Source organism: Podarcis tiliguerta (assembly GCF_965153285.1).
Source record: "Podarcis tiliguerta genome assembly, chromosome: 4".
In the NCBI taxonomy this organism is placed as follows: domain Eukaryota; kingdom Metazoa; phylum Chordata; class Lepidosauria; order Squamata; family Lacertidae; genus Podarcis; species Podarcis tiliguerta.
The window spans coordinates 33,179,928-33,756,643 of record NC_139537.1 but is presented as its reverse complement, the minus strand read 5'-3'; the positions used below and the strand labels follow the sequence as shown (position 1 = coordinate 33,756,643).

The 576,716-nt window shown below is 42.4% G+C and overlaps 12 protein-coding genes and 2 long non-coding RNA genes across 27 annotated transcripts; 5 read left to right on the top strand and 9 right to left on the bottom strand.

Annotated features, from left to right (window-relative positions):
- Nucleotides 1-12,104: 12,104 nt before the first annotated feature.
- LOC310676945 lies at nt 12,105-12,954 on the bottom strand. The gene is made up of 2 exons (XR_014510814.1): nt 12,880-12,954; nt 12,105-12,250 (listed from the first exon to the last, which is right to left on the bottom strand). It is a non-coding gene; the product is annotated as an uncharacterized lncRNA (long non-coding RNA).
- Nucleotides 12,955-93,904: 80,950 nt separating this feature from the next.
- ZPLD1 (zona pellucida like domain containing 1) lies at nt 93,905-129,825 on the bottom strand. The gene is made up of 11 exons (XM_083438448.1): nt 129,776-129,825; nt 125,411-125,524; nt 115,830-116,050; nt 111,995-112,176; nt 111,207-111,279; nt 105,046-105,143; nt 103,206-103,286; nt 101,597-101,768; nt 100,022-100,130; nt 98,513-98,542; nt 93,905-97,670 (listed from the first exon to the last, which is right to left on the bottom strand). Exons 2-11 carry the CDS (start codon nt 125,514-125,516, stop codon nt 97,492-97,494), a joined length of 1,251 nt encoding a protein of 416 aa, XP_083294574.1. The 5' UTR covers nt 125,517-125,524; nt 129,776-129,825; the 3' UTR covers nt 93,905-97,491.
- Nucleotides 129,826-156,036: 26,211 nt separating this feature from the next.
- Nucleotides 156,037-347,238, top strand: RPL24 (ribosomal protein L24). 2 transcript variants are annotated; one of them, XM_083438508.1, is made up of 6 exons: nt 156,037-156,056; nt 341,375-341,450; nt 342,361-342,471; nt 343,801-343,937; nt 346,150-346,213; nt 347,111-347,238. In XM_083438508.1, the coding sequence occupies exons 1-6, from the start codon at nt 156,052-156,054 to the stop codon at nt 347,189-347,191; spliced, it is 474 nt and encodes a 157-aa protein (XP_083294634.1). In that variant the 5' UTR covers nt 156,037-156,051; the 3' UTR covers nt 347,192-347,238. The 2 variants fall into 2 exon arrangements, with proteins under 2 accessions (XP_083294634.1, XP_083294635.1); XM_083438509.1 differs by lacking the exon at nt 156,037-156,056 and adding an exon at nt 341,178-341,244.
- Nucleotides 259,285-293,664, bottom strand: NFKBIZ (NFKB inhibitor zeta). 2 transcript variants are annotated; one of them, XM_083438365.1, is made up of 12 exons: nt 293,368-293,664; nt 268,813-268,952; nt 267,310-267,346; nt 267,089-267,192; nt 266,249-267,000; nt 265,818-265,923; nt 265,423-265,569; nt 264,657-264,720; nt 263,711-263,880; nt 262,866-262,976; nt 262,559-262,726; nt 259,285-261,106 (listed from the first exon to the last, which is right to left on the bottom strand). In XM_083438365.1, exons 2-12 carry the CDS (start codon nt 268,939-268,941, stop codon nt 261,053-261,055), a joined length of 1,842 nt encoding a protein of 613 aa, XP_083294491.1. In that variant the 5' UTR covers nt 268,942-268,952; nt 293,368-293,664; the 3' UTR covers nt 259,285-261,052. The 2 variants fall into 2 exon arrangements, with proteins under 2 accessions (XP_083294491.1, XP_083294490.1); XM_083438364.1 differs by lacking the exon at nt 293,368-293,664 and adding an exon at nt 272,512-272,855.
- Nucleotides 309,439-323,055, bottom strand: NXPE3 (neurexophilin and PC-esterase domain family member 3). Its single transcript, XM_083438390.1, has 8 exons — nt 322,914-323,055; nt 319,208-319,387; nt 318,687-318,804; nt 317,374-317,596; nt 314,795-315,546; nt 313,728-313,801; nt 312,153-312,359; nt 309,439-310,119 (listed from the first exon to the last, which is right to left on the bottom strand). The coding sequence occupies exons 4-8, from the start codon at nt 317,464-317,466 to the stop codon at nt 309,518-309,520; spliced, it is 1,728 nt and encodes a 575-aa protein (XP_083294516.1). The 5' UTR covers nt 317,467-317,596; nt 318,687-318,804; nt 319,208-319,387; nt 322,914-323,055; the 3' UTR covers nt 309,439-309,517.
- CEP97 (centrosomal protein 97) lies at nt 328,412-341,096 on the bottom strand. Its single transcript, XM_083438339.1, has 11 exons — nt 340,849-341,096; nt 339,090-339,232; nt 337,816-337,974; nt 336,878-336,979; nt 336,227-336,340; nt 334,479-334,645; nt 333,137-333,301; nt 332,740-332,873; nt 330,361-331,138; nt 329,830-329,905; nt 328,412-329,510 (listed from the first exon to the last, which is right to left on the bottom strand). Exons 1-11 carry the CDS (start codon nt 340,916-340,918, stop codon nt 328,791-328,793), a joined length of 2,628 nt encoding a protein of 875 aa, XP_083294465.1. The 5' UTR covers nt 340,919-341,096; the 3' UTR covers nt 328,412-328,790.
- Nucleotides 347,239-349,568: 2,330 nt separating the features above from the next.
- ZBTB11 (zinc finger and BTB domain containing 11) lies at nt 349,569-366,976 on the top strand. Of its 2 annotated transcripts, none has more exons than XM_083438303.1 (11): nt 349,569-350,572; nt 352,592-352,827; nt 352,978-353,209; nt 354,633-355,501; nt 356,945-357,124; nt 358,335-358,568; nt 359,893-360,037; nt 361,355-361,472; nt 363,015-363,173; nt 363,537-363,712; nt 364,619-366,976. In XM_083438303.1, exons 1-11 carry the CDS (start codon nt 350,263-350,265, stop codon nt 365,125-365,127), a joined length of 3,168 nt encoding a protein of 1,055 aa, XP_083294429.1. In that variant the 5' UTR covers nt 349,569-350,262; the 3' UTR covers nt 365,128-366,976. The 2 variants fall into 2 exon arrangements, with proteins under 2 accessions (XP_083294429.1, XP_083294430.1); XM_083438304.1 differs by lacking the exon at nt 349,569-350,572 and adding an exon at nt 351,393-351,546.
- A 4,401-nt stretch (nt 366,977-371,377) lies between these two features.
- Nucleotides 371,378-380,472, bottom strand: PCNP (PEST proteolytic signal containing nuclear protein). Its single transcript, XM_083438510.1, has 5 exons — nt 380,275-380,472; nt 377,190-377,410; nt 375,409-375,483; nt 374,385-374,440; nt 371,378-373,619 (listed from the first exon to the last, which is right to left on the bottom strand). Exons 1-5 carry the CDS (start codon nt 380,327-380,329, stop codon nt 373,493-373,495), a joined length of 534 nt encoding a protein of 177 aa, XP_083294636.1. The 5' UTR covers nt 380,330-380,472; the 3' UTR covers nt 371,378-373,492.
- Nucleotides 380,473-380,999: 527 nt separating this feature from the next.
- On the bottom strand, nt 381,000-385,720 carry TRMT10C (tRNA methyltransferase 10C, mitochondrial RNase P subunit). 2 transcript variants are annotated; one of them, XM_083438449.1, is made up of 3 exons: nt 385,623-385,720; nt 384,411-384,466; nt 381,000-382,989 (listed from the first exon to the last, which is right to left on the bottom strand). In XM_083438449.1, exon 3 carries the CDS (start codon nt 382,944-382,946, stop codon nt 381,660-381,662), a length of 1,287 nt encoding a protein of 428 aa, XP_083294575.1. In that variant the 5' UTR covers nt 382,947-382,989; nt 384,411-384,466; nt 385,623-385,720; the 3' UTR covers nt 381,000-381,659. The 2 variants fall into 2 exon arrangements, with proteins under 2 accessions (XP_083294575.1, XP_083294576.1); XM_083438450.1 differs by having other exon boundaries at nt 385,483-385,650.
- A 143-nt stretch (nt 385,721-385,863) lies between these two features.
- Nucleotides 385,864-391,708, top strand: TXNL4B (thioredoxin like 4B). Its single transcript, XM_083438523.1, has 3 exons — nt 385,864-386,081; nt 386,794-386,945; nt 389,583-391,708. The coding sequence occupies exons 1-3, from the start codon at nt 385,881-385,883 to the stop codon at nt 389,746-389,748; spliced, it is 519 nt and encodes a 172-aa protein (XP_083294649.1). The 5' UTR covers nt 385,864-385,880; the 3' UTR covers nt 389,749-391,708.
- On the bottom strand, nt 390,713-403,634 carry LOC310676490 (putative protein ARB2BP; the record flags this gene model as incomplete). 4 transcript variants are annotated; one of them, XM_083438458.1, is made up of 4 exons in its annotated part: nt 402,894-403,634; nt 398,271-398,418; nt 392,297-392,361; nt 390,713-391,762 (listed from the first exon to the last, which is right to left on the bottom strand). In XM_083438458.1, exons 3-4 carry the CDS (start codon nt 392,300-392,302, stop codon nt 390,713-390,715), a joined length of 1,056 nt encoding a protein of 351 aa, XP_083294584.1. In that variant the 5' UTR covers nt 392,303-392,361; nt 398,271-398,418; nt 402,894-403,634. The 4 variants fall into 4 exon arrangements, with proteins under 4 accessions (XP_083294584.1, XP_083294585.1, XP_083294586.1 ...); XM_083438459.1 differs by having other exon boundaries at nt 398,354-398,418; XM_083438460.1 differs by lacking the exons at nt 398,271-398,418; nt 402,894-403,634 and adding an exon at nt 394,619-395,008.
- SENP7 (SUMO specific peptidase 7) lies at nt 394,246-432,663 on the top strand. Of its 7 annotated transcripts, none has more exons than XM_083438282.1 (25): nt 394,476-394,576; nt 395,028-395,191; nt 397,335-397,384; nt 398,447-398,545; nt 401,567-401,652; nt 406,346-406,537; nt 408,127-408,321; nt 413,078-413,181; nt 414,023-414,201; nt 414,849-415,371; nt 415,449-415,621; nt 416,475-416,612; nt 417,302-417,335; nt 418,638-418,814; nt 419,931-420,193; nt 423,257-423,390; nt 424,003-424,119; nt 424,288-424,407; nt 424,641-424,733; nt 425,239-425,456; nt 426,443-426,495; nt 426,774-426,814; nt 427,003-427,071; nt 428,321-428,468; nt 429,887-432,663. In XM_083438282.1, the coding sequence occupies exons 2-25, from the start codon at nt 395,101-395,103 to the stop codon at nt 430,022-430,024; spliced, it is 3,435 nt and encodes a 1,144-aa protein (XP_083294408.1). In that variant the 5' UTR covers nt 394,476-394,576; nt 395,028-395,100; the 3' UTR covers nt 430,025-432,663. The 7 variants fall into 7 exon arrangements, 6 of the variants coding, with proteins under 6 accessions (XP_083294407.1, XP_083294409.1, XP_083294411.1 ...); XM_083438286.1 differs by having other exon boundaries at nt 394,498-394,576; nt 395,028-395,145; XR_014510570.1 differs by lacking the exon at nt 395,028-395,191 and having other exon boundaries at nt 394,246-394,576; nt 427,003-427,033.
- Nucleotides 432,664-435,607: 2,944 nt separating this feature from the next.
- Nucleotides 435,608-496,497, top strand: IMPG2 (interphotoreceptor matrix proteoglycan 2; the record flags this gene model as incomplete). The annotated part of the gene is made up of 21 exons (XM_083439054.1): nt 435,608-435,686; nt 437,524-437,784; nt 446,896-447,062; nt 456,433-456,464; nt 456,572-456,595; nt 470,833-470,882; nt 471,354-471,439; nt 473,409-473,567; nt 476,502-476,560; nt 478,524-478,541; nt 478,885-479,129; nt 480,220-480,284; nt 482,807-483,134; nt 483,390-484,720; nt 485,272-485,491; nt 486,959-487,169; nt 487,568-487,756; nt 488,715-488,913; nt 489,159-489,238; nt 489,783-489,850; nt 493,828-496,497. 20 exons carry the CDS (start codon nt 435,608-435,610, stop codon nt 489,823-489,825), a joined length of 3,846 nt encoding a protein of 1,281 aa, XP_083295180.1. The 3' UTR covers nt 489,826-489,850; nt 493,828-496,497.
- A 48,932-nt stretch (nt 496,498-545,429) lies between these two features.
- On the bottom strand, nt 545,430-549,873 carry LOC310676963. Its single transcript, XR_014510820.1, has 3 exons — nt 549,687-549,873; nt 547,492-547,606; nt 545,430-546,583 (listed from the first exon to the last, which is right to left on the bottom strand). It is a non-coding gene; the product is annotated as an uncharacterized lncRNA (long non-coding RNA).
- Nucleotides 549,874-576,716: the final 26,843 nt, after the last annotated feature.

The window sequence follows — 576,716 nt, the reverse complement described above, 5'->3', positions numbered from 1 at the left end:
TAAATGATATGCTCTACAGCTGCATAAAGGTTCCTAACCCTGTGGGAAGATTACCTTCCCACCAGCTGTCTGCCTCCAACCCCAAGTTTTTCTCCCAAGCCAAACTGCAACACCAGAAGTGTTCTTTGCTGGAAGAAAAACCTGCTTTGGAGAGAGGAACTGATTGGAGGCAAGCTGCAGGCAGGGAGAGGATTCTGCCTTCTTTGCCCTTTGGCTGTTAAATCTGGATCCCCACTCTCTGTCTCCATGAGGGGGGCAGATCTCGGTTTAAGTACATGGCCCTCCGGCCGCTCTTATATCTATTTTGGTCCTTTGCTGCAGCTGCAACGTCAAATCGCTCTTTTAAACCTTATACCAGAGTCAGGGATTTGCTGCATCCATCACTGCATCCACTAGTGAGTGGCAAAGCACTAGTCGTATTGCCCAAAAGACCAGTGAGTGCTAAAAGAAAAGCACATGCAAAGCAGCCTGGTGTTGGATTATTAAAAGCAGAAAGCAGCAATAAAATAAAATAAATATGTGAGTTTCTTGCTAATTGAGGAAGCCACTCTATTAACATTTGCCTAATAGTATATGAGAGGTCCTCCCATTTCTCAGATGCTGAACTACTAATAAGAGGCTCAAATGTTTCTTAGAGCTTCCACAATACCTCTTTAGTGCTGAGTGCTGATTTACACATACATATATCCCACTAGATTACTCAACACCCAGTATCAGTTTTCAGATTAAACATGAGGACAGTGAACACACTGGTGGGGGAAAGCACATTGTGCAGTGATAGGGTCCACCCACTCCAACCTACAGGCCTTAATTTAAAGCTTTAAAATGATCCTATAGGATGGAATGAGAGCCAGCGTGGTGTAGTGGTTAAGAGTGGTGGACTGGTGAACCGGGTTCGCTTCCCTGCTCCTCCACATGCAGCTGCTGGTTGACCTTGGGCTAGTCACACTTCTTTGAAGTCTCTCAGCCCCACTCACCTCACAGAGTGTTTGATGTGTGGGAAGAAGGGAAAGGAGATTGTTAGACGCTTTGAGACATCTTAAGGGGAGTGAAAGGCAGGATATCAAGTCCAAACTCCTCCTCCTCCTCCTCCTCCTCCTCCTCCCCTTCTTCTTCTTCTTCTTCTTCTTCTTCTTCTTCTTCTTCTTCTTCACATAGGATGTGTATATAGACAATCACAGACATGGCTTTTACAGAGTTTCAAATCACATGGTGCACATTTGTACAACCTTTTCATATCTTAAAAGGAAAATGCATAGGTCAAAGTAAAGCCTCACCACGATCTGACCTTCCCACCTGTATTTATTCTCCCTATATGTCAACTGAAAAAAAGTCTTATGTTCCAAAGTTGAACATATTAACTTCTCCCGCATTAGGTGAAATGAAAGTTCTGTCTGTAGTGTTGGATTTGTGATTATATTTTCCCTGGTGAAAGTCATCCCTGGATGTTGTCATCAAAGGATTAAACATGTAAGGGTGAAATTGAAGGAGCTTCAACAAAATCTGTGTGCCAAAGCAGCATTAGATCTGAGTGAGTAGAACCATACAACAGCCACAGAACAAGTGGGTCACATGCAATCCTTGGAATCCGCAGTTACAGCTAAGAAACTATACAGTCTGAAACCATTAAGAGTTGTTGCTAGTTAGTGCTAAATAGATCATGGGTCAGCAAACTAAGGTGCATGGGCTGGATCAGGCCCAATTGTCTTCTGGATCCGGCCCATGGACGGTCCAGGAATCACTGTGTGGATCGCCAGCACATGCGTTCTTTCCCTCTCCCTCACACAACAGCGGTGGTGCCACTGCGTCCTCCCTCCTGGCTTCTCCCCAGAGCTAATAGCAGCTTGTGGGAGGAAGAGGCCATTTTCATCAGGGCTGTCAGAACGAGCAAGAATGAGTCGACCCACTTTTCTGTGCAATATAATTCAAATCCTAATCAGCTACACACAGAGAGACACACACCAGCATAGTTGCTGTTTTCATTTCAAAGCTATTTAATGTGTCATCTAGTTAGACCTCAAAGCTTTGCCCATAATGGGTTTCCTTATTTCTTTCCCCTTGTGCCCCTTTGCAACGGTCCTTCCCCCCTCCAACTTTCAGTCCAACTCGCAAAGGTCGTAGGAATGACCTGGACTTGGTGCCCTGGCCTAATGTGTCAAAACGCAAACCCTTAATCATGAGCAAATCCACTGCCAGTGGGGGATACTTGACAGGACACAATGCTTCCTCACAAGATTCTGGTAGGCAATCTGCTCCTAGACAATTTACCCCCTCAGAAGACAGAGCTACCAGCAGAGTTTTTTCCTTGGCTGAGTCTTTGTGAGATTCCATTCCCAGGGCATTTAGGATGCAATCAAGTCAGATCTGCATCAAAATGTTACAGCATGAAGTTGGATGCTCCATTCCATTTTCCATTTTCCTGCTGAACCCACCCCACCCCAGTAGCCAGACAGCATCCTATGTCTCCTGAGCATACACAGTCTTCACTGAGCTATCTGGGGAGCTTTTCCTTCATTAGGATTTTCCTTTTTCCAAAACATTTTTTAAAAAATGTCTGTAAACATGCCCCTGCTTTCTGTCATTAATATCAATTTACTGTATGGGAATATAATCTTTGCATTGTTGTTGTTTTTTTTAAAAAAATGTAGCTATGTTGTTAAACACTAGGAATTACTCCAAAGAAAGTACATAAATGTGGAGGGAGGAAGGGAAATAGGTTATTTTGCCCATTCACTTTGTGGTGGGTGGCATAATCTGAATTCTTTGTTCTTAGCATGGACAAGGTGGTTTCTGTTAAAGAATTGATTGTCGTTGTGCTCTAAAATACCTTGTTCCAAGTATTTGCTTTTTCTGTATACAACCTTGGTTTAACTCCCATAGCAACCTAAAGACGAAAAGGAAGAGTTGGGGGGAGCCTAAATTACTTGCTGTATTGCCACATAATCCCATTTATACAGAAAGGATTTTCTTGCAGCATTTTGCAAACTTCTCCTTTTATTAATATTTTGATAAAATAGCTTTATTAGCATGCCATACTCTGTGAATTAGAAACAGCTTCTCTGTCTATTGATGGCTGCTGCATGCTGCACAGTTAATATGTAAGTATGAGTCTCTGGTGCAGGGTATGTGTGTGTATGTATGTGCATATGTTAATGTATAGGCTTGTTCTCTATATATTTAGCTTTAATCCCCTTCCCTCCCTTGATGACTCTTATTTTCAGAATGATTAAAATGCTCTTCCTAGTCATAGTCAGGGTCTACCATGCCTAACCTGGCTATACAGCATTTACTTCTCAATATGCTATAGTATTGGGATTTTTCCTAGGAAAATATTTCAGAGAGAGAAACAGTGTTAGCAGGAGGGAGCAGGAGAGAGAGAGAGAGAGATTCACTTTGTATTTTATCAGACAACATTAAGAAAGAAATTGGCATCTTGAGTGGCTAGATGAACTGCCTCAAGGAACAGCTGCAATTTGTGGTTCTCCAAAATGGAAATGGAAATACAGAGTAAAATAAATATTGGATTATTTATAAACTGCCTTCCTCCTCTCATTTCAAAGTCTCACTGCCTGAATAACTCATCAATACAAAGATTTGTTTTTTCGGGGGGTTGGCGTAAAGTGGTATTAGAACCCTCCACTATCGACAAAAGGTACACAGTGTCCCATTTAGTACACTTGTCACTCAAGAATTAGGTTTTAGTTATGGCTTTTTGTTATGGATGCGAGTTTTGTTACTTAGCATTAAACACCTTCCATTAATCTGTATTTCTGGTAGCTGAATTGACACACACTACTAATGCAGCTATTAGAACTATTTATACTAAGAGTTTGAGAGCCGGTTGTTCATAAACATGTTCCCAAGTGCTCAAATGTCACCTCTGACCCCAAATATTAAATGCCACGCTTTGACATTTTGTTGTTTTTAGTAACCAAATCCCCGGAAAACTGTATGAAAATCTATAAACCATTCACTTTTAATCACAGCTAATATGAATCATTTTGTCAGTTTAAAACCAAGTGCATAAATTGCAGGGATGAGGATTTATGACACGGGGAGATAATGCACCAAAATCAGTTCTCAACATTTCATTGGAATTCTAGTTGAAGATAAATGCATTTTTTAAAAGCTGGGTGCCTCATTCTCCTGGTCATCTTCCAAAACAAAAAGGTAAAGCACTGCTTGCTTCCAGTCTAATGGCATGATTAAGCCATACTTGCCCACATCATGACATTGGCTTCATTCTGGCATGGCCTACAGATGGCTGAAACTATTTTCCTGTGACCAGCTCAAGAAACTAAGCTGGCAATGCTGAGGAGCCCAAGTGACTGTGTACCTTGCTTTAAGACTGTAACAACCAACCAGAGTCATAGCAATAGCTTCGAGTCAGCCTGGAGCACTGAGCTCTGGGGGAATGGGGTGCTCTGGGATTGTGACTTCTGGCCAACAGCTATTATGACTGCTTTGACCACTGGCAAATTGTCAGTAGATGTGGCCTAGTCATTGGGCCATGCACCATCCCAACTCCCAGCTATGCCTGCAGCATCCCTTGGCTTTCCTGCCAGTTGGAAAGTCCTGCTTTATTTTAGAGACTTAAAATAAGGCAATCTTCCAGTAATGTTGTCCAGAGTGATTTGAAAGTAAGCAGGCATGGACTAAATGCTTTTTTTTCTTTTTGGAAAGGAAAGGAAAGCAGAAGATGCTGAGGCAATGGTCTAACTGGAGATTTTGGCAAAAGAACTGGGAATTCATTTTCTGCTGTTTGCTTTTCTTTTGCACATCATCTTTTCTCTCGGGTAAGTTCAAAACAGCCTTTGTAAGTGTTGTTACAATGTGTATATCCAAACCCACATCCTTGTCCAGTACATGTCAAGACCCACTGCCCGCTACTGAGAGGAACAGGACATAAAATATGCATGTATACCTTCAACCCTTATGCCTAATAAAGAAATTTCCATGCCAGCACGTAGAAATAGATTGGTTTAGAAGAAGAAGAAGAAGAGTTTGGATTTGATATCCCGCCTTTCACTCCCTTTAAGGAGTCTCAAAGCGGCTAACATTCTCCTTTCCCTTCCTCCCCCACAACAGACACGCTGTGAGGTGAGTGGGGCTGAGAGACTTCAAAGAAGTGTGACTGGCGCAAGGTCACCCAGCAGCTGCATGTGGAGGAGTGGAGACGCGAACCCGGTTCCCCAGATTACGAGTCCACCACTCATAAACACTACACCACACTGGTTCTCTTATTACATGGAAATAATGGTGAAAAGTACCACGTGTGCTGCTTTTAGGCAGCAATGTTACATTTATGTAGGCAGAATATATCATTCAATACAATCACATACTTTAAGTCTATAGAGTAACACAAAAAAAATTGTCCCTAACTATCCAAAGCCTAGAGAAAGTGGGTATAGCAGAGTATCACAGAACTCACAGTATTCACACTACAGAAATAAAAAATAAGGGAGGAAGTGGAAGAATATTGGAGGAAGTGGAGTCAGGGATCAGAGATCTGTGCCTTCTTTGGGAGTTAAGATGTCCTCTGCAAAATCTTATGTCAGCAAGGTCACAGAGATCTCTCAGCAATTCCTTTGGTCCATGATCCATCTATGTGGGACTGACTTGCAGGTAAGTGTGCATAGGATTGCAGCCCATGTGCACTTAAACTCTGGGTCAAATTGTTTGTGTGGAACACACCTAGTAAGCATCATTCATCTAAATGGTTTAAACAGCCATATGGCCATTTTATAAATTGCACCCAATGAGCTAAAAATATCAGAGGAGAAAGCTTGCCACCTGCAAAGATAACTGTTAAGAGCATCAGCTTCTGCCCAAAAGTGACTTGCCCCCATCTGGTGGCTGCTTGTCTCCTGTGTTCACTTTCAAGGCAAAATATAAGACTGCTGCAGAAAGTTTTTGATTCCATCAATTTAGCTTAGTGGCACTTATAACCTGGGTCAAGTGCACTGCAGCCAGCTGTAATTGGAGATATTAATGCGGTTTTTAAATGGATTTCGGAATGACTCAAAGGGTTACCAGCAGACTAGAAAATAATTTTGTTAGTGTATAAATATACCTATCCATCTTAAAGAAATTATTTAAATACTTGGCTGAGAAGTCAGAGATAACACTATCTGTTCATTTTCTTAAGGCTTGGGTGCAGTGTAGGCGATATATTGATATTGCCCAGGACTGGTATGAGGAGCAGACAGTGATGTCGGCTTCACTCAGTGGTATATCGCTGGTGAAACCGCCACCACTCCTGAGTCCCTCTGCTAGCGACTTCCTCCAGCGGAGGGACTCTGGAGCACTGGTGGTTTCACAAGCGATATATCGCTGAGTGAAATTGCCATCCCACTCTGCTCTCATACTGCGCAGAGGGATAAAAAACTGCATTGGCTGCACTGATGCAGCTTGTTCCTCCCTCTGCATCTTTTAACTGCTCGATGGAGGATTGTTGCTCCCCTCCAAGCAGTTAATGGATCCCCCAGTGCAGTGTTGGCAACTTAAAAATATTCCTTTTTTTGTCTGGTAAGCTGGTGTTTCTCTAAAGTGGGAAACAGATTTGCAAGACCCACAGAGATGCCCTCTCATTGTCTCTCTTCTCTCTTTCTGGTTGTATCAAGTGTATCTCAATGCAAGAGGAGATGTTGTTGTTTTATGCCTATCCCTGCTGCCTCCACCCAATGAAGTAAAGTGGGGATGAGGCAGTGGCAACAGGATGACATCACATATTTTTTCCAGGAAGGGGGAGAGGAAAAACACAGTCCAGTTTCACCAGCCCTGCCTATTTAGGGTCTAGTGTCCTGCCCTAAAATCCACTGTGGAGGGTTTGAATCACAAACCTGTGTATTCTAAATAATCAGATGTCACAAAACTCCTAAACGTATCTTTGGAACTCTTGCTTGAAAAGATTGACCTTGAAAAGCTGCCCTGGAACTTGCAATCTCTCACGGAAGTGCAGGGCGGGTGGGTGGATTGTATATAAAACGTTTGATTTTCATGGACACCCAAGGGATATTAGCAAAGCACTACTAGGCTGCCGCAGTTCATTTTTGCCTGCCCCACCTGGCTCCTCATATTTTGTCAAAGAGGAAACAAAGTTAGCACCAATTGTAACTGTCCAACAATAAACCGGAATTTTATTTTGCTGAGTTATTCTTGAAAACAAAACAAAACACCTGTAGCTGTTTCCACTTGGAGTTGGCTAACATTCTTTTTTTAAAAAGGATGATTCATTTTTATAATATTTTGTTGTTGTTGGGCATGGGTTAAAAGCTACCTAAAATATTTATGGGTTGAAAATATTCAAATGTGTCATTTCTGCAACAAGTATAGGGATTTCTCTGCTCTCCTGACAGCAGCCTGTCAGAATTCAAATCTGTCACTTCTGAGAATGACAGGTTATTTTTTATGTATATTGAAGAAATAGATTTTCTTTACTCAGCTCCACCTGTGTCTTATTAGCTCTCACAAAATTATTCATGAGCAAAGGAATCTGTTCAAAGTATGAAATGATAGCATATTCAGCAACTTTGCACTTCCAAGTTTCAGTAGGAACAGAATTCTAGTCCTCATGGAAGCATGCAAATATTCAGAAGAAGCTAGAATAGGCTACCAGTTAATATGCATCTTGGATTATACCTAGTCTTTCACTTTCCCCTCATCTCATTTATCTCTTCTTCTTCTTCTTCTTCTTCTTCTTCTTATTATTATTATTATTATCATCATCATCATCATCAACAACAACAACAACAACAACATTTCACCAGGGTGAAAAGAGAGCTTTGTCACTGTAGTGCATTTCAGATGCTGTTGCACTGCAGCTCCCAGCATCCCTTGCTGGCTTGAGCTGATGTGGGGGGGGGGGGTCTTATCCAGACACATCTTTAGAGCAGCACAATGACTACCCCTGCTGTAAAATCTACAGTTATCTTCTGAATAATTGAGTCTAAAATGTGCTTATTGCAAAGAGTAACTATAACAGGGGCAAAGACAAAACATCAACCACTTCCCTCTTGTGTTGCTCTCAGAACCTTTAAGAGTTATCAGTGACGGATCCTGGCACTTTAAACTTCAGTGGCACCCTGTGCAATGCCAACATCCCTTCCACCTCTCACCTTCCATTGGATGCCATAGTTGCAGGGCCTGTTGCAGCGCCCCAGAAGCTCCTCACCCAATCATATCAAGCCAGTCATGCTCTCCTAGATCCATCTTTGGAGTATTCTAGAATACAAGAGTGCCCTGCTGCAGGCTGTAGGAAATCTGGCTTCTATTTCTCATACTTTTTTATCTTCAAAGAACTGGCTGTTGGTTATATACCTGTCTGTCCTGGAAAGCTTAATCATATCTGACTCTGTTATATATATTTTACAAATTGATAAATAATATCAGTTGACTGTTGGTTTAATGGTTGATTTTTACCTATTTTATAATGAATTTTAAAATCCCTCTCCCTAACCCAAATGCCTCCTATGCATTTATTTTGGAATCAAATAATGAACAATACTGCTTCTCCCCTGGATTTCATTCAATAGGGTTGACCCCATTTATCTGAAATGAATACCATGCCCTCAGTCCAAATCTGTTTAGATAAACATGGTCCCTGTTGTAGCTTTTCTCTGTTTAATATAAATCAGCAGATGCTGCTTCAATTAAAACTTGGCATCAGCCTTATTTTAGATTATCAATTAGGACGTTAAGTTGCTTCATATGCATTGAACATTCTGTTTCCCCTCCCCCACCACCACTGGGGATGCCATGAAAAGATCAAACATTCCTAATAAAAAGACTGAAGTGCGGGATGCTTTACTAAAACTACAGTGACATTTGCGACAAATGTGGCAGTCAATAAACCCGGCAGGATGTTCACAGCCGGTTGAGCAAGTGGTACCCAGATTGCTGCAACCATCTCATCTCTCCATCTTTCCCACCTCCTAGACCATGGCTTGACTATAATGACTCTTTTGCTGCTCATCGCTCTCCCTCCCTATCAATTTTCATTTCCCTCCACTGCTTCTTTATCACTTTCTTTATCACTTTTGTTGTCAGGCGTACAACTACTTTTAGATCAAATGTTTGCCATAAATCCAAGGAATAGGCATCTATCCCATAAAGTATATAAATAAAATTGGCTGGCTTTAAGAGGCATTAGTAGATAATGTTGCTTCGTATCCACCGATGCTATTAAATATCGTCGCATCTCTATTGGAAGGGGAGAAATGAATTTTCTTATGCTCAGTATGAGATTTAGATTGTGTATACTCCATCTCTTCCCCTCTCACCCCAACACGTAGACAGATTCTAAGTAATGACATTACTGCTTCCCACGCTCTTCACGGGGGAACAACCAGTGTGTTTGCGGAGTACAATGTACTTTGTAAAAGTACTATTTTCCACCTTTTGAAGAGATCAAGAGTTGTTGAGAAATTGCCACTTTAAAAACTGTTAAATTTTTGTTGTCTTAACTCATCGGATAAATCCTGGGTTCCGGGAATAAATTCACCCAACTGCAGTGGGAATGAGTGGGGTGGGTGTCAACATGGAGTCACGTGGCTTCTTTCTTGCAAATCAGAGACAAGCCAAACACCCCACGACTTAGCAAAATAGGCAAGCTTGCCTTCCCTCCATCTTCCCTCACCAACGAATGAGTGTTTAGGAGTAGCCACAATGTTAACTGATGGAGACAGAATTCCACTCTCTTCATCAGTTGCCAAAATCATACAGGATGTTGAACTGGGGGGGGGGCAGGGGAAATCCTGCTGAGCAGTTTCCACTAGTGTTTCACATCTGTCTTCTCTTACATGTCTACGCTAGGGTATTTTATAATGGAGTTGGGTGTGTTTTTACTGCATTTTTAGTGGATGAGCTCTAGAGAATGTCTGTCATCTGGGTCTCTTCCTTATCTTCCTTGCAGTTTTAGGAAACCAGCATGAGACTGGAGTAATATTTCACAAGACTATGTTTTATATGTAAATGCTATTTGCAGTTTTGTAGCTCTGGTTTTAATCTACAGGCAGCTAACCTGAAGGGGTTCTGTTATTCAAACAGATAACCAGCCTAGAGACCGTATTAAGGGCAGTCCTCTAAACAGCATGGAACAATATGGAAATGTCTGTTTTTCTAGAGGTCTCTTCTCAGAGGAGAAAGAAAACCTTAGAGGCATTTTGCCTTTAGATTTATTTAAAGTAAACAAAACAGAACCACATCCTTTAGGCACACCATTTTATGGATGGGGTGGGGGAGAATTGGTTCGGTTTGCCTTGCCATACAAACCTATATAATATCCATTTCCAAAGCTCAGCTATCTTTTGAAATTTGTACCTCTCTGAATTTTGTGGTGGCTATTCTCCAGCCACAAAACCATTTATATTAACAGGGAATATGAATTGAAATGCATATTGTTAGGGGTATCAGTTGGTTGCTTGAGAGCAATCAGGCAATATGCCTCAATAGTCTGTTCTAAAGCTTTCTTATTGGTGGTAAAAACCTTTAGAATGCAGAGCACCTCTACTCCGTGTCTTGCTCATTCACTGGCAGAATCTGAGAGTGGGCGGTGCTTAAATCTTCCCCAGCAGAGTAGTTTCTTGACCCCCAGTCTGCGCCTCCCCTCTCTGCACGGAAGCTTACTGCGCAAGGACGGCTTGGGTAAAGGAGGACCTCCCTCCTCCCCGCTTTGCTCAAGCAAGGTATCCTGGTACCGCCTTGCCTCCTCCGAGCCCTGCATCTCCTCTCCACTAGAGGCGTGGCTTCCTTCCTCCGCTGATGAAATACTGCTTCCCACGATCTTTGGGGGCTCTCTGTAATCCATCCAGCTTTCCCCCTCCCGCCCCTGAGCCGATGGCAGTTCCCTGACACATATATTAGTGAAAAACAAATAGAGAACTGCACTGTATCAGGGAAATTGCATAAACAATGTGTACATTAATCTAATTGTTGATAAATTTTGATGAGGACTTTAAAAAATAAAGAAAGCAAAGTGATGTAGAAATGTGACAAAGTCTGGAAAAATAAGAAGCTGAGGTAAACTGAAGTGGGCAGATGCATCTATCCCTACACTAAGCCTTCTGTGCCAGAATCTATGCAAACAAAAGCCAGAAATTGTAGCACAGCCCAGTCTCAAATTAGCAAGGCACAACTGGCAAATCATAAAAATATCTTACTCCAGCTGATCATTATTTAGTATTGTGTGCATCGGTATCAGCCAAATCCTGGATCCTGAAGTAAATTGGTGTGATTCAGGTGAACCCAAGATTCAGCTAGAGAATGTAGAGGCTGCCCCAGATCTCCTTGGGTTGGATCAGGTCCACCTGCAGTCATCTAGACTCTAGCTGTTGAAAAGGGATGCAAGGAGAAAGGACAGAAGATTATGCCTGCAGGCTACCTGGACACAGGTCAGGTTGGCCCAGGTCATCCCTGATCAAATTGGGGCCACTCTCAAGTGCTAGATTGGTCCCCACATCAGACTAAGAGGTTGTGTATAGCCCTACTATTTGTGTAGCATTTTCAAGTGTTCAAAATTCCTCTTATCTCTGTAATCAGCACACCAACCTTGTAACGGTAGTCAGCATCATCCCCTACATATTATAGGCTTGGAGGGAAACTCAGTGATTTGCCTAAGACCATGCAGTGGGTCCATGGCATCACTTGACCTTCTGATTCATGGCTTAAACTCTTGGCAACAACCATTGTTTTTGACTGATATCATTCCCCAAAGAAGGGCTTCTAACTCATGGGGAATTTGTTCATTTGCTAATGAATTCACTTGTCACTTGGATCAACACAGCTTGATGTTCCCCTGCTTTTCAGCAATGTTCATATGCCCTCCTGTTTTCCCTGCCCAGTGTGTGTGTGTGTGTTTTAACTGGTGACTTTCATATCTGAATGATGAGTGATTCAAATATTTCTCTTCCTTGGTTCTTCATCTCTCCTTAAAACACAATTTCATCTCATCCTATTTATGAAAGCACCTTATGTGAAAAGTGGCTTGAGAAATAAGATGAGCAAAGACACAACTTCAAAAAAAGCAAAAAAAAAAAAAAAAAAAAAAAAGCCTGGAGATATTCAGGCACTTGCAGCTTCTAATTAAGCAAATAAAAGCATTTAAATTATCGGATGGTTGGCCTGACTCTTCTCAGTGTTTAATTTTATACTTGAGAGGTACTGAGAGAAGAAAATGTGAAGGTGCCGTTCCATTTCTTCCAGGTATTTTTTTGCACTTTGGATATCCTTGATGAAGATCAAGCAGAGCTTCCTACAGAAATAGAGGCAGAAGAGAATTTGGTTTGGTCCTCATTTCTCAGTAAGTCAACCTTATTTGCTCTTCTTGGGCTAAAACACAGATCAGAATGTAGTCAGTTGGACTGAATTCTAAGTAAATGTTCCATAGAATCACAGCCTTAGGCTACAATCCTAAACACAATGACGAGGGAGTAATCAACATTGAACAGAGTTCAGTTGTGTCTAAGTTGAAGTTTTTTCTCTAGTTAGCAAAAAACAATAATCCCACCCCACCCGATTTCACTCATTTTTCACCAGCTGGCTTTGGAATAAATTGCAATATGTTTTAGCAAGTTTGTTAAGTGCTCCTGCATTTCTTTTAACATCTGAGCTATATAGAGTTATACATATTTATATTCATTTTTGCATTCAGTATATTGCATCCATATTGCATTATTTTAGTTTGTTTACACAATTAATGGATCCAATTCCTTCTAAGGTTTACCTTTACTGTAGTGTGTGTGTGTGTGTGTGTGTGTGTGTGTGCATATATACATATATGTATGTGTGTAGATAGATGATATAGATATATGTATAATGTTTGTGCCATACAATTTTGAATTTAAAAAAGAATTCTTGCATTTACTGCTGCTTAGCAGTTACCAAGTTGTTTATGCTGAAACAACAGCCTTCTCCTTCCTTATCAGCCTCCACCTGCTGTCTCTTTCACAGGCAGCGTAACATCTATAATCCTTTCTTTGATGATGAATTGTGATGTCACAAACCATAGATTGTGGCATCACTGAAAGGATCAGATTGATAAAGAACAAGGGGGGGAATCGCTCTTTTCACACACATGCACACACAAAATGTCTTTATCATGGTCAAGGATGGATGAAGTTATCTAAAAAAGAGAGCTAGAAAAAAGTATGGTTATCCCATGAACATTTTTACTTAAAAGGTGTGTGTGTGTGTGTGTGTGTGTGTGTGTGTGTACGTACACACACACACACACACACACACACACTGTCCTGGGCCAGCTCTATGGGCCAAACCACACACAACTGCAGCAGATCTATTTTTTACTTATCTCAATTTGTTTAACCTCAGGTCTTCCCAGGGCATGACCCTGATCTCATTTGGGGTCTGATCAGATGCTTTATTGTCACCACAATTTGACACAGATCTGGTCCCCAAACCAAATTGGGGGCCTTGTTCAGTGCTTAATTGGGGTTTAAAACAAACATATGGTCAAGCAGGGGGGAAAGGAGACCCAGGATGCCTGCCTTCTTCATCTTCTTCCCCATCCCACCACGCTCTCCTAGTTGCCTGACCATCATCCCTTTGGACAGCCCCACTTAGCCTCAGGTGGACCTGATCTGAACTGGAAATAATCCAGGGCTGCCTCAACCCTCTCCAGATGAATCCCAGGTTGACCCAAACTAGCCTGATGCAGATCAGTGTCTGGGATGCATCTGGAGCAGTTTCAGATTCCTAGTATAATGTGTGTCTGTTACAGCCTAAGGGATAGCAGATGTGGAGAGCAAAACCCTTTCTTCAGCCGCCATTCACCTCCCTGAGCTTACTTCTTGTCTCAGACCTTAACTGAAGTGGGCATAGGAGAAGCATCTGGGAGTGTAAAATGATGTCAGGGTTGGGTTCAGATGCAGGTCAGCACCCCTATAGTTGCCAGGGCTGACAGTCCCCTCCTTCTAGCTCTGCTAAGGGTCCTCCCCTGCCGGACGTCCACCTCAAACGGCCTCAAACTGCATCTGGGCACCTATGCTCTCTCTTTTGCTCTATGCATCAGTCCTTCCATCCTTGGAGATGGGGGGAGGGGCTTGTCGCAGTCAGAGAGGCAAACTCCTGGGATTCTTCTTCAGCCTCTTGCTTCCATTCCTCTGCTTCAGTTTCTGAGTCTGCACTGCTCCCTGTCACAGGCTCTCCTTGCTCACTAAATCCTGTTGCCTCTTCAGCTTTCAGCTATTCCCCCCATTCTTCTTCCTCTGACCTCTCCTCGGTGTCCCACCACCAATCTCCTGCCTCTGTGCCTTCTTCCTCTGGGGGTTCCCCGGCTGGTGCCTCCTCCCACTCCAGTCAGTTCCTGACAGATAACCACATTGCAGGAAGGTGGACTATAGGTGAGGGGAGGGTTTCGCATCCTCACCCAGGTGCCCTTTCTGTTGTAAAATCAGATCATCTCATTTCCATGTTTATGTGATTCGGGGAGATAAGATAATTCAACGTGTTATTTACAGATCAATTCTGACCCCTAGCCTCTTTCTTCAGGGCTGAAAGATTAAAATGATCAACAAACCTGTCAGGGAACAGCCATCGGCTCAGGAGCTAGAGGGGAAAGGCGGATGGATTACAGAGAGCCCCTAAAGATCGTGGGAAGCAGCACTTCCTCAGTAGAGGAAGGCAGCCACACCTCTAGTGGGGAGGAGGTGCAGTGCTCGGATGATGCAAGGCGGTGCCAGGACACCTTGGCTGAGAAAGCGGGGAGGAGGGAGGTCCCCCATTATCCAAGCCTTCCTTGCGCAGTAAGCTTTCGCGCAGAGAGGGGAGGCGCAGACTGGGGGTCAAGAAACTACTCTGCTGGGGAAGATTTAAGGACCGCCCACTCTCAGATTCTGCCAGTGAATGAGCAAGACATGGAATAGAGGCGCTCTGCATTCTAAAGGTTTTTACCACCAATAAGAAAGCTTTAAAACATACTATTGAGGCATATTACCTGATTGCTCTCGAGCAACCAACTGATACCTCTAACAAAACCCAATGAAATCGGGATCAAATTATACACATTTCAATAGGGGCATCAATAAAGTTCAACATAGTTTGAGGACTTCTCTCAGTTTTCTCACAAAACAAAATATAGGATCTGTGCAGGCCCCTCCCTAAGTCTGAGGCAGGAGGAGGAGGGGTGGAATTGACTTCCAAGTATTGCAGTGCAAGCCCCCTTGCCCCTTTAATTTCATTTAAGCTGCTTTATCACATTTCTCAGCTCTGGCTGAGCTTCAGCTTCCCTTTTTTACATGTTCATATATATCAATCCGTCACTGTGCCTTTTGAAGCGCATTCCAGAAAGCGCAAGGGCCAGCAGATCAAATCATATTGGTGGTAAAGCAGATAAAAAATAATGACTGGGTATTTTTACCTCTTTGAACTGGAACGATTTGGAAGAAATATTGGGGCTGACAGTTACAGCAAAGGCAATAGCCCTGCCAAAGTCTTTTAAGGGCCTTCTCTGTCCTTTTCCAGTGCCCACCTGTTACTCATTAGAGTTATTACAAACTGCATAAACATGACTAGGGAAAGGCTTCCAGGTTTGAACTCAACTGATTATCTTGGCAGAAAGGTTTTCTTAAAAAGGAATGCTCCTATAATATAAGCCTTCCCATCAAGAGAACTCAAAACATTTGAGTTTTGCTTGATTTTCAACTGGTGGGAGGGAGGGGAAGGGGGTAATTTCCCAGGGCTCCTTTTTGCAGCATCCTTGAAGTATTGTGGTCCTGAGCTGTTTAAGGCTTTACTTGTTTTTAAAAAAGAAAGAAGCAACACTTTGAATTGGGCCCAGAAACGAATTGGCAGCCTATGCAATCAGGGCAGGATTGGTTGTTATGTTCTCAAACCTTCTTGCCCCGGTCAGCAACCTGGCTGCTGAATTCTGCACCAGCTGAATTTTCTGAACCCTCTTCAGAGGCAGGCCCAGGTATAATGCATTTCAGCCATCTTCTTCTGCCCCATTACTGCCTCTGGAATTAGAGGTGTTTGAAACACTGCTGCAACCTGCAGAACCTGGCCCTAGCTATGGTAGTGGGGTATGTCTGTACATAGAAGGTGACAATAGTGCTTTTGTGCCACTTCCGTTGCTGGAGGAAAAGGGTTGTCTGGTTCCAGGTCCTGTGAGGAATTGTTTATTTATTTATTTGAAAATGCCTAACAGACTCTTTCATAAAAATACAGCGTGTGGTGATCTACAACATAGAAAATACATTAAAACCAGTCAATAAATAGCTGTAAAACATAATTAGAAACATCACTAAAACTTGAGTTGATACCGGTAGGAAGAGTTGGACATGTTTAGTCCGGTGAAGAGAAGAGTAAGGAGACAGCTGCTATCAAATTCCTGAATGGCTGCCTCACAGAAGACGGAACGGATTTGCTCTCCGTTGCTTCAGGGGACAGCACTAATGGGAGGCAATCACAGGGGAGCCAACTTTGGCTGATACATTTGGAAAAACACAATACATCTCATCATAGTGGTCAGAACACTGTGGTCGAGAAGATCTCTTTGCTGCTGGCCATTGATGTACACCCTCAAGGTTCAGGTCCTCACCCCATAACTTTGATCAGGCAGCCCTTGAAATTTAACTCCTTCAAATGGAGGTCTGACCTGCATAAAATAGGATACATATCCACCCTATCTGTATGATGGGAGGCAAGTTTATTTTCAATACCATGTCTTGGTTATACGCTTCTCAATGGCATTGGCGCTGGAGTCACAGTTGTGGCCTAGATAGACCTTAAGTCCAGTTATCCAGTGTTATGTACTGAGTTGAATAGGATCCAAAATGCAGCAGTCTGATTGGTCCTAGAACAATAGGATTCAGAATGCAGCACTCTGATTGGTCCACAGGAGCCACCCAATCCAACTCCAAGTGGAAGCGAATCTGCAACCTGATTGGCCTACAGGAGAATCCCGGAATTAGCCAATCAGATGGGGCCCATTGTGTAAATAATATATATGAAGCAGACCTTCTGGGGGAACTTCCATTCCTCCTCATCGCTATGAGCTGAATAAAGAGCATAAAATCCACTCTCAACTCCGAATATATTTCATCCAGCAAGGCAGTTTTAAAAATAAAAAGCATGGCAGAGGGGATGTCTGACCCATTCCCTCTTTCCCTTTCCCGGATCTGTCACCTCTGTTGTTTTCACGTTGCAGGGAAAGCAACACGGCGTATCAAATTTCCGGTTGATTCCTCTCCTTCACCTCTTGCCTTTCATTCCCTCCTACATTCTGCATTCCAGCTGCTGAGCACTGTGACATTTAGCAGAGGAGGATCAAACTCCATCTCTTCACCATTAAGCCCTTCCATCTCTCTTCAAGTCACACGCTGCTCTCTCCACATGCTCTGTTTGCAGCCTATGTCACACGTGGAACAACAGAAGCTGCTCTCGTGCCCTCCTCCTCCTCCAAAGCTCTGCAAGGAAAAAGAAATTGTGCAGGCAATTTAAATAAGGAGAAAAGTACAAAAGTAAGGGAAGGAAAAGGAGAAATTTAAGAATAAAGATGCAAAGGATAAGCTACATTAACCTGACCAGTGGCATATATACCTGATATTATACTGCCACCTAGTGACAGTAAAACACATAGTGGAACTCATGTATAACTTGCCAGTGTTGATTAAACTAAGATTCATGAATCATTGTCTCGGGGAAATATAGTCACAATACAGGGTTGACTAGCAGAGACACCCTCTCTCTCATACTGTTTGCTTGTTTGGGGAGGTTGTTTGTTTTTCATCCAAACTGGAAATCTACGCTTTGTTGCAAATGCAACCCGGTAGCTCATTACAATCCTAAATATTTTCAGTTTGCTTGCCAGAGTTGCCAAAATAAATTTGTTTTTTTAAAAAAATAAAGTGAGAACATTTTACATTTCAAAGAGGTTTGAAAGAGAGGGCATGGGTGATATATCAACAGCAATGGCACCAGTAACAGATGCTGCATGTTGAATAATCTCAGGTGCCACTTACAGTACAATGGATGGATAAGCTGAAAGCTTCTGCAACCTGCTCCAAAGACAGCATGAGATCTCCAAAGGGGGTGGAGGTCTTTGCACAAATGATCTGCTGGGTCAGGAACTGTGGACACAGAGAGACAGTGAAGTAGAGTGGTTAGAGTATTGATCTAGAGGTCCAGGTTGAGATCCCAACTCAAACATGAAAGTTGCTGTATAATCTTGGGTCAATCACTAATCTTTGGCCTTCCATCCTTTACCTGGTTAGTCTGAGAATAAATTGGAGGAGGGTGGAAATATAATGAAATCATATAAATGAGTGGGGGAGCAGCCCAAGATGGTAATGGAGTAACATCTCCAAGTCAGAGGCTCCTTTGTAATTAGTGCTTCTCTCCCCCTTTCTCTACCTGAGGTTAATAATTAGAGCTACGAAAAAGAATTTGAAGCTACCAGGAATACAACTGTTAACTAAGGGAGGATTTACACCTCCAGGATGGAGAGAAGGGGAGAAAGATTAGACCAGAAACTGCTGAGATGGGAGCTAAGAAATGGCAGCTCTCTACTCCAGAGCAGATAGATTCCAAGGCTGGGAAATGACTGAAGTTGGATCAATTCCTCAAAGGAAAAGACTTGGACATCATCAGAAATACTTTTTCAACCATCAATAGGTATGCTGTGCTAGAACAAGAATAGCATGACGAAGCAAGAACAACAAAAATATTAGCCTCCTCTACAACAATGGAGGAACACCCATGGTCACCAACAGAACTACAAAAGACAAGTATTATGAAGATTATTAGTAAGCAAACCCTTCTTATAACTGAGACTGTGATAAGCCTGTATGAGAAACTGAATAAACTGGGTATAAATGAGTGACTTCCCCAGCTTTGTCCTGTCCAGGCTTCATATCTGCTGTGGAGGCTCTTGAGCAAAGCCTGAACTGCTTGACACCTGGACGGAGTCTTTTCAGTGGTGGTATCCCGTGCATTGCTCTGGTTCGCCAGAAGCGGCTTAGTCATGCTGGCCACATGACCCAGAAGCTGTACGCCGGCTCCCTCAGCCAATAAAGTGAGATGAGTGCCGCAACCCCAGAGTCGGTCACGACTGGACCTAATGGTCAGGGGTCCCTTTACCTTTACCCCGGCTAGAGAACACACTTCCCCCCTGAAATGTGTGGCTGGTATCAACTTGCTAGCATAGCCTCCAGTCCCACTAAGGATTATTGAAAGAGCACTATTGAAGCAAGATGATTCCCAGGACCTGCATTCTGAGTACACATGAACCTAGGTCGAAAGTAATGGAGATAAGTGAATTAAGGTTTCTCTCCATTCCTCATTTTCTTGCTCTTATTCCAGTTCTCCAAATTTCCACATCACTTTAAGTTTTTTTTAAAAAAATTCACCAGGATTTTAGTGTGGATTTCTCCAAATATATGTTTGGTTGCGTGCAACTTTGCCTAATGGAAACATTTTTGCAAAGCAACATTTCCTAATGTAATGCATTTTGAATGCATATGCAGTTCTATGCATACTTTACCATAGCATACACATGTATCTGCACATTACTTGGTTGGGAACTGCATTGCAAGATTTGCAGAAGTGTGAATTGTGAAGGATGGCAGAGTTTCGGCTTGTATATTGTTTCAGAAAGTGCAAATTGGATAGGTCCACCTTTAAATGCAAACTGAACAGAATCTCTTCCCCCCATCCCTAGAAAGCAGCAGCCCTTCCTTCAGGCCCACAATTGTTCACCTCTCTGCAAGCATTGTCATGGGTCAGGCAGCCCTATCTGCAGTCTGTTCAACAGTGGGAAACAGAGATGTTAAGATACTTGAGTGTGCTGGTGTGGGGAGAGACAGGTAGCAGGCTTTCCCCCAAGTTCTTTTGGAACTTCTGAAATTGTATATTCTAATACGACAGTCAATCATTTATTTAATGTGTGAGCAGCTTTTGATGTGTTCTTCAGAATATGTGAGATTTAAAAAAATGGGCAAAGAGGCATTTTTGGATCATCTTAGATTAAGAATATGCAAAGCTTCAAGCTGTGTCAGTTCATTTAACTTAATAGAAAGGCAGTTTATTTTCTTTCTGATATATGCAGCAAAGGTGATTTACTAATGCATATGTCTTAGTTCAGGGGCTTGATCCCCAAACAATTGATGCATCAACTGGAACTAGAAAGGGGGTGGCAGTTGGGAGACGTGCTAAAGGCTGCTTTTAGAGCAAAAGAATTTATGGCATAACTGATCATCAGTATTCAGCACATTGCCTCAATGAGGTTATTAATTTTCGTTGCAGGCATACCTTTGAAAGTCTGTGGTACCGGTTACCTTTTAAGGCGAGCATCAAGATGTCAGAGAGGAAGGGGTAGTGACAGCAGAAATGTTCACCCTCAGAAAATAAAGAGTGTAAAGCTATTCGATACAGGTGCTTATATGTATAGAGCAGCTTGCATAGTGACTCCCAATGGGTGTCAAAGAGAAGTCTCCTTTCCCAGAGGCCATTCCACACTTTGCAGAGGCCGATAGGGAGGCATGCAAGTCCTCAGTCCTTAAGCACATCCAGGTTCTAGCTCCAAATCATCTGTTTGGTATAGCTGAAGGGCAATATAACATCAGCGGTGCAAGGTGTAAGCCACAAGCCTTTTCCTTAGACTAACGTCCTTCTCTGCACTCTTAGATTTAATCAAGCAATTAAAGCATTCGTACCTTGCTCTTCAGAAAAGAAAAGAGTAGTTTACAAAGATCAGGGGGAAAATGGTGGCAACCCTCCAGTTTACAATCTGAAAAAGATAAAAGCACAAATGGAAAAGGGATTGAGAGGGAGGAGGGGAAAATAAAACCCTGGCAGTAGTTTTTAGTCAGGAAGTTGTGGACTCTCCTCCCTTGGAGGTTTTTAAGCAGAGGTTGGATGGCTATCTGCCTTGGGTGCTTTAGCTGAGATTGGACTAGATGACTCTTGGGTCCTCTCCAACTCTACGATTCTATGATTATCAGTCCTGGAGTTGGATCAAAGCAAAATGGAGAAGGGCTTCTGCTCCCCTTCTCTCGGTCCCAGTGATGGCTGTTACATGAGTGCAGTGTTGCAGAGCCAGCTTCCCAGAAGTGGTGTTGTTTCCACCTATGGGGACAGTTCAGATGTGGGGCAGGGTACATCAACAAAGCCAATTCTGCATATGTGCTCACGCCACTCTGGCCTCATTGCCACCCTGGCCTGTTCCTGGAAGTGGCAATAATGGCACCACCAGGAGGTTGGCTTTCAGCACTGCCACATTCTCCCAGCAGTTAGTAGCTGGAGGGAGTGGGGAATCTCAGCTGGTCCCCTTCCTCTAATTCCCTAATAACTGAGTTGTTGTAAATTTCAGGGGATGCTATAGAGTCTGTGTGTTTGATGTCTGGAGTTCCTCTCTCTCTGCTTATGCGTAATTGTGGTAACAAGGAAGTTAATGCTTATGTGGCAATATTTCAGCATTAACTTGATCTATGAGTGGTAAGTGTCTGCATTAATTTCAGCATGGTACATTGATGGGTAGACACAGCTTTTCCTCACTGAAATGTAACATGGAGCAATGAAGTAGAATAGGCCTCTCTCTCTTTTTAAACCCCTGAAAGAAAAGTCAGATATATGTGAAGACCATGAGAAAAGTCTGTGGTGCTGCAGCTAAAACCCCAGCATTGCCACTGAAGGCAGGGAATATTTGTGGGAAAGCACCGAGAGTTATCAGTCAGAAATTAGTCTCTAAATACCCTAACAAAATCCTCATCAAGGAGAGGGAAACTTGCTTCTTTGTAATTCCAACCCTCTCATCCTGACTGCTGATTCCTGAAATGTTCATCCAACAGCCCAATAAGAAGCTCAAGTTCTACCCCACCCAACTAAAAGAGGAGTGTTACAGTGCGTACTAACTTAGCTACTACCAAAGGCAGGGGTGGAATGTCCCGTTTTGCTGCTTCAAACAAAATGAGAAGTACTGCCTTGTTCTGCTGCTGCTGCCACCCACCCTACCTGCTGCTGCCCCTGCCATGCCAGTGCGTGCCCTGCCACACCCTCCACTGGCAGAAAAAAAATTCAGGCAAGATATTGAGTGATTTGGGGTGAGATTTGGGGAGAGATCTCACCCCAGATGGAAAACTCAGCAGTGGCCAGAGGATTGGAGAAGGTCAGTCTACATCCCAATCCCAAAGAAGGGCAGTGCTAAAGAATGCTCCAACTACCGCACAATTGCACTCATTTCACACGCTAGCAAGGTTATGCTTAAAATTCTTCAAGGAAGGCTCAAGCAGTATGTGGACTGAGAACTCCCAGAAGTGCAAGCTGGATTTAGAAGAGGCAGAGGAACCAGAGACCAAATTGCAAACATGCGCTGGATTATGGAGAAAGCTAGAGAGTTCCAGAAAGACATCTACTTCTGCTTCATTGACTATGCAAAAGCCTTTGACTGTGTCGACCACAGCAAACTATGGCAAGTTCTTAAAGAAATGGGAGTGCCTGATCACCTCATCTGTCTCCTGAGAAATCTCTATGTGGGACAAGAAGCTACAGTTAGAACTGGATATGGAACAACTGATTGGTTCAAAATTGGGAAAGGAATACAACAGGGCTGTATTTTGTCTCCCTGCTTATTTAACTTATATGCAGAATTCATCATGTGAAAGGCTGGGCTGGATGAATCCCTAGCCGGAATTAAGATTGCTGGAAGAAATATCAACAACCTCAGATATGCAGATGACACAACCTTGATGGCAGAAAGTGAGGAGGAATTAAAAAACCTTTTATTGAGGGTGAAAGAGGAGAGCGCAAAATATGGTCTGAAGCTCAACATCAAAAAAACGAAGATCATGGCCACTGGTCCCATCACCTCCTGGCAAATAGAAGGGGAGGAAATGGAGGCAGTGAGAGATTTTACTTTCTTGGGCTCCATGGGTTCACTGCAGATGGTGACAGCAGCCACGAAATTAAGAGACGCCTGCTTCTTGGGAGGAAAGCAATGACAAACCTAGACAGCATTTTAAAAAGTAGAGACATCACCTTGCCAGCAAAGGTCCGTATAGTAAAAGCTATGGTTTTCCCAGTAGTGATGTATGGAAGTGAGAGCTGGACCATAAAGAAGGCTGATCGCCGAAGAATTGATGCTTTTGAATTATGGTGCTGGAGGAGACTCTTGAGAGTCCCATGGACTGCAAGAAGATCAAACGCATCCATTCTGGAGGAAATCAGCCCTGAGTGCTCACTGGAAGGACAGATCGTGAAGCTGAGGCTCCAATACTTTGGCCACCTCATGAGAAGAGAAGACTCACTGGAAAAGACCCTGATGTTGGGAAAGATGGAGGGCATAAGGAGAAGGGGACGACAGAGGACGAGATGGTTAGACAGTGTTCTCAAAGCTACAAACATGAATCTGACCAAACTGCGGGTGGCAGTGGAAGACAGGAGTGCCTGGAGTGCTCTGCTCCATGGGGTCACGAAGAGTCGGACACGACTGAACGACTAAACAACAACAACAACTCACCCCAGATAGACATGATCATGCCCCAAATTGGTGCTGGTAGTGGAGGCATTTCTTTGCCATTGGTGAATGCAGCAGGGCATGGGCATGGCATCTAGGTGGCTTCTGCCATCTGAGGCTGCAGCCTCACCCTGCCTAGTGGCTGGGTCGGCTCTGACCAAAGGCCTCTGTAAATATAAATGTATTGACCTGGCACCTAAAGTCTAGCAATGGAGGCACCAGGCATGTTTCCCTAGGGAATAAACATTCCAAAAACAGGGAGACATCACTGAAAAGGCCCATTTTGGGTAACAAGAAAAATGATAAAAGGACAGCCTCATACAACTGAGATCCAGGATTGCCATTAAGAAGGTGCATTTAATTACATTCTAAGATGCTGAAATCACAGGGGACATTACACTCTATGACACACACACACCATGATGATTTATGTCTCAGAACTGTTTGCATTGATCATGGAAGCTTCTAATGGGCCATGGTTGTCCCAGCTGCTGATTAGCCTGTGAACCAACTGGCCAATGAAGTTTGGTGAAATGAACTAGTAGGGCTAGTGATAACTTCTGATTGGAGCATTCAGTGGAAGCAAGGTGCCATTGTTTATCTGCCTTCCAAACACTGAGCATTACTGCTGGTTCCTGAGAAGGGGAGGAAGGTGCACAGTCAGTTAGATGCAGTTCAAGAGCTGTGATGGAGCCAATTGGATGCTTCTTCTGCATGACACCTCGCTCCCTGCACCTCATCCCTCCTGCTTTCTTCCCAGGAATGGGAAAGGATACTCAGTTGAGTAATGCCACCCTGCTTAGGCCAACCCCACCAACCACTCTTATGGGTACCCAAAAATAAAGTGGAAAGTTATTTGAAGAGCCTTGAAATAGGAGCGGGGGGGGGGGGGTTCCCTACAGAACTCATAAGAATCACACATACCCGACCCAAGGATGTGATGAGGTGCAGTTGACGCAAACCATCACAGACATATATGTGAACACAGCACCTCCTCATTACAAAGAAAGCTAAGCTTTAAAGACAGTGTTTTATTTATTTCTTTTCCTTTTATGAAGTGTTTGTGAAAAGCTTTGTAGAATCCTTTTGATGCTCTCCATTTAAAATAGTTGTTTCACCCTCAGGACCTCTCACTGCCATGGCTGCATGCTGAGTGACAGGAATATTCATCCTCTCTACTAGGTTCAGTACCTTAACAAGCAGCAGTGTGTTCCAAAATGCAAAACGGGCCAGCATTTGGGAAGCGGATGGCATTGCCGTGATAATAAACATTTTTATGATTTGTGTCAAGCTGTTTCTGTTTTTATACAGTATTTAAATTGTTCTGTTGTGCGGCTTTTCTTGCACATTTATTTGGTTAAAATCGCGTTTGTCACCTCAACCTGAATGGAGAGATGAGGTAGAAATGGTTTTAAATATTGGGTATTTTGACTTTTCAGCCTTTAAGAAAAACCCTGGAACCACAAATTCATAAAATCATTGCAATCGTCAAGGCTGCCAGAGTCATAACTCACCCTATCATCAATACTGTTACAGGATAGTGCAATGATTGAGCAGGGGGGAATTGTTCATCTAATTGCCAGCTTTTGCCTGCCAAATGACTTGTAATAACTCTCCTGTTGGAATGATGGAAACGGATGTGGCTTTTAAAAGTGTTCTCAGGTAATAAAAGCTTTGCATAGTCTATCACCCCTAATTTTCTGCTCTTTTTATGTATGACTGGGAAATTTATTTGGTAAGCAGGAGGCCTCATAAATGAAATGAGAGCAGCTGGGTCCCAGGCACCACCCTTGAAGTCCAAGTTCTGGTTCAACAGAGAGTTCAAGTGCAGGTCTGAGCCTTTCACAAGACTTACTTCGCCAAACCTTTATTAGGCATTACAAATAAAGGCCATCATAAAACATCCATATATAAAAATTTAAAATATATACAAATAAACAACCATGTAAAAATATGTAATGACGAGGATTTTCATTGGAGTTTCTTCCCACTAAATAGTGCCATTCACCACTCGAAGAGATACTCTTGATAAAAACTTAGCCACCCTTGCAGTTACTTCCAGGTTAATGTCAGACAGATAGAATATGATATTTTCATTGTGCCGTGATGTCAGACTACCAAAAAAAGGAAGCATGCATTTGTGTAGCTGGCTGTACAATAGACAGTAGAAAAGAATATGTTCTACTGTGTCTGGCACATTCAAAAAACATCCGCCATGTCTATTGTTTCTGGGGATGTTTAAATATCTGTCTTTGACAAAAACTGAGGGGAAAACGTTTTTGAAATATAAGCGCCCCTGTTATCTGTTGGATTTAAACCATAAAACTTGGGGGAGCAAATTTTATTTACAGCTGACTCGGTGTTTGTTTTTTTCAGTGTCCCTTAATCTAATTTGAATATTACGCTAAATATATTGCTCACTTGAACTATACAAGAGTACCGGGTCAATACCGATAGATCTGATTTTACTATGTAAGAGTTGGAACCATCTGGATTTATAAGAGTCCTTAAGTAAGTCAGAGAGCAGACTCGAAGGTTGGCAACGGAAATGGCAACACAACCAGTATTTTATAGTGCTAGCCCACACCCAATATTCCATTGTGTGTATACCTAGTTCTGTACACATTTTCTCATACTTGATTGAAGTTGGGAGCCCCAGGATCCTTCTCAAGAAACTTGAGTGTATCTTTTCTAAATCACCATTATATGTTTGTATCCATACTGGGATCCCAAAAAGTAGCTGGGACTACACTATAGCTTGAAAAATTTGAATAGCAGCTGGTATAAATTGGTTACCTTTCTGAAAATGAAAGCGAGCTATTGCCAAGAAGGTGAACTTTGCCTGTTTTATAGCACTTGTTTTACAAGGTCAAACTACAATGAGAAAGAATGTTTTTGTATTGCTTACACAGAAAGAAGCAGCAGGTACCTTCTTCTCAAAAGGGAGAAAACATGCTCACAAGTTAGGCACTATGTGTACTTTTCTTAGGATTAAGGCTGTGTACACAATATACCTTTAAAGCATATTTGAAGCACATTGTTTCCCTCAAGTAATTCTGAGCATTGTAGTTCCCCACCCTCACCCCAAGTTACAATTCCTAGCAATGCTTAACATCCAACAGTACCCAGAATTCTTTGAGGGAGGAATATACTTTGAATATACTGTAAAAGTCTAATGTGTGCACAGCCTGGGCTCTGTGGGCCACATGGCAACAAAACATTCTCCCCCTTTCCTCTCTCTGTGCACCCTCTAAATCTGTTCTGGAGGTTCCTACAAGCTCCTGCCCAGACTGAGTATGTATAGGATTGCATTACACCCTTTGAGACTCTTTGAAAAATGACTAGAGAGTGTGTCCTTGCTCTGTCACTTGGCTGCCTCCAATGGTGATTGCCTCACTACAGTGATCTCTCAAACCTCCGGCTGACATCATTTCTCTGGACCAACCTGTAAGCAAATCTATAGGTGTCCCAAGATTCTAAATTGATTTCCTGGCATGATTCTTCTGGCTTCCTTTGACAGATGAGATAGAAGAATCTACACACTGAGCAAGGAAAGCATGCTGGTGATGAATCATAAGACAGCTGTTTGCATCTTTGGAGAACAAAGGGAAGGCAAATAACTCCAAGAGTGATGGAAGCTATGAGTAAGGGCAAATGACATCTCAATTTTCCCCACACTGAGATGCACAAAACTGTTATTGATTTTTGGCCTACTTTTCACACCTCATTGCCCATAGGCCAGTTAACAAAAGAAATATTTAAGGGTGAAAGGAATGTGTCCTACTGGTCAAAAGGCTTCTTGGTGTGTAACTAATGGTAGAGAATCCACCATCCTTGAGGAAAATAATAATGGGAATCTGGTTGTGGATCCCATAGCTCACACCACCTTTTACGTATTCACTCCATGTTTAGCAAGATTGAAAAACAGCATTGAGAATTCAGTGTTTTGGACAATCCAGGAGCACTTCCTTTAAAACAGATCTATTATTCATATTTCAGAGTGCTGGAACCTCATAAAACTTTTTCCTGCAGACAAAATATAATGTGCATATAATGATATTCCTGCAATGCACACATTGAGAAGCAATTGGGAAGTGGGTGGCAGCTCATGAACTGCGAAAGAGCTCCAACAACATGTGGATTACGCCAGATGAAGAAGAGGGTAAAGGTGGAATCCTCCAAAAGCTCTCTCAGTAGGAAAGACACCCCACTAATACATGAAAATCAATCAACCAGAAGTCAGAACTTAGGGCACAAGAATATGTTAAGTGAGCAGGTGATGCTGTGATCTTGTGCTCTCTGCATACGCATTGCAAATTAGCGCTCCTTCCCAAAGCATAGTTAGTATTTTCCCAGCTTTGGTAAGGAGGAGGGAGGGCTCTAGGACCCTGCCAGAGCCTTGCACTTCCTTCCCAAGCCCAAGTACCATGTTTTTCTGTGTGTAAGACACCCCCTATTTTGGGGGACTCCAAATTAAGAAAATGCCCCTCAGCACTACCCGTGTATAAGACGAGCCCCGATTATAAACCTATGTTTTTGGTAAAAAACAAACAAACCTAGTCTTATACCCAGAAAAATACGGTACTTCCTTAGCTGGTTTTGGGAAGGTGGTTTTGGGAAGGTGGCACGAGGGCTGGGATGGAGCATCAGATTTTGACCTCAGTACCTTTCCCCCTGACGGGACTCAAGCAGCTTACGTATAAAAATAAGAACCGCTAAAAACATAGGGGAAACTATCATTTAAAAAGCAATTAAACATTATATGCTTATATGCTTTCGGAGTGTCTACTTGCCTCCCTCTTCAAAGAGTCCTTGCCTTGCTGAGGAACACTCTTTGGTTAGAGCACCAGGCTGAGAATCACCTTGTGAGTATCCTTCCTTATGCTTCCACCTTAAGTAATCCAATGGTTGCTTGTTTGCTCGCTGTGAATAACTGATGCTTCAGGAATCTTTTTTTAAAAAAAGAAAAAGAAAAAAGAAACACTAATGGCTGTGCAGAAATGCCATTAATCTCTCTCGAGGCTTACATTATTTCCAATGTATCTTACCTGATTTTTCAAGTTGCTTTCAATATATTTTATTCTACTTTTACTCTCATTTCTGATGGTCTGTTGCCAAAGATTCTGAATCATCAGGATTAATCAGAAGCCTGGAAGAAATCCAGGTATAACAAATAAAAAGCAAGGCACTTTTGGTTTTCTTCCAGCCATATTGGGATGCGTAGCTCATGTTTATTGGTGTGAGAAAAAGTGGAGCTAATTAGAAAGGGAGGGGGTGAAGGCAGTCCTCCGGTGTGCACTGAATGCTACCAATCCAAGCTGTGTATTTCTGCATCCGATTAGCTGTCCAGAGACTATTAAAGAGAAACTATTTCTCCTCTCTATTAACATAATGCAGACATTGAGCATAAACCAAAGCTCCACGTGTGCAGGAGCTCCCTGGTCTCTTTTCTGCAAAGAAATTATATATATGTGGCTTTTTATCAGCCGGAACTCACCGGAACTCAGTTCCTGCACCTCTCAGGTAGGCGCCATGGTAAGAGAACAAGGGAGGTGTTCATGGTGAGTTCCAGCACCTATTTTTCTAGAAAAATAGCAGTGTGTGTGTGTGTGTGTGTGTGTGTGCGCGCGCGTCCTTCCCATTTCTGCATAGTGTGCTCCATTAGCTCATGCGATTGAGTTCTGTGTCCACATCACAGTCAGTGGGTGGCAACCAAAATTAGAGTCTTTCAATAAAAGTGTGACAGGAATCAGAGAATGATGGGTAATAATGGAAAATATATGTGACCCACAGAAAGCCTAAGCCCTTTATACTTTATAAGAACCCCCTCATTTTGTTGAACCAAGAGGAAAACGTATGTCTTTCCTTATTTTCTCCCAATATTTGTGTTCTTCATATCAAGGCAGCTTTTAGCATAATGAAAACAAATGGAATTCTCCTCCATGCTGCTCGGCAAGGGCTCAGAGTCCCTTAACTCATCCACGCATCCTGAAAGCTATTCATTCAATGAGGCATCCACATTAAAGGAGACTTGCTGTGCTAAGTCTAATTTTCACCGAGTGCAGCAAAGGGCAATTCCCGTGACTGCGGTGGCAGATGAAGTGCCTGGAGCAGAGGCATGGCGATGCTTCTTGACTCCCAAGAATATAATGGAATTAATCAAGACTTTGGCTATCAGCATGTGGACACTGAAGACATGATCTGTAGGTGGGTGGCGTCTTTCTTTTATCAAAACAACCTCAAAAATGCCTAACAGCACTTGTTGTCACTGATCTGTAGTTGCTGAAGAGCCAGTAGAAGTTGCAATAACAGGTATCTTCAATGTATCTGGATTAAGAATTCTCTGAAGGTCAGAGTATGCTGAAGGCTGACATCCAGAAGTTTGGGGAAATGCAACACCTGGGTGGGGATTCTCACAGAGAGGCAACATAAAGGGGGGAAAATGAGGAAGTAATAATCCAGTGGACTAAGGGCTGACCCTAGATGAGGTGGTTCTCCCGACAAAGTGAAGCTTATATACCCTCTTTTTTCATTCAGTCATTTATCCAACCATTTATTCTCCAAAACTTGATCTTTTACAAATGCTGTATGATGTCCATTCTGCATTTGTTTGTGAATCATTTTGAGGATGAAATGGCTTGCATCCACTTTGATATTATGAATCCCATGAATCACCAGGGTTGTCCACAGCACTGTTTAGTCCTGTTGAATTGGGTGAGTTTCAACTGGTAAGGCTCTAGGATGTGGACAAGGTGCTTGGACTGGTCAGGCTGACCACTTGTGCTCTGGACCCTTGCCTCTCTTGGCTGTTAAAACCAGCAAGAAAGGAACAGCTGGCTGGGCTAGGGAGGTGATTAATGCCTCCCTGCAAGAGGGGACGGCATCTGCCTGCTTGAAGGAGGCAGTGGGGAAACCACTCCTCAATAAACTATCCCTGGATTTGAAAGCTCTTAGTTTTTTTTTTTTTAATGATATTTTATTTTCCACATTCAATAAACAAAAAATACAAATCAGCAAACACATCGAAAGGAAAAAAGAAAAAGAAAAACAATACATACATTATACAAGAACAAAAAGAAGAATAAAAAGAAGTAAAAATAAAGGAGTTAAAAACCAAATATTGTGTCATTGTATTCTTCAGCATTAACTTAGGTCTGCGACTTCCCCATGCCTTCCCACTCTGTATTCTAGGTCTTATATTCTGGTAGTAAACTCTTTCCCTCTGGCGTATTTTTGGTTCAGATTATTGATTATTGTCTTAATAGCCCTTATGTTTCCCTATGTCTTACAAAGTGTACTTTCTTTATCATTATCATTTTTATAATAACATTCTTTTACATTCAATCTGATAACCTCAAACGTTCATAATTTTATAATGCTTCTATAAATAGTCTTTAAATTTCCTCCAGTCTTCCTTCACCGTCTCTTCTCCCTGGTCTCTGATTCTGCCAGTCATTTCTCCAAGTTCCATATAGTCAATGAGCTTCATTTGCCATTCTTCCAGCGTGGGTAGATCTTGCGTCTTCCAATATTGTGCGATGAGTATTCTTGCTGCTGTTGTAGCATACATAAAAAAAGTTCTGTCCTTCACTTGAACCTGTTGGTTTACCATACCCAGGAGAAAGGCTTCTGGGATCTTTCTAAATGTGTATTTGAAAGCTCTTAGTAACTACCAACCAGTTGCCAATCTCCCCTTCTTGGGCCAGGTTCCTGAGTGGGTGGTTGAGGACCACATCTAGGAAACTGATTTTCCAGATTCATTTCAGTTGGAGTTTTGGCACAGATACTGCTTTAGTTGCCTTGTAGATGGCTTCTGTTGGGAGAGAGACAGGAGAATGTGTCCCTGTAAATTCTCTGAGTTCTTCATGGCTTTCAATACCATTGACCATGGTATCCTTCTGGAGAGGTTGGTTAAGTTAGGGGGGTGGCATCACTTTGCAGTAATTGCAGTTCTACTTGGATAGCCTTTTCCAGAGGGTGATGCTTGGGAAGTTTTCTTCGGCCCCATGGAGCCTTCATTGTGAGGTGGATGTAACAAAGGTGCCCAGGTGAGCCTCCCTGGGGAGAGCATTCCACAAACAGGGAGCCACTGCAAAAAAAGGCCCATTCTTGTGTTGCCTCTCGCTAGATCTTTCATGGAGGAGGCACATAAAGAAGGTTCTCAGATTATGGTTGCACGGTTCAGTTTGGTTCATATGAGGAGAGGCAGTTCTTGAAGTATTGTTGTCCTGAGTCATTTAAGGCTTTATAGGTCAAAACCAGCACTTTGAATTGGGCAGTCAGTGCAATCAGACCAGGATTGGTGAATATTCTCAAATTGGCTGCCGAATTCTGCACAAGCTGAAGTTTCCAAACCATCTTCAGAGGTAGTCCTACATAATAACATGTTGCAGTAACCTAACCTAGCAGCTACCAGACCATAGACAACAGAAGTTAGTCTATCCATGTCTAGAGAGGGATATATTATTATTATAGAATAAGGCTGTCAGAACTGGTCACAAGAGTTAAATTCATAGGCTGGGTACACACGATACCTGATCTATGCTATGGTGAATAGTTGGCAGAAAGCCCTCAAGAGCTCCACCCCACGGCCAATGAACCCTAAGCCAAATGGACACATCCCAGGTCTTTGGTGCATTGCAAAGAAATAGATCCTGTTGACATGCCACTGGAAGATCCCTTGGCAAATTACTTTTCATGATTGCTTCCTTCTAGAACTGGAAGCTCTTTAAGTAGTAACCACTGGTTAAGATTAGGCAGGCTTAGAAATAGGCTTGGAAAGACTTCTTCTTTCCTCATGACTGAATCAGAAGATGGAAGCCACTGTGGAGTCTCATCAGCAGGCTAAGAGAAATTTAGCAAAAGGGAATCTCTGTGTGTGGTTCCCCCCCTATAATAAGCATATGTAAATCATATGTAAACCAAAAAGCACTTGTGTTCCTTATCACCCCACATCTTTTCAATGAAGAGAGCCCACACATTGTTTCACAAGATGTGGCTCATTCTTTTATCACTGAGCGCCTTGCATCACCTCCAGGGCTATGTCTTTTAGTGGTGTCGGCTCACCCTGCCTTCCAACAGCCCATTCATCAAGTGCAAAGCAGCTGAGATGCATGCATGTGTGTGTGTGAAATCAGAGAAAGAGAAGTGGCAAGGGGACAGAGGCAATAGGGCAGGGAGGAGGGATTTTGGGGAAGGCTTTTTCAGATGATGGAGCAGGAGAGAGACAACTGAGTAGGAAGGAAAAGAAAAGAGGCAGAGTTTGTCCCAGTCAAAGCAAGAGGATCAACATCTTGGCAAGGCTTTTAGCCGTACATGAAAAGTTAGATTTGGGGATTATTTGAGTGCAATTAGAATGTTAAAGAAGTATTTAAAAAAAAACCACAAATGCAGTAATCACAACCATAAGACCCATTAAAGTGATTTGAAAGTGATTGCTCCCAAAGCTAAAATTGGAAGGAAAAAAAGTACAGAAACCTAGATTGTCTCATTAATTTATTGTGAGCTAAAATGCACAAGTCTTCAGAAACTTTTTTATGCTGGCTTCTAGAAAAGAGAATGAAGAGTAGAGAGAAGAGAAGAGAAGAGAAGAGAAGAGAAGAGAAGAGAAGAGAAGACTCTATGCTGGCTTTGTGTTTCACAAACATTCTGCCACTTAACAACTGTCCTTTAATAGACACACAATCCTCAACAGAGGCTCCACAACTGGCAGAGAGGAGGCTAACTCATTTATAGGCTCATAGGCTCACCCACACTTCTGCACTTGTCTTGTGACAAAGGACTAGTAACGAGTAAGCAAAAGAAACACAAAACACTTCCATGGAAGCTTCCCAGTATGTATTTCAGACCAAACCAAAAACCACATTTTGATGGCATAAGTGTGTGTGTGTGTGTGCGCGCGCGCGTGCATGAGTGAGTGAGTGAGAGAGAGAGATTTTGCAACACAAATGGTAACATGTTCAAATTTCAAAGTGCAGAAGAAGCTGAAATTTGTACAGAATGTCCAGAACATGCAAGGATAAATGTGCCAGGTAAATATGCCCAGCTGACAGGTAGAGTTACGTACAAAATTCAGTGTGCAGTGGAGAATGCATACAGTCTTCAAATAGACCCTGTGCCTTGGATCCCAAGATAACTCAAGGAAATTCAAAGAATAAAGTTTTCCCATTTAATCCTCCTACGGCAACCACCTGCATCCTCCTCATAGTCTGAACCCCTGTGAGGGAAAGCTGGGCAACCAGAATTTTACCCATCTCCACATTGAATCTAGCTATGTTTGAGACAGGGTGTGCCAACTTGAACATTTCTAAATTTGTGTTATGTATGGTGGGGATTGGGTGTTGGGAAGCCAATAAGACATGAGTTTTCTAACAATGACTTTTGGGAAGCACGACGTAATACAATTTGTATGGCAAGCTTGCCCAGAATGTTAGCATTTGTGTTTGTATATAATTAGACATCTATACACAATCAAAATCCTTCTCTATACACTGCATCTCTCTTTTCAAAAATACATTCTCACACTGGGATGAAACAGATTTTTCCCAGGGACTGGTTTGGACAGATTTGCTAATTGTATTGACAGCAACTTAAAATGTACACATTTTTTGCTGGCAGTCCATCAGATGCTTTGATTTTGTAAAGAAAGGCTGGAAATCATTTTTACTAACGTTTCAGAGCTCTGACTTGAAAGCTTTACAGAAACTGGCTTCACCACTATAATTTATAATCCTTGCAAGAAATGATGGAGTAGCTGATTTGTTATAATTTAAGAAAAGGGGGAAACAGTTAACTCCCTCATACTAATTGAACTCTACAATTTGCAGGTCCCTGGAATGGAAAACCACTGCCAGATGCCAGCATCTTCCTTGCAGCACACAGTCTGAAAAGCATCTTGCTTGCCATTGCATTGGATATTGATTCTTCAAATGGCACAGAAATCTTAACTAACACAAAGCCACTGCAGGATTTTAGACACAGCTCCCATTGGGAGGAGAAGGGGTCTGCCTAAAAATTACTTTAAGCTCCTTGGCAATTGCAAAGCACCATATAAAACAGCTTAGAATTCAGAATTTGTTTGTAAATCTGCTCTTTTTTTCCAGCTTGAAAGTTGTCTGTCTGCTGCAAGAGCATTTTACTATTGTAAATTCCCTGTATAGCCATATGGACTACATTGCAAATGCCATACAGGCTACTCCATCAGGACTTAATTTGGCCCTGGTCATCAGAAGTTGTGCTCCACACTAAGGGTTTCTAGTAATGCCATGCCACCAGCAGACTAAAAAGGCAAGCTCTTCCAATATCCTCACCATCACAAAACAAGAAACCCAGGACCAAACTTTGCCAAGAGCCCCTCTGTCCCCCAGAAATATCTTCAGCGAGCCCTCCCAATGATACTTTTTAATGGAAGTTCAACAGATTTAGAGAAATAAATATTAAGGACACATCCACAACATATATTTAAAGCAATCCTGTACCACTTAATGATCATGGAGCTGGCTGGTGCAATTAGTAATATGGAGTTGTCACATGCTCATTATTTCAAGGTAGGACTCATGTATTTAAAATGCATCCTTTATTAGAGAACATCTGACTCCTGTAGAACACAGAGACCTGAAGCTAGTAAAGAATTGTAAGGGTGTTATGGAACCACCCTTGATCAGTCTAATAAGGTGTCTGGGTTCCATAAGAAATTATTTGTCTCTAATTTGGAAGGAGGAGGAGGAGGAGGGGAATCTCTCTAAAGGTGGCTTCCAGAATAGAATGCAATGCAACGTGACACAAGGAAATCAAATAATTAATTGAAGACAGTAATAGTAAAACAACCATCCAATCTCGCAAGTATTTAGATCTAATATATTGTTACACGCCACCCCAATCACCAAGCAATGCGAGATTTCAGGGGTTCCCAGGAGTGCTTACCTAGGGTCTGTGTTTCCTTTTGGTAATGAGGAGACTGTGGTGATATATGGTTTATTTACACATATATACAACCTGAGCCTACGATGGAGGGATTCCCAGCATTACACTCCCATTTGGTTTTGCTTCCTCCAGAGATGTAGCACTGAATTCAAAGAGAAATCTCTGCTTCTCTCTCTCCAGCCCGCTGCTTTGCCAACTGTGTTACGTCAGTCCTAATGCCCTACTCTAAGCTTCCATCCCATGTTGCTTCTTGCTTTATCTATTGAGGAACGGCCCCGATCATTTCCCTTGGGAGATGATTGTTCTTCTTATTGACTTATTACCCCCAAACTGTCACCTGAAGCAGCTCCTGGCTTAATTAGCTCTTGACACATCATAGGAAGCACCAGCTTGGCTTTTGGCACATGCTGATTTGAGAGGATTAGAAGCACCTAATGCAAAACTTAAATATACACAGATCTGGCACAGTTTTAACACTCTTAGCCTTAATTGAATTCTAGCACCTACCGGTCTCAGGAATTTAGGGGAGACTGGCACCTACAAACACATAACTCTATCAACAAACAGCCAACACATACAGTCATACCGTGGGTTACAGACGCTTCAGGTTGCGTTTTTTTCGGTTATGGACCCGCCGAAACCTGGAAGTACCGGAACGGGTTACTTCTGGGTTTCGGCGGTCACGCATGCACAGAAGTGCTAAATCTTGCTTTGCACATGTGCAGAAGCACCGAAATGCAACCCACGCGTGTGCAGACGCGCCACTGCGGGTTGTGAACGTGCATCCTGCACGGATCACATTCCCAACCCGAGCTTCCAATGTACTCATTTGACAGCCAGAGAAAACACGTGAATTTTTAGGTATTTCCTACAGACCTCCAGATGGTGGTGCATTCCAAAGGCTGATTCTATATGAAATTACTCAGAAAATAGTTTTGTTACAAACCTTTGTCTTCTTTTCTTTTTTTAGCTGCTTCTGAACCATTGGAGAATTTCAGCTCTCTCCTGGAAAACAGTCAGCCAAACAGCCTTCCTAACTGTGCCATCTGTGAATTTTGGATGCAAATATATCGTTTCAATATTTAATATTTAACTGTGTTTTGATTGATTTATTTTTTAAAGAAGAAGCAATGAACACCTTCCAGTCCTCCATGCTTAGACCGTGAGCTAACAATAGAGTTTCAGTCCACTTAGAGCTGAAATTTGTCAGGGGAAAAAAGTTTCTGACAATTTCTTGAAATTGCCTTTTTCATGCTTCTCCTAAAGTATTGGAGAAGTTTGGTCCTCCCATAGAGAATATTCAGCAGAAGGCACACTCCCCTCCCACCTGCAAACAGCGAAGAATCTTAGCAGGCCATATTCACTCAGCCCTGTTATATATGCCCAGTTTATAACCTAGTTGAAGAGAATCCGCAAGAATATATTTTCTTTTTATCTTAAGAACTATGGTTTTTTATTCATTTAAGGTATGTATAATTTTGCCTACAGAGCAATATAAATGGATGAGAATTTCAGAAAGTTTTACAGTGCCAAATTGATATAGCATTATCAACTGGATTTCAAGCTATGAGGACATTTGAAAGGCTGGCAGTTTAATTTTACAGGCCTATTAGAACATATAATATGGAGAAAATACATTCATACACTGCCAACATTACAATAATTTCTATTATCTCAAAATATCTACCCTATGAACATTAAAAATGTAGATGAAGATAGACTGTGCTCACCACTATTATCATTACCATTAAAGCATTTTAAAAGCTTCAACCCATTACAATTTGATGATGGCTAAATAGGAAAGATTTTGTGTGTGTGTGATTAAAAACTCCAAACATTAAAAAAAGGAAGATTCTAGACCGGCGTTATTTGCAGAGAAATGACAGATTCATAGCTATAAAATGGGATGCTAAATAATTTAAGCTATTATATTCCTTTAACAAATTAGCAATCCATGTCTGAATAGATTTATGAGCGTTCAATGGAGGATCAGTTCAAGAAGGTCAAGTTATACACAGGAGTTTGTGTATGACATCTGCACTGGCATTGAATGGTTTTGATGCAATGGTTGGACAGTCTGGACTATACTTTTTTTCCTATAGCTAACAGAAAATGCTGATAGTTCAGCAGCAGAAATCATTAAGCAGCCAAAGGCTGCAATCGATAGTTATACAGCCCACCTTTCTGTTGAGAAGAGGCAATGGATTGTGTATTGTAAGATTAATACCAACAGTAAATTTAGGTCAGCTGTAATAAACCTAGAATTTCAACTGCAAACTCTGACATGTTCAAAAAGCTATAACAATATACAAAAGAAGAGGGGGAGTTGTTTGTACCCGAGAGCCTGAAGGTTGGTTGCTGTTTGAATTTAAGGCATATTATTGACTGAATTACATATTAATCTTTAAGATGGAAACTGTCAACATGTTACACTGTGGTGGATTTGAGTTACAGTGACATGATAAATAGTGACTTTCAACTGCAATGGGAAGGGCAAAATAGAATGAGTGAGCAGGTTTGTTACAGATTCACCTGAAGAAATTGTTATCCAATTTATTTGCAAGTACTTTTGCGTGTGTCTCTGACTTTGAAACCCAGTAATGGACGCCCTGAACTTCACCCTCTAACCCTGGTAGCAGGGCCCAAGCATTCTGAGATGCTGCCTTATACTGAATCAGGCCACCACTGGTCCACATGCCTCAGGATTATCTACAATTATTGGCAACAGGTCTCCAGTATTTCAGGCCGGAGACTTCCTCAGCCCTACCTGGAGATGACAGACCCATGGTTTGAACTAATGACCTTTCAGCTATAGCCCTTCCTCAAAGCAAGATGTAGCCCCTCATCTCCCACAAGCAGGGAGCTCCCTCATCCAGGGACTTGTGCCAGTATCTACATCTCAGCAGCAGGCTCCAGCTGAAATGAAGCACTCATTAACCCACAAATTCCATTTATGAAATAATGGAAGCTACTTTGTACTCAGTCAGACAATTGGTCCAGGTTGCACAGTACAGTGGTAGCTCGGGTTAAGTACTTAATTCATTCCGGAGGTCTGTTCTTAACCTGAAACTGTTCTTAACCTGAAGCACCACTTTAGCTAATGGGGCCTCCCGCTGCCGCTGCGCCGCCGGAGCACGATTTCTGTTCTCATCCTGAGGTAAAGTTCTTAACCTGAAGCACTATTTCTGGGTTAGCGGAGTCTGTAACCTGAAGCTTATGCAACCTGAAGTGTATGTAACCTGAGGTACCACTGTATTGTCTACACCAGGGGTAGTCAACCTTTTTATACCTACCGCCCACTAACGCATCTTTCTTGCTGGTAAAATCTCCATACCACCCATCAGTGCTCGATGGAAGGAGGATTCAGCTTGTGCCAAAGAACCCCCTACTGCCCACCTAGAATCCTGAAACACCCACTAGTGGGCAGTAGGGACCAGGCTGACAACCCCTGGTCTACACTGACTGGCATCAGCTTTGCAGGGTTGCTCTTCCTTTTTATATAGTCTTCTTGTATATTTCAACTGGTCTTGGACAAAATAGCCCTTCAGTTAGACTGCCCTGTAAAGTATGACATATACCTGCTATACTAATAGCCAGCAACTGGTCAGAATAAAGACCACTGCAATGTGATCATCCTACAAGGAACATACTGTGATCTTCAGATGAGAAACATGTTTCTGTGTATCCACCAAAACAACATAAAGTATGGAGAAGGGTCATGGCTCAGTAGTACAACAGATGATTCCCATGTTAAAGGTCTTAGATTCAACCACCAGCATTTTCAGGGAGGGTTGGGAGAGACTTGAAAGCTTCTGCCAGTCATTATTGAGCTAAATAGACCAGTGGTCTGACTCAGAATAAGGCATCTTCCTCTGTGTGGGGCATCTATAAACATGCTGCTTTGTATAAGAACTGTGGAAATGAATATAGTCACGCACTGATGACATCATCTGTGAGACCATACAGCAAGAATGATCAGTGATGAGATCAGTGAAGAAGTTTTTTTTGCTTCTCCTAAGCTCATTTGCTCCCTTTACAGCACTATCCACTTGACTGGCAGAAACAAAATAAAGCTTCTTGGCAATGAATATTTGCCACAAACAGTTTTAATTCTCTTTGAGCCCAGTATGGTGTCGGAGTCTTTTAAGACTTAATGTCTGGAATTTTGCACTGTTGTGAACTTAGTCTGCCTCCAGGCATCAGGGAGAAGGTTCTTTATGTTATCTGAGCACAGCTCCACAGAAGGAGCACCTGGCCCCGACCCAACTATAGCACTCAAGCGATTCAAAGATATAGCTGCTCTTTAACTTCCACTGCTCACTCGCCCAAGGCAGGCAATTTCTTATGCAACAGAAACAGGCAACCAACACTGATGTTTAGAAAAGCAAAGGGTTTCTATTTAAACCCAGGGACTGGGGCAATCATTTCAAGCAGGGCTGTGCGCAAAATGTGAACAGCCTTGCGTGCTGAGGTCCCCAAAACACCCCTACCCCAATAACTCACACATCACACATAATTTTTGTTTAAGGTTTTTGGCATAATTTTGGCCACAACTTTATTAAAATACAAATTGTGAGTGGTTACTTAGGCACTGGTTATGACTAGCTGTCCCCCCCCCCCCGCCTTGGGGGACAGCACTGACTCCCGGATTCCAGCGAGAGCCAGTGTGGAGGAACAAGATCAGGGATAACTGGAGCTGCGACACAGACCCTCAGCTTCTCCCCGCATGCTCCCAGGAGCTTACGCGGCCCGCACCCGATTCCAGGGGTTTGGACAAGAGGATGGTAAGCCCCTGAATTCCTTTAACGGAATTCCCATGCAGCAGCAGCATTGGAGGGGCAGGCACAGCCAATCCATACCCCTCCACCAACCAATTTAAACCAATGCCTAACCGCCAACCTTACAAGTTGTGACGATTTGCTACGCAGTAGGCAAAAACCAATTGGCACACACTAATCAGCCAAAAGGAAAAATTCCTACCAGGCCCCCGCACCAACGTGGATGACCCCATGACAGGCATAGCAAGGTCAAAGCACAAGCCCAATCAAGGGAGGGCGGGCGGGTGATCCGGTGCCCACAGCGAAAGAGAAAGGAACATGCTGTGAGCCTTGTTTAAATAACCTCTGTTCCCACCCCTAAATTGGCAACATCAAATTTACCCCAGTAACACCAACCACCAATCCGATCCAAGCCCCTTCAATCTATCCTGCCTAGCAACCATGGGGTGCTTTGCTCGGCCCCATCCGCAACACGTGCTCTCCTTTAATGAGAACACGCTTTGCTGAAATTATTCAAGCTGCCCAAATTCAAGGCGAGCACATGTATTTTGTGCTTGACACCACTTGAATTGAAGCTGGTGCCTACCTCCAACATATCTGCCTCTCCCACTCTCCAGTGGGTGATAGTGGTGGATTTTGCCACATCCCTCTCCACCCTACCCCCCCCCAAAAAAAAAACCCTTAAGTGGTTTCTCCCAGGGGAGGTCTTATTGTGAGGCACATGACCTGTTTAGTCCAATAAGCTTAGGGCAGACTATAGGCCTTTAAGGCTAACTCCACCCCATGAGTGAAGGAGGGTTGCTTGACAATGTCTGCTCCAGGACAGATCAAAGCATTTGTTATTGCTATTAAACGGTTGGGCTGAACTGATTTTATATGTCAGTCTACTAGCTTGTAAAACTGGAAGCCATTCAGAATAGGCCTTAAACTCTACATACTACAATTGCTATTGATGCATTTGCAATAAACCTAATCTATATGGTATTCTAGAGGACATCTTCTTCGATCTACCAGTGGGTTAGGGAATACAAATATGAATGTTTCAGTTCAAAAATATACTGTTGGTTGATACTCAGGAAACTAGGCTCCTCCATGTACAAACTATTGTTCAACTTGGCAAATGAATGGAAAGTTAGGATATTGAAGGAGGTGGTCTTCCATAGCGTGAAGATGTCCCTCTCACTTGGTCTTTACATTTGTAAAGGTACCACAAGGGTGCCTGAGACAAACCTGTTAAACAATATATCCCAGTAGCATTCTTTCCTATCCTACATGCGCTAGGGCAATGCATGCAACAGGACACCCACCATACTGTTACTTTAATGAGCTGGTTCCAATTACAGAAGCTCAGAATATGATTATAGTTGCTAAAGGTCATATCTCTTTTCATAAAGCATGTGAGGCAGGGAGAAAATCAAGTTGAATTAGTATTTCATATGAGCACTGAAATAGGGATTTTATTGCCTGGAGTAAACCATACAAAAAGAAAATCAATTCCCATGACATATCAAAGCCAGATCCAATAAACTTTGAAAGATATCTCTTCCTAGGCGTCTACAGTGTGGAAGCTGTGGAAGAACCTTTGTGAAACTGTCTTCTGTTTCAAATGCCATCAGTGAGGCTTCCCCATCACAAAAGAAAACAATTATAATGAGACAAAATGTTAATCTCCCACATGTCACAGTTTCTGTTATTCTAATACTAAAAAAAGTGGAAAATAAGTTAGCATATTAAAATGACTCAGCTCTTCCAAAAGAGAGAGCTTGCTGAAGACCAGGAAGCTAAAAGTAGGCTTATTTAAAAGTAATTTCTACATTCTGTAGATAGAAAGGATAATAATGAAGACATTTATATGATTCCACTTTTCCCCCAAAAGAATTTGAGATGTATACTAGGAGCTTTTTCACTACAAACTCCAGTAGTGTTTTTTGTTTCTGTTTTTGATTTTTTTAAGTATGTATCATTTGAAAATGACACAGTATTTCTCTGGATCTTTCAACAGGTATGATTTTTGTCTCTCTATGTTGGGGACTGTACTCATTCAGTGCAGATGCCTATTTTCCCCTCTCAAATTGGGTGTTTTTCTGTTCTGTAGCTAATGTATTTGGTGATGTAGTGGTAAATTTTGAAGCGCCGGAGCTTCACTTGACATGCCCCATTGTTACACCCTTAGGAAAAGTACATAACAATGGCATGAAAGGAATCCAGATGTGTATATGTGTATATTATATATCCAAAGAGCAGCAGTACAAGTCAACGTAAGACCCCCAGTTCAGTTTGGGGCCTGAATCTGGATTACGTTGGCCCTATATCATCTCAGGTCAGGGCCACCCTGAATTGCTGGACTGGGAGGCTATGTACAGCCTTACGGTACAGAGCACAACACCCAGTTTATTCAGATCAACTGACAGTCCTAGAAGAACAATAAGCTGGCAAAAGGTGGCATCGTGGTTGGCATATCCAACTTTTCCTGTGGAGACCTAGATTTATATTCCTGATCAGCAATAAAGATCACTGGGTGACCTTGGGCTGGGCAGTGTCTAAGCCTAGCCTACCTCTCCAGGGCATTCTAAATTGAGATGTCCCACAATGATTGATGCCACCCTAAGCTCAGGCACTCCAGCAGATGATACCATTGCTGCTGCTTTGAAAAAGTCCCACAACTGCACTCTTTCTTCACCACACCACAAAGCATATCTCACCCTTTCTTCTCAGCCAGCACCTACACACGTGGCCCCTGGACCTGAGAGTCCCACCCCTAATCTACACAGATTGGTAGTGGCTCTCCAGAAATTCAAATAGGGCTCTTCTTTCCTAGCCATGCCTAAAGATTCCAGGGACTGAACGTGGGACTTCTAACATTCTCAATAATTAATCTCAATGCAGTTCTGCATGGTACTAGCGAAAACAAAGTACAGACTTCCCTGCTTTGTTGTGAACAAACAGAATTGGATTATTCAGGTAAGAATGTCATTTTTAAAAACACAACTACTACAGACCCATCTTTTCTGGCTGAAAGACCATCTACTTGAAATGTAATCAGTCTCGAAGCATGAGTTAAAACTGCCGTACCAGAAAATACAAATCTTTGAGTCTCCCTGACAATATTTGTGGTTTTAAAATCAAATTTACTTTTCAAGTTTGTTTTATTTTAAAATTAATCTTCCTAGCTTTGTGGAAAACCTATACAAACATCAAACAAAACTGACTCTATAAAGGAAAAGATTAAAGGGTTCACTCACAGAATGCTATCAAATGTGCAGAGAAAATTCATTTTTCCCCTTCTACTTCTTCATGTTATTTGCCACAAGAGTAGGTAAATGAAATGTTGCCCATATGTGGGATGGTTTTTTAACTGATGATTTGCCTTTATTCATTTTTGTGTGTTATTTAGAGCATCAAATAAATCTGGGGGTATGACTGATCAAATTGTTAGAATATTAAAATGCCCATCAAAGCCAAGGACTTGCCTATCATTTCCAGATTTCCTAGCTGCTTTTAAAAAACAATATATATGACCGAGTCCTTCACAACAAGGCTTCAAGGCATGCTGTGCAATGCTGTCAACTAAAGGTGCAATAAGCCCCTCATGTTCTTCCCCAGCACATCACATTGAAATAAAAGAAGCATGCTCAAGAGCTGAGCTCAGCTGATTTGACTCTCATATTTGGCTTCCTGATTAGATTGCCACACTGGGCTGGATCAGTGACCGTATTTTTCGCCCTATAGGATGCACTTTTCCCCCTCCAAAAATGCAGGGGAACTGTGTGTGCGTCCTATGGGGCGAATGCAGGCTTTCGCTGAAGCCTGGAGACCCCTCTCGCTCTCCAGGCTTCAGGAAGCTATCCGCAAGCCTTGCAAGCCCCGCGGGAGTTCCCGTGGGCTCGCAGGGCTTGCGCGCAGCAGCCTGCATCCCAGCAGCCCATCCTCCGGAGGATGCCCCGTGCTTCGCGCAGGTGTCCGCAAGCCTTGCACGTTCAGGAGGAGTTCCCACGGGCTCGCAAGGCTTGCGGGCAGCAGCCTGCAGCCCGAAGCACGGGGCGCCCTCTGGAGGACGCCCCATGCTTTGCGCAGGTGTCCGTAAGCCTTGCGCGCCCGGGTGGAGTTCCCCCCCGGGCACGCAAGGCTTGCGGGCAACAGCCTGTTCTGGGGGCTGGGGTCGGGGGAAGCTCGGGCTTCCCCCGCCCCCAGCCCCGCAAGCAAGCTCCGGGAGCTATGGCGAGGTTGCTCAACCTCGCCATCGCTCCTGGACCCCCAGCCCCGAGGCTAAAAACGAAGCCAGGACAGTGAGCGGGATCCATCCCACTCGCTATCTTGGCTTCTTTGCTCTTCGGGGCTGGGAGGGGGAAAATATATTTTTTTTCTTTATTCCCCCCCCCCCAAAAAAAAAATAAGTGCATCCTATGGTCCAGTGCATCCTATAGGGCAAAAAATACGGTAATATTTATACCCTTGGTACTGTCCAACAAATGAAAGGGAATGAGTGTGAATATATTCCCCCTGCCCAGCGTGCCATTCTCACCTGTACACATAGGAACAGTGTGAAGTGGGAGGGTGGTTATGGCTCATGCAGAGAGTTGCTAGAGAGCAGGAATGCATAAATGTAGAACCTGACAAACCTGGAAGTTCAGGGGATTGACTGGGAGACAGAATGTCATTGGACACGTTGCCACCCTGTATGTACATGAGTGCTTCTGCTCCCCCAAGATTCACCCATGAAAGCGGCAGGAAAGAACTGTATGGTGGAATACCACCCAAAATTTCATCATATGATGTGAACTAAGCTGACGGTGGAGGAATTGCAGCGCAAAACTCCTGCGGTTTTCCTGGTTAAGGTTTGTTTTGAAGCAAACAGTGCAGAAATGAGCTCTAAACTACCACTATATTTTGCTAGACATCCAGAACATCCAGAAGTGATTTTTATGTCGTGTGAAAGATCAAATTAAATGTGGAAATTAACAGGTAGCAGCGATAATCTGGGGAAATAACATAAACTGCCATTGTGAATGCAGACCCTACAGAAACTGAATTGGGGGGGTGGGGGTTCACTCAACCCTAACTGGCAGACAAGAGAGTATATACAGCAAGTGTGAACCTTTCATTACCCCAGAGAAAAATAGTGAGAAAACAGCAAAGTACTTGATACATTTTTGGTGTGAGGAGCAGAAGAGCATCATGGTTACATCCAAAATCTCGCCTAGTCTTTGCAAACCTGTTTTTGCTGCTGAAGCATATGCTGAGAACTACTGAACACATTTTTGACCATGAATACAACTTATTCGCTGAAGGCCTTTTATAGCTACCTAGTCAATGTGATCTGCACAAAAGAAAAAGGGGGGGCACACTTTTTGTAGAGCTTTTGGAGAAGTTAATAATGAGTCCTTACACAAATTTGAATGAGCTGACATCAACCAGGCATATCAACCATACAATTTGTGCCCCTGAAATATTAAACTCTGCCTTTTCATGCAGCACTTTAAAAAGGCTAGGCAGAGAAAATTCTTGCATATTTCCCGTGTTTAATCCATTATTACAACCTTGCTCTTTGCCCTCTTGAACAAAAGAACTCATCAGACAATAATTGTCATAAATTAAAGCCAGTCACATTACACATTTTATGAAACATTGCAATCGCATTATTGTAGATGCTGCATACATATCAATGAAATAAGCAGCCTGCTGCTGTAGAAGAAATGATTGTGCAATCACTAAATCAATCAAATACAATGAGTAGCACTTTATGCTTTCATATTAGTCTGCTCTTTTCTTTGCTAGATTAGGTTAGGTAAATATGTCCTCACCATTATTGTATCACAGTCATTTTTGTATTTGTGAGTTAGTTTATTGTATGTTTAGCAAATATTTTAAAATTGTTTCCCATGTTAGGCATTGTATTATTATTAAATAGTGTTTTAATGTGTTGTACTTATAACCGTAACTCTCCCCGCCCGTCCCAACACACACATACACACACATTACAATTAATCCTAAGCACCCTTTGAAAATGGGTAACTGGTAATGGAAGCATACCCACAAGGCAGAGGCAGGGAACATGTGACACTACAGATATTGCTGGACTACAATTCCTATCATCCCTGATCGTTGGTCCATGCTAGTTGGGAATTATTTTTATTATACACATTATGTCTTACAGGGCGACGGACTAAATGACCCTCGTGGTCCCTTCCAAGTCTACAATTCTATGATTCTATCTGGCACATTAATATTCCTTTCTGTTAAAGCCACTCCCGACTTAGAGAGGGGGTGGGGTTGCGGGCTCTCGCCCCGCGACTACAGTCTCGCGGGGCTGGGAAGCACCGCGAGGCCAGGGATTCCCCAGCTCATCATTATGCAGCTCCCCCGAGGCCAGCCAATCAGCTGGCGGGGGGGCGGATCCTCCATCTCCCGGGTCAATTTAAGGTCGGGGCAGCCCTGGCTCGCCCCTTTTCTCTTCGCACAGCTCAAGGCTTTCCCACCCACCCTCCCTTTAGGCTTGCTTTGGACCTTGCTATGGGCTTCGGCTGGTCGCCGCAAGGGGCCTGGTAGGAGTTTTTCCATTTGGCTAATTGGCTGTGATTTTGAAGCCTTTGGTTTTTTCGCCTACCTCGTAGCAATACGTCACAACTTCCCGGTTTTGGCGGTTAGGCATTGGCGGGGTATTGTCATGCAGATAAGGTCGGGGGGGAGGAGCGCCATCACCTCCCCCACTTCATGAAGGGTAGTTCGTTAAAGGACTCCGGGGGGCGTCGCCTCATCCGAAACCTACGGAGGCTAGGGCCTAAAGCGCGCCCCCGAGCGGTAACCCCTGGGGGAGCGCCTACGGATGTGCATCGCGGGGGCTCTCCCTGTTGGTGCTTAACCCTTCCCGGTTAGACCGGTTTTAACGTTAGGGCCAATGCCTAAAGCCAATACCTCTCTTACCTGTAATCAATAAAGTTGTGGCCATTTACGCCCACTTAACCTTATATTCTTGTGTCTGTGTCCTTATTTCATGCATCTGTGGGAGGGGGCGGGTATTGCCACGCAACTACCCTTTCTTCTGCTCCCAACTCTGTAATTTAACTTTTTGTGCTTGTGTGTGAGCCGAAATATTGAGTGTTATGCTTTCTCTGTGCATAAACCAGACTTCTGATTTTGAAGAGAAGAAATCCAACATGATTTATTAGTAAAGATAACATTTATGGCTCTGCAGAGTGTTCTCTCTAAAGCAGGCATCTCCTCCTTTGCTAGATGTTATAAAAGTTTCCATCAGCATATGTCATCAGCACCATAAGTGCCACAAGTCTTAAAGAGAGAGGTTACTTCCAGGTGACCTGTTTATTGAGCATTCATCCTGATTTGCTTGCACAAAGATTGCAGAGAAGTAAGACAATGCCGGCTACTTACTGAGTATTCACTCTGATGTGTTTGAAGGGAGACTGCAAAATGTTGCATCAAACAAATGTTGTCCCACACTTTCCAAAATGCCCAAATTGGGGGGAGTGTGGGTTTGTTGCTCAAGAGTTCAAAATCAACTATAATTGCACAACTTTAATTTGCCAGTACATGGATAGCACCTGCAATACTGGCAGTCAGGGGTGGCTCCAGGTTTGGTAGGCCCCTTAGCAAGGTAGGTTTTCCAGTTAGCGCTCTCCTAGGTGACAAAAAGAAGAGACCGGCAATGAGTTGACTCTTCCTCCCTGAATCAGCAACTCCTTCTGTTTCTCAGTGCTCTAGCACCAGCCACTTGCTCTTCTTTGTCCAGGCAATGCTCCTTCTGGATATCCTAGCTGCTCTTTTTGTAACTCTGGATTCAGGAGTATTTGGTGGCAAGAGAAAGAGCCACCACTGCCTCATTGGGGAGGGAACATGATTGTGAGTCGAGGACCCGCAACCCACGTAGGGGTAAATAAGACACAAGGACACATGTATTTTAGGTTAATGAGCTAAAGAAGGCCACAACTTTATTGGTTACAGCATGTGAGCGATACTGGCTTAGGCATTGGATCAAACAACCTATATATGACCCTAACCCATTCAGCGGGGGGTCATTTGAAGGTTAACAACCAGTGGGAGGAGCTTGTTGATGCAAATACAACTGGAAGCATCCCCTGATGTCACCGGGGGTCATGCCATGGCCCTAGCCACCAGCAGAGCATCGGACAGGATCCACGACCGCCGGATTCCTTTAATGGAATACCCAACAAGGGGAGGGGATAGGTGATGGCCACACCCCACCCACCAACACACGACACATATTCCAATGCCTAACCGCCAATACCAAAAAAAATGTGACGATTTGCTATGAGGTAGGCGAAAAACCAAGAGGCTGGTGCCAATTTGCCAAATGGATAAAAACTCCTACCAGGCCCCCTGGTCAACCAGGGCAACCAACCAAAGTCCATAGCAAGGTCAAGAACATAAATGTGACCTAAAGGGAGGGCGGGCAGGTGATCCAACAACTCTGGGAAGCAAAATGATGTGTGGGGCTGCCACTGCCGCTTGAATGCAACTAGACCCCACCCCCAAGCCAACGCTATTGGCTGGCTTGATGGGTGTGGCACGGCTGGCCTGATGGGTGTGATGCAGCCCCCCTGCTGATGTGGGAAACATCTCCCGCTCACAGCACCTCCCCTCTGGGAGGAGGGTGGCAGCTGTTTCTGCAGCCATGTATTCACTCACACAGCCAGCTTATGAGAGAGAGTGGAGAGAGACAGAGGTTGCTGCCACGTGATCCAAAGGGTTGTGTGTGTATGTGAGTTCCACCTGTGAAGGTCCAATCCTCTCTCCCCAAGGAGGAGGGAGGTTGTGCTCTCCCCAAGGAGGAGGGAGGTTGTGCCCTCCTTGGGGAGGGAGAGCACTGAAACAGGCAGGCAGTGGTGGGCCCTACTAAGGTGCAGTGGGCCTCTGCAGCTGTCCAGTGATGCCCTGATGGGGCACCATCAGTGGCAGTTTGCTGCAAAGCATCAGGAAAATTACCCTGGTAATCCTAGCTAACAGTCTTGTTCCTGTATGAACAGCCTTTGAAAGCATAACTCATTTATCCATTTAGTCAGTCTAATCGGAAGCACTTTTCACATAGGCACAGATGAAGTACTGCGTAGATGAAGCATTGTTGTTGTTTAAAAAGGGAAGTGGGTAAGAGAGAAGAAAACAGCCCCAGAATTTGCAGTGCAACAAACCAGTTGGTCTGGAGCACAGCAGCTGTTAGGAGAATTTGTTATCCCTATTACCATAAGGCTAGAAAGCTGCTGCCTCATATCAGTGATAGAGGTTTGGCCGTGGATAAAAATTACATTTAGTACCAACTGTTTTTCAAACTCTTAAAGGTTTGTAAGGGAAGCTATAATCAGCATACTAAAAACACCCATCTTTGACACTTGTGATTGTAGTCAATGGCATGGCAAACTGGCTTCTAGAAAAGTGCCGGAAACCAGATGTTATAATCACTCCACATTTAGAAGTATTATCAAAGTGACTGTCTGAATCCTTCATTGTGATTTATCTAATCCATTGAACTGGTCACTGAAAGCATGATTTTGAAGTACTCGTACAGTGCTGTGATTGCCAATCAATTATAGAATACTCAAATGCCAAATTCATTCCAACTCATAATCCTCTGTGAATGTCTTTCCATGCCCTTCCATGTTAGAGCCCTGGGGTAGTTGTTTCATGGCGTCTAAGACAGGGATAGCCAACTCCTCAATTCTCCAGGTATCTGTTCAGTGGCCAAAAGTACAATTTGCTGCACAGTTGTGTTCAAGCTCTGCAGTAGTGTTGGTGCCATCTAAGTCCTATTCAGGCATTGGCATGTACTGTATGTGTGGGGGCTAGAAGTTGGGATAGGACTGGGGCACTCATGCAAGTCTGCCTCCCCACATCCATGCCTAAAACCAGCTCTACTTTGGTCCTTCTCACATTGAAAGTGAATATCTGAAGGGAACATTCTAAGGATATTCTATGGAAATTCTATTATCTTCCCCATGATTGGGAACCCTGTCTTATCAGGAGGAGTCCAAGAGTAATCAGTCAAACATGATTAGGACCCTTCTTCACACCTTATTTCTCAACATGGGAAGGTATGAAGTGGAGCCAACATGGAGGCAACAGCTTGCATGCAAAGTCCCCCGATCATATATAAGGGTTTCACAAATATGGAGGTGGCATGATGATATCACTCAGTTGGTATAATATAATCCACTGCAAGGGAGAGGAACCATAGTGCTCCTTAAATCCTCCCAAATGGTGGCATGGCAATGGATTGTGGCCATTCTGGAATGTTAACCATAACTTTCATTTTCCAATTAATCTGAAAAATGTCATATGCATGAAGTTCAAAAGAAAAAGAACTGAAACTGTCATTAAATATGCCTGATTTCCAAAGACTAAACATAGCACTAAGGCAGTCGTGCGCTAAATCAGTCGATAAGGTTAGCGTCTCTATTTTTGTTTTTAAAGACAATTACAAAATGACTAGTGAAGACAAAACTTGTCACATTTTGGTGAATCATATAATGCTCAGGAAAGTGCTGCTAATATATAAGAGAAAAAGATAAGAAGCAAAATAAAGAAACAAGCAAAGCAAAGAAGCAAGAGCCACAACACCCAATGAAGCTAAGTAATCACCCAATGAAGCTAGCATAGGTTTAGTTTGACCCACCTAGACATCTAGATGGTCCTGCTGCATCAGTGACCATTAATGCTGGTTTAATGACATAATGTAATTGAAATCCAGTGCCTTTCTAGCAGCAAGGTAGGGTGGGAAACAACAGTACTGCTTATGTGCAATCCTGTGGAACATGGAGCCCCTCCAGCCCTCTGTCTACCCCTGCTAGAGATTTCATTACATTACATTACATTACATGTGCATGTCTGAAACCACGTGCGTACCCAGTTCACATATGGCCTCAACAGGTGCCTACTTTGAGACAAATGACAGAGAGAGAGAAACATGCATGTTTAAATGCATGCATACCTTTTACCCTTCTACCCAATAAAGAACTCTTCACACCAAGAAGTACTCAAAAGAGTGGTTTATTATCAGGAAAAACCGGTAAGCTACAAAATAATTACATTGAGGCAGCATCTAGGCATAGCTGTCAACTTTTCCCTTTTCTTGCGAGGAATCCTATTCGAAATAAGGGAATTTACCTTTAAAAAAGGGAAAAGTTGACAGCTATGCATCTAGGCAACAATACATTCACATACCATTTGCGTTTTCAAAATTTATTGTGAGTTCACTCAGAATAATTCAGATATTTCATAATCTTAAAACTATTTCAATCTCACTCTAGGTGAAATTATGGTGGCAACTCTACATGTGTTTAGATGGAGTCAGATGGAGAGGATGTAGCTGTGAGGCACCTTTGTGAAATGGCATCTACATGAATTAATAAGTTAGTGCCACCTATAGGAAACACCAGAAGCCCTTGTTCCCCAGCTTAATCAGCTGTATAGAAAATGATGACAGGATTTAGGATGCTACCTGAAATTTCCATTTCCAAAACTGGAGAGGTGCATTTCCCTCTGGTTTTGAGGTGTGAAACCCATCACTGCTCAAGCTGCCAGCATATAATGGACTAGATATTGGCATGTGCACTCTCTGAGGGTGTTTGCCTGTGAACTCAAAATGAACAACAAGCTATTTATAAAATGGGTCACTGCCAAAGACCAGGTTCTGGTGATAATTGCTCTCTCCAATCTGACACAGTGTGATTGAGTGCATCCAGTGTCCCTTTAGCTAGAAAGTTGATTAAGCAATTTTAATTAACCAATTAGCCATACCCATTCTGATGAAATTGCTGCATGCCAAGGTTGCTGAGCCAAAGTGCAGATGAGAACTCTTGAAAAGTTATGTTTTATTAATCGAAACCTATGAAGCTAAGAAAGAAAGAAAGAAAGAAAGAAAGAAAGAAAGAAAGAAAGAAAGAAAGAAAGAAACTACACTTCCCATGATTCTTTGGGAGAAGCCATGGCAGTTAAAAGCAGCATGCTATTGTTTTAAATGTATAGTGCAGATGGGACCACAGTGTTAACTTTGTTAATATACACTGTTGTGCAGAAGTAAGAAAATATGTGAGCATCAGCAACATGTAAGTCATAGAGATACTACAAATATTTTATGTTTGCTTCTGCTGCAAACAGCAGCAGCAGATTTTAATTTTTGTATTTTTTATTGTTAATTGATACTGTAATGCTTTTGTTTGCTGCTCTGGGGCTTTTGAATGAAGAATGCAGCCCCGATAAATAAATAACATTCTGTTCCTACACAGATCTTGCCCAATCCTGGTTCAGTCCAATGGGTCCAGTATCAATGGTGACCAGCTAAGCCAAAGGCTTCCTGTGTCTGTAATAACTGCACTGAAAACTAGGAGCAGCTTTTCTGGTTATTGTGCTATAAGGCTCCAAAAAAGCAGTGGCGGGCAATGTGGTAGCTTCCAGATAATGTTGATCTACATCTCTTACCATCCCTGACAATTTGCAGTGATGGCTGGAGCCAAAGGGTATAATGTTGGCTCTTCCTGGATTGGGTGGGGGGAGGGAATACATCTAACAAATTGTCTTTCTTCTGTAGCAGCAGGCCTGCAGCTCAATTTGACTACATCAGACACAGCACCTCAGGCCTTTGGGAAAGATATGAAAACCTGCATGTTCCCATTGGCTGTTCCTTGAATGGCACCCCTATTGCTGATTTTGGCTTTATTCATAATAAGAACATAGGAATAGCCCTTCTGGATCCCATCAAAGCCTCATCCAGCCCAGCATCCTCTTCTCAGATGCCTATGGGAAGCCCATCAAACAGCATCTCAGCGCAACAGCACTTTCCTGACTTGTGATCCTCAGCAACTGGTATTCAGAAGTAGACTGACTACAAGGAGGCAGAACATAGCCTTCTCCACTATTAATTTTATTTAATTGGGGACTGGTGTTTGTTAACTTTATTGTTACTAATTTTAAAATATTTGTTATGGCATTGCATTGTAAGTACTGCTTTTATGGAAGCCACTTGAGAGAGGTTTTTCCTCTCAAAGGGAGCATATAAACAGTTCAAATAAATAAATAAAAAATGGCACAGCAGTCCTGTTGTCTGCCGTGTTACAACAGCAGGCCACTTTCACCCACAAAACACTTCAGGACTGTGTTGCGGGTTTGGTAATGATCTCCAAGCTGAACTCTGCTTTTCATTTTATGTCAAGGTAAAAGTCACAGATCTGCTAGCAGATTGTTTAGATCAGGAATTCTGGGTGGGCAAGTGGATAGTTAAGTCATTGCTACTGATTAAGAGAAAGAAAACAAAGAGCACCATAAGAGATGGAAGAAGAAGAAGAAGAAGAAGAAGAAGAAGAAGAAGAAGAAGAAGAAGAAGAAAGTAGGCACTGCAATGAGATGAAACCAGAATAGGTAAGATAGAAAAAGAAAACAATCTGTGGGTTTAGCAAGCTGCTAGCAGAAAATGTTTGTTTGGGTTGGGTTTTTGGAAGACACCTGTGTGTGAATTTATGTGTGTAGATCAGTGCACACTGACCAATGCACAGTCTTCTCAGTAGGGTTCTGTTCCGATGGCATGAAGTAGCCATGACAAACCGGTAGATTCTATTTTCTGCAGCCTTCATCCGCCTTCAAAACCATTGTAACATACCGCTTGTTACCATCCGCCTGTTCTGCCATTGAGGACTTCTTCAATCATTCTTTGTCTAGCTTCTTCCCTTTGACCTTACAGCCAGTGTGGTGTAGTGGTTAAGAGCGGTAGTCTCGTAATCTGGGAAACCGGGTTCGCTTCCCTGCTCCTCCACATGCAGCTGCTGGGTGACCTTGGGCCAGTCACACTCTTTGAAGTTTCTTAGCCCCACTCACCTCACAGAGTGTTTGTTGTGGGGGAGGAAGGGAAAGGGGAATGTTAGCCACTTTGAGACTCCTTAAAGGGAGTGAAAGGCGGGATATCAAATCCAAACTCTTCTTCTTCTTCTTCTTGGGTGACCCTGCTGGCAGTACGAGATTCCCAACGGCTTTGCTCCTGCCCAGAAACCAATGTCCCCACTGTGGAAGGACGTGTGGATCCAGAATTGGCCTCCACAGTCACTTAAGGACTCATTGTTAAAACCGTGTTTGTGGAAGACAATCTTACTTGGCTAGGAGTGATCGCCAAAGAAGAGCAGAAAATGTAAGTGGCATACTGACAACTGTCTAATCTTAAATTGCAAAGCCAGATCTGAGCTATGGTCTCCAATAGCCCACTGATCTCAATCACTGATGTTAGCCACATAATAAAGTTACGGGCCATAAAATGATGTCATGTCAGCTGCTTTTAACATTTCATTTCCATCTAGTGTCCTAATCTTTATGCATGTCTCAGTCTTTGATTATTAATGAAATCTTACACAATGAAGTCTTACACAAACACACTTGCTGGAGACATTTTGCTGCCTGGGGCAAAGAACAGGCTGTCCTCCCCAAACCAACAAAATTGGCAGATGAATCTCCTTTCAACACTGCAGCTGAGGAAAACTAGCTAATTTAGTAGGCATGGCATCTCCTGCCTGAAAAAATTGCTTCACTCTGCCTATTCACAGGACTGGTCTTCTTCTGCACACATGGGTGGCACTGTGGTCTAAACCACTGAGCCTCTTGGGCTTGCCGATCAGAAGGTCAGCGGTTCGAATCTCTGCAACGGGGTGAGCTCCTGTTGCTCTGTCCCAGCTCCTGCCAACCTAGCAGTTCAAAAGCTTGCCAGTGCAAGTAGATAAATAGGTACCGCTGCTGCAGGAAGGTAAACGGCATTTCCATGCACTCTGGTTTCCATCACGGTGTTCCGTTTCACCAGAAGCAGTTTAGTCATGCTGGCCACATGACCTGGAAATATGTCTGTAGACAAACGCAGGCTCCCTTGGCCTGAAAGCAAGATGAGCGCCGCAACCCCAGAGTCACCTTTGGCTGGACTTAAGCATCCAGAGGTCCTTTGCCCTTTTTTTTTTTTACATTTTTACACACAAACACATAGTTGAGCCTCTCACTTACTGCTAGCTCCAGAAAAGCTACCCTCCACTTCAGAAATAGACACAAATTAGACTACATCACCCATTATCCCTGGCTATTGGGCATGCTCCCATCACAAAACTGATGGGAGTTGGAGTCCAAGAACATCTGGAGGCTCTCAGCTGTTCTCCAAGGTTCCAGGCAGGAGACATTCTCAGCTCTAACTGCCAGGGTTTGGACCTGGGAGCTTTTCCAGACAGTTAAAGGATCTCATGTAGAAAGACTGTGAAAGATTTGGGTCTTAGGAAATTGAAAAGCTGCTCAGAAAGGTGAGATAGACTTATGAAGACATGAAAACTATCCTACCCATCCATTTTGCCCAGGATAGTTTTCATGTGTTCATAAGTCTATCCGGTTGCTTAGGACGAAGGGGAGGCAGAACCATCTGCTAAACAGAGATGCCGTATAGGAAGACACAGTGACACACTGTCCCTCCCAAAGGAATAGATACAAGGTTGTGTGGTAAAAGCAATGTAGGATAAAATAAAGCACAGCCCTGAAGGAATTATTGCAGAGTTATTTTCAGAATGCAAGCAATCAAAAGGGTACAGGCCTTTACTTTCAGTATGTTTTAGGTGGTTTGGAGTTATATGACTTTTTAAAAAGAAGAGAAATCATGGTAAACTATATATTTTATTCTCTTTGGTCTCCACCTGCCAGCATACTAAGAGCACAGGTGTGTTTTCTTTCACAGTTTTAGGGGTGGGGGTGTTGTCACCACACTTCCATCTGCAGCAGCTGTTTGTTTATTTCAGCTACAGGGGGGAGATGAAGATCCTTACCTACCTCCTTTGTTTTTGAGAGCTTTGCTTATCAAAGGTCTGTATTTTGAGCCTGGTTTCTGACCTTCCATTCCAAGAATGACCATTAAAACATGCACACAAAACACGGGCTAGATGACCCTCAGGGTCCCTTCCAACACTACAGTTCTATGATTCTGTATTGCATGCTCTTTAATGTGGTTAGCATAGTAAAGCTTTGGTAAAGCTGTTATCTATCATTTCAGGGAGGTGGAATGCCTTTCATTTAAGTTCCATTTCCTCCTCACTGCATCGGACTTGACACCCAGGGCCAGTCTCAGGTAGGGTTTTTATGCTACCCACAAATTCTGGTGTCATTGGCAGGAGGCTGTTTCACACATTTGTGTGATACAGTAAAAGCACATGGCTTCCCTATCCCCACAAGAATCCTGGAAATCAGTGCTTTTCTTCTAGAAAAATAGGTGCCGGTACTCACCATGAAGTACCATAAGTGCCACACTTTTTAACAACAACAACATAGGTGCCAGTACTGCATTCCCTTGAGCACCTCCTGAAAAAAGCACTGCTGGTAAGGGTAGTTGGTTAAGGGTTTGAGGCACTGTAGCTCTGTGTGGGGTAAACTACAGCTCCCAGAATTCTTTGGAGCAGCTACTGTATGTGTATCTCCATATCTCATTCTATGCAGCTCTTGAAGCTACCCCATTCTTCCATTTCATTGGAGTCCTTTTCCTCTTTTGAAGGAGTGATTTCTCTCTATTTCAAGGTAGTTCCAGAGCAACCAGAAGCAACAGCATTTTATTTGAGAGAAAAAATCACTGATTTAAAAAAAATATAACTTGGAGCAAAGACATGTGCCCCTCCCCCAGCTGTCTGATAACAAACTGGTAGGTTTCTGCTCTGTGTGTAGTTGAAAATCAGAAAACTATTAATTTCACCTTTTCCAGAAAAGAAGCTGTATTTATCTGTTGTACTAAAACAATACCGTCCACTTACTTACTTGAGAGTGAGCTAGGACTGTCAAACCCAGTGGGGTGTACTTCTGAGTAAATCTACACAGGATTTGAAATTCCAATCTGAGGCACCCATAGTGAAAAATGGAACAGGGTGGTATTCAGTCCAGATTAGTTAATTCAGAACACTTTAGCCTCTGACTCTGCCCTTCATTGGCTCTGGTTCCACCCACAGCTGGCACTTTCCTCCTATGCCGCTCCCCCCCCCCCCCAAGACTCCCCTGAGGGAATGAGGCCCTTGAGAGAAAGTAGGTTGCTCATTCTGGTATTAAAGTAATATAAGAAATGGTACTTAGGAGCTGGAAGCCATTTGCCAATCACTATTAAACAGCTCTCATGTGAAGAGTGTAGAGGTGCCAACCATGTGTGGTGTCAGGCTGATCTGATCTGGCCCTCTGGAAGAAAGCGCAGCTGCCAGAGCTTCAAGCTGATTAGGAACCATTCCTGACACTTTGTGGAGCGTGGCCGGCACTGCCAGAAAGAGCAGCAGGAGAACAGAAGAGCCAGGAGTGCTATGAGAGAGCTAATTTCTTAAAGGGATGTTGCGGCCAAAAGGAGAGTAGGGATCACTAGGGCTGCAGTCCTAGCTCACTCACCTAGGAGAAAGCCCCAACTGAATTCAATAGGACTTAGATCTGCTCTGGGTAGACCCAAATGGGACTGTGCTGTCTTTTTGTTGTCATTATTTCACAACATTTCTAACCATTGCATCCACTTGTGTGGATAAAGAAGTGATGTGGGATTCTCTCTGTTTTTCCAATCCATCTCACTTTGGCATGGATTTCTGTGGTATATATAACCACTCACAGAATAACTCTATACCCAGACAAGTTATTTGGCTAAAGCAGGGGACTGGGGAACCTGTGGTTCTCTAGATGGTCAGCCCATCATCCCTGACCATAACCCAGGCCGGCTTGAGCTAGTAGATGTTGGATTTCAACATCTACAGGGTCACGGGTTTGCTAGCCCTAGGCAAAGTCATGCATTTGACATTTGTAATATTTTACGTGTAGGATGAAACTGGGGAGGAAATAGAGTGTTGTTGTTATTATGGCAATGATGGAAGAAGAGTCACTATAGCACTGCCCTTGATAACATTCCATTAGCGCTACACAGAAGAGCCATCATGTGCCATTGAATATCAGCTGCTGAGAGCTACAGAGATAGAGCTATTGCCATCAAGCCTTAGTTATGGGCTTTCCAAGAGACATGTGGCTGGTCATTGTAGCAAAAGAAGACGGTGAACTAGATGGACCTTTGGTATTCTCCAGCAAGGCTCTTTTTATATTCTCATTTGCAATCTCTGAAAATAGCCTTCACGTTACCTTACAAAACAAATCTTAGGCTTGTTCATCCATCACTTTATTTATGCTTTTCACATAATATGCATTTGGGAGTTTAGAAGTAACCCACTGCTAATGAATTCTTGAAACCATGATAACTTTGGGAAACTTTGAAAAACACAATTATATCCACAACTGATTTGTATTGATTTTTTTTTGTAAGGGAATTTAAATGGAATTTGAGCAGAAGCATATGAAATTGTTTGGGTCAGATGTTAAAACAAATGAATGGAGAGAAGGCTAAATGCAGGTAATAAATTTAGTAGTAGTAGTAGTAGTAGTAGTAGTAGTATAAATGTTCAAACCAGGTATTGTTTCTATGTAGAACTAGCATGTTCCATAGCCCTGTTTCTGTGTCTTTAATAGTGCTGTGACACAAATAAATTAACCAGGCAAAGTTTTTTATCTCCATACCAATTTTCTGTTAAAAACACAGGGACAGATGCTGATGCATGCCAGGTCTTCCAAGATGCATGCCACATTTCTAGAGACCCTTGAAATGGTAAGCATTTAGTTAAGAGTGTCTCCTCTGGTGGCATAAGTGTTCCTTGTTCAGTGTACAAGAAAATGTTGGCTATGACCCAATACATTTATTTAGGGCTGGTCTACATATTCAAAGGGACGCGGGTGGTGCTGTGGGTTAAACCACAGAGCCTAGGACTTGCAGATTAGAAGGTCGGTGGTTCGAATCCCCGTGAAAGGGTGATCTCCCGTTGCTCGGTCCCTGCTCCTGCCAACCTAGCAGTTCGAAAGCACGTCAAAGTGCAAGTAGATAAATAGGTACTCCTCTGGTGGGAAGGTAAATGGCATTTCCGTGCGCTGCTCTGGTTCGCCAGAAGCGGCTTAGTCATGCTGGCCACATGACCCAGAAGCTGTACGCCGGCTCCCTCAGCCTATAAAGCAAGATGAGCGTCGCAACCCCAGAGTCGGTCATGACTGGACCTAATGGTCAGGGGTCCCTTTACTTTTACCTTTACAAATTCAAAAGAAAGATGTAATACAGCTATCCTGGGGTTGTGGCACTTCAGCATTCAGATTCAAACCTGCATGACTGCAGTTTGCTTCTCCGTGTTGTGAAAAGTAAACAAAACTCCTACCAAACATTTTCTCCTAACATCCTAGTTTTGGGGAAGGGAGGAACAGCCTTCAAGCATGCTGTTTATACAAGAATACAAGTTCACTTGTGTTATGAATGCATATTTGTAAACACATAAAGCTGCTTTAGGCTGCCAAGCCATTGGTCCTTTTGACCAAGTATTATCTGTGCCCTTGGGCAATGGGTCTTCCAGTCATTCTTCCATCATTTTATTTGGAGGTGCTAATGACTGGCTTTGAGACCTTGTGCATGCATGGTTCCTTCTGCTACCACCATCGGATGTGCTTCCAAAAGTACATTTGAGTCATAACATCACTTTCAGAAGGATGTAACAGAGACATAGCTTAAGGCAAGCATTGCTAGGCAACTTCGTTTTGTAAGTATTTTTTTTTAATCCAGAATTTTATTAAATTTGCCATGCTTTTGTTGGAGAGATGTTTCTCGTTCTGACTTTTTAATGGATATGTAGTACAGATCTGCTCTTTATTTTTCATTTACATTCTATTCTGTAGTTGAACATGGGGGCTATATTGTATAAATTGATGGTTCCAAGCTTTTAAAAATCATTTCCAATACAGATTAGTTGTTGTAATTTCAGGCAATTGGTCATTGTTCAATCATCATTAATTGGCATTTGTCCAAACTTCCATTATGAGCTAAGCTGCTAGATTAACAGCCCAATTCTGTCTTCAATTTATGCCAGATGGATATGATTGCTCCTAAATACCTTACACCTACACACCTCCCACTCTATGGCAATGTAGGAAAGTTGTAATGTAATTACAATGACATTACTTATGCTATAACTTAAGTCAGTGTAAGGCCTGTGCCATCAGAACTAAAAACTGGCATAAAGCAGAGGGAATGGGTGATTTTGCTGATGTGGTGTGTTAGGAATTGGTAGAGTGGCTAGCTTAGATCAGATCCTGTACTTTCTCTTCACATCCTGTGTTTCCCAGCTGTACATTGTTAATAAAAAATGGATCTGTTGCAAGTAACTATGTAGCCACTGGTATCAACAGAAAACCCAACACAGCTTTCCCTTCCTCCCAGAAGAAGATTGAACCTAGAGCCTCTGGCATTTTGAGCATAAGCTACATCTACACATGTACATCTTACAGCTATATGGCTGGAGCCATCGTGTTGTGATGACATAAGAAGGGAAAGGTACTTGACAGACCCCATAATGGGTTTCTTACCTGTCTGTTTCTGTGGCTATGTGGCTGGACTGTCGCTCTGCAGAGGGGCATTTCTAGGTGCAATCCTGCCTGCCTCCTCTTTTCATCTACAGTGGTACCTCGGGTTAAGTACTTAATTCATTCTGGAGGTCCGTTCTTAACCTGAAACTGTTGTTAACCTGAAGCACCACTTTAGCTAATGGGGCCTCCCGCTGCCAACACACCGCTGCTGCGTGATTTCTGTTCTCATCCTGAAGCAAAGTTCTTTACCTGAGGTACTATTTCTGGGTTAGCGGAGTCAGTAACCTGAAGCGTATGTAACCTGAAGGTACCACTGTACTAATATTCCAGATACCCTTAAGGTGGTATTTGCCTTGCAAAGGCAACATTTTCGTCTCCACTGCAAGTTCCATCAGGCAAACTGGGCCCAGGCGCCCTCTCTAGCTTCCTCTGGGCCCTCTAGCACTGGGCATTAACAGTCTGTGGTAAAAGCCCAATCCTCCTCAGCATGCAAAATATATGGCTAAATACTGTGGCAGGAATGGGAGGTTTGAAAAGGATCAAAATGTGTGCCTCGGGGTAGAGAGAAAATCACAACCTTTGTCTATGAAGAAGAATCCAGGAGGGATCCAGATGCTAATGAGAACTGCCTTCTGCACTGCAAGTTGACGTACTGCGAAGGAATAGTTAAATTTGTGCCTGTGAAGGACACAAATGAAAGACAAATGCCTGTCTCTGTCTGCCTTTGGCTCAGATTGCAGTCTATTGTTCTTTTTCACACACTGATATGGATTGTTCCTTCCCCCTGGTGGGGAATCCAGAGGCCATATCTTCTAATCATCACCTAGCCTTCTTAGCTCCCCGTCAAGATGCCACACTTAGAACATCACAAGATATCAACACACTTTTATCATTTCTAAGATGCTGGCCAGGCATTGCCTCAGGGTAGCTGATATAGCCCTAACTCACAGCAATCTGATATGAAACACATAACAATGTTGTTGCATGCCACCCCAATCTCTGAGCCGTGCAAGATTTCAATGATTTCAGGCACTTACCCTGGGTTTATGTTTCCTCTTGGAATGAGACACAACAGAGACTTTATGGTGTCTTTATGATTTACACAAATATACAATCTGAGCCTATGATGAAGGGGTTCACAGTATTAAGACCCCCCAAAAGGTCTTGTTTCTCTCATACAGACTTTGATTCAAAACAAAAATCAAACTTTGCTCTCCAACATAGCCCTGACTCTCTCTCCAGCTTGCTGCTTTACTTCTAGTTCACATGACTACCACATTAAACTCCAAACTTCTATTGAGGGAGGAGCCCCCACCCATTTGCCATCTCACACTGAGACCCTTAATCCCCCTTAACAGCTCATCAACCAGGCTATCTCAAGAATTAGAAGCCTTGATTAAATTCTAACACTGGCTAGATCCAGGGATTAGAGGGGTTTGGCACTCAGTTTAACATCCCAACCTCATAATACCATGTATGCTGAGTGGATCTCCAAAAAGGAAATAAAGAAATGTGCGAGTTGCTCTTTTTGTCACCAACTCACACATTTCTTTATTTCTTTATTTCATTTTATAAATCTGCTCTTTCTTTAAAAAAAAATATCATTTCAATAGAGGAGAATTCTGGGAGCACAACTGTAAATGTGACACGGAATGGGATTTTTGTTCTTGCCTAAGGGTAGGATTTTCAGTAAGAGCAAGCCAACTTTCTATTGAGAGCTTTCAGATCATAATTGTGGGGCTGGGGAAAGATGAAATTCGGGGAGCTGAAAACTCAGGGAGGAGGGAGATTTAGAAGTCAGGAATTATTTGCAAATTTGCAGTTTATCAGCAGCAGAGCTCATCTCAGCAACTGACTGCCAGGACCAGGGTGCCCATCTCCCCCACCACCACCTCATGCCCCCACCATAGTGCCCTCATGGAATGGTAGCATAATCCCAGAGGAAATAAGGGAAATTTATGGCAGCAGCAAAACATGAAATGGAAAGAAGGTTCCTCGCAGTACCCCATAATCTGTGCCTGTAGACATTTTATTTATTTTTTACCTTCCCCAAATAATGGCTGATATTCCATCACCTGCAAAGTGAAAAGGGAATCAGAGGAAACATTTTTGTTCAGCCCTCATTGTGCTGGCTCAAATTTATTTAAATAATTAGTTATTTCCTTTCAGCATTTCCTATCTGCAAACACACACAGAAACAGACATATTCAATCACAGAGCCATCTCCTTGTGTCCTTGATGTCTAACAAGCTCTGGAACGGCGCAGAATGGAGTTAGGCTGTTAAAACACATCCTCCATAATCCAAGGGTAACCTTTGAGACATTTAATGAGATGCTCAATCAATCAAGGACAGAGTGTGATGCTTCCAGTAGCAGTGAGGAAAGTCGTGATTCAACCTCAGGGGAGGAGCAGCCACTTGTAAATCTTGACACAGAACATCATGAATGCTCTGTTAAAAGCAAAGGGCTTCTCAGTGTTTCCTTACAGCCCTGTCAGCATGACTCTCAAGCCTTCAAGTCAGAAATGTGTGACTTGGGACTCGCATATCTCACCCAGAGATAGCCTAAATTCATGGATCAGACTATTGATGAGATGCACAAGTCTCATTTTGCACATCACAGCAGAAACAGAGAAAGAGGTGCAAGTTGCTCTTAAAGGTAAAGGTAAAGGTACCCCTGCCCATACGGGCCAGTCTTGACAGACTCTAGGGTTGTGCGCCCATCTCACTCAAGAGGCCGGGGGCCAGCGCTGTCCGAAGACACTTCCGGGTCACGTGGCCAGCGTGACATCGCTGCTCTGGCGAGCCAGAGCCGCACGCGGAAACGCCGTTTACCTTCCCGCTAGTAAGCGGTCCCTATTTATCTACTTGCACTTAAGGGTGCTTTCGAACTGCTAGGTTGGCAGGCGCTGGGACCGAACAACGGGAGCGCACCCCGCCGCGGGGATTCGAACCGCCGACCTTTCGATCGGCAAGCCCTAGGCGCTGAGGCTTTAACCCACAGCACCACCTGTGTCCCTAAGTTGCTCTTACCCTTCTGCTTTTCCTGCATTTATGTAAGGTATGAACCAGCTCTAAATCTCTTTCTGACTAGGAAAGACTGAGGTCCTAGCAAATGCTGAAGCTCCAGAATATACCAGGTGAACTTAGCTGGTAGCTTAACCCAACAGGGAGCAAGTTTCAATTATTAGTCAAGGAAAGGAAACCCAAAACTTATTTCGCTACTGAAAGCTAATGGATGTTGCTAGTTGCTGTGCAATAATGCAAAGACGCACTGCTAAAAAAGAAGGTGAGAAAGGGCTGGGGAGATAGAGAAAACTGACTAACCATGCCTCAATCGAAGGTGGGAATAAGCTCCATTGAAATCAATGGAATTTACTTTTGAATAGACATATATAGAGTGGTGCTGTTAGGCTGCAATCCAATGCACACTTTGCTGAATTTATACTCAGTCGAACGTCATGAGATTTACTTCTGCATAAGCATGCATAGGATTTTGCCAAACAACAGTAGAGCAATCCAGTCGATGCAGAGCAACTAAAAGTATAGCACCCATCACTGGGTTGGGACAGTATCATTCCTGAATTATGAAAAGGTCTAGGGTGAGGTTGGGGGTGGCACAAGGTCCACTTATAAATCACAGTGCATGTTTTAGGCAAGAGTGTGCTGTCAAAACAGAACTAAGAAGTCTAGATTCTTTGGATACATAAATTATCAGCTGGATCATCCCTCTAAATGCACGGGCTGCAACAAATTGCTCCATGCCAGAGTATATATATTCAACATGCAGCCAACGCTATCCACTCTAAATATGTATAGTCTACGGTGTTGTCATTGCTGAATTGTCTGAAATGCCATCAATAATATGCCTGTAAAACTTCATATTCCCCAAAGGCCAGACTTTTCCAACTAAGCTTGGCAGCACTGCATGTGTTTGTGTATCTGGGATCACTGAACACCTCTTCCAGCTGACAGCAATTTCTTCTTTTTTAAAACCCTTTACCTTCTGTGCTGCATTCTTTGTTTACTAAGAGATAACCATCTTAATTAGACTGCTGCAACTAAGTCCCTTCCCCCAGTGAACTTGGAAGAGAGTTTCATTTCCTCTGGCATTGTTTTCAAGAAGTCTACAGCAAATTGGAATCTTCTGTCCAAGGAAACAGAGTTAATGTAAACCCCAGTCTGTAATCTCTGTACATGTGTAGCTCCTACCAAAGTCAAACAATTTCGCAGGATTGAGACTAGTTAATTACTACAAGCCAAAAGCCAGAGATAATCCAGCATTAATAGACAGCTTATTTATTAATAGGCATTTTGTTGGCACTAATCTCCACAGGAAATGAAACTAATAACATTAAGTTTAAAAAAAAAAATCAAGAGCAGGAACAGATTAGCTGCATGGCATTTCTGCTATATGCATAAAGATTACTCCTGAAAGAAAATGCTATAATGGTGCAGGTTTTGTTTCTGTTGTTTTTCCTAAACACATTATATGCTAACTACCTCCCTTTCTTCTTACCCCACCTTGCCCATTGGCTGAGCTGGTGTGATGTCATGGAATGTTCAAGGATATGCTGACTATCATTGTTGAATATACACACTGCAAAATTCAAGTTCAAAGAATGTATGAGGAAAATATGAAGATAGAATGGGGAGAGGAAGAACAGTGTACACCACCATGAGTTATTTGAAGGAAAGGTGGGATAGAATTGTAATAGTATTTAAAAAAATAATAATGGGGGCCAACCCCTTGAAGTGACATTGGCCATATTGATTTATTGGCCCTGCATACTTCTAATTAGCAGATCCATCTGCATGTCTCTACCCAGTAGCCTTACTGATTTTGAAGCCTGGAGTTTCCTCAGGACTGGAAAGGGGAGAGAAACGCCAGCTGTGGCTTATTGACAATATAGCTGAGCCTGGATGTGCTAGAGGGTGAGGCTAAAAGGAATTATGTTACTCAAAAGCCAATGATTGAGGGCTTATCCACACTTCCTCTTGTCCCACTTCTTTACCCCTTGGGAAAACCGCTCTTTAGAGATCAATCGGAGCAAACAGCAATTTGGATTTTCTTGTGCTTCCTAGGCAAGGCACAAGTGGGAGTGTGGACAAGCCCTGAGAGTCTTTTGGCACAAAGTGGGGACCTCTTTGTGTAAGAGACAGCAAAGGAATGAGTGAGCTACCATAAGCGAAAAAAAAGCCTGGGAAATGTTGCTGACACCATTGGCAGTTTAATTTGTTTCAATGTTTTGCATTTGTCTTTACCTAGCTATTTAGTTAAAGTGGAAATGTTGTTTTTGTGTTGTTTTTCAATCACAGAATCATAGCATAGGAAAGGATTCAGGGGTCATCTAGGGTGACCCCCTGTAATTCAAGAATCACAACTGAAGAATCCCTGACAGATGGCCCAATGTAAGCCCAAGCTGTGCCTTATTTAACATGATTATCCCTGCAACCTTTTAATAACATGGAAGCCTATGCAGACATTCAGTTTAAGACATCTGCAAAAGAGCAGTTTCTGCAAGGGTTTGTGTGTGCGTGCAGATTGTGTGTGTGTGACAATTGCAATGACTAAAAGGGACATGGCTCTCTCTTGAAGACAGCTTTGAGATTTCCTCAGCTACTATTTTTCAATGAAAGCAACTAAGAGTTGAGAGGACACACTGGCAACTACAAACCACACTGTCAGAGATGTCAAACTGATAGCTTCTGTCAAGTAGACTTTCCTATTTAACTGGTCATTGTTTGATGCTGAGCATAAAAGTGTCCTCCCAAAACACTGCTCTCTATGTCATGCTCTGAAGTTGGGTTGAATGTGTGTGCCTAGCTGCTTGTGACCCAACCACAGAATGTATGTAGGCACTTAAAGTTTCATAGGAAATATGCTGTAGGTGCCACAGTTTGTGGCTGGTTCATCCCCTCCTGTAGGCTCTTCTTTTGTCATTTGGCAGTAGCATGGAGGTACTGGAGACCCACAAGGGGGAAGGCTAAGGGCTCAGTATAGCCCACAGGCCATGGGGCACACAGCTGTGGCTATGATAGAATTACTCAAGGAACCCCAACCCATCCAGTTAAAAAATGATAGCAGACAAACAATGCCCCATGAAACATACAGCAATGAACTGAACTGAATGAATGACACAGAATATGATCACCAGATCTAATGCATGTTCCACAATGGATTTATTGTGCTTGGTACTGAACTTTAAAGTGTGGTTTTGGCAGGAATCACTTATTTAATATACTAGAAAATGCAGGTGGCTATCATTACATCTTATATTCAGCTAACGTGTAAGATACCTTGAGGGCTGCATAGCAGGAAATGTGAACCTATATAACTTTATGATAGCATGAGTTTTCTAAGGAGTTAGTGGCCTATGTAATGTTGCAAGAAATTTTAATCTGTAGAACTGAGGATGTATTGTACTCAAGTCTGGTATGGCCTTGTGAAATCTGAATACTGAACAAAGTTGAGGAGGAGGAGGAGTATAGTCAGGTTCCTACTGCCTTGAAATTCAGATGCGTGAAAATTCCCCACTTAGGTTGCCAAACGAGCTCTGTTGCAGATAATCAAAGTGAATATTAGAAGCACCTGCACCGTGGGTGAGAGGAGATTGACATTCTGTCCATTGTCCATCCCATATCATCTTTTTGCAGAGAGGCCAATGCACACACAGCTCAATGCGCACAGGTTCTGCACATGTGATTTGCACCTGTCGAAACTCAGCTGACTGCAGAATTTCATCTTCTAATACAACATCGGCTTTCTTCTTGTTAAGTGTCTCTCTTATAGTTGAGAGGACCTGTTGGGTTTCTTGCACCACTTTGTATAGCAATATCTGATTCTGATCATTTTTGTTTCCAGGGTGGAAATGCATAAGGGATTGAAATAATTTAGCATGCAAAATTCAACTTTGCAAACTTTTCAAGGAGTATGACTTTAAAAATAATAATAACCTCACACCAACATCAATTAGGTTGCAATCCTATACACACCTGGGAATAAGTCTTATTGAACTCAATGGGGCTTACTTCTGAGACATTGCACTGTAAATACCGGTAAATTAAATGCCTAGGTATGAAGTGTCCTAGGTATGGAATGTCCTATGTTTACATTTCTGGGAGGGTGCATACCTGAAAACTTTCCCATATTCCACATTTTTTGTTATATGTCTAAGAGGTCTTATGTTTACACTTGAAAACGTTAAGTATGAATGCAGGCAAGTTTGCATCATATGGGTATACTAATCAAGGAGCCGTTATTAGCAGCAATTCCCTGTTAAGTATACACTTGAGAGTTTCTTGACAATTTAGCTGCACCCAAACATTGATGTTTTGTTTTAAGTTGGAAAAGTGGAATAGCAAGTCTTTTTCCAGACTTCTGGAATCCAAATAACATTCTGTAAGTTAAGGGTCATCCTTTTCCCCAGTCCCAAATCTTGGTGCTGTGATTTTCATTTGGAACGTTGTCTGTGGGGACTTTTGAAAATGTGAAATGTTCCCTCCCCATCACTGCACTCCGAACCACAAGTGCCTACCCCTACAACACTTTAGGGGGAAGTGAACAGGGAAAACCTGGGAAGACCATAGGGATTACAATCGGTGCTGTTTCTGTTCCACTGCAGTTTGGTTTCCACCAAATACTATGTTTTTCATCTCTCTGTCTGCTAATTAATGCAAGTTACATACATAATGTAACTATTCACGTAACTCACGTGGTTTTGACATTTCCTTTACATGAAAATTACTTTTTTTAAAGTAATTATTGATTACTCTTGTGGACTTAAAAACAACAATGACAATGTAAATTAATACTGATCACATTCACTTGGTGGATTTCTGTTCCTCACCACAGACAAACATGAAAATTGCAGCAATTTCTGCTTCCTTTTCCATTTTTGTTGCAATTCTCTGACATCCCTCGTTTTGATCACGTCACACAGATGCCCTGTTGAAAGTGAGTGAACCAAACCTTGCTATTCCACAATAAGTGTCCATTGTGAAAGCAACTTTGATGGCAAACCTAGTTTTGCCTCTGTGGTGTGTGAAATGCCCCTGTGGCTATGGAATAAATTGTTTCTCTCGGAGCCTTTTAATATGTGCTGGCAGCAATTCAGCGTGAGCTGGCACAGTTTGTGATCTCCCTCCAGCGGTTGAGCTTGCTGAGTCCAGTGGCAAGAGCTGGTGCTTTAGCTGAATGGGCCAAAGTGTGACACACAATGCAGAGCGTGTCGTGCTTGCCTGATGCAAAACTGCTACTATGTGAACCGTGTACATTACAATTAGCTGACTGGCAAACAAGGAGAGGCCTGCATGTGCAAATGGTTGCCTAGCACAGCTTGCATTGGACCTCAGTTTGAGTAGATTCTGTGGGTGGGAAAGCAACTTGATATACTTCCTGCCTAGTCATTAAGTGAAAAGGTTAGTCTAGCCTGGCCTGGTTGCAGGTTAGTAACACCAGATTCAATGTCTAGATAAAGGCTGCCTCAGAGACCCCATCAGGTAGCTCACACAAGCCTCATTCAGTTAAACTTCTAAATGCACATTCTTTTTCCTTGCTACTCATATCTGCTAAACATGTATCAGCACTTCAAAGCTCCCTATTGTATTTGCCTTGATCTCCTATCATTTCCAATTGTGTTCATTAAGAAAACACCAGGTAGATTATCTCTGTTCATGCAACGCACTTTATATGAGGAAATGGGGTGGGGTGGGGGGTATAGACTGAAAAGAATGGAAAAAGTTATCAGCGGGCAGGAACTGTTAATCCAAACTTGCTGTCTGCAGAGAGCATTATCTTTTTCTGTTGCCTGCTTAGAGGGCTGCTAATGTTTTTAAAATCCCATTTATGGATGACAAGCAAATGTCTCCTGCTTGTGTGTTAAGAGAAGAACTATCTGCATGTTCCCAGGTGTAGGGAATTTTCAAGCGGCTCAGCAGAGAACAGCGCAAGCATAATCATGTGCTGTCCATTGTGACCAAAAACCTCAAGCTTCTAAACAATCGTGCTGTATTTTAGTGCTCCGCTACATCAAGGGCATCGATTTGTCTGGAGCCCTGCTCTGTCACATGCTTAGGATGTTTAATTAAACTCTGGCTGGTACACACTTCTCATTTACTCTGCACCCAGTGAATTCCCAGCACTGGTTTGTGAAGCTGTGCACACACGGCATCAGCCACAATCCACACCTGTCCTGTAGTTTCTTTGAAGCACTTTCACAGAAAACTTGCTTTGAACTGATTTGGAAACAAGTCACATGAAGACAGCCATGCGCACTAGCGTGGACACACAGCAGATGACATGGAAACCTATCCAAACCCACCAATATGTAAAGCAACATGCAAATGTCATTTGCAATGCAATGAGGGTGGTACACAGTCTCAGTTAGAAACGCCCACCATAACCCATGTTTCAGGTTTTATATGATAGCACTGCTTTCTTAAGCAAGACCTTTGTTTTGTTTGGCTCCACTTCCACCATAGACAAAGGATTACTAGATATATTTAACATATTCTCCCTCCTGATAAATTCAAAATCTTTTCACATTGTTTTCTTAAGCACACAGCAGCACCTGTTTGTGGCATATAATATTCCTAATCCTTTAAGTGGCTCTGGATCTAGGAACAATAATTCATTGTGAATGGCAATAGGCAGATCATGGGGCTTTACTGACTACAACCTATCATAGTCTATCCATCAATGTGACAGGCAGTCATTTATGGAATTCCAGCTGCCACTATGCCTGAATGCATCTTATCTAACGCTATGCAGGTTCCCCCTCCACCTCATTCATAAGGATGTTTCAAACTGTGAAGCAAGAACATCAAAACTAAAAGCGGGGTAATAATCTCAGGCTGGATGTGAAAATAACTATTGGGAGGACTAAACCCTGTGGACAACTTCACATGTCATAGAGAGATATATAGGCAGCTGCTTCATGGTCAAACTAGCTGTTACGCCAGTGGTGCACTTAGCAATTTAAAAATCATGGGGGTGATTTCATTGGGACTATGGCACAAAAGGAGGGGAGGTTTAACCTTTCCCTCCCAGCCACGATCCTGACAAAAATCTCTCTCTCAGACACTATAATTACTTGGGGAAAAGCTCCCATCAGTGCCAATGGCAGCTTTTCTTTTTGAAAGCTAATTGCAGCATGGTGGTGGAAGATCACTTGGTGCTGCTAATGCAGTGGTTTGATTTCACCCCTGGAGGTGCACGCCATTGAGTCTTGAGACAGACGGATGCCAGCACCTAGAAATACCTAGTTTGGTCCTCAGTATATGAGGCTTTAGAGCTCAGAGGTCAACATGATTTCCTCGCTGTGCCAGCTGCAGGAGAAATGCCGAGGGCAGAGATCCCACTCATACATAACCTTCATAGACCTGTTGCATTAAAAAGATGTCTGCAAATGTGACATGAAGGCTGGCAGCATTAAGCCCACTGTGTGGGACTCCCATGCAGATGAGTGCAGTGCCTGGAGACAATAAGTCTGGCCGTGTACCCACAGCAGTGACCAGAGGAGGAATGACTGCTGGGAGGAGCAAAGAGAAAACAAACACCATAGTGCACCTGTAGCAGCAAAACCGGACACCTTCATCTGCCCCAGCTGCAATAAAACATGTCTTTCCCATATCAATCTCTACAGCCACAGCAAATCTAATGATTTGACTTTACCTCTGAAGGCACACTGTCCCATAGTCTCCCAAGGCAGATGCTTCCCAACAATAGTATTAGGTTTTGGAGTCCTTTTTGACAAGAGAGACCAATATATTCAGCCACTCTCTCACAGGCGTGCCATACATTGAACATTCCATTACAACCACCCTTAGCAGCAAAATGTGTTGATTTCCCAATAGTGAAATGGGAGTGGAAGGAAATAAAGCAAAGACAGATGCCAAACCAAGTGTGGAAGCCTAAGAAGCACTTCAGATCGACAGAAGGGTGCTTCTTAATCTGCCAAATCAGAATTGTGTACTGTCTGTTTCATACACTTATATCCTGCTTACTACTAAAAACTAAGTGATTTACATTATCTCAAACCATGTATGTACTATATATGTAAAAACAACTGCAGTGCCATGTAATGCAAAGCTATATAACAATGAAATTTAAAGTAATAAAAAGCAAAAACACAACAGCGTATTTAGAAAACATCTTAGGAGTCAAGGATTCCCTCTTACCGAGTAACAGCCTGGCTTTCGGTACACAACAATAACCCCACTAACACTTCACTCTCAAATTCTGTCTTTGTTGTTATTGTTTAGTCATTTAGTTGTGTCCAACTCTTCGCGACCCCATGGACCAGAGCACACCAGGCACTCCTGTCTTCCACTGCCTCCCGCAGTTTGGTCAGACTCATGCTGGTAGTTTTGAGAACACTGTCCAACCATCTTGTCCTCTGTCGTCCCCTTCTCCTTGTGCCCTCAATTTTTCCCAACATCAGGTTCTTTTGCAATGAGTCTTCTCTTCTCATGATGTGGCCAAAGTACTGGAGCCTCAGCGTCAGGATCTGTCCTTCCAGTGAGCACTCAGGGTTGATTTCCTTCAAAAAGTTTGATCTTTTTGCAGTCATCTACACAAATCCTACAATATCCCCTATTCATTCCATTCCATTTGCACACATTACAATCATCTATAAGTATCCAGTCACTCTATTATCGCCCATTCACTCCAGCATCACCTGCTTGATCATCAGCTACTCCTGTATTAAAAATGTGTGGCAAAAACATCAGGATGCAATTAAACCACTCATATAAAATTCCCACTCATCAATCACACAGATATGCTAGTGTCCTAGATAGCAAACTGGCTCTCACCCAGGCTGCTAGCCCCCATCCAAGACTATCATCCAAGGATGGGTGGAACTGTAGACCCACCAGCCCATCGTACGGCTTCCTCTCACCAAGGAGTGCCCTCAAACATTTTAGCCCCCACAAAAGGCACACCACAAAAAGTAATACCCCAACTTGTGTGTGCACAGGGACACACACACATTTTATGATAGTAAGCAGCTTTAGACTCTCTTTTGGGGAAACTGTGAGATAAAAACTTTTCAAATACAGATATCTGTGGGCTCTCAAATCTGCACACGTATCTCTCAACACAAAGGGTGCTACATTCAGTCCAATATCTAGAGTAAATCCATATGTATGTATTAATTCGCATGCATTTGTGATAGCACCATTGGACTGAATATTACAGGAAGCTATTGGTGACAGCAGGAGCTCCGTGCATTCATTAACCTAAACATGTTCCTAAAAAAAAAATATTGATCCATAGCAACTGTCAAAATATTAATGGTACATACTATGGTTTGTTTGTCATTGTTTTTTAAAGGAAAATAGCAGGATATTTCCCCTAAAGTGTGGGAAAACTCACACTTTAATCCTTTATCCACTTTCTTGGGTTAAGCCACATTGAACTTAACAGGACTTTTTGAAAAAAAGTTGTATAGGATTATGCTGTCAGAAACATTTCTGAATCAATATTTGTATTCCTCTGCTATATGTTCATATAGTGTTCATATTGAGTCCTGTGATCTCCTCATTTCCATGTATTGAATCTGACCTAATAGTTAGCAGACTTTTTAGAAAGGTTATGGGATGCTAGATGTTGGGGGCTGCATCAAGTAGATAAGAACTTATTGTCTGTTCAGTCAAAGCTTTTTGATATTCACTTAAAGTACACTGAACTTTAAAGATTCCTGCTGCCAGATTAATCAGAATCATTAGGAAAGATGCTTCTTAACTTTTGAACAGTGTTTTAATTTAAAGTTGGTTTGGATGTGTACAGTGTTCACCCAGAAACATGTTAAACAATAATATTGATTATCATTGTTCTTGGAGTGGATTGATTGTTTCCTCTGATCTCATGTATGTAATTTAAGCTGGCAAGTATATAACATATAATGTGATGCAAAAATATGGAAAATTATTCAGTTGTTGCTTTTTCCTCTGCAATAAATCACTTTGATGGAAACTAACCAAGCCTTACAAAATCTCTCTGTGTGTCTATTAAACACTTGTGAAAAATGTGAAGAATTTTCTTAACAAAGACGGTAGAAAAAGATTTACAATGGAGGAATTCTGTTTTCTAAACTGATCCTGTAATTGAAGTAGGGGATCTATATCCTTGGCTGTATGTATGGTGGTACCTCAGGTTACAAACACTTCGGGTTACAGACTCCGCTAACCCGAAGTAGTACCTTGGGTTAAGAACTTTACCTCAGGATGAGAACAGAAATCGTGCGATGATGGCGCAGCAACAGTGGGAGGCCCCATTAGCTAAAGTGGTATATCAGGTTAAGAACAGTTTCAGGTTAAGAACGGACCTCCGGAACAAATTAAGGTAGCCAGAGGTACCACTGTATTCTCTTTCATTAACAAGTAAACCAGGGAGCTGCGGTGAACTGGACAATTGGAAAAAACCACCCTAGACAATGAGAATGTGGCCATACTGAGATTACAGAAAGGAAAGTGTCCCAGAGGATAGCCAGGAATACTTGAAGTAATGCTTTAAACCAGGGATGAGGAAGCTTTGGATCTTCAGATGTTGTTGGATTATATCCCCCATCAACCAAAGCCAACATATCCAGTGGTTAAATATGATGGGAGTTGCAGCTCAGCAATATCTGGAAGGCCACAGATTTTTCTATTCTTCTTTTAAACACCAGTGTTCCAGAAATGGATTTGCTTTGTTCGCTGCTTTTTCTTTTCTTTTCAATAAACAATACTTTATCTGGAGTCTGTTAGTGATCGTGGTTTGCTATGGTCCGCACAGGCATACGTGGCAAAAAGAGAGAGGAGTGAATTGATAATACAACACACAAGACAAATTGGAAGCCAAATCTCATATACACGTTATTATTAATACTAATTTCTACTTATTACAAAGCAGCTTCTTTGCATGTCTAACATTGCCTTTTGCACCCCATACATGACTTTAATTAAGATCTAACTTATTCATGACTATAATTCAGATCTAAGTGCTAGTCAAGTGAAATCAGTGTAATTAGTCTCAGAGGGCATTTACATGAGAACGAGGTTTCCTTTTCATCTTTATGTTTAGGAAAGCAGGAAGGGTACCGAATGATCATTTTGAGACTTTTGTAATTTAAAAACCACTAGGAAGCTGGTGGGAGGATTCCAAAGGAAAACATATCCACAAAAGACTCTCATAAAAGCCCATTTAGCTGAATTCATTTTACATGGGATGCAGCTGAAGCAAACAATGAGGATGATTACCCAACATAAAGCTCATAAACTTTTCATAACCACTTGTCTGACTTGGAAGGAAATACGATCGTACAAGTTTACCTAACCTTTAAAAGGGAGTAAAGCCTTTAACCTTTTTAACTTTTGAAAGGGATTTAAAAGGATGGTACCATAAACTCACAGTTTATTTTCCCTTACTTTGTGTGATGACAGTCGCTGCTGCCTACAGTCTATTTGTAACATGAAATGGCAAGACAGAATTTCTAGGAAAAGGTCTTAACTTGCTGGGATGGAAATCAGGCTCATTGAGACTCAACTTCACTGGGCCAGAGTAGCGCATGCCATCAGTATGGAAGTCTCCCTTTCTTAGTACAGCATTCAGTAAAAGAGCACCTTCAAGAAGCCAAGTCGTCATCATCTTCTTCTACCTTGGCGGGGTTAGGAGGTGGGAGAAACCAAAGGCCAAACTTTAAAAAGCCATATGATATATATTATGATGGATACCCATACTTGGAAGGTCACAGCATGGAACTGATTAATGAAAAGTGAACCTATGTGTTTCTGACGGGGGATATACAGTTCTACAGGATAAGAGAACTCTCTTAAAGTTTGCAAACTGAACTTCATCATTTACACCGCTTTGCAGAACTGCAGAGCTGGAAGGGACCACAAGGACCATCTAGTCCAGCCTTTCTCAACCTGTGGCTCCCCAGATGTTGTTGGACTACAGCTCCCATCCCATACAACCCCTAGCTAGCAAGGCCAGAGCTCAGGGATGATGGGAGTTGTAGTCTGGGAACAACATCTGGGGACCCACAGGTTGAGAACCGCTGATCTAGTCTAACACCCTGCAATGCAGCAATCTTTTTGTCCAATGTGGGACTCGAACCCACGCCCCTAAGATTAGGTACCACTGCATCTTATATTGAGTCAAACGATTGGACCATCTAGCTCAGTATTGTCTTCATTGATTGGCAGTGGGTCTCCAGAGTTTCAGAGAGTAGTCTTTTCCAGGCCTACCAGGAGATACTAGCGACGGAACCCAGAATTCCTGCATCCTACATACGTGCTCCACCCAGTGATGTGGGTTTTCTAAGGGGGGGGGATATTTATGCAAATTTGGGTAATTTGCATTAAACATGTTTGAATTGGAGTGCTTTAATTTAGCATCTTTATTTTACTTGAATTTTGTTAACAAAGCTAAAAACTTTGAAACTTCCAAGCCTGCCTAATATGAAATAGAAAAAATTCTGAAGAAAGGTTAAGTACTTGTAATATTGGCCACCTGAAGTCTAGGGTTAGATTTTAATTTTATGTGAAATGGGCACTACTGTATCTTGTGAAATGAAAGAACTGTACACATCTCTGTTGTAGCAGTAAGGAGAAAGAAGACAGGACGGCAGTGTTAAGCAAACCTTCATCCAAGATTCATCTGTCAAACTTATAATTGCATAGTACTTACAAAGAGTCCAGCTACGAATCTTTGTATGATGAGGCTACTTTGAATTGCATTGCCTTCAGGATTTTCCAAAGTATGATACTAGAAGAACACAGATATTCTCCAGAAACTTAATTTGATTACCAGAGACACATATACACACCCAAATCATAATGTATGAGCAGTAATTTTACAGTTAATTTAAGACATTTATCAGGATAGTGCAAAGCAAAGGAGAATCAAGTTTCTAATAAAAGGAAAGTCTGGATAGCCAAGGAGGCTGTTTAATATTATATATAAGTACAACATTGTTCTTGTTGACTTCATGTTTTCTTTGATGGGTAGCTAACCTTCAAAAATGATCTTGAGTTGCTGTACTTAATATAAAAGTTGCAAGGTGGCAGTATATCCTTAGAAATGAACTTTTCTTTATGTTTCTGTATTCATTCCTCTCACTTCTCTTCCCTTTTGTTGTTTGTTTCCTTGTATATTCTAAAATGCAGTGCTTTTTTTCAACTGGTATTCACCAGAACTCAGTTCTGGCACCTCTCAGTTGGGCGCTATTATAAAAGAACCAGGGAGGCCTTCATGGTGAATTCCCCCTCCTCTTTTTCTAGAAAAATAGCACTGCTAAAATGCAATATTCCATAACCTTGAATTTATCTTAACAATCACATTTTAGGGCTTGGTTATCATCCAGACATTGGTATTATTGTTATCTCTGTGAACAAAAGTGGATGTTCTTCTAGATCCTGTGAGATACTTTAATATCTAGCTGCCAAGGTCTGGTGTTCACACACTTGTTTATTTTACAGTTTATTCCAACAACTTGCTGTGTGCCCAGCCCCAAATCGCAAGGTAGGAAAAGTTGGTATTCTTGTGCCAATGCACTATCATGGCCTGCAACCCTGCACTGACATTCACATCAGCCCAGACTGAAGTAACATTGCATTACAGCAGTGGCAGAGCTTCATGCTCCAGCACCAGGGGGCGGAGAGCAGGCGGGGGCAGGGCTGGCGTGCATCCCGGGGGCATGGTGTGCCTCCCCAAGAGGCGTGGTGCATGTCCAGGGGGCGTGGCGCACCGCTTATGGGGGCATGGCACCCAACGCAGGTGGGGGGAGCTGCGATGGCACCCCACCAGGATCGCGCTGCTGGGGACGGTGCACTGCCCCCGCAGCCCTCTTCCTCCACCAGTGCATTACAGGAGTGTCCCAAGCACAGTTCAGACATTATCCACTCCCATCCCAAACCATTAAAAAACACACACATACAGTGGTACCTCAGGTTACAGATGCTTCAGGTTACAGACTCCGCTAACCCAGAAATAGTACCTCGGGTTAAGAACTTTGCTTCAGGATGAGAACAGAAATTGTGCTCCGGCAGCGCGGCAGCAGCGGGAGGCCCCATTAGCTAAAGTGGTGCTTCAGGTTAAGAACAGTTTCAGGTTAAGAACGGACCTCCAGAACGAATTAAGTTCTTAACCCAAGGTACCACTGTAGAAGGAGAAGAGCACACATTGCTGGTGGCTCTTATGACCCTATTCCTGCCAGCTGTATCCCCCAACAAAGGCTTACAAAATTGCAAAAGGGCAAATGTTTTGGTTTTATCGTATATGCAACTTCTTTGTGCATTGACTGACTAACTTTATTTTAAAAATAAATAAATAAAAATCCAGGGGAAAACCTTCCAGTCTTTTTCTCTTTTGTTAGCTGTCTTCTTTTCTCATTACCTTGTACCATCTAAAGTGATTGAATATAGTGCTCGCTTGCTCATTATGGGCAGATAGATCCACACCAGACATTTTAAAACACACTCAACATACATTTACAGCATGTGACTTCCCCCAAAGAATCCTGGGAACTGTAGTTTGACAAGGGTGTTGTGAGGCGAAAAATCCGCTCTGCTTCAGGATGGGGTGGGGTTGCGGTTGGACCCCAAGGCCTCCCGCTGGCATTGGGACGTGGGGAACATCCCGTGTCATCGGAGGTCTTGGCCAAGTCATTGCCCTAGCCAGCCAATCCGGCAGGCCAGGGTGGAGGCGTGGCCGGGTCTATTTAAACTCCAGCGTGAGCCAGGGAACTTCCTCTGGTTCGCCTTTCCAGATCTCCCTCCCTCTTTTCAGGTTTTCAGCACTGGCGGTTGGTCGCCGTTGAGGGGCCTGGTAGGAATTTTCCCATTTGGCAAATTGGCACTGGACATTCGGTTTTCAGCTACCTCATAGGAATCGTCACAACTTTTGTAAGGTTTGGCAGTTAGGCATTGGTATGTCTCTGTTTCGGGGAGGGGAGATGTGGCCATAACCTGCCCCTCCATGTTGAAGGGTATTCTGTTAAATGGATCCAGGGGTGTTGATCTTGTCCGAAGCCTGCGGAGGGACTAGGGCCATGCCACGACCCCATCGGGAACCATGGGGGAGCTTGAGTCGATGTGCATCGGCAGGGTTCCCCCTATTGGTGGTTTACCCTTACTGGACTCCCTGCATGGCAGGCAGGAGTCAGATATAGCTGTTCATTTCTAATGCCTCTAATGCCTAAGCCAATACCGTTCACATTCTGTAACCAATAAAGTTGTGGCCTAATTTTTGCCCATTAACCATTAACCTAATATACTGTGTTCATGTGTCATTGACACACAATTGCAATTCCCAGGGTTTGAGAGGGATTCCTGCATGCCTTCCTTCTTGCATCAAGGCTTCTTGTCAGCCTCAAGACATGTCTCCCATACAGACATGTTGTCCAAGTTTGCCTCTCTTACACATCCACACTTGAGCTCATCTCTTTCATCAGTACTGCTTTGAGCTCCAGGCCCTGTTCTTCCCACCTGACTTTAAGCTGGTATGATGTTTGCAGAACACCCCCTACAAGGGATAGACAGTGCACCCCTTCCAGCTGCCATTTTCCACAGCTGGGCGAGCTGCAAGGAGCTTACACTGGTGGCTGGTCCATGATGCTTGTCAAGGCAGAAGTGGGAAATGGCAGTGGCATAGCGTGGGTTGTTAGCACCCGGGCCAAGGAGAGTAATTTGCGCCCCCTAACCTGTGGATTTGCGCCCCCTAACCTGTGGATTTGCGCCCCCTAACCCTAACCCCCAGATGTTGCGCCCGGTGCGGCCGGGCCCCCCCCTGCACCCCCCACACTACGCCACTGGGAAATGGTGGCTCCCGCCTGCTCCTCATGTTCTTCAACCTATGTCCAGCATTATTTTAATGAGGGTTATTAATAAAGCCTAAACAAGTGAATGAAAACATGTGAGATTCAAACGTCTGGCATGCTTCCTTGTGCCTCTGGACTTTTCCCAGCTTCGAGCAGAGTATCGCGAACAGCGGTGTGTGCCTTGTGTGGGTGTAGAAATAACAGTCCGTACACAGCTTCTTCCTAATCTAAGAAGCGTTTTATTTACAGCAGAGAAAATAAATCACCGTTGTCTCTGTCAAAACATTTAATATTTGTGTTCAGATTGTGGCCCTGGATTCATGGAAAGCTGAAACAAAGCCACAATTCCCAATTCAAGCAAAATCTGAGGTAGCTTGTTAAAATATACCGTCCCCAAAAAATCTGAAGCATTTTTGCTTGGGTTGATGGGAGAAGAAATTGCAAAAGTAGATCAAAGACTATTTATGTACACCACAACGGCTGCAAGGACTTTGTTAGCCCAAAGATGGAAGACAAAAGAATTACCAACGATTGAGGAGTGGCAGATGAAGATGATGGACTATGCAAAGTTAGCCAAACTGACTGTTAGGATCCGGAACCAGGGCAACCAGAAATTCCAAAGAGAATGGAGTAAATTTATTGAGTACTTGAAAGATCATTGCAAAAATGTGAAGACACTAGCAGGACTGAAATAAATCTTGCAACCTAATGTAAAAATAGTATCTGACCATGGACGAAAAGGGACTTGATATATATTGAAGGACAGAAGCTGGCAGTTAAAATGCGCCTACAATTTATTAGAAATTGGAAAACCAGTTGAAGGGAAAGAGGGAAGTCACAAGCTCTGTGGAGCAAATGTATTTGATATGTATTTGAAAGGTTGTTATATTTTGTGTTTTTAAAAAAGAAAAGCAATAAAAATTATTTATAAAAAAAATAAAAAATAGCTGCTCTTCACTGTAGTTCAGCATTCATGGAGACCAGCAGATACCTCTACAAACCACGGAGAATGATCAGGTCTCTCCTTGGTTCTGTATCCCAAGGGTCTTTTATTGAACAGCAAACTATTTTTTAAACAGGTAAGCTGCCTTCCTTGTTATCGGCTAGCTGCTTGCGTTCCACTGACAGATGAAATCACTTTGGAAAGCTATTCATCCAAGCAGCTATCAAAACACTCTGAAGCAATGCATTTAATAGGTTCACGGCAGTTCAGCATTTAGTATGATTTTGTGTTGTTTGACACTATTTTCACAAGAGGTGTTTACAGCTGTTTCTGCATTTCCTGCATCTGTAAATTAAATGAAAAGTGGCATTGAATAAAAGGTATATTTGATTTCAAACTTGATTCCAAATTGTTCCAGGTGGCAGAAGGTGCCCTTTTGACATTACAGAAATTGCAACGGCAGCTGCTTATTTTCAGGTGCATCACATAGCACTGCTGCCAAGCTAAAATGCTCTCTGCCATGTGGATTGGGCAAATTGTGCACATTATTATTGCCTGATACTCACCCCAAATACTGGATGGCTGACAAATGCATGATAAGGACTCATAAAATCAGTTCTGCCCATACAGAAGTTTTGTGGGATGAATGCATATTGAAAAGATTACATATACTGCTGCAGTAGCATGGAAAGGCCATAGCTCAGTTGTAGAGCATTTGCCTTGCGAGCAAAAGGTTCCAGCTTCTATCCTCATTATCCCCAGGTAGCATTGGGAGAGGGACGTGCAAGTGGATAAATGTGTACTGCTCTGGCGGGAAGGTAAATGGCGTTTCTGTGCACTGCTCTGGTTTGCCAGAAGCGGTTTAGTCATGCTGGCCACATGACCTGGAAGCTGTACACTGGCTCCCTCGGCCAATAAAGCGAGATGAGCGCTGCAACCCCAGAGTCGGACACGACTGGACCTAATAGTCAGGGGTCCCTTTACCTTTACCTTTAGGGTTGGGAGAGGCTCCTGTCTGAAATCCCAGGGAGCTGTTGCCAGTCTGTGTAGACAAAACTAAGACAATACCAATAGATGGTAGACAATACTAGATGGACCAAAGATCTGACTCGGTATAAGGCAGCTCCCTTCCTACCATCTAGCTGTTGGCATCTGTCTGTATCAAGAGACAATGGAAGAATGTGCCAGCGGGGGTAAAGTCAAACCATTGGAGAGTTACAGTGCCTGCTGTGGCTGTAGAGACCAATACAGGAGAGACATGTTTTGTGGCAGCTGGGGCAGATGAAGGTGTCCAGATTCACTGCTTCAAAGGCACTATGATGTTTCTTCTCTCTGCACTCCTCCCAGCAGTCATTTCTCCTCTAGTCACTGCTGTGGATACATGACCTGACTACCTATCTTCAGCCACTGTGGTGGTTTGCAAGGGATTCCCACTGAGTGGGGTTAATGTTGCCAGCCTTCATACCATGTTTGCCTACAGAGCCAGGGTTGATCTGCTAATGGGCTTGGTGCCTGAAGCCGACTTCCATTAGCGCACACCCTTGAGAATCCTAAATAATAATTATTAATAATAATTTTATTATTTATACCCCGCCCATCTGGCTGGGTTTCCCCATCCACTCTGGGTGGCTTACAGCACATAAAAAACAGTAAAACATTGTTTCCTAGTGAATTCTTATTGTTTTCCTTACATATTCTTTCCCAACAAATTGTAATAACACCATACATTCCCTTTGACTCTGCCGAGTCAAATGGTAAAACATTGGACATTAAACATTTCCCGATCCTACTATCTTCCATTTTTGTTTACATGACCAAGCCAGTGTAGATGTCGCTGGGAATATGGGCTTGGAAGAGCACATCTTTGTTTGAGACTTTGTCCTGCCATGTGATGCCCAAAACCTTCCTGACACAGTGTATATTGAAGGCCCTGAGGTGTCACTCCTGGCAGGTCTAAGTTGCCCATGACTCACATAAAGCAGCATGCTCAAGCCTGGTAGACCTTCATATTGGCATTGGTAGTTAGCACCATTCTCTGGAGAGGCCAGCCTTTGCTGTAGCTGCCTTACCTATGTGCTTGCCCAGCTCAGCTTCAATAGAAAGGTTGCTGGTTATGGTGGAGTCAGGCAGACAAAATCGCCTACCACCTCAAACGTATGGTCACCAGTGATGATATGTAGAGTGCTGGTGATGTCCTGGGCTGGTGGTCAGGCCAAACTCTGTGCTGGTTTAGGCAAAATGGTTGATGACTCTCTGTCGAGCTTCCCTAAAGCGTGCTTCAAGGCTGTGTGATCTGCAAACAACATCTCACCCAGTGAGCCCTGTGGCCCAGTGGGGATTTGAACCCTGCTCTCCCAGGTCGTAGTCTGACACTCTAATCACTATGCTAAACTGGCTCACACTTTCAATACCCAAAGAAGCATGTGGCAGAGGAGGATGTTGGGAGTGAAACTCGTATGTGTGCCCCTACTTCCCCAGAAGACACTTGACACCAACAGCATCCTTTTGAATGAACAGGACTTAAACCTTTAATGGATTCACAAGTCATTATATTGGCTTTAGGCAGACACTTCTAGACTAAAGTCACTTTGGGTGTGTCTTAGGTGCAAACTCCTTATTTGATTTTACTGACAGGCTCAGTAAAAATGAGGTGCCATTTCTGAACATTGATCACTTTTCTACTTTAATTTTACAGCCTCTTAGCAAATAAACATTTTTCAATTAACCTGATTCTATGGGAGTTTAATTTGCAAACAAAAACGCTTTAAACTACATTGATTTTTGCTTTCTTAAAATAGTTGAGTGCAAATGGAAATGTGTTTTTTTTAAGAGGCAGTTTTGTTTTGTTTTGTTTTGTTTTGAGGGTAAAATAGACCATTGCTAGTGCCTAACTTATTTCTATGGAAACATACCTTAATGAGATCAGTCTTTATTTCAATGAGAAAAAATTATTATGGTAATGCCTCATTTATTCCTCCTTGATAACAGGCAAATGAACATTTTGCTGGAGGAAAACTGAGGAAAACTCTGCCGAAACTTTTATCAGAGCTACTTAGCAATATTTGGCTCAAAAGGGAAGCTTCACTGACAACTATTTTGCTACCAAAGTGATTCCCAAAATGTAAAGCAGAATCGTTTTTCTATTGAGAACAGAAGAATAAGATCTGGCAGCTGGATTCAAATCAAGGTGAGAATAAACACGTGAGCCCGATGGAGATTTAAATGTGTTGTGTGAGCACATTTGTGTTAGTATTTCATGCCTCCGATGCTGCAGATGAGATTGCTGCCCAGGAGATGCACCTGAGTGAAGCCAGGTCTCAGGTCCACCACCAACACACCACCCCCAGGCATGGCCATGATGGGCCAGTGTAAAATCAAATGTTGCCAGGGTTTCATCACTGACTGAAGCTGATATCAAACAGCTGGTCACACCTCCCCCTTCAGACCTCCCCCCCCCCACTCCAGTTTGCCTGTGACCATTCCTGACCACAACTCTCACTTCTGCTTGAGAATGGTAAGCAGTCTAAGCAGTCTATACCTAGGAAAAAGACACTGAAAATGGGCCACAAATAGATTGATCAATCAATCAAAACAATCACTATACTAAATTAATTTTGATAATAAAAGATAAACCAAATTGTCAACCTCTTCCTCAAAAGAGGAAATTTTAACAACACTGTTGCAAAAATAACAACAATTTTTTTTGGAGACGGGTTGTGTGTGCATCTAGAGCTCTCACAAAACGCTGCCAACACAAATGATAGAAAAGGAAGCTTTGGCCTTGGCATATCTGTGCAAAAATTGTCATGTGCTCATCTATGCAAGGGCAGATGTTGCAGAAACTGATAAGCTTCTGTTATCTGTTGCAATGATAGGGCTGGCAGATGTCGTCCCCTAGGATCCACAAATTCATTTTCCAACTTCGGTTATATGGCTTAACTGTTGAGTACAGGCCAGGAAAAGATCTGAGAGACACATTATCCAGGGCACTTGACAGTACTGTCAGAGAAAATGATGAGGAATTTGATATTACCCATGTCAACTTTGATAAAGAAAAGCTGCCCAGTATTTGGAGAAAATGTGTCAGAAGTCAAAACAAATGACATCATTCTGCAGCAAGCAATCAAATATATTACCAAAGGCTAGTGCACTGGGTGCCTGTCCCATATTTTCAATTTAAAGCACAGCTACCCGTAATTGATGAGATGTTGTTGAATAGATATAGACTGATAGTGCAGAACTTCTGCAAAATGGCATTTTTCAGAGAATACGTAACCAGCATCTGATACAAAAAAGTTTAAGAGTCAAGTAAGTCCCATATTGGATAGATCTGCACACTTTTAAGAAGGAACACATACCAAAACAGCAGGCTGGACAATGGAAAGAGTCCATGTTCCTCAGCTATGGCAAGTTGGAACATTGTACAAAGTTTGTGTCTGGCAAATATTACTCATTAGTCTCACATTATTGTTCTCATTATCCTGAAATAGTCATGTTAGAAAATCAGACCATGCAACATGATATCACATGCTTGAAGGGTGCTTGAAGAATTTAATTTTTGTGAATTCTGAAACGAACTGTCCCATACATGGATTGAAGAGAAGATTGGAATTGGTGAAAAGGTTGTATTTATGAATGGGATGAAGAAGAAATTCTGTCAGCCATAAATGACAAGAACAGGCAGCCAAATTGAAAAGCCTAAACTTGCCAAAAGCCAATCCAATTAAGAGCAGATGAAAAAGGACAACCAGATGAGAAGCACCCAAAGTGCAACCAGAGTTCACCCAAACAATTCCTAGGATTCAGCTGCATTAGTCAAAAAACAGCATTTCAAAAGTGTTATAAACATGCAACACCAGGTGGTGCTGTGGAGCACAAAACTTTTCTATGAGATTTTACGTAGGGGTTCTCCCCCCTTTGGTTATAATGATTTAATTTATGACTTATTTATAGCATTTTTTCCTGTGTGTAGATCCACCGCTATTCAACCCAAGGCCTAACTGCCATAACCTACACTATATATATGGATATATAGCTAGTGAATGTATTGCAATAATGTCCAAGCAAAGAGTGGCTACCCTTGCAACCGTGATATATTTTGATTAATGGAGACAACAGGTATTTACTTTGAAGCAAGTCTCATTCAAATCGGTAGTACTTACTCCTGAATAATGTCAGGATTGGCTTGCAATGAAGTAACTTTTCCCTTTCAACTTTTAAGTAAAGCACAGCTGCCAACTGGCAGAAGCGAGATTAAAGTCCCCTTGACAAAAACAAAAAAACACCACCTTTTTCAGATATAGTTGTTCCGAAGCAGAAACCATTGTGGTATACCTTATCAGGCAATTATGGGAAATAGGTCAGAGAAGCTGAGACTATTCAAATGTCACTTTTGAGTTCCAAGAATCAATCATCAGCAGGTCTCTGATAATAAAAGGAAACTCTCCAGACCCAGCGGGGAGGAGGGGAGAGAATGAAGAGAAGCTATTTCCAGAAAAACATCAATGGCTTTTCATGAAAACAATATTGACTCTCAATTATCTAGCAATAGTTTATCGTTATAAGAAACAACAGGAGTGTCACCTAGAAGATATCTCTCTTCAAATAAAACTTTTGGTTTACTTACATGATACCTGGTATTTCCGCCTGGAAACATCAGAATAACATCAGTATAACATACCGAGTGGATTTAAAAAAATTAAAATAACCAAAACTATAGGGAAAGGATTTGTGCTATGAAACACTTTGCAGTTCTTTTTTATGGAGAAAAAAACATGCAAATCCATGTTTCCTCACCAACAAAATGCATATGGAGCACAGAAGTTCCTACACCACAGCTTTTAGGCTGAGGATATGCTCTTCCCCACTCAGTTTGTTTATATGCTTGTATTTCCATGGTTTTTAGGCTGTGAATACTTGAAAAGTGTTGCTGCAATCCTGTACACACTAACCTAGAAATATTGAGCTCAGTGGGCTGACATATTTAGGATTGCACTCACATAAAGTCTCCCATAAAGAAGGTGGTAGGTGGCAGAGTGGTTGGGGCATAGCCTGTCTGTGAGGCTGTTGCCATGGCTACTAGGGGCACTGAGCATTTGTGGACACCGAAGAGCATCCATTATGGTTGCCTGGCTCCAGTTTCCTTTGCTCTGCATCTGTGTCCCTGACCCAGCCTCTGAGGAGGAGGCACGGGGTGGGAGAGGGGACACTGATGTAGAATATGTCCATATTTTCAGCTGAGGAATGTTTAAGGGTATGTGAAATGCACAGAACAAAACATCTCTTCAGGTATAAACCTCTTTGTCCTGAAGAGTCAAAAAAAATATATATGACACCACAGCCACCACTTCCCCTTAATCCAAATTTGCACTCAAAACGAAACACACCAGTGTTGTGTTGGTGCTCCACTCCAGAATGAGCCCAGCTCCAGCTTTTCACATCTGATCGTTGTGGCCAGCCCTAAGTTTCTCTCAGCTGGAAACATTCCCCAGACATCTTAACCACCTCTGGGGACACTTCCCATCACAGTCATTCAAAAGTCTCACAGTGTGTCAACAACAGTGAAATAGAAGTTTCTCTCAGGTTTGGGGATTTTTATTTTAAATAGCAAAACAATTTCTTGCCACTCACATAGCACCTTCAGCCGGGTGAGAGATTGTCATTAAGCACACAAAAACACAACTCATGCTATTAAACATTGCCACTGGTTTCAACCAAACAGCAATCACTACAGGTCTTGCCTAACGTTTGGTCGCATGGACCAATTGGTGGCCTCTCAGGAAGGCAGCACATGGGCCAGGCTCAATTTTGAAGAAACAAAGTACACAATTCTTTTTAATATATATAAAACCCTCAGATTTGTACAAACAGTGTGCTTCTTCTTAGATTTGTCCAGATACACCCGCTCCAGCAATAGCTAGATTAACCAAAAGAAAGGTTTCATCCCCGACTTAGTTTTACAGTATTGATGTGGGTTTTCAGGGGGCAAGGATCCCCTAAAATTCCTGAGTGCCAGGTTCTCCCCATATTTTCTGAAAATAGTATATGTGGGGTTTGAAGTCAAGCCAGCTTCCTCAGGAGACAAGGAGTGGGGTGGAGTTCCTCCCCATAGTTTAGAAAGACACTAGTCTCTATTGTGCCTTGATTTCTCAACACAACCCTGGGGAACTGCCAAGACCCCTGGAATCTTGCTACCACTTGGCAGAGATTGGGTGGCCAGTATATTACTGATCATTTCCTTTACCTTAACTCCCTGTTCTTGACACAAAAAATATATTCCTTCTATTAGACAACTGAAGAATGGTCTGTATGTGATGTCTCACTTATGTTAGGGGGCTGCTTAGAAATTCTGCAAACCAACTCTATAGATGGCCTTGAATTGTATGGTTAGGCTCTGCTACTATTTGCTAACACACCATAATGCAATGCAAAACCTACTAATGATTCCCCTTTCCAGCCTTTTATATGAGAAGATGCTATGGAAATGATTGGCACTGTAGACAGGAGCAAAACCCTTCTGTAATTGAATTTCACAACTGAGAAACTCCTGATGTGATTTTTATGGGTTTTCCTCCCTACAGCAATATTTGCTTTTATGGTATTCTACAGAGATATAGATTGTTTTGAGGGTTTTCCACCCTTTCATTCACTGTTGTTTCATTCATAAAGATCCCAGCCTAAAGGGTAAAAACTAGCTCAATAATTCCAAACCAATTTGTTGTGAAGCTTTTTTCTGACCTTACAGAACGAACATTGCCTTGAGGCTCAAGACTTTCGAAACATAGAATGATATCCATACAGAATGGAAAGGTATGAAGAAGGAAGACAAGGTCAAATGCCCTATATGATATACCTTCCAACGTATGCATATTCCAACAAATACAGTGTACCTTTGATTTAAGGATTGTAGTACAGGCTATTGATTGATACAGTTTCTTAGTTTGTTTTTCAAATAGTCAAGCTACATTTTGTTATTAGTGTTAGGCCCCCCATGAACTAGAAATATTTTAAGTAAATAAACTAATAATGAAAAACAATATCCAGTCATCCTAAGGGTGCTATCGTATCTGTGGAAAGAATTGCCATGGGGCATAATTTATTCATTTACATGATTTTATATGCCACCCTTTGCATAATCCAAAAGGCAGTTTGCAGCAAAGCATCTGTAAAAATAACACAATGCTTTTTTATTTTAAAAAACAAATAACTGAATAACAATTACTAATAACGCTAATCATGTTTCTCCTCTAAACACTCACAGAAAAATATATATCTTAACAAACCACCTAAAACTGTAGACCAGTGCTGCCCAAAGTGGACGATACTGCCCCCCCCCCAGGGGGGGCACTGAAACAATCCACAGGGGCGGTAGAAGTCCCAGGTGCAATTGGGGGTGTCGAATAAAAATAAGGGGCAGTGGAAGAAATAAAAGAAGAAAGATTCAAAAAATCATTTGTACATGTTTCATCTGTTGTATAATGACGCTTACTGATGCAACTTAGAGTTAAAGTTATAGTGTTTGCTTTATTTTCCAAATAAACACACAAAATGGCACATAAGAGAATGCAAATTTGTCACTGCATCTTTCTGTTTGTTCGTTTAAAGAAGGTAGATTTCCAGGGACACTGAGTAATTTTTTTCTGAAAAGGAGGCAGTAGTTTGGATACCTCTGCTATAGCGGTGTGTGTGTGTGTGTGTGTGTGTGTGTGTGTGTGTGTGTTGCTATACACTATATTGCAGCATTACTGTCAGAATTGATTAATGGGATGGGGCAGAGCCACTACAGTAAGTTCTAGGCAGGTGTGTCACTGTTGCTTACCAGGAGGAGGAGGTGTGAGGCAAGAGGGAGGTTGGCAAAGTACAAACATGTGGTTGGAGGCAACCTGATGTTCCTGCCAGTGTTTTTGCACTGCACCAACCTCCCTGTTCCCTCACCTTGCCCCTCCCCATTTCCCTCCCCATAAGCAACAATGAGCCAGCTGCTGCCCAATCCAGCAAACTGCTTCTGATTCTGGTCATTGCGTAAGAAAGGAAAGCCAGCATTATGTTCATGTCCTGTAACAGTCAGGAGTTCTCAGCATTCTGGTTTTCCGTTGAGTTCTATTCTATATAGTAATCGTTTGAGGTCATGGAGATGTGCACATATAATGGCCAGCAAGCCGTGATTCATGTATGTCTGTGCATTCAAAGAGGATGAAAACTGAAGAGGTCTCATTGTTCTTTATCCACTCAAGTGCTGGAGTTTTTGGTAAATGGAAAAACAAGAAGTTTTAGAACCTAGAAGCTGCAATGACTCCCCCACCCTAAAAGAATGTCGTTTGACTACTCTTTAGAAATCCCAAACCCCCTAAACTCATGCCTTCAAACAGCTATGAGAATAAAGGCAAGAATTTTCAGACTATTTATTTACCTATAGGTCCATAAATTCCTGACACTTTCATTGTATTTTTAATGCTGATCTTTAATGCTATTATATTTCTTTTCCTGACAGCTGGATGTGAAGTGTGACAACTGCCAAGGAAGTATTTTCTCAAACACCACAATTATGAGCCACAGTCTGCCATAAACAACACTATAAGCAATGCTAATTTGGAGCAGCTTGTGAGCTTACATCCGCACTGCTGACACCACGACATTACGTAGACTAACCTTAATGACTCCAGTTATATGATGCCTCAGTAAATTTGCTGGCATTAGACGTACAATAGTGGCAAAAAGCATTCCCTCATGCAGACTTATATTGATTTGAAAGCATGCTGCTTCGGGAACAAAATAGCTTGACTGTTAACAAACCGATTGTGGCTCTGTATCAGTCACAAAGATTTGATAGTTTAGTGATGCTATATTTTATTCTCTGTTTGCTACCAAATAAAATGCAAGAGTCTTGTTATCTCTGGCCCTAATCTAGCAAGCCCGTGAGACCAGCTGGGAGAATCAGGTGATAAATGCAATCAACATCACTGCTGGATATGTGAGAAATGAAGTGAGAAGACTTTGCCCAGTTTAAAGCATTAGCTAAAACAGCATTCTTCTTCCAAATATTTATTTAAACATATTCTCTGGTTGCCTGTGGTAGCATGCTTCCTAAAGAGGATTGGGACTGTGGCACTGGGGGAAGTGGATTTTAACCCTCCCCTTCAACCGGAAAATAGAACACAGGAACACAGAAAGCAGGCTTATAACAAGTATAAGGTTCATTATACTATCGGTTCCTTCTAGTTCTTCTAGGACACTGAGGTCCAGCGCCGAGGGCCTTCTGGCGGTTCCCTCATTGCGAGAAGTGAGGCTACAGGGAACCAGGCAGAGGGCCTTCTCGGTAGTGGCGCCCACCCTGTGGAACGTCCTCCCATCAGATGTCAAAGAGATAAACAACTACCTGACATTCAGAAGACATCTGAAGGCAGCCCTGTTCAGGGAAGTTTTTAATATGTAACTCTGTATTGTTTTTAACATTTGATTGGGAGCTGCCCAGAGTGGCTAGGGAAACTCAGTCAGATGGGCGGGGTATAAATAATAAATTATTATTATTGTTATTATTATAGTTGAAGAAGCCAGAGATAAAAAGGGGACCTTTTGTTTGCAAAGTAAACGCTCAGCCACTGAGCTAGTCTGTCCCCCAAAACTTAAGTACCATATTGGCCTGAATATAAACTGCACTTTTTCCCAAATTCTGATTGTGAAAAGCTAAAGTGTGGCTTATATTCATGACCTTACACCACCGGCAAAGTGGCGCAGCTCCCCCTCACCCCCAGGAAGCAGCACAGGGCAATGGTGCCCGTCCTGTCCACGGCTCCCAAGTCTTCCCCAAGCCGCCAAATTTTAAAGGTGCGACTTATTTGCGGGTGCACATTATATTCAGGCCAATACGGTAAATAAACAAAATTGCTGTCATATGAACATAGGAAGGTACCATATGTAATTTGGGGTCTTCAACTTTTCTAAGCTCAGTGTTGTCTACACAGACTGGCTGCAGCTCTCTGGGGTTTCCAGCAGAAATCTTTCCCTGCCCTATGTGGATATGCCAGGGTTTAGACCTGGGACCTTCACACACATTTTCTCAGTTGAAATTCCTGTTTCCTCCCAATCCGCCATGAAGTGGCTGTTTGCCCATAGGGGAAATAATACAGGTTAAGCTTTCACCAGTGGGGCAAAATGTTAATTTTAATTCATATCAGGGGAACCAACTGAGGGTGGGACAAGGGGCCTTGGCCCCCCCAAAAAAAAAAATCAAGGAGGGGGTCGGGCCCGACCTCAATATCCTGCAGTGACGTTTGCACAGTGTGCACAGGTAACATGAGCGCATCACATGGCCACCTCAGTTGCAGGGGCCAGCCAGTGTGCCTGGTTCTTTGGGATTTGATTGGGTGGGGAGAGAGGAGGGAAGGGAGGAAGCAAGGGAGGGAGGGAGAGAGTCCATTGCTGGCTGCTTTTTTAATCTGAAAGTGCTATTTGCGGCAAACAGCTGTGGGAGAAATCACAGCAGAGGTGGTGGTATGGGGTAGAAAGAGTTGAACTCCTCAATGTACACCATGGTACCAATCCAAATGAGGGGCTCACAGGCCAATTTTGCAGGGGGAGGGAGAGACCAGCAAACTTTTAAATTTTAAAGATGCATGCTCAATGTAATGTGTTGCATGACCACTGAAGTTACTGTCCCAGTCCAGAAGTACGGTAGGTCTGTTGCAGTGAATCTGATCATTGTTTTCCTGTCATGTAATGGTGGAGCAGAGCAGGTATACACCTTGCAAAGTAAAGTTAACCCAGTGTGGCTTGGACCCTGTGCACTGTCATAATGGTTAATCCAATATGGCTTAAAACCTCAAGATATATATGCATTGTAATGTTTTGCCTCCCACTTACAATTCACACATTTATGAGCCACTCACACTGCACAGGTTTTTTCCTGCGACATCAGATCAACAAATGTGTAGGTGCTTAAGTTGATTGTACGCATACCATCGTGGAAAGGCATATTTCCCCCCTCACAGGGAGAAATAGGGAAGGGCATCTATTATAAACTGCAGCGCAGTTGTTTTCTGAGTGGAAGGCAGTAAAAAGCAAACAATTTGCATACCATCGTAAAGAGAGATTATTGCCTGTCTGAGATACACCTGTAAGCAGAATTAACAAAGTCAATCAAAGCCACAAGAACAACAAGCTAGGCGCTGAATATCTCACTAATGAGTCCTTGCCGAGCAAAGCGCACATAAAGCAATTGGAACAAGAGGGATTCTGAGCAGCTGAACAAACAGGACAATTAAAAACAAGAACAAAATCAGGAAACTGTACAGAACTGAACGACAAGCAGGGGTGCCAGATTGGTAGCCCAGAGATGAAGCTGCTAACATAGCTTGTGAGGTGCAGGACCTGAGGCAATAAATACTTGGGTGCCAAATGATAGCAGGAGGGGAAGGGGCAGCACCTGAGGAAGAAGCGAAGTGGTGACTGAGCCATGGGGCAGCTCTGTTAGCACCACACAGGGGTGGCAGATGCTGACTGGCCAGCTGTGCTCTCCAAGCCCCACTTTCACAGCTGCACCCAAGGCTGGTGGCAACTATATCCCTGCATGACAGTGACAGAGCCACACCCCTTCCTTACCTGCCACCTCACATCTCACTCAGGGAAGGAGGGTGTGGTGGATCCTCCTTCTCAGCTGCTCCACAACATTTGTGGGTTGAGTACTTCCTTAGGCCCCATGCCTCACAAACCACATCAGCATTTTTCAAAAGCTGTGGCAGAAATGGGCAAATCTGTCACTCTCATCTTTTCTCGGTTTCTCTTTTTTTTTTCCCAACCTCAAATTTAGTTCTCTATATTTCCACACCAGTTGGCATTGGGGGTGAGGGAAAGCCCTCATGAAATTTTGTCAGCATTTTACTGCATATTTTTCTTAATGTGCACATTGTTATGTGCGACTTTTCCTAATATTCACATTATTTGCAAAGCAACATTTCCCTGAAATAAAGTGTTTTTGTATGCTAGTGCTATGAATATATAGAGTTCTGTTGACACTTTAGCATGTGCAACTTACTTGCCTGGAGGACTGCATTGCAAAATTCAGAAAAGTGCAAATTTTGAAGGATGGCTGTGCTTCAGTTTGTGTATTGATTCTAAAAGTACAAATTCAGTAAATTTGCCTTTAAATGAGAACTGAATGAATTTATCCACCATCTGCCTTATACAAAGCCATATCATTGCTCTAGCTAGCTAGCTCAACATTGCCAATACGGACTGGCAGTGGTGCTGCAGGGTTTCAGGAAGTGTGTCTCTCCCAGCCATATCTGGAGATGCTGAAGTGTGAAGCCAGGATGTTCTGCATGCAAAGCAGATGCTCTGTCACTAAAATATAGCCCTACACAAATGCATTTACCTTATGCTCTGTGAAGACCTGCTGATGAAACATGATCTGTAGCAAAATCCAGCTTTTATGGGAAGTCATCCAGAGTGGCTGTGGCATGATGATGATGATGATGCTCAACAAAGGACTCATACAAGCATTGTTCTGACTTTTCTTCCAAATTATTTTATTAAACAATCATGTTTTACATGTCATCAGATCTAAACCCTGAAGTGCAAAAACATGTTTCTGAGGTATTAAGACTGGAGGAAACCATGCACATCATTGTTATGAAAGACCCAACTCTATAGCAGGTTGGATATCTTATGAACTTTATAGGCCATTTTAGAGGTCCAAAGTGAACTGATATGACAGGTTGTTGTTGTTTATTAACTGTATTTAGTCATGATATTCAAATAGCCCTGATAATTAACCACTTGTGTTAAGTTCACACAGAAAAAGACAGACAAAATTAACACAGGAAACTTGACAATACCCAAAAGGTACAATATGCAGCCATTCGACTTGCTCAGACTGCTAGCTTTTGAAAGATAAAATTAGCATCCAAACTACATCCCACTATACATTCTGCCATTATGTAGCCTCACTTATTATCAGTACCCCTTACATATTTTGGTGAGCTGCACAGAGATCTCTAAGGTGCTACTCCTAAATACCTGGTTATAGAAACAAAGTCACTTGGGTTCTGCTCATCCGAAGTTTTCTAGATGAGCTAGAGGTGTGAGGAGGCAATGTATGCTGATAAGATGCATAGCCTGTTCTTCTTTAAAAGGCTTCCTTTCCTAAGCAGTAGTTATCTCAAGGACAATTATATAATGTTGCTGAGAGGAAATGAAAAGAGAAAGGAATCCTTCAAATGGTTGACCTGAGGCAGAATCCACGTCATACAGTTAAAGGTAACAAGTCGCCCAATGGTCACATGTGTTCGGCAGTTGCAGCTAGACATGTTAGTTCACAACCCAGATATTCTCCTGTAGCTTGATATCCAGGCCTGGTGTCAAGACCTGACACCTCACACAGCTGTTGGTAATGGCAAGGCCTACTGGTACTGGCACCTGCCCTGGGCCCTCAGCACAATGAACTACTACCTTAAATTTCCCAAACCACCCACAGCAATGCTGCATCAGGTTCTCTGGGGCATTGTGGAAAATGTAAAATGGCGGCTCATAGACACCTACCACAGCTGGAAGGGCACCAATATAGGAAGTGGCCCACAGGTTGCCTATTGTCAAGAGACCACTCATACCTGGATCTGGCCCTGCTGACAGCTGCCTCTAACTCAAGAGATGAGACAAATGAGCTTTGTCTTTATCTCTGGTTTCCTTCTCACCTGACGTGCATCATATCCAGAGTTCTGATTTCTGCAGCAGGTGTAGAAGGAAACAGATGATCTAACTGGGGAGCTAGCAGAAGCCCAATTGCCACCTGAACAACCTTTTTCAGTGGTAATTTTAAGGATGCAGTAGGGTGCCACTTAATGGCGACACAAATAGCCCTAGACCAGCCTGGGTTCTCTAGATGCTTTATGCCAGCATGGTCAATGGTCAGGGCAGGGGTGATGGGAGTTGTAAGAGGAAAATAGAATGTGTGTGTGTGTCCCCCATTGCAGAAGGCTACCCTAAACTGTCACCACTATCATAAATATACTAGTCCTTCTGTGAAAGACCATTTGAATGTCTGCATTCACTGTGGAGTTCTGGGATCTTCAAGAAAGAGGCCATACATTAATGAGTCATTCAGGCTAGCTAAATAGGTCATTTTCCCAAGGCAATAAACAGACTTCAAAGTTCACAGTTTTCTAGACTCTATGGATTTGTTCCACTTTTCCTAAGGAACAAATCCTCTACAGACCATAAAAAATGATCTTGTATACAGAGAAATTGTGCAGTAAAGATCATGCAGAGATGGCAATCCAAAATGTACTTTTTCCTAAGTACAGTTAGGATTGCAGCCTCTTGTGTTTTCCATGCATACAAAATGTAAAATTACTTTTATATAATCATAGTTAGGATCAGAATGGAACTGTCCCTGAAGTCTCAAAAACTTTTGAAGACACTGGGTATTATTTGCTTTCTTTTCCTTTAGTGGTGGTAAGTTCAGGACAACCCTTCCTGTATATTCCATTCCTAAAAGAGGTTACTGAAGTCCTAGACAGAAGGTCTTCTTCATCCCAGACAGAGAATTAGAATTAAGAAGAAGAAAAAAACCAAACTATTTACTGAATCTAGATAAGTCCATTAAGCATTGAATAACTGGGTACCTTCCAGTCTGAAGCATTCTTTTAATTATTATTATCCTCATCATCATTTTTAAAGGCATGTAGTGTTTTTTTTTCCCTTAGGGTTCCTATGACTGATTTTTAAAATTATTTTAAGAGTTAGAAACACCTTCTGTAGAGATGTTTACATCTTTTGTGGACCAGAATTGAATTCTGATCCAGTATTCACACTAGGACTGGATTAATTAACAATGAAAAATCAAAAACATTTTGAAACAAGAATTTGAGTTTGCATAGAAATGCAATGATTATTCTGCGATTTAGGTTTCCATGTGAAAAATATGCAGGGGACAGAAATATTTATTGAGCAATGCTTTCATTGCAAGTGTATTTTCAGCACAGTGTCATTCTTTCTCTAAATCACTGCTGCTGCTTCAGTATCATTCTTTTCCTCTTGTTACTGCTACTTTCTCCCTCTTGGATTAGGTGATTCCAACAATCAGTTGTCATGTGGTGAACATGATGATGCTATGACTCTATAGAGTCCAATCAGATCTGGCTTGTTGCTGATGTCACTGAGGGCCAATAGTATCGATTCAGAGTGAGGGCAATGCATCCTGGATAATTTGCAAAGGTGATGGTAGCCACTAATGAACATGATGACATCATGATGGGATGTAGCCACCATGAGATGGAGTTGGCTATGAGATGACATCATTAAGGGTAAACAAATTCAATGCAAAGAGAGAGCAACAGAGTGTAATGGATGAACGTAATAGATGAACGTTTTCAAAGCAATTGAAAACCCCAACTCCAGGGAACAAAACACCAAATCAGTAGGGTGCTTTTCAACACTGCCAAAAACATCCCACAAAACAATTAGCAGTTTCAATTCAGTCGTAAATTTGCGATATAAAACATTTTTGCATAGGCAAAATATAATTAAACACAAGTGAACCATGTGCCCATTGTGGCCATTTCTTTGCTCAATGGGATGGTACCCTGAAACAGAGCAGAATTCACCCCACTGCAGCACTTGATCGCGTTTTCAAAGCAATTTAACTACTTACTATTTTAAATGGTTTGTAACTCCTTTTTGTAGCCCAGTCGGTAATGAAAACTATATTTCAAGTGCCAGGTTTTGTACAGAAAAGTTTGGCATAAAACGTATAATGTTGTAGAAAAACTGAAGAGAGAAAAAATAAAGGTTGTCCTTTTCAAAGGAGCTCATTAACTATGCATGTTTCATAGCGCTCGTGTTTGTATAATTTGAATGCATTTGGGAAAGGTTTCTGCCTTGAGCAATTTTTAAACTTTACGATCCCACTTGGAGGTTTAAAAACGTTTGGGTTATCAATAATCCCATTGGCAAAATGTCAAATAGCTTTGTCACGCGCATACACGAATGGAAAAAAGAACAATCATTACCTTTACTGCTTATTATCTATACAATAGCGTTTATAAGGCTATAAGTAAGAATAGCTGGAACTTGAAAGCAGCAGAATGCCGCCTTGGTGACGCTTAAAAGGGAACACATTTCATGGCAATCCCACAGAGAAAATCCAAATGATTTGTTCCTTCTAGTTGAAAACTGGGTTTCGTACACCATTCAAAACTAGGCTACTGCTGGACCACTTTCTGTGGAGGAGGGTGAGGGAAAATATGAAAAAAATTGTGCTCATAATTCCTAAAATTACTACTCCTGAAATCAAAGCACTGGTGACTGAATTCAGCTGGAAAGCAGATCCATTTGGACTACCTACAAAGGAGTAAGAAATGAAAAGGGAGGTGTTTACAGGCACTGAAATTGAGCCAACCAAAGATACTTAAATTCCCATTTATTCACACTTAAGTCCCATTGATTCCAGTGTGAGAGATAAGTGTGAGTCCACATATCCGCTCAAAAGTAAGCTCCACTATTTCAATGGGGCTTACACCTAGGAAAGTGTGAATGGGGCTGCAGCTTGCATACACACTATAACTTTAAAGCACATTCAAAACACATTGCTCCCTCAAAGAATTCTGGACACTGTAGTTTCTTAAGGGTTGCTGGGAATTTAAATATGAAGGGGTAAACTACATTGCCCAGAATTATTTGAGTGAAATAACATTGTTTGTATGTGCTTTATGGTATAGTGTATACAGTGGTACCTCGGGTTAAGTACTTAATTCGTTCCGGAGGTCCATTCTTAACCTGAAACTGTTCTTAACCTGAAGCACCACTTTAGCTAATGGGGCCTCCTGTTGCTGCCGCGCCGCCGGAGCACGATTTCTGTTTTCATCCTGAAGCAAAGTTCTTAACTCGAGGTACTATTTCTGGGTTAGCGGAGTCTGTAACCTGAAGCATATGTAACCTGAAGTGTATGTAACCCGAGGTACCACTGTATTACAATTAAGTGTTGTAAGTTTGTTGTTAGCTGCCCTGAGCCCGGTTTTCTGAACCAGGAAGGGTGGGGTATAAATAAAAAATATATTATTATTAGTAGTAGTAGTAGTAGTAGTAGTAGTAGTAGTAGTAGTAGTATTAATGTAACATTAAAATACTCCTTTAAAATATAATAATAATAATAATAATTGTTTGCTCATATTGGTACAACTTACCAAGCTGTGAATTATTAGTTGGGGTCTCATCTGTACAAAAATATAAAAATAGATACGTTGTAAATTTAAAGATATTATTTGAACAGCATCTTTCTGCTCATGCATAATCTAAGATACTTTAAACAACTTTTATGAGATTATTAGTTTGTCACCATCAATTTGTTTGTTCAGATTAATCTTAGATCATCTGTGATAAGACAGGTGCCCCTGTGTATATTTACCTGGAAGTAAGTCCCATTGAATTTACTAGGACTTATAATCAGTGCTGTGCTGCATACTTTAAGGAGTGCTAAGAGATTATAAACAGTTGTTCACATTTGGGGCGGAGGGTACATGTGTTCCAAACATATATACAGAATTTGACAGATATAACTCAAACAAAGATTGCTTGCATCAGACAGCCTCTTGCACTGAGTGCCTGCGATGTCTGAGCCACTCATGCACAGTTGTTGTTTTTTAAAGGGCTAATTATATGTAAATTTATATTGCAAAATTATAGATATCATACCCATAATACATGTAAAAGAGTCAGGCTCTTGCTGTACTCTATTTCTGCAGCATAATTTCATAAGGGCATGAATACTTGGGCTGTACACCAGATTTGGCTGAGGCCCAAGCCAAATTGAGCCCATATGAAGGCATCCAGGGCAATATCAGTCAAATGGGGATGAAATAGTCACAGGTTGGGTTGGATGGCTCAAGGAATCGGGGGCTGTCGGGGATCAGGACATCAGGCAATAAGGAGGTGCAGGCTTCAGGCAGGAAAACCCACAAGAAAGGCAGAAGTCTATGTGACTGCTGGCTGCATATTCCCAGGTGAAGGTAGAAGCCCAATACCAACTGATTCTCCTTCCTGCTTAACACCCCACCCCACAGGATCGATGCTGAGCAGAGACAATGATGTTGTGGGGTGCAGAAAAGCCCTGCAGGAAAGCTGCTTGTGAAGTAGCACTATATAGGATGGATGCCTCCATGCAACAGCTGTTGAGCAGAGGCATCAATATAACATGGCGCAGGGTGCTTACAAATATGCCTTCCCCACTTAGGAAGGAGCGTCCTGCAAAACAGACTCTCTTGGTCGGTTTAATTAGTTGGGTTTTTAAAAACTAATTAAACTAATTTGGATACAAAACTAATTTGGCACTGGATCCCGGATAGGGCAGTTGATCCAGAGCAAGCTGACCTTATTGGGGGTGGCTCTGAATCAGAGGCACTGAATGGCTTGGGCAGCCTAATGAATACCCACATATTTTTATGCAGTTATATGCATTGTTGCAAGCATCTGCATACATGCTAGTTACTTTAAGTGTGCAATATTATATGTATAATGATGCATACAAATAAACAAGAATTCTTTGCATTTTGAGCAGAACTAGGAAAACTGTCAAGATTAAGTAGCAAGACCAAAATTATGAGTAGGACTTAATTAGATGTCACTCACGGAAAATTATCCTTAAACAGGAAAATGGTTGTGTTTTTGAAATCATGCAATGATATGATCACACCTACCAGTTCTAGTAATGATGGGGCCAGCAGAGATTACAGCACTTCCAGAAGTACTCTGAGGGCTCCAAGTGGTTCTCTTTGCTGCATCTCTTTTTTTCCTGTTACTGCAGATCTGGAGGGGCAATGAAAACAATCATGGTTTCAGTGGACAGAGAAGAACATTCCTTCTGTATTGAACATTTTAAAAACAAGCTCTTTTTGATTGCACAGTTGTACCTTGGAAGTCGAACGGAGTCTGTTCCAGAAGTCGTTTCGACTTCCAAAATGTTCAGAAACCAAAGCACGGCTTCTGATTGGCTGCAGGAAGCTCCTGCAGCCAATCGGAAGCCGCAGAAGCCCCGTTGAACATTCAAGTTCCAAAGAACGTTTGCAAACCGGAAGACTCACTTCCGGGTTTGCGGCATTTGGGAGCCAAAACGTTCGAGTTGCAAGGCTTTCGGGATCCAAGGTACGACTGTATTGGAAAAGAAACTATGTACTTATTAACTTTGTTGCATGCAATCTTTTGTTACAACTCCTGAAAGAGAGTGCAGTCTTGCCCATGCCTCTTTGTTTCCTTATATATTCAGGACTGGTTTTGAGAACATAGATCAGGCCAATGACCCATCTAGATGGGTGTCCTGCTCTCACAGCGGCTTATAGGAAGCCCAGAAGCAGAACCTAAGCACAATAGCACTCACCCTTCCTGTGGGTTCCAGCATCTGGTATGCAAAAAGTTACCTTCTCCAACAGTGGAAATATAATATCAAGAATACTATGGCTTGGCCCCAGCAGTGCCCTTCTGCAAACTTAGGTGCTTTGAACCTGCTCTCCCTGAAGACTCCTGTGCCAGCTTGAATGCTTTCCTGTTCCCCAAACCACAGGAGGTTTTCAGAGGGTGTCAGAATGGCACAGGAGACAAATGGGAAGCAATCAAGCAGTTCCACTTACTGATCTCTGGATAAACTCAGTGTGTTGTAATAGTTAGTGTGTCAGACTAAGATCTGGGAGGCCAGGATTTGAATCCCCACTCAGCCATGAAGCTCAGTGGGTGACCTTGAGCCTCTTAAATGTGGAGGGGGGAAGTCTGTTTGGGGGGGGGAGGTAGAAAATAAATACAATGAAATAAGTAAAATAAATGGGTTTGACATTTGGTGTGATTCATCAGGTTCTTGTATGTAATTTCTGCATCCCCCTCATCAGTAGATCTTGTTCTAGATAAAAGCTCTGCTCATTACAAGCTTGGTGGGAAAGTGAACTTGTCCTTTACTGTGATTCCCTCTACATATTCCCTGCATCATAATTTCAGCTGTTACATGATTGCTTGACAATGTGAACCTGATCATTCATAACAAATCTGCCCTTTCTGCCATACATTGGCAGTGGGGGGGATTGCCATAGCATGGTAAGTTAACTACTGCTTGAGCTGATTATATCCCAGCCTCCATATTTAAAACACATCTCTAAGAGACAATTGCTTTAATATGTTACGGATGACAGTCAATGGCTCGTTTTGTTTTAATCACTTGTCTTTACACTGTGCAAAACATTCCAAGTTTTGTTCCAATTGCAGCATTACCAAAAGACTCCAAAACCTACAGGAGCAAGAAAGGGGCAATCGTCAGCTCTGCACAGCTTTGTCACACAATGGAGAAAAACTGTGGACATTTTCTGGTTCTTGTGCTTCACGAAGCGGAACACCTCGAAAGAAAACCGGCCCATTTGACTCCTGCCATTTTCAATGATAGTTGTCTGAGGGTCCTTGTCGCAGCTGGAGGAAAAGATTGAAACGGGAGTGATGTTTTCTGGTTCCCAGGAGGTTAGAGTCTCAAAGAAAAACGCTAAAGCATCCTGACTACTACTAGATGGTGGGGAAATGGTGTTAGAAACCTTTGGTTTCATGGGTCTAAGGGCCCCTGATGTGCAGCCACCAGAACAGGTCTGGTTCTGGGCAGTGCTAGCATAGATCACTTGAAACCCATGTACAACTCCTTGAGCTTCGTGATGGAATAAAAATATTAATGAACTAAACATAAATTCAATACATTGGCTCAACTTTTGAATACCGTATTTTTTAAATTACATTTTCAGCCCATTTCTTGATTGTAGTGTACAGTTGATACATGCTTTATCCTTGTCATATTAGTCCATTTGCTTTGGTACTACACCTCATACTTAGCTCAAAAGAAGATCTGTTCAATTACTCATCCTCATCATTTCATTAGCTCCTGCTAACCTGTTTACATGCAAAGCATGGCGTAGAAGTTAGACTGCCAGGCTGCATTCCCATGGCAGTTTATTCTATTTTCACGTCTTGTCCCTAACTATTAAGTTCTCCAATATATTTGAGCTTTCACACAACGTAAAAGCCACTTCTGGAACATTAGTGGAGTATAGTGTAAGCTTAGCACGCATTTCCTTGTTATTTGCTTCTAGGAAAAAACTGTTTGCAAATACAGTGGTACCTCCATTTGCGGACGGGATCCATTCTGGAGGTCTGATCAGATCCCCAGGTTTCCACAACCTGATAAAATACTTCTGGGTTTGCCGCGTGCACATCCCAAAGTTTATGTAACCAAAGGGTTACATAAACGGAGGTACTACTGTAGAGTGGAAATGAGGGCCAAACTTGTGCTATATTCCTCTATAGTTCCACAGAATTGGATGGAACAGCCCAACATATGAATGTGAGTTAAATATCATTCCCTGCCAGGTGGATCGCCATTATGGTAAATGCTTTTTTAAAACTATCACATCATATATACGTGATATATATATCACTGATCACATGTGAGGCACCCTACTGTAGCTTGGTCAACAGTATCACCCGATCGATCACCAAACTACTCCAGGGTGCCCTGCCAGGGTAGTTTGATCATTTGTGTAGGCTCCTGTAAACAAACTTAGGGCTATATATTTAGTGTGCATATATTGAAACAAGCATGTAGGGTAAAATAGGCTCAGTTGATACCTGCTAATGATAGTCATTATTTACATGAATATTTATGCACTTATTTCTTAGGTTTCAGTTCTTCTTATAGGGTTTCTTGTGACGTGAGCCAATATTTATTTCACCACTATAGTAACATTATACATGTTTTATATATAAAAACAAACTTTGAAAATAATTAATACATTTTATATTAATCTGTTTTAACAGTGTAGTGTGGTAGAGAAACACTATATTTGGAAGAAGAAGAAAATCTACCTAAAGAAGAGATCATATCGCAGATCATCATTTGGATTTCCAGACGGAGTAGTATAGCAGTAGTCCATCAAAACATTCCATCTGTGCAATGAAAGATAATTAACCGCTAAGCATTTCTTGAGATTCAGCATATACATATATATATATACATGCACTGAAAGTGCTGGCTGATAATGTGCCACCATCTTCCATTATGATTCAAAAGATGAGCAATACCCTGGTGCCTTAACTGCAACAAATCACTGAACAATGAGTACAATATAGCTAATGTGAAGCTATAGGCTCACCTAGGAATTGGTGCAGCTATTATAGTCACGAAGTTATGAAGTGGTACTGATTTGCTATCATTTCATTGGCTACTTCAGACTTCATGAGATCATTTAGCTAGAAACCACATTTGCCTCTTTCATAATTTGAGGCTGCTACATCTTGTGCTCAAGGAAAGAGAAAAGCACTTTTCACTGAGTGTAACTACCACTGACATTCTGCAACTTAGCTGGAACATTCAGCAAGCCCTACCTGCAGGGAACGAGGCAGAGGGCCTTCTTGGTAGTAGCATCCGCCCTGTGGAACGCCCTCCCATCGGATGTCAAAGAAATAAACAACTATCTGACTTTTAGAAGACATCTGAAGGCAACCCTGTTTAGGAAAGTTTTTAATGTTTGATGTTTTATCGTGTTTTTAATATTCTGTTGGGAGCTGCCCAGAGTGGCTGGGGAAACCCAGCCAGATGGACAGTGTATAAATAAATTGTTGTTGTTGTTACTCTCTAGGCATTATATTTGGAGAAATGGTTTGCAGAATGTATATATTTGTTAAAACTGCAAACAAAATTGTATTTTTAGGAGAAATGTGCATCTAAATGTTGGTGGATTTTCATGGTGATTTTTAAAAAAACAACAAATTTCTGTGAAAATGAGGAGAGACGGATTTAAGATTGGAAAAATGAGAAAATGAGAGGAACCAAAATGGACAGATAAGTCCATCTGTATCTGAAACCCTGGGGTGCTGCTGCCAGATAGAATAGACAACACCAAGAGAGATGGTCTAGCCTACTGTAAGACAGCTCCATATATCCATGCCTCCTTGTATCCCAGGGAGCAGAAGCAGCTTGCAAGCTAGGGCAGAGCTGGAAGGCTAGCTTCCCAGTAGCAGCTTGCTGCTGCTTGTTTTGTGGGAGAGGAGGAGGAAAGTGAGGTGGCAAGGAGGCTGGCTCGGTACAAGCACACTGCCAGGAGTGCTTTTGCACTGCAGCACCCTCTCCACTGCTTTACCTCTCCTAAGGTAAAGGTGTAAGGGGCCGGGCGGCACTGTGGTCTAAACCACTGAGCCTCTTGGGCTTGCTGATCGGAAGGTCAGTGGTTCGAATCCCCACAACAGGGTGAGCTCCCATTGTTCTGTCCCAGCTTCTGGCAACCTAGCAGTTCAAACGCACACTAGTGCAAGTAAATAAATAGGTACCACTGCGGCCAGAAAATAAATGGTGTTTCCAGGCACTTTGGCTTCCATCACGGTCTTCCATGTGCCAAAAGTGGTTTAGTCATGCTGGCCTCATGACCTGGAAAGCTATCTGAGGACAAACGCCAGCTCCCTCAGCCTGAAAAGCGAGATGAGCGCCATACCCCATAGTCGCCTTTGACTGGACTTAACCGTCTAAGGGCCCTTTACCTTTTTTTTTAACCTTTTACCTCTCCTAAGCAACAGTGACTCACCTGCCAGGAAGCTGATGTATTGGCTTCACCCCACATGAAGAGTCACTTCTGCCAAGGAGCTTGTGTTTCTAGGACCACAGATTTTGTTGTGGGGGGTGGGAGCGGGAGAGACATATCATTGACCATACCTGCCATCGAGGTTTGTTGCTCTAACAGCTGCAAAAACTTTTGTTTTCAACGGTAACCCTGTACTGGGGATAATCAGCTGCTCTCTGTAGGTGGAGTCCTGGAAAAGCAAACAGTTCTTATCACATACCAACAGTATGACCCTATATAACATAGAAGTGATTGAAGTCAGCTGGTGAGGTGACCAAACTCAAGATTTAGTCTTAGGGACGCGGGTGGCGCTGTGGGTTAAACCACAGAGCCTAGGACTTGCTGATCAGAAGGTCGGCAGTTCGAATCCACGTGACAGGGTGTGCTCCCCTTGCTCAGTCCCTGCTCCTGCCAACCTAGCAGTTCGAAAGCACATCAAAAGTGCAAGTAGATAAATAGGTACCGCTCTGGCAGGAAGGTAAATGGCATTTCCGTGCACTGCTCTGGTTTGCTTAGTCATGCTGCCCACATGACCTGGAAGCTGTACGCCAGCTCCCTTGGCCAATAAAGCAAGATGAGCGCCGCAACCCCAGAGTCGGTCACGACTGGACTAATGGTCAGGGGTCCCTTTACCTTTTACCTTTACCTATGTGTGTAGAACATTTCTCACTGGAAGGATCAGGTAACAATGGGACAGTTTGCAATCTTCTTGGAAAGCATTGCTTCAAGGCAGATATCCTTAAATCCTCCTTGCGTTATTGGATATTGGTAGCAAACACAGGTCTGGTAACCCAGTCTATCACTTCTCACTTCCATAGTCATGAAAATGGGACCAATTAGCAGGAAGACAGTTGTAACAGAAGGAGTAGCACCAGTAGCAGTAAATTTACTTCCTGCCCTTTACCAGCAGGCCCTAGGGCAGGTTACAACAGTTTAAGATTTGGAATTAAGATCAGTTAAAACAGGTTACAGTCACAAGAATAGGGTGAAGAGTACTTGATCCATTCTTCCCTTCTATCACTTTCCTCCCCAAAACTCTTTTCTCTACTTTTCGTTTCTTTTCCCCACTTGAGAAAGCAAACACAGATCTGGAAACAATGTCTCTCAAGGCAGTGTACTGGGCGACAAAGTGAAACAGTAGGCAGCGGAAAGTTGAACAACCCTGCCTTTCCACATCTCTTCTGCCCCTTTTGCAGTAGAGAAGAGGAAACCTAGATTTGCTAAACTTGCCACTGATTGCTTAGTTTAGCCCTGATACATCAGAAACAATCTCCTTCCTTGGGATCATTTAAATAATGAGTGGGACTTGTGCATGAGAATGGCTTCACCTTTCACTGCTTCACTTTATGTATCGAGAACCACATAAAAGTGGATCAGCACTCAGACATAATTCAACATGACCAAATGCACTTAGAGTGAACTGTGTTTAATAATGCTGTAGATTACGGGAGGCAAAGGATGTCAGTATATATCGAGATCATATCTAGTGGAAAGATATGTGGCAACAGCAAGCCGTGCCAGACAATTTGCAAAGAAACTAAATCAAATACTAGCCATGATATGTGAATAGAAAAACAAAATCATTAAATGTGTCATATAGAATCTATAAACCAAGTGGTGGAACACATTAACATGGAAATAATCCCTCTATCCAATTTAGCAGCATTTTGTAAAAAATAAAATCTGCCAAAGAGTTCTACTTAATATTAGAATGATGACGCTACAATCTTTCAGCTGGTAGTAGTAAATTTAATCCTATTATTCCCTCTTTTGCAGCTATCCAAAATAATTTCCCCAGAACCCACTGCCATTGCCATTAGTTAGGATTCAAGAGGTAGCCTAAGATAATTAGATACCACAATCCCATTGATAAGCACACAGTTATTAAACTTATAGTGAAACACTATACACAGACGTAATACCCGCTAAGTCCAGAGATATATACTACCAAGTAAAGGGGCATAGCGATGGTGGGCAGCCTGTAACCCTCCAGATGTTGCTGGAAGTCAACTCCCATCAATCCCCCCCAACATCACTAACAGTCACAGTTTGTGTACCTTAAGAAATGAAGTTGGTTGGAAAACAAGCCCACTCACAAATGACTCCAATGTGCATGCACACAAAAGCTGATACCCAGAACAAACTTAGTTGGTCTCTAAGGTGCTACTGGTCAATTTTTTAGTTTTTTAATTTATTTCAACTGTGTCGGACCAACACAGCTACCTACCTGAATCCAATGGAACTATCACTGCAATCCTATGCACAAGTACCTGAGAACAAGTCACACTGAGTCTCTGTCTTAATGTGCCTAGAATTGCAACTCAAGATTGCAGTCCTAGACACCAATGGTGGTCCTTCAGATGCTCTGGGCTCCTGTTCCTATCATCCCTTGTCATCAGCCATCTGAGGCTGAAGGGCGTTGGAGTCTAACAGCATCTATAGGGTCAGACACAAGTTCCTCAGTCATGGCCTAAGCTAAGGCAACAATGAGGTCTTGGTTTTGCATGGCGTGCTTTGTACTCTACTAGAAATTGAATATAGCCCTTTAGTCAAACCTGTGATGTGAACCTTAATTGCACTGCCTGCAGTTTCCTTCTGCCTCCAAGGGCCAAAATATCACGTTATTATTTCCTCCTAGTAGAGTTTTTCTACCTCTGCTTTATTTTCTGTATGTGTGATTCAGATTTTGATCACATTCTGTTGTATAAAAATGGTCAAATGTTAATTAAAGTACATATATAATAATGGCACTTGCATTATTAATTTACACCACTAATGATTTGTTAGCAAAAAAGTTTTGGGTAACAAAGTGAATTAAACAACAGTTTTAGCATTTCTTTCTCAGACTGCACTCTTCTCTAGAAGTATTTAAGTCACCCTCTGATAATGGTGAAGAATTGTACCTCAATTCATTATGCACACACAGCACAGTTTGACTTGAGTATATTAAATTTTAAATGTATGGAAATGAATATGTTTCATATTCATGCTTAATTAACCACTGTCCTCACAGAGCAAGGTCTTGACCCTAACAAAACCCTTACTCATGAGCATATCATGTTCACCAAGAAATCTCAATAAAGCCAATGGCAAACTTAATGCAGATGTATGAATTCAGTGGAAATCCCAGCAGGAAGAAAAACAATTCACCCACTCATCCAGAGCTGTAACTTTAAGCTTGAACAACACCCATATACATTAAAAAATAAGCCCAATTCAGGCATCCTAATCCATAACGCAGGTCCAGTTCAAGACCTTCTGCTACCTGACACAAATGACAAGATGGCTCCCTCTCTTTTCCACATGCAAAAGCCAACTAAACTGGAAGTTGAGTCTTATTTCAATACTTCCACTGCATCTGAGAGCAACAAGCTAATACTGAGGAGCAGAACAGGCCACATGGTACATTACACTCTGTCATTACACCCGATCGAGTGGCACCGGGGGCATGGTTTAGCTGCTCAAATGTGGCCGCGCCAGCTTCCCCCGCCATTTGCTCCTGATCTACCCCTGATATCACCGGGGGTCGTGCCATGGCCCCCCCACCACACAGGGCAGAGCTTATAGTTGTATTTGCATCAACAGGTTCCCCCTACTGGTGGTTAACCCCTCATTCAGACTCAACCCTCTCCAAGTGGGTGGAGTCAAATTGTCAGTGGTCCAATGCCTAAGCCAATACCTTCTCACATGCTGTAATCAATAAAGTTGTGGCCCTTTTTTTGCCCATTAACCTAATATACTGTGTCCTTGTGTCTTCATTCCCCAAGCGGGGATCGGGTCCTCGAATCACAATATATTTCTATAACAAAATGATGCAAAGCTGGCTTCGCACCATAGATGAAGATGCTCCTATGACTATCCTTAGACTGCTTTTAGAAATCACTCCAAGATATTATTTACAGGATCAATGTGCAGGATGACTTACAAAAGCAAAATTGTAAAATGTAGTGTTTATTGGGCAAGATTGGAATGTTGATTGGCCCCATATGATATATTCTCATGTGTTCTAAGAAAAACATTTTAACTGAACTTTTCTGAAGCAAAATCCCCTATACCCTAAATACAAGAGTTTTTGTTCCTAAAGTTTTAAGAAAACTTTCTACTTTCTTACAAAAAAAACCCTCAGTATTTTAAAAAATGGAAGTAATATCATCTCCACTCTAACATATCTCTGAACTGTCAGACAGCAAAACTTACTTGCAAACAGGAAATTCATTTAAACGCAATTGGAAATATTCTGCTATGATATTTATAGCACATTCATTACACCCCAAGTTGAAAGCACAGACTTTTAAATCATCTGCATGAATTATAACCCAGGTCCATGATGACATGAATAATAATCCAAAAAAATGGATTTGTAATTTACTAAAATGCTGCCTGAGAAATGGAAAGCTGATTTTTAAATCAGACATTTGAATGGATGAATAAAATTTCTAATCAACACAAAAATAACAGTTGGAAGATTAGTGTTGCTGTTATAAATAAAAGCCAGTAAAAGTCTTTTAAATTTCCTTTCCAATGTCCCTGTTTATGCAATACAAGTTTACACAATTACATATATTCAAATCTGATTATCATGCTAATAAGAAGAGAGAGAAAATCAGCAGTCATGAGGAGGTACTTAAAATTTTGGCCCACCCACTGTCCAAAAGAACCACAAAGAAATAGCATTAGCATCGGTCTACTGAAGTTGCTTACATATTCCACAACAGTAGTTGTTGGTTATATTTTACACCCATACCAATGACTTAGACATGGTTTGGGTGACCAGAATAAGTCCTTCCTTGTGGAGTGGAAGGTACCAGAACAGGTGTGTGTGTGGACCAGCTTGGTTCCACTCCTGGCACAAGACACCAGTTGAACCAGTTGAACAAATGTAAACATTTGTTAAAGGCAATTGTCTAACAAAGGGTCCTCCCTCCCCCTATTGTTTCCCATTGTCTATTTAGAAATGTAGGCTCCTTCAGAGCAGGGACTTGCCAATTTTGCTGTGTAACTCTCTAAGGCTGCAGTCCCTTGCAGACTTTTCAGGCATCAAGCCTCTTTGCACTCAGTGGGAGCTACTGCTGAGTAAACATGCACAGGATTATGATATAAGGTGCCATGTACACTGATGATGTTATGTAACTAATAAAATCATTATTAAAAATTATAATTCACTTTTAAAGTTACAATTTTCACTGCTAGATTTGCTCTTGCAAACCAGGGATGCAGTCATACTAGATGAGCTGAATTTAGTTCCCACTAAGATCCATGGTGGGACGTGGGTGGCGCTGTGGGTTAACCCACAAAGCATAGGACTTGCCGATCAGAAGGACAGTGGTTCAAATCCCCGCGATGGGGGGAGCTCCCGTTGCTCGGTCCCTGCTCCTTCCAACCTAGCAGTTCGAAAGCACGTCAAAATGCAAGTAGATAAATAGGTACCGCTCTGGTGGGAAGGTAAACAGCGTTTCCGTGCACTGCTCTGGTTCACCAGAAGCGGCTTAGTCATGCTGGCCACATAACCTGGAAGCTGTACGCCGGCTCCCTCATACAATAAAGCGAGATGAGCGCTGCAACCCCAGAGTCGGCCATGACTGGACCTAATGGTCAAGGGTTCCTTTACCCTTTACCTAAGATCCATGGTAATTAAGCCTTCATTTCAAAGGGACCCCAAATGCAATTATCTTAGGCTGGATCTAACATATGATTTCTGATATTTCCAATTTAAGGCTGTGAGCACCATTGCATATATAGCCAAAATGGTACCACCCATACCCAAGTGGAAGGCTAGGCAGCTGTGGGAGAACCCTAAGATTTCGAGAAGTGCAGGTGGAGGAGCCGAATCTGAGAACTCCAAAGAGCCGCAGGAGAACTGAACATGCTTAGTGGGCATTCTGGCCAACTATTTTGGATGGGATGGAAATGCAGAGGGAGAGAGAATGAACTAGAGGGGCTAGTCCCACTTACAACATTCTATAAGTCAGTCATGGTAGGTGCATTAGCAGAGGGCATAGCTGGCTTTTATAGCCAGAGAGCAGACCAAATGAAAGAAGTTTCCCCTCTGGTCCACTCACTAAACCACACTCCCAAGCTTGCCCACAATTGGCTGCAACTATGGGCAAGTCCCAGGAGTCAGCACCACCAGCAAAGAAGGAAGTGATGTCCACCCCCCAGAAGATCGCCCCACTGCCGCAGCCACCACTCCCCTCCGGCCGGCAGGTGCGCAGCCATTGCTTTATTTGAGAAACTTCTGCTTTTTAATACTTACATTGTAGAGGAGCAAATTCAAAGTGCTAATAAATGTGCCATTGTTCTCTCTTACAGATATAGCAGCTGATGATCTAGAACAGATTTAGAAAGCAAAGTATTATTGATGGAATCATCTATTTTTTATTTTATTTTTGCAATTCCATATTTCACTATTAAATCAGGTTTTGGAATTCACCACCAAGAGTATTTCCCCTTCATCTTGTGTTTTTAAATTGCTACAAATCGGAATTTATAGTGGAAGCCCTGTCAGAGCTTTGAAACAATGGGCATTGCTGAAACAATGGATCAGGCAAATAATTAGCTAAGAAGCAAATTGATAGGGGAAAATAACTTCTTGTGATATACAGTACATAGAAATAGCATTTGCTTGTGTTACATATACTAATATATTGCTGTGCAAAAAGAATTGAAAGTAAATATTTCTTTGCTTATGTACAAGTACTACTCTATCTTTAAGAGGAATTGTAGAAGAACTTTCATCATGAAAGCTAACACTTCAGTGCTGTGCTAATTCTATAGCAAACCAAATCCCTGGAATACTTTCCTTCTTGTCATTATTTTCCTTCTCTATATCCTCTTCCTTTCCTCTTCTCAAATTGGATGTCGCTTCTAATTATGGAGGGGGAAATGACCAGAATCCATGCATTTCATCAGAAATCTGATATGTTCACAGGGCATATCGACCATGCAAAGCTCCAGCCAGCTACTTTAATGACAATAAATACAGTGCAAAGGCTTCCTGATACACAGAACAATCACTTCTTGCAATATCATGCTCATACTTACGAAGCAAGTTGTGTATTATTGACCAGATATTCCAAGGGATAGCTGCAACTAAATTTATACAGAAGTCCTGGTAAATAGCTGATTATTGTGGGTGGATCTGGGGTGTCAATGTATCCCGAAACATTGCCTATCTGGACTGTTGATACATTGCCATAGGCATTAATTCCTGGAACTGAGGTTACCTAGTTGGATAAGGTCAGAAAACAGAATTATGGGGAGGCAATCTTATAAGAAAATAGAATTTTTAAAATAGTGAAGATATGACTGTTAAAGGTTAAGAAAGCATCCTTGTAAATTATTTGATGCACCACAACCTCTACATCAGGACGTAAGAAGCATCATGCTTGATCTTGCAAAAGGCCCACATAGTCCAGCATCCTATTCTCACAGTGATGAACCATGGGAAGACCACAAGCAGTATCTGAGGGCAACGGTGCTCTCCACACTTGTGATTCCAGGACCTGGTGTTTGGAGGCATACAGTAAAGGTATAACCATCCTCCCATTCTGCTGTCCCACTGATGCTATGACAGATACAAATGGGAGCAATAGCTACCTACCATTTCTGTCAAATATATCAAAGTGATTTGTTGTGCAACCTTAGTCCAATCTATTAGTCTGCTCTGAAATAAGCCCCCACAATACTTTCACAGAACCATGTACCCCCCAGAAAAGTGGGGGCAATATTCTGCAACTTCCAGTGGCAGGCATTTGAAGGAAATGGTGTTACCTTTAAATGTGATAACAACTGAGATATTTTCTTCCTTTTTACCAGTAGCCACAATAGGGGCAGAGATCTCCCCTTTCCTAAGAATAAATGCTCCTAGGAATGACACTGCAGCATGATGCCAGAGGCATTCTGTCACAGGAGCGTGACTAAACTGCTCCAAGCAATCAAACTGCTACTTGAGGCAGTGCCAGACTTTCAATTCTTTTGGTAAAAGTACAGAGAAAGAGAGAAAAACCACTGTCAGTATGTTAGAATAGGAACTGGGAGTTCAAATCCCCACTCATCCATAAAGCTCACTGGGAAACCTTAGACCAGTCACCAACTCACCTCAGAGGGTTGTACTGAGGATAATAAGGAGAGGGAGAAAACCCTCTGAGTCCTAATGAAATGATAAATAATAATAATTAATAATGGCGCCCTCATCCAAGATAAGACCACCAACACTCCAAAATTCAGCTTCTTCCCCTCCTCTTTCATCTCAGTGTTGCCTGAATAGAATTCAGCAAGAAGGTGGATGGGAACCAAATTAGAATTAGTTGGTTCTGTCTGCCAGTGACTCTGGCTTCCCCTACCGTTGGTGCTTCTACTTTCTGCCCTGTCAGTCCCATCGGGTACCAATAGAGACAGGGATATTTGGGTCAGAACCAGTACATGCATGGTCACTCCCGCTAAACAGTCTATGAACACATAAACAGGGCCAGCATCTATTGAATAACCATACCCATCTAGAACTATCATTAATAATGTACTGGTAGCATGGTGTATTGGAACATATCTGGAAGACCATTGTATTATGGGAGTTAGGTATGATGGTCTGCAAATTTCCCCTTTGGGTGCCCTCAAAGTTGCGCAGGTGCAGAGCTTGATCTAGCACTTTTTGGTAGTTAAAACAGTGCAGTGTTGTAAAGCAGAGCTCTCTAAGAGTTAATCACAGCTTGTGAGAATCAGCACTTATTATAGAAAGGCTACCTGGCTGAAGGAGTGGGAGAGGTGGGGCCATATGTCTTTTAGTGATAGAGCTACCTACATCCCCATGTGAGTCATAAGGCACAAAATCAGTTTTGGTGCTTTCAGTGTTGAGTAGCATAGCATGGAGATATCTAGACTGCCTCATCCCTTTGTAGACTGCCATATGTTTTGACTACTCCCCATACCTTGTCAGACATAAACTTAGACATGATTATGGAATGGTGACTCCAGGCAAAGGTGCTCAAGTGTCATCTGCACTCCCAGGTAGTATGAGTCCCAAGCCCACCAAGGGGCAGAGGAATCTCAGTGCAGACCTTGCTGTCAACACTGAGGCTGCACATATCACCTGTAAGGAGTTTAATCCATTGCCTGCCCAAGAAGTGTAAAAGATTTTCCAGCAGCAGATGGAGTTGTAAGATCTTGTATTTCCCCTTCTTCTTTTCCTCATCCTGTCAATAATACTTGTTAAAGAGAATCTTTGGTGGTCTACATCTGAATCCTTAAAAAAAAACTTGCCTTAGGCATCCAGAACTTTTGTCAGAACACAAAAGTATTTGGTCTTGTTGGACTCTGTCCACTCTGTTGTGTAGTCCACAACATCCCTACTGCCATGAATTACTACTGACTCTATTTATAGTCACTATGTCTGTTCTTTACACAAGTTCAAAGCTAGAGATAAGCAAGATATGCTTACATGGAAGAAAATGGATGGCATGACCCAGCCCTTAGTCTTGCACACTAACATCAGCCCTTTGCCCTGACACCCAAGTGTCAGAATATTTGCATATGCAAATAATAGAATTTTCATTTCAATTAGTTTTCTTATAAACCATTTAATTGTCCCCTCTCAGTTATACATCTTCTGCAGTGAACTCCAGCCCACAAAGCATTTGACCTTGTACTGCTTCACTTGATGCTGTATCATTATCATTATTGCAAGAAAAGCACTGAAATTGCTAGGATTCTTTGAATGGCCAGCTAAGGAATGAAGAACTCATTGACTTTGATCCTATCTATCCAGCTGTCAGTTTGTGAGCTCATCTCAGAGGAGAGACGTAGCAGATATAGAAGCACAGGGTCAAAGTACTTCCCGTGACAACCATCATTAGATGCAGGCAAGATTTCAGCACAATGATCAGATTCACATAGCTCAGGCATGCACATAATTCCTCTTCTAATCTCCCATGCTCCCATAATATTTTCAGAATACTAGGAATTAAATAAATATATATATAAATAAAATATAAATAAAAAGCCACAAAAGTGCTATCTGTGCATACTCACAACTCCAATGTTTACTGAATGAAAAAACATGAGGGTACAGAAGGAATGTGACTAAGCCATCACACTCCAAGTTTTCCCTCCAGATCCATCTCACTGGATGCTAGTTGTGGGGATGGGAATACCCAGAGTGAAATTCCATGTTTTGTGTTTTTACATGACACCACAAGAGAAGAGGGGATGAGGAGATGCTTCTTACACCGGCAGCTACACATTTCCCTATGCTTAGTTCCACCTTCAGAAATGATGAGGGTGGTGCAAATAGTCCCATTATCACAAAACATTGCAGCAAATGTGTTGGCTCATTTACAACTAAACATTTTATTCAGAAGTGGAAAAGTAAGACTTAAGATTGTAGCAATAACTGCATATCAATCTTCAAAAAAAATGAGCTGCTCATTCTTAAACTTCAGGCATTTGTATTTGCAAATTGCACCCCTCACTCGTGCGCTATGTTCTATTTCATACTTCATCTCTCTCTTTTTAGCAGTGAAATGTAACCAAGCATGATATGCCAGTTTTTGTTTCCTCCCGCTTCTTATTTTTCCAAGCTCAATGAATCAGTTTGCATTTTTTTTAAAAAAAAAAATCTCATTAACAATTATCAGCATTTCACTGCAAACTTCTTCTAACATACACACCTTCAATGCAATTTTGCCTAATACACACATTTCTGCAAACAGAATGCATTTTTGTCTGGTGTTTTTACTAATTCACGGAATTCGGAGAAGTGTGGCTTTCAAAGAATAGCATCTTGTTTGGGGAGCTGGGAGTTAGTTACATTCAAACTAAAATGCAAACTGAACTGAAATTCTTCTCCATCTCACTGCATGGCCTCAAAAGAATCGCATCTTACCATTAAAGCATTCCCACAGGCCTCCAAAGTGCTGAGATTGATTATGAAAATGACCACCGCTGGAAATGTGTTGTTGTTTATAAATCCCCTACAGTGGGAGTCCCCGTGTTTCCCATTTAATGCCAGATCCGTTTCAGAATAACCAGAAAAAAGGACAGTGCAAAAATTAATCTTCATAGTAATTGCCTGTACTCCACAGTAGACACTGATATCTCGTTCCGCTGAAATGAAAAGTGAAGGGGGGGAACACATTGAAGTTATTGAAATATATTTATAGATATTTATATTTTGTGATCTAAAAACAAAGCAATTCATGTGGAAACAAATGGCCCTCCTTTGACAAAGAATTCCCATTAAGGGTGGGTACCAGTACTAAAGAGGTATGCTCTGCACCAGTGATGTGGGCAAGGTAATTGGACTGCCTTGGGTGGCAGGATTCACTAGGGTAGCAGCTCCCGATGTCCATCTTTCTTTCTCCCTTGTTCCTGATATAGATCTTCCCTCATCCCTTCTTCCCTGTCAGGGAGGGGCATGCCACTCTGGTGTCCACTTCAAGTGCCAAAATGCCTTGGGCCAGCCCTGGTGTACATCACACCCAAAAACATCAATACATAGCAGACAATTTATTAGGATCAGATGACAGTCATGGAATACACTGGATGTTCAGGTTGCGAATGTGATCTGTGTGGGAGGCACGTTCACAACCCGCAGTGCTGTGTCTACGCATGTGCGGGTTGCGATACGGCGGTGGTTTTGCACATGAATGAGCTCGAAACCCAGAAGTAACCCGTTCTAGTATTTCTGGGTTTCGACGCGTCCGTAACCCGAAAACGCGCAACCTGAAGCGTCTGTAACCCGAAGTATGACTGTAGATATTTAGAGAATAAGCATGTAGAAAACCCTGAGCTTTAACAAAAGATCTTCAGCCTGCTGAAACTGACTTTTAGAAATGCAAACAATCTTGCAAAGCGTGTTCTCAATAAAGGAGAGCACGTGTTGCGGATGGGGCCAGACAAAGCACCCCAGGGTTAACAGGCAGGCTAGTTTCAAAGGGATGGAACTGGATTGGTGGTTGGTGTTACTGGGGTAAATTTGATGTTGCTAATTTAGGGGTGGGATCAGAGATTATTTAAACAAGGTGCACAGCATTTTCCTTTCTCTTTCGCTGTGGGCACCGGATCACCCGCCCGCCCTCCCTTGATTGGGCTTGCGCTTTGACCTTGCTATTGCCTGTCTAGGGGTCGCCTGCATTGGTGCGGGGGCCTGGTAGGAATTTACCTTTTGGCTGATTAGTGCGTGCCAATTGGGTTTTGCCTACTGCGTAGCAAATCGTCACAACTTGTAAGGTTGGCGGTTAGGCATTGGTTAAAATTGGTTGGTGGAGGGGTGTGGATTGGCTGTGCCTACCCCTCCAATGCTGCTGCTGCACGGGAATTCCGTTAAAGGAATTCAGGGGCTTACCATCCCCCTCGTCCAAACCCTTGGTGCAGGGTGCGGGCCGCGTAAGCTCCTGGGAGCAGGCAGGGATGGTACTGAGGGTCTGAACGGCGCAGCTCCAGTAATCCCTGGGTCCTGTTCCTCCACACTGGCTCCCGCCGGAGTCCGGGAGTCAGTGCTGTCCCCCAAGGCGGGGGGGACAGCTAGTCATAACCAATGCCTAAGCAACCACTCACAATTTGTATGATAATAAAGTTGTGGCCAAAATTATGCCAAAAACCTTAAACAAAAATGATGTGTGAAGTGTGAGTTATTGGGTTAGGGTGTTTTGGGGGACCTCAGCACGCAAGGAAAAGATTACCATACAAGCCATGGCTTTGAAGTAGGAACCCTACCAAAGGAAAGGCCTGATAATGTTCCTCGTTCTCCAACTTCCTCTATGCTAATCTGTCACAAACAGCAGGAAAACATGAAAGCCTCCTTATCATCACATTCACTGGCAAGCACAAGGATGGTCCACCGATTTCCCCGTTGCCCCAGCTGATTACATCATTGTACCTTCTCTGAAAAGAAAAGTCCTGAAGCCACCCTTCCCTGTGTTCTCTGTCCGGTACACCGCTCTCTTACACCCTAACCAACTACAATACTGTAAAAGTCGAAATTCAAAGCAAAGACCCATTGGTTTATCTTAATACCTTAGGAGCGTCACATGGTACTTCATGCATGATAGGGTAGCAACTAGAATACACACATGCACACACCATACCTTGCCTGCCTTGTGACTTTGCTTTACCATTTTTGTACATCCTTCATTTGTAGAAAGGAACAAAAAACTCTCCCCTCTCAGACACATTCAGGGCCTTTTTTCTCCTCAGGGGATGAGCATGGTGGACATGCAAATGCACCCCAAAAAGCTTTAATGTGGCAATAATTTGATACCACTCGTATTTTGCATATCATATTCCATTCCAAGGTCCATGCAAAACAGCAGACATTTAATGCAGCATTACATGAACAAAAGGTTAGGTGTAGAAGAATCATAATGAAAAAGCTGGCTTCATTAAATGGGGCATTCAAAGCTTTCAAGCAACCCGAAATGATGTAGTATATGCACTTTTTAAATCTTGCGAGGAACCATTATGCAGCCTTTACACAAAAATTAGCCCTTGGAAACAATATTTCTTCTCACATTTTGCTCGCTGATATTCTCATTTAATGTAGGATGCAGATGAGCAAGTATTCTGAGCACCCAATTCACTTGGCTCTGGAAGTGTACACAGCAGCTATTAATAGCAATTTAGAATTCTAAGCAGCACAGTGGAATAGGTAGGTGATAGAAAACGATACGCACATTATTAGGAACTATTAGAAAAGGTAAAAGAAAATAAATCAGCAAATGCTATGAAAATGTTATAGTAATCCTTGTTTCCTCTATATTAATGCCTTAATCCTTATCAGCTTCACTTGAGAACAGTGCCCACTAGTCATTACAGCTGTAATTCTAAGAATAACACTCAGCATTGCAGCCTTATTCAGAGAGAAAACATTCATATAAACACCTTTCTTGCTCCTCTGTGGTCCTGATGCAGATGCACATTTGAATGTACATCCTTAGCTGAATGTCATGCTTCTCTAAGCAATGCCAGCTCTACCATTAGGCAGAGTGAAGTGGCTGCCTTAGGTGGCAGATACTGAGAAGCAGGGATAGGCAGCAAGACTCTGCTTACCCATAGCTTAGAAGCAGGAGCAAGGCAGCAAGGTCCATAGCTGGGGCTGAGCCCTGTTAGGTGGCTCCTGCCAGCATCCAATTAGTTGTCTGCTCTGCAGTTCAGTTTTGTTGTTCCAGTTCAGTCAAATGATATATGTCCAGTGTTAGAAACTGAGAGATGAAAGCTAGGAGCTAAACGGCACCTTTAACCTAGGTTATGGGCGCAACAACGAATGTCTAGGCACCCTTTTTTATAACAAAAATACAGAGCTGAAAATGAATGAACTGCAGCTAAAATATTATGTTCCTTTTTCACATGGATTAGTCCTTCTCCAGCCCATCCCCCTAATATTCTTAAGAGGGTCTCTTGTACAGTCTTCAGAGAGTAGTTGGAAGTGGGGAGGCAGAAAAAGGTCCTCCTTCCACTCTGCAGTTTCAACCTGAAATCTTAGGCACAGTACTGCACCCAGAGCTCAGAAACTGCTTGCGCTAATGAAATTCCCTGTCGCAAAATGCGCCTAGAACAATGGGAGTTTCACACACTGTATATGTCCTGCTCTTATTCCAGGTGTGGGAGCAAATGTCATGAGGACTCATCCATAGGAACTGCTCCTTAAAAGATGGCTGGAGTATCGTACTCTCATACTTTTGCTTTGTTTAAGAGCAAAGGATTATGCCAAGATTGTCCAAAGCATTCCAGAAACTAATCTACGCTGGTCAGTTATGTTAAAAAAGCAGTATAAAGATTTACACCAGACGGTGCTATAGAGCAGCAATCCGTCATCAATGCAAAATTGCATTGAGAGCTATATTACGTTTTTTAATATAGGGCTTTTACAGATCAGTATAGATCCAGCCCAAATGTTCTATTGGTTGTGCACAAAGTAAAATGTTCAACCAGTTCTCACATATACTGTGCTTCACGTGCATATCAAGGCTGTTGACTTTGATTGGCTGAATGAGTGCTATAATGTTGCACTGCAGATTGTGCTCTGAGTTTCAGAGCAACTTGTTATACAGACGGCTTCTATTAAGTAGGGGAAATGTCAAACCTGTGCACGTGTTCTGGGTTGCCAATACAGTTTGCACATGCTCAATGGATACAAAGAATTTGAGCTTGTTTTTAAAGAATTCTCAAATGTGTATTTTCACTGAAGTATTGTCTTAAATGAACAGTGGAAGTCCTGCTGAAAAGTAAGGTGACTGAAAATATCTTAAAATGTATTGAAATCCTGGATATATTTATGACTCCTGGATATATTTATGACTCCAGTTGTAAACATAATACATCATAATCAAGAGCCAACCACTGCAGTGTTAGAGCAATGTTCAGTGCCCGTAAGATGGGGTAAATATTGTTGAACACAGCGGAGCCTTTGTTAATTCTTTACACGTTGTAATTATTCTTTGTGCTCCACTGCATGGATCATTAATTTAAATAAAGGGGAAGTTATTAGATCTTCTTAATGATTTAGCACTCTTAAAGTGCCGGAAAACTGTTAGTTATTACCACTAGGACTGCCAGGATGAATTGTCGTGCTACATTTTTGACAACATAAGGAGACTTGAATGTCTAAAGTAAATGTACTGCTCCTTCTACATATTGCATGAAATGGCAATTGTCTCTAGATCAGCTTCATAATGGGTTTCTGTGGGAGGTAGTATCAATCCAAGAATCCATTCTTACAATACCCTGAAGGAAGGAGCAATAACTCAGTGGCACAGCACATATTTTTGATGCAAGAGCTGCCAGGTTCATTCCCTGGCACCTGCAGTTAAAAGAATTAGATATCAGAAAGGCTAAGGAGACCTGTGCCTAAGACCCTGGAGAGTGACTGCCAGTCAGAGTAGACATTACTGGTTGGTCTGAACAACTATCTGGCTCAACATCATACTGTTATGGGTTTTTTAGAGGGGGGCAGATTGTACTAAATTCCTGGTGTCATATCCTCCTCCTAATTCCTGGATTTAGTAAAAGTTACAATTAATCAAGGTTTGATTAAACTTTGCCAAAGACGGAAATCTGCTGGCTAATGAGTCAAGCCAGTTCAGCAGACAAAGGCTAGTGATAACCCATTAAAGAAACCATCAGAGGACAAGATTGCCAGGCAAAGGGGAGTTGGGCTCCTTCTTTGCTGGGTGTTAGTGGGCAGAAGCAAAGGCAAGGTTTAGGGTTTCAACTTTGAATATTGTGGCAGGGAAAGTCCATGGAGTTAGCAGCGAGAAGGAGTCAGATGGGCAGAACTCCATGTAAGCTGGAACTAAGAGACACAGAGAGTGGCTTTTTGCTGTTATTTGAAACCAATTCTACCCTTAAAGGGGAAACCTGACCCTCATAGGATGTGCATGCTTTGCAATTCCTCCATCTAGGTGCAGGTTGTATATGTGTGCAAATAAAACCATATATCATGAAGACACTACAGTCTCTGCTATGCCTAATTTCTGAAGGAAACACAAACCATGGCTAAGCACCTGAAACTCCTGGAATCTCACCCTGCTCATGGAGATTGGGGTGGCATACGACAATATGTTCCTATGTACCTACACAGTGCAATGGACTAAAATATCACCAGCAATAAATGGAAATGCAGGATAGATTTAAATGCATTAATCCCATTCAGATATTTGATCTGTGTATATATGGTAGTGAATGAGTAAGTATCAGGATTGTGCTCACAGGCCAGCTTTCAAGTGTCATCCACTCAGGGTTTCCATCTCGGTTGCAGCCAGCAGGGTGGTGTGGGGTTTCTCACCTGGTTTTCCAATTCTACATATTGCTGTCCGTTACTGAGAGGAAGAAGGAGCGGAGCAAGACAGCAGGGAGCTCAGTGTGGTGCAAGCGCAGCAGCAACAACATAATCAGATTGGCTGCACCACTGTGACTGCACTACACTGAACTTTCTATCTCCCTTTCAGTAACCAGCAGAGACACATGGTGTTTTGAATAAGAGAAGAAGAGTTTGGATTTGATATCCCGCTTTATCACTACCCTAAGGAGTCTCAAAGTGGCTAACAATCTCCTTTTCCCTTCCTCCCCCACAACAAACACTCTGTGAGGTGAGTGAGGCTGAGAGTCTTCAGAGAAGTGTGACTGGCCCAAAGTCACCCAGCAGCTGCATGTGGAGGAGCAGAGACGCGAACCCGGTTCCCCAGATTACGAGTCCACCACTCTTAACCACTACACCACACTGGCTCTCTCTCTTAAAGCCAAGTAAGCAATGCCACAATGCCCACCCTGACTGTCCAGCTGCTACTGCCAGGTCAGAAAACTTGAGGAACTGCTGCCAATCAGTGTAGATATTACTGAGCTAGATTGACCAATAACCTGACTAGATATGAGGTAGCTTCCTATGTTCATGATAATTCAAAGGTTACAGCATGATGGAAAGGATAGTCCATAAGTGTTTGGAATCCCTAAGCATACACTTGTATCACTATTGCTAATTTGATGATAAAAATTAATCACCAGTATTATTGTCCCTTTAATTGAATCAATAAAGTTGTAGAAGCATGATTGAACTATATTTTTTGTGATGCATTAAATCACCAGCAGAAAAATTAGGTGAAGTCTAGAATCAGCTTTATTTTTACAGTCTTTCCAAATGCAACCCAGGGTGGCAAATTAGCTGCTGATCCCTTTGTGGGCTTGGCAGTAACTGTGACCACTTGTTCAAGATAAAGATCTGGGATTATCTATAGGCAATAAATGCCTGTTTTGGCAGACACCTTCCTAAAAGCTGGCTACCACTAACAAAATAAGCATGAAGAAATAGGTGTACACTTCTGAAAACATAAGGAAATAACTCAAAATGTTGTGTTCATAATGTTATTGCACAATGTTTGTTCCAGTTTCCTATTTGTAATCATAGAGTTGGTTCCAGGATAACTAGCCAATGTGGTACTCTCCATGTATTTTGGACTACAGCTACCATCAGTCCAGCTAGAATAGCCAATCATGATAGATTATGGGAGTTGTAGTTCACAATATCTAGAGGGCACCTCATTGGTTATAAATCAGTGCCAGGTCCACCAGTGCATCTATTAATGGGCTTAATTATGAAATGCAAAGCTGAGCATAACATTCACAAGTAAACCCATTTTATTTATTTAAGTAAATGTGCATATTTTTGAACACAGCATTGAAAATCTGGTATTGAAAAACAAGTTTTCTCCAGCCCCTTTCTGTATCTTTAGTGGGATCGTCATTACATACTAAACAAAATATTGAGCTGCTACCACTCAGGCAGAAGTCTCATCAAATAAGCGAAAAAGCAGGTGAAGAATGCCATATCTCCAATCATACTTCAAGAGTGACTCACAGGTATACTCTTGTGTTGCTACCACTTCTGGTGAAAACAAATCAATAATGGGCCAGATTCAACCAGCCAGTCCTGGTTGGAAGCTAGCGGAAGAACACCTGGAACTTTATTCACCCTCTCTTCCTTCCAGAAAAACCATTTCTCTCCATCTTTTTGGAGGATCAGGTGAACCCTCAGAACAGCATGTAGAGGTAGGAGATGAGAGATCATTCCTTCAGGAAAGCAGAAATACTTGCACCATCAGAACAATCTCCTTATGTTGAACACCAATATTTATTACCCCTCAAGAGGGAGTTAGTGCATAACATGTTAACCTTTGAGGGAAAGGAAGAGGTGCAGTACGAGTCCTAAATGTTAATAAATTGCCCACAAAACACCACAGGATATTAAGTGGTTCCTTTTTAACCCACCCTAAAACTGCAATTGATGCGCTTACAAGAAAACAACTCTTTCGGAACTGTAGCAGGATTCATGGTCTCAAAGGGTGCAAACGTAGGTGGAAATTTCAACCAATTCTATCACAAATAATTAAAAAGTTATAGAAACTTCTTTTTTAAAAAAAATCAGATGCTAATCTGACCTTTCAGGGGAGGGTCTTCCATTGAAAATGCCCTAGCAACATAACCACAAAGTAAGGGGCACCCAAAGCAAGGCCTGCAATGAAGACCTGGATGAGTGGTCCTTCAAATATTCATCTCCTAATCCCTTCAAAGGTAAGCTTAGAAACATATTGATAACCTACACTGATCTTTTAATATGTGTTGAATATAGCATCTTCTGTTAACAACTTTGTCACTGTATTCTGGAGCAGTTTACATTTCTGAACACTTTTCAGAGTCGACCAGAGTGCAGTGCATTACTCTAATCACGTTCCAAGAGCATCTTCCTGGTCCAGCCTCATCCAGACAAGAATGCTACTGCTACATTTCTGCCTACTATGGTGCATAGAGCTCAGTGGGCATCAATCACAATTGAACATTCTGTCTAGAGAGACCAATATCTACATAATCTGGACTCTATTTTCATACTTAGTTTGATAAAGGAAAAAGCAAAAGAGAGAAGGAGGAGGAGGAGAAGAAGAAACTATTCCTATTTACATAACATAATAGAAGAATCAGAAACACATCTGTTTCATACATACTAAAGGCAACTACCTGCATTGTACTTTTTGGTAAAATCCAGTCCTATTTTTCTAGAAAAAGAGGTGCTGGAACTCACCATGAACACCTCCCTTGTTCTCTTATAATGGCAATGATGCCCACCTGAGAGGTGCTGGAACTGAGTTCCAGTGAGTTACGGCTGAAAAAAGCCCTGATAAGATCTATTACTTTCACTAAAGCAAAGGAAGCAGATCTCTAGCAAGGGTCTAATCTGTTCAATGCTCTAATCTCTCCCCAAACCACAATCTTCACTTGTCCTGCTCTGCGTCCTTCCTGAGTGCTTTTGTCTGGTTAGAATGTGTCCTTCAACAGTGACAAGGACCTCCTTCTGCACTACGCATATAAAGCAGTATCATACCAGTTTGGGCTACCCACCCCCAACACAAAAATCATGGAAACTGTAGTTTGCTAACTATAGTCAGCGTGAACAGGTGGGTTGAGGTTTTTTGGGTTTTAGGCTTAAATAGCAGCCATGGAGAAATCAAATTCAGGTCGAAATCCTGATAGGGCTAGGTGACATTTTGGCACACACATTCCTCTGCTACAATCCCAATCCATATCAGGGAGGTGGCACATTAGGTATTTATAAAAAATAAAAATAAACCTTGCTTGAATGATGCCATATCTTGTTTGGGCCTAAGGAAATAGCTTCCTATACTTCTAGAAAGAAAGAAAATCCATTTTAAATATTGTCAACAGCAATCTGTGCAAGTATTCTGTGCATAGTGAATTAATGCATGAAACTCAGCCTTCACAAAAGAGGGTGAAACCCTGTTGCTATTATGGGTAGCTGCGCCCATGGGTTTCAAGCTCTGTGCTACTTCAGAGGAATTTCACTCACCATTAGTTAGTTAATGAGGAGTTTGTTCCAAATGCTTCATTTACTTTAAAGCTTTGTAGTCTCTGCAAACAAGCTAACAAAGGACTTATAATTAATATGTTTCAATTAACACTTACCAGGAAACCTGCTGTGGAGGTTGGCATCACAGTTGTATCCATTGAACTGCGCGGTCACTGTGAGAAACTTTGCAGTCAGCAGGAGCAGCAACCATGCTCGTTCCATTGTAAAACCTAAGGAAAACATGAGGCGATTATTCTGTGTCCCCATTTACTGCACCAGAGATGCTTATTGTGATTGTTTCGTGATCATTGGATCAGGTCTGAAATAACAAGGATCCGCTGTGAAGTTGACCATCTTGCCTGATTTTAAAGCAACAGGTCTATGGATGAAAGAATGGCTGATCAACAAAGACTCGCCAGGAGGAAACCCACCTCATGGCATAGAATGTCTCTGCTGCTGCTTACATCCCTGTGCCTAAATGAGAGGGCATTATTTTCATGCCTCTTGTATTCAGTTCATTGCGTTCTTTGTGCTCTGACACAGCTTTGAACTCCTTTTCTTCCAAGGTTCTCCGCTGGGTTTTTGTGCTTAAACTATACATCACAGAGCCCCGTACTGTTTTCCCAGTTGGGTTTCAGGCTGTGAACCTAGGCAAGGGAAGAAGCCTGACAGAGCACAGTAAGAGGACTTATGAGTACACATGTATAGGATTGCTCTGTAAGTGTGCTGGCTTCTGTGCCACATTGTGTGCATAATATCCAGGTAGGAGTCTCATCGTGCCGCCCAAAATAGATTGTTGACATTAATAGCTTCTTCTAGTAACACAACATAGGAAGATGCATTAAACCGAGTCAAGCTACTGGTCTGCTCAGATGAGAATTGTCTACATTGACTGGCAGCAGGTTACCAGGTTTTCAAACAGTAGTTTCCCAGACCTGCCAAATTCCAGGGAATGAACCTGGGAGCTTATGCATGCAAAACCCCTGCTCTGCCGGGACCTTCTATGTGCAAAGCATAGGAACAATGGAAGGTACCCTTCTGGAGAATCAGATCATTGGCCCGTGTAACTCAGTACCATCAACAGTGACTGTAAGTGGCTCTCCAGAGTCTTGGGTTAAGGGTCTCTCCCTGGAGATGCTGTACTACTGGACTACATCCCTCCCTCCTCTAGGCAGCGGTGGTGGTTGCTGCTGTTGTTTTAATTTACATACCGCTTACATGGCAAAAATGTAAGCATATGTTCTACTTGCCAGTATTTGACTATCATTGCTATGGATTATATTTTGCAGTTCCTTTTTGCTCACATTAAAGTCCTTCGGATTCAAAAGGGACCTCTTGCTTTTGTTACATTTGTTGCTTTTTAGGTAGCACAAAAATTCAGGCTTCTCCAGCTGCAAGATGTGCAACTGTGGCTATCACTTTTCTTCCTATAGATTTTTGTCTGCTGTATCAATGGGATAAATGCTCATGTTCATTATCAGCAAGCTCTTTGGTTCTGTGATGCTGTATTATCAAAATAATATTGGAACAAATCTGTGGCGAGGCTTAGCGGTCAAAGCAATCATTCCTACAGCATTTAACAATCTGAAAAGTGGCGTTGAGCCACTGATCAAATATGAAGTACGACATTTGGGACATTTGTGCCAGCACCTCTTGCTTTCCCTTCACTAAAGACTCTCCAGTTTATTCAGTTGTATCCAATGATTATTCCAAAAAGCATATATTATAATGTGATAATAGCATTATAACCAGTTGGCCAGCTAGCCTGTTTCGGAATCATATCACAACACAATCAGAAAGAAGGCTGCTTATAAAAGTTCAAATATACGTACAACCTGAGGTCTCTAATTGTGAGGTTTCAGTGTAACTAACTAGTATGAAAATAGTTCAGTTTTAGTGCAGTCCATTTCAATTTCAAGAATGAGAGGTGCAAGTAGATTCTTTGAAATATCTACTCCTAATGGAATGAGACAGAAGCCTTGCCACAAATTTCAATAGCCAGGATAGAAGTCCACTACACTCCCTCATGTATTAACAGACACCAAATGCATGCAAGACAACCAGAAACTATTGAACTGTTCATAGTTTTATAACCTGCTGAGTTATGCTCCTTTGGGATATTTAATAATAGGGAGAATCATTATTCTTTAAATAATGATCATTACACAAACATTATTTAAGAATTTTACAAGGACAAAGAACTTTCTGCAGAGTTTCTGAAAGAATAATAGCGAGATGCTTAGTATATTTAATCAGAGTAAGTTCCGCTGGGTTCAATAACACTTACTCCCACTTAAGTGTAGTTAGGATTGCAGCCTTGATTCCCTATGTGATTTCACTTTGACCCTTTTCCAACACTGCATGTGATATGTTTATTTTTATAAATTAACTGCTAATAAGCGGCTTGTTTGGTTGCACACATCTACTCTTCAAAGAGCAAATGACACAATTTTCATAGCAGCAGTGATTTTTAATATTATTTTTTTTAAAGCTATGCATCTGTGACTCATGCTAATGAAACAATTTTTCTTCAATTTTGCAATGAGCAGCTTATTTCCAGCTGGGAGAAAACAGAGCTGTTGCACTGCAATTCTGTCTTCTAACTCCATTCTGAAAAGTAAGTTGCCTCTGAATCTTGTGAGTTCTGAGAGTTCTATAACGTGTTGGTGAGCATGTCGCTTAATGCATACAAATGGTCCCAGTATAATCCTCATGATCTCTGCAGAGCAAGATCTTCTCCCCGCTGTCAGAAGGGACACTCAGTTTCTTTCAGAGAAGTCAGTTCGTGGGCTAGATAGATCAATGATCTGTCTCAGTAGAAGGCAGCTTCATGTTATTCCAGATGTGAATGCAGATCAAAGTAAATATCATTTGGGTTTAATTAACCTGTATACGCTTGCAGAGGGTGGACTAGAGAACTTTTGTTATGAGGAAAGAATCAATAGGGAATAATAAATAAATACTTTATTCAGTTATGAAATTTTCTATCCTGTTGTATTCTCCAAAGAGACTGAAGGTGGCTAACAAGAGATAATAATGACATTAAAACAGAACAAATCAAACACAAAACAATAAGCCAGCAATTTAGCAAATTCCTCCAGCATACAAATATACATATAGCTAATCCAATTAAAAACTACAAAGCTAACCAAAGTTTCCACCAGCCACCTAAAATAGGTACCATGATGGGGCCTAATAGAGTTCACTCTGCAATGCATTCCATGGGGCAGATGGCAGAAAAGAAAAGGTTGTACCGGTATGTTGAGATGACACCAGCCTTGCCTCCCATGATAGAGGGATAAAACAAATAAGTGAACATATAAATATAAATTGTTCACATATGATTGAAGGTATTAGCAATTAGATCATATTGTAGCTTCTCGCTTCCAGCTTTAAAATAAAGGTAGTATCCATTTATCGCTTAGAACCATTCCTGATTTCATTTCTTCGGAAAAAGAAATTGCCTGAAAGAAATGTGCTATTTGGTTGCAGTATAATACAAGCTTATCTAATCCTGAAAAGTTATATATACACCTTTGGGTATATAAGATTCACAATTCCCACAGTTTTTTTATTTAAAAACTCAGTGCGGGGAGGTAAATTTTATGATGAAATTGAAAACTGATTCCTTTATGTACTTTGACTCTCACTCAAAGAAACTTTGAAGTCATACTGGAAACAATTTTGGGAATCATCTAGTTGAGAGGAAAAAGGGAAAATATGTGCCGTTCACTATAATACATCCTCAGATTGAGAGTAATAGTAAGTGGGATTGTATGCCCACTTTGGTTATCTTCAGAGGACGATGAAAACCTTCTCAGAATACATTTAACTATTAATGTCCGCATGCTGTTCTAAACTACGTCAATAACGAAAAAAGGATTTTATTTCAAAGCCAACTTATTTCTCACTCAGAAAAGCATAGCCATTTTAGAGAAACAAAAATAATGTCCGGTCTTCACGTCAACAATTTGAGATTACTCTTCCAGTCATTGAATTAATCCCTTCAGTTGCAACGGAATCCTGATAAGAAATCTCCCTTATCTAACTTCCCCATTTGCATCTCTTACTGAGTTGAATGTGCGAACTTGCTAGACCGATGCCATTAGCCGGGTAAGATTGTCTGTTCCGCTTCGTGGAACCAATTGCAAAGTTTTGTGTTAGATCTACTTCACCATCCTAAGACAATTTCCTGTCCTAGTGCACTTCTCAGATCAAAAGAGCAATGCGCAGCTGGATTTCAACAACTACAAACCAGGATATTAAAAAAAAATGAACACTTCCTCTCACACTGGGACTTTGACAGAACTTTGCTTCTCCATGCCCATAATCAACGTCCAACAACTCAACAGGAGTTACCCATGAACCCTTAATGCCTGACAAGTGATACAAAGGATACTTGGGGGGAATGTACACATCCGTTGAGACTAACTGAAAAGATCTTGGACCATTTTTAAGTGGCTTACATGAAGGGCACTTACCCAAATCCCCTGTAGCTGTTGAGTCAGCTGTACTCCATGTATCCTGTGCTGCTGCATGTAATCGAGTGTTTAACATCACTGCCTAGCAGAACTTTTTCAGAAAATACTCCATCTCCTCTGATGGGGAAAGAGACACTCATTATGGAAATTCTTTTAAAAAGTATGTCTGGATATTAGATGGGAAAGGCTGCCAATTCTCAAAATGCTTAACAAGCCTGTTCATCACCAGACTGAAATCGGAGTAGTTTCTTTATGATGGCTTTTTCAGTTCTGTGTCCTTTTTTTAAAAAAAAACTATGCTTTTGATCTTCAACTTTCCAGGGTAGAAATATTTCAAGAGGTCTGTGGGGGGTGAGCAATCAATCTGGAGATATTATTCTGTCATCAGCTCATTGAGGGAAAATCTTGTCTGCTCAAAAGAGAGAGAGAGAAGAGAGAAAAGAAAGCCTGGAGATAGCATCAGCCAGTTATCACTGTTCTGTTGTGCTTTGTGAGAAATTTCTAACCCTTTTTCAATTGTGATCATACTCAAAACCAGAGAGCGAGAAACAGGGGGCAACACATTTCTTGTTGAGATAAAATGTGATATGTGATGTTGCTGTGAATGCAGTTGTCATCAGAATACAATTCACCAGCAAGGTATCTATATACATACAAAACCAGCTGAACATAATGGAATAGATCAAGCAGCTAGAAACTGGGATACCAGAAGCTAGTGTTGACCAACATGCAGGGTGTGGTTGTTATATTATCCCGCTAAGTCTCTTGATCTTGTTGTTTTGGCATGTTTGATCATTAATTTTAGAATAAGAAAAGGAAATGATGATAAGTCTTCTCACTGCAGCCAAAGTGACCACCAGTAAAACCTTGGGGGAAAGGCTGCATCAATAACAGAATGGACATTAAAAATTGGAAAGATAATGTATGTAGTCAAATTAACAAACTTCATTAGAATGAGGAAAGGCAACAGCTTATAGGAAACTGGAGTATTTTCATAATGCACTGAAACCTGAAACTTGACTTAATATGTGAGTCATCCTACTGCAGCTTTACTGTATGTTTAAAAAATCATTCTGCTGGGTTTTTATTTTATTTTGGAATATTCCGTAAAAATGACTACAAAGAAACAAATCTGAGCAAACGGAACACCTTTCATACCAACAGCAGGAAAGAAACAAAACAGATTTAAGTCACAGAGAGTTGGGTGTATGCCAGACTTAAGGGGTGTAGAACCTTTATCAGCACAAGGGCCACATTGCTCATACGCAACTTTCTGAGGGAAGCATGCCACTGGTGGGTGGAGCTAGAGGCAGAAGTGGGAGTGGCCAGAGGCAAAAGCAGGTGGAGCAAGAGATAAGCCTCTTACTGTTGAACAGTAGGCCACGTTCCAGAGGTTTCTGCTCTCTCTCCCCCTCCCCCACCCCACATATTTCTCCATTCTCCAACCAGCAACCAGGCAAGCAAGAGGCATTATCACTATTTAACAACATTTAACTAATGGAAGAAGGTCCAAAATAAAGGTCACAGCATTTTCTTGTTTAGTTATTTCCTGTGGGTTTTGATCGTACCTAAGAAGTGCATCCACTTCACTGAGACCAACAGTACTTAAGCAGCTGAACTTTATGCGGGATTACAGTCTTGAGACACAATCTGAAAAGACGTGTGTACATTTTTCATGCACATACTTTTTAAAAGAATTTGTCCCCATCTGCTCTTTGAAAAGAAAATAAAATTGGAACAAACAAAATAAACTGTTATTTAAATTTCTAAGTTAAAATATTTGGTATAAGAAGAGATTTAAGGGGAACCGTTTATACATGAAGTTGCTTTATCCAGAAACTATAGTTGGTCCAAAATAATGAAGCAGGGATTGGTTGATATGGTTATTATAGGCCAGCGCTTTGCTATGTGAACTAGTTTCCATTCCATATCTGGGTCCGATTCAAAGTTCTGGTATTAACTTTTAGATTGTGGTCAAGTTACCTAAAGGATTGCCTCCACCAGTTTATACCTACCAGAACCCTGAGATCAACTTCTCAGCCCTTCTCACAGTAGCTTTGCCAAATAAGGTCCAGTGGGTAGCTACTACAAGGTCTTTTCAATGTTGGTGTCCCTGTTATGAAATGGCCTCTTCATGGAGGCCCAATATGGCCATCATTCTGGTGCCAGGAGACCTTTTCATTTACAAAATATTTTTAACCCTTTTAATTTTGTTGCAATTATGTCATTTTTAGCATTTTTTTCTGTTTTAAACTTTATTTTCATGATGCATTTTTGTCTTTTATGATTTTAGCTTTTGCTTGCAAATGACCCAGAAATATCAAATTTTGTATAATTATAATACATAATAATCAAAATAACGTATAATCAAAATGGTATACATCTACTAGTGGCTAATTACTTTTGAACAGGTCTAGTGACAAATACCCTGCTCTTTAAATGTTAATTATCATCATTATTTATTAAATTTGTTACTTGCTTTATCTTGCCCAAAGCAACTTACAACCAATAACTAACCAACCAAACATACAAAGAAAAAACCTCACATAGCTACATTCAAAAACATCCCACCGACTTCTAAAAGGCCACAGGTACTATAGTTAAAGGCCAAAGGCCTGGATTTAGAGGGAAATGTTTGCCTGGCACCTAAAAATATATAGTGAAGCCACCCTGGGGAGAGCATTCCACAAACGAGGAGCCACTGCAGAAAAAGCCCATTCTCATGTTGCCATGCTCTGGAGCTCTTGTGGAAGAGGCACATGAAGAAGGGCCTCAGATGATGGCATGGCCTGGGTTGGTTAACATGTGGTGAGGCAGTCCTTGAGGTAATGATGTTCTGAGCTGTTTAAGGCTTTATAGGTCAAAACCAGCACATTGAATTGGAACCTGAAAGTAATTGGCAGCCAGTGCAGTTCGGCTAGGATTGATGAGCAACCTGAGCATCGAATTCTGCACCAGCTGAAATTTCTGAACCATTTTCAGAGGCAGCCCTACGTATAATGCATTGTAGTAATGGGAGTTGAGGATGCAGCTTCCGAAAATGAAATCTATAGCAGCATAGCAATCCCTGCAGAGATAGCAAAACACCATGTTTCATTGGGCTAAGTTGGTGTATGCACCACCCCACACATTTATTTGCTGGTGCAGCAACTCATGGTGGGCAAGAGGAACCTCACCACACTAGATCTGGATCAAAGACAACAACAACAACAACAACAACAACAACAACAACAACAACAACAACAACTTATTATTTATACCCCGCCCATCTGGCTGGGTTTCCCCAGCCACTCTGGATGGCTCCCAACAGAATATTAAAAACACAAGACAACATTAAAAACTTCCCTAAACAGGGCTGCCTTCAGATGTATTTTAAAAGTCATATAGTTGCTTATTGCCTTGACATCTGATGGAGGGCATTCCACATGGCAGGCGCCACTACAGAGAAGGCCCTCTGCCTGGTTCCCTATAACCTCACTTCTCACAGTGAGGGAACCACCAGAAGGCCCTCGGTGCTGGACCTCAGTGTCCGGGTAGAGCGATGGGGGGTGGAGATGCTCCTTCAGGTATACTGGACCGAGGCCGTTTAGGGCTTTAAAGGTCAGCACCAATACTTTGAAATGTACTTTGGAAATGTACAGGGAACCAATGCAGATCTCTCAGGACCAGTGTTATATGGTCTCGGCGACCACTCCCAGTCACCAGTCTAGCTGCCGCATTCTGGATTAATTGAAGTTTCTGAGTCACTTTCAAAGGTAGCCCCACATAGTGCGCATTGCAGTAGTCCAAGCATTCCACTTGGAAAGCTGGCATATACTGAGTCAGGGCTTCACGGTTGCCAGAGATTGAACTGGGACCATTTGCAAAGTACATGCTCTACCATAGAGGTACAGCTCCCCGCTCCCACCCCCATTTCTAGAAAAGAACAATTCTCATGTCACTGTGCCATTTTGACACCACAAGAGAGCCATAGCCTGGTAAATTATGGATGTGCCAACCATTGAATTTACCTGAAGAAATTCCCATTAGCATCTGTTTGAAGTATGTATAAGTAAAAGACTGAGTAAAACCTAACTACTACCTCACTCACTCAATAGTTACAATGATTTCACTCAGCAGAGATACTGTCAAGTGGTAGAAGCTGGAATGCTGCAGAATTATTCACATTTTTAAGATCTCCAATTAAAGCCAAGGCAGGATCATTCTCTGCTTGAAAGGAATCAGCAATAGAATATTGCTTAAGCATCATAAACAAGTGTACTTAGGGCACCTTTTTATCCTTGGGTAGATTTACAGTATGTGAATCTTCTGATTTTATGATATCATTAGTATAAAATTTTTCTTGCCTTTTGGTCTTTAGCGGAGGTTATTAAAAACATAAAATCATTTTACAACCTCAGTCGCTGTATCTTTCCATTAACAGTGACATGAAATGTGCCGCCCCATGAAGATCCGGATTGGCATTTGGAAAGCTTTTCCTCTGGCAGGAGCACAGCATAACCCTGGGTCCATTCTTCAAGATTACTTAGGTCTTCCATAAAACCACCCGCACAAAATCTACATTGCAATCTATGTCTCTCCATAGCCCTTCCTGGTGCACTAAAAACATATGCATGCAGTTATCACAGCATGCCTTCAAAAACATAGCATGCTGATCAGCAGGTTGTCAGAAAGGAAAATTTGCTTAACTGTGAAATTTGAACTTTCAAATTACCTTGATTTTTGTAGCTATTTTTTAAATACATCATATGATATTCACTCCAGTATCATATGATGTATACAAATACTAGCTTTTTCTCTAGGGGCACAGTTGACACAGTTATCATTAAAAGGTGAATCTACCTAATCAATACAATATGTGAATGTAAACACAGCTATCTGTCAACATTCACACCTCTCTGAATTTTGCAATGCAGTTTTCCCTCCAATTGATGTTTACAAAAATGCCTGTACTAGTGTAAAGTATGCATAAAATGTATATATTAATGAAAATGCTTTATATTGGTAAATCGTGTCCTCCCTAAAAGAGGGCACGTGTTGCGGTGAGACCTGGAGACTGACCTGTGTTGTGGATGGGTTGGATTGGTTAGCCACAACACCCGATTGGTAGGTCCTTCGATGTTGGGTTCAATCTGGCCAATGAGGCACAGTCTAAATGGATCGAGGGACCTATATATACCCATGCATGTGACCCAGAGCTTCCTCTTTCAGCGCGTACATTCGGAACACCCACCAACCTCTCCCTACTTTTAGGGCATTGTGTGATTGACCTTGCTATGCCATCGTGTGTCGTCTGTCATTGGGACAGGGGCACAGCAGGAATTTCCCCACTTGGCTGATTGGCTGTGGCCATTTGGGTTTCGCCTGCCGCATAGCAATTCGTCACAACTTGTAAGGTTGAGGATAGGCACCGGTTCAGGTGATAGGGATGGGAGAGCTGTCTCACCATCCCTATGTGAAGGGTATTCCGTTAAAGGAATCCAGGGATTCAACTGGTTTGGTCAACTCCTGTGAGGGGGTTGTGCCCGTGCCTTAGTCCAGGGGGGCATCTGGGTGGTGAACATAGTCTATTCCCGGCTTTTTGCCTACCCAGTTGTTCACCCTTGGCTGACCTATGCTGGTGCCCTGGGTCAGCGCTACCTGCAAGGGTGCAGGGAGCTAGTCAAACCAGAGCCTATGCAACCACTCACCTCCTGTAATCAATAAAGTTGTGGCCTAAATTCTGCCAAAAACCAAAACAAAAATTTGAGTCAAGTGTGAATTTATTTAGAGGGAAGCTTGGAGAAACTGAGAAGATTTTACAAGTAAGCCCTAAAGGGAGGGGGAAACCCATAACAACTTAATGGGAACTAAACACTAAACACACCTAGTCAGCATAGACCAACTTAATGAGAACTTAGTTGGCACAGAATAATGACTGACTGCTGTACAGTGGACGGGGCAGATAAGCTGCTAATACGTATAATAGGCAATCACTCATGATAAAAATGGGTTGGATCCAAACAATGGGTTGGTGTGCCCCAGTACTTAGTATCTATCTATCTATCTATCTATCTATCTATCTATCTATCATCTATCTATCTACCTATCTATCTATATCTATCTATCTATCTATCACATATCACTATTCAGTTTTAAAAAAGCAGAGCAGTTTACATCACACATAAAACTATACAATAAAAACCACATAAAAAATAAAATAAGAGAAAATAACTGTATTCATGGTTTAAAGGTGATCATACATATATTGGTGCACAGGGTTAAAATCACAGTTGCTTCACTCCCCCCTCATTCCTGTTGCGCAGCCCTGTCAGGTTGTAAGCCATGGTTTGATTTAGGATTATGTCTAAACTTGGGCTCATGTTTTATTTCCATTAAGCAAATCTTAAGGAGTGAGTCAAAAACAAGCACTGGATACAGTTTGTGATTTAGAGAGAGAGAAACTCATAGTAAAATCAGTAGAAGCACACAACACGTTCACCATTAAAGTGCTGTTCCAGGAAAAATTATACATGAGGAGTGTAAACAAACATTTAAAATGCAGTTTTTAAACTATAGTTAAGCTTAACTGTGGTTTGAAGTACTGTGCAAACCAGGCCTTTGTCATGCTTCATTAGAAGAGAGCTACTGAAAACAATCAGACTTGAGTCCCATTGATTTTAAAATTCAGACACCCTCTCAAGGGTCACACATTTGAATTTATGCCTTTGCTGAGGCACACAAATACCCAAATTCAATTTGTGAATGCAAAGTGGTCAATTTGTTGCAATGCCCTGAGTATTTGCAATGTATATTTAATGGAAGGGAATTATCTTTATTCATGAGCGCGGTCAGAGGGATTAGGTTTTCAAAGGTATGGGAATCTCTGCAAAGGTAATGAGCCTGCATCCCTTTGCTCTCTTCGATTCATGTGAAACAATCTCATCTCTTCTGCCCCCAGACTGTGTAAGCTTGTTAGCCACTTGCCTTTTCATTCTAACTCTATTTATTAGCAGAGGAAGGATTTTGCTATGTAAAATATTCAACAGGGTTGATGGGGAGTCTTTAGACCTGTTCAGGACAATTGCAACCAGTTATTCAAGGCAGAACACATGTAAGCGTGAAATACTTCATGTACCACAGAAATGGAAAGCAAAAAAAACCCCAGAATTTACAAGATTCCTCATTACAAGTGACACTTCACTCCTTACAGACATATGCGTTTTTCAACATTTCATGCACCCAGCCTGTTATTTGAATGCTTATGACTGCACTTTATATCAAATGGATACCATAAATTGTGATGTTGGAAAGTACTGTTCCAGAAAACTTTACAGAAGATGAGTAAAACAAATATTTAAAACACTATTTTAAAAAAGCATGTCTCTTTGGCAGTTTAGAATGTCATTTATTAGTATTCACTGCTTCACCTACTATATAATGCATGGGTTGCTGTGCTGTGTGTCATTTTCAAAGCAGGCCAACAGAACATTTTGCTGGAGTAGGTAGAAGGGAAGGCAAAACAACACTACTGCTGAGAGTAAAAAAAAAATATCCAGTTTGTTTACTAATGCTGAAAAGGTACTGCCATTTAACTGATTCTGAAATTAGAAAGAAATAATGTATTCATAAAAGTTATATATGCAAATAAAATGTTAATCTGTTGATTAAAACAACAACATCTGATTTATAAACCAAAATACATTTCCCCAAACCAGGATACATTCCTCAAAAGAGATGAGACCATCTTAGCTGTGAGTCCTAGAAGACCCATTTCCTGCCTTGCAGGCCTTTTTCCTCCTAGCCTGGGAAGGCATGGCTCAAACTGACTCCAGCTACAAAAGCTGAGGCCACTGAACAGACTCTTGAGCCATTGTTGTCTTTATTTCCTTTATATCCTTTATTGTCGATTTTGTGATTTATGTGTGAATTGTTCAGTTTGGATGTGTATTTTGAATGTTTTAGTCAGTGTGTTTTTTTGGGGGGTATGCAGGGGTGTGCATACCCGTAAACATTTTGTGAATCTAAGTTTGGTCTCATTGAGGGGCAGTATTTCAATATGAGTAGGAAAATGAGAGCACCCATTTTTTTTTAGGAAAAAAGCACTGGTTTTAGTTACTGCTTATGACTTCTTTCTTTAGTTACTGTTTATGACTTCTTTCGTCATGTTGTAGCTATGTATTTTTTCATGTTGTAAGCAACCTCAAGCATGGTTTGGACTGTGAAAAGATGACATAAAAATAAAATTATATATGTATGTATGTATGTATGTATGTGGTTTCAACATACTTAACTTGCAATTCTATGCCCACTTATTTGGGAGTCAATTCCAATGAACACAATTTATTTTACCACTGAGTAGACATATACTCTACTTTGAGGTTTTTTTGTTGTTGTTTTTTACAATTAAGCAGTATATAAGTTTTATGAAACACAACAAACAAACAAATAGGATTGCACTGTTAAATGATCCTGGTCAAATGTCAATACTTTAAAAGTCCTATTGACTTTAGAGGAAGGGTTAGTGTGCTTCAAGCTGCATTCCTATACACACTTGCTTATGAGTAAGTCCCACTGAACTCATTGAGACTTATTCCTCAGCACATATATATATACTCTGGATATATATATATATAAGATTGCACTGTAAATCTCATCCACTGGAATTAATGGGACTTAAAGCTGCCTCGTGGTTATGAACACTGGCAGAATGGGGTCTTCCTATAGTCTGTTCAAGCTTTGAGGGGTGTCATTATGCATTTTTAATTAGGACAGACCCACAACTATATCCAGGTAGGAAGTTGAGGCATTTCTTGTTTTGTTTTGTTGTTTTGTTTTGTTTTGTTTTGTTTTGTTACATCCTGTGCCAAAGTAACTTGGCTAGGCTTAGGTACACTTTGATTCAGGAAGGAAGCACCAGTTGCTGCTCTGCTTCAGCTAGCAAAATGTCTTGGGTCAGCCCTATATCTGGTTGCCCCTAGCTATTAAAAATTTGGCGCTATCACTTAGCACTATTTTCAGATCTTAACAATGTTGTGTGTCTAAATGCTTTAAACAGTTTTAAAGGGTGAATATTTTCATCCTCACATAAGGCTCGACGGGGGGAGCATTTCAAGCCTTGGGATAAAGAGAGCATTTTGATTTTGAAAAGTCACACTAAACTAATCTCTCTTGTCTAACAGCTGTGCCCTTCATCCTCTTTCACTTAAAGTCAACCATCACAGCCCCTTCTTTTGGCTGGGGTAACAAGCAGCCCATTAAAAACTTAGAGGCGTGGACAGATTCCCCCATTCAGATGGTTCCCAACACACTTGCAGGTGCTGAACAGCATCTCTTGTGTTTCTGAGAAAAAGCCAACACAGAGAGGATATTATTCTCTAAGTGGTTTCCTGGTTTCACATTTTCTGGAGTGTAGTGTTAAGTTGCTGAAAGACTACTTCATTCATATGATTGGGAACCAGTTCAGCATTAGAATGTAGGATGAGTGAAGCAACAATTATTGGGATGAAAATTATGAGCAGTTTAGATTATACCTCAAAGAGTGATGCCTACATTTTTATGTTATATTGTGGTCACATCAAGGGGCTTTTATCATAAGCTTTTCTCTCATTCTTGAACCCTTGCATACATGAGTGGTCTCAAAAGCTACCATAAAGGGCACCAGTATAAGTGCTGGAATGAGCATGACAGCAGCAATGGGACTTTGCCATTCACATTTTTCATCATTAAGAACAAGAGCTCTATAGACATTAGCCTTCCATCCTTTCTTTACCCACTAATTCAACCATCTTCAAAGGATATTAGCAGGGTTTTAACGCTGAGTAAATATAGAGGAAAAACTAAGCCTGAATAGCCTCAAGACTGGAGTATGTTGGACCTTTCAAAAATAATGTCCTTGATTCCAAGTAGAGTTTCATGTTCATGGTATAATCCACTCTAGCAGATGAGTTTAACAAAATTTACCAGCCCAACCATCCACATACAGATATATTGTGAGGTGGCTATATAAAATGTATTCTGATTGATTTAAGTCCAATGTCAATATGTGGCTGTCTGCCTGCCTGATCGTATCATATCTGTGTCTGTGTTCTTTGTGTCTTTCTGTATGTGATTGTGCATAAGCACTACAATAGTGTCTACTTTCAAATTATTATCTGCTCCATCAAGGGCCCAATCTGCCCTAGACATTTAAAGCAGCTCCATAGCACTTTAAACTGTCATTGCTTCCTCCAAAGAATCCTGGGAACTGTAGTTTGTTACGGGAGCTGAGAGTTCTTAGGAGAACCCAAGTTTCCTCACAGAACTACAATTCCCAGAGTTCCCTGGGAAGAGGGATCAATTGTTAATTGACTTGAGAATTGTAGGGAGCAACTCTCAGCAGCCTTTACAAAGTACCATTCCCAGGATTCTTCGGAGGAAGCCCTGAACTTTGTAGGATACTGCTTTAAATCTATAGCTCAGCTAGGGCCAAGGATGCTGGAGAAGCATGACAAAACTTATGATGCCCACAAGGTAATATTTGGGAGGAAAGGCAGAGGTGGCAAGGTAATTCAATACAATTTAAAGCCAGCTGGCACACAAAGAAAAAACTCTTAAGCTATTTGCCGAAACTTTGACATCCACCATACTTTGACAGGCACCATTGTTGTTGTTTAGTCGTTTAGTCATGTCCGACTCTTCATGACCCCATGGACCAGAGCACACCAGGCCCTTCTGTCTTCCACTGCCTCCCGCAGTTTGGTCAAATTCATGTTGGTAGCTTCGAGAACACTGTCCAACCATCTCGTCCTCTGTCGTCCCCTTCTCCTTGTGCCCTCCATCTTTCCCAACATCAGGGTCTTTTCCAGGGAGTCTTCTCTTCTCAAGAGGTGGCCAAAGTATTGGAGCCTCAGCTTCAGGATCTGTCCTTCCAGTGAGCACTCAGGGCTGATTTCCTGCAGAATGGATAGGTTTTGATCTTCTTGCAGTCCATGGGACTCTCAAGAGACTCCTCCAGGCACCATACTATGCCTGAAAAAAAACATATAGTTCTGCTCTGAAAGAACCCCAACTTTATAGCCAATATAGTTTCCTTATTACAAAAGTTTGAAAAACAAACTGAAGCAAGTCACTGCTTCAGAACTGAAATGAAGTGGGTCCTGTCCAATTTGGACCAAAGCAAACCCTTAAGCACTGAAGTGAGTCACAAAGCAAATTCGCTTTTTGTATACACAACTACAACATTACACTAAGGCGTGTTTTTAAATTAATGTTTTATTTTGCATTTTAACACAATCTGTACACTGCCCTGAAAGGCAGTGAGTCTAGAAATATGAAAGTCTAGTAATATGATGAGTAGGTAGGTAATTTGGGGGAGGGGGGAGTGTTAAAATATATTTTGTTGCTGTTACAAAATTATTCCCTGCTCATCAGTCTTTCTGTTTTCAGGACGGCCAGCAAATTCATCCAAATGTGCATAAATCTGCATGTACATTAAATAAAAAATTCTGAAGGAAGAACTTTTTTTTTACTTTTAAGATAACATGTGGATGTCTCTGAAGATGGTGTTGGTTTTCTGAAGATTTCAGAAGCACTTTTATTGTAAAAAGAAATTAAACTCCGCTACCCAGTTAATTGAGGGCACCTTTTTAGTGGTTCCTTTAAAAAAAAGAATTGATTAATCTAGCTGTTTAATCTATTAGACATTGCAGTCCTAATAAAAATACATTTGAAACAGCAGGGCCTTTCACTTAGGTAATGCAGAACACAGAGAAAGAAGTCTGAGTGACAGCTGGAGCTACCACCACCAAGGATGCTGTCAGCGGTGGCCAAGCAGCATGTCAAATGAGGCCAGGTTAAGTAAAAAATAAAATTAAGGTGTGCCTTCTGCTGAGAGCTATTGCAGCAATCCACTTGCTCAAAAACAAGTGTTAGTTGACCTAGGGAGGAGGGCCGCACAATCTGTCCTCACAAGTTGCAACCCAGGAGACATGTCTTGTGGACTACCACTGGTGCTAGCCTTAAGTAGACAGCAAAAACAGTACAGTATGATTATTATTTTAGATTTTTGAGGTGCTTAATGAAAGCTGAGCTCAGCTTGAGGGATCACACATTGTGCAGCCTTGCAGTCCAGGTTAATCAAATCTACAGTATATTCCGATACTGCCTTCTCTAGGGATAGACAAATCTGTCCATTCACAGATTCTCTCAGTTTCTTGTTTTTCCAGTTTTAACTTCAGTTGCTTTCCAGTTCAGTTTACAATATTTAAAAAAAAAAATCCTCATGAAGATTTGTCAGCATTTTAGTGCATACGTCTCCAGATGCACTTTTCAGACATTTCCCCCTAATATAATGCATTACCCTAACGAATAGATTTTATGTGCCCTTTCTTTGAATATATGCCTTTCTGTACACACTTTTGGTTGAAGAACTGCACTGCAAAATTTAGAGAAGTGCAATTTATAGAAGTTTGAATTAAATATTCTGCTCTGGTCAGACCTCACCTGGAGTACTGTGTCCAGTTCTGGGCACCACAGTTCAAGAAGGACGCTGACAAACTGGAACGTGTCCAGAGGAGGGCAACCAAAATGGTCAAAGGCCTGGAAACGATGCCTTATGAGGAACGGCTAAGGGAGCTGGGCATGTTTAGCCTGGAGAAGAGGAGGTTAAGGGGTGATATGATAGCCATGTTCAAATATATAAAAGGATGTCACATAGAGGAGGGAGAAAGGTTGTTTTCTGCTGCTCCAGAGAAGCGGTCACGGAACAATGGATCCAAACTACAAGAAAGAAGATTCCACCTAAACATTAGGAAGAACTTCCTGACAGTAAGAGCTGTTCGACAGTGGAATTTGCTGCCAAGGAGTGTGGTGGAGTCTCCTTCTTTGGAGGTCTTTAAGCAGAGGCTTGACAACCATATGTCAGGAGTGCTCTGATGGTGCTTCCTGCTTGGCAGGGGGTTGGACTCGATGGCCCTTGTGGTCTCTTCCAACTCTATGATTCTATGATTCTATTCTAAGTAGGCTTGTGTTAAAATGCAGGGTCCCTTCCAACTCTACAATTCTATGTCAAAAAATGTGAGCCAAAACAAATTCCTTTCTTATACCTCTTGATTTATGGTGGTGTTGTTGGAATCAGATATTTCATATGGTGGCACCTTCCCTTTGGAATGCCATCCCCTTACATATCAGACATGTGTCACCGCTATTGTTTTTTCAGCACCTCTTTCAACAACGCTTCTCTGTGGACATTCTTATCAGCCACCTAAGAGGCTAGCAGACTGCATTTTCATCCTAGCCACCAAAGAGAGAAGCCCTTTCTTCTACAGCCACCACAAAAACACTTGCCTCTTTGTCATTGGAGTATCTATTGAAGGTTCTCTTTCTTTCTACAAACCTTGTAAGTGGATATTTCCATCCCAGTTGGTATCTGTATTGGAGTCAACATTTATTTTTTATTTATTTTGTATTTTGTATATAGAGCAGATGCACGACTTATGTGGGGGTTGCGTTATGGGGATAGCACATAAAGCCAAAATTGCTTGGAGTCAAGCGTGCCATGGCGGGTGGGGTTGCAAAAGTTGTTTTTCCCAGACGCCTAACCCCTTTCCGCCCCCTTTTTATTTTTAATTGCCAAATGCATAAAGCGGAATGCACACAAGTTAAATGTGCGAAAGTTGTGGGTCTGCTGTACAATTGTTTTAACTGGTTTTAAACTGTTGCTATATATACTAGTATTGTGAAATTGCTTTGAGATACTTACTGGGAAGTGATTCATAAAAGAAATGAATTTATAATAATAAGTATCGAAAGGTATGTGAGGGGAAGATGGAAGAGCTGAATCAAATACTCTATTTTCTTTTGTAAGCTGTGTTTTTCACATCAATACATTATTTTGGTAGAGAGGCATAAGGAATTAGATCAATATGTCATCAGGATAAAGGAATACTATAAATTGTTCTGAGCGTTCAGCATTTCTTTTACCATTGGACTGAAAATTGAAAGGGTTTTTAATTTGCCTTCTACTCTCTGTTATCATAAGTTTAATTAGAAGGCTGTGAAATGAGTTCTACAAAGAGATAATGACTTCACAAATCATGTTTTTCCCAAAGTATATCAATTCTTTCAAATATCCACAACATGACGTGTTACATTTCAGCAGTCTAATATGTCAACTACAAATTCTATCTATCAAAATTCACACTTCTCCAAATTTTGTGATGCAGTTCTCCCAACTCAAAACTATGTTAAAAAAAATGCTTATATTAGGGTAAAGCAAAACCGCATAGGTAGGTTAGGGGAAATAATGTCCAAAATTCATTTTAGGAATTAGTTTGCAGTACAGTGGTACCTCGGGTAAAGAACTTAATTCGTTCCGGAGGTCCGTTCTTAACCTGAAACTGTTCTTAACCTGAAGTACCACTTTAGCTAATGGGGCCTCCCGCTGCCACCGCCACGCAATTTCTGTTCTCAACCTGAAGCAAAGTTCTTAACCCGGGGTACTATTTCTGGGTTAGTGGAATCTATAACCTGAAGTGTCTGTAACCTGAGGTACCACTGTAATGTCTTAGGCAAAACTGCATATAAAAATCTGTGTATTAGGAGAAATGCATGCAAAATTATCATGATTTGTTTTTTTAAAAATCACAAACTGATGTGGAAATCTGGTAAACTGAACTTAAGATTGCAGGACAAATGAGAAACTGAAAGAAACCAAAATTGATAGAATTGATAGAATCCTCTATCATTAGTAAAAGCAAAGAGGGGCATCCTAGAAGACTATAGATTTTTTCATCAGATGTCATTGGTTGGATCATAAATCACTTGGTGCATTTCAGTTCTAAGGGCCCCACCAACATCCTCTTCACATTTTATACCACATAGGTTCCAGTTAATTTTTTTCTCAGATCCATTGCACTTTAGCTACTCTAAGGTGCATTCAAATGTGGAGCTCCATGGAGTATCCTTTGATACAGAGCAGTATGTCTGAAGTTGCCCAAAGAATTAGCTTTACCTGGTTTTTCCTGGCTCCTTTGGATTGTCTAAAATAAGCAAAAAAAAAAAAAAGATAAAATCCCATGCTAGTGAGAAGATAGCATTCTTCCTTTAGTCTTATTCTGAGAGGCATTGAATTATCATTTCATAGAAGTATTATTAAATCTCCCTATATTCTACATAATTTAAAAAGCTTGAGATGTAACAATACTGTAATGATTTTGTGATGACATATCTTAGCTATGAACTTGTAATTACCATAATTACTGAATCAATGGAAATTATCAAAGCCCCAATGAAAGCCGTTTTTGTTTATTTTTAAATGTACTTTTGTGGAACAGAGGACAACAGTAGCACAATTAATTCTTAAATATTTGTATGATGGATTATGAATGAGATGCATAAAGAAGGAAAAAGGAAAAAAATGCCTACTGTTTTTGTTGTCTTATATAACAGATTGTGGGGAGATAGCATGAGAGCTTGCTAAGTGTAATGATATAGGCAAAATGCTGTTATGCAGAATGAAATCATTATAAGCCAATGTGATTAGAGTATCTGTGTTTGAACATCCTTACAATCAAATTTCTCTCTCTGCACCCCCATAGCTCTTAAGCTTACTATATTATTTATTTCTTCAACAGCTTTAATCAAAAAAAGCTCCTTAAAAGTCGCATTTCATTTGCGACAGTTGAGGCCTGATGCTGCAGAAGTAAATCACAATGATTTTCATATCAAAGTGAAACATGGTCTTATAATTACTTAGACTGCAATTCTTAAGCTTCCAGCACTAAGCTATTCCCATCACTGTTGATATGAATTTTGTGGGGCTGTAAACAAGTGGGCAATGACACAAACCATTGCTTCTCATTGATGCTTCTCAAAGACTGAGAGTGCCTCCAGACAGTGTTTATTGTAAGGTTGGTGCTCCTCACGCACACTTGTGTTTTGCTTTGGTTTTCTAACAGCATCCATATGATGTCATTGTCATCAAAATGCCAGTCCCCACCCCCCAAATTAATGGATTTTCAGGGGAGAACTGTAGTGAGGTGTTATGTGAAGTTGACAAGCAACTACAAGTTGTAGAAATGGGGCAAATGCTGTCACCGTCCTCAGCGTTATCATTGACCACATTAATTTGATGTGTTCTTCATTGCAAATATGGTCCTCTGCTTCTCAGTGAAGTCTCTGAGATGACTCCATCAGTCTTTCCCTGTCCTCTTCTTTTAGTAAATTATTCTTTATACTTGTGAGTCTTTCCCAAAGGCAGGATATCTGGTCCATTGAAGATATATGCCTCTATATCAGAAATGCCTATGCTTTGAATGTACCAGCTTCTTTTCTGTAGAATTTTACTGTTGGATCATCTTACATATTTGTAAATCATTTCATGTTATCTTCTGTGTGTTTTAAGCCCAAACATCTGACAGCTGAAATCCTCTAGTTCTTCCAGTGATCCTTCCAAATTAAACTTGGATCTTAGTCTTCTTTTCTCCTTTGTAGCTTGGGTGCAGTTTGAAAAGGATGCTTTTTAAAATTTCAAAAATCTCAGTTGCTCACTTCCAAGATACGTCATTCAAATCCTGTGTGAAATGCTTGTCTTTCTGAGCTTCCCTATTTTTAAATCTCTCATCTTATCTGTGACAAAATGAGCAATGGCTTTTTGCATTGGGTTGCAGGGAGCTCAGCATTGTGCAAATGGACCAGTAGGACCACTGGATTGGCTATGCCAGTGGGTTTGCATGACACCAACCTTTCTGCAACATTCCCCTCTCCCTCTTCTTCCTGATAAGCAACAGTGACCTACCTGCTGGGAAGCTAGCATGGTGGTTTTGCCTTCATCTAGAGATGGGAAGGCCTGGGGGAGGGGGAGAGAGAGACCAGGTTTTTTCCCTTTGGAAAAAATGGCTTTGGGGGGGGGAAACCCTGGGGTTTTTTTCCCATTTTTTTCGGGGGTTTTCCAGTCCTTCCCATCTCTGCCCTCACCTGGTGAGCCACTTCTGTAAATGTGGTGTAAGTCAGAGGTTCTTAAACGGTGGCCCATAGACCACCGGTGGTCTGAAAGCTCCATTCAGGTGGTCCATAGAAATGTTGGTGAGGAGCCAGAAAAAAATGGATACAAGTTCATTGGGGGGTATGCAAAGGGTTAAGTTTAAAATACAGTGTGTCCAATGTTGGCTGGCAGTTGGTTATTACTTAGTTACATAACACTGGTCTGGTGAAAGCCATGGATTTTTTATATTCAGTTAGAAGATTATGAGATTGCACTTCTGATTGGTTTGCTAGATAGACATTCTCAGTCACTTGTTGCATAGAAAAAGTGGTCTAATAAGGGGAAAGATTTCTATGCCCTCAAATCTGACTGGTTGAAGGGTAGTCTGTCTGGAACATAAATTAGTCTTACATGGTGTGAGAGAATTTGACTTGCACACCAAAAGCCCAAGTTTAATCCTGGCATGTCCAAGTCAGGCTGAAAGAGGACACTGCCTGAAACCAGAGAGAACCATTGCCACTTGTCGTAGACATTACTGAACTAGTTGGACCAATGGCCTGACTCAACGTAAGACAGCTTCCCATGTTCCTAGTTTGTTTGTTTTTAAATTGTCTAAAAATATGCCTAGGGAAGCTTTCTTGTTTTTTTCATATCTTACCATTCTGAAACTTTATGTTTTCTGAAGGATTTGAAAGGAAATAAAGGAATATAGAAGTTTTCTACGGACTTATAAAAGACATCTGACTGAGCTCCACTAGGAACAAGGCTTACCTGAAAAGTTGCCAAGTGATTGTGGCTTCTACCTGTTTCAGCAGCTGCTATAGCCACCTGTGGAAAGTCTGTTTCCAACTACCTTTCAATGCTGCCAACACCCACCTGCTCCCTCCAGCAGCACTCAGTTTTTGCCTGGTCTGAGCATCCAAGCTGAAGAAGGGATATGTTCATCCAGAAGTTCCCATGTAAACAAGAGCAGAAAGGTTTAAACAAAATTACTTATGTTCTGTAAAAAAACAACAACACAGTTTTCTCCCCTTACACACAAATTGCTTTTCCATGCCTGTGTCCTAGCCTTAGGCATGCAATGAAGTCAATGGCCTGTGACCAATAAAAAGAGCAGCAATCCATAATTCAGTAAGATCTCGCTCTCACTGCTTGGTGCTCTACCCTCACAAAGGAGCAGAGTAAAGTGATGTTAAATAAGCAATCCACGGCTGAACAGCTACCAGAGTTCTCAAGCATCTGCAAGAATGATGACCACAGAAGATTACGCTTCCAAAGGGGGTTCAAAATGTGACACAGCATTTTTGAACCTGACATTTCATTTCAAAGGATGTGCTGTTCTGGACCCAACCACAACTTAAGCCATTCATAGCTGGCATGTATGTGCTACATATGTGCAGGCAGGTGCAATGAATACAAGCCTTTAAATATTCTCACAGTTGCATGGGCTACTGTTGCAAGCCAGACCAGCCAGAGCCTTCCTGGCAGTAAAACAAAGGAATTGATGTCCCCGTCTTGTGTCAGAACTTCTCAGTCAAACTTGGTTCTCTGGTCTAAGCAGTGAAGAGACTAAACTTACTGCTGTTCCCTGCCAGAAATTTCCTCGCCAGTCTTGATGCAGACCTTGCAGCTGTACGTATTTCCCCTCACTCAGCACAAGCCCAGTCTAAAATTTGGTGCATGGTTTTTTCTGGCACAAGGCATTTAAAAAGCTATATAATTCTAGTAAATGATCAATAACTGAAATAAGAGCCTGATTCTTCAGCAGAGACCTGCTGCAGCAACATCTCAGCAGGAAGGCTCTTGCTGAAAACAGCAGAGAATAGGCTTTACTAATTAAGGAAGCATTACAGCAAACTCAAGTCTGCTTGTGAATGTCTCCGTCTGTGATTCAATCAGGATCCAGAGTCCTCAGATTGCTTACATCTCTTTTTCTATTCCAAACAGAAGACACAACAGGCCATGCACATTGTTCAGCATATGCCACTGGAAGTTGGGAAGTGGGCAAGAAAAAACCCTCACAAAAAATGGGTCCCAGCACATTCCGACCTTGGTAGGTTCTTTGACACCTACTGAGTTGTCTGCAGCAATCTAATCTTCCCCAGAAGTAAATAAATTTTGCATTGCCGAAGGGAATTGTTATGAGCCTTAAGATAAAGTCATTTCTGGCAGGCGCTGATTTAGCATTACCTCTGAGATGGTTTGATTTCATCAGCTGACATAAATCAGCTTTTGGGAACTCTCCCCATCAATGCAACATTTCTATGCAATTATGCTCAGTTTCGGAACAGACACTGCAATGTGAGCTTCAAAGTTGATCAGGTTGCAGATAATAAAGACAGATACACACCTTCCCTCGTTACAAGCAGTTGGTACCTATAGGATAAACAACTATTTCAGAGAAGCAAATGATTGCATTTAATAATTGCTGTTAACATTTGTGTTGGCAGGGGAGGAATGAAAACTGTAGTGAGAAATGCACCCTTCAAGCGGCAGAAGCAATAAGGGGAAGCAGCAACACATTTTATTATTTCCTATAAACCGGAGAATATAATCCAATCTTTTCAACATAACTTTCTGTTTTTTGGAGCATGTGGTTACTTAACAAATTCAATGATGGCGATACAGGACTGCAGCCACCAAAATTGTCCCATTAGTGCAAGGACCTTTGTCTGCACAACCTCCTTTCCCTCTTCTCTCACCATGTAAAACCCATGCAGCCACAAAGAGACATGTACATATGCTCTGGGGATTCCCCCAGCCCTCCAGAGCATATTTGGGGCAGCAGGGGAACACAAGCAGAGGGGAGGAAGAGGGAGACATGTTGTGCAGACAGAAATCCCATAGCTATTGGGATGACATGGATAGATGCAACCCAAAGTATTCTTTGCTCTTATTTACAACCAATTCACCACTCACGCCAGTGTGGTGTAGTGGTTAAGAGTGGTGGACTCGTAATCTGGTGAACTGGGTTCGCTTCCCTGCTCCTCCCCATGCAGCTGCTGGGTGACCTTGGGCCAGTCACACTTCTCTGAAGTCTCTCAGCCCCACTCACCTCACAGAGTGTTTGTTGTGGGGGAGGAAGGGAAAGGAGATTGTTAGCCACTTTGAGACTCCTTAGGGTAGTGATAAAGCAGCATATCAAATCCTAACTCCTCCTCCTCCTCTTCCTCCTCCTCCTCTTCTTCTTCTTCTTCCCCACAGCCTGATACTTGTTATGTGTGGGAGTATATGGGGGAATAAGGAGGGCACTTGTACTCCCCCCCAATGAACCATAACCCCCATATTCCAAGCTTTTGTTTTTTATATATATAAATCTAGAATATTTAGAATCTAAGATAAGGGTCAAAATGTACAGACATTCTTCATCTTGATTTTTTGTGAGAAACTGTTCTTGCTTGTTTTCTTTGCACTGGAAAGATTCCTGTAGATGCCCATGATTTTATGCTTCCTTGTATCTTCATTCTGTATTAGCCCATGAGGATTTACAGTAGTTCGTATCCTATACCTCACCGATCAGGATAAATCTGGAATAGGATTGCACTGGTAGCCCTTTGGTTGTCCCAATTCAGGTGCTGGTATCTGCCCAACATATTCTGCAGTGAAAACTGACAGTTTGTTGAGACTTTGTGAAATCTCTCTATTCTCTTTCAGTTGACCTTTCTCATCATCTGGTTACATGAGCAGGGAAAATCCAAGCAGATGTGGTTCACTGGAAAGGAAATATATTTCTTTATAAATAAATTTCAGTTTATCAGGGTCCAGGGTTCTTTACAGAGCAACATAAGCAAAGAAGAGATAGTGTCATAATGGGATTGATTTTATATCATTTTGATCTGTGCTTATATGCCCTCTGGGTCTTCAAGGTAGGGCAATCTGTGCATTTATGTCAAATTAATAAAACTGTTGAAAGAGATCAACCTAGCCTTCTTTGGTTTAAATCCAGTTCCTCTATATGGCTTGTCTTCCAAACCTTTTATTGGACTGGTAGTTTCCAGTTTGGCACCATCCATATTGAAATGTGGCAGTGAAAACCAAACACAGTAGTATTCAGAGAAGGTCCATGGGCACGACAGCTAGTGCTCCATGGAAAGAAGAGGTAAAGGGGTGAGGAGGGAAGAGAAAGGTGTCTTAAGACTCCTGCACCAAGTGGGAAAGGCACATTCAATTTCTTAAAGACCTGAAGGTTATGCGCAGACCTCACTCCCTAGCAGAGGCATGGAAGGAGCTGCTGCTCACCCATCATTGATGCCAAGAGCCTGTCCTGACTCATTAAGAACAATGAAAAGGGTGTAAGGACTGAAGGGAGTTCTCCACATAGCCCTGTAGTTCATGATCCGTTGCTGGTGCGTGAAAGATTTATGAGCAAAACTCCCCGCTGACTGAGAATAAAACAGAATCTGGCTGGCTCCCAAGTACAAAATTGCTTCCTCCTCTCTGGAGACATATACGTAAAACAGATTCTTGTTAGATGGGAAATAACGCTGCATTTCTCCAGTTATTAGTATTTTGAAACAACGACAACAATGAAATAATTAATTACAGCAGTATTTTGGTTTTGAAAGACTGGGTAGCTTGATTTTAAGGTGTTCATTCATTTGTCATTATTTTACAATTGAGTTCCAGCAATGTCTTTAATCTGTTGTCATTAAGTGGATAGTGAGCCACAGAAAGGACAGATTCTGTTCAACGAAGGCCAGATGCCATATTTGTTTATTTGTATGCCTGGCTTTTTCACAAATAAAGCAGGGGAGACAGGTCTAATATTTACATAAGAAAGTAAGGGGTCCTGAGCCCTGAGCTCTTCTTTGCCTTACTTTCCCATTCATAAGTATCTGCACAAATAATTTTGCCCTCTACCATCATATTGGTAGGTCCATAGAACATCACAATACTCTGTCATACATGTATGTGGAGGAAAAACTTAAACACGATGCAGCAGAGTTTCCAAAAATAGACCAGAGACAATATTTCATCTAGCAGAGCTTTTACTTGTGCTGAAGGCAAATGTGCATAATGGTCAATAATCTAGTACATTCAGGATTGGCACAGTCCATAAAAAATCCAGTTGCAGCACTTACAAAAACTTATAAACTTAATTCTAAGCTTAACACTATGTACACCACACCAGAAGGAAGAGAGAGAAAGAGAAAGTAAAACCCAGGCTCCTTCTGGCCTATATTTATAGTCAGCATGACCTTAATTGGAAGAGATAAGAGAACCAGTTCAAAGCAGCTTCCCAGAAGGTATAACCCAAACAGTCATTAACCCTTCTGCCTGCTTCTCTCACACAGAGAAGCTTCTAGTAGCTTCTTGAATCCTCTTGTATTAATCAGAAAAGGAAAGATCTCCACACACCAGATCAATACTTTCTGCACTAAGAAATGCAAACTGACATGCTCAAGTTTAAAAGTTATCCAAAAGAAAAGAAAAAAGGGGGAGGGGAATCAGCAGTAGCCAAGACTTTAGAAAGGAACTCAGCTGGAGAATCATCCCAAGTTGAAAGAATGTAGGCCTTGCCAAGCTAGGCAGGGCTGGTTCCTACCATTAGGTAGAGTTAGGCAGTCACTCCAGATGGCAGGTTGTGTGTGGCATGGAGTGACAAGAAAGAGGTTAGACCTCTGTTTGCCACATGACCTGTCCCAGGTGAAGGATGCTATCCCTTCACCAGTGCTGACAGAAGATTCAACCGCCAATTCCATTGGCTTCTGTATGTGAAATAAAGGTGGGGGCAGAAACATGTATTGGGTTTGCCCTAAAAAGACAGATCCAGGAGCATCCCCAAATGTGAGCCTGCTCTGTAAGTGACAGTGTGACATGGTTGTCCCTTGGTGATAATCTGGAACCAGTCACCCAAAAGTCTCTCCATATTGTATGGATTGCATTTTACTTTATCTACCTTAATTCATCTCATTATTGATCTCAGGCAGTCATTCACAGGGAATTCTAACCACACCTGATGCCAAGGGAGACAAAAGAAGTACTTGTGAGTTGCTGACACCAAACTGTGAACTCTCAGCTGACCAAGAGAGAAGATGGAGCACCTTGGAGCCCCACAGTACAAATCCAATGGGGAACAATTCTCCTTCTTCCTTGGCGATCACTCGTAGCCAAGTAAGATTGTCTTCCATAAACACGGTTTTAACAATGAGTTCATCATGGTGTGGATTTGCCAAGCGTGCCTTCCTCTTAGCACGTTTCTCCCTTGTGTCCTGAGTTCGAGTGTCTTCAAACCCCATGACACCTTTGGTAAAGGCTGTTCTCCAATTGGAGTGCTTGCAGGCCAGTGTTTCCCAATTGTTGGCGCTCATACTACATTTTATAGATTTGCCTTGAGACAGTCTTTAAACTTCTTAGCAGGATGGAATCTACACACATATAAAAATGCTGTGAAAATGGTTTAAAAAAATATATATTGAAAAATACATTGAATTTGCCATAGCTCACTATCACCATCTAGTGTCACATTTGTATATTGCACTTTACAACACACTTAAAATGTTTTATTTGTAGCTGTATAGCTGAGTCCTGGGTTTAGGAGAACAGCCTTAATCAAGTAATGAATTAAAAGTAATACAATTAGTCAACTAAAAGAAATATAATTGGGTGACAGCTTTCATTTAGTGGCATAGAAGTAGTGTGCACTGTTATTTTGCTTAAAAATACATTTGAAAAGCTAAGCCAAGTTTAGAAAGCTTTGTGCTTCTACCATTTTACTTATATTCTCATATAACAGCTGCTGCAATGTAAAACTAGCTTGGGTTCTGTCTTTTCAATTGCAAATGATTATATCTGATAACGATTTTGTGTTTTTCTTAATGACTTCTAATTAGAAAATAGTTATAAATATGTGATTAAGTGTACTCACACTATTAAAATAATTATGCAAATTATGTAAGTGCAGCCCAGTCAGGGAAAAATTTGCATGAGGCAATTAATACAACACATCAACATTTATTCTATACATGGGCAGCACTCTCTGTTTCATGAAATCTCACTGGAGAGATTTGAGAGGAAAACAAGGATTAATAAGGTACACTGAAAGAGATGTCACTTTTCTGGCCATAAGTAAAACAGATGCATAAGTAAGAAAAAGGATACATGGAAGTGGGAGAGAATCATGAAGCTGTGAAGCAGTTGAGGAAATTACAAGGCCAATTCACACCACCCCAGTGTGAAGGCAATGTGGGGATGAGAAAAAGAGAGACAAGTATGGCTACTATATTGAAGCAGTTGCATTACTGCTTCATTGGCCCAGTTTAGATGTGAAACTCATAGAATCATAGAATCATAGAGTTGGAAGAGACCACAAGGGCCATCGAGTCCAACCCCCTGCCAAGCAGGAAACACCATCAGAGCACTCTTGACATATGGTTGTCAAGCCTCTGCTTAAAGACCTCCAAAGAAGGAGACTCCACCACACTCCTTGGCAGCAAATTCCACTGTCGAACAGCTCTTACTGTCAGGAAGTTCTTCCTAATGTTTAGGTGGAATCTTCTTTCTTGTAGTTTGGATCCATTGCTCCGTGTCCGCTTCTCTGGAGCAGCAGAAAACAACCTTTCTCCCTCCTCTATGTGACATCCTTTTATATATTTGAACATGGCTATCATATCCCCCCTTAACCTCCTCTTCTCCAGGCTAAACATGCCCAGCTCCCTTAGCCGTTCCTCATAAGGCATCGTTTCCAGGCCATTTTGGTTGCCCTCCTCTGGACACGTTCCAGTTTGTCAGTGTCCTTCTTGAACTGTGGTGCCCAGAACTGGACACAGTACTCCAGGTGAGGTCTGACCAGAGCAGAATACAGTGGCACTATAACTTCCCTTGATCTAGATGCTATACTCCTATTGATGCAGCCCAGAATTGCATTGGCTTTTTTAGCTGCCGCGTCACACTGTTGGCTCATGTCAAGTTTGTGGTCAACCAAGACTCCTAGATCCTTTTCACATGTACTGCTCTCAAGCCAGGTGTCACCCATCTTGTATTTGTGCCTCTCATTTTTTTTGCCCAAGTGCAATACTTTACATTTCTCCCTGTTAAAATTCATCTTGTTTGTTTTGGCCCAGTTCTCTAATCTGTCAAAGTCGTTTTGAAGTGTGATCCTGTCCTCTGGGGTGTTAGCCACCCCTCCCAGTTTGGTGTCATCTGCAAATTTGATCAGGATGCCCTTGAGTCCATCATCCAAGTCGTTGATAAAGATGTTGAATAAGACAGGGCCCAAGACAGAACCCTGTGGCATCCCACTAGTCACTCTTCTCCAGGATGAAGAGGAACCATTGATGAGCACCCTTTGGGTCCGGTCAGTCAGCCAGTTACAAATCCACTGAGTGGTAGCATAGTCAAGACCGCATTTTACCAGCTTCTTTACAAGAATATCATGGGGCACCTTGTCAAATGCCTTGCTGAAATCAAGGTAGGCTACATCCACTGCGTTCCCTTCATCTACCAGGCTTGTAATTCTGTCAAAAAATGAGATCAGGTTCGTCTGACATGACTTATTTTTCAGAAATCCATGCTGACTATTGGTGATCACAGCATTCCTTTCTAGGTGCTCACAGATTGTTTGCTTAATGATCTGCTCCAGAATCTTCCCTGGTATTGATGTCAGACTGACTGGGCGGTAATTATTTGGGTCCTCTCTTTTCCCCTTTTTGAAAATAGGGACAACATTTGCCCTCCTCCAGTCTGCTGGGACTTCGCCTGTTCTCCAGGAATTCTCAAAGATGATTGCCAGTGGTTCTGAGATCACATCTGCCAGTTCTTTTAATACTCTTGGATGCAGTTCATCTGGCCCTGGAGACTTGAATACATCTAAACTAGCCAAGTATTCTTGTACTATCTCCTTAGTTATTCTGGGCTGTGTTTTCTCTACTGAATCATTTGCTCCAAATTCTTCAGGTCGGGCATTGTTTTCTTTATCGGAGAAGACTGAGGCAAAGAAGGCATTGAGGAGTTCAGCCCTTTCTGTGTCCCCTGTTTGCATTTCACCATCTTCTCCTCTGAGTGACCCCACTGTTTCTTTGTTCTTCCTTTTGCTACGAACATACCCATAAAAGCCTTTTTTGTTGCTTTTAACCTCTCTAGCAAGCCTGAGTTCATTCTGTGCTTTAGCTTTTCTGACTTTGTGTCTACAGTTGCTGGCTATTTGTTTGAATTCCTCTTTGGTGGTTTCCCCCCTTTTCCATTTTTTGTACACATCCTTTTTTAATCTTAACTCAGTTAAAAGTTCTTTAGATAGCCACCCTGGCTTCTTTAGGCACCTTCCATGTTTCCGTCTCATTGGTATTGCCTGAAGTTGTGCTTTTACTATCTCCCTCTTAACAAACTCCCAGCCATCATGAACTCCCTTTCCTTTTAGTATTACTGTCCATGGGATCTCACCCAGCACTTCCCTAAGTTTTATGAAGTCGGCTTTCTTAAAGTCAAGAAATTGAGTCCTAGTGTGCTTGGCTGCTCCTTTCCGTTGTATAGTAAACTTCAGAAGAGCATGATCACTTGCGCCTAATGATCCTTCCACTTCTACCCCATTAACCAGGTCATCGACATTGGTTAGGACCAGATCTAAAATGGCTGTTCCTCTTGTTGCTTCTCCCACTTTCTGGACAATGAAGTTGTCTGCAAGGCCAGTGAGGAATCTGTTTGACCTTATGCTCTTGGCTGAGTTTGACATCCAACAAATATCTGGGTAATTGAAGTCCCCCATTACTACTATCTCCCTTCCTTTTGCATGCTTGGCCATCTGTTCCAGGAAGGCATCATCTATGTCCTCCGTTTGGCTTGGGGATCTATAGTAAACTCCCACAATGAGGTCACTGTTATTCTTCTCTCCCTTAATTTTGACCCAAATGCTCTCACTTTGGCTTTGAGGTTCTAAATCTTGGATCTCTTCACAGGTGTACACATCCCTGACATATAACGCCACTCCTCCTCCTTTCTTGTCTGGTCTGTTTCTCTGAAATAGATTGTATCCCTCCATTTTTACATTCCAATCGTGGGACTTATCCCACCAGGTTTCAGTGATGCCTATTATGTCATATTTAGTTTGCTGTACCAAGAGCTCAAGCTCATCTTGTTTATTTCCCATGCTTTGTGCATTAGTGTACAGACATTGAAGTCCATTAGTCATTCCCCCATGTCTCTTATTTAAGGATTTTTTCCTCCCACCACTAGGTCTGCTTGCTGTTTGCTCCATTTGGTCTATGACATTTGGATGATCATCTTCATCAATTGATAGACTCCTACCTTCAGGAGCACTGTCTCCCTCCCCCACATTAGTCAGTTTAAAGCCCTCCTGATGAGGTTTCTGAGTTTTTTGGCAAAAACATTCCTCCCAACCGTTGTGAGGTGCAGCCCATCGCTTGCCAGAAGTCCATCTTCAAGAAACTGCAGTCCGTGATCTAAGAATCCAAACCGTTCCTGTTTACACCATTTGCGAAGCCAGCTGTTTACTTCCACTATTCTTGCCACACTTCTCCTGAGAGCCATGCTGGAAATCCTCTGAGATTTGTTAAACCACAATTTAGTGTTACATCTCAAAAGGAAAACTGTGTCTTGATCTGCTACTACAATCTAGGACAGGCTTCCTCAAACTCGGCCCTCCAGATGTTTTGGGACTACAGCTCCCATCATGGCTAGGGATCATGGGAGTTGTAGGCCAAACACATCTGGAGGGCCGAGTTTGAGGAAGCCTGAACTAGGATATCAAACCACAGTTTGGTCCTGGTTTGTAGACCAGGATTAAGCAGCTATTCCCCAATTCAGATGTAATGGGAAACTGTGGCTTTACAAACCCCAAAGGTTTGTTTTACAGCATGCAAGAGAGAAGAGGAGAGGGAAGTGTGCAGGCAAGATGTTAATATCAGTCTAATAAACTGGGCCACTGTGTGTTCAAGTCCGGGTTTTTTTTTAAGCGTAAGACTTTACAGTGGTACCTCGGGTTAAGAACTTAATTCATTCTGGAGGTCTGTTCTTACCCTGAAACTGTTCTTAACCTGAAGCACCACTTTAGCTAATGGGGCCTCCTGCTGCCACTGCGCCCCCAGAGCACGATTTCTGTTCTCATCCTGAAGCAAATTTCTTAACCCAAGGTACTATTTCTGGGTTAGCGGAGTTGTCTGTAACCTGAAGCGTCTGTAACCCGAGGTACCACTGTACTTCATTACCAAAGAGCTGCTCTTCTCAGGCCTTGGTGAAAGCTAAATAAAAGATAGTTTGAGGCATTTTCTATTCTGTACTTTTCGGTTTCTTTACTAGTCAGTGCCGGTGTGGAAAAAGTGGATACAGAGATGCTGTTCCCTCATTTGTCTAATACTTCTCATAATACTAGCACCTGAGGTCACCCAAGGAAGCTGATTGTAAAAAGATTAGGACAGACAAAAGAAACTACTATTTCACACAGTGCTTCATTAACTTATGGAATTAGCTCCCACAAGATGTAATAACAGCCACCAACTTGGATGGCTTTATGAGAAGATGAGACAGAGTAATGGAGGATTAAGCTATTGATGGTCACTGGCCACAAAGGCTATGCTCTACCTCCACTGTTGTGGAGTTCCTGGGAATCACAAGTGGGAACAGGGCTGTTGCACTCAGTAGCTTTGGGACATCTCATAGGAATCTGGTTGGCCACTGTGAGAGCAGCATAGTGGACTACATGGAGTTTTGGAGTGAGGGAACAGCTTAACCTTACACTTTAAAGGAGCAATAAGTCAAGTATTATTTTTTAAAGTCTCCCATCATGCCTTTCTTTAAGCACCATGCAATGTTGTTGGAGAGGTGCCTGCAGCTCTTCCTGAATGGAAAAATAACAAGTCCGCAAGGCTTGACCCATGCAGAGGTTTTTGCTTCCCCTATCTCCGTACTTCCAGATCTGCTCCACAAGGATGGACAGTCCATCAGGCAAATGCATAGACTTCCTTGGGAGGCTGGAAAAGCTGGTGACCAGAGTCACACAACCTCCCTGAGCATCCCAACTGCTCCATAGATATGTCTCGGTTTTCCCTATGACCTTTTAATATAAGTATTTTTGCAACAATAGACCTCTTCATGTTTCATAAGACGTGCATTTTTACATTCTGCCCCTATTTAGTAATTACAGCCACAGCTATAAATGAGACAAGAAACAATTGCCCAGACCGCAAGAAAAAATATGCTCCTGACACTGTAATCCAAAATGCACACAAGGAAACAAAGTTCCAAATGGGCTGAATTCCATTTCAATCCATCAATATGCTTCCAGTGCCTTCACAGTGGGAAGTTCCACCAAGCTCCTCTAACACACTTTTTATTGTTATTGTTATGGCACCTTTCCTCCAGCCAGGACACAGAAGGCAGCGCTACTGAGATAAATGAGATTGCTTAGACTATCAAACAGAGAGATGACAGGTTTGTTGCGAGCCGGGCAGCCAACCAGCAATGACGCAGCTTTTTCTCTAGGTTTTTAAAATCCGGGATGCATAACAATACAAATGAGCTATGCTTGTAGTATAAAGAGCTCTTCGCTCTCCCTCGGTCTTCTCTTTGCTTCCTTAGGTAGCAAGACTGGCAATTGGAGCAATAAAAAGAGCTGAGGTAGAAAAACAACTCACTCTGCCACTGGGATGCTTTGCAGGTTACGACTGGCAAGATAAATTCTACCATATAACACAATACACCAAGCAGCAAATGACCCTCCTCTCTTCCCTTCCTCCCAGCCATAACAAACATAAAACAGCTTTGTAGGGCTTTTCCTTGATGCCATATGCAACCTGTTTCCTAAACAAGACTGGCAAAGCAAGGCCATTTTTTTTTAATTAAAAAAAGTCCAGAGCTCAGTCATCTTTGTACCCCCATGTATTTATTTATTTAGAAATGTTATGCCCTTTATTTCTATCTCTAGTGTCTAGTTCAGAGATGGTGGGCAGCCCATTGCCTGCAGGCCACCCATTGTCTAATTTTATGTCATTTTGTTTCCCCTCCTGCTGAGCAACTGCACATTACAATTAAGGGCATGTGGCATCAGCCTCCTTTCCTGCATTGTTCAGCTGTTCCCAGAAGATCAACAACATGAGGGAAGGTTGAACCTTGAAAAGGTAAGAGCTGCATATCAAGTTACGTCTTCATTTACAGTGGAGCTCAATTCATAAACACCACCCATCCATGGATGCATACATACATACCCAAATAGCATGTGTGTGACTGATGGAAAGCGATGCAGGCTGAAAAAAACGTGTGGAGTGATTGTATCTATTCAAACACACACAAACCACACACACTGTGAATACACAAAGTTTGTGCAGTGTGTGAATGGATAAATAAATGAATGAATGAATGAGTATATGTAATGCTTGGGAAGCCTTTGACTCATAGGAGACCTGTGAAGGCATTGTCCCCAAGTCATGGATCCCTGCCCCTCTCCATATTACATCAGGTGTTGGGCAAGTAAGCCACAACTACAAAGAAGCAATGCTGATCAGCTGTTCCAAAAGGGAACAGATGAACAGCCACACCCTTTTTTCCTCACTGCTGGATCATCAGGAGGGAACACCCTAAGTCACAGACAATTAGACAGTGGGCTGCATGTATTCAGTGGGCAACGGCTTGCCAGCTCTTAAGTAGAATCAGAAACAAAGGGCCTGTTTTTTGGACAGTATACCTCTTTACTGGAAAATGTGAATACTTTCTGGAAAATGTCCAAAATGTCATTGTGTACATTCCCCAAGACGTACTGGAGAATGTGGAAAATGCCTGGAGAATGAACAAAATGCAATAAGATATGAACATTCCCCAATGAAGATTATTATATTGACTGAGAAATGTTCACAATTGATAAACCAGCCATTGTGGTTATTATACAAATTAGCAACTCAACACACATTACCACAATCAAATGATTACACATATGCACTTATTATCTCACACTGTAACTAGCCTCAAAATGGCTTACTGTAATAGTATAAAACAACAAAATAGTATACAATAAATGACCATGAAACCTGTTTATTGCAAACAAAAAGTCTATATAGATTGACTGAGCACAACAAAATGATCCCGTTTGGAGGGGTCTTATCCATAGTATTTCAGTTACTGTGTCACTTGCCTGAGATAGCATGTCTGCTTTCAGGATGGAAAACTCGTTCCCTATGTGACAGTAAGAGGTTTTCCTACAAACTCTAGATTATTGATGGGAAACGCAGACTTACAGCAATTTCTTTCAGACCGTTGAAACTGATGACCTAAACTAAAGCACCCACTTCAGATGCATTAAGTATTGACAGAAACATAAACTGACAATACAATTTAGAGTGGATTTTCTTTACAATGCAGTTTAATGACAATTCGCCTTTCTATGCTAGTATTAAGAAAGATGGATATCTGAATTTTTGGGAAAGGTCATGAAGAATGTTCTGTGGACAAAAAATCTGTGCATTCAAAATTGCATATTTGGAGCGTACCCAAATGCTTATTTTCCTGATGCTGGCATGTTGCTACCTTTCTGCCAGTTGTAACAAATGAGTAAGGATGAGCAGGTTTCCTTTGTGTCAGCACTGCATCCATACCTTGATTTGCCATCCTTCTGCTTCAAACAATGTCAGCCATTTCAGAACTAGAAGAAATTGCTCAGTTTTTAACTGGGCCAAAGTGGCTTGAGGCAACACTGTCCCAATACCACTTTTTGTGAGATTCTGCTATAGGAGCCAAACACTATTCAGAGCTACGAACTACACGTTTGAGCACTCAGCCCTGGGGAGAGGTTCCCAAAGCAAGCTATTAAGCTGCAAAGTTCAAGCTGTTTACTTTTATGAGATAGGGTGACCATGTGTCCTACTTTAAAGAAGATAGTCCTCCACCTTAAGACACCTTCTGTTTGAAGGTCTGTCTGTTCCTCCTCTTCCCCTTTCTTTATTCCCTGTGTTTGAAAGCCTTTCTCTGCCATGGCAAGCTACGGCTTTTGTGCAAGCATTCTCCACATCCAGAATGCCTTGGCATTTTAGGGGGCAGTGGATACCCTTCTCTCATTGGGCTGATGACATTTCCACCAGCAATCACAAAACATTTCAGTCAATAATAATTTGTGCTAATAATTTGTGCTAAGGTCCAACAATTTAAGAGTTTTGGAATTCTGATGAAAACAATAAAAAATATTAAATAGAGCATTTAAAAAGGCAGCAACCCCTGCTAGACCATGCAGACATGTGCCAGAGAGAAAAGCTAGGGCCAGGGGTGCTTCCACATCTGAGTGTGGATTTGCCATGCTTTGTTCACCCACTTACTTGAAAGGTAATAAGCAGCTCTTTCAATTTATTCTTGATCTCAACGAGAAACTCAATACTAAGACCCATCTTGATGAGTGGTTTTGCTGCAAAATAAACACCCTTTTATTCACCATTTGGTCACTGGGCTGGTGGCGGATTTCCAGATTGTTTCATGAGCAAAATCCGACACTGAAAAATAGCGTTGTAAGTATTTTAAGCTTACAAAAATATCAGGCTCACATTCATTCAAAGGCACGGTTATTCTCGCAAATTCCCACCTTGCCTTAACTTTTGATTTCATTTTCACATACTATCCCTGTCCCAGCATTGGATGATGCTCATGTGCCTGCAGGGAGAGAGAGAGAGAGAGAGAGAGAGAGAGAGTGCAGTTCTATTCCAACCACGCAAGGCCTCTAACAAAAACCCAGGTCTGGTCATCACGACTGAATAGAATTCCAAATGGACCGTCACTTGTAATGTGATAACAAAATCAGTTCCTCAGTCAAAGGGTCCTTTTTGCATCCCTTCTTCTATTCCTTTTGTACATGGATATAAAGATCAGAGCCATCTGTCTGAAAGAGATTTGGAATTCTGATGAAAACAATAAAAAGATATTAAACACTTTCTGTCCCTCCCAAATTTGTATTCAGCCTCTCCTTTTGTCAGGGCTGTAATCACACTCCCATCTGTATCCAAAGGATTTACGCAAACAAGGCTTCCTCTGTCAAAAAATCATAGCCAGCAAACGCAGTCACAGGCTGCTTAGTCGTGTCAATTATTGTCCCTGAAAGAAGATGCAAGCTGGTATTTAGACATGTGTCAGTTTTATTTATGGATCAGACAGTCTTGCTGGAGTTTGGTATCATCCCAGTTACTGAAGCATACGGTATTGTACTTGTGTTCAATTGAGGGGGGAAATGGGAGGGAAGGCAAAGGAATAAAACAAAGTCTATGTGAACAGTAGAATAATAAAGAAATTCCTAGATGAAAATGAAAAGGCAAACTTTCGCTTTCGTGCAAATGGAGCATCAAGTGTATCTTGTGTCATGGGACTCCCTTGTTTGTATAGGAGCAGAGGCCAACATCTGCCTTCCATCTATATTTCTTTGGGGTCTTTTGTCATGGGTTGCTCAGTAGCCTTTTGTGCCCGACTCAGGAATTACCTTAGCCTCCTACAGAAACTAATCCTTTTATTCAAGCTGAAGAAGAGACTTCCCCAACCTGAAGCCCTCCTGGTGTTTTGGATTCCCATAATTCCCATAATTCTTGACCACTGGCTATGCTGACCAGGGCTGATGTGACCCACCAAACCAAATGAAATCTTCCATCTACATGTTATGGTCAGTTGAGAAGTTGACAACTCTCTGTTTCATAGTCCTAGGCTCGTGGTGGGCTGCCATTCATGGAAGAAGGATTCTAATCAGCTTGGCAGGTCACAACTTGTACAAGGTTGATAGGCATACATCAAGCTTGTGTCATAAACACTCTTCCCAGAATATACACAGTCAGAATATATGTCCCCTGTGCCTATTCTTGCTTCTCCAACAAGTTCTCCCCCCCCCCCCCCGATGCCACACAGTATTTCCTGTATCAAGCACACAGAGCAAGAAACCGCAAGTTTGCATTTGCTGACCACAGTGAGTTACTCACAACAGGTACGTGTCCCAACATGGAAGCTCCAGAACATGCAAATAACTTTCTCCATCCACCTAACCTCTAAACCAGGGGTAGGCAACCTAAGGCCTGTGGGCCAGACGCAGCCCAATCGCCTTCTCAAGCCAGCCTGCAGACGGTCCAGGAATCAGCGTGTTTTTACATGAGTAGAATGTGTCCTTTTATTTAAAATGCATATCTAGGTTATTTGTGGGGCATAGGAATTGGTTCATTATTTTTTTCAAAATATAGTCCGGCCCACCACATGGTCTGAGGGACGGTAGACTGGCCCACAGCTGAAAAAGGTTGCTGACCCCTGCTCTAAATTAATTAAGTCACACCAGGTGATTCCTCATTCAGTCCTTTTAGTTCCCCAAAGGAGGAAGCTGCATGCCTAAAAGCAGTGCAAGTATGGTTAGACATGTTAGCACCCTGTAGTATAATTTAAAGTTAAGCAGATATCTGCATGTGGTACTCTGTTTGCATTCATTCATGGCAGGAAACTCAAACCCTAATGGCATGCACACTTGGGTTTTCTCTACATGGTTTAGATCTGCAGCCCCATGTCTTCTAGCTCAAGACCTGACAATAAATGTGTTGCCTGGGTACATGTGCATACCTGTACATCTGTTGAGAAGGACACAGGATAACACCTTGGTTCCTACTTATACATTCTCACAGTGCCGTTTCCAGTGCAGTTCTAGGTGTGTCTACCCCAAATTCCAATGAGTTCAGTAATGCTTACACTCCGGTATATGGATGCAGAGTTGCAGGTTCATCTCTACCTTTTCTATCTGGCTTTCCTACTTCTCCAATTCAGTCACCAGAGTGAAGCCATGCACACACACACAAATCCAGAAAGTGCCTTGACTCATTATAGACCTACTACTATGTTTCCAAGCACAATTCAAAGTATTGGTGCTGACCTTTAAAGCCCTAAACGGCCTCGGTCCTGTATACCTGAAGGAGCGTCTCCACCCCCATCGTTCTACCCATACACTGAGGTCCAGCGCCGAGGGCCTTCTGGCGGTTCCCTCACTGCGAGAAGCCAAGTTACAGGGAACCAGGCAGAGGGCCTTCTTGGTAGTGGCGGCCTCCCTGTGGAACACCCTCCCACCAGATGTCAAGGAGAACCACAACTACCAGACTTTTAGAAGACATCTGAAGGCAGCCCTATTTAGGGAAGCTTTTAATGTTTGATGTATTACAGTATTTTAATATATATATTTTTGGAAGCCGCCCAGAGTGGCTGGGGAAGCCCAGCCAGATGGGCGGGTACAAATAATAAATTATTATTATTATTATTATTATTTGCAAAGTTGCCCCCTCCCCACAAGAGTTCCATCCCCATCTAGAGGAGCCCCCACTCCAGCCTGAAATGCACATCTCTAAAATGAAATTCATAGGTGCCACAGGCTAGAAGTCGATTTATGTGGAGCACTGTGGAGATTTGTTAGTCCACTACATTGCAAGAAGATTTACAGTCATCCTGGTTGTAATGTTTTTAGCACCATCACTATATGCCTGGAAATTGAACATTCATTTAGTGCTAAGAGCAAAAACAAATTTCTAACAAGGAGCTCCAGAGACAAATGGACACTTTACGCTGAAATATTGAGCTCCTAGAACACTTTGGCTTCCTCACAGTGGACTACGTACGTTGTGTTATCATTGTACTCTAAAAGGAAAAGAATCATAAGCTTTGTGATAATGTTTTGACAGGGAAAGGTAAATGTACATGAGTGTATTGGATGTTGCTGAACTCCATTAAAATGTGAATTTTCGTGACAGTTTAGGAGATTAATTTTTAAAATGTAGTCTAAAAGCTGGAGCTGAAAACAGCATTTTGCCCCTCAATGAGCTTTTCCCTTTAGAACTACTCAGTGGTTTCAGGGGCTGCTTAACTCCTGCCTTGTAAAATGTGTCTTGGCTTGTTTGCCCAAATCTCACAGAACAATTTAGTGTTCAGGAAGCTGTCTAGGTGCATCAGCATTTTCTTTATGGCGCTATGGTCTTGATAAACTAGGGCCATCCACCGAATCTGAATAGTGGGCGCTTCAAGGCAAACAAAAAGAATGACTTTTCACATAGTGTGTTCTTCAATTATTGCAATGGGATTGGTCTGGAGGTTGCAGTTGGTACAGAACATGGCAGCTAGGTTGCTTGTGGGGCTGAACTACCACCAGCATATATCTCCTAACTTGCAGGGTTCACAATGGGTGCCAATTTACTACCAAGGTGTTGGTGCTAACATATAATCCATGTACATTTCCATACCAGCTTATCCCTGAAACATTCAGTAAATTGCTGAGGTCTGTATGCTTGCCCTGTTCTATAGAATTGTATTCCCATTGAGATACAGCAAGCTCCCGCTATCTGCACTTTCTGGAAACAGTTGAAGTTTTTGACAGTTTTTGACCCAACGGGCTTTCCCAGCTGGATAAATGGGCCTTTACCATGAGTGTCCACTTGTTAGGGTTGTAGAGTGAGGTTGAATCCTGACAAGATAGAAGTACTGTTTTGGGTGGACAGGGGCTGGGCGGGTAAGGGGGATTCCTGGTCCTGAATGGGGTAACAGTGCCCCTGAAGGACCAGGTGCGCAGCCTGGGAGTCATTTTGGACTCACAGCTGTCCATGGAGGCGCAAGTTAATTCTGTGTCCAGGGCGGCTGTCTACCAGCTCCACCTGGTACGCAGGCTAAGACCCTACCTGCCCACAGACTGTCTCACCAGAGTGGTGCATGCTCTAGTTATCTCCCACTTGGACTACTGCAATGCGCTCTACGTCGGGCTACCTTTGAAGGTGACCCAGAAACTGTAATTAATCCAGAATGCGTCAGCTAGACTGGTGACTGGGAGTGGCCGCCGGGACCACATAACACCAGTTCTGAGAGATCTGCATTGGCTCCCAGTACGTTTCCGAGTACAATTCAAAGTGTTGGTGCTGACCTTTAAAGTGCTAAATGGCCTCGGGCCAGTGTAACTGAAGGAGCTCCCCCCCCCCATTGTTCAGCTAGGAGGTCCAGCTCTGAAGGCCTTCTGGCGGTTCCCTCACTGTGAGAAGTGAAGTTACAGGAAAGCAAGCAGAGGGCCTTCTCAGTAGTGGCGCCCTCCCTGTGAAACACCCTCCCATCAGATGTCAAGGAAATAAACAACTCTCTGACTTTTAGAAGACATCTGAAGGCAGCCCTGTTTAGGGAAGCTTTTAATGTTTGATGTTTTATAGTGTTTCTAATGTTCCATTGGGAGCTGCCCAGAGTAATAATAATAATATATAATAATTTATTATTTATACCCCGCCCATCTGGCTGGGCTTCCCCAGCCACTCTGGGCGGCTTCCAAAAAAATATTAAAATCCTCTAATACATCAAACATTAAAAGCATTAAAAGAGTAGCTAGGGAAACCCAGCCAGATGGGCGGGGTGTAAATATATTATTATTATTATTATTATTATTATTATTATTATTATTATTATAGAATCATTGAAGAATCATAGAATCATAGAGTTCGGAAGAGACCACAAGGGCCATCGAGTCCAACCCCCTGCCAAGCAGGAAACACCATCAGAGCACTCCTGACATATGGTTGTCAAGCCTCTGCTTAAAGACCTCCAAAGAAGGAGACTCCACCACACTCCTTGGCAGCAAATTCCACTGTCGAACAGCTCTTACTGTCAGGAAGTTCTTCCTAATGTTTAGGTGGAATCTTCTTTCTTGTAGTTTGGATCCATTGCTCCATGTCCGCTTCTCTGGAGCAGCAGAAAACAACCTCTCTCCCTCCTCTATGTGACATCCTTTTATATATTTGAACATGGCTATCATATCACCCCTTAACCTCCTCTTCTCCAGGCTAAACATGCCCAGCTCCCTTAGCCGTTCCTCATAAGGCATCGTTTCCAGGCCTTTGACCATTTTGGTTGCCCTGCTCTGGACATGTTCCAGTTTGTCAGTGTCCTTCTTGAACTGTGGTGCCCAGAACTGGACACAGTACTCCAGGTGAGGTCTGACCAGAGCAGAATACAGTGGCACTATTACTTCCCTTGATCTAGATGCTATACTCCTATTGATGCAGCCCAGAATTGCATTGGCTTTTTTAGCTGCTGCGTCACGCTGTTGGCTCATGTCAAGTTTGTGGTCAACCAAGACTCCTAGATCCTTTTCACATGTACTGCTCTCAAGCCAGGTGTCACCCATCTTGTATTTGTGCCTCTCATTTTTTCCCCCCAAGTGCAATACTTTACATTTCTCCCTGTTATAATTCATCTTGTTTGTTTTGGCCCAGTTATCTAATCTGTCAAGGTTGTTATTGTAGTAGTTGTTGTTGTTATTGTTATTATTATTATTATTATTATTAGGCAGCATGTCTTGCAGGGGCTACATTGCAACTTGGTGAATCACAACTAGTGCTCAAGCAATGTGAACTTTTCCTAATTTCACCCAATCAGCACCTACACTTACAGGAAGACGTCCCACGGGCTTCAAGAACACGATGCCTCACTGCAAAGTCATACAGCTAATGTAGAACCTTTAAAAATAATAGAAATATGTAATACTATTGACCTATTCTTCATTCTGTATTAGATCTAAAGTACCTTAGAGACATGTGCTGACCCTGACTTTAATTTAGCCAATAGTTACCTCTCCAGTCGATAAATCGTGATGCTGAGTTCAATGCCAGTCAATATCTGCTTATTACTTTTAGAGTAAGAAGTACTGAGCATGAATTTGATTAATGGAGAAAAGCCTGTGGATTCTGCTATAGTTCTGTTAACATTGCAATTTTTACAGTGTGTGTAGGAGGGAGGGCTTTTCTAATTCTTCAAAGAAGCACTGGTTTGGAGTGGGGCAGATTACATTTTATAATGACAAATTTTCAAAAATTAAAGATAAGCCTTTAAGATAATAGAACTGTAAGTGGGAAAAGCACACTAAATGTGGCATCTCTCTCCAACTGTAAATTCAGTTCCCTGCATTTCTGCAGCAAAAATTAATAATAATCCTGAAGAAAATCTGCCAGCCTTTTAGTGTGAAGTTCTCCTAGTAATCACATTTCTGTGTGCAGTTTTGGCAAATATACAACCTATGCTGCAAAATTTGAAGAGCAAATTTCAAACAATGGCTGGGTTTCAGTTCGCGTATTGTTTCGCAACATGCGGCTTTGTAGTAGTAGTAGTAATAGTAGTTTGGATTTGATATCCCGCTTTATCACTACCCGAGGGAGTCTCAAAGCAGCTAACATTCTCCTTTCCCTTCCTCCCCCACAACAAACACTCTGTGAGGTGAGTGGGGCTGAGAGACTTCAGAGAAGTGTGACTAGTCCAAGGTCACCCAGCAGCTGCATGTGGAGGAGCGGGGAAGCAAACCCGGTTCACCAGATTACAAGTCCACCGCTCTTAACCACTACACCACACTGGCTTTGGTGAGTTCACCTTTAAATGGGAGCCAAATCAAATTTATTCTCCATCTCTAACGCCTTTGCAGGATCCCACTTCTCATTTTGTTACTTGCTGGTTCTGTGGTTTTAATTTTTGTAACCCTCCTGGGACCATTCAGTGAAGGATTGGAGTATTATTATTGTTGTTGTTATCATTATTATTATCATTAACTACTTGCAAAATATGGTAGAATCTTATGAACAGGGGGGGGGGAATTATAATGTTTCCTACCAATTGAGGGTGCTTTTGAAGCAGATTGTCACCGATTTTCAGAACTGCTTGTTATGGTTAAACATTTTTCAAAAACAAACCTTCTGAATAGACTTTCCTACTCAGTTAACCATATTCTTGAGGGAAAACATAAGGCAGTAGAATTATTAAAGAGCATGTCAGTAATGCACACATCTTTGTTATGTCAGCCCTTTGCCAAAAAAATGGGGGGGGGGGGAGATTGATAGTAAAAGCCACTTAACTTTTTTCTTCTTTTGCAGAAATACACCATCTGCTACAGATAGTCTATCTGCCTGTGTTTGATGAATTCACACATATTTTAAAGCCCCAGAGTACCCATTTGAATGGAAATTGAACACTGCTTGTCACTTGAAAAGCTTTTCTTTCCCTTTTTTCCTGGATAGGTTTCACATTTGTTCAATTAAGTGTGTGTATAAGCAATACACTTTACAAAATTTATCCGCAAAATAGAGAGGACCAAAATAATTTTGGTGGCAGATGGCGCAGCTGCTGCTTTTGCAAAGCGATGTGCGGAAGGTGAGGGGACTGGAAATATTGCAGTACTAAGAATATCTGCAGCTTTCAAGCTCCTCTTTCATAATCCAGCTGTGCTCAGGTAGAATTTATAGATCTGATCGAAGCAGGAAAGACAGTTGCTGAAATATTTATAAAAGTGCACTTTGCAACAAGTGAATGAATCACTGGCCCCCATCTCTGGATACATTACGTAACCAGTGAGCAAAATGAAACTTACATCCCAGCCTTAAGCATGCTTACCTGGAAGCAAGTTCCAGAGAGCTGGACAAAACATCTTTCCTGCTAAGATATTTGAGAATGCATCTGTGCTTGGAAGAAAATTGGATTCAGTTGAGTTTAACAAGGTGGCATCCCTAGTCACATATGTTGGCTGTGATTAGGGCTGATGTGTTTAGGATCAGGGTCTGAAGGGATCTAGACTTATGCTCTTATGTGCTTCTTGGGGGGGGCATTGCCATTCCTTGCAATGCAAAAACTGAAATAAAAAGCACAATGTCTGAGAGTGGTCTGTTAAACATTAAAAGCTTCCCTAAACAGAGCTGCCTTCAGCTGTCTTCTAAAAGTCTGGTAGTTGTTCTCTTTGACAACTAGTGGGAGGGCATTCCACAGCCACTACTGAGAAGGCCCTCTGCCTGGTTCCCTGTAACTTGGCTTCTCGCAGCGAGGGAACTGCCAGAAGGCCCTCAGCACTGGACCTTAGTGTCCGGGCAGAACAATGGGGTGGAGACGCTCCTTCAGGTATACTGGACCGAGGCCATTTAGGGCTTTAAAAGTCAGCAGCAAAACTTTGAATTCTGCTTGGAAACATACTGGGAGCCAATGTAGATCCTTCAAGACCGGTGTTATGGGGTCTTGGTGGCCACTACCAGTCACCAGTCTAGCTGCCGCATTCTGGATTAGTTGAAGTTTCCGGGTCACCTTCAAAGGTAGCCCCACGTAGAGCGCATTGCAGTAGTCCAAGCGGGAGATAACTAGAGCATGCACCACTCTGGCGAGATAGTCCGTGGGCAGGTAGGGTCTTAGCCTGCATAGCAGATGGAGCTGGTAAACAGCTGCCCTGGCCACAGAATTAACCTGCGCCTCCATGGACAGCTGTGTGTCCAAAATGACTCCCAGGCTGCACACCTGGTCCTTCGGGCCACAGTTACCCCACTCAGGACCAGGGAGTCCTCCACACCTGCCCACCTCCTGTCCCCCCAAAACAGTACAAAAACACATCTTACTGCTTCCAACATATATAAAAACATAATAAAACATTTTTAAAACTTCCCTATACAGGATTGACTTCAGTCGATCCGGGAGTTGGATAACTCCCCACACCCTCCAATATTTCTCCAATTAAAATAGGAAGTGGGGGGGCATTCTGGGATCAAATCAGAAACTGGGATGGCTTCTCTAAATCAGGGAAAAATTGGGACACTTGGAGGGTCAGCTAAAATGGGTGTGCTGCTGACTGCTGAAGCATGGCAATAAGGGTAATGGCAGCAAGCCACTTTCAATAGATTCAGTGGTTGCTGGGAAATTTGGTACAGATTCTGCTAAATATCTGTCTCAAAAAGCCCCAAATTGCTGTGTGAAATATGAACACGATGAACTCATTTTGACCCCTCTCTCACCTCTTGACCATATAAGCATAGCCATATAAGTGAGGTATAATGCCAGGGTAATTGGCACCGTAAATGAGCTGCAGATGAAGCTTAGAGATAGACTCTGTCCAGGGCACCATATAGCTAAGGCATCATATATCTACTTATGTCCAGAAACTGAAAACCTGAAGTGTGTTGCAAGTGCATAGCAAGTAATAAATTGTTTGAGCTGAGAGTAGCTTTTGCTTTTTATAAAAGAGAAACATCTTTCTGTCCCAATAATTCTGTATCAAGTGACTGATGTAATTGGGCTGATTTCAGGTGGCCTGCAAAACCCCTAAGTGGTGTTAACGGCCTCATACACTTGATTAGTGAAGGCAAATTTTAATCAGTGGAACTGAAAATTGAGGTCACATTTTTTATTTTTGAGACTATTTTGGTCTTCCTGTGCTATTGCAACAGGGAATGAAAAAGTCCTAACCTTTCCTAACTATGTGTAAAGGTAAACGGACCCCTGACCATTAGGTCCAGTCGTGGCTGACTCTGGGGTTGCAGCGCTCATCTCACTTTATTGGCTGAGGGAGCCGGCATACAGCTTCTGGGTCATGTGGCCAGCATGACTAAGCCGTTTCTGGAGAACCAGAGCAGTGCACGGAAACGCCGTTTACCTTCCCCCACAGTGGTACCTATTTATCTACTTGCACTTTGACATGCTTTTGAACTGCTAGGTTGGCAGGAGCTGGGACCGAGCAACGGGAGCTCACCCTGTCGCAGGGATTTGAACCACCAACCTTCTGATCGGCAAGTCCTAGGCTCTGTGGTTTAACCCACAGCACCACCCGTGTCCCTAACTATGTGTAGTAACTTTTATTTATTAAATTGCATGTTTTCTCACCCTTCCTTCAGTATCTCAGAAAGACATCTATTTGCTTTTTGGGTATGCACATTTATTTACATCTGCAATGCAATCCTATACATGACTACTCAGAAGTAAGGCAGGATAGCTCAGTCAATAAAAGCATGAGACTCTTAATCTCAGGGTTGTGGTTTCAAGCCTCACATCAGGCAAAAAAAATCCTGCATTGTAGGGGGTTGAACTAAATGACCCTCGTGATCCCTTCCAACTCTACAATTCTGTTGAGTGTTTGGATTGTAGCCAGTAAACCAAAAAGATCAACAAAAAATGAGTAAACAATTATAAATTATTTAATTGGTAGAAAGACTTAATTTGTCCTTTGTGAACAAACTTACAATAAAGACCAAACCTCTTATCCATATTTTTATGGAGAGAGAGAGGGAGAGAGAGAGAGACTTGGTGGCCTAAATCAATCTGACTTGTAAAATTTATGTAGCCTAAGAGCAGTAGCATATATTATGAAGCAAATAAATAATGGGAGGTGGCATCTGCAGGACAGAATTGCAATCCTACACACATGATTACCTGGGGGTAAGCTCCATTTAAAACACTAAGACTTGCTTTTGAGTAGAAATGTATAGAATTGCACTGAATGGTCGCTGAATCCTGCCTAGCTGACTGACTGTACCCAGGGCCAGATTTAGGTTTGATGAGGCCCTAACCCACTGAAGGAAATGGGGCCCTTTATATGGCCAGCTGTCCTTTGTCAACAACAAATGGTCGCTGTTGAATATATGCTGTATGGTAATTTATGGACCTAATAGGTATCAAAAGCTATTTGCACATAACAAAATATGTATTTTATCAAAGTAATTGCTGAACTGAAATACAATTAAGAAGAAGTATATGAATAGTGAAATACAACAAAACACTGTTGCTATATATAAGTTTTATTTTAAATTTTTTATATTATATTTTTGGAAATGTACAGTCTTTTTTTCCCTTTAAATTTTTTTGTGGGGCCCAAGATAATGGGGCCCTAAACTATAACTTGTTTAGCTTATGTGTACCCTGACTGTACTTTGCAAATGCCCTCCAGCTAGAAATCCCTTGGGGGCATTTGCTGCAAAAAGAACCGTCAGCGTGCAAAGGGTAAACCCTCCCAAATACTGATTACCCCAACCCCTTGACCTCATGCTCACAATATCTCAGTAAGCAGATTGGGGGACCATACATTCGGCAAGTAATCCATGGCTGTGTCCTAGCTTTCTTTGGGATTGTGACCAAAATCTGCACACCAGCTGAGCTCTGATAGTTCATTTCATTTTATAGCACTAAAGATACACTAGATTTTCCAGAGTAGGTTACAAACAAAAATCATTTTTCTGCCCTATATGGTTTGTACGCTATTGCTTTCTTCCATTGTTCTAGCCTGAGTCCCTCCCTTTTCCTGCCCCCTTCTTTTGCTCTGTCGCTGTGTTATAAGATACGCCTCAAGGGACAAGTTTCTAATAACATCCCCCTCTTGTTCTCCAAGCATTTATATCAATTGCAACAGCAATTTTCAAATAATAAAAAAGTAAATTCACAGAACTGAACTTTATCTGAAGGGAACTCTGACTGTGGTAGAATTATTGCAAACTCTTATCACCTCCAGGAAATGTCTTCCGTTCCTAACTATCATCTCCTCATAAGTCATAAACATGCGTTGTCGTAAACACTACAATGTTTTAGAACTCCAGACAAGTCATGAAAAGTAAGTGTCTCGCCTTACTGTTTTTATGTCAAAGCATAATTCCATCTACACCTAAACTGCTGATAACTGCAGAGAGCCTCTAGCAAATCACATAGATAAGCTCAGCCTGTTAAGATATGCTGCGGCTAATGCAGAGAGTGAAGAGATCAGTGTGGTTGTGTGACTCAGGCTACTGTCCCAACTAGGGATGGGGAGAAGTTCAACATTTCAGTTCACATTTCAAGGTGAATCTGTCGAATTTGCTCTTTTCAAAACAACATGAGAACTTCATCACAGCCATCTTCCGAAATAAACCCTTATCCAAATTTTGCAATGTAGTTCTCCAACCAAGCAATGTGCACAAAATTGCATATATTAGGGAAAATATTTATTGAGAAGTGGGTCCATTTGTTGTTGTTTGTTTGTTTGTTTTAATTTGAAGGCCTAGAACTCTGCGTAACTAATTAAGGGTGCAATTAATTAATTAACTAACTAACTAATTTGGTGCAATTTAAGAATCTTGTGGAAAATGTTGACCTCTCTTTTTGTTGATTTGTGAGAATGTAACATTTGTCTTTCCTTTCATGGAAAGCTGTAAAGATGTAGTTGTTTGAAAGCATAATATTGTTTCCCATCCACTCTAATCTCTGAGCAGTGAGAGACTCAAGGGGTTCCAGCATTTACTCAGGGTTTGGCTTCCTTGGAATGAAGGTCAGCAGAGACTGTGGTGTTGTTAGGCTATATGGTTTTATTTACGCAACGTGAAAAAGATCTTGTTTCTCCATTAGTCACAACTTTGGACCCAGTACAGATCAAAAACATGTCTCTCTGTCTGCAGCTTCAAGCATTCAGCTTTTCAACACGCACATACCCTCCACACCTCTGGCTATTGTTCTCCCACATAGCAGCTAGGTAAGGGGAAGCACCACTCATTTGTTCTGTGACAACTTCTTTGGTTAGGCATGGTACATAGCTATCCAGCCCAAACCATTAACTTGACAAAGGAACAGGTATGACAAGCTTGCTCTCCAACGTCCTACCCCCACAGATACAGGATCCCAATAATTGGAATGGACCCAGAGTACCATTCAGACGGACACACCCACCCATGCTCATAACAGTATGTAGGTTTATTTAAGGCTATACATTCTTATCACCAGGGCTTTTTTTCAGGCAGAACTCACCAGAACTCAGTTCCGGCACCTCCCAGACAGGCTCCATTGCCATTCTAAGAATACGAGGGAGGTGTTTATGGTAAGTTCTGGCACCTCTTTTTCTAGAAAAATAGCACTGCTTATAATGTCTGTGTATTCTTGTAAAATATTCTCCTTCCTGCACCTGAGACTGTCAGGTGTTGGCACAGGAAGAGGGGTAACATAGGCAGAGGTCTGAGGTACACCCCTTCACAAACGCATCTTATAATTTGAGATTGCAGCTGGCAGTAATTTCTTTACCTTCCTCTTATCATTGTTTTCCTTCCCTTGCTTCTGTAGAGAAATGCTCTGAAAACTCCCCTGCCTCCCAGCCGTGCATCTCAAAACTGTTAGTCCAACACATTAAACCAGCTAGGACTTTATTTTGACCAGCAGAAACGCGAGGGCAAAGGTGTGTGACTCCAAATGGTTTGCTTCTGACCCTAATTTTTCACCTTCTTTTTGGCTAATCGCAGTTTTAATTATCTACAAATTTGTACTTACTCAAAGGCTAACATTCAATTTATCTATGGAAATGCAAGGCACCCCATGTAAAAAAGAGATTTGTCAAACCTTAATGAGATCATTATTATTCATGCTAAATGTAGTTGGAAATGCATTAATAGCAAAACGTTTCTCTCCATTTCCAGAATGCCAGGGGACAGAGGTGACAAAAATATCTGAGCGTGGGTAATAGCTTTGTCATTTATGCCTGAGCTTTTCATACAAAACAAAAAGGAAACAACTTTTCACTACCTTTTGGGGTGCAGGAGGGGGGGAGAATCTGGATGCACCAGAGCAAGTTACAAATCATTAAAAAGCCCTACACTCTATATGTGATGCTAAATGCAAGTAAGTGTTTAATGTGCACAATTTTAATTCCTTAAATGACAGCTACAGGGAGGAGCATAATGTAGACCACAGCATGTGAGGAAAAGGGTTTTTTAAACCCTTTCCCCCTGAGCTGCATTCCCTCCAACCAACCCCCCTCCTCACAAGCAGCTAGACAACCCAGGATTATATTTATAGTAAATTGTGATTATCACCGGCACAAAGGCTCTAAAAGCATTTCACATGATCACTTCCTCTAAAAGCAAACTCAGGCGGTGAGCGCTGACAGAAACAAAATGGGACCGTTGAGAAACACAACGGAGGTGTCAGCATGTTCAGGAGAACCCTGAGATTTGCTTGCTTAGGGGGAAAAAATGTTTTAAGAAAATAAGGAAAGGTGAATGCCCAGTGAGGACTGCACATTCTGAAAGCCATTGAATTTGAGTGGGGCAGGGCATGGGAGTTGAACGCCCTGCTCAGAGCAAATAACTGGGTGGAACTCTGAAGAGGATCACTCTGTTAAAAAGGGAAGATATAGGCCAATATTTTGTTGCTCATCCCACTTGCAGATCGAAGGTGCCAGCTTGCGAGGGGGATGTGGGGGGGGCAATGTTGTTTGTATGATATTGCAACATCCCGGCGTCACACATGTAGCATCCCAACGTTATGTGCATGATGTCAGGACGTTGGGAGGAGCTGGGGCGGGGCGGTGGCATGGCTGGTGGCTCCTGCTCCACCTCCTCCTGGTGTCACCACCAGTGGGAGGCTGCTTTGACCTGCCTTCCCCTCTGTGGCAGGAGGAGAAAGAGCTGGCCACTGGAGCCGCACTCCGACCGGCTCCCTGCTTCATCTCCATGCTTTTGGAACATTGGGAGAGCAGCCCCAACCCATAAAATATAGGGGTGGCCCCTCCTGCAGCTAGTTATCAACTCATTAGGTGGCCTTAACCAAGTCGCTGAACTTCAGCTACACTCTATAACTTGGGGGTAGTTGTTGTAGGTATTGCTAAGAGTGTATCTGAATCACTTTCAACATACAGAAGCAATATGCTACTGAATAGCAGAATCTGCATGAGAACAGTGTGGCAGAGCTGTTGCCTTCATGTCTTCTTGAGGGGCTTCCAGGAAGCTTCTGTGAAACAGCTTTCAAGACTAGATGGCCTAATCTGTCAGGGTTCTTTTTATGTTCTCAACTACTACATAGATGCTAAATCAATGTGATAATAATGAAAAAAAGACTAATGGTTTTAGGCTAAACAAAATTTAAAAATTTCCTTAGAGAACAACTAAGTTTGTTATTTGTATGGGCTTTCGTGTGCATGCACACTTCTTCAGATACACTGAAACAGAAGTCACCAGACCCATATATATATATATAGTGAGAGGGTGGGGAGGGGTATTACTCAGAAGGGTGGTGGGAATGGGTGATTGGCTGATAGGTGTGGTAAACCCGTTGACGGCTGTTAACGACGGCAATTGGTCTTACAGGAAAAAGCAAGGGGTGAGATGGTTTTAGGCTGCAACCCTATACATGCTTGCTTGGTTCAGTCACCACTCTGATTGCTTGGGCTGGCCTGCAATTGTCCCAGGTCAGACTGGAGCCATTCACTAACACCAGATTGGACTCTGAATCACAGGGGGGCAAGCACAGCCCTGGTTCTCACCTCTGGGTAGACATTCATAGGAATGCATTGTTAGCCATTATTAATAAATCATGATCCATAGCAACTTACGTATTGGATCACATTTCAAAATGCCCCACAACATGGAAATGTGGCATGTCATGCTGCAGAATCCCAAATTCTAGATAGATAGATAGATAGATAGATAGATGATAGATAGATAGATAGATAGATAGATAGATAGATGTCATATGGTCTAACTTTTTCCCTTTTAAACCATTTTCAGCAGATCCTGTGTGTTTAAAACTACCCACAGGAGCATAGCTGTCCAGACATCAATTCCCTGTCAAATCAAGTGGTGAAAACACCATTATTTGTCTACTGAACACATCTAGAAAAGTTTGCCATTTCTTTGAATGAGTCGCAAATGAGTTTTGACAGCATTTTGCAAAGAAAAGTTGATGGGCCAGCCCTCTGCTTTTGCAGGGAGGGACTGCCACCTGTTGGAAATGAACACAAACTACAAAAGCAGCCTGTTTGCACTGTCCGTACGGCAGCAAACATTGCTGCATATTCCCTTGAACAGCTGCTGCCTTCTGGAGTAGGAAATAATGTGGTACATGGACTAATAAGCTGTAAAGCAGTTTCCTCTGGGATAAGTGCTGCTCTCAGGGCAATAGAGGGAGTTATGGCCAATGTCGCTTTTGTCAAAGGGCAGCTCCACATATCATCGCTGCAGAAAACACAGAATATGTGGACACCATACTTGCACGTACATGCATCCTTAAATACCTCTGTATAAACATCTAAGCACCTTGGCCCATTCAGGTTTCTAAACATGCGTACTGAGTTTTAAAGATGTGTGTAAATGAAAGCATGAAAACTACGCATTCTGCGTTTACTACAGAAAACATGGCTGTAACACTGGTAATCATAATGTATGGAGGTCTCCTTAAACATCTTTTTTCTGCTTATTTGCACATGAATTTAGATTTTAGAGGGAATGCACACTTGTTTAACAACAAAGCCACACATTTCCCCCGTCCCCAAAGGTAATGGACTGTATCTAACCCCCACAGTAGGCGCAATTAAATTAACAGATGTCAGTTAGCAAAGTCCATTAATTTCAGTGAGTCTACTCTGAGTATCAGCAACATTGGATTCAACCTAAAATCTCTATTGCATAATTAAATTTGAAGGCTTAAGAGCCAGGATATGAATCCGGCAAAATATACTGGACCTCCACTGCTATGTCTTAATTAAAAGACTTTGATTAGCACACAACATCTGAGAGGAAAAGTAAAGGTAAAGGTACCCCTGCCCGTATGGGCCAGTCTTGACAGACTCTAGGGTTGTGCGCCCATCTCACTCAAGAGGCCGGGGGCCAGCGCTGTCCGGAGACACTTCCGGGTCACGTGGCCAGCATGACAAAGCCGCATCTGGTGAGCCAGCGCAGCACACGGAACGCCGTTTACCTTCCCGCCGGAGCGGTCCCTATTTATCTACTTGCACCCGGAGGTGCTTTCGAACTGCTAGGTTGGCAGGCGCTGGGACCGAGCAACGGGAGCGCACCCCGCAGTGGGGATTCGAACCGCCGACCTTTCAATCGGCAAGCCCTAGGCGCTGAGGCCTTTACCCACAGCGCCACCCGCGTCCCACTGTGTCTCATCTGAGAGGAAGGCACTACCATAATAAAACAAATTCTCTTACAAAGTAAAAATACAGAATTAACAGAACTAAATGGCACAAAAAGGGGCCAAATTGCCAAGATGGTGTTGATTGCAAAGAATCAGATCCTCAGTTTGGAGGAATGCCTTTCTTCACGCAAATCTTCAGATCTGTTTTATTGTTCAGTGTGCCTAATAAAGCAGTAGGCTGCCTTCCCACTTACTTCTCATGGCAATTGCTTGAAAGTATAAGCAGAATTATTGGTTTCACCCCCAAATAGAGTGAAGTGGAGCCTTAAGATTCTGCCCACTTGCTGTGTTCAATTGCCCATCCTTCAAGATGTTACGGACTCCCACCTGCATGTGTGTGAGAAAGGATTTTTTTTTTTTCATCCTGCTGAAGAACAGTTGCTTTGCAAGGATGGTATCTCTCTTACATAGTAGGTTTATTTTGATTCACAGGAGCTTTCTCAATCTATTGCTGTGGGTATATCACCCAAACGCAAACAGTTAATAATATCGAGACAGGATGGCCTTGTGCCCTGCTTTCAGGAGAAGGGCTATTCAGAGGACATTTGAAGGCTTCCTCGTCCAAGTCCCTTTCAGAAGAAGCAACCATAACAAGGGCCTCAAAGTTGCTCATTGATGGGTGCCAGCAAGTCCATCTGATCATGGTCTTCCCCACTATGTGAGATGAAATATGTTTCTATTTAATTTATAGAGATTATTTCTAAATCTGCATGGAAATTTTATGTGAATCCATGTCCAATTTTGGAGCAATTTCTGCTTTTTTGATTATGCTTAAGTGGTTGCTCTACATACAGCAAGTGCCATAGTCATTTATTGTGTGCAATTTCTCCTCTCCCTACAGCTTCATAGAATCGCTGCACTCACCTGCTATCTGAATTCATTGTAGGAACAAGTCTCTGGTCAAGCTGCATTGTGCGATTCATATAAAGCAGCACCAGGCAAGCCTTTCAAAACTCACTTGTTGATTAAGAGTGCAATCCTTTGCTCAAGTTACACCTGTTTTGGAGGACACTATAGAAGGTTCTAAGGGACGCGGGTGGCGCTGTGGGTTAAACCACAGAGCCTAGGACTTGCTGATCAGAGGGTTGGTGGTTCGAATCCCTGAGACGGGGTGAGCTCCCATTGCTCGGTCCCTGCTCCTGCCAACCTAGCAGTTCGAAAGCATATCAAAGTGCAAGTAGGTAAATAGGTACTGCTCTGGCGGGAAGGTAAACAGCGTTTCCGTGCGCTGTTCTGGTTTGCCAGAAGTAGCTTAGTCATGCTGGCCACATGACCCAGAAGCTGTATGCCGGCTCCCTTGGCCAATAAGGCGAGATGAGCGCCGCAACCCCAGAGTCGGCCACGACTGGGCCTAATGGTCAGGGGTCCGTTTACCTTTTTATAGAAGGTTACCAATGACTGTAAAAATTGAGTTATATCTCCACCACAGGAGAAACACTGCACAGATATAATCAGTGCTTTTTTTCTTAAAAAAAATGTTTAGGGTACTCTCATTTTGACTCAAGTAAATCGCCATTTTATAGTTCAAATCGGGGGAAATAAATACAGTAAATGGACAAAAGTACAAAGATTTAGGGGTATGCGTACCCCTGTGTCCCCCTAGAAAAAAGGACTGGATATAAGTGTTTGCTGGCATATCAGTGCCACTGTTCTTACCCATGGCAACAGCACAACTTTGAACCAATCAGAGCAGACATTAAGTAAAGTGTCACCCACTGAAACCAGTGGAGAGTGGGGAGAACACTACAGTGGAGGGGACCTCTGCCCACCCACATGGCCACAATGGAGTCAGAACAGTGGCGTAGCGTGGGGGTGCAAGGGGGGCCAGCCGCACCGGGCACAACATCTGGGGGGTAGGGTTAGGGGGCGCAAATCCACGGGTTAGGGGGTGCAAATCCATGGGTTAGGGGGTGCAAATTACTTGCCTTGCCCCGGGTGCTGACAACCCACGCTACGCCACTGAGCCAGAGTGATGGTGCAGTTAAAAGGTTTCTTACGTACAGTGTTTCATGGGGAAAAGAAAGTACACCCTCTTTGAATTCTGTGCTTTTACATATCTCGGCAAAATCGCTATCATCTGTTCCTTAGCAGGTCTTAAAATCAGGTAAATACAACCTCAGATGAACAACAACACATGACACGTATGGAAGCAATATAAGGAGTCTTGAACCTCTGCATCTGTTTAAAAAAAAGGAAGCAGCATCTTTGCGGAATTGCTTCTGTGCAGTATGAAATGCTAAAACCAATCGTGATTTAATTAGTTCTCTAACTAGAGATGTCGCATCCACAACACTAAAAACTTACTAACTTGGAATCTTGTTTTTCAGCGTGGTTCAGGATTCCAGCATTATTTGATGCTGTTCTGCTGCCATCCAGTGGTCAATGTCTCAATTGCATCAATTGCAGGTAGATAAACATGGGTGACATTCACACCATCCGTTTTTAAAGCACATTTATATTATTTTAGAGATCGTGGCTTCCCACAAAGAATCCTGGGAACAGTAGCTTGCCCCACACAGAACTACACATCCCAGCACCCTTAGCAAACCGCAGTTCCAAAGATTTCTTTGGGGAAGCCATGTGCTTTAAAGTTATGGTACGTATGTGACCTTAGTTATAGGTGCCATTGCAAAAATAACTCTTGTTGCTGTTATGCTTCCAAGCCATTGTAAAATCAGAGTTCTGAAAGCTAATATGAAGAACTGCTGGTATATTACTCACACCAGAATGCACCCTCCCATTTTTAATTGTATTGCTCTCCACCAAAGTATTTGTCCGACGCCCCAGGTGTCTGCCACGATACCATGCTGATAAAATCACAGTAGTGAATGACTCTCTTCTCTGTATCCTCTGAAACTGCTAGCAAAGGGCTACATAGTGTAAATCCCATGAATTGCTTCTGTGGTCTGTAGCTAAGAAGAACACACACAGCTGATTCTGAGCAGTTTCCATGTCGTCTTGCATTTGCTGCTCACTGATATCTTGACAAAGGAGGGAAACTGCTGGCAGGAGATATTGAGTAGGGACCAGATCTTGTCTCTCTGAGCAGATAAGGAGCTCATCTGGCCATGAGCAGGAGCAATGATTCAATGAATCAAACCCAGAATTTGCCAGGTAAGATGGCTGAGTTAACAAATGTGTGCTGTCACAACTATAAGAAACGACGCCTCTCTTAAAAGCATGTGCAACTGTGGTATATAATTCTCAGAAGGTCAGGATTGCTGCCAGTTTCTCTTCAGCCTGTTAGCAGGTTCATATTTCACTGCAGACATTTCCGATTTTCACACTAGGTGATCTTTTGACCCAACCTTTCTTCTTCTCAGCTATGAAGTCGTGGACATCATCTCCTCAACTGTATTTCTCAACAGGCTTGACAATGATGACCAGAACCTTATTCCTTTAGTCTCTATGTTGAATTATTGTTTGGAAATTACATGTCTTGCCATGATCTGAATTACAAACTGGCACATTGACATCCTCCTTATATTTTCACTTACCTGTACTCAGGCATCAGCTCCTGATCGCAGATGCTGACATCACACCTAAAGTAATTAAAAGAAGAAACCACCCACTCCAGATATTAGCATATGTGCATCCTGCCTTATCTTGAAAGGGATATTTTATGGATCTGCTGTTGGTTTCCTTTTAATGCATTTCATGCCTGCTATTCCATTTCCTCTTTTAAATATGAATCTTAATGCTATTTTTCTTAATTATTGTTTACCTTGAGTGAGAACTGGCAGGAGGGTGCTATATAGAGTTGTAAAATATAATATCGTTTCGTTTTGTGTCTCGCCCTTCCTCCTGCAGGTGCCCAGGTTGCCTAACAATAAACCATCAAGTGAGGTTGGGTTTGCTCCATTCCAATGAGGAAAAGTGACTCACTGGCTTTCTTCTGAGGGGAGGGTCATTTCCTCCTCCCATATGTGGCCTGTTTGAGTCCAATAGCCTTGGTAAAGGAAGCTTGCATAATAATATCTTCTCCTGAGACTTTCTTTTCTGCTTTGTGGTGGCACCTTACCTTCCCATCCTTGAGCAGAGTGGGCTTAACCAATTGCCAAATGGGACTAAGTAGGAATTGTTTAAGTGCACTCTGATGTTTAGGTGCTCCTTTCCCCCTACTTCATTCTGCTCCGAATTTGATTAGGCGGGGCTTAATTTGGCTGTTAGGTTTAATTGGCATTTAGTGTGAGTAAGGGAAACCAAAATGCTTGTTTACAAAGCTATTGTACTACCAACCTTACTGTATGCTTGTGAAACGTGGACCACTTATAAACACCATCTCCAACTCCTCAAAATAATCCATCAACGGTGTCTCCGAAAAATTTTATACATCACCTGGGAAGACAGGCGAACTAATGCCAGTGTACTGGAAGAAGCAAAGATCACCAGTGTTGAAGCAATGATTCTTCAACATCAACTTTGTTGGACTGGTCATGTTGTGCGGATGGCTGATTATCATCTTCCAAAGCAACTACTCTATTCTGAAATTAAAAATGGAAAGTGTAACGCTGGTGGTCAACAGAAGACGTTTAAAGACTGCCTCAAGGCAAATCTTTTAAAAATGTAGTATAAACACCAACAATTGGTTGTTGCTATGGCAAATTCAATGTATTTTTCAAAACTTTTTTTAAAAAAGCATTTTCACAGCGTTTTTTATATGTGTGTAGATTCCACCCTGCTAAGAGGTTTTAAGACTGTCTCAAGGCAAATCTTTAAAAATGTAGTATAAACACCAACAATTGGGAAACACTGGCCTGCGAGCACTCCAATTGGAGAACAGCCTTTACCAAAGGTGTCATGGGGTTTGAAGGCACTCGAACTCAGGACACAAGGGAGAAACGTGCTAAGAGGAAGGCACGCTTGGCAAATCCACACCGTGATCAGCTCCTGCCCGGAAATCAATGTCCCCACTGTGGAAGGACGTGTGGATCCAGAATTGGCCTCCACAGTCACTTACGGACTCATTGTTAAAACCGTGTTTATGGAAGACAATCTTACTCGGCTGCGAGTGATCACCAAAGAAGAAGCAGCGTGTGAGTAAGCACTTTAGATAATGACCAGCACCTTGAGGCATGTTGGGTGGAGGGCTCTCCACTAACTTAGTGTGACTTAGGTACTTTTTCATTCAAGTGTAAACAAACTCATCCCTCATCCCAGTCTATGAATTGTCACAGCTGGTGAACCAAGTGGGGAAAATTTGATTCAGTTCTCACTAAAAGGTGAACCGGCCTAAATCACACTTTCCAAAATGATAGCATCTCTGAAACCCAATCATCTCTGAAATTCACTCTTCTCCAGATTCTGCAGTGTAGTCCTCCAGCCAGGCAATGTGTGCAAAAATGCATGTACTAGGGTAATATAGGCATATAAATGCATATGTAGGTGAAATAGCATACAAAAATGGATTGAATGAGGGCCGAAACCTAGAAAGACAGAGGCCTTGTGCATTTTGTATCTGAGAGATAAGCCAATTGCCTGACTTCTGATGCAGTTGCACTCCCTCTGTGGAAGCAAATAGGTAGGTTATTCCTGTTGTCACTTGAGCCTTGTATGGCATCTGTGGCTAGGAGTGCCTTTTGTCAGCGTCAGCTGGTATGTCAGATACAGACATTCCCAGTTAGGGATAACCTGACCACTGTGGTCAGGGCTGAATTAACCATTAAGCAAAATAAGCATGTGCTTAGGGCATCAAGGGAAGTGGGGGGCACCACATATATTTTCCATTGCCTGATTTACCATTGACCATATGGTGCAGCTGAACAAAAATAAACATTATTTATACAAATATGGAAAAATAAACATTATTTCCCATCTTATTGTAGGTTTTTGTTTCATTTCAGAAAATTTTTACAGTTTATTATTTATATTTTGAAATATAATTATAATTATTGTTTATATTTTGTATTTTTATATTATATTTTATATTATAATTATTTTATTTAATTATTATAATTATTTTATATTATATTTTATATTATAATTATTGTTTGTATTAAATATGATATACTTATTGTTTTTATTTTGGGGGCACCAAAAACTTTTAAGTGCTCAGGGCCTCTAGAGGTCTTAATCCAGCCCTAGTGGTAGTTCATGCATTGGTAACCTCTCAAGACTGGGTTGTTCCAATGTGCTCTATGTGCGACTGTCCTTATCTCCAGTCTGGAAGCTTCAGCTCATGCAGAAGGATGTGACTAGACTGGTGACAGAAATGGACTGCTACCAATATGTGACATTGGTGTTAAAAGACCTGCACTGGCTACCTGTCTGCTATTGGGGCAGGTTCAAGGTGCTTGTACAAAGCTCTAAATGCCTTTGGCCCAGGATACCTTAAGGACACCTTTGCCCTGTACACGCAAGCTCATTGAGAGCACATTATTCATGTTTTGCTATGTGCTGGAAGCATGGCTCATGTCACCAAGGAGTCATGCTATCGGTTTTGTGGGACCAACACTGCAGAACTGCCTCCACAAGACAGGCACCATCTCTACTGTGTTTCAGACATCTGCTCAAAACTGCTTTATGTCAGGGGGCCCTTGCATTGCTACACCCTCACCCTTTCCACACAGATGTGCTTCTGTTCCCCATGATTCGCCCTTGCAAACAGCAGGAAAGAACCGCGTATACCACCCCAAATTTTGCCACTTCACCCCCGTGATTTTCTGAGCGAATGGACTTGCCAAGGGGTCTTTTCCTGGAAGGGATCAGCGCAGAAACGAGGGCTGAACTTCTGCTACATTCTGCTAGGTTTCTGGAACTTGAAGACCCTGTGGCACTCTGAGCGCCTCCTGCTCCTAATCCACAGTGCCTCGCCAGGAGGATACTGTACTCAATGGCATCAAACACAGCTGAGAAATCAAGACGAATTAATACGGTCACACTCCCTCCATCTTTTTCACTATAAAGCTCATCAGTCAGGGTGGCTAATGCTATTTCATGTACCATATCCAGGCCTCCAGCCTCTTCTCCTCCTAATATGCACTGCTCTGTCTTCTTTGCTCTCAGCCATCCACCAGAGGGCATGCAAACTCCACCTGCCTTTATTAGATCAATGTGGAGAGTAAAAAAACTATCCATGCCCCAACTATTTCCAAAAGCTCTTGCTAAAGCTCCATCTTTGTAATTATAATAGGGAAACAACCATGCAGCTCTAATCTTACATTAATTGGGAGGGTTCATTTTTCTATTTCTAGAAAGGAATGGTTTACTGACAGCCAAAGCTTCACTTGGGTTTTGTTGCTATTGCATTTGCGGCCTCCAAGTGGGGGTATGTAAGTAATATTGCATTTTATTATTCAGCCTTTAAGCCGAGCATTGGTCCATCAAGCTCAGTATTGTCTACATTGATTGGCAGCCATTCGGGTTTCAGACAGGAGCTGTCCCTCCATGCGTGGAGACGCCAGGGGTTAAATGTGGCACTTTTTGCATGCAAATAAAGTATCAGCTCTACTCTGAAGCTGCCTCTATAATATCAGTATTTTGCAGGAGGGATTCAAGCACACATCAGAACTTTAGGTTTGTGTATTTGAAGTGGGATTAAAGTCCTCTGTCACCCTAGCCCACACAAATATCCACTTTTTCTATTAAAAAAAGACTTTTTGCAGTTTGTAAAGGAAATGCAATGAAAAGTGTGGGGTGAATGGGAAAACATTTAAACACCCTGCAAGCAAATCGGGATAGATGCAGGATGAATGTTTATTGTAATATAAACCACCCCAAGACGAAGGCTCAAGAAATGCTCAATGAATATGTTACTTGGAGGGACTCTGAGCCTCAGCACTTCTCAGATGTCTACACAGGCTTCACCCCAGCACATGCAATTTACACATTACCTGGCTGGAGAACTGCATCAGAAAATCCAGAGAAGTGTGAACATTGACAGGTAGCTGTATTTTGGTTCTCCTGTTGTTTCTGGATGTGTGGATTGCATAGGTTTTAAAATGAACAGAGCTGATTTTTTCCCCCTATCCCTAATCACTGCCTAAGCCTAGCCTAGCCTTCCATCCAAAAGGATCATATGCCAGTCTAGGCAAGACCTGCCCTCCAACACCACGGGCCAATACGATGTAGCTCCTGCTTTGAAGAAAGTACCAGAGCTCCACTTCCCCAAATCCCTGTCCCTCTACACCCCTGAAATTGACCTTTTGTCCATTGACCTTTGTCACTCACTTCCAAATCAAAACAGCTCAACATTCCTCATAGTTTTGCCTGATATGCTTTGCTAATTACACGCAGGGTTGCTCCCCGTTATATTGTCTATCAGGACAATCTTCTCTACAAAAGCAGGAAAAACGTTCGCTTCCAGAGCAGGACTTTGTTTATGCTCTTTTCCAGAACACCCCACCCCATCGACCTTTATAGTCGTTCAATTAGAGCATTCATACCCTTCAAGTATTATTGCTTTGGATTAGTAAATCATACACAGTGGAGCACTTTCGTAGGTACAATGTGTGATAGGTAAATACCTTCTTGGTACACATACCTTGGCATTCAGAGCATGTAATCTGATTAGTTCTTTTTGTAAACGTGCTGGCAGCAATTATGGGCAACTCTTACCGGAATACCCACCTACAAAGCAATTATATAATCTGTGCCACTTGCTTCACCTGTTGGGCTTGTTCCGAGATATGCTCTGCTTCCAGCTAGGCAAGGGATTGAAGAGACATACTCTTTGGCTTCGTTTTAATTAAGCATCTCAATTAATCGGGAGTATTAAAAGGCCTAAAACTATACAAAGCTTCACCAGTTAACCATAACAATGCAGTCATTAGCCGATCAAGTATGCAGAACAACAATTCTGGGTGGATTTGCAAAACAACATTTTCATGTGCTGATGTGGGCTGTTACAGGAAAGCCTGTTTGTGTGATACTTCCATGTAGGTTGACAAACTGCCCTGTAGGAGATAGACTGCCAATATGTGCAGGTGGCAGGCATCAAAGATAGAGATCGATGCTTCTGAGGAGATCATCAGACCTGTATTGGATGATGGATAGGAGATCAAAGCAAATGTAAACAACACTAAGAAATAGATTAAACATGTATTCAGTACACCTACCAGGTGATAGATTTCTAGAGCTATTATCTGTGAATGCCTCTTGTTCTGATGTACCCATTCTGTGGATGTGCCACACTGAGGTCTAGGCTGAGAAGATGGAGTTGGGTGCCGGTGATTCTACCTTACGGGCAGGGGACTGGGCTAGATAGGGTGTAGATTTATGTGACTCAGTGAAACAGCTCATTCATTATGACTAAGTCATTTGCTAAACCACCTTCAGCTTTGGTTTTCCATTATGCAAGAGGGGAATGTTTTTTGTTGTTGTTTTTATTTGTTTTGTTTTTACTTTGGCAATGTGGTGTCACAGGTCCCCGGAGTTGGTAGTATTCATTTCATTCATTCCTGCAATCTTTTTTCAGTTGACTCCACTCAAAGATAGGTTTACAGAGCAGGAATTGTCAACCTTTTTTTTGCACCAGGATACGCATCTTAAATTTGAAGAGAGTGTTTGGAGTCCCAGTCACAAAACGGAGGTTGTAGACTCTCCTTCCTTGGAGATTTTAAAGCAGAGGTTGGATGGCTATATGTCATGGATGCTCTAGCTGAGAGTCCTGCATTGCAGGGGGCTGGACTAGATGACCCTCAAGGCCCCTTCCAACTCTGCAGTTCTTTGATTCTGTTATCTGTATTTTAATAGATTTGTTTTTTTTATATTGCTTTTAGCTTTTCTGGTTTTAATTTGTGTAAGCAGCCTTGATTCCTGGTCCAGGAGAAAGGCAGGATATAAATAAATATATTATCACTACCGCTACTATTATTTTCCCACCCCACTGGCAAACTAGACACCTGTGGGAAAGCCACAAGTGTGGCATGAACACCAGAGCTGTCTCTTAGTCATGATTCCCAGCAGCTGGTATGTAGAAGCACAGTGCCTTTAATCCTAGGGGGAAGGGAGGAGATGAAACAGCCAACAAGACTTCACCCATATAAGTGAATTGAAAGAGGTAGTTCTCCGGCCGACGGGTGTTGTCCTCAGGGAGTCTCTCTCCACCCAGTGTCTGCCTGATGCAATGATGGAATTTGCTAGTACAGATCTACACTCTGAAGGGCTGGAGCTCAAAGGCAGAGCACAAAGTTCAATCTGCGGCATTTCCAGGTTGTGCTGGAAAACACACCTGCCTGGGAGCTGCTCTTCTGTTCTTATGAGGATGTTATGGGATGTGCTTTAAGATACCAAGCGGGTGGTGGCTGAATCTGTTCCTGGTAGCCTGTTTTGTGTGTGTGTGTGTGTGTGTGTGTGTGTGTGTTTGCAGGGATGGGGAGGCCAAGATGCAGGTTTTGCATATTGTCTCCCTGCTTATTTAACTTATATGCAGAATTCATCATGTGAAAGGCTGGACTGGATGAATCCCAAGCCAAATTAAAATTGCCGAAAGAAATATCAACAATCTCAGATATGCAGATGAAACAACCTTGATGGCAGAAAGTGAGGAAGAATTAAAGAACCTCTTAATAAGGGTGAAAGAGGAGAGCGCAAAATATGGTCTGAAGCTCAACATCAAAAAAAAACGAAGATCATGGCCACTGGGCCCATCACCTCCTGGCAAATAGAAGGAGAATAAATGGAGGCAGTGAGAGATTTTACTTTCTTGGGCTCCATGATCACTGCAGATGGTGACAGCAGTTACAAAATTAAAAGACACCTGCTTCTTGGGAGAAAACCGATGGCAAACCTAGACAGCATCTTAAAAAGCAGAGACATCACCTTGCTGACAAAGGTCCGTATAGTTAAAGCCATGGTTTTCCCAGTAGTGATGTATGGAAGTGAGAGCTGGACCATAAAGAAGGGTGATCACCAAAGAATTGATGCTTTTGAATTATGGTGCTAGAGGAGACCCTTGAGAGTCCCATGGACTGCAAGAAGATCAAACCTCTCAATTCTTAAGGAAATCAGCCCTGAGTGCTCACTGGAAGGACAGATCCTGAAGCTGAGGCTCCAATACTTTGGCCACCTCATGAGAAGAGAAGACTCCCTGGAAAATACTATGATGTTGGGAAAGATGGAGGGCACAAGGAGAAGGGAACAACAGAGGACGAAATGGTTGGACAGTGTTCTCAAAGCTACCAACATGAGTTTGACCAGACTGCGGGAGGCAGTGGAAGACAGGAGTGCCTGGCATGCTCTGATCCATGGGGTCACGAAGAGTCAGACACGACTAAACAACTAAACAACAATACATAGAACTGCCATTATTAAAAACAAAGATAAAGTTAGTAAAACTTTTAACAGATATGGTAACTATATTATGTATCTGTTGAAACAAAGATGTTTTCAGCAGGCCCCTAAAACAGTATAGAGTGCCTACCTAATGTCAATAGGCAGAGATAATGTATTCACCCCATAGTACTTAATGTTAGCCCCCAAGGATCAAGCTGCTCTTCCCCACAAAGTGGCTGTAGCTCATGCTAGACTCCCCCTTTTCAGAGTTCTGACTGATGGCACAGTGTGACAACATGACTGCAGAACTGAAGAACTGGCTTTTATATATAAGATTATTGTGTGACCATAGCTCTCATCCACTGAGCGGGTCTATAGAAAGGAAACAAACATTGAGAGACAACAGATAGACAGCATCACTGCAGATACTACAGATGATATACAAGGAAAGCCGCTGAAAATAAACTTAGCTCTGTTTTGGTGTCTGATTCACAATTTCTCTGGCTAGCTAACATTTGGCAACCGATTTCCAGCTGACATGTTTGTGATGATATATGTGCACCAGGTTCTGCTCCTCATGGTAAATGAATAACACTGCAGGTTACAAGTTTCACGAACTTTGTTCTTATCTGTTCCATGTTTTCCATCTTTGTTTTGATATATTTTGGAACATGCCTGGTCAATAAATCCAGACTTCAGAACACACATTGCCCCTGTTAAAGATTCCTGTGCTACTTTAGCGTTGTACTGCAAGCAGAAGAGGACTTGAATCAGAAAATTGTGAATTGCAATAGACTAGCTAGACTGATAGTGCAATTGCTTTCTCAAAAATTATTCCATCTCTTTTTCCTTTGCTTTTTTAGGTTGCTCCAGTTTTCTTGCTTAGATGGTAGGAAAGGATCTACCAGCCTCCAAACGGTCTGTTAAAATGCCTATCTTGAAACTCCAGAGCCGTCGCTCCCTACATTCTGTTGGAAATTCCACGTGCTTTATTTATAGCCCTTGGTTGCAACACTTCGGACAAGCTTTAGCCAAACAGTACTGAACTTCGGCTGAGCAAATCCAGCTCGGCAGTGAGCTAGGAACCAGAGTGAGCAGGATATTCATTGCTTAGTGGTGGTACCTGTTCAGCCTGTCCTTCAAGCCTTTTGTACCCACTCTGTAAATAAGTGCTTTGGATACCACAGAGACCTTGTGCAAATACAGATTTGCAGTGTAATCGTGAGCAAGAACTGGGGACAAAAAGTACTGAAGGCAAATCTCTGCAAGCACTATGGGAGAACAGAGAACTGCTCCCCCTGTACCCTCGGGTTCAGAGTGCCATTTCCTATGTCAGTTGTTGCTGGTCCAGAAGGACTAGCAGGATGGGAAATGATAAGCTACTATCATGCCAAAATAGAATCATCATCTCTGGGCTCCCAGAATAGGAAGTACATCCCTTTCCTGTTGTGCTTTTGCCTTCAGTGCTACCATTGCTGTTGGAGGCTGGAGGAACACGCCATAATAAGACAGAAATGGGGAACCTCCAGATGTCTGGGATTCCATCTCCCATCAGTCCTCTGCCAGCATGGGCCATGGTGGGAGTTAAAGTCTGGTTACATGTGGGGGACCACAAGTTCCCCATCCCTGCCCTAAGACATTATAAGTGAACAATCACAAATTAAAAACTCTTTAACTGTTGCCAGTGTCCAAGCCACTCCCCTCCAGAGTGGACACACCAAGATTCTCAAGGCCCATTTATGGAGCCTTCATCTTGATTAGTTTGTGCATAGTTGCCATGGAGGATATACAGTGTTGCTGTTTATTGAGCCTCGTTGAGCAGGGTGTTCATTGATTTATTTGGACAGAGTTTGCACGGAGGTTATGCAATGTTCTTGTTCAATGAGCATGCATGCTGATTTGTTTGTGCAGGTATTAAACAATATTGTCCAATGTCACTGTTATCCCACTCTTTTCGGTACATTTTGCCATCACTTTTCTTACCACCAAAAAAAAAAATGTTTTCCCCCCTTTTCCTTTGGAAGTGGGCTTGTTTTGCAAGAGGACAAGATCCACTTTAGTGGAGCAACCTAAATTTGTCCTGCAAAATAGAGACAGTCTGGAAACGGCTTGAGGTTTAGGATGAATAGTCAGGGCCCACTGCTCCTGTGTAGCTGCTCCTTGAAGTGATTGCCTAATGATAGGGCCAGCTCTGCTCCTAGCATATTTTTACACACACACACTAGCTGCAGGAGGCTGAGTGGGTGACCAGCAAAGCTGTGGCCTGTGATTTCTCCCCTCCAAATCACCAGCTGCATTCCTCCCTGCAAGAGAAAAGTTGTGGTGTTCCAGGCAGAAGAACAGATTTTGAGCAAATGCAGAAAAGAAAGGCTTTAAGCAAGCCTACCCCTCACCCTCAGCTGACCTTTGGCTCAAAATTTCATCCTCTCTTGGCTGCTGCTTTTAAAAAGTCAATAGGAAGAATCGTGGAACTGTCCATCATGTATTGTTTGCCTCAGACACGGCAAATAGGAAAACCAGAATCAAGGCAGAGTTGGCAATACATCCCAGACACCGGAACACAAATGAACATAATATAGAACGCCAGCCCTATTTCCAGCTGGTTGATGGGCTACTAAACAAACTGAGCAGCTTCTGGGAAAGTGTGAAATAAAAAAGTTAGTACATACTGTTATCAGCCTTGAGCCAAATCTATTGATAGAATAGAGATTCTACCACCTCATCTGGGGTGGGGTTCATAACAAAGCTTTTCCTTGGAATGGAATAAATACTGCTGAGCTGTGGAAGGGGGGAAATCCAACATTACGGTTTACAAGCTAACAGTTTCTGTGTGGTAGAACAAGAAGCTGCTCTCATTTCTCCATTAACTACAGCCAATTTCTTCAAGCCACAAATGTGACTGGGCAAGCCAGCCTTCTCAGCTCAATGCCTCAAGATGTTTCGGAATACAACTCCCATGCTGGCCTGAAGCGATGGGAGCTGAAGTCCAAAGCATTTGCAAGGCCCCATCTTGGGGAAGGTTATGCTAAGTTAGTGTTTGCTGGGGAATTTCATACCACCCCCCAACAACCGTACTTACTATGTGGCCAAGGCTTTTAGAGGGTCAGACTAGACATGGTATTAAATGTGTTTTTTGCATTGAAGGCAGAGGGCTTCTGGTTTTTTAAAGGGAAAATAGCTTCAGCTGAGGGGTTGTGATAATTATTGTGATGGAAGCAGTAGCAGAGGCGGGATTTTACCCTTTTCTCCCCTGCTTCAGCCCTGAGGAAGATCTGTAATTGAAATTTGCATGCAGAGGAAATACCCATTGGCATAAGTACCTGCTTCAGGGGAAGGGGTCTCCTTCAGATCACAGCAATGTGGAAAGGGTAAAATTTCACAAACTGCCACAAATCCTGTTCAATGGCAGAGCATCTGTTCTGCATGCAGAATTCTAGGTAGAATTCTTTGGTGGAATTGATTTATTATTTGAATTACGTACAGATTTATAAGTTAACAACTTAGAAGCCATTTTGGCATGTAATTAATTAATAAACCGCAATATAATAAATAAATAAATCATAACATGTCATAAAACATGTCTGCTTCCCTTCGTGTCCAAGCAAACAGCACTGTAGCAAAAGCAATATACAACGGAAGTTCCCAGCAGACTGTGCTGGAATGTAAACAGACATGTGACATACAACAATCCACACATGTGTTTTAAAGGTGGAATGGAACTATATCCTAACAATCTCCAGATAGGACTGGGAGAGACTCCTGCCAGAAACCCTGCCAGTCACTGCAGACATTAATAAACTGGCTGGAACATTGGTAGGACTTGGAATAAGGCAACTGTCTACATTGCTTCCTATCAGCCCTTGCCCCAGCTGATGCTAGTGTTTCCCCTTTTTGTTTTTATTTTTTAAAACATTCATGTTAAATGAAATTGTGCATTTAACACCACATTTTATCTGGCCCTTACCTGTTATTGAATACATCTTAATTTTTAAGGGATGCCTTACTACAGGGTTGATTTAAAATGGTATTGAGGAATGCAAAGAAAAAGCCATGCATTTGGTAATAAAAGAGGCATTAGTTTGGCCAGACTGGAGATGGCCCAAGGCATTTTGGTGTCATTAAATCCAAATGGTGCCCCGTGGAATAAGAGAACTGAAAATAATGTCAATACATTTCACATCTGGCAACCAATGTGCCCCTTTGGTTTCAGATACTACAAGGGCAAACAAGTCTAAAAAGTCCAGGCACTGGTGGAGGAAAGGGGGGGCGGGGGAGCACACTGCCCCGACATGATCAGGGAGGGGGTAGCATCACAGCTGCCCCCCCTCCCCTGGACATGTGCCGCACACACCCCACCACACCGGGTGCCACACCCTTGCAGGCGGAGCATCACGCCCCCCAGGAAACGCACCACGCCCCCACGGGTGGGATGTCACACCCTCGGGATGCGCGCCAGCCATGCCCCTGCCTGCTCTCTGCCCCGGTGCCAGAGCATGCAGCTTCACCACTGAGCCCAGGACACAATTTTAACAGCCCTCTAGCAGCTATGGTGGCTCATTTACCAGAAGTAATGTATTTAGCGTTACCTCTGGAAGTGTATACTCAATTCTCACCAAACTAAGCCTCCTGGTGTATATTTTCCTCCAAGAGGCTTAGTTTGGTCAGAATTGAGTATAGTCATACCTTGGAAGTCAAACGGAAGTCCATTCGACTTCCAAAACATTCGGAAACCAAAGCACGGCTTCTGATTGGCTGCTGGAAGTTCCTGCAGCCAATCAGAAGCCGTGGAAGCCCTGCTGGATGTTCAGGTTCCAAAGAATGTTTGCAAACCGGAACAGTCACTTCCGGGTTTGTGGCGTTCAGGATTCACTTCTAGAGTTAACACTAAATACATTATTTCTGGCAAATGAGCCACCATTTGCAGCCTGAGAGTGACTGCCCTGGGTCAGATTTTGTTCTCCTTTGCATTGTGTGTTTTTTCAGCTCTACTTTCCAGTAGCGCAAACAGCAGGTTGGCTAGAAAATCCAGTTCCTGTACTTCTCAGTGGCCAAATATTTGTTTAACAGAGTCAGCCTTGCTAGGACTATTGTAATTTATTCATTTGTTCAAGCAGGAGGAAACAAAGGAAGTCTCCATCCACATACTACTGTTAGCTGATAAGAACTGAAGGCATGCTTTCCAGCGAGCACACTGCTTGTTACACCTGGCTTCCACTGAATTGCTCACTGCTGATTAAATCAGCATTGCCATATCGGAAGGGATGCTGAGGAATTCTGTGCCATCTGTATTTTTAAGCAGAGCAAGCTGGTTCCCACACTCTTGGGGCTGGCCTCCTGCTTTGCCACACTGAGGCCTTTGTTGCAGGTTGTTGGCCAGAAAAGGATGCCTGGTTTGCATACCCTCCCTTGGCCCGGCCACCTGCCCACTGCCATTTCCTGTTCTGCAAGCACTGTTGCCATCTTGCTGCTGCAGCAAGTTTGTCAGCAGACCCTTACAGGGATCTCCAGTATGCTTCTGGGTCACATCTTCAGAGAAAGGCATTGGTAACAAGGTGGCCCTGTAGAGGAGCTGCGCTGCTGCCATTTTGCTGCGGCAAACTCTGCTCAAAGTTTAACAGTAGCAAACTGGCTCAATTTGAGGAAGGATCCCACATTCCTTAACGCCCTTTGTGAGAGTGAGATACAAACCCTCCAAGTGTTCCGATTTTCCAAGGACAGTAGCGATGGCTGCAGAGGAGTATCCTGTTGCCTCTCCATGGACACCACTGCCAGGCTTTCTTTCCTTTTTTCTTCTTTTTGCTCCTCTTCCTTTTTTGCTTCAATATTAAAAGTATTTCTTTTATTCTGGTGTATTATAAAAAGATACTTTGCATCAAGCATGAACTTTTGTATAACTTTTTAAAAAATAAGTATGAATAAAAATCGACATTTAAAAACCAAAAGGACTTTCCCCAGACCAAATATACTCCCAAACCACACCTATCACCCCCGCCCAAGTGTTTTCCCTGGGTAGAATACATCCTTGAACTCTTATAATGCTGCTTGCTTACCTGGATAGAGAGAGAAACTAGCCTACCGTGCAAAGGTAAAATTTGTATTAATGGCTCTGGCCACTTTTGCCCCGGGCCCTGCCCACTCTGAGAAGGTTGCGTAGAAGGAAATGTGACCCTTAGGCTGAGAAAGTTCTCTCAACTCTGCTCTACACTTCAAAATGTAGACTCAACATCCTTATTTCTGACCTTCACCGTGATTTCCATACATGATTTACAAAATGAGAAGAGTGATTAACAAGTTGTGTTGAACTGACAAAATGCTGCTGCTGCGAGGGTTTTTCCAGGTTCTTAATTTATCCATGGAGGAAAAAAACATATTCCGAAGGCATCCCTGCCAGTATGAGTCGGGAAATAGTGGTAAGCCTTGGAACCAGCGCTGGATAAATGCTGGCTGAAGTTAAGACTGCCATGAAGAAAAAACAAACACACATTGTGCAATCTGGGGATTTTCTTGGCTGCAGGCCATGCCCTCGCCTGTCAATTCCGTAAGCACTTTCTGCTTCGCATAGTCTGTCATCCACATCATTCCCCCTGTTTCCAGTGCTGAGGGTTTGAGTCATGTTACTTATACCGCTGAAATGGCAATAGCCACGCACAAGAGAGAGGAACCAGCAGGCTTGGCGAATGGGGACTCCAATGTTGGTAGAATTCCCCCCAAAAATGGTTTAAGAAAGAGGGCCATAAAACAACCCAATGAGGATTGATCATGATCAGTGACACAGAATGCTAAGTGTTGGTGGGGCAGAGGACACCAAAAATGGGAGGGGGATGAGAGAAGACCAGCAGGAACTCTGAACAGGAATTATCTGCATGGCAACATTTTGTTACAGCTGGAAGGGGCTGCCCAAAGTGTCATCTGGTCCAACTGCCTACAATGCTGGAACCATCGCTAAAGAATCTCTGGCGGATAGCAATGCAACCTCTATTTAAAAACCTCCAGTGAAGGAGAGGCCACTACCTTCTGAAGTGACTGCTCCCCACATCAAATGGGGGGGTGCCTTTTGTGTGGTCGCACACAGCCCCCCGGATCCCAATGCGGCTCCCGGTAATACGGGCTGGCTTCGCCCTCCCCAGCCTGGATACCTGGAAGTCTCCGCCTACCTCAGCCAATCGCCCAATCCCGCCTGGGGAGGCATTGCCAGGGGATCAGCCAATTAGGGGGAGAGACCTCCCTGCACTTGATGTACTGTAGTTGCCATATACAGAGCTGGGTGTATGATGAAGCAACACAACATCGTTGCTTTGTATGGCACCTTCCAGGTTTGCACAATCTCTCTTTTTCTGTGATTTTTTTTTTTTTTTAAGTGGGTTAGGATTCAATCCTTGTGGGCCACAGCATTTCTCGCTGCTGACTCTCACAGTCTCTTGATGCCTTCATCTTTGCCTTTATCCATTTCCATCAGCTGAGGACAGTATAGACACAGCCTCAATTTATTGTTCATTTAAATTATAAGAAATGCAACAGTAGTAGTGGCACTGTTTCCACTGTCACATCTGCTTTACAGAGGGTCCACACTAGGCAAGCTACTTCTTTAAGCCTTACTGTAGCCGGTCACAATAATGCCACACACACACACACACACACACACACACGAATACACATGCCTCCACCACCACCACCACCCTGACTGCCACTTGCTCAGACAGCTGGACACTTGCTCAGATGCCTGGGCAAGTGTTGCTGACTGCCCATTGCTGGTCTTCCCAATGCTGCAGGTGGAGGGACATGCAAGTATGGTCACATGGCTTATCTCATCCATTTGTTGCTGCACCATTGGTAAGCTGCAACCTACATCTCCACAGCCAATTGGAAGAAGAGAGAAGGACAGAACAATACAGCAGCTTGCAGGGCCAAACGGCAAGCACCTGGACTCCTGCTGGGTCTAGGCTCAGTATAGCAGCTTAAGCTGCACCAGTGCTTTTTTTTCAGGGAGTACTCAGGGGTACACAGTACCAACACCTCTTTTTTTTTGGTTAAAAAGTAACAACTTCATGATGAGTACTGGCACCTATTTTTCTAGGGGGAAAGCGCTGAGCTGCTCCTTCCATTCCCCTGCCCTGCCGGTAAAGCAGGAATGGAGAATTTGTGTCTCCCACCCAGAGGGAGCTGGGCTGCAGCTGTCATTACCCCTGATCATTGGCCATGCCAACTGGGAGTTTGCATCTCAAAACATCTGGAGGGTCATGGATATCCTATATAGCATATCAGAGCTTAGCTAAGCATGTTGTAATTTGCCAGTGGCAGGAAATGCACAAGAAGGACTGTGTGCATTCAAATGATTCATGAGTTAAATAATTACTGCTTTCAGAAGTAAGAGTTCAGCCTAAACTGTCACAGATCCAATAGGGTTGTCATGTGCCCCCATGGAAGCCTGCAGAAAAGGAGACGAAGGTTGTGGCAGCCAAAGAAGGTGAAGTCTCGTGAAGGTTGGAGTTCCTGGCTGTAACTAAACTGAGACCAGGCAAAGGCTGCAATTTCCAAGTTATCATATGAACAGAATTAGGCATGATTTGTGGGGAGGCAGCCTCTCTAAAGCCTCTCAGCACGTGCTTTGGCCTCATTTCAACTGCATAAGCAGACATAAAAGAAAAGAAACCTGGCTAGACTAGTATTTGTGAAATTGCAGTAAAAAAAACAACCTCTTACCTTGGTTATATAAATATCCTTTGCCATTTACTAGAATGATAGCAGTATTTCAGCGATAAAAGTAGTCCCCACTTCTAGGAAAGTTGGAGGCACCTGTGGACTTTTCCCTTCTATGCAATATCTAAACACTGCTAGGTTCTTGTTTTCTCTTTAGCCTGACCACTGGGATTGTTTGCTTGTTTTGCCCTGACAAGGGCCTCCCACCCTTTACCAATTGCACTTAAGAATGGCTTCCAAGTTTGCACCTCACCAGTCTTCTCAAGTTTCTCCAGGGAACAACAGAGAAGTTGCGTGTGAAGACCCCCAAAACCACCCCCCAAAATAAAGACACAATAGACACAGAAATTTAGTTCAAGGTTTTTGGCATTAATTTTGGGCACAACTTTATTGATTACAGCATGTGAGTGGTTGCTTAGGCATTGGTTCCAGACTACCTGAACCTGCATGGTGGCAGGAACAGGACTGACACTGGGCTCCACCATATGTCAGTAAGGGAAAGCATCCTGGGGGAGCGAGAAGCTGGCTTCAATCTCACAGCTCACCCCAGATGCTCCCAGGGGCTCTGGCGTGGCCCTAGCCCCTTGATAGGGTTCAGACAAAGGCAAGGCAAGCCCCTGGATTCCTTTAACGGAATTCCCTAGCAGCAGCAATTGAGGGGCAGGCACAGCCAACCACGTCCCCTCCGCAAAACACTGAACCAAATGCCTAAACGCCAACCTTACAAAGTTGTGACAATTTGCTACACAGTAGGCAAAAAGAGGCCCAGCTAATCAGCCAAATGGCAAAATTCCTACCAGGCCCCTGCTCCAAAACAGACAACCCCTAGACAGGCATAGCAAGGCCAAAAGAACAACCCTAAATATAGGGTGAAAGGGCAGGAAAGAGAAAGCTCCCAGCAACATGCAGCAGCTTAAATAGCCCCTCGGTAGCCAGTAGATGACCCAGCAGGCCAAATTTCTACCACAGCAATCGAGGGGCAACCAATGGGGTGTTGTGGCTATCCAAACAGTCCCGCCCCACAACAGGGAGGCAGTTTAGGTGATCTCACCGCAACACATGCCCTCCACGATGGAGAACACGATTTGTGGGACTACAAAAAGAGAGAGGAGGCACCAATATCTCTGTCCTGGCTGCAGCACAAAATGAGCTCTGAAACCTGGACAAACCAGGCAGGGCCACTTTTCCACACCAAGGGGAGCTCATGTGCCCTAATGTTCCATCAATGCTATTTGGTCATGTCCATAGGGCATGTCCAGAAAGCCATGGCATATGCAAATGGAAAACCATTTGGGGGATTACTAACATCAGCCTGTCTGAATCACGGCTAATTAGTGACATCAGTTTTATAAGAAAGGATGCTGGCTTTGATAACGGCTAATTTCTCCAGTCCAGAACTGACATACAAAACCGCAGGAGCAATATTAGCTTCCAAGCCATTAATTTTTGTGCCAGATTCGACAACACCTGGATAGTTTATAAGAATCGCATTAATAATGAGAGCCATAAAGGAAGAGATTTGTAGCTCCTTGTTTGCAACATGTAGCTACAGTATCAAAGCTACATGGATTACGTCGAAATGTTCTCCCTTCCCTGCCTCAAGGGTCCAAAGGAGAAGCTGTTCTCACCCACCCACAGTTTTACGCAATGAATGACTCAGCTGCCCTCACCTGTAATAAAGAGATCCGTTTAATTTGTTTATAGCTAAAAGTAAAAGTGTCCTTGGATTTCAGAACAGCAGGAGCGGCCAACAAGGCTTTGGAAATTTCCACACACATAGTTTTGGATTTCAGTAAGATCCAGGTATCATATTACCCGTTGTGTGTTGATCCTATGAGTGGAAATTCAATATAAATTAACATAAACCAATTCACCCATTGTGCATTTCTATGCTAATAAGAACAGATGAAGGAAAGTAAAAGGGTGGCAGTTTGCAAAGTTTCCATGTGTGGAGAGCGAATTCTAATCTATGTGAATAAATATGCAGAATTGGGAGTGATCGCTCACTCCAGAATAACAAATCCAGAACATACAGTAATTGTATAGTATGAAGCCAAGAGCTATTTCCAAGAGTTACACTGAATGTCAAAAATGTGATGAATGTCAACCTTCATATTGGATGCTGACAACTGCATTTAGGTAAATGTCAGTTTTAGGTAAATGTAAAATTTAGGTAAACAATTCAGGGGGGGATCTCTGAGTTTTGTGGCATTCACACCTTCTTCTGGGATTATCAATATTCAGAAGTAAATATTAAGAGTCACCAGATTTTGGATCATCGCTCTATAATGATATATTTTTAATGGCTTTTCATCAAAAGACCCACTCTCAGAAGGGGTGGGTAGAAGGTGACTGAGAATTTTTCTGAGAATTGTTATAAGAATTTTATTTTCTCAAACTTCCCCTAAATGGAGAGTTTTGGGGGACTTTGGACAATATTTGTCGAAATGCTCCTCTCCCCACCACCACACAGCTTTTCCACCTGTGAGCAAGCTGGAGAATATCAGGTGCAACTATGAATCTATATTTTCAACACCGTTCACTTTAATTTGCAGTATATAGTTTCTTTTTTGTTTTTCATCTAGATTTTTGGAAATGTTATTGAATCTTGTATTTTTCTTGTTTTCGTGCAAACTGCTTGGAGATTTTTAAAATTATATTAAGTGGTATAAAAATCATAAGTAAATAAACTACAGCTCATTAAAAATAGAAGGAAAACCTTCCAGTCTCAAACTCATAGCCATGATAGAAAAACACGCACGCCTGGGAGCTGTTCAAATAAAGGTAACTAGGGCAAGGTGTCCATACCTGAACAATGGAGCCAATGTTCAGTTGAGGAAATACAGTTCAGTACAAGGATCATGTTGACAGTGTCCTACAAAGGACTGAGCCCATTATCTGAGGCATGCACTTCCCTTTCTTTTTCAAAACATTTCTTAAGAAGTCAACATCCAGTTTAGCCCCAGATTAGGTGGGGCTGTGGAGGTTTTATTAAGGTAGGGAATGGGTGGGAGGCAAACAAACATGGCAAGTGAGGAAATTAGGGTAGGCCACTGCTGAAATTGGGAAGAACATGGTGAAGTGATGTCTTTACTAGACTAAGACAAGGTACAATTCAGCAAAAAAAAATAGGGTTGTCTGCGGAAGCGGACAAACGCCAGCTCCCTCGGCCTGTAAAGCGAGATGAGTGCCACAACCCCAGAGTCATTTGTGACTGGACTTAACTGTCAGGGGTCCCTTTACCTTTACCTTTACTTTTAACTACAGATCGCTATTATGATTCTCATTTTAAATAACCCCACTATATGTAGGCTATAGAAGCTGTGATATATTGCTAGGAACAATGTCAACTTTCAAAACAATTCTTTCAAAACACTTCTTAACTTAACAAAATAATAACACATATTGCTCCCTCACTCGCCTCATGAAATTTGGGCTCATGTTCACATCTTTGTGAACGTAAGTGTGCACAGAACAATTTATGGACTCTCCTTAAGAGCAGGGGGATGTTTACTCTTGCCTTCCCAGACTCCTTCTCCAAGATCTTGTCGCTGAGCCAGCATCCTTTTAGTTCAGCCACAAGAGAAGGGATTTATACAGTATGTAGCGAGTTTAAGATGCTGCTCTGTTGTGATTCTCTGCTGCAGACCAACTTAGCCAGGTGCCTAAGATCTGAGTCTAATGCACTAGAAAAATTTCCTTGGGTTACTGTAAACAAAAATACCAAACGAAAAACCCCAGACATATTGCCAAATTTTAAAAATCCTCCCCGACAGAAATTTTAATCCTGAAAATGAGGGTGTGTCCTGGAAAAACAGGACATATGGCAACCTTAGCAGAAAATGCATGGTTTGTAGAGTGCAAAGTCCCCTCTCTCCTATTTACCCTCAGATTTATTTATTCTGTGGTGGTTTGGAGCTGTGACTGTCATCAGCATTTTGCAGCACACACACACACACACACACACACACCCCGGAAGATCAGGAGTGTTGTACAGCTGTCGGCACACATTTCTACAGTGTGAGAAGACACTTGTGGGGACACTCTCCTGTCTTCTCACACTGAGCTCCCCAACACAGACAGCATGGTAAGAGAGGTGATCATGTAATGGGGGGGGGGGTCTTTGTTCCCAGTTCCACCCTCCCAGTGCAACTTCAGACCCTGCAGACAAGGCTATAAACCAGCACACTAGTTTCAGCCCAGCTTTTAAGTGTCATTCTTCACTTTAAGTAGCATGTAGGAGACACAAGTAAAAGACAGAGACAGAGAGAGATACATGAACAACTGGTCATCAAAATTTGTATCTTTCACCCCCTTAACTATGTCTGATTATGCTGTCTCCCATGGCATGTATTCATATAAACATTGCTGTCAGGAGATAATAAAACTGGTGGCATAGATGTTTTAAAGATATGAGGGCTATGGGGAAGGCTTTGATTTATGCTTGACCTATCTGACCATTATTTACCTGAGCGAGGAGTTCAGCTTGCTTCACTTTCAAAATAGTAATTGTGAAACACACATTTTTAAACTGTTTCAAGTCTCTCATAGCTACTTAGTCTGAACAAGTTTTAACCAGAGCGAGCAGAACCGCCATTCAGTAAAACAAATGGCTTGGTTTTATCTAAGAGTGTATTTTACTTTAATTGATAGTTGGTGTTGCCTACTCTGTCTGTGTCTCTGCTCTGTCTGCAGCAGCTTTTATACTAATAAGGAAACTCATGAATTTATTTGGACGTTGGTTAAAATAAAAATTGAAAAAGGAGAAAAGGCCACAGATATAAAACCATGTGCCTCAAAATGTTGGTCACCAAAGGTTGTATTCAGATAAGTTTTACTTGGTGTAGACCCACTGAAATTAATAAAACTAAGTCATGTCTATTAATTTCAGTGGGTCTACACCAAGTAAAACTAACAGTGGATACAGCCCAAAATATTAAACCTGTAACACAATCCAAAGCACATCTACTCAGAAGTCCTACTTAACTTCAGTGGAACTTCCTGCCAGGTAATTATGCAGACAATTGTGACCTAATCTAACTAAAGGGACAAATAAAAACATACCACTTCGTGTCTCTAGTGCCTGTGATCTGATTTTAGTGGTAACAAGGCAAATTGGGTCCTCTGCTAAAGAGGGCACGTATTGTGGTAAGACCTGGAAACCGACACCCTGTGTTGTGGGTGGGTACGATTGGTCAGCCACAACACCCAATTGATAGGTCCCTCATAGCTGGGTGCAATCTGGCCAATGGGACGCAGTCCAAACAGTTTGAGGGACCTATTTATGCCCATGCATGTGACCCAGAGCTTCCTCTTTCGGCTTGTGCATTCGGAACACCCGCCCACCTCTCCCTACTTTTAGGGCCTTGCACTTGACCTTGCTATGCCATTGCGTGTCGTCTGTCGTTGGGACAGGGGCACGGCAGGAATTTCCCCCACTTGGCTGATTGGCTGGTGCCATTTGGGTTTCGCCTGCCGCGTAGCAAATCGTCACAACTTGTAAGGTTGTGGATAGGCTCTGGTTCAGATGATAGGGATGGGAGAACGCTCTCGCCATCCCTATGTGAAGGGTATTCTGTTAAAGGAATCCAGGGACTCGATGGTTTGGTCAACCCCTGTGAGGGGGTTGTGCCCATGCCTGAGTCCAGGGGAACATTTGGGTGGCAGAAATAGCCTGTTCCCAGCTTTCCACTTATCCAGGTGTTCACCCTTGGCTGACCTATGCTGGTGCCCTGGGTTGGCGCTACCTGCATGGTAGGGAGCTAGTCGAACCAGAGCCTATGCAACCAGTCATTTTCTTTAATCAATAAAGTTGTGGCCTAAATTCTGCCAAAAAACAAAACCAAAATTTGAGTCATGTGTGAATTTATTTAGGGGAGAGGTTTCTGGGTCTGAACATGCAAAAACTGAAGGCTAGAAGTAGGACTACATCTTTGGCTCCCAATCCAGTCTTAGTCTTGCTGCTCACCATTAGAGTTACCAAGTGAAAAGGGGGACAGATGCCCTGATTAAGACTGTGAAGACCCAAGTACAAATTTTACCAAGCCATGAAGTTGACTGAGTCTCTTGGGACAGCCACCATCTCACAACTGTCATGAGGCTTTGGGCCATATATCTCCTACTCCTCCTTAAGTTCTGTGGGAGAAGGGTGGTGCCATAATGCAATAAATAAAATAATATGGTAAAAAGCTGGATTTGAAATTTAGCGAAGGGCCTGCAGGACACATGCTTTTGCAAGTTGACAGGTCCAATCCCTGGCATCTTCTGTTAGGGCTGGGAATGCCCCCTGCCTGGAACCCTGGAATGTTGCTGACGGTGTTGTGTAGGCAACACTGAACTAGTTGGACCAATGGTCTGATTTGGCAGGAGGCAGCTTCCCTGTAATCTAAAATATTAAGATCTTGCTCAATGAAAGGAACGGAAGGAACGGAAGAATGGCCTCTCACTTCCCCTCTCGTTCACAATTCCCCTCTCATTCATTTACCTTGTCTGACACCAGTTTTTTAGTGTGCCATTGCCTCAGGGTTATAGTCCCATTGACTGGGGGTTAACTAGTAGGCCATTTGCATGAATATTGCTTTGGCTTTCCAAAGGTTCACGTGACTATTACAGAGAGGAGATACTGTACATAAAAAGTTCTGAAAATATACAGTCCATCTGAAATGCCTTATCCCAGCAGCAGTATGGAAGAAAAGATGAACTTACTATAGTCCTTCAATATGACCTTTATGAAGTATACCATTGCATAATTGCTGGTTACCCAAGCATAAGCATTGCGAGGAAGTATGCCCTAAAGTAATAACCTTGCATGCCAACCTTTATAAATGAGACACCAGCTGAAAAGCATGCATGCATTCTTGTGTGAAATCAGTTGGTACCAAGAGTTCATTGCTCACAGTGAACAAACATTTCAAAATTGGATCTTTATGCAAGAGAAATTGAAAATACAACGCAGTACACTTTACTTTCCTTAGAAAGCTCTCAGGGTTGAGCCTTAGTGAGTTTTACTCAGGTGTTTTTACACAATTTAAAAATACCATTAAAAAAATACCATAAAAAAGGGTGGGTCCTGAAAATATACATGCCACTTCAACTGCAGTGGCACAAGGGCCCAAGCATTTTTATTCTGTCAGGTGGATAATAAACAGCACATGGCATCTTTATAGCACAGGGTGCAAGCATTGCGCCATGCCTGTGTAACTGGTTCATCTGGTTCTCTCCACTCCAAGTTCATTCTGGAAAGACAACATTCAATTTCAGCTAAAGGTGGTTCTACTCAGCCAACAGTCCAACCATCAAGGCCCTTTTCCTTGGCTAGGAGCGTCAACTTTCCAGGACTGATTAATCAGCTGTACACAACATATACTTCATAATCCACCCATAAAAGAGGAGATTGCATTTGTTCTATCAACTGAGCCAGTGTGGTCTATCTTAAAAGGGACTGCTCCATTACTCCAGGAAGGAATATGCCCTCTCCTAAAGAAAGAATGAAATTGCCTGTGCAGCAAGCAAAACCACCTACAGTTAGCTGCTTCTGTTCAATCGCTCAGGTAATTGGTGAGGCTTATCCGTCCTCTCCATGACTTCATAAACACTTTTGGAGCTCCAACTCCAAACCAGCACTTTGAATTGCACCCGGAAACTAATGGGTAGCCAGTGCAGTTGGGCCAGGATCTGTGTAATATAGTCAAACCATCTTGCCCCAGTGAGCAGCCTGGCTGCTGAATTCTGCACCAGCTGAAGTTTCTGAACTACCTTCAGAGGCAGCCTCACATAGAATGCATTCCTACGCCATCTGGGTGACACAGATGATCAAAGCTTTTCTAGATGACCATTAAAAAAATGGACTCTGACTCCAGAGGGAGTCACTTTTCGGCGGCAACCATGTCTCCAACAGCCAATCTGAGTCTTCATGTGAGCAATGTAGGATCTCGTGATCTTAAAATATGTTTCTAAAATTGGAATTATTGTGTGAATATACTTTAGCAGTTGACTTCAGCTTACCTGACTGATCTTCACTGACTGACAATTTTATCACTACTTGATTTATAAGAGTAAAGATACAAGGACTCCTGAAGAAATCATTTAGCCCAATTCCCTGACCCACCCCAACTTTAGCCAAATCATGCAGCCTAACCTTCTAAAAACTGCAACTAAGATCGCTGTTGCAAAAGACGATGAGACCAGAAACCCTCTGCCCCCCATATGAACATTTAATTTTACAACAGCAGCAAGACCTTCTCATCAATATTTCAAAGAAAAGCAGTACAGTGGTACCTCGGGTTACAGATGCTTCAGGTTATAGACGCTTCAGGTTACAGACTCCACTAACCCAGAAATAGTACCTCGGGTTAAGAACTTTGCTTCAGGATGAGAACAGAAATCGCGTGGTGCGGCAGCAGCGGGAGGCCCCATTAGCTAAAGTGGTACCTCAGGTTAAGAACAGTTTCCACTTAAGAACGGACCTCCATAACGAATTAAGTTCTTAACCCGAGGTACCACTGTACAAGCATTCCGGCTGACTCCACCATGGCTTCAGTGCTTCCCTCCCTCCCACAACCTCCCCAGCATTTCCTTCCATTTCTAATAACCCTCTCCTCTTCCTCCTTACCAGGACATGTTACTTATCTTCCCCACACAATCCACCCAGCCAGGTTTGCTGGGCCATTTATGCCCCGCTCTTATCCTGAATGTTCTGGTTTATTGCTCTGACGACAAGAGGCACTTGGCACTGAAGTCATTTTATAACCTATTCCCAAATTGATTTTCACAGGGAAATGCCCTTTAAAGGTTGAACGCGTGTGTCAGTTTCTGCTCGTTGCTCTTTCTAGGCGAATTGCTGTGGCATAGAATTGCATGCTGCGGTCCCACCTGACTCAGCATGGAAGCTGCAGGTACAAACAGGAAAGAATGTGTTACACAACAAGACCCTTGCAGATGTTCCATTTGTTTTGAAATGTGGCTTATCTGTGTGTGTTTTTCTTGTTGAGACAGCAGGGGCATTTCAAAAAGGGTTCTGAAAAGTCCCTACTTGAAAGAAAGCAAGATAGTCATCTAAACTTAGTTGTTTATAGTTTGGCGTTTTTTTCTTTTTCTTTTCAGCCAATATTCATTTCCATCACCTCTAACAACGTGGGTGGGTGCATGACAAAGACAGTGGAAAAACAGAGTGGGGAAATTGTAAGAGCATGAATTAGGAAATGTTTAGCAGTTTTACACCCCAGGGCTATGAATCTTGACTTGAAGGCAACCCCCCCCCCTCCCCCGGCCGGGTTCAATGGGATTTATTCTTAAATAAATGTACATGCCGGGTTCAATGGGATTTATTCTTAAATAAATGTACATGAGATTGAAACTTAGACATTCCATTCATTCCAGTATGAGAGGTTGAAGTGTCTACTTAACATTGCCACTAAAATCAATGGCCCTTGAAAGTACTTAACTTAGGCTAAATGAATCACGCTCTAATTCTGAATCCTGTTGGATGTAAAGGGGAAAGAAATGTGCCAAACCATTAAGGCTGCAACTTTAGATGCACTTAACTGGAAGTAAGTCCCATCGAACCTAATGTAAGTCACTTCTGAGCACACATATATAAAGTTGCTCTGTTGCACTATTTTCATTTTGCTTTGAGAGTTGCAACATGGAAAAGGTACCTTGAGCCATTCAATTAAAATACAAAGGGCAGCTTGAACAAATAGCAGCAACAACAGTATCAACAACAATATGAAGCTAACAGATTCAGGTAAATAGCCATGCTGGTCTGACGCAGACAAAATAAATTAAAAAAATTAAAAAATTGTCCAGTAGCACCTTAGAGACCAACTATGTTTGTTCTGGGAATAAGCTTTTGTGTTAGTACTCTAAGGTACTACTGGACAATTTTTTAATTTTTATTTATTTATTTCATGAAGCTAACAGTTTATCAAAGCCAGCATCCTTTCTTATAAAACAGATGTAACTAATTACATTGCATTTAAATAAATACAAGCATGTTTTAAAGTTGTGCATGAGAAGTCCCTGACTTTCGGTTCTCACCAGTTCAAAAGAGTGTTATTTTCCGTTTCCTGGCAAATCACTTCAAAGCCTTAGAGCCCAATCCAGTCAAGAAATTTAACATGACCTTGGTTTCAATGGGAGAGTGCAATGCTTAAAATCTTTCCTGTTGGAATCAATGGAGTTTTAAAGTGCTTCACTTTGGTTTTATTGTACCACTCAAGATTTGTTGGGATTCGTTGATCTGACCAAACACAACAATTGCAAATCAAAATAATTCTGTGATAGAAATTCATGCATTTTCCAATTTGCATTACTAGGGAACCCAGAGTTTCTTCAAAAGGTTTTAAGCTAAAATCATACCTTGGAGGATTTTAATGAGGTTGCAATTGAGCAATATGTGAAAAGTTTCCTGGTTATGCTGTCAGGAAAAAGAAAATGCAGAAGAAGAAAAAGAAATAATCAGATGACAGTTGGCAGAACCATTATGGCTACAATTAAACGTACAGTGGTACCTTGGGTTAAGTACTTAATTTGTTCTGTACCACTGTACTTGAATCACATTGCATGACAGCCGTCCATGTCCATGAAACTAGACATGGATTACATGAAAAAGCATAGCTTTTTCAAAAGTATTGCACCTCTGACTAGCTCTGGTCTAGGGATCTCAAAGAATTCTAACAGAAACGGAAACAGGAATGGAAATTGTCTGTGTGTTCTTATATGTCCCATGTCCACAACAGAAATCAATCCTGCAAATACTACTATTTGTAGCAAATAAGAGTATTTGTAGCAAATAATAGTATACTACAGTGGTACCTCAGGTTACATATGCTTCAGGTTACATACACTTCAGGTCACAGACTCTGCTAACCCAGAAATATTACCTTGGGCTAAGAACTTTGCTTCAGGAGGAGAACAGAAATTGTGCTCCGGCGGCACGGCAGCAGCAGGAGGCCCCATTAGTTAAAGTGGTGCTTCAGGTTAAGAACAGTTTCAGGTTAAGTACGGACCTCCGGAACAAATTAAGTACTTAACCCGAGGTACCACTGTATACTTATTTTACTTCTATGAGGTGACTAAGAATGTTCCTTTTTTGTTATTTTTTTAAAAGGCCCCACGCACTCACACCAATCCAAGCATCTCTACCCTGGTTTGGGGAACAATGTGACATCATAGTTCAGTCAGTAGAGCATGAGACTCTCCAAGTTGTGGGTTCAAGTCCCATGTTGGGCAGAAAGATTCCTGCATTGCATTGGGTTGGACTAAATGATCCTTGCGGTCCCATCCAGCTCTACAATTCTATGGTTCTATTCTATGATTCTATGCTGTTATATCTTTCAATTCACACACAATATGTAATTGATTACATTTTTTTATTCTTTTGTCTTTTGTTTCCTTTGCACTGAAATGAACAGAGTGGGAATGGCACTGTAATTCACATTTCATTACGTAAATTATGTAAGTTATGTAATTTCACTGCAGCAGACGGTGAGACGTATGACATAGGTTTTGGAGCAAGACAAACTGCTCCAGAATGGAAACAGCGCTGCATGTGATGAATACAGAGTGGAATGGAAAACAATGCCTTCTTATATCCCTGTTCTGGTCTGTATCTTTTACAAGATTTAGGACACAAGGTGGTGATCTCACGGAAAATCTGGCTTGGCTGATGGGTACTGTGACTTCTTCAAACCATCAGACACAAGCAATCTCTCGGCAGCTTCCTGATGCTACTTTTTTATCATTTCCTAAGTTCGTGGTTTTAAGCCACATTAATCATCACAGCTACCTGAAAAGTCACCCAGTCAGCAGCCACTATCACAAGTGCCCTACATCAAAACACGAGGCAGGTCTTAAGAGGCCTTCATTCCCATGCTGCTTCAACCACATCTAAAACTGAAATCTATATGCCTCTTAAGAAGGGTTGCATATCAGTTTGCCTTACTACAAAGCCACATGCAACCGTGCATCTTTGTGGAAATATTGACTCTGGTTTTTTGCACGCATGCATAAAAGAGTCATGTTGGAAGTAGTAAGAAAGAACCACTCTCAATTCATGTTTGCCAATGAGTGTGCACCAGGCAGCTAATCCCAGCTCCTTGGTTAATGCAGCTGTATTGTGTTCATTTCCAAAAACCTGTGTCTCACAGTCAATTATTATTATTATTTTACATTTTATACCTATGCCCTTGTGCTTTCAAAATGCAATGTGTGAAGAAGCCTTAATCCTCAATTTTATTCTTCATTTATTTAATTAATTAATTTGCTAGACATTTTTCGCACACAGGGACCCAAAGCAACTTACATTAAAACCGGTTAAGAACATCCAATAAAATAAAATAAAATAAGTATAAACACAGCTAAACAGACCGGGACTCACTAATCCCACCCCACAAAGAGAGGCCACAATGCCACCCTTCAAATTAAGGGACAAAAGCCTAAGCAAAGGGAAAAGTCTTTGTCTAGTACCAAAAATTGCCAGATATGGCACCCGGAATCCCTCCATGGGGAGAACATTCTGCAAGGAGTTGGGGCACCACTGAAAAGGCTCAGTCTCATGTTGACACACTGCAAACCCCTGTGGAGGGGACACACTAAGAAGGGCCTCAGATTATGATTACATTTGAGAATAGTCTACGGCCACTACGTGGTACCTCGGGTTAAGAACTGAATTCGTTCTGGAGGTCCGTTCTTAACCTGAAACTGTTCTTAACCTGAAGCACCACTTTAGCTAATGGGCCTCCTGCTGCCGCTGCGCCGCTGGAGCACCATTTCTGTTCTCATCCAGAAGGCTTCTTAACCCGAGGTTCTATTTCTGGGTTAGCAGAGTCTGTAACCTGAAGCGTCTGGAACCTGAAGCATCTGTAACCCGAGGTACCACTGTATAGATATTGCACTCAGGTGAATATAACATTCCCCCTGTGTTGTGTGTTTTTTAAAATCATCCTCATCATCATCATAATAATGAAAAGCAGCAAGTTGAGTGAAGCTCTTGCCAATGGCTCTAAGAGGACAAGTGAAATATTTTCTGGAGCAGCGGTCTCTGCCAAGTGCAGCTGCAAGCCCTTTCTCAAAAATTAAGTCTCCCTATGCCTCTCACTATGTGTTTAAGGGTTGTCTTGGCTTATTCCCACCTCTAGAATGGATTGTGTGATGTCCTCAGAATGAGGGACAGTAGAGACTGTGGTGTCTTTATGATATAAGGTTTATTTAGACATATCTGCAACTTGAGCCTACGATGGAGGGGCTCAAGTATTAACATCCCAAGGATGTCTTGCTTCTCCCATAAGCCACAACCTTGAATTTGAGCAGAAATCAGGCATGGCTCTATCTCTCAGCTGCCCAGCCTGCTGCCTACTTCTTCTAGCTTTTTTAGCTCACGGTCTTCAATTCTGCATTTTGTCTTCTGACTACCAGACAGTTGAGTGAGGGGGACTCACCCATTTTCTCTCTGGCACAGAGTCACTTCCTTTGTTTCTTTACATTGCTGTAACAACCCATACTTAGTCCATTACCAATAAACTTGCCTGGCTATTCCAGCACTTGAATCCTTGTTGGCCCCATCAATATTTTTGGAAAAGGGCCAGCCACCTCAATGTTGAGGAGAGCAGGCATGCTTCAAACATGAGTTTCAGCTTCAGCGACCAACTCCTTCAGTGTGCTTGGCCTCCTCCAGATGACACAACGTGTCCTAGGCCCCCTCAATCTTGGGGGCAACCTGGCACCTCTAGAAGGAACCCAGACATACTGTGTCCCCCCCCCCCAACTCATTACAATAGTTAAGATCTTTGCCTGTGTGGTTAACTTCCTCTGAGATGTGAAAAACAATCAAAGGAAATTAAAAGGAAGCAACATGCAAAATTTCCAGTAAAACGGGAAGCGTAGCATGGGGACAAGTATGATTTCATAGCTGAGGTTTTGCCTTGTCATAGCATTTCATCACACTTTTATTTAGTATCGATGCCGTTTGGAGAGGATATAAGTTTCTTTCTTATAAAGACATGACTGCTGTTTGAAACTCGCTCAGGCTTCATAAGTCAGCTTATGAAAACTGTTTGTTTGTTTGTTTTGATTCCTCTGATTCACTTAAGAAATCTAAGTGCCCAAGGTGGCTGAGCAAATATGTGTCATTCTAATATTGTCTGCTCATCACTCGACAATCACAACATCAACTGTTGCTGTGTGCATTGGAAGCAACCGTTGTAGAATGAAAGACAGGTGGCTCCGCCTATTTTCAGTCTGTCAGGTACACATGTTTTTCTTCATTAGACAGTTATTTCCCACTTTCAAATCCATCGGGGGGGGGGGGAATCCTCATGAAAGCACATGTTTTGAATGTATTTTCTCACAAAGCAAGCAAGTCCAAACATGTTTCTCTCAACATATGCATTTATAAAGGTATTAATTTCAAAACACAAATTTTGCATACATTTTGATTATAGATAGAAATATGATAGAACCAAGAACTGTATTACAAACCTGGAACCTGTGGAATAATTACATTCCAATCCAAGTATCGGTCTGGTAGGTGTGGATCATGTACCTTTATATCCAGATTCACACAAAAAACACGAATTCTTCAAGAGAGCACCACATTTACAAGTTCCATGTTACCCCATGTCACCCAGCTCACATTCTCACAGTCCATATGAAATGTGTGAGAATCAGCTGAAAAGTTGCACCTCCAGTTAGTAGCTCTATTCCCTTAGTGTGCCAAACTAGATGTGATTTTTATTGTGTGCAAAGTCTTAACATTTTAAATAGGCGCAGGGGTGGCAAGCGGCATTGGAGTCACAGCATGCAATCCCAATTAAAATCTCACATACACTCACCTGCCAGCAGGCTGCTATTCTCCACTGAGAGTTACTGGCAACTTTGGGGAAGGACATTTTTGCTAAGACTGCAGGGGGGACAGAGCACAGTTCAATGGCAGAGCACATCCTCCTCTTGAAAAAAGTTTAAAAAAAAAAAATCTCCAGGGAAGGCTGGATAAAAACTCACCTAAAACTTTGGACAGATATTACCTGTCAGTGTCAACTGTACTGAGCTAGGTAGACCAGCAATCTGACTCAGTATAAGGCAGTTCACCACAGCCCCAATTCGGTCTGCTTTCCCGCAATGGCTACTAGATTTTTTGAAAATGTGCTAAAAAAAAATACACACAATTAGCATCTCATCTAGCATAGAAGCAAAGGCTATGTATACATCAGTGGCTTGAAACGCAGCATTTCAAGTTGTATTCTTATATTGCTGTACAGACCAGAGAGAGGGTGGGGATGTCCAGTGTGGTGTAGTGGTTAAGAGCGGTGGACTCGTAATCTGGTGAACTGGGTTCGCTTCCCCGCTCCTCCACATGCAGCTGCTGGGTGACCTTGGGCCAGTCACACTTCTTTGAAGTCTCTCAGCCCCACTCACCTCACAGAGTGTTTGTTGTGGGGGAGGAAGGGAAAGGAGAATGTTAGCTGCTTTGAGACTCCTTAGGCTATTGATAAAGCGGGATAGCAAATACAAACTCTTCTTCTTCTTCCCCATTGCATATTTGTTTCCCCACACTAAACTCCAATTCACCGAAGTCATCATCTGTACATGCTCAACGAATGTCTGAACTGTACGCACCTCAGTTTAACCTTAGCTTCCACTTTCTAATCAGATAGAAGCTGGCTTGAGGGAAAGCGCATCAAACAAAAGTATTTTTCAATAGCTGCAGAATATCTATGGATTGTGGCTCATGTGTACTCAGTTTCAGACATCAGCAATGGGAGCACGCTGGGGCCAGAGTAAGTGATAATGTGTGCACAACCTTGGTGGAATCAAATTACAGTACAGTAGACCAAAGATTATTGGGTGCTTATGGTGTTGCAGAGTAAAAGAGAGTACAAGAGCTCCCCTCCACAAAATATCCACAAATGATTTTATTTGCATGGAATTTCTGTAATTTCTATTCTTCTTCGAGAATCAAAGCAAAAAAGAAAAATATGCAGTCTCTTCACACATCCATTCTTCAGAAAAATATAACATTATTAGAATTATCAAGAGGAAGTCCTGTAGGGTTTGCCTGTAGAGTCATTAGATAACATTGCTGATGAAAATGTGGTTGGTTAAATTGTGTTTAAATTTAAAGTACTCAAACTTTGACGATGCCAGACCAGTGGAAATTACAGGCTCATAACCACATTTGTCAGACTTTCAAATCTTCCTTTTTTAAAGATACAATTGCATGCGATCAACGATTCCATATCTCATATTCTGGTCAAAACACATCACAGTTGTGGGTGTTAACTACAACATGATTCTGCTGATAATGTGCTAACTGCAGTCTCGTTTTTTTTAAATTAGCTATCAAGCTCAGCCTGAGTTCAGCTTCAGGAAACCCCAATACCAGCATTGCCTAATATAATGCGGGCAGGGGAGAGAAATAAAATAATTAAAAAGGGAAACTAATGATTTTTTTTGCATTATTTCTGCAAAGTTCTCATATTTAGAATCCATCGCAATATCTCAGTTCAGCATTTCTTCTTGAATTTCTTTACAATTAAGTGCTTATCAGCAACAACATAACAGAAAGTGGTATCTCTAGCCAGGTTAAATGGTTCTATGGTTTATTTGACAAATAAGTGACATGGGATACATAGCAATTTACTTTGTGTTCCCCCCACCCACCCATGCAATAACGTCAGGCTCCTACTTGGCCCTTCCAAACGGAGGGCCTGAGAAAGGTTTGTCTGCTCTGTGACAGGGATGGGAAACCAGTGGCCTTCCTGATGTTGTTGGTCACCAACTCCCATCACCCCCAAGCATGGCTAGAGATAATGGGAGTTGTAGTCTAGCAGCATCTGGAGAGCCACCGGTTCCTACACATGCTTTGAACTGCAGTATGTAATGCAGCTGCGTGCAATATCGTGTCTCCACTCTTGGCCTTTTGCTCCTTGAAGGGGAAAGACTTTTACAATTGTTCCAGGAATCGTCCCTACAGTCCTAGAACAGCTGCCTCAGGCGGTAGAACCACAAGAGGTGCCGCCATTGTGGGCTCCCAGCCTGCCTAGCTGTCTCTTGACACCATTGGAGAAGCAGCCACAGCAGCAGCAGCAGCAGCTTTCCTGGTGAGATAATTAATAATAATAATAATAATAATAATAATAATAATAATAATAATAATATTTTTTTATTTATACCCCGCCCATCTAGTTGAGTTTCCCCAGCCACTCTGGGCGGCTTCCAATCAAGTGTTAAAAACAATACAGCATTAAATTATTAAAAACTTCCCTAAACAGGGCTGCCTTCAGATGTCTTTTAAAGAGAAGATAGCTGCTTATTTCCTTCACATCTGAAGGGAGGGTGTTCCACAGGGCGGGCGCCACTACCGAGAAGGCCCTCTGCCAGGTTCCCTGTAACCTCACTTCTCACAATGAGGGAACTGCCAGAAGGCCCTCAGCGCTGGATCTCAGTGTCTGGGCTGAACGATGGGGGTGGTATACAGGACCGAGATCTCGCCAAAATCTCACAATGTAGCTCTGCGAGGGGCATAGGGGTCTCCTAAGAACTCTCAGCACCTGCAACAACTACAGTTCTCAGGATTCTTTGGAGGAAGTCATGAGTGTTTGAAAAAGCGGTGTTGACACTGCTTTTAAAAGTATAGTGTGGATGGGCCCTAGGGTAATGAGAGTTCAATAGTGTAACTAGAGTAGGGCAATACAGAATTCCATGTGCAACCTGGGCAGGGGTGCAAAAAAAGGAAAAACATTGTGAAATATATCAACATAACAAACTAATATTAAATGACGCAATATTTTTCTTTAGAAGTTCAGAAGTACTTGGACAAGTTCTCATGGTGTTAGATCTAAAGCCAAGTTTCAGCTTGTTCAGAGATTCAACATTGGAAGTAGGCCAGGAGGAGTGACACTCTTGCAGCCTCTAAATGCCTGTGTGTCTCTGGCCTAATACCAGAGCCAGCCCAAGACATTCTGGCACCTGAGGTGAACCAGAAAACGGTGCCCCTCTCCTCACCACAAAAGAAGGGGTCAGAAAAGATCTATATCAGGAACAAAGGAGGAATAAAGATCTACCTCAGGGTTTGCTGCCCCTGTGGATCTTCCATACCCTACAAGTGTCTCTGTTTTCCAGGGACATCCCGATTTTCCTTAGGACATCCCTATTTTCATTGGAGAAATGTTGGAGGGTATGGAGTTATTTGACTTCCAGGCTGCCTGAAGGCAATTCTGAATAGCGAAGTTTGTTTAATGTTTAATGTTTTCTTATGTTTTTATATATGTTGGAAGCTGCCCAGACAGACTGGGCCAACCCAGTCAGATGTGTGGGGTATAAATAGTAAAAAAATTATCGCTATGGAATGGGACATCTTTATTTTCATTGGAGAAATGTCAGAGGGTATGATCTTGCCACCTGAGGCAGTCACCTCCCCTTGCCTTATGCATGGCCCAGCCTAATATTGTACAGCACTTACAGACACTGAACACTGCTGGGAGAGAGGAAAAATTGGAGTAATTGAATTCTGATTGGACTGATTGAATTGGTACAACAGTTTCTGAACTGACAAACACTGTGAAAGAACAGGAGCAGCCTATCACAATGGTGAGAACTCAGAATTTCTGCATTAGTACCACATTCATTTGTTTTCAGCTGTAAAAATGAGTTCCTTTCTATTGCCTGAAAAGAGAAGTAAGATCGACAAATGGAACCTGGCTAATCTTGTCACGTTCTAATGGTTATTGGTTTGTGGGGATGTAGAGGCGGGCCTTTTCACTGGTGGCACTGGTGAAATTTGGCATTCCACTATATTGGCAGATGCATCTGTTTACTCAGGCATTATTTTGATGCATTGACCTTTTAATTAATCTGCTGTTTTTAATGGGAATGTTTTAAGGCACATTTTAATTACAGATGTTTATATATTTTTGGAATTTTTAATGGAATTGAATTATTGTGCACTTTAATTATGAATTGTAATTATGGAAGTGTATATTTTAATGCTTGTATAATTGGTTTTATGCTTCTAAGCTACATTAGATATAGTAATAATAATAATAATGGCAGAAAAGGAATATAAAAATGTTTAAATAAAACATATGTGTGCACAGTCTGAACTCATGCTATGTTGTGCTAATAATTCCTTGCCAGGCCAATTAAGGGTTAACTCCTGTTTTGAACTTTTGATCTCTTTCCTTTATAAGAAGATCCAGGGAGTGGAGCATGAATCGACAACTTACAACACCATGAAAGTTCTCTATTCTGAAATTCTGGAAGTATTCGAAGGTGTTAGCTAAATAACCATCTGGGTTGCTTTCTGAATCTTTCACATTGCCTTAAAAGAGACTTTCGCAACTTCAAACTACGAGATTGCCATTGTTGTAAAAAAACAACAACCATAGAACAAAATGTTCTCATTGCAGCCATCCTTCATAACCTTTCAACCCCTGTTAGGAAATGAAATCACATCTCAGGAAGCTGAGAGAAAAAGGAACCAGGATCTTGTGGCCAGGGTAAAGGAACTGGCACCACAGGGCTCTCTGCCACACTTCCGGTATGACCTTCTTAATGATAGACAAACTTTTTGCCAGTGAAAAAAGAACAGAAAGGCATCTTGTGGCATCTTAAAGACCAACAGTTTGGTTGTGGCTTATGCCCACAAGAAATATATTAAATACTAAAGTGCCACAAGAGGCTTTGCCCCAGTGGTGAGTGACATTAGCACAAGCAGAGCACTGAACTGCAAGTGAATAAGTGCAATTAATTGTTTCAAGTGTATGGCAGGGAAGAGAATTGAAACTTAAATCTTTCAAAGGTTCCAGAAGAATGGGATTTTTACATTTTTGCTATTAGAAATCATAGCATTTTTTTAAAAAAAAGACTCTTGTGCCACCTTAAAGACTAATAGTTATATTGTGGCACAAGCTTCATGTGCCAGAGGCCATTTCATCAACTGTCGGATTGGACTTGTCCCGTGAAAGCCTATGCCACATTTACCTTTGTTAGTCTTTTGTGTTTGTTTTTCGCTAACACAGAATGACACAGCCATCCTTGTGCAAATTGCAAAGACTGATTATTTGTTGACTGTGTGCAAATTTAAGTCACTGTGAGGAGGGGAAAGGGCGGCAAACACATAAGAACAAAAATAGAATATAAATGAATTATCTGATGACTTCATATATTATGGCACTGCTGGTTTTCCTTCTTCCCACCTTCAGGTAACCTTTTCCACTTCAGCTAATCTGCTCTGGAATTCCTGTATGCCAACTATAGAACCTCTGGATTCTGCAGTTGATTTTGGGAGAAGGTGGGCTCTGACATCACATCCTGTGGTTGTACATTGCAAGGAAAGATCCATCATGGTGGACGAGTGACATATCTACTGTTACTTGAACTCACCCAAGGACCCTAGACAAACTCCCAAGCAATCCTGGCATTCTGCAGAACCACTATACTGTGGTAAATGAGCAGTGCAAACAGGAAAATTCTGTCCAAAATCAGCATTTCTGGTGTGACAAGCCATACAGCATATGCCAACCCTTCTTCAATATTGGATCCCCATACCTTGTTAGGGAGGGATGCGGGTGGCACTGTGGGTTAAACCACAGAGCCTAGGACTTGCCGATCAGAAGGTCGGTGGTTCAAATCCCCACAATGGGGTGAGCTCCCGTTGCTCAGTCCCTGCTCCTGCCAACCTAGCAGTTTGAAAGCACGTCAAAGTGCAAGTAGATCAATAGGTACCGCTCCGGTGGGAAGGTAAATGGCGATTCTGTGCGCTGCTCTGGTTCGCCAGAAGTGGCTTAGTCATGCTGGCCACATGACCCGGAAGCTGTACGCCGGCTCCCTCAGCCAATAAAGTGAGATGAGCGCCGCAACCCCAGAGTCAGCCATAACTGGACCTAATGGTCAGGGGTCCCTTTACCCTTTACCTTTACCAACTTCCCTCGTCCTCTCATCCCTGACCATTCAAAATAGGGCAGCCAAAATGATTGAGGGTATGGATTAACTCCCCTACAAGAAAAGGGTGTGGCATTGTGGACTTTTTAGTTTGGAGAAAAGGTGAGTAAGTGTTGACATGGTTGAAGTTTATAAAACTATGCATGGCATGGAGAAAGTGGAGAGCGAAAAGCCTTTCTCCTTCTCTCATAGCACTAGAACCCATGGACATCCAATGGAGCTGAATGTTGGAAGGTTCAGGACACACAAAAGAAAGTCCTTCTTCACAAGACACATAGTTAAATGACAGAACTCACTCCCACAGGAGGCAGTGATGGCTTTAAAAGAAGCTTAGACAACTCCATGGAGGATAAGGCTATCTACAGCTACTAGTCATGATAGCTATGTTCCACCTCATTTGTTCGCATGCCTGATTACCATCTTCCAAAGCAACTACTCTATTCTGAACTTAAAAATGGAAAGGGTAATGCTGGTGGTCAACAAAAGAGGTTTAAAGACTCTCTCAAGGCAAATATTAATAAAATTTGGTATAAACACCAACAAGTGGGAAACACTGGCCTGCGAGCGCTCCAGCTGGAGAACAGCCTTTACCAAAGGTATCATGGGCTTTGAAGACGCTGAAACTCAGGACGTAAGGGAGAAATGCGCTAAGAGGAAGGCACACTTGGCAAAACCTCACCGTGATCAACTACCACCCAGAAACCTTTGTCCTCACTGTGGAAGGACATGTGGATCCAGAATTGGCCTCCACAGTCACTTACGGACGCATCGATAGGACCATGTTCATGGAAGACAATCTCACTTGGCTATGAGTGATCACTAAAGAAGAAGAAGTTCCACCTCCTCCTCAGAGGCATTATGCTTCTGGATACCAGCTGCTGGGAATCTCAGGTGGGCAAAATGCTGCTGCGCTCAGGTCCTGCTTGCATGCTTCCTACAGGCACCTGGTTGGGCGCAGTAAGAACAGGATGCTGGACTAGATGGACCATTGTCCTGATCCAGCAGGCTCTTCTTACGTTCTCATCGGCTAAGCTGGATAAGGATGATGGAGGTTGTAGTCCAACAGCATATGTGGATGTAATGCTGACGAGCACCGTCCCACGCTGTGAATAGTCTTTTGGAGGGGGCTGCCTGTTTGAGGGACCTGATAGCCTATGACTTACTAGGAACATTGGTCAAAGTCTTCCCGGTTCCATTTTGAACCCCGGACTGCACAAACTGGCTCCTCATCACTGCAGTTATGATTCACCTTTCCCAAACTGGTCTTAATTACGCAGAGGCATGTTCTGCTCTCAATGACTGTACCCAGGATCAAAGCCTTCTCACAGAGCTGAGTAGTCTTATCGATCAATTTGGGATTAAAAGCTATTCTCACAGAGTTATGCAACACCTGAAACAATCAGCACTTCATGTCCTCGATCAAAATAATATTATAAGCAAGTTATGGAACTGCACATAGCTATAACTATTGAGATCAGGACTTACCTGTGCTATGCTCTCTTTCCAGTGCCTTGTGAAAGCACTTTTGTTTAGACAAGGCTACCCAGATATATAGAAGGCTGATGTTTGTAGCTGTTTTTAGATATATTTTTTGTTTTAAATTGTTTTAAACTGTTTCTAACCAAGAATCTTAGTGTGTTGTTCTCTTTGCAAACTACTTCGAGAGTTTTTTTGTTTGTTTTTGAAATCAATCTGTGTATCAATTTTATGAAATAAATAAGGCCCCATTGGGGGGAAGAAGAAAAAAATGAGTCAAGTTGTGCCTTCAAACCCACACTATACATTTAACACACATGGCTTCTCACAATGGATCCGGGAACTGTAGAGTCTAATGAGCGCCAGGAAGAATAGTTCTGCAAGAGATAAATTACAGTTCCCAGCATTATTTGCAGAAAGCCATGAGTGTTAAGGTGGCATAAATGAACTTCAAGCACGTGATGTGGCTGTTTCTTAGGAAATTAAAGTTCCTTCCTATACAAGAAGTAAACATTATGTCAATATATTTTGTCTTATTCACAGCATACTGAATAAACTTCACACTTGGCTGAAATCCCTGTAAGGCTCCTTGTCTCATCAACCTGGAATCTTGTTCCTACTAAGTCCCATGTTATTCCTATGGGGCAGGCCTGGTGCGATGGCCTGGTTTCAAGGGCTACGCGAACTGTTTTTTTCATAACTTTCTTTGGAACTTTCATAACTTCCAAGCCTGGAATGGAATTTGAATAAAATAACTGAAATATACTCAGAGTCGCAAAGTGATTTCATGCTCTTTATTCAGCTCATAGTGGTGAGGAGGAATGAATGCCAGTCCCCTCAAAGTATCTGCCTTATATACATTATTTACACAATGGGCTGCACATGATTGGCTAATTCCGGAATTCTACTGTAAGCCAATCAGGTTGTGGATTCACTTCTATCTGGAGCATGATTGGGTGGTTCCTGCCAACCAATCATACTGCTGCATTGTTCTAGGACCAATCAGACTGCTGCATTCTGAATCCTATTGTTCTAGGACCAATCAGACTGCTGCCTTTTGGATCCTATTGTTCTAGGACCAATCAGACTGCTGCAGTTTGGATCCTATTCAACTCAGTACATAACACCCCTCCCCTCTAAGTTCCAGTCCTGCCCGGGAGGTCGCATTCATAGTCCTCAAGGTACGCTGGCGGCCTACGTGTGCGTTGCGGCCTCTGGTGTTCCCTGGTCCGGGGTTCAGGTTCTGGCTCGTGTTCCAAGGATGCTGGCTGTGATGGGGCTGTTTGGTCTGGCGCAACTGGCTCGCTCAGTCGTGGTTCTGGTTCTGGTGTCCTTTCGGCCTCACGGGTCCTCTCTGTATTTACTGATTCTGCCTCTCCTGCTGGCCCCTGCTGCTCTATGGGCCTCACTGCCCCACTGTTCCCTTGGGACTCCTCTGACCTGTCCGCCGCCTCCTGGTTATCTCCCGGGAATCGTCGCCGTATCTGGTCGCAGTGGCGGCGCCAGCATTGCCCCCCATCTGTTAGCACCTCGTACGACACGGGGCCAGTGACCCTGGTGACCGTGGCGGGTACCCATGCAGGGCCTGCCCCAAAATTCTTTGCGTACACTGGGTCCTGGGCCTTGAAGGTCCGGGGGTTCCTGCCTTCCCCCACCACTACCTCATCCTGAGCTCTATCGGGGTGAAGGCGGTCCAATCTGATTGCAAGGCGCCGACCCATTAGTAGTTCAGCGGGGCTCCGGCCAGTCGTTGAGCTGGGGGTGCTGTGCTGTGCTAGAAGGAATGTGGCAAGGCGGTACTCCCAATCCCCTTGCGTCATGCGGCGAAGGGTGTCCTTGGTGGTCCGCACCATGCGTTCTGCTTGGCCATTGGTGGCAGGGTGGAATGGCGCCGAACGGATGTGGCGGATGGCATTCTGCGCTGTGAAGGTTTGGAATTCTCCTGACGTAAATGCAGTCCCGTTGTCTGAGACGAGAGTGTCAGGGAGCCCGTGGGTTGCAAACAGCCTGCGTAGTACCCGGATGGCTGCAGATGCAGAAGTGGACGGTACCAGTGCGACTTCCAGCCATTTGGTGTAGGAGTCCACCACTATGAAGAATGTTTTCCCCTGAAAGGGGCCGGCGAAGTCCACATGCAGGCGTGACCATGGTGCTCGGGCGGACTCCCAGGACTGGACTGGGGCCCTTGGGGGATCTGGGCGGGATTCTTGGCAGGCCTGGCAGTGTTTGACCCAGGCCTCTATCCCCGGTCGATCCCCGGCCACCACACATAACTCCTGGCCAGGGCCTTCATTCTTACTACCCCTGGGTGTGTCTCATGTAGGGCTGTGAGGACCCTTTTGCGGAGGGGCTGGGGAACAACGACCCTGCTTCCCCATAACAGGCACCCCTTGTGGGCTGACAGTCCATGTTTGCGAGTTGTGTAGCCAGCGAATTCTGGCCCAGGGCTGTTGCTGGGCCATCCCCTCCACACCCAGTCCAGGACCCGGGAGATGACCCTGTCTTTCTTGGAATGGTGTGCAACTTCTTGTGCCTGAATGGGGCGGTCGGGAAGCAGCTCCAGGCTCATAACCTCTTGTGCAGGTGCTGGGTCGGGGCCTGTTTCCGGTAGTGGTAGCCTGCTGAGGGCGTCCGCATGGCCCATTGCCTTCCCAGGCGGTGAATCAGTGCATACTGGTAGCTGGCAAGGAAAATTGACCACCTGAGGACGCGAGGAGACAGCACTTGGGGGGTCTGCTTTTCAGGGGCAAACAAGCCAAGCAACGGCTTGTGGTCAGTCACCACGGTGAAGGGCCGCCCGTACAAGAAATCATGGAATTTTTTTACTCCCTTCACGATTGCCAGACCCTCCTTGTCGATTTGCGAGTAGTTCCGCTCGGTTGCATTGAGTGTCTGGGAAAAGTATGCCACCGGTACCTCTCTTCCATCCGGGAGTTGGTGTCCCAGGACAGCGCCAATGCCATAGGGTGAGGCGTCGCATGCTAGCACCACCGGCAGCCTCTCGTCGAAGTGTGCCAAGACCGAGTTTGAGACAAGCAAGTCCTTGACTGCCTGGAATGCGGCCTCCTGGCGCTGGCCCCACACCCAAGGGGCCCGCTTGTCCAGGAGTCTGTGTAGGGGCTCTGCTACCGCTGCCTTGTGGGGAAGGAAGGAATGGTAAAAGTTCAATAGTCCCAAGAAGGCCTGAAGCTCAGTCTTGTTCTTGGGCGCTGGGGCATCGCAAATGGCCCGTACCTTGTCCCCAGTCGGGTGGACCCCTTCTGCATCCACCATAAATCCCAGAAAGTCCACCTGAGGCACTCCTAGTAGACATTTTTCCCGCTTCACCTTGAGACCCGCCGTCTGGAAACGGTGCAGAACGGTGCAGAGGCGGTCCTCAAACTCCTCTGGTGTGGGCCCGGCAATCAACACATCATCGAAGAAGGGGGTGATGCCAGGGATTCCTTTAAGGAGAGAGTCCATTAGATTCTGGAATATGCCTGGTGCCACGCTGACACCGAATTGCAGCCGCTTTACCCTGAACGCTCCTCTGTGCGTCACAATCGTCTGTGCCTCTGCTGTGGCCTCATCTACTGGTAGCTGTTGATATGCTTGGGCCAAGTCCAGCTTGCCAAAAATTTTCGACCCAGCCAGGGTGGCAAGGACATGGCTGACCACTGGCACTGGGTATGCATGGGCTGTGAGGGCCTTGTTTATGGTACATTTGTAGTCTGCGCAGATGCGGACCGAACCATTAGGCTTGACGGGTGTGATGATTGGGGTTTCCCAGGGGGCATTAGGCACCGGCTCCAGCACTCCTTGCTCCACGAGCCGGTCCAATTCCTCGTCTATACGGGGTTTCAGGGCGAACGGGACCCGGCGGGCCTTGAGCCTGACTGGTCGTACTGCGGGGTCAAGCTGTAGAGCAATGGGGGGCCCCGTATACTGTCCCAATTTCCCATAAAAAAACCCCGGAAATTCGTTGCATATGGCGTCCACGTCCACTTGTAAGCTAGTGTGGTTCACCCCGGTGACGGCTAGCCCCAGTGGTCCAAACCATGCCAATCCCAGTAAGCTAATGTAGGGGCCCTTGACCACAAGCAAGTCCAGTTGCCGCGTCCACCCTCGGTATTGCACCCTGAAGGTCCCCACCCCCATTGTGGGGACCTTACGTTTCTGGAAGTCCCGGAGGGTGAATGGGGCCGGCCTGAGTTTGGGACCCCCAGTAGGACACAGTTTCCTTAACGTCCTTGCCGAGATTATGGATAGAGTTGAACCCGTGTCAAACTCCATGCGGCATGGGGCCCCCTCTATCTGTACCTCTACATAAATTTTCTCTACGTTGGGGTGGGGCAACTGGTATACCTGGAAGTCCGTGAGCTCCGTTGAGTTGCCTTGGTGCGTTGGGCCCCGGGACCTGGGGCTCTTGGATTGGTCATCTGATGCCTGGCGTCGGGTGGGCCGAGCCCGACACACCCGGGCGATGTTTCCCGATTTTCTGCACTGCCTGCACTCTGCGTTGCGGAAACGGCAGGTCCTCCTCTCTTGACTTTCTCCACAGCTTGCGCAGTTTCCTCCTTCTCGTCGAGGCAGCTGTGGTATGTGGGCTGCTTGAGTGCGCTGCTGTACTCGGTGCACCTCCTCCCTGTCAGATCCTGAGTCGTCGGTGAGGTCTTCGTGGTGGACCCTCGGATGGGGCGGCTGGCTCGGCCGTGCCTCTTGAGTCGACCTCTCGGCAGCTTCCATTGCCAGGGCCTCCTCCAGAGCAACCTGGAACGTTAGGTTCTTCTTAGCGTAGAGGCGCCGTTGCAGCTTCTCATCCCTCAGGCCACCGACGAGGCGGTCACGAAGCATGTTCTCCAGCTCTGAGAAGTTGCAGAACCGGGCGGCTTGGCAGAGAGAGGTCACAAACCCAGTTATGGTTTCCCCAGGGGCTTGCCGCTTTGCGTAGAAGGCATTTCGACGAGCCACCACTGAGGGCTGTGGCGAAAAGTGCCCCTTCAGCTGTTCCATTATTGTTTTGTATGGAACAGTAGCGACGTCTTCAGGCGCAAGGAGAGCCCGGGCGATTTCAAACGTCTCCTCTCCGCAGACGCTGAAGAATATTGCCCTCTTCTTGGCGTCTTCTTCATCGGTGACCCCTTTGGCTTCTAGCAGGAAGGTGAAACGGGAGGCGTACGCTTCCCAGTCTCCAGATGCTGGGTTGAACGGCGAGAAGCTGCTGTCGGTTGCCATTCTGAGTTCCTTGTGTCCCGGAGCTGAAGCCTGGGTACACGGTGCGAGGCAGCGGTGCGGCAGGTGGCGGTGCTGCGGTGCTGTGTGTGGCAGTCAGCTCAGCGGGATCCCACCTTCGTCGCCAGTGAAATATACTCAGAGTCGCAAAGTGATTTCATGCTCTTTATTCAGCTCATAGTGGTGAGGAGGAATGAATGCCAGTCCCCTCAAAGTATCTGCCTTATATACATTATTTACACAATGGGCTGCACATGATTGGCTAATTCCGGAATTCTACTGTAAGCCAATCAGGTTGTGGATTCACTTCTATCTGGAGCATGATTGGGTGGTTCCTGCCAACCAATCATACTGCTGCATTGTTCTAGGACCAATCAGACTGCTGCATTCTGAATCCTATTGTTCTAGGACCAATCAGACTGCTGCAGTTTGGATCCTATTCAACTCAGTACATAACAATAACATTATCTGCTTGAGGAGAGGCAACATCTTAGGGATGGTTCTAATATGCCGCCCAATGTGGCACAGGCCTCCAAAACATGAATTCATCTTTACGTCAAAATCATGCTCCATATTACAAGCTTAAGCATCAAAGAGGAGTCTCTGGACCTCTCTTTTTGAAAGTGGAAGCATGTGAAATGGGAGATAGTACAACCATGTGATGCAGGGCTGTAGAGCATTTGCTTCTCCTCATCTAAGGGCTCATCCACACATTTATAAGCTCTTTGTCCAAGCACTCCTCTCTCTTTTGTTTGCTCCAGGGTTTTCCTCGCAAAAAACCCACTCTTTAAAGCTGAATGCAAATGGCAACCCACAGAAAACTCGAATTGCTGTTTGCTCCAATTGAGCACTAAATAGCATGTTTTCATGGGGAAAGTTCCTGGCAATAAAAAAGAACATTCAGATATGGAGATTTAAAGTTCAGGCCTGTGCCTGGAAAGAGCGGGGCAAAAGGAGAGTGTGGATAAGCCCTAATTCACCTTAGTGATGTGCTCCTGACTTCAAGAACAGTAGAGTAAGGACTTACTCTCACATTTTGTTGCCTAAGGGACAACTTCATATCCTGTGTATGTGGGGGATAAACAGTTTGCCACCAATTCAATGATCAAGTATTGTTAGGTATTCAGTGATCTGTGTTTGCCTGAGCTTGAGTCTGGACTAAGGATTCTGAGCTCCTGTGTTCTGATTCGATACATGTTGTCCAATCACAGAACATTTCAGGATTTGGGCCTCTGCCATTGACCCTTGAACTCTTGAGTCGTGATTCACAGTTTGGAAGTGTAGACAGCCAATCATGTTGAGAGTGGGAATGGCCTGGGCTTTCAGGAATGTATATAAGTAGTTGCTTTGCCCCTGTTCCCCAGTTATGTAGTTAAAAAATTTTTCTTGCTGTTATTGCCATGTCTTGCCTCGTGGGAACCTACCTACACTTCAAGTATGTTGTTCCCATTAAGAAAGTTACCATTTATTATGATCCCAGTCTTTACATGCTTTCTGTCGCCCTGCGTTGGTCACCTGAAAAGACCTCTTGAGCTTTGGTTCTCGAAAGATGCAGATTTCACTCATATTACAGTGGTACTTTGGTTTACGAACTTTGTCCATTCTGGAAGTCCGTTCTTAAACCAAAGTGCTCTTAAACCAAGGCGTGCTTTCCCATAGCAGCAGGGGATTCAATTTACAAATGGAACACACTCAACAGGAAGTGAAAGTTGTTTTTATTCCAAGGCAAAGTTCACAAACCAAAACACCTTCTTCTGGGTTTGCAGCATTCTTAATCCAAGTTGTTCATAAACTAAGCTGTTCTTAAACCAAGGTACCACTATAGATCAAAACATGTGCTGCTTGGTTGTTTGGCTTTCTGCAGCGACGTGGGTCATGAAACCCACAATACTAAGCAATACTAAGCATGATGAAATGACCAGAAAGAATTAGGAATGATGGGGAAGTTCAGCACAGGGGCTTTTCTCCTGCTCTTGCTTACATAATGTTCCAATTCTGTATGTTATCGTGGTATGAGAGTCAGCTCATTTTATTCCTCTTACGCTAAGACAAGCCCAATGTTTTGTCAAAATGAAAGGGCTGGTTAATGGCAACTGGTGAGGTTGTAAGGAACCACAGTTGACTGGCTCCTATCATCCCTAGCTAGCAGGGCCAGTGGTCAGGAATAATGGGAACTGTAGTCCAAAAACAGCTGGAGACCCAAACTGAGGAAACACTTTCCTTCATTCCTACACTATCTCACCATCCATTACTGGAGACAGGCAGCGGTCTGTTTCCTGCTCTCAGCATACAGAGAACTTCAAATACTACTGGAATCAACAATTCCACTAGAGTAAATCTTGGTTTCAGAGATGAAAGCACATTTTTCCTCCCCAAAGACTCCTGAGAACAGTAGTTTACCCTTCACAGAGAGGCAATTCCCAACACCCTTAACAAACAAACAAATCTTTATTACTGGGTGCTCCTCGGGCAGCTCCCTAAGCAGGCTGCGCATGGCCGGCACCCGCCCCCCCCCCCCCGTGGCGGCCCCAGACCCAGCTTCTGAGCCCAGTCAGGAAGCGCCACTGACCTCTTTACTGTGAGGCAGCGAGCCAGAGAGTGGGGCCGTGCCGTTTCCGGGAACCTGTCTGGCACACAACCCATCTTTCGGGGAGCTGCAAAGATGTGGTTCCCATCCAGGTTCTGGGGCCCTGCCGGAGCACTGTCCAACGCCTTGCCTGAGCCACTGATTGCCGTGGCTGCAAAACAGCGGAGCCTATATAGGGTCCGGGGCCTCCTCAAAAGCCCAGCCAGCCTGCATGGCAGAACTTTGGGCAGCATGCTCAGAGCGGGGTCACCGGCTAGGGCGGGATTCAGCTTCACTGGCAGGGACCAGAGCCAACAGTGGCTGCTCCTATGAGAAGTCTCCCCCAAAAATCTCTCCCCAAAATAACAACTGTGTGGAACCCCCCCACCCCACCCCAAAAAAGCTCAACAACTCTGGGCACTTTGCAATAAATAAGGGTGTTTTTGGTTGCGGTTTGGGCACCGGTCTCTAAAAGGTTCACCACCACTGATCTATAAGAATCCCAAAGAAGCGAAGAGAGTCTTTAAAAAGGGTTGGAACATTAGGTAAAGGTAAAGAGACCCCTTACTATTAGGTCCAGTCATGACCGACTCTGGGGTTGCGGGGTTCATCTCGCTTAATTGGCCGAGGGAGCCGGTGTACAGCTTCTGGGTCATGTGGCCAGCATGACAAAGCCGCTTCTGGCGAACCCGAGCAGTGCACAGAAATGCCGTTTACCTTCCCACAAGAGCGGTACCTATTTATCTACTTGCACTTTGACGTGCTTTCAAACTGCTAGGTTGGCAGGAGCAGGGACTGAGCAACGGGAGCTCACCCCGTCGCGGGGATTCGAACCGCCGACCTTCTGATCGGCAAGTCCTAGGCTCTGTGGTTTAACCCACAGCACCAAAGCATAAAAGGTTAGTATATATAAGACTATAGCTATCAGTCTACAGAACACTCTAATATGAGTGCTCATTGTATTTAGTTTGTGGCACAGGTCATCATCTGACAAATTTTGAGCTCTGCTGTGCAGAATCTAGCAACGTTGTATGTTGTAGCAGAATTGGTATCTGAAAGCAGCAGGAAGGTATAGAATTGTCCTGTGCACCCTGGGTACTTATGCAGTCATGGTAAGATGAGGCTAGTACGAATGTCTCTATAATAAAAATACAGTGGTACCTCGTGTTACAGACGCTTCAGGTTACAGATGCGTCAGGTTACAGAATCCGCTAACCCAGAAATAGTACCTCGGGTTAAGAACTTTGCTTCAGGATGAGAACAGAAATGGTGCAGTGGCGGCGCAGTGGCAGCAGGAGGCCCCATTAGCTAAAGTGGTGCTTCAGGTTAAGAACAGTTTCAGGTTAAGAACGGACCTCCGGAACGAATTACGTTCTTAACCCGAGGTACCACTGTACTGGAGAAGCACATGCTCTGTTTTTTCTATTTGTCCAGAGTCACAGGGGCATTGTCTCTCCAAGTAAGCAATCTTCCTGTATCGACTTCAAGGACAGCTGAGGGGAGGGCATGACATCGAGCCAAGGTGTGTATATGCAGCCAAAACACTGTTTCACAAACTGCTGCCACATCAAAATACCAACTGTACAGTCTACATCAAGGATTATTAGGCCCTGGGGCTGTTGTGCCTGGTTCCAGTTCTTCTGCCCTTCCTCCTCTTTACTAAACTGAAAAAAACAATAAAGACTTTGCTTGCACAAAGGGTGGGCCTGCTGCAAAGTGCAGTGCCAATGAGACTCAAGCCACCCACCATCCTAATTTGACCAGGGGCTCTCTGTATTTTTACGCAATTTTGTGTTGTGGGCCTCTAAATTCCTGGCCTCTACCTGGAGCTTCAACCAATCCCATCTCTCTAACAAGCGTTCTGTGAGATTAAACAAGTATGCAATTGTGTTTGTCGTATTGACACTTTATGCTTGTGCATCATCTTATTGAGCTTACATCTTTTAAAACATGATGTGTCATTTTGCATGCTCCCCATTTCCACACCAATGAGATGTTCCAGAAGCAGCGCTTGCCTGGGTTTGATTTCCCTTGCACAATAGCACACTGGCTCTGTTCAGCTCAGAACTGCTTCTTGACTTGTGGAAGAGGGGAAAGATGCCAAGATATCATTCTCCCCCACCCTTTCAGGTGAAAAAGCAGCTTGAGGAAGGTGCTTTTGAGCTGAACAATAATGGGGGGGTTAACTTGATTGCCCCTTTTCTGCCCAATCCCAACCTGCCTCAGGCTGCATTGAAACTTGGAATATGCATAATTTGAGCTACAACTAGTGCTGCTTTCTCCTCATCTAATCCTCATGTATGAATGACAACGGTATAACTCTCTTTACTTAAAAAGTAAGGGTAAGGATAACATTGACCTACATTAGTAACTTTGTGAAGGTAGGGTGAAGGATGAATGTATAAAAATAACATTGCTCTTGAAATAAAATACTTTGCTCTACCAGTATCAAACATATTCAAGAGTAGGCTGTTGAGCCCTGCTAAAAATCATCCCACACAAGCACACACACACACACACGGAATCTGAAATGGCACACCCAGTACACATTTTTTCCTGTCTCATGCTCCGCATTAGTACAATATGTTATACAGTGGTACCCTGGGTTACATACGCTTCAGGTTACAGACTCCGCTAACCCAGAAATAGTGCTTCAGGTTAAGAACTTTGCTTTAGGATGAGAACAGAAATCATGCTCCGGTGGCGCGGTGGGAGCGGGAGGCCCCATTAGCTAAAGTGGTGCTTCAGGTTAAGAACAGTTTCAGGTTAAGTACGGACCTCTGGAATGAATTAAGTACTTAACCTGAGGTACCACTGTATTTGTTTTTGTTTTTTACTATTTGATGCCTGTTGTTTTCCATTTTATGCCCCATGTTATATCATTTTAACCATTCAAAACATAAAATTGCCCAGGGCACTTCTGACATCTTGAGTGAAAAGTAGATTCCAGGTGTTCTCTGCGTACTTTTAAGCTCAGAGCTTTTCTTTTCAGTTTCTGTTTCGACATTTGGTAGGACAAACAACGTTTGTTTCAAGTACTCTGAAAGGGAAGGGCACTTCAACATATCTTCCTCATCTTCTTTGTCCACATTTTTTTTAATCTGCAAAATATATATATTGCCAACATCCAGAAAAAATACAATGTCTGTGAACATCATCAATCAACAGTGAAATAACATTCAGTAAAATATAGAACATATTCTAATATATCAGTCAATCAGTTGCTACAAATAATTCATTGGAGGTAAACATGATTAATGAAGATTTCCTATGACAAGTGAGCTCTGCAACAAACCACTGCAGTGCAGAGTTCATGGTTCCATTCTGTCAGCCATGCCCTCTGTTAGGATACTCCATTCCATTTTTCCTCTGACTTGGTTTTCCACCCCCTCCCAAACCAACAATGAATCAGCCACTGAGCACATTCAGGCCTCACCTGGCTTTTTTGAGGTCCACTCTCAGGGTTTTCTTCCTAAACCTATACGTGTTTGTGTGTACTTCTGGAAAGGTTTTGGTTACCCCCTAACCTGATACGTCCCTCTTGTGCATGGATGCAGCAATTTTGGCTACAGGATCTACACTCACTTCTGAATTTAGGGTTTATAGTTAAATAGGACCTCTGTGTTCAGAGGAAGCTTGTATATTTATCAGATGCTGAGCAAAAAAACTAACAGTAATTGTCAGCATTGTGCCTTCCCTGTGAACTTTCCAAAGGTATCTTGCTGGACTCTGTCAGAAAGGAATGCTAAGAAAGATGGACCTTGGTGTAATCCATTATGGCAGTTCTTGTGTTTTGAAACAGGAATCCAGTGGAAATAAGTGCAGACTGGACTTCTAGTTTAAAGAGGAGAAAGATGGCATCTAACCCAGGGGAAACACAAGAAATAGAAATTGTGTCCATAGTATGTGGAATGCCCTCCAAATTCATCACAGTCATTGGTGTGGTTTTTGCAACATATTTATGTGGAATAAGCCTATGTATACAGTGACATGTTTCTGAAATTTTGTTAAGAAGGCATTTAGCCATAGGAGCTAGATTAAACATTTCTCTATTTTAAATATACCACTTCTCCTAAGAAATTCCTCTGTTGGTGGTTTACAGTAAAAATAGCCTCCTTTGAACACACCATTCCATTTTGTATTATGATGCTAGCAGAATGCATCCCTTTTCTAATATTACATTAAGTGTCGTCAGCAGTTTGGACAGTAACTTTAGACATGAAAGATGCCCATAAATGCTGACCTATTTATTCTGTTTTTTACAAGCTTCCTCTTAGCCCCTTTCACTTCCTCAGTAGAGTTTCTTCTGCAGCCTTTGTTTTTGTTTAGACAGTGCCTATATTTAAAAAGGAAAAATAGAATGGACCCATCTACAAAGAGTAAATTTACTTTCTACTATGAAAGAGGCTTTTTAGCCAAAAGCTACAGTTCTGCCACAAGACCTTCTGGCATGTAAGATATAACTTTCAAGCCAAACTTTACCTGTAGAAGAAGGTTGGTGTTAAGACAAGCTTGTGCAAGCCACCAGCATTCGCTTTATGAGTCATAGACCTCCTTAAGAATCCGCGAGTCCATAAAAATTTGAAATAATGTTACGACTGGAAAAGAATACAAGGCAGTACAGTTTTGTTTGAATCATGGGTACAAAGATTGCTTGTTTCTAGAAAAAGAGGTGCCAGAATTCACCCTTGTTCCCTTATAATGGCAGCGGTGCCCACCTGAGTGGGGTCAGAACTGAGTTCCAGTGAGTTCTGGCTGGGGGGGAAGCCCTGGGTACAAATATGTGAAAGAGAGACTAGGACTGGGCCACTGGTTCTGCCCCCAGCCGCCACATGTAAACCTGGAGAAAGCCTATGTGCATATAATGTGTGGAGATGAATTAATGTGGGTCAGATCCAGTGATTGTGAGCTCCTTGCATGGAAACCTTCCACAAACAGAGCTTATCAAGGCTCCAGTCTTACACCAATGTGAAATCACCTAAAGCGATATACAAAAGCATAACAATTTAAAACTGCTAGTGACAGTGTCTAATTCTTCTGCGAAGTCTGAGCAGACTCATTTAAAGCACAAACACATCCCAAGAATACTGGAAACTGTGGTCTGGAATTGTAGCTTTGTCTGAGGTAAACTACAGTTTCCCGTATGGGAAGGGGGGATAAATGTATGGAGTGTGTGAGGCCTGTGTGTTTTAACTGGATGGTGGTCTGGCACAACAAAACTTCTGGGGATGGAGGTAATTGCTTAATGTAATTAATCCTGATTGAATTCCTAACTCCTCCTCCTCCTCCTCCTCCTCCTCCTCCTCCTCCTCCTCCTCTTCTTCTTCTTCTTCGGCGATCACTTGTAGCCAAGTAAGATTGTCTTCCATAAACACAGTTTTAACAATGAGTGCGTAAGTGACTGTGAAGGCCAATTCTGGAGCCACACATCCTTCCACAGTGGGGACATTGGTTTCCGGGCAGGAGTTGATCACAGTGTAGATTTGCCAAGCCTGCCTTCCTATTAGCACGTTTCTCCCTTGCGTTCTGAGTTCGAGTGTCTTCAAAGCCCATGGCACCTTTGGTAAAGGCTGTATTAATGGCTGCTCCACAATCCTTTGCTCATCTGAGGGTGACTTTCCACTTGACATTTTTTTACTTAGGTACAAGCACTAAAACTGGATACAAATCCACTCGGTGTGGGTTGATGCTCTCCCACAACTCTGGATTGGCGGTAGTGGAAATGCAGGGGTGTGTGCACTTGTGGTGCCGCCACAACCCAGAGCTCCCCTGAGCTCACCTCCACTTTGTCCATCCTGGGGAGCCCAGCACTGCCATTCTGCCTCCCCCCCCCCATCCTTCATGCAGTGCTTCTGCTGCCTGGGCGAGAGGTCACTTGAAAGCTCCACAGAGTTCTGTGATGGAGTTCCTTCATGGAAGGACAGTGAGATATAAATGTATGTGATAAATGAAATAATGATAGCTCTCCACATGCAAAAGCTTTTTCACGTGGGGGGAAGTGTTCCAACATGCAACCTCCCACTAACATTCCCAAGTGGTACAGATTTGTGAGGACTGAACCATGTTTCTTTCCTGTATGACTAGGCTCTGAAATGTGATATCGTTCCTCTCAGTAGCCCAGGCCATTTCAGCAGTAATTTGCTTTTATTGTTTTAATGATTGCTGATTGACAGTTACTGAACTTTAATGTTTTACTGTTGGGCAGTGTGCAAATATCAGAATTAAATTAATAATGCAGGAGTTGTTTAGCATTTGTAGACATACTCAGTCAATGCTTCTCAGACTTTTGTAACTCTGGCAGTAGGGTACCTCATACCATTCAACATTTCTCCAATGAAAATATAGATTTCCCATTCCATAATGATAATTTTACTATTTATGCCCCACACATCTTACTGGGTTGCCCCTGCCACTCTGGGCAGCTTCCAACATATACAGTGTAAAAATATAATAAGACATTAAACATTTTTTTAAAAAAACTTCCCTATACAGGATTGCCTTCAGACGACTCGGGGCTCAGATATCTCCATACCCTCCAACATTTCTCCAATGAAAATAGGGACATCCTAAGGGAAAGTGGGGCATTCTGGGATCAAATAAGAAACTGGGATGGCTTCCCTAAATCAGGGACGTCCCTGGAAAACAGGGGCACTTGGAGGGTGTAGTGTACCTGAGGCCAACACAGTTAACCTAGTGAGCAATTCACTGGAACCCCACAAATGATGTGTAAGGGAATCTCTCTTGTACTGTCAGGCACATCTATGTAATGACTCAGGCTAAACTCAAGAGATTCCTCTTGCAACCAACCCTACCACTGCCTAAAGATCAGGAACTTCCAGCACCCAACAGCTAATCTATCCCAAGCAGGGTGGGGAAAAAGATGGTCTTCCCCGTCTGTAATAATAGCTCACTGAGACATGTTGATCAGCCAGGCAGAACACCACAATTCCACTAGCTTTAGAATAAATTCTATTACAAATCTGGTTGCCATTTCCTCATGTGATATGAACATCTGCATCTGAACTTCTCTTCAGTATTTTTTTTCTTCCTCTAGTGCTTTTTTAAGGGCTTTTCCACACAGCGTATTCTTTATACAATAAATGTACCATGACTCATTTCTGTTGCAGAAGACCCAGGCATGCTCTCTCGCTCTCTCTAGGTAGAACTTCTGTTGCAGAGATACTGCATTTTCCCAGCATGCAAATCACAGTCTTTCCCAGTGAGGGAACATGCTTATTTTCTTCCAGCACACACTTCCATTGGCGCAGCACGGAATGTGGTATTGCAAGTGTCGTGGTGACTAAATATGAGCAACATAACTCCTGCCCACTGAGTTCGCACTTATTTGTATGTTTAACACCTTTAGAGGTTGGCGTGCTCCCCTGTTCTACCACTCCAGCACAGGAATAGGCTGGCGTTGGACTTTTCAGTGTTGGACTTTTAGTCAATAAACACTGGTCTCAAGAGATACTACTGTCCGCTAGATATACAGTGGAGATGTGGTGAAGATGGAGTTGTTTTGGTAGTAATGCCACAACTGTAGGACACCCCACTTGGGGAGATCTGGTGGGCTTTCCTTTTTTCATTATTTTATTTTATTTTATTTTATTTTATTTTATTATTTTATTTTAAAAAACCAAACCGCTTATAGACCGCTTAAATTCAAAGCAGTATATGACCTGATAAAGTCATACAATAAAACAGGAGAGGAGAATCCTTTTCAACCCAAAGCCTGCATTTCTTTCAAAGCAACCTTCTGAAGGCCAAATGACAGTGGTGAGCAATGCCAGAAGCAAAAGTGTGTGGGACAACAAATGTTCATTTTACCGTTGTACAGTAGGTTTATTTCAGCACACACACCACTCCCCAGTCAGGCAAGAAAGATGATCAAAGACACAGAATCACACATTTTCAAAAGGAATGGAAAAAGACTCACAATGGTCATTAGACTCTTCTCCTTATTCTGGAATAGCCCTGGAGAAAATAAGCCGATATGTGCTTTTTTGCTTAAAAAAAATGTTTAGGGGTACTCTCATTTTCCTTCTCATATTGAAATACTGCCTCTCAATGAGGCCAAACTTAGATTCACAAAATGTTTAGGAGTATGCATACCTCTGCATCCCCCCAGGGGAAAAAAAAGCACTGGGCTTGACTATTGCAGCATAACACGGAACAGACAAAAAAGCTGACAGAAGCTGATCTTACACTGATGCTCTCAAGGTTAAAGGTTCCCACTTCTTGTTTTTGCAAAAGGCAAACCACCATCTCTCTCGCTCTTTATCTGCAATTTTGATCTAGCCCTGCAGAACGCCCTTGTGTCTGCTGCGTTTTCAACATAACTTTGCTAGAGTCATAGCCAACTTTAGAGTCAATATTTTTGACATATCTTTACATGTAATGTCGAAGTTACATTCCTCTCAAGGAAACGTAAAAGTTGACCCAGTTCAGCAGCCAACATAGTACCAAACCCAATAAAGAGAATCCCTCTCTTCATTCTGAATGGGGAAATAAAATTGATTCATCCTTCTGCTTATGTGCTTAGGTGAAATTTGTTCCATTTGGTTGTATATGTTTTGGTGTTTTGTTTATTGTTTATTACTACTTTTGCTATGTTTGTAGTTCTGTAAAAAATTTTATGCTGTAAGCTACCTTGAGCATGCTTTTAACTTTGCATATACCATATTTTTCCCTGTATAACACACCTCCGTATATAAGACGCCCCCTATTTTGGGGGACTCAAAATTAAGAAAATGGGGGTGGAGATTGCCCCCATGTATAAGACTACCCCCCTTTTTAACATTATTTTTTAGTTTTAAAAAAACTAGTCTTATGCATGGAAAAGTATGGTAAATAAAATGATTAATTGAGGCTCAGGCTTCATTTTACTGCATATTGCCTAGTGCGGATTTGAACTTCATGGCTGAGTGGGCCTTTGAATCTCAGGGCTCTTTCCAACAACCTGTATATTCAGCATTTGTTTCCTTTCTCAAAGCTTACATGCTGACTGTATTATAGCTGCATAAACATCCCTAGTTCAAAATGTAGTCAGGTCATTCTTGTTCTCAATTCACAGTGAAGTTGGTTTTGGGGAAAATGCATAAAAACACAGTATTTCACAGGATATATAAAGCAAAGATGTGAAATGAATAAGTGGCCACACTAAGCATGAAGAGAAAATTACTGTGAATAACTAGACCACCTTTGTTCTTCCTGTTTTCCTGGTATGCCTGAACTGTTCCTGTTGAAGACCAAGTGCTGTACTGGATGTACTTTTTGGCTTGTTCCAGCAAAGCAGTTCTTAAGTTCATACGTTCTTTAAAAAAACAGCTTGATCAAGGTTGCTGAATCACCATTGCAGTGTCATTAATGTTATCTAACTAGGCTTAAGAGGCATTAAATCAGCTATATGTAAACAGTCTACCAGGAACTGTCTGTGTTGACCACTACATTGAAACATGTGTTGGAAGGTATGAACAACACTAATCTCTTCCAAGAAAAGTCAGAAGCAAGGAGAAATTTTGTTTGTTGTGGAAATTTGTTTCCACCCCCACTCTGATCTGAAGTGGGGGTGGAAACAAAACATGAAAAAAGATACCTGTAATCAGTATAAAATAACAGCTTGGGGGCCAATTTTGACTGGGGGGGAATAGCACAGGGGAATGTGTTAAAAATAGGTAGCTGTACTTTCTCCCCAAGGGGCAAATAGCAGTGCAAATGTTTCCCCACCTCCAGCTGCTCTAGACAAAATAACAACCCCCTTGGGCTGCATTTCAGTTTTTTAAAAAATCAGTACGCCAGTGGACAGTGTAGCCCTTTTGCAATGCCTCTGAGGACCCTCCACAGGTAGTCCTGAAAGTTACAGTGCTACAAACTTCCATTGCTATACACCCCTATATGAATGGCCAGTGACATCAGAGGTAGGGCAGGTGCATCGGTTGGATGGAAAGGTACGGTACAATCCTCATTACCATTCCCCACTATGGGGAGGGGGATAATCAGGACTGTATCATCCGTTCCTACCTTTAGTCTACAAGCCTATGCACCAGTGGCGTAGCATGGTTTGTCAGTGCCCGGGGCCATGCAGATGGGTAGGTGAGTGGGAGGGAGAGGAAATGGACAGAGTACACATGTGCATTCAACTGCCTAATGGCATCCACATCACCCAGGAGATCGCAGCTGCAGAGATAAGAAAAGAAGAGTCATTCCGTTGTCTGAACAGGTCACTTTCGGGTGTGAATGGAGAAGCCGTTATCAACGGAGTCCACCAATGGAAGCACGCAGCTATATTGAGGAAGCACCGGGTGTTGAAATTTTGCACCCTTAACAGTTTTGTGCCCAGGGCAACCACCCCTGTGCGTCCCCATGGTACGGTACTGCAATGCACATTTACCCTGTTCCATTTCATCCTCTGCTTTAATAGTGATTGCCTAGTGAAAGCAAGGCACAAAGGCAAGCTAAACTCTATGAGCAACTGCAAACCAGAAGTCCTGTAATCTCAACCATGAACTCACTAAGTTGCCTTTGGCAAGCCATTAACCACCACCACCAGCAGCAGCAGCAGCAACCTCAGTCCCTCTCTGCAATTGGGGCTGTGGATACCAGCCTACTTGTCACGAATAGTAGACAGACTGTTGAGATACTCCATTGTTTCATTTATTTATACAGTCCACCTTTCTGCGATAAAATCACCCACAAGGTGGGTACCAGTAACAGCAAAGTTCCAGGGGGTGATGCTTGGGGAATGGTCCTCCAATTATAGAGAAGTCCATGAGAGACCATCCATATTAAGTATTAGAGGGTAGATTAAAAATAGCAGATGTTCAAGTAGACACATCATTTAAAGCACAATCCTGGTCTACCAAGTCCTACTGAGTTCACTGGGATTTACTCCAAGGTAAGTGTATATATTGCAACTCCAAGAATGCTGTGCATAGAGAAAGGGCTGGTTACAAAGATTGCTATTATTATATTATATTATATTATATTATATTATATTATATTATATTAATTTATTTCTGTTTATTGGTAGTGGTGCTAGTTTTAATTTATTCACTGCAACAACAAAAAACGCAACAGGCAAGTTGTGTCAATAAACAAACAGGACAACTTGCCCAAATTTCATTAAATTGACGCAACATCCCTTTCAAGGGTAAATTCTATCCATTTAACATCGCCAAGAGAAATGCCAGATTCCAGATCATGTCTTGTCCTGTTCATTAGCAGTGCCAAGTTGGCTGCGGCCACCTTGATTCACAATGCCAAGAGCAGCTCACTGCACAGAAAGCTTAGGATGTGCTCTAGGCATGCCTAAACAGCATTGTCTCACAACTGTAGCCTTTTATTGTTTTTCTGATAACATGCTATGCCACATATTTTGCTAGCCCTGTGGACAAATACTTGCTTGCATAGGTTCCCATGAGATAGCTGATGTCCATACCAGATAAAGCATTTTCTGACATTCAAAGGTATGTTCATTCTGGCCTGTCCCAATCACACCTGCTTCTTTATGTCAAAGTCTTTATCTCAAATGTCAGTCTTTGTCATTTTGTGACGTCCAGTTTACGGGCTTACCACCAGACCTCAAATCCCCATTTTAACTGGTGTTCGTGGTGCTTAGCAAGATGGTGTATTTCAACATGACGTCTTCCTTTTACAATGTGAGTGACCCACTCCATATCCAAAGTAAAAATTATCATTCTGCTTTCAAAATATCTTTGCTGTTGTAGCATCGCAGTCGAAATCTAAACTAGAATCTGTGGCTATGTGCATACTAGCAGCTTGGGACAGAGCAAGGTCGTTTTTCCTTGAAGTGTTTAGAGTCACATTTTCACATGGCTGTACATACCAGAGAAAGGGTGGGGATAGCTTTACAAGATGCACATTACCAGATCTGTTTCCCCATGCCTGCAATCCCCACGCCTCCTGAACTCCTATTAAATGAAGCTGTGATCTGCACATGCGCTGTCAACTGTGCACATGCAAAGGCTCTCTAAAATGTATACATAACCACAGCTTACGTATTCAAATTGGATTGAAGCCACTTTGAGGGGAAACATTTCAAACAATTGTGTTTCTTGAAAAACTACAGGATAGATATGGATCATGGTGATGTAGAAGGAAACAGGGAACCCTTTATCAGTGGTTAGCGCCATGTGTACTCTGCTTCCAACATCTACAGTGAGAGCACACTGGAGTCAGAGTAAATAGTATTGTGTGCAGAATGTATCTAAACTGAAACGGGTTAGTTAGAACCAGTACAATGCATACACATCAATATTTCTTTGAAGAAAGCTAATAACCCGGAAGCTGTAAGCCGGCTCCCTCGACCAATAAAGCAAGATGAGCGCCGCAACCCCAGAGTCTTCCGTGACTGGGCCTAACGGTCAGGGGTCCCTTTACCTAGTAATGCTTGTACATTTGTAACTCAAGGTTCACAGCTGTAGTGCGCCTCACCACACATGCACACACAAACCATACTCACTCACTCCCTAAAGGCTCCTTCCTACTTCCTGTAAATTCATGTTCATTTTTTTCTGCACTGAGCTACCCTTACATGAATTTCCTGGATATTTTTATTTTGTTTATTTGCATCCTTATTGCCTGTTTGTGCACTGTATGTGTGTCTGTCAGGTCCGTGCCAGGGGGGCAGTCGGGTGAACTTGCCGCAGGCCTCAGAGGGCTAAGACTGCCAAGTGTCTGCCGGACTCACATTTTCATGCCCCAAATGCCCCATTCCTCCTAGGTGACCGGGGACTCCCACGCCAGGCCTCAGACAAGTTCTGCACGGGCCTGGTGTGTATGTGCTCAAGTTTATCTTTCCTCTTTTGGGAAAGACTCCATTTTCTGAAGAAAGTTCAACACAAAGAAAAAAAACCTATGGATGGATGAATTTGCTACAGCTGTTATTTGGCAAGCATATTTTTTTCAAAAAGTCCTGCATCTGCTATACAGCATAGCATTATACAGCTTTGGAAAATATTGATCTGTCCTGCTCCACTGAATTTTTAAAAAAGCATTTGAAGAGCTGTAGTTCTTCCACACAAGGTAGTGAGACAGAAAGAAACTGGACTGAAGCATTTGCATCATTTGACCATGATTAACGGCTTCATATAGCTTATCTGATGGGGCTGGGGGGAAATACGTCAAATGAAAGGATTTGTCGTACAATGGGTGTCATAACTCAAGCCTTCCCCTGGATTCTTAAAGAAGCTTGCAAGATACCAGCAGTACAGCTGATGAAGAAACAACAGCAGATAAAGTAAGCAGCAGAGCTGCTTGGAGATTATGGGAGCATTAGAAGGATTTCAACTCTTGGCTGGAAACATTCTTTTAATGACGCAATTTCCTGCACAGAAAAATGCATCACATTTGTCTTATTGGCAGCAGCAGAAGGGCTGGCTCCAGGGTTTGGGATGGGGAGGCCTATTCAGAGGGAATGCAGCCCTGGGCACAGGAATCACTATGGCACCTGTATCTGGCCAAGATTCAAGTTCAGTTTATTGGCCCTCACTTCCATATAGCACTCTGTGGGATGGAGACAACAGTCCAGGCCTTCATAGCTACACTTGATTCAGATGTTATGGGAAAATGCAGCATACTGATGACATTGTGCTCCAAATTCCATAATGTCCACTTCTAATGGCTTCATTTGTTATTATATTCATTTACTGCTTAATACCTGAACAGTCTCTATGTTTGTTTTTTAAAAATACAAATATATTTAACAAATATTAGAAATAAGGGTTCATCCACACCTCCGCTGGTTCTGTGTCTAGCAAGGACAGGTATGAGAGGTTTCCACCCTTGCACTTTAGGAACAGGTCCAAGTGGTTTTTCATTTGCCCAGCTGCTTTTCCTGGGAAAACCCCACCATTTAATGCTGACTAGGAGGAAACATCCATTCACAGAAAAAGCAATTGACTGGCCCTTTTTGCTGTGATTAGAATGGGATTGGCAAATGACTGTATTTATGCTGCTTTTATTATGTATTCTTATTCTTATTCTTATTTATACCCCGCCCAACATCCATTCATAAGTTTTCCTTCTTTGTGTGGAACTTTCTTCAGTAAATAGAAGTCTTCCCCAAAAGCGACAAAATATCAAACATTAAAAACTGCCTTCAGATGTCTTCTAAAAGTCAGAGAGTTGTTTATTTCCTTGACATCTGATGGGAGGGTGTTCCACATGGTGGGCGCCACTACTGAGAAGATCCTCTGCCTGGTTCCCTGTAACCTCACTTCTTGCAGTGGGGGAACCACCTAAAGGCCCTCAGTGCTGGACCTCAGTGCTGAAGGATGGGGATGGAGATGCTCCTTCAGGTAAACTGGGCCGAGGCCATTTAGGGCTTTAAAGGTCAGTACCAATACTTTGAATTGTGCTTGGAAATGTACTGGGAGCCAATGTAGGTCTTTCAGGACCGGTGTTATGTGGTCTCAGTGGCCACTCTCAGTCACCAGTCTAGCTGCCACATTCTGGATTAGTTGTAGTTTCCAGGTCACCTTCAAAGGTGCACCACTTTTTTTCTTGATATTCTGTCTGTCTGTCTGTCTGTCTGTCTCTCTCTCTCTCTCTCTCTCTCTCTCTACACACACACACAAAATAAAGAAGCATGAACTCAGTGGGACTTACTTCTAAGTATCCATGCATAAGAATATGCTGAAATTGCAAATCGATAAAACAAGTAAGTCTCTGGGCAGGGCACTAAGTGGCCAAAGTGTGCAAGGGAAGCTTTGTAGGCACCACAAAAAGAAAAAGATGAGCCCCTTCATGTGTATTAGGGAAGAGAAACTGTCGGGCAGAAATTTGACCAAAATGCACACATGTGGGAGAATAAGAGGGAAGTGTCAGGGGCTCTAGCAGAGACATCCCCACCCACGCAAGTCAAGAACCAACTAGCTGGAAACATCGTTTCAAATACTGCTTACACAAAGGGAATCCATTAGGTCATTTTTAAAAAGGGAACTGCGATGTCATTATTGAATATTGAATAATATTGAAAGAACGTGTTGCTTAACTGACACATGAAGATCCCGTGTACTGCTTCCTCAACAGGGCCATCTAACAACTTGCCTAAATGAGCAGAGCCAGCTCCAGGACCTGAGGCAATAGCATATGTCGGGATAGGGAAGAAGAATTTACCTCACTGTCACTTACTGAAAGGAAGAGTGGGAGAGAACACAGCAGGGAGGTCAGCACTGGGCAAAAGCAGTGGCAAGAGGGCCATACTAGCTCAATGGTGGACCTTGAGGTCTCAAATTTCAGTAGCATGCCCCTCAACTGTCCCAAGAAAACTAGGACACCTTTTTTTTGTGCGAGAGCATGGTGGCCATTTTGGGCACCACAATCTCACACCACCATCTCGTCCTGAAAAAAGCACTTTTCCCATGGCCACGATCCCATGTGGCACCCCAAAATGTGCATTTTGGGGTGGCAGGCCTTTAAAAAGCATGTCTTTCGAGGCCGCAATTTCATGTGAGTCACTCACACAGGAATGCAACCCTGTAAGACAGTGGCCTGGTTTTTTGCTTCACCATGTTGGAGGTATGTACTAAGTTGTCCTAGCAGACACCTAAGCTAAGGAAAAAAGAAAATTATGACTCCATATCTAATTGGCTTCAACAGAGCTCCTTACACTCACACTTATGGAAATCCAATACTTCGTAAGTGTCACTGAGGACAATAGTTTGGCATAGATGATCTTCCTAATTTAGTATGATTATCAAACTGGAAAGAACCCACTTTAACTAACTAAGCAGGGAGTGCATTTAAAACACAAGGAGATGTGCTCACACAACATACTGTGCCTTTTTCTACAGTGTTAATGGTTTCAGTGTTGCCTTTTAATATAAGACTCGTGAACCAAAACCCATTTTAGTGACTACTTTATGATGATGGTGGCAGGGAAACAATTAGACTTCCACCAGTGGCGTGTAGTCAGTAGGGGGACTAGGCTGGTCTCCTAAATGTTTTTGGTAAATTAGCATATTAAAGTATTAAAGCCTGGTGCCTTGTTCTCAAAACCCAGGAAGCTTTAGCCTGGCTTCGGGAAGGAGGTGCAATGCTTATGGCAGGATGGCAGAACATCACGCACGGGATGTTGCCCCCGCCCATCGCCCTTGCAAGCTGGTGCCTCTGACCCTAACTGGTCTCCTACACACACACAAATTCACTGCACACCACTGAATTCCACCGTCATTTCATATTCTCAATATCTCCAACACAGCTGTTCCAAGTTACATGGGGACGTTCACAACCTAGTCCCTGGGAGGGACTGTGACTAGTTCGCAAAGCATTTTGTAGATTAAATTGCTTGCATCTTCTCCAAGTTGGACTGGTTGTCTGAGGTTACTGTGGAGGCATCTACTGCACCATCTTATCAGGTTGTTATGGATGCCTTTCAGTTTGTTCAGCCTTAGGATGTGGACACAGGAGCTCTGGAGGAACAAGACTGACCACATCCACCTGCAACTCCTGGCATTCTTCCCTAATTAAAAAATTACATGTTGCTATCTAAATATATGGTAGAAGTTGTTAATGCCTCTCTGCAAGATGGCCACAGTCTATTTATACTAAAGAAGGGATCTTTTTTTAAGGGGGGGGGGTATTTTAGCAAATAGTTTGCTATTCCATGCTTGGGTGAGGTGTTAAGGTGAATGGTAGCAACCCATCTCAATACTTTCCTGAAGAAAGTCAATAATATTAATTCCTTTCATTCTTGCTTTTGGCATGGTTCAGAAACTGCCTTGGCTGCCCTAGCAGATAACCTATACAGTGGTACCTCAGGTTAAGTACTTAATTCGTTCCGGAGGTCCCTACTTAACCTGAAACTGTTCTTAACCTGAAGCACCACTTTAGCTAATGGGGCCTCCGGCTGCTGCTGTGCCGCCAGAGCACGATTTCTGTTCTCATCCTGAAGCAAAGTTCTTAACCTGAAGCACTATTTCTGGGTTAGCGGAGTCTGTAACCTGAAGTGTATGTAACCTGAAGCATATGTAACCCGAGGTACCACTGTACTAGAAGACAGATGGGGAAGCAGCAATAAATCAGCCATGAACCATCTCTTCTTCTCTTGTGAAAGTGACCACATATGAGCTACATATACATTAGCTTCCTTACACTTGACATTCAATGTGGATCGGGTAAAAACAGGGCTTGGGCAAATGGGGTGTTGCGGGCATGACTGATCAGCTGATCAGTGGTGCCCGCAAAGCCTTCCATGCAGCACTTCCCACCACTGACAATCCACAATGCTTGGGAAGTGCTGCATTCCCACCATTGTCCAGGGCCAGTCCTGCCATGCAGCGGCGTGAAGCAATTTGCTTTAGGCAGCACTTTAAATGGGGGTGGGTGAGAGAGATGAAAGCAGGATGCAGCAGTCTTTTAAAAGTGCTGACCCTAGCAGGGAGCGAGCACCATTTGGACTCCATTTTGCTCTGCAAAATGTATCGGACTGACACTGCCATTCGTTCTGCTCCCTTACAGCCCCTTTCTTTCCATATCCAACTCATGCCAATACCTTGATCAGTGCAACTGTAGCTCTACAGCAATTGGGTGTTTGGATGCACTGATTCTGCAACAGAATGGCATTATTATCATTGCCATTAGTCTTTTTTTGTTTTGTTTTAACAAAAAGCAAACTCAAAGCAGCTTACCATTGAAAAGTGCATAGGTACAAATGCCCTCACACCAGATCCTTTCTGACATTTTCCTTAACAGGTACTGTAACAAGCAAACTTTCCAAGGTTTCCTTTTTTACCTTTTTTTAATGCAAACCATAGTAAGTAGATTCAAACCCATTTTCTGATTTACCTATATCACACTATATTATGTGACTATGAAACATCCCCTGCCTCTGTTTCCTTTTGCATATTTCCTTTATGGGCCTGTCAATCGAAACTACCTCATGGCCTTAATAAACAGAGAGAGGGTTTGGAAAGCATGTAATGTTCATGTGACTCACCTGAAGAGGCGGCTACAGTAAATCTAGGCATGGCAATTAATTGCTCATGCAAATTGCAAGATGGTAAGGTTAAAGAGTTCGTGTGTGCTAAAGCATGAAGAGAAGATTTATGGAGAAAAGTGGAGTATGTGTATGTATAAATTTAAACATGAAACATGCAGTTCAGTAATGTGCCAAACTCCACTCACAGATTATAAAACCTAAATGCACTCTGAAAAGCAACTTTTGGGAATTTAACTAAAGCATTCCTTTCAAAGAAAAATATGAACCTGGAACCACTAAGCTGTTTGACATTCACAGGTCATCACTTGAAGTTGCAACTGTCAAATGATGAACATGCATGTACAGACATTGAATACTGGGAAGCAGATGCTTCTATGCACCATTTTCAGTCCCAGGTGGTGCAGCAAGAAAACTGCTAGCACATTTGCAAAGCTAAGCAGGGTCTGGTATGGTTTCAAATTGGATGGGGAACCACAAGTTGAGATTCCTGCAGTGCAAAGGGTTGATTGAACTTGATGACTCTCAGGGAACCTTCCAACTCTACAATTATATGATTCTAACTTCCATGTTTTGGTACAAATCAAGCACCTACAGCACGGGAATAGAAATGTACTGGCTTAAATCATCCAAAACTGCCATTTCACTGAGTGGCAGTCAGGGGTGAGACCAGTGGATGCAATCCCAATCTGCTATATACATAATGGCTATCTCCCTTTTCAGTTGACTGAACACTATTATGGCTGAATAAATATTGAAGTTTTATTGTGCGAGTAGTTTCTTTAAATGTTGCAGTGGATGGATTTAAAAATGAGGCCCATGCATGTCCAAAAAATATGAATGAAGTGTGAAAGGAAAGTTGTTGCCTGTTTGTCCACAGACTTTGCTTTTGATTGGAGAAATCCTGTGCACATCTGTTACTCTTCCAGACCAAGAATGATCCCATCTAAAAGCTCATAAGGAGATCAAGATGAAGTTATTTTAGCTCAAAGCTTTAGCAACAGAGCTGGTCCAGTGCAGATCTACACAAAGCAGATGTGTAACTTGTTTATGACCGCATTGAACTTCCTTTTACTGGGATCCATGACAGACTCATGTCACAGAATGTAAGCAACTTTTCACTTTTTAGTTCATGAGGCTTTGATTAATCTTAAAACATGTTATTTCACTTTCCTAAAATCCATCCACAGTTTGTATTCAACTAGCTTTTATTCAGAGTACACCCACTGAAATTAATAAAAATAATGGCCTAACAGAACTTCTCCAGCTTTTATTTACAAAATTATAGACAATCATTAATTTAGGAGAGTCATAATGTGCTTTGGCATAATACACAATATTGTCATTACACGAAAAGGCAATATTTGCAGTAACAAGTGCTAACAAGATCTGAAAGATAAACATGCATGTATTAAAAATTATGGCACATGGCAGACGTTTATGTTTATTAGCATGTCAGATAAGAGTTATCTGGAGTCATTGCTCCATATTTTTCCCAGATGCACACGCAATCTTTTTTAGATTTGCCCAGAGGGAGAAGGTCAATAGAGAACAATTGAGTATGTGTGAAAGTCTGTCTATCTCTAACTAACCCATGTACCTGTAGAATTAATCAGAACAAAGGGCTGAGTCAGGCGTGCATCATTATTTGTGCATTTATTTAACAGATTTCTAACCCACCTCTCCTAACACACTTACCATCCAACTTCAAACCTTCCTGCTCAAAGCAGGGATAGAAGAGTATGGCTAATGTGCCCAGCTCTTCAGCCCATCCATTGGGGTAGAGGTGCCAATTTGTTCAGAGGTCTGAGGGGGCCGATGGCGCACATGTGACATCGGGATGTGGCATGAGGCACATAAGAAGGAGCCAGGGGTGGAGCCAAATGCAGTGGCAGCATGGCCTCAATCACTGGTGGCTCCTCCTCTCTCTCGCTCGACTTCCTCTTCCTGTCACTCCCAAAGAGGAGGAGCTGCTGGCCACAGAAGCTGCACTGCACCACTCTTGGCTCCATAATTGGCCTCCTCTTCCTCCTTCTGACATTAACCAGGAGCTGCTTCCTCTCTCAGTATAAGGCAGCTCCCTTTGTTCCATGGAACAAAGCTTTTTTTTCAGCCAGAACCAGACGGAACTCAGTTCCGGCACCTCTCAGGTGGGCACCATTGCCATCATAAGAGAACAAGGGAGGTGTTCATGGTGAGTTCCGGCACCTCTTTTTCTATAAAAATAGCACTGAGTTTAAGAACTCTTGAGGAGGTCACTTCTGAGGGAGTGCAAATTACAAATTATGGTAGGGATACAAATGGCACACTGTGGAACTGAAATATGCCACCCAAGTAGTCACATTCTGGTTTCCTCACGGGCAGCCACACAGAGTTTATGCAGAATAATATTGATCAGTTTTGATATTCTGTTACATGTGATCAGTGTGTCATGGGCCGCAAGTAGGCTGTAGCTTTCACAACCTGAAACACAACACCTACATGGCTCCGTGACATGTGATGTTTTTGTGTAAGGTCCCCTGAGTAGAGTAGCTTGACAGATGCTTTTCAAACATGGCACATTCACAAGCCAACAGTGGCATAGCCTAGATTTCTCCATTGCCTTCTGCAGACCCTCCAATTGTCCCTGTTTTCCAGGGATGTTCCTGATTTAGAGAAGCCGTCCTGGTTTCTGATTTCATCCCAGAATGTCCTGCTTTTCCTTAGGATGTCCCTGTTTTCATGGGAGAAATATTTGAGGGTATGGAGTTAACTGACCCCTAAGTCGTCTGAAAACAATCCTGTATAGTGAAGGGTTTTTTTAAATGTTTATGTTATATTATGTTTTTTATAAGGTGGAAGCTGCCTTGAGTGGCTGAGGTCAGAATGTGTGGGGTTCAAATGGTAAAATTATCATGATGGAGAGGGATGTCCCTATTTTTCATCAGAGAAATGTTGGAGGTCATGCTTCTAATGAAATCTTGAACAGTGAGCAGTGTAGTCCTTGAACAGTGTAGTCAGATAATCTATGTGTTCTTTGGGGCGGGAGAGGGGAGACTATGCCACACCTTGACTCAAATCAAGGATCAAAAGGAGGAAGCTCTCCTGCTGCTATTACATCATAATGAGTACGAGAACCTTGCATGATTGACCACAATGAACTACAGTTCTGTAAATCCTTTAGCTGCATGTTAAAGAAACAGAGGATGTGGTCAGGAGGTGGAGTGGGAACTGAAATAGAACAGAAGAACTCGGGCCTTGATTGCTCTCACTTCAGACAATAAACCTGTGTGAGAGGTGAAAACTTTTGGTAATTACGGGTTGGTGGTGTTCATTTAAGCCCTGAAACCCAGGCAGGGGATTTATATGACAGCAGCTGATGCTAGTGGTTTCCTCTGTCTTTTTCTATATTAAATGAAGCCTCTACTTACGATTTACCTTGGGATATGCATAGCCATACACAAGCTGTTTTCTATAAAACAATTTTCTATGAAACTCATACATATAGGCTGATAGGATGGGCCTCTAATAACCTTACCTGACAATCACCAAGGGGTTCTTTTTTATTAAATGCACCCAGGGGAGGAATCAGTGGAGAGTAAATTTCCTTTTCCTCATCCTCTTGCTACAGCAATTAAGTAAACAGTCCCATATCTAGAGAGCTTCCAGATTGTCACTATTTTTTGAGTGGGATTGAAACATGTACCAGCAAATTCAGAATGCACAATTATAATTGAGCGGTATTGCATAACAAATATGCTTCCCCAAACAATGGGACTTTTTGAGATAAGGAAAGTGCAGGATACCACTTGCAATGTCACCTATCTTCTCTGCAAACAAATCAGAATAAATGCTCATTAAGTAGCCAACTGTTGTCTAATCTTCTTGCAAATAAATCAGAGCAAATGTTCAATAAACAGATCATGTGAAATCACTCAGAGCCTTGCATATTCCGAGCATGTATGAGACAAGAGGAAGAAAGGAGAGGACAAAGGGTAGAAGGCCAAACTCCATTGCAACGTCACTGCAATATGAGCTCTCAGAGCTATCAGTGTCACACAGCTCCTGAAAGAAATGATTGATTGCATCCTAGAGATTGTAAGTCTAGAGCTTTGTGGCTGTATTGGGTGCTATCAGGATTTCTGCTTGAAGTGTTAGATTAATAGGAGGCAATCGCTTGATCAAGGATAATACAGGGTGTTATTTCAAAACATGGTGTTTTCACTTTGGACTCAGGAAATTAATATAAATAAGGGTTCAACTACAGGCAATGAACCTGATGCCACTGTATAAATCACTTGACCAATCAACTGGAAATGGTCAAAACAAAAGGGCTTTGAACAGGGCATCTAAGATAAAGAAAGTGGAAGCCTGACAAATGTGCTAGGGGAGGCAATTCCATAGATGAAGTCCAATCACAGAAAAGGCACACTCCCCAGCAGGCATCACTTCACCATCTCCACACCATATATTTAAAGCACATGACTTCTCCCAAAGTATCCTGGGAACTGTAGTTTGTTGAGGGTGTTAGGAATTGTAGCTCTGTCAGAGATATGTGTGACTTCACACTTAATGATGGAGGGTCTCAGTAGAAGAACTTAACATATGTCTGTGTGGACATAATACCATGCTAAGAACTGTAGAAATCTGGCAGCTTGAGAATTAGACTACAAGTAGGAAGTTATGGTTGTAACTCCATTTTAGCAAGCTTCCCTGCCCCTGGGGACTTCGCTACCTTTCAACCTCAGTTCTCCGTGTATAAAACGAGAACCTGAAAGATTAGCCTCGCTCAGACTTTGTAAGTATGAATGAGATAAGAACGGCAATAAAGTTCAGGTACTAAAACGTTTGCTTTTATTTGTAACGATCACCTTGCGTGAGAGCAAGGCAAAATGGAGGGATACACAAAGCATGCCTTGGAGGGCAAAACAAGCTGAGCCTCGTTGCAGAGAACTTTTGGCGTTTAGGTTGCTTTCCTCATGGCACTGCTGGCAAAGCGAGCTCCACCAAAAAACGATCCCACGGCGGTGGAGAAACAGATCCAAAGCGAAGAAAAACTTCCCTCAGCCCTTTCCTCATCGCACGCACAACATGCCAAGGCAGAGAAAGGCATTGGGCTACATCCAAGCTTTGCATACTTCACCCATCTCCTCTGTTCTCTGGCCAGCACTCCACCTTAGTGACTCACTGTGCCAGTCTATGCTGCTTCACAACCTGCTTTCTTCCACCTCCGCATGTGATTCATAGGAGTTTTGGCATACATGAAGAGTCTTTGGGTTTTGATCTGATGGGCCACCAAATGGAGAACGTGATTGAAATATACCAGGCGTATAGTGCATGGGGGCACAATTTATGCATTTGTTGAATAAGAACTCTCATTGTGTTCATTAATGTACTGATGGTGATAATGGGTTTTAGAACATTCAAGGTGATACATTATGTTGGTAAACCTTACAAGAACTCTAACAAAGAAATAAATCAGTATTGTAGTTGGGGACAAAGGCACACAAGTTAGTGTAGTGAGGGTTTTTATTTTTCCAGTGGGGTAGGCTGTATTCCTGAGTCCCTTCTAATTTCCGAATCCAACAAGGATTCAAGCGTTGGACTAGCCAGGCAAGTTTCGTGATAGGAAGTAGGAGCCAAAGATTAAGGTAACAAAGGAAGTGGCTGTGTGCAGAAGACAAATGGGTGGGCCTTCCTCAACTCTCTGGTAGTTAGAAAAACAAATGCCAGAGTCAAGATGTGTGAGCTAGAAGCTAGACGCTGGAAGAAGGCTGGGCAGCTGGGAGATAGAGCCGTGCCTGATTTCTTTTGGAAAGTAACGCTGTGGCTATGGGAAAAGCAAGACCCTCTTGGAGTCTTAACGGTGTGAGCGCTACAGCATAGGCTCAGGTTGTATATATGTGTAAATAAACCATATCTAAAAGACACCACAGTCTCTGCTTTCCCTCTTTCCAAGGAAATTGAACCCTGGGTAGGCACCTGGATCCCTTGGAAACTTGCACCACTCAGAGATTGTGGTGGCATGCAATATTATCTCTTTCAAAATTTGATTCTGGAAGAACATAAAATGCTGCAGGCAATGGAATTGTATTTACTTAGAGAATAAGCCTACCAGAGTTCTGATCATTGCCTTAGCCTTGAGGAAGCATCTGAAGAGGAAACAGTTTTGTTCATAGTCAGCCTTTGAGCTCTTCGCCAAAGATGATGTCAACTGTTTAGAAAACTGAAATGAGGCCACCACACATTCAAAGAGATTGTGTGATGTTTGTCATTCAAGGCAACATTTGTTATCTACTCCTACAAATAAATATGTTTCAATGGTTATGTCGGAAATGGTCTGTTTTCTTTCACTCATTTAAAGATGTACTACTCATTTAAAGATGTACTACTATACTTTGTATTCTACTTTGTGTATTTCTTGTTGAATATGTAGACCTGGGCTGGTGAACCTCTGCTCCTCAACGTGCTGCTGGACTTCAAGTCCGACCATTATTGACCATCTGTCATGCTAGCTGGGACTGGTGGGAGCTGGATTCCAAAAACCACTAGAAGGCAGCAAATTAGCCAACTGTGATATGTTGGTCTTCTTCAAATAACAGAGCTTATGTAAAAGTTGGAGAAGTGTTATTTTGAGGGAAGATTTAAATTGTGGTGTATGCAACAAAACCATGACCACATCATAAAGCAGCAAAAATGGGTAACTTGTGGCATGCCAGATCTTGATGGAGTTCCCTTCCATCAGCCCCACCCACATGGCCAATGGTCAAGGATTTGGAATGTCATAGGTTTCCATTCCTGACATAAAGGCTTCATCTTCTAAGCAGTTGGACAAGCACTGAAATATGATGTGGAAATTAGAATCAAAGGGAGGAGACATTCTGCAAGAGTACAAGTTGTAGAAGATATTATTTCTCCTGAGGATCCAGACACTGATGATTAATGGAGCATAACTCCAACACCCTTGTCTACAATCCACATGGGCCTTGAACTGAGCCATGCCTGTTGCAACTCTCAACACTTTTAAAAAGAAACTTGACTTTTTGCAGTTAGGAAAGTAATCGGGAACTGTATTGAGAAGTACGGAATGAATGAACAAATGATTAAAGGGAATACATCGAAACACCCCACAAGCAAATTAGGATGAATGTTAACCTAATCAGAACAAATGCTCAACAAATATTGTACATAATATAACCTCCATGTAAGTTGCGTGCAAACAAATCAGGTTGAACACTCAATAAATAGGTCATCTGGAGGAGCCATAAACTAATCCAACTGCATTTAAGTTTTGCCTTTTAGGTACCACTGAAGCAATAGCATCAGTGGGTGTTGGCTCCTCTTGCTTTCTAAGTTAATTAAGCTATCACTTCGTTTGATCATAGTTCATGTGCCATGTTCTTTAGCTGCAATCCTTAGCATACTTGCTTATTTAAAAGTTAAGACACTAAAATCAATGGAAAATCAATGGGACTTCAGAGTAACCTTATTAAGTGATAGGGTGTAACACAGGGATTTATTGAGTGTTATAGATGCTAACTACAAAGACTTGGATAAGATCAGCTGTACCATACTCTGATGGGCCATATAAAGAATAATCATGAGAGAAGATAATAGCAGATAATGACTGTTCCAACAGAGGAATTGACCAATCTAAAGAGAAGAGTGGGAGAAGAAATTGACTGGGGTGGCAAGCGCTAGGAAAACTGCCAGTTAATTAAAGAGCTGTAAGTGGCTATAATTAAGGATGACAAGAAGGGGAGAGGTAATTTGCAGGCAGTAAACTAGGTCATAACTAGCAAAGAGCCTGGGGGCCCTTTAAATGAAATATGACATCAACACGAACATTGAATCAACCAAAACAGATGCCATCAATTTTACGTGTTCACGGATCTTTAGCATAGCTACATCTTTAGCAATGGACATTAATTATTTTCCTGTGGTGCTTTAGACATAGGAATTGATTTCTAATGAGAATTTATTTCCCATTAGAGTAGATAACCACACTCAAAGTACCCTTGGCGTATACATAAATGTATTTTCCTTTATGCTTTACCAAATACATTGGCTCTCGCAAATCGAATAGGCTCAAACTAGGGTGGTATCCAAGGGGACGTTTTGAAATCAGTAGATAAGTTACTTAAGTCCATGAGGACAGGTGGGTTTACCACGAATATGACTAACATTTGGATATCACTCCTAAAACTTTAGTTTAAGCTTTACGGGTGACTGAACTTCCAATTAAAGCCTGCAGCTCTCACATTAATCTTTTCCATGTGAGATGTAAAAATATGGGAAGGACTTGAAGTAATATTCCCAGATTGTGAAATTATAGTGCAAAAGTGATTTCATGATTCAAAATCAAAACAATCATGTGAATTTTAGAGCTATCAACCTATTAAAAAGAATTATGATCAATCATTTCCATTTTAGTTCATCAATGTTGAAGTGTTTAAAATAATAATTGTAAGACAAATAAAATTAACTTACAATTTTAATAAAAATATTCTCACTCATTGTTAGAAGGAAATGTCATCCTTAATATTTCCTTTCTAAGCTTCCTATTACATTAGCACCCTAGAACCAAAACCATAAAGTATGCTTATTTCTAGCTCCTCTAGATATGCCAATACCAGAAAAGAACTATTAATTTTCTGACTTTTCAGTCAGTTCCCAGAATGCTTTGAGTATGAGACAGAATGTAGGACGGGTTGCCAAAATTTTAACTTGCGCCCGCAGCATTTTAACTCAAAGTGCACACTTACATGTTCCCAAATTTTGCCTCAGAGTGCCATTTCACGTGCTAATGCATTGGGGGCAGAGGCCGCATTCACACCATACAGTTAAAACACTCTTATACTACTTTAAACATTCATTGCTTCCCTCAAAGAATCTTGTGGACTGTAGCTTGTTGAGAGTTGTTAGGAGACCCCTATTCCCCACATATATAGCTATGGTTCTCAAAGTAGCTTAACCAGTCCTTTTTTATTGGGGGGTGGATGACAGGGGTACGCATACCCCTAAACATTTTATGAATTTAGGTTTGGCCTCACTGAGGGGCAGAATTTCAATATGAGTAGAAAAATGAGAGTGCCGCTAAACATTTTTTTTAGAAAAAAAAAGCACTGAACTGAGCTTAACAAGCAGTCCCTCTTCCCAGGGAATTCTGAGACCCATAGCTCTGTGAGGGGTCTCCTAATAATTGTAAGCACCCTTAACTATTGTTCCCAGGATTCTTTGGAGGAAGCATTGACTGTTCAAACTCATATAAGAGTGCTTTAGATGTATGATGCAGATATGGTGTGTGTGTACAGAAAGGTGCTTCCTCCATACTTGTCCCACACAAGCTTCATTGGGCAAGGCGGGTGATGTGGAAATTCTGTGGTGGTGGTGGTGGGAATACCTGTGAACACTCATGTCTGTGGAGCTCTTTTGCCCTCTGTGAGGGAATACAAGCACTGGGTCCACCCATGTTTTTTTCCGCTGCCATGAGCTTAGGAACACATAATAGTTCTGCCTCTGCTGGAGTTCAACTGGAGTCTGCTCCTGGCCCATTCTTCACCCTACCTTCTGGTCCTCCAAAACACTATGATTTTCAGTTTGGGGAATTCAATCCTGACAGCATTTTCTACCACTGATTAAAACGGGCCTGCCTTTGGCTTTCCGGTTCCGGTCTTCCTTAAGGGAGGCAGCTCCTACGACAGCAGATTGTTGGCGAAGGAAAAACAAGGATGATTAAGGGTCATTATCCTTGCTAGTCCCAGCCCTCCAGGGACAGGGGGGAATGGGCTTCACTCGCAGTTCATCTTGATACCTGGCTCTCGCTCTAGCATGAAATGTGGGAGGCAGGGAGGTGCTGAGTGCAAAAGCACTTCGCTTACTGATAACCTTCCTATGCCACCACTAAGAAACAGAGGTACTCCTGTTAATTAGAGCTTAATTTGGACTAATGTACAGGCACGTGCTAGAAAAGATGAGATCACAAACTGTGGAATGGATCCAACTGCAAAGTTGTTAAGGTTTGAACTTGAGAAAAAACTTCATTCAGTGTAAAAGACGTGGGGGGGGGGAGCCTACTGTTTCTCCATGCAAGGTTTTTTTCTTTTCATTTATGATTTGGCAACCTTCCCTGGAATGTTAGTTCAATTTATGTATGTGCAAGTGAGGAAAGAGGGCACGGGATTGCAGATACGGATTTTATACATTAAATGGAACCGTGTGTGCAAAAAAAAGGGGGGGAAAGGGAGAAATGCTTTATTTTGCAAAAGACTATATATATATATATATATATATATATATATATATATATATATTTGTTCACATCTATTACTACACAGTGGAATACACAGCAGTGCCTGTGGAATTTCCAGGTGGCCTGCCATTTGGTCACTGACATCCAACCTGCACAATTTTTCTTCAGGCCATGTCCTGATGCTCAGAATTTGGGAAATTGTCATATTATTATTTATTACATTTCTTATCCACCCAGAGGACAGGCAAGAAATCTAATAAATAAGATCAAAAGCTGCTGTTTTCTTATAGGACTCGGCCTGCTCTGCCACACCTGAAGACATCAGAATCTGAAACAATTAATTTACCAGAATAATATTATGAACAAGGTATGGAACTATAACAGGTAGATAGACAGCTCTAACAAGGCTCCACTGTGAAAAACTATTCAAATTGTGCTTTCGCATCCATATCATACATTTAAAGCACTTATCCCGGGGCCCCCAGGCATGGAATCCTGGGAACTCTAGTTTGTTAAGAATGCTGGGAATTGTAGTTCTGCAAGGGAAACTGCTTGCAGGTTTCCCACGGACATCTGATTGGCCATTGTGGAAATGGAACACTAAACAAGATGGACCATTAGCTTGATCCAGAAGGCTCTTCTTAGGTTCTTTTGTTCAAGTATTTTAGTTTAACTGGGACATAGGTCAGAAGTGAATTAAGCCTACAGAAATAAAGATTAAAGGGAGGCATAATAAGAGTGTAAATATTTAAACAGTTGCTTTCCAGATGAAATGTTTAGTGCTCTGTTGCCACAAAGAATAGGGCAAGAGGTTTTTATCATAGGAAAGTATCTTTATGTTAGACATTAGGGAAACTTTTAAATCCTATTTTATCCTTAGACAATGGAACAAAGGGACATTGTAGCATTTTCTTCATGGGAAGGTTTTCCCAGAAAGGTCAGCTGGATACATATTCCGGTATTGGTGTGGTAAATATTTTTTCAGGGCAAGGGATTGAATCTGACGGTGCTTAAAGATAACTTCCTATGTATGATGAGAAAAATGTTGCATGGTAAGAATAGCCGATTGGTAGGAAGGTGCCTCTTTGGTGGAAGAGGGACCAAAGTCTCCAGCCTGAGATCAAAACAATGGACCCGTGCACTAGTATTAAACAGATGTCACACTGCCAGTTAAATGGCACTAAAAGAGCTTCTCTAGTTGTTGGAACAGTGCAAAGCTGTTGTAAATTGATATGACTGAAATATGTTCATCAAACTGAACAACTGTATATGTACTTACTGATTTTGCATAACTTATCCTGTTAATCATGGAAAGAGTCTGCATATATGCAATAACTCTGCCGACTAGCCATCAGGAATCATGCTTGGCAACCGTGGGTTTTTAAGATTTTGTGAAGCATTGACTACATATTTTCAAGATACATCAAGGACTACACTTTTGGAATTTATGAAGGGGAAGGTGGGGGAACACTGAGACTCTCAAGGTGCTGTTCTGTACCAATTCCTAAATGCTCTGTTCATCTACCAGATTACAGACAACCTTTTTTATCACTTGGAAAAGTAAAAGTTATTTGTTCAATGTTATGTCAAAAAGCCCAGATTATTGAGCTTGTACCCTTAAGAAGGCCTGGATATCAGCAAAACATTCAGCCAAATCATGAGACGCCAATGCTATTGATTAAACAACTTTATTCCAAAATGTGTATCAGATATTACAAGAATAAGCTCTGCTTTGGAGATAACATTGCTCCAATTATTTGTCTACAAGACATACTTGGTCAAACAATATGATCAGAATAACTATGGAAAAGATATGCAATGCAGAATAGTCACTCAGGAAACAGTAAATGTACAGAGGGAGTAGACTTAAAAGCATGCTGCATAATTGTATAAGCAAATAACTATATAAATGTATTTAATATGTTTTATCTACATTATCTGAAGTACTAATTTGAAAATTGTCAACAACAACAAAAATAGTTACTACCATTCTTAAAACATTAATACTTGGCTGCCTACGATACCTATGAGGTAAAAACAATACAATAGAATTAAATTTCTGCAAAGCCCTGAGAAATACTTTTCTCAATTCAAAAACAGAGAGACAAATTCAGCATATGAACATAAGACAAACCTTGATGGATCTTCCCAAGGGTTCATGTAGTCCAGCACCCTATTTCTAACCATCGTCAGACATATGCCTCTGGGAACGTCATATGCAGGGCATGAAGCAATGATATCCACACCCTGTTTCTTTCCAGGCAACTGACATTCTGAAGATGAAGTTTCCACCTCCCATCATCCCTGACCACTGGACATGGTGTCTGCAAAGGCTGATGGGTCATTTTTATTGAGCTATCCATCACAATGCCAAGACTTCCTTTACAATTTACTCTGAGGTCAGCAAATTTAGATCCCATCAGGGTATATGTGAAATGGGATCTTTTTGCCCAAGTGTAAATCACTTGACAATTACACTGAATCTCATTTGTCATTTTCTTGCCTGTTTGGAGCTCTTTATTCAAACTAATTTGGTGTCATTTGCAAACCCAATTACTAATATACTCAAGAACGTGCTTAATCCCTTATCTGAAATGCACAGGTGAAGAACCAACTTTAACCTCTCTATAAATGCTTCTTATTAAGTTAGAAACTCTGAAATAACTCTGAAATAAGAAGTGGAGAATATATAATGGTGTGAAAATCAAATGTTATTCCAATTAAATGTAAAGAGAATAACTTAAAATGGGGGGGGGGGGGAGACAGTCCAAAATGTTTTCTTTTCTTTTTTTTAGTTTTCATAAACTGTTGCTGGAAAACTGGAGATGATAAATGTTCCCTTCATAAATTAGTCTGCAAGCTGACTACACAGGTATCAACTCCCTCAACAAAAACATACCTATAAAAGCCATTAAATGCTTATAACAACTTTACTGAATTCTACACAGAATTCTCAAATTTAAAAGTTAAAAAATTGTTTTGTCCTGTATCAAACTGCAACAAACTATTACAATTCGAAAATCACAAAGCATCCTATACATGGTACTGCATAAAATAAAACAAGTATGATATAAATGTTTACTTGAAAAATGTTATGTTAGTATTCTTAAAAAGCTTATGTTTCATGTAATGAACAACAGCTCTAGAGTGTTTAAGTTTCTTTTTGAAAAGTAACAATTATTCTTGCCTGATATTTGTTACACTACTGTTGTAAAGTCAGTTAAATGGACCAGCTCAGACTGATCCAAACTACCTGGGTATGAAACATTCCCATCTGGTTCAGAAGTGTTGCCATTAACCCACTATATAATAGTAAACAAGATATTTTTGTTTCATAGAAACAACTAACATTTGCCTCCACTGGACAAATGGTCTATTTACAGTAACATCGGCTGCCTAACTGACAGCGAGCGTAGGTCATCGTTCACTCATGGAGCTTAATAGACTGGCGATCTCTGCTGAGTCGTTTTTCCTTTCAAGACCCGTCTTATCTGGAGAACGAAAGAGAATCAACAGGTTATCAACGTTCACCGATTCTGACATTATGAAAAAATACGTTACAGTTCCAAATACATCTACTAACACCTAACTCTCATTGAACGTGAGGAGACTTAATTTCCAAGGAAAACATGCCTAGTAGAGTGGTACCTCTGGATGCGAACGGGATCCGTTCCAGAGCCCCATTCACATCCTGAAGTGGACGTAAGACACGACTGCGTATCTGCGTGGGTCGCGTTTCGCCGCTTCCGTGCATGCGCGCAACGTCATTTTGAGCGTCTGTGCATGCGCGAGCGGCGAAACACAGAAGTAAGGTGCTCTGTTACTTCCTGGTCGCTGCGGAGTGCAACCCGAAAATATTTAAGCTGAAGCATATTCACCCCGAGGTATGGCTGTACCACGCTGACAGTTACACATCAACTGAAATTAACAAAGCTATCTATCCAACTAGGTTTCCAGATAAATTCTGATAGTATAAAAGCCAGATTTCATCACCATAGCTGTACAGTCAGTCAAGTCAACAGGATTGCAATAGTTTAGCTGTTTACTGACCTGCCCATGACGCAGTTTCTAAGAAACGTACAGGGCATAAAGAGTTTTTCAGGTAAAGGATTATTCAGGTAAATAATCAACCCAAGCTCAAAAGACTGATGTTTACATCCGTAGCTTTACAGACTGGAATAACTCAGTCAGCAGAGCATGAGACTCTTAATCTAAATCATGGGTTCGAGCCCCACATTGGACAAAAGATTCCTGCACTACAGGGGGTTGGACTAGATGACCCTCATACTCCCTTCCAACTACACAATTCTATGATTCTATGTGCATAATTATGTTGATACCACACATATTTTTATTTTTAGTTGCTCAACATCTCTCAAAGCAAGAGTCTCTTCCTAAAAATAAAGTATGAACTTACTATCTAGGAATAAGGGAGGAATTCAGCTCAGTCTGGATTTTAATGTGAACCCACCTAATTTGCAGTGTGCAAATTGAAACACAGTTATCCTTTGAAATTCATAAAATGCATGCATTGGTGAATATCTATATATATAGAGAGAGAGAGAGAGATGATAGATAGACAGATGATAGATAGATAGATAGGTAGATAGATAGATAGATAGATAGATGATAGATAGATAGATAGATAGATAGATAGATGATAGATAGATGATATATTCACCAATGCATGTATTTTATATATACACACACACACCCCAGGAAAAATTCGTTGCACAAATGTTCATATTAGGAGAAATTTGCACTAAAATGGTGATGAGTTTTGATGCAGATTTTTATTTTTGTAAGGCAAACAAATATGGAAATGTGAAGACTGAACTTGGGGGGGGGGAGAGAAACTGAAAGATGCCAAAACTGACAGAGCTGTCCATCCTGATTACCATTCACTACACTTGAAAAGAGCTCCAGCTAGTTGGATCTCTTACCTCAACTCCTACAGGGCCATCAGGTACTAGGTGAACCGGCTGCTCATTTTCCAAGTTCCTGGCACTGGGATCAGCTCCCTTCCGCATCAACAAGCGAACTGCATCCAGCTGACTCACCCGATGCTGCAAGCTGGCAGCTACATGGAGTGCGGTATTACCATTATACGCCTGGATGAGGTATAGAAGAAACACCATTATTCTTTTAAAAAATGTATACGCAGGATGCTTTGTTTCTACAAGCAGCTACATGCTGAATTAGACATAGTGCTTTATGCTAATCTCTACTGCTGGCTCAACAGTAACGTACCTTGGCATTGATAAAGGAAAGGCAAGTAGGCAGCTCTAAAAACAAACGAAGGAGTTCCACATTTGCTTCTTCCGCTGCTAAGTGAAGGGCAGAACGGCCACTTTTACGATCCTGTCCAAGGGAATGGGGAGAAGCCCAGTTAATTTTACACAATAAGCACTGAACCACTTACAAAATGCCAGAAATAATAATAAACTGCATGAAAACATAAACTGCTCTACATAGTTTCTTTTATTTGTCCCTACAACTTCAGAGGTCGCCACTAATATTTCCATTTTACAGAAAGAAAATGAATCTAGGGGATTACAGGGGCACCTAACGATTCAAGGCTGGGGTGGGATTTGAAGTTTGGAACCTTTATCTCCCCTTGTCCGAGTTTAACAGTGTTGGGACACAATAACTCTAGAATAATTAAGACCAAGTAATTCCAAGCTTCGACTCCCAAGAGAACCTAGCTTTCAGTCTACTGCTGGATTTATCAGTGTTTGCACAACCCAGCAAGAGTCACCCATGATGAAATCCCAATTAAATTAATGAGACACAAAACAATTCAAGCATGTTTACTCAGAAATAAGCCCCAGTGATTTCAATGTGGTTTACTTCCAAGTATGCTTAGAATTGCAGCCTCAGTTAGTTTAATGTTAGTTCCATTAAATTTAGTGGAATGTATACCCCTATCCTACACATGTCTACTGACAAGGGCTGATAATAGTCCAAAACTGTGGAGACTGAGGAGACTGTCTGAAGCTGGTGCAGACATTGAAACAGACGCTAAAAAATAGTATGTGACTCAACTCACTGACACAAATCTGGGCTTGTTATCATGATTTTCTTGCCATACTTACTCTGGCTTCAACAGAGGCCCGCATCTCAATGAGAAATTTGATGGTGTCTGCCAACCTCTTGCCTTTCAACCTTAATTCCTGGACCTCAGGAGTGTGAGGTGACTGCTGGCTCTCTATGTCATGTACCACAGCATTATGGGCCACCACTGCACAGTGCAATGCTGTCAAACCTAATAATGAAACACAACAAGTGAGCAATTTTAAAAAACAACAACAACACTGTTTTGAATGACTCCCTTCTCCAATGACTGACTCAGAAACTTTAGTCAACCCAAATACCAGTAAGCCAGGTTTCAACTGCTGTTTGTTTGTTTGCAATGCAAACCCTTAAAGGATTTTTAACCTGTTTCCAACATCACTTTAGAGAAAGAACTAAGGTAAAGTTGCTTGGCAACTGGAAGATGTAAAATTAAGTATACATATTTTTGAAAAGCCTTTCCACATGTAGATACCCTTAACAAAAATATAGTTCAGGTTTACCAGATACCACTGTCCCAAATAAGAAAAGAATAAAAGATATCCACGGGTTTTAATGGGTAGTTATGATTTTTGATTCCTCTAATGACAGTGGCACACCAACGTTTTGACTTAAATTACATGGGGCAGTCATCCTGCTACCATCATGTCCAGCTGCCTTGCATTCCCAACACAGTGGAGCAGGGTCTGATTTGTATATTGATGAGCTGGAGAGCATCAAGTGTAAGATCAAATATGAACGCGTATTTCACTAGCTTAAATTATTTAGTAGAGGCCCTGATTGCCTTCCCCTGCTCCAAATGTTGCTTTGCATTTTTCTATTTTGAAGTGGGTGTCAATAATCAAATATTCTTGTAAAATATTCCATCTGAAATCCAAGGGCCTAAGCAGCAGCAACAACAAATTCAGCATGTTTTTATTAGGTGTTTTGCCTAACACAACACAGAAAAAGGGACTCTTGGCTACTCACCATCATAATTTGTTGCCTCCCAGTCTACGTATTGGTTGCTTACAATGGCTCCTTTCTCAATTGCCTGTAGGTGCGAAATGAGAGCATAAGTTAATCCTGTACAACTACGCACAATGGTAACTGAAACCTCCACATATTATTCTAGATTATTTAGATTATTGTAACCAATATTATTCAGTCAGTAAATCTACTGAGATGGCGTTCCACAGTCATGCAGAATATTAGAAGTAAGGCTCACAGATTTTTAAAAAAACATTCAGTCCTTTTGTAAACTGCTTTTCGTAAATGGAATTAGTTATAGTGAAGCCTAAGTCTTTCTTAGCATTCTGCAGAAACAGCTACCTGCAATTAAATTTCTTTAATGCTCTTTCTTTGCTCAATTTCATTACTTTTGGGGTGTGCTACAGGATCCACATAGTATTACCACCACACACAGTCACTTCTAGGGGTAAAAACTACCTTTCTATACTCAGCTACACTCCTCCTATTGTGGGGAGAACAGGATGTGGTGAGAACTTAGCTGGCTTGTGAGTTGGGGAGTGGCATGTTCCACAGGTCATAACATGTAATGGAATACAAGCTCCTTAGCAGTCATTTACCAGATTCCAAAGCATTAGTATTAGTATAACCCCCAAGTACTAGAGGCACCAAAGGAAAGGCATATATATATATATATATATATATATATATATATATAATCTTTACTGTACATGCTACATGTCAGGAGAAAGGGTGATAGTTGGAAGATTCAGTTCTGGCCGCTTACCTGAAGGACTTGTGCATGCCCCTTTTCAGCGCACACATGCAAAGGCGTCCTACCCCAGCAATCTGTTGTATTCACTTGCGCCCCAAGGCTAACCAAGTCCTGTACAATGAGGTGCTGGTTTGCAGCCACAGCCACCTGCAGGGCACTCTGTAAGAATGAAAAACAAGACGTTCACCAAAATCCTACCAGAAAATAGCAATCACCGAAGTATAATGAAATATTCCCAATAAGCTACAACCATTTCAGAGTGCAGCTTGCCCAATGTACTTCTAAGGCCACCGTTATAAATTAGCCGCCATGTTAACCTTTGACGTTAATATTAACAGGCATTCAAAGGTGTTTTGCATTAAGTCTTGGAGTCGTGCAGTGGAAGCCAGTTACGCTGAGAGCCTCACCTGGCCATTGTGTTCTTTAATATCCAGCATGTGTAGGGCTACCATCTTTCTTGCCAACACATAGGAAACTGCTCGGCGCCCCTGGGCAACTGCAATGTGGAGAAACCTGTGGGGAATAAATACTGTGTTGGTTTCCTTTTTAATATTGAAAAAGCACATGTGTTTAAGGTGTTATGAAAACCCCTTCCCTTAAAAATATCCTAAACCCCAAACAACCTATGGAACTTGCAGACTGCAAGGGATACCATAAATCATTACACTGTTGAATGCACACCTCAATTTAATCCCATTTTGAAGGGCAGCCATAGACGTCTGTGTGACATATTATTTTTAATGCACAATACAATAATTGACAATTAACGAGAGAGGTGTCTTATTGCAAGCATATTATCTCCATTTTAGTACTGGTTAACAACATGAACAAAACTCACGTGTCACCATCAGCGTCTTTGGCAAGAATTTGATCTTGAGAGATGTTAGCCAGTTTGCTTTCTTCCTGTTCCACTTGCCACTGGAAGAAGGATTTGCCCAGCTGCGCTGTGTTCCTGGCGATACCCTGATGTTGCACAGACATATTTGAAGTAGCCAATGGTACGCCATGTTCTTCAAGAGCACCACAGAAATTACTGGGTAGCTGACTGAAATTCTGAGGGTGGCTGCTGACATCAGTTTGCTGAGGAAGTGGTTGAGGGAGGGGGGCAGAGATGTCTGACCCTTCTGAATCACTTAAGAGAGAAGCAAAGCTTTGAGTAGGGCAGTACTGCAGTTCTTGGCTTTCAAAAACATGCTGATAGTCAGAGGACTGGCTGCTAGTGGAGTGCGGCCTGCAATCCATAAGGGGATTGTAATGCTGAGACAAGTTCTGGTTCTGTGTGGAAGAAAACTGATAATTCTGGGGCAGCTCCATCATCTGTGAGGGGCTGCTTGCTTGAAATGCTTGGTACCTTTGAGGAGGTGACAAAGCTTGTGCTCCAACCATCTCTTGATACTGTTCCCCTGGAGAGTTAGGATCAGTCATGGTGTGAAGCCAGCTCACTTGCACTGTGTTCAAAGAAACTGGGCAGGACTCATTCTTAATATTCATAATGTTCTGCAGCATATCACAACTGCTGTCTTGTTTGGGATCATTCATATGGGTGTCCTCCATGTTGCTATCCATTGATGTTGGTGTCTGTGGAGGTGTCTGTAAAATAAGAGCATGCAAATTTTGAATGATCCTGCGCAGGTGAGAAATGTGTCTCAATGTGAGCAATGACTAGAAAAATACATACCAGGAGGTGAGGTTGGAAAGGAGCTGTTCTTTTATAACAGGATACATCTGAAAATGAGTCCTGAGCTTTTCTTTTTCGACCATTAGTTAATATGTTCTTCAACTCTAATGAAAAAAAGAAGAAAAAATGCTAAGTTTCAGTTTGTACCCTGCTTTTCAAGTATGCTTTTCTAAATACTAACACATCTAAAGTACTTAAAGGATATAAGTAAAACACTGTACCTGTGTATGGGTCATAATTTGGTAATCCTCCTTGTACCTGTTTTTTAAAATTAAAAAATGGAATTATTTATAATATAGTGAAAACATTCTCTCCAAGTCTTAAGGCAGCTCTAATGACAAGAGGAACCATGCCAACTTTTTCTAATGTTATATGAATTAAGTTCTAAAATCACATTAAAATGTTCTGAAAAATCAGTACACTCTAGATATTTTCAGGAATGTTTTGAGAAAAAGCCCATCAGATGCAGACTGCAATTCTTTACAACTTTACCTGGAAGTAAGACCCATGGAACTCAATGAGCTGAGTAGATATGCATAGGACTGCACTGTCCTAAAACTCCATAATTAGTTACAGCTTTTACAATGTATTCTGATTCATCCAAACAAAGCCAAGCAAACTCACTAGCAGTTTCAACCTGCTATGTTATCTACTACTCCAGTATGGTACAGGATAATTTTAACAAAACAAAATGTGGCGGGAAAATAGCTTTTACAGTTAATCTTCCAAGCATTTCAACATATTACTCATAAATGTGAAGAGTAGCTGACTGAAAAATTTGCATGTGTGCAGGTAATTTCTGAAAATATTGTTATTCAAACTGATCTCTGATTCTTACTTTGTTTGGAAAGCATTACCTCTGTGAACGAGCCAGTAATATCACAAAAGTATATGCATTTTCAGAATCTTAAATATTTCCAGATGATGTTGTTTTGTCATTATAGCTTAATCATACAGTTCTATATTTGCAAGACAATTCAAGGAATGTATGAATAAGTTTGTAGAACTTGCTAACTTTAAAATCTGTAGCACCTGCAGATACATGCTTAAACTGGTACACAGAACTGCTGTATGAAGAGGACCCTAAATAATGAAATTTTTATATTGCTGTTTTCTAAAGCTTTTTTCCTATATATCAATAATGAATGTACTATGCAACTGCTGGCCTTTATGTAGCTAAAACAGCACAAGCCATAACAACAACAACAAGCAGCATTTATATGCTGACTTTCTGCCAAGGCTGATTTACAATTTTAAAGGACTAAAACAAATGATATAAAATTTAAAGTTTAACTATGTAGAAGGTGGAGGGGTAAAGTTCTCAGGGAAAACAAAACACAGAATCGCTGATTATGAAAATAAGAATTGCCATTTTAGATCAGACCAAAGCTCTACCAAGCAGAACGTTTGCTCACCAATAGACTATACAACTGCAGAAAGTGCTAGTTTTATGATTCCAGCATCTGCCATACTTCTTTGAATTTATGAACATTCCATTTTAGCTATCAAATCTTATATTCACCAACAAATTGAGGCGCAACATTCTTTTTTTCAAAGGTAGGCAAGCTAGCTGCCATTAATTACCCTATCTAACAGGAATGAATTCCATATGCTAATTATGCCATGTATACAGTTTGTACGCTACTGACATTTTAAAAGATGAGAGACTGTGCCATTTATGATTCTGAATAAAATTATTTTAAAAGGAAAGTAATGTTCCGCACCTTTAATTCATCTGCACCATGGTCTGAGGACATCTGCTTGCTGTTTCTGAGGTGCAGCAGCAGCTCTTTCACTGAGTTTTTCACACGAACACCTTGAAAAGGTCCTCTTTGTTGCTTTCCTCCCCCCATACGTTGCTCAACTGTTGAGACACAAACAATGAGAAATAAAATAATAACACTGATAACAATTAAACAGAATATTGAGTTTTTTAAGAGAGGGTGGATTTGTACCTAATTTCAGCCAAGAAACATAGCTAATCCTAAATTAATTACACAAAACCTTAAAGGTATGTACAAAAGATATTTTGTCAACTTTGTTGTCACAAACACAAAAGAAACTTCTCTCCCCCCCCCCCAATTTGAAAGGAAGGTTAGAAGCGGGAAGACACCAGTCCCATATAAAGGATATTTTAGCATTAACATGGCTTTACGTGAATGAATTTTCAGAATTACTTGTGCCTGTCACCTCCATAATGAATCCACTTGTCCAAGAAAATGTGCAACCAAAGAGATGAACTGCAAATATTACATTCATTCTCTTATGTCATCATTCCTTTTAACATAGTCTACTCTGAAGGTGAAAAAACAGAAGTGAAAAGAGGAAACAACAATGTACTGTAATACTATCCAAGAGAGAAGTTGTGACTTCATTTTAAAAAGTACAAACCCTTCCAAGTTTATATATAGAAGCACTGAGGTTTACACTACATTTAAATAATCTGAAAAACCACTTGCTGGAGAACTGGAATTTCTGTCTAGAAAAAAAAAACCAACCCAATTTATGGGCAAATGATTTCCTCTTTACAGGTATGCCTAGTCAAAGCAATTAATTGTCCTTCATTAAATTGCCTCATATTGTATCCTTCAAGACAGAACTGGTGTCTACTTGAGAAAAGATTGTGAAAGCAATCAAAAACAAAACAAAATATTTCAATTAATAAACTACTTCAGATTATTACTTGTAGAAAATACAAACCAATGTAAAATAAAAAATATAGTACAACAATAGTTTTCTTATGGAAAAAGATCAAACTGGCCAGAGAAATAAAATCATCACACTATTTTAATATTATGAATATACACACAACCGATATTGTTATGCTACCTTTTAAGATAATTCCTGAATGAAAGAAAATTTGTGGAAGTAACTTCAGCACTAAAAACACCATGAAATTATATAAAAAGACAACTGAGGTTCTTAACTGTATACCATTTCAACTGCAACAGGTGCATAAGAAACAAAAGCCATTTCAGCTATAAGAAGCACTATTTGGAAATAAAAAATATTACATTGTTTAAATAAATTGTGCCTCTCTGCCTATTTATATTTGGTATAGATAGCTTTGTCCTTGTTCACTCCACACAACATGTTGTACAAAAAATAAAAGTGAAATCTTTCTACATAATGAATTGTGTTAGCAAATCATTACAAAACGTTCAACTTTCATGAAGTGTTGTAAGATTCAAAAGCCTGAATATGAGTCATTTCAGAAAAGTTACCAGACTTAGCCATTTTCTTTTCCAGTTAAATTAGGGGAACCACACTGATCTATTTTATTTTCCAGTATCTGCAATTTTAATTTATCTTTATTTGCAAATCACACTAATGCGCTTAACAAATTATTTGATTTCTCCCTCAGCAATACGGCAAATATTATTGAGATTTAAACAACTATAACGAAAAGTCAATACAAGCCAGAATTTTGCAAATTTGCACTTCCTGAACACACACACGAGAAATAATTGACAGAAGATTCTAACTCACTGGAAAGGATCAGTAGGATAAACTCCCCTCAGACCCACATTAATTGGCATGACTGTAGTATCCTGCTTACACACTGCTTAATTCTACCTAAAAGCTTAAGGACATTTCATACCTGAAAATGCTGGTGAATTCCAAACTAACTGATATAAGGCGCCTTAACTACAATTTTTCAGTTTCTTCACGAAATGGATACAAACTGCTGGCACTTCAGCAGCCTGCCGTGTTGTGCGCTTGGGGAAAGAGGGAAAGAGTGCTTCTTGAGGCAGCTTTTACAACTGCATCGTTCAGATATTGCAAATGGATTGATGGCAACAAGTTTCTTTCATTTATTAGGATATTCCATGCAAAGGGTGAATCTAGACCAATGGCGGGGGGGAGTTGCATTTTGATGCCCATTCACTCAAGTATGAGCAGGACTGATCTCACAATAAGCACCCAAAGCAACTTCCACAACCTTCATAAAACCCTTTCACCAACAGAGCAGCACTGGGGGATGTGCAGGTGCAAAGTGTATTGCAACTTGAGATAAGAAACTCAAGGTGACTTTGGACATATGTTTACCATACTGTACTAAAAATCCATAGACCTTTTTCATTATGGAGCCGAGAACACATTCAATGCACTTGGTGGAGCCTAGGCTGGTTTACAGTAATGGTCACTTCCCACGTTATGCTTGGGCATACTGAAATACTTGTGTGTATTTCACCTTTTCAGCCACTGATGTGCTTTCTCTTTGTGCGTGTGTCTGTGTGAACACTCGCGTGCAAAGCGCTCCCCTTGCCCACCAATAACAAGCAACTCTGCACTAACTTGCAAATCGGAATGAGGCACTTTGAGCTGTGCGGCTGCACATGTTCATAGCTGTCAATCTTCCCTTTTTTTGTTGGAAATTCCCTTATTCCAGTGCCATTTCCTGCTGCTTCCCGCTGCTATTCCAGATTGTTAGATAGCCCGTAGACTGTCCCCGGGTCAGGTGAGGCTGTTGATCCCTTATTTTCAAATCTGAAAGTTGACAGCTATGGCATATGTTGCAGCAACATACAAACAGGAACCCATGCAGTTTGGAAGGGCGAATTAGTGCCTAACCAAAGAAGCCATCTTTTTCAACAGCGCTGAGAGTAAAGCTACACGGTGGCAGGGAAAGGAACTCAGAAACTAGCCCCCTGAAGGAGACTATGATCCTGCGTTTCCAGACAGGCGTGCATTGCAGGATCCGAGCTCATAGAATCACAGAACTGTATAGCTGGAAGGCACCCCGAGGGTAATCTAGTCCAACGCCTGGAATGCTGGAAACTCAACTGTTCCAAGTTTTCCAAAGCGGCCACGCAACGCAATTGGCATCAACATCTATACGGTTTTGAGGGTGGAATGGTATTATTTGTTTTTGTAACAGTCTTTGTTTTATTGGGACCTGGTGGGATATGCATGCATATGCATACGAATACGCATACGAAAACACACAAACACACACTCTCTCTCTCGCCCGTCATTTAATCCGGATTCACCCTTTCCAAGAAATATTTGTCAAGCTTTAAAAGAACATGCTGTTGCCAGCGTCCCGTGAGTGGTACCTGAACGACCCTTCTGGAATTTTAAGTGCCCCCCCCCCCGCTGTCGTCTCGCACTGACTGCAGCAGCCCCCTTATCCTCTCCTTGCCCAAAACCTATCCAAACAACCGAAGTGCCGCGGAGCGTGAGCGCGCTCTCACCGCTCAGAGCGGCTTGCCAAAGGCGCAAAGGAGACTTTATATATACACCATATAAAAAAGAAAGGAAAAGCGGCGGAATACTAAACGCGACGGACCAGCGACACCACCCTCTGAACGGCCCCCTCGCCTCAGACCGCTTCGTAGAAGAAGCGGCGTAGAAATCCCTCCGCCCCGAAGGTTTGTTTTTGGGACTGCGCGCGCGACGGATGTAGGAAATCTGTATACCTTCCCCGGCTGAGCGCGCGGCGCGCCGGGAATAGCGCCTCGCGCCGAAGTCGCCGCCGCCGCTACTGTGGCCCGAGTCGGACCCCGGGGACCCCGGCGAGGAGTGCGTGGGCGAGCAGCTCCCCTCGCTGGAGTGGGGAGAAGCTCCGTAAAAAAAGGCCAGGTTAAAAGGGCTGCTGATGGAACCGTCGACGCCGCCGCCGCCGCCGCCGTCCGGCAGCTCGTCGCGGCTGCTGTCCACAATCATGACGGCTGGTGTCGCGCGGATGGCGAGGAAGAGGCAGGCGGCTGCTTGGGTTCAGCCGGTGCGCTGACGGGGACGGGAAAGGGCTCGGCAGGCGGAGGCGGTTGCGACGGCTCTTATAGCGCCTCCACGCCCCGGCGACGAGGCGGGGGGAGGAGGTGGGGCGGGGCGCGGCTGCGTCTCTGCAAGCGGCACTTCCAGTAAGTAGGTCGCCGGCCTCTGTCAACAGCCCTCCCGGCTCTCTCGTGACTCGCCGCCTGACTGCATGGCAGGAGGAGTTGCCTCCAAGCAACCCGAAGGAGCCTCGCCCGCCGTGGCGCGCCATTGGGCACCTGGCGGCGGCTGCTGCAGCGGGAGCATGGAAAGGGAACGGTTTGGAGAATTTACCCGGCGCTCAGAGAGAGGCGGGCCGCCTCTTCGTGTTCATCGTCGCCGTGTCCCGCTGAGGAGAAGGGCCACCGGGGAAGACCTCGGCAGCTAGGGTGGTCTCTCTTTACACATGCCCTGTGCGTGACGAGGCGGCTAGGCGGACGCAACTCTGTCCGATGAAGTTGGCGGTGATACCCGTGCCCCTGTTGCTCCAGTTAACATTTTCCTAAACCAAGAGATATGACCGAGATGTATGAAAATTAAGCGTGGCTGCTTCTCCCTCTAGATCAGTGTTGGCCAAACTTGGCCCTCCAGATGTTTTGGACTACAACTCCCATCATCCCTAGCTAAAAGGACCATTGGTCAGGGATGATGGGAATTGTAGTCCCAAAACAGCTGGAGGGCCAAGTTTGGCCACCACTGCTCTAGATCAGTTCTAACATTTGGGAGTGTGCCTATGAAGCTGAACAGTGGGAAATTAAGGACAAAGAATGTACCTCTCGTAGTCGAACTATGGAATTTATTTCCGCAAGATAGATGGCAATGAGATTTTGCATTGGTATGGTCGGAGCTGGGAATTAATCTGTCTTCATAGAAGGCGTGACTACTTCCACTTGTCTGCAATTCCTACCTGCATTTATTGTTAATAATAATAATAAATTAGCACTATTAACCTAAGCAATCCCATTCAGATGATGAAACTCCACCGCAGCTCTCACTGTCAACCCTTAGCTTGGTTATCTATTATCACCCTGTTTCCCAATATATTATGGCATAAACCAGGCTTCTCCAACTTGGTGGCCTCCCAATATTGTTGGCCTACAACTCCCATCAATCCCAACCATCAAGGCCATGGGTGATGGGAAGGTCATGGGTGATGGGAATTGAAGTCCAGGAACGTCTTGAGGGCCACAGGTTCCCCATTCCTGACATGCCATAATTAAAAGGGTACAGGATTGCCCCTTTAGTGAAGGTAACAAAAAAAGCCTCCACCATTACAAGCTTCCAAACGCTATACCTTATAAATAAATATTCAATTTATTAAGCTAATAAACTGAAACATGATGTACATGATCTACCTAATGAGGGTTATGAATGTTCCTAATTGATAAAATATAAATTGCCAAAGGGACACCAAATTTTAAAATGCTGAATACTAATACATTATCCCTTTAATATAGGCATGTGTTTTCCTAATTTTTGTTAAAAACAAACAAACTGCATATATATATTATTCAAGGTTGTTGAAGAAGGCACATTTTCATTGGTTTGCTAAAGTTCTGGGCAGCATTCTAAAGGTTAGCAAGGTCTTCCTGCTTCACAGTTGCGAATTATTCATTTTAGCAACTAAAATAAAACTCTGTTCATTCACTTTAAATTTTGAAGCAAGAATTTTGCCACCTCATGAACATTTGTGGAGGGGACAACCTAGTGGATACTGTGTGCGACACCTTTTCCATATGGGGAATATAGAGTGCCTGGGACCATCAAATATTCCGTGAATTGTCCTGGTCCTCTCTCTCCTTATGAAGTATCTGAGCCTTACTATATTATTAGATGAATCCTTCTGTGAGTTGGCCCATGTGTGTTTGTTGTTTCCATCAGTGGCTGGCAGATGCATTAAACACTGGGAGGGATCCCTCTTCTAGCACTTTTAATCATCGTTATGCTGGTTCACCACATTTTTTAAAAGAAGTGTTTTGTTTTCCATTACAACGATAATAAACCGACAGTTTTAAGAAACACTGGAGTACTAGTATTCTTACCACATTACCCAATTTCCTCTCTGATTTCGCACTTCCGCTGCAAGACGTTAAAACATTGCCAAATCTACAGCTCTATGTCTCCCCATGCACCAAAAGCAGGATTGATGCTGGAGTACTTTATGTACTTTATGAAAAGCATCCAAGAATCTCTGAATTTGTCCTTCACTCTAGGTCCTCTGCTAAAACTTTGGTGTTCCATAAGTTTCTCGAGTAACAGGAGCTGCGAGACCTTGGGAAACCATTCCTTATACGTACTGATATTTCTGCCCAAGCAGCAACCAATACAAACACAAAAAGATCCTTATGTGCTTGTTCCCCTTTGGGGTTTCTGAAAGCAACAGCAGAGCTTGTGTTGTATCCTGAACCTGTCAAGAGAAGCTAAACACCGACACTCAGAAACTCTGAATCCAGTGAAGGCTGGATGGCACTACAGTATCCAGTGAAGGCTGTATAGCAAAACAATAAGACTAAATGGCATGAGAGTTCAAGTATTTAGAAGAGGGGAAAATATCACCCCGTTCCGGATTTGGGCTTAAAAGACCAAGGGAAAGTGTGGGTGCATGGGGGGTGAAATTGTAAGGATTCATTATTTGTGGGATTTCACAACATTATTGCTGATCATAGGCTATTGTTGCAGCATAGGTGGTCTTCTGGAAACCGGAGAAAGAGCAAGATGGAATCGTCTTACTCCACTGTGGGGATTTTTAAACATGGATGTGTTTCTGAAGAAGTGATTCCACTTTGTGCATTCTGATGTGCTGCTGTCATAGAAAGGCCTTTAGTAGCCTTTCCAGGAACAAGAATTGTTTAACATTCCTTCAGAAGGTCTACACAAGCCAAGATTTCTTTTACTTGTGCACTGCTCTCTCAGACTCCTACAGCTGAGAATTTATTTGAAGGGAATGAAGAGGCAAGATAGTCCCTCCTCCAGGAGAGCCTAAAGTGATCACCTAATTAACATATTAGGTGATTAATTATGTTACTTATATTAACATAATTAAGGGACGCGGGTGGCGCTGTGGGTTAAACCACAGAGCCTAGGGCTTGCCGATCAGAAGGTCGGCGGTTTGAATCCCCGCGACGGGGTGAGCTCCCATTGCTTGGTCCCTGCTCCTGCCCACCTAACAGTTCAAAAGCACATCAAAGTGCAAGTAGAAGGTAAGTTAAACGGCGTTTCCGTGCGCTGCTCTGGTTCGCCAGAAGCGGCTTAATCATGCTGGCCACATGACCCATAATCTGTACGCAGGCTCCCTCAGCCAATAAAAGCGAGATGAGCACCACAACCCCAGAGTCGGCCACCACTGGACCTAATGGTCAGGGGTCCCTTTACCTTTACCTTTAATTAACATATCCTACAGTCACATGCAGAAACCCCTCCAAAATGTACAACTCTTCATCTGGACAGAAAAAATGTAAATGAAGTCTAAAAAAATTGAGTAGGAGGGAATATCCTGAAATGAATACTCCATTTCTTACTACAGTTACCAACAGAAATTCTGTGTGGCATGGACATCTTCAGCAGAACTACAAGCAGAGCTCAAATACCACTGAAGTGCTACCAAATGAAGACCAGTGTATCACAGAAACAGGATCTTCCACCCTGAAGTCCTAAACACCCCAACTTAAACCCACCAGTATGCTCAACATTTACTTCACAATTCAAATCTACTGAGGCTTTTGCAGGGGGGAGGATGAGCCAAAGTCGTTGAGCTTTTTTGGGGGGACCATCAGCCAAAGTTGTTGAGGTTTTTTGGGGGGGGGGAGATGGGGGTCTCGCGATCGACCAGTAGATCATGAGATACTCTGGATAAAAAGCAGTACTGCAGTAGTACAGTAGTAGTATCAGTATCAGTATCAGTAGTAGTAGTATCAGTTGAAATTGCACATAGTATCTGTTCACATAGCTTACTGTGTCAAATAAATTGCTCTTTTTCTGTTTTCCTTTCAGTCCATGAATTCATAAACTTGAAACACAAAATGGAGGAGTTTTTAAAAGTGAAAGTGTTTTCCAAGTGTGAGGAAACTAAGCAGTCATGCTCAAGGTTTTAATCTGCATCATGATTTGTCAGTTAATTGCACAACTTTTTGAGCTTTGAAACTGATGGCACTAAACAGAGAATCCCACACACACACACACAAACTTTAGGTACTGTATTATCATTGATATTCCAGATCTATGGGCCTCTATATGGAAATTTTTTCAAGCTAAAATGACAGCTTTCTGAAGGAAATGCTCCAGCTATCCCATTTTGACAAGGAACACCAGCTTAATTAAATAGTACTGGTGATTCGGTCATGCAGACACATAGACAGCCTAGTTAAGCCAGAGATAGGAATATTAAAGTTCCGTGATTTCCAAGGTAGAGTTAAAAGAACTTTTAAATCTCATTAACTTTGAGGTATATATAAATGTGGATCATGGAATGCAGTGTCTTGGTAATTTGATTGTTCTGTCAGTGCAAGCTTTTGCTTTTTTCCCCCTTTCATTTTGATGTTTTAGTCTAGTAACCTTAACACCCATTGGGAATGGATCAACCAATTCTCTTTTTCCAGTTTAAGGAGATGAGAAGCTAGGTTGTTCCCCCTGCCACCTGCTTCTTGGACAAAACCTATTTCCTCTTCAACAGTTGGGCCTAGTGGACATTATCAAGGTTTCCAAAGCACTTCTGAATTTTTTTAATCAGGTTCTTAACATGATGTGAGATGAGTGGGAGGGATTACAGGGCTGGGCAATTCAGAGAAGGTGACTCAACCTTAGATTGAAAAGGTGGAGACTCATCTCCAAGTGGTTTGCCAAAATAATATGGCCCTACAGTGTTTCATCAGATCTCTAATAGGATTGTTTTATCTGATTATTTTACCAGAAATCTCAGCTACCATCTAAATTTTAAAGCTCACCCGGATTTTTTCCTGTCTTTCTCCTAATGCCACCGCTAGCACCAAATAAGTTGTTATGTACTAGATTCTCAAATACTGGCTTTATTTCATTGTGGACGGCACATAAGCAAATATATTCCTGCTGTGTGTGACTGCTTGTGTGGTTAATTACAAAAATTTAGTTATGGATATAATCATAAACTGGAATTTTGCTGTTTTTCCCATCCCTATGTAACATGTAGTTATTCCCACTGAGTCATTCAGAGGAATGGAACTGTAGTAGTTGAAGCATGAGCTGGAAGTCCCCAGTTGAAATCACAGCATGTACTCATTCATTGGTGCCTAGCCAAAGACCAGTTTCCCAGCCTTAACACTTCATTTTGCCATCAAGGTAAACGGGTGGCGCTGTGGTCTAAACCACTGAGCTTCTTGGACTTGCCGATCAGAAGGTCGGCAGTTCGAATCTGGGGTGAGCTCCCGCTGCTCTGTCCCAGCTCCTGCCAACCTAGCAGTTTGAAAGCATACCAGCACAAGTAGATAAATAGGTACCGCTGTGGCAGGAAGTTAAACGGCGTTTCCATGTGCTACGGCTTCTGTCATGGTGTTCTATTGTGCCGGAAGCGGTTTAGTCATGCTGGCCACATGACCTGGAAAGCTGTCTGGACAAATGCCAGCTCCCTTGGCCTAAAAGCGAGACAAGCGCTGCAACCCCATAGTCACCTTTGACTGGACTTAACCATCCAGGAGTCCTTTACCTTACCTTTACCTCTGCCATCTGTACAATGGACATGAGTTAATGATCCTGGCGACTATAGCAAGGTTGCTGTGAGGAATACTCAGATAATATATATGAACCACATGTAGCTTCTAGAAAAAGTTCTGTATAAATACCAGACATTGTTATCTAAAGGAACTGAGTGATATTATTTCATTGAGTGTCCTGAAAATATCCAAACAGCATTGCATGTGCTGGTTATGAGGTGGGGGGGGGGTCTCTTTGGCCAGGGTTGTTGCTGTTGTTTTTTAATCAAAGCCTTCTTCAGGCAGCCAAATAGCATGTCATCATGTGAGAGGAGCCACAGGGACAAGCACAGTAGTATAGCTATTCCACTCACCCCCAGATTCTGATTTTAAAACCCTGATGTAGTTCTCATGTGCAGGGAGCCTCTGTGAGTACAGGAGCCCCCCCCACACACACACTTCAGTAGGTCCCCCGCCATGAATTGGGTGGCTTAGATGGTGATGAAGGGGGAGCACATGCATCTACCCACACACCCCTCTTAAGGCATTAACATAATGCCTAGTGAGACCTTAGCTGATAATCAGTCCAGCTCTGTATGCTGGTTTGCCAAAGAGGAAATAATTAAAGCCACACATTAAGCCAAAGTGCTGTAGTAAGTGGATAGAGCAGTGGGGCTTTGCCCAGGGAGAACTGCTGGGTTTAAATCCATACTTAGCAAGGAAGTTCCCAGATGACAACAGACCAGTCCCTGTCTCTCAGGCCCAACCTGCCAAATAGGGCAGAGGTATGATGTTTATGTCACACAAAACTTCTTCAAGAAAGGAAAACAATATAAACAGATTTTTGTTCACATCAGTCCTCGGAGCTTTTTGCACATTTCACTAGCTATAAATGTGGCTGGCAAAAAACATACAGCGGTCGCTAATCATTCTTGTTTAAAAAGGAATAACTATGACCAGCTGAGACCTAGAAAACAAAGGCTGTCATATTGTGCAAAGTTATGTGCCTGTGGGTCCTATGAAAGTGTGGTAACTATGCTGCTCATACCACAAATGCAGCCCATTAGCATGAATGGGGAGACTATTGTTGCTTTCATGCCCTGCTTTATCAGGAACCCATAAACATTTGGTTAGCCACTCTGAAAGCAGGATGCTGGAGTAGATGAGGATTTGGTGTGAACCAGCAGGGCTCTTCTTAATGGAAGAGTAATTTAAGGTTGTATCCAGTGGTGGCTTTGGAAGCAAAAAGTACTTGCGCTTGTGCAAGGTGGAGCATCCAATTTTTACCAATCCTAGCCCCTGCTACAGCCTTCTGCGCATACTGTTTTGGAGGGTCTCGCAACCATCAGGGGGTTGCAATGGATGAAAGCCAGTGCCCAGCCCTGTATGCATACAAAGCACAAAACCACCTTATACAAGCAGATATCCACAAAAACTGGTAAAGAAAAGAAATCATCTGCACAAGAGAAAGTGAAACTTAAAACCACTATAGCTGTGCCTCTCAAGTTAACCATTCATTTCTTGTATTACAAAATAACTTTTAAAAGTGCCAATTAAACACTTTTTGATCATCAACATTTTATAGATTCTCTAAGGCCAGGAGAAAATTCCCAGAGCGGAAAAACCTGGCATTAATAGATCACCGTACATAACGCAGCAAGGAATCAAAGGTGACAGTTGTTTATGGAAATGATTAATGATTAATCAAGGCCATAACTTAAAAGGACATTTGCCTGCAAATTTTAAGTCTTACTGAAATGGGAGCATCACAAAAATGACCGTGCTTGCAATACATATTTGTCCAATAAAAAATGGTACCTTTTCAATTTCATGAGCAGAACAGCATAGGAGGTTCCCATGCTCACCACTGTACACTTTAGTGCTCGACCAGGTGTGTGGGAGAGCACAGAAGAGAAAGAGACCTTGAGACAGTTGTGCAGGTGATGCTGTTCATGCTAAACCATTGTTTGATATGTAAGTGGGGAAGGGACCAGTAACTGTGAAACAGCAATGCTGTGTGGACCCTAGGGTTTAGGTTCTTAGAAAAGTGTCCATGCAGAAGCAGCTGAGCAGCCTGATCGGATTTGTTTTTATTTAATAAAACAATTGTGTGTGGTTACATCCAGACAGGATGTAACTAAAACGTGTCATCACAGCCAAATCTGCAGTTTTCAGGAATGGGTGTAACTGGCACATAAGTCTAATTTGGGCAAAGATGCATTGGATAACAGCCATTAGCTGAACAGCCAAGGATAATGTTCAGTCCAGAAAACTACAAACTTGTGTTTCTATGGGGACTGTTTATAGCTCAGGTGTCAACAGGATTTTCTCTCTGTGCCTGCTGCAGAAGGAATGTCAAGAGCAGAAATGCCCCTTCATAGACCTTGAACTCATCAGCAGAAATAGACTCTTCACACTGCTCAACAAGATAGGATGCTCAGCTTGCGTGCTGAGCATGCTGCTTTATGGAAGTGAGACAGAGGCAACTTACACCTGCCAGGAACAACACCTCAATGCCTTCCGTATGTCCTGCATCAAGACACTCTCAAAGATGTGATCGTCCAAGCCCACATTCCCAGCATGTCTCCAGCGATTATTACGCTGACTTGGTCATGTACATAGAATGGATGGTGATGATGAAGAAGATGCTGATATGGCAGGATCCCCAAGAATGTGGGCGGAGAGGCAAAGTTCAACTATTTCTCTCTTTGTCGGGTTCCCAGCAAAATCACCCCTTTGAAGTTATTATTTTCATTTCAAGGGAAGCTCCCATTGGTGCCAATGGAGGCTTGATTTGAAATGCAGATAGCCTTGAAGAGGGGGGTTTTCCTCAAGAACCTGGCAGAGAGAAAAATAGAGGAACAACTGCCTCTCCTCACCACTCACTATGGAGATAGTTCAGATTGTTGCTCGTACGACTCCCAAAAATATATGTACATTAACAAAGATCCATATAGTTAAAGCTATGGTTTTCCCAGTAGTGATGTATGGAAGTGAGAGCTGGACCATAAAGAAGGCTGATTGCTGAAGAATTGACGCTTTTGAATTATGGTGCTGGAGGAGACTCTTGAGAGTCCCATGGACTGCAAGAAGATCAAACCTTTCCATTCTTAAGGAAATCAGCCCTGAGTGCTCACTGGAAGGGCAGATCCTGAAGCTGAGGCTCCAATACTTTGGCCACCTCATGAGAAGAGAAGACTCCCTGGAAAAGACCCTGATGTTGGGAAAGATGGAGGGCACAAGGAGAAGGGGACAACAGAGGATGAGATGGTTGGACAGTGTTCTCGAAGCTACCAGCATGAGTATGATCAAACTGCGGGAGGCAGTGGAAGACAGGAGTGCCTGGTGTGCTCTGGTCCATGGGGTCACGAAGAGTCGGACACGACTAAATGACTAAACAACAACAAACTGCATCTAGAGGACTAACATCACATCTAGCTGCAACACAAGTAGCTGCATAGGATTGCAACTTTGGTGTCAAAGAGGCACAGCAGAAGGATAAAAGTTAACTTTACTCAGTCTGCCCCTTTGAACAGCATGTGCTGCATTTCCTCTCCTCAATGAAGGTTGTCATAGAATCAAAGAACTGTTGATTTGGAAGAGACCCCAAGGGCCAACCCTCTGCAATGCAATAATTTCAACTGAAGCATCCATGACAGGTGGTCATCCAACCTCTACTTTAAAAATTCCAATGAAGAAGAATCCATCGCCTTCTAAAGAAGTCTGTTCCACTGTTGAAAAGCTCTTAGTGTCAGAAAGTTCTTCCAGATGTTTAGTCAGAATGCCCCTTGGTTTCTTTGGCTTGGTTGGAAGCCATTGGTTCGGGTCCTAGCCTTTGAAGCAGGAGAAAACAAACTTGCTCCATCTTCCATGTGACAGCCCTTTAGATATTTGAAGATGACTATCACTGAACTAACAGAAAAACAGCTAAATAAATTAACTGATAAGACTCTTTTATTGACACCATACAGGAAGCTGGTTGCAAGAACATTCACAAAGTAGACAGTTTATAATTAGCAAACATTGCATTATCTACACAAATATTTGCTGTACCAAAGTGATTGCCACTGATGTCAATCCGCTCTCCCCTGCTCCACAACAGGAATAAAGTAACACTGTAGAAGTCCAGGTTAATTTACACAAAAGCAGCTGCCCTATCCTTATCACTAGAGAATGGCCTCAGTGCCGACTAATAATAAAAGTGATGTTGTTGATTTTGTTGTTTCCGTTCTTTGCCTTTCCTCCTTTGAGAACTTAAGGCAGCTAACATGAAAAATTCACACACACAAATGAAACCACAGCACAAAACACCATACAGTATAAGATAAAATATAAGAGCCAACTTCAAATTATGCATGTTGACTCTCCCTTTATGATCAAAAGGCTTGCTGGAACAAATGAATCTTAAGGTGTTGCATGAGGGAAAATAATGTGGAGGAACGTGTCCGTGATCTCAACAGGGAGGGATTTCCAAAGTCAGGGTGCCACCATTATGAAGGCCTTGCCTTGTATAGCAGCTCCCATGCTGTGTTGACCGGGTGTCAACTACACTTCTTAAAATCCAAGTTGATTGGTACTGGGGAAGCCACTCCTTCAGGTAATTGGGTCCTCCTGAGCCATTTGCAGCCTTGTAGATCAGTACCAGCATCTTGAATTGGGTCTGGTAGCTCGCTGGCAGCCAGTGCATTGCTTTCAGGACTGGTGTTCTGGGGTTCCATTTAGATGACCTATTCAGAAATTTGGCAGCAGCATTCTGTACTGCTGCCGCTTCCAGACAGTATTCAAAGAAAGTTCTCCATAGAGTGAATTGCAATAATCCAATCAGGAAGTTATCAGAGCATACACTACTGACTGCAACAAAGTTATCCCAGTCCAAGACTGGTTTTAGCAGATGAACCAGCAGAAGCTGGATATAGACTTCTTGCCACTGAGGCCACATGCACTTCCTGTGGCAATTTGAAATCTAGGAGTACTCCTAGACTATGCACCTGTTCTCCAAGGGGAACTGCCTCCCTGTTATTAATATGTCATATAGCTAATTCTAAGACCTGGGAATCACTAACCCACAAAGCTGCTACCTTTATTAGGATTCAGCTTCTGTTTAATTACCTTGATCCTGCCAATCACTGCCTCCAGACAGCAGCTGAGCACTTGCACAGGCTCTCCAGTGTGGAGCAAGAGAGTTGAGCATAATACACATACTGGTAATGCCACACTTCGAATTACCAGATGACACCTCCCAGTGGTTTCATGTAGATATCAAATAACATGGGAGACAGGATAGAACCTTCTATAACTGTTATAGGGCTTAGTGCTCTTTTCATCTCTCTTCCAAAAAAGTGAGGATAGTTTTTTATTGGAATTAGCATCCATTGGCTAGTGAGATTGCCAGTACGAAGTGCAAAAAGACCTTTTTTGCACATCAAATACTAATTTTTGTTCTGTCACAAAACGCAATGCAAGAAGAGAATAGATGGGACCCAGGGGTGACATGGGCAACAATATGGCTGGCAATTTGCCCTATCAGGGAGAACAGGCTATTTAAGCCCACTCCACACCACACTCTCCCCTCTTCTCATTGAGGTTAATATTGGCCAATGGAACCACAGTGTACATGTCAGGTTCATATACCCAAACAGCACACATTGAAGAGTTTCTTCAAGCCTTGCTGCATAATCTCATGTGTGGCTGGCAGTTGGCTTAGGTGAGAGGATAGTTGAAATCATCCCATCAATCCACCTAACCACCCAGACCTCATCAGTTTTGGTTAATTTGGTTTAATTGTCCCGATTGGGAGATTTTTTTCGTTGTTATATTTTAATAAATATAACCTGTTACTCATCTTTATTGTCTCAAGTCTTCTCGGGTGTGTTGGCGATAAAACTATTAGACTTTAAAGTGTCCCAAGATGCTTTTGGGGATTTTTGTCGTCATCAGTACTACTACTCTGTGGAAGTTTGAAATATGAATATGATGGTGATCCTTTTTCTGTACAGCTTGATTTTACAAGGATGGCCATATATCAAACTGCAGTTTTGTAGGTAGCATTTCTAGAGGACAGTTTAAGGCTGTTTTCTAAGGGAAGAGCACAGCAACAGTTGCAAGCAAGAGGCCCCAAGGAGACCTAGCATATCTCCTCAGTTCATCCCTACTGTAGGAGCAAGTAAGTAACCCCACATCAAATCCATTGCTATAGAAGAAGAAGAAGAAGAAGAAGAAGAAGAAGAAGAAGAAGAAGAAGAAGAAGAAGAAGAAGAAGAAGAAGAAGAAAATCAGCTTTTAAAATGAATTCCAATTCAGTTTGAGGGAAGCCACCAGTTGCCCTAGCAAACACTGTAATACATGTTAATGGTCACATCTGCCTCAAGCCACCTGTCTAGGGCAGCCAAAACTGTTGCAACAACCGGAACAGATTCATGCCAACAGCAGGCTTCCTTCTAGGAAGGAGAATCGAATCAGTAAATGATAAGCAACAAATCAACACCCACATGATTCATAGCATGTCTGGGAAAAGAATGGAGGGGCTATGAGGTCATTCACCTATGTGTAATGTGCTTCCAATGATAAACTAACATTACCGGGTCTACATGGCATCTACCCAAGTGTTCTAATGTGAAATGACTGATATGGAACTTATCCCTACAGTTGTCCTCCATGCCTAAGAATTAGAAAGGAGCTAATGTAAAACCATTTTTTTAAAAAAAGGAACCCAGGAAATTATAAGCCACAAACCTAAATGGTTTTTAAACAGTTTAGAGATTCATGGAGTATAAGTCTGTCTATGGCTACTAGCCATGATGGCTGTGAATTACCTCCAGTACTGAGGGAGTTTGTCTCCAAATACCGGTGCAAGAGGCGTGAGTGCTGCTGGACTTAAATACGGCTTGTGGGCTTCCCAAAGACATCTGGCTGGCTACTGTGAGAACAGAATGGTGGAACAGATGGCTTTAGCCTAATCCATCAGGCTCTTCTTATGGTATTCAGAGGCATATGGCATTAGGCCATCATAAAGCTGGCTGTGATTTTGCACAAGTGTCACCAGGGGGGGGGGGAGTGATTCTGAAGGGACTGTTCTGTCATGATAGCAGTGTTTCATTGCAACCATGTCTTGGCTCTGGGCCTTTTTCCAGTGCCACTTTCTATCCTGCATGATGTGAAATAGCACCAACACAGAAGACCTTTGGGCAGGGACATGATGAATTTCCCTCACCATTAAATAACCATGGTGAGTCTCTAATGTCTAGGCTTGATGACATAGCTTCAACTTTGAGTTCTGGTATCTAACCTGCATGGAAGAAGACATCCTCTGGGGCATAAAGGGACTGTGGAATATGGGCAAAAAAATGACCTACTGTGCTGTTCTAGACAAAATGGGGGGCCAATCTTTGTGCCATCTACCAGCCTTCTGAGTTGACCTCAAGACGTGTCACATAAATATATTGAATTGGTGTAAGATTGGAAGTTTGTACAGAATAGAGTTAATGGAGCAGAAGATAATGCTGGCTACTCCCTTAAAAGTTCTGGGAAAGTTGTCAGGCACATTTTTTGTTCAGGAAATTACAGGCGATGTCTGTCTCTATGGGAGCTAACTGTTGACTGATAAATGGCCCAGGAAGGCTAAGAGAAGATTGAAGAAGATGACTTATCCTTGTTCCCTTTAATCAGGGCAAGGAGGAAAGCTGGCCAATTTTCTGCAGATTCCAAGTGTGACACAGACTAAGAGAAAAAGCAGAATTTTTTTCTGGCTCTTTAAGCCAGCAGCATTTTGGGGTACTGACTACCTTCCACCAGAGATCTGATATGAGGCAGTGGATTTGGCTGTTCGTTGGAATATTTAATCTACTCAATATGTATATTTGAAAATAAACTCAAATATTATACAACACTGTAAGCCTCCAGTGATCTCCTCCCCCTAAAAAACAATCCTGGGTGAGTACTGCACCCCAGAAATTTGTTGTTGAGAGTGAGCATAACAATATGCACTAAAGACTAAGTCTCCCAGGACTCAGTGGGACTTGCTTCTGAATAAACATAAGATTGCACTGGCAGACATTTACAGATAGCCCCCTTGGCCCTCCAAACTAAAATGGCTGCTCATCAGGAAGAGCAGGCCAATTCTGTCTCCATGTCTATTCTGGCAGCACTGTTACAGGACCAAATATCAACCACAACATCAGGGGTTCGTGCAACTGTAGAAATGGACTGTAGTCCACAAACACGTATGCCATACAACATTAGTCATCAGTCTTCTAGGTGCCACAAGTGTCTCTGTTGTTTATGTTGATAAAACTGCATTTATAATGGAGATTTTGTGATGTATTGAACTATTGTATATTTGCTTGGAAAACTTTTTATGATACCCCAGGCTTATCGTTTAAGAAATTAAAATAATTTCCCATTTAAAAAGCTAGTTTCTCCATGGCAACATCAACACTTCCCCAAACAATGCAATGACTGGATCTTTGTTTCTCTTTTTCGTTTTGGGAAATCAGGAAGTTTCATTGTCAATTACAGCATTTTGATGCAAACAGTACAATGCCATAGCAGAACAGCTGATTTATTTCATCTTTACAGAGCTTTGTACGGCACATCATACTGCGTATGACATTTCATCTCAATCAGAGCATTATTGGTATCCATCTGTCTCAAGAGACAATGGAGTGTGCCTCCCGGGATGAGGTCAAACAACTGCATTAGCAACACCAAAGTGACCTCCCGGGGGTGCAAGCCTGGGTGGTGTCTATGGAGGTCCTGGGCTGCCCAGACAACAAGTCTCTACGACTCCCTGATGTGGTCCAAAGGAAAGCAGAGCAATATGTTTGGCACCAGCTTGGCTGCAGGAATTGCCAGAAGGAGGCAAACAAGTCACCATCTAACCGCCCAGATTTGTATAGGATTTACTCCTTAGCCTTTTCTTCTCCTGAATATATCCCACAAGGCAGCAGAGGTTTAGGATCAGAGTTTTCCTTCCCTTAGGTGGGCTACTTTCCCAAGTTAGAGAACCCTATCTGCCCTCACTTTCCCTCTATAGCACATGCAGAAACCGCCTTCTTGACCATTGGACCCACAATTGGTCTCCTCTGCTCAATCTGCTGGAGCCTGTCTTTGCATGCAGAGGGAGACCCAAACTTACCAAGTGTTTGAGACACATCATTGAGCTATGGGGACAATCAGAGCATTAGTTTCTGAGAAATTTAACCCCCCCCCCAAAAAAAAAATCCACCAAAATTATCTTAATAAACACCACCACACCTTTTCCCACTGTGTCTTTTCTGCCAAAAATGAAGTTGCTTTTCCTTCTCCTGCATACCAAATTGAGTTAAAATCTTTTAACTCCATCTTGAGCTATCATATCAAACATGACACACATTTTTAGAACTATCAAAATGCCAGGCCATTTTATCCTCTTCAAAATAACATTTTATTCAACAAGAAATCAATACTTTTCTTTTTATTATTTCATGTGCATGGAATTACTCAAGAGCCTAATGTGCATGAACTAACATATGTTCATTAGAAGCAAAAAAACAACAACACCAAAACAAAACAAAACAAAACAGGAAAAGACATTGATTTAATCTCCTGGGCGGTAATAGACAAGACTGCTCAAGCATGCCATGTCAAATGCCAGCTCTTCTCAAAATCCATGCCAGGTTTTCCTATGGGTTTATTTTAGTCTGTGTGCAATACACTGTAACATCATTACCTCCCAGCTCATTCATCTCCTGCAATGATATGAAACCTCGCATTTACATGTAATGATAAAAAACAAAACTTCCTCCTCTTTCTTCTCCTCTCAGTGCAAGGAAGGTGACAGTGGGAGGAAAATGTCCCTAAGTACACCATGTAATTCAATTGTAATAATATCCCCATGCAGATCACACAGTGAAGTTTAAACTAGTGGCTGTTAAACTACACTCCAAGGAGGCTAATTAGGAGTTCTTCACAGATAAGATAAACAGTGTTGAACAAGTTCTTCTGAAAAACATTCATGCCTTAGGATTGCCAGGTCATCTGAAGCTCAGACCCTGAGACCCAAAGGACACATCTACCACCTCATTCTGCTTATGTGCAAAAGTCCTCTGCACCCTGTTGAGCTAGTATTTGTGGTTTTTGCAAGTTTACTGCCACCAAGCCATTCCATCCACAGACTGGGCCAGTCCTAGACTAAATGGTACCCTGGGAAAGAAACAGATTTGGTGTGCCTTTCTGAACACCTTCTTTCAATGCATTTGTTGCCTGTTTAATAAATTGGATGCACCATTTGTAGACAACATTTATCATTGACAATAAAATTTGCAGGAAAGGATCTGATCACAGATGACTCACACAGGTGGTTTTTTAAATGGGCATAGATGTACATTTCTCATGGATCGAAACAAAAAAGAGTTGTAATGAAATCATGACCGTGCAGGTTTGTGTTGCCAGCTTTGTAACAGTGATTATGAACTGTCTGTATTATTGTTTCAGCTATTGAGCGGATAGGCCACGACAGGCACCCCGTCTGCTCAGCACCCTAGGCAGTTGTCTGGGTTGCCTGCCCCTAAATTTAAATGAGTGGCTTTCAAATGATCGCTGGCTCCACATCCAGTGCACTCCTACAGCTAATGCTTAAAGCCGCATTCACACAATGTTAGCCACAATCCATACTGATCCTGCAGTTTCTTGACAAATACTCCTATTTTCCACCTCAAACAAGGTTCACTCCGATTAGAAAACATGGATGCAGTGGAAGCAGCAAAGTGAACATACCCAGCAGCCATCACACAGGCACAGAGTACAGTTTAATGAGTAGAAGTTTGTGGGGTTGCAGAGGTGGGGAAACAAAAAAATGTCCTGTGTATCAGGTGGAGAAATCCCTGTCCCGTCTCTGATGTGAAATGACTCCATGCAAATGCAACCTGAAACGCAGGGGGGGAGGTCACCTTGCTGCATTTTAAGCCACTAATGGGAACCCTTCGTTTCCATTTGAAAATGATTCTGTCCATGGATTGCATTGTTACATGCCACCCAAATCTCCAAACGGTGCAACATTTCAGGGGTCCAGGCACTTACCCAGGATTCATGCTTTCCTTGGAAATGAGGCACAGTGGAGACCGTGGTATCTTTATGATATAGGGTTTATTTACACTCACACACATATAACCTGAGCCTGGTATAGAGAGGTTCCTATCATTACACTCCATGTGGGTCCTGCAATGTTGGAGTCGAACTGTCAGCCCACATTGTGTTGTGACCATCCCACCCCTCCCGGTTCTCCATCCTGCTGTGTTTAACAGACCAAAACAATTTTCCTCCAGCCCACATCAGGCAAACTTCAATCCTAAAACTAAACTCTCCTTGTCTCTGCCAACTATCTCCCTCTGAGCTCAGGCAGGGGCTGCTTCCAAGAGCCATCTAGCTTAATGGCCCATCATCCTGCCATTTGTTAGGTCAGCAACTTGGCCATTACTAAGTAATGACCTCATGAAGAAGCTGGTCTGTGTTATTTTTGACACCAAGAATTCAGAGGTATCCTTAAATTCTAATGCTTTACTGAATCTAGAGATTTAGGGGAGTCTGACCCCGCTCCAAAAAACCCCACAACCTCATAACAATATGCTTATCAGGCACATCCCCACATAGCGCAACACAACCAACACCACAATTCTGCTACAATCTAAAAGCAGGACATAACCAGCATGCGGAACAAATAACTCAATTGTCAATCACAAATATAGGGCTGGTACAACCAAAGGACCCACACAAACACAAACAATGGATAAGATAATCACTCACTTTTTCCCTGCTTCCCTACTACAACCAGTGTGGTACAGTATAGTGCTGTGTGGTGTGGAGTGAGACACCATGTCAACGACCTTGAGCTCTTTGGAAGAAAGACTGGATATAAATGTAAAAAATTAAACAAAACAAAACCATACATAACATATACCCTTTCCCCTGCAATCTTTCTCTCAGTACAAGATGATGGAGGGGAAAACAACACAAAAACACTGTTGACGTGTCCTCAGTTTCTAAGGTTTCCAAAGACATTTAGCTGGCCATTTTTCCAAACAAAGCATTGACTAGCTGGTGACATGACATATGATATCTCCAATTTCAAAAAATTAGCTAAAGACAAGAAAATGTGTATGAAATAAAGCAGGCACATTATGATTTTCAATACTGATTTTCACTTTTCTCTTCTTGATTCTAAAGCGTGCGGCAAAGAAGTTCGAGAATTAAATGTAATCAGGAATTCATTTCTTGAAACTAAACTATTATCTTGAATTCATTTCTTAAAACTGAACTGAACTCATCAAACAGCAGAAAATAAGTTAGGTAGCAATCCTATATACATTTACCTGGGAGTAAGTCCCATTGAACTCAGTTGGGCTTTTTTTCTAAGCAGGTATAGGATTGCATTGTTTGACTTTATTCCTGGATAAACCTACACTGTAGTTAATGCACTGCTCTTTTTAAACCCCACAAAAATGCAGTGGGAATACTCAGTTTAAAATCTAGGATCAGAGGAATGAAATGAATCTCAGCAGGAAATGCAGCACATCGTTTCTGCTGAAGTAATATAAAGCTGAGAATAAAATCAACTATGCATTTTACCTGTGTTCAAACATTCAATAATCCTTTGTTGAATATAGTGCTGGTCAGAATGGTAATACAAAAGCCCATAAACAGTTAATTATTTTCTTCTGGAATAACTAAAGTTAAACACAAAGCAGTTTTCAAAACTGGAAAATTTTAACTTTGTTAATATTTCTCAAAACTTCTGACATATTAAGTTGATTTCAATGAAAGCCTGCTGTCTCCTTTTGTACAGTAAAGAGGATTTTTCGTGTTCTGAATATGTTTATTGGTTTGGTAAAAGAAGGAGAGGCAAAAAAGAAATTGAAAGCGAAAGACATAGAGTAACCCTCTCATTCATATTCATAAGACATATATAAAAGAAAGCACACAGAAAAACAGACCCTTTCTTTAGAGAGACAGCAAAGCATGTCAACTTGCTGATGGCAACTGAGGCCACCAAATTTCTATCTATATTCTGTCCAAATTTCTATCAGCTCTATAACTCACCCCATGGTGCCGAGGCCAGCTCTGCAGCTGCAACAAAACTCAGAACTCTCTGATTTTGCCACTCCACCCCATGCCATACTGATTCTTACTACAGGGAAGCAAGTATGAGCTCAAGCTTCCTGGTTTGTCTCTCCAAGCAAAACAGGAATGGCAAGTTGGTTATGTTGGTGTCAGCAGAAGCAAAGTCATCTTTCTCCAGGACCCTCTCAGCATTAAGCATTGTCTGGACTAGGATGCAGGAGGAAAATAGCACCTACTTCCCCAAGCTCCAGTATCTCTCTCCATTAAGGATGGCTCAGAGGAACCCAGAGATGGAAGTGGGCCCTCAACCCATTAACTGGTCCAGTGGTGGGCTTGCCCATGTGCAGTAGACAGACTTTTCTCCCCTGTTGCTATCCTGGGGTGCTAGTAGAGTTATGGTGCGCCACAGCCTTTGCTAGCCTGATGGAAGCTGCAGTACAAAACATCTGGAGGGTACCAGCTTCCTGAAGAGCCAGCAGAACAGTTCCCAGAATTCTCTGAAACAGAGGCTCCAAGGTAGTAAACAAGTTCATACAGAAAGTGTCTTCTGAGCCCTGTAAATTAGCTGGTGGGTTATTACGTGGATGTTTGTGTTATCAACGTAGATTTAGGGTGGTCGCTGTAATCATTTACATTTTACATACATTTAAGCTTTACACATGATTATCAGAGCCTTGTTTGTTGCATTCATTTCCTCCTGACCTCACTTCTTGCGTGTGTGTGTGTGAGTGTTTATTTACAGATAGAGATTTATTTCAAACACACACACCTGCCAGTTTAGGATAACACTTCCTGAGTCTGATCTGATAATATGGACTCTAGAATACAAAAGCTTGTGCCACAATAAACATGTTTGCTTTAAAAGTACCACACTCCATGTTGGGTTTGCTCTAAGCCAGAAATAGCTGCTCGTCCACACTACCTTGCCATCTCAACTGTCCATCATTCCCATTCATACTTAGAAACCCTAATCCAGCTCCATTGACTGACACTGAAGTTCCTGTCAGTTCAAGATGACTTGTCAGTCAGGACCAACTCATCTAATGATTTTTACTGGCAGTTAAGCGCAACTAATTCTATTTGGAGCCAGCAGGTGCCCATGTGCAGCCAGCCACATCTGTGTGTGTGTGTGTTTCCTTAAAAGTTGGCTTTCAATAACCAGAGAGGCAGCAAACCCCCTTGCCCCTCCCTGCCCCACAACCCTCTGATTTCCCACGTGCAAATAAAAGAATAATAGAATTGCAGAGTTGGAAGGGACCCCGGGGGCCATCTGGTCCAACAGGAATAACAATAACAGCATGAAATAAGTTTCCAAAACTTAAACCAGGCTTGCTGTTTGTTTGTTGACAGAACCTCTGTCTTTTTAACAGAACGAACGAACGAATGAATCTTTATTTGCGTCAGACATCGGCCATAGCAATAAAACACCAATACGATATACAAAGAATAGAAATAAAAAGTCAATTATATAAAATACATTTTAGGGTTTTGAATCAATAGACAAATAGTGGATCTTATTCTGATTGCCCCAGCTAAAAACTTTGCAACCTTTGCTGTCCCCTGCTCATCTTGATCTGCCAAGAGAAAGGACACTATGATAGTGGTTGGGCGACCCGGAATGGACAATAAAAGTGCCAAGTCTGCCTGCCAGGCACCTGTGAGGAAGCCTCTTCCTCTCTCTCCCACACCCCAATAGAAATGGCTTTTGTGTGAAAAGCACACGGTTTCGCCTTTTTAAAGGATAAGGAAACGTATATATTTATATACCTTCATGTCTCGGGAGTGAAGCTAGGTTTCAGGGAACGAGCTAGATGGTTTTCCCGGCTGCTTAACGGGTCCTCAGCTGCTTATGCGCTCCGTCTCTATGGCAAAGCGAACATTTCCCTCGGAGGCTTAAAATTTCTGCCGGCAGAAGCTCCCCCCGCCCCAAACCCGTCACCGCCACGCGCTGCCTCTCCAGCCAAAAGGGAAAGTTTCACAACGAAGCTCGAGGTCTTCGGGGATTCTTTCCTCCCCACCCCCCCCCACCCCCACCCCTCACGCCCCGATATCATTATCGCCTGTGATTCAGTCCTGAGTTGCCTGGTTGGTGTTGCAATGGTTAAAAGGGGGAGGGGTGAAAGGGGAATGTCGTGACGTGAGAGAGGAAGTCGGGGTGGAGGGACGAGAGTTGCAGCTCGGACTTTTTCGGCATGGAGGAAATTCCCTCGCGGGGCGAGCCGGTCACCGGGACGTTCCCCACCCCGCTGAGTTGCCGGAAAACCCGGACCGGTGCCCTGACGACGGAGAGGACTGGTAGTCAAGGCTCCAGGGGTGCTTTTGTTGTTGTCCTCAATGCAAATAGCGCTGCACACCGTTCGTTAAGGGCAGTCAAAAGATCTGTTTGTTTTTAGAGACCTGCACGAAGTTCTTTATGAAAACCGGAGTCCTTTCGCTTTCCATTTTGGATGGACTTTTGCTTTCTGTGGGAATGGTAACTTTCCTAGGCCGGGCGTGTGTGTGTGTGTGTGTGTGTGTGTGCCAGCAAGGATCCACTGGATCTTTAGGAATGTTTAGTCTCTCCTCACCAGCCAAGGTTGTCAACATGGTCAATAGGCTGGTCAGAGTGAGCAAAAAAAAGGAGAAGCGAGTGCATTTACTGGTTTTGAGAAAATGCTTCCAGAGCAAGAAGTGGTATCCTGTAAATATTCTGTTTGATTTTTGAAACTAAAATAAACCTTCGCAGTGACAAAACCTGGCCCAACAGGAGATAAAAGAAAGTTATGATCATTTTCTTCAGGGCAATTGCCTCTATCTAGCTGTCTTATCTATCTAAAGCAGTGTTTCCCAACCTTGGGTTTCCAGCTGTTTTTGGACTACAACTCCCATCATGCCTAGCTAGCAAGACCAGTGGTCAGGGATGATGAGAACTGTAGTCCAAAAGCAGCTAGAGACTCAAGGTTGGGAAACACTGATCTAAAGCCACCTACGTGTAGTGTGGTCAAGTATTGCTTTGGAGTACTTTGCCATATATGGTGCTCTCTCATTCATAACTTTACACTTCTGTATAAAATTCAGCACATCTCTATGACCCACTGGGCTTTTCATCTAAGTAGTCCCCCTCTCTCCTTTAAGGGTTCATAACACTGAGAAGCCTTGTACGGAAGCTGACAGATAGCCAGCCAGGATTGGGGATGAGGATGTGGCAGGAGAAATAATGGAACCAGTTCCCTCAGAGCATGGCGGGAAAGACCAGGGCACTATGAAGTTGCCACCAAAACAGGAAGAGGGACAGGTGTGGATGGGCCCAGTTCCTGTACCACAAGACTCAGGCCCAGCCCTACTCGCCCGCTGACTGAGAGGACTGACGGTCATTCTCAATCTCAGTACGGCAGCAATGATGTCCTGGGGTGCTTTGTTCCCTCTCTCAACCGGACAGTGACATGCAGGCAACCATAAAGGCATTCCACGTCACAGGGCTCAGATAAACAGCGCAAGAAACACAAGCCCTTTCTTAAAAGTTCAGCCGTTGAAGGCACCTGCATGGCTTAGGGGATCTGACTCATTTTGAGTTGGTGGATATCACAAATCTATCTCCGACTTAGCTCTCTAGATTCCAGAGCAGTTACCAAGCAGGATGTTCTGCCCCAGGGAGGCCAGGTCTGCCTACATTTCCATCAGCAGTTCTGTACCTCTGGGAAGATATTCATGAGCGCTGGATTGGAGCCAGTAGGTTTGAATGGATGAAAATGTATAATGCGTGTGCTAGAGAGCTGGGGAAATTGATACAGTGGTACCTCGGGTTAAGTACTTAATTCGTTCTGGAGGTCTGTTCTTAACCTGAAACTCTTCTTAACCTGAAGCACCACTTTAGCTAATGGGGCCTCCTGCTGCCGCCGCGCCGCCGGAGCACGATTTCTGTTCTCATCCTGAAGCAAAGTTCTTAACCTGAAGCACTATTTCTGGGTTAGCGGAGTCTGTAACCTGACGCGTATGTAACCTGAAGCATATGCAACCTGAGGTACCACTGTACACTCATTTAATTTTATTTATGAAGTACGGTATATTTATATCTCACCTTATCCATCCTATGTCGTTTCAAGATGGGTTTAAGCAGCAGTCAGTGATGAGGAAAGGATTGGCATATTAGACTCGCACAACCAAGCACTTGCCAGTGACTGAAATCTTCAATCAGTTTACATTAAAGCTAGAGTTAAAAGTATGAAGATTTCCAGCAACATGGTTTTCAAAGCATACTGGATAAAATACCCATGGCACCTGGGGTATACGTGTGCATAATCACACTTCCGTCAGGGTGTACCATACCAGCTTGAGAAAGCAGCCACAGAATTTTACAGCCTACTAGCATCTACACAGGCTTGCATACATCTCCTGAGCCTGTTTTGCAGAACGAGCGCCAACGCCGGATGCCAGAGGCAGATGCATGAATTCATTGTGGAGCCTCTTCCCCGGGACTTCCCTCCGCCTCCTGCCTCAGCACTGCCTACAGCAGATACTGTGGGCATGAAGCAAGCGTGTGTGAACCTCTGCCCTCTCCTGTCTGAGTAAGCGGAAAGATGCCCAAGATTGCTGCTACCCCTTCGCAAAGATGATCGTTTTGAAACTTTCCACGTAGCCCGGAAACGCTGAGTGGGTGAAGCCTTCCCGTTCTCTCGAGAGATGCTATATAATTACACCGTCGGATTGTGTCGATGCACAACACCGCCGGCCTTAATCGCTTTAAGCTACTTGTTCCAAGGAGCAGATACATTTCATCACTTGCAGTCCAGTCCTATGCAGCTAGGTGTGCCTGTCCACTGAAGTCAACTGCCTTAGGGATGCCTTGCTCTACACAGGATTAAAATGTTCAAGACAATCCTGCACACGTTATTGTGGGAGTAAGCTTCGAGCTCAGTAAAGGAAATACAGAAAGGATTAGACTACAAGAGTACATTACACATGTTAAAGGCAGATCCTGAAATAAGTGTGTTTGCTATGGCCACCAATTTGGATGGCTTTAAAGGGGGATTAGACCAATTCAGGGAGGATAAGACTATCAATGACTATTTGCCACGATGGCTGCCTCCATGGTAAGAGGCATCAATGCTTCTGAATACCAGTTGCTAGAAACCACAGGAGAGGATAGGGCTCTCGTGCTCATGTCCTGCTTGTGAGCTGGTTGGCCACTGTGAGAACAGGATGCTGGACTAGACGGACCATTGGCCTGATCAGCAGGATCTCCTTACATTCTTATGAGCCAGGAAGGATCTAAAATGACTACCCATTGAGTATTAATCAATACAGTGAGTGGGAAGAATATGTGTTGGGGGACTGTGAATCAAATTCTGAGAGCAGAACACAATGTGCCCAGTTGGGCAGTTCCAAACCAGTTAAGGACTCTTCCAGGGGATCTGTTTATTGAGCTTTCATCACATGCTTGCACAAGGTTTGATTGGATATGGTTGTGATTGACTATTCATTCTGATATGTCTTCTGGGAAGTTGCATAACAATTAGCATTTATTATGCTCAAGCATGCTGACTTGCTTGTGGGCTGTTCATATATCTCCCCATTAATCTTTCATTTATTCCACACTTTTGAATGCATTTTGCTTTTCCTTTCCAAACCATAAAAAAGTCTAGTAAAGGGGGGGGGGGGGGACTGAGCTAAAGCAACAGGGCACTTTAATCCACTTTCATTGTGCAAACCTAAATATGTTGGTATGCAGTTGAATCCCTCCTGCAAAAAACATGACAGTCTGGAGGGACCCTAAAATTCCCAAACCTATCAAAACAGTCATTTTGTTGTATGCATTTGCCCTGGCATATCCAGATGCACCAAAGGTAACGCACAACAGAACCTTCCTTTTAAATGCTGGCTATCATGTTAGCTTTTTGTACCCATTGGATTTCAAAGATGAACACAGGCAAGTAGCGTTCTCCTTTTCTCCTCCAATCAGCCCCACCAATATGGGCAATGGGAGCTGACATCTCAACAACACCTGAGGAAGCACAGCCTGCCTTTATCTGTGGTGGAGTAGCAAGAGTCCACAGTGTCAAATGATACAGCCCTTGCCTCAGCTGTCTGGTTGCATAGCTTAGCCTTGGTGCTCTCATTAGCGTTTTAGCTGTCAGCCTTCAAACTCAGGTCCCTGCCTCATGCTCTGTGAAGTTAAAATGCTAGGGAGAGGACATAGCTTAGGGGTCTTGCAGATACCTTATATGCAGAATGTCCGAGGTATCTCTGATTCAAAGGAGCTTTAGGATCAGGGATGGGAAGGCCTCTGTCTGAAGAGCTGCTGTCAGTTGTAATAGTAGGCAATAGTATTGTGCTCACTCAATGGACCGATGATGTGACTCCATGTGTTATGTTTTGCTGAGTACTAAGGCCCACCAATTTCAGTGCAACTCACACCCAAGAAGGGACCTGGGTGGCTCTGTGGGTTAAACCACAGAGCCTAGGACTTGCCAATCAGAAGGTTGGTGGTTCGAATCCCCACGACGGGATGAGCTCCCGTTGCTCGGTCCCTGCTCCTGCCAACCTAGCAGTTCGAAAGCACGTCAAAGTGCAAGTAGATAAATAGGTACCGCTCTGGCGGGAAGGTAAATGGCGTTTCCGTGCGCTGCCACATGACCCGGAAGCTGTACGCTGGCTCCCTCGGTCAATAAAGCGGGATGAGCATCCCAACCCCAGAGTCGGTCACAACTGGACCTAATGGTCAGGGGTCCCTTTACCTTTACCACACCCAAGGTAAGTGACCATAGGATTGCTGTCTTAAAAAAAACTTCACTCTGCTCCACAGGTAGCCAATATGGTGCCCTCCATATATTGCTGGACTCCCAACTCCCATCAGTCCCAGCTAGCATGGCCAATGGCCAGAAATGATTGGGACTTGTAGTCCACCACATCTGAATGGCACCTTGTCAACTGCTCTACTCTGCGCTAAGCAGGAGGCAGAGTCACAGCACAAGGTGGCAGAACTATTTGGAATTATGTTTTCTACGGAGCAAGGAAAGATCTTGAGAAAGAACTGAGGGGAAAGAGAACACTCAAAGTCATGAAAGCAGCACAGTGGCAGAGCCATAACTCCTCGATCCAACTCCGCCTGAGTGCTTGCAGCTGTGGGAAAATCTTCCTTATTTCAAGTGGTAAGAATTTGTTAAGTATGACAAAGTACCTGACCTGTAAGACAAAAGCACCTTTCATACGTAGCTGCAAAATTTGGCAAGAGTGGTGGGAACGTTGCTAACCTTTCTGGATTTCTCTCCTGCCTGTCAATGTGTGTGTTACCCATTTATATCTCCTAATTGACGCTTTTAAAAATCCTTCATACTTCATTTCTGTGGACAGCTGCTTCAAAATTACTTATACTTTCTCCTTTCACACTTCCAGTGCCAAGAGAAACATAATGAAAATAGCGCAAGAGCTTGTGTGTGGAAAGCACCAGTCAGGAAAAAATGACAGAAACTGGGGGGGGGGGGGGGGGGAGGGGAGAGAGAGAGAGAGAGAGAGAGAGAGAGAGAAGACCAGCAGCTAATTTCTCTTCCTAAAGCTGAACCAGGCAGAAAGAAAGGGCATGCAAAAGACAAGGGTGATTCACGCTGATGAAGAAATTTGGAACCGAGATAGTTGGGATTAGATGAGTGGGTGCGAGGGCGATGTTCTGCCGAGTTCAGACATGCAAAACTTTCTCCTTGGCGCTAACTACTTAAAGCCGATTTAAGCTCAACCAGATATGAACGAGCCCTAAAAACGAATGCATAATACTGTGTATTCATGTCGGTGGTTCAAATCCAAAACAGGAGGAGGAAAGGGAACGTTGTTTGACCTGTGATGATCATATTGCTGCAGTTATTAGGAGAACCATACAACAAATGTTGCTGGAATACACTGCTTGCTATTTAACAGGGTTAATCTTGGATTTATCCATTCATGGGCATCCCAGATTTGGTTGCTGTAAATCTTAAATCTCTTGGGAGCCCCCTCCCCCACCTCATAAGCAGAAATTCTACTCTTGGTGGTGCACTGAATGTAGTACTGCCAGCCTAAGATCAATCAATAAAAGACCTACAGTAACATAACTGGTTTGTGATTCATGAGACTCATGACTCATGAAAGTTTTTCTCACAGGTGGGGAGGGTGCTGTTGCACTCATGTTCTGCTTGCGGGCTTCCCATGAGCATCTAGTTGGTTGTTGTAAAAAACAGGAAACTGGATTAGATGGGCTTTGGGCCTGAACCAGCAGTCTTCTTAGGTTTCTATTTTCTAAATTATGAGGAAAGTGTCACCTGTTAATAAAACTCTGTCAGACTTTTTATTACTTGTGTGTGGCCCCTGATTTATTTTTGGACCCTCCACATCATCTGCAAAAGAGGATACACATCTGCATAAGACATGCTGTATGCATTTATTGATTGATTATTGATTGATTGATTGCAAATTGGATCCTCTTTTGTTAACAGAGTGGAGGGTCCAATCCACATATTGTGTACTGAGCATTCGAAGTTCTGTTGACACACCTGATGGGGGAAAGTTAAGAACCTCCCCCCTCCCCCCCCCCCCGGCCATACACACATACAAATTTAAGGTTCAGTAGCTTCATTTTGTAAAACAAAAGTGCTCTTCAAAAAGAATCGGAGCAACATGTAATGGGTTAGAACTTGGCTAACTACGCATCTTTACTCAGAATTAAGCCCCAATGAGTTCAGTGGGACTTACAAGAATGCATGTATATCATTACAACCTAAGGCAGTTGAAAATAAATCACCTTGTGAAAAGTTAGTTCCTGCTGAAATCAATATTGTCTGGATTCAGTCTGATCCGAGGAAGGATTCTTAAAATATTCTAGAGGGGTAGCAGCATTACTCTGCAGCAGCAGCAGCAACAAGCCTTGAAGCTCCCTAAAGACTAAGAAATGTGTTATAGGATAAACTTTCATGGACTAGAGTCCATTTCATCAAACATATACAGCATTATCCTCATTGATCAGGCTGTATAACTTTTGTTTGCAAATGTCAGGATTGACAGGAAAGTGTAAATTGGAAATACTGTATCCTTCAAACTTTGGGCACTTTCTTTCATCACCGACTGATTGCTGGGTGACTCTTAAATGAATATAGGTTTGATTTTATCTAAACAGTACAATAATGTTGTCAAGAAAGCACCAAGACATAAAAAAAGATTGCCATACCACACCATCTAGTGGCTAATTTTAGGTATTGCAAGTACTTTTGAGACACTTTTTTTTCTCCTCCTTGCTTGGAACTCTGTGAAGGGGGAACTATAATGTCTAGAATTCTTCAAGGGAAATCCATTGAAGGACCACAGTACCTCAAGGACTGCCTCTTTCCATATGAACCTACCCAGACCCTGAGATCATCTTCTGAGGCTCTGCTTTGTGAGCCTCCTCCACGAAAGGTCTGGAGGGTGGCAACACGAGAACGGGCCTTCTCTGCAGTGGCTCCCCGTCTGAGGAATGCTCTCCCCAGGGAAGTTTGCCTGGCGCCTGCATTATACACCTTTAGGCTCCAGGCAAAAGCGTTTCTTTTTAACCAGGCCTTTGGTTGTTCTGATTTACATCCTATGGCAATTTAAAATATGTGTGGTTTTTTTGGGGGGGGGTATTGTTTTTATTTTGATTATGTATTTTGCAGTTTTATATTTTGATTTTATTTTGTGAACTGCCTTGAGACCTCTGGGTATAGGGCAGTATATTAAGCAAATAAATAAATAAATAAATAAATAAATAAATAAATAAATAAATCTGAATGTGATTTGAAGATATAGTGTGCGTGCAACCTGTATAGAACTTCCTGAAAGCTTTTCCTGTCAGTTCATAGCTGTCAACTTTTTTCTTTTTTTAAGGGAAATCCTATTCGGTATAAGGGAATTTCCCTTTAAAAAGGGAAAACGTTGACAGCTATGTGTCAGTTCCTTTAATCATCATTTTTCATTCATGCATATCTTCTTTTGTACTGTCTTAGGTAAAGGTAAAGGGACCCCTGACCATTAGGTCCAGTCATGGCCGACTCTGGGGTTGCGGTGATCATCTCGCTTTATTGGCCAAGGGAGCCGGCGTACAGCTTCCAGGTCATGTGGCCAGCATGACTAAGTCGCTTCTGGCGAACCAGAGCAGTGCACGGAAACGCCGTTTACCTTCCCGCTGGAGCAGTACCTATTTATCTACTTGCACTTTGACGTGCTTTCGAAATGCTAGGTTGGCAGGAGCAGGGACCGAGCAACGGGAGATCACCCTTTCACGGGGATTCGAACCGCCGACCTTCTGATCGGCAAGTCCTAGGCTCTGTGGTTTAACCCACAGTGCCACCCACGTTTTTCTTTTCCTATCAGTTCAGAGCTGTCAACTTTTTCCTTTTTTTTAAGGGAAATCCTATTCGGAATAAAGGAATTTCCCTTAAAAAAGGGGAAACGTTGACAGCTATGTATCAGTTCCTTTCATCATCATTTTTCATTCATGCATATCTTCTTTTGTACTATCTTAGAGCCACAAAAAATTGTGTCTCAGCAGGCTGTATGGTACACAGATGCACAGCCATAAAGAAGAAAGTGCAATCATTGTTATCACCATCACCACAAGCCAGGTAGAAAACAAGCATATCTGGGTATGAGCATCATATATTGTGCTGGAGGATGGAGAAAAGCAGGAGGCACAGGCGAAACCAAACATAAACATGGGAAATTTGAAGACAAGCAGCACTTGAATAAATGTACAGTGGTACCTCAGTTAAGTACTTAATTCGTTCCGGAGGTCCATACTTAACCTGAAACTGTTCTTAACCTGAAGCACCACTTTAGCTAATGGGGCCTCCTGCTGCCGCCGCGCCGCCGGAGCACGATTTCTGTTCTCATCCTGAAGCAAAGTTCTTAACCTGAAGCACTATTTCTGGGTTAGTGGAGTCTGTAACCTGAAGCGTATGTAACCTGAAGCGTATGTAACCCGAGGTACCACTGTAATGGTTTCAGTTAATGGTTTTCAATCAGTGTGCCGTGGCACCCTGGGTTGCCTTGAATGATGGTCAGGGATGCAACAGGCAACACTGGCCTGTATCCTTTCCTTCCCTCCCTCCTCTGATGCCTTTTGGCATGCCTGCTACCCAAAGGCTTGCCCAGCTGTTTGTTGCAGCAGCCCTGGCTACAAGCTCAGCTGTCCAATGGCGACCGTGGGGCTTGTCAGGGGGTGCTGGTTACCAGCAGCTGAGGTGGCTTCAGAATTAGCAAGCAAATGGGTGAGGGAGCCCAGCCAGCCAGCCCTCCAGCCCTTGCTGTTTGGAATGGACAGATAAATCCCAGGCCCCTGTGGGGTAGTGTGAGGAGGGACCTCTCTTTGGGGTAGGGGGTGCAGCTCAGAGACCAGGGGTGGCAGCAGTGGCTGCCTAGAGGACTCCCAAGGAGAATGGAGAGGAGAGGAGACTGAGGGAACACTCCCCAAGGGAGGGTTTTTGGAAAGGGGTGAGGGGCTGCCAGCTCTGCAGGCAAGGGGTGACATAACTGGGCTCCTGAGTCCCACAAGGGAGCTGCAGAAAGAATGTAGTTGGTCAAGGGAGCCGTGGACCCAAAAAGGTTGATAACCTCTGGTTTAAGTGATTGTAATAATATAATAATTTATTATTTATACCCCACCCATCTGGCTGGGCTTCCCCAGCCACTCTGGGTGGCTTCCAACAAAATATTAAAATACCGTAATACATCAAACATTAAAAGCTTCCCTAAACAGGGCTGCCTTCAGTTGTCTTCTAAAAGTCTGGTAGTTCTCTTTGACATCTGATGTCCACAGGGCGGGTGCCACTCCGAGAAGGCCATCTGTCTGGTTCCCTGTAACTTGCAGTGAGGGAACCAACAGAAGGCCCTCGGCGCTGGACCTCAGTGTCTGGGTAGAACGATGGGGTGGAGACGCTCCTTCAGATATACCGTATTACACGGTATCAGATTTAAACGTCCAAGAGTACTCAGGGCCAAACCCTTGGTTACAAAATTGGAAGGCAATGATTTGATCGCTCTGCCACTTTTGAAATTTGCATCACTCACTTTTCCGGTTACGGGAATCACTTTCAGCAAATGATCAAACGTTCAAAACAAGTTAATTGCTAGGGACTGTGGTGTTCTGCATCATGGTAATCAATGGAGAGGAGAACAAGGCATGTCTCTTGAAATATTAAGCATTGTAAAATTATGGTACGGTGAATCTGGAGAGGTAGTAAAGATTGCAGGTAATTGCTTGATATCCACCATTGCAGCTGGATCTTAAACTATGCCCAAAGCAATACTGACAGTTTTCTTTCAAAAAAGGGTTTCTGCTTTTGCAGGAAACCTTGTAAAGTAAATGGATCCAAACTACAAGAAAGAAGATTCCACCTAAACATTAGGGAGAACTTCCTGACAGTAAGAGCTGTTCGACAGTGGAATTTGCTGCCAAGGAGTGTGGTGGAGTCTCCTTCTTTGGAGGTCTTTAAGCAGAGGCTTGACAACCATATGTCAGGAGTGCTCTGATGGTGTTTCCTGCTTGGCAGGGGGTTGGACTCGATGGCCCTTGTGGTCTATTCCAACTCTATGATTCTATGATTCTACATGTTAAGAGAAAAAAATAATAGCCTTCCGATTTCAACCTTTTAATTCTTTGCTTGCATAACTTATCTTCATTCGTGTACATTTTTTTTACTGCTAGATTGTTCTTATATCTGATTTCAAAAGAATATTCAGACTGCTAACATTGACCCCAGTTCAAGATATTGTCATGCATTTGGACATCTTGATTTCTGTGTCTAGGCCTTTGGCTGGAGAACTAATGAATGGGCAAGAAATCAAATTGTTTTCTCTACTCAGACTTCTGAAGTGGGGGGGCCACATCAAAACTGCATAGGACTCCTACAAAGTTTGTTTTTTAATATCTATCTGCTTTCGTAGACTGAGGTGGCCAACAGAAATATAGCAATAAAATTCATATAAGGGAGTAACAGAGAGGAAATATCTAAAATGGGAGAGTGGAGTCTGAGTCTCACAAGGTGATAAAGGTGATAAAGGAAAAATTAAAAATCTAGCATGAACCATTGAAACAGCCCAAATGGGAAAGTATCAAACATGCACACAGTTGACCCCACTTCTCCAAATAATCTGTAAACAGTAATCTGGACAGCATCTATGAAAAATTTAGTAGAAGATGCCATAGTATGATACTGTGAAATCTGGAGGTGGAGCTTCACTTTTTGTAAAATACTGTAATAACCAAATAGTGACCCATAATAAGTCTGCAGTACTTAAACAAGTGGAAAGTGGAATACATCTTTACTGAAATACGGAATCACTGTGTGTGTCTGATATGCCAAGAGACTGTGGCTGTTTATAACAAGAACCATGTGACGACAAGACTAAGTGACTCTCACCTGCGTGACATTTTGCAAATCAAAACCACTACCTTTGAACCAGACCTAGCCTATGTGCTGCAGTCCAGATCTCAGTTTCACCCTTCACATTAGTGCAGGCCAAGTTTGTTTTGAATTGAGATAAATAGATTGTCAAATCTCAGTTAATGTCAGTTGGTCTAAATCTGGTATAAATATATTTGGACACAACATGTATATCTGGTGTTATGTTGCTGTTCATATTTTTTGAACTTAAAAGTTGACAGACAAGCTTTAATCCACTTTACAATCTTCCTGACATCTATTTCAGCTTCCTGGTTTTGTTTTTTTATCTGGCCTTCAGATATGAAAGGCAGAGTGATTTAACACCTGTTTAGATTTGTCATCCATGTGACGAAATGAAAAGTATGTCGTTTGCAATTGAACTTTGCATAAAATAGTTAATTTGTATTTGATTTACTTTGCATATGGGACACGGGTGGTGCTGTGGGTAAAAGCCTCGGCGCCTAGGGCTTGCCGATCGAAAGGTCAGCGGTTCGAATCCCCGTGGCGGGGTGCGCTCCCGTTGTTCGGTCCCAGCGCCTGCCAACCTAGCAGTTCGAAAGCACTCTCGGGTGCAAGTAGATAAATAGGGACCGCTTACTAGCGGGAAGGTAAACGGCGTTTCCGTGTGCGGCTCTGGCTCGCAAGAGCAGCGATGTCACGCTGGCCACGTGACCCGGAAGTGTCTTCGGACAGCGCTGGCCCCCGGCCTCTTAAGTGAGATGGGTGCACAACCCTAGAGTCTGTCAAGACTGGCCCGTACGGGCAGGGGTACCTTTACCTTTACCTTACTTTGCATATAATTTGCATTTAATTTTAATGGTTCAAAGAATGTCAAGCAAAATGGTCGGCCCTCACACATGTTCACTTCATCAAATCTGGCCCTCTTTGAAAAAAGTTTGGGCACCGCTGATTGGAAGGTGTCATAAAGGTAAAGGTAAAGGTACCCCTGCCCGTACGGGCCAGTCTTGACAGACTCTAGGGTTGTGCGCCCATCTCACTCAAGAGGCCGGGGGCCAGCGCTGTCCGAAGACACTTCCGGGTCACATGGCCAGCGTGACATCGCTGCTCTGGCGAGCCAGAGCTGCACATGGAAACGCCGTTTACCTTCCCGCTAGTAAGCGGTCCCTATTTATCTACTTGCACCCGAGAGTGCTTTCGAACTGCTAGGTTGGCAGGCGCTGGGACCAAACAGCGGGAGCGCACCCCGCCGCGGGGATTCGAACCGCCGACCTTTCGATCGGCAAGCCCTAGGCACTGAGGCTTTAACCCACAGCGCCACTCGCGTCCCACGGAAGGTGTCATAGTGAACAGCTAATCATGTCCCAAGTTTCCTAGATGCCTGACCATGCAGTTGCATTTTACTTGTACTGTAGTAGTAAAGTCTTGGTCCAAACACCAACCTATGTGGATGCTTGAAACTGTTAGTCAGAGTGTGAGATGAAATGTTGGGAAATTGTAAATAGATGCCACTTGTCAGTATCAGAAGTAGGACGAACAAACAACAGAAACATCAAAGGTGACAAATCCAACAGTCAAGTCCTTCCCTTCTTTATAGTCAAATATACTGCCATCCTTTCAGCTGGCCATGAAAAGAAAGATGTGGTGATTGATTTAGTGATTTTAAAAAGCTGTCACAGTAACAGCACCAAACATACACATGAGAAGGGATTGTGGATAGAGAAATAGTTTAATCACAGGTATTGGTGTAGACTTCTTTAACATCAACAGAAACAGGTTCAGAGTAAACAAAACTTGAAATTCAGTTTCTTTATGGTTCAACGGGTAAGATGTTCTGGGCCTACTTTACACGCAACAGTTTTTAAAGGGCTGGATAATTTCTGTACATTCTTTGTGGGCTTGCAGGAGCTTAGACAACTGGTAGACATGCTTGTTTCCCAAATGTCTTTTAGCCTCCTTCCCATCTCATCTGCCTGATGCCGTGCCTTCTTCTGATCAAACCTCTATCTCCTGCAAGACAGGTTCCCTTGAACCATCCCACCCCTTGCTCAAACCAGCTTTACTTTCCTGCCCCTCCATCTTTCCCCTGGCCTATTGCCAGTACATCTTTGGCTTCATCCAAATCCATGTCTTGTTCCATCTACTGTAATCTACAAGTCCCCTCTAGGTGAGGACCATGCCAAGTCTGCCTTCTGTACCCAGGCACATCACTGAAGTGAACCAAAATGTTAAACAGCAACAGTTTGTCTTCAAAACAGCTCTTACAGACTTTTATTTAAAAAGGGGAAAAAATCAGGAATCAATGACATTTCAGACTTGTTTGTTGCGATCTCAAGCATCATTTTTTGCTACCTGCAGTTCAGACGTCAGCTACCAAAAAGCCCCTTGAAAACATGCAGTTCACAAAGAAAGCTAATCAGTCTTAAGATCTTAAAACTTATACCAGTGTAGGTGACATTTAGATTTTTCCCTTGGAAAGGGAGGTAGCCACTGAGCCATACAAAATTTTTAATTTATTAAAACACTCCAACTCTTAGTAAAGTGGGTGTCCTGCATGCAAATGTCTTGGGCACCAAAACAGGGGGAGATAAAGGGATGGGGAGGTAGGGGTGTGCACCGGGAAAATGGTTACTTTTCTTCTTTTAGATTTACAAATATTTTGGTAATTCCTTTCTTTTGTAAAACTTTCATTAGTATTCAGTTAATTTGGATTTAGTTCCTCCCTTTTTCATATTTCAATTATGATTATTTTTTTGGGAAATAATTGTCTTCAGGTTCAATCCCCAGCATCTCCAGTTAAAAGAATTTCAAGCAGCAGAGCTAGGAAATACAGATGTAAATGTGCATTAAGGGCATGCACACGCTTCATGCCACGCAGAGTTAAAACTATGGAACTCAAATCCTGCAGGGGGCAGTGGCAGCCACCAACTTAGATGGATTATACAAATTCATGAGGGTAAGGCTATCAATGTCTACTAGTCGCAACTGCTATGCTCTGCCTTCAGTTGGAGGCAAGTACCGCTTCTGAATGTCAGTTGCTGGAACCCACTGGAGGAGAGAATGCTCTTGTGCTCATATCCTGCTTGCTAGTTTCCCACAAGCAGCTGTTCACCCTCTGAGAGAACAGGATGCTGGACTAAATGGGCCACTGGCCTCACCCAGAAGGCTCTTATGTATGTTGTGCATTCAGTGCAGGATGTAAGCACCTTTGGGGAGTGCTGGACAAATGACATCACCCCATGTTGTCCCTGCTCCACACTATTTGTCCAATTAAAGCCCAAAGAGACCCTCTCTTTGGAAAGATTGCAATATATATATATATTGTTTTGCAAAAACTCAGCGGAACCACTAACTGAATGGAAGCCAATGGAGAACACTATTGTGCACTAGTTTGAAAATAAGCCCACCTGTGTGTACAGACATCCCTCGTAGTAGCTGCTGGTTTAGATGCTGTTATTGTGCATAGGTGTGTACACTGTAAAAACAACTCCTGCACATTTCAGAGGCTGCCTGTGTACATAGCCTAAATCAAACAATCTATGTAGGGCAGCATTGTGTGACTTGAAGCAGTTCTCTCTTAAGGTCTCAGGAAAGGTTTTCTTCCAGCTCTGCTATGTGAGAAAAACTCTGCTGGAGCTAGCCAAATGGCCATTTAGTTCATCACCCTGTTCTCACAGTGGCCAACCAGTTTGTTGTTTTCCTGTTTTTAGCAGGTCCATATATATATATATATATATATATATATATATATATATATATATACACACACACACACACACACACACCTGTAAGTTGCCTTGAGTCCCATCAGGGGTATGAATAAATTTATAACAATAGTAATACAGGGAGACCCACAAGCTAGACATTCACGGCATTCTTTTAACCAGTATATCTGAAGGAGCGTCTCCACCCCTATCATTTTACCCGGACACTGAGGTCCAGCACCGAGGGCCTTTTGGCAGTTCCCTCACTGAGAGAAGCCAAGTTACAGGGAACCAGGCAGAGGGCCTTCTCGGTAGTGGCGCCCTCCCTGTGGAATGCCCTCCACCAGATGTCAAAGAGAACAACAACTACCAGGAAGCCGCCCAGAGTTGCTGGGGAAGCCCAGCCAGATGGGCGGGGTATAAATAATAATATATTATTATTATTATTATTATTATTATTATTATTATTATTAAAATGTTGACAACTGAACCTGGAATTTTCAGTATCTCGAACATGTGCTCTGGCATTGTGCTGTGGCCTCTCTCCCTAGCTCCAAGCTGAAGGAGGCAGGTGCTGCTGCTGCGAATACTTTCATTATCTTACCAGATGGTGGCAGAACATTTATTGTAGTGAGAATGGCAAGTGGAGTTGTGGACACCTTCATTCTCAGGTGTGCATTGTAAAGAGGTATCCACACATATAGTCTTACTTTTTAAAAAATTAAAACAACCAGTCCCCAGACATTCCGTGTGTGAATTATGTATGCTACAGTGCAGGCTTGGAGAATCAGATGCAGGTTAGGGGCACCCCAAATCAGCAACAAACAACTAGTGCAGAACGTGTCCGTAAGTGAACTACAGAAACAGAGACCACAATTGATTATGGATTCCTTTTACGAGGCTGTAGTGCGTTTCCACCGGACACACAAAAGACAAGAAAGCATCTAACTGGTTTTTGACAATAACATCTTCTGGGTGCAATTTGTGTGGCAAATGGTGTGCCAGTGACATCTCCCAAGCGTCCACAAAGTGCACTCCAATTCCTGAGAACATCTTCCTCATGATTGTGTCAAGCTGATACGAATACCAGTCGCTGTTGAAAAGGCTGACCTCCGGCCCGAGCTCCTGAACGTTGGCGGTTTTGATGACTATCCGTGTCTTGGGACTCCGATCCAGAAGCCGTACGATGGACTTGCGAATGTTCCTCAGTCTCCTGATGTACACTTCTACGGGGAAAGTGCTGAAGTGAGACCAAATGGTTATGGCTATCACAGTGTTCCTCCCGCCTACAATGCGATTCAGTTCGTTGGCAATGTAATGCAGCTCACTGCTAAAGACGGTGGAGAAGCGAATAGGGGGCCCGTGGCAGCGGAAGTTTAGTAGGATGTTATGCACCGAGTCCACAGCCATGAAGGGCCCAACATTTTTAGGACTGCCAAGGTTTAATTCCACGAGATCTGAAACAAACAAGCAAGCAAACAAAAAAGAATTGCTGAGTGACTGCCTGTTGCAACTCTCTGCAAAGGAAAACAATACAGTGGTACCTCGGGTTACATACGCTTCAGGTTACAGTCTCCACTAACCCAGAAATATTACCTCGGGTTAAGAACTTTGCTTCAGGATGAGAACAGAAATCGTGCTCCGGTGGCGCAGCGGCAGCAGGAGGCCCCATTAGCTAAAGTGGTGCTTCAGGTTAAGAACAGTTTCAGGTTAAGAACAGACCTCCAGAACGAATTAAATACTTAACCCAAGGTACCACTGTAATTGTTAGGGTCCTCTGTATAACATTCACAAAGGATGGGGGGGGGGGAGCAAACACACAAGAGTTTTCATGAGTATCAATTCCAACCATTTCAACTGGCACAGCTTGGAGGATCAATATGAAGCCAGGAAGAAGCATCAGGGTCAAATGCTTCTCCTCTTACCCATCCCAGTGCACTTTGGCAATAAGATAATGCCTTGTATTGAGTCAGAATTGCCCTAATGTCAGCTAATAAAACCAAGAAAATAAGCAAGGTGTGAGGAAGGAGAAAAGGGCCGCATGGAGCAGTGTTCAGCCCGACTCGCTCCCAGCTTCATGAAGCCTGCAGTAATGAACTGGGCCCATATCTTAAAACAGTGTTTGACAAATATACTCAATTAGAAACGTCTTCGTTGCAGAAGGGAAAGTTTGTTTTATAATTGAACCATCTAAACAGGTATCCCTTATTTGGCCCTATACTCAGGGTTGCTGCCTCTCTTTTGTTCCCCTTATTTAATCTGCCACCAAATCATTACCTTTTCTTGCTCTACACTGTTTCTAAACATCTACTCCTTCCTTTCGCTACAACACAAAATCACTTACTGTTCATCCCCCACCTTTGTTACCACCTCTTTCCTCCTGCCTTTCCTGCGCTACTTCTGAGCTATCCTATCTCTGTCTACAACTCTGCAACCAAGATAATTTGACTTCTTTTCTTGTCAATCGAACCCAGAGCACAACGTTTTGCTGGAGCACAATGTTTTGCTGCCTGAGGAAAAAGGACAAAATGGCACATGCAAGCACTCGCCACCCGGTCAATGTATAAAAAAACTGATTGGACTTGCAAGTGAATCTTTCTTCAAAACTGGCAACAGGATTGCATCCTCCATTCTACCTGAAGCAGCAGCTTACTTTAGGGGCCCAAGACAGGCTTACAGAGTTCTGTTCTCTCAGAGGGGAGCAACTGGGGGCTCATGAGGAATAGCCGACAACTACCCCAGCAACTGCTGCCTGTGGCAGGTGCCTGACTTTGCCTAATGGTAGAGTTGCCCTGCTCAGGTCATCCAATTCCCCTTCTTCCAAATCCAACGCTGTTATCCCATCGCTGTCTACATCCTTAACAAACGACTCCTTCAGAAAGCTTTCCATGCCCTTGCATCACCTCTCAACTTCTCCTTTGCAAATCACACACAAGGAGACACGCATATTCCCTATTAGATCATCCGGTAATGTTGCAGAACTCTATTCTTTTCCATCACTGCTCAAAAATCCATCTCTTCTATAAGGCATTTGGCTCAATCCTGGGTTCCTCACTACCAGTGCAGGTCTAAATGTGTGTATTTGCACATGTCCATCCTATTATTACTGCTTCTCCTATTTTTTTTTTCTTTTCTTTAGCGATAGCTCTCCCATCACTATTAAGAGATGCAGTGAGAAAGAGAAGGGCACTTTATTTTCTTAAAAGAACCATTTTGGTGAGGAAGGGGTGAGGCTTGAAAGGGTAATCCTGAAGCACATGAAAAGGCCATTCTTAACCAACTCTTAGGGTGACGCAGAATTAGAGAGATTTAAAGTAAATGCCAAAACTTTGCAGTTCTGGCTCTTCCAAATCCCAGAAACACAATCAGCGAAATTAAAATCAGTTACAAAGTGATGACCGAAATCCCACAAGAGTACAAGCATTAACGTTTTCTCATATTTCTGTATATATATCTGAAACACCTGCAAAGGCAAGGCAAAAATAGTGACCTGGAACAAATGTTGTCAGATATTCAAACCACTGCCTGATTGTAGAGTCTCCAAACAAGTGGATAAGTTTCCCTTGTAAACATTCGGTAATATCTGATGACTTGTTAAAATGCCGAATCCACTGTGTTCTTGCTCGCCATTCATCTTCATAATAGTAACCAGAAGGAAACACATCAGGGCTTTGAGATCTTTCCAGATTGTCCATCTCTGAAAGAGAATTTTGAATTACTAGTTAGAAATGAAAATTCATGTGTTATAATTATATGAGTAAATCAAATAGGAGCATAACATCAAGCCTGCTAAAATGCTGGTAATTAAGTTCATTAAGTTTGAAAACATTTAATAACTGAGATTTAATAAGCACACTGTACTAAGTTTCCATAGTTTGCAAAGCAATCAATGACATTCACGTTGGTAGACAAATCCTTTTATCTGCAGGTGAATCCCCCAACAAAATTTCAGAGACCCAAGGCTTTTCCAAGCATGTGTGTGTGCAAGAGAGAGAATAAGCTGTTATTACTTGCCTATCATGGAGACTCTAGATATCTTTCTTCAAGCAAGTATTTTTGTTGTAGGTAGATTGCATTTCCTCGGCAATCAATGGCCACAGTCGAATGGAAACTTAAAGCACACAACACTCACTTTTCTGTTTGATTGTGATCGATATTTTGTTGCTAGGATAATTCAGTATTCCTTTCCACCTGCATGCCCAATGCAAATCATGGTTGTGGGGAGTGAAAAGGCAACTACAGTGGTACCTTGGTTCACAAACTTAATCCATTCTGGAAGTCTGTTCTTAAACCTAAACTGTTCTTAAACCAAGGTGCGCTTTCCCTAATGAGGCCTCCCGCCACCGGTGCCCTTCCACCATTTGGATTCTGTTCTTAGACTGAGGTAAAGTTCTCAAATCGGGACACTATTTCCGGTTTTGTAGAGTTTGTAAATCGAATCGTTCTTAAACCGGACTGTTCTTAAACCGAGGTACCACTGTACTGGCTCATACCCATGGAGACCATTTGTGAGGAGCTACATACTTTCCTCATGACCGGTACCATTTTGTGACTTTTTACAAAAAAATTACATAGGAGCACCACAAAAGCACGGGAACTTAACATGACGTCTGAGCAAATCCATATGACTGGCTGAGTTGGTGTTTATCTAATTTAATTTGTGAGGCACTAAGTGCTTTCGTTTAACAATGTTGTCAATAATGTATGCTTGGCAGTCCTTGGTTCAAAACTCATTTCAGCCACAAAGTCATGATTCACTCAGCCTCCTCATCAGCAGTGTAAGGGTAACAATACAGACCTACAGAACAGGATTGTTGGAAGAATTACCAAGATAATGTACAGGAAGCACTTTTCACTCTAAAGTGATTTGTTACTGCCGCTAATAAAAATTCTCCCACAGCTTCTGATCAGCAATACAATGCCACACTGAATCAAACTGTCACTTGCCGGATGCATTCGCAGTTTCCTCTGATTAAATCTAACATGTGCAAAAGACTTTTGTGGTGTAAAATAAATTAAGGCTTTTTGTGGTTTGAAACAAAGTCTTTCAAATGTTTAACTTTACCTGCATGCCTTAAGGGCCTTACGAGTACAGTATCAGGGCCACTGGAGGATATTGGCACTTTGATATTCACATCACTAAATAAACAAAAACAAAACAAAATTCAGTGATAAAAAGTCACATTTGCCTAAGGTCAAATACCCAAGGCCAAACTGGTACATCACTGTCATAGTTATAACACGCCTCTTTTGATTTTAGCTCTGCATGTCAATGTAGATTCCCCAGCTATTATTAGTTCAGGCACACAGTGTCCCCAGAAGTCTCTTATTTGCAAGTGGGTGGGTGTATGTGGACTACAAAGCAGAATACAGGGACCCCTCCCCCCTCTCCAGTCCCTTTCCCTATTCCTCAAACTTCAGCTTATTACTCTTTGAGGAACACAGGTGGTGAATTACAGGTTAGTGAAATGTGTTATTGAATTTAATGTGACTGCTTTTTAAAAACAAAACAAAAAAAGGGAGGCATTCAGGACTGGGGTCATGGAAGGCTAGGAGGGAGAGTTTAACCATTTCCCATCTTGCTGTGGTCTTGACAAAAAATCCCCCACCCAGGTTTTTAAAAGCTGCTATTTACACTTGGAGGGAAGCTCCAACTGGTATAAATGGAATCTTCCCTCCTGATGCAAAAGGGAGGATTGCAGCAAGAGGGTGAAACAGGTATAATTCCTCTCCCTGCTTGTTGTGGACCTGATCCCAACTTGGCTTTTTAAAAAACAAGTTCTGGCACATTAAATTACCGCAGTCGACATATGTAGGAAATCCCTACATAGAGATGCACATCCACAGTCAAAAGAAGGCTTAACTGTGCCATTAATATACCAATGGTAACTCTTCTCTGCAAAATGTATTTATTACTAGGGGTTATGGCCAGAACATATACGGTCATGGCTCCGTTTTTTAATGTTTCAGCTCCTGAATACCAAAAACCCGGAAGTAAACCCGGAACCCAAACGTCCGACGCGGAAAACTATGGACCTTTCCTCAACAATACAAGTAATTTAAAATGAAATGAAAATATCAGAGAACCAAGATAAAACAGTCCCAAACAGTGGGGTATGAGAGAGCATGTACCTTTGGAAAAGGCGACTCTCTTCTGAGGTCAGAAGGCCCTTTTGATACCCCCCTTTGTAATGGCTGATCCTCGTGGCGCAAGAGAGCTTTCTTGGCTTGTAGCAAAACCATGGCTCACCAGTGTAAAGATCCGTAAAGTTACACACCGGCATATCTCCTGGCAAACAGACATTGCACACAGTCGTTTCTGAAATTCTCCCTGATTTGAAGAGGCTTTTGAAATAGACCCTGTCTGGTCTCTCTTCTCGTAAACGCTGAAGTACTTGGATCCCTTCGCTAGGGTGGACCAGCGCCACAGATACTGTGACCTCCCCTGGCCAGAGTAGAGTGAAAAAAACTCTGTAAGATCCATTCTGGTAATCTACAACTCTTCCTGTGGCTCCAGCCTTCAGGTGAGCAGAGTGGATTCTTGTCTGAAGGTAGTCCCCACCGTAACGCTTTGGCTTGCCTTCATAGTCTTTCATGTGGACCAGCACCTCCAGCTGATCACCAACCTTGAAATGTGTACGGGTGTTCAGTATCACAAAGTTGCTATGGGAGGGGTCAGTGCTCCTCACAAATGGGGTTTTGTCCTCCGGAGGTTTGGGCCACTGTATAGCAGCAAATAAGGACTCCTCTTCCCCTTGTTCTCTCTTGGACAAGATTTGGCGCTCATAACCACAGTATAGCTTTCTGGGTATTTTAGTCATCTGTAACAATGGCTGTTGGTCATCATCTTCTACCAACCACTTTAAACCTGCTTCGTTCAGATTCTGCAAAAGAAGGAAGCTATTAGAAGCAGGCCTATTCACAGCACAAATAAAGAGATTTGAAGTGTTCTTTCTAACAGAGTTTATATACCACTTATGGGCTACACAAGCGGTTTGCAGCCAACGAAAAGCATGATAAGAAAGATCCCCAGAACAGCAAAATGTAACAAGCTTCCTCATACAGAGAGTCAGACCCTTGAGCTGTCAAGCTCAGCATGGTGTACAGTGACTGACAGCAGGGCTGGAGTATTTCAGATCAGGAGGTATTTCCCAGCCGTACCTGGAGCTGCTGTGGACTGAATTTGGGACCTTCTGAATGCAGAGAGTTCCCATTAAACTGCAAGAATACATAGGGTTGCATGATGCAGATGTGCATGAGAAAGTGTTCCGTTGTGATGCCCTGGAATGTCCTGCCTTTCATAGGCGCCTGGCAGGCAACCATGTTGGCTATAGTATGGTGTCAATTTAAAACCTGGCTTTTTACTTAGGCATTTGGGCATGTTCAGGGCAGTTCAGTATCTGACCTGTTTGTTGGCATTATTGAAGATTTTACGCTGAACATGGTTATTATGGGTTGTATTCTGTGTTAGTCCTACATAAAGAAGACACATTGCAATTAATGTATGTGAATTGCTTAGGTTCATTAAAATTCAGTAGGTTTACTCTGAGTAAAATTTAGGGATACTTCCCTTATGTTTTTGTGACTTTGGGTGTTCAAGAATTCCTTTATTATTGTATACTAACCAACACAGAGGAGTTAATAAATATTTTAATAAATAAAAAATAGTGTAGAAAGTTCTGCCCAAGATGAGGCTCTAATACAGTAGAATTTTCAAATGGAAGCAATACTGGGAGTTCAGCTGGGTGGTTTTTTAATGATAATAAAACTCTGCACGAGATGCTTGTTTTAACTATTTGTAAGTCTTTTTTAAAAAAACAAAAACAGGAGGGGCCCTCCTTCAGACAAGAAGGCCCCAACTCATTTAGGGCTTTTAAAAGTTAAGGGCAAGATATTGAACTGACAAAGTGGCATATAAGCAACCAGTGCAAACCCTTCAGAATCAACATACTGTAATAGGATTTCACCTGGTTAAATCAGTGAAGACCCTGACAGTTGTATTTCACATAAGCTGCAGCTTCAAAACCATCCCCAAGCAAATTTCCCATGGAAGGTGACTAGCACACAGATTACATGGCTATCTATCACTGTCCAGGAATGGCTGTGGCTGGCGAAACAGCTGGAACTCCAAGCCACTGAGGCCACCAGAGCCTCTGGTGATAAAGCTGGATCAATGTATTTTTTTTTAAGAAGTGGACTAATATTATATTTGAAAATCACTGATGCCTGGGGCAATCCCAGCAACAATAAATACTACCGCACTTTGCCATGCATTTCCCAGTGATATGTTGCACATGTTGGTTGCACATGCAAGTCAGTTTGTGCTGCTGCCTATGTACGAGAGTTTAAAGGACAGCGCTCTACTACAGACAGGTGTACAAATTAAGGTATGAAAGAGCACATTCCTAAATGAACACATTCCAGGTTTTTTTGGATATAGGTCTAAATCCTTCTTCCATCTTTTAACACAGGGCTGAGGACACACACACACACACACACCCGCTGAGGGCCACATTCCTGTCATACACATTCCTCCCACCCTATCCCCACCCTTCCATGCTATTTTATTGGTATGCCCTTTTCACGATGTACCTAAGAAGCAAATACGGTGCAGTCACATGTATATAATCTGGCATGGGGAAAGTTCTGGTGAACAGGAAGAATGCTGCCCAACTTACTTGCCCTGCCCCGGAGGGAGGTGAGTCACTCACCTCTAATTCATAAAAGTTGTGTAGTAAAGCCAGAATCGCCAACACTGCCAGAATGAGGCACAAAATCTGTATTTTGGAAAAATTGGGCCACATGATCCCTTCATCTCTCTCTCACCCACGTAAGATGCTGCCATGTTGCCCATATCCCACAGGCGCCAGTGTCATTGTTACTCAGTATTACACAGGAAATCTCATCCGGTGGTTTCTGCTGCATTTCCTCTTCCTGCAAATGCATTTTTAAAAGCTTCCAGTTAGATCTTAAAATACATCTAAAGTAATAAAAAATGGGTTTCCCACATGACAGTCAGGAGCGTTAGAAGCATAAATCAAGCAATTAAAAAAAAAGAACTGGAAAGAAAAAAAGATAATGGCATGGCAAATCCTCATTATATCTCAGCTGAGGCAGAACGGCTGTTTAGCATTAAAGATACCTTTTCAATGTTGCTTTTGGCTACACTAATAGTAAAACAAACAGATAATAAGTCTTGCACCAGAATTTGTAACCAATCCCCAGTGAAATTCATTCATTTACCTGAATGGATTTTTTTCAGAGTACAGCCGTCCTGAGAACAATACCAGATTAAGGGCCTCTCCATTCTACCCTGTGGTGCCTTTGTCTATGACAGAGGTGGGATATTTCTTCTCTAGAAAGCCACCAATTCAGCAAGTGGTTTACAGTATACGGACATAATACCAGAAGACCTATTTTTATTTCTTCCTTTTCTTCACTCTTTTCATAGTTTTCCCTCAGCCCAATGCCTATTATTTCAAGCTCCCTCTACACCTCAGCCTTCTTCTCATCCTTCTTGCCTGCATTTCCCAAATGCCTGACATCCCCATTTCTTCTTTTCCACCTCCCTGCTGATAGCTTCTCTTGTCCTTAAGCCCTATGTGAAGATGTGTTAAGACTCAAACTAACATTTCACTTCCCTTTCTGTAGCTAAACAGGCAATAAACTAATTGCTGAGTTTGCCAGAGCAGTTAGAATATCTGTGAGCATTCTAGAACGTAAGTACAGCTCAGCTAATGGATGGCCAATTTTTAGCCTTTCAGCATCACTTTGAAATCTCCTGTTTTAAGAAAGCTGCATGAATTTCAAGATCCTAGATTTAATTTAGGAAACATCCTAATGCTAAACTGAATTATTCCTTTTCCTCTCTCGGTTCTTTCTGAACACTACAGTTGGTATTGCAGCCCAACACATACAATATACTGCTAGCTGGGCAATATAGAATCTACTCAGCGGAAGATGGTTGTGAAATTCTATTTAAGAATACACTTAAATAAACAAATTAAAAGAGAGAGAGACTTACTCTGAATAAACTTTGCAGTTTTAAGAATCGGTCGGTGCTTGCATTATACGGCACTGAATATTTAACAACGATCATCCGAAGGCTGCTGCTTCCATTGACCTTTGCCTTCTTTCAGGGTCTGTAAATTGATTCAATTATTCCTGTTTATGCTCCAGAAAACTATTCCAGGCACACATTATGAAACAAGCTGCATTTTGTGAACTATTCCAGTAAGGATGGGTTTCTGTTAATGTGCTTTCACTTCACTCCATTATGTAAGAGAATGAATTCTAATTAGCTAGCGAATCCTAATAATACAGTAAGCACTTACAAAATTAATGCTATGAAGCAGAACATGGCCACACAGATACATATTTAAAAATAATCCGTGCTCCTGCAGTGCAGAGACCACGTGTTAATCATTGCACAGATTATATAAAGGGATTACAGAGATCATATGAAATTCTGAAAGATGACTCCACATTATAAGGGGGAACACATGCTTGAGAATAGATTAATAAGAGTAAAAGGGGGAATCCTACTGTTTTATTTGTATGAATAAACAAGCTGCAAGGTCCAAGAAGGGTGGTCATTTCAGATCCAGGCACTCTTGGTTATAGAGATGTGTTCAGACTGCTGTGCAAGAACAAAAACAAAGGTAGCCAGGAGCAGCACGACACTACAGCTGTTCCATCTGCAGCTGGCTTTCCTCTTCTTCCCTCCTGCAAAACACATAATGCCTTGCTTAAGATATATGTCAAATAGTGCAAGGCCAGTCTGTATTAAAGACCACTTAGCGGAATCTTTCCACAGGGGCCTCCTGCACTCAGACAACATGACCTACTTTCTACTATCATCGAGAGGCAGATAGGGTTTTCACTGTGGCAAAACCCTTTTATTGGAACATGCTCCCTCCTCTGCCACCACCCTTTAAAACATGTCTGGTTTATTTAGAGCAGTGGTTTCTACATACGAACAGCCTGCGCCCCACACGAACATTTATTAGGACGGCTCACTTACTTTTTTCTTCTGCCTGTTGTAGCAATTGTAATGCACTGTGTTAGATGTTCTGTTGTTTTTAATTGCATTTTTACAAATCACAAATAGCCAGGAGCATCTAACTGCCAGCCACAGTTTGTGAACCCCAGATTTGGAGCCAATCAGTGAACCTAACTTTCCCATGGGTGGGTTTCAAATTAGCAAGTGATACTAAACACTCCACCCTCAAAGGCCTCAAAGCAAAATTCCAATTCTCAAAGTGCTTGTTTGAGGGGTGGAGGGGAAGAAGCCAAGACTTTTCCTTGGAGGCGGATTCAGAAATATCCAACTTTCTACATCCCCTTGGACGTAGTCTAGGCTAGTAACTGTATGTGGATTTTCATATTCTACCACGGTTCTGATCTAGCTGTGTGTGAATACTGAGAACCACATACAGATACTGTCTTATGGCTACTCCATGGAGTAATCCCACTGACTACTTAGGTTCATAAATTTCCATGGATCCAATGGATACAACCATTAGTAACTTTCTAAGTTCCAACCAGCAAACTACCACCAGTACAGAACTAGCAGAGAGAATTTAAAAACAATCTTTTCAGCGGGTTTCTTTTCTGAATTGCCTATAGTTTTGGATGCCTTTAACTCTGTGCAAATCCAAATGGGATAGTTCTGCATGTTCAATAACAACTCTGCATGCCTAAAATGCCAGTTAAATTAGCAGTCTGAAGAACGAGGCTGAAGCTAGAAAGAGCCCCATATAAAGAGTTTGGAGTGGGGTCCTCAGACCTTCTCTTGGGATATAGCATTCTAAGAGCTCTATCTAAATGCAGTTCCTAATTTGGAGTAGAAATAAATAATTAGGATCTGCTAGCAGCAAAAAACAACAACTCTTCAGTGAACCCCAAAGCTACAGATTCTAGTCAGAATTTGCAAGATCCAGTGTAAAAAGGGGTGGCCAAACCTACCCAGGCCAGCAGGTTTGTGAAAACAAGTTCAAATGATGCCATAGCTGGACCCCACATGCTTTACTATTCTTACTCAGATACTATAGGTTCTTCATCATAGGTTCTATTCAATCACCGTAAGCCATAAACTATGGCTTACCATGACATGCAAAGACAGTATGTGCCAGCTATGAAAAACGGAATTTCCCTGCGAGAGATCATTAGCAAAGGGATCAAAAACAGAACTGCAAATATCATAATGCCTTTATCCAAATCTATGGTGCGACCGCACTTGGAATACCATTTACAGTTCTGGTTGCTGTATTTCAAAAAAAGAGATACTGCAGAATTTTAAAAGATGCAGCCAAACTGATAAGGGAGTAGAGCGAGTGGGAAAAGGGTATGGTAGAGTAGGGTATGGGACATAATAAAGGTGTAGAAAATTACTCAAGGTATGGAGATAGTGGATAAACATGATGTTTTCTCCCTTTCTTATAATACTAGAATCTGGGATCATCCAATGAAGCTTAAAAGTGAGGGATTCCGGACAGCCAAAAAGAAGTACTGAAGCACACACACAGTTATACCATGGCATTCACTACCACAAGATCTGGTGATGGCCCCTAGTTTAGGTGGTTTTAAATGGGCTGGACAAACTCATGAAAGCTATCAGCAACTCCTCACCATCATAGCTATACTACCTCCACATGGGTGGCGCTGTGGTCTAAACTACTGAGCCTCTTGGGCTTGCTGATCAGGAGGTTGGTAGTTTGAATCCCCACGACAGGATGAGCTCCCATTGCTCAGTCCCAGCTCCTGCCAACCTAGCAGTTTGAAAGCACACCAGTGCAAGTAAATAGGTACCGCTGCAGCAGGAAGGTAAACATCGTTTCTGTGCGCTCTGGCACTCATCACCGTGTCCAGTTGTGCCAGAAGAAGTTTAGTCAGGCTGGCCACATGACCCGAAAAGCTGTCTGTGGACAAACGCCAGCTCCCTCGGCCTGAAAGCCACACCCCATAGTCGCCTTTGACTGGACTTAACCATCCAGGGGTCCTTTACCACCTTTGTTTTTTTACTACCTCCAGCACCAGAGACACCATGGCTTTGAATACTAATTGCTGTGGGAAGACAGCTATTGCCCTCATACTCTGCTTGGTGAGCCTCTCATAGGCATCTGAGTGACAGCTGTGGGAAAGAGATGTTGGGCTAGATTCTCTCAGAGTCTTCCCTAGTCAGAATTTAGCTGCAGAAGAAGCTGAAATAAAATGAAGAGTACCACTGCCCCCCAAATCTTTAGAATCCTCTTTACAATCTTTGTGTATCCACCTGGGGACATTCAAAAAACATGGTCTGCAACAAGGATATACATACCCTCTGTATCCACCCCACCACCAGAGCCTTATGGGTTACAGCTGCTAGGAGGGGGTAGCACAGCGGAAGAGCTAAAGACCCCAGGACCACAAGTTCAGAGCCCCCAAAAGGCCTACATGAAAGGGCAAAACAGAAAGGTGTGAGTGGATCCAATAAGAGATTCCCAAGGAAGGTGCCCTAGGCCTAGACCATTCAAGAACTTGTGAAGGAATAGATCAAATTCCAGAAGCTGTACAAAAAATCCTTTGTGTGTCAACAAGATCTAAAACAGAAAAGGTGAACTCAGGGGAAAGACAGAACCTGCAGCCATATATATTGCTGAACCTGCCGTTATCAGGTTCAAATCCCAGCTCAGCCATGAAGCTTTAGCCAAGTCACTGCATCAATTCCTTTCCTTCTTCATTTTAATGCATTGCAAGTTCCTACTATTTTAGATGTTATCTGGAAATGTCAGCAAGACAATAACAAGGGAGGGGGAGGGAAGCACTATCTTGCAGGAATGACGTGAGGATTAAAAAAAAAAAAGATGATCTATTTGCTATATAAAGCTGACACCTTGGGATAGGGCTATAAAGCTTTCAATAAATCCTAACGCTGCAGCCCGACTAACGGTCCCGCCCGAAGTGATAAAGTGTCTCTTTCCCTTCCCGCGCCGCTGGGCCGAATATGTTACAACGACGGTGGACCCAAGCTTCTCCAATGCAGGGACTACCTTCCCCTCCAAGCTCAGTCAGCGAGCAGAAACCGACCCTCCTTAGCAAGCGAAGGAACCCCTCGGAGAGCACACGCAGAGCGCTCTTCCCTCGTGAAATGAAGAGCCCCGAGCAAGAGGGGCTTCGGGGTCACAGCAGGTCTGAGTCCTTCGCGACACCCCCCCCCCATCCCCAAATAGGAAAAGCCTCCTGCGCCGGGGCGACTCGGCTCCCCACTCACCAGGGCCCTCGTGCCTCGCGGCGACCCAGCCCCTCCGACCCTCCTGAGCGACGGGAGGCGACTGCGAGGGAAGCCTCCCCTCCCGCGTCGCCCACCTCCTCTTTCGGGTGCTCAGCAGCTGCCCATTGGCTGCCCTCCGCTCGGAGGAGGGTTCGGCGGGCGAGACCACCGCGGAAAGGGGAATTCCTCACGAAGCGCCGGCGCCGCCTCCGCCCGCTGCTTCGCGGGGGTCGCTTGCAGATAGCGGCGCGCTCCCCTCCTCGCGCTCGGGAGGAAAGTCGTCCGCCCAGCCCCGACCGCGGCGGGCGGCGAGGTTCCTTCTGCTACTTGGTGCGTTGGACACCTGCCCGCCTTGCCTCGGCTCCTGTGCGCGCGCAGGGAGACTGGCATCTGGCGAGCAGCATCGTCTCTTATCTTTGCTGCATCCTCGCTGTGCGGGGCAGTGCACTCCCCGCACTGCGGTCTGGCCTCGGCGCCTGTCTCCTGCCTGGCCTGCTGCGGTTCTTTCGCACCCCGCTCGCTGCGTTGCTTTGCTCCTGCAGGGCAAGGGCCTGGGGCTCGGTGTGGGTTGGTTTTATGGGAGAATCTGGGGCGGGGTCCCTTCGACGCCGTCAGGTCACTAGGAAGCAACGTGACGAGCGGAAATCGCTCGCAATTTGGGAGCAGCGAAGCGAAGTGCGCTAAGCACACTCCCCGTTAGAATTAAATTACCGTAAATGTACGAGACTGCTGCTTCCTGTAATTTAAAAGCGCTGTTAAAATTGAATTGTATTTTAATCGGATTATATTTGCCCAGAGTTTGGCTAGAGTAGCCGGTTACAAAAGGAGAGTAATCGTTATTCCTAGAATCACATTGTAGAGTTGGAAGACAAATTGGAGTGGATCTGGAGCAGATTTTTGAGGCTGCACAGAGAGCTTGCAAGGGTGGGGAATTGTTCCATTGTCTTAGCATCTGTCTCTTGCATTAGTGGAACAGCAGCTTGGATACAACCTTTATTCGTTTTAGAGCAGTGTTTGACCACGTGCTCTCAAGATTGCAGGCTTGTAACCAATGCTGTACTGTACAAGCAGAGTTCCATAGCATGGCTTCAACCTTCCTCTCCTCGCTTGCCCCCAAAGGGTCCCCCAACACAATGGAATAGATTTTGGAGGATGTCTGTTGTACAAGTGGAGCAGCAGAGGTGGATATAACCTACTTTGTTTCTAACTACTGACTGACCTATGATTACCAATAGGCCATATTCTCAGATTCTCTCCTTCACCAGTTGTAGCTTCCTTTCTGCTGCTGTGCATCACAATTCCCTTTTCCTCCTTTAGGTAAAGGTACCCCTGCCCATACGGGCCAGTCTTGACAGACTCTAGGGTTGTGCGCCCATCTCACTTAAGAGGCCGGGGGCCAGCGCTGTCCGGAGACACTTCCGGGTCACGTGGCCAGCGTGACATCGCTGCTCTGGCGAGCCGGCACCAGCGCAGAACGCCGTTTACCTTCCCGCTATAAAGCGGTACCTATTTATCTACTTGCACTTAAGGGTGCTTTCGAACTGCTAGGTTGGCAGGCGCTGGGACCGAAAGACGGGAGCTCACCCCGCCGCGGGGATTCGAACCGCCAACCATGCGATCGGCAAGTCCTAGGCGCTGAGGTTTTACCCACAGTGCCACCCGCATCCCTACTTTCCTCCTTTACAATTATGTTAATTCACAAGAAAACAGAAGCAGCTGCAGAACTAGAAAAAAGTTGCTCTTCCTGTTTCATCTCCCATTTCTCAATCTGACATCCTGCAACAAACACCACACTGACATAACCAGCCTCACAATTATGTGAACCAGCTAATGCAAAGATGGCATTTGACTTTATTAAAGTTTAACTCAGGCTTTTACATATTTGACAGCTGATCATATAAATGTAACACATCTTTTAAGGATGCAGTGATAGAAAAGGAACCAGATTGTTGTGTAAATTTGAGTACTATTGATGGGAAGTTTTGCTTCTGCCTAGAATGTTGGGAAGTTTTGTTTCTGCCTAGAATGTTCAGTTCATATTAAGTTCATGGAACATTGTACCCTGATCTGTTCTTAATGCATGGTTGACCACATCTACGGAATGTGATAGTTATGTTCCTTTAAGTCTTGCTATATCAATCATTAGTAATTGTTTAATAATCACGCTTGTCCAATTCTGTGTTCCCTTTCCCAACCTTTAATCTATTGATGATTAATGCCTATATGCAGCCCTTGCATTGTATTTGTGTTATCCAATCAGCAACAAGCACATACATGGCAATGCTGTAATATTCAATAAAAGGGACTCCCCGAGACATGCTCGGTCGATGCCTCCCGTATGACACTTGTCACTCGTCTGTCGTTTATTTCAACCCAACATACTTTTAACACTTACTCTTCCTTCCCCATGACAAAACAAGAAGTTTTGTGATCCTATTTAGTCTACATAATGCCACAATTTTTCTGCATATATATATCTATATATCTATATATATATATAGATATTCCAAAAGACACATAACCCTGCAGACCAGTCCCCCTCCCCAAATGCTCATAATTAGCTTTTATGCTCTATGTAAGCAAAACACTAGTATAAATTGTTCAGTATGACAAAGCTCAGAAAGTTTACACACTGATATATACTGTGAATGTCTTTACATGCTAAAAGCATTTTCATTGTTACATGTCGACATCAACATACAAGCAAAATTAAATCTAAATGTATTGAATACAGTTAACTGAAAAGTGTTTGTGCATATGATTTTCAAGCTCCACTGCCATAGATAAACTATCAGAATTCTGAGGATTCTATGAAAATGTGATTTTCTGTGGCATCAGCTCTTACAAAATGTACCTTACATTTTGCACCTACAAAATGTATTGTCTTCCTCAGGATGCTTTTGAACAGCCTGTTGCAACCAAGTCTGGTCAGGCATTTCACCAGATTACAAGCAGAGAAAGAGTTCTCATGCTTCAAGCTGGACACAGCCAACCCATTTCACTGTCAATGAGACCGTTAGATTGCATCCAGACAATATTCCATTGTAGCATGAAAGCACTCCAGTGTAACTATTAGGCAGCCAGTGAGGCACTTGTCAATGTCATGACACAGGCCAGACTTTAGTAAGTGATCAAAATAGCTTTGGGCAGCAACCAGTGCTGTCCATGTGCAAGCAGAACGGACTTCAACCCATTATGAGGTGGGGCTTACTTTTGTCTCTCTTCCCCCCTGCAGCCCCCCCCCAACCTGCTCCAGAGGTTTGGAGGTCCTCCGGGATAGATCAGGTGGGCATAGGAGAAGAGAAAGCTGTATTTTACAGGCGAAGTCTGCTGAAGCGGCATTTGATTTCACCTTTGCTTTTCAGATACATGCTTTGTTAATTTAACATTCTCTTTGGAGAGAGATGGGGGTCATTCCAGCACATCTCATGGAGTTTTTTTTGGACATAGCAGGAAATAGTTTAAAAGTTCTAGGTATACTGCAATGTTCTGTGAGAATTTTTACTTAACTGGGCCAAGGTTGCAACACTCCAAGCTTCTAAAGTGTTGAGTCATTCAACACTTGCAGCTTTCTAATGGAAGACAGATTTCATTAAGCCAGCTGGAAGGCATATGCGCTTTATTCCTTTATTCATTATAATATGCAGATATTATAATTCACAAAGATAGTTTAAAATGTTCAAAATTAAGCTAACTGATTTCAAAGGGCAAAGTTCAAGTGTATGCTTAAATTTTTCCCATTAAAACTAAGGGGACCTAAAATACATAACTTATCTGAATTGTGCCTCGTGTTTTTAGACCTCTCTCTCTCTCTCTCTTGCACAGAACAGGCATTTAGCCAATTAACTACTTGCCTGCAGCCCTTCTTAAGTGATGCCTTGGTCCTGTGCCTATAATCAAAACAGACAATATAAATTCCTATGGGGGGGGGAGTTATAAAATGAAAAGCAGTTATGTGGCTGTGATGTCAGTTCAAGACCCCTTAAGCAAATGCTCAAATGAAATCTATTAGATCTTACATTGCGTATCACTCCATTCTTGCATTCTAAAATACATGATGGTTCACCTTGAAGTGATAGGCATTCACTTTTATAAAATTTCCATCCATATGTACGTGGCAAAATAATTCCTCCATTTTTGAAGTTGACACATCATTTTTCAGACAGCCTATAGCAGGAGTGGCATACTGGAGCCTGACCTCACCCACGGGCCACTCTGACAGGTCAGCACAGCTGTGCACCAGTCAGTCACCAGTAATCATGACGACATCAGATGACATCATCAAAGTTATCGATTTGAATCCAAACCACGCCTACAAACAGACAAAGTGGGACTGTTATTTAGCACCCATCACCTGATTAGCACTGTCCACTTACCAAGGAACAATTGGGAATGTTCTCAAGTGTTCCTACCATCAGATGTGGATCAGGTAGGTGTGGTTTTGTGGGAGGGAACAGCTTCATAGGCCAAATTAGGGGGCCATACCAGGCCTCCTTAGGCTCACAGACCAGAGGTTCCCCACCCCTATGCACAATCTTTGTTTAGGAATTAAACAATATTGCTTGGGTAGTGATGGTACAAATCACTATCTCGTCTGAATTCTTCCAAGTCTTATGAATAAAAATACCTATTTACCACTCATGGCAGTAACTATTCATAATAATTTTGAAAACCTGTCAAGGAGTTTACACCTGTAGAAACCAGTAAGCTCTGTGTGGGGAGAAGAGCTGTCAATCTCTTGACAGTTGCAACTGGAAAAGGGAGAGTTTCCAAGTCTCCATTAATGCAGGAAACTCCTAGATCCCATGTAGCCAATTCCCCTTCAGCAGTGAACAATTCCAACCACTGGTTTCTTACGTCCCAACCACCAATGTCTTAGGTCCCAGCTAGGGTGCAGATAATGATTTGAACCAAGACACCTCCTAAGATCAAGTGGCAAACCCTAAACTTCAGATGTTGCAGCACCAATACATGCTTGTGCTAAAATAGCTATAGTATCCTATAAACAGTTAATAACCATGGTCATATAACCCTTACATGTTAAAAAGAATGTCTCAGCCACCTTTATTTAAGAAATTCCCCAGAATGTGCACTGGTGAAAGAGGAACAATTCTGTTATTTTGACCTTCGGAATGCACTGCAACTTCCTTTCCAAGAATACTGTAGCCCTTGAAAGCTCCTAGCAAGCTCTGTGGTATCATACAGAAACTCCCCATCATGGCAAATCCTCTTAGATAAAAGACCCCTATGATAAAGGACTCTGTGATAAATGGACCTCAAGCAACCATGTTTCTAAACTGATATTCAATTATTTCATCTTTTCTTTTTTTGAAAAAAAGATGACTTATAAATGAAAAAAGACTGGCGAATAAAATATCCAAGCTATGGCTTAGTACCTGAGTTTAAGCATACATTTTCAAACTGTTGGTCAAAATACTTAAAAATTATTGACAGTGAATGTCTTAACCTTGTATAGCCATCAAATTATAAATACTCAATTTAACTATTTCAATTACTCCCAATCGTTTATTAAAATGAAGATAATAACACACATGTATGCTTAGTATTTTGGGAAAAGAGAACTGCTTAGTTCACGTAGTAAGGTAATAAGAAAAGTAGTTAGAGTCTTCAAAATTATATTTCATAAAAACCTGTTCAGATCACATAAAAAGTTTAAGTGCATCATGTCCACTGTAGTGAAACATACTTGTTACAGATTAACACAGTGTCAGTCAGAGGTTAGATTATTAGCAAAACTATTCACAACCTAAGATGCTTTAACAGCACAGGAGCACAAGTCTCCAAAAATGTATAAAAATCTCATACAAACAACAATAACAAAAACATATTAATGTGGCTTTTCTAACAGAATACCTGCTACACGGTTATGCTAACAGGAAGTGCCTGGAAAGAAGAGTCACAGTCTGTCTGTTTTCCTTCTGGCCTTTCTGCATTCAAATTGCAGATTTCTGGCTGACCAGTTCCACCTTGTCCCGATGCAAGCACCTCTTGGGAGCCTGATGTAGCATTGCATAACACATCCGGGTCTTCTGAGGAGGCAGCTGTATTCGGCCTACAACTGCCTGTTCCATTGCTGCAACTTGTCTTGTCATCATTATCTAGCTGCTCAACCGATTTTAAATACTGCTGGATAAGACTACTGCTGTCTTGCTCACCGTTGAAACTCTCTTTACAACATTCCTCGTGGTCCAGTTCAATCTCCTCAGCTGCTAAAGGGCACTCGGAAAGAGAATCTTCACATGGTTTGACCGTTTTGAAAGAACTCTCTAGAGAGCCGTCACCATTTACTTCTGCCACGTTTTCTCCACAGCACTGAGATTCCTGAAGGCAGTTCTGGTCAGTCACACAGGAATGGAACCCCGAGTCAGGAAATTCTGGCAAGCATTTCTGATGACAAGCCTCAGTAGCTGAAACGAACCAGGTTGAACTGCCGACAGGAGAAAGTACTTGGTTTCGTCCAGGCGAGTCTATATGGACCTTGAAGGGACCCAAAATGCTTGATGAAGGAGTATTCTGCTGCCGGAAAGTAGTGAGATGTGAGTTCACTGAAAGTTGCCACTCCTGGATGCATCTAACCTGCAAATACCACACAAAAGGAAATGTTATCATTTCAATTAGACTTATATGCACATCATGTGCCACCATATTTATAGTTTCATATGAAAGAACAATATTAAGAACTGTATCCTGTGTGAGGTGACCCTTAAGCTACAATCCTATTGACACTTCCTTGAGAATAAGTCCCACTAAACTCAACAAAACTTGCTTCTGACAGGCACTATAAATCACCTAATCTACCCAACATGGTACATATATCTCTTCAGCTTATTTGCTTAGTGAGCCATGGTTTTTATTAACACAAAGTCAGGAAATGATTTAGAAATGATATTTTTACCTGGTCCCAAAGGAATTTTACAGCTTCCTCTTGCACAAGTCTTTGAAGTTTCTCCTCATCTTTTTCCTTTCTTAATCTACATATGGTAAACATATAAATATATATGATTTTATAAATAAATTTAAACAATTTGCTGCAGTACTTGTTATGCATTTTATCAGCAGTTTGGTGGACTCTGCATTGGATCTGTATGGGTGAACTCAGTCTTCTGACCACAGTAAAACCCTTATTTTTTACTAATAATCTTTGAAGAGAATGACTCTTTCTGTATATAATTATATTAATGTAATTCTTCAGAACAGATTGTACCATCTATTACTTCCAAGACCTTCTGAAGCTGATGGGTTATTCAATTTTCTCCCACCTTGCTCCAAACACAGAATTAGAGACATTAGAGAATTAGAGTCCCCATCAACACCTCCTAAACACTCCTACTGTGCTTGTTACATCGTTAGCAGTTAGATAAGTCAATATTTCTATTTAGCCTCAAAATTGTAATTACTTCCAGTTTGAAAACGACTGCTAACTTACTTGTCTACTTCTTCAGTTAAATGTATAATGTGTTCCTGCATTCTACCGAGTCGAATTTCATAACGCACTTCCTTGGCTCTGGGATGGTAGTTCCTTGTGTAAAATCCTCTCCAACAGGCTTGAATCCTGGTGGCTGCTCTGTTCATTTCTTCAAGCATATCTGACTTTTGGATTAAGGTAGCAGTTGCGCTAGCAGGCAATTCTTCTGGATATTTGGCAGGGAAAACAGCTTTGATAACACCATCTTCTGGAGTATGTGATCGCTTGAGGTCACTGTGCTCAACATGGTCTTCAGAGGATACTTGGCAACTGCTAATGCTAGCAGAAAGAGTAGCGGTGGCTGCTGACAAACTAGAAGTGGACGATATTCCTTCCTCTTGATCTTCCTTTTGAGTTTCCACAGCCTCTGTTGATTTGATGGCACATTCCCCAAGAATCACAGAAGTCGTTTCCTGCGTTCCTTGTTTATTAACCTCTTTTATAAATTCGAAGTCAGCATCCTCCATACCTTCTGTCTCAATATTAATTCTGTGAAGTCTCAGTTCTGCAGTAGTAGGAGACACTGGGGAGAGGCCAGACGCAACAGGCATAAAAGTAGACTCTGAGGATAGAAGACTACTGTTCAACTTGTCCTCGTCAGTTTGCATGTCATCCAGGTAGAGATCTCTAGAAATACTTATTTCAGTTTGCGGTGATGAGGGGAAAACATTTTTAACTGCATAGGAATGATCATCATTTGACTTTGTTGCTACCCATGTATTCTTTTTGATAACAGGTTCTGGAAAAGGGTAAGAAGACAAACACTTAACTAGGCAGTAACATAACCATTTAGGTCTCCCCTGTATACCTGAGGAACCTCTGTAGAGCATGACTGAGTGACCCCCCCCCTGCTTCCTGCTAGCCATCACCTTAGTACGCAACATGTCTGTCCATTCCATTAACTGGATGAAAGGTGGAACTGTCAGTATCATGTGCATCTTCAGGGATGCAGAGTGGGGAAAGAGCTTAACACTGTCTGATGGGAGTTTTCTCTTGCGCATATGGGCAATAGAACATCTTGGAAGCCTTCTTCCAACATGCCACCACACATTAATATGACCAACAGCCATATAAATCAACAGGCGTGGTGAAATGGCTAGGGCCGCCAAGGAATAGGCCAGGGGTCGGCAAGACTTACCGGGCATGGGCTGGATCACTCCTGTGGAAAACCTCTGTGGGCCGGGCCGGTGCAGCGTGACGCTGGAAATTGAGCCTGCGCAGAAGCGATTTTCGGTGTCTGGGCATGTGCAGAAGTTATTTCCGGCACCGCAGACATGCGCAGATGCGATTTCCAGAGCCACAGAAGAAAGTCCCGACGCCAAATGGGCAGCTTAGTTTGGGGGCGGCTCATGTGCTGGTTAAGCGACCTTTATGGGCCCCTTAGGTTGCCGGCCTCTGGAATAGGCTAAACTCTCACCTCAAGAGGTGTCTTTGAATGTCGTTCTTTAGGCTTTCACCCGTAAAAATGCATGGCTGCCAATGAAATTAAAATTCATCCACCCTACCTTTCTCCAATGAATGTGTGGAGAATGCATGGAGAATACCCATGCATTGGTGGGTATAAAGCCAAGGCTGCATTAATCAGGAAGGAGTTAGGAGTTACTTATTACTGCATAGCTGCAGAACAGAACTGTATACAGTGGAACTTTGGGTTACAAATGTGATCATTGTGGGAGGCACGTTAGCAACCCGCAGTGTTCACAACCTGCAGCATGGCATCTGCACACACACGGGTCGCAATTCTGTGTGATTTAGCGCTTCTGCGCATGCACTGAAACCCGGAAGTAACCCGTTCCAGTACTTCCGGGTTCGGCGCGATGCGCAACCAGAAAACGCATAACCTGAAGCGTCTGTAACCTGAGGTACCACTGTAGTATTGAGCTGAAGTAAGTGAATGGATCCCTCTGTCTCTTTGGATCTCTACAGTTTAACCTCTAAGATCAGATAATAGTCCATGATGCACTAGGATCTCTTAAGTTTATGTAGATAGTGTGTTTAACTTATCTTGATACAATAAACACTCTACACTCTGGAAAGTCTGACAACAGGAGAGCAAGAAGACTCCAGTGCTCTGCAGGACTAGCCTGCTGGAGCCGAGCATGCTCTGCTGATTGCATTGGTCAAGGTGTGATATCATAAACACTATCTCTGTCTAACCCAGAGTCCCAGTCTTTAGAACCGTTTTCCCTTTCAATTTCAACTCCATCTCTGCTTCCCTAGTTTCATTATTTCAAGTCATAAGGTTCACCCTCTCTCTCCACCAGCTCCTGCTGGATTATCAGTATATTAGACAATGGGCTCATCATCACAAACAGTATTACAGAAACCCATGAATCTTACCACTTTCAGTCATTATTTGTGGCCTGTGGACAGGGCTGTTTGGCTCACTGGTAGCAGGCTGTCCTTTGTGCAAAGTTGAAGATACAGGCGGCTCATCAGCTTGGCTTTGGTACATCAGTTGCCTCTGGTGCAACCTAAAGACAAGGAGTTGAGACTGATTTTGTTAAAGCATCAATGCCAGAGTGGCTCTAAACCAACAGCAAAATATCAGCCAAGAGCCTGGTGCGCAAGTCTTTCTGCAAACCAGTTCCTCTGAGTCCAAAACAACAACAATTAGGGTTGATAGTGCCGGGTCTGAAGCTGTCAAGATTAACTGGTTATCCTTTTATTCTTTCTGCACAAAACAACAATTACTTTGTTAAAATTCCCAGCTGTTGACAAAAGATAATGTTCTTACCTTTGCTTATGTAGTATTTTTTCCAGTTTAGCATCCTCTGCAGTTTGGAGCCCAAACATACTAGTAAGAGGACAAACACTGGCAAGATACTGTACTAACTGAATGTGCTGGCCTGGCCGAAACGATCTTCCCTTTCCTTGACTGTAAAGCCATTCTGCTTTCAAGCTAGAGGGAAGAACAATCATCTTGAAAAGAAGTATTCTTCGTGAACATTTATAAAATCCTTTTGCACAAAACACTGTGCAATAAAAATAAAGAAAGAGATTAACCAAAATTGATAAGAAACACCATGCCCAAATGATCAGGGTGCCAAAACAGAGTCTCACAACATCACTTTCTGAAACTGACCCTTGTGAAAGGACTGGAACCACCACAAAACAGTGTCTGGCAGCCCAGAATGATGGTATCAATCGCCACAGAGAGGTTTAGCAGAACCAAGGAAAAACTACTCCCCTTTTCTGTCTCCTTGCACAGCAGTTGCCTGCCAAAGTGATCCAAGCTGTCTCAGTTTCAACTCCTGGTCCAAAACTGGATTGAACCTCTGTAAAATTGAAGTCTATGTAATCCATTTCCTCCAAGGACCCCTGGAGCTAAGAAGCCACCACACACTTAAGAACCTTGCCCAAGAATGGCATATTGGAGTCTTGGAGGAAATTATCCAGTGGGATCTAGAGGGGGTCCCCCTACCCTGACCAAGGTCCCACAACAGCTATTCTAAGTCTGGATGGTAATCACTCCGTACTCCAGTAAGTCATTTACACTCTTACACTGCCAACCAGACCTCATCTGGCTTCTTTAATCAATCAAGGTGGGCAAAGATCCAGTGGACTAGTGGACAATTTCTTACTAATTTCTTACTAATTTATTATTATATTATTATTATTATTATTATTAATAATAATAATAATAATAATAATAATTGAATTTATATACTATGCTATAGCCAGGGGTCTCAAGGCAGTTCACAGAATACTACAAAGATGTTGTCTACATTCTGGGGTTGTATAAATTTATCAAAACAGGAGATCCCAAAGCTACATCACTAGGATCTGCTATTCCACTGACATCTAAGACAGAATGGATGATAGTGATTTTATTCTCCAAGTGTCTAACAAAGTTGACACAGCAGGCAGATGGGTAATCCAACTCAAAATAGACTCAGAATAACTCTGCTGGATGACTGTAGATGCAATGGTGGTGGAATAAAGTAACAGCAATAGCAGATGTTTATACCCTGTAAGCAAAAGTAGCCAGTAATGCAATTGTAATAAAATACAAACATACAGAATAGTATGCTACTTCCGTTTAGTCAGCTTCAATCCAGTGACCTTCAGTTTCTTACCTTTCTTTCTGAGATATCACATAGCCATCAAGGACTTTAAGATTGAGACACCAACTGACAATATAAGGCCTATAATCAAATCCTGGGATAGAAGGTGTGGCCATCACACAGGGATTGTTCATTATTGACAGTTGCTCCAGCTCAGTAAAGGAAGCCAAGAACGAAATCTGAAAGCAAACAATAGCTTTGTTGATTAATTGAAATTTTCCTGTGTTCAGCAATTTGCTTTCATGGGATAAACAACAGCATGGCACATTCAGCCACATTTTTCATACACAATGAGTTATTTGAGGGAGGAAAGAAGAAAAAAATGACTTGCTTCTTTCCATTCAGAGCAGCTCTTTTCTTTTTGTCTGTGTGTGTCTCAAAACTTACATTGTTTGTAATGGATTTTTTTTCCCGAGAAATAAATTAATGCTACTACTCACCAATATGCAACCTACAGCCCTAATCTAGTTCAATTCCCTGTCCTCAAACAGAATAGCATGTATCTAAGATTTTCTCAATAGATACCTATCAAAGCTTTTTAACCTATTGAATGGGACTATGCATGGTCATAATCATATTGACGTCCCAAAGCATAAATCATTTTGCTTAATTACAATACATTCACAATATATAGGAATCCAAATTTCAGAATACTTTAGAGTTCAGACACTGACAACCCTTGTCTAGACCTGAAATTGACATTGGTTAAGGGGAGAGGGCATGAAAAATATTTGGAGAGAGAGAAAAAGGTTTAAATATTTTCATAAGGACAGGTGATGGCGTCAGATAATGAGGAGATTCAGGAAGTTAGCATTCCACCTGGTTGCTGTTGCAGGAGAGCAATAATTAATAAGGGGCAGCAGAGTCCAACTGCTGTTTGACACTTCTTACCCTCAATTCACCTTTTAGTTGCAGGAGGCAGTTTTGAGTTACCGGTCTCTGCAGCCACAGCAGGCGCTGTGATTCTCCCATGGTTTGACTTTACCCCTGGAGGAGCTCTCCACTGTCTCTCGAGACAGAGGGATGCCAGCAATCACATGGAGGGAAAAGTGGAACAGAAAGGTCCACTTGATCTATTCACCTGGGAGACTGGCTGCCATTTGGGTCCTTTCCTACCTGAACCATTTGCTTTAAGCTACCAATTATAATGTTAGGAAATGGGGCCTCTACCATTTCACCTCCTCCTTTGCTTTTGGGTTGGATCTATTTGGCTTTCAGCCTGCAGACAGGAGCTTTTTAGTCTTTGTACAGTGCTTTATACACTTTATGTACTTTAAACACTGATTTTTTGTTGTTGTTAACAGATTCAGGCAGGGACACTGTACAACAGGCATAGGCCAACTCAGCCCTCCAAATGTTTTGGGACTACAACTCCCATCATACCTAGCTAACAGGACCAGTGGTCAGGGATGATGGGAATTGTAGTCTCAAAACATCTGGAGAGCTGAGTTTGCCTATGCCTGCTGTACAACAAAGAAACTTAATGTGAATTACTACCAAAAGAGAATAGTCCCTCATAATGCCTTTTGCCTTTCTGGAGTAAATGTTTAATAATGGCTAATTATTATTGTTTATTTGCTTCAGTAGCTGACACTGCGCTACCACCAGCTACTTTGTATGGAGTCCCATATTGTTGTGGATACAAGTAGGAAACTAAAAATGTAGTGAAGGAAACTTAACTGAATATAAGACAAAGTTGCAAGTAAAGCATTCTCAAAATATGTACAGTATTCAGTTTTGTTGGCAAATGGTATTCTTACCTCATTCAAGTCTCTGATTTCATTTTCTGCCAATGAAAGAATACCCAGACTTTGAGGCAAGCAAGCAGGTGCTGTACGCAAGGATGTTATGATATTTCCATGCAGTAACAGAGTCTTAAGAGACAGCAGAACGGGAGAAAAATGCAATATGTACTCATTTGTTTAAATAACATATATGAATTCCTTCAAACATTCAAAAAGGCCTGTGTAATATCATCATCATCATTACTAAACATGCCTTTGTTAAATAGTGCAAACATAAAATTTAAAACGGCTGGCAATATATGCTTAAAAAACATATTAAAGGAAATGTTTTAACAAAAAGCCATTTGCCTTTGGTTTAAGTGGAAGCTAGTTTACGCTTTAGTTCTAGTGAAACTAATTGACAAATTAGCCATGACTCCCCCTTAATTTCAGTGGGTCTAAAATGTGACTAACTTCCTTCAGTTTTAAAAGGATTGATAGCTCAGAACTTCAGCATTACACTTGAAAGAGCTGTACAGCACAATCCTGTTCATGTTTACCAAGAAGTAAATCCCACTGAATTCAGTGGAACCTAATCCCAGACAAGTGGTTATAGGACTGCAGCCTTAATGAAAAACAGCCCTTTCCTCTCAGCAAAGAAAATAATTCAATCTGAACAGCATTCACCTTTAACAATAATAGCTTGGAGATATCTCCTATCTGGGATATATTGTTGTCTGACAAATCAAGATGTTGAAGAGATGTGCAGGTATTGATCTGGTCTATAGTCTACAGGAAGAGAAAATATTTTGTAGCATTATGAAACATCATAAATTATGCATGTTTCTGAACAAACCATCCACAGAAAGAGATTGCATCAGCCATAGAACTTCCTCCCCAAATTTAACACTGTCTTAAACTAACACCTATTTTTTAAAGCAGGATTGGGGCAATAAAGGAGGAGAAATGTGATGGCAATGGGGGCAGGAGAAGTAGAGAGAAATAAAGTAAAAGGGCACACAGGTAGAATGAGGGTATGATGCAATCTCTGGAAACAGCAGAAAGACAACATTTAGTTTTTGAAACCACTGAAAGACAACACATTTTACTTTTTTTAGGGAAGTAAACACATTCTGGTTTTAAAATATGACACCTATTTAAAACATTTGCACCTTGCTTTTCCCTATAAATGTTCAAGGTGGTTCACAACAAGAACCATAAGATATCACAAAAAAATAAAGATAAAACACAGTAACTAAACAAAATAGCAAGCCAAGAGATTAAAAAGTTAAGACGGTAATGATGAAATTTCATATAACCCCCCCATAAAAGCCCTCCCCTTTCCAAGAGCAGCATACACGCCTGGTAATAGTTAGGCCTTTAAAGGTCTTTTTAAAGTGAAAACTTTTTACATCGCAGCACAAGGTCAATGAGAAGGAGAACCAAAAAAGATTGTGGGATTGCGGGAGAAAATGAAAAAAAATCTGAAGTCTGGGTGTGACAGCAGAAAAGGTCATTTCCCTTTTTCCACTGAAATGTGAGTTCAGAACTGACAGGAGACCTCTTAGTGTGGTGGGAAGCTCATAAGCGGAAGCGGTTCTTCAGAATTATGGTATTAAGTTTACCTTCAAGTTATTTCCTGCCAGGTTCAGCCATTCCAAATGCACCAGATCCTTCAGTCCCTCTACACAGCCAATACTGTTGTGAGGCAAGTTTAATACTCGAAGCTGAGTCAGCTTTGCTACACCCATCATCCGCACCAACCGATTGTTGGCTACTGACAACTGCAAAATAACAGAGCAAAGAAAGGCCTCACTGAAGTAAAGTAAAGGTAAAGGGACCCCTGACCATTAGGTCCAGTCGTGGCCAACTCTGGGGTTGTGGCGCTCATCTCGCTTTAGTGACCGAGGGAGCCGGCGTACAGCTTCCGGGTCATGTGGCCAGCATGACTAAGCCGCTTCTGGCAAACCAGAGTAGTGCACGGAAACGCTGTTTATCTTCCCGCTGGAGCGGTACCTATTTATCTACTTGCACTTTGACGTGCTTTCGAACTGCTAGCTTGGCAGGAGCTGGGACCGAGCAACGGGAGCTCACCCCGTCGTGGGGATTCGAACCACTGACCTTCTGATCAGCAAGTCCTAGGCTCTGTGGTTTAATAGGAGAGCAAAGAAAGGCGTCACTGAGGTAGGACTGCTAAAATACTTTCCTGGGAGGAAGGCCCATCAAACTCAAAGCAGCTTAGTTCTGCATATAGGACTGAACTATTAAGTTAGCAGAATGTAAGCCAGTAATTATATGGGTTCTGACTTCACAGTCTAATTACAACCTTTTCTATACTTTTCGCATGTAGGCCCAAGAAAGTTCAAATTAAAAACAATGAAAGAACACAGAAGAATTTACAGAAACAATATAAAAAGCAATGAGAAGGGGTTAAAAGTCATTTAAGGCATGAGAGGACGGACCTCCCCTGTTTCCTTGAAGAATAACGGCAGTATCAGGTTTAAATGTCTGGAGAGGACGTTCCACAGGACCTCATTTCCGAGAGCTACCCATAGTGTCAGAAGGCCAGGTCCTCAGAACAGGGCCTTTAAAGCAGATGTTAGCTGGCAGCCAGGTTCGTGGAAGTTCAGGAGGTTCATTAAATAACCACCTCCCAAGCCACTAAAGGCATCAGAGGACCGACCTACACCTCTCTTGTTGCTTAAGAGAGTAAAGGTAGCACCAGGTGTATATGGTTGGAGAAGAAGTTGCATAGTGCTCTGAAGCTAAACAGAGGAGAATGGATTTTAAATATATATTTAACTTCACCCAAAATTATTTTCCTATGCTTTTTCCTTTAAGTATAAAGCAAGGATAACCTAACCAGCACAGAACTGTATCACAGACAGATGGAACTAACCTGCATCAGGTTCTTGAAGCTCTCCAAGTGCTCCAATTTAATTAGCTGGTTTTTATCCAAAATCAAAGTATGTGTATCTGCATCACAGGCCAAATTTGAACCCAATTTCTGTAAACCCTGGCCTGACCAATTAATTAATGAACCTAAGAGAAAAGGGGAAAAAATGGAAGTTTTAAAAAATGCAAAACAGGGGAAAGGTACATACTAGTCAGGTTTGAATTTCATTTTAAACAAGTGTTTAAAATTAAACTACAGTTTCATGTGAGCACATTCTTTACTCCTCCCCATTCCTGATGCTGCCACTAGAGAGGAAGCCCATCAGAGGCTGGCTTCCTGTTGCATGCAAACCAATGTTTCAGGTTCATTTCCTTCAATTATTGGGAAGCCAAGGCGATGTGGAGGCAGTGGCAACCAGAGTGGGAGAGTATTGACTCATGAGCAAGCACATTGTACAGGCACACTGCTTGTTTGCATTAAGCCATAGTTTATAATGATTTGATGTGATGCACAAACCAGCTAAATCTTGGAAAATTCAATTTTTTTATATATTTGGGAAAAGGTTTAAGAGAACATTCACCATAAGCAACATATTTAGCAATAACGTCAAAATACTCTAATCTTAGAAGCCACTGTGAATTCTCTCTCAATTCTGGATATTTATATTTAAATGTAAAGGTGATAATAGAAAGATGAATCTTTATCCAATTAATTATTTAAACAGAGCATTAGCACCAAAAATAAAGTTTTATCAGTATACAAAGGCTGCTATGGAAAGCCACCACTTAAATGGGTGTGGGGGGGTCTGCCTCATTCATCCGGCTGCATTTCCATAAAGCCAATCTGCTTTGGTGGAATCTAGAAAATACATCCTACTAAAGGGCTGTTTTGAAATGTGAACTCCTGCTTCCCAAGGAGGACTTATATGTTCAAAATGTGCCAGGAATCAGCTTGCTAATAAGATACATTCTACATATGTTAATTTCTGGTGCGCAATGTGAGGTCTTATCCAGCAAAACAATCTTCCTTCTAATTACAGGGTATTTCTGCAAACTTAAAACAATAGTATGTTAATCCCTTTTCTTGTGTGGAAAAAAATGCTGTGTAGTATTGTGTTCTTTCTTGGGTAATAATGTTATTATAGCTAGTTGGGGTTTTTTTTTTCCTGAGAAAGCCTTATAATGTAACTCGGGAATCTGAGTTTCAGCAAACCCTTCTGAGCAATGCTGGCAACTAATACCAGAGCACCCTTCAAAATGCTAGCCAGATAACGTGGGGTTATTCCATGACAGCAGCACCCTGCATGCCAACTATTGTCCTGTGTGTTTTATATGGTAGGCTGCACCTGCCCATTAGGCGCCTGCTTTATGATCGGGCATAGGAGACGAAGATAGGTTTGGACGCGCGTCCTTTCCCTTCTGCAGGTTTTCGTGCCAACGAAGGGACAGCAGAGCTTCTGGCCTCTCCTCTGAAAGGCCCTGCACGGTTTCAAAAGCACCCACTCCCCACAATAGAGAAAAAGAGACCTGTGTTCCGCAGGGCCCTCTGGGATTTAGAGTCCAAGGCCGAACAGACTCGGGACGTTAACAAAGATACGCGGCGAGGGAAAAAACTACGGCCCCCACAAGGCACCGCGCGGCAGCCCCGCAACGGTCCAAGCCCTGAATAGAGCTCTCGCCGAGTCTTCCCAACTTGGATAAAACACACACAATGGGGGGGGGCGGACAGGGGACGCCTTTAGGCACCGCGACCCGCTCCGTACCTTCCCTGACGCCCATGGCTGGCTTAGCCGCCTCCGTTTTCGCCGCCGCCGCCGCTGGTGCCGCCGCCATACTTCCCGCTTGCTCGCAACGCTAGGCAACCGGGCAGGCTCTGGACGCTGATTGGACGGTGAAAACCACTGAGGGAAAAAACAATTTTCAGAAATAGCAGGTGGCAATAGAAGGCTCTGAAGAGGCCGCAGCGTCGCGAAGAGTGATTTTTTCGAGCATTTTAGGAAATAGACGAGCCTCCGGAGAAAGCGCAGCGCTTCCCATCATGCACCGGCACAACTCCCAGGGTGCCCCGCGCGAGTATAGAATCCGGTTTCCCATGATCCTCTCTTTCTTTTCGCCGCCGGAGTTGCCTGTGAGGGAGCTCCCGCAGCCGCCATTATGAAGTAAGGACCGGTGCCCGGCTCTAATCCGGTGCCATCCTTCGCTTGGAGAACCTGGAGAGGGTTGGGTGGCGGGGGATGCTGGCCTCGCTAATCTTTTTTCCCGTTTTGCCTTCTCTTTCTCGCAATGCAGGGTCGAGTTGTGCAGCTTCAGCGGGTACAAGATCTACCCAGGCCACGGCCGCCGCTATGCGCGTACGGACGGCAAGGTAAAGGGGCAGAGGAATTGGGTGTAGCAGCGGGCTTGGCTAAACCCTGGAAGTACCCAAGTGGGAACTAATGGTGTCCCAGATTCTTTATGGTATAGTGTGAGATTTCATGAGGGAGAGGAGCTGCTGTTGGCTCGAGGACTTGTAAACTGATCTAAAACTGTCTTAACCTACGAGCCTGATATTTTCGTATTACGGGAGGATTATGATGGTTTCTAAATGCTGTAAGTCTCCTTTTTCTATTCCTGAAGTGAGATCGGATAATAAATAATAATAAATAACAAGAACAACTAAAGTCCGAATAATCTGATTCATTCTATTTGCGTGAGAGTGTTTGGCGATGTTGTAAATAGAACTGAGTTTAGCGATGTTGTAAATAGAACTGAGTCCATTTGGCCAGTATGTGTGTGAGTTTTTGCACCTTATGGTAGTTAAAATGTTGGTGGTTTAGCATTTGAATAGGATAAATAGAACATGGCAGTATCGTATAATATATTTCTATTCACTCAGTAGGGCTGAGAAGATAATTGCTCCTCTTAATTGCTGTCTGTTGGTCGACAGACTACCTAGATCACAGATCATCCACTGTGCTACAAGAGCTCTCAAGCAGAGCTTTCTAACCTCTGTGTCCTGACGCTTTACTCTGTCAGCTGCAGTGTGTAGGTGTCGCATGAATGCTCCCTGTACTCCTACTGAAGCTGGAAAGGGGTTAGTTTAACCCCTGATCTGTGTCGTGAAATGATGCATGTCTAAAAAGTGTGTCACCGAAATTAAAAGTTTAAAAGTTTAAAAAAAAGAAAAGAAAAGTTTAGAAAGCTCTGCTCTAGAGCTTTGATTTACCTACATCTGGTAAATAGTACTGTATGTGTGGCATGTAAAGTAAACACTTAAAATGAACTCAATGTTTCAGGTTTTTCAGTTTTTGAATGCAAAATGCGAGTCTGCATTCCTTTCCAAGAGAAACCCCCGTCAGATCAACTGGACTGTTTTGTACAGGCGGAAGCACAAGAAAGGACAGTCTGTAAGTATGTTGTGCCTCAGAAATGGACAAGTGATTATATATACAGTGGTACCTCAGGTTACATATGCTTCAGGATGAGAACAGAAATCGTGCTCTGGCGGCGCAGCAGCAGCGGGGAGCCCCATTAGCTAAAGTGGTCTTCAGGTTAAGAACAGTTTCAGGTTAAGTATGGAATGAATTAAGTACTTAACCCGAGGTACCATTGTACTTAAATACGCTTATGTAGCACAAAGTCGAAGCTGTCTGTTTGGCTTACTATCCCTTTTGCTTACTTGTGATCTAGCAGCTTAGCATGTAGCATGATCTGTTCAGTTAGTCTATGGTGTTTTGTGGTAGTGTCTGGCTTTTCACACAAGAGAGCTCTTCTGTGATCACTGAAAAGTGAATATTGTTTTGAGATAGATGGTGATAAAAATAATATAGTATTAGGACATTGCTTTAGGAAAGAGGCTGATCTATTAATTGAAGTTGGTGACTAGGGTTAGAAACTGTTCTTTTTAAGTGTTTTGCCTCCTGTACCAAATGTTTTCAATTATGAACTCTTGTGGCTAGTTCATTGAAAAGGCAGAGAACTGCTTGGTAGCACAATCCTGTACATATATATTCTGAAGTATGTTCAGTCTTAAAGTCAGAGAAAAATAACCAACATAACATTGACTCAGTGTTATTTAGAGAACATGTGAGCTTTTATGCATTCTTTGTGACAGTTTTATATTGGAATCACCCTTTGATATATCCATATTTTGTCTGAAATAATTAGATGATAAAGCAGTGTCCATTAAGCACTCCTCTGGGAACGGGAAATAGACTTTAAATCTAGAAAAAAATCAATGTGATTTTTTTATTATTTATATTAAATGATTTGCACCTTGCCTTTCAAGTTGGATAACAAATATAGCAACAGAATAGAAATGATGCCATATAAAAATGAATTGCAACATCAATACCCTGAGTTCAAATGATTGATTCCACAAACTACTTTTTTTAGAGGTGGCTCTGGATGCATTTGAAGCTTAAACTGGGAGAGAATAGGTCAAAATATGTCAATGACTAATAGCAAAGAAATTGTAGCAGTTACTTAGAAGTGTAGTGTATGGACTTACGTTATCAGACCCTTCAGAGATTTATGAAAAAGGTGTGTTCCCAATATTCTCTTCTCCTGAATTGTGAATAGACTTTTTAGTAGAGTAAGCCCTCAATTTTGGGTGTAATGGTGGGTGGGATTGCCAAAATTACTGGATAAGACGAACCTCTTTTTTGCCAAGTGTGTAAAGCTGAATGTGCACAAGTTGCAGGCTCTTATTGTAGTTATCTTTCTTCATTGCTTAGGAAGAGGTACAAAAGAAACGTACCCGCCGTGCTGTCAAGTGCCATAGGGCAATTACAGGTGCCTCTTTGGCTGAAATAATGGCCAAGAGAAATCAAAAGCCTGAAGTGCGCAAAGCCCAAAGGGAACAGGCCATTAGGTGAGTAATTATAACATTTTCTTGGTTTCTGTTTTTACAAGAATGCAATTATTTTAAAATTTGTTTATTTTACTTAAAATTATGCTGTTAATACATAGATATTTTGTGGGGATGGGGTGGAAACAAAAGATAAAATAAACAAGCAATGCAATAATCAATTATACAATATTAAAACACAAATTTGCTAACACAATTAAAGGCAACTAAACCACTAGTGAATTCAGCCAGAAAACTTATTTTCTGCTTTCATTGTGATCATTGATTGAATGTAAACAGGTTACACCTCATAGACTCCATTTTTCACAGTTGGGTTAAATATTGGTTAGCCTGCATTTAAAAAATGTGATTGCCAGGATCTTGTCCACTCCCCAACGATGAGAACTTGTCTCCAATACCATATGGAGACATTCCCAATTCCTTGCCCCAACCTCAAGAGGAGGGCTGGGGTTCATCCATGCTACACCAATTTCAAAAGCCCTCACAATGGACAATGCAACACAGGCTATATTAGTTCTCCTCCCAAGTTTAGGGTCTGGGATAATCCCCAAAGCAGTCTATACCATTTTCGAGTGTCAGATGTAAAAGTAGGGCAGTGAAGTAATTAGCCTTGTTTTAATTTTTGTGTATTTATTTTATAAAATATACTTATTGATAGTAAGAAAAATAATTCAAAGCTGTTATTATGCTTTGTGTAAAATGGTACAAAAAGAAGTAATGCATTTTATAACCTAGTCTTTGCATATAGGAGATGGGATGTAGGCAGTTTCAGATTTCAATGTTCCACTTTTTTTCTCAATAAACTCTGTAAAGAGAGCTAAACACAGCTGGGAAAGATTCTATCCTAAGTTTGCAAGGAAGTGCTCAAAAATGGGGTTGCCTACCTATAGTCAGGAATAGTCTTGCTCAGAGGTTTTCAACCTTTGAGTCCACGGCTCCCTTGTCCAGCTGCCTTCTTTCTGCAACACCCCTGTGGGGCTCAGGAGCCCAGTTATGTCACCTCTTGCCTGTATACCTGGCAGCCTCTCAACCTTTTTCGAACACCCTCCCTTGTGGAGTGTTCCCTCAGCCTCCTCTCCTTGAGAGTCCTCTGGGCAGCCGCTGCTGCCGCCCCTGGTCTTCACACACACACCGCCCAAAGAGAGGTGCTTCCTCACACTGCCCCACAAGGGCCTGGGAAGAGGATGCCCCCAGCCTTTGTGGCCCAAAGGAGACTGGCCAGAGGTGAATGTGAGGCTAGCACCTTACCTTGGGTGGCAGCAGCGGGGGCTGCCAGACCTGCATGGCGGAAAGGCTCCCCTTCAGCACTGTGCACTTAGCTCCCAGGAAGGGCTTGCACACAGCAAGCATAAGCAAGGCTAGCGTGGAACCTGCCTGGCCTCCCACTTGTTTGTCTATTCCTAACAGCAAGGGCTGGCTGGGCTTGCTCCTAGCAACCAGCACCCCCTGGCCAGACCCAGAGGCATCATTCGCCTGGGGAGATTGTAGCCAGGGCTGCTGCAACAAACAGCCATTCAAGCCTTGGGGAGGCAGAGACACAAGAGGGCATCAGAGCAGGAAGGGAAGGAAAGAGGGACAGAGGCCAGTGTTGCTCACAGCATGCTTGACCATCCTTCAAGGCACCCCCAGGGTGCCACGGCATACTGGTTGAAAACCACTGGTCTTGCCAATACTGTCACCTCATTCTGCTGTATTTGAAGACTAAGCCTATTTCTTAATCCATTCTGGAATGTGAAAGCAATGAATAATAATATTTATACATACGTACGTACATACATACATACATACATACCCCGCCCATCTGGCTGGGTTTCCCCAGCCACTCTGGGCAGCTTCCAACCGAATATTAAAAACAATACAGCATCAAACATCAAAAACTTCCCTAAACAGGGCTGCCTTCAGTTGTCTTTTAAAAGTAAAATAGTTGCTTATTGCCTTGACATCAGCTGGGAGGGCGTTCCACAGGGCAGGTGCCACTACCAAGAAGGCCCTCTGCCTGGTTTCCTATAACCTCACTTTTTGCAGCGAGGGAACCGCCAGAAGGCCCTTGGAGCTGGACCTCACTGTCCAGGCTGGATGATGGGGGTGGAGATGCTCCTTCACATATACAGAACCGACGCCGTTTAGGGCTTTAAAGGTCAGCACCAACACTTTGAATTGTGAATTGTGCATTTATTCTTAACACTAAGTCTGTTCCTGTTAATATTATTTACAGAGCTGCCAAGGAAGCAAAGAAGGCTAAGCAGGCTACTAAGAAAACTGTACCCTCCACAACAAAGGTAATGTTTACCCAAAGAACAGCTAAAGATGAGAAGTTGTTTGTGCTTTCTGAGTTTCCTCCTAATAGTTCTTTAAAACTCCAAAAGCAAAATATGGCCTTTAATTTAGCATTTTTCTGTGTTGCGTAATAATCCCATGAAAATATCTGTTCTAATTAATTTGCTAAATCTCTTGCACCATCCCATTTTTTATTTTTTCCTGGCTTTCAGGATTTTGTACATTGAGGTTCCTTCAGTTATCCTTTGAGAAGCCCTGTTGGTTAAGGTGCAAAAGATGACACAAGTAGACCTTCTAAGCCCAGAATTCTAACCGTTACATCGTGTTGGGGCTCTGTTTGAGTAAACATGCAACAGGAGTAGACTATTAAACCATTTGATCTATTTTTACCTAAATTTAATTATTAAGCATGTTTGTAATTGTCCTGTATCATGTCTATCTGATCAGGGCACAAACATAATTGAAAAATAGTAGTTCATTAATTGCTTTGGAGCAGGTAAGTGTCATATAGCCATGAGTATTGGCAGCACATGGGTCTCATTCCTATCTCTAGCTATGCAAAGTCAACACTTGAGTGATCCTTTCCATACAGGGAACAGCCACAGTAAGCTTGAAAAGAATTAAAGTGAAATTTAGACTGTTGTCTGGTTGATCCTCAGGTCTGCCAGTTTATTCAAGGGGTATAGCTCACATTCTCCTATGTTACTTCCGTTGGTTGGGAATAAGATAATAGTGTGGGGTTGTCTTCCTTTATTGTCCCTGTTAAATAGCAGGCATGAACTTGTCTTTTCACTTTAAACGCGTTTTATTTCAATTTGTGCATTCACAATTATTGACCTAATTTACAGTGATAAATAACCAAGTAGCGTATTCTCATTAGTTCTTTTTTCTGTTCATAGGCACCTACAAAGGCTGCTCCAAAGCAAAAAATCATGAAGCCTGTAAAAGTTTCTGCTCCTCGTGTTGGTGGAAAACGCTAACTTTTTTGACTGCTTTGGTTACATGAAATAAACATTTGACATGTAAACTGTCTGTTTCTTGTTCACTTCTGGGGATTTTGTGTAATTTTCTTACCTTAAATATTAAAAGTAATTTATACTTCATTAATGACTAGAAAGGTGGGCATAATGGCTAGAATGATAAGGAAGGATTTTTGTGAAAAAAACTAAAAATGCCTTTTGTAAGTTAAGAAACGCTAGTGTTTATTTTGTTACGATGCAAAAAGATGTCAGGGAACATTTAAGAAAAAATTCTATACCGCTTTATTGTAACGATAGTATAAGCAGTTTACGAAGACATAAAATAAAACATTTAAATTATCAATTTTATAACTGGTATTTAAAAAACATTCAAAAGATGAGTAAAATCCAATGGTAGCTACAAAAGAAAACAAGTAACATTCTGCTTATATTCAAACACACCTTGATTGATTCACCTTAAATTCTACTCCACTTTACGTTCTCCCTGTTATCTCTGCCTTCCTTCAATGTTTCATGTGAATCTAAAATCCACTGCAGGATGGATAAATTTAACTCCGATTTGCTGTCCATACTCCTTCATATTTTTTCTAAACGATGGTGCAAATCTGACCCCCAAATCAAGTATTCTAAACAGAACCTCTCAAGTGGTGAGCGTAATGGTAGAGGATCCCCTTGAGCCTGGAGCGCATGGCGGAGCTGACAGGCAGCCTGGACTGGAAACAGCAGTAGAGCAGGCTCCCCTGGAGAAACCCCATCTCTGAGCTCCCTTGTGCCTTTAAGACTGGGTGTGCAAGGTTCACTTCTTGCAGTGAGGGAACCGCCAGAAGGTGCTGAATGATGGGTTGGAGATGCTCCTTTAGGTATACAGAGCCGAGGCCGTTTAGGGCTTTCAAGGTCAGCACCAACACTTCTAATTGTGCTCGGAAACATACTGGGAACCAATATAGGTCTTTCAGGGCCAGTGTTAGATTCCCATATACGTTTTTTCTCAACTATTCAGAAATCAGACTCATTGAGTTGAAAGGGACTTCTCCCCTGGCAAGTGTGTTTAGGATTCCATTACTGCAAGCCTATATTTCAGACACACTGCACCCTACCCACTACCTTGACTGATTCCATTAGGTGATCCTGCCTGATACTATGTTGAAATAGATGGGTTTATAAGAGACAATTCTATGCATACACAAGGAAGTTCCATCAAGATTTGAGAGCTGAATAAAAAATGTATAGGATTTTGCTGTTCTGCTTATCTGCATATGAGCAGAACCTTAATAGTACTCTTCAGATTGCACAGAAATCTGTGATGGGTACTTGTGTAGCCTGTTACTAGACCTTATACTGTATATCAATTATATACAGTACATAAAGGTAATTTCGTTTTCCATATTCTCAATTGTTTGGTCTTATTTTAAGGAGTGGGGAGAAAGTTCAGAAGAGCAGTGGTAAAGCACATGCCTTGTGTGATAGGAATTTTGAGATCTTACGTACATGGTAATGTTCATAACCGCACGTACATAGATCAGCACAGGAAGACCGACCTGAAGCTATTTTGATTCCTAAACTGAGCAAATGTTTTCTCTGCAAGGTCAAAGTGGAAAAGCCTCCCCATTATCTTTTCCTTCACTAAATCCTGTCTTAAGGGTATGTCTGTGTTTGAATAGGGTGTGAGCCTGTGATAAGGCCCAGAAACTAAGTATTTATCATTACAAAAGATTGGCCAGGCTCCCCAGGTAATCCAATCAAGTAACCTGCCAGACAGGAGATAAACAAGGACAGGAGAAAAAAGTTCAAATTTCTGTTTAGACCACCTTTTCTGTGATGTAGGTATGATGTATCTGAGGGGTGGTCTTAGGTTACACCCCTTCTGTGATGTATGTATGATGTTTCTGGGGGTGGTCTTGATCTACAGGGTGGCAATTTCAAAAGTCTATAAGGCCTTGCACGCCATTTTTCTGCGTTCCTCCTCTCCTGCGTGTGAGGGGAGCACCCTGTTGCAACAGATCAATAAAGATGAAGCTTACTAGCTGCTTTGCTTCTCAATATTCTCTGGTTGGCCTCTGTTATCTTCTCCTACCGATAGGGAACCTATGTAAGGACTCTATATGGGCTCTTGGATACCCCATAAGGGAAAAGGGCAATTTTTGTTTACAACACTTAAATACAATTTTTTTAACAGGACGAGTCGTTTGTTAGTACCGTAGATGAAACTGAGCTAGACGCTCCAAAGTTGTCCCTATCTAATGACTTCAGAGTTCTCATCCAACAGAACAAGAAATCTAAAACCAAAGAGTCAGCAATCTTCAAACGAGGCAATTTAACAAATTAGCTATTGACCTTTCAATAAATTACTTTACATTGACTTCACAATTTATTATGCAGCCATACGAGTACTTTAGATAAAAGAACAAACACGGTTAAGTACACTGGAACGTTTGGATGGGATATTTTGCCTGCTTTAAAGATGGCGGCGGCAGCCGAAACACCGGCTTAACATCGCCTGCGTTTAAGCAGCCACTAACCCGAGCTGAACCAGGCATTACTTGCCCGCTCCAAAGATGGCGGCATTTCCCCCGCCCCCAAACCCCTTCCCTCATCTCCGTTGAGGGCTAGGCGACAGCTATCCCTGACCTCACTTCCGCTTGTGCAGCAGCCATTTTGTCTTTCCGTTGATCCTGCTGCCCGAGCTTCTTCCTCCCACCCGTCGCCGCGGACCGCGAAACTCCAGTTCCACCCCCTGGGGCCTGACTCTAGTCTAGACCCGACGGCTTGCTTTTACCCCACCAGGCAACTTGCTTTCCCCCCCATCACTCTCGCCGCCACCCCCCTGCTCCCCGTTCTTGCTTTTCCCACCCAGCCACCCCGGTCCCGTCTCCTTCGTGGCAACCTGTGACAGGAGACGCTTCCCCCACCCCAGCCTCCCCGTCCCCCTTCGCCTCCGAGGGACCCCAAGTGCGCACCCCTGTCCCGATCCTCCCGCCGCCTCCGTGGGGGCTAGAGAAAGAAGCGAGCCTAGGGAAAGCGAGTGAGGAGGGCAAGGTCCCGGCGGGCGTCCCTCCCTCGCGCGCCCGGCCATGTCGAGCGAGGAGAGCTACCTGGCCATCCTGCGCTACCTGACCAACGAGCGCGAGCCTTACGCGCCGGGCACCGAGGGCAACGCCAAGCGCAAGATCCGCAAGGCGGCCGCCTGCTACGTGGTGCGCGGCGGGACCCTCTACTACCAGCGCCGGCAGCGGGACCAGCAGCGCTTCGCCGAGCTCGAGGTGGTGCTGCAGGCCGAGCGACGCGCCCGGCTCATCCGAGCGGCGCATCTGGAGCCCGACGGCGCCCACCGGACGCGCCTGCAGACCTGGCAGCGCCTCTCCAAGCGCTACTGGTGGCGAGGTGAGCGGGGAAAGGGGGGGGGGGTTGAGCGGGGAAGCGACGGGTCTCCGGGCCCGAGCGAGCCAAGCCACACGCGCGCCACTCGCCCGCCACACCTCCTGCTCCGGGCTTGGAGCGAGGAGCGCCGCCCCTGGTCTAGGCGGACGGAGCTCGCCGCCGCCTCCTCGGAGCTGCTGCAAGACGGGTCGGAGGGGAGCGAGGGGTTGGCTGTGTCCTAGGACGAACTCGGAGGAGGAGGGGTTCCGCTTAAACACACACACACACACACAATCCCCCACCGAATGCACCCGAGTGAGCATGTGCTCGCCTGTGGTTAAGGTAGCCTGTCCGGCCCCAGTGCAGCATCCCTTGCAGTCAGTGGGCGATGTTGACAAGAAGGATGGTGGGCTGCTTTGTGGATTTTGCCTGTGGCACCGAGTCTTAAAGTGAAAAAGGTGAATCAGTCACTAACGTGGTTTTCAGGTGTCTTCAGCTCAGTGTCCGTCCCCCCAATACATTTTGAAACTTAGGTAGATGCCTCCTTTTTGTTTTAACGTTTATCATTTTACATAGCTCACTTGTGTTCAGAGGGCTTTGCCCTGATCTGGTTCTCACTCCCAACTAAGATAATCCAGCCACTTGTCCTCCCTGTTTGTTTTCCTATTTGTCATGTTGAGCTGAGCCATAGTTTGGCTTAGCATGTTGGCCAAACCCAAGGCTCACGGTTTGGCTCTATCCAAGGTTTATCCTGTAACCAAGCAATATCATGATTTGACTGGGAGACCTAAACCATGATTTAGGAGCAGCATGGTGGCTGGGGTCTCCTCTCCAGGAGCCTTAGTGTTCGTTCTAAGCCATGATTTGGCTCGGTGTGGCAAGCACTATCTTACTAAGTATTATAATAGTCAAGTGGTCAGTAGCATGCCTAGATGGGAAGTCTAGTTTCAGCTGTGCTCAATGGGAAACAAGTTCTGCTGATTTCAGCAGATCTTCAAGTAAGTTCCTATTTCCAGATGAAAAAAATGAGTAAACGAGTTGACTGCAAGTTGTTTTTTTAAATCTTGGAAGCACACTTTGTTTTTGCAAGGTTTTTTCTTTTTCTTTTGCATAACTATAAAGAGCAAAAACAAGAGTAGACATTAACATGGTTAAGTGGATAGTCAGCTGTATGGAATGGGCTAATGTGTTCATTAGATAATATAACTGTTTCAAAGAAGATCTAATACAGTGGACCTGCAGAGACATTAATGGTTTAAAAACAATTATTAAGAATATTTTAATTCAAAATATGGGGTTTTCCTTGTATATCTAGCATCTTATTTGGGGTTTGTTTTTAAAAGCCTGTAATGGGAGGACCACACAGAAAGAAGACCAGCAACTTCAAGCATATAAATATAGCAACTCACTGCTGTGTAGGCAGAGGACCAACTTGGTAGGGATTGTAGACTCTAAACATTGTCTGCAAAGGACAGAAAAACACCTTTAGCAGCATTATGCACAGGCTTGCTTGTGAACCAGGAGCATTTCTCAGAGGGTCAAAGAATGTGACTTGGCAATCCATCTAACAAAGACATATCTGCTGAAGAACTTCCTGTGCTGTTGGTTCCAAAGTGTGGGGATTGCAAAAGAAAAAAAGCGGTGGGCAGGCCCATGTTGCATGGATATGTGTGCAGCTTTCAGCGAGTGCATCATTATCATGATTTGGCACATGGATCAGGAGGAAGGGTCAAGTAAGCAACATTGAGATGCAGCTTGAAGGAGTGGATGCCTTGAATTCATGCATGCAACTCTGATTTGCACTAAGTCACACAAGGGGGTCTGGTAGAAGGTGGAATTGTTGATTCTTGATTATTCTGTTTCCATACAGTCTGAGTGGAATTATCATCAAAATGAAAGACAAATGTTGTCATTTTCTAGAATTACATGCTGAATATTACCTGAAAGGGCAAAGGTGAATACATCCTTTTTTGCATCAACGAAGCAATATTTATAATGGGGTTTTTTTGTTTGTTTGTTTGTTTTTTGCATGCCTTTCTTTAGGTATTCTGAAGCAAGTTAAAGATTATATTAAGGAATGTAGCAAATGCCAGGAAAAATTGGATCGTTCCAGATCTTTGTCTGATCCTTCTGAAATGCTGGAAGAATTAGGTTTAGACACAATATCTCACGAAGATAGTAATGAAACAGATGATGAATTAAGTAACTCAGCGTCGCTTCCAGCAGCTTTGCCAAAACCTGTGAAAAAGAAGCCAATAGCCAAACATGAGCTTGTTTTTGTAAGTAACTTTTTATACAATCTGGTACCAAGGTTTATTTTATATTTGTATTACTTAATGATGTAAATAAAAGATTTAAGCTAGGATTTACAAGTAAACAAAGTTTAAACACACTGCTTGTTACTTTTTCTTTTTTAAAAAAAATCCCAGGTTGATAGTAAAGGTCTTGTGAAACAAACTTCTCCAAAGCATTCTCTGTCAGTCTTAAACCAACTGAATCAGCAGCGGCTTTCCAGTCAGTTTTGTGATGTTACTTTGCTTATTGAAGGTGAAGTGCACAAAGCACACAAATCTATATTGGCAGCCAACAGTGAGTACTTCAGAGAACTTTTCATCGAAAAAGGAGCTATTTCCAGTCATGAAGCTGTGGTGGATCTTTCAGGTAAACTGATCTAAGCAAAAACAACAACCCATAAATAATGGGGTTTTTTTTGGGGGGGGGACTATTCAGAATTTGTTTGGTTAAATAGAAAAGATGTTGAAAACCTGTAGGGTGTCTTGTCCCGTCCCCCCACCCCCAACACCATCAAAGAGGACTGAATGATTTCATTTTGTCTGTTTGCATACTCTGCTTAGATTGATAGGTAGCTGATTTAGTCAGACAAATTTCCCCAGCTGGTTTATTTATTTAATAGATCTTTACCCTGCCCTTTCAGGACAAGAAACTCCCCCAAGGCTTACAGTAATTCTTTATTAAGTATATTAATTACAGATCAAAAATATTGAAATAACCAGATAAAAGCAGCAGAGAGCAGTGACACACATTAACAATTAATAAAACTCTGAACAAAACAGAAGTTTGTAAAGATATGCTGAAAGGCCAATAGCAACAAGGCCATACATACTTCCCTACAGAGAAAATTCCACAAGATGTTGGGTCACTGCTGAAATGAGCCTGTTTGATGCTTGCCATGTTATAAACCGCCCTGTGATCTTTGGATGAAGTGTGGTATAGAAATTATATGTATGAATGGTCAACCTTGATGGAAGGCCAGAAAGCTGTTTGTGAGCAGGATGCAGGGCTATATACATAGCCTGATCCAGCAGGGCTGCCCTTCAAGACATGCATACCATTCAGTATGCTATGCTGTCTCCAGAACTAAGTCCCAGAGTTTCTTTGTTTCTGCTGGCATTTCATATGCAGAAACAGGAGGAGCTAACAGGGTGTGGTAGTAGAGGACGGAGGTGCCAGGGACACAGAACTACTGCTGTTGATATGTGAGTAAGGAGGTTGTCCAGAGTGTATGGGAGAAGTTTCATTAGATCCCAAATACAGGGAATAATATACTGCTATACTGCCCATATTTAGAAATCACGCAGCCAGAAACATAAGACATTAAAACAAAGTGAACTTAAAGAAACTAGTGTTACATTTTGCTAAAGAAAAGCCTCTTAAGCATGTTTCAAACAAATGGAACATCTCTCTTTCTGCTTGTATAGTTTCTTCTGAAAATATGTTAGGGGTTCCTATTCAGTAGAGACCAGAGCAGGCAACTTTTACTTTGAGAGGCTTCTGGGACTGTCATATGGATAGGGCACACATTGTCTTATTTCTAAAATCCTTCAGCTGCACTTCTAAGGTATTCCTCCCAAAGTTGCATAATTTCTCCTGGCAGTATTCATTTTCTCTTCAGAACTCCAAGAATGTGGTCATACAAATCAAAAATTATCCCTGAGGACTTTGTTCATATGGTTTGAGGCTGTTATTATAGTTAGCTGGTAATGAACAGAACCAGCAATTTATTTCTAAATAGTGATCATCTCTTATAAAACCCTTTTGTCACCTTCTTCCTTATTTGTTGCAGGCTTTCGCAAGGCCAGCTTCCTCCCTTTGCTAGAATTTGCTTATACCTCAGAGCTGACGTTTGATTTCTGCAATATGGCAGCAGTAGCTGAGCTGGCCCAACATCTCGTCATGACAGAAGTCCTGGAAATCTGTGAAAATGTGCACAAGCAAATGGAAGATAAACAAATCACAGTGTACCAAAAAGGAGATGTTCAGATAGTCGAGGTAGCGCAAACTCTTTTAGAGCAGAATGAAAGTGAGGGAGCTCAGAATCTTTCAGAGCAGAACGAAAGCCCATTGAACCCAGCGGACACCGTGGAGCAGCCTTTACCTACAGAAGATGCTGTAGCAACTGTGAATGGAACATGTTCGAGTACTGATGTGGAAGAAATGGCTACGCCTGAGGCTGCACCGCAAACTGCTTCAGAGCCTCTCGTGGACAATCCTCCAGAGCCTCTAGTGCAATCTACTTGTGTAGAAATGACCGAAACTGAAGAAAAAACCCAAATCGTAGAATGTACTGCAAGTCAGACTGTTTCTGTAGTGCAGTCAGAGCCTCCAGCAGCAGAACAAGTCATTATCAGCACTCGGGCAGAAAGCGATACCGATCAGAACGATGGAAGTGAACAAAACGTGATCAGCGAAGCAAATGCAGATGCCGCCTCTGAAGATAATCGGGAAGGACTTAAGCGCAAACGTGGCAGGCCATGTAAAATGCAGAGCACTCCTCAGTCTCAGTCAGAGACCTCAGTTTCCGGTCAAGATGACACCTACAAAAGCAAGCTACGTCAGCGTTCTGTGAGTGAGGGAGGCTATATCAAGTTGCACAAGGGCATTGAGAAAAAACTACAAAATAGAAAGCCGGCAGCCAAATCAGCCATTCAGCAGGTATTCTCAAAATCTTACTGTCCAAAAAACTTTCTTTGTGTCCACTGAGCTATTTGTTTGCTTGTTTGTTTGTTCATAGTAATAAGGATATATCTTTGCTTCCCTTTCTTGCATTTCAATCCCAGCAAGGCTTCCAAGGTGGTTTACAATAAAAAATATTTTTTAAAGATGTGATGTATACAAAATCGTAACATCATCAGATGTAATGATTAAAACAGTCAACAAAAGTAAATTCAACAGTACAAGAAAACAATTCCAGTTCCACTGTCCATTTGCGATCTCGCTGCTTCCTGCTGTACCCTTAATATCAGGGGCAGACATAACAGGGCCTTGCCAGAGCATGTGAATTCACTACAAAGATATGCAGGAGATATTCAAGGACCGCTTTTCCCCATATCAAGGCCTAGAGGGGGGCAACCTGAGTACAGGCCTTTTCTCTGGTGACTCCCTGTTTATAGAATGCTCCCCCCAGGGAGGCTCGCCTGTTGCCATCATTATATATCTTTAGGCACCAAGCAAACAAAACCTTTCCTTTATAACCAGGACTTTGCCTTCAGCTATCTATGGCCTTTTAGAAGTGGTTGAGATGCTTTTTAAATATATATCTGTTTCCTCTTCATTGAAATATATCTGTGTGGGGTTTATCGTCTATTTGTTTGGTTGGAAGTTGCTTTGGCCTGGGCAAGATAAAGCGACTGACAAATTTAATAAATGGTGGTGGTGATGATGATAATTTCACTATGAATATGCCCTAAGTTGTTTCTTCCTTTCAGGAGGCTTATTGCAACATTTGAGAACCTATGAATTAATGTGTAGAAGCCTTGAGTAAGCACAGCCTATATGTAAACTACTTGTAGAGTGGTTTGGTAATGTGTAAGAAAGCTGTAATCACAGCTTCACCATGACATCTGAATTCAAAATTAGATTTGTGCTCCATTATTGAACGCTTTGGTCATTGCAGCTTCTACGTTGCTCTATATAGAGGTGAGCATGCACCAAAAAGCGTCGCTCCTTGGAGTCTACATGTACAGCATGAACATCTGTAGCAAAGGATATGGCAGACATACAGCTGTACATGTGAAGACTTCAGTGTGACCTAGGTCCCCAATCACGTAGAATTCTAGCTGTACACAGAAACGCTTTGGTGTTAACATACATTGGTGCTGTACACACAGAAAACAGGTGCTGGAATAACCTGAGATGCTTTTGCTCCTGTGGAGAGGGCTCACATGTCTGAAGAGGGCTCACATGTTGTTGAATTGAGCTAATACGAGCATGTAGGTTTTATGGGGAATATCACATATATCTTCTTCATGTCCCTTTGCTAAAATTGATGAGATATTTTAAAAGAAAACTTCCGTTGCTATTCCACTCGGCTTGTTGATTTTACAGTTCCTCCCTCCCCCCATGTAATGTTAATTGTAACCAATCCTTTTCAATTAGGTTGCCATGAAGCTAGTGCAAAGAGGCAAGAAGATGAAGCAGCCCAAGAGAGACACTTCAGAGCACAGTGAGACAGAAACTCAGCACAAATGTGGTGAATGTGGAATGGTTTTTCAGAGGCGTTATGCTCTTATAATGCACACTCTGAAGCATGAAAGGACAAAGAATTTTAAATGTCCGGTAAGTTTCCCCTTAAAATTACTCTAAACTGGCACTTCTGTAGCAATGCTTGTTCATGCATTTATTACTTAACTTTAATTTTTTTTAATTGTACAAATTACCATTTAATACAGAGTTTAAAAACGGCTCAAGTGTTATGTAAATGTTAACAATAAGTTAAAAGCATCCTGCAACTGAACGTTCCCTAAGATTTGTCATTCAATAACTTAAGAAATATAGACAATCTTTCAATAAATCTGTTGGTTTTGTTAATCTGTGTTGTCCTAGAATATATTAATTTAAACAGTCTCACAGTAAACCATAATTTCTCAAACCAATATACAGTATTGTTAGAGGAGCATTGTTTCCCCGTTGTTTTTTGCTAAAATTGTTTGGTTGCTTCTAGCAAACTGACATCTGGAACTGTGTTTTTTAGATAACCCCAGTAGTATCTTAGGATACCAAGGGTTAGGGTACCCTAGTGTTTTTGTAACTGATTATATTACAAACGTTCTGAAAGATAGGAAATTCCCAATATATGTGCAAAAATATCTGTCTGTGTCATCCCACAGCTCCAGCAATTGTCCTGTCCTTTTCTATAAATCAGGTTTAATGTGTATGGTTTTAAATTCCATTGCTATTAAATTTTAAAATTTCCCTTTAAATTTGCTGAAACTGGCCTGGCTAGGGAATGAGTACATAGTCATTTCCATGCATCAGTTCTTGTTTCATGTCTAACATCTCTCTATTCTTTAAATGCTAGATTAATTGAGTTGTGTACAGCCTACCACTTCCCTTTGATAATCCATTTGGCATTTAACACTGCAATAATCTCCCAGCATGGTTTCTCAAAAGATAACAATTCCAACTTAAACTCCCATCACTGCTCTTAAATATGTTTCAGCTCTCCAGTCAGATAGCGTAGAGACTATGAATCTAAACCTTGGAGTGTTACAAGACAAATGTTGTCGCCATTCCTGTCTGCAATTTGTAATATGTATAAAGTGGAACAGACTTTTAGAATTTGAGTTGTCACAGATCTCTTAGTCAGGTCTATGCATTGCTATTTATACATTACTTTTATCTGTAAGGTATGCAAACCTGGAAGTAAGTCCCTTATCTAGTAAGATGGATAGAACTCTTCCAGCTACAAAACTGGTATGAATGTTGATCTCTGATTCTTAGTGTTAAGATTTCAAGTGACATATCAAAACAATTTTATGTTTCTCAGCTGTGCAAAAAAGAGTTTCAGTATGGTGCCTCGCTGCGAGCCCACCTTGTTCGCCATACCCGAAAAAACGAAGTGACTGTTGCAACTGCCAGTATAGAGGAGAGTGGTGCAGCTATGAAGGGCAGAACTAAACGGGAGTTTATCTGTGATATATGTGGAAGAAGTTTGCCTAAACTCTACTCTCTGAGAATCCATATGTTGAAACATACAGGTGTCAAGCCACATGCATGTAAGGTAAAAGTAATGCTTTATGGTCTCACATTTTTGATGTATTTCTTGCGATATTTTAGCCACGTGGCTTAAAGCTTATATGAAGTTCAATTGCTATCTGAAAGTGACAGAATTCATAACAATGAATACTGCTGAAATGAAGGAAAAGTGGATGGGAACTTTGTGTTAAGTTTTAATGTAGCCTTGAAAAACCTCAGTATTAGGCTGTGAAACCTTTCATGAATTATAAACCATAGTTAAAATCTTGATTCTGCAATACTTCAAAAAGGTGGATGCTATGGCCACCATGTTTCATTTACTTAATCCTAAAGGTCTAGATTTCAGTTTGAACTCGCAGAGTAGAGTTGAAATCAATTGAGGAAAGTTACTGAAGCCTATTGATTTCATTGTGTCTGCTCTGCGACTAATGTTGATATCACCCAGCCACTTTGGCTTTCATATGTATTGGGTGAAATCCAATGCTGCCCCTCCACTGGCAGAACAGCTTTTGATCCAGCAGTGGTGTCTCTGCGCTCCTGAAATATTCTGAGCAACCTGTTCTTCAAGACCTCCCAACAACCCACTGGAGGGTTGTGAGGGCTGCAGAGGGAATGGACATGGGAGAAAATCGCCTTTTCTTACTTTAGCTGATGCCTCCACTGGATCAAAAGCTATTATGTGAGCAGAACAGTAGCGATTGATTTCATTGATTATAAAAACATCTAATTACATTTGCAGGTGTACCATAGGTGTTGGGAGTTTAGTAGGCAGACTTGCTACGTTTATTTTCTGTTTTGCAATTTTCAAGATTGAAATTTGAATTGGTCATGCTAGGTTTCTAAGCTCATCAATTATTATCTCAGTTTGCACTGTCATTAAAGGGTATGCATTACCTAAAAAAGATTTCTCAAGTGCTCTCTGGAGCTTTGAGTTTTACTGGAATAAGTTTTTTCTTCATCACTGAAATGCTAAACTACTTCTGCACGTACAAATTGTGGGCTGTATCCAACTAAGTAGATCTGCTAGCACAAGGATTTCTGCTTTCACATGGGAGGTTTGCCACCCTCTCTTCTCCCACATGTCCATTCCGCACTCCCCAAAAGCCCCCCAGAACAGATTTAAGGGGGCACAGGAAGAGGAGAGGAGAGGGAGATGAAATCCCTTCAGCAGTCAAAGGTAGTTGCACTAGTGGATCTGTTTAGTTGGACACTAAATCCCTTTGTCTTCTTGTCTCCTAGTTTTGCCATAAAACTACTCTTACTTGACCATCTAATGCTTCCTTTATCGTAGGTAGTTGCTGTCTGTTTGGCGGGATGGTAACATTTGCTGACAATTTGATCTCTTGCAGATTTGTGGAAAGTCGTTTACTTACAAACACGGTTTAAAGATGCACCTCGCGCTCCATGAGGCACAGAAGCAGTTTAAATGTGAATTGTGTGATAAGTCTTTTGTCACAAAAAGAAGTCTTCAGGAGCATATAAGCATTCACACAGGTAAATGAGAGAGACCCTTTCTTATTAAGGAAAAAGTAACACCTGCACTATGCTTTCATGGGTGTATAAACTGAATGCACTCAAACCACAAATATTTAGCTAGTGGTTTCAGTTCAGTTCAGCATTCCAGCCATAAGTGATGAGGGAGCTGAGAGACTAGAGCTCTCCTGTTTCAATTTTCAACTGGCAGCTTTGAATCGGTATATTAAATTCAGCTTTATTTTATATTAATTGCTTATTTTATGAACATTGTTGCTGATTCATGGTGTTAACAGTTGAATCAGCTAAAAAAGGGGAATGAAATTATTTTCTCCGCATCCCTTACCACAACTTATCTCCCATTTGTCTGTAGTACAGGGTGAGGCTTTTCCCTTTGTCTTCTTTGTAGTCCCGCAGTCTCTTTTCTGTAGCCACTGCCTAACTGTTCATCATCTCCTGTGAGCTTCTTCCATTTCCACAGAACCATATCTCTACAAATTTCTCTACAATTCTGATGCCTTCTTGGCCCTGTTGTACTCCTTCTTTTCTTCTGCCTTAGCTGGCTTCTTCTAAAGAATGTTTGAATTATTGGTCCATTGAATTGTTAGTCAATTATTCAATGCCTAAATATTTTTCCTACATATGTAAAAAGACTGGAGTGTGGTGCAACATGCCTTAGCTGCCCCTGTGCTGTAATTGTCAACAACATATCTACCTACTCTCAACTTTCTTTCATCCCATTTGCTGCCTTTACTCCCTTTCCTAGTGAATATTCTTCTTTTTCTTCTTTGTTAAACATGTATACCACCTTTCACCTGAAGATCACAGTGCAGTACACAGCATAAAAGAACAAAACAAGGACAAAAAATACATAATTAAAAAACATAGCATTTTGCTGACAATGGACTCCAAAACTCCAGTCTTGTTATAGCCTACACTCCCTGGTAGATGGAGCCTAGTTGGGCTCTCAGTCAGTCAGTCAGTCAGTCAGCAGAGACTGGAGTGGGAAAGGATTCCTTCTGAGGACCAAAGATGCAAAAAAAGGCTGGCTTCCTCAAGAGGAGGAATTCCAGCAGCTGTGGAGGAGGGCCAGATGAACAGCTCACTTCTTCCCCGGATGGTCTCTAGCTGCTACTACCTCTGAGAGCAAAGTATCTATTTTCCTCAGTTAACCTCCTTTCTGTTATATTTGCTCGCATTGTCTTCTCTCGTATTTTAGGCAAAACCATGCAAGGAAATGCATTTCAAAAGCATTTTTAATGTTAAAAATAATTTTTTTTTGCCTCAAGTTGAATACGATAGCATCTATTAAAGCCATTGCCGCTATTATTTTGTCAGGAGAATCAAAATACTTTTGCTCACACTGTGGAAAGTCTTTCCATAGAGCTTCAGGACTTAGCAAGCATATAAAGAAACACCAGCCAAAACCTGAAATTCGGGGATATCAGTGTACTCAGTAAGTATGAAAAGAATTGCAAGCCTTTAAATGTTTTAAGTATATTTTTGCCAATTTCAGTGGGTATCAAAATGAATTCCCATGTTACTTTTACAGAAATCTGCCAGGCTGTTTCAGGCAAGCCATGCCTGCTCCACAAAATATGATGTCATGTGTGGGGTAGATAAGGGTGAGGCTTGGCTCCCTGCTTCCCAGACACCTGACATTGAGATTATCTCAGTTGGTAGAGCATGAGACTCTTAATCTCAGGGTTGTGGATCCTGTATTGCAGGAGGGTTTGGACTATATAATCCTTGTGGTCCCTTTCCAACTCAACGATTCTATAGCAACCAGCTGGCTGTTGGGCGCATCAGAAGTGCCATACAAAGCACTTTGCAAGTGCTTTCTGCACATCACTTCTCAAGTGCCCAACAACCAGCTCACTGTGAGGCATTTGGGAAGCGCTGCACCGAGTGCTTTGCAAACCTTGTGCTTGGCGCTTCCCAAGCACTGAGTGCCGGGCTTCCAAAGCTTGCTCGCTGTGCGCAGGCAGCTCTTTCCAAACATCTGACAATTAGCTGGTTGTCAGGTGTTTGGGAAGGGTGGCACACAAGGCTGAACAAGCCCTTCAAACTGCTTCTCCCCCGTGGACCAACTTTTGCAGGTGCCAATTGCTCAAAGCCACTTTGATTTCAGACACGTGGTTGGTCCTGCCCATCTGTCCAAGGTGGGTTACAGTGGTGGTTGGGAGATGAAGACCTGGCCCACCTGGCCAAAACTGTTCTCCACCCCTGGTATAGATTATATGTGGTTTCATGTGAAAGCAGAGTTTTGCTCTTATCACACTTCATTTCTTATGACTTGTACAGGGCGAGTCCTTTAAAAGAGGCCCCGCGGATACAGAGTACACATGTTCCACGGGGCATCTTTTAAAAGACTCACCCAGTACAATGTAGCTTGTGATAGCATAGGGGTGAGTGAGTGGCTGTGGGTTTCTAAGGGAAGGAAAGTTGATTTGTCTTTAAAAGGCATGGGAACAATTTTTCAATAGAAAATTTGGGCTTCAAAATCAGACTCTTTTCTTTTTTACAAAAATTTTTATGTTATATTACACTTTGTAGCTAAGACCACTATAAATCAAACAAGCTTGCTTGTCAAGAAAAAAAAGAAAGAAAGTAAATAAAAAGGGAGGGGGAGGGAATCAAACTGTTTTCTATAAGGGTAGAGGATTAGCCCGTCATCAGACTTTTGTAGCATAGCAAGTTGGGCCATACTTTTGTGAAGTATTAGACGCCTGTTAATGGGGATTATTTTTATAGGTTTAAATTTTTTTACTAACATTAATTTCAGTGTATCTATTCTAACCTGCCACCCTGGGCTCCTTTGGGAGGAAAAGCAGGACAGAAATCTAATAAATAATAATAAGCAACTCTCCAGATCCAGCCCATAGTTACATTAACATGAAATAACAGTCTAGTTAGGCATGCAGCTTATAGCTGTACCTCAGATACCTTTCCCAGTAAGTTCCTTTAACCAAATGTGTACAATTGTGTACTGTTTCAGATGTGAGAAAAGTTTCTATGAACCCCGGGATCTCCGACAGCACATGAACAAGCATCTTGGGGTGAAACCATTCCAGTGCCAATCCTGTGGAAAGTGCTATAGTTGGAAAAAAGATTGGTATTCTCATGTGAAGTCCCATTCTGTTACTGAGCCTTACAGGTAAATCAAGTAAACTAGTCTAAGCTTTGAATAAATACTCAGATGATAAAGACCTGTAGCCAAGTCAGTGTGTACTTCGTAATTCTGCTTGTGCATAATGGAATGACTTTTGGATGCATATTTTAAAATTCTGTGTCATAGCCATCAGGAATGATTAATATAAAATATTTTGATTATCGCCTCAGCTTAGACTTCCTACAGCTCCTTAAAGTTTCTTAATATGTTAAAAGGCAGCTTTGTACTCACCAAGTAATCTGATTGGGATAAAAATGACTTCCCAGCCCAAACACTTATTATTGTAAGAGTTATAAATGATTTTACGACTTTTCTATCCTGCTCTAATTGTCTTCTCTCATTTTTTAGGTGCAATGTGTGTGGCAAAGAATTCTATGAGAAAGCTTTGTACAGAAGGCATGTCAAGAAAGCAACTCATGGGAAAAAAGGAAGAGCAAAGCAAAATTTGGAACGTATTTGTGAGCACTGTGGGAGAAAATTCACCCAGCTTCGGGAGTACAGAAGACACATGAACAACCATGAGGGTAAATCTGACAAGTTTAATTTTAAGAATAATGCCATGTTTCAATAAATGAACAAAAATTGGGACTTAGAAAACATTAAATTTAAGGGGGAAATGGTTCCAGTCAGCACTGCTTTGAGATGGGCTAAAAATAATGGACTGGGTATAAATAAATGGTGCATTTATAAAATGACGAAAAGTTAATGAACAAATGAGACTATAATGCAGTAGCCAGACTGCCATGATTTTCTTAGCTCTGTATAATTTTTCTACATACATCTTTGTAGAGGACTTCAGTGACTTTTCAGCCCACGGACCTGATTAGACCCACTAGGGCTCCCCATTGGGCCTGCAATGCCATTTTGGACATGCCCAATGTCTTCAGGTGTGGGGCAGGAAGAAACCTGGCTCAGCTGAAAGGGCATTTGCAGACTAAACATATGATCAGTGTTGCATGGAAAGCCTTAAGCAAAGCACTGAGTAAGGTATCAGTCAGCTGATTGTTGGCTCTTCAGCAGCACCTTTCACAGCATTGTGCAAGAGCACTTTGAAAGGGGCTCCTGAAGACACCTGGGGGCAAAAGGTGATTGGGTGTCATGTGCCAAAGTTTGCCCACAATACGGGAGGGTAACCATTTGATCCACTGGTCAGATCCAATCGTCCACCCATGCAGTAAATTGTTAAGGAAAGTATTGTAATGTTAATAAAAACACTATTTCAACAAAGGTTCAAATGCAGAAAACGCTCCAAGTGGCTGGTAGCAATATATTGTAACATGGGCAGATGAAAAAAGAGTGAGTGCTCTATTGTAATTTGGGGGTCTGAGCTAATTGATACAGGAGTATTTCTTAATTACCCTTTTGGTAACCAGTAGGTTTTCCTTAGCCTTTCAAACGTTACCTCCTTTCTTTCTTATTTTGTTAAATAGGTGTTAAACCCTTCGAATGTCTGACCTGTGGAGTGGCTTGGGCTGATGCACGTTCTTTAAAGCGCCACGTACGGTCACACACTGGAGAGAGGCCTTACGTTTGTCCAGTATGCAATGAAGCCTACATAGATGCCCGTACCTTAAGGAAGCACATGACCAAGTTCCACAGGGATTATGTACCTTGTAAAATTATGCTGGAAAAGGACACGCTTCAGTTTCATAATCAGGGAACCCAAGTAGAACATGCCATCAGCATTCTAACATCTGATGTGCCAGAACAAGAAACAGAGGTTTGCAGTGAAGAGATTGAAACAGTAGTAGTGACTGAAGAAACACTGGAAACAGGTGCAACTGCTGAAGACTGTACAACAGTTTCCACACTTTCTGACCAAAGTATCATGCAGGTCGTCAATTATGTGTTGGCACAACAAGGACAGAAAATGACTGAGGTCACAGAAGCCATTCAAACTGTAGAAGTGGAGGTAGAACATGTTTCTGATCCAGACTGAATACAAAAGTTCACGAATAAGGAAGGTGACCTGGGTGAAGCGGCATGCAATTATCAAAGTATTAACCATCGTACTGGTTGGATTTTTACAGTAATAGCTGCAGAACACTGCTCAGAGTTTCTTGAATGTGTAATACCAACCTCTGTAATAAAACGCAAAATCAAAGACTTTCCATATAAGCCATGGACATGTACTAAGACTACTGATCAGTTGTAATCACTTAGTAAAATCTCAAAAATAAAGTCATTGGTGTGGTAGTGTTAGGTATGTTGTAGTTTTTGTTTTCCCCTCTGCAGTTTGCTTTTACAGTGGTACCATGGGTTAAGAACTTAATTCATTCTGGAGGTCCACTTTAGCTAATGGGGCTAAGTTCTTAACCCGAGGTACTATTTCTGGGTTAGCGGAGTCTGTAACCTGAAGCGTCTGTAACCAGAGGTACCACTGTATACTCCTGTTTTGGCTTTGTTGGGCAGTTTGGTATGCTACGGAGTTGTGCCAGTCACTTAAAAACTCAGCTATGTTTGAAGTTCACTGAAAAGCAAGATAGGAGGTTGATCTGCAAGTTTACCTATGAACCTGTTATCGATATAGATGAATATTCTGATCATGGGAAGGACTGAGGTGGTGAGTTGTACTCCAGTGTGTATGTTGGGGCAAATCTCTGCTGCATTGTACATTCCTGCACTTTTTCAGTTTTGTCTCTTGCATAACCTGTAAAAGTACTTTTAAGATTGCATGTCCTACAACTAGCAAACATATTTGTATACTTTATATATATATGCTGGTGCAATTATGCTTCATTAAGAGCACTGTAAACAAAGAAAAACTAAGGAATGTTCTGTGTATATGAAAGCCTAGAGTGGTTATTTTATTTTGTTGTACATTTCAACATCCATGAAACCTAACTTTTGTATATGCAGTTTTGAGAGGTAAGGAATTAAAGCCTAGTTGCCAAGATTAATAATTTTAAAAAGAAAAACTTGAGCCATTAAGAGTTAGATGCAAAAGAGCACCATAGGGTTCCAATTGAGTTGTTTATCAAACCATAACGGATGAAATCTATATCCATAGCAGTGATATTGAGCTACTGTCGGTAAACTCTAATCAAGCCAATTACTATGTATTATAGAGGCTTGAAGTTTGTATTTGTAAAGAAATTAATTTCTGAATCAATTAGGAGCTAAGCTCTGTAAAAACAGACCAACAGAACCAATGCCTTATATGAAGTACAGCATCTCCTCCCATAATGGGGATATTGAGTCTTTGTTTTCTGCAGATTGTAAGTGGTGATTGTCTCTTGTAAAGCTACCAGTAACAATTTACTGAAGCAGAAAGCAAAATTGTTTAGTGTCTGTAAATTATGTATACCTTGATTAGTCATATATTCAAGAAAACTATTCACAAGGACTATAGAACTCAGTATGCTTGTTAAAAAAACAAAATGTAACCATGTGAAACATGAAGGCAAGGGACGTGTAATGGGAGCAGACTTGGCTACAGGTTCTAGTCCCGTCCCCCCCGCTACTTTAAAAATACAGTCAAGCCAGCGATTGAATGGGTATAAGCACAACCATGTGGATCCAGTATGGCAACATCTGTGTCAGTGGCAACGCGGCTTCATCTCAAAAGTTGTTTAAAATATTATAGTGTCAGTAATGATGTCTGCTTCTAAACATTCTAAATTGTTTACTGTACACATAACTAGTTCAGGCTTTCACCTATCTTAAAAGAATCATGAAATTCCAGTTGAAATTCTGATACCTGGCAACAGTAGTTAACTTACAGGGGTCCAAGTTTTCATCTGTCTCACTTTGTTTTCATTAAACAAAGGATAGCCAGTTAAAGAATACTGTTGTGTTATGTTGCTAGTTGGTGTGAGAAAAGGTGTGAAGTTGTTTGTTGTTCAGTCGTGATGTATTTGAAACATTGCTTCCTCCAGTGACTGCAAGAAGCCCTACTATTGCAGAAATTTAAAATCTCAGGATTATATCAATCTACAGTATAGGTATTTTAGTCTTGACCTTAAATCTAAACACAATTTTTAATAGTAAAAACAAACCAGTGCTTGTTTAAAACTGGAAATGTATTCCTGTACTGTTATATTAGTATGCATGTACATGGTACTATATAAGGGACTTACAAGCAAGAAAAAAAGAAAAGAGCTACTGGGATGTAATTTCTCTGTTCAAAGGATAGGAGAGGCTATTCTTTCACAAAGTGGTTACATTGTAGGTAATGAACTGGAAGGGGTAGGACCTCTTATGCTCTTTCTGTAGTAATTTGTCCACCTTTGGTCCCCACCCTGCACTCAGCTCTCACCAGTGGCTACTAGAAGCTGTCAGCCTGAAACAGTGACCATACCCTTGGAAATGGCTTCAACTGGCCAGCTAAACCAAGTGAGGGTTGGTGATGGGTCTCAAACCCTCAGTAAGGTTGGGGCTTCCTCTGCATGTGAATACAGGCTCTGGCAGATTTAGTGGACAAGACCAATAGTGGGTCCAATAGTCAAGGTGGTGGTTTCTGCACGTGCTGTGGACAGACATGAGGGGCAGATGGCGCTTGTCAACCTGGGAAGGTAGCCCATCTAGGAGAAGGAAAACTGATTTTAAACCTCTGCTGCCCTGTAGGATATCTGTAGAAGGCTAAGGAGTAAACCCTCAAGAGTGGAGTCCCTAAGATGGTTGGATGGCACCCTGAATGCCTCCTTCCAGCAACTCCTGCAGCCAAGCTCTGCTTTCCTTTGAACCACATCAGCAAGGGGTCTTTTAATGTCTAGACAGCTCAGAACCTCCATACACACTGCCCAGACTTGAGCCCGAAGGAGGTCACTTCAATGCTGCTAAAGCAGCGATTTGACTTCACCCCTGGAGGTGCATTCCATTGTCTCTCGAGACAGATGCCAACAACGCAGAAGGAGAGAGAAATGGAAGGATAAACAGGCTTGAATATGCAACTGGCTTGGTTACAGAAAAGCAACCTTCTTGCATGCAGGTACCCTTCAGATTTTTGGACTACAGCTCCCATAATCTCTTAAGCATTGGCCATGATGAGAGCTGCAGTCCAGAACATCTGAAGGGTTGGGGAAGGTTTCAGTATAGTATTGGAGGCTAAGGTATTGTCAAAATATTAACTCCTCAAAGAGGAACCATCCATTACCCTGGTGCTGCAGCAGATGACATCACTATTGCTCTAACAGTCCCGAAGCTGTACTCCCTTCTTAACTATACCACTTACAATGGCAAGAGTAGCACTAGCAATTGCTGTCATGCCTGACAGATATCTTCCACTGGACAAACCCAGGTTCATCATAGGCTTTGACAGCTACTGAAGTTAATAGGGAGTTTCGACTAGAGCGGAAATCTTGCAGCCAGTAGTCTTCCTCTGCTGGGTTAAAAACCTCATCCCAGACACCCATACTGGTACCCAGTGGTAGTGGTGGGGTATTAGAAGCTAGGATCTGTTGCCCATACTCCAAGTAGCTCTGGAAAATATCACAATGCCTTACAACCCACTCTGTAAGCAAAACTCGTCACCCTGGAATGCCCAATTACAAGACATTCTCTTGAACCAAGAAAGAAGCAGTAATGACTAATATTGTTCCCTGCACTCCTAATTTCCCAGTGCCTGTTTTACATTATTTTTTCAAAATGGTTTACTTATTGCTGCATCGTCTCACGTTTTTCTATAATTCATTAAAATAGGTTTACTGCTATTCTAACAAAAGGCTTCAAACCAGCTTAGTGGCACATAAATATACAAATGACAACAAAACTTAAACAGCAACAGATTCCCTGATATATTTTCATTCTTCCTGAAACCACAATGTGGGTCCTCCGAAACAGGAGCTCCACAATTGTAAAGATGCACTGGTATGTCTTAAAAGTCAGCACCTGCTCTTATTTCTTGCAGTTGATTTGATTCATTTTGACAGCTTCTGAGATGTGTATACAATATTGAACTTTTAAAAAAAACATTTTTTAGGATTCAATAGTGCTGGCACAAAACAGTATGCAAGCTTTTGAGTTTCCCAGAACTCTTGCAAGCCAGATATTAAGCAAAGGTGGCGAAAGTATGATAGTGTGTGTTCTAGGGAACTTAAGCTTGCTCCCGATTTTGAAATACTACCTGTAATTTGATTAAATAGTGTAATAAACATGTTGCTACGCTCCAATCGTTACACCTGTGATGACACATTTTAATTAAAATCAACAGAATTTAAGTACCTCTAACTGGCTTGCCACAGGTGCATGAACTGGAACTGCTCCAATGCCTGGAAACCAGCAAGTGGCACTTAGGAATTTTACATATCTTGAGCCACATAAAAATATTGTGCCAGGATATGGGACTATTGTAGAACATGCTCACAATTTGCGTGTAGTGAGGAATTTGTGTTTTGTACTTCAGTTTCAGTCGAGCTAAGTTAAATACTGTAAGTGATCTCATGAAACCAGAAATGGGATGGGTAGCAGAAAACAGTATGCTTTCTTTTTGTTGGTAGGGATGGTAGGTCCAGCTCTTAGTGATGCTCCTATCCCTTTAAAGTTCATTCAAACCAAAATTTTCATCTGCACAGCCATTTCTTGTCACTGCAACTGCATGTACATGAAATGATAGCTTTAGGTGAAATCCTTTTCTGAGCAGCTCTTAGAAATACAGGAGCCTTCTCAGCTTGGTAACCTCTTGCCACCCATTTAAAAGTACAATTTTAATACTCTTGTTCATGTATCACAAGCAATAAAACAACAGTAAACACCAAGATGAAATACTCATTACTATTTAGTTCAGCAAAAAGAGGCTGTCATTTGACTTTGGGGGCAATACCAGCCTTATTGTATAATGCCAACTATAGTATGATAGTGCTAGATTTATAGAGTAATAGCCTGGTCATACACTTATTTGTAATGCTTCATATTTTATACTGAGTTCTATATATGTACACACAAATGTTCTGGCCCTCTGCTGTTTATTTCACATTTTACTTCTGTATAAGCAGAGCAGACCAACATTTTGGCAACACAGCAGTTTTAATTTAGTTCCAATTGCTGGAATTGAACTGCAAGTTTATAACAACTTGTTAGCTGTTAAACAAACATTCCACATTCTTCTCTCCAATTACTAATTCTGCCTAGATACCATTTCACTATTAGGGGAGATTCAGAAACCTCTGTGAGTGCAGCTTTATTACCATAACTTGAAATTTTGCCAAATTCAGCCTGCTAAAAAGTAATAAATCAAGGTGAAGGCTGCTGAGCTGGCAGCATGTACCCCAGTTCAGATCTGGAGATAAGCAGACAAAGCAAAGGAGCAGGAATAGCACACAGATTCCTGAAAAAGGCAGTTGACAGCAAGCTGCTTTTTTAAAAAGCATCCTGAAAAACAGGGTTAATGCTCTAGACACCCATTCCTGACCTCTATTTGACAAACAAGCAATGACAAATATTTTGTTTGCAGAGAGGTTAGCATGCAAACATATCAAATCCTCTAAAGTAGTGGCTTTCAGATCTTCACAAAGCCCTGTCCAAACTCCTCATGGAACTCGCAGCAGCAGGAGACTGGAAAAGGTTTACACCGAGTTTATGGAGGGTAGTAGCCATGCCTGTTGGGCATCATCACCAGAAATGAAAGTGCCCCCGGACTTCTCCAATGGCTGCACAGACTAAAGATCAGCAACAGAAAACATGCAGTTTTTCCAAGTACATTTGTCACTACTGATCTCACTGGGAAATCCTAGGAATCATGAGAACCCACTTTGAAAAATTCTTTTCTACACCAAAAGAAATCTGTGATAAGAAAACAAATTGAAAAAGCAACTCCTGCCTTTTGTAGAAGTAATGCAGTCACTTCAGTGGTCAGTATTCCAAATCAGAAAAATGAAGGGCTGATAGCTTAAGCTAAACATACTACTTACAGGTGCTTCATTAAAGGATGGTAAATTATTAACTGAAGCACATCTTATATATTGCTCTCTTCAAAATAGTTTCCAAGTCTGATTCATAATTTGTTGAAATTCATGGTGGCCTTGAGAAGCTCCTTTGATCTGGAAGTATTCTTTATCTTAAATAAATTCTCCACTTCGAGACGTTTGGCTAGTCAGATGTAGCAGGGAGAAAAATTTGTGTACACACAAATAAGACAGTGACGTTAGCCAAGGGTTTTTGTAAAAAAAAGAAGGTTGCGTTCATACTTGCCTTGGTAAATTTAAGCATATATACCATTTCCTTTGTTTATAATACATGAAATTGACATGGAATTTAGTTTTACTTGACAAGTTTTTATACTTAAAAACACTAGCCTCAGCAGCTAGAGTCCATGGCTAAAGATTATACAGCATCAGCACAAGCAAAGCTCAAAGAAGAATAAGTTACAGCTTTTGGTTCCCACCATTTCTTCCCCAACTTGGAAATAAATCATGACAAATACTCCAGACTTTTCCTTCCTCCTTCAAAGAGTTCTTGTGAAACTTCAAGAGGTTAGAATATCATAGGCCAGAGGTAAAGGATTTGTGTACTTTTTCATTGCTTTGATGGTGGGGAGGGTATTGAAAACAAGCACACATTAAGATTATTATTTAGAATTGGGCTAAAGCTGACCATAGCATTGGTCACCCAAAGGCTATAAATGAATTAATAAATTGAAGGGCTGTGTGTGTGTGTGCGTGTGTGTGGTGAGTTTAGGTACATAAATGGTTAAAAGTGCCATCTTTCCTTTTCCCTGATTAATGGTTAGTTAAGGGCTAATTGTGCCATTGGCTTCAATAATAAGGAGCCAAGATAAATCATCTTTTTTTAAAGTCTTGAACTTTCACAAGTAATTCAACAACTGCAGCTCTAGAGAAATAACTTGTTTACATCTCTTATGTTTATAACAAAGCCTTTAAAGAAAATATACGTTACAGATTTTTAACTGCAAACAAAAATTCACATACAAATACAAAACTGCTTAGATCTTACACACAGATGTCTACATGGTCAAAGCTCTTCTAAATTGTAAAAAGAAAACTTGGATGCCTATTTCCCTCACCAGATAATCTCATTGTGCTGAAGTGAGAGTGACTAACATACAGTATGTGATCTATAATATGATCATGATATTCACACTACATATGAAAACTAGTAATTTAGACCCATATACTGCTTCTGAAGTGTTTTATCTATTTCAGCTACGCCGGTCAATTGTGACTGCTGATATTACCTAACCCCAGACTACTTACACAACTTAAATCCTGCTGAAAAGTCGTCAAGTGTTTTAGGTATTTGTCCAGGTAGATTAGGGAAATAAGAATTGACAGGAAACTCTATTGCTAAAAGAAATTATGTCTCAACAGTGTTCCAGCAATACAAAATGTAAAACAGCTGGGGATAAAAGTGTAAAGTTATGTTGTACAGATTGCTTTAATGACAAAACTAAAGTGGATTAAAATGCTGTCTGAAAATCCAAGAGTGTCCCTTACTTAAAAATACAAGATGAAGGTCTTCTAGCATTTAAAGCTTTAAACCAAAATATGGATACATGCTTCTACCGGTTGGTTTGTGTGTGGCTTTCTTTTCCTCTTAAGGGATTATGGGAAATATTGAAAACAAAACTAAAGCAGGATAAAAGCACAATCATCATTTTGGTAATGCCTTTTTCTGCTGATATTCTTTATCGGTCTCAAATTGACAAAGGAACATTAACAAGCACTGGTCAAGACTCATGATTAAGAAAACAATCAAAATACTGATTTACCTTTTTCCAAATATTTATACACATGTAAGACCGATGTCTAAGAGTGGAACAGGCCACAGAGAAATTACACAAAGTTTCTAAACAGGACTATAGAGCTAAACTACCACAGCCAGAAGTCTGAGTTTATGGATGTTTAAAATACTAAATGACTTTTTGCAGTAGTCTTTTCAGGTTCTATGCTGACCAGAAAGCCAGAGTCTATCAAACTCAATGTATAGCAAGTTACTCCCCTTCTATAAAAGTAGCCTTAAGGAGACAAGCAATCTATTACAAAGTAGGAGCTGGAATTCTTGAGCGCAGCAGCATTTAATTTAAATGGATTAAAGAGACAGTAACCTTTCCTCTGTCTTCATATAAGAATAGTTGTAAAAGAAAATTCTTAAAAAGGTACCACTTCCAATGTCTTTATTTTCCATAACCTTGTGAAATTAATTGCACGAAGCTACAAAATTAGCAAATGCTTTGAAATCTGTATACAAAACATAAATTACCTCTACTTTTAAACTCAGTTTTTTTGTGCACCACTTAGAAACTTTTAAAAGTGGCACCCAAAATAGCCATACACCACTCTAAAAAAGGAAACTGTTCCTTTAATATCATACCCTCCCATTTCTCCCAACACTCAGATCTCAATACACAACTAGTCATCATGTTCACGGACATTTCCAAGGTGAGATTTCATGTTCCGTTCCCATAACTTCTGGTTGTCAGAAAACCCATGCTTTCCTTTGTTGAAAGAATTTGGTCCTGCTGAAGTTGGAGTATCCCTGTGATAACAGAAAAAAAAGCATGTAGCCAACTTTATCAGTTTCATATTAATGGTTTAGAAGTCCAGGTGCACATGCTAACCTGCTAACATGCAGTAGGTACCTTCTTAAGTTTGCTGTGCAGAAAAGTTAACACCATCATATCTTTCATTGTGAGGCAATGAAAGATGCCTCTCTAGAACTAATCTCATACAATGGAAAAAATATAGTGCAGAAATGTCTTCTATGCAGCTACAAAGCAGCAGTTAGTGACAATGCCCACAATATTGAACCTGGGAATACTATGCAGTGTGTGTACACACACGCACACACACTTTGAATATGTTGGATATTAAAAACCCCAATATATTAATATTGCTTGTCTGCCTAGAGCTAGATGGACCATGACCTTAGAGTCAGTTTATAATAAAAGTTGTATCTGCATAATGAACAATCACAGACTGTTCAGTGTGCTAAGATACTTTTTCCAGATTAGCTCCCATAAACTCTCAGGTTTTGGGTCATTATGATTCAGAGATATTACATAACTTTCAAAAATATTGTACTGAAAGACATAACCTGAGCGGGGTGAAAAGCGGGTATGAGACAGAAGAGACAAGACAGGATGGGATGAGAAGATCTCAGATAGTTTTGGCCATAACAAGAAAAACTGAGAAAGGTTTTGAAATGATGTTGTTGCAGAAAGCAAAACTACAAAAGCTACTATGTAGAACATCTTTCTGTCACCCCACATTTTCCTAAAATAACAAGCAAGTGCAACTCTACCTTCCAATGTTCTTCATGCGCATTTTAGCTTCTGGTGGCATCTCTTCAGGTTCACTCTATTTTCAAAGAAAAGATGAACATAAGAAAACAGTTACAAATTCTAATCAGTAGGAGTAAAATTGTGGCATATGAAATAACGAACACATTACAAGCCTCTTCTAAATTCATGTTTACACTTAATAACTTTATATTTACATTCAGAACAAAGCAGGCAGTTGCAGCTCTAGATCTAGAGGGATCAGATCTGAGCCAGGGAGAAGTATGCACGCTTTTCTGACACATGCCCCCTTCCTTGAACCTTTTTTTATTCTCAAATTAAAATTCAAGGTTCTATCACCAATACTGCCAAAGACAAAAACTAAAACAGATCAAAGTTCCCCACTCAAAGAACACATAGCATTTACATTTCTCTCATCTGCCTACTGCCAGTTCTATTAAGAAGCAAAGATAATAGACTCAAATTCAAGTCAGAGGGACGATTGATTTCACACACCAGGGGGCAGTAGTAATGTGTTTTAGAAACACAGGAATAAAAAACTACTCCAAGTCTGAAAAAAGCGAAGGCTGGAAAAATACTTTAGATTTGTACCGTATATCAGCCTTGTGCAGAAACGGGGGAAATGTCAACTGTCAAATTTTCAAGACAGCTTGGCAACAAAGAGTGATACCCAACTATGGTGCCTGCTGGCACAGCTGGCTTCTGCTCTCACAAATGGGCTTGCCCCTTCTCTGCAAGGCCCCTGCTGTGTACCAAAATGTGTCCCCTCCAGAGCAAACAGGAGGTGGGGCAGGGCTTCAAGAAGAAGGGGAAACCACTGACACAATATTGGACCTCATGCCAAAGTGTTTAAATTATTTGAAATTCAAATTTCAAAGGGCATTTACAGATTTCAGATTTTAGCAGAATCCCATGTGTTTGTTGTATTGGACTAGAAGTATATGATACTTTCTCTTTCCTGTACCCATACTTGTCCTGGTCAGAGAACACCATACTTCTCTATTCTAAGAAAATATATGTACTTACATCTTCATCTTCGTTGAAGATTGCTGCTACAGAAAGCGTTTTTGGAGCTAGGGTTGGAGTAGGCTCTTTAGGTTTCTGAAAGAGAACAAAGACAGCACTTGTTTTTTGTCCTGTGTTGTGAGGGTTTTTTGTTTTGTTATACGTATTTGTGGTTCTTGTGGTATTTCCCAAATCTACCTGGAAATCCCCATTAGCCACTGAAAAGTGGAAGAGTTTAGAAAACAACAATAAGCCCCTTAAGTTCTTTAGATGCTTGTCAATGGATATTTGTACCTTTAATCAAGGCTCATGCATTATATTTATTGATATAAGAATATATTAGTGTAGTTATCTTTTACCAGTGTAACTAAACAATACCACCAGTATTTTGCTATGTACTCAGTACTGCATAGCACCTAAGTCAGAACAAAAATCACCAACTTCAAAAGAATTTTTTCAAGCAAACACCACACCCACCAATAGCTTCCAGAATTTCATTCCCTTGCAGCAGTGTATTATTATAAATGTTTATGGATCAATTAATATTGAAATAAACAGCTTTATTATTTTTTATGCTTAACTAGCATCCTACCCCAAAAAAACACCTTTATACAACTTTACAATTCACAAGAAATTGTGAATAGGTGTATGTCAATCTGATCTTTTTCTACAATTTATTACTGTTGATCATGGCATGCGTAAGAAGGTTAGCATAACCTCATCTCAAATGTGTCCTGGAAAGCATTAGGAGACATACAGCGCTCCTAATTCCTTGTGTAAAGATCATCATATGTAAATCTAATGAAAATATTATTAAGCCAATAAGCAAAATAGGAAATAGACAGGAAACTAGGATAAATTCATTAGCACATTAGAATGATTGGAATTATAGGAAACGCTTATCTCAAAGCCCACCTTCCTCCTCATTAGAATTCATTGCCTAAAATTAATACAAAACCCCTAGATTTTCAATTGTTAGTTAGCTTTTGAAGTCCCAACCAATAACTTACTCAGCGTTCTTAAAGAGCCAACACATGCTCTAATTGTGTATACCTAGACAGGCATAATCTACCCTGCTTCCATTTCTTGACTTGCTACTAGTGTGGGTTCTGTGGCAAAATTGCGACACTCACTTTCTGTAGATTTTTGAGACTAGTTAGGGATTCTTTCACTCTTTAGATTAAAGTGTGTCGGTACTGTAGGATTTGCTGCCTGTATATAATAATAATATATATGCTTTCGTAGATTTTCACGGGTACAGGAATGCAGGTTTTGGTGTCCTCGGGTATATATATATATTTATATATATATAAATATTATAAATAATATTATATATTATTATTTATTTAATATTATATTATTATTATTATTATTAATATTATTAATATTATTATTATTTAATATTATATTATTTATAATATTAAATATTATAAATAATATTATATATATATTCTGTCACCTTCATTTCATATAATAAACCAAGCTTTCTTTAATCCTTTTGTGTAAGAACTTCCTTTGGGCATAAGATTAAGTGTAGACACATAGTCATAACAGATGTACACCATAACTCTAGCAAAAGATCCTAAAACTCTTGGCAGTGTGTGTATGAATACACATGCATGCTGGACATGCATGTGGGTTCAGATACATAGTTTGTAACAGTTACAATATTTAAATGTTTATTGATCAATGAATAATGAAATAAAAAGCTTTAATTTGTTTTTTTACTACTTAACTAGCATGCTACCACAAAAAAGACACTGCAACTTTAAAATTCACAATAAAACATTCCAATAACGTACATTTGCTCCAAGCTTGATGGATATTGCAGGTGGTTTCTTTGCAACCTGTGTGCCAATGGCAAACCCAAACTTGGACATTTTGGCAGGAGCAGGCTTTGTGTCGGGGTCGTCAGTTTCTTCATCAGTTGCCGGCTTCTCCACACTGTGACTCGAACTTTCCCCTCCATTACTGGAAGAAACAGTCTTAGTTTTCACAGGTTTTTCTGCCTCTTCTTCAGGTCCTGGTGAAGTCGAAACAACTTACCAAGATGAGCTATTTTTACTGAGTGGACTGATGGGAGCAGCAACCTCATAAAGCACTGTTATGCAGAGGAGACTTTTGCACTTACAGTGTCAGCACCTCCACAACTGTTTATACAGAGCACACTGTAAGAACATAGACATATAGTGAAGGGAGCTCCAATCACGTGACTAATGCAGAACAAAATTCTTCAGTTACACAAAAAGAAATCAAAATAAGTTTTTTAAGCCACAGGGCACCACTATTACTACTGCCAAGGGCAATTCAGATCAAGGTTTAGCAAGTTATTAAAGCACACGTCTTGACTGAATAATTTTAGAGGTCTTGCTTTGAACAGCCCCCATTTATACTCATTACTGTATCCATCTTAGATTATAGTTGTAACATTGATATTTAAAGCACAAATGCTTACATCACAATAAAGCTCTTAAGGTGGAATCTAATTGGTGTATTTGCACCCATGGAACAGCTTTTGATCTACCAGATCACAGATGCCTCTGCTAAGGAACAACAGTGTCCATTGTTTCCCCCTACAACAGTGCCCAGAAAAACTGGACACAGAGAATTGGGAGTCCTGCTGAATAGCAAGGAAGGTGGTACAGGAAGAAATCAGCAAGAAATGCCTCCCCTCTAATTTGCAGAGGCATCTGCTGGAACAAAAGCCCTTCTGCAAGTGCAAAGGCACTAACTGAATTCCATCCTTTGACGTTAAGAAGTTCAGTGAAAAAAGCTTGACATCTTTTAAGAATATAGCACTTGTATTTATATAGCACTTTGTAGGTTCAAAGAAGGAAATCAGGATTAAAAATATGTGACCACCATAAAAAGTCTAAAATGACACATGACTTAAGTTTTGATGCTGAGGGCAGGCAAAAAGAAAAGGAAATGGCTGCAGCCCTTGACAAATTCATAAACAGTGTGCAACTGTACTCAAATTACAGGGATTGCTACTCAAATTAGAGAATTGTTTAGGATAAAAAGCAGAGCTGACATTACAACCAGTGTCTTTGACACTGTTCTGCCTCATACAGCTAATTTTTCAAGAAAAAATAAGCTACAAACAGCCCTGTACCTTTTCAAACATGTATAGGCCATTTTCAGACCCAGAAGATGGCAGAAGGGGGCTTATGAGCACTTCGCCAACACAAGCAATGTCCAGGAATGGGGCCCCTGCACAAATCGGGAGTTGCCTGTACTCAATAAGGGTTTTGACCATGCATTATATTTGAATACTACTGTGTTGTTGTTTTAACCAGCAAAAAAAGGGAAGTCTGTCCATCTCTTATTATTCAATTCATTCATTATACTTAGTTAATCCCCAAAATGTTACCTGGCCTAGTCTACAGTGGGAATTGTGTAATACTGCGGGTGGGTAGCACCAATATTGCAGCTCTTCATGTGCACTGCCTACTTTATACAGATTAACAGGGCACCTTCCTACATTCTTAGAAAAGGATTAGACAAATTCATGGAAGGTTATGAATGCTACTAGCCACAATGGCTATGTTCTTCCGCAATACTTGGAAGCAATATTCCTCTGAATATCAGTTGCTGGGAATTGCAGGTGGTCAGAGCACTGTTGCATTCAGGTCCTGCTTACAGTCTTCTCATAAGCATCTGGATAGTCATTGAGAGACTAGGATACTGGACCAGATAGGCCTTTGGACTGATCCAGAAGGGCTCTTTTATGTTCTTAAGACATTAAAAGTTATAACGATACATAGAAAAGATGGTTTCTAACACCTGCTTAACACTGTTCTGTCTCCCCAGGCATTTTTCAGAACATTGATATCAGTTGTATGCAAACATGCCTCTGTTCATTGCGTAATTTTACTGGATTCATTTTTATTTTATGGTACACTCCTCTGACATTTTTTTTAAATATGAAAGTCAATAAACATCCTTAAAAATACTGAAAGGTTGCATCCAAGCCATTTGTTAGTTATTAAACTAGCAAGCAGCATTCGTCCTTTCAAATATAATGGACACGTCCACTTCTATTACTGGAAAAGTATATGTGAAAAGTAGATATGAAAACTGTAATGCCAAATTGAGAATATGGGCATATGGTTGAACACATTTAGTTGGAAACGTAACTTTTATTCCTAAAAATTGCCATGGCGAAATTTCAGAAGGAAGCAACTACTGTAGCATTATCCCTGTAAGGCAATAGTGTGTGTTTGTAGTCAAACCCTGCACATGTCCAGCTACACGAAAGCCCCTGAGTCTAGTGTGGCGTCTATAGAGGACTGCAGCCTTGGGCCAATGTTGCGCTAAGTTTTGAAGGGGCTGGGATTATTTACACGGGCGCCCATCTGCTTTACGAAACAGCTGCACTTCAGCAGCGCAATGTTTCAGGCCAAGCGGCTCTTTGCAATCCTTGTCCTGACACAGGGCGGGATATATATTTGGCACTACGACGTCTTCCACGAGGGGTTCCCACTCCCGACGGGGAAGAAGCGGAATTGTGAAGGATACAGATTGGAAAGCCGAGGCACCGGGAAATGCAGCATTCAGGCAGCCCGGGCGGGGGGGGGGGAGGGGACGGGATTTTGGTGAGTCTGCAGAACGACCTTCACCCACCCACAGAAGCCACGGGGCATCAGAAGCCGCGCGAAAGGCGAGGCTGCGACTTGGCTCCTGTCAGAGGCAGCGAACTCGCCTCCGGTAAGCAGCCAAATGTCTCAAGGGCTCTTGAGGGAAGGAGGTGATATCTGGAGCCCGCCGCCGCTCCCCCCTCCGAAACCAGCCCTCGAACCTCTCCCGCCCAAACCCAGCCCCAAGCGCGCGCCCCCCCCCACACACTCCCGACCAGAGCCTCGCATAGCAACGCAGCGTGTTTACCTCCGTCAAGAAGCGGCCGCTTCAGCTTCACGTCGCCTCCTTTGCCGTCCGCCATTTTGCCCCACCTCCTCCTCCCCGCGGCTGCGTCCACAGACTATGCGCAGCGTCGACGCTCCAGCCCGCCCACGCCTCGCACCGTCAGCGGGAGCAGAGAAGCGGCGGCTAGAGAGGCTCCTGCGCTCTCTCGGCTCGCTCCGCTTCCTGGCGGAAGTGGTCGCAACTTCTGGCTTGGAGCGGCCGCTTCTTTTCTAGCAGTCGACGCAAGGGGATTGGTGTTCCTCGAAAGCCTGCTGATTGGTCGTGACGTCGTCCCTCGCGCTTCGCTCCCCCCCCCAGCCACCCCCGATCGTTCAGGGCTGAGGAGCGCTGTCATTTTCAGAGAATCGTCGTTGGGAGGGAACACGAGGGTCATCTAGTCCAATCCCCTGCAATGCAGGAATCTTTTTTTGCCCTCTGCGGGGCTCAAGCCCTGAGGTTAAAGAGTCTCATGCTCTACCGACTGAGCGGAATTAGGGCGGGGGAGCGGAGGAGCCTCCTTGACTCAAGAGCTCGAGGCCATCCAGTGAAATTGGCAGCGCATTCCGGATGGATAAAAGTCCAAAGCATCTAGCCCTTGGGCCAAAAAGCACCACATAAGCCACAATAATGATGATGGATCTAATTTGTTATCAACATTCAATATCTAGCTTTTTCCTTGTAAAAAAAAGCCACATAACTAACATAAATCAAATAAATTTCCATTTATTTTTCAATACTACCACAGCTAAGCTCGTATTTACATACATCTACGTAATACCTGAATACAATGGCCATATTTGCAATTTACCAGAAAATGTAGATTCCTTCTTGTCCAACAACTTTATAAAGCAGATAAAATTCATTGTGCTGCCCTAGCATGCTGCTGAACTCTCAGTTGCTTCAGCTCTAACTCTAGCCAGTGGGAGCTGAAGAAATCTATTCTGCTTTACCAAGTATGGGCTACTGACACCCTGGACATAAGTGTCTGTGGATCTTTTGAAGCCAAGGGTGCTTGTGAATGATATAAACTTTCATGACCTCATCTTATAGTTAAGTATTGTGAGGGAAGTTCATCTGGCATCCACAGCTTGAAAGCCAATATCCTTACTAGAATAGAGTAGTGAAGGTTACAACATGCACTGCCAAATTTTGATATTATTGGACTCTTGAATAACTTCTGGAACTTATCACTGAATATTGAATAACAGGCAATAAATATGTCACATTCATTTCTGTAGAAAAGCATGTTCTTGTGTCACTTTGGCTGACACCCATGCAACTCAAGAGCTAGAGAAAAGTTTAAGCAGTTAAAATATTGATTTAATTCAAAATTACAATCAGTCAAACACTGGGTGGCTAACATGCTATTAAGACACATCTTCCCACCAGTTTTTCTGTGTTTGCCGCCTGGAGAAATTTTGTGCAAACTGCTTGTGTGCCTTTCTTTGACCAGCCATTTTTTCATGCAACTGTGTTTTCTTCCATGTGTCAATTTGCTGCTTTGACCAGGAAGACGTATCCACAAAGCCTTCGTGTTTTCTTTGCGGAACAAACTGCAGAGCTTCCTTCCAATTCCCAGTATCTTTCAGTGTTAATAAGATGCGCATCATTTGATCCAGAGTGAGATTTTTGGCACCCTCCGCCCATTGCAAGCACCTATCCAAAGGAAGGCGTGCTGTTGCCAAGCCAAGCCGTTTTGCATTAGCAAGGGAGAGTCCAGTCTTCATTGATTTATCAACTATTGATCCAATTATATAGATCTTATCATGCTCAAATGTTTTCATCACATTGGGAGAATCAGCAGTTAAGTAGACAAGTTGATCTTTTGGAAAGACTTCAACATAAGACTTTTCTGTCACAGTCACAAACAACTTGTCCCATGCTTCTCCGTAACGTTTGACAAATTCTTTGTGATACGGACCAGCTGCTTTGAGATTACAATAATGCAAGTGAAATGGGTCCAAAGCTCTACGATTCGCCCCTTCACATTCCATCAGCTGTTTCACTGTATTCTCCATTTCTCTGCGTGACATATAATTTTCATAGTTCATATCATACACCAGAGGCTGACCAAAGATCATAGACTGGGCTGCTCTCCAGTTGTACACGGCATCCTGTGACCTAGTCCAAAACTTAGGGAGAAATGTATTTTGTAGCTCACCACGAGCATTTTCCTGAGTGTTTAGCATTCGTTCCTTCTTTGCTTCGTTTCGTTTTTCTTTCTTTTCTCTGTCAGCTTTCTTCCTGCTTTCTTTTATAGCCAAGAATTTTAAGTACTTCCTTATGGAACTCTTGGTGGGACATTCATTTAAAGTCTTGAAATCTTCTTCGCTAATATTTTCTGGAACAAGTCTGCCCGATAGTCTCCACATCTCAATAAGTTCCCTAGTAACCGCTAAAGGAGAATCTTCTTCACTCTGTGATGTTCTTTCAGTGGCTTCTTCTTGCTGCGCAGACCGCATTACATGTTTCCATCCATCCAAATCTAGTTTCTCAGTAGCACTCGGGGAGGAGTCCTTGTTTAACCAAGCCGACAAAACCAAAGTTCTACAAGTTATGACTCTGCTGGGCATTATTAAAAATAATCTCCTTTTTGTCCCATCTGATGCTGCTAACTGGAAGACAGATCTTCTAATAATATTAAATAGATGCATATTTTAGAAGTTTGTAATTGGAAATGTGATGTTCGGCTGTTATCTGCAATTATACAGAGAAAACAGAAGGTAATTCAGTATTAGCAAGCTGAAGCTGCTCCTAATCTTAACTATCTTAAAATACCATTAATATGTATACTGCTCACTTTGTATGTCAGTAAAAACATGCATTCTAGTCTCGTAATAGAGCAAGGGAGAATTGATGAAGCTGTCTAAAGGTGCCATTCTGTACCTCTTTACCTAGAAGTAAACTCAATGGGACTTTCTTCAGGGTAAAGATTTAAATGAGGAGTGGGGGAACCATGGCCAAAAGGCAGGCTTCTGAGTGTTTCTTCTGACCGACAGGACCCTTCCTATGCAATGCCACACCCCCTCACTAGCCCTCCTTCATGCCCTGCTTGAGTGTACCTGGAATGTGTCGCTGAACTGTAATAATGTCATTTACTTCCTAGAAGAGGAGGAGGGGTATTGTAGAAATGGCTGGTTTTCGGGTGGCTACAATCCACTGCTCCACCCTCTTTTGCCCCTGACTCTGCCCTCCATTTGCATACAGCCCCTGGAAGTCTCCTCATAAGGGAATGCAACCCTAAAACTAAAACAAGCTCCCGAGGCCTGATGAATAGGATTGTACTGTGAAAATTAAGAGACTTTAGGCAACTGAAAATGCCAGTTGGAGAAATGAATGTGATAGATACTGAGAAATAAAAGGCTGGACATAAAAGGAAGAGCTGGGGTGGGACAAAGCTGTGGGATGCTTCAAAGGGAGGGATAAGTTTGTGTCATATGCAGAACTTATTGGAAAACTCAGTGTATGGATTTAAGGAGGAGCATCAGAGTTCCTCAGTTCAATAACCCTGCCCTCTATCATAGCTCCATGCATTGATATTTTAACAACAAATAACACTGAAGAACCAATAGAATTATCAGCCTTTTCTCCTTTCACCCTCATAGGTCCTTCGCTTACATCAGCAACAAAGTCATTATCCAATTTCAAAGCATAATGCAAAAGTCTTCCTAACTGGGGAAAATAGGTTATGCACTTTACATCAGACATTTAATAGTTCAATATTTTGAAATAAAATGTTTAGAAATTCATATGAGAAAATACATTCAAAATGCATTTTTAAAAATATTAATATTAATGTGGAAACAGCATGTACAAGACTTGTAAATGACCTCATGTGGAAATCTCACAGAAATTTTCTGTGACCAGAAAACCTTTTGATATGCCCATCTTTAATTACAGTACATGGGCGCCACTAATTTCAGTAAAGCTTTCAAATGAGCTCCATCTGTATTACCACCTTGATTCAAAATAACTTTATATATAACTAATTTTATTGCTGGTGGCCAAATTCAATAAACACAATTTGCATTCCTAAAAAGAGGACTAGGAGCAATTGGGCCTCGGGCCAGAAATATCTAGGAAATAAGAAGATTGGTTTTATAGAAATATTAAGTTACCTTTCCTTTTGTCAAGTATGCAGTTACTTGCTACTATGCTTTGAAGCCCACAGGTTCTGGAAGAAATCATAGGTTTGAGAATATTAAAACTGGTTTCCACATAGTTAAAGTGCTTTAAGAAATAAGAAGTTTGACAACTTTCCTCCACCAATGATCAGCTACAACATCATATGGAATTGTTCTCTAAGCTGCACAAAAGCTACATGTCATATAGAACTTTTTTGAAGACTTCAGATAACTCTTTTAAGGGTTTTTCCCCCCCAGGTCAGTCTTCTCACCCCTGTGTTGTCCTTTATCAGGACACCTCCCTTTCGCCATCTACACCACTGGGGAAGAGAAACGGAAGAGCCATAGTTCAGTTGTGGAGCACTGTGCAGACTGTCCCAGATTCAATCTCCAGGTAGGCTTTCCTGTTTGAAACCCTAAGGGAGCTGCAGAAAATTCTAAAACAGATGGACCGCTGATCTACCTTGGTATAAAGCAGCTTCCTATGATCTTTTAACTCCAGACAAGGAAATCAGTTGCCTTTTTTATAAAAGGAGAAGCAGGAAAAAGAGGGAGCTATCTGTTTCTCCATGGCAGCGGTTCTCAACCTGTGGGTCCCCAGATGTTGTTAGACTACAACTAGCATCATCCCTGAGCTGTGGCCTTGCTAGCTAGGGGTGGTGGGAGTTGTAGATCAACAACATCTGAGGACCCACAGATTGAGAAAGGCTGCTCTACGGAATCAACATTCACTGCCTTGTGCACTTTTAACACCCATCTTCCAGCTCCACACACATTCGTTCAAGTGTCTTCCTCACAGCAGCCACAGTAAAAGACAGCTAAGTGCACTTAAGCCCATTAGTTTCAACCAGATGGAGGCTACAAACCTATAGGATACAGCAGGCATGGCCAAACTTGGCCCTCCAGATGTTTTCGGACTACAACTCCCATCATCCCTTGCTAGCAGGACCAGTGGTCAGGGATGATGGGAATTGTAGTCCCCAAACATCTGGAGGGCCACGTTTAGCCATGCCTGGCATACAGGCTTACCTAGGAGTAACTCTTAGCTGGAATCCAGGGTACTTACTTTTGAGTAGGTACACCCAGAAATCCAGCGTGCGCCAAGGCAACTCTATATATTTGAAGGTTCGTAATGCCGTTCACATTCTGCTATCCCAGCATTACACCCGCTCGGAAAATATTTTAGGCGGCATCCTAAACAATCACCTCAAACTGAAGCTCCGCGCGCTCCACTCCTCCGCACATGCCCGGTCCGGCTCCAATCACCTTCCCGCCGGAAGTGGGTATGCGGATGCTCCCTCCCCCCCCCTTGAATAGTTCCGCTAACGTCACTAGGCCATTCATCTATTTCGGAAGGAGCTGAGCAATCGTTGCCACTGGTTGGCCAGTTTCCGAGCCAATCACGGGGAGCTGCAAGAAGAGCTTCGCGACTGCCCTCTTTCTGCGCGAAAGAAGCTTGTGCGCATGCGCTCCGCATGGGTCTGTGGCCGCGCTGCAGCAGCTTGTCTGAGCCTCCCACCTCTCTCAGTCGCCATGAGCTTCTTGCTTCCCAAGCTCGGGAGCAAAAAGGAGGTGGATGAGGCAATCAAGAGCGTGGCCGAGAAAGTCCTGGTCCTTCGCTTTGGCAGAGATGAAGATCTCGTCTGCATGCAGCTGGACGATATTGTGAGCAGGCGAATTTTGTTCCTTGCAATCGCATTTTTCCCCCCGCACTCCCAGTAGGAGTTTGTTGTCTGGGGCAACCAAGTCAGACACAGTTCCCCCCCACACACACACCGCTGTGAACAAAACAAAAGAGGACATTTTACTGCCAGAATTCATATGAAAGTATTCCGTGTTAATAAGAAGTAATTTAATAATAAAAGTTTTATTAATAAAGCAGCATCTGCGTACGTTGTGCTTTACAAAGAAGGGGTCCCATGCAGAGGCTTAACTATAAAAATGTAGAAAGGGAACTCAGGAGGGCAGGGGAGGGAAAAGGAGACTGGGGGTAAAAATATCAGCCACTCTGGAAGACTCTTAAATTTCATTTTTACTGGTTTATTTTACTTTCCCCTTTAAAACATTTACTTTACATAGAACTGTATGGTAAGAGATGGTGTTGTTTTCTTGGTCCTAACCCAGATTACCAACACTTCAGCCCTACTGATATTTTGACAGTGCAAAGTTGTGCTGGCGTTGGCCCCAGAAGTAAACTGACCTTAGTTATTCCTTCATGTCATTCCCACCCACTCACACCCCCGCAAAAAAAAAACAACCCACATGCACTGGTGCTTCAATTATCAATCTGTTCTCAAAATGTGTTAAATTTAATTCAAGACTATTTCTTGCCCTATCATATTGGGCAGTATAACTTTTTATAACCTTTTCTCTACAGCTTGCAAAAACATCTCATGACTTAAGTAAAATGGCTGCAATTTTCTTGGTGGATGTAAACATAGTGCCAGTGTACACCCAATATTTTGACATCAGCTATATTCCATCAACTGTCTTCTTTTTCAACGGGCAGCATATGAAAGTGGATTATGGGTAAGTTGGTTTGCATGTAACCAAAGTACAAGCTATTCTTGGTATGATATTTGTTTGTGACCATTTGTGATGTTAGCAAGCATCAACAATGCACAAAAGACCTAATAAATATTATTGTCAGATTTATCATAATATGATGTTCATTTTATATTCTGATTTTTACTCCATCCTTCTACATTTCTGTAGAAATTAGTGTGGGTGCCACAAGACACTACTTCCCCCCGGTAATTTTAAACATCTATAGCCTTTCCCTAACCCTTAATATTATTAATACTGGCTTCCAAGGTCCTTGGTCATTAATTGATTTTATTGATAAATATTTTACTGACTATTGTTTTGTTTTATTACTGTGGACATAATTGGTATTTTTTTTGTAAATGAAAAGTGGTACAGAAATCTTTTAACAATATAGGTAGTTATTTAACACTAAGGAGAGTGGCTGCTTAATTGCAACATAGATTTTTAAATGCATGTATCAAGTGTACTATGGAAATTCCTATTACTACGAATCAGGATCTCAATAATAGAAGAAGAAGAAGAGGAGGAGGAGTTTGGATTTGATATCCCGCCTTTCACTCCCTTTAAGGAGTCTCAAAGCGGCTAACATTCTCCTTTCCCTTCCTCCCCCATAACAAACACTCTGTGAGGTGACTGGGGCTGAGAGACTTCAAAGCAGTGTGACTGGCCCAAGGTCACCCAGCAGCTGCATGTGGAGGAGCGGAGACGCGAACCCGGTTCCCCAGATTACGAGACTACCGCTCTTAACCACTACACCACACTGGCTCTAATAAAGGCCTAACATCTTTTAATTCTTAGTTTTCTTTCACACTGGAGCACAGAGCATTCGTATGTAAACAAATGGACATACATGTGTGCGTATATAGCCAGATGGGATAAAAATCAAATTTGGTATCTTGTCTCTAGAACCTATTTGTTAATATTGGAGGCAACAAGACATTGAGAGGTGTCTATTCTGAGAGGTAAAACCAATCATAATCATAATAATACCTTTATTGTCAATGTACAACCTATGTAAAATGAAATTAACCGAGCCTCCCCCCGCCAAAACACTCAATCTCATTGCACTCTGTGTGCTTGTCGCACAACACACCAACCCCGAAAGTTTGTTGCACTATATTATTTTCCGTTCAGCAGCCTAACAGCCCACGGATAGAAACTGCTTTTTAGCCTGTTGGTACGACTGATTATATTTCTATATCTCCTGCCCAAGGGTAGAAGATTAAAGAGGTGCTGGCCAGGGTGTGAATCGTCCCTGAGAATTTTTCTCGCTCTCCTGAGGCATTGGTCCCTTGCGATGTCATCTAGCAGGCTCAGGGGACAGCCCATGATATCACCACCCTCTGTAAAGACTTTCTGTGCACAGAAGTCATATCAAATCTAGAGTTGCAAAGGATTTGCTCCTTAATTCCAAATGTATCCAACTATATTTTACTCAGAGTAGACTCATTGAAATCAATGGACCTAAATTATTCATGTCCATTAATGGGTTTGGTGTGAATATTGTTTTAACAATGGATACAACCCGCAGGAGCCACAGCGAACGTAACAGCCACAGGCTCAGGTTGCTTTAAAGGGGGATGAGACAAAGTTCAAGGAGAAAACAATTGCAGCTGGATAAAACATCCATGTTCAGAGGAAGCTGCCCTTGAAGCTGCTGTCTTGAATTCCTTGTGGGCTTCCTGGAACCATCTCTCTGGAAAACAGAATGCTGGACTACGTTGATCTTTGATCTGATCCAGCAAGGTTCATGTATGCATTCTGTCACTTTAAAGCAGGAGCTGAGAACTTTGTTTAGCAGAAAGGTTGCAGTTTGTCCTGGACAACCTCGTGGGAAGGGACAAGCAAAAGTGGAAGTGAAGGATGCAGCTCTTACGTTTGTGTAATAAGCTACATTTCAACCACACAAAAACCAAAGGTTTCTGCAGTGGTACCTTGGGTTACATACGCTTCAGGTTACAGACTCTGCTAACCCAGAAATAGTACCTTGGGTTAAGAACTTTGCTTCAGGATGAGAACAGAAATCGTGGCGCAGCGGCAGCAGGAGGCCCCATTAGCTAAAGTGGTACCTCAGGTTAAGAACAGTTTCAGGTTAAGAACAGACCTCCAAAACGAATTAAGTTCTTAACCCGAGGTACCACTGTATACCACATTTAACAGGATATATATACCTCTTAATCATCAAAGCCTCTAAGCCAGGGGTAGGGAGCCTCTGGCCCACCAGGCCTTATTTGGTCAGCCGGGCTGTTTCATGCAAAACTATCCAGCCCACCTGTCAAAATTGGCCCATGGGAGTGGGCCCATAGGGTTCCCCAGCCTGCTGTTAAGTGGCTTGCATCTCTCCATCCAGGTAAGCAAAAAGCAACATCACAGTTAAGAACATGTTCCAGCCTGGCCAAGGTACTTGAAGAAGAGTCTCAAAGCCTGAGGTAGAGTCTCAAAAAGCTACATTTGGCCCCTAAGCCAGAGGTTTCTCATCCCTGCTTTAAAGACTAGAAGATTTGTGGCTTGAGTTTTTTTAGGGTTCAGAGTTGGGAGCTATGACTATTTCAGAATTTAAGCTTGTATGTTGTTGTTCTAGCTTTCATTTACTTTGTTCCCTTTTGCTTTCCTACTTAGATCTCCAGATCACACTAAATTTGTGGGCAGTTTCAAAACAAAACAAGACTTCATCGATTTGATTGAGGTGATTTACCGTGGAGCAATGCGTGGAAAACTAATCGTACGAAGCCCGATTGATCCAAAGAATATTCCCAAGTATGACCTTCTGTATCAAGGCATTTAATGCCCCACTGGGAGAGGAGGGACAGGTGGAATATGAACTGCTTAAAGCTGATGATTCCACGTCTTCTGCAAACATATGCCAATTGCATTTTGAAATCGAATGGAAGAAAGGAGCCAAGACTGGTCTTTTGTACACAGGATCATATTGGTCAGCCTCAGAGACAGACATTCATTAATTCATTTTTCAATGGAATTGACTGGAATTGGTTAGGCTGCAACTTATTTAATTCTAATATGTCAAAGAAGCTGCAGTAGAATAATATGTTCTGGTTCTAAATAAATGCTTTCGGGCTATATAAGGATATAATTAACAAGAATCATTCTAGAGCTGCCATGTCCTGTAGAAGCATCCTGAAGAAAAGGTAAAAGTAATGACTGGGTTTTTATTCTGAAATGTTATAACTACTCCCAATATCTGTTCTAACTTCCCAGCCATCAGCTGAACACTACATCTTCAGAAATATAAGGTATTTCTAGTTTCACAACCCAAAATGGGAAATTCTCTTTTGGAAAAGGATGGGGGGTGGGAGTTTAAATGTTAAAATTGGTTTATTTAAAAAATAAATATTTTATGATATTAAGAACTAAACTCAACTGTATTATGTCAAAGTATGATGATACAGTAGGAAGGATGAAGGGTTAAACCCATCTTTCAAGCAAAGTTTTCTCATTCTTTTTGCTATGCACTGAAGTTTCCACTCAAAATTGCAATGTATCCAGTGATTTATTCAGATTAAACCCCAGACTTTTCAAAGGAAGGAAGGAAGTTTTTCCAGAAACAAGGAACAGTTGTTACATTTACATTCACATAAAGTTTCAGAAATGGAAATGGGACAACAAATATTAGACTGGTAATGGTATGCTTCATATTTAGATAAAGTACTTTTACCTCAATGTTAAGCTTAATCATTAAAGCTAATACAAAACTTCTATTAGAAGAAAAAATGGGTATGAATAACAGATGCTTAACTTGTTTTCATTGATTTGCTCCTTGTTAGAATAGGTGAACGATTGAATGGTTGTTTAGTAAAGACTTTCAGTGCACTCTTAAGATAATTGAAAATGGACTGTAGACTAGAGGAAGGAGCCAGGCTATAATTTTCAGTTCCTGTGGAGACTGTAGGGCAATCCACTTTCACCATAAAGCCTATTGACTTATCTAAAGGTTCACTGTGTGATACCCACTCCCGGCAATGTTTCCATATCCAGGCCTGCACCTGGGAAATGCCTTGTGTCTGGTGCGGTGTGTGATGTGTGGAGTCAATAAGTGCAACTGCACCTACTTTGTTCATTACCTCTGAAGTTCTCTGCATGAGGAGGTCGATGAAAACCAAACCTCCATAGCCATGGGCAATGAAAGCCACCTTTTCCGCTTTGCTCTTTGAAATGAAATGGTCCCAAACGTAACTTGTATGCTCTTCAGGACTACTGCTCTCTCTCTTTGGGACTGCCAAGGGTAACTGTAGCGGACATGTGGAGTCTTTTTTCTCAGACAGGCTTAAGCATTCTTGTTCTGTCTTCAGTTCAATGAAGTTATCATTGGGATTTAAAACAATCACTCCCCAAGAACACTGCAGAGCCTTTATGATGAATGGTATTTGAGATCCGTGTTGGAGACCTTCATGAACGATGACTTTTCGTCCCCACTGACCTGCACGAAAAGGTCCTTTGTCTTGAAGGAGGACGACTAGAATTGAGCAATTAGTTAATGCATTCTCACTCATGAAAAAAAAACTGCAACGTTCATTGTCTGGAGCATCTGTTGGGATGTAAATCTTTTGCAGTTTGCATGTCTTTTCCAGGAGCTCGAAAACATACTGCGTAATTAAGTATCCAAGAAATTGATAATGTCGGTGATTAGCATTATCTGAATCTTGATAATCATAAACAAAAGGTTCATTGGTATCCATATGCCTAAGCTCTCCATTTTTATTAAAGTCATATTTGAGAGTTTCTGGACATTCTGAACCATCTATTAGTTTTCTGAAGCTCAAGTCTTCATTCATCTGTGACCACTACAAATAAAACAGACAGATCATGACATAAACAAAAAAACCATATATTTCTTAAACATCTGTATTCAAGTTCTTGTAAAAATATTGTAGAAAATCTTAAAATATCACTATTCAGGTGGGGACGGCAGTAAAAATAACTTTAACTTAAATCACTTAAAAAGTGACAAATATTTCTATTTGTTGCATTTGTATCCTGTTCCATTTTCAAAGTAGCACAGAATGATGAGAGGTTTATTAGATGTTTTAAAGTGCTGGTGAGGCCCAAACCCACTATACTTCAGTGTAAAACTTTAGTAGATACCTTCAGAGCATTCTCTGAACTGGGTAATTTTAGCCAGTAGTAACAGATAAAAAGTAGGTCAACTTAAACCCAGGATATATTTCTAGTGTAGTTCTACTTGACTTTTGCCAGTATCCAGTGAAGTGCCAAGGCTATTGGTGCCAAGACTTCTGGCTGTGAAGCACACTTTTCCCTCAGTCTCCTCTCCCCTTATGCCCCCTGCAAAGACACCCATAAATACAGAACATACTTACATTCATGTTGCTTGAGAATAACAGCAAAGGCTTCTAGATACTTCTGGATATTTTGCTTCAGAGATCTGTCCGAACAGAGTCAACTATTAAGATGTTGTAGTTCAGGGCTTATTGTTTCCTAATCAAGTATAGCTATGGTGCCAAACTTAAGGGCAAACAATTTACAAACTCAGTTGTGCACCACATGCTAAAGATAGGCATGAAAATTGATAATGTGGGAAAGTGCTTCCTAATCTTTGTTGTATTGAGGTTTCCTTGTTCTTTGCATTTCATCCAGTTTTTTAATTCTGTAAACACCATACTGAATTCTTAAATTGCTCCCAAGTTAAAACTGCCGTACGTGCCCTATATGGCCAAAACACACACAACATTACACCTATGCAATCCACACAACTTGAAATGTGCACTGTGTAGAATATTGTATGCCTACTCCTTATGAATGTGATGTATGAAACTAACCTTGATACCTAGGGGGTTGTAAACCTACATATGCCCACAATACACATCTAAACATCTACTTGTGCGTCGCAATTTCTACTATTCAACAGAAGTTATTTTCAAAGAAGCATTATAGGACTGCACCCTTATTTATTTATACTAAGAAAATTACATGCAGAAAGATAGAACCAAAATCATATACACACACGCAGAAGAGGAAGCAGCAAACTCAAGTTTCCAATTTTATGGAACTCCCAGATAAATGTAAACCCTGTCCCTGCCTTTCCTCCTCCCATCTTTCCTCCTCCTCCTCCTCCTTCCTTCTCAGGAGACTCCTGGCTATTATCAAGACCTGAGAAAACCAGACATAGGGAAACTCCTTCACACCTTCTTATAATTCAGGCCCCTTATCTGTTACATTCCTTTGGCGAGCACAGAAAGAAAAGGCCATTAGTGGCGAAACAAAGCAGCGACTGAATTACTTCAAGCACTTGATGGATTGCAGGATACAAAAACAAGGAGGAGCTTCAAAGGGTATCTGAAAACTTTCCACTAACTTCATTTGACACATATGAAAAAGCAGGCAATCTGTTCCAGCAAGCATTTCCGTTTACAGAAGCAAATGGCATTACAGTGGACGCTCGGGTTGCAAACACGATCCGTGCGGGAGGCATGTTCACAACCCACAGCATTTGCAACCCGTTGCGCTGCGTCTGTGCACGCATGGGTTGCGATTCGGCGCTTTTGCGCAAAGTGTGATTTAGCGCTTCTGTGCATGCGCGACTGCTGGAACCCGGAAGTAACTAGTAAGCCTGATCTTTATTAAAGTTTGGACGCTTGGGTTGCAAATGTGAGCCGTGCTGGATGCACGTTCGCAACCCGCAGCGGCGCGTCTGCACACGCGCGGGTTGCGATTCACCGCTTCTGCACGTGCGCAATACATGATTTAGTGCTTCTGTGCATGTGCGACCGCCAAAACCTGGAAGTAACCCGTTCCAGTACTTCCGGGTTTCGGCAGGTCCATAACCCGAAGAAACGCAGCCTGAAGCATCTGTAACCCGAGGTATTAGTGTGTGTGTGTATATAGATAGCTGTTTCTGGAGACAGAAGTGAAGATTTTAATATTGCTGGGATTGAGCACAACTGTGTCTACACCTCCAAGCAGAAAGAAAGTTTAAGCCAAGTCATATGAATAATACTGTAGTTGAAATGGGTGAGAGTGTATCTTTAGGAAGAGAAAATGAAAGGGAAATATGATAGCAGCTAAGAGCTATGCTTAATTAGCACAAAAGGGCAAGCAAAAGGAAACAAGTGGCTGGAACCCAGCCCAGAAAAACATCTTGCAGGGCGTCACTTCATCTCTCATACTGCACTCCGTTTTTTCCAAGGGGCAACCCAGTAACCTTTTTCTCCCTTCGCTTGCGCAACACCTCACTGTGTGAAAAGGCAGGCAAGCGCGCTGCAAAGCTCATTCAAGAGTTTAAATGAACCAACGCAACCACCGCACGTTAACTTTTTTTTAAAGCTTTGTTTTCCCGTTGTGGTTTCGAAACAAGACCATGAAGGGATGGCGGGGAGGGGGGCGTGGATGTATGCGAGGGGAGGGCCTCCTCAGCCAGACCCGGAGAGGCAAAGTGGGGCGGAGAGAGACCCGAAAGCCGAGAAGGCTGATGCGCAACGCCCAGCACGTGGCTGCCTGGCTCGGCTACCCCACCGAAGAGAAAGCGGCGGGGCGGCGCCTGTGCCGGAAGTGCGCAGGGCAGAGCAAGCGGCTCCCGGCGCCACTCCGGATCAACAAAGCCGAGCGCGCTCGGAGGGGTGCCGCGGCGTTCCCGCGGCCAGGTGAGAGGAGAGAGGGGCGGGTGGTGAAGGGGCCGGACCTACCGCGGGTTTGTTTTCCTTTCCCCGGAACACGCCCGGATCCGCTTCCTTTCTGAGGGATGCTGGTCCTGCGGTCGTGATTGCATTTTAAATACTGCCAGGCGCCATAAATAATGTGATGTTTGTCCCATCGGAGGCGAGCGGGGGGGATCATCTGTGATTTTTGCTGGGGGTTGAAGGCTCAGCCCTTTTGCCAGTGGGTCTTTCTTACTCCCATGTAAACGCGTTTAGGATTGCAGTCTCAGTCCCTGTGCATGCTTGCTCGGAAGAAGCCGGGCTGCTTTCGGTTGGCGTCCACGTCCTAGTTAAACGTACACAGGGGGTTGTAAATCCCCAGGTTTGTTGTATTATGCGTATCGCGAAGTGTCCTAAACCTAAACAACAACGAAGCCCTTGCCCACCTGTCTTACAGAAAGGAGTCCTTGTTGCTGCAGCAGCGAAAACAACCGAGAGCCTTTTATTGCCTTGGAAATTAACGGATTTTTATGCCATCAGCACTTGGGGGCTCGGGCCATTTCATCAGATGCATGGTGTGTTATCCCCGGTTCACCCAGTCATTGATAATAACAGGAATAGATAAAATACTGTAAACATTGAGGCAATACAAAAGATGCAGTCTAGATGTACAGATGTTTCTTTGCAAGGTTCAAGTTCAGAAAAAGACAATGATTTAGCTATGAAGCTTTTCTTATTATTTTGTCTCCAGACCAAGAAAAGGTTTGACTGTGGCATTTTGGCATGTCAAGCAGTTAGCTGTTAATTACAAAAGTCTTGTTGAAAGAAGAGTGAGACTCTTGTTGTCAGGTGATTTTTAGAGAACAACTTTTTTTACAGTGACATTCAGCTTTTGGTTTTTGTTTTCCCCCCAATTGTTCATTGATACAGTCATAATTCTGGATAAATACACTCTTAAGGTTGAGCACTTTCGGGTTGCGCTCCGCAGCAACCTGGAAGTAACGGAGCGTGTTACTTCCAGGTTTCACCACTCGCGCATGTGCAGATGGTCAAAATGACATCACGCGCATGTGCAGAAGTGGCGAAACGTGACATCCGCAGACGCGCTGTCGCGTCTTATGTTCTGTTCGGGATGCGAATGAGGCTCTGGAACGGATCCCGTTCGCATCCCGAGGTACCACTGTATTGTATTGTGTTCTTGTTGCTGTCGTGGTGGGTTAATATCTCTATTTCACACACATGTATGTGTTATGGGGGAGGTGTATCATTTTTACTCTCCCAATTAGAAATGCAACACTAATAGTTAACTAGCATTAACTTGGGCGGTGTGGGTGTGGGTGTGTGTGAAATGTGGCTCCTTCCAGGCATCACTGACTGGCCTTCAGAACACTTCCAAGGCTGCATTCCAGCTGGTTCTGCTTTGCACATTGCATATTTTTGCTTGGTTGGGATGTGCCCTTGAACTCTGATAATGCCTCTTGCTTAACTGGATGAAGGACAGGCAGAGAGGTATGTGCATGTGTGTAGGAACTCGCTTCCTTTACAGACATAACATTTACACTTGTTGCTCTGTCTGGTCAGCCTACCGCTGGCCTCTCTGAAGGTTTCCCAGGAGGGAATGTGGCTCTCACGCTAAAAAATAGGTTCCCCAACCCTGCTGTAGATAATGTCTCACACTACCACTTTCCCAGCATCTCTTGCCAAACCAAGCCTTATGGATCACTACATGTCAACCCACAAGGAGATATGCTAACATTACTAGTGATTCACTGAAGAAGAGTTTGGATTTGATATCCCGCTTTATCACTACCTGAAGGAGTCTCAAAGCGGCTAACAATCTCCTTTCCCTTCCTCCCCCACAAGAAACACTCTGTGAGGTGAATGGGACTGAGAGACTTTAGATAAGTGTGAATAGCCCAAGGTCACCCAGCAGCTGCATGCGGAGGAGCGGAGACACGAACCCGGTTCCCCAGATTATGAATTTAACGCTCTTAACCACTACAGGCTCTCTGAGTGTGCACCAATTATGAAGAGGAGCACGACTCAAAATCCAGACAGAACACAGTACCTATTTGATCTGGGCTATTGATGTTGTAGTCAAATCTGCCAAAAGCCACTCAGAAATTTAAACCCAATGGGTCTATTTAGACTCATTTACACATAATGTTCAGTATCGCTAGTGCAGAAAGGGGTGCAGAATAAAGGGGGAAAGGAAGGAACATGCCCGGAAGAGGAAGAAGAGGGAGGAATATGCCAGTCCATGGGGCATTTTCAGTTTCCTCTCCATTGTACCATTACATTTGTACAAGGCCTGTGTCAGAATTGTTTTAATAGTCTTAATCTGTGATGCAGAAGATGCTGTACCAATTAGACCTTTTTCTTTCAAAGTAGCGCTTAGCATAGAAAAGGCTCCTGGATTGGTAGATGTTCTGTTTCCCAATCAACTTGGAACTTGCCAAACGGCACAGACCAGCTTTTTATCAGTTAATTTCCTTGGCAGTAGCAGAAATGAAAACAATAGGCATGTCGTTAATGCCGCCTCCTTATGATTTGAAGTCCTTGGGATCAGCAGTTGCCTTGGAGCTGTACACAGATTTTGGAGAAAGCAATCACCAGAGAAACATTTTTATTCACCCGGGATGTGCCTACCTTTAACATCTGGGAAATATGCATTGCCTCCTAATGATACTTTAATTAGCTACTTTTGGAAATGCTGATTATAACATGATTCACAATACTGCTACTTTCTGTCTGCCTTGTACAGCAGCAACTATGGAGGGACATGGAAAAAAATCATCATCAAGTCAGCCGAAAGTAAGTTGTCCTTGATCTGCATCCATTATTTTGGGAGTGTACCTCATAATATTTGGTAGCCTTTCTAAAATGTCACCATTTGGATGGATCAGAATAACATTTACATGTAAATAAACAAATGTATGCCACATTCTTAGAAATGAAAAATACATGAGCATAACTACAACGACCGTAAGATTGACCTATTTGGCAAATTAAAACTCTTATGTCTAATGAATATTGCTTTTATATACGTAACGTTGATATATGTTTGTACTATTACTGCATTATACATGGGGCTGCATCTGAAGACAGTTTGGAAACTTCAGCTAGTGCATAATTTGGTGGTCAGGTTTGTCACCTGGACAAGATGGTGTCAACATATTGCACTGATCCTGGTCCAACTGCACTGATTATCAGTTAGTTTCCCAGCCCAATTCACAGTGTTGGTTTAGACTTAAAAAGCCTTAAATGGCTCTTGTATGAACCAACCTGGACCTTGTGATTGTCATCTGAGCCCCTTCTTCTTGTGTCTCCTCCATGAGGAGGGTGGCAATACAAGAGTGGCCCTTTCCTGCAGTGTCTCCCCGTTTGTGGAATGCTTGCCTGGTGCCTTCTCTACCCATCTAGGCGCCAGGTGAATATGTGAGTAGGCCTGATTAACATTCTATGGTCTGTTAAATGTGTTTGTGGGGGAAGGGTTATTGGTTTTTGTTGTATTATGTATTTTGTGTTCTCATTTTATATTTTTATGTCGTGAACCGCCCTGTGATCTTTGGATGAAGGGTGGTATACAAATTTAATTGTTGTTGTTGTTAAATGCTGCTGAGCATGCTTTAACAGTATTCAAAATAAAAGTAAACTAAAACCAGAACAGTCTGCAGAGTTCACAGATAAGTAGCCTTACTTGTTGCCATCTTCACTGGAAGTCTCACAAGTTCAGTGCCCAGAGTTCCAAATGCGAATATCATAATTTACTAGTTTCTGTACCTTAACTCTTTTTTCCTTGAAGGTTGTGTGTGGAGTTTAATGTTGTTTTCTTTTCCATTCTTTTGCTGCAAAAAATGCAATGTTTCATTCCAGTATCGAATACCAAAGAAGAAATCCTCACAGTCAGATGATGTCCATGTTCAGTCCCCACTGTCTAGACTTTCCCACCCGTGGGATCGCACATTGCAAGAGGTAAACAGAAGTTTATTGTTTTCTGCAGTGCTGAGAAGGGCTTGAGAAGAGCTATTTTAGAGCAAGCATTATTCATGTTTTGAAAATTAAATGTTCTATAATTACAGTGGTATCCCGCAAGATGTTGTGTACTACAGTGGTACCTCAGGTTAAGTACTAAATTCATTCTGGACGTCCATTCTTAACCTGAAACTGTTCTTAACCTGAAGCACCACTTTAGCTAATGGGGCCTCCCGCTGCTGCCGCGCGATTTCTGTTCTCATCCTGAAGCAAAGTTCTTAACCCGAGGTACTATTTCTGGGTTAGTGGAGTCTGTAACCTGAAGCGTATGTAACCCGAGGTACCACTGTATTTGAATATCTAGTTTAGCACTTTATGCCTGCAAATGATAAATAACACATTGAGCTGACACTTTATGAAAAATGAAGGACGAAACTATTTAACACCTTTCATTTGTTCATTTTGACTGCAGTTTTCTGTGCAATAAAAGCAAGATACGGAGGAGGGGTCTCTCATAAGAAGCACTTATGTCCTCTCTTCCCCACGTGCTTGTTGCAAGGACACGGCATCTCAGCAAGCCCATCCATTTAAATGGGCAGGTCTGAAGCAGAGAGACAGACAGACAGATATCTCATGCACACCGCTTTCTCTCTCACTCAGACACAGACAATAAGGCAGCAAGTGCCCAGGGAGAAAGAGAGTGTCTCTGTGCTATGTACTGAAAGGAGGCTTCTTCTTCCCTGCTGCTGAGCTGTTCCCTACTTGGGGTGGTGGCAAATTGTACAGGGGAAACCTCCCCACCCTGCATTTTTGTCCCCCCTCTCTGCCAAGCTCAGCTGATCAGAGGGAACCAGCAGGACAAAAGGGGCCTGAGAGAGGGGGTGGCATGGGGAGAGGCCTGCTGGCTGCATCCAGCCCATGGATGGCGCATCCAGCAGGCTGCTCCTCCTCACATGCATGACTTTGCTTCTGCTGGGAGCATCTGTGCACTGAAGGCTTGACTAAGGAACCTACTGCTATAAGGAGAGGCCTCCACTTAGAGCAGAGGTGGGGAAGAGTTGCAGGGCTCCCATCAACCCTACAGAGTATGACCAGTGGTCAGAGGTGATGGAAGTTAACAGTCCAGCAATATCTGGAGGGTCATAGTTTTCCAATCCTTTATTGAGAAGGGCAGGTTGGCCAAGCTTCCGCAGTGTTTTTGCTCAATGGTGGTGCACTAAGCACAGAGACCTGGTGGGAGAAGGGAGGCTATCCTTAAAAGAGATCATTCTGCGCCCTGCACTACGCATGCAAGGTCTGAGATCACAGCCTTTGGCTACACGTGCAGATTTCTAGTTTTCAGGGATGCAATATGCCAAATCGTGCATAATTGGAACCCATTGAAAAAACTTGCAAATACCCCTCTCCACCCCTGCCGCAATTCCATCACGTTTCAGTGATGTCTTTATTATGATTCCGTGTCACTTCCTGGTTTGGAACAATTTGTGTTTACATGGTCGCACATATATTGAAAGTGTGTAGGTGGGGGTGTCTGCCTGTATAGCATTCCATTTCCATAATTTCCATAGATTTGTGGGACATGGAGCAGATTGAATTACCGTATTTTTCGTCCTATAGGGCGCACCGGCCCATAGGACGCACCTCGTTTTTTTTGGGGGGGGGGGGAAATGAATAAAAAAAAATTATTCCTCCCCCCCAGCTGCGGCTGCCGCCCCAAGCCTTGCGGACACCCACCAGAAGCAAGAGGAGCCCTCCGGAGGGCTCCCCGTGCTTCCGGCGGCAGGGTGCCGCCCCAAGCCTCGCTCGCTCGGCGGGACCTCCCGTCGGGTGCGCAAGGCTTGCGGACACTCACCCAAGGCACGGGGAGTCCTCCAGAGGGCTCCCCGTGCTTTGGGCGGCAGGCTGCCGCCCCAAGCCTCGCGCGCTCGGCGGGACCTCCCGCCAGGCGCGCAAGGCTTACCGACACTCGCCCAAAGCATGGGGAGTCCTCCAGAGGGCTCCCCGTGCTTTGGGCGACAGGCTGCCGCCCCAAGCCTCGCGCGCTCGGCGGGACCTCCCGCCAGGCGCGCAAGGCTTACCGACACTCGCCCAAAGCACGGGGAGTCCTCCAGAGGGCTCCCCGTGCTTTGGGCGACAGGCTGCCGCCCCAAGCCTCGCGCGCTCGGCGGGACCTCCCGCCAGGCGCGCAAGGCTTACCGACACTCGCCCAAAGCACGGGGAGTCCTCCAGAGGGCTCCCCGTGCTTTGGGCGACAGGCTGCCGCCCCAAGCCTCGCGCGCTCGGCGGGACCTCCCGCCAGGCGCGCAAGGCTTACCGACACTCGCCCAAAGCACGGGGAGTCCTCCAGAGGGCTCCCCGTGCTTTGGGCGACAGGCTGCCGCCCCAAGCCTCGCGCGCTCGGCGGGACCTCCTGTCGGGCGCGCAAGGCTTGCGGACACTTGCCCAAAACACGGGGAGTCCTCCGGAGGGCTCCCCGTGCTTCGGGCGGCAGGCTGCTGCCAGCAAGCCTTGTGAGCCCGTGGGAACTCCCACAGGGCTTGCAAGGCTTGCGGCTAGCTTCCTGAAGCCTGGAGAGCAAGAGGGGTCGGTGCGCACCGATGCCTCTCGCTCTCCAGGCTTCAGCGAAAGCCTGCATTCGCCCCATAGGACGCACACACATTTCCCCTTCATTTTTGGAGGGGAAAAAGTGCGTCCTATGGGGCGAAAAATACGGTACTTGTTATAATAGCGAGATAAGAGAGTTAGGAGTTCCATCCACTGTGAAACTGGGTTCATTTGCTGAATGCTTGTGCCGCCCTTTGGGTAAAGTCTAAGGGGTGAGAAGGACCACAGACTCAAGACTGTAATTGAAATAAATGAAATTGTTTGGGAATCTGCTTTATATTGCATCCAACCATTGGTCCATCTAGCCCATTACTGTCAATACTTGCTGGCAGTGGCTTTCCTTAATTTTTTTCTGTCCTCTTTTCACACCTCCCCCCCCCTTGTTCAAACACCCTGCCGCCTGACCCTCAACTTCAGTGGACATCAAGGTCTAAAAATAACAAATTTAATGCAAAGTGGGGAAGAAAAAGGCGTTACATCGATGATGAAGGACCAGCATTTGGGTAAGTGGAGGATGCTTCAGAACTGAAGGCCACAGTGCTGAGTATTTTGGGTACTGCAAACTTATGATGTAGGACAGCAGTGTTTAGCTAATTAAACAGTTAGATTGATCAGTTAAGGAAGAAAATTAAAATAGTGCTCCTGATTAATCGGGTAGTAGGTTTTTAATTTTTTTGTAAATTATCAACGCTAGATGGCAAGTGCCTTCCTAGAAGAATTCTGTTTTCTTTCACATAGGAGTGAGTATATTTTCTAAGGTGATTCCTGCTATGGTACTGTGTGTACGATCTAAAAACAAAGAAAAAGAAAGAGAGTTTTTATTCATATGCATATGTATGCAGATTTAATCTAGTAGAATGTAGTTGAATCCTGTATCTGTCTGCTCAGAGGAGGTCATTGGGACTTAACTTCCAGGGAAGTGGAATTGCAGCCTACAAGTGATATGCTTGTTCAAGCATCTTTAATCAGAAGACAGCCTGACTAGGAAGCCATAGTCTTCAAAGTTGAATTTTTAGGGGATTTAGGTTTCTGACCTCACCAATCTTGAGGTGATCAGTATTAAAAATAAGCAATGAAACCAGCAAAATATAAAACTGGCTATACCACAACAAAAATATTCATAGAAGTTTAATCTCCACCAGTTTGGGTTTGAATGCCAGTACAAAGAAACAAATCTTGCAATACTTGTGGGAAATTACTGGCTCACTTTGATGAATCTCCAAGAGGAGAATACCATGACTGTATGTCATTGAATAATCCACTGAGAGTGCTCCTCTGTTTGCTCTCAAGGCAAGAGGTGACTTTTAATTTATATAAGAACATACATGAGATTAAACTCATGGGAGATAGATTATTACAATAACTAATACTGACATACATTCATAGTCAAGTTATTTGTAAGTTGTGTTTGTAACGATTCACACAACCTTGAATGTTATAAACTTTTAATAGTTTGTTGCACATCTAAAACCTCAGTATCAAGCATATTTACATGGATATCCAAATGATTTTCAGGTGAGTTTCCACATATACATGGTCTAAGCATAAATATAACCAGAAGTTCTATGTATTGCTTAGACAGACCCGTAACAATTTATGTGACAGTAAAAATGATTATTCCATATTATAATATAGAATGCAATGAAAATCTTATACCAATTATTAGACCATAATGGGTGGAAGCAGATGCCTGGTCCTGCTATTTGCTAAAGGATTATTCCAGATTTTCTGTTATTTCTCTTACATATTGTTATAAGACTATTTCTTGTCTCTCTTAGTAAAATCAGGCTGATGGTTGGACACCTCAGAGAGTTCATTGTGGGTACCTCCTTGATTTCCATTAGTTCGAATGAAGTGGTGAGCCGTGAGACTGTATGCTAGGCAAAACTACCAGTGGTCAACCTCGTGGCAACAGAAGGTGGAGGGGAACTTTGCCCTTTACATTTCAACACTGCATAGCAGTGGAGGGTGGTGATGCTGCCACAGTCAAGAGATGTGAAAGTGTATTGTTGCTATGTTGGATAGATCATGGATTCAGGTTGCTGACATCATAAGGACCAACAATATCCCCAGCCATCATGTCCCTGTAGAATGTTGGCTTCAGCACTCTAACCTCTACTGCTGCCTCTCAGCGCAGGAAGGAAATGGAAGAAATCCCTGATCCATCTCTTATCACAACACAGCAGATACTAGCAGTTTTGCCAAGCATACCAGTTCACCCATCACTACTGTGATACTGGAGGTCCAGCTCCGAGGCCTTCTGGCGGTTCTCTCACTGCGAGAAGCGAAGTTACAGGGAACCAGGCAGAGGGCCTTCTCGGTAGTGGTGCCCGCCCTGTGGAACACCCTCCCATTAGATGTCAAGGAAATAAACAACTATCTGACTTTTAGATGACATCTGAAGGCAGCCCTGTTTAGGGAAGTTTTTAATGTTTGAAGTTTTATTGTATTTTTTATATTTTGTTGGAAGCTGCCCAGAATGGCTGGGGGAACCCAGCCAGATGAGCAGGGTATAAACAAACAAACAAACAAATAAATACAATTATTATTATTATTACTTTTATTATTATTATTATTATTATTATTATTATTATTATTATTATTATTAATTCCCCATTATTTTTGTTCTTGGTGTGTAGGTGTACACAAACACAGTCATGGGAAAAAGAAAGCACAGCCTCATTTGAATTCTGTCATTCACATGACACAGTGTAATATGTCATGTGTTTCTGTTCATCTGACGTTGTATTAACCTAATTTTAAGACCTGCTAAGGAACAGATGATTGTTATTATGTCCTGATATTTAAAACCACAGAATTCAAAGAGGTTTCTGGTGTGGGATGGGGGGAGCTCAAGTTCCCCACCCCAGCTCTAAAAGGTGACAAACAAACGTTCTTTGGGATTGCACTGGTTTGACTGTTGATATGCCCCATGGCAAGCAATTATGTGCTGGAGCAGTGGGTTTTAGGACCGGGCTGTTTTAGATTCCCTCCCTGCTGTGTCTCATGGACTCAGTACAGTATATATTTGTCATATATTTACAGTATATATTTGTCTCATTTCACCCATGGAACAACTCTTAGAGGCTAAAAAAGGTTGGCATTGGTGCTTCATCCTTATTTAATGATGCTTCTTGGTTGTTATAGAAATTATTCTACCTGGCTGGTGCTATGCCTAGAATTATGAGGGGTAAGCTGAGGAGAGGACTTGTATTGTAGCCTTTCAGGCCTTGCCCACGGGTGGGAAGAGCATTGCTCCCGGGGAGGGAAGAAGGCGCCAGTACAGACACCGAGGGGTTAATTCAGAGAAAGAGCTTTTATTCTGCCATCCGGGTAGCAGAAGCAACCTGCGTGATAATTCACAAGCAAGTACAACTTTTACAGCCATTGCACACAGCATATATTCCCTCCAGGCCCCCCCCCCGACCCAGGAGCCCTGCCTCATGAGTTTCCCTGAGCATGAACAGAAACTCCTGTCTTGGGACTCCTGGCGTCCTTCCCAGGAAAAGGGGGTTGAGAAGCCTGCGCGTCAGCATGTCCAAGATTAGTTGCACCTGGGTAAGATAAGCTGTATGCGCGCTGGCAAGGCCACTGGAGGCCTGGGAAGCAAAAAGCATTGTTTTCTCAGCCTTTTTGTTACAGCGAAGCTAATGCTAGCTAATGCTTTTATAGCTACTGAATCCTCAGAGAAAGTAATTTAAAAAGTCTTGAGGTCTGGTTGGGAGGGGGGAGTGACTACACAGGTTTTTGGGTAACCTAACCTGTCCCCTTCAGTATGTAACTGGGGGCCCTTGAAGATCTGCTGGGTGGCTCTCAGGGTTCTGCTTCTTGACTTTACGTCAGCACAGTGGAGCCTTCAAAGCCTGTGACAAAGCAGATATTATTTTTAATGGCCAGTTATGTAGATCATAGGTATAACTGGGTAAAGCAAAGAATGTTTCCATAAATGTACTGATTTTATTTTGTGTAGCCCAGCTTGCGCTGCTTTCATTTTACTTTCACTTTAGGCTTGAGTCAATAATCTTATAAAATAGATAACATTGTCTCTGTTGCCAGCAGTAGTAAAAGAAACAGGCCGGTTCTTAAATGTGAAGTGAATACATGTCTACATCACTGTGACTATTAGCGTTTCTCAGGCAACAGAACTAGCAGCTGTTCTATGGGAGATGCAATTTGTTTAAAAATGCAAGTAGCTGTGACTTTAAGTAAACTAAAGTAAATGCAATTTCCTTTATTTGGTCTTGTATTTTATATAGCACACATTTGTGGAAAATATCCAAGAAGTATCTTGAATACATTAGCATGTGACAGTTTTCTCTGTGCAGACTTGAATCCGGTGCAGCCATATATAATCTCTCTGAGGCCATGTTTACATGCTGTGTTTGCGATAAAGGCATGATAGCCTCCAGGGAAGCCTCTTTATTGTTCTGTGCAGCGTTCATGTCTCTTCTTTGGTTTATGGTTGGCCAGCGTAGCAGCTGCTGGTTTGTACAGTTCTAAAGTTTCTTTAAAAAAAAAAGACATTTCAACACTGCTAAACAGTCCTGGACTCCAGCTGATTTTCTGAAGTGACCTCGGAAGGAACAAGAAGAGACTGCTCCAATTTCCTGGCATCTCTGAACCCAGTGGAAGACATTACACAGCTGTGAGGCACTTCTAGCCAGGATTTTGAATTGGCTGGTTCTCTTCTAGTACAGCTATTTCCTTTCTAGGTTGAAGTCCTGACTTCTCTGGCTTCCTTAGGATTATTCTGTATCAGAAAACTTCCAACCTTGGCTTTTGCAGAGTTTTACATTGCCATTCATAATCTTTCAGTGAAGTCATCTAATTTTCATTTGTCACTTCTGAAGACATAAATTAGTGCACTGCAGGTGCCTCTGAAACAAGCGTTGGTAAACTTTTAAGGCATGATTCACTAGGTTCACTTTAAAGAAGGCTTCAGTGGCCAAGCGCACAATATATAGTAAGCAAAGCTTTTTCAATGAAGAATATGTAAAAAGATTAGGTGTGGAAAGAACATTTACTTCCATCTCTCTAAAATAAAATACAATATACATTCTTGGCTGAGGGCATCTAAAATGAAAATACAATGTTGGGATTATTACATCCTCTGAAGAATCTTAGTTGAACTCGTGTATCTTATTTAGACTTTAGTTACCTTATTTATCATCATCATTATTATTATATGTATGACAGGCAACCCAAAGTTATCTTGACGAATGTCCTGAAGACGGAAATAGGAAGAAAATACATAAAGACAGAGCTTATAACTGATATAACTCATGGTGTCCAGTTGCAGTCAGATCAACAAACCGCACCATCTGTTGACAGTGTAGAGATACGGGAAATATTAAGTCTTCTTCAGCAAAACCTTTTTATATCTAGAAGGTATGTTTTGTTAAGTCTGGCTGTCTCAGACATAATACAGCTTTGCCTACATATTATTAAAATAAATTGCATGCGATTGTATTCCCTGTTACGTTAGCCATTTCTCACTTTTCAATGCATCATTATGAAGCACCCTTGTGACTTCCATTTTGGGATTGTTTAGAATGAGATTAAATATGTCTACATATGTCTCTTGTAAAACTTCAGCAAGTTGCTTTCTAACAGTGGGACTAATTCTAGCTAGGCTACTTGGATTATTCAATAGTGAGTTATTCTCGTAATGCTTAACTTTTGTTTAGCATCATTAACATCTGCAGGAGACATGAATTTTCATTCTTGCCTCTTCCTCCCCCTCAGAAAAGAGTGAGTTGCAGTTTTTCCTCTATTCCCCTCCCCACCCCACCCCTGCACATGCTGAATCTTCTTTGGACTATTTTCTCAGTCCTTCTCTTTGCAATGAAAACATAATTATGTTACCAATAGCAACTTGTCCATTCCTTTGTGAGCCCCTTGGCTTTCCCATAGGACTTTTATACTCCTCCCAACCAAACACTGTGTTTTGCATTGAAAATACCCTTTGACATGAAAAATAATTGATTGATAGATAAGGCACATGGAGAGGTAATAGTTTAACTTTACCTATAGTTCAGTGCAGCTATACTGAACATCAAGAAAAAAGCATTCATCCCCGAATTATAGTATTCTGGTTGACTTATGTGTCAGTGACTTGCAAGATGTAAGAACCTGGCTTGAGCCAAATATTTTAAATAAGCAAGAAACCTAGTACTGTAGTGTCTACTTGATGATTAGCAAAGCTACACTTTTCCCTTCTCTTCATTTGCTACAGATGCATTAGAATGCAGAAGGAATTGAATTTTAAATCAGAAGCCTGCATGCAGGCCATAACATAAGATGCAGTGACATAAAAAAGTAGACAAATTGGAGCCATCAACTATAAAGTAATAAAGTTTTAAAGATCTAGCCTGGATCATCACCATAGGAAGGCAGTGCCTGCCATATTCAGTAGCATGTTTATAGTTTGCACCATTACTCATGCATACAAAGTTGGTTGAAAAATAATAATTTGTACTTTTGAACAGATAGCCGTCTCTAGGTCTATTTTTGCTGCTCCTTCTCTTCAGTGTCAGCAGATATGATTGGCACATCCAAGAATATCAGCCAGTGGCTTCTGAAATGATGGCAAAAGACCACAGTTAATCAGGGTTTTGTCATTCATTTTTGTATATGTAGTTTGTCAGCTTATAGCTATTTAAACAGTAAGATCTGCTATAGTTGATCATTTTTTCTTCTGGATTTACATTTTTTGCATGACATTTAATAAAACAGTGCCAAGATGCCAACAGGAGCTTAAAATTACCGGTAACACTTCTTCTGATAGACCTTATCTGAATCTGTCCTTTGGGACCCTTCACTTATTTGCCATCATCTGTTTTTCTTCACTTTTATTGTAAACGTCTTGATAGTTATGTTTAATAAAACTCGGGATTACTTAAACAGTTTCAATACAGTAATTCAACCAAACATTCATTTGATGGGTTTCAGAATGCTAATTATTATATGTATGGCAGGCAACTCAAAGTTACCTTGACAGATGTTCTGAGGACGAAAACAGGAAGAAAATACATTCAAAGGGACCTTTTAGCTGATCCTAGTCTATCTGATGCTAACAAGTTGCAATCAGATGAACAGACCTCCTCAACCATTGCCAGCCTAGAGTCATGTCAAAAAATAAGCTCTCAAGAAAGCCGTATTTTACCTAAAAGGTACGTCATTCAGCAATTTATTGATTTTTATTTTTTTATTTTTTTGGTCCTTAATTTATCACTAAAACTATGATTTGGTTGAAAACAATACATACAGGAATGTACGTAATCGCCATTGGTCACAATCTGGTCAAAGTTAATTACTTTTAAATGCCATTGATTTCAGCTGGAGAGCTACGCACATGCTTAATTCACTAATTGAAATCAGTAGGATTTTGAATAACTTTGACCCTTTGTTTTTGTGCAAGCTTATGTTTTGTTTTCATTCATAGACATGATTTGCAATGATTGCCATGGAGGTAACACTACCTGTAGAATAATGCCTTTCACCTCTATTCCTCCAAAAAGACTTTTATGGAAGAAAGCATTTTTTCATAATTTTTAGTCTGCCAACATGGGAATAAATCAGAAGCCAGCATAATATCCCTACATACTACCTAAAATATAAAACTTGAAGCTTAGAGGTTCTTTTTAAAGCATGATGGAAGCTATAGTGTATTTGGAATTCAACTCTTTCCATCATAGCACTTAATATAAAACTGTAGCTATATGCTGGAGCTGTCATACTAAAGACCTGCAACTCATTTCGTCCCTTTGTGTTAAGCTAGTGCAGACGTTGTGCATCTGGGCAGCCCACTTCCAGCAGTGGTCAACTTCTGGGCAGCCCTTAGACCTCTCTTCCCAACTGATTTGCCCCACCTCTGCTGCCCAGCTGTTTAGCCATAGAGATAGTGTTCAAAATTCCCCAGGCATCTTTTGGGATTGGCGCGAGTCCAACTGTGACCAAGTGAAGATGTCTTGTTGCCAGTTTTTGCGACTGACATCTCCACCACCTGGCTGGCACGCAGCAGCGTTTTCTGCTGCTGCATGCACCCCAGCAACAAAATACACTGCTGCCAGCCAGCCAGCCAATCCGTGATGTCTTGTCGCTGTTTTATTCTGGATTGTTTGACTTGGTATTTTAATGTGTTGTAAACCACTTGCCCATTTTTTCCTTTAAAATGTAAAGTGGCATAAAATGAAATGAATAATGATAACGTTAATAAGCTCCATTGTAAAAAAGAAATAGCGACTAGACCATCGGTTGTGGCAATCGCAGCCTAGGTTTCAGGTGCTTATATATCTGAGTTTCTAACAGAGAGGGGCTCTCTAGCTATTCCTTGTGCTTATTAGCTGGGCAGCAGAAGGATGTACATGATGGGGTCACTGCAATCCCATTACTTGCCTCCTCACTTTATGTGGGATGCCTTTGAAGTGGCAATGAATTTGGTACAAAATGTGACTGCTAGGATGCTGACTGGAACTGGCAAATTGGAGCACATTACCACAATCATGTTTTATCTAAGCTGGCTATCTGTTTTCAACCTTTATTCAAGGTGCTAGCTTTGCCCTTGAAAGTTGTAAACAGTTTTCTTAAGAGTCCTCTCTCCCCTCCTCCAAAAGAAGATGGCGGCTCATATGGGCCACTTTAAGAGGCCTTTCTTCAGGTTCCTCTGTTGTCAGATGTGTGATGAGTTTGTACATCAGACGGTCTGCTCTGTAGTGGTGTTCAGAATTTAGGACAACTTTCCTAGGGAGCTTCCATCCCAGGTGGCAAAGACGCACTTATTTCAGCAGACTTTTTGTGGGGTACTAGATTAATTTGCAGCTACTGCTGCTTCCGATTCTGCTTTGCTTTGCTTATTTCAATAATGTTACACTAAATGTACGTTTGGTTTTTGTAAGCCATCTGGACTATGGAAGGGTGGGGTACTGGAAATCCATAAGTTTATGACATAGTATGTCACATAGTATGTGACAAGCCGGTGCTATGCAAACGGGCCAGCAGTTATTTTAAGATGGAGGACAAATATGGTTTACTTTGCAGAAACACACTCAAACTCAGTATGGGTTGTTTGGCATTTCTTCATTTCTTTTACTAGAAAACAGAAGGGGGGACAAACAATAATAGAGGGAACAGACAGTATTTGTTATTGCGTCTTCAGAATTCAGGCGTACCTCAGAGATATTCCGGGTTCAGTTCCAGACCACTGCAATCAAGCAAATGCCGCAATAAAGGGAGTCACGCCATTTATACTGTTTCCCAGTGCATATAGTTATGTTTACACTATAATGTGGTCTATTAAGCCAGCCTCCCCCCCCCCCCCCCCGGCTGAAGGGGCAGGAGGGGGAAAACCCAGCTGCAGCCCTAGCCAGCTCCACTTCAGTGGCCAGAAGAGGGGCAGTGGGGGCTTGGCTGCCTGCAGCTGCACCCGCATTCTCGTGAGGAGCAATATCTGCAGAGCACAGCAAAACGAAGTATGCCTGTATATAGCACTTGGGCTTGAAATATTTGTATGTGATTGCTTGAAATGGGGGACTTCTGGGTATTGAAAACCAACAGATTAAGCTTTATAGGGAGTAAGTACAGTGGTACCTCGGGTTACAGACGCTTCAGGTTACAGACTCCGCTAACCCAGAAAAAGTACCTCGGGTTAAGAACTTTGCTTCAGGATGAGAACAGAAATCGTGCAGCGGCAGCGGAAGGCCCGATTAGCTAAAGTGGTGCTTCAGGTTAAGAACAGTTTCAGGTTAAGAACGGATCTCTGGAATGAATTAAGTTCTTAACCCGAGGTACCACTGTACAAGTAACCAACTTCAAAATTTACTTTAGCAGTAGTTTTTGCATTTTACACTCTTGCGAAATGTGTGAAGACTGATACTGGATATGATGGAGGGGAAATGTGGGTCTTTGATACTTGCACTTGGTTTAACTTTCAAAATTCAGTGTGTTTGAGTTGAATCAACATAACAGATTATTTCCTATTTCTTTTATTTCACTGAAAATATCCCACATTTCAAAGTGCTGTTGTTTGTCAGTGAGTTCATTTCCTTGGCATAAGGTTTGGACATAAGACTATGAGAGCCAATGTAGTGTGGTGGGAGACCTGGGTTTAAAATCCCAGGTGGCCACAAAGCTCACTGGGTGATCTTGGGCCAGTCACTGCCTCTCAGGCTAACCTACCTGACAGGGTTCTTGTGGGGCGAGGGGGAAGAAATACGTACACTGCCTTGAGCAACAGAACACTGTATGCTAAAGAACGGAGGTTACAGAAAACACCATCTGTAAAAGGATGGTTAGGAAAGGTGAGGGGTTTTGTTCTAACCGGCCAAACAGACATTTATGGGTACAAGGAAAAATAATAATTTCATACTAAACTGGAAGTCTTTTCCTGAGTATTGCTAAATAAATACAGTGGTACCTCTGGTCTTGAACGGCATCCGTTCTGGAGGTCTGGCCGCATCCCAAGGAATTCGCAACTGGAGGACCACTTCTGTGCATACACGCGGCACGGTTTAGTGCTTCTGTGCATTCGTGCGGGGCGGTGAAACCCGGAAAAATGCTTTTGGGTTTGCTGCGTTCACATCCCGAAGTTTATGTATCCAGAGGGATACGTAAGCGGAGGTACGACTATACATTACTTTCTCAGTCAAAGGGAAGTCTCAAAGTACTTTAAGAGTTCCCGCTGCTCTCCGGAGGCTTCGGGTTCCTTTCAACCTGCTCTTTGGGGCTGGCGGGGGGAAGCCCGGCTTTCCCTCGCCAGCCCCAAAGAGTAGGTCGGGGAGCAGCGGAAAGCCTGCGCCAGCCTTCCTGCTGCTCCCCGAGCTTGTGGGGCTGGCGGGGGAAGCCCGGGTCCCCCCCCCCAGCCCCAGGGACCACACATTCGCTCCATAAGACACACAGACATTTCCCCTTAGATTTTAAGAGGAAAAAAGTGTGTCTTATGGAGTGAAAAATACGGTATGTTAATAGTAAAATTTTTATCCTTGAACAGTGTCTGTTGATTTCTGTATTTATTTTTCTGTGGGCTGTGTCTAACGCTGTGCATGCGGGTCTAACACTCACACAACAGAATGTCTTCTCTCCCTGCTCACCCTCAGAATCTGCTCTGCGGGGTCCCTCTGAAGCAGATTGTGAGGGTTCAAGGGGCTGTGGAGGAGGAGAAGAGAAAGTTCCATTCTGCAAGCAGAAGTCTGCTGTGCAAGTGGAAAAGCAGGATTGGATATGTCCAACTAGTTGTTACTGCTAATGGAAATATAATCACAGAAGATGGAGATAGATAGATGGATAGATCTCATTTATATTCCTTTAATTTGCTAAAGCAGTGAAAATATAGTGAGATTGTCTGCTTCTTTCTGATTGATATGCTAAATCAATAGCAATTTATTACATTTGTATTTCTTAATATGCCTGCTTGTAACACCCATTACTTGATACATAAGTCTAGTTAACTTGTTTAATAACAGCACAATCTTGTACATGGTTTTACCCAGAAGTAAGTTCCATTGTGTGCAGTAGGGCTTACTTCCTATTAAGTGCATTTAGGAAGGTAGGATTGCAGCCCCTGTGTATGTAAACATATTTCTGATTACATATATCAGGGGAAATAGAACATGTTTCTTTTCCCCAACCTTCCTTTTCTTCCCTTCTTATAGTACAGAAGGAAGGAGGGACAGAGTGAGCCTAACTTGAAACCATACGTTGTCACAGATATGACGTGACAAAAGGGCTTAGACTAAGATTATTTGTCAGAGATGGACTATGAGTCTTGTTGAGATCTGTTTGAAGGAGCATGAATTGGTTTTATTTTTAGTGACCATTGTGAAGGTTTTAAACCAGGTAAGCAGTTGTAGCATCGTGAAATATACCTAAGCAGTACTCATTGTTCTTGAAAACATATGGGTGATTAATATTTTGGTGTATTTTTTTCCACAGGCATGGGACATCTCAACAAAGGCCAAATGACCAGAAACCATATAAAGATGCAGAAACTCATAGCACTTTTTTGCCTTTAAAAAGATGTGACGTGATTCTAGAAGGTTAGTATTTTAGAAATTATGTAATAAATTTTAATATTTGGATATGGCATTTGAACTAATGGGGTTTGCTGAGATAGGGTTCTCCTTCATCCAAACTAAGACATGGTTCTCCATCTCTGAAACTTTATGCAGTACAGTTTATGAAAGTTTTCTTATCTCCACAAAATAGAAATCCACGCTCTTTGATCATTTCAGCCTTGAAATAAATTCGACAGATTACAGGGCATGAAATGTGTTTTGTGCCTTAATGCAAATTTTGTAAGGATGCTAATTCCATTAAACGTGAGGAAACATATTTCTGTGTAACGAGTTTAGGGTTAGGGTCTTGGAAATTCAAGGTTGCCCTAATGTTTAGCACAGTAAACTACCCCTTCATAAATTCAGTTAATGAATGATATAGCATGGATATCTTTTTCCTGTATATATGAATGAGTGGTAGTTCCAATATGTTGAATAACTGAATATAGAAGGTGCCAATTATTTCAGATTCTTAGATTCTTCAATAAGGAATAAAAGTGGCTTTTTTTTTAGAGGAACAAGGCAAGTTTTAAATATTTCTTACCATGATTGTGAAACATATAGAACATATATATGAAGAGAGGGAGGAATAGTTTCCAGAGTCAGAATTCAACTTGGAACATGTGAGGTTGCAAAAAAGTTTGGACTCCAGTCTTATCAAGGCTTAGCAAACACAGTAAGTCTTATCTCTGAGCAACATGCATAGGGTTGCCCTGTTAATATCCCCTTTAATGTAAGGTTTTCTACTTATGTCTAAAGCAGTAAAACAAGCATGCATGGCTAAGAGTATAGTCATTTGCTAATTCCTTTATTTTTAAAAAAGACTGCAACATAAAGAATAAAGAAAGAGATTGGCCGGAGAAAACAAGAAAAGATTCCAAGAATTTCTGTCCTGGTTTGAGGGAAGCAACCTTTCAAAACAATGAGAGCAGAAAAAGAAGGAGTGATGTTTTCTCAAATCAATGGAACATATATTCCTCACCAAAATCACCACTACCAAGTGTAAGTAACTTTTGCATGTTTTGGTAGCAGTAAAGATTGAGAAATTGTGCCAGTGGCATATAAGTCATTTTACATTTAATGCATACATACGTCAGTATATAGTAAGATATAAATCCCTATAGTGTTTGTACCAAACTCTGAAAATAAAAAAGCTCAGATACATAAGCAAGGCAATCTGTTTTCGAGTCTTATGTGAAAAGCTTTGCACTCAAAAATGGGGCTGAAAAGGTTTAGAAGAATCTAGATTTCCCAGAGGTCTCTAGGCTCAAGGCCATGTTGAGATCTAGAGGTTTCTGAGCTTCCCACCTCTGGTGGAGCTCGTGTTCCTCCCATAGCGGTCCGGGTTTACTGCATGAGAGTGGCAGGTTTTGCAGGAAGGAGATACATAATTTTATGAGGAGGAGAACAGCTGGGAGGCCTGTAGTAGTAACTGTCTCCGTGGTCTCATTCGAGGCAATCTGAGGCTCAGGAGCTCCCGTGCAACTTTTCCCACCCCTAACCTTAATCGGGTTCTTCCCACTGTTCCTTTGAGTTCACGCAGCAGTGGGCTTAATTGAAAGCTTATTCGTAAATTTCCACGTGTGAAGAAACTTCACTTTTACTGCCCAGAGTCATCCTGAATTTTTCATTTCATTTTAATTTTGCAGAAAGAACAGAGAACAGAACCAATTCAGTCACCTGGCTGCAGGAGCTCAGGTGAGAATTGCCAGAGTCGTACGCATAGCCCTCAGCAGGAAAATATTCCCCAACCATTGGAAACGAACTGCAGTGAAGCATTTGCCAGCAGTAATGAGAACACTGCTGCTCACTGTCCAGGGGGAAAATGGTCCTACTCTTCTCCCAAGAGAAAGCACCCTTCTGTCACCAGCAAGGATGAGCAGGTTTCCCCACTCCTCAGCCCTCAGCAGGAAAATATTCCCCAACCATTGGAAACGAACTGCAGTGAAGCATTTGCCAGCAGTAATGAGAACACTGCTGCTCACTGTCCAGGGGGAAAATGGTCCTACTCTTCTCCCAAGAGAAAGCACCCTTCTGTCACCAGCAAGGATGAGCAGGTTTCCCCACTCCTCAGCTCTGCTCAGAAGAAGAAAGCAAATACAACTCTACCTCCCAAAGAGCCATTGAATAGATCTGAAAGGAATAAAAAGTCGGCTGATTCGGCTGAACCAAGTATGTAACTGTAATTCCCTTCCCTTGTTTCCAGTCACTTGGAGTTAGAGCCTTACACCACTTTCATTTTGCTTTAGTTGTGCTTTCTAGTGATGAAGAAGAGGGACACGCAGAGACAGAAGATCCAGAGAGAGACCTGCAGACTGGGAAAAGCCTCAAACTTGAGAAGAAGGAAACGGAACAAGAAGCTGTGTTACCTTTGTCAGAAGGGCAGCTATCACAGGTTGCAGCTGAAGGTGAAACAGAACAGGTAAACAATCAGCTCTATAGGAGCTTTTCCCTCCCTTTATCATGCTAGATAAAGGGATGCGGGTGGCGCTGTGGGTAAAAGCCTCAGCGCCTAGGGCTTGCCGATCGAAAGGTCGGCGGTTCGAATCCCCGCGGTGGGGTGCGCTCCTGTTGTTCGGTCCCAGCGCCTGCCAACCTAGCAGGGCTGAGGAGTGGGGAAACCTGCTAGTAAATACCTTACTAGCGGGAAGGTAAACGGCGTTTCCGTGTGCGGCTCTGGCTCGCCAGAGCAGCAATGTCATGCTGGCCACGTGACCCGGAAGTGTCTCCGGACAGCGCTGGCCCCCGGCCTCTTGAGTGAGATGGGCACACAACCCTAGAGTCTGTCAAGACTGGCCCATACGGGCAGGGGTACCTTTACCTTTACCTTTATCATGCTAGAAGCCATATCATGTATCACTCCTGTATGATCTGGTCACCCCCATAGATATCAAAAGGATAGTGCACACCACTTCTAACCAAATTTTCAGTGGAGTTTACTTCTCAAAGTTCTTCTTAGAATTACGGCCTCACAGTGAATTCTATTCCTTCGGTAATAGCTGCATAAATGGCACCACCGTGTGGCAAACAATGATTACCGGGGATTCAGTACATTATCAGCCTGGTACATTCAGTATGGTACCTTATCATTTGCTTCAAGCAGTAGAAACTTGATTGTTATCATTATCTGCGCATGACACATGTAAAACGGGATATGGAATGTCTACTTTAAAAACTCTTTATTTATTTTTAAAAAAACCATTCTTAGAAGTTTGAAATTTGGAGGAGTGGGGAGAGGAGACAGCCTCAACATGTGTGTGTTGTTTATTTTATAGGTTTCAGCTGAACCACTTAAACCGTGCTCCTCTGCAGATCATAGCACCTCCGGCGATCAGATGGGTCTTGCCTTAGATATAAATTTTGAAATAATTTATATTGGAAAATATAAAGGAAAAGCAACAGGTTGTGCCAGAGTAAGTTTGCTGCTACTGACCCATGGCGGTCGGGAGCTTTTCCATAAAGTTCTTGAACTTGCCTTTCTTGAACAACAGCCTCCCCTCATTCTGAGCCAGAAACTGGGGGCAGAAGGCATCAGAATAATTTTTTGAATATAGCACTGGAGTCTGCTATCCAAAGGGGAAAAAGTGAAAAGATTCCACTGAGCTTCCAATAGTAGCCCCTAATGTGTGCCTAAGCAGCTCTTTGGCTCATGAGCTTTGTGTCTGGCCAGCATCCAGCCTTCAATTACAAGTATAAATATCCTGCTGAGATGTAGTGAGATGTAGACATGCTGGAAAAAAAGGTGCAAAAACTTCAGCCTAAGTGTTATACATTAGCTTGCTTCATTGCATGTTAATGCGATCTTATTTTGAAAGTCCCTCAGTTTAAAAAAGTGTTTGTGGCACGAAGTGGGGATGCTGCTATTTACCTTAAAAATAAGTTTATTAAATGTTCACCTTTTGAGTAGAACATACTGTGAGGTGAATGCACTTCAGATTGCCAGGCAAGTGTTAATTTTAGATTCAAAATTTGCAACATAAAGTTTGGTCAAAACACTCACTTATTCACTTTCCTCTTATTTAATTTCTAATGTATTAGCAGAATGTGTTTCCAAACAGTACTGTTGAAAATACTTTTTTTCTCTCTCTCTTTTCTTTTTAAGTTTACCGTCAGCTACATTCAGATCCCATTTGAAGGTAAGGCTCTATGATATTTTATTGCAGTTTGGTCAGCCATTTATATAAATAACAGTTATGTTTAGAAGATTGAAGTAAGCTATGTTTTTACAGTGTTGCCTGTCATGGTTCCTAGACTAGGAGTGAGGACAAGAGCTCGGAATATGAGGAAAGGGGAGTGAGACTGTACAGCACAGCCTTCTTGATAATGCCCCCGGCCACCAATTAACCCCCAACTGACATGGTGGGAGTCCCAGGGGCTGCTCCTTCCCAGCCTGTGGATGATGAACAGGGTTCAGAGGCACAATAAGCTGGGACAGAGTGGGAGAGTTCAGAGGAGGAGGCTTGCCCAGCGATCTCTCTTGCGGAGAGATGGTGCTTCAAGAGAAGATTGGAGTCTTGTCCCCCTGGAAGAGGTTCCTGGCTTCAGTTCAGGAATTCCTACAGACATAGGGATTCTTGCAAGTAGTTAAGCTTTGCTTAACAGCTAGGCAGGCCAGCAGAGGAACTAGTTGGAACAACTTCACAGCTCCCATCCAGTCTTGCAACTTGATGAAAATCTTGGACTCCTGAACTTTGGCCCTTCCTGTTGGCCTCTATTGTTGCTATTCCTTTGCCTTGCAGAAACACCTGGACTAGATTCTGCTCTTTGCTGACCACTGAATTTGTACTGTTAGACTGCTGTAATAAATGTTCACTTTATTACTTACAAGTAAACACACCAGTGGTTTAGTCTTGGGCAGGAGCCAGGGCATTGCCTATTTCTAATAATAATAATAATAATGTCTAATACCCCCTCAACTTTTTCAGAAGTGTCTAATATTTACATGTATTGGGGCAGGATGGCAATTTTTAATACAACACACAATTCCATCAAAAAGAGTAGTAGAGTACCCCAGGTTCAGTCTCTGACATCTCCAGTTTTAAAAAGATGATAGCAAACAACTATAAGAGCTCTGCCTTAAAAACCCTTGTAAACTGCTTCCAGTCGGAATAGACAGTACTGAATTAAATGGACAAAGAAATTGACCTGGTATAAGTCAGTCTCCCTTCAATTTCACATAATAGGTTGTTTTGGAAAGAAGTGTTGACTGCTAGAGATAATGAGTCAAGCTTAGGATATCTGATATACCAGAAGCGTGACAAGTTTTGAATGAATGACTGTTCACATTTTTCATAAAATGATTTCATGTTCTTGAGAATCATGGTTTTGCATCTTGCTTAGTGATTATTTCCTTGAGAAACGGTAATGTGAAGCTGTGGTTGCTGGTGCAAGTCAATCCTGTATATCATCTTGTGTATTTCAAATTCTGTTCCCTGCAGTGGCTCATAAGAAGATTGAACTGTCAGTGGATTCTGTGCACTTAAGAAAGTTCGGGCTGTGGATGAATAAAGATTCTTCAACTTCAAGGAACTGCAATACCTTTTTTCTTTGGCTGTCATCAGATTACGTGGAACAGATTGAAAAACAAATTGGAACGCTTATATTAAACAAGCAAGGTAGTTGGGAAATAATTAAATAATTTGACTCATACCCAGAAATGGAGGGAGAGAGCTGGAGAGTCGTTGTGGCTTGTGAGGATGTTGGTGAGAGCGGAGAAGGGACTGGAGGTGCAGTGAGGCTTTGTTCGGCTGCTCAGGCTCCCCGTCTAATAGCTGATGTGCATGGTGGCGCAGCAGCCACTGCCATTGCTTCTCTGTGCAGCCTCCGGCTGGTCCCATAGCTTCTATTCCAGTTGTGGGTATTTTTGGTACAGTATTTTTGATCTGGATTGGAGAGCTGCAGAGAGAGCATTTAAATGGTGCTTAGGGGGTGCTTTTCCCTTAACACTTGCGGAGCACCGGAACGTAACCCCCAAATAATTGGGGGGTCACCTGTAGGCAGCTTCCAGTGTGAACCAGGTCCTCCATGGGAGCAAAGAGTCATGCTGAAGTGCACAGCCCCCACCTTGACGCCCCTACTCCCACTTCCCATCCGTCTAAGCTACAGTGTTGGGAGAGCAACCCCATCACCACCACCCCCGAGCCCAAGTTCAGTAGGTGGCAACTGATGGCAACCAGCTGTACTGCCCTATTTGTGGATGGCCTCCTAGCAGTAACCATTGTGCATCAGGCTGATATCTTTTTATGCTCTCAGAACTTCTTAAATATCAATTGGTTGCTCTTCTTTTTCACCAGCAATGCTTTTATGTCCTGTTTGCTTCTGCTACTTGTATATTTTCAGTTTTCTACTTTCTGTTCTTTTCTTAATTTTTGTTGTTGTTTCCCCACACTGAGAGCAGTATTAAACAGATGAATAAGCAAAGAAAGAAAATATTTTAAATCTACTGTTTCGGTGGAAGATAACAGTTTACAGAGACATCGCAATATGTTGTTGTCATGTTTGCACTTCTGTTTGTAAGCTGCTTTGATCGATTCATTTTTGTGAAGAGGGAAAGTGGGCACACCTTTAAATTAATTAGATTTTGTCTCATAGACTTGTTTTGTATTATTTCTGCTCTGCCTTCTGCCTAAGCTACTGACTGAATTGCATAGATAAGTGAATAATTGCCACTCCATAGTGCTTCCTCCATAGTGTTAGTCGCTGCTAACACATTGCTTTTTCATTTCTTACAGCTAAGAGTGTTGAGTTTATTTTTATTAAGCTGCCTCAGCTGCTCACAGAAGATGATCAGGTCATTCTGAAAAAAATAATTGTGGAAGTGAGCAAGAAGAATGCCTCTCCAGACCTCTGTGACTACTTACTGTGGGAGGACGCTGTTGAGTTTATTAAAGAAATCCCACGTGAGGAAAATGCCTTCCTTGATCAGTGCTATGAAGCATCCGAGCAGCACTTACAGAAGGACAGCACTTCAGTTCTGATGGAACCACCCCCTCGGGTAAATCAGTTATTCTCAAATGATTTATTTGGAGTTACCAGAGCTGGGAAGGAAAATAACAGTTTCCTGGAGGGAACACTGTGCATTTAAAACTCAGAACCTTTACCATTAATTTTAACATTTTCCAGAGGTGTAGCTGTGTTAAGTCTTCTACAGTAGAAACAACAGAATCTTGCGACACCTTGAAAGACTGAGAGTGGAATCCAGAGACGCTTGAGAAGAATTCATCATCCTCTCCTCCCCACTGCAGCCTCATGCATGCCCCCCACCCACAAATGACAGAATTGTAGAGTTGGAAGAGACCCTCAGGATCATCTAGTCCAGCGGTTCTCAACCTGTGGGTCCCCAGATGTTGTTGGACTACAACTCCCATCATCCCTAGCTAGCAAGGCCAGAGCTCAGGGATGATGGGAGTTGTAGTCCAACAACATCTGGGGACCCACAGGTTGAGAACCGCTGATTCTAGAACCACACTGCAATGCAGGAATCCAGGCCCATACAGAGCTCATCTGAGGCCTTGGGTAGGAGTCTTGTTAAAGTTATAAACCCAAACAAAAAAGCAGCCGGTCCCTGGTGGAGCCGCCCCGCCCAGCTGGCTGATCCCTCAGAGGCCCGGGGCAAGTGTACCTGACTGCCACCCCCCACCTTTTGCACGGGCCTGCAGGAATCTCCACTAGACCATATAGAATTGTCATATATTATTACATATTATGAAGCCTTTACTATTGCTACAAAACCTTTAACCCTCCCCTGCCTTCTATACCCAGGCACCCATATATCGTCAGAGCACCAGTTCAGAGCTCTTACTATGATCAGACACATTAATCAGCTTAGAGTCAGGGGTGTTGCCATCCAGCATACCCTGTACGTTCTTCCGTAATTGCACTGTTTTGTTGATGTTCCCTTGACTTGCCACCGGTGAGACAAAACAACAGACCTGACTGTGTTACCTCTCTACAGATTTCCTTCTAGGCAGAATCTACCAAACTTTCTCATTAGCCATTCCTTTGAGCTGCAGGTGCTTCATTGCATCCTTCGTCTTTCCTCTACTCCCCCCACTCATTTGTCCTGTCCTCCCCCTCCATTTGCTCTGTCATTTCCCCAGCCTTATTCTCTCAAGCATTCGCACGCCAACCTTCTCTCCTATAGTGCCAGGCTTCTTTTCCTCTCGCCAACTCTGATGCTTGCTTGGAGAGCTTCTTTCATTCACTCCCTTACTCTTGTTAGTCCTTCCTGGATGCTCTCTCCCTCCCTTTCCTGTCCAGGACGCCACCAGCACCTCCTTTGCCACCAGCCGCTGTTTTATCTTCCAGCTACTAGGGTATGTTCTAAGCCACTTCCGCACTTCTGGGTTGCCAAGCTTTGCGTTTGTGTGTTCTTCTCATCTCCAGCAACTCCCTATATGGGCAATGGCCACTTCCCTGCTCTATTTTACCATTCACTTCTATATTGTGCAAAATGTGAGGGTCTCACTGGCCTTGGGGCATTCATATTTTTCAGAGTTATAGGATTAGTTCCTGGGTCTAGAGCTGATTTGAAGAGAGAGCCCTCATTCTTGCTTGTTGGCAATTCAGGGGTTTCCCTATGTGGAGTTCATCATAATCAAAGTGAGATAAACACCCATAGCTCGCTCCCTTGACGTCAGCTCCTAGAGACCAATACCTATATCATCCGCCCTGCCTCCCTGTTGCAGACCAGCTTCTGTTTCCTGTATTAGGAGAGAGGGAGCAGGGGTTAGATTTCTCAGCTGGTCACTGCAGCAGCCAAATAAAATTTCACATTGACCAGGAACAAGGGAAGTTAGTGTAACTTGGTGTGGTGTACTCACATAATTAACTGGTCCCAATATATTATTGAGAGAAATGTATGCAATAAAAGTATTTTTATGGATTATATCATTTGTTTAAGGTAAAGGTAAAGGTACCCCTGCCCGTACGGGCCAGTCTTGACAGACTCTAGGGTTGTGCGCTCATCTCACTCAAAGAGGCCGGGGGCCAGCGCTGTCCGAAGACACTTCCGGGTCACGTGGCCAGCGTGACATCGCTGCTCTGGCGAGCCAGAGCCGCACACGGAAATGCCGTTTACCTTCCCGCTAGTAAGCTGTCCCTATTTATCTACTTGCACCCAGGGGTGCTTTCGAACTGCTAGGTTGGCAGGCGCTGGGACCAAACAGCGGGAGCGCACCCCGCCGCGGGGATTCGAACCGCCGACCTTTCGATCGGCAAGCCCTAGGCACTGAGGCTTTAACCCACAGCGCCACCCGCGTCCCTATCATTTGTTTAGGGGTGGCATATTCCAGTCAATGAGATATCTGGACATTGGTTTTATTTGAACGTGATGCTGGGCACTAGGAACTCCCAACTGTGCTTTTATCTCTAACACGGACTCTTTGTCCCCAGGCATGTCTCTAGAGGCCAGGTTTTCCGTGGTACGAAGTACCCACAGCTTCTATGCAAGCTGTTTGGGGCCCAAACACTTGGCAGTTCATCCTTGTGCACCTCTGTTCCATTTTCTGTAAATTGATGATGATAACCATCTCCATTGGGTGGCTGGTCAAGGCAGCAACCTTTATAAAACATTCCCAAGAGGAAGTGCCATGTAAAGGCAAGAAACTATATCCTTATGGGGTTTCTCAGTCTTTGTGTAAAAAATTTGTTTGACTGGAATCAGCTTTTATGTAACAAGTAGGCACTTAGAAAGCAGCCATTAGTTTAGAACCCGTCCCTTGAATATGTATTTAATGGAACATATTCTAAGTCTGTCTGATATTGCTCTTGTAATAATTCTATGTTGAATATACTTCAGTAGGAATAGGGTAACATTTCAAGGTGCTGAAGGAGTAGAAGTTGTCCCTATACGCAGGAGAAACAGTTTTCTAAGGAGATTTCTATTCTGAATTGACGATTTCCTATATCTTACATGGCAAATAACAGATTTAGTGAGGGGGGGAAAGTGTATTTTAAGTCGCCATATGTGATTTCTTGAAGCCAACTTTCAAGTTTCAGCTGACCTACTTGCAACTTTCTTATCCTTATTGGATGGTTTTGCCTTTCTCTCTGGCAGGAATCAAAACCAAGCCTCAACAAGCCCAGTTACATGCTACTGCAGAAGCCAAATAATGGTCATTATTCCTTTTCCATCACTTCCGTGCAGAAGAACGAGTGGAAAGAGTTGCGAGCGACTGGACCCGTTCGGAAGTATGTATGGTTGGTTACATGATACTGACATGTCCAGAAGGAAATTATATAGGGAAACACCCACTGGCTTCATTAGCTGTCGAAAGACTGAAATGAAATACATTGCAGAAATAGAAAGTTGTTGATGAAGATGTGTTTCTTCATTCGTCATTCTAGCTCCAAACCAGGAAAGCATTGTTGACAAAGCGGGAGATAAATGATGGTCTTAATGCAGTTTGTTTGATTTTTGGTTAGCATGGAATGTTGAGTCAGCAGTGGCTTAGCATGAATACATGGGCTCCCAGAGAGGTGATTGTGGCTGCTTTGCTCCTGTGGCCTGTTGCCGTGGTGCTGCTGTGAGCTAAGCTGTGTCGTCCAAACCTTTGTTCATGGTTTTATCCCCAGACAAAGCATGAGGTATAGCCAAGATTTGTTCTATGGCTTAGCACATGCTATGTTATGGCTTAGCTTGGTGTTACTTGTGAACAGAGCCATTTATCTCTTGTCCACCTTTATAGATAAATGATCAAACAGCTTGTTGTACTCTCCTGTCATTCGTTATAACTTAATAAGAACTTGATCTGCTTTTCATTGAATTATCAGAAGGTATTTAATGTCTCTTTTGCTTTCCAGCTTGATCGTTTACCCTCCCCCACCTGCCAAAGGGGGACTGGGTGTCACAAGAGAAGATTTGGAGTGTTTAGAGTATGGAGAATTCCTCAATGATGTGATCATTGACTTTTACCTTAAGTAAGTGTAGTAGAGTAAAATAAGTAAAGAATATAATATGTTCCACTCTGGTTACGTGGTGCTAACGCCCGTGGGGAGACTCATTTTCACCCTTGCCTTTGTACATGAATGAATACAAGATAAATTTCCACATGCATAATATTTGCACATCTTTTGCATTTTTGGTAGGTATCTGTTGTTGGAAAAAGCCCCCAAAGAACTTGCTGAGCGGTCCCATATATTTAGCAGCTTCTTCTATAAGTGCCTGACAAGGACAGAGGCAAGCACTGAAGAAAACCCAAATCTTTCGTAAGTTATCTTTCAGTGTTTTCTGGTCTGCCTTGCAGTCACATCCTTCTGGAAAAAGGAGTTTCCTAATACCTGGCGTGGGCCAGCTAATACTCTATAATGGATTTGCCTATTTTGCATATTAAGGATCAATATGAACAATTTATATCCTCCTTTGCTGGATGTGGAGGGACTGAAGAAAATGCTTCTTCTGGTTCTGACAGACAGAATTAACTGGTTTGTTATCCACACAGGTTAGCACAAAGAAGACACGGAAGAGTAAAAAGATGGACTCGACATGTAAACATTTTTAGTAAAGACTACATTTTTGTGCCTGTGAATGAAGAGTAAGTTTGCTGCATTAATTGAAATCTAAGTCTTTTCTCAACTTGCAACTTCAGTTGCAGAACATTTAGCTTGTATTTATACACTGCACACTCAAAGAGTTGCCTGTGTATATAGAAGCCTATATCTGTTTAGTTTCCAAACTGATAAGCACTCAGTTGCCCAAGTTTGCTATTAGGAGGAATTATAATGTTGCTTACAGATTTAAAATAGAAATGGTCTACGTACTTGGTGTATGTGCAGTTGATATCTAGAGCTTGGGTAGGTGTTTCTAAAAGTGAGTATAAAGCCTGAAATTGTTTAATGTCTGCATGCATCCTTTATTGTAATTTAATTTTTAGTTAGGCGCAATGCAGAAAGAGGGAAGCACTTTTTTGATTGTATTGAGCATAGTTGTTATCAGATCTTAATGGATTTCACAGTGGGAAAAGGCAATCGTAGTTCCAATCCCCCCCCCCTTCTTTCTTTTTTTAAAGTATCAGACACTGACTTTCTCTTCCTTTCCAGGTCTCATTGGTACATTGCAGTTATTTGCTTCCCTTGGCTGGAAGAAGTTGTATATGAGGATTGTCCAGATCAAGGTTCACTGCAGTCATGCTCCCAGCAATCTCCACGTCAGCCAGAAATTAAACATGGCTCTATTAGAACAGAGTCAGTTTTGGTCTTTAATGATACCACGAGTGATAAAGAGCAGCAAGACTTAAATAGCAACCTACAGCCCAAAGGTAATGTTTTAAGAACATATGCTAGATGATGATATATGGTTTAGAAATACAGTTATATACAAACCTCTTGGACGAATGAATTTGCAGGTAAGCTAATTGGCTCCAGAGAACAATTTGTAGACTACTTACCCATGTAAGAATCAGTTTGTTGACTTAAGAGTACACCAGTGTTCTATGAATCGCTCACTGATAAAATTATCTCTGAATGTCAACACAAGGCGTACAGTCTCAGCATTTGCTCATCAATGCTGCAATAATAGAAGTAGCTCTGAAAAAATGTTTCATTTTAACCGAGCGCTTGAGTTAATGCAGTGGAAGTGTTGGTAACCAGCTGGCAAAGATGAAATAATACAGGATCAGGTTTAAGGTGCTGGTTTTAACCTTCAAAGCCCTATACGGCCTAGGACCCTCGTACCTACGGGACCGCCTCTCCTGGTATGCCCCACAGAGGAACTTACGGTCTTCAAATAAAAACATCTTGAAGGTCCCAGGCCACAGAGAGGTTAGGCTGGCCTCAACTAGAGCCAGGGCTTTTTCGGCTGCAGCTCCAACCTGGTGGAACGCTCTGTCAGGGCCTGCAAGACAGAGCTGTTCCACCAGGCCTTTGGTCAGGCCGTAGCCTGACTCCCTCCTTTGGCAATCTTTACAAAACTTTAGTTTATGGTTGCCATCAATTTTGAATTTGGTTTTAATTAATTTTTATAATGTTTTTATAATGTTGCACTATTTTAGTGTTGTTAGCCGCCCTGAGCCCGGCTTCGGCTGGGGAGGGTGGGATATAAATAAAATTTATTATTATTATTATTATTATTATTATTATTATTATTATTATTATTATTATTCCGTCACTGAGAATTACCTTGCTGCAGAAGATTTGCTTCAGTTTATGACCAGGGCTTTTGCATGCCACACATTTTCAGTATAAACCCCCCTCCTCCAATGTCATTGTTATTTTAAACTATATTCTGTTGTCTTTGGCATATTAGATAATGTTCCGCAAGCAACTGTGTCACCAGGATTGGATCACAAAGCTCTCAAAGTAAGTGACTTTGGCCATGTTTGGATGATCATATCTCAGCTTAACAAGCTGTGATGTAAATGAGCCTTTTGCTCACACCTGCAGCCCCCTCCTTTCTTGGCAATGTGACCAGTGAAAGCAGGAAGTTTACAGTGAAGTCTGATTTGGAAAGGCAGGATATACATTAATTAAACTGAACAAGAAGTGCTTTTGTTTAACTGCTAATATATTGAGTAAGGGTCATATTTGCTTATTTGGTCTTGCTTCTTCTGATCATAGTTTGTGAATGTGTTTTTCAGAGCTCCTCAAGCACTTCTAAAATGAAGAAAATTTGCAAAAGGTGGGCATTTACATTTGTAATAATACTACAATATGGGGCCATATTCACTTTTTCTACACATACTAATAATAGTCATTAGTTTTTCCTAGTGGTACGAAACTATTCTATTGAAATTTCTCCTGAAACTCTTAAAACAAGCAGTGATCCTTTGCATAATGGAAAATGAACATAATTTTTCTTTTGTATAGGCCATGTATCCTCATCTTAGATTCCCTAAAGGCAAGTTCTGTGCAGAATACAGTTCAGGTCTTGAGAGAGTGAGTAAAGCTGTGTTTCATTTGATTCTGCTTTTTAACGGATAATTGTGTTTGAAGTGATATTGATCTAAGTCTGTTTTTATTGTATACACTGTGAGCAACCTGGAGCTCTTGTATTTTGAAGGAATGATATGCTATTAATATCGAGTGTTGCTGTAATATTTTAGTATGTTCATTTATATTTCTTATAGCCCTACTCTTATAGATCCCTGCAACCGAATCAATAAATGCTTGCATGTAATTTTGCTTTGTAAATCAAGACGAGAGACTGCATGTTTTGAACATTTTAAGTTGCATATTTCAACTGAAAATTACATTGCCAATAAGCAGCAGTGGACAGCCAACACAATCTGCTCCAGAACCAACATTGAGTAGACCCAGAGACCTGGAAAACCCCCCAGAATATCACATAATAAATAGCGTGCTAGCTTTCACGTTCCATCAAGCCAGGTGGAAAGGTGGGTGGGAAGCTCATGGAGTCTGATAACAAATAGGATCCATCTTAAGACCATGGCCAGATGTAGACCACATGGCTTCAACTTCAATCAGGTTTTTTCCCCTGTCTGCCCCCTACGTAGCTCTGTTTGCCATCTAACCTAAAGAAGAGTTCTGGAGAACTCAATAGCTTGTACAATAGTTTTGTGATACTGTATTTAGTTAGACCTAATAAAGATACTGGGGACCAGGGTGGCGCTGTGGGTTAAACCACAGAGCCTAGGACTTGCCGATCAGAAGGTCGGCGGTTCGAATCCACGCAACGGGGTGAGCTCCTGTTGCTCGGTCCCTGCTCCTGCCAACCTAGCAGTTTGAAAGCATGTCAAAGTGGAAGTAGATAAATAGGTACCGCTCCGGCGGGAAGGCAAACGGCGTTTCCGTGCGCTGCTCTGATTCGCCAGAAGCGGCTTAGTCATGCTGGCCACATGACCCGGCAGCTGTATGCCGGCTCCCTTGGCCAAAAAAGCGAGATGAGCGCCTCAACCCCAGAGTCAGTCACGACTGGACCTAATGGTCAGGGGTCCCTTTACCTTTAATAAAGATACTGCCCTAATATTAAAATCAGTGTAACTCAAATTAATGATGGTTAGCTTTCCACATTGACAAGAGTATATAAATTCAGCTAACTTAGGTTACAACTTACCAGGAAGTAATCCCCGTTGGAACCTTTAGGGCTTACTTTAGCGTAGACATGTTTAGGATTGCAGTCTTAACCTGCATCCACCCACCGTGTCTTTCTCTGTTTTTATTTCAGATATCTAGAAGCAGAGTGTGAAGCAAAACGCACATTTCGTGTGTTCGACAAATCAACAATGGTGGATTTCTGTCCGAGAGTCCCCAAGCAGCATAACAATAGCGACTGTGGAGTATATTTACTCCAATACGTGGAAACCTTCTTCCAGGTGCAAAGCATTTCAGTGGTCCTTTGGGATGCTGTTTTAAATCTGGATAGAACTTTCAAATCCTTCCTTCCATAGGCAACTTGAGGAATGGGAAGGCAGATTTGATGGCTTCCAGTGTCTGCTTGGGGAGGGTGTGTGTGTGTGTGTGTGTGTGTGTGGTATTTTCATTCTTAGGTACAGTGGTGCCTCGCAAGACGAAAAGAATCTGTTCCGCGAGTCTCTTCGTCTAGCGGTTTTTTCGTCTTGCGAAGCAACCCCATTAGCGGATTAGCGCTGTTAGCGGTTTAGCGGCTATTAGTGGCTATTAAAGGCTTAAGGGATTAGCGGATTAGCTGCTAAAAGGCTATTAGCAGCTTAGTGCCTTAGAAAAAGGGGGTGGGGAGCGAAAAAAAATTGCAGGAACTCGCAATACATTTTCGTCTTGCGAAGCAAGCCCATAGGAAATTCGTTTTGCGAAGCACCTCCAAAACGGAAAACCCTTTCATCTAGCGGGTTTTCCGTCTTGCGAGGCATTCGTCTTGTGGGACACCATTTTATTTTTGTTACTGCTTCTGGATATGTGTGGGGTTTTGTGATTTCTTGTCTCTTTGCAGGGGACTCTGATTATTCTGAATCCCCTTCCTGGTCTGCAGTTCTGGCATTCTATGAGAAAACTCTGAGCGAGCAACCCTTTTCATTTATTCATCTTACTTTAAATGCTTATCTGTATGGATATGGATATAGATTCCAAAAGGATCCAAAGAGGCTTAAGAATAAAAAAAAGAACAGTAATAGAAATTATCATATTTTAGTGTCATAACACTAAAACAACAACGAAAGGAAATCAAGGAAATAATCAACACAGGCGTTTGCACCCAGGTTTTTATTAGCTTCATATTATAATAAGAGGACAAGGCTTGGGGAATCTTAAGAGGCAGAGCATAAACAACATTAAGTATCCATAATGTTTAGTAGTAGTTGGATGGGTGTGGACATCTCACCCCATGACCTACCAATATGGGCTTGCACTTGTTCTAGGCCAGGCATAGGCAAACTCGGCCCTCCATATGTTTTGGGACAACAACTCCCATCATCCCTAGCTAACAGGACCAGTGGTCAGGGATGATGGGATTTGTAGTGCCAAAACATCTGGAGGGCCGAGTTTGCCTATGCCTGTTCTAGGCAGCTCCTGAAAGTGCAGTTCTATCCAGCATTGTGCAACAGTTCTCGGAAGAGCAACAATGCACAAACTCATTCCACGCACCCCCCTCCCATTTTTTGCTCCAACTCATTGACAACGTATGCTTGTCTTAATTATAGTTTGTTTAATACGAAGTGAACTGTGGGATTTTTTGCCAGGAGAGCAGGATATTTTGTGTCTTTGTGCCTTTTTAAATTAATGTAACGCTACCCTTTTCTCTCTCTTTTTTAATCACCAGAATCCTATTGTTAACTTTGAACTTCCAATGCACCTGGAGCGGTGGTTCCCTCGCCAGATGGTGAGAAACAAGCGGGAAGAAATTAGAGACTTAGTCTTGCAGCTTCACTTGCAGCAGCAGAGTGGCACCAAAAGCTAGCCTGAATTTCCTTCCGATTTTGCAAAAGAACTTTGTCCCAAGCGTACTGGAAATCCGATCGGCAGCGTTTGTGCTTCTATTCTTGCAGAGAAGAAAAACTGCAGATAAAATTGTGTGCATTTTATATCCAAGTTGATCTGTAGGTCATTGTGAGAAAATGGAACTACAAAATAGCAATTATGTAACTTAAAGTAAATATTTGTGACATCGACCAATTTTATTTGGAATATAGAAGCAGCATAACTGGAATGTGCTGCAGAGATGAGAAAACATTTTAGCCCTAAAGGGTTCATTCCTAGTTTCCAGATACATCTGGAACTGTGTGAAACTACACGAAAGGGAGACATTAACAACCCATTTTAGGTAGGGATTCTTCCCATGTGATGTCTTAAAGTCATAGTGTGTGCTCTTGCAGACATCTCTCCCATGTCAAAAATGGTATTGTTGAACAGATGTTTATTCTGGTTGCTTTGAATAGGTCACAAATGCTACTGGTCTCAGTGTTTTTGTGTGTTTTTTTTATTCTGACATACCTTGCTCTTTCTTAGAAGTTGACATGCCTAAAACCTTGCATTTTTGGAATTCAAGAGTGGAATGTAAAACCATTCCTGAAATTTAGAAAGAGATGTTCTTTTTTTTCCTTTCTGTGTCTGACTTGATCACTTAAACCAGATTCAGAGCTGTAATCGTTCTCTGCTGTGCAGCAGTTAAACGAATGCTATGAATACTATGTATTTCACTATATATATATAAGGCCATATGGTCTTCGCTGTACTGGATACAGTTGTAGCTTACATCTGACAGGGCATCACCCTGGCAAGAGTTGTTTTCGTGTTTCAGTAATTGTATTTGTTTGTGGGGAGTGGGGAGAGAAATGTGATTGTTAATCACTTGGGCTAAAATCCTGTTTTCACTTAGGGTGAAGCCCATGTAGCATGAGCAGGCATTTGCTTGTGCAAAGGGGCTTCTCTCTCTTCTGCTTCCCAAGCCGCCCACTCTGGGACTCTGTGGCAGAATTTGTGGTATGTGGGTGGCAGGAACTGAAGGAGAAGAGAAACCGGAAGCCCCGCTGCATTTCCATTGCACAATCAGGTGGGCACCATTGGTTGTCACCCTTACCTGCAAGTTAAGTCCCACAGAACACAATGGGACTTAGAACCAGGTAAGCATGCGCAGGGTTACGTTGTGAATAATGTAACCAAATTCTATGGAAGGGAAAACTGCTGGTTTTAAAACAGGCACTGACTCAGTTATTTCAGAGACATAATATACTTTGAAAAGCTGAATGCTTGTGATTCCCCCAAGTACCTATACTTGTAGGAAGAGCTAATCATGCAGGAGGTTCAGCTGAAGTAAAAATCATTTGTGTTACATTGTCAAATATTTAAATCTGGATTGATCATGTATTTGATAAGCTACAAGCACTGACTGAATAAATATAGTTCCTTTTTTCAGAAAGATGTGAGTTTTCTCACGGACATGCTTCTGCCATAATTCATAACAGAAGGAATAAGAGACTTGTTAGAGAAGGGGTTGTATATCATTACTGTGTTTGAAAATTGTGTTTCAAACAACATAGACCCAGAACTCCTATATTATAAACTAGAACCACCACTAATGACTTGGGACAAACAAGACAAAGCCCGGAAACTTGAAGTGAAAATTCCTTTTAAGCACAGAAATACTTGTTTCTTTGCATTGACTACTGAAATTGTAATGGCTATCAAGTACAAATACTTTTGAAGACTCGCGTCGCATACCCTTTTTCCTGCATGAGATAAGGGGGGCGGGGGAGAGACTACATACACTGCCAGTTGTGAACATGGTAAGATTGTGTATTTTGCTCTGATTACATGTATTGGAAATTTTGTTTCAAAATATCTGGAATCACAGCAAAATAGACATTTGATGTTGCCCTCAAATGTACATTTTCTGTATGCACATAGTAACTATCTTTCCCCCCCTTATTTTTAAGTATGTGTGAAGTGTGGCACTGAGCCAAAACAAGTGTCACAGAAAGAAGAAAAAGTTGCTTAGAAATTACTTTGCTAAGTATTTTCACTACAGCCAGTGGTACCTAGCAGGGGCACTTGACACATATATTTCTTGGCCTATGGCTGTTTAATTGGATTTTCTGCTCACATTTCTGTTGAAAATACTCCAATGTCCTTTGCCATTCAAATGTGAATCGTCTTGGTGTAACTTTCATGGGGCTTACATGTTTCGTGTTCAGCCAGATCTCCATTCTTTCTCATATGAGCTCCACACTCTTTCTCTCATGTATTATTGACTTGCTTCATATCGATGAGAATACCAGAGGAAAGAAGAACTATCTCAGCCCTAGTATATATAGAGTACAAGGTGATAAAGCTTGCAGGGCTGTCTTCCCCCAGAATCTAAAGTATCTCAGTAAGAACCCAGCAGCAATAAATGCCTCCAAACTTATTTATTAATTAAGAATGGTCACATTGTTTATATTGAATGGCATATTGGAGTGGATGGGTGTTTAATTCTTATAAATTGTAATGTCTGTTTTAAGTTTCTTCTATAAAATTACCTGCCTATTTTGGATCTTGAGTTCATTTGTATGTTTTTTTTTTTTTCAAATTAAAAGAAGCAGCAACTTTGTTAGAACATAATTGTTTGTTGCATTTTTTTTACCCTTCCATTCGCTCAGGATCATATACCGGGTTTCCTACCTCCTCTCTTATCTTCACAACAATCCTGAGAGGTAATAATTTGGCCAGCTTCACATGACTAAACTTTGGTGTCCCTGGCTGTCCAGTTGTTTGTCTCGTGAGACAATGGAAGAGCGTGCCTTCAGGGATGAAGACAAACTGTTGGAGAGTTACAGCGCCTGCTGTGGCTGTTGAGACCAGTACAAGAGAGGCATGCTATGTTACAGCTGGGGTAGATGAAGGCATGTGGTTGTTCTGATGCATGTCTACCAAGACATTATACCATATTGGCCACATATCTTACATGCATACAGTTAAGGGTTTTTTTCAGTTTTAAGTTCAGTTTGCCCCATTTTCCACATCAGTATGCAAACTTTAAAGTTCTGCATGCAATTGTCTAGAACAGGGGTCTGCAACCTTTAAGACAAAAAGAGCCGCTTGGACCCGTTTCCGAAGGAAAAAAAACTGGGAGCCGCAAAACTCGTCATTATAAAAATAACTTTTTTGTCACTTTTTAAAATTATTTCTTTGTTTGACCCCTCAGAGTTACTCCTCCTCATAGAAATAAACGTTAAATTAACAAGTTACCTTTTTGTGTGTGTGTGTTCTTCACTCCTCTTCAAAACTGTGACCAGCGTACATGCCCCCTTTCAATGCAGTGACCAGCGTACATGCCCCTTACAATGTAGCGGGCGGGCGGGAAGGTGACGTCGGGACAGTGCGTGACTAACGCACGCACCGCCCCCATGCGGCATCACAGCCAGTACAGCGCCCGCCATAGTGGGGAGTGTCGGGGTGCACAGTGCACCTCCTCCCCTTGCTAGTATCCGCCCCGGAGCCGCAGCAAAGGTGTAAAAGAGCCACATGCGGCTCCGGAACCGCAGGTTGCTGACCCCTGGTCTAGAAGGATTGTATGGACAAGCAGTAGCTCTCCAGAGTTAAGGTGGGAATCTTTCCTAGCCATACCTGGAAATGTCAGGGGATATGAACTGGGGATCTCTTCCATGCAAATCATGTCCCTTCCCCAAAATCATTCAGTGTCCTAAAGGCTACAAGCTGATGGTAAGAAGTGTACAGCCACTAGTTTAGGAGCCCTTGTGGAGAGTATATTAAATAGGTGTTTCCTGTGCAGAATATAGACTTTTATTTGCTATTCGGTTGTACAGTTGTTTTTGTTACAAGAAGAAGAAGGAAGAGTTTGGATTTGATATCCCGCTTTATCACTACCCCAAGGAGTCTCAAAGCGGCTAACATTATCCTTTCCCTTCCCCACAACAAACAGTCTGTGAGGTGAGTGGGGCTGAGAGACTTCAAAGAAGTGTGACTAGCCCAAGGTCACCCAGCAGCTGCATGTGGAGGAGCAGGGAAGCGAACCCTGTTCACCAGATTATGTGTCCACCGCTCTGAACCACTACACCACTCAGCCTCTGCCTTCATGGCTAACCAGTGCTAGAGAGCTGTGCCAATGCCTTTCCTGTAACAAAATGCAGAGGTTGGGCAATATAAAGGCTGGGATTTCTCTCCAACCTGTGATGTCTTTTGTGCTGGTAGTTCCAGGGTATGAGTTTGGTGGGAGTTATTCTAGGTCAAGAATAGCCAACACAGTGCTTTCCTAATGTTGGACTATTGACTCCTATCATCCGTGACCACTGACAATTTTGGCTGAGGCTGATGGGAGCTGGGATTCCAACCCCATCTAAAATGCACCATGTTGGCTACTATTCTAGCTGGATTCAGTTGGGCCCATAAGCATTACATTGTCTATCCCTAGTATTGTGCAATTTAGTATGCTGTGTATTCTGTGTTCTAGTTAGTTTTCATTTCCAGTATAGGCAGCAACCATTTTAGGCACATCCAATTGATATGCAGGCCTTTTGGGACCCGGAAGAGGGCACAACAGAAGTGGGGCAGGCCATGCTTATATGCACTCTGCTGACCCATGGAACCCCCCGCCAAATAGTTGCCGCTTGTATGCACAATATGTGCATGTATAAAATACATGTTTTTGTTTAGTGCGATTATGCAAAACGGAAAGGATGAGAATCACTGTTTCTGCTACCCAATACAGCAACAATAATTTTATTATTTATATGTTGGCCATCTGACTGGGTTTCCCCAGCCACTCTGGGCGGCTCCCAACAAAATCATAAAAACTCAACAAAACCTCAAACATTAAAAACTTCCCAGTACAGGGCTGCCTTCAAATGTCTTCTAAGTCATATAGTTGTTTATCTGTTTGACACCTGATGGGAGGGTGTATTCTTTTTGCCCTGTCTCCTCAAAACGGGTAGGGGTGGAGAAATTGCCAGGAAGAACAATAGACAGGACCTTGCATCAGCATACCTGAGGGTTGTCACACGGCTAAAATGGATCAGTTGTGGTCTCTTATGACAATAGCAAAAGCACCCTTGAAAGAGAATCTCCAAGCAATGACCATGATGCTAAGATAAGTTATTGTTTGGACAGCAAGCTGCTGCTGCTTTTCTTTTAAGACAGTCAATGAAAATTGTTCTTAATTAAGTGTGAAAGGTACTGTCCTTGTGTGGACTGCCAGTTAACGACATGACAAGCTCTGGTAAATCTGGCTTAGCTGGCCAGCTTAAAACTGAAAAATTATCTCTCTGGTCTATTGGCTAACATCAAGGAGCTTCTTCTTCGCCGCCTCTTGTGATTCCCAAAACGAAAATGGAATAATTTCTTTTAACAAAACAATTGTAGACATTTGGGACTCACTTTTGTTGCAGAAATCAATCCTTTTTTTAATCCAAGACAATTACCAGTGACACCAGACCTTCTCTAAGAACAGACTGTTACTGGATGGTTAACACGTTCAGGTCAGCTAGCACTGCTAAAAAGGAACTTGGTTATTTTCCCTTTGCCTTTAAAAAAAAATTCCGAAAGAAATATGTGTGACTTTTCTTGGAAGATCTACTTAGGAGTCTGGATATTCATATTGATTGAAGGGGAATTTCAAGCATTTGCAGGTAAGAAAATACTCCTGTTTTCTGCCATCCTCTGAACTGTCTTTGAATCTTATGTTTACATATATATATATATATATATATATATATATATATATATATATGTTTTAGAGTGAGAGAAAATAGGGTTACATGTATACAGAGTCAGACCAATTTCAACAAGGTTTGTAGCTGGAAATTAGTAATGTCCACATCTAGTATATTTCACTGAAATATATACATGCTGAGGTAATTGAAAAACTGAGTATCTGTTTTGCATTAATGTTAATGTAGCAACTATTGTCGCAATAGGGCTTCACTCTACAATTAATAATGTTTCCCATCTCCCATACCATCTGCCTATAGATTTTCACCCACAAGGCTGCTATATAGTCTTTTAAGCAGTTACAGTTATCTGTTCAGTTTGATATCACATAACACTTTGATATTGGCTGTAGTTGCCGTCTTTCATTTACTGGACTGTTCAACTGTTTAGATATCTCCCCCTACCTAATTTTCCAAGTTAAAATGATTATTCCTCCACTTGTAGAAGCAAGTCATTTGAGGTGCATCACATGAAAGGAAAAAAATGTGATTGGTTCCCAGATACAAAATTTAATACAACATGACTTGAACACATCAGCCGTCCACTTGACAATAACTCCTTTAGGAAATTAGATACATAAATTTCCTTTAGGAAATTAGATACATAAATTGTGGCAGGTTTAATGTGTTTTTGTCTTCTGCTAGTCGCAGGATGTTGTAAACGGGTTTAAAATAAATTGCTGCAAGCCCTGTAACATGGAGTAATTGTGTCTTACAATGTGTGAGATGTGACACTTGATCACTGGTCTTCAACTGTTGGGTTGGGACCCACTTCAGAGTCACAGCCTGATCTAAGATAGGTCACAACAGCTGATATATAATATATATAATATATAATAAAGAAAAAAGAAAGAAACAGGAAATGGCCCATCAAATGCATGTTTGTATTAAAGGTGGGTCCTTCTGGGTCTGTAAAAGTTGACGACTACTGCACTAGTCCATGTCTCTGTGAGAAAGGACTTGGCAGAACATGATGTATCTACACCTAAGCAACGATATAATGTCTTTGCAATAGGGTAAAGCAGTTGCATTTATGTCTTCCTGGACCTTGTGCAAGCAGAAATCCTTGTTTTCCTTAGCATTCACTCAATACAACCAATATAACCTTAAAATATATTTGGGGGAAATGTAGAAAACAAACTTAATGAAGATAGCCTCCTTTGAAATATAGACCATTATTTGGTGTTGTCCATTATATTGGTGTGTTAAGCAAAAACAATAATGAACTAGTTAGATTTCTTTAGCTAGGCTTATACTGAAGATTTGCTTTTTATTTGCAACCACCTTAGAGTGACATAGTAAGAACAAAAGAATAATGGTGCATGTTGGATAGTTATTAAAATATAGCACCAAACAGGAAAGGCAGAACCTTCTGTCTCTATTAGCACCTATGTTACCTGAATGAATACAGAAATAAGCATACACAAAACAAATTAGTTTGGTTAAATGTTATGGATCGGATCCATACAAAGTTAATTGAACTTACGTCCATTTAAATTATTGGGGCTTAAGCTGAGTCAGGATTGATTTGTGCCATTAATTTCAATGGGACTTTAGTTCAACTTATTGAGGATGATGTCCAATGTTCATCATACTCAGAGTAGACCCATTAATCTCAATGGGTCTGCTCTTGAGTACGATTAAAAACTTTAGTCTAGATCCATCTCTGCATCTATTTATTTAACTGAAACTCAGTGGTATTGTGCAATATGTGTGCAGCTACTTAAAGAGATTTGTTTGTGATGTAATTTTGCAGAAGAAACCTATTCAGCTACTGAGGACATAGAAGCCAAGGAGTCTACATCAGATCTTCCACCAAATGGCTGGCGATCAGTTAGAAGCTTTCCCCAGTTTCCAGATTCTAAGCATCTTCTTGATTTCAGGGAATCTGAGAAATTCAGCAGACGCTTGTTGCGAAGAAAGAGATCAATTTTCTTTCCTACTGGAGTTAAAGTGTGTCCAGATGAGTCTATTGAGCAGGCTATTGCTAACCATCTGAAATACTTCAAACTCAGAGGTAAGTGAGTGTTGTAAGGCTGAGACCAACTTTCTTGCAAATCAGTGCATTTAGTAGGGAGGCGAACCCTAGATGTCTGGTGAATAACTGATCAAAAAAACTGAATTAAAAGTTTCAAGAAGTTTATTGAGACTTCTGATCAATTAGATACATGTGCAAACCTGTTTGTCTCCGAGAATTGTGAGCTTACTGAAAGAGGCCCGTGCATGCTTATCAAGGAAATGATGTCCTAAAATATGTAAAGATAGTGAGTTTAGACCCATCCCTGCAAGAAGACGATAGAAAAGATCGTAGATACAGATAGAAACTGTACAAGCATTGGAAATGTTCAGGCTAGGCTCAAAGTCTTTATGAGTATGTGGGTGTTTAAGGTTAACATGTTTGCTATGGCTAGAGATGTAACCAGTTTGGAGGTGGTTTGTGATCATACTGTTGCTGTAAAGTGTACAAAATATCAGGGTTCACTGTGAAAGGCCTTTGCAAGACTAAGTAAGCTGTATTTACGTGGCAAACGTCGGGCATGCAAGAGCACTTTTGAAGTTCCCTTTGCTAAAATCAAACCCCTCACCATGCCGCCCAATATGTCACTTGTACAGATCAGAGAAGTTTCAGAGGCAACCCAGAATGCACTGCCAGCTGTTGAGAGGGTAAAATGCAATTGAGTACACAATGAAATATGAGAGCAGACCTCAACAAGCTTTATTTTAGCTCACATCTCAGTGACAATTGGTCTTCTGCGCCTGCCTGTGTGAAATTGGCCTATGCTCTAAATGTTTGTTCCCTGGTATCCTCACAGCTGGAACCAATTTGCAAATCTCTTGTCAGTCTCCCCACAGAAGCAGAGCACTGGACAACACACAGCAGGAGTACCATTTAGAGAGGAGCGGCGGCGGGGGGGGGGGGATTCCCTTTGCCCTTGAATTTCAAGCCAAATAACATTATTTGTCAAGAGCCCCTATTTGCAGGGTTATTTCCCTCTAACATTTTGGACATTAAATTAAGGACACTCCCATGTACTTACGATTAGCATGTTTAAGAAATGTGTTCTTTGCAAAATTCTAGTATGAAATGGCAAGATCTAAACCTCCTGCCCTCATACATTGGGATGCATTCATGAGATCCCATGCTTCTCTAGATTTCGCAATGCAGTTCTTGACACAAAAAGCATACAAAAATGTGCTTCAAAATTCATGTTAAAAATGCATATTTTGTGGGGAATGCATTCAAAATAGGTAGAGTAACATAAACAAAACCACAAGGGATCGTTATGACTGTAGGAAAGTATATTGAACAAAGTTCCTCACTCAACATTGGGTTTTTAATCAGAGGAGGATTGTATAGTCTAGCATTTGAACTATGCACCTTTCACCTCCTATCAGTCCTCTTTCTCTGCCACTACTATTAGATAAGCTTAAGGATGCTGACAAGGTTTTCCTTTCTTGCGTAGAGGAATGCTTTGCTATGGGTAGGGAAGGTTAGAGGGAGGCTCCTTTAAGAGCCTTTCTCCATCAGGCCAAAAGCCCATTTAGTCCAGCATCTTGTTCTCACAGTGACCAATCGAGATGACTGTGGGAAGCCTGCAAGCAAGACCTGAGCAGAGCAGCATTCTCCTCACTTGTGAGTACCAGGCAACTGGTACTGCATCTCATATTGGAGGTAGAATGTAGCCAATATGGATAGCAGCCATTGACAACCGTACCCTCCATTAATTCGCCTAGTCCTCTTTTAAAGCCATCCTAGTTGGTGGCTGGCACTACCACTTTATGGGAGCAAATTCCATAGTTCTAGTTTTGCGCTGTATGACGCAGTGCTTTATTTTGTCTGCCTGAAATCTTACAGCATTCAGCTTCACTCGATGCCCTCATGTTCTAGAACTAAGAAGGAGGAAAAACTGTTTGTGCACTCCTCTTACCTTAACTTTTCATCTTAGGTGAATTATTCCATCCCCTTCTTTTTTCTGCGTACACTCTGTACCTTTAAAGTATCTCTCATTCTTTCCCTCAAAGAATTCCAGGCACTGTTGTCTACCCCTCACAGAGTTACAGTTCCCAGCATTCTTCAACATCCACCCACACACGCAGTCAAGAGCTGAAGGATTCATATGTGCTGCCAGAAAAGTTAAACTTATTGGTTTAAAATTTCTAATTTAAGCAACCAACCCCCTTAAAGCTGGCAATTGTAGAGGCATCCCACATTAATTTTTTCACTACCCTCTTGAGTAACCAACAATTGCACATTTGTCTGTGCGGTTTTAAAAGAAGATAGTTTGCCTGAGTCAATATACTACTAGTTGCTGTACATGATTCAACCCTTAAGAAGTACAAATGGGATTATGGCTGGATTACATCTGAGCACCGCTCATTTACACAAATGACCAAGCAAGCTACGCCACCCCCTTTGTAAGCATCCCATACCGGTCATGTGCTGTCCCTCCAGTTAACCTAGCAAATCCCTTTCTATAGAATGAGACGTAATAGGCTAAATCACTCTTACTGCTGGGAAAGATAAATAGCTCTTGGAACAATAAAACCCATGTCAAACGAGCGCTTCCTGAAAAGAATCATGCCTCTTGTAAGAAACAGAGTCTTGTGAGAATTTTTCAGTTGTACAATTTCAGAAAGAGAATGTAATAAAAGCATTTGGTAGAAACAACAATGTTTATAACAGAAAACTATTCTCAAGGTACTCATAGATGTAAAGATGAAAAGGAACAGGTCACAGAAGGGTTCAGGATTGATGAGAGGGAGTTGTATTATATACATCCTTGGTGAGTGTCATGGGCACTGTCCAATAGGTGCTTGTGATTCTTGCAGAAACGTATTTCAAATAGTACTTCAATTTTTTATTGCCTTAATTGCTGGGGAAAGAATCATATTTTCCTGTTGACTATACTGAGGTTTGAGTAACGGGCAAAAGTAGTATCTGAAACAGAAGCTTGTCACGCCAATGAAGAACAACTTCACATTTCCTGTGTGAAAGTCCTCATCTACTGTAGATGTACAGTAGACTTTAGACTATTTATTGCAGCCCAACAAAGTCAATTTATATAGCTTGTACCAACATGTTGGCTTTTGCATTGCTAACTTTTTTGTAAACTGCTTTGAGGTCTTATTACAATCAAGCAGTATATAAATGTTGTTAATATTGTTAATATTGTTAACAAATATTTGTTAATAAATATTGAAAATCTAGGCCGTTCAAAGGGATCCAGCTATCCATTATTAGCCAGTATGTGAGACAAGTTGCTGCAAAATCAGCTTTAGGGTTTACTAATCCTGTCCAGGGTTTGTGCATGTGTGGGTGTTGTGGGTGTTGCTTTTGGACCAGCTGCTGACAGAGGAAGATGCAAAGCCAGCTCCTTTTCTTCCTCTGCTGTTTTTCAAGATTTACATCAGATATGAGGAATCCAAGGCCTCTCCAAATATTGTTGGACTCCAACTCACATCAACCCCAGCCACTATGGCCGGCGGACAGGGGTGATGGAAGCTGGAGTCTACCAACATCTGGAGGGTCGCAATCTCCCAAACCCTGCTTTAGGTGCACAGAAACAGTATGAGGTAGGCTTGAACCCCTGACCCACTGAAACCCACTGGTTTTCCCCTCAGACCTACTCAAATGCATTCTGTGGCCTGGAGGCCCTACTCAGGCACCAGTATGTTTTATTTCAACAGCTGATAGTGCTGATTGATACCTACCTCTTGTTGACTATATACAGTGGTACCTCGGGTTACATATGCTTCAGGTTACAGACTCCGCTAACCCAGAAATACTACCTCCGTTTAAGAACTTTGCTTCAGGATGAGAACAGAAATCGTGCTCCAGTGGTGCGGTGGCAGCGGGAGGCCCCATAAGCTAAAGTGGTGCTTCAGGTTAAGAACAGTTTCAGATTAAGAACAGACCAACCACCCGAGTAGAATGCTACAGAAGTTTACTCAGCAGCTTAGGTTCAAAATATGCTTCTGTGTTGAACTGGTTGTGGTTTTCCTGATACCACGCAACTCTCTTTAAGGTGGGGTTCAGTGGTATGCAAAATCACAGACTGCTGGTAAGCAGGCAAGTGGCTAATTGAACCTCTTTCAACCATGCTAATGATTTAAACATCCTTAGAGTAATAAGATTCTCTTTCATATTTCAATATTGCTAAGTGTGCACAATAAGAATTTCTATCGATAACGTGTTTCGTTTTCCCGTGTGGTGGAAGCATGTAAGTCTGGTTTTTGTGGGTTTCCCTGGCACAGCAGAAGGTGCACTGACTTCCTGAAGCTTTATCCCTTCTGTCCACCAGAGAGGACATACCTTTCTAAGTTCATGTTTGGCTAATGCAATAAGAACCTACAGATGGTGCCGAGCTTTTGAGACTGGACTCAGTGGGGTGGCTGCTGTCACACTAACTAACTGGAAGGATGGATACTAAATCCCTAAGCTAGCAAGAGCTGATTGAGGCAGTTAAAAGGAAGAACAGCTTGCATTCAGATACTGTAGCCTTGCCTAATTCATTTTTTAAATGAAACCTCAATTAAAAGGGGATGAGGCATCGTAATCAAGAGGACTAGGACCATGAAACTATTAAAGAAAACAACAGGGGTCCTTAGCAAGAAAATTGGCCTGTGTTAAATAAAATTGCCATTAATTAACATTTGCAATTACTGCAAGTGTCAGAGTAGCCAGACCATTGTCTGTTGGCATTTGAAAACTTAGTAGAAGCAGACACCAGTTCTTTACCACAGTCTTCTCTTCACCTCCGTATCATTCCCTTTTTTCTCCACTAAGTGCCCTGTGTGTCCATATAGCTCCCTCCCGGCGAAGATGAACTGGATCACTTGCTAGAATTGTAAACAAATGAAGCTAAATATTATTTAGTGTTCTTACTAAATATTGTTCTTTCTCCAAACTTTTATTAGGCATTGCAGATATAAACCACCTTAAAGCATCCATATACAAAAAAAATTAAAATATATACAAAGAAACAGCCATATAAGACATGTTGTTGTTGTTTAGTCGTGTCTGACTCTTCATGACCCCATGGACCAGAGCACGCCAGGCACTCCTGTCTTCCACTGCCTCCCGCAGTTTGGTCAAACTCAAGCTGGTAGCTTCGAGAACACTATCCAACCATCTCATCCTCTGTCGTTCCCTTCTCCTTGTGCCCTCCATCTTTCCCAACATCAGGGTCTTTTCCAGGGAGTCTTCTCTTCTCATGAGGTGGCCAAAGTACTGGAGCCTCAGTTTCAGGATCTGTCCTTCCTGTGAGCACTCAGTGAGCACTCATATACTGTAGTAATTTCTGTTCTTGTTAGATGAGCTTTGGGCTGCATGCACATTACTGCCGTAAAATGCATTTTGTTGTTCTTTTTCTCAATTTGGATCAAAGCTGTTTGGGGGGAAAGCCCATCAAAATGCAGTATTTCATAAGAAGCAAGAGGATAGATATTAGATGGATGTGGATTGTGGCTAATGTCATGCGTACATCGCTTCCCAAAACAGAAGTCAGAGTGCACTTGATGCAGAGTAAACAGGGGTGTGTTTAAAGCCTTGGTTTCCCAAACTTGTCTGGTGGACTATTCCCACACACTGAAGCCCTGTTCTCTACCTGTCTTTCTTTAATTATTGTCACAACATACTCCCCCCCCCCCGCAGTGATTGAAAATTGCTGCTGTTCAGCATAGAACCAAACATGAGACACCTTGGAAAGGAGGTGCTGGTGTTGAGCAAGACTATTTCTTGAAGGTAGTGCTACTTCCGCTGTGAAGGTGAGCAGATCAGAGCCCCTGTACTTTTTAGGATTTGTGTAGTGGATGACATTATTTTAGGAGGTGCCTCATTATGTCGCTTGCTCTCCCCTTCCTTGGCCTTCAGCCCCAAAGTCTGGCCCTGATGGTATCATTACATCAGCATTAGCGCTGAAAGAAAATTGAGAGAATATCAAAATGTTCCTGAACATGTTACTTGAAAACTGTTGCATTTGTCTTCTCCTCTACCATTAATAATATTGTTGGTTTGAGGGATATATATATATTGGGGTGGGTAATAATGATTTTATTAAGGTTTGGTTTCTGTGGTTTCATATTGCCACAGAGTTCAGCCACAAGAGTAATTTTTGAACAGTGTCCCGTGAAGTTAAATCCCAAAAGCAAGTTTTTTAAAATAAGTGTTTAAAATGAAAAACCTCCAGTTTCTGAAATGCCAGATTTTGAAGTTGTATTTCAGTTCTACTCTTCAGCTATTGCAACTCAAATTTGCCCGTGATGTGTCAGTCTCAGTGCGACAAAAATATAGCTTTCAAATAGGAAGCCACAGTCCCTCCTCAAATGCCAATATAAAGAGGCAGATACCTTACAGCACCTATTTCAAACACTACTTCAATCTATAATCTCCTACAGGAAATTTATTGCAGTTGCCAAACCCATCTACAACAGGCCCAAGTTATCTGTCTGGAGGTCGAGTTAATGAAAGCAGTCTGTTTATAACTGCTTAATAAGGAAGAAGAGTGTGGCATTTATCGACTCATCGTTTTGTGAGCTACATTTAGCACATACCAAAGATTACAGAAATAACAATAATAAATTACTAATACATGACTGACTTGATGCAGACAGTAAAGATGTAATGTAAATGTCTATGTTTATTTAAAATAAAATGGTATAAGCTAATTTCAAAAGCTCCTTATCTTTAGGGAAAATAGGAAGGAAAAGCACAATTGATGTAAATGAACATAAAAATATAGGCGGTATATTTTTTTGTGTTGAATAAAATTTGGGTTTTATGGTCGTTGATACTATAAAGGCTTGCACTGTCTTTGAAATTAAGTCCAGGGAGTATCAAGCATAGAGTTGTCCCAACCCCCACCTTTCTAAGCTGATTGACGAAAACCACTTTCCTGAGACTAGTTCAAGGTCATCCTTTTCTGCCAGGGCCTGCTTCTGCCTCTTAAGACTTTCACTGAAACAAACCCCATCCCACTTGCCCTCCCTTCTGTGTGTAACCTCGGAACAAGGTTGTGGCTAGCATGCTGGAATGTTGGTACAGTGGTACCTCGGGTTAAGAACTTAATTCGTTCTGGAGGTCCGTTCTTAACCTGAAACTTCTTAACCTGAGGTACCACTTTAGCTAACAGGGCCTCCCACTGCCACCGCGTGATTTCTGTTCTCATCCTGAAGCAAAGTTCTTAACCCGAGGTACTATTTCTGGGTTAGCAGAGTCTGTACCTGAAGCGTCTGTAACCCGGGGTACCACTGTACTTGATTTTTGTAGGCTAAATCCTCTTCATTCTCCCCGCCCTTCCAATTTCTCCCCCTCTTTCCCCTAAGCAACAAGAAAGAACCTTCCTCTTTCTTTTTTTAATCTTAGGTTGCAGAGCATAATGCGACCAACTATAATGTGCTCAGATGAATGGCGGGAGGGGTAGGTAGAGGTGGGGGAGAGAGAGCTTTGCAGTTACAAACTGCAGAGCTCACAAGAGCCTGCTAAGAGAGCATTTCAGTGCTGAGTGCTGCTGCAGTTTCATTCCCTTCTCACTACGCTCCTGTAGCCACTGGACAACTCTGATCCATTCTGCTGAGAAGAATATTTCAATGGCTGTACCTGGAATCTCTAGAGTAATTCTGTCCTCCCTCCCCAGAAAGGCATGTAGGAAGCATTCATGGGGGCCACCCCTTTTTATCCTTGCAACAGTTCTACTAGGTAAGTTAGGCAGAAATGTGGTGGACTGGCCCAAGCTCTGAATTAGACGATCTGTGCTCCCCGATCCAAATCCCGCACACTGAATATAGGTCCTGATGCTAGCAGTTGTTAACGTGAGAAAACAACTTTGCAGCCCCCTGTTTCCAGGGGCTGAGCGACCTTCTAGATTAGAATGGCAGGAAGTAGTAGTGAGGCTGTATCAGGAAGGTGGAACCACTAAAAACCAGGTTTACCCCCTCACAAAAGTGATCCAACTCACCATTGGATTTGAAACATGGTCTCTATGCTCAGAGGCAGTATACTGCTGCTCCGAAATGAATTTTTTATAATAAAAGTCAACAATTCAATGAATGAAGAGGTGTAAGACCTGGAGTGGGATTCAACTGTGGCAACCCACCAGCGCAGCAGCTACACTGCTAGGAAGAGCCCTGTTCTAGCACAGGGCAATAAAATAAAAAAGGTAAAGGACCCCTGGATGGTTAAGTCCAGTCAAAGGCGAGTATGGGGTTGCAGCGCTCATCTCGCTTTCAGGCTGAGGGATCTGGCGTTTGTCCACAGACAGCTTTCCAGCTCATGTGGCCAGCATGACTAAACCACTTCTGGTGTAACGGAACACTGTGATAGAAACCAGAGCGCACAGAAATTCCCGCCACAGCGGTACCTATTTATCTACTTGCATTGGCGTGCTTTCGAACTGCTAGGTTGGCAGGAGCTGGGACAGAGCAATGGGAGCTCACGCTGTCATGCGGATTCAAATCACCGACCTCCTGATCGGCAAGCCCAAGAGGCTCAGTGATTTAGACTACAGCGCCACCCATGTCCTATAGGGCTATAGCTGGATCCAACAGGCAGCTTGGGCCAGCTGAAGTGTTGTGCTGTTTTAACCGATCATGCACTGTTTTGTACTGTTATGCTACTTCTGCTTGCACAACAAACATATATTGCACAGCAGTGTCTGCTTTTCCACTTCTTGCAGTAAAAGACAATGGATTTTATCCCTGGACATCCCCCCCCCAGCTGAAAACAGGATGTGAGACTAGATGAGTGGTCTGATCAAGCAGATCAATCATAGAATTGGGAGTTGGGAGAAATCTTAGACGTCTTCTTGTCCAGCCCTCCCTGCTCAGTGCAGGATCTGCAATGCATTATGGGACTTACATTATCCCTGAGAGATGGTTGCCCAGCATCTGCTTAAATACCTCCAGTGAACGAGTGATCACTACCTCTCAAGGCTGTCTGTTTCATTGCTGAACAGTTTTTACCATTAGGAACTTTCTCCTAACGTTTGGGTGAACTGTTTCCTCGCAGTTTCTGCTCATTGGGGCTATTCTTGCCTCCCAGAGCAACCAAGTTCAAGTCTGTTTCATTGTCTGCATGACAACCTGTGATGGTAGCGCACAATAATAATACTTTTAATTTTTTCTTTTGCAGTGTGCCAGGAAGCGGTATGGGAAGTCTTCAAAACATTCTGGGATAGGCTCCCAGGACACGAAGAGTACCAAAATTGGCTGCATCTCTGTGAAGAAGAAACTATGAGTATATTTGAGATGGGCACCAACTTCAGCCAGTCTGAGGAGCATCAAAGCCTCATAATGAAGGTAGGTAAGGGAAGAGATTAAAAATCTCTCAGCCGGAAGCCTTTGACTAGTAAGAAAGACCAAAATGTTATTTTGCTGGTTCGACTTTTATTTAATGCCTTGAAATGGAAGTAGTTTACACAATTAAATTCCAGTAACGCTTGCTTAGCTTTCTGAAATTTTACAAAGATGTCTTTCCTCTTTAGCTTATTGCTTATTATTATTATTATTAGTAGTAGTAGTAGTAGTATACCTCCCTATACACAAACCCCCCCCCCCCAAAAAAAACTGGCTTCACAAATGCCAGGACTAACAATCCGCAAACTGGTCTGTTTCCATTCCCCAATGTTTTTATATTGATTTTTGTTATTTTTGTGCTGTTTCAATATTGATTTATGTATTAAAAATTATTGTTGCCAAAAGATACATAACCAAAGCAAAGGAGAAGATCCCCAATTATGGGGGTGAAGGAGCCCAAGCCATCTAATGAAGATTTTGGAGATACTGAGTAGAATTCAATGTTACTTGTATATTGTATTTTATTGCATTACAATTTGAATTCCATAGAATTCACATTGTCATACAGCATAAGAAGTAAAAGCAATGAAGTGCAATTAAAATCAATATGAGTATTTAATGCAATGGATGTGCTCCCATCTTCAACCATCTTCAGCCATGCAGGGGACCACCTGAGTGATGTTCACAGTCAGTCCAATGATTTGTTTGCCACTCTGGGCAGCTTCTAACAAAGATTAAAAACTTTAAAAAACTTGCCTGAACAGGGCTGCCTTCAGATGTCTTCTAAATGTCAGGTAGTTGTTTATCTCTTTGACATCTGATGGGAGGGTGTTCCACAGGGCGGACGCCGCTACCAAAAAGGCCCTCTGCCTGGTTGCCTGTAGATTTGCTTCTTACAGTGAGGGAACCACCAGAAGGCCCTTGGTGCTGGACCTCAGTGTCCAGGCAGAATGATGGGGGTGGAGACGCTCCTTCAGGTATACTGGGCCAAGGCCGTTTAGGGCTTTAAAGGTCAACACCAACACTTTGAATTGTGCTTGGAAACGTACTGGCTTAGCACTATGTGTGAACCTGGGTGGGGATAAATAATCCAAGCTGGTTTGAATCATCTGTACCTAATTTGCCTTTCAGGCACCTTCAGACAATAAGCTATTCTTGTTTTCTGGCATAGCATGCTTGGGTTGATCTATGGGGAATAGAGACAAATTGGTTTAGGTATTGTTGGTCCTGGCATTTAGACAAAGGTTCAAACTTAACAGGTTTTGTGGTTGCTTCCAACTCTGATTCCATGCTTCTGTTATTCCACTAAGTTTTTCCACTTTCTTCTTAGTGCTCAAAAAACAATAATTTTAAGTGCCTTGTGTGGCAAGGAAGTAAAGAAAAGGTACAGCTTACCTTCCAGTCAGCTACATTTGTAAGAAAAATAATGTTATGACATTATCCGGATTTGCAAAGTGATAGCATGGCATGCAAAGGGGGATATTTTTAAAATCAATTTTTGCATGTTTCCAAATGCCTAACCAAAGAATTAGTAATATTTGGCAGTGATTTGAAGTTCTTCCAAAGGGCTATACTAACCAGCCCACTTTCTCATCAGCCAATGCAAAACTTGCTTCTATCCACCACCCAATCATTTTGTGCTAGCCCAGAGCCCAGGAATGAAACTGGGTAGGGAGGGGTAGAGGGCTACCTAGCCAAAGATCTCAGCACCAAACTAAGATATGAGCATGCGGGCATTATACTAAATAGAAATATTCATTATTATGATAACACATCACTAACTACTGAAGAATTATTTTTCTTTTGCATTTTGAAAACAGTTAATATTTTCAATAGCATGATCGGTATGTATATTACAGCTCCTTGGATATTTGTAGCTCATAGAAATATTTAATCACGTATCTTCAATGTTCAGATGCACAAGATTAAAGTAATACGGGATCAGAAAGGGGATTCCCTAATCCTTAGAGGATTTATTGTCAAAGAACATATTGCAGGAGGAGTTAGCAGCCAGCAGTTCTATTTAGCTGATTGCAGCCTCCGGGAGCTTGTGACCAGGGCCTGTAAATAGGGGTGTTTTGAAGGGGAGGCCCAGAGTGCTGTCTCATGTTGTACCTAGGACCAAGAGACATTGATGGCAAGGGAGCAGCTGCAGTGACTTGTAACATCTGTACCATATTTGTCTTCCTGCGTGAGAGTACGCAAATCCACACCTGCAGTAAGTGCAAGCCTTCTTGGAAGAGAAAGTACAGCAACTTGAGGTCCATCTACCCACACTTTGAGCTGCTGGGCAAGACGAGGAAATTAGTGATAGAGCAGAGTGGACTGCGATGCACGTGGGGTGCCCCTAGGGAGGAGGGAGATCATCCATTGCAGGAGATAAATCCTTGGAGGAATGTGGCACACCGATGCAGGACTGTCAGGAGCCATGTTTACTGGAGCTGCAGAATCAATTTCATGCTCTCACCCCAGACACTGATTCTGGGCCAATGGAGCAAGGACAGTGGTTGTAGACCTCAGAATATACCCAGGTGGCTGTGGAAGGTACAATGTACAGAATGATTCCTGCTACTTCCCTAGAAGGAAGAGAAATGTGGTGGTAGGTGACACCCTACTGCCTGGCTGACAATTTCATTTCCCAGAAGGTAGAAGAACCAACAAGGGCATTATCTATCTATCCTCACCAACAGGGAGGAACTGATCGATGAAGTGGAAGTACTGGGAAACTTGGGAGGAAGTGATTATGTACTCTTGGGCTTCATGATACAGAGGCAAGGGAAAGTTGAGTGTAGTCAGACATGCACTCTGGACTTTAATAAGGCTGATTTCAAAAAGCTTAAGGAACTACTGGGTGATGGTCAGAAATAAAGTGGTACCTCGGTTTACGAACTTAATCCGTTCTGGAAGTCCGTTCTTAAACTGAAACCATTCTTAAACCAAGGTGCACTTTCCCTAATGAGGCCTGCTGCCGCCGGTGCCCTTCCACCATTCAGCTTCTGTTCTTATACCGAGGTAAAGTTTGAAAACTGGGACACTATTTCCGATTTTGCAGAGTTCGTAAATCGAATCATTCGTAAACAGGGCTGTTCTTAAACCGAGGTACCACTGTACTCAAAGAGGAAGGAGTATAAGATAGATGGGAATTTCTTAAAGGTGTAATATTGTAGCTACGAAGGCAGAATATTCCAACAATAAAGAAAAGTGGGAGGCATCTAAAGAAGCCAGTGTGACTGCCTAAAGAGCTTACAGATGAGCTGAGATTTAGGAAGGGCATGTAAAAGAAATGGAAGAAAGGGGAAATCACAAAGGAAGACAATGACAAGTTGCCAACAGTTATAGGGAGAAGGTCAGGTGAACCAAAGCTGAGAAGGAGCTCAGACATGCAAGAGAGGTTAAAAATAATTTTAAAAGGTTTATTTGGTTATTTTCAAAGCAAGAGAAAGAACAAGCAGGTGATAGGTTCTCTGTATAGAGAAGACAGAGAAATGCTATTGGGTGACAGAGAGAAGGTGGAATTGCTCAACACCTACTTTGCCTCTGTCTTCACCCAATAAGAAAACAGTGCCCAACCTGTTGGTACTGCAGCCCAATATAGGAAATGTGGGTAGTAAAGGAACACTTAGCTACGTTAAATTAATTCAAATCTCCAGGGCCTGATGAGCTGCACCCAAGGATACTAAAGGAGCTTGTGGATGTAATCTCAAAGCCTCTATAATCTTTGAGAATTCTTGGAGAACAGGTGAGGTCCCTGCAAACCGGAGGCAGGCAAATGTTGTGCCCATCTTCAAAAAGGAGAAAAAAGAAGACCCAGGTAACTCCTGAGTGGTCAGCTTGATGTCCATACCAGGAAAGGACCTAGAACAGATAATTTAATGGATGGTGAGCTCTTCGAAAAGGATGCTATGGTTATTAAGACCCAGCATGGATTTCTCAAAAACAAGTAATGCAAAATGAATCTCATTTCTTTCTTTATTATTTTTAATAGAGTTACAAGCTTTGGAGGATGAGGGAATCAGGGGAATACTGTGGATGTAGTATATCTTAATTTCATTAAGGCTTTTGACAAAGTCCCCCATGATATTCTTGCAGATGAACTGGTAAAATGTGGAATGGACGAGTTACCTGTTAAGTGGATTTGTAGCTAGTTGACTGGCCCAAACCCAAAGTGTTCTCACTAATGGTTCCTCATCATCCTGGGAAAAAGTGACAAGTGGGGTGCTGCAGGGTTCTGTCCTGGGGCCCTTGTTGTTCAACATCTTTAAGAAGGATATCAACAAGCTGGAACGTGTGCAGAGGAGAGCAACCAATATGGTTCTGCAAGGTTCTGGAAACCAAGCTTTCTAGGGAACAGTTGAGGGAGTTGGGTATGTTTCACCTGGAAAAGAGGAGACTGGGAGGGGGTATGATAGTCATCTTCAAACATCTAAAGGTCTGTCGCCAGGAAGATGCAGCAAGCTTGGAAGGTGGTGGACTCTCCTTCACTGGAGGTTTTGAAGCAGAGGCTGGATGGCCATCATGGATGATTTAGCTGATATTCCTGCATTGCGGAAGGCCCTCAGGGTCCCTTCTAATTCCACACCTCTTTGGTGTGGCAGTTTTAAGTAAAGATCAAACTAAATTAATGTTAGTGTTTGGAATTTAACCCTTGATTATTAATATGTAGTCCCGGTACGGGTATTACCCACATGACTGCTGTAGGAAATGGCAGCCCTGTTTCTTGTTCCCTCCTTTGCCTACCTAATATTGAGTTCAATTTCCCTTATGGTCTGGTATCATTATGCTGAGTGTGTCCCTACAGAAGCCTATGGAGAAAACTGGGGGAAGAGAAACAAACATTGTAGTGATGTCAGGGTATACGGTACATTGAATTAGACATTTCAAACAGAGATGCGGAGAATGCAATGTAGAATTGGCAGTGGCGGTTTTTCATTTTTTTGTAATGTATAGTTCTATCCTTAGTTACGTACAGTTCCACCAGAACTTGAAATAATCAAACAAAATAGCTTTTCTTCTCCATTCCATATGGTATCTTGGGTTTTATTGTGCCTCCTTAAAGAATGTGTGTTCTTGAACTATATTGTGTTTGGTTTCCTGGCTTGCCCACTCTCTGCCTAGTGATGCACACTCACTGCATTTTATTCATACACAGTACAATAAGTTTGGGTTCAATATCCTGAGACAAGAATTAACATGGTGGTTTTATTAATTAGCAGAAAACAACAGCCAGTTTTCTGCTGGAGTTTCTTCAAATCCACCTTCACACCATTCGAAAGGGATCATCTCTAAACTCTCTCCCTAATGTTTATTGTCAGGAAATGTCTCTAAAGTACTCCAGTCCCTGCACCCAGAATCTTCTGCCCCAGGATCAAACTCAGAGAAAACTATGTTTAATTGGGTCAGAAACTGGCAGAGCACAGTGCTGATTGGTTGGAGGCTCATGATGTCACAAACCCATCTTCCCATCACCCTGGGAACAGTTTTTTCAATTTTGTGTGCGTGTGTCCTAAAAGTAAACAAAGAAGGCACCAGATGAACAAATGAGCAAATATACAAGCAATTCTTTAAAAAACAGAAGTAGCCTGAAGCATAGTGGCTACTACCTCTGTCAAAAAAAAACATTGTAAAATGGAGGGGAGAAGTGGTGCTTTGCTCTGTGGGAGAGAGAAAAACAATTATCCCTGTTTTTAAGGCACATTTGTGTGCACTTCAAGATTATCTTTAATTCCAGACTTTGGAGCAGAGGCCCAAGATTTTCCAGACATTTCCCTATAACTTTGAGCTTGTTATCACATTAGTATTGCAAGTGGCTTCTTTTGGAAGTCTTTGGCAAAGACTTTCAGACAAGTATGCCAAGGCTCAAGTTAGATATGAACAAGCACCACTTTATCCTTTCCCTCTTTTTAACTAACAACATGTGCAGATGTCTTGATGTTTATTCACAGTTATATTTACTTGGGATTCATCAACCCAAGCAGCTTAATTTGCCTCAACTTGGAACTCTAGTTTTCAGCCAGGCACTTAGTACTATATTATGCAGACACAGGTTTTCTAGATATGTCTTTTTCACTTTTACTAGTAAACACTGTCCAATTTTGTTACAGCTTATGGTTGAAACATATTAGTGTATGTACTTACTGCATGCTTATAATCATGTAGCATTATCTGTTACTTGTTTATTAGTGAAGCACTTTATGTTACTTGGTTTTTTTAATATTAAAAAGCATAGACAGCCTTCCCTTTCTTTTAGGGGAGTCATAGGACTCAGCTATACAGCTGCAAATAAAACATTTTAAGTGTGTTTTAAATGCAATACACAATGTGACACTAGATAGTGATGGTGAACCATATGGAAAATCCAATGTATTTTTTTAAAAAAAATTTAAAGCATTTTCAGAATGGTTTTTATATGTGTTGGAGAGTTGGAAGGCACCCCTTGGATTGTCTAGCCCAGCCCTCTGCAATACAGGAATGATAGCAGTTCCCTGTGAAGAGGGATTGATTATGATTTTAGCAGGCCTGTTTAGACTGTGACCCTGTATATTTTATGGAATTAGACACAAGGCACTGGCAGGTCCAATGAAGTAGTTGCAAGGTTACTTTAGTATTCTCGTTGCCGATTCAGAGCCACTGAGAAGCGCACTAAGAACTCAGCCAACCGGAATCTTTTCAGTGGAAAAGGAAGCTTCACACACAGAGACATAGGATTGCCTTAGACAAGAGAGAATTAGTCACCCCTACTCCATTGCAAGGGACGCAGGTGGCGCTGTGGGTTAAATCACTGAGCCTAGGGCTTGCTGATCAGAAGGTCGGTGGTTCGAATCCCCACAACAGGGTGAGCTCCCATTGCCCATTCCCTGCTCCTGCCAACCTAGCAGTTCGAAAGCACCTCAAAGTGCAAGTAGATAAATAGGTACCACTCTGGCGGGAAGGTAAATGGCATTTCTGTGCGCTGCTCTGGTTCGCCAGAAGCGGCTTAATCATGCTGGCCACATGACCCAGAAGCTGTACGCTGGCTCCCTCAGCCAATAAAGCGAGATGAGCACCGCAACCCCAGAGTCGGCCACGACTGGACCTAATGGTCAGGGGTCCCTTTACATTTACCCCATTACACACCCACACCCAGAAACCAATCAGACTGGCAATTGAGTTTTAATCTAAATACGGCAGCAGAACACCATCCTTGACTGCGCTTGAGGACAACAGGCTAGCTTAGAGGGTATAGGGGCAAGGCCACAAGCTTTCTTCTCCAACACCTCACTAATATTCCATGCTCTCACACTGCCTAAGGCAGCTGCCTCACTCAGCCTAAAGGCAGAGCAGGTCCTCCACACACACATAAGCCTTTGCATGCATCTGCTCCCACCACTGAATTGGGAATTCCTTGCAGGCAAGGAAGCTCTCTGCGCATCTTGGGCCAAGGAAGGGAGCACAAAGCATCTTGTTACTGTGCTGGGGAAATGCCCTTAGATACGAAATCCCGAGTTTGCCTGAAACTCATGCACTGAGGGAGCAATGAAAATTGCTCGACTTGAAGGAAACTTTTGGAAGGCAGGCATAATACAATTCATTTCTAACTGGTATGCTCTTGGCATCCGACCATCTCGGGAGACAGTGGAGGAGTGAGACTTAGGGGGTGAAGGCAAACGGTTGGAAGGTTGCAGCACTTGCTGTGGCTGTAGAGAGTGATGCGGGAGAGACATGTTTTGTTGCAGCTGGGGCAGATGAAGGTGTCCAGTTGTGCTGCTACAGAGGCACCACAGTATTTCTTCTCTCTGTGCTCTTCTCAATGGTTATTCCTCCTCTGGTGGCTGCTGTGAGTACGCAACCTGACTGCCTGTCTCCAGACACAGCAGTTGTCTGCCGTTGTTCTTATTTTAAATTGTATTGTTTTAACATTTTGATGTTTGCCACCTTGGGCTCCTGTGGGTAGGACATAAATTTAATAAATAGAATAAAATAAAGCCAGGGGAGGAGCACCAGTATTTCTGATCCCGTGCAGTGTGTTTCGTGCATTCTTTCAAAGCCACCTGCCCAGAGTCCTAAGCCCAGACAGCAGGAGTGAGTGCCTAATCCCACAATATCCAGGGTGACAGCACGCTTACATGTGCCATCAAACCGAAACACTTCTGGTAAGTGTTATTTTAAGCCTGCTGGTCTTGACCGGGTCATCTGCCTAAGCAATTTAGAGAGAGATGCGTTTTGGGGAAATAGTTATTTTCCTTATTCAAGTTTACTACTTAGAGGAATTGTATGGCCATGGAGTGGGAAAAAGGATAATTCCTGGTTGTTATTCAGGGAGCATATGGACTACTGATGCTTTGCTTTATTGGTGGTTTTAGAAAGGTGTCCAGAATGCAGCAATTTATTGTAATAATATTCTCTGGTCATCCAGAGTCATAGGACTAAGGTGTTATGAAGTCAGACAAACACTTTCAAAGTGTCCTTCATTCAAGGAATATTCCTGATTTTAACCTTTTATTGGATTTTATTAGCAAAGTCATAGGCGTTTGCGCAAAATTTCATGAACATTAAAAGTGAACATTGAACATTGAACACATAATTAAAAAGGACATTAATTTTTGTTCATCAAACAAAGAAACTAAAACTTAACTAAACAAATTTCCAACTATGTTACTTTAAAAATAAAAACTTAAAAAATGAGGCACAAAATTAAAAAATTGGTACTTTTTTTAGTCTGTACACATGCCTATGATAAAAGTACACTTGTACAAAGTCCCTTGATAGCTTGCCTTTATGCTGTCCCTTATATGATACTGCTTGTGCACACACACACACACACACACAGAGAGAGAGAGAGAACAACCAAAATCTGTCATTCTATTCTTCTGAATTTGCCTGTAATATAATAGTTCTAGAGAACTGTAGTGATGAATGCCACACTAATTGTGGGTGGCTTTCTGCATAGCTGTCCAACAGTTAAACAAATCAGATTCCTCCAGTTGTTTGCGTTCAGTTTTGCTGGTGGTTCTCAGAAAGCTTGAATGGAGTTTGGTCACATTAACAAGACCACATAAGTTTTCCGAAGCGACATAAAGAAAGTGGATTTCTATTTAACCTTTCCCCTCCCCCCTTGAATTTTCTGAATATAATATACAGTAGGCAATGTGGTAAACCACCATTTAATAGAAACAAAAAAACCTAGCAATGTGGTCATTTGATTTGAGTAATCCATCTGAAGTTTTCCTGTTCACCTGAATAGATGTAGCCAAAGATCTTTGCAAAGGGCTTTCTCTCTGTAGGCTCACCTGTGCTAGACAAGAATGGGAGTGGGATCGCAGAGGGTGCAAAAATATAACTTTTAAATTTGCAAAATGCAAGTACTTACCCGGAATTTAATTTTCTATTTTTCTAGAAGCTGTCCTATGCTAAAGACGCAATGGGTGGGTGAGTATCAACATGACCCTGCATTTTACAAATAGTGTATATCGTTAGACATATGAAGTAGCATTTCAACCATTTGTGCTTCTTTTAAAATTTTGGTTTCTTGTCAGTCCCTGCAGCGATTGGGCGTGTGGGTAAGTCACTTATACAATTTTAAAGCTTTAGTCTACTCCCTTTCCCGCTCTGCCTGGTGTTCAGTTTTATGAAAGCATCGTAAGAATATGCTTCATATAAATATCAAAAAGTGGCACTAGAGGCTTAAACAGACTGAAGGTCCCATGTGTAAACCTCAAAGCAGACTCACAACCCAATGCACCTTTGGCATGTGTCTTTCTCATATATATATATATATATATATATATGCAGGTTTTGGTGTCCTCGGGTGTCTTCCCGTGTAAAAGTTGGGGTGTCTAGGCGACGTTGCCTAGACACCCCAACTTTTACACGGGAAGACACCCGAGGACACCAAAACCTGCATTCCTGTACCCGTGAAAATCTACGAAAGCAAATATATATATATATATATATATATTTGCCTTCTCAGACTTTACGCCAGTCTTCATGCTGCCACATGAAAATGTATGTGTTAATTAGAATAGCTAGAAATGAACTTGTTGACATTGGCTTGTAGCCTAGCAATTTCATACCTATTAAGGGTTGACATTCAAACCCTAAAGTACTTTTCTGATAACCAGGGTTCCAAATGATAAGATAACGAATGATTCAATTTGTTAATCAAAGAACTGTGTGCAACTGCTTCCTCACACTCAAGGGAGTTTTGCAGTTGTGCTTTTGGAATAGCAGCCGCTCATCCCACGTGACAAAAGTGCAGGCGATTTTCAAAAGCAGCTTGTGATGTGGTATGGAGGCCTGCTATTCGAAGAAAAGCATTTTAAAAACCCTCCTGGGCTAGGCGGGCCTAAGAAACTATTTGGCTTCCTGTCTATATAGTGTGTATAAGGGCTAGAACTAACTGTGGCTGCCGTTGGCCACCATTGCAAATAAATTCTGCAGGTAGATTTGGGAATGCATATGTAAGCAATGCACTCACTGGAAAGATAACATAAAATACTCTTAAACAGAATATAAATGCTCTTATAAAATGACTTCATAACTACAATAGCACTTTTTTAAAAAAAATGACATTCTAAGAGTTTGACTAGTTTAGGTTCTAAACCAGGGATAGTAAACCTGTGGTCCTTCAGTGGTTATTGGACTCCCATCAGTCCTAGCCAGCATGGCCAGTGTTAGGGGACTGTGGCAGTTGTGGTCCAACAACATTCAAAAGGCCATAGATATAAGTGCTGTGTGCTTTATTACCTATAATGTTTTTGGTATTTAAATATCCAGGGACCATTTACTTTCTTTCTTTTTTTTCAAATAACCACAACTACTGAGATACCTTCTTGACTATGCTGTCCATGTAAAAAGTTTAAATAGCAAGGCTGGGGTTTGACCACAGTTGTGGAATTCCCCATGAACAAAATCTGGGTTTGTGTGTTTTTTTCTGGAAGAGTAATTACAGTTGCATGCAAGATCTGTCTCCAAGTTCAAGTTTGGACATATCAAGTTTTGAGATCCAAAACTCCTTTATTTTAGATTTCTTCTGATTCTATATGGCACTAGTCTCTTTAATTCTGAACAGAATTTTCTGCACTGTGCGTTTCGACACTGCGTTGTTTTATATAAACATGGTGTGTCTTTGGATGTGCTTTTAAATCTTGACCACAAAAGATCTGTCTAAGTTGAGGCCTGTCCTGGAGAGAACAAGAGCTCTTCAAACACGGAGTTGTTTGAAACCAGCTATTTTTCTTGTGTGAGAAACAACTTCAACTAATTCTTAAAGGAATTTTTATAGTGTCATTATTTTTTGAAGTACTGGGACATGTGTACTCAAGTGCTGAGAGGTTGGATTCTGTTTGCAAGGCTGAAATTCCAATACGTGGTCCATCCCCACCCCCTGAAAATCAGGAGGCAGCCAGGGATGGCTTCCAAGCCCAGACATTCCATGGAGCAATAAACTGGCATTGTAACTAAGGAATCAGAACTGCGTTTAGATGTCAAGAAATCATGCTGCTTTCTATTAAACATGACAGGAAAAGCTGCTCTTTTTCAAAGAGCAGCTAAGAGAAGAAAACAAATATGTCTGGAGTAGAATTAACTTCAGTATTGTTGCCATTCCAATAATTGAGATCGCAGTAGATTCACATGCTGTGTGGCAGCTGTATTATGTGTCCAACATGCACCAAGTGTGAAGGGGATGCATGCATCTCCAAGTGTTAGCAGGTGTGTTGTTTTCACTTCTTACACCAGATGCTAGGCAGGTGCCAAATGTGGCTACCATACTCTCCAACATTTCATTGAAGAAAACAGAGACGCACTTGGTGTGCTTGTAACACATCTATTTTCACAAAAAGCTTCATTTCCTGTCTTAACTTACTCTCATGTATTAACTCAACAGTAGCCTGTCCTGCAGTGGCTTTTGAAGCAGTTTGTAAACACACTGACTATAACTGTTTCCTTTGGGGCAAGGAACCCCTTAAGAATATTTATAATTTCACAACTGATGCAATTTCCACAAGAATTTAGGGTGTATCCAACAGTGTTGCTCAGCTGACAGTAGGAGTTCTGTCAGCAGAATGGGGAAAGAGGCCATTTTTTGAGATACCCCTCCCCATTGAAGATCCCTCACACCCCTGAATCTGTTCTAGATGGCTGGAGGACCCTGAAGAGCACATTTGGGGAAGCTTGGGGAAAACAGAAGAGCTGGAAATTTATTCACCCCCCTGTTCTGCTGACTCTTATTGTCAACAGTGATACCATTGGATACAATCCTATGTGGATAGGCCATTGGGGAGATGGAATGGAAAGGAAGCAGTTCACTGGCATTTTATGTCCACGTGAATGCATTTAGAAGTTCTCCAATGAGAAGGTTTAACTAAAATATGGGGGTTACAAAGAGAAGGTGTCCCGTTATTGTGCACACTCCTTTTTCTGCCCTTTGAGAGTAGGTGCCAAAGAGATGCCCCAACAGCCATGCTCAAGAATGCCGACCACAGAGCAGAGATGGCCAACTGCACTCTTAAATACTATGAACATTCCAAGACTGATTGCTCCCTTACCACTCTCAGAGGGCAGACTATGGAGAGGACAAAGGGAAGAGGTCCTCCATTACCTGCCTGCTCTTCTCTTTCTCCAGTGGCAACATGGTGGTTGGACTAGTGACCTAAAATATAGTGGCAGAGCTCTCAGGCTGGCTTCAGATTTGGAAAGTGAGGATCTGGTGCATGGGCAAGTTGGCTTGGTGTTTTGTGTTTCTGTGAAGGGATGAGGACAGGCTTCTGCAGAGCTTGTCTGAGGCCCGAGGCAGATGTCCCCAGTCAGCTGGAAGGCCCAAGGTGTTCTTTGCATGATAGTGTAAGTCTGGCAGGCTCCTGGTGCCCACCCCCAGCCAGCTTAGCCCTCCAAGGCCTGGGGCAAATGTAACTGGCTGCCCCCACCCCACCCCGGCCTGGAGGCTGTGTGTGTGAGAGAGAGAATGGATGAATGGTTTATGTGCCTGAATGGATGGGTCTTGCTTGTGTGCTTTTGTGTCTCTCTGAATGGGTGGGTGATGTGTGAGAGGGAGATAAGGAGGGAAAGAGAGAAGGGGTGATAGTGGGAATGTGAGAAATCAGTTATTCACATGCACTTTGGGCTCTGCTCACCATTTATAAATGGCCCCAATGACTTCCCCCTGACACGATGCAGTCCTCAATTTCAAAAAGGTTGCCCAGCCATGACATACATGCATGAGCAGGGCAGGCCCAAGATATTTTTATGCCCGATTCAAAGGACAAGATGGTGCACACACACCCTTTCAATGGCAGTTGAATTTTAGTTCAACACTGGTGGCCAGACAGCATCCTCCTCTGTACCTGAGAGCCATGGTAAGGGTTAGAAGGTGCAGTTTCAGGTTGTGTGGGGCACTCACAGATTTGTCCTCCAACTCCTTGCTGCCACACCCCACACACCAGTGTCTCCTGTTTAAGGTAGCCACTTCACTTTGCCTTGTGCATGAGAGTTGAGAGGTACCCAACCTGCCACTCAAATATTTAATTTCTAGAGATCAAAGGGAAGGGTTCAAACTTAAAGGACATATAAATTAAGGTGGCAAATCAACTTAAAATGCTTTGTTGGCAGCCTTTGTTTTCGCCTTGTTTTCATAGTCTTAAAACAGTTGTTCTACAAAAAAAAGTCTGGCACAATGTTATAAAACTACAGCTTTGGCTATGTCTTCCTTAGCACCTCATAAAATCTCACCCGGACTTGGGAAAATAGTTGTGCATAGGTGATTTCAGCTAATTATTGTGTACTGGATAGTTTTGGAGTAGCTAGAAAATGAAAATGTTTTGTTTTTATTGCATAACTTACTTCCAGGAATAGCTCAGTTGGTTTTACTGACTATTATGCAACACTAGGATGAAAGTATGTTCCAATATAACTGATGTTTCACGAATGTAGAAAGAGACTTGGCTCTTTAAAAGTTGTAGAAGACCAAGTCCTTAAATCAGTATTGATTATTTTTTTAAATTAGGTTTTGTATCCTTCTATACACATGTATAATTTAAATGGGAAATGGTGTTCAGGGTAAAAAAGCCTTAAACTTAAAAGAAAAAATGGCAATATATATTTTCAGTACTGCACACCAAATCATAAACTTTGCCTTCATACCTTGATGTATAATCTATGTCATAATGAAAGCTCGAAATTGTTATTGAAATCAAATAAGCACCTGTGGATTCTTGTGGGGAATGGGAAGCAATTGACTTAATTTTAGTTTTTACTCCAAAGATCAAGAGTGCTGACTCATAAGATGGTTGTCTAGCTTCTAACTGATCTGGTCCTGAGATACTTGAAGGCAGGGCCGGCCCACCTGTGAAGCAAGGTGAGGCTACTACCTCAGGCAGCAAAATCCACAGGGGCAGCAGATCCCAATGGAGATTTTTCTCTCTCCCCCCCTTGTTCCTGATGTATCTCTTCACTCCCCCCTTCTTCCCTAGTGGGAAAGGAGGACCATTTTGTGCTTTGCCTCAAGCACCAAAATGTCTTGGTCTAGCCCTTCTTGAAAGAAAACCTGCTTCCTCTTCAGTTAAGATCCTCAGATCATCTCTGCTGTTATCTGTGATGAAGAGCAGGGTTTTCTCTGCAGTGGCACATTCCACCTAGAATGCCCTACCTAGGAAGGTCCAGCCTCCCCTTTCCTCCTTTGTTGTTTACTCTGTGTTGAATTTTAGATGAAGAGTGCTATTTAGCTCATGTCTTCCTGTGGGTTTCCTGCAGGCATTTGGTTAGCCACTGTGATCACCAACTAGATGGAACTTTGGTCTAATCCAGCAAGACTGCTCTTACATTTCTTGTTATAAGCTCCTTGGGGCAGGGACCTGCCCTTTTATACTGCATGAAACACCATGCACATTGAAGATGCTTAAATAAATAACAACATGGGCAGCTGATTATGACTTCTTTGTTCTGAAATGGATTTGCACTATGGATGATTGTAGATGTCGTTGGGAAATAATTGGGGAATGCCAATTAACCCCAAAGTCCCACTTATATAAGGAACTACAAAACAAAAAACAGCTGACTGCCTAAATTCAGAAAGGCATATAGCTCTTGACTCTTTATTTAACCAAAACAGCCGCCACAGCATTTAAAACACAGATCTATGCAGCATTTGCAAAGCGTGGGAAACATTGGTTGTTAGCCCTCTAAATGTCGCAAAATTGTGATTGCGGCCAGAATGGAAGAATTCGATTAAATTCAACCCCACCCTCCGCAATTATAATTAGAAAAATCAGGTGTGGGATTTTAGAATGTTATGTATGGGTAATAAATGCTAGGAGGGTACATTTGTTTCAGAACAAATACTATGAAACTTTGGGAGGCGAAGGTTAAAATTGGGCATTCCCTTGGACAATTCAATGTCCTGGTTCTCACACCACATAAGCCAAACAAACATTAACAAACGTTCACTCTTTCCTGATTTGCAAAACATAGGAAGTTGCCTTATACTGACTCAGACCAGTGGTCCAGACCTAGTTCAGTACAGTGGTACCTCGGGTTAAGAACTTAATTTGTTCTGGAGGTCTGTTCTTAACCTGAAACTGTTCTTAACCTGAAGCACCACTTTAGCTAATGGGGCCTCCCGCTGCCACCGCTGCACGATTTCTGTTCTCATCCTGAAGCAAAGTTCTTAACCCGAGGTACTATTTCTGGGTTAGCGGAATCTGTAACCCGAAGCGTATGTAACCTGAAGTACCACTATATTATCTACATCCCAACCAACTCACTGGGGTTTCAGACAGGCATCTTTCTCTGCCCTTCATGTATATGTCAGGGGTTGAACCAACAATTTTCTGCATTCTAAGAATTTGCTCTACCATTGAGCTATGCCTGTTTCCCTTTGAAGTAACTTACAGTACTATTGGCTTACTTGCAAATGACAAATAGTTCCTTAACTTACTGTTTGCAGCCTACGATTTTCTTGGTGATCTTGAAATATCAGTTGAGGATTTCCATCTATTGTTGTTGTTGATGTGTGTTTAATGTGTATATGCTGAGGTATTTTTGATTTTATGCTCTAACACATAGCTTTTTCAAAATTTGACCTTATGATTATATCATAGAATTTAAGCAGATAATAAAATGTCTGGCTTCTACAAGGGTTAAATTTTTGTACTATTTTTGTACTATTTCTAGGTCAGTTTTTCAGGGCAGCTAACAAAATCAAAAAACAAAATATTACAATAAATACATAAAAACAATATAAACCGGCATAAAAACCAATAGCAGTAGAGGTAAAAAAACAGAAGGCAAGAATAATATTGAAACAATGCAAGACTCCACAGCAATAAAAGATTGGGTAAATGAGGAGAGCAGCTTGCACCAACCTTCTTACCACAGTAGGTGGGGGAAACTGAAGAAATGTCTCTGCAGAAGAAATCCATTATTTGGCAGAATCATGTGGGGGAAGGGCAGTTCATATTGTATTGTCCTTTTAAAGATAAAAACTAGCACCTTAATTTAGGCCTGGGAAAAGATTAGGAGCTAGAACAGTTGTTCCAAGTCTGGCTAGATGTGCTCTGTACATCTGGCCTTGGTTATTAATTTAGGAGTTGTGTGCTAACTGCTAACTCTAGTTTCTGAACTGTATTCAAGGGCAGCCCCACATGCAACGCATAACCAAAACAGCACACAAGATACGTTACCAGAACAATAGAAACTGTAGCATGGCCCGACTAGTGCCCACTGTTTTGAGGTTTTGGCAAGCCTAAAACGGCTTTATTCACGTCAGATTTTAATGAATATACTGCTTCTGCTGTTGTTTTATTTGGTGTTTTGTTGTATGTTCTTTCATTGTTTTATAATTGTTTTCTTTGACTGCAATCCACCTTGTAAATTCATTGGATTAAACATGGAATATGTGTGTGGAATCCAGAGTTAGTCATACTCAGACCTAAATCCTAACTAACACTGGATATCCCTCATTATAATTGAATGTAAACTTAAGAGAAGTATTGTCTAATCTTAAAAGAGTGGCTGGGAGCTCTTTCATTTATAACTCAGATAAAGGTAATGTTTAATAGTTGATCAGCCCAATGCAAAAATGAGTTATTTCCCATTCATTTAATTACAAAGGATATCAGGTGCTTTAAGGGTTGCCATATGTCTGGAATTTCCTGGACATACTCAGAATATTGTAGTCGGAAGCAGTGTCCGATTGCCAAAAAAATGTCTGGGGAAATCCAGATGTATGGCAAGCCAGTTTTTTTTTTGAAATATGGCAACCTGGAATGTACCTTATATGGCAAATTCAGAGTATCTTACCACTTTTTGATAATAGGAAATACAAAGGCTAAAGGTAAAATTAAACATTGGGCTATGATGAATGCTTCGTCTGCACAAGCATTGCAGGTTGCCCAATGAAACAATCCCCCTCAGCTTGCCTCCTCCTTGTTCTGAGGGGTCTCCAGACACACACCCAAGCAATTTTGGGGGTACAGGGGAAGGAGAGTGGGAAAAGCCCTGTGGCGCAAGTGGGAGTCCTTGCACTGGCCTTCTGCTTATAGGGTGGGATTCAATAATGATCCCATGTCTTCTGTCTGACAATGTGCATCACACATTGTCAGTAACCCCGACAATGCCAGCAATCCGGAGCAATTAGTAACCCTGCAGCACTGAACCAACTGAATTTAGATTTTCCAGCAGTGTGGGAGCTAAAGAATATAGGAATCTGCTTTACACTGAGTGGCAACGATTGTCCAGGATTTCAGGCAGGGCTTTTCCCCAGCCTATTTGGCAATGCCAGGGATTGAATCTGGAACCTTCTACATGCAGAGCAGGTGCTGTACCACTGAGCCCTGGCCCTTCCCCTATGCTTTTGACATCTGTTTCCTCCATGAGAATCTAGAAACAGCCTAGAAATGCCTTTCTAGAAAACAAAGGTGTGAAGCCTTTCTGTGGCTTCTCGGAAATATTACACTGTGGCTCTGATCCACCTAAAGTTAGAACCTTGAAGTTCTATCACAACCTCCGGCATGTGTTTAATCTTACAGTGTTTACCCCAGGACACTTCAGTACAGATCTAAAATATGCTTCTAGCTTAAATACTTCTGTTTTTTCATGGTACAGTACATTCCCCTATTAGAATCACAGAACTGTAGAGTTGGATGGGATCCTGAGGACAATGTAGTTCAACTCCCTGCAATGCAGGAATCTCAACAGTTGACAATCAGTGGCAAGCAAAATTTCAGACTGACCGAGCAATCTTGTGTGCATCTTACTCAGAAGTAAGTCCCACTGAGTTCAATGGAACTTACTCCCAAGCACATGTGTTCTTAGGATTGCAGCCTAGTTTTGGATGAATTGGGGCCAGTGTGGGAAACAGCCCTTGCTGACCTGACTGGCCTATCATAAAAATATACTCTGAAAATAACTGTAGAGCAGAGTATAACTTCCATGCTAAATTTCTCTACTTTAAATAGCAGCAGGAGAAAAATCAAGATGGAGTCATGATGAAGGGGATTTTAAAAAAACAGAACAAAAACCTTTACCTTCACGATCCGATCCTAATGAAAATCCCTTCCCAAAAGCTGCTTTTTGTGTTGTGAGGGAAGCTGCCGACACAAATAGCAGCTATTGGGGGCGGGATATTTGTCAGGATTTTGCTATGGGGTTGAAGTGTTAGAAGACCACTCTGCCCTCATGAAGGTCCCATCCCATTTAGTTCCCCTCAAGGTGGTATGTAAAATAGAAATATTAAGCATGCTAATAGTTCAAACTATGCATTTACCCGAGTTGTTTCACCCTTGGTAAAGTAAAAGGGGTACAATGACATTGCAGGACAGTTTGCCTGTTTCCTTTTTGCAGAGAATATTTTTACCTCATAACTGGAAATCGCTGTAAAAATTAACATGCAGATTCCCTCTGGTTTTCAGTAGAAACATGGCTACACTTATTATGGAATTTGTCTATTGGTGAGGTTGCCTGAGCTCCAATCCTTAACAGTGTTGCATAAGCCTAGGTGACTGAAGTTCTCTGTTCTCTGTACTTAGGTCTCTATTGTTTACAAAAATCTGCTTATACATTTAATACATTTTTAATATTTTGCTTAATACTCAGCCAAGCTGATCCAGAGCTTCATTTATGCAGGTAGGCAATAGATATTATAGTATTGTTATGTATCATTTTATCTATAAGTAAGTTATGATAGGAACTCCATGGACCAAATTTTTCTCACCGAAGTTGTTGGGTTGGACAAGCATAACTGAAGGTAAAATCCACCTCATCAGTTTTGTGTTCTGCAGCAAGGGTAGAACAAAGGAAAAGAAAATATATGTTGATCCATATTTTAATTTAAACAGGTAGTAGATATTTTATTTTCAATATCTGCGGACTCCTATACCTTGATCTGAGCTTTCACAATAATTCCCATTCTGCAAGAGAAATAAAAGTTTGTGGTGTGTTATGTCCCTTCTGAACCAATAAAGCACCACTGTTTAATTTTGTAATATGGTTGAACTCTAAAGAGAAAAATTAAGCAATTAAATAGACCAGGTTTTGTCCAGAAGTTACATCATTGGCTTCAGGATGCATTTAGGGATAAATTTGTTACCTCTTACATTCCATGTGATTTCCCCCTTAACATTTTTTTTTTACTTTAAATATAACAACATTACATTGCGTAATACTAAAAGTTACATAAACACTTCTAGTTGTTATTTTGTTGTTGATTTTTTAAAACCCTACAGCTCTCTTCTCCTTCATTGTGAATTAAAACAAACAAGACTATTTGACTGTAAACATTTGTTTTTCTATATTATTTTCTGTGGAGAGATGGGATGGCTAATCAGGTCTTCTCAGTGCTGGTACCTTAGTTGTACCAATCAGTTTGCATAGTAACACCTTTAATGATGTGGGGTGGGGGCAGCAGGTTAAAAAAAGTGTTTTCCTATGGTTTCAGTGGCTTTCAGTGATTTGGTGGTTGTTAAATGGTTTATGTGGGATCCTTGCTATTGGGAAAAGGTGGTAGTGTTCCTTCAGCAGCTGCAGTTGTAATAAATTATTTCCTGCTTGGCAGGGGGTTGGACTCGATGGCCCTTGTGGTCTCTTCCAACTCTATGATTCTATGATTCTATGAAATTGTTACTTGTTTAAAACTATGTTGAAAGCCACCTTGGAAATTTTATTTGGAAAGGTGGGATAGAAATATTTAAAATATTTCATCAACATTAAAAGACCTTTTTAGCAAGAGTTCAGAAAATGCCCTTAGCATAAGTTACCGCCTGGATTTTATTTTATATAATTTGTCTTTTACATATTGTGAGAAAAGGAAGTGTAGAACAAGGCTTAGGCCCTATTTGCTTCAGTAGCAGGGAAGTTATCATCACTCAGTTTCTTCTCTGAGATTCCTGGTTCCCTCTCTGGCCATGAGGCGACATGGAGGGTGTTCCTTCTATGCTTTCCCCTTCCTTTTTATTTTATATGTGTCTGTCATGTCAATTTCCTGTCTTTATTACTTCAATCACAAGCAGGCCACTACTCATGAGGAGACCAGGAGAATAATTTTAGGCCTCTTAGTGAGAGAGTCTCACTCCCTCTGCCAACGAAAGATGGCTGACTGGGTGAACCTACTTCCTTGGTAGGGTTGCTGTTTCCCTTCTCCCCTCTCTGCCCAGTATTCACCTTTTTTGGTCTTCCCTCTCTGCATCATGGATCCAGCTCGTGCATCTAGGGGTCTTAGCAAGCTGGGGATACTCTAAAACCTCCATAAATTTGAAACTTTGGGAAAGCAGGAAACAAATGTCAGGAGAGAATGCACACTGTGGTGGTTCATTTTGTGCGAACGTAACTACGGTATTTCCTCCCTCAAAAAAGGTTACTATTTATGCAATGACATCCTAACTAAGGCTACTACTCTTCCAGCTTGAATGCTGCATCGAAAAAGTTCCTAGTCATGTAGCTATTATCATTCTTTCAAGAACCATACACAGCTTCTTATACCATCATTTAAAGATGAGATTTAGCTCGTGGTGACTTGTGGTTTTTCTCTCTGAGAAAGTGGTGGCGTGGGTTTTTTTTTTTAACCACAAGGCTATAAACATGTGGAAGAAAGAAAAATATGTCCAAAAATATGAAGAATACTCTTGGGTCAGAGGCATGGTGAAATTAGTTCAAAATTTCTATCTAGATTTGAAAATCGAAATGGCTTCCATGGTAGTAAAAATATAACAAGTGACAATTTGCTGCCTTTTAGTGGTTCTCCAAACTCTGAACTGGTCTATCTCTTTCTGCCTAATGGCTGGCCCTACTCTGACACACTGGAAATTATACTTTATTATTTAGTAGGTGTAGGCATGATTATATGGGAAATTAAAGCTCCTGTATTTAGAGGGTATTTTACCATTTCTTCTAGAAAAAGCTTTTCCAAAGTATTAATGAGTCTACAATTGCTGTCATAATCTTTTCCTATCCAAGATTCATCTATATAACTAATAATGAAATTGCTAAGAGAGAGAAAGCTGTAATTTGATCAAAACTATTCTTTAAATAGAAAATAGGTTGCTAGAATAAATGATTAGGTTTTGTAATGATATAATAATCAAAGATAATGTATAAACAGCAGCAAAATGACAGCCTGTGAATTTTGTAATAGCTGTGTCTTCTTGTCTTTTAGCCTGTTCTGGTTCTGCTTGAACCAGATATAGTGTGGTGCAGCGATGAAGATAGTGTTTGATTTAGACAAGAACAACACCATTCAAAATCACGGCTCAATCAGCAGTGCCTTGGTTGGTTTTAGGAGAGACAGAGGAAGCACTGATCCCTTGCATTTCCCCTTTGCATTCCTTTATAATGTATGAAGTAAAAACCACTCATCTCTCCCCACAGTAAAATGTGAAAGGTGTTCCTTTATTTGGAGAAAGCACATCTCACTTAACCTATCTAGGTGTTCCCATATGCTGTATCATACTGTCTCATGTATCAACATGTCCTAAATTTGTGCATCTTGCCGCAAAGCTGTTCTTTAGCATCCAACCTGGATAAACCACAAACAAGACTGGATTAGTTTGCTATATTTCTTAATTCTCCTTCTAGGAATTGGTTGAATTTTTGCTTAATTTATTGCTGACAAAGAAAAAAGAATTACAGGGCTGCCATTAAGAAATGGCCCAACAACTATTATTTGTTGCTGTTGTTTAGTCGTTTAGTCGTGTCCGACTCTTCGTGACCCCATGGACCAGAGCACGCCAGGCACTCCTGTCTTCACACCTATTATATTATTATGCTATTTTAAAAACTCATGAAATAAATGTGCTTAAATTATGGCTGTTTAGATTTAATCTAATAATATGGATATAGGTCCTATTTCTATTCGGAATACAACAACAGAAAAGTTCCCTTAAAGAGGGAAGGATCACAGTTCAGTGGTAAAGAATATGTTGTATAAAATCTCAGGTTCAGTTCCTGAAACCACCAGTTAAAAGATGATCAGGCAGCAGAAATGACATTTGCCTGAGATGTTAGAGAGTCACTGGCAGTCAGAGAGTATTGGACTAGATGGACAAATAATACGACACAGCTTCCTTTGTTCTTGGAGTTGTGCAATGTACGGTATTTGCTGGAAGAAGGTGCCAGGTAAACATTTATGGGGAGTGGTTTTAGTACTGGATTCCTAAATTCAAACAGTTTCCTCCAAGTCCAAAATTCCATGATGACTATACATGACATTCCATAAATTTATTCCTGGAGTTGGCTTACATGTTGTCAAATCTAACCATCATTTGCACTAAGTGGGATTGGCCATGACAATATATATGCAGAACTGTAATGTAGACTTAAAGATGTCAGGAGACAATATGGTCAATTCCTGTTGCTAGAGGGAAATATTGTGGCAACCATCTTTATCAAGCATATTTATTGCATGGACAAAATGCATCATGTTATTCTGTACGTGTGGTGTTCAGCGTGGGAAAAGGATCTTACAAAGAGGTGGGATTTATAGTCCCAATGTGAGAATCTTAACTGGGTTTCTGTTGCTAGTGAATTCTTTCTTATGATTGAATAGTTCTTTGAATTAAACTATGGACCCCTCCAGACGTCTGGTTGTTAGTCCCTATTCACATGCTGCCAGAGTGGTCATGTGCGGTCTTGCTGTCAATAAAGTTTGCACCTACAAAAGTTTTGGGACAGTCATATTGCTTCATTTCCTTCCAGTTCATATCCTGTAACTCCCTGCTGAAATCCCATAACTTTTCATAACATAGATGTTCTGGTTCATTTTTGACCTGTTTATGTTGTATGATATCCTCTCTGGGCAGTAATAATGTGGGTAGCATTGGGGAAGCATCACATAACCAATTCAAGCAGAATAAATCCACCACTAATGCATTATTATTATTATTATTATTATTATTATTATTATTATTATGTCAAGAACAAGTTGCAGAGTACACCTCACCATGGAATGGTGGCTGGTGAGATATTATTACACTAGGATAGTGAGAGACCACTGCCTCTTTCACACTAAGTTTTGAGGCTGGAAAAGTACCAGAAACATTGTGGGAGATCACCAAACTCAGCACTCCTCATATTTTATCTGCACCCATCTCTCGTGTTTTATGGGGTCCACTGAATACAACCTACCAGTGATGCACATATACTCCCACACACAACCTGAACCAGCAAAGTTTTATAAGGATTTTATTCAGCAGTTCTCCTCAGCTTGTTAAAAGGTCCCCGAGGCTTACATATGTTAAGGGCAAAATTATTTTTGAAAGAAAACTTTAATCCAATTTTTGCACTTAATCCTTTTGTTGTCTTTGGTTCTCAGTTTTGGGCTGCCAACACCTTCTCCGACTGGGGATGCTACCACATTGAGAGGTCTGTTCTCATTTATTTATATGTTAATTTTGCAGTAAATGAGTAAGAAGACTTGAGGCTTTCAATTAGTGATGGATATCCTTATTCATAGGATTTCAGGGTCTCATCACTTTCCTTTCTTTGGTGTCTTATGGGTACATGGAGGTTGACACCGAGCTGCTCTAGCCATATCAGAAATTAGAAGGGGCATATTTTGTGTGTATCCAGAAAGCTATGATTAAGGGCAAGTCAGTATTTGTGTTGTTGTGGCTCAGGTTCGAGTCAGTGTTATTCCTGCCACATTGCCATGAAGCAAACCAGTCTGATGTAGCTTTACTGAATCACAGTGAACACCATTTTAAAATTTTGCGAACATTTCAAGACTCCCCCCCCCCCCCCAGGTTGGCAGATTTCATTTTTTTCAACTTTGTTTATACCGTCTAGCAATGAATTAATTGACTAAGGGCATATATTGCATGTTTTCCACCTTAGATGCAGCTGCCAATGTTCCACCACCTGATGTGGTCTCAGTTGAGAGTCCTTCAGAGAGTACCACTGACAAAATTGAAGACACAGAAGTATGTGTAATGAGCTCCTTGTTAGACTGGTTTTGGAGATAAGAAACTGTATTCACTTTTCATTCACTTTTCCTTTCTAGATTTGTCAAGCAGTTTATGTGGAAGAACAGCACACAAACTGAAATAACAAAACAAATAAGTAAATAACTCCAACTAATAAAAATGCTTCTTAGTAAAAATGTCTTTCATGTTTAAGGCACTCTCTAGAACAGGCTTCCTCAACCTCGCCCCCCCCCCCCGGTATTTTTGGCCCACAACTCCCATAATCCCTAGCTACCAGGACCATTGGTAAGGGATGATGGGAATTGTAGTCTCAAAACATCTGGAGGGCCAAGGTTGAGGAAGCCTGCTCTAGAAATTACAGTGAGCATATGACTCCCCTGTTACAACTGCTCCAATGGCTATCAGTCTGTTTCCAAGCACAATTCAAAGTGCTGGTTATGACCTATGGAGCCCTATATGGCTTAGGTCTAGGCTATCTGAAAGACTGTATTGCCTCATACAAACCTGTCTGGGCTCTGAGACCTTCGGGGAGGTTCTTTTCTGTATCCCACCACCCTCACAGGCACACTTGGTAGGGACCTGGGAGAGGGCTTTCTTGGTGGCTGCTCCCATAATTTGGAACTTCCTCCCTACCTAGAGGAGTAAGACTGGCTCCTTGTTGTGGCAGGTGAAGACTTCCTTGTTCCAACAGGCTTTTGGGAACTGACTGCTTTTAAGGCAAGAGTTGGTGCTGTGGTGATTTTATTGTAATTATCTTATGTGATCATTACGTGTGTGTGTGTGTGTGTGTGTGTGTGTGTAGGAGTGGTTGCTTTTTATATGTTTCTAAGCTGTTTCTATTTTAGTTTGTAACCTTGAGTCTCAGTTGGGGGGAGGGAAAGGTGGGATCACAATGATGATGACAGAAGTGTAACCAAGATGACATGTAACATATGTTTTTATCTCTAAATCCTTGAAGGCTGACACTTTTGAAAATCCAGCACTTTATTTAGAAAGAATTCTATTTCTATTCAGGGTTTGATAGTATTTCATAGGCTTAAAAGTCTAGAAGGGAGACAAAAGTCATCCAAATTGGTTGGTCCTTATGCCTACAAATAAGAGATGCAAATACCTTTTCTTTCTTCTCCCCTAACCCCACCTCCCTCCCTTGATTTAGCCCCATCTCTCCTGATTCCTACTCCCAAATATGTCCTGACATCACCACTCCCCAATATCTTCCTTGCCTCACTTTCTGTTCTGGTAAGCAGGTTTTGCAGGATTTTGCATTGTTTCAAAACCTTATAAGAAGTGTTTGACTAGCAGTGACAGCTGAATGAAATAAATGAGTAAGTGCATTATAGGAGACTATGACACTTCCATAGCACCTTTGACTCTTTTAAAGAAATTATTGTTTTGTTTCTAGTTGAGGTGCAGTGGAAATTGAGTCTCATCTTCAAACACATTCCTATGCCTAAGAGGTAGAAATTTGTAAAGCATTGCACCAGAAACAAGTGGCATAATAGCGCCTTTCTATGTGAAAGGGTCCTCACTTAATTACTGCCCTGCTGGCTCCACCCCCAAGATCACATGACTTTCTCTCCACTAACATCGCTGAAATAGGTGGGGACCTCTGTTGACTGACTGTCTATGTAAGTAGGCTTCCCCAGGAACTTGAATCCCGGTTTCCTAGGGGTTCAGCTCCTTGTGAAGCCTACTTGCATAGAGATCTATGCACATAGCTGTAACTGTATGCAGGTGAAAAGCCTAACATGGCAAGTTGGGGCTAGAGCTGGTGGAAGCCACCCAGCCTTGAAGGCGGAGCCAGCAATTCAGCCTTGCTGCCCAGTAATCACATGAGCAACCTTTTGCATGTATAATGGAGGAATAGCCCCCTTCCTACTAATTTAAGTTGGTGTTTAACCTGTAGTGGTGAAAGGATGGTTTCTAACCACAATTCGCTAAGTAAAATTAATTTCTTTTTCATCAGATCAATAATGAGATAAAGAGAGATGAGAAACTGGTGACCCCAGCTCATGAACAGATGGTTGAGTTCAGCATTCTTCTTCCTGAGGAGAAATACACCACTGAGCTGAGCGACCCCTTTACTGAAGAATCCCAGCAACTCTCACTGCAGTTTATTTCTGAAGTAATTGCATTACTTTTTTGATATGCTGTATATGCCTATAATTCTTTGAGAAGGGAAATGTGCTTTCAATGTGCTTTAATGGTTTAGTACAGTGGTCCCTAACCCTTTTTTGGCCATGCCCCACCTAATTTTTATTATTCAGAAATTAAACTCCTATTCACGTGGAGGAAGCCTAAAAGGCCATTAACTGTAAATAACTCATTCTCAAATTGCCCTCCTGAAAAATCAAATTGCCCCCCTGTGGGGCGTGTGCCCCACGTTGGGAACCACGGGCTTAGTGTGTACATAGTCCAATATATGGACTGAAATATAAAAACACCACAGACTGCACTTCTCAAAGATTTTGCAGTATAATTCTAAACTCAGAAAAGTACTAAAATGTATAATATATTACAATGAAATACATTTAGAAATGAATGCACTGATATCTGTAAATATGTATGTATGTATGTATGTACATGTTTACGATTTTTTGTATTCATGAGGAAATAGAGTGGAAAGGGGACTTAGGAATGTGGCATGCACCAGGAGCAGACTAATCCTTCCAGCTCTTCAGTACTGAAACCTTTAGTAACATAGAAAGCTGCCTTATATTGAGTGAGACCATTGGTGCATCTTGATCTGTACTGTCTACACTGGCAGTAGCTCCCAAGGATTTCAGGCAATTGTCTCTTCCTGGAGATGCTGGGGATTTAACCTGAGACCTTGTGCCTACAAAGGAGACGCTCTGTCCCTGAGCTTTGCCCCACTCTTTCTCTGTCATACCCATTCACACACCAACCACAGAAAGGTCTCTCATCCCTTCCTTCTACCTTCTGGTGAAGGAAGTTCTGTGAGCGGAGACTTGTTTTTCTCTGCATCTGGCATCCTTGCTGAGAGAGGCTGGCACTGGAGGAAAACAAACCTTCTGGAATCTGGAAACCTTCCTGACTTCCCCTGCTCTCACAGGATCTGAGCTCACAGATGCAGGTGTGTTCTTTGTGACCTCATATTATTACTGTAACCAAACCTTCCTCATCTCACAATTGTTGCCCTTTCTCATAACCTAACATCTGTTTATATTATAAGCGACATGAAGGATCGGTTTTGATCTTTCCCTCCTTATAAAAGCATGTTGGTCTGGGTGACAGGATCATTTTAAGGCGCTCACATGCACGACTGGCCAGCTTCCAAATGTCTCTTTAGCTTGGACCTGCCTTAAATTGCCAGTAGTGCTTTTGATCACCACTGCCTCTCTAACAACCTTGGCCCAGCTGTTATTGTGAGATCTGTGAAATAACAGTAACAATTACAGTACACCCCCCCCCCAGCTCACCTGGATCATGCCTTGGCAAACCCTTTTGAATTCGATATACTGGGACTCATCTTCTGACAGATACGGTATCATATGGGGAATAGATAAATTCTATCCCACAGCCACTGCAACTGTTATACATGGCCAGATTAGGAGAGACGTCTTAATTTTCCTACGTACGTGGCCAAGTAACGGTGCCATACTATAAACGAAAGAAATGTCTGATCGGACAAAGGCCACTTGGCATCTGAATGGCCCTTTCATCCTTTGCCTAGTTCTTTCTGTGCTTGGACAAAGACACCCTTCCTATTTTGCAGCACTTGGATGGTTTTGATTCTGGGCAAAGTGTGTTTAAAAAGAAGATTTTTTAAAAAAATGGAAAGGAATTATTCTGTTGAGATGAAGGATCAAATTGCTTTTCTGCTTTATTGTGAATGCACATGAAGCAGCCTTTTTTCCTTGTTCTTCGAGGTGTGGGATGCATTTCTACACTTCCTTTGCTTTTCGTTTCTAAACCTTAGCAGACTTTGCTTTTAGGATTCATAGCTGTGCATAACCTACATTCTATTTAAGCAAACCTGCCTTTTTTCTAAACTGTACTATATTGTTGCACACCTCTCAAATCTAGTGGTGCAGGATTTCCAGGGTTCGGTTTCCTCAGAATGAGGGGCAGCGGAGACTGTGGTGTCTTATGAGATATTGTTCATTTGCACATATATACAACCCAAACCTACAATGGAGGGGCTCTCAGCATTAACACCCCAAGAAGCTTTTACTTCTCCCATGGCCATGGCCATGACCTTGGATCTCAGCAGGAATCAGGTATTGGCTCTGCCTCTCAGCTGCCCAGCCTGCTTCCTGCTTCTAGCTCACACACCTCAGCTTTGCCTTTTGTCTTTCCAACTGACACTTGACAGAGCAGGCCCCACCCATTTTTCCTCTGGCACAGAGACACTTCCTTTGTTACTTTGACGACCCATACTTAGCCTATTACCAAGAAACTTGCCTGGCTACTCCAACATTGAATTCTTGTTGGATTTAGCAATTAGAAGGGAATCAGCCTACCCGCCCTCTGCAAACTTACAACACTATGTACATAGGGAAGAAATAGCATTGGGTAGTATTAAACGGCATTTTTGCACTAGCACAAGGATTAGTGCAAGGGAATTTCTCCCTCTCCTCCCCCTGTGCACCCCCATGCATATCCTGTACCCCCTCTAAATCCGCTCTGGAGAGTTGGGGAGTCCCTGGAACACATTTGGGGGGCTCATGGGGGGAGGAGAGGGGGGAATTGTTTGGTTGCACTACATTGAATACATCCCAGTATTTTAGCGTACTGAAGACCAACTGATGGCTTGATATCCCTTCATACAGTTTATATATTATCCTTTATTGCAGAGGTTATAGTCATTTGCTGCTTAAAAAGGAAAGGAAAAAAGGGGGCAGATGTATACTTCAGCCCTCACATAAAGGAGAGCACACTGCAAAAGGGAAAATGCTATATCTTTCATGCAACTATTCCTAGAGACTTAGCCTCCAGAACCTGCACTACAATGAGCAATAAGTGAATGTTTAGATGGAACAACAAAGGGTTTGGGCAGTGGAAAGGATCTATAATCTCCCTCTTGTCTTTCAAATAGATTCAAAATGCATATGAAGGGCTGCCTGGATACAAGAATATCCATGTAACTGAGTTCAGGTATGATATCCTGTAATATAAAAACATTTTTATTCTATTAATGTTGCTGGTACAAAACTTCACACTTATACTGCTGCTGCTGACTTACTCATTTGTTTTGTGTTTTGAGTTAGTTTGGTTTCCTTTGTTAGACTGAGGGTGTCTTCATATGTTACATTTTCCAACGTGTAGAAAAGTGACGCCCCATTTATGTCATTTCAAAAAAATCACAATTTTTTTACGAGGGAAATGTTCCCTTTCTTCAGACTAGTACAGATTTCAGAACAGTAATTCTAATTATTTACACAATCCTCCACTGGCCACTATTGAGCACAGCATTACGTGGACCTAAATGCACTTAAGTGGACCAAAAATAGGCTGCATGCACATCATGTGTTTAAAGCACATGACTTCCCTCAAGGAATTCTGGGAAAGCGTGTTCTCCTTCATGGAGAGCACGTGTTGCGGTGGGGGCCACCAGGACACTCCAAAGTTGGGGGCGGGCTAATTGTTCGTTGGCCACTGATGCGATTGGGGCTTCCCTTTTTGTTGGGAAGAAGTTAATGCTGCCATTTGTTGATTGACAGCCAGAAATGCTAAAACTCCTTGCACAAGGCTAGGCCTTCCTCTTTTCGACCGTGCATCGGATTGCCCGTCCCCCCCTCCCTAGAATTAGGGTTGTTCGCTTTGACCTTGCTATGCCTGTCATGGGGTCGTCTGCTCTTGGGGCAGGGGCCTGGTAGGAATTTTGTCCATCTGGCTGATTGGCTGGGGCCATTTGGTTTTTGCCTACTGCATAGCAAATCGTCACAACTTGTAAGGTTGCGGTTAGGCATTGGTTTATGGTTTGGTTGGTTGAGGGGAAGTGGTTGAGTGCCCGCCCTTGGTAGGTTGAGTGCCTGCCCCTCTAATGCTGCTGCTGCAAGGGATTCCGTTAAAGGAATTGGGGGCTAACTATTGCTTGTCCACTCTGTCAAGGGGGCTCGGCCATAGCAATGAGCTCCTGGTTGCATTTGGGGTAAGGGCAGGTTCCCTGCTCCGCGTAACCCCCAAGTGTATTCCCCTATTCTGACTTTCGCATAGTGCGGAATGTCAGTCTGTCCCCCATGGTGGGGGCAGATAGTAGCAACCAATGCCTAAGCAACCACTCACAAATTTGTTTTTCAATAAAGTTGTGGCCAAACTTACGCCAAAAATCTTAAACAAAAAATTCTGTGTGATGTGTGAGTTATTGGGGTGGCCCTGGGGACCTCGACACGCAACAGTAGCTTACCCCTCTCAGAGCTATATTACACCCTTAACAACCAATAGTTCCCAGAATTCTTTGAGAAAAGTCATGTGCTTTAAATCATGCAAGTTCTTTGCTTTATTTCTCTCTCCTCCTTCTAAAAATTATAACAATGTTAGTGGATGACATAATTCTGTCTACAGCAGAACGAATCATTCTCATGATCGATTACTCTGGCCTTTGATACTGTGTTACATTGTTTTTCGGACTGGTTGTGATTGTAAACTGTTTTTAATGTTTTATTTTACACTGCTGTGACGTGGCCTGGAATCTTCTGGTGAAGGGGGGAATATAGTAATAATAATTCACATTTGTATGAGGTTGTGCCTTCTCCACAATCAGCTTGTTAGTTTGGGAGGTATCCAAACACCACGCTGAGAGTTTCAGGGCTGCACTGAGCGTACTGTACACAGTCTAAATTAAAAATGTTCTGTATACCACAACATATTGTGGGCAAGGGCATAATTCTGACTTCATATAAATCAATAAAAATGAACTGAGGTGTATTTTAATTCAGGTTTGCTGCAGTATGGAAGTAGAATAATGATGAACCATGAACAAATATTTTCAAATATGTGTTCTTTAGCTTATCAGGGGCTAGGGAGGTGCACTGGATGGTAATGCTTACATATGAAATATTTTTCCCGTCCTCACTTCATTTTAACTTCTTGCCTTCCCTTCTCCCCTCACTTTTAGATCTTCTCAGGATGAAAGGTACACAAAACCTTCAAATGCTTACTTGTGTGATAGCTAATTAATTTCCTGCCTTATATGCAGTAGCATCCCTTTCCAGTGAAAAGATGGAGCCAAACTATAGCAGCAGGTTATTGTTTGAAAAATGTTGAGATCAATGCATTTCAAGGTTCTTTATGTTTGTTCATGTGAATAAATCCACTAGCCTGTGAAAGTTCAATTCCCAAGTATTTAGCTATTATCAGATTTGGAGAGAAAGATCAGAATGAAATATAATTTGTGTCTTGGGTATGGAATCTTTGAAAGAATAGAACAGTAGTACCATTCATCCTTCTCTCTAACAGCTCCTTTCTTAAACATTTAGTGCTGTGGAGGTTCTGTACACCGTGGTTTTTGATGGGGAAGCCATCAGCAATGCCACCTGGGACCTGATTAACCTCCAGTCCAACAAAGTGGAAGACAACGCCTTTCTAGAGATGGAAGATAATCCCACCGTTGTTTACACTGTCAGTGACTTCAGAAATTATATTGCTGAAATCCTTCATAAGAATGCTTTACTTGAGAATGCCTCCTTGAACTTGGATCCTGATTCTCTCCAGCTCATTAATGGTGTGTATTAAATAAGAAATGTCATTTCTGTCTACTTTAAAAATGTGCAACGTCTGCCCCCAGGAATTTAATAGATTGTGACTTGTTATGGGTTTCCTTTTCAAGTTCTTAAACCAAAGCCACTATTTTGTCTCTCTAGATCAAACCTCTAAAAGCCTCGTGTATTTGAATTTATGGCCAAGTAGTACTTGCCCACGTCCCCATTACAATGCAGTCCATAGATTATGAGGATGGGTGGCTGAGAAGGGGGCTCCAGAGTAAAAAACTGAGGAAGGGAAATTAATTCAGGATGCAAGCAAAGTGAATCATCAAAGAATCTTCTACAGCACTGCAGAGGAGCCTAACACGTCTTGCTTTTCTCTGCAGCCACTGCCCTTAGAACAAATCTGTATATGACATTAGATGTTTCTTTCCATTTCCAGGTTTTTAAAAATGCAAACATCCTGAAATTAATCAGTCCTCTCAGTTGATGGATCCCTAAGTTGACACACACATAGAAACACACTTTAGATGCAAATACACATTTAACATCACTTCTAGTTTGGCTCTTAGGCAACTCATTCTAGTGCAAGATGCAAATAAACCAAACGTGTTCTATTATACTTTGAAACCACAGTGGATCCTGGGAGATAAGCTAATTTGCATCCTGTGGCTGCTTTCCTCAGTCTCTTCATGCCTGTGGATGTATCTATTCTGTTTGCTCCAGTCACAACTTGGGCATTACTCTTGCATTTCTGGCTCCCATAGGACTAAGCAGGGTGTCTGTGTGTGTGTGTGTGTGTGTCTGTCTGTGTGTGTTTAATATACCCTATTAAGAAAGTACTACACATAAGTCTTAGGAAATATTCAGAACTTCTGTTCTGAAAATAACCTAATCCTTTGCCAGAGGAGACCACAATCTCAAGAAAAGTAAAACTGAAGCATATGTAACCTGAAGCGTATGTAACCCAAGGTACCACTGTATTGTTGCTTAGAAGCATGCGTGTTTCTTCAGTGAGATAGGAAAGGAAATCAGTGCACTTAAGATCACAAGCAATTTAGAACTCTGTATAAGGTACATGACTGTCTTTCTTTTCACTTGTCTTCACAGTAAAGGAAGTGTTCTCTTCTGTAACAGAAGACCCGACTCGAATTACTGCTAGGCCCATTGATGATGTAAGTTCATTTTCTTGTATTGGCCTGGTTCAAACATCATGCTAAGCCAAACCTTGGCTTCGTGCAAACATACAAGCGTGCTGGCTGCCGAAGAGGAGACCACATCCCCTTTGCTCTTCCCCAGTCACTTTGCTGCAGCCTGCGCTGAGCTAATCTGTAGTTTGGCCTAGCAGTTAGTTTAAACCTGAGCTCATGGTTTAACTCTCCTGTAAAAACCACATGACATAAACCATAGGACGAACCTTGATTACAACTCGTGGTTCATCTGTAAACAGTTAAAGCATGACCAGGAATTTGGTTGATATGCTGGACCAAACTATGGCTAAGCTCAGTGTGGTGCAGCAGCAAAATAACTGGGGAGGGTCAAAGGAGGCACAATCTCTCTTCAGAAAGCGAAGAGGCTCAGCCATTCACACTAAGCCATTTTTGTTCTAGCAGTTCTTTGCCCTTTAGCCACTTATGAAGTTAACTGAATAATTCAAGTACAATAAGGTAAAACTCAAATATTTTCTTTGGGGGGGGGGAATCAAAATATTCTCAAATCCTTCATGTAACAATAAGTACTTCATACAGGGTTTAGTCCTTTCTTAGTCATTTAAATTATTTTGGATATATCCACGAAACAGGTACAATCTTAGACTGAATATGCTGTCTTGCTGGCAGAAAGCTTTGGAAAATAATTTGTTTTTGCAGAGTGGTATTTCTATCGTATTTTGTAGATTCTTCAAATAGCTTGTGCATAAAAATCCAAACTTGCCAGCATCATATTGCATTTCTTAATGTAGTGTACCATTCTGAGAATTGTTGAATAATATTAGATGCCACAGGAACATCTCTCTGAATTTAAGTAAGTGATGAAGTGTAATTCCTGGCAGACATATGCAAATGCTCCAAATGTTTCTATTGAAAAGTAATTGCTCCCAGTCTTTGTGTTTATTTTGCTACTTGTGTACATTTCTCTAGGTTACATAGTATTATCTTTTCATGGTTTTGCTCACATTCCTTTAAAATGTTAGTTATGACAGCCAATGAAGATTGGGAGAAGGGTGGGAGTCAGGCATTAGGACAGATCATCTTCTGTCTTCTACAGTGAAGCCCCACAGCTTTTTCAATGAAGAGCAGTGATATGATTGGGAAGTTCTGAGTGGAGGAGTGTGTGTAGGTGCTGAACCTTTTCCCCAATGGCTATTTTATTCTCTGAATTCCCCAGCTGCTTTCCCACCCCACAGAGCTCCAGGTGCAGGATTGAAGGTCAACATGCATCTATACACTTTTTCTAATCATGGAAAATGAGCGATTTGAACTGGAGCAATTGTGGGTAGGGAAAGGGTTAAGCAACTTCCTGTAACTTCTCTGCACGCTGTGGTTGCTTCTGGAGAGCACTTTACAAAAAGAGCTGTTGGAGCTTTGTCTGATTACTGTGTAACATCTCTGCCACTAAGACAGCACAGGTTGTTGAAAATAGGAGATTGATTTAACTACATGCACATCAGAAGCAGAGGTGGAGCTATCTGCTCCAGCACCCGGAGTGGCACACATGCTGTGCACACAGGGAGGGGGCTAGGGGGCGCCGTGGCAAGTGTCCCGGGGGCAAGACACCCATGGGGGGCGGAGTGAGCCACCTGGAGGGGGGGGTGGAGCGAGCTGCCCATGACGGGCTGCTTCATGGGTGGGGGGAGGGAGCTATGCTGCTTTGCCAGCAGCCTTCCTCCCTTCCCTCTCCCATTTGACAGCTTGGGGGAGGCTCCCCCCCAGAAGCAGCCTGGGAGCAGGGGACATCAGCACGCTGCCTACCCGCAACTCCCAAGCCTCCCCCAAGCTGTGAAAACGAAGGGGGGAAGGCCACCGGCAAAGCGGCGCGCTCCCCCCTTTCCCCTGACACCTCAGGGTAGGCTTGGGAGTCGCGGGCAGGCAGCACACCGAATGTCACCCCCCTCAGTGATGACACGCAAGGCGTCCCGTCCCCACTGCCCCCTTTCCTCCACCCCTGATCAGAAGTATATTCTGCTCCCATTTCTAAGCTTGGTGGCCAGAGAATCTAGCCCTTTCTCCTTCTAGTACTGCATCAACAATGCTCAATGGCATTCAACTAATGGCTACATGAAGATGGATGAATATAAATGAACAGAATGGTAATTAGACATAGTGTGCATCTAATCAGTTGCCTATAAAGTGGTACAGAGAATCCCCCCCACCACACCTGATTCTCCAGATGGGACAATACAAATTTATAGATGGTGGCTACATGCCTAGACTAGACCCATTGATGTTAATGGATATAAATTAGTCGTGTCCATTAATTTCAGTGAGTCTACTCCGAGTAAGACTAATGCTAGATACAACTTCTGATCAGTAATTTTGAAATTATTGTGTGGTAAACTTCATAGGTCACTTATGATCTTGGTGTGTAGCTTATTGATGTGGTGGAATGTGGGAGTAAGCCTTGGGGTTTATGCACTGTGATTTGTAAGGTAATATGGGCAATCATAATGGCTTATAACCATTATGGATCTGAATTTTAGGATCGTGTTGTGGTATCTGAATGGCCCTCTGCGGATGAGTCAACTGTAAGCAACATCTTGCCACTTGATTTTACCAAGCCAGGTTTCATCTTTGATATCGAGCAGTTCAATGGCAATGAAATCTGGTTAAGACCAGATGGATTTCTGGGCAACTTCAGTTCAACACCAAAAGATACTTTCCTCTCAAAATCTGATATCACCATTCCCCCAGACGATCTGCTCTTTGTGGATGAAAAGCAGAAATTGCATCCTGTCACGCCAACAGCATTAGAGATTGACTCACTTGTGGACTTAGAAAGCATTTCTGATTTGTCTTCATTAGAAGATGGTATGTTATTTTGTCTTGCTTGGTAGCAGCAGAGTTACATGTCTGATCTTAGAAAGCTTGGGGAGTTACTTCCTTTCCAGGGCCCCCTCCCTGTGTAAGCAAGAGTCATTGTAACCTGAAGAGATGATGGCATTTACTGGAGAAAGAATATAAAAATAATCTGCCAGGGTGGGGTGGGGGAGAGAATTTGAGTAAATAAAATCCAATAAGCTGAATTTATAAGAACTACTTAACTTTGCATATGTTTATTTGTAGGGCTTGAGGATTCTAAAGAGTTGGAAGAGCTCCTTTTGCCTTCAAGTCCTGCCCCTCACATTGTGCCAAGTGACATCCCACCCACAAGTGATTCTGTGACTCCTCTTGCTCCTCTATCACCAGTGGCCTCTGTATCAGCCATAGAGCCTAGCACTAAAGAACCATTACCAACAATTCTAGAAAAGGAAACTCTGCAACCCACTGTATATATAGAAGACCATGTAGATGACTATGCTTCTGGTTCAGGACAAGAACCACAAACAAGCATATGGCCTTGGTATAGACCTACATTGGAGACAGAGGGATCGGGTGTATATGACTACAAGGAAACAGATTATATATTGCCTTCCCTAAAGGACTACACATCTAAAGACCTCCCAGATGAAGTTGTATCTCTGTCATCTCTTGAAATAGAAGGCCCTACAGTAGAAAGTGTTATGGCAACATTGACTGAGACCTACAGCATAATACAACTGGAAGATTCCAGTGAGGATCGTGAAATCATTTCTGAAACAACTGGAATTCAAGACCAAATCATAACAGAACTGTCACCAACAGACTATCCACCTATAACCATTACAATAACCCCACCTGATAGCTTCTCTCCATGGAGTGCGCTAGATAAACCAGAAATAATTTTAACAGCAAAACCTTCTGGGGAAAGCCCAGTGTTGGATAATTTTATAGTAGAACAGCAGATCCCTGACACAACGGCTCAAGAGGCCTCTGGATCAATTGCTCTGAAGCCTGTTGTTACTCCTTCTGCTGAAAGTTCTACCCATTGGCCTGCAGCTGAAGTCACAAGTTCAATAGCATCAGCTGATTTTGAAATTTCAACCTTGGTACCTTATTTAAAAGACATGACAACTGGCCCCAGTGACTTCACTGGAGAGTTTGGTACAATCCTAATCACTAATACTCCTCCTAGCAGTTTTGACAGTGAAGTAAGCTCTTCCTCAACTCTGACTCTTACAGAGTATTCTGTCCATGCCCCCTCTGACAAGCCCACCACACAGCCAACTGTAGTTCAATCCACAGTTATCCTAGCAGAATTGGAAAAAGATTTGATCGCAAAAGATCTGGAAGTTACAGAACAGGACCAAGGAAGACATATGACTGAAAGTCATGTGGAGCTTTCTACAAGTGCCCATTCCACAGAGATGGCCAGTGTAGCTGGGGCAACTCATGAAAACCTCAGCAATGTTACTGTCCCTGCACGCGCATTAGTGGTATTCTTTAGTCTTCGAGTTACCAACATGATGTTTTCAGAGGACTTGTTTAATAAAAATTCCCCTGAATATAAAGCCCTGGAACAGAGATTCTTAGAGCTGGTAAGATATAGTCTTGAACTGAGTTTTTTTGCCAGGGCGCATTTAGCATGTGAGCAGCAACCCAGAGGCACAGGGTGGTTCGAAACACCATTTGCACAAATGATTACAAGCCAGTCACATCACATTAGGTTTTTGTTTACTACAGTGACTAAAATGCACCTTGATCTGCTGTGATAGTTCACATTCAGATACTTCTATTCAGATTTATTATTTCCTCTTTTAGACTACACCTATGTGGCAAAACAAAATATCAAATGAAATTGTTAAGAATACTTATTCCTGCCCATACTAATGGCAAAGTATACAAGCTTCATTCAGCTTGCATGCTAACTAAATATTAAGGCATACACGGGAAAATTCATACTTCAGGTTCAAATGAGTCCAACAGAATTAACATCACATATCTTAGGCCTGTTTACTCAGAATTAAACCCAACTAAATTAAACCAACTAGGTTTATGTGCATACAAGTGCAGACATATAGATGGATAGACACACAAACACAGAGAAAAATAGATGTAATCTTGTTATATTATTTCTCCTGTTTTGTAGCTGGTTCCTTATCTACAGTCCAATCTAACTGGCTTCCAGAATTTGGAAATTCTGAACTTCAGAAATGGTAGCATTGTGGTGAACAGCCGAATGAAGTTTGCAAGACCTGTGCCTCGCAATGTTACTAATGCTGTATACATGATTCTCGAAGACTTTTGCAACACTGCCTACCAGACCATGAACCTGGCTATCGACAAGTACTCCCTCGATGTGGAATCAGGTATGATAAGGAAGGAGTATTTGCTGCTTGGTTAGGAGTAAAGCCTTATTCTCACTGAAGTGACAAGTCAGTTAATTTCACAAGCTAAAACACCCAGAATCATTTTGAAGGCTACACACACACAAAGAAGGTAATGGTAAAGGGACCCCTGACCATTAAGTCCAGTCGTGAATGACTCTGGGGTTGCAGCACTCATCTCGCTTTATTGGTTGAGGGAGCCGGTATACAGCTTCTGGGTCATGTGGCCAGCATGACTAAGCCACTTCTGGCAAATCAGAGCAGCACATGGAAATGCCGTTTACCTTCCCGCTGGAGTGGTACCTATTTATCTACTTGCACTTTGATGTGCTTTTGAACTGCTAGGTTGGCAGGAGCAGGGACCGAGCAACGGGAGCTAACCCCATCACGGGGATTCAAACCGCCGACCTTCTGATCGGCAAGCCCTAGGCTCTATGGTTTAGACCACAGCGCCACCCATGTACAATTATGCTTGGTGTGAAGAGAGTGGATAGGGATACGTTTTTCTTGTAGCTGGAAGTGGCTCACTAGGTGGGGGGCAGAGCTGCTATGTTTGTTTCCAGGCAGATGAGTTGCTGTTTATTGGGGGGATAGAGGGCAAGGTCAGCATAGTACAAATTTAGTAGTAGGAGCACTTGGCTGTTTCCAGTTGTGTGTTTGCACTGTGGAGCCTCCCCTCTATCTTCCCCCTCCTCCTCTCCGCTGGTGTAAGCAAAAATGAGCCATCTATGGGGAAAATAGTGACTGTCTCACCCAGTGAGCTACTACTGCTCATGGCCAGTTGAACATAATGTTGGAAGATTTGAGACAGACAAAATACAGCACTTCTTCACAAAGCACATAGTTAAACCATGGAATTTGCTCTTGCAAGATGCAGTAATGGCCACCAACTTAAATGGCTTTTGGTAAAGGATTAGAGAAATTCATGGAGGATATGACTACCCATGGCTGCTAGCCATAGTAAATAAGCTGTGCCTCCACTGCTAGGAATCACAAGTGGGGAGAGTGCTGTTGCAATCCTGTCCTGCTAATCTGGTTGGCCACTGTGATAACAGAAGGCCTTGGGCCTCATCCAGCAAGACACACAGCTCCGTTTCTCCATATCTCTATTTCTCCATAATATTGATGGCGGAAGGGGCCGTGCAAGTTCTGGATCATTGTCTGGGCACAATAGTGAACTGGATGAATCCAGATAAACGGTATTTGAACCCTGGGAAGATGGAGGCAGTGAGTTTAGGTGATTCCTGTGCCCAGGAGATTGAGCAAATGCCAAACAAATGACTGCCATTGAATCAAATTCATTCTCTAAAAATGCTTGGTGAAACAAAAATGTTTTCAGGAGGGGAAGAAATATACAAACTCCGGGTGTCTGTCTGAATTCAATAGGAATAGTTTCCCAAAATGCTGGTGCCACTGCAGTAAAAGTTCTCTTTTTGCTGGTGCCTCCAGGAGATCAAGCTGATCCTTGCAAGTTCCAGGCATGCAATGAGTTCTCTGAATGCCTTGTGAACCAGTGGAGTGGAGAGGCGGAATGTGTCTGTTATCCTGGCTATCTAAGCATTGAAGGATTGCCTTGTAATAGCATATGTGATCTACAGCCTGACTTCTGTCAAAATGATGGCAAATGTGATATAATCCCAGGGCAAGGGGCAATATGCAGGTAAGTGAACATTTGTGCAATATTTCAAATGCAGAAGATCAGAGACATAGGCCTATTTATGTGATAATCCAGTTTAAACATTGAATCTGGTTTCAAAACAAAAGAAATCCAGAATACTTCCCTGAAGGGTGACCCTCCCAAGATCAGGAAGAGGTGCAGCTATACAATTCCCCCCCCCCCCCTGCTCAAACTTTGTGCCTTAAACCTCCCTATTAGCTTCTTCCATGCCTCTTCTCACATAATTCAATTTTACCCATTGCAGAATATTTTAGCATTTCACTCAGCTGCTATCTTAGACGGGTGAAGATTAGCATGCAATACGAGCTTCAGTCATTTCATTTTGACAATAGAATAACTATTTTCTTTATCACTTCCCTTTTGACATGGGTGGATCACAGATGTCGTGTGGGTGAGAACTGGTGGTACAGAGGAGAGCACTGCGAAGAGTACGTCTCGGAGCCATTAGTCGTGGGTATCGCAATTGCTTCGGTAGCTGGCTTCCTTCTCGTAGCATCTGCTGTTATTTTCTTCCTGGCTAGAACTCTTCGTGATCAGTACACAAAGAGCGAAATTGAAGACTCGTTAGGGTAACTATAACTTGTAGGTTATTTAATCTTGGAGACTCCATTAGTATTGAAGGGGAGCCAGATAACAGACAAATACTAGAGATGAACAAATCTGTTGATTTGTGGTTTCTCTCAGTATCTCATTTTTCCAATCTTAAATCCAGTTCTTTTTTGAATTGACTTTCAGTTTGCTTCTTGTTAGGACTAAATGCCAAAAAAACCTAGTGGGTAACCTTAGCTTGATAAGTGGGAGCTGGGAGTAGCAATAGGCAATATCAACCTGGTCATGGGAGGGAAGCATACGAGCCTGAAGTGGAATGGGCATATACATTGTGACTGCTGCAAAGTGCTAGCCTATTGAAAAGATCTAAAGTCAACCCCAGGGACACGGGTGGCTCTGTGGGTTAAACCACAGAGCCTAGGACTTGCTGATGAGAAGTTTGGCGGTTCGAATCCCCATGACGGGGTGAGCTCACACCAATCTAGCAGTTTGAAAGCACATCAAAGTGCAAGTAGATAAATAGGTACTGCTCCGGCAGGAAGGTTAACGGCGTTTCCGTGCGCTGCTCTGGTTTGTCAGAAGCTGCTTAGTCATGCTGGCCACATGACCCGGAAGTTGTACGCCGGCTCCCTCGGCCAATAAAGCAAGATGAGCACCGCAACCCCAGAGTCGGCCATGACTGGACCTAATGGTCAGGGGTCCCTTTACCTTTAAAGTCAACCCCCTCAGGCGGTTCAGACATGGAAGCTCTATTCATGTTAGACAAGTATCCCCAATAAGAGTTGAACACAGCTTCTGGAAGAGCACAACTGTCAGTTACCTGTTTGAGATGTCGCTCCACTTTGCAGCATGAACATTAGTTTTCGTCTAGCTTATTCCTTGGAATGTCAGACAACATTGTCAGTTAAGCTTTGGAAAATATTTTGCAAGGAGAAGACTCCTGTGTTTGACATAAGTTCTTTTTTACTTTCTTTACAGGCAAGGGGACAGCCTTTCATCTATTGAAAATGCAGTGAAATACAACCCAATGTATGAAAGTGACGCTACTGGACACAGCCACTATTATCGGAGATATCCACAGCTTACTTCCTATAGTTCAACAAGCAATGAGACATCCACTGAGTACAGCAGTGAAGAAATCAGGCACATTTATGAACACAGCGAGCTAACTAAGGAGGTGGGTAACTTTACTTGTTTTGATGTGACCTCTATCGCATCAGAATGACTTGCTAATAGCACATCAGTGTGCAATTTCAGTGCTAAATATGGAAGACTAATTTGACGAAAGCATAGTCAAAAGTACTGAAAATGTAAGATTTGTACATTATGCTGCTCTGTATTGTACTAAGTACAGAACACCGTTTGGAACTGTTGTGTTTTATATAGGACAATAGTGTAATGTATTATTTTCTAACGTTCCAGGAAATTCAAGACAGAATTAGGATCCTGGAACTCTATGCCAAAGATCGGCAGTTCGCGGAATTTGTAAGGCAGCATCAAATGTGAGTTAAATGTTTCTTAACTACTTCTGTAGGTTTTTTTTTTCATTGAACCTACTCATTGTGTTCTACGCAACAGGTGATTCATTCAGTGATCAGCTAAATTATCATACTGTAGGGTGCAAGGAAGAAAGTAGATACAAAACCTTCATGATTATATAGCATATTGAAAGTATAAAACTGTTCAAAAGAGCTAATTATTAGCCTTAGGTCAATAGCACTTATTTCCCTAATTATTAAAATTGAATTCCTCGCTGTTCCCCAGTTATTTATATTTCATGGTGGAAAATTAATACTGAAACTCTAAATCCCATATTGTAAGGACAACTGCAATTTTAGTGCCATTGCAACTTCAAATTATATCTCAACATATTACAAAAGCAGTTAAATGTTTAGGAGGTAGTAAAAATGAGCCAGTCTAGAACCATTATTCGCTGCTGAAAAGCTTAAGGTTAAGCAGAATCAAATGGATATGAGAGAGAGATTATTTTCCGTATTTTTGTTTAAGACTAGATAATATTCAATAGTCTCTTCCCCTTTAAAATAGGAGTTTGAAAGCTGTCAGAAGCACAAATCCTACTACAAGTTAGTCCTGAGTTCTACACATTCAACAAGGTAATGACTAAGAATATGTAGTTATTAGTAGAATGTAATGTCCAGTGGCGTAGCGTGGGTTGTCAGCACCCGGGGCAAGGCAAGTAATTTGCACCCCCTAACCCGTGGATTTGCGCCCCCTAACCCTAACCCCCAGATGTTGCGCCCGGTGCGGCCGGCCCCCCCTGCACCCCCCCACGCTACGCCACTGGTAATGTCTGCTACTGTGGGTTCTATGAGACTGCAAACTTGTCATGCTAAGTTATGTCATTACAAAGCTTATGTAGAATTGATTCTGATTGTTCTATTATATTAGACCGTAAGATTTTGTCTGCAAACTTTCTGAGTTGCTCAGACTATTTTGCTATTACTAGGAGGCACATTAAAGTGCAACGTATTGCCAAAACATTAATTGTCTATTGCTGCTCTCATCTTGAAGAAGCCAAATTGGGTAGATAATTTAACTGAGTATATGGTCAGTCGTCATGACATCTATTGGCATATCTAGCAGGGCAAGGTAAACTGTAGCATTCAAATCTATTCTAGGCTAGTATTTAGCAAAAGGCAGCAACCGAAAATCCACAGTGCTTATTTTATTTTAAATGCCTTTCTCTAACATAAGCCGCAAAGTTCTTGGAGTTAAGACATGAATGTCATACACAAGGAAGATTTTGTTACATAAAACATTTTTATTTACAAGAAATAAATATTTTATTTATTTGGAATGGATACAGCTCATGTGTTTCCTCAGTTTAGGATGATGTTTCACAGGTGCTGTGTACTGTTGCTCTGTCCCAGAACATGTTATTAATGCCAGAAGTCTTAGACTGTTTTTTTCAGCAGAAACAGAAAGGGTTCTTGTAGCATTTTGAAGACTATCATTTTAAATACTTTAGCCATCATAATCAATGCATTTGATGGAGCGAATGCTAGTCTATGGAAGATCATGCCATAATAAATGCATTAGTCTTTGGGACTCCTTATTGCTTCTGAAACATTAGGGGGAAATAATACAGATTTCTACTGAGCACATTCAAGGTGTCCATTCTTCAGCAACCGAGTAACCATGATAACTAAACTAAAGGAATGGAAGAGGAAGAGCCCTTCTGCAAGTGATGAAGTCTCTTTGTCTTCCTAGTTTCTCATTGTAGCCACATTGTACAGTTTCATTAATTCGGATGAAATTATGGGGTTGGTCTAGTCAATTTTTTTCCAAAAGGAAAACGAACTTTTGTAAAAATTGTGCAGGCCTACATGAATGTATGTGTGTATGCAACCATCCTTTTCCCAACTAAAACACAATGTTTTTTTAAAAGAAAAAAAAGAAAAAGAACACACATATGTTTTAAACTACTCCAAAAATTTACTTTGTCTTTATTGGAGTTGTTTCCTAACCAACAGAGACTCATTCCAATCACATTGAAATTTTGCAGTAGTTAACATTGTTTTATTCTGGGGGCTCATCCCCATGAGATTCCAGGATGCTTCCTGAAAAACTTTTTAAAATGGCAGGGCATAAAACATGAATTTGGTGCTATGAGTAAGAGCAACCTGTGCTCCAGGTGTTTTTGCAATCTGTACACAGCCTTTGATAAGAACTTACATAATTATGTACCCCGCTTAGGTGGCGAGCCGATTTGGGCTCGCCCGCAGAGGCTGATGGACCCTGATAGATTCCGCCAAGCCTTGCGGGACCTTGCTCCCCCTGGCGACTCATTGACTGAGCTTGTTGAGGGCTGGAATACCCAGCTCCTGGCAGCCATCAATGAGATCGCACCTAAGCGCCCTCTGCGACCCCGCAGAAACCGGGCTCCCTGGTTTACCGAGGAGCTCCGGAAAATGAAGCGGGACCTCAGACGGCTAGAGCGAGTATGGCGGGGTGCCCGTGACGGAGCTTCAAGAACATCTTATAGGGTTTTTATGAAAACCTATGAGATGGCAGTGAAGGCCGCTAAGAAGTCCTCCATTGCATCCGCTAGCTCTCGCCCGGCGCAATTATTTAGTATAATTCGGTCTTTAACATCCCTTGAAGGACAGCCAAATTTAAATAATAATTTGACACACAGCTGTGAGGCATTTGCGAGCTTCTTTGCGGAGAAGGTCCTGTTGCTCCGCCATGACCTCCCTGCCAATTTGGATACAATAAAGGAACTGGAGGCCCCTCGACTGTCCTCGGGTCCAGTATTGGACCACTTTGACCGGATATCCCCAGCCGATGTGGACAGACTCCTCCGAGCTGGAAAGCCCACTACTTGTCCTCTCGACCCGTGCCCGTCCTGGCTGATTAGAGCGTGTCCAGACGAGGTGCGGGCCCCCCTGGGGGATATCATCAATCTGTCCCTTGGCACCGGGACATTCCCAGGGGAACTGAAGGAGGCAGTGGTGCGCCCGCTCTTAAAGAAAACATCATTAGATCCCTTAGATCTATCCAATTACCGCCCGGTTTCGAACCTTCCATTCCTGGGTAAGGTGATTGAGAGAGCGGTTGCTGAACAGCTTGGTAGGTTTCTGGATGAAACATCGGCTCTGGATCCATTCCAGTCCGGCTTCCGCGCTGGTCATGGGACCGAGACGGCTCTGGTCGCCCTAACAGATGATCTCCGTAGGCAGCTGGATCAAGGCGGGTCGGGGCTGCTGATTCTTCTAGACCTGTCAGCAGCCTTCGACATGGTCGATCACGAACTCCTAGACCACCGCCTTGCCGACGTGGGGATTCAGGGCACAGTCCTTCAATGGCTGCGCTCGTTTCTCTCCGGTCGGGGACAGAGGGTGGCGCTTGGGGGGGAATTGTCATCCCGCCACTCCTTGGTGTGTGGAGTGCCCCAGGGTGCGATACTCTCCCCGATGCTCTTTAACATCTTTATGCGCCCCCTCGCCCAGCTTGTCCGGAGTTTTGGGCTGGGCTGCCATCAGTATGCTGATGACACCCAACTCTATCTGTTGATGGATGGCCACCCTGACTCGGCCCCAGACACACTGACCAGATGCTTGGAAGCTGTGGCTGGATGGTTACGTGGGAGCCGGTTGAAGTTAAATCCTTCGAAGACAGAGGTCCTCTGGCTGGGACGGGACGATATGGGATTGAGGGGGCAACTCCCATCTCTAGCGGGGGTGCAATTAGTGCCAGCACCATCCGTTAAGAGTTTGGGTGTAATCTTCGACACCTCCCTCTCCATGGAGGCGCAGATTGCAGCTATAACAAAGGCGGCATTTTTTCACCTCCGCCAAGCTAAGCAGTTGGCTCCTTACCTCTCTCGCCCTGACCTAGCCACTGTGATCCATGCGACGGTCACCTCCAGACTGGATTATTGTAACTCGCTCTACGTGGGGCTGCCCTTGAGACTGACCCAGAAACTCCAGAGGGTGCAGAATGCCGCAGCGAGACTCCTTACAGGGTCTTCACTGCGAGATCACATTCATCCGGTGCTATACCAGCTGCACTGGCTCCCGGTGGAGTACAGGATCAGGTTTAAGGTGCTGGTTTTAACCTTTAAAGCCCTATACGGCCTAGGACCCTCGTACCTACGGGACCGCCTCTCCTGGTATGCCCCACAGAGAAACCTACGCTCGTCAAATAAAAACATCCTGAAGGTCCCAGGCCTCAGAGAGGTTAGGCTGACCTCAACTAGAGCCAGGGCTTTCTCGGCTGCGGCTCCAATCTGGTGGAATGCTCTGTCACAAGAGACTAGGGCCCTGCGGGACCTGACATCTTTCCGCAGAGCCTGCAAGACAGAGTTGTTCCACCAGGCCTTTGGTCAGGTCCCAGCCTGACTCCCTCCTCTGGCAACCTGCACAGAATTTTGCTCAACGGTTGCCATTAATTTGACTTTAATTAATTTTTATAATGGAATGTTTTTAGAATGTTTGATTATTTGATTGTTTGATTATTTAATTGTTGTTAGCCGCCCTGAGCCCGGCTTCGGCTGGGGAGGGCGGGATATAAATAAAATTTATTATTATTATTATTATTATGGCAGACTTCTCTTTTTTCTTTTCAGGAATTTTGCTCTTAAAAGTGGATCCAGTACAAGAATCACATAAGATGAAGATGGATGGTGTTGCTACAGGAACGAGGCACTGATGCGGCTTCAGAATTTCTTATAGTCTTTTCAGTGACGCATATGGATATTAATGGTTCATGAATGGATTCCTTTGACCTTGAAATGAATGAAAAAAATGTAAGAAAGGTTCTTTTTCCTTGGATTTTCAAACGCAATCACTGAAGATGACTCAAAGCTGTAACAATCATGAAAGTTAGTTTGATTTATTTGCAAAAAGGGGCGAGTTTTAATTAAATGGGCTACTGGCCACTGTACACATGATTCTTTTCTTGTTTTGTAAATCTTTTTTCTCACATCTTCTTTTTGGTGGGGAGGGGCTATATAAATAAAAAATAAAATAAAGTGATGGTCTTCCCTGCTTTGGAGGGCTAATTTTTGCTGTTGAAAAAGTGTTAGTAGGGAGAAAAATGCTGTGTTGCATGTGACAGGTTTATAGGTAACGACTGTTTCTGCACAAGCAATTTTTTTTAAAAAAGGAACTATTTGGTCCATTGACAGGAACAAGGTAAAAGAGAAGTTAGTTATTTAGCTGTTTTGCACGTAAGGCATATTTAGCCTTTCTTGTCCAATATAAAATTAGAAGAAAATCTATTATTAGGAACATACTAAATGAAGAATTTCAGACTGCAAGTTTCCTCATATTTTTGAAGTTGTCCTGGCTGTTGGCTTTCATGCTATACTTATTAGATAAGATGGCCTGAATCATCTAGGAAGTTATCTCTCCACCAAAAGAAATACAAGTGGCTGTGTACTCAGTTTTTTTACATATATCACAGGCACATGTTACTGAAGGCAAGAAGGACTACAGTTAAATAAAGGATTTTTTAAACTAATAGGGGTTCCCCTTTGTCAGAAGTTTGATTAAGTGTATGGTTGTTGTTGCTGATTTTTTTTAATTAAAAAAATGTTTTGTTTTAATTTAGTGTATTTTCTGTGCATATTGTTTTTTTCTCATTAATGGATTCATGATAATGTTTTTGTATGCTATGATTTGTACTGGGTTCAAATATCCCACTAGAGAGATACCAGTCAAGTTCTTAATTCTTTGGAATTGCTATGGATTTGCCCTCCTCACTATTTCTTGGCTGTATCTGCGTACTGTCTCTTCTTGGTTGAGATCATTCTGAACTGAAGAATAATTTTTGTCTTGCCCCTCAACAAGGCGAGTATGAATACTTTTGGGTAGTAGGTAATTCCTGGAATGTAACTGCATGACTTTGTTTAGGTAACTCTTAATAAATACCAATAGGGGATAAATATTTCTCATGTGAATTCACATACACAATTTGTGTGTCTCTCTGGTGCTTAGCTTTTTTTAGTCATAGATACTCGCAGTTTTGATGCAGTTTGGCATGGTTTAGAGTTGATGACCCCAGAATTATTGGGGGGGGGGGCTGTGCTAAAGACAATGCTGGCTCAAATCCAGCACACCTTGTTACTGCTCTAGTTTGAATCATACTGTTGATTCTAGTAATTCTGTTCCTTATGGAGGATCAAGGCAAATCCAATACTGTAACTCCAATCCATATGCTTGCCCTCTCTCGCAGAAGTAGCCTGTTTTAACTGTGATCATTCTCTCCACATGTACAATGCTACCCTGCAGCCTTAACATTCCTCCATGCAATTTATGCAAAGTTTGGGATTCCCAAGGCCATTGCAATCCATTTGAGGAGCAGAGGTCCAATAAGTGAAAGGACTGATCCTCCAGCTTCCATTTCTTTGCAGCTGGAGGTACATCCTAGGATCTAGCTCTGAAATGCATTGCTGTGTAACATGGTGCAAGAGGAACCAACCTCTTCATGCTTCTTTCCTGCCTTCATACTCTACCAATAATTTGCCATTTAGGGCTGGTCTGCACTGCTGCTTTGCTGCACACAAATGTTCTCTTGGGGTGAATCCGAAGTGCCTTTTCCCTGCGGCTTCTGCAGGGAGCACAGCTGGAGTTGAGGCACTAGTTAATCTTACTTAAAAATCATCCCAATATAAAAAGGGGCCATATTACGTCATCTGAAGATACAGCTGAACAAAACACTGTCGTCAAGGTTGTCACAGTTGGGTGGAGCTGAGTGCACACTTTTGTTTAATTAGCAGCTTTTCATATGACTTTTGCTATTGCTATGTGTGCGCTTGTGAAGAAATCCTTGCGATAATCCTCCAGTATTAAAACACAGCTCAGTTACAACACAATATAATTAATGAAAACATGTGGAGAAAGGAAATTTAATTAATGGGTTCACAGGAAAAGAGATACTGCATAGGCAAATGTGCCTAAAGCAATGAAAACGAAAGCAAGCAAACTAATCGGCAGCGCAGACACAGCTTCTGTTATAGAAATAAATAATATTTTAGTTATCATTAGAGATTGACAAGTAATATATCATGTAGTCTGAGAGAAAATTCTCTAGCATGTAGGCAAACTCTGTGTGATGTGGCTCTGTGCACATCCTTCAACAACAGCTTCTGATTTCTTGAATGCTAGCCTTGAAGAGGTTCTGGTCATGCTAAAAATGAATATTTCATTGTGTATACAGGAAATGTTTTTCTTATTGTACATAATATTATCTGTTTATTTTTCACTGCAATAAAACTTTTTTGTTGTTTCAAGAATTCCCAAGATTATTATTTATCATTTATATAGCAATGATGCAACAGTATAATTGTTGAGAAGCCCTAAAGGCTTGTAGGTTAGTTAATTTAGCTGACTGAATTTCTGAATTTCTGAATCTCTGAACACAACAGAGAGTTCCGAAGTGATTTACAAAAATAAAATACAAAAAAATACAGTTGAAAATACAAGCACATATTAAAAATGTAACCAGAGTAAAAACATCCAATATCTAACATCCAACAAGTGCTATTCAAATGTTGGGGGAAACAAAGATACCTTTGCCTGGCATCAAAATGATGACAAAGCTAACAAAAGATGAGCCTTTCTCAGGAGAGCATTCTATAGAGGGGGAGCTATCACAGAAAAGGCTCATTCTTTCACCACAGCCCTCCAAACCTCTCTCACAGATGGCACCCAGTGAAGGGTCTCAGGGTCTGGGCAGGTTCATATGGGGCGCTGCTCCTTTAGGTTTAGGGTTCCTGAACTATGTAAGGCTTGAAAAGTCAAAAACAGGACTTGGAAATTGTCCTGGAAACAATTTGGTAGCCAGTGCAGTCAGGCCAGAACCAGTGCTACATGTTCATGTCTTCTTGTCCCAGTTAATCAAGCCATCACATTCTGCACTCATTTTTGTTTCTGAACTATCATGAAAGACAGCCCCATGTGCAGTGCATTGGAGTAGTCTAGCCAACTGAAGCTATGCTTTCCCCATCCAGTTAGGGTTGAAGCTGGGCAACCAGTCAAAGCTGGTAGAAGACACTCTGTGCCGCTGAGGCCACTTGAGCTTCCAACGACAGTGTTGGATCCAGCACTGCAAGTGGAGTCCATCTAATTTGGACAGAATTGGGGGAGGGGGTGTTGACCAGGTATAACTTGGGGTCAGCTAATAAGTGTTACTAGCATGCAGCAAAATCTAGGAGCCCCTGCCTGTATGGCACATATTGCCACATCTATAAATTGGCATGATGATGTTCAATTTCCAGCCAGTTGGCATTTGAGCTGTGTTATTTATATGGGTATAGAGCTTGGACAGGATGAAGCTGCTATTTGCTGCTGTCAGTGGCTTAGGAGAGGGAATTTTCAGCAGGAAAACAGTATGGGAGGAAACAGAAGCGGAGCTAGCTGCTCCAGCACCTGGAGGGGTCACATGCTGTGCACCCAGGGGTGGGGATAGCTGCTCATGGTGGCAGGGCGAGCATCCCACCTGGGGCGGACTGAACCCATTGCATCCCCCTTCCTCTGGCAGTGGGAGGAAGGGGTTAACTCACCCACTCACCCCTGTTTAGGCACTGATCAGGATACCTGCCCCCCATTCTCCATGGCTGCAATTAATTTTTAAAAAGGAAAAAAATAGTCCAAATCACGTGAGTCAAATACTTGTTCAGCTTGATGCATTGTTTGAAAGACAGATTATAGTAAACCAAGTGTGGTATTCTGAGCTAAATGCACCGAGGCAGCAGCAGCTAGTTAAACTATGTGTAAAACTGGGGGAATATGACTGTGAAAAGGGGACTGCGGAATGTGCTCAATATGGACAAATGCCCAGTCCATGTTAAAGGTCCTGCAGTCTTACAGCAGCACAGTCTCGCAGAGGCAGTTACAAAAGAGCTCTCTCAGCTTGGATGAAAGAGGATTAGCTGAAAGAATATTGCAAAAGATTAGTGGCGTCTTGCAGAGAAAGAGGGCACCACAGAGCACTTCCTGAGGCAGCTCAAGCCTCCCGAAGGACTAAATGAAGGGGCTTTTCCTTGTTTGACCTGCAGGTAGTGGTTTCCTGCTACACATTGCATCCATCTATAATCATTTGTTGAGGAAGTGAGCACCTCCATTCTTCCATTCTGCTCTTTCCAGAAAGAGAGATAACGCTAATAGGTTTATATGACTAAACAGGAATGTTTATATATAACTCCAAAGTACACTCAAGACATCAAAGCTATCACACCTAAAAATAAAAAGACTATTCTATGGACTAAAGTTGAGAAAATCTGATCGCACCAACACCTATATGCATACATTCAAAGGTCATGCTGTGACCAGTAATATTACTTCCATTAAAAATATGTTATATGTCTTTAGAAGTTTACACCCCAAGATCCAATGGAGAACATGATTAACATAATCTATCAGGAGTGCATGAATTTTTCAGTTTCGCTTTTTTCTCAGTTTCTCCTTTTCCCCAATTTTAAGTTTAGGTCTCCCACATAAGTTTGTGAAGTATTATGTTTTAAAGTCCTCACTGGATTTTAGTGCAAACCTCTTCTAATACGCAATTTTGCCTGCCTCACATATTTTACAAAGCAATTTCCCCCAATATAACGCATTTCCAGATGTTATTTTCACTAATATGCACATGTTACCCCAGTGTAGGCATTTTTGTACACATTACCTGGCTGGAAAATTGCAACGTAAAATTCAGAGAAATGCGAATTTCAATGGATAGCAGTGTTTCAGTCCACATATTGGTTCCCAAAGTGTGACTTAAGGAGGTTCATCTGTAAATGTGAAGTGAATTGAGTTTCCTCTCCATTCCAACCAGGAAGTTCTTTCAGAGAAGCCATAATTGAACAAAAGTGCAGTAGATGCTGAGCTCCTATTTATTTCACTTGGACACGTGCATGAACATTTCCTAGAGAAGTTTGTTTTGTGTCTGTGCCTCCACTGTGAATGAGAGAGAGAGAGAGAGAGAGAGAGAGAGAGAGAGAGAGATGATTCAATGGTGCTGCCTAGTGAAATTAGTTCTGCATCATTTTGCAGTTTGGGGACATCAGCAACAGGAGTCAATTGCTTTTTCCAATGGACTGTAAATAGGTCAGCATTCTTTCTACAGAGTTTATGACCAGCATGTTGAACATGGACAAATGTTGGAACCACGATTAATTTACCTGCCAACATGGAACAGTTTTGCAATTGCCTGTGTTATTAAAGGAAATATACGGTGTTATGTATAGGGTTTTGTAATAACAGAGAGTGTATTTTGCACAGCATTAAGCCAGATAGTCCATAAATGGGCCACAAATTCTCTCGTTACTGTTGCCACTCCCTTCATGTATTTTTTTATAACATGCAATAAATGTGAATGTATTGTAATGTTAAATATTTAAAATTACAGCAATATGCAGTATTAAGTGCTAGTAGCGTGGTTGTGAGGAATTGTCAGGTGCATGGTGAAGCAGAGTGTGTTTTCTAGTCATAAGTGGGATCTCTGATGGCTTTATTGGAGCCTTGTTCTGGTTCTGGGCCCACTAGCTGCCAATTTCTACTTTTTCTGTATATAAAACACTAGATACAAAATAACACAAGTGACAACAAAAATACACTATTAACTTTAAAAAGAATACCAGTGCAAAACATTTGTATCATTTCAAGCCCATTTCGTATTTCATAAAACTGATGTAGAGGGTCCAAGCTCCCTACATCAGAAATGTCTGCATTTAGAGAGAGGGAGATTTAGATAAGTTTCATTGCCAACTTCCACTTTAAAATACTGAGTTATCAGCAACTCAAACCTTTTCTGAAGCATAGTCTAAACACATCTTGTGGGATAAAAAACTGCCTGAATCAGCTTCCCCTTTGATCATTTCAATCTTCCAAAGTTGTGAAGAGTCCAAAACTAGCTAAACTGAGGGAGACATTTCAGGCACAGACAGAACTAGATGACATTTGAAGTGTTAAGTTCTACTTCCAATATAATACTTGTAAGGGTGACTAAATACTGACATAGTATTGCACTAATTCTTGAAGACTAAGAATTTTAGGAATTGTCCAGAATGCTAACAGGACCATAAGTACAAGCTCAATGATAAAAAGTAATGAATGCCCAAATAAATACATTTCTCATGGTAGAAGTCTTGCAAGGAAGGTTTTTGGTTTCTTAGCACAATATAGCTCAGGAACAGATGGTAAGGATCTTTACTCCATAACGTTAAGCTGTATACCATATGCTTGTTATTTCAGTATGCCTCCTTTTCGGCTCAGCAGGCTTGAAAAGATTTTTCCATAGTTCAAATTTTTCTTCTTACTTTTGAGTTCATGTGTTGACTGGTTGCTTAGAATTCTTAAGCTGATACATTTCAAACGGTCTTACTTAACTTTAAAACGTTGCCACAATATCAGCAGCAATATAGATTTTCAAAGCTGATACAGCCCGTTTATGTGCCTATAACATAAATTCGGGAATTTAAAGGCATGTGACTCTAATTTCAGCCTTGTTGAAGCTTCGGTCCTAATTTCCCATTCGTGTTTCAGAATCATCAGTTCTACTGCGATCGTTCCTCCTTGCTGATTCCCAGATTGCTTCTGCCATGAGAACATAAGAAACAGCCCTTCTGAATCAGGCCAAAGGCCCATCCCATCTAGCATCCTATTCTCACAGTGGCCAACCAGATGCTTATGGGAAGCCCTCAAACAGAGCCTGAGTACAATAGCACTCTCCCCTGAGAGCCAGTATGGTGTAGAGGTTAAGAGTGGTGGACTCGTAATCTGCTGAACTGGGTTCGCGTCCCTGCTCTTCCACATGCAGCTGCTGGGTGACCTTGGGCTAGTCACACTTCTTTGCATCCAGAAGTGAAGGTAGAAAATAATTATAATTAATTATAATTATAATTATTATAATACCCCACCCATCTAGCTGGGTTTCCCCAGACTCTCTGGGTGGCTCCCAACAGAATATTAAAAACACGATAAAAAAAATCGAACATTAAAAACTTCCCTGAACAAGGCTGCCTTCAGATGTCTTCTAAAACTCAAATAGTTGTTTATTTCCTCGACATCTGATGGGAGGGCGTTCCACAGGGTGGGCACCACTCCCGAGAAGGCCCTCTGCTTGGTTCCCTGTAACTTCACTTCTCGCAGTGAGGGAACCACCAGAAGACCCTCAGAGCTGGACCTCAGTGATGAGGCTGCACGATGGGGGTGGAGATGCTCCTTCAGGTATACTGGGCCCAGGCCATTTAGGGCTTTAAAGGTCAGCACCAACACTTTGAATTGTGCTCAGAAACGTACTGGGAGCCATCACACTTAGTAGCCATGAATAGCCTTTTCCTCTATGTTCAGGGAAAACCTGAATGCCATCATTCCTTAAGATGATGCACTTGGCTCCCTTGTCAGCCAGGGGACACCTTGAGACGTTATTCTATGTAGTATCTACCAAGTACAAGGCAGAGTCAGGAGAGGCTCTTTTGGTGGGATAGTGCCATGGAGCAGCCCCCTTTGCAGTGGCATCAATGCCTCTTACCTGGATGGCCTAGGTCCTCCCCCCCCGCCCCGTATTCACAAACTATAATTCAGTGGCAAGGCCCATGAGTACATAGATTAGTAAGCAGGGCTTTTTTCAGCCAGAATTTGCTGGAACTCAGTTCTGGCACCTCTCAGATGGGCGCCATTGCCATTATAAGAGAATAAGGGAGGCATTCGTATGAGTTCCGGCCCCTCTTTTTCTAGAAAAACAGTATTGCTAGTAAGAGAGAATAGAAGGATAAATTCATGATGGGGAAAAAAGGTGTGCTAAGGGTCCTGGTGCTTCCGGAGATTAACATCAGCATATGGTTCCTTTCTCTTCCCAATTACCGGCTCAAATCCAGCTAGATCAGCATTTACCATCTGTTTTTGTTACCATCTGTTAATTTATTACCCCAGAGAAGTTAACTGGGGTTCTCAATCCAGTTTAGAATGGACAGGTGGTCATAATGACAGCTCAACTCTGCAGTCATTAACGTGGAGATCTGGCTCAACTTGCTTGTGGGCAGCCAAAACTGACCACCTCAGCCAGGAGGACTTTTCCTTAATTACATTTCGCTTTCTCCTGAGAGGCATTTTCCAATGCGTTTTTCCAACTAAATAGACATTTTCCACTGAAGGAAAAAGTTGCCTCACAAATCTATTAAGCTCTGTTCTTCATCTCCAAATTTAGTACTTGTGTCTCCTTAATGCTTTTGCCCCCAAATGATTTGAAGAATGGCCAAAATCTTTATATTATCAGAAGTCTGTGCTAAATAATACTAAACACAGACATGGTATTGTATGGAAAACAGAGTGAATCTGAATAGTTAGGACTTGGGCTGAGTTGAAGTGGGGAGCTCATATTGTGAAAATTGACTTTCGGCTATTGTTCAAGCAGGAGTTTCCGAAATAAGCTAAAATTTCAAAAGAAGAAAAAGAAGCACTTATTTGGTTTTGTGTGATCAGCACAAAGCACAATTCAATTGTTTACATGGGGCATCAAAGCAAGGCTGCCTGTCCTCACTCCAGACTTTGCTGTATAAAAATCTAACACCATGTTGTCCACCTGACCCCTGGATTGACTGGGATAACCTCAGGAGGACCGTCCTTCCCTCCAAGGCTTCCTTCGCACGTGAAGTCAACAATAATTATGAGAGGAAAGTGTTTCTGAAAACACTTCACAATAACCGGAAGTGTTTGCATGGGAAGCCATGTGAAAAATCTTTCAATTTAAGTTCGCCCACCTGCTGCACCGTGCTATTTCCTCAGCCACAGCAGAGTATTTGCTTTTCACCTTTGCTGTTCACCTTTACGCCTAGGCATTTTACCTCAACTATACCTTATTAAGAGTGATGTCAAAGCCAGGTGTCCTGGATAGTGGAGTCATTAATGGTCTTTGGCTTGAAACCAAACAACCACACCACAGTGCTAGATTTAAGAGAGAGAAAATGCATGCAAAAGGCAACTGGGGGAAGGAACACCACACTTCCTTTAGTTGAAAGGAATTTAAAGTTCCGTTGGAAGAGATTAAAAAAACATACCCAGTTGCCATGGTAACTGTGGAATAAAATCTCTGTTAAGCTGACAGGCTCTGTCCCTTCCTCTCCCATCCTGAGGCTGGGAAAATGTATGCTGTATGATTTCCCATAAGTCAGATGAGCTCCTTTATCTCAGCTGATGGCAAATGCTAGGTTAAATATAGGCTATTGCCACGCCAGCAGCTATCTAACTAATCAAGCATGAAATTCAATAGGCGTTTGCCACAAATTGATTGATCCAAACATTAATCAGATGCTGCGATCTCAGCAGTGATAAGTCATGACAGAAATGTACCTCAACTCAACAAACACAAGAACAAAGGGCTTCAAATCCTGAATATCTCATCCCACTACAACTGATAACATTAAACAATAAATAAATAGACAATTGAAAGAGGAGAGGAAGCATTGGGTGTGTGAAAATTGCCTAAAAGTGTGAGGGCTTATTTAGATATGAGCTTATGGGTTTTTCCCCCCTCAACTGTGGGACATTTCTATTTGGCTGTGGTTTTATATAAACCACACTTAGGATGATTGCAAACTGTTAAGCATTAATGGTTGATATTTATATACCTGCACCAGCACAACTGGGCACCTTCATCTGCCTCAGCTGCAACAAACCATGTCTCTTCCAAATAGGTTTCTACAGCCACAGCAGGCGCTATAACTCTCCAGTGGTTTGGCTTCACCCCCAAAGGCACACACTTCCATTTCCGCCCGAACCAAATGGATGCCAACACCAGGGGGAGATTCCTTTTCTAGAAGGAGTTAACTGCAGGTTTCTGGACATCTGTTGCTGATGCAACGTGCTAAAGTCAGACTGTGTGGGAAGGGCTAAATCATGAGCTCACAGACAGGCCTGCTTACCTTGTGTGACCACGGGCTCCCTTTTTGTCTCTCAGGTCCCCTGCCAAGAAGGAATTCCATCCAACTCCCACAATGGTTTATGTATGGTAGCATGGTCGAAAGTAAACTGGGATTATGGGAACTGTCTGATAGAGAACAATCTAAATTCACTTATGGTTTGAGACTCACAGAAGAACAGAAAGCTACAAATGTTTGCTGTTTATACTAAAGTATATACTAAAGTACAGTGGTACCTCAGGTTACTTACGCTTCAGGTTACATACTCTTCAGGTTACAGACTCCACTAACCCAGAAATAGTACCTTGGGTTAAGAACTTTGCTTCAGGATGAGAACAGAAATTGTGCTCTAGCGGCACGGCAGCAGCAGGAGGCCCCATTAACTAAAGCGGTGCTTCAGGTTAAGAACAGTTTCAGGTTAAGAACGGACCTCTGGAACGAATTAAGTTCTTAACCCGAGGTACCACTGTATACTAAAGTTATACTAAAGTATATACTGAAGCCCAGTAGTCATGGTCCATAAGCTAAGTAGTTGCCCAGTAGCCTAGTCCTATGCTTCAACTCTGATTTCTACATCAGTAATAGAGGCTTTTTAAAATTTCAGCTACAGCAGCATCCTATGCTAATCAAGTGTGTTTGAGAGTTTTCTACTTCCCATTGGACCTCTTAAACTAGGTCTATGCAATCCACTAGGCTGCATAGACCCAAGACTCAGTCCACTGGTATGGCATATATGCAAATTATTCTAATAATTTATAGCCTTGCCATTTCAGGAAATTATATATATATATATATATATATATATATATATATATATATATTCAAAATGTACAGAAAATGCAATGAATATTAACACAAATATCAATACAGGAGGGATCAAGAATTCAAGATTTAAGTACTTGCTAAAATGTGTTCAATTTACATTGAAAACTAAGATCAGCCAGCCAATATTGTGCAGCCAGGTTAGAGAAATGTGGGTGGGTGTCATGCCATATGTCTCTAATTAGATATTACAGTGAGAAGAGGGGGAATGAGAAGCACGGCTGCCATTTTGAGTGACAAATTCTTAGTTAACAGAATGTCTAGGTTGAGCCTGTTGAAGGACACAGACCCCATACAGATCTTTTGAAGACCTTCAGTGATCACATTCCTCCATTGGTGTCTTTCATATCATCATGATTAAATCAAATTCGCAGTCTGACCCACAATTAATACTTGGAGTAATCCTGGTTGGAAGTAGAGAGCCAGTGTGGTGTAGTGGTTAGATCAATGTGGGGAAGAAGCAGGGAGGGAAGATCAACATTGGTAAAGCGACGACTTCGGCTTCTCCTCCTCCTCCAGCTGCCACTCTTCTCCTAACTCAGCAAAAAGAAGGCAGACTTGCTGCGTGGGGGTCTCTGGGCAAAAAGGAGGCAGAAGCTGCATCCAAAGCCAAGCTGGAAGGCAAGGCCAGAAGAAGAGAGGAGTGGGTGGCAGACCTTGCCTCCCAAGGTAGTCGCCTCACATGGCCTCACGAGCTGGCTGGCCCTGGACTTTGGCTTGTTTTCTTGCTCCAGCCACTGGAAACAGGACAAACTATTACAGCTGGAAGAAAAACAAGTGGCTTAGAGGAACCTGCTTTTTCTTTTAAAAACCACAGATTTCTGAACATGCCAGCTTGCCATTTACTAACATCTTCCAGTTTTCCATTGTAACACAACAATTACTGGGAACTTTCCAACTGCATTGTCTTTTTTAAAAAGGAGCACTTGTCAGGAAGCCGCTCCAGGTGGCAGATTGGCACAAGAGATTGGCAGAATCCCTGTCTTGAAAATGAGATGCAATTTAAGTGGCATTTGCCTTTTTTGTTCCTGTCCTGTTATAAGTACCAGAGATGCCACCGGGCTTTTGGAAGCAGTTCAGGGATCCTGAATTCAGTTGGTAAAAAGGTTCCTTAGAAACTGTAGTACAGTTCTCCCATCTCCACCAACACCGATTTATCTATAATGAAAACACTGTCACATTTCTTTCCCTTCCATGTGTTCTATAAGAATAAATGCATGAACAAAACCTCGCTGTTAAAGTTGAAAGAGACTAGAATGCAGGTGAATTTATCGGCCACTGCTGGTTCAGCCCCTTTTGTCGCTGAAAAACCTGCTGCTTTTCCATATGCTGTTTCTGCTTGGAAGTCAGCAAAGGTCCACTGATCCTATTTAGGGAGCTCTTGCAATCAAACTAGATTACAACTTGCGTGCTGATGGGACTAAAGGAATTGTATTGCCTAGTCTTAGTTAAGATAGTTGTACAATACTGAGAGCTACTTAAGAAGGAGGACAATTAATTCTGTTACTGCTTACACATCTTGGAAGCCACGGATAATGTAGCTGATAAAAGGTCCCTTCAGACTAGTGGTGGGGTTTTTTTTTGGGAGATGTATTCTGTAGCATGATATTGATGCAATAATAGTGTATTAGTGGTAGACTTAAATGTTACTGCATTATCACTGTCTGGAGGGTATTCTTTCACTTGTTGTTGTTTAGTCGTCTAGTTGTGTCCGACTCTTCGTGACCCCATGGACCAGAGCACGCCAGGCACTCCTGTCTTCCACTGCCTCCCGCAGTTTGGTCAGACTCATGCTGGTAGCTTTGAGAACACTGTCCAACCATCTCGTCCTCTGTCGTCCCCTTCTCCTAGTGCCCTCCATCTTTCCCAACATCAGGATCTTTTCGAGGGAGTCTTCTCTTCTCATGAGGTGGCCAAAGTATTGGAGCCTCAGCTTCAGGATCTGTCCTTCCAGTGAGCACGCTTATTTTCTTAAGAATGGAATTCTTTCACTACAGCCCAACAAATGCAGGACAAAAACAAATAAACTGGAACATTTGTGGTACAAAAAGTTACAAGCTTTCACCAGGAACCTAGGGAACATGCACTGATGGGAAACAAAGCACAATGTCTGCTCTGAAACTTTTGCAGGCAAGAACAGCATTGAAAGGGATTGTGTATAAGTGTCCTGGTACCATCATGAGCACTAATAATCATGAATGCACAATAAAAGTGGCATCTGAAAGGCACCTGAAGGTCTATAATTCTAGATCAGGAATAAAGGCAGAAATATGCTTGTGTTGTGAGGACCTTCACCAGTGGAAGATGAAGTTTGCTTCTACTTCAGTTTGCCTAGAAACTGTACAATCTTATCAAATCTCATTTTGTGGTGAGAAAGCTGACAGAGCAAGGACAAAAAATAATTATGCATTTGGTACTCAGAATGGATCAGTAAATCTCCACTTTTTAAAAAGCATGCTGGTTGTGCTAGGGCAGCTGAGTGCTTAAATCTATTTTAATTGGGCAGAATTATATTTCCTGATATGCATTTGATTCCATTCTGCAAAACAGTGACAGTCAGGAAGCACCCTTAGTCCCAGTCCAAACTGACTGCAGCTGTTAAATATATTTCTGAATGCTCTTATTGCTGTGCCTTATAAATATTATTTTGCAGTGTCCACATGTTTAATGTTCTATGTACACATAAGACTTTTCTGAAAATCACAGCGTTGTTGGGGTTTTATATTAATTCTTTTTGGCATATGTTCGCTTTTGAATACATTCTTTTAACACAATAACGTTTAACATTTTGCTCCCTTCAAACGTCTGTCCTTTATTTACAGCATCTCACTAGAGGGCAGTAGAAGTTCACAGTATTATATCATCTTGAACACTCAAATCAAGAGATATGCAAAAGTGTTAGATTAAATGTATCCTTAGTATGGATCAGTAACTGATTCAGAAAAAGGAAACAGAGTAAAAATAAATGGGCAGATCTCTCAATGGAGGATGTGGAAAGTAGAGTCTCCCAAAGATTGGTATTGGGACCAGTGCTTTTTAACTTGTAAATAAATGTCACCAGCTATTTCTATCCTGAACCCAGATAATGTGTTTCCTCATACAAGACCTACAACTGGAACTGCATTGCCACAACCATCTCCAGTACTTTGCCCCAAAAGGAGGTTTTTGCAATTGGATTGTTAAGTCCTGTCAGAGCCAGAATGGTACCCCTTACCCCAGGAATGGCCACAGCACTGCCTCCTTCAAGGCGGAAGGCTCCATCCCTTCACACAAAGACATGTTCACTGGACCCACCAGCCATGCTCTTCTGGCTACCATGTGAGTATGCGCACAGCAATGTTCCATCTTGACCTTCATAGCTGATTGGTCAGGATGGAACATTGTGCGCATACTCAAAGGCACCTGGTCAATGTTTAAATTTAAGCTAACTTATTAGTAATTTTAATGAAATACAGTGGTACCTCGGGTTACATACGCTTCAGGTAACATACGCTTCAGGTTACAGACTCTGCTAACCCAGAAATAGTGCTTCAGGTTAAGAACTTTGTTTCAGGATGAGAACAGAAATTGTGCTCCGGCAGTGCGGCAGCAGCAGGAGGTCCCATTAGCTAAAGTGGTGCTTCAGGTTAAGAACAGTTTCAGGTTAAGTACGGACCTCCAGAATGAATTAAGTACTTAACCCGAGGTACCACTGTACTTTATGTAAACTGCTTTGAGCTTTTGATGATGAAGCAGCATGTAAATACACACACACGCATGATAACACCAACAGGCTGCAAAAACACGGGGTCCCTGGCTTAGACATGGAGTCAATACATAACCAACCACCACAAGCCACAATTTCATCAGGCAACTCAACCATTTGATGAAAATAGAAGCTATGGACTCTCCCTCAAAACTGGAAAGTCTATGATGAATCTTGATACAAGGTAAACAAAGACTTTATCAGCAAAATATGGCTCCTTTTCGAACAAAAACTCAGCTGCCTGTTTCCTGCTACTGCTCTTTTCTCCTAGGGGAATCCCTGCTGCAGGTCTGTGTTAGGAGCCCAGCTAGCGAGCTGTTAATAAACCTGTGAAATTACTAACTTATTGGAGAAGCTTGTATTCCATTGTCAATTTTCAACAGACAAAACAAGTTCGCTGCTGGGAACCTCTCAGCCTCTGAGGGTCGGAGTATTGTTATCATCACAGCTTGCGTAAGGATATGGCAACGAGTACTGTTGAGGACTTGGGGATGAAAAGGAGGAAAAGTGCTAGTGCTGTCAAACCCTTTTAATCAAGCTCATTTTATTTTTGCGCAATGTGGTAACATCTGTACATATTTGCAAAGGGCACATCAGGACATTTTATACTTTGTCTCAGCTTGTGCTATATAAGAGTTCTGGGTCTCCGCCCCCCCCCCCCCGCCCCACGTTTTAATATAATCATGCTATTATGGGAATGTTAACAAGTTAAGTCTCCAGGCTAAAAAAGAACAAGAAAATAAAAAGAAACTGCTCTAAATACCTTACTTATATGTAATGTTTCTTTCCATTCAGATACGATGGGTGAATGAAAAAAAGTCTCGCTCAAGTCTCATTTTAATCACGACACATTCTCTGGTTGTTCCAATATATCCTGGCAAAGAGTTTTATGACTTCACACTTTGCAGTTCTCAAGCGCCTAGCAAGATGATACGGAATTTTGAATTTGTTACTTGTGGGGAAGTACATAGAGGAATGTGCATTCCAGAATAAGCCTCTCTTTTCCAAATGGAGCTGAATCTTTTGCATCAACTATGCAAGGTTTTCAACCTTTCTGAGTCTCTGCTCCCTTAACCAACTACATTCTTGCTGCAGCTCCCTTGTGGGGCTCAGATACCCAGTTATATCACCCCTTGCCTGCAGAGCTGGCAGCCCCTCACCCCTTTTCAAACACCCTCCCTTGGGCAGTATTCCCTCAGCCTCCTCTCCCCTTTCCTTGGGTGTCCTCTGGGCAGCCGCTGCTGCAGCCCCTGGTCTCTGAGCTGCTGCCCCCCACCCCACCTCATGCCAAAGATAGATGCCTCACATAGGCACCATTCGCCTGTGGATCTTATAGCCAGGGCTGACACAACAAACAGCTGTGCAAGCCTTTGGGAGGCAGAGACTTGAGAGGAGGGAGGGAAGGAAAGAGGGACAGAGGCCAGTGTTGCCTGTGGCACCCCTGACCATCATTCAAGGCACCTCAGGGTGCCACGGCACACTGCTTGAAAGCTACTGATGTAAGGAAATAAAAGGGCTGAGAATGGCACAGCAGTGGGTACTGGGAGCAGTAGAGAAAGATATGGGGACAATGTCAGCGAAGGGAAGGCCAGGTGGAGAAGATATTCAAATACCGATGTTGCCCACAGGCCCTTTATTGATGAAGGGGGATCTACAGCACAATTTGAGCTCCTCCTATAAGGAAATCCACTGAAGCAGAAACAGTTTCCTGTTTCACTGACAGTGGAGGGAACTATGCATTGCATTCCGGCCCAGTAAAGACGCACAAGGGGAAGGAAACAACAACAAGCCTTGCAGCATTTTGAGGACGAACATATTTACTATGACATCAAGTTTTATGGACTCCAGCCCGCCTCATTAGACAAATGAAGTGTTATCCTGAGTCATGTGGTTGAAAAGGGGGGCTGTAAATACTCTGGTCAGAAGCAAAGGAAATGTAGAAAGTACTGTGATAATTACATTGGCAATGCTGAATTTTAAAGCACACAAATTGTTGATGAAACAGACATGCTAACATTGATAAGCCAGTTAACACATGTGGTGTGGCAAGCATAATTATAAAGATGGTTAATAGCACTGATTTGTACTGAATCAGTCCACACCTGATAGCACTGAACCTCTTGATAAATTGTAATTGTGCAGTTCTACTTTCCAGTCTCCCTTTGAAGTTCCTTTGTTCAAGAATTGGTGGTTTTGAGGTCCTTTACAGAATGTACTAGGGGTTTTAAAAATTCCCCTACTAGTTTTTGCATATTCTCATTTTTGATGTCAGATACATGTCCATTCATTCTTTTGGGTAGAGACTGGCCTGTTTGCCTGAGGGAGAATGCAGAAGGGCATTGTTGGGAGATTTTGGCATAGATCCCACCAAAAGATGAGCAGTTGAATGAATCCCTGATGTTGCAGATGACATTATTGTATCCTGTAATAATCTTTCAGGATTAAGCATGGAGACAGAGTGGGTATCTGAGTCTGCTGCGGGGTCTGGTCCCTGTGCCTCTTTCCATATATAAAACATGATTGTACTAAAACATCCAAGAGGTTTGCAATAAATATTAAAATTATCAATAAAACAGTCAAAAACATTTCAAACCAATCAACGTATTTTATTTAACAGAATTTAAAGCTTCACACTTTCTAAAACTAGTGGCCTAAAGCTAAACTCCAGTCTTGCCCATAAGTGCTTATATATAAAGCAGCTGCTACAGATGATTAAAACAACTCCCATGCAGTATCCAAACAGGTGAAAAGGGGGGAAGCAGAAAATACAGAGTGGATGGAATCCCTGCCTGCCTACATGCCTAGATCACTTGCCTTAAATCTATCCTCAACACAGTTGGTTCCAAGCTGTATCTTCCATCAGTTACAAATACAATGCCATACTTATTTCCAATGAACCGTCCAAAGTTTAGGACTTCGTCACTTGGCTAATACTTTGGTCCACTTGCCTTTTCAATTATTTGTGACTATCGGCAATTCTGATTGCAGTGTGCATAGCCCACAAGGGAAAACATCTGCCAGGATAGCCTTTCCAGCAAGAGATTTGTTCAGGCCCTTTCTTATTCCAGCAGGCGTGTTTGGGTTTCTGCTTGGTTTCATGATGAATTTTCATTCTATTTTCATTCTCTTTATGGTCATTTTTTAATGCACACCACTTAGAAATGCTAATGATTAAGCGGTAGATAAATGCCTTAAATAAAAAAAAAAATTAAAACAATCACCTGAGCCCTCTGACCTGCTATTTGTATTTCTTGCTGTTGCTGCCTGTTCCCCTTTAAGTGAATGAGGAGCAAGGAACAAGAGCAAGGAGGAGGAGGAGGAGCTTCCACTTGCCATGCTCTCTCCCTCTGGGATTGGGCCCAGTAGAGCAAGGCAATTGAATGGGCACCAATGGAAGCGAGGAGGTGCGGCTACTCAGGAGGCGGGTCATCTGAAGGCATCTTGCCCAAAGGACTCACAAAACATGGAATATAACATCATACTGCATTCTGCCTGAAAGCCTTTAGGGCTTGAGACAGATGGTTGTTGGTTTACAGCACGCTGCAGGTGAAGTGACATAGTTATTATTAGCCACTTTCTCCTATGCTAAGCAGGCATGACAGGAATTCACATACCTGCAAGTCTCTTTGAGCAGAAATGACAGTGCGGCCAAAGAAATGTATGTAGACTATGGGCAATGAAGCCTCTCTCATTGCATTTTCAACTCTCTTAAAATTGTTAGTCTGTGTCCAGCCCAGATGTTAGCTATCTGTTAAGCAGAAGTCTATCTTGTACCTATCTTTCTGTTTCTCTTTCACTCGGTACATCAATAGCAAGTCTACCCAATCATGGTTTGGCACCAAATCACCTTAGAATATCACCACACACAGGGGGGCATTCTTGGTAACCCATTGACGGACTCTATGATGGACTGTATCTATTCTGTTTTGGTCAGACCCCATCTGGAGAACTGTGTCCAGTTCTGGACATCACAGTTTGAGAAGGATTTTGACAATCTGGAATTTGTGCAGGGGAAAGCAACCAAAATGATAAATGGGGGGGGGGAGGTCCCATTGAACTCGTGGGACTTGTCGATTGTTATACGATTCAGGTAGTAATGGATTACTTTAGAAGTGAGTACTTTGGAAGTATTGTAGACAGAGACTCAACATATCTGTGCTGTCTGTAAGATTTACTAGTTGCATAAATAATCTTTCTAGGAAGGCAAACCGCCCCCCTAAAAAGCAAAAACCCAACCTAATTTTTATATTTATCTGCAGTTTCTAAGTGCAATTCACACAGATCATAGATAGCAATGAAAACACTTCCATAAGTATGTTGGTAGGTTCAGATTGGCTTCACACTGTCATTCCATTCTTGTCCAGTATTTCATATTCATAACTAGTCCAATGTTCATCAAATTCTGCCTGCCTCTTCAAAGGAAAATCTGACTTGAATTAATCTCATGATTATCTTCTTTGTGAGTAAGATACTGCCTCAGAGGAAATTACATAAGAATTTCCTTTTTTCTTAGTGTGGCTGTTAGCATGATTACTTGAATGCATTTTATTGAAACCATATTGATAAGTATAGGGTTGAACAAAAAAGGGGGTAATATCCTGCAAAGCAGAAATGATTCAGTCATTTAAATTATCATACTTTTTAATGAAAAAGTGTCCTATCAAGCTTCAGATCCAATTTATCACCCATCTTGTGTGTGTGTAGCTGCAGACTAGCTTGTGATGTACATATCTGCAAAAAGATAAAAAAGGACCCTAACTCAAGTAAAGGGAAAATTAGAATGGATGCAAACAAGGGGAACAAAACATTATGTTGAACTCTGTTCATAACCATTCACTCTTCCCTTTTTCTTTGTATGTCTCCTTCCATGGGCATCTGCAACACATTTCTTTAGAGTGTAAATCCAGGGATTTTTATTTTATTTCAAAAAAGCATTTCAATGACGGCTGAAATAGGGTGATGATACCAGAAGAACAAATAAGGGCAAGGAAGAAGTAAAGTAAAGTATGCGGGGCCACCTCAAGTGAAAATAAGACTCAGGACATCAGTATTGGGTTGAATTAGGCCACAAATTTTATTGATTGCAGATGTAAGTAGGCTTTGGCAAAAGCATTGGGTCTGCATCAGGTATCAGGCAGCCCACCTGCAGGTTGATAAGAGGTTGGGTCAACCCTGTAAAAAGCGTCACTCAGTTGCGGGGTGTGTGGTGGGGGCGGTCCACCCCAGGTGTCATCCATGAGGGGGATGACAAAATCCCCCCTGGGCAGATCGCTGCCCCGTCCCCCTGGGACGCTTGCTGTGGGCAGAGCGCCCTGGGACGCTCGCCTCCCCATGGACAGCTAGCCCCACCCCTGGGTGCACAGCATGTGTGCTACTCCGGGTGCCGGAGCAGCTAGCTCCGCTAGCTGACTCCATAGTGGAGTCACACTATGGCAAACATCTAATTGGGATGAACCCAACAGGGCCACCACTTAGCCCCTGCTTGGTCTCCAGGACAGAGGCACCCCTTCCCAGACCCACCCCCCTTTTGAGATTATTAGGCAACCAAATGTATCATTCCATAACACCTCATGCAGGAATTATTTCTTCCTGGGGAACCTGCCTTTTTTCTCCCAGATCAACTACAAGAGCAAGACCACAGCTTTAACAAAATGGCAGCCCAAACAGGATGACACCTGGGAGCAATGGTACTGCTTTGAAGTGTTCCGGATCCATTTCCTGTTCTCCCAGTGAGCAGGGCAGCTGTGGGCAAAATTGTAAAGAGGAAGTACAATACTGTAATGATTTCATTCTTAGTCTTAGGATCTAGTAAGCCTTTAAACTCAACAGTTGGAATTGCATAATTTCAATGCTTTAACCATAATAGGGAACATGTATAGTTAGAAAACAAATTGCTAGTTTTGTGAGAAATAACACTTCACTGAAGTGGATAACGCTTTGGCCAAGAGTTCACTTTTGGCAATCTTCTAGAACATGTTGCATATGTACCAGTTCTTTCTAGCTAGAGTGAAACTGAAACCTGACATTTACAGTATCAGATAGAATTGTTCTGGAATGTCCTGGCTGTGTCTGTAGTACAACAGTTTTGGAAATCTGTAGGAGAGCATCCTACCAATCTCTTGTCATACTTCACTGTTATCAACTAACAATCAGAAGTGCTAAAATTTTAGCTACATTGGCAACAGGATGTTGGCTAGAAGCAACTGGAAACAGTTTGGTTTTCTGAAGCTAAAACTTACAATTTTGTTCTAGGAGTTACTTGCTCACAATATAGAACTATTTGTTTATTCCTTATGAGTTTTACACGTGATGAAAACGTATACTGAAGCAGATACTTCTATAATCACTGTGCTATACTGTAATACAGTGCATAATAAGCATCCACATTCAGTTAGTCTGTGTACCATCCCCCTTCAGATTCAGCACAGAGTGCACCAAGTGACTCAGAAACAAATCAGAATTTTAAAAAGTCATGATACAAAATGAGTCTTGGGGCCTGTGTGCATACCTAATAAATGGATCATAATATACATTTATATACATGTAACTCCCACTTACCAAACACAATCCATTCCCAGGAAATCATTCTTTAGGCAAGTCTTTGCATAACAGGCTGACAATTTCCATTATCTCCTATGTAAACATTGTACTCCAACAATGGTTTCTTCCAAAAATAGGTGCAGCCCACTCGCAAAAGAGAAACCAAGTAAAAACTTTGTCAGATCTCCCTCCTTCCCTCCCTCCCTGCATGGTTTCTGCCCCTAAATGGCAGCCACCAATCAGCTAAGGACAAACATGCAAGGAATCTGATCAAACTCTGGCTGCTGTGATATCTGAATGAGTCATGCATATAATGAAGTTTAGGTATAATTAAGGTAAAGGTACCCCTGCCCGTACGGGCCAGTCTTGACAGACTCTAGGGTTGTGCGCCCATCTCACTCAAAGAGGCCAAGGGCCAGCGCTGTCCGAAGACACTTCCGGGTCACGTGGCCAGTGTGACATCACTGCTCTGGCGAGCCAGAGCCGCACACGGAAACGCCGTTTACCTTCCCGCTAATAAGCGGTCCCTATTTATCTACTTGCACCCAGGGGTGCTTTTGAACTGCTAGGTTGGCAGGCGCTGGGACCGAACAGCGGGAGTGCACCCCGCCGCGGGGATTCGAACCGCCGACCTTTCGATCAGCAAGCCCTAGGCACTGAGGCTTTAACCCACAGCGCCACCCGCGTCCATTAGGTATAATTATATGTGTACAATTTGTGCACATTGTGGTCGGATAGTGGGACTTACATGTATTATTTTGAGAGAACTACATATATGAATACAGTATGCATTTTGAGAGAAAATACGCATTTAAATATATAGTAACAAATGTATTTAAATGGTATATTGAGGGTTTTTTAAAATTCAAAAATTAATGTAGGGGTGGAATAGAATTGTAGGTAAAAGCATGCAAAAGTCACGCAGATCAGAAATTGACAAATTAATTCTTTCTCATAAGGGATTGCTACTTTAATGAGTTTTTGCTATCCATCCTGGAAGAGTTTGATCATAGTAGACTTAAATAATAACCATTACCACTTTTGATTTGTATAATTTATTGTAATTGTTGTCTAAAGCTGAGAATAAAGTATGGGGAATAAGCAAGTGATGTATTCTTATTGACCCTCGAAACCAAAAAAATGACAGTCCAATTACAAGTATGTTGACTTGGAACAAAGTAATTCTGCTGATTTAAATAGGATCTAGGTGGGATTTCATAGGATTGCAGGCATCATAATAGATGGGAATGAAGAGAGAAAAGGCATCATGATATTACATATACAATACAATACAGAGAAATAGGACAGTTCAGTAAATCTCCACTCTCTTGCCCATTCTGAGCACTTTTGCCAATACTGCAAATCTTTACAAATTTACTGTCCAACATTTAGCATCACAAGAAGTACAACTTAAGTAGAAAAAGACAAAGTGTGCTGCCTTTCTGTAATACCATACCAGCTGTGATGCTCATTTATAGACTTGGCCCATTGCTGGTGACATTTACTGTAAGACAGCTTTCCAAATACCACTGTGATGGCCAACTTTTCCCTCTTTCTGTTGCAACCAGCTCAGTCTTTTATGACCCATTTTTAATATAAGAAGCTGATTGTTAAACCATCTTCTTGATATAGGTATCCTGGACAATGTCAAGCTCACTGACGGCTAATTAGTTTTGGGGTTGTTGCTTTTTTAATGCTGTGGCATAGTTAGTTGAGATTTTCATTTTTAAAAGGGCAAACACTATGGATGGAGAGGGAACTTCTAAGTGCTGTGCGCTGTACAGTTCTTCACACTTCCTGTGGGCACTCGACCATCCAAAGTGTGATCCAGTATGTACACTCAAACTTCTGTTCCCTTCAACTATGTAATTCCCAGCTGTATGTGTAGGAATGAAACCTAAAAGGATTTGCCCCAAGGGTGGTTTCATTCTTTGCAGACCTATCATATGGCAAACGTTTATTTGATCTATTTGCAGAGGCCAAGGTGGAATCTACACACATATAAAAAAAAATTCTGAAAATGCTTTTTTAAAAAAAGGGTTTAAAAAAATACATTGATTTTTCCATAAGGCTCACCATCGGCATCTAGTATCACATTGTATATTGCACTTAAAACACACTTAAAATGTTTCATTTGCAGCTGTATAGCTGAGTCCCTAGTAATACTGGTCTTTCTAACTTGGGTTTAGCTAGCTGACCCTTGCTGTAAGAGAATCCCACAAGATGTTGTGGACTATAGTGGTACCTCGGGTTAAGAACTTAATTGTTCCAGAGGTCCATTCTTAACCTGAAACTGTTCTTAACCCGAAGAACCACTTTAGCTAATGGGGCCTCCTGCTGTTGCCACGCCGCTGCCACACGATTTGTGTTCTCATCCTGAAGCAAAGTTCTTAATCCCAGGTACTATTTCTGGGTTAGTGGAGTCTGTAACCTGAAGTGTTTGTAACCTGAAGCATCTGTAACCTGAGTTACCACTGTAGTTGCTCCTTAGAATAAGCTCAGGGATTTAGTTAAGTGACATCCGATAGCCCTTTTGTAATGGCTGCCTGACAGCCGCCTCTGCAAGTGCTTGCTAATTTTTACAGATAAAGTGTGGATAAATGGACTCCATAATGGATTTCTGAAGTTTAAGCTAAACTACATTGTTCAGTATGTGGCAAAGATTCCCAGAGTATTCATAGCCTTTGTAATGCAGTGACTCCTATGAGGTTGAACCAGAAATCCTAGTACAACTCTGATTCTCCATTATATGGCTCTTGGCATCAAGTAAGTTCTGTCCTCTAGGTTACCTGTGTTTAACCCCGGGAAGTGCCACAGATCACTGGTAGAGCATCTGCTCTTCATGCAGAAGCTGCCAGGTTCAATCTTCAATCTAGATAGGGTTGGGAGAGGCCCCTGTCTCAACCCCTGAAGAGAAGCTGCTAGTAGGTGTAGACAATATATGGACCAATGGTCTGCATTGGTGTAAGACAACTTCCTACAGTCCTAACGTTTTCCCCAAACTGGGAAAATGGGAACTGTCCTCCTATTTACAAGGTAACAGAATAGACACAATGTTTTGAAAAACATGGGAATTTCAGAGGGGTACCAAACAAGAAATAGGCTTAATCTCAAGACCAAGGATGGGGAACCTGTGCCATGCTGACTTAGGCTGGAGTCTAACAACACCTGGCGGACAACAACTTTCCCATCCTAGCACAAGCAGGGAGCCTCTTGGGTAATATATTTACTTCAGAGTTCTACTCCTGTATCAGGTTTATACTCAAGCCCTGACAGTGACTCTAAGCATTGTCAGTTGCAATTAGATGTCCAAACCCAATCTTTGTTGACTGCAGGTAGCCAGCCATGTCAACATTCAACAGAAATTGAAGTAAGCATGTTGTCTAAACTCAAAGATACAGATACCAGGATTTGGTCTATGATACCTCCCACTATAAATTTGCCAAACCATTTTACTTACTGAAACGCACATCAAAACAACTGGGTACAAAGTCATTTTAATACTTCTCTGAAAACAGCTAAAGCCTAAAGAACATTAGTGCATAAAATTTGAGGTTTGAAAATGGTATTTTCTCCATATGCTAATATTTTATTCTGTAAGCTTGATGTGGATTCAGAAGCTGACATGTTAACGCTACTCTGTCTTCAGCTTGTGGGATGTTTTCCAGATGTGGAATCCCAGAATATGTTTTTTTCAGGCTCGGAATTCTCCTTTTAAAGAAAGGATGGTTGTTGTTGTCATCAACATTAACGTGATTACAGTGTGCAGTGCTCCTGTTCAGGGTTCCTGACAGCCACATCCTCTCCCAGCATGCTCCATTCCACCCCTCCTCTTTTCCGTTTTCCCCCTCCCCAACAGTCACCATTCTGTGGCTACTGAATGTTCTCAGTCATCACTGGGTTGTATTGGATATTTCCCCTCCTTAGGTGTTTTACCCCAGTCTTTCTTTCATTTTCTGAGCCCTTTGGCAAACCTTGGAGCTCTCCTAAGTCTGCTAAACACCCCACTTCTGTGTAGATTTTGGCTATATAAGGATCAGATTCAGTGCTCAGCAAATGAGTTCACTATTTGTACATAGGATTAACACTTGAGTTAGTTGTGGAGAACAAAGAAAAAAGTATCAATAGGCAGGAGAATATCTAATTTTTTAATAATGAAGACTTACAAATGTGCACACAGGTTTTTTTTATTGAATAGATGTTCAGAAGAACTTGAGACCATCTCTGATCATCTTCACATATATAAACTTACTTTACCCATGGACCCAGCCCTGAGCAGGCCTTCTCTTCTATACAATTTACCTCTGCCCACATTAACAAAAAAACTTCAATTTGAGGGGTTTCAAAACAGTGTATGACTCTTCTCCAGGAGATGTTGAATTTTCCCAAAAATGATGTTGGGTGGGAAAAGATTCACTCAAAAATTCTAAATATTAAAAAAGGGTTCTAGGCATATAATATTAATACATGACCTGCTTTGTTGTTGTTGTTGTTGTTGTTGTTGCTATCTAGGCTCTGAAGTGAGACGTTTTGTGGTTGGGGAGGAAATCAATTTGGTTTAGCCTGACAGGACAAAGTGATAGTGCATGAAACAAGCAATAATTATTAAAGGTACTGAGGGAGCAAAGGGAGCCCAAGTGCAGCAGCTGAAACAACACTGACTGGGAAAGCTTTGAAAGACAGCACTATTATAAATCGTTTACTTATGAGATGACCCTAACAGAATTCTGTTGCCAAGATAAGTTTCTGTAGCCCTTATATTCATTTTCATTGCTTACTGCTTTTCCTTCCCCCCCCCCCCCAAAAGCTGTCTTTCGAGATAGTATTAAGGGCTGTTATGAAATTATTAAGCAAAAGCATTTTCCTCTAAATATAGGTGATGAGAGGAAGAGTGAGAAACTTTATTTGTTTATGTGTTGACACATGCAGTCATTTTACATCCTGGTTTGCTTGTCTATGTTCTTCTTTTATGCCAGCCCTAGCACATTCACTTTACTAGAAAACAGTGCTCATGGAGGCACATAACTGCTACAGAAAGAGCATTAAAACACCATGGCGCTGTGGCTCAAGTGATACAGAAACAGGCACCAGAGTAATAAATATATTTGAGAAGAAAATAAGAATGCACATGAATTCTCTCTTAAATTCATTTAAGAGAGAGAAAAATTCCAATTGCTTTAAATCTTAACCTTAGTTAAAGAGAAACATTTTTACGTCAATACTTTTAATTTTTCATAAATGCATCTGGAGACTTCTGTTGTTTTCTTCTCTGCGATGTTAATCTATTCATTATAGTCGCTTTCATCTGCATTCACTTGTGCAAGAACAAAACACAATTGTTTTTAGTAGAGTATAATAGGTCTGTGACAAAAGCCAGGACATTTTCAAGGCTTCACTCATCCATGTCTTTGTTACTGCAACACTGAATATCCGTTACACAAGGAGCAGGCGGATCAGAGGCCTTTGCATTGCCTTGTCAGTGGAGGAAATGAGCAGTTTTTTTGAAGGATACTGCTGGCTGCTGCTCCAAATGCCTCAAGGACTAGCACTAGGGGTCTCACTGCAACAGCCATGTGTCAAATAACAGCCTGGTGCTCTCAAGACTCCAGTAGTCGACAGCATCCTCCAGACTGTGGAGGACCTACCTCATAAATTACTGGGCAGGGGTGGAGTGGGAGAAACACCTTGTAAGTGACCTTTCTACTGGGTCTCCTGTTGTCATACTTGAGAAATATCACAGTGTAGTTACAAACAACACTGTCTGGGGCTGATGGCACCAAAGAATCCAACAGCGCCTGTAGAGATGCAAGTTTCCCATCCCTATGCTACATAAATGACTCTCTGTTCTACTCCACTCTAGAAAAGTCAGTCCTCATGGAGTCACATCTGGGCTGGGCTGGTGGCACAACGCCAGTAATAGTGCTGTTGACTGAGCCATCACTTATGGTGGATTCAGGTCCAACAAGAGGGAGCAAGTTGTGCCAGCATTGAAACACATACAGTAGCAGACTGGGGTGAAGGTGCCTACTAGCACTCATGGCAGGTGAGTCATTGCTGCTTACCAGGATGTGGGGGCAGCAGCAAGGCCAGTGCAATGCAAACACTCCAGCAAGAGCACAGGATTCACTTGGCTGGTGTGTTTGCACCACACTGCGCCAACCTTGCCCCTGGCAACTTACCTGCTGGGTGCTTAGATAAGTGTTATCTGCTGTTGGACACACAGATGTGATTTTAGGAGCTGCAGCCTCAGTTACTGTTGTGTCTCTACTGATATCAAAACTATAAGTCAAAACTAAACCATACATATTGTCTGGCAGCATCCATTCAGTAGATAATGGAATTTATTACTAGATTTTTATGGCTGCACATCAACACATGTTCTCTTGGTGGGAATAATAGCTAGCATAGCTATATGGCAGGCGGTGGAATAATCAAGTCAGTGATAAATCAGGGCACAGACTAGGAAAAATGCGGTAGAAAAGGGGCATCTCCTAATCTGAATTGATTGTGAACAGAGCACATCCACTGGCACAGAAGAACAAAGAATAAAGAGAATTTTACAATGGCTAAACATTTCAATATGAGACTTTAAAATGGGATTTAAAGTTGCTCCAAAACTGGGTAAACCACAAGGCTCCCAGGTTCTCCACATTGTCTCTTACACAGATGAAGCAACGTCATTCATTTAATTTTATATAATTCATATAATTGAGGTTTTTAAATGCTAAAACTGTAAAACTGTCACACACTTTTTCACTCTGTGCACTGTATTTCGAGCCATAACCAAGTATATTGATGTAAAACTGGTTCCTTAGGAACACATTCAACATATATCTGAATAAAATACCCCAGGGACAATAGGCACTACGGCAGGGGTCAGCAACTTTTGGGGGGCCCATGGGCATATTTCAAAGTGGAGAAACTATCATGGACAACTGCCCCCCTCTTCCCCAATCTAGCACACACTGCAGTCTGTTCTACAGGTTACAATAGAATGTTTATTTCAAGCCTAATTTCAGTGTGAGCACCAGAAAAGGCCTCTGTGGGCGCACATGGCCACATTGGTGACCCTGCACTTTGGGAACTAATCTTTTCATGGTTCCCATGGATGCACATATATCCTGATGCACATGCTTGTAACAGGGCCTACGACTTAACAGATCATGGCACCCATTGCAACCAAGCCATCAGCATGAGTCTTTGCCATCAACATAACCTCCAGGCAGGGATTAGGATCCTCTGGAAAATGTTGAGTTGCAAATTTGCTTCAGATTTTTATTTATTTTTCATGAACTGAAAATCTGTGATACCCTAGACAGTGATTTATTTTAGCGTGTTTCTTTTATTTGCATTTTGTGAACAAAGCAAAAACCTTTGGAAACTGCCACACCTGCCTGATATTGTATCTGTAGTTAGCATCCGTTCATTGTTACGAATGAACTTGGAAGACGGATATTTCATAGCCTCCAACATTTTTACATTAGAATCCGGGACATAGCTCCACTCCCACATGGGTCCTGTCACCTGCACAGGATCAGGGAGCCTCAAAACATACGTTTTTGGGCAAAATGTGTGGGATCACGACCTCACACAATACCATGGAGCCCAAAATTGGCGGTTCCATGGAACACTTAATCTGGATTCCCCAGTAGTGTCGTTGTCCACGATCTTCTGTAATGGCCCACAAAATCCTCACCAGAGCGAATTAAACATTTCTTGTTTGCAGGTCTTCCTTCATGCTTGGGGATTCCTAATGCATAGCTTCTTAATCACCCCTTGAAGATCCTCGTTCTATTGCTCCAATGTCAGTTTCAGTTCCTTTATACTGGGTTTAATTACTGGTTTCCTTGCACTATTAAAAATTATTCGTATATGCGTACATGCATGTTTCCCTTTCTGTAGCTTGGTTCCAGAGGAATGGTTCACAATGGGAAGATCAGCAAGGTGTGGGGGTTAACCTGCTTTCCCCTGCATGGCAGCCCTGATCCAAATCAATGGCTCCTGTCGTCACTAAGGAAGATATCAGGAAATCTCATCATAGACCTTCCATGTCGTGTATACTTTGACCCTTACAAGCAGAAATTATATTGCTGTTTCTATATACCTCCAAAGTCCTGTGACAAGTGAAAGTCTGACCCAATCCCTCTCCCAGAGAGAAATTGACTACAAGCAATGGCTGGCTAGCAAGATCAGCCAAAACTTGTAGACCCCTTCTGATTTCGGGCACATTGAATTCAAGGCTTATAGGCTTATATTTGATATCATGTGCTTGAATAAAAGCATCATATAAAAGTCTGAATTTATGAACCTGACATAAATCTCTCCTTTATTTTGTGTGTCCCACTCTTTACATAGTTGTGGGTTTGCCATATTCAGCACTTTCCTATCCAAGCATGGAACAATCAACAATAAATTTGAAATGTGTGGGAGGATATGAAGAAACCTGCTCCATAATAAAAAGGCTCTTTTAAACTATTCCATTGCTTACAAACAAAGGTTTCTTGCCAGCCTTTTCAAACTTCTGACAAAGCGGTGCCAGACTTAAATGGTAATCATCTGCTGTTTATAGCATAGTAATTCTTGAATTAAATAGGGTAGCTAAAATTTTAAGCCTCTAGTAAGACAGCAAATGGTCAGAATGCAAAGGAAAAGGAGCTGTAGCTCAGGCCTTTGCGTGTGCAAATTCAAGTCCTCATATATCCAACCAAAAGGTCTCTGTCTGAGACCCTGGAGAGCTACCAATGGCTAGAATTTAGTGGTTAGATGAACAAAGAATTTCATCTGATGAAGACAGCTTCCCAATTTTTGTGTGTAGCTCAGTTGGTAGAGCATGATAATTTCTCCTGTAAGTCCTTCTCTTTAGTGTTTTAGCTAGACTGGTAAAGAAAAAGTGATTAATATGTGTTGTATATGCGATATAACACTGTGCCACCTGAAGGCGCCGTGGAGTCCCATTTTTCTCTACCTGTTTTCCCTGTTTAAATTTACAATGTGTTTAACTGAAATGCTTCTTTGGCATGTCTAGATCCAGCCTCTGTTATTACACATGCATCCCACATGTGACCCTAATCCATACTTATGAGAGGTGGGAACTATTGCAGGAATCAGACCTGACGCTTGTTTATAAAATGTGTTCCAACCGTTTATTCATACCACACCAAAGGCTTCTTTAGACACTCACAAGAAGAATGCATTTACTATAATATACAAAGAGGGGTAGGACTCGAACCAATGGAATCAAGTTACAAGAAAGGAGATTCCAACTAAACTTCAGGAAGAACTTTCTGATGGTAAGAGATGTTTGACCGTGGAACAGACTCCCTCAGAAGGTGGTGGACTCTCCTTCCTTAGAGGCTTTCAAGCAGAGGCTGGATGACCATCTTTCACGGATGCTTCAGATGAGATTCTTGCATTACAGGGAGTTGGACGATGATCCTTGGGATACCTTCCAACTCTACAATTCTATGATTCTGTAACATTAATAGGAAGAGGAGCAAAGCTGTACTTTTCTCAGCTTCTCATTAGAGTAATCCTGCATTTGAATGAAAGGAAGGAGATCAGGAGCCATGGTTAAGATTGAGAATTCCATGCTATGAGAGTTAAGCTCACTGCTTCTTCATTAACAGGCAACCAGGCAATAGAGACCTTACCTATTCCTTGGTCTGCTGTCCCCTGAAATGTTAAAGCTGTTCCTTTGAAAGTGATGCAAAGGTTTGTGTTCAGTAAGCCATGTAAAACCTCGACCTTCCTCAGAAGATACCAATTCTGGGGGGATGAACATTTATTCTCTCATACCAAGGACATTTCTCCAGTGGGTGGCAGGATCAGAGTACTGGGTGATTTGATCATTAGGTACATAGAAGGTTGGGTGTGCAATGGGCATACAGACAACAGGGTGAATTGCCTACCTGGCATGAAGACTGTGGATGTTGCCAGTTGCCTAGATAGCTTGAGAGTTAATGCTGGGGAGGAGTCAGTGATCATGGTTCGTGTTGGCATCAGTGATATGAGATAATGTAGCTATGAGGTCCTGGAAGCCAGATGTAGGTTGCTAGGTAGGATGTTGAAAGCCAGGACCTCCAAGGTAGCTTTTTCTGAAATGCTATCTCTTCCATTTGCAGGGCCAGTTAGACAGGAGCAGCTTTGTGGTCCCAATGTGTTGATGCGATGATGGTGTTGGAAGTAGGGAACATTCTCTTTGTAAACTGCTTTGAGGGTTGTTTCTTTTTCTGTTTAATCAAGCATGCATTTTATGAAATATAAATAAATATATTAACAAATTGGCTAAATACTGACTAATGGAAAAGTACTGTCCATGCGAAAGAACTCTGACTTGTGTTTGAGACCAGCGATAAAGAACGCTGGGATGCTTTAAAGCACTCCTATCACCACAGCATGCACTCCAAGCTGAGATAATGGCTTTGAATAAAGTATGGAGATAGCAAGCCCTTTTGTTTTGTTAATTGTGAATACTGCCTGTAACAGGCTGGATGAGAACTGTTTAGTCTGAAAGGTGATTGTTTTGTCTAAAAGGGAAAATATTAATTGATGACAAAGATCTGATAGTTTATTCCAGGAAAGAGAAATACCTTTGGCTAATATATGCATGTTCTTTTTTTTGTTAATCTCTCTATTTATCTGCCTTTGGAGAATGTGATATGTTTGCTATTGACAAAGATGCCAATCGTTATTTCCAGGAAAAGAGAAATACATTTGCTAACACAAACAGCTACCATGTACATTCTTTTTGTTAATCTGACCATTCGGAGAATGTGATGTGGGCAGAGGCAGTTTCAGGGTGCCGTGACCACAACAATGCTGTATAATGGAGTGCAAGTTTTGGTGGGCACAATATTTTAGCGTTGCATAAGGCACCCCTGAAATATGAGAGCCCAAAGTCCACCATCGATAGGGGCTAGCCATACTTACTTAACAGAGCTTTATAAAGCTCTGTTAATGAGCTTCCAGAACATGATTAGTATTGCATGGAGACTGTGGATGTTAAGTTGTGGGTGAACATATCAGACGACACAGCGATTCTTCAAACAGCTCTTGTTTATTCACAGGCCCAGAACAAAACAGGACTGAAGAGTTCAGGCAACCTGCTTATATAGAGCTCAACTACAAAGCAACAGTAACAACTTTCTGTAACTTATCCAATCACTGAACGTCACTTTCAGTTCCTTATTTGCATATGTGGACCTGAGTGAAAACTATCTACAGTATCCCCCTGCTGGCCCAGGGTGAGAACTTCAGTACATAACAGTGGAGCCCCAGAACTATATTTCCCAACAGCTCTTGCTGTGTCTCTGACCTAGAAAGAAGAGTTTATTTTCTGAAAGGGGGGAGGAGAAGCTGAAAACAGAGGCAGGCTATGCCACAGCTCCTAATTTGGCCATCAAGGCCATTTGGCCATGCCAAAACTCCTGTACTAGACCTGATGTCATATGTTATGTCCAGTGTGGGGCAGGTAAAGATGCAACTGAGTCATAAGGGAATTGAATCAGTGGTGCCCACAGAGCATTGGACACTGGACTTGGCAAACCCCAACAATCAGCCTGTGTGGTTTGCTTTCAACCTGTGTGGGCGAAAACAGCATACATGATGTCATTGTGACCCCACCTGTGAAACTTGGCCTGCAGGGTGGGCGGGTGAGGTAAAAATCTGGCCTGCCGGAAACAGTCAATTTCCTGCCCCTGGACTATACGACCTGACAACAGCACCCAAAGAAGCAGGTCTTTAATGCCACTCTGGAAATACTTCAGTTCCACCTAGAAGCCAGACTTCCAGCCTGGATTTTGGTTGGGGAAGAATTTCACTCCATATCAAATCTTGTATATTAAAAATGCAGGGTATAGTTTCTAAAACAAGATGTAGAAATTCCTTCCTGCCTGTTAAAAAAACAACAACACCAACTGGGAGTCATTATCACAGATTACCCATAATCCAAGATGTATGGATTATGAGGGGAAAGCACTCTGCACATGTTAACAGCTTTTTGAAATTATTAATACATTTTTTTCCAAAGCAATGAAAACAGGTAACAGAGCTCAGCCTGAGGACCCCTAGCTCAAATTAACCCATTACAAAACAACTCCAAGCTATCTTGATTTAGCAACTATGAGAGAATTTGTACACCGTTCTCCAGGCTGATTTTAAATGACAGACACGAAGCAGCTGCTTGGTTTGACATGGTTTTCCTCGAGCAGCTGCTCCTGTGCTAAGAGAGTGCCATTCTGCTTTGCCTCCCAGTGGAATTGTGCCATTTTATAACCTGGCACCCCTGCTGTGCACAGCTCTCTTGGGTACGTGGATATATAGCACTGCGAAGCAGCCAACAGTTGCCTCTGCCGTGTTATGGAAAACATCTGAAATGCCGCTTTTGGTAGTTTACAAGTGCTGCACACCTCAGGCAGGGCAGGGCAGTGTGTTGCTGTCTTTTGGCGTCTTTCATTCTCTTTCCACGTTTTATCATTCTCCTAAATTCTATTTTTAAGTCGTATGAGTTAAATTTGTTCAGGAGCGGGGCCAATTATTTTGCTCTGTTTGTAAGTTAGGCCTATTATTAGTAGGCAAGGGGCCTGTTAACATCCTTTGGGCCAACTGTGGCATTAGTGGGACTTACAAGGGAGACATAGCAGCTTGGAAGGTTCTTCAGAGTGTGATTTGTTAGGCTCCCAAGAATTGCAATGCACATTTGTTTTAAAAATATGTCATAGTTTATAAAGTCCTAAAAAAAAACCACCTCTCCCCTCCTTCCTTCTCAAACTTTGCCAGTTTAACCAGAACTAGCTCCCACCTGTGTCACAACTCCCCCCTCCAACCCTCTTGATACACAACTTTCTTTATGGATGATGTTACAGTAAGTTCATAGACACCGTGGAGGCCAATGAAAATTTAAACCAAGGATTGAAAACAATGAAGCTAATAAGAAGGACCATAGACTTAGCTTTTATTTTAGCATTCATGACTGTTGCACCACATCCGTCAAGTGTTGAAGGAATAATTTTCAGTTTTCATTTATGTATTTAAATATAACTGTGTCAGAAAGATAACATACATATCTGACATGTTAATCTCTACTTTGGTATATCCAATGTTCTGAGAAATATAATGAAGCAGGGCTAGAATCCTTCTCTCTGAAATACAAATTTTGCGTGAACAGGGATTATGTACAGAGGCAGTCAAACGCACATTCCCACACCTGCAGTGGGTGTGTGAGTAGTCTGATAAGTGTGTTTTTGGCCCAAGCATTTTGTATTCTGTCGCATTCCATGTCTTGACCATGTGCTAGGACTTTTCTGTTAACTTCAAAACAGATCCAGAGGTTTCTCTGTTGCCCAGCTTCACAGCAACTTACTGTTTCCAGAACCAGTGAGAGAATTAACACAGGGTTGGCTGTATATTGTAGGCTGCATATAGACACTTGCCCATGGAACTTAGAATTTGGGAAAATCAGAAATTAGGCCTGAGTTATAGCCTAGGTGGCCAGCCACACTAACTGTTCTGTGCATCACAATGTTTCTGTTCCTCTAGGACTGTTTTTATTATTTGCCATCATATACTCAAGGAAAAAAAAATAACCACTGTGTTTGTCTGTATAGCAGACCCTCAAAGTGTCCTTGTTTTCCAGGGACACCCCTGATTTAGAGAAGCCATTTTGGTTTCTGATTTGATTCCAGAATGTCCTGCTTTTCCTTAGGATGTCCCTGTTTTCATCGGAGAAATGTTGGAGGGTATGGCGTTATCTGACCCCGGAGCTGTCAGAAGGCAATACTGTATAGGGAAGGGTTTTTTAAAAAAATAATAATAATGATTTATTATGTTTTATATATGTTGGAAGCTGTCCAGAGTGGCTGGGGCAACCCAGTAAGATGTGTGGGGTATAAATAGCAAAGTTATCATTATAGAATGGGACGTCCCTATTTTCATCGGAGAAATGTTGGAGGGTATAGTATAGGGAGTGCTTTAGAAGAGGAAAGATACTTTTTCAGATCACTTTTTGGTAACTCTTTATTTTAATAAGCATCAAACCCTGCTGTGCTCATCAAAACAACTGCAGAATAAGCAAACTTTTGCTTCTTATTGCAGGAAAAACAAGTATGCTTCTTTATTACTGGCTGGGTGGAGAACACAGCTGAAACTGAAAATCATAGCAATGGAAAGTCCAAGGGGTGGAGTCTAACTCTAGCACATACTACAAAGTACTGGTATTTTACTCTTCAAGGGTCATGTCAATTATCCGGTGATTGTGATGATGAAAATTCCACTCTCAAATCAGATTGAGTGAGCAGACTTTTGGAGACTCTTGCAGGTGTGGCTTTCGTTGTGTGCTCTCCCTGCCTTAGTCACTGAATTTTTCAGAGGGTTCGATTCCCAAATTGCTTCTGTTCTTAAAACAAGCTGTCATTCTTTAAATGGAGGCTGCCATTGTATGACATGTCACAAATTAAAAATACATTTTTAAAAATAATAATAATCATGACTGGTGGTAAAGCACAGCTTTGGGGCAGGGGTGCCACCATTTGCCTCACCCTGACTACATTGAGGGTTAGATACAGTGCTTCCTGCCCCATATCCATTGCCCCAGTTTTCCAGATAAGTGGCAATATTTAATCGCATCAGTTCCAGAGACTCCTGTTTCCCCCTCTGCAATAGGTGGAGATTCTTGTACACAGCAGCCTCCTTCAGCATCTGATGGGCGGTGCCTTAAGATCAGAAGTGTGACTTGAAATATCTAACCTAAAGTGGGTCTACCAGGTCTCCTGAGACAAATACTAGTCTTTAATTACCATTACTGCTACACAATGTTTTATTTTGAGGCTGAATTGGTCTCAGATTAACTTCCAGTTGCTGAATTCCATTTTGCTTGGAAGGAGCTGCTCCTGTCAGATGACTATTCTATGTTAAGAGCTATGCATAACATACCAAGATATCTTTCAGCCTAATATTTGATCAATTCTAGAGACTGAATTAGTTAGACCTCTTATCAGCAAGCTTGTTACTAGACTTTAAGGCTAAAATTATGCAGATGCTTTCTGGGAAATAAATTTGACTGAATTGATTGGGAATTACTTCCAAGGAAACATATATTGCAGATCCCTTATGAAATGCTCATCTGCTTGATCTTATTTTCTTTCTTCCTTTTTTATTACTGTTATTTTAATTAATTAATATATAAATACAATATGTGTGTTAGCCAGTAACAAAACAGTATTTTTTATTTATGTGGCAAAACATTTCGGCTTCCACCTTTAGCTGCTCTGATAAAAATGACATACACACAAATGTTCCCTTTTTACAACAGATGAAAATCACTGCATAACATACTTGTAGATGGATATTCTGAAATTTATCGTTCCAAAATATAACAAATGAAGACCAGTTTTCTTAATAATCTGTTAGCTTGAACATTGCTTGTTTTCTATAATGTGGCAGCTTTGTCATAATTACTATAGCCCAAATTTTCTCAAACCATTCTGAAATTAAGGAAGCAATACTTTTTCTTCTGGACTTTAGCAATAGACATATATGGCACAGATAGTAAATCTAACACAATTTCCACAATCTACCTACAGTATCATATTTTTCAAATAGTCAAACAATAATATAATGTACCAATAGAGATTAATCCAGCACTTTCTGTTTCACCTTTTAAATGCCTGCTGAAATCTTTTTTATTCTGCCAGGCCTACACAAGCTGTTAAGAACACATCTTTCCTCAATGGGTAATTGCTGTCTGTTTTTAACTTTTTAAAGGTTTTGATTCTATGGTTTTATGCATTTCGCTGTAAATAGCTTGAATATTTTAAATGAAATTATGGCCACTATGAAGTGATATTTCTTGGGGCTTGTTCACACCAGAGTTTATTGTGGATTTGAAGCTGCTTATGTGTGTGTCCAGACTCAGCTACATTAGTAAACAAAAAAGCGCTTTATATGCATAATAACACTGTGACACCAGATGGCGCTGTGGAGTCCCATCTTTCACCAACAGAATTTCCCTTTAAGAAGCTTACAACACGTTTAACTGAATTACTTTTTTGATGTGTCTAGATCCATCCTCTTCCTGTCAGGAGTGTGTGCAGGAGCTGGGCCCTATGACCAGTAGGGTTTCGCAGGACTGGGGTCTTCCTAAGTTTGTTCTGGAGAGGCAAGGCACGGTCACACAGGTGAGGCCGCTTGGTAACTCACTGCATCTGGTGGCTAGAGCCAGGAAGGGATATAAGGCCAGCATTTCCCTTTAGCTCTTTGCCACAGCAACACGTTTCCTGCCTTGCTGCGTTTGGCTTCTTGCTTTCTGATCCTCAGACCCTTGACTTCGTGACTCCCTGCTTCCTGACCCTCAGACCCCTGGCTTCTGGACTCTCGTTCCTGCTCCCACCCTGCCATCTTGCCCCCTGTCCTGACGTCCTCAGCCGGGACTTTGATCACTCATAGACCAGACCATGACAGTAGGTGTACAAATGCGTACGCAGAAACATTGACTCAAATATGCATTAATGTCCTAGTGTGGACGTGGCTTTGGTATGGGGGAAGCATTGTGCTTTCTACCAGATTTTTTCCCCAATGAATCCGGTGACACTTCCAATAAACAAACAAATACATACATAAATACTACACGTTTGGGACATTGATGCTGCAGCGATATCAAAGGTGGTGGCATAGGGGCAGCCGCTGCCTTGACCTCAACCGCCACATTTCCCCTTCATCCGAGGCTTCTATCTCCTTTCTCCATGAGCCTGTGCAGCCCCTGAGTTGTTGGTTCTTTGGTGGTGGTGGTGGAGAAGTGGTGCAGGGTGGGTCAGGCATGGAAGGCGGAGAAGGAGGGCCGAGAGCGGTGACGGCAAGGCTCGGGCAGCGCGATGCCTCTCTTCCCATTGGAGCAACCCCAACCCCATTCCTACTTGTGTGCAAACAGGAGGGGACGGGGATCCCGTAGCTGGGAAGGGAGGCTTCCCGTTGCCTAACTGAGAGATCCCTGCCCCCTCCGATAGGCAACGGGAAGCCTCCCTTCACAGCTTAGTTGCTGGGGTCAGGGAAAGTGGAGGCAGCCTAGAAGCTGCATCTTGGAGCCCCTGCACCACCATCATATGGGAATTCCTAGCAGCTCCTGAAGCCAGCCAGAGCCAACTGCTCCGGGCTGCTGAGGCTGCTGCTGCTGCATTTCCTGGTGACATTAGATGAAATCCGGGGACATTCCAGGGATGGAATTTGTCCAGGGACTTATTCGCAAATCCAGGGACTGACCCCGGGAAATGGGAATGTCTGGAAACCCTACCTTAGAAGTCCAACATAGTATTTCTTTAACTGTAGCTCTCACAAGGCCTTTTTAGGTGAGAATGAAGTGGGAATTGTTCATCATAAATCATGGGTGGAGGTGTTTTGGTCTGAATACATATGTTGGTATGGCAAATACTCCCATTAAGAATCATTTAGCATGTGAGCTTAAAAGAGTTTTTCAAAACAAGCAAGGAATGTTCCAGGAAAACCATGCTATGTGAGCACAGTGTTTGTTTCACTGTGTGCCAGGAAGATTTCAGAGTTCTTAGTTGGAAAAGTAGAAAATCTGAAAGGCATGATTTAATTCTGTTTAATAGCTGTAATTGTCGTGGCACAAGCTAGTTCCAGAATTGTGGTGACATCATTTTCCTGTTGTGTAAAAAGAGACATTAGATGCTTCATCTTTTAGTATAGTAGCCTCGCCTGCTCTTTCTGAGTGTGAGAATGAGCTTGAATTGTATATCCATTGCTATATACATGATTTCTTTTGCTCTTATTTTTCGTACAAAATATGTCCCATGTCCCTTCAATGACTTTGGAGATAGATCGATCAGTAGATAGATAGATAGACAGATAGATAGATGATAGATAAAAATGGAAATCCATTGATTGGGTAAGGCCTTGTATTACTGTTGGGCTTTTTAAACTGCTAGTAATGTGAATGTGTTTCCAAGCTGGCTTGACTCTTCATTTTCACTGTTAATATAATAACTTCTCAGGCAAGTTATAAATGGATACCTTGTTGGATATGATTCTAAAGAGGAGAGTGTAACTCATTTATCCTTAACATCAATCCATAGTGGATCTGGTTAGTGTCTGTCTTGAATGTCTTTGTAAACTATTCTGTTGGCACACTCTTCTGAAAGCGAGTTGGAGTCCTAGAAACAAGCAGTGCAATATCCATATGTTGGTAAACAGTTTAAATTACTGGCACATCTCTCTTTTCGCGGTTCGTCATAAGCAGCAGGTGTCACACGCTGTAGTGTTAAGAAATTATGGCACAATTTTGTCTCAGCTGCTGCTCAAAGCTTTTCTTTGAGCCTTTAGGATAACACGGAGAAGCAAACTTTCAGAATAGAGCTTTGCAGAATTGAGAGGTAATGTTAAAGGCCAACCATGCAAGCTAATTTGAGTAAGAATGTGTATGGCAGCTGCGCACTTGGCTGACATACAGAGGGACTGAAACACAGACCTCCTGACTTCATCTTAAACAAAAAAGCAGCAGGCTCTCTATGTTGTAGCACTAGAGGCACACTCGGGGTCAGATCATATCACACTTGTGTTCATGCAAAGTCCACTTAGTACTGTTTATTTTTATTCTGTGGTCAAAAAATGAGCTTGTGGTAGAATGGCTGTGTAGCACATCTTGGCTCTGTACGACACTGCTCAATGTGCATTAGGAAATCAGAAACTGGTGTGCCAAACTGGAGTCTGCATTGTTCACTTCTCATATACTTGACTTCCTAAGATTTTCAAGGTACTTTCCACTTCTATAAGTCTCTCATAATGTAATGCAGAGAGTACCTTGTGATCCTTGACAGCCTCATTCCTGATTCAGGTAGGTAGCCATGTTGGTCTGATGCAGTCGAAATAAATTAAAAAATTGTCCAGTGGCACCTTAGAGGCCAACTAAGTTTGTTCTGGGTATAAGCTTCCATGTACATGCACACTTCTTCAGATACACTGAAACAGAAGTCACCAGACCCTTCTATATAGTGGGAGGGTGGGGTGGGGTTTTTTTCAGAAGGGTAGTAGGAGATGGATGATTGACTCAATGGGTATGGTAAACCTGTTGACAACTGTTGACGACAGTCAACACCACCCCACTATATATAAGGGTCTGGTTACTTCTGTGTGGTGCAGAGTGGAGCCCAAGTCTATCCAAAGAGGCAGGATTTGGAGAAAGAGGTTGGCTTGTGATTGTGGATATAATGGAGAATACTCTATTTCAAAAGTTTTTAACACGGGGGCATTCCCACCAAACATAATTAAATTAACCAAGCTTTCCACAACCCTTCCAACATAGAGAAAAGGGAGGGATTAATTTTTGACTGGCATCTAATACCAGCGGAGGATGACCTTGAACAAGGCCTCCTGTAAGCAAGCAGAGATGGCTTTAAGGTGGGGAGTGGCCCACCGATGGCACACTCTTCCATTGTCTCTCTATACAAATGGATGCTAACATTATGGCAAAGTTACAGAAAGATATCCCTACCTAAATTTATTAAGCTACATTTTCAGTAGGCAGTAAATGGCATCCACTTCTCAGTCAACACAACTGGAGTGAATGTAAGTTTTTCTTCCCCAATGCAAATAGCAGGCATAGGGGCCCTCGGCCAGACTGAGATGGCTGCAGTGGACAAAGGGTTAACTCTCTTTATATACACACACACACACACACACACACACACACACCCTGCCAAGGCCCTGCTACAGATTGGAGCCCAATAGCTGTGATTTACTTTTCAGCAGCTGTTTACACAATTGCTTGTTGCTTGAATTGAGCCTCATCTAGTCTTGCCCTGTAACACCTTTCTTCCCTGTACTCATCCAGAGCAGTTTCATGCCAAGCAAGTCCCTCGCGTCAATTGTCACATATACATTTAATTGTTTTTGAACTGTTTGTTTTCCATAAACCCTTGAGGATTACAGCTTGACTATGATTAATGAAAGCAACTTTCTGATGGCTTGAGTGAGTTTTCATTTGTACAAACAACTTTGAATGATGTAAATATTTGTCCTGAAAATGTCTGCATCCTTTTTCAACTAAGGCTCAGAAACAGTACCATGTGTGCATCAGATTAACTACACGTAAGTAGTACAATATTGCTTTCATGTTTTTCCCAACTCTCTCCTGGAGCATAAAAAAACAGCAAAGTGGTTTGTCAAAAACATCTTGGTGACATTCCATAACAGAAAATTTGGGGGAAGAGGATATTAACCCCCTTTTTTTCTCTCAGATACCATCTCTGCCAATTACCAGTAAAAGCTGGGAATTTTATGAATGGAAATAATGGCATTTTTATGCTGGAGGAGCCAGAGCCAAATTTTAGGCCCAGAGGTTTGGTCTGAACAATAGAAAAATGTGGACAGCCTTCCAGAACTTCATTTGCCTACTTACTCAGTTTGAAATTATTAGAAAAATGAGACATGTGAGAATTCCAGCATTTCCCAATTCTGGCGAAGTCAAAACCCAAATGGGAACAGTCTTTTAAGTGGCATTGTACTGCTTCCAGTTGAAGCCTCAACTGAACCCCGTAAAGCAATGTTGTATAAGATGACAGTGGAAAAGAAAATGGCTGTTTTGTACGACTTTCCTATTAGCATGTATATCAGTACCAGACAGTTCTGTGTACCAACTTTATTAAATATTAAATCTAAGGTTCAAATACTGAACACAGATCTTGGAGCATTATTATTATAGCCCACTTCTTAGCTTTTTAGTCTGGGCTTCTCAAATGGTTCACAATTCTAAAAACCAAAATGGTTGCAGTCTTAGCATAGCATAGCACTGTAGAGTTGGAAGGGACCCTGAGGATCATCTAGTCCAACCCCCTGCAATGCAGGAATATGCAGCTGGTCCAGTCTTGTTGGTGACTTCCCTACCTAGCCCCCTTTGTTTTGTTCATCAGATCTGCTTTTTTACCAATTGGGAGTTGCTATTGTACAGGGCTATGGATGGTAGTCAGCCACTGATGGACAGAGCTATGTAGGGATTTTAACCACAGGCGTAATTGGGCCTTGCTCTGCAGTGGGGGCGGGGTTCTTCCTCATAGCAAAAGGGGAGAAGTAGATATGCTTGACATTGTCACAACTTCTTTCTGGTGGGAAGGATCCACAATCAGGTTAAGCAGGGGATGGGCCCATCACTTTCCCAAGGGGGTGGATCCCCATAAGGGATCTTGGGTGCTGCCGTATGCCCACAGCCCCAGCTGGGGGGGGGGGTGTTGACTAGCTACAAGGTCACCACACTCCCAGGTTTCCTGAAGGCACTATGGACATTATTCACTCAGTGATGGACTCATGAATCATGTTCACTCCCCTAAAGCTGAATCCCAGAATTTGGGTCAGTACTAGAATATTAGCCAGAAGTTGGGTCCTCATCCAATGCGATGTTAAACTTGTGTAGTTGCCCAATAAAGAAATGGCTGAGGTAAGCCCAAGTTTAACTCTGTGGTATTATTCTTCACCAGGGGTCACCAACCCAGCACCCATGGGCACCATTATGCTCCTGAAGGCTTCCAGTGGAGCCCTTGGGCAGATTCCCCAGACTCTGAGCTTTTTATTTTATTTTTAAAGTTAACCCTCTAGCCATCCTGGAAAGGAGGTCTTGGGGCAAAATGTGCAAGTACTTTCTAAGTGATTTCTGTGAAATGGGAATATTATGGCTACCTTGTATATTTTCCTGGGTGCTGATAAATGCTCCCTGTTGTTATTAGACAGGAACAGGAGCTCTCTCTGTGAACACACACACACACACAGAGGGAGAGAGAGAGATTTCCATAATTAAGACCAGCATGATATAGCGGACGTATCATAAACTGGCAGGACAATGGGAAGGAGAAAGAGGAGGAAGAGGATCCTGGCGAGGGGTGTAGCCGGGACTGGGACACACTGATGCAAGCTCGGGATGGGGAAGGAGAGGTTGGTGTGGGAAGTACTCAAGGGTTGACAGAGGATGAGGAGGAGATGGGAGTAAGGGCACTGGAACCAGAGCAGCAGGTCCCTGTCTCTATGGACATGGTGGGCTCTGAGGCATAGGGAGCAGCAGGCAGGGTGCTCCAGGAGGTTGAGGCAAGCAAGGGCCCACAGCCAGCTCCCTAGCTGGCCAGGTGGGGCTCATTAGCTCTGAGAGGCAGAGTGTGATTCCTCAGCTGGAGTAGGCTTGGAACAGGTGAGGGTTAATTGCCTCATCAAGCCCAGATGCTGCAATCAGCATGTAAAGTCTAAATGGGCAGCAGAGCTGAGGTGCTGTGTCTACTCAGCTGCCCATGTTGATGGATCTTGACTTGGATGCTCCTGGACCTCCATGGGACTGTGCTTCAGGTTTTACTCTAGGCTGCATTCTTTGCTTGTGTGGATCGACTCTTGGGCTTTGAACAGTAGAACCTAGCCTACTGACTTGCTGCCAGGTAAGCAAGGTGTTCGGGACACTTTCTTTGGTAAACATAAGGTTGTTGAGGGTGGTTGTCTGTTTAATTTTGTGTCATGCCATTTAGTGGTGCAATGGCTCAGTGGGTCTGACTGTTAACCAGAAGGTTGGTGGTTCAAGCCCACCCAAGGACTGCTGCGACAGGATTCTTGCATTGCAGGATTTAGAATAGATGACTTTCAACTCTACAATTCTGATTCCTCATGGCACCCATGTTGTGACTGATGCCCACATTGCTCTCTCAAAATTCAGAATGTGTCCATTAGCCAAAAAAAGCTAGCAAACTCTGCACTACACCCTGCCTTTATCCAGGTTCACAATATGGTATTGTTCGTTTTTTGTTTTCTTTTATATTATTGTAGGGACGCGGGTGGCGCTGTGGGTTAAAGCCTCAGTGCCTAGGGCTTGCCGATCGAAAGGTCAGTGGTTCAAATCCCCGCAGCGGGGTGCGCTCCCGCTGTTCGGTCCCAGCGCCTGCCAACCTAGCAGTTCAAAACACCCCTGGGTGCAAGTAGATAAATAGGGACCACTTACTAGCGGGAAGGTAAACGGTGTTTCTGTGTGCGGCTCTGGCTCGCCAGAGCAGCGATGTCACGCTGGCCACGTGACCCGGAAGTGTCTTCGGACAGTGCTGGCCCTCGGCCTCTTTGAGTGAGATGGGCGCACAACCCTAGAGTCTGTCAAGACTGGCCCGTACAGCAGGGGTACCTTTACCTTTTTTATATTATTGTAGGCTGCCCTAAGCACTGTGATCTCAGTGGAGGATCTCAGTGGAGGAGCGGGTTATACATTATTGTGATTAAACAACTGAACAAGGTGCATCACAAATCATACTGAAATAAACTAGGATAAGTGAGAAGTGCCTGGATGTCTTTTAACACACAAAAAAACAGCACCGTCCTATCCAAAAAGGTTAGTCTGTAGCAGAAGGTGGCAGAAGGAGAATTTGTATTAGAGAGAGAAATGGTGTCTGGCTGGATTTTGTGATAATTTATCAAAGTTTTGTTTAATAGGATTGCTCATATATGACAAAATGGGCTTAAGTAAGTTACCAGAGATGAAGATTTGGCCCGTGAGAGTCAAAATGATTGATTATTGCCACATGGAAAGGTGTTTTCTTGTACTGATACTGTGGTTTAAAATATATTGTTTATATAGTATTCAACACACTGACAGGGAAAATGAACAGCAGTACAGAGACGAGCCATGAACAAAGATCAACTCAAAACATTTTCTTAAAATGTTCCTGATAAAGTTTGTTTTATCTTGCAGAATTCTTATAGTAGAATAGAATAGAATAGAATAGAATAGAATCATAGAGTTGGAAGAGACCACAAGGGTCATCTAGTCCAACCCCCTGCCAAGCAGGAAACACCATCAGAGCACTCCTGACATATGGTTGTCAAGCCTCTGCTTAAAGACCTCCAAAGAAGGAGACTCCACCACACTCCTTGGCAGCAAATTCCACTGTCGAACAGCTCTTACTGTCAGGAAGTTCTTCCTAATGTTTAGGTGGAATCTTCTTTCTTGTAGTTTGTATCCATTGCTCCGTGTCCGCTTCTCTGGAGCAGCAGAAAACAACCTTTCTCCCTCCTCTATGTGACATCCTTTTATATATTTGAACATGGCTATCATATCACCCCTTAACCTCCTCTTCTCCAGGCTAAACATGCCCAGCTCCCTTAGCCGATCCTCATAAGGCATTGTTTCCAGGCCTTTGACCATTTTGGTTGCCCTCCTCTGTACACGTTCTAGTTTGTCAGTGTCCTCCTTGAACTGTGGTGCCCAGAACTGGACACAGTACTCCAGGTGAGGTCTGACCAGAGCAGAATACAGTGGCACTATAACTTCCCTTGATCTAGATGCTATACTCCTATTGATGCAGCCCAGAATTGCATTGGCTTTTTTAGCTGCCGCGTCACACTGTTGGCTCATGTTAAGTTTGTGGTCAACCAAGACTCCTAGATCCTTTTCACATGTACTGCTCTCAAGCCAGGTGTCACCCATCTTGTATTTGTGCCTCTCATTTTTTTTGCCCAAGTGCAATACTTTACATTTCTCCCTGTTAAAATTCATCTTGTTTGTTTTGGCCCAGTTCTCTAATCTGTCAAGGTCGTTTTGAAGTGTGATCCTGTCTTCTGGGGTGTTAGCCACCCCTCCCAGTTTGGTGTCATCTGCAAATTTGATCAGGATGCCCTTGAGTCCATCATCCAAGTCGTTGATAAAGATGTTGAATAAGACCGGGCCCAAGACAGAACCCTGTGGCACCCCACTAGTCACTCTTCTCCAGGATGAAGAGGAACCATTGATGAGCACCCTTTGGGTCCGGTCAGTCAGCCAGTTACAAATCCACTGGGTGGTAGCATAGTCAAGACCGCATTTTACCAGCTTCTTTACAAGAATATCATGGGGCACCTTGTCAAATGCCTTGCTGAAATCAAGGTAGACTACATCCACTGCGTTCCCTTCATCTACCAGGCTTGTAATTCTGTCAAAAAATGAGATCAGGTTAGTCTGACATGACTTATTTTTCAGAAATCCATGCTGACTATTGGTGATCACAGCATTCCTTTCTAGGTGCTCACAGATTGTTTGCTTAATGATCTGCTCCAGAATCTTCCCTGGTATTGATGTTAGACTGACTGGGCGGTAATTATTTGGGTCCTCTCTTTTCCCCTTTTTGAAAATAGGGACAACATTTGCCCTCCTCCAGTCTGCCGGGACTTCGCCTGTTCTCCAGGAATTCTCAAAGATGACTGCCAGTGGTTCTGAGATCACATCTGCCAGTTCTTTTAATACTCTTGGATGCAGTTCATCTGGCCCTGGAGACTTGAATACATCTAAACTAGCCAAGTATTCTTGTACTATCTCCTTAGTTATTCTGGGCTGTGTTTCCTCTGCTGAATCATTTCCTCCAAATTCTTCAGGTCGGGCATTGTTTTCTTTATCGGAGAAGACTGAGGCAAAGAAGGCATTGAGGAGTTCAGCCCTTTCTGTGTCCCCTGTTTGCATTTCACCATCTTCTCCTCTGAGTGACCCCACTGTTTCTTTGTTCTTCCTTTTGCTACGAACATACCCATAGAAGCCTTTTTTGTTGCTTTTAACCTCTCTAGCAAGCCTGAGTTCATTCTGTGCTTTAGCTTTTCTGACTTTGTGTCTACACGTGCTGGCTATTTGTTTGAATTCCTCTTTGGTGGTTTCCCCCCTTTTCCATTTTTTGTACACATCCTTTTTTAATCTTAACTCAGTTAAAAGTTCTTTAGATAGCCACCCTGGCTTCTTTAGGCACCTTCCATGTTTCCGTCTCATTGGTATTGCCTGAAGTTGTGCTTTTACTATCTCCCTCTTAACAAACTCCCAGCCATCATGAACTCCCTTTCCTTTTAGTATTACTGTCCATGGGATCTCACCCAGCACTTCCCTAAGTTTTATGAAGTCGGCTTTCTTAAAGTCAAGAAATTGAGTAAGAAAGTAGCTAAAGAATTGTCCTTCCTGGACCAAGGTTTTGCTTCTCCTGCAGTGAAATGAAAACCAACAAAGTTTTAACCTTTCAACACCAGCTGATCATGCTGTCATGTACAATGCAAAGTAACAGCTGTTGGTGTTTGGGGTGAAAAATATCTAGAAACCCAAAACGTATTCACCACAGTCCAGAACTTCCTTGTCTGTGTGCACACAAGGGATTCAGACTTTTCAAACTTTTCCTTTTCAAACAACAATATTCTTTTCAAAAGTAGGTGGATGCTTGCAGGCTGCTCAACATACCTAATGCAGCTCTTTGGACTAAGGCCAATAGCCACAATATTTATTTAACACCCTAGTCAGGGCACTTGCCAGAAGGGTTAATTAAGTCAAAACAGAAAGTCTAGAGGCAATCATATAATTTGCACATTTTAACTAGAGCTGAATTTAAATGTTGTGTTTGTTTGAAAGTGGAATGTTTAGCAATCCAAGCACCCTACATTTGGTGGCCAACAGAAGAGAAATGCTAGAGTTTTGAGATTTTTGGGGGGAGGTGATTCTCCAGAGTTGAGAGGGTGCTGCTGTTTGGGCACATAATCGCGTGGGCTGTTGATTGCTGATGCTTTATGACTTCCCAGCATGACTTTAGCAGCCTAGGTTGAACGAAACATTCTAGCAAAACTTGGGTTGTCAGAAACAGGTTGCTGACCTTATGCCATGCCACTTGTCTCTGTGAAGCCGTATCCAGTAATGTTTGCGGCCATTATACGCTCAGTTTCGGTGGCCATTACATGTTTCTTCCAAGAGGCTTCATCCACTATGCTTCTGCCTGTGGGGCACAAGTAACCTGTCTCTGTAGTTCCTGCTAACTTCTATGCAACAGTTGTAGAACTTGTATGTAGAACTTGCTGTTCAGAACGTTGAACAGAATGTTAACAGTACAGGGTTTATATTTAGAAACACTACATTTCCAAGAAGTATAAACATTTTAAGAAGTTGACAAATTTGTTTATCCTTGCATGCACTTTCAACTTTCCTCCATTAACTAGAGAATGAGCTGCGTGTGTTGAAACTCTTATTTAAAATGTCACAATGCACTTTAAATAAGGACAAAAGAAAATTTAGGTAGACGTTAGCTTTTCAGAAATGGATGATAATTTTGGCTGCCTAAATTAAGGGCAGCAAATATGCCCCAGCTCAGTATGGCTCAGCTTTTATGAGCCTTCTCAGAGACTGTGGAGAAAAAGTTAAGTTGTTTTCTCCCAGCTAAAGTTAGTATAGGGGACACGGGTGGCGCTGTGGGTAAAAGCCTCAGCGCCTAGGGCTTACCGATCGAAAGGTCGGCGGTTCGAATCCCCGCAGCGGGGTGCGCTCCCGTTGTTCGGTCCCAGCGCCTGCCAACCTAGCAGTTCGAAAGTACTCCCGGGTGCAAGTAGATAAATAGGGACCGCTTACTAGCGGGAAGGTAAACGGTGTTTCCGGGTGCGGCTCTGGCTCACCAGAGCAGCAGTGTCACACTGGCTACGTGACCCGGAAGTGTCTCCGGCCAGCGCTGGCCCCCGGCCTCTTGAGTGAGATGGGCGCACAACCCTAGAGTCTGTCAAGACTGGCCCGTACGGGCAGGGGTACCTTTACCTTTACTAATGTTAGTATAATCAAGTTGGTGGTGCTAAATACATGCATTTCACACTATTCTCCAAGAACTGAATTTTTGTTTTACCACTCCTACCCCAGAGCATTTGCATAACCCTAACCCATATGCATATTTCATTACATTTTTTGAAATGGCCTTTGAGAGAACTGACACAAAGATATTCCCAAAATGAAAGGCTGCTATGGGGGATGGTCTGATCATATAGTAAAGGTAAAGGTAAAGGTACCCCTGCCCGTACGGGCCAGTCTTGACAGACTCTAGGGTTGTGCGCCCATCTCACTCAAAGAGGCCAAGGGCCAGCGCTGTCCGAAGACACTTCCGGGTCACGTGGCCAGCGTGACATCACTGCTCTGGCGAGCCAGAGCCGCACACGGAAACGCCGTTTACCTTCCCGCTAGTAAGCAGTCCCTATTTATCTACTTGCACCCGGGAGTGCTTTCGAACTGCTAGGTTGGCAGGCGCTGGGACCGAACAGCGGGAGCGCACCCCGCCGCGGGGATTCGAACCACCGACCTTTCGATCGGCAAGCCCTAGGTGCTGAGGCTTTAACCCACATAGCAACAAATGAGAGCTTAATTTAGGGTAGTGGGTTAACATTAAAGAACTTAGGTGCATGTTCCCACATAGCAGTTGTTTAGTCTGCTGAATGCTGATCACATAGGTGCAGAAAGTCCTTTAACATTCTGAGCAGGAGCTTCACGACCAGATGAAAAGATGTTCAGTTCATTGTTGTTGTTTAGTCGTTTAGTCCTGTCCGACTCTTCGTGACCCCATGGACCAGAGCATGCCAGGCACTCCTGTCTTCCACTGCTTCCCACAGTTTGGTCAAACTCATGCTGGTAGCTTCAAGAACCATCTCTTCCTCTGTCATCCCCTTCTCCTTGTGCCCTCCATCTTTCCCAACATCAGGGTCTTTTCCAGGGAGTCTTCTCTTCTCATGAGGTCGCCAAAGTATTGGAGCCTCAGCTTCACGATCTGTCCTTCCAGTGAGCACTCAGGGCTGATTTCCTTAAGAATGGATAGGTTTGATCTTCTTGCAGTCCATGGAACTCTCAAGAGTCTCCTCCAGCACCATAATTCAAAAGCATCAATTCTTCGGCGATCAGCCTTCTTTATGGTCCAGCTCTCGCTTCCATACTACACTACAGTTCATACTACACCTGAATTTGACAAATGGGACCATCCCAGACATAAATGTTTGGTTGTCTTGACTTGCAGTGTCTGAAATTAATAGAACGTATGATCGAATACAAAGATTCGTGAGGCAAATGAAGGAGACCACAGTGCAGCAGGCTCTAAAGTTTAAACAGAACACAATTTTAAGATATTTTACAAGCTAGTAGGCACACCATAAGTGACAAGATAACTCAGGTACGCTGAGCAGCACACAGAACAAAGATAATTGATTCTATTTTATTTATTAGATTTATATATCACCCTTCATGAAAAAAAATTCAGGGAGGTTCACAAGATCAAAACATGAAATAAAAGCACAAATAGTTAGAAACAACGAAACAATAACCACCCTCTTGACAAACACTAATTTTTATAGTTTTGTGAAGTCCTAGCATGTGGTAGGTTTGTCTACTTTGTTCAGTAATCTGACCTCAACAATATTGCGACCCAAAATCCAGTCATTGGAGTTTGGAAGAATTTAAACTGTGAATTAGTTCTTATGATATTGTCTTTGAATTCCTGACTTGTCTTCTGCATGCATGCCTCTGTGTTACATCAGAATTATGTTATGATTTCTTTATGGCCATTTGAAGAGACAAATATGACCTTGTTGAAGCGTGGAGCGCTCCTGTTCAAGGTGCCAGCCAGCCAGCCAGCCTTCTTCCAAGTTTCTCCAGTCTCCCCCTCTTGGGTTTTTCATTACCCTACCCTGACAGACAGTATTCTTTTCCAGCTGAGCATGGTCAGTTATTTGGCCATTTTAAGGTTCCTCCCCTGAGTATTTTTTTAAAAAAGGTTTTTGTTTGGGTACTATTTCAATTTTTTTGTTTTCCCTCAAGCCTGCTGATAATTGCCCCTTGTGCATGGATGGTAAAGTTCTGACTACATAAGAGTCCACACTGGGGAAACCCAGCCAGGTGGGCGGTGTATAAATAATAAATTATTATTTTTATTATTGGAGAATTATTTTGCTATTAGTATATAGAATGGTTATGGATCAGCTGTCAAGTGCACATTTAGTTAGACAGAATATGAATTTTGTCATACGCATTCTGCCAAAGCAGAGGTTTGTAATACTGCCTTTTAATGCCAGATGCATCTTGTGCTAACACATGTTGGCTGTCTACAACGGGAAGTGTACAATACATTTTAAATGAAGTTGATGGATTTTGGATGGTGGAAGGAAATTTGATGTACAAGCTCGACTGGTAATATCCTTTCCTAGTAAGAAGATGCTATATACTGGAAACTAACATGGCTGAAATGTGAAGACATCACTGTCAAACTTCTAGTTTAACCATGTACGTGACTTACAAAGAGGCTCACATTCAAGCAAAACTGAATGTTTGCAAATATTTGAAATGTGCTAAGCATTACAACCTAATAATTCAAAGGTATTAAGCAAGGAATATGATAAAACCATCCATAGGGAACCAGGGATTCTGTGGAAGCTAATTGGGAATTCCTTAATTAGAAGAACTGAAAAGACAGTACATTGACCACATTATCCGAGGGCAATGCAATAATCACGTTTTTAGGGTCTCTCAGTTCACATTTGGCAATTCTGAGGTCCAACACTCTAGAATCGACCTTGGCAGACATCAGTGTGGATGTTTGCATAGGGATGTAGGAAGTTACCTTATACTGACTTAGATCATTGGTCCAAGTAGCCTGATACTACTGACACTGGCTGACAGCTGTCGTGGACTGTCTGGTTGCAGAGGAGTGGTAGGAGGCACCTGCTGGGGAACCCCCACTGCTGGGAGGAGCGCAGAGAGAAGAAAGGCCCAAGGTGCAGCTGCAGCAGCATAACTGGGCACCTTCATCTGTCCCAGCTGCAACAAAACACGTGTCTCCCATATCAGTCTCTACAGTTACAGCAAGCAACTTTGTGGTCAACTGTTTGACCACAAAGGCGTACTCCTCTATTGTCTCCTGAGATATAGATGCCAACTGTGTGAATGTAGTGTTCCTTTATGCCACCCTCCCCAAAAGCACCTCCACCAAATGTTCCTTCAGTTCTTTTGTGACTGCTTGCGGCAACAGAAGTTAACTGTGGAAGAAAGCTACTATATCTGCCGTTCCCATGGCTTCCAGCAAGAGCACAGGAAATGTAGGAAGCACTGGGCAGCAATTTAATTCCACTGGGGGTAGTAGTCGAATACTGAAATAAAATTGTTTTATGCATGAATAAAGCATGGCCTCCCAAGTCAGATTCATGTGATATTTACATGGATTTGGGGAGCTGTTTTTATTTTGAGCTTACTGAAAGTAATGTTGGCTTTTTAAAATCCTCCTTGACCTGTTAACTGTATTTCTTGATGTCAGTAACCATTACTTCATACAACGTCTCTATAACTCAGAGGCTTCTTTAACATATGGAGGACATTTAAGTGAAGATGCTGAAGAGATGAAAGATGGTGTTCACTAAAGACATGGAGAAATAGAAATGATTTAGGAAAAGTATGAGGACAGGAACATAGTGACAATGGTGACCCTGTTGCCTACCCAACATGCAAGCTTCTTTACCCCATCAAGATAGCTTGAAAATTACTAGTTGTAGAGCAGGGGTCAGCAACCTTTTTCAGCTGTGGGCTGGTCCACCGTCCATCAGACCATGAGGTAGGCCGGACTATATTTTGAAAAAAAATATGAATGAATTCCTATGCCCCACAAATAACCCAGAGATGCATTTTAAATAAAAGCACACATTCTACTCATGTAAAAACACGCTGATTCCTGGACAGTCCATGGGCCGGATTGAGAAGGCGATTGGGCCTCATCTGGCCCATGGGCCTTAGGTTACCTACCCCTGTTGTAGAGCATATGCTTATTTGTTATGGCATACTTTAAAAAGCAATTGAAAAGACTTGGGTCATCCCAATATAATGTTGCTTTATTATGGTTTCTGAAAACATCATTATTAGGTGGGAGGACATCCATAGAACTGTACCTGAATGCTAAGTTCAACAATAAATGTGGATAAAATGATTTCCTGGAACTGTTATGTGCTGGTTCTCCAGACCAGTCGCTTCCTGCTGCTTTTGTGGAAGCTACACTTTATACAGGCCTTATTCTGGCCTAGTTTTCCACTTGCGACTGCGTAAAGCTCTGTGAAGGTGGTTATTTGCTGTCAGCTGTTGATAGCATGCAACTAAATGTGACGGAAGACTTTCTAAATCCCTATTCTTTCCCACCACTGCCATCAGATTTCTTTTTATAATTGGCATATCAGAACCCTCTGGCATTGTTCACAGATCAAAGCATGCCATCAGAATGTGTTAATTTATCATTCAAAGCTCTTTTATCTTTTAGGGATTAACATTGCATATAAGGAGAACATTAGAATTTGCAGTAAGTGTTTCTAGATGTGTAGGCTTTGACTTTTTGGAGGCAGGCCAGTGCTACATACAAGCCAAGAGAAGTGCAACATTAAGACTCTCTGAATTCTTAAACATATTTTCCAGATGATCAACAAGTGAAAAACAACAGTCTTAAAATGATTAGAGCAATTCATGGAGGATGAAAATAATACTTAACCATTACTCTTGACACTCAATAATTTCTGCCTCTTCTTCCTTTCTTCTCCCATTTCTCTGGTGCTTCACTGTTGTTGTCCTCTTGCTGCTGTTGCAGTTGCTGCATCCTTTTTCTACTGCAGTAAAAAGTGGTGGAGGTTAGATGGTGTGGTTAGAGTGGCTGCTTTTGTGGTATCTGCTCCAGCCACACAGCTCAATCTCAAATGCTCTTCCTCCCCCACTCTGTGCATGAAGATGGCAAAGGCTGTTTGGGCAGTGTGGGGAGGGACGACTACGGAGGGGACCCTGCCTGCAAGGTTGGGAGAATCTGCAGCTAATGAGAGCAGGCAGCTACTGATGCTACAATAGCATTAGGAACAAGCTTTTGCTGTGTGGTTAGGCACCAAAGACCTTGTGCAACCAGGGCTTAGAACAAGAGAACAGGGGGCAAGTGAGAAATGGAGGAAAGAAAAAGACATTTTCGGGAGGGACAACTGGAGAGGAAACACGAGGAGAAGAGTGTAGACCCAGAGGTGGAGAGTGGGGAGGAAAGAGTGATCCAGGAGGCCATGGGGGGGGGGGAACACCTGGATGAAAAGGGAGGGGCATAACTCTGCCTGTGAAATGCCTCGCTATAGAATATTTTATGTCCAAAACCGTTCCTATTCTTTGCTCTAAAGTCTAGATGACATTCAGTGTGACCTGGGCAAGCCAACCCACTTTCCCCTGATGCCCAGTTTATCAACCATAAATAGGGTGGCAGGGGGAATTATGACTGTTCCTGTGCCATGCTGGGACAGTGATCTGACCTGCATTTGAATTGTTGAGGGGTGTAGGTTAAAACCTTCTCTCCCCAGCCATCCTGTGGCAGCTGTTGCGTGTGTACTGTTGGAAGGCTGTGTGTGTGTTTGTGAAGAATGGGGGGGGGGGGTGTAACAAGGAAATGCTGGGCCTGACCACACCCACAGTCACCGCTTGCTCATCTGCATGTGCTGCTTCGGGTCAAAAAGGATGCCCACCCCGCCCTAGTGTGACCAAGAAACACAATCCAGGAAAGAGCTATGCAGATGGGAGCAGCCTTTCATCTTTGTAACTATATATATATATATATATATATATATATATATATATATAAATTTATTTATACCCCGCCCTCCCCAGCCAGAGCCGGGCTCAATGTGGCTAATACCAATATAATAAAATCACAATAAAAGCATAGGGGGAAAAGAGAGAGAGAAAAAACCCCCAATTTAAAATACAAGTTAAAGTGCAATTTAAAATGCAGCCTCGTTTTAAAATAGCTGATAAATCAAGACCATAAGGGGAGGGAAACATAAGGGTCAGACTGCGTCCAAACCAAAGGCCAGGCAGAACAGCTCTGTCTTGCAGGCCCTGTGGAAAGATGTCAAGTCCCGCAGGGCCCCAGTCTCTTGTGACAGAGCGTTCCACCACGTCGGGGCCAGTGCTGAAAAGGCCATGGCCCTAGTTGAAACCAATCTAACCTCCTTGAGGCTCGGGACCACCAAAGTGTTGCTATTTGTGGACCTTAAGGTCCTCTGCAGGGCATACCAGGAGAGGCGGTCCCGTAAGTACGTGGGTCCTAGGCACAGCTGTCAACCCCCCCCCCCCTTTTTAAAGGGAAATTCCCTTATTCCGAATAGGATTAGTAACAAGAAAAGGGAAAAGTTGACAGCTATGGTCCTAGGCCATATAGGGCTTTAAAGGTCAAAACCAGCACCTTAAACCTGACCCTGTACTCCACCGGGAGCCAGTGCAGTTGGTAAAGCACTGGATGAATGTGATCCCACGGCAAGGACTAGAATTAAAGGAGGCAGGAGCTGGTTGAACATCTATCCAAGTGTTGCCCTGAATGCAACCCTAAATAAATGTTATAATTCCCAGCAATATTGCATTTGTGCCTTTTTCAATTGGACAGAAACTAAACTCTGCTAGAGAGCTTTTTAGGTATGGGAGAAACTGAAACACAGATGTTAAATGAAAACGGTGCAGAGTGCAGCATAGCTGTTGAACTAAACGACCAGACGCACTCCTGCCCTTCCAAGGAACTGACTCCTTCATCTCTGTGTCAATGAAAGTCCAATGCCATAACTCATTTGGCTGCCTGCGTTTGTTGTGCCTCTGACAAATCCCATTACTAACTGCAGGCTCTATAGTACTGTTCCCCTAATCATCTGGTGCCACTGACACACAATTCACCTTGACAATGCTGAAGTCTACCCATCATCATCTAGCCAGAACTATTGTAGCGTTAGTGGCCAGGTATCTCCTGCACCATCCCAGTTATAGCTTTACAGGGCTAGGCAGAGGGAAAGAATTTAGAATATGAACAGCTATACATAAAGCAGAGCTTGAAGGGAAGAAGTAGATGTCATTGTTTTATTTAGAAAATAAACTATCGCTATGGTATCAAAACTGGATCTGGGTGAGCTTGGGCCCGTCTCCCACTTGTCTCCTGCTGAGCAAATCACTGGGAATACCTCCAAGCACAACATGTGGGATAATTCAGCTGAAGAATTTATTTCATGGATATATATAAAAAACCCAATAACCCCACAAACGACATAATTGGAAATCCCCCTGTCTTTTGCCAGTAGATTCCCCACTCGCTTCACTTCAGGGAAGTACAACAGTGCAATTATCATACTAGTACAATTATGGTAATGCTTTGTCTTTCTGAGGGGAAAAGAGTGAGGCTGTTCGGTCATATTTCAGGGATATTTTTGATGGGGAATGTTTCCCTTTCTGAGGAATCTTGGTGGAAAAAATAATTACCGTATTTTTCGCCCTATAAGACGCACTTTTCCCCCTCCAAAAATGAAGCGGAAATCTGGGTGCGTCCTATGGGGCGAATGCAGGCTTTCGCTGAAGCGTGGAGAGCGAGAGCGGTCGGTGCGCACCAACCCCTCTCGCTCTCCAGGCTTCAGGAAGACATCCGCAGCCTAGGCAGCCCTGCGGGAGGTCCCGCAGGGATGTCTAGGCTGCGGATAGCAGCCTGCTTCCCGGAGCGTCGGGCGCCCTGAAAGCAGAGCGCCCGGCGCTTGGGGAACACATCCGCACCCTAGGCAGCCCTGCAGGAGGTCCCGCAGGGATGTCTAGGCTGCGGATAGCAGCCTGCCGCCCGGCGGGTGGGGCGCCCTGAAGCAGAGCGCCCCTCGCGCCGGGCAGACACCCGCAGCGTGGGGAGCCCTCCAGGAGTTCCCTGCAGCGCTCCCCACGCTGCGGATAGCAGCCTGCAGCCCGGCGGGCGGGGCGCCCTGAAGCAGAGCGCCCCTCGCGCCGGGCATACATCTGCAGCATGGGGAACGCTGCAGGAGTTCCCCGCAGCGCTCCCCACGCTGCAGATAGCAGCCTGCTGCCTGGCGCGAGGGGCGCTCTGCTTCAGGGCGCCCCTCGTGCCAGGCAGACACCCGCAGCATGGGGAACGCTGCAGGAGTTCCCCGCAGCGCTCCCCACGCTGCAGATAGCAGCCTGCTGCCTGGCGCGAGGGGCGCTCTGCTTCAGGGCGCCCCTCACGCCAGGCAGACACCCGCAGCATGGGGAACGCTGCAGGAGTTCCCCGCAGCGCTCCCCACGCTGCAGATAGCAGCCTGCTGCCTGGCGCGAGGGGCGCTCTGCTTCAGGGCGCCCCTCGTGCCAGGCAGACACCCGCAGCATGGGGAACGCTGCAGGAGTTCCCCGCAGCGCTCCCCACGCTGCAGATTGCACCCTGCTGCCTGGCGCGAGGGGCGCTCTGCTTCAGGGCGCCCCTCACGCCAGGCAGACACCCGCAGCATGGGGAACGCTGCAGGAGTTCCCCGCAGCGCTCCCCACGCTGCAGATAGCAGCCTGCTGCCTGGCGCGAGGGGCGCTCTGCTTCAGGGCGCCCCTCACGCCGGGCAGACATTGGCCAGCCCCACAAGCTCGGGGGACAGCAGGGAGGCGCAGCGCCGCCACCCCGCTGTTCCTCGACCAGGTTGGGTTTCCCGGACCTGCTTTTGGGGGGAAAATAAAGGAAATTTTTTTTCCCTTTATTTCCCCCCCAAAAAACTAGGTGCGTCCTATGGGACGGAGCGTCCTATGGGACGAAAAATACGGTACTTCTATGCCCTTTCCATTTTTCTAAAGCTCATACTCTGCAATAAAAGAATGAATGTCTCAAAGACAGTAGATAATATTGTCTATTTTAGATTTTAAATGAGGAATAGTTCCCCAAGAATGGAAACTAGGCATATAAAATATAAGTTATGGCATATTTGAGCAAAAGTTCTCAGTGTGTGAAGTGGACGTCTCCAAGTTTGTATGTGTGGCTATATAGGGAAAAGCACAAGTGATTTCTTCTTAGATTTTTGAAATGAGTGATACCACAAAATTGGGAATCATACAACTGGATGGGTTCAAAATGCAATACAGTCAATTAGAATAGGCTGCAAAAAGCATGAGATATATGGTGGTCATGTATCCTGGGTAAAGCCTGGGTAAAAATCCTGGGCAGACCCTGGGCAAATTGCGCCTGCAACTCATCTCACACCTCTTGTTTGGGTGGAGTGTAACAGTACTGACGTTCTAGAGTTTGTAAAGTGGGATATCTCAAACAGAATTACAATAAGATGTGCTGACTGTGCATAACAAGTCAGAAGTGTTAAGTCACACAGGTCCTATTGAAATCCACATTAAAAACTTAGTCATAACTAACACATTCCATTAATTTCAATGGGACCTAAGTGTGGATAACTTTGTCTGGGTCTGAGCCATTGTATGAAATGGTCTACAAATAGCAGTATAGACATTATGTTACAGTCTAGCAAAATTGTTTGTTTTTAAAAAACACATATGTGATCAGTTATGCTATCAGTGCTTTCCTAAATTTGCAAAATACTGGCTGAATGCATCTGGATTAAGGGCATGTATCCATATGTTTCTCATATGAGCCACATATTTCCTATGCTAGTAAAATCAACTCCACAATTGCTTTTCAATTGTATTTTGAAGCAGTTCATACACTATAGAAATAGTGTGTGATATGTTACAGGAGCAAGGCAGTGCTCCTATAGTTAAGGTAGATAGATTTATTATTAATTTTTTACTGGCACCGTCTCTCTACCACCATTTTGGTGACTGGTGGACCTCAGTAATTTTTAGCCCCTTCTCAAGTGCTCTCTGGGGGTAGGAAGTATGGGAATCCCTGTTGAAGAGGAACAACCTGTTTTATGCTTTGTCTTAAAACGATGGCAGTTTGGAAAGAGAAGAAGCTCTCATTTCTAAAATGTTTCATTTGTGGATTTGTAATATATCAAAACACCACAGAACAGATAACAAATTATAAAACTGTTGCACGTCACCCCAATATCCGTGTGGTGTGAGATTCCAGGTGCATACCCAGGGTTCATATTTCCTTTTGGAGCGATGGTGGTGACTTTTTAATATCTGGTTTTTTTACACATATGTACAACCTGAGCCTATGAAGGAGAGGCTCATAGCATTAATAGCCCTAAAGGGTCTTGTTTCTTCTATAGCCACAGCGTTAGATTCAAACAGAAATCAAGCATTGCTCTTTGCCTTTTTGTTTCTTTGCTTCACTGAACACTCAGCTCTTGCCTTTCTGTTTTTCCAACTACCAGCAAGTTTTTTTTGGGGGGGGGGAATGATACCCATTTGCGATCTCACACAGATCCACTTCCCTTGTTCCCTTTAATGGCCCATCACCCAGGCAATCACCTCATCAGGAAGCTAGCTGGCTTAACATTTGCTGTATCCAGGGTTTAGAAGGGTCTCGGCAAACAGCCTATTCCCCTCAAACTCATAGCAGTATGTTTTTTAAAATGGTCACAGCATTCGGGGGGGGGGGGAATCTGTAGTTCACATTAAATAAGATTTTCCTAAAAAGCAAAATTGTAATGGCTCACTGGAAAGTCTCGCCTTACAGAATGCTGAGGCAAATGGCAGGTTGACTGACTGAATTGCCTCAGAAGTCCAAAGAGTTCTGAGGTAACTCTGGACATATAGCTCCAAAAGCCTTCAGTTTCTATTGGCAAACCATTTTTTTTAAAAAAACTTTTGTCTTTTGTTAATTAAGAAATAATTGTAAATAATATCATTTGTCTGTAATTCCATGACCTGAATACCAGCCTCCTATTCTTTGTCCCTATAATAAGGATATCACTACACAGCAAACGATAAAAAAAATTATCACAGCAGGCAGCTTTCTCAGGATCTTCTGAGGTAAGTGGATATAGGGATATACGGACTGTTAGGTTACATTTCAGTGGGGGCGGGGATTAGACTTTTCACCCCTTTCAGTTCCTTTTGAATATTTACCAGGAAAAACAAATGCAACATCACAGCAATTGCATTCCCAGAACAGCTTGTAAAACAAATAAACCCAGTTTCATTTTCCCCCATAGTGTTATGTACAAGTCTTGGTTGTCACAAACAATTCATTTTTATATTTGATTATAATTAACATGTGTTATTTAGCTAGCATAGCTTTTATATTCTTTTTTAAAAATAAATTGAAGAAGGTGACAGAGTTCATCTTGACAAAATGGAGTTTCTTGCTCTAGAACTATTTTAAACCTTTTTGGGTCTATGGTACAGGTCCCAAACCAAAGAATTATTCAGGTAGGTAGCTGTGTTGGTCTGACGCAGTCAAAATATATTTTAAAAATTTTAAAAATTGTCCAGTAGCACCTTAAAAGGTAAAGGTAAAGGTACCCCTGCCCATACGGGCCAGTCTTGCCAGACTCTAGGGTTGTGTGCTCATCTCACTCTATAGGCCCGGAGCCAGCGCTGTCCGGAGACACTTCCGGGTCACATGGCCAGCGTGACAAGCTGCATCTGGCGAGCCAGCGCAGCACACGGAACGCCGTTTACCTTCCCACTAGTAAGCGATCCCTATTTATCTACTTGCACCCGGGAGTGCTTTCGAACTGCTAGGTTGGCAGGCGCTGGGACTGAGCGACAGGAGCGCACCCCGCCGCGGGGATTCAAACCGCCGACCTTTCGATCGACAAGTCCTAGGCGCTGAGACTTTAACCCACAGCGCCACCCGCGTCCCTTAGAGACCAACTAGCACCTTAGAGACCAACTAAGTTTGTTCTTGATATAAGCTTTTGTGTGCATGTACACTTCTTCAGATACACACAGATACACAAAGAATTATTGTTGGTCTTGCATTATATTGGAACGAATGGGATAAGTTAGTCACAAAAGAACCATAGCTGCAGTCCTGACCAGCCAAAGATCCTCTTAGGAATCATTGGATGCGACACAAGTGCCACTCCACAGTAGGAGTGGGCAGCCCTAAAGCGAGTTGACATTGAAGACCCCCATGGTACATTCATGGAAATTTCTGCAGGTGTCCTGCCAGCAGTGAGGTGTTCTTGAAGCAAGATGGATGCTCAGGATTCTAAACCTCATTCCCCTGACATACACACCTCCTGGAGCATTGTAGTCAATGGGGGAGAGGAGAATGGAAGGCTGAAAAAGGGACAGCTCTCCCACACCCATTGTCCAGGCTGCATCTGCATGGCAGGAGATTGGGTGTGCCAGTTGCTCTGATATGGATTTCTGTCCCACCTCCATAGGGTAAGTCTCATGGAATTTAATATAATTTCTTGGGTTTGAGGCTATTTTGTAGTTTATTGCACTAAATCTGTTTTAGTGAGCTGTTATCATAACAGGGTCATGTGTTGTGTTATATTGATTGGCATGGGGAAAACATTGCGTGGGCTGCTGAGATTTTGTACTCCTTGATGTTACAGATTTTTACTCTGGGCAATCAGTCAAGTTCTTAGAGTTTATAGGAAGATGCTTTCTATATCAACATAAAGGGCTGCTGACACAAAACTTTCTCTTTTTTACTCTCATCGAAAAGTAATTCTATTTAGATGCAACACATGCTAATTTATAGGCCAAAGGAGGAGACACCATGAAACAAGATTTTTCTTGTGGAAAGTTATATTTTCAATAATTATTCACATTTGCATGTAAACTTGCATGCCATGATCTTTCAGATGGAATGAGATACTGGGTATTAACTTCATGCGGTAATATGGTGTCAGGCTGGAAAAGCCAACTGACACTTTATAATTGGACTTCTGCTTTGAATCATTTGGCCATTGCAAGCTTGGGTGTGAAAGTTAATAATTCAAGTATGAATTGAATGTGAGACATAAACAATTTTAAAGGCTAGTTAACCAACTTTAACACCCATTCACATGTTTAGCTCTGCTTATCATTAGCATCGCCTTGGCCTTGAAATGTTTTTGTTGATAGACTAGGGATAGGTTCATCAAATTTATAGAATATGAAATGTGACTGGGACAGGACACCAGCGAGCGCAATGGCACTTAATTATTTTTTTTCCTATCACCGTTGGACCTGCTCTCACTTGGTTATGTTGCACCCACCTCTCAGAACAACCATTAACCCACAGGCATACAAACATTCCCAGAATATAATGTTGGGGGACCTTCGTGAGGGGAAAACTAAGAATTGGAGTCTTAGTCGGGTTTTCTTTTTAAATAAACAAGAATGCTTTATTTAAATCCAAGGTAGCATAACAACATAAAGGGATAAAATTTAGGTACTGCTTTAGAGTTTGGCTCCTTTTCAGGGTTTTACTTCAGATACACACCGCTTTAAACAGTCCTGCTCCTGAGGTACCTTCCATATTACACTTAGAGTGGATGTTTATCTTGAACTCTTTCTCCTGACTGTTCCAAAATCTCTACCTATCTCCCTATCTAACTAACCTCAATTCCAAAACCCACCTCCAAACCAACCAACCTCACTCCCTTTCCCTCCTCACATCAACCAACTTCCCAAATCCAACCAACAACCAACCCTCCTTCCTGACCAACCTACTGTCTCTCCAAAATCTGTTCCTTTTATACTTTCGCTCCTGGAACCTCAGCCAATCAGAGGCTGCCATGCGTTAACCCTTTTTTAAACCAACTTTTCCGTCACAGGGGCAACCTGACATTTTTTAAAATATGGAATTAATACCATACACTTGAACCTTAGAGGTAAAGGTAAAGGGACCCCTGACCATTAGGTCCAGTTGTGACCAACTCTGGGGTTGCGGTGCTCATCTCGCTTTATTGGCTGAGGGAGCTGGCGTACAGCTTCCGGGTCATGTGGCCAGCATGACTAAGCCACTTCTGGCAAATCAGAGCAGCACACAGAAACGCCGTTTACCTTCCTGCAGGAGCGGTACCTATTTATCTACTTTCACTTTGACATGCTTTCGAACTGCTATGTTGGCAGGAGCAGGGACCGAGCAACAGGAGCTCACCCCGTCGCAGGGAATCGAACCACCAACCCTCTGATCAGCAAGTCCTAGGCTCTGTGGTTTAACCCACAGTGCCACCCGCGTCCCTTAAAAGGGTTAGAATAAAATTAATTAAAAGAACATTAAAAACCAAACATTTTTCTCTATATATCTATGTGCTGCTGCTTTCATGGGCTGGTCTGTTCCCACCACAGAGGCCATCAGAACCAAGTGCCTTGAGAAAAAGCAGTAGGGCCCCACTGCTGAGGTACAACATCTGGACCCCCTTGAACCTTTCGTCCTTTGGAGGGAACAGTTGGATGTTGGCAGATTGCAATAAGACCTCAAATGGCCGAGACCAAAAGCCTGCAAGGCTGAGAATCCCCAACTTGGCTCTGCCAGAAGTACAGAAGTCCCTCCAGCCGACTCAGTCAAAGCTGGCCCAACCAAAGTTGGTGTAAGTCCCCTGAAGCGCATCCTGGAGGCAGGATAGGGTGAGACTTAGACCAAATTGAAACCTCTTTCAGCTCAGTCCCATGACCTGGCAAACTGGCAGAACTTAGCTTGGCAAAAAGATGGTGCGGGCAAAAGGGAATGCAGGCTAAAGGTTGCATTTTTTGCCAGATGTCACAAAACATGTTTCTCCCATAATATACAACCTAACCACAGAGTAACTAATGCTAGGCATATTTTTGTTCCCTGGCTAATATTCTTGTACTCTGCTTGCTTCTCTTTTAATGTCAGGATTTATGGCTATTTCAACATGTGTATTTCTTCCAATAATACCATGTTAGCAGTTTGGATAATATTTCTATGTACATACACCATAAGCCGTGTGTGACTATAAGAGATTTGGCGCTTTTATTTGAACAAGAGTTAGTGACATGATGAAATGAAAAATGTACGTAATAGGGTTCTTTCCCGTCCCCTCACATTCCTTCCATGGAAATTATTTAAATGAAACACATTTGGAAAGTTTTACCAGTAAGCCAATACCTTCTTTTCCTGACTTTATAAGTTACTTTCAAAACAATTTTTCTTTCATTTTACTCATTTAAATCTAAAAGGTCACAGAATTGTAGGACAGTCAAATTCTTTTTGACTTTGTAAGGTCTCTGTATGGTACCCAACAGGATGGTATTTACTTGCACAAGACAAATTGGAAGCGTAGCAGGCAGATTTTAAATAGTGAAGGATCTCTGAAAACATTAAAAATGCAAACATAACACCAATACATTATGAGATAGAACTATGAGGTGAATAATACCTTTCCTTTTAAGTCTCTATTCTCACTGAATAGAGTATGACATTATGGAATTATGAAAGTGCAGTTTACTGGACTCTTAGTTGTAGCCAATATTAGTCATACTCTGAGAAGACCCTTTAAATGTCAATAAATTTAAATGTCAGGCAATTTCAGTTTTACTTTTGAGCTGTAGGTTTTCATTTTTCTTTTTTCAGTCAAAGAAACTACCAGTAAATTGGGGGGCGGGGGGCGGATATGTTTATTACAAACTCCTCTGGAAAGTCCCTGTGAGCTCTGTATGGTTTTTCTCTTGTTTCAGTTGATTTTCAGAAAATACCTTCAAGTGTTGTGCTCACAATGGATTGTCAAAGGACTATTCAAAGGGCTGCGTTGTGTGGACTGAGTTCCATATCATGACCAAATATTTCAATACTTGCATGCATTTACTAACGACTTCCATCTGCAAACATAACATAATGTATGAAAGAAAACCCACATATCTCAATTTCTGTAATCAGCTTTTAATGCCATTCTCTTTTGGAGGACAGGGAGAATATTAACATTTCTATTTTCTATTCCTTTTTAATGTTTCAGTTTTAAAAAAAGAAATGAAATTGTGGGGTGGGGGAGGGAGGATAAGTCACTCTGTTTCTAGTGAGGTATTTCTTTTTTGGATATCTTAGTTTTTCCTTTTTTTCCTTTTTTGACCATGGTTGAGGGGAGGCTGCAAACCCCAAAATGATCAGCATTTCTGCAGCAGTGGGTCCTTTAACATAAGCACCCGCAAATTGGAGCAAAAGTTCTGTTCAGCTGTAGAGCAGAGATGAGGAACCCATGATGCCCTTCCCATGTTTTTGGACTCCCCTCAGCCAGCATGGCCAAAGATCAGGGTTGATGGGAGTTGGCTTTTGGGAAAGAGCTGTGGCTTGGTGGTGGAGCATCTGCTTTGCATGCAGACAGTCACTGGTTTGGTCTCTGACACCTCCAGATAAGGCTGGGAGAGATTCCATGCCTGGAACAGTAGAAAGCCACTGTAGATGGGCCAGTGGTTTGACTCAGTGTTGTGCAGCTTCCTCTGTTCCTACACCATTGTAAATGTATTTTAGAGTGCAGACAAATAGCCCAATCCAATGCATGTTTACTCGGAAGCATTCCCTACTGATATCAAATGTGGTTATTTCTTAGCAAGTAAGCCATATAGCAACCATGGCTGCCGGACAGAATCTTCCATTGCAGCAGAGGGCAGCAGGCTAGTTTAGGCAGTGTAGGGCAACTTGTGTGGCTCAGTTGCTCAAGAGTACTGGCCAGTGGGCTGCTGCTGCTGCCCACTTCAGCATCTACTGCCTAAGGTAGCCACCTCACCCTGTGTAATGGTAGGGCCGGCCCTGTCAGGCACTCAGAATGAAGAACCTTGTCAAAAGTTTTGATAGAATAGTACTTTTAAAGCTGTCTTATGGACCTTAGATGGTATATTTTCCCATAGAACCATGAACCCATGTTGGCAGCAAGGTATGGACAGCTTAGGGGATGAGCTCTGCCTTTTCTTTGTTGGCTTTGTTGTTTTCCCCTAGCCAACAATAGCATGAATGGACAATGAATCATTCTTTAAGTACCACCATCCTTACAAGATGCCTTCAAATAGATTGTGATTCTTGGATGGAAAGAACTATAAATGTCAAAACTATATTAGTAGAATTTTACTATGTTAATATTTTAACATGGTCTCCAGAGATGCAGCAATGTGCTTGGCATAAATAATATTTAGCTTTCACACAAATTTACATAACATATGTTGTTGTTTTTTAAAAAAGAGAAGTTAAGACTGGTTTAGGCAAGAGGTTACTGTAAAATGCTACTTTTGTGTTTGTTTTGTTTTATGTGCTAACTTTTGTTTTAATTCATCCAAATCATGCATGAGCTATTAAACATGTGCAGTAAGAAACATTTGTAGCAATCTCTTGAGAGAAAAAGGATGGGAATGAACTGAAAACTGAACGATGGTCAGGAATGGCTGCAAAATAAATTTTCAGACTACCCGCCACATTCTTTCAGAATAAACTAATCCCCCCCCCCTTGGATTAAAGTCCAGAATTTCTGGTTGCATTAGAATGTTTTTCAAAATTCTTCATACGATTGTTGGCCTTGCTTAGGAATATGTACATTGGTTTTATTTTTCTCTCTATAAAATCTTATCTTGGTTCTACCGTAGCGAAGTGCTTTGAACAGAAATGTCTGCAGAAGACATTTTCGAATCCATGGCCATTCACAATGGGGAGGAGAGCACAGATGCATAATTTATCTGTTATCCTTGCAAACATCCATCATGTCTGGAGCGCGTCGCCAAGGAAATAATTTCTTTCTGGAAAGAAGTTTGGTCCAACAGTCAAATCATCACAGACATTAAGAGCCCCTTTTCAAATGGAAAACGCTACGCCCCCCACCTCACCCAATTCTGTGGGTCTCTCCATTTTCTTAGTGGCTGAGAACTCCTTCTTGCCTTAATAGCAATTTACAGAAATCATGTTTGCATTTTGTTTTAGTCCATTCTCATCTTTTCACTTCCCCGAGATTCCGTATGCAATAACTTCCTTAGGGACTTGTTGCAGAATATCACATCTGAGCAGAATCTTTTCGAAAGTTGTTAGTTTGATTGTGTGAGTCACCCTGTACAGCAAAACCCATTTACTCGTGTAAGCCTAAGGATGTGACTCAGCCCAAAAAGAGCCAGTCCCTGTCCTCTTGCACTGTAGGGGATCCAAGTTTCATGCCAGGAACAGGGAGAGGCCAGAATATTTAATGGATACTCAGCTCACAATGGAGATGATTGTGTTGATATGGAAGAGTTGCAACTCAAACACCTTCAGCACCACTTACAATCTAGAAAGGCAGTTATGAAGGCATGAAGTGTAGCTAGTCACACATGCTGTATCTGCATTCATTGAATGGGTGGATGAACAGTGTGGGATCACATCCATTTCCCCCTTACTCTGCACATTCAGACAAAGGTTTGAATAGAAGCTACACTCAGATGCATGCCCACAGGCTACTTACATAAGACTGGGGATCATGTCCTTTCCAGCTTTCCCAAAATAGTTATCTACATGTATATATCTACATGTATCATAAGCATTCAGGGCTCAGCTTCAAATCAATGCAGATGTTGTGCATAAAGCCCAGTTAAATAGTAGAAGTGACAACGGCACAACCCCTTTCTTTCCACCTCTCCAATGGTCTTTTGCTGTTGCTGCTGCAAGTGACAGCACCAGCCATTGGTAACCTGGCCACCATTTTGTTGTCATTCCAAGGGGTGGGAAGGAATGGCAGCTGCCACAGAAGAACGGTGGCCAGTATCCAGATAAAATTCTGCAAAGTGACAATCTCAGAAGTTTTCTTGGAAAAATATATTTCAAGACATTGTCACTCCACTCAGATATATTCTATGTCTCAACAACCATAAAGGATTTCAACCAAAATAAATTGATATTTACTTAAATAAGCATCTTATAAATGTGATGAATTGCCTGGTTTATTGTTTTAATGTGTAGTTCAACTGAAACTAAAATTCTTTTGTTTCCTTTCATAAATGCATACTAAAATTTCCTATACATTCAAAACATATAGTTTAACAAAGATCAGTAATATTAATACTTTTCTTAAGCTTGCTGTGTTTATAGAAAGTATTTAAGGATAATTAATTAATAATCTGCAAGGTTCTTTTTTTTATGAGAACTGTTCCTAATGCCTAAATACTACTTTGATGTTGCCCTCTAGTGTCAGAAAAGCTTGTTTCTGTCTACAAATTTGATGTTATTGTGATCAGAATGTGGAAATAATGATAAGCAAGCTCTAATTGATGACATAGTTGCAAAGCAAATACCTGGTAACAAGACTGCAATCAGGACATAGCAAAGAACTGAAAATAAGTGTTGAAAAACAGGTTCTTAACTTGGTTATCACACAGTATTCTCTGAAATCTCTTCACAAGCTATTCCAGGGGCGGGCAGATTTTAGGCTTTGGGGATTTGTTTAGCTTTTTTTGCTAGAGCCACAAGTTCTTTCAAGCAAAAGCGAAAGATGCAAAAGAAAATAGGGTGCCCCCAAGTACGTTCTGAGTCTAGGAATTTGTTTCGGTACTAGTACTGAACTGAGCTCACAGTCCTCTCACACAAAAATCTACCCTAGTTAGCCTTCTTCATATCAGCAGCCCTAACATAGGTTGTTGGGGTTTTTGTTGTTGTTGTTGTTGTTGCTATTTGCCGTCAGATCTTCTGCAAATCAGCCAGAAATCTAATAGTAGATCCTGATCTACCTTCAAGCTGGCTAGGAAATTTGTTTCTGTATAAATGCACTCATTTGCTTTGTGCTGAATTGTCTCCACTACCACTAATACCTACCAGGCATGGCTATTGGCTGGTCAGTGGCATTGTTTATTTAGATAGCTGAGATATAAAACTTAAGGAAGTGCTGGGTGAGATCCCATGGACAGTAATACTAAAAGGAAAGGGAGTTCATGATGGCTGGGAGTTTGTTAAGAGGGAGATAGTAAAAGCACAACTTCAGGCAATACCAATGAGACGGAAACATGGAAGGTGCCTAAAGAAGCCAGGGTGGCTATCTAAAGAACTTCTAACTGAGTTAAGATTAAAAAAGGATGTGTACAAAAAATGGAAAAGGGGGGAAACCACCAAAGAGGAATTCAAACAAATAGCCAGCACATGTAGACACAAAGTCAGAAAAGCTAAGGCACAGAATGAACTCAGGCTTGCTAGAGAGGTTAAAAGCAACAAAAAAGGCTTTTATGGGTATGTTCGTAGCAAAAGGAAGAACAAAGAAACAGTGGGGTCACTCAGAGGAGAAGATGGAGAAATGCAAACAGGGGACACAGAAAGGGCTGAACTCCTCAATGCCTTCTTTGCCTCAGTCTTCTCCGATAAAGAAAACAATGCCCGACCTGAAGAATTTGGAGGAAATGATTCAGCAGAGAAAACACAGCCCAGAATAACTAAGGAGATAGTACAAGAATACTTGGGCTGCATCAATAGGAGTATAGCATCTAGATCAAGGGAAGTAATAGTGCCACTGTATTCTGCTCTGGTCAGACCTCACCTGGAGTACTGTGTCCAGTTCTGGGCACCACAGTTCAAGAAGGACACTGACAAACTGGAACGTGTCCAGAGGAGGGCAACCAAAATGGTCAAAGGCCTGGAAACGATGCCTTATGAGGAACGGCTAAGGGAGCTGGGCATGTTTAGCCTGGAGAAGAGGAGGTTAAGGGGTAATATGATAGCCATGTTCAAATATATGAAGGGATGTCACATGGAGGAGGGAGAAAGGTTGTTTTCTGCTGCTCCAGAGAAGCGGACACGGAGCAATGGATCCAAACTACAAGAAAAAAGATTCCACCTAAACATTAGGAAGAACTTCCTGACAGTAAGAGCTGTTCGACAGTGGAATTTGCTGCCAAGGAGTGTGGTGGAGTCTCCTTCTTTGGAGGTCTTTAAGCAGAGGCTTGACAACCATATGTCAGGAGTGCTCTGATGGTGTTTCCTGCTTGGCAGGGGGTTGGACTCGATGGCCCTTGTGGTCTCTTCCAACTCTGTGATTCTGTATGCATGCATGCTTCTCTGTCTCTCTGTGTGTAGCATGTATATGTCTAGTTATCTTTAGCTGACAATCACAAAACTGCCCCATACTATGTTGCCTGCTAGGAGCCTTGTCACTCATTGGTTGGCATCCATCTGTCTTGGGAGACAATGGAGAAGCGTGCCTTTGAGAGTGAAGTCAAACTGTGGGAAGGTTACAGTGCCTGCTGTGACTGTGGAGACTGATGCATGAGGGACATGTTTTGTTGCAGCTGGTCCAGATGAAGGTGTTCGGTTGTGCTGCTGCAGACTCACCATAGCATTTCTTCTTTCTGTAAGCCTCCCAGTAGTCATTTCTCCCCTAGTGAACAACAGAGAGTTAACTCACTGCATGCAACACAGTACATGCTTCCTGATGTAATATGTTTCATCCACGTTAAGCAAAGCTGTTTACTTCCTAGGGTAGGAAGTAACAATGCTGGATGGAACAGTGTGCTAAAGTGACTCACTATGTGTGCACAGTTGGGGGGGGGGGGAGCCACACCCAGATTTCCAGCTGTAGCCCTGGGCAAGGCTTTTCCTTTCAGCCCTGCTCAGATGCACAACATGGATGAATTTATTGCCTAGCTCCAGAGACACAATTTTTCTTTTACAGCAGTTTTCCAAAGCAGCAAGTTTCCAAAGATGTGAGCTCTAGTGATAAAAAAGAACCGCACAGCAAATCACAAAAGCAATTTATCCTGCCACCCTCCAATCCCCATGAATCATCCATGCCATCTCTCTGTAGGAGAAGACTATGCACATCTCATTTACGAGCTATTTCAAGTAAACATTTCCTCATTCTCAACAGCGTGGCCGTTGCAAAATGAGGCTTTTAGTAAGTGATGCGGGCTTAATGGCAATTGACATTCCCAGAGCTAGGAATGCGGATCGAACCTGCTTGCCGAATGCATGATGGTGAAACCGAGAGTAAACGTGGCGTTGGCTGAACCCATTTTGGATTGTGCCAAATTCCTACATTGCAGGGGCCAGGTGATTTTAAGTGCAGTATAGGAAGCAGGAAAGCTAAGCTGAACCCTTCCCTGCATAAGCTTTCCTTCATGCAACCCCAGCAGGATTTTCTTCCACCAGGATTTTCTTCCACCCTTGGAAGCAAAACAATTTGGATGAAACAATGAGGGCATGTGAGGGAACACAGGCAGAAGTGGAATTAACATCTCCTTTGCCTCTACCTATGCTGCCCTTTAAAGGCATACTGCTTTAAATTGCTGTTTATATATATTTTGTGTAGGAAGTCAAAGAAGCTGTTTCAATCAAAGCAAGAGTTGGAGAAAGTAAGGTTTTGCTGCTTGTTGGCAAGTCGTGGTAGTCTTGGGCTGCTGCAAGAGTATGCAATTGCTTTGGGGAAACTTGTGGAGATCTGCTTTAAAGGCTAGCATGATCTGTCTGGAAGTTTTTCTTTGACAATTCTTTTTCTCAGAGCCTCAGTTTCAGGGGCTAAACATGGCCCATCAGGCATCTTTCTCTCTGGCCTTTGGGCCATTACCCGTCCTCATGCCACACCTCTTGTGGTTCGAGGACCCGATCCCCGTGTAGTGGAATGAAAACACAAGGACACGTGATATAAGGTTAATGGGCAAGAAAAGGCCACAACTTTATTGATTACAGCAGTGAAAAGGTATTGGCTTAGGCATTGGATGTCCAAAACAAAGGGGGTTGATTCACCAGTAGGTGGAGCCTGTTGATGCTAATCCAACTATAGGCTCTCCCCTGATGTCACCGAGGGTCGTGCCATGGCCTCCCGCCAAGCAGGCATCGGACAGAATACACGACCGCCGGATTCCTTTAACGGAATACCCAAAATTGAAGGCACAGGCGATGGCCACACCTATCCCTTCGACACACCACAGCACATTATTCCAATGCCTAACCTACCCACCAATACCACGAAAGTTGTGACGATTGCTACGAGGTAGGCAAAAAAACCAAAAAGCCTAATGCCAAATGGAAAAATTCCTACCAGGCCCCCTGGACAACCAGGGCGACCAACCTAAGGTCCATAGCAAGGCCAAAAGAAAACCGAGACCCTGAGCTCTAAGGGAGTGGAGGGTGGGTGACCCACGACGGGAAGACAAAAAGTGAGACCAGAAGGCTGTTGCCACAGCAATTTAGGCTGCTAAACACGCCCCCTCGCAGGCACCTGGTTGGGTGCCTGCCCGTGGGCGTGGGCACCAGCCAGGTGAGTGGGAGGCAGGGGGCTAATGCAGGAGGAGAGTCTTTGCCAGCCCTCTTCCAAGTGTTGGAATGTGTCCTTGCAGTGTGGTAATCTATCTTGCTTGCCTGGTGGGGACAGAACATAAGAAGAGAATCCTCTGAATCAGGCCAATGGTCCATCTCACCCAGCATCCTGTTCTTGCAGTGGACACCCAGGTGCCAGTGGGAAGCCAGCAAGCAGGATCTGAGCACAAGAGCACTCCCACCTTCTGTGGCTTCCAGCAACTGGTACTCAGAAGCATGCCTGCCATGGACGGAATTGTGGCTCTCAGGCTGAAAAAGATTCACCAATGCTGGTCTACCTACTCCACCCTGCTGGTCTTGTATGTTTGTAAATAAACAGATACTAAACATCACAAGTCACCAGCACTGTCATTGCAGAAAGATACAGATCTTTCAAAGCTGATCCCTAGTACTTACCACCCTAAGCAAGTGCAGAGCATGAAATATCAAACATTAAGATTGAACTATGATTTAAAAAGACAAAAAACCTTTGAAGGCCAGTTTAAAACCAGACAAGCAGCAACACTATGATCACTAAATCATCTAGTAGGGTATATATACTAACTTTCCTGCCCTGACAGTTACCAGTGTTGTAGTGAAGGGGGGATGTTAAGGAGCACTTTTTTCAGAGCAGGAGCAACAACGTCCTCCGCAAGAACCTCAGGGTAATTGATGGACCCTATTCTTCTGGCAAGTGAATGTGTTAATGAAGAAAGTAATTAAGCAAAGACTGGTTACTACAGTGGTACCTCGGGTTACAGATGCTTCAGGTTAGACTCCGCTAACCCAGAAATAGTACCTTGGGTTAAGAACTTTGCTTCAGGATGAGAACAGAAATCGCGCAGTGGCGGCGTGACAGCAGTGGGAGGCCCCATTAGCTAAAGTGGTACCTCAGGTTAAGAACAGTTTCAGGTTAGGAACGGACTTCCAGAACGAATTAAGTTCTTTACCCAAGGAACCACTGTACTGCTTATTGGGTTCTTTGAAACTTGCAGTTCAAATAGTAACGCTTACTGGCAAGACTGGCTGCATCTCTAATTAAAAGTTAAAGATCGCATTTCAGCTGGCTAGAAATCTTTCGTTAAAGCTGATGATGTTTTACATGTTGAATCTGTGTAGTCATTTTATATAAGTTTATTGTTCCAGCCAAAGCCAGGAGAAATTAACACTGGAGTCAGAAGTAAGCACCACTGAGTTCTATGGAGCTTCCTCCCATGAAGCTATGGGCAGATCCATGGTATATACTTTAGCTAATGGGGCCTCCTGCTGCCGCTGCTGCTGCTGCTGTGTCACTGCTGAGCAATTTCTGTTCTCATCCTGAAGCAAAGTTCTTAACCCGAGGTCCTATTTCTGGGTTAGCAGATTCTGTAACCTGAAGCGTCTGTAACCCGAGGTACCACTGTACATTTAAAACACATGACTTCCCCCAAATCCTGGGATCTGTAGTTTAGCTTTCACAGAGCTACTTTTTTCCTGCACCTCTAACAAACTACAGTTGCCAGGATTCTTTAGGGGAATCATGCCCTTTTAAATTTGTATTGAATATGCTTTAAATTTATTATTTGAATCTGCCCAAAGCATAGGATTGAAGCCATGCTGAACCTAATAAATTGGGTGGCATACTGCTGCTGTCTTGGTGTATTATTATTATTATTATTATTATTATTATTATTAAAATACTTGCTAAACACAGCTCCTTGTGTTTTGGACTGCCCCTTTGGGGATGGTTATGATACTTGCCATTAGAACACTAGACCATTGCTTCCTATATAACTTCTCCTGCCCCCAAAAAATAATAATTCGAAAGTTACAATACAAAAACAATACAATACATTTTCAATCGATATATCCCCTCCACAGACACCTCTGTAATGATGGTGGCAGTAAAATATCCTGCTCTTCAATAAAAGATAAAAAGGGAGCTTCTGAATCTGCCAAGGACATTGGAAGGTCATGCAAATCCCAGTGAAACCAAGTGATGCAATCTCCAGCCTCAGTCTGGTAAAAGTGCTCTGATATCTGCTCCAGATGCAACTGATACGGAATGGAGTCTGGGTCAATCAGCTCTCCTGACATCCACTTCTGCTTCTTACTGTACAGAATGGTAGCATTCTTAGAAGTGTCCGGCATGGACAGCTATGCGGAATGGGAAATATATTGGTATTTGCTCTGGCAGTATTTGTTCACTAGCAGAAAAATGACACCAAGAATGTGTGCATGGAGGGGGGAAGGGAGTTGCTCATGGCATGCTGCCATTAATCATGCCAGCAAGCCCAGCTTTAGAAAGTGGATGAAAGCTATGCTAAGATGCCAGTGATGCATTCTGCAGGAGTCCTATATAAATATCTCTGCAGGATTTATTGTGATATACTGCAGCCTTGATAAAATTTGGATGGAATATACATACACTGAAGAGGGGAAAAACAGTGCTTCTTTTTTCAATTATAGGCATATTAAGTTAAGGCAGACCAAGTTGCCAGTATATAGGGAAGACTATCGGCTAATCCTAGGTCCTTCTCCTACAGTATTTAGCCTTTATTTAATACTGTACAAACTCAAGGACAAGCCATATGACATCTAATAATAATGTTTAAAACAATCGTGCTGTGGAATGTTCAGCTAGTGAGCTTCCCTACCTATGATAGGGAGTTTGGAATGTCAGAAATTACCTTTGACTTTGTATTATGGGCCCATCCTGCTGTGCCAAACAATTGTATGAACACTCTGCAAAAGGTCTTGTTTCAGTTAGGATAAATGAAAGGAAATGTTCTACACAGTGTGTTGTAAGCCAATGGAATCCACTGCAGCGGGAGGTCATGGAATGCTCTGCTAGAAAGGGCTGGACACTTTTAATTGTGATATCAGTGCCAAGACTGACAAACATGTTTTGGAGAATGAAAAAACCAAAAACTGCCACATAGACACAGAATTAAGACAGATGATGTTCAATCTCTCCCCTCCTTTTTTTCTTGTTAACGCGCTCAAAAATTGTCCATAGCCACTTTTCTGTCTTCTTAGGCATGTCATTATGGAGTCCTAAAGGATGTATATATTTCAAAAAGCAGAGAGAGGAAAATAAATGCAAGGCAGACTTTACTACTGATAAGAGGAAGTACTCGCAGAAGGGAGGAATCTCTAATCACTACCTGCTGCTTTAGTGCAGAAGATATGACTAGGCAATCTTAATATCTCTTACATCCCAATGATGTTAGAAACAGGATGCTTGTGTGAGAATGGAAAGTTCTATACTGACTTTTCTAGAGATGAGAAGAAAGGCCTGCTTTCATTCTCAGGTGTAAAGACTGATGAGGAAAAATGAATGTGGATAGCGGCACTGCACCAAAAGCAAATGTAAATTTCTCAGGAGAATATAATGGGAATAATGCTAGGCAAATAAGCTATTAGTGGAGATTTAAGTTGCCAAAAAGACAAGGGATGGCAATCCATTAGGATAATCAAGCCAAACATGTGATGAAAACATCAGGATCCAATAACAGGGCACACAACAGTTCACAATGCAGAGCAGCGTCAGTGGGGTAAAGAAGTTGCATTTCAGTCCAAGACTCAAGGTCTGTAAAATAACTCTTAAAGTAACATCCTTTCTTTAAAGCACATTATCAAGTCTATTTGTCCTTCCACCTGACAGTACTTTGACAAATCCATCTTTGTCATTGCTTGACTGGTTTTCAGAGTTACTTCACCTCATAAGAATAAAAATATGACCTCTTATGTCACTGTCTCCTTGTTCCATATTGTTCTGCTTATTTCCTTCCTCTTATAATATATGTGATACATGGTTCAGACAGTAAACACAAAAATGGAGATCTCTCTCTCTCACACCCACCCACACCCACCCACACACCCACACCCCTACCTCTACCTTTTACCCTGGTGGGATTTAAGGCAACTTACAGGTAAAGCCAAGAATTGCTGAAAACATAGAAAATACAATAGAACCTCTTCCCCTTCAATTCTGGCATTCTGGAACGTATTTTGCATTAAGAAAATTCTGTATTTCTCTGTGTCTTTTCCTGCTGTAAAGTAGAGCATATTCACACTTCCTCTTGTCCTGCTGCTTTCACCCAGGGAAAACTGCTCTTTAGCACTCAATCAGAGCAAATGGCAGTCGGGTTTTCTGCAGATTGCCATTTGCTCTGATGTATAGCAAAGCAGCAGGCAGGGGTGCCAACTTGAATAACATATTGCAAGGGCCCAGGTAAGCTTCACCCCACATAATCATTCTCATACTGTTTGAATGGCAATGTCCATCAGGGGTGGGGCAGCCCTCTCAGATATTTTATGGGGGGCGGGAAGGAACCTCGGCCCCTAAGAGTTTGCTCCTATGACGGGGTATTACTGAGGTCTAAGAAATCCGTAAATTTTACAACAATTCTGCTTCCACAAGTACTAGATGTAGCTGTGCAGTTGCTTAGAGTAAGGGAATAACGAAGTAATTTATGGATTTCGTTGTGAGTCTTTTTAAAGGGTTTTCTTTCTTTTCTTTCTTTTTGGTAGCAGATCTGAGACAATGTTCTTTGGCATCTCAATTTTCCTGAAACCTTTCAACACATCTTGTGACAGATTTATGGCAAAGATAAGAAGTCCAATAAATGACTCATATACTATGGAAGCCTCATACAACTGAATGTTTATTTAATCACAAAGTACCCCAACATGTGGAATTTGTAATATACATAGAACAGGAAGTACAGTCAAGTCAACTTTGAAGGGACAGTGGCAGCCAGCTGGTAGATATCATGGGCAGCTTAGAGGAAAAATGGAAATAAACTGAGTGATGAGAATTGTACAACTTGTAAATTAGGCTTACTAACTCTTGAAAGATAAAATTAGGATACCCAGACAGGTGGACCTCAGGGAGATGTGTGTTAAAGACATGGTGTTCAGAAGGGATTGGGGGCAAGAGGCTGTTGGTGTCAAGAAGTAGAACCAAATAATAATATAAAAGTAGAACCAAATGGCAAAACCCAGCATAAATGGCAGAGCCCACAGAAAATGCTGCATTTTAAGAAATGATTTTTATTAAATTTTTATACCACCCTTCACCTGAAGATCATGGAGAGGTTTAAAACATAAAGACGCAAAATGGGGGAAAACAACATAATAATAAAATAAAATAAACCATGGATTGCTTAATTAGTCAAAGGCCTGGAAGAAGAGGAATGTTTTTGCCTGGTACCTAAATATATGCAATGAAGGCGCCAGACAAGCCTCTAGGAAGAGTAGTCCACAAAATGGAGCACTACCACTGAGAAGTCCCATTCTCGTGGCACCAAAGAACTCATCCAATATATAAGACTAGCCCACAGGCCAGCCAAAGACATTTTGCTGCCTGAAGCAAAGGACAAGATGGCTCCCCTTTCCCACTACAAGGGCAGGCAGTTGAATCTCAATTCAACATTGGTGATAGGGTAGCATCCCCCACCATACTCAAGGCAGCAAGCCAGATTGGAGGCGGGGAGCAGGAAACAGGCATATGTGAACAGAAGGGAATCAGCCACCTGAGACCATTGCCTCACTCTGCCCAATGGTAGGGCTAGCCACGTTATACCAAAGTAAACAGCAGTCAAGATCCCAGTTATGCCACAAGCATAAGGAGTAAAAGTGCATAATATAAGCAGATGAGTTGTATATATGCTTCAGATTCTGGAAGAACTAAGCATCTAGAAGACATTCTAGGGAAAAATATTTGGTGAATCCATGGACAGAACTCTAAAATCTGTGCAAAGCTGGTAACTCCAACATGAACCTAAGGGCAAGACAATAGGTGACTTTATGACAGAACTGAAAACACAGGCAGAGCAGATCACTCAAGAAACTGAGCCAATTCTTTAACGTCCAAAACAGAAGTAACATGGGAAATTTATGATTTGATGTTAGAGCTTTTTAAAAGTGTTTGAAGCAGATGCAGGAAGCTTTGATTTTGATAGCAGTAGCAACCCTGTTAGACAAGTGGTCATTTAATCTCTTTTCACCGTGCCTTTTTGATTATGCTCTGTTCTCAACCCGAGTTGCCATGGCAGAAAAATTATAGTCGTATCTTGGAAGTCGAATGGAATCCATTCCAAAATATTTGGAAACCAAAATATTTGGAAACCAAAGCGCAACTTCTGGTTGGCTGCAGGAAGCTCCTGCAGCCAATCAGAAGTCACAGAAGCCCCGCCGGGCATTCAGCTTCCAAAAATAGTTCGCAAACCGGAACAGTCACTTCTGGTTTTGCGGCTTTCGGGAGCCAAAATGTTCGAGAACTAAGCTGTTTGACTTCCAAGGTACAACTGTACTGCTATCTGGTAGCTTCTAACATAGGTAATAGCAGCTCAAGATAGCAGTTTATTTCAAAATAATAGCATGGGGGGAAAGGAGTTAAATGGAATGGGGAAAAGTTTAAACACCCCTTTAGCTGATTCACCGGACAAAATTGGGTAGAATGGGGCGGGGGAGGACAAGATTTCTACACACACCCCTCTCTTACCTCACCATCTCTTTCTCATTCATACACACCCACCCCACTGTTTTTCACTGACTCATTTCAGCACATTCACACTCCTGAACCCTATTCCAACTCTGACTGATTTGGCTGCTGTTAAATATGTTTCAGCCTGTTTCCTCTTCCCTGGGCTGCACAGCTTTCAGCTAAGGGCTAAACAGCAGGCCTAGCTCCCATGGCTATGGAACCTAAACACGAGTGGAGAAAAACTCCAGTCGAATGTAATCGAACACTGGTGAGGGCTCATCATTGAGTCTATTTAGTGGCAGTGAAGGCAGCAAAGAAGGCATGCTTTGCTGCCTCCATTGCATCCTTGCCAGAAGCAGTTTAATCATGCTGGCCACATGACCCAGAAAGCTGTCTGTGGACAAATGCCGGCTCCCTCGGCCTGAAGCAAGATGAGCACCGCAACTCCATAGTCGTATTTGACTGGACTTAACCGTTCAGGGGTCCTTTACCTTTATCTCATTGTGCCATCCAGCAGAGCATTTCTTTGTAGTGCAGGGCCTTTTACAGTCTGGCCCGAAGGAGGTGACACAACTGACTTGTATGCAAAGTATTTTGAGAATAAAATCACTTGCATCCATTGGGACCTTGACTTCACTGTTGCAACAGATGAATCTCAAAATGTGTCCAGAGCACAGTCTAGTCCTACTACAGTGGTACCTCGGGTTACATATGCTTCAGGTTTCAGACTCCGCTAACCCAGAAATATTACCTCGGGTTAAGAACTTTGCGGAGGCGGCGTGGCAGCAGTGGGAGGCCCCAACAGCTAAAGTGGTGCTTCAGGTTAAGAACAGTTTCAGGTTAAGAACGGACCTCCAGAATGAATTAAATACTTAACCCAAGGTACCACTGTATATTGGATGAGTAGTAAGGCTTGAAGATGTGGACAAGGTGCTTGGATTGATCCAGGTTGACCACTTGTGTTCTAGACTCTTGCCTCTCTTGGCTGATAAAAACTGGTAAGGAGGGCTGGACCAGGAAGGTGGTTAATGCCTTCTTGCAGGGGGCCTGCCTGAAGGAAGCAGTGGTAAGACCATTCCTTTAAAGGTAAAGCGACCCCTGACCGTTAGGTCCAGTCGCAGACGACTCTGGGGTTGTGGCGCTCATCTTGCTTTACTGGCCGAGGGAGCTGGTGTACAGCTTCCAGGTCATGTGGCCAGCATGACTAAGCCACTTCTGGCAAACCAGAGCAGCGCACGGACACGCCGTTTACCTTCCCGCCAGAGCGATACCTATTTATCTACTTGCATTTTGACGTGCTTTCGAACTGCTAGGTTGGCAGAAGCTGGGACCGAGCAATGGCAGCTCACCCCATTGCGGGGATTTGAACCGCCGACCTTCTGATCAGCAAGCCCTAGGCTCTGTAGTTTAGACCACAGTGCCACCCGTGTCCCAAGACCATTCCTTAAGAAGCCGTAAATGAGGAAAATCTAAGTAATTACTGGCCAGTTGCCAATTTCATCTTCTTGGGCAAGGTTCCTGAGTAGGTGGTCATGGACCAGATCCAGGCACTCTTGGAGAAAACTGATTTTCCAGATCCATTTCAATCAGGGTTTTGGTCTGATTTTGGCACAGAAAGTACTTTGGTCACCCTGTGTGATGACTTATGTCCCTATTTTCAAAAAGGGGAAATCAATACCAGGGAAGATTCTGGAGCAGATCATTAAGCAAACAGTCTGTGAGCACCTAGAAAGGAATGCTGTGATCACCAATAGTCAGCATGGATTTCTGAAAAATAAGTCATGTCAGACTAACCTGATCTCGTTTTTTGACAGAATTACAAGCCTGGTAGATGAAGGGAACGCAGTGGATGTAGCCTACCTTGATTTCAGCAAGGCATTTGACAAGGTGCCCCATGATATTCTTGTAAAGAAACTGGTAAAATGCGGTCTTGACTATGCTACCACTCAGTGGATTTGTAACTGGCTGACTGACCAAACCCAAAGGGTGCTCATCAATGGTTCCTCTTCATCCTGGAGAAGAGTGACTAGTGGGGTGCCACAAGGTTCTGTCTTGGGCCCGGTCTTATTCAACATCTTTATCAACGACTTGGATGATGGACTCAAGGGCATCCTGATCAAATTTGCAGATGACACCAAACTGGGAGGGGTGGCTAACACCCCAGAGGACAGGATCACACTTCAAAACGACCTTGACAGATTAGAGAACTGGGCCAAAACAAACAAGATGAATTTTAACAGGGAGAAATGTAAAGTATTGCACTTGGGCAAAAAAAAATGAGAGGCACAAATACAAGATGGGTGACACCTGGCTTGAGAGCAGTACATGTGAAAAGGATCTAGGAGTCTTGGTTGACCACAAACTTGACATGAGCCAACAGTGTGACGCGGCAGCTAAAAAAGCCAATGCAATTCTGGGCTGCATCAATAGGAGTATAGCATCTAGATCAAGGGAAGTAATAGTGCCACTGTATTCTGCTCTGGTCAGACCTCACCTGGAGTACTGTGTCCAGTTCTGGGCACCACAGTTCAAGAAGGACACTGACAAACTGGAACGTGTCCAGAGGAGGGCAACCAAAATGGTCAAAGGCCTGGAAACGATGCCTTATGAGGAACGGCTAAGGAAGCTGCGCATGTTTAGCCTGGAGAAGAGGAGGTTAAGGGGTAATATGATAGCCATGTTCAAATATATAAAAGGATGTCACATAGAGGAGGGAGAAAGGTTGTTTTCTGCTGCTCCAGAGAAGCGGACACGGAGCAATGGATCCAAACTACAAGAAAGAAGATTCCACCTAAACATTAGGAAGAACTTCCTGACAGTAAGAGCTGTTCGACAGTGGAATTTGCTGCCAAGGAGTGTGGTGGAGTCTTCTTCTTTGGAGGTCTTTAAGCAGAGGCTTGACAACCATATGTCAGGACTGCTCTGATGGTGTTTCCTGCTTGGCAGGGGGTTGGACTCGATGGCCCTTGTGGTCTCTTCCAACTCTATGATTCTATGATTCTAGGAGAGAGACAGGGGAAATGTGTCCTTGTTAATTCTCAACCTCTCAGTGGCTTTTGATACCATCCACCATAGCACCCTTTTGGAGCAGTTGTCCCTCTTTGTCGTTTAGCTGTCTGGCCCAAGCTTGGGCCAACATTAAATGTGCTGGGCTGCTACTGCTGCCACCTATCTGCACTTCTAAATGTTGAGTCCGAAGCAGCACACATACCATAATAAAGCCTCTTCTGGGGCTAATTCTTCCCTATAAATGCATTACCATCCAACACTCATGCATGTAAAATAAATAAATTGTAGGGAGGGAAAACAGCTTTAAACCAACACCTCATTTGGCAATCAGTCAGTCTCAAACCTGAACAGCTGGCTATGCCAGTCAAAGGCATGGTCATTTGGGAACCCTGCTAGTTAAAGGATGTTCTCCAGCTCCCCAGAAACACATCATACCCAAAGTAGGAATGGATGGAAGGTACCAGAACAGAAACAAGGAGAAGAGGAAATGTTAATGACGCTCTGGAGACTCTTCATTGGAGTCAGCTAAAGCAGTTTCTTCAGAAGAATGGCTTGAACAGTCTGGTAGACTCAGAGCTGACTGAAGACATTTTGCTGCCTGTGGTGAACTCGAAAATGGTGCCTCCCTGGGAATCGTAGTTTGTTAAGGGTGCTCAGTTACAGCATGGTTAGGGAGTATCAGGATCCAGGGACCAAATGCAGCCCTCCAAACCTCTCTGTCGGGGCTCAGGCCACACACTCTCCACCTCAGTTCTACCCATGCTGTTCTTCGATGATGAAAGACCATCTCATTGGACTGAGAGGGTGCTGGTGTTCAGGAAGGCTACACTAAGTGACACCTCATAATGCCTTCAGTATTATCAGTGACATTGAAATATCACCATCCAGCTCATCAGTTACAAAATCCAAGGCTAAGCAGCCTTCCTCTTTTGGAACAACAACAAAAAGAGGGATACATTTGGGGGGACTTCATCAAGAACCTCCTTTTGATTCAGCTTGTGTTCAATTCTCATACTACATTCCCCTCTCCCTGCCAGTTCTGGAAACACTGAGGTGAGTCTGTCTTTGTTCAGCACCTACTCCTGGATAAGGTGGTGTTAAATGATTCAAATGATATCTACGTGATTGGGTTGATGCTCAAAGAGAAGATTGGGAACTCTCTGACTCTCTTACAGGTATCAGACTCTGCCCTCTCCACTTGGCACATTTTGTTCACAACCGCTTGAGTCAAGGAGGTCTCAGATCTTGTCTGTCTAGTGATTATTACTATAGTTGTGACTTTGTACCTGACTTAGGTCTCATTGAAATCCATGAGTCTTTAGCATGCCTATGTTTTGGATTATGTTTATTAACTATATCTTATCTGGCTGCATGCTTCTTTCGGTTCAGA

Coding starts and splice junctions, on each gene's coding strand:
- ZPLD1 (XM_083438448.1), bottom strand. CDS start 125,516: ATGGAACGAGCATGGTTGCTGCTCCTGCTGACTGCAAAGTTTCTCACA. Junction 112,177..115,829: donor CCTGTGGGAATGCTTTAATG/GTAAGATGCGAT, acceptor TTATCCAACTAG/GTAACCTCAGTTCCAGGAAT. Junction 101,769..103,205: donor CGATATGATCTCTTCTTTAG/GTAGATTTTCTT, acceptor CTTTTCCTCCAG/CTGCGACAAGGACCCTCAGA.
- RPL24 (XM_083438508.1), top strand. Junction 342,472..343,800: donor AGCACAAGAAAGGACAGTCT/GTAAGTATGTTG, acceptor TTCATTGCTTAG/GAAGAGGTACAAAAGAAACG. Junction 346,214..347,110: donor CTGTACCCTCCACAACAAAG/GTAATGTTTACC, acceptor TTCTGTTCATAG/GCACCTACAAAGGCTGCTCC.
- NFKBIZ (XM_083438364.1), bottom strand. CDS start 272,758: ATGATTGTGGACAGCAGCCGCGACGAGCTGCCGGACGGCGGCGGCGGC. Junction 267,193..267,309: donor AAATTATGACCCATACACAG/GTACAGTGTTTT, acceptor TTTTTTCATTAG/AGTTGAAGAACATATTAACT. Junction 261,107..262,558: donor ATGGCCCTGTAGGAGTTGAG/GTAAGAGATCCA, acceptor TTCGTTCTCCAG/ATAAGACGGGTCTTGAAAGG.
- NXPE3 (XM_083438390.1), bottom strand. CDS start 317,466: ATGTGGCCCAATTTTTCCAAAATACAGATTTTGTGCCTCATTCTGGCA. Junction 315,547..317,373: donor ACAACTTTTATGAATTAGAG/GTGAGTGACTCA, acceptor CTTCTTTTGCAG/AATCTGAACGAAGCAGGTTT. Junction 312,360..313,727: donor AAGGCCCTTAAGGCATGCAG/GTAAAGTTAAAC, acceptor ATTCTCTTTCAG/AGATGGACAATCTGGAAAGA.
- CEP97 (XM_083438339.1), bottom strand. CDS start 340,918: ATGGCGGCGGCACCAGCGGCGGCGGCGGCGAAAACGGAGGCGGCTAAG. Junction 337,975..339,089: donor GCTTCAAGAACCTGATGCAG/GTTAGTTCCATC, acceptor GTTATTTTGCAG/TTGTCAGTAGCCAACAATCG. Junction 329,511..329,829: donor TAAAATTCCTTTGGGACCAG/GTAAAAATATCA, acceptor TGGTATTTGCAG/GTTAGATGCATCCAGGAGTG.
- ZBTB11 (XM_083438303.1), top strand. CDS start 350,263: ATGTCGAGCGAGGAGAGCTACCTGGCCATCCTGCGCTACCTGACCAAC. Junction 358,569..359,892: donor TCAAGCCACATGCATGTAAG/GTAAAAGTAATG, acceptor GATCTCTTGCAG/ATTTGTGGAAAGTCGTTTAC. Junction 363,713..364,618: donor ACACATGAACAACCATGAGG/GTAAATCTGACA, acceptor TTTGTTAAATAG/GTGTTAAACCCTTCGAATGT.
- PCNP (XM_083438510.1), bottom strand. CDS start 380,329: ATGGCGGACGGCAAAGGAGGCGACGTGAAGCTGAAGCGGCCGCTTCTT. Junction 377,411..380,274: donor GCGGCCGCTTCTTGACGGAG/GTAAACACGCTG, acceptor CGACTTCACCAG/GACCTGAAGAAGAGGCAGAA. Junction 375,484..377,189: donor CCATCAAGCTTGGAGCAAAT/GTACGTTATTGG, acceptor GTTCTCTTTCAG/AAACCTAAAGAGCCTACTCC.
- TRMT10C (XM_083438449.1), bottom strand. CDS start 382,946: ATGCATCTATTTAATATTATTAGAAGATCTGTCTTCCAGTTAGCAGCA.
- TXNL4B (XM_083438523.1), top strand. CDS start 385,881: ATGCGCTCCGCATGGGTCTGTGGCCGCGCTGCAGCAGCTTGTCTGAGC. Junction 386,082..386,793: donor GCATGCAGCTGGACGATATT/GTGAGCAGGCGA, acceptor TTTTCTCTACAG/CTTGCAAAAACATCTCATGA. Junction 386,946..389,582: donor CATATGAAAGTGGATTATGG/GTAAGTTGGTTT, acceptor TTTCCTACTTAG/ATCTCCAGATCACACTAAAT.
- SENP7 (XM_083438281.1), top strand. CDS start 394,294: ATGAAGGGATGGCGGGGAGGGGGGCGTGGATGTATGCGAGGGGAGGGC. Junction 401,653..406,345: donor GATGAAGGACCAGCATTTGG/GTAAGTGGAGGA, acceptor TATGTATGACAG/GCAACCCAAAGTTATCTTGA. Junction 425,457..426,442: donor TAGCAACCTACAGCCCAAAG/GTAATGTTTTAA, acceptor TTGGCATATTAG/ATAATGTTCCGCAAGCAACT.